Consider the following 427,231-nt stretch of genomic DNA (forward strand, 5'->3'; position numbering starts at 1 on the left):
TACTTTTTTAATGCTCTCATGCAGACGGCACCGTAGTTGCTAGTATTGCCATCTTGCGGTAAAGTCTGCAAACCGTGACGTCGGACTATGGTCATCTCCCGGAGCGTTAAACACGCGATACGAGAGCGAAGAAAGCGACGCGATTTCCGATCATCGCGCGATCGCCATTTCGGTTAATGTTACTTATGGCAGCGAACATGGCGGCCCGACTGACCTCTCGTATGGGCACCACCACACGCCGCCATGTGCTAAACTAGTGATCGATTCACAGTAGTTCTTGAACAAAGTAAAAAAGGGGGGGAAACGTCCACTAAAAGCAATTTTAACGGCAAGCGACGGGACTCTCGATCGCGATAGCGAGGCCGACTTAGCGGAGAGCGACGCGATTCCCTATCATCGCGCGATCGCCGGAAAAAAGTATGATAACTTTTTTATTTTTCGTCTCCGGTCCAAAAGTAGAGTATCGTTGAACTCGTCTCGGTCTTCTGAGTTCAGATATATACCCAAACACACGAAATTCCATAGGGAGTAATCTATAGTATACCCGTTTTTGAATCATCAATATATTAATTTTGTATAAAAACTTATATAATTTTGTTGTGTAAATTTCGCCAACGTGCTACCAAATATTTTTACTGAATGTGTCAAACCAAAAATATTAGTAAATAAAAATAAGAAACTAAAATTTTCTTTTCTTTTTTTTTTAACTCTTTCGCCCTGTGAGCACTAAAAGAGTCTCTTTTAAATTACCGTATTAGCCCGAATATAACGCGACCCCGAATTTAACGCGACTCCAAAATTTTCAGGGCGGCCGGGTGATGAGGGATGGGGTCCGACACATCCTGACGGACCACCCCCCGAAAAATTCCTGAGAGATTTTCGACCCGTCCGTATTGAATCACGGGCCCCCCAGAGTGGTAGATTGCCACCTTGACCGCTCGGCCATCCGGCTGTCAAGAGAAATTGGGATATAAATTATTGCTATTAATATAATGTAAATATCAAAAATGTGTTACAATTGTTCAAAACCCGAAAGCCTTTCATGGATGAAGGAATAATGTATCCGTCTCTCATATATTACCATCAAATATATCAGAAATTAAAGTGTATTGAATTGCTCTCTGCAAACACTGTTTCGTGGATATTTTTGCATCGAAATTAATAAATGATAATAAATAAAAAAATCTAGAAACGAGTTGAGTAACTTTCCCGGCTTCTATGAGGTTTTATTTTAAAAATCAGTTTTAAATTATTAATCATAAATAAATAAAATTATATGTACCGCCATCTATTTATTATGAGATTTTGTTACAAAAAGTTTATATAGTTTTAATTATTATAAAATAACAATAGACTTAATTTTGAAGGTAGAGATGAGTTTTATAAAAATCTGTAAATGCTAACAACAAGTAAAATATTCATTAAGTTTGACCTCTCACGAAATATATTACGTGACCACTCTCTATCCCCTTGACCTATCACAACCAAAATTTAATAGCATCAATGCCCCTTATACATAAGCTGACGTACAGTACCAAATTTCGTTTATCTTCACCCGACCTGAGATATTAATGGCCGCAGCCATCTTAAAAAAGAAATTTCGCTAGAAATTAAAAGTCATTTTTTTTCGTTAATTTCATATTTCTTGTAGAAATTTAATAGGGTAACGTGAAAAAAGAAATAATTTTAATCGTAACGTTTGAAAATTAGGATTTGTTATATTTTTAATGGCCGCCGCCATCTTGAAATACAAAGTCCGCTAGAAATTAAAAATTATTTTTACGCTATTTCGATGTTTGTTGAATTAAAAATAATCAGGTATTTTTACTAAATCGGCTTGATCGTCACGCGAAACGCAACAATATCGGAGACAATACATTTTTCCATTGTTCCACTTTCTTTGTTGTAAGTGGGCAATTTTCGAATGAGAAAGAAACTTTTGCGATTTTTTGCTTTATTTCTTGATAATAATTGCTTCGGATATAAATGTGAGTAATATTTTGGCTGATTACACGATATACTGTACAAATATTTTAATATAAATAAAACTACAGATTTAGAAATTTATCATTTAGTAATCACAAGGTTCTTCAAGTTGAGTAAGAGCACAGAACTATAATAAAAATATCCATTTAAAGATAAATTTCAATATTTTAAACTGATTTGGAATGTTCCACAACCGTTTAAAATATGCGTAACGTAAAACATTGCGTAACGTAAGAAAGGAAATATTTCTAATCCTAACGTTCGACAAATTAGAATTTGTTATATTTATAATGGTTGTTGCCATCTTGAACTAAAAAGTTTTCTAGAAATTAAAAGTAATTTTTTTATCGCTATTTCTGCTAGAAATTTAATTGGCGAAACATTCCGTGACGTAAGAAACGAAATATTTTTAATCGTAACGTTCGACAGATTGGAATTTGTGCTATTTCTACTGGCCGCCGCCATCTTGAAATTAAAAGTTCGCAAGCAATTAAGTTATTTTTTTCGCTATTTTCATATTTTTTGTAGTAATTTCTGTAGCGTAACGTAAAAAAAGGAATATTTTTAATCGTAACGTTCGACAGATTAGAATTTGTTATATTTTTAAGCGAAAATGTGAAGATTTGCAAAATACGGAGGGTCATTTTTGACACAATTTCCAATACTTTTCCTTGTTATGTATATATAACAGCCGGAAAAGTAACATCAATTCATTCAAACTTTGATTTTTTTTAACAGCACCTTTCCACTTGTGTCTTCAATTTATTGCTTCTTGATCACTTATAAAATCCAGCGATGAGTTGCTTAACTTTCTCGGAAACATTTAAAATTGCGTGTGTGGCGCCATTTGTTATATTTTATTATTAAAAAGTTTTTAATTTTTATTTTAAAATGGCAAAAAGCTGAATTCTGAGGGTAGGGATGGGTTTTATAAAAAAAAAATATAAAAGCTAATAATAAGGAAAATCACCATTTAGTCCAACCCAATTCAAGATACGACACACGACCCCCCTTTATATCTCCCCTTCTTGTCAACCTTTAACCACCAAAATTTAATAGCATCAATCCCCTAATAAACTTCCGTACAAAATTTCAGAAATTTTCCACAAAAACCACAGGAGTTATTAAGCTTCAGGAGATGAACGAAATCTTGCCTCCCATATCCACATCCACTAACATCCATAAATACAGAAAAAAACCGATGTTTTTTTTTGCATTGCGACGTTTCAAGGTTTCGAGTCCAAAACGTAAAATCTTGGAGGTTAATTTTTGACCGATCGCCATACTTTCCCTTTTAAATAACAGAGTCGGAAAAGTAAAAATCCATCAAGGAGAGTTGCGTAACTTTCGCGGCTTTTATGAGATTTTATTTTCAAAACACTTTTGTATTATTAATATTGCTGCCACCTTTTCAAAATTGCCGACCCGTATGGCAGGTCAGGTTTGTCCGAACAAAATCCCTGACGCATGCGCAATGTTATTTTACCACGCGAAGAATAACGTGCATGCCAGTTCTAAACCAATTAGGCACTTGTGTAGGAGCAACTTAAATTAAGAAATGAAATAACTTAGCTTTAAAGAGCCGAGAAGCAAAAAGAAAAAAAAAGGTCGACGAGTTGCGACGTACGTCGGCGTAAGATGGCGAATTAACTTTCGGTGAGAGTGTGAAGTGTCTTTCGCTGTTAAAATAAAGTAAATTTATAAAAATATTTGCTAGTATACTTTGTTTCGTCATAATTTCACAATTTCTACAAATCCCGGACAAAATTAATACTTAACCCGGACAATGAATTAAAAACCAGACGGGTGGCAACACTACTTATTAATAAGTAAAATAAATAAAATTGTTTGTGGCGCACACTGGGAATTCGGTCATGGGTTTGCGTCTCGCCAGGGCAGGCTAGTCACGTGGAGTTTTCCAGGTTTTCTCTACGTCTGTAATGCCTGAATAGGGGCCAGTTACCCTTAAAAGATCTCCCGGACGGCATTATTCCGCGTAACGACCACCATAAACGCATACTATTGTGGCGGTCGGCAACACTGCGACTGACCACCGTCCCCAACCGGCGTGACGTCAGGGTCGAGGCTAACCACTTTTGGGCTCGACGTGCTTTGGTTCAGATGTCCGTCTCGCGTGCTCCGACCCTCGTCTCCACGATCGACATTGTTATACCTTCTGTATATAGAATTGTACTTAGCGGTAAATAAACACGTGATAACAGCATTTAGACTCTTTATTCAATTCGAGAATACACCACTCAACGCCACGACGACCGTTCGTGGATGCGATCGGATTGACCGATCTAGCCGACTTCGACTACAGAGAGGTACCCTTAACGGTCCCCTCACTATTACATGATAATAAACGTCACTTTACCACGAAGCGATTTAGCCTAGAAGCTCCTGCCCAACTAGCCAATGCGAGACAAGATACGATCGTTTGTGGCGTCATCTGTTGAGAGATTTTGTTATAAAAAAACTTTTTATATTTTTAAGTACATTAATGGTAAAATGCTTAATTTTGAGGGTAGTAATCAGTTTTATTAAAAAGTGATAATAACGAATAAAATCTTAAGTCCTACCCCTCTCAAAATACATGATTCCCTTCTATCTCCCCATCCTCTCGACTTTTTACCACCAAAATTTAACTTAATAGCATCAATACCCCTCATATGCAAGCCACCATACCAAATTTCGTATCTTAATCTTTATCCCATCTTGAAATATTAAGCGAAATAGACACCCACACACATATCCACAAAATTTTTTGCCTTTTTTGATTCAGGAAGTTTCAAAATGTGGAGATTTGCAAAAAACTCTGAGGGTCAAATTTGACAAAATTCCAATACTTTCCCTTGTTATGCACTGTACACAACAGTCGAGAAAGTAATACTAAGATCAAAGGTGTTTCTTGAATAATGTCAACTTTTCCTTAAGGCTCCAACCTGCTGGGACGCAGGATCAAATCCAGGCAATCAAAAATAACACCAGAAATTTTTCAGAGATGGTCTATCCTGGATATGTGGGACCCTGTCCCTCATTACCAGTTGCCTCTTTTGTGGGTGGCATAACTGATAGAATCCATGATCCCAAATATTAGATGCTACACACAAGAACTTATATCCAGTTTAATTTGGGAGTTTGGTCACTTTAAGCTACAATTAACAGGTTAATGCTAACTCTGTTCATGTCTTTTGGTTATAGCAAGTTATCTATTAATTAATTTTGAACTTTCTTCGTATAAAACATGCTTTATACAAGTTACAATCTGATAAAGCTGACATTATACAAAAATGGATGGGTGAAGCAAGGATGAAACTTAGATTCTGTCTTTATTCACCCCATTTTGGATAAAGCAAGAAAATCATATTACAATGTAGTCAGATAATCTACAATCTTTACAATATAAGTTGAATGGATAAAGAAATTTTGTTTTTTAAATCAACTAGAATTTTTTTTTCTCTATTGCATAAAAAATGAGATGAATGAAAATAAATTTTGCCAGTTATCTCACCAAATTATCACCCAATTTAGCTAAAAAATAGCTAGCTTTAAAGCTAAAAATTGTATGCTTAAAGTAACAAAAAGTACTATATTTACGATACATAGATACTAAATATGGGTTGATCAAGGTAATAAGTATTATACAATTCTGTGATCCCATGCACGAAACCTGTAACTTGTAACATTTTGTCAAAAATTGCATGTTCTCACCATTTATGAACTGGTTTTCAAGTTATCTTCCTTCTACAAAATCATTGATTGTGTATATAGGTCCAATGAATGACAGATGTCAGAAACATTCATACTGAGTTTTACAATATTGCATTACACCACAATCCCAGCAGAAATGGTGAACAGCAAGAGCATTTGTTTATGGAGCTGCAAATAAACTAAATTTTTATGATTTATTAAAGACCATCATAATGTGAAAAACACAATAAAAGGCATTACAAGATTCCTGAAAATAAAAAAGATTGTGAGAGCATTCACCAACAAAACTCCAAAATATAGAAGTCACTACACATGCAGAGACAATCCAAATAGATAATCTTTCTCTGGAATTAGATCAACAGAAAATATAGGTCCTTTACATTGAGGATTGCTCAACAGTAACAGAAGAACCAGTGTTCTTCAGGACATTTTCTGATAATTTCACCACAGAGTTTAAAATGAATTTTGGCCATTCTGGCTTAGATAGATGTAAAACATGTGACGAATATAAGGTGAAGGTTTAGGCAGTTAATGCAGTGGGAGAAAAAGAAACAGCTAGAGTGAACATGATCTCAACTTAAGGAAGGCTGTGGCTGCCCAAAATGCAACAAAAGATGACTTTCATAAAGCTTCTGAATGGCACCTTCACCTTGGCAATTGTCTTTGATCTTCATCAGGCATTACCTACTTCTCACATAAACACTAGTTTAGTGTTTTTTACAGTAGGCAGCTATGCAGTTATAATCTCTGTGTTCAAAATCATGAAAACCAATCATACATGCATATGTGGTCAGAAGACTAAGCTGGATGAGGTTCTGAGGAAATCATATACTATCTGAAGAATTTGAATACCAAAATCAAAGATACTGGTGATGAAAATTTCTGCAAGTTAGCTGCATGGTCTGATTCTTGTGGAGGCCAGAACAAAACCAGGAATGTACAGTACTCTCATTTTGGTATTAGCTTGTTCACATCAAGATGACGTTTACTCTGTAGAACATAAGTTTCTTGCATAATCCAGATCGTGCAATCAAATAATGCATGATCTGGATGCATGATCTTGCATTCAGATCATGCATTTGGTTGTGATAGATTTTTTTGAGTCATTGAGCAAAAGAAAAAAGAACATCTGCTGTGTAAGTTTCAGAATCTTGGTACAGACCTCTGAAGTCAGCCGTAAAGAAAAATCCCTTCAAAGTAGTCAGAATATCACAGCAAACACACTTTGTGTCTATACAGGAAATGTGAAGTGTACTGAGCTTCAAGACAAAAGGCATTCATTAGTCTGTCTGACTATAGAAAGCTGAAAGAATAAAAAAGTTCCAAAGAAAAACCAAGGACAATGCTCATTGAGTACACTCACAATGCCATGCACAGGAAGTGTCTAGCAGGAAAAGCTGAAGGCTTCCAAGAAGCAGTGTTGCACTTCCATGCCTCTATAATGGAAGGCTGCCAATTTCTGCTCCTAACCTTAGAGACATACAAAAATTGTGAACATACATTCCTGCAGAGTATCATGACTTCTATGCAGGGCTTATATCACAGGCAGATTTCATAAAACTTTGTGTAATAACACTAAAAGTCACAACAGGGACACAAAGGTGTTGAGCAGGCATCCAGTTCTGGTAGGGATAACTGATTACTAATGGAGAGTGCATTCTTTGACTGCTGTCTGGTAATTTAAGATAAATTTTAATAGTATCCTGTGAAATACAGATTTTTTGCATGGAGATTTGCTTTTTGTGAGCCAATCATTTTTTAACCATTTAATGCTAACTTTATCCAAGTTTTCAATTAAAGCAAGTAACAATATCTTAATTTTAATAGTTAAGTTCAAAATTGCTTCTTCTGATTCACTTTAGCCATAACACATACACTAATCAAGCAAAACATTCTAACCATGTGCCTAAAATTATGTGCTCTCACACTCACAGCACAGACTCAAGATCTCAAGTTCTGTGGTATCTGAGTCACAAGTGGGTCTTTTAATTCCTGCAGGTTTCTATGTACAGAAGTGGCAGAATGGGCCTCCCATTGGAGAACATCTTATAGATGCTCAATAGGATTGAGATTTGGCAAATTTGGAGGTCAGTGCAACATGCCAAACTCTTAGTCATGTTCCTCAAACTGCACCTTGTGGCAAGGCCTATTGAAAAAGACCATCTCCATCAGGAAATGTCATGCTCACAAAAGAGTGCACCTAATCTGCAACAATGTTTAGGTAGGTATATTTGTCAAAGTATGGTCCACAGGAATAATGAGATCTAAGACTTCCCAAAACATTACACTACCCTACCAATTGGGTCAGCATTGGATGAAAACTCATCCAACAGTGCATCCAGGTGCTAGTTCCTCTCTTGGTAAATAATGCACAGACTGCCATTAACCTGACATAATAAAAATTGAACTTTGTTGGACCAAGCAATTTTCTTCCATTGATTAATGGCCCAAGATTGGTCACATACCTCCTGTAAGCACTGTCAATGATAAGCTGGTTAGCTCACCTTAATGGGCCAACAACTACATAGCCCTTTCTGTAACATAGTATTATGTACTGTACACTATGCATTAGAACACCTTCCTGTCATCTAATATTAAATTTGTTTGCAATTTGTACATCATTTGCAGTTTTTCTTTCTACAAACTGGTTCAGTCTTTGTTCCCCCTGTTGGGTCAAGGCATGATTGACCTAAACTTTTCAAACAGAAATTTCTCTTTTCAGATTACTCCTGGTAGGTATTCACCATGGCTGCATGGGAACACCCCACCAGCCTTGCCATTTCAAAAAAACTAAACACAATTCTATTTCAGTTGCACTACACATAGACTGACTATTTATCATGACAGTTTCTTGCTTACAAAGCAATTGACATTTGCACATTCAAATGGAACCCGCCAGCTCCTACTATTCATTACATCTCTTAGGATGATCATGCTTTGTTTAATCAGTATGAACACACACATATATATGTATATATATATATATTTTTTTTTTTCTGGTTTTTTGATACTGTATTTCCAAAATTTAATTTGTATAAATTTTTAACATTAAACTTCTTATATTATTATTAGTATAAAATTAAAATTTTATCACATAAAAACATATAAAGAACTTTCTTTATATCCAAATAAACTATTATTCTACCACTATCTATTATTATTCAAAAACAATAAAATGACTTAACACCTTGCATGCTTTTCCAGCAATGTAACATTTTTATATACTATACATCCAAATTCTGTAAGACCCTGCTTAATGCGGGGGATGCATTCCTAGACAACAAAGTGCTAAACAAAACAATGTTAAACAAGATCATTTTAACACAGAGTAAATAAGGGAAAGGAGAACACGCGACCAAAAATAAACAAATTTTACTTTAATTTTAAGTTATTTTTATATTAATTTGCATAATAATATATGTTAAATAACACACAAACATATGCACACAGAAATGCAAAGTTCATTTTTTCTGATGACGGTTCTGACTTCTCTGAAATTCTTGAATTTTGCAATAAAGTCATGTAGTTTCATTTGTCACTTTTTTTCTTTCCTAAAGCAAATGAAGCAAATGTCAGCAGCAGAAGATTGCATCCAAAACACCTAGTTTTGCTTTTGCACTCCTTTCAAAATCTGGATCATTTGCTAGAATTTGATAAACGATTTCAGTTATTGTTACCAAACTTTTACTAAGGAAATCTGTAGAGAAATTTTTTGGGTTCTTTCAGAATCTCTATTTTCTAGTTATACATGAATTCCTTGTTCTGTCAGTTCTTGAAGGTCATCATTGGTAAGGCTCTCACCAGAAACCTGCAGTAACTCCTCAATATTCTGCTCATCTACAACTCAAAGTCCTGCTGTATCAACTAGGTTGACAATTTGATCAACCTAACAATATAGCAATAGGCTCTTCTTGTTGAGAATTTTTGGATACCTTCAGCCATAACTTCTTCCACTGTTCTTCCACAACTTTTTCCTTCATGCATTTATCAGTTAATTCTTACCAAGCAAAGTTGATATTTCCTATGGCATCCATGATGTTATATTTTTTTCCAAAATTGCACAAAACAAACATAGATTTAAGGGAAGTACAGCTCTATGACAAATTTCCACCTTTTGCTGATTGGTTCATGTTCGTAAATAATTGTATTATATACAAATTAATTAAATGTCACAATAATTTAAATCAGCATAAATTTTGAGCTTTTTTTAGGCTTTGAGCAGACCACATTATATCAAACCAGTGTTAATCGAGGCAGCATTAAGCAGGGTCTTACTGTATATCCAACTAAGCAAACATTTTATTGCTGGAAAAGTATGCAAGGTGTTGAAACTTTTATCTGATGAACTGTTATACAATCTACTATGAAATGAAACTGATGAGTATAATCCAGTGTTTCCCAACCTTTTTTGTGCTATGCCCCACTTAAGCCTTTCTAAAATTCTTATGCCCCCCTAACATATACACTTAATTGCCACACTGTTTTGTCGTAACCACGATAAAACCGATCCTTTCATCAAAGTCTCTTGCACTTTCCAGTCGTTGCCAAACATGACCTGGAACACCACAACTCACATCTGTCCACCTCAAGGTCTGGGCAAAGAATGTCCTTTCTCCTCTTTCACCAGCATCAGGGCTTCGTTCATCTCTTTGTTCTCAGTGGTTCCCAGAATTGTTAATCCCACCCCAAGGGAAAAGGGTTATAAAGGGAAGTTTTAGAACAGGCCTGGCCAACCCGTGGCCCGTCATGTTAAATTATGTGTCCCGCTAAGTGATATTATATATTTATTAAAACTTTTGTTTCCGTTATGTGTATACCAAAACAATTAAATAAATGAAAATTTGCCTGTCATTGTTATAATGCGCAAGTGCGAGTACGAACTCTTGGTATAACAATAAAATCTTACTCATTTTGTATTTGTTTTACTTTTTTAAAAGCATGTTTGCCTAAATTGTGGCCCACCATAATGTTACGTGTGATCAAAGTGGCCCGCAAAACAATTTGGGTTGGCCAGGCCTGTTCTAGAAGGAAAGAGAAACAAAGAACGAAGAAAACTAAAACTAACTTAAATCAATATTTACAATAAATATAGCGTACAGCAGCTATACAGTTAACTTAAACTCTGGACGAGTCCATTTTTGAATTGCCCCCCCTTAAAAATTGAATAGCCCCACGTTGGGAAACACTGGTATAATATGTTCATACAAAACTCCTTCTGAAATACCGTATTTTACGGACTATAAGACGCATTTTTTTCTTCAAAAAATTGCCTCCAAAATTCAGGTGTGTCTTATAGTCCGTAGCGTCTTATAGGTATTTTTTTTTTTTTAAATTGCTTAAAAATTAAGGTGTGTCTTATAGTCCGTAAAATATGGTAAATCACAATTCCAATTTTTAAAATTTTCAGAGATTTCAGGAATCAGTAAATTAGACTCCTAAATCTCTCAACATTTGTTTTTTTTTTTTTGGTTTATGATTTAAAATATACTATTTAAATTTAAAAAAAGAAATTTTCAATAATATTGTTTATAAAGTTTACACTTATAACAAGCATGTTTAAAAATTTTTTAGTTTAATTCATATCTGAAAATGCAAATAAATGTTAAAAGCCAAAATAAAATGAACAACATTTTACAAAAAATCAATCATTCAATGTAACTAGTAATCATAATGTGCATTTCAATTAAGTGATTTACAAATATAAGTTTTCGAATAAAGATCATTATTGCATTAAAAAAAGCATGTAATCATCAGTACAGAAATGACAAAAATTTTTCAATAAAATTTCAGATACAGACAAGCAAATTTTACTTAAAATTTTAAGGCAAACTTTCTATATCTGCACATTCTTGTAACAGATAAATACTATACAAAAATATTTTGTTTATATCATTAAATGGAAATAATTGCTTACTATTTATGTCAGATTATATAACATTGTTTTCTGCCATCTACAGAATTTTTGAAATATTATGGTAAATGAATACAAAATTTAATATTAAGTATTTTTATAAATTTATCAAATATTCATTTCATGAAAATATCAGCAAAAACTATATTAAACTATTTTAACATACACCAGTTACAATTTTTCTTATATTGATGTGAGAATAAAATTAAATTTTCGTATTCAAGTGCTGATATGATATTTTGCTTTAAACTTCTTACAAAATTATATAAATCATAAAATAGGCACTAATTATGTTAATAATATTCTATCTAATATAAAAATTTTTCTATATATATCACAATATTCAATGTTTAACATGAAAAAAATGATGATTATATATAAAAAACATCAATCTTATATTTATATGAATATTACAGAATTCATATTTTAAGTTAAAAAAATCAATTTCATAAAAAAATAAATAAAACTGAAAAAATTTTATATCCATTGAGAACTATTAAAATTGATGATAATTGAAAAATTTAGTGAACATTTTCTAACTAGCTTAGCACACTTTTTTTTAATTTGAAATGTTAACATGTTTAGACTGCACATACATTGTTAACAATATGCTGTTTTAAACTTTATAGCATTAACACTCAAATTCAGATGTAATTAGATAATCTCTCTATAATTAAAAATTAATTTCAAAATATTTACATCATAAAATCATGAGGTTCTAAAGGTATAGTAGAATAAAGTGCAAAAACAAATATATTTGTAAAATAACAATGATTATGTAATATTTAAATACAGAGTCTTCCAAAAAGAATGCTACCGTTTTAAATTAATTATGTATTTTACTGTAATTATGTTAGTTATTAACTGAGAATGTTTTAATGTTGGAAACATTCTTCCTATGCTCATTACAGCCTATCCTTTGACACTCCTCTCACAGCAAATACAATTCTACAGCTCCTGCAGACTACTTATGTTGCACAATTATAAGTGATTCAGATTTTGCAGAGTACAAAATGCCTTCTTTGTTGCAAAGTTGCCATTTTCATTTACAGAGCTTCTTAGAGGTAGTTTCTTATTGGTGACAAGATGTTTGAATACAGATGGGAGATGAAACTTGAAAAGTTACTCTATTGCTTGGTGTACATCACACATTATAATAATAATTAATATAATTACAGTAATTTAAAATGGTAGCATTCTTTTTGGAAGACCCTGTGTATTTTCTTTATACAATATGCTTAATGAATTAAAACTAGACTAAATAAACAAATAATATATGCTATATCACATTAACAGGAAATCAAATTCAAAATTTACTTTAAATAAAATTTTAATTTACAAAAACTAATAATAATAATAATAATAAATATAAATTTTTCATTCTATAAAATTAAAACAATTCAAAATTAAAAAATAAATTAAATAATTTGATAAATCAATTCTTAAGATTTCCAAATAAATAATTCTACAGCAAATACAACTGATAAAAAATGAAAATTTCTTAGAATTTTAAAAAAAAGCAATATCATCTTTAGAAACATTTTTTTCAATTAAATCATCTAAATTAGATATGTTAGATTCAGATTTTGACAATGATTCTCTGCTTTCCATTTCTTTTAGTGGAGATAATGAATTTTGTGCAGAAATTCTAGGTGCTCTTCCATCAAATTTATCACTTCTCTCTGCAAATCTACTTCCTATTGGAACTGATGTTTCTTCTTCTATGATTTGTGAATCCACAGTTTCTTGTTTATTGTCTTTCTTATTGTCAGCTGAACTTTCTTCTGATTCATTGAATCTTGCACCCTTTAAAATTCTATCCACAATAACAGTTATATGCTTTTTAAATAAATTTATATCTTTCATTATTTCTAGTTTCTCAGCGGATACTGTAGATGACTCTTTTCCTGACTGTATTAAATAAGTTGCAAGCATATGTGTAATAGCTGCATTGACTGTTTCTTCCCATTCTTTGTGAGAGTCAACATCAGAAAAAGGAAAAAACACAGACTGCAAAACTGAATATTCATCATCTGTCATATTTGTTGTTAATTTTATTAATAATGTAATTAAAAGCGTAGCAGAATTTAAAGTACAACAACAACTTTCAAGTTCTTGAGTAAATTCTTCTATAGACTCTGTCAAGGTTATTATCTGTCTATGCGTTGCTTCTAAAAGAGAATCCAAATTATTTAAAGGTGTCGGAGTCTTATCTTTCATTTTTGTAAGTAAACGTTTTTGGACAACTCTAAACTGTGCTGTTCTCTGACCCAATAATTCTTCCAATTGCATTAATTTCATTCGACATTCAAAATGCTTTTCTATAATCTCAAAATAATCTGATAAAGGAATACTTGAAGTGTAAGAAAATTTAATGCCATTGCTAGTACCATATTCATGTTTGAAATATCTAGAAAGTCTTTGAATTAATTCTGAAGTGAAAAGCCATAAAGCAGCAAAATAATCACTTTGAATTCTGTATCGTTGTGATGTTTTTGAGGCAAGAATAGACACTTGTTGTCCTCCATGAAATTCAAATCCTATTGCATTTCCAACTGTTGAAGGTGGATCAGAAAATTCAGCAAATAACTCATGTAAAGAAACTGTCTGTTTATTTGTATCGATAGTAACTTTATACGATGCAGTTTTCATTGGCACAGCAACTTTTGCAACTAACTGAAGAGGTAATGCAACTATACTTTCAGTTATTCTTGGAGCTCCGCTACTGTTTGTATAAACAGCTAAGGCATGTAATTTCAGACTGGACGGAATAAATGGTGCTTTCATTTGGATAGACACCATCACTTGTGAATACTCAGATATAGTGCTAAATGTAAATTCACTCTGAGATAAAACTAATGGTTGTTGAATATTTACAATCAGTCTTACATCTTGAACAGGTATAGTTGTTTTCAATTGTATTTTAGCAGTAATGGACGGAACTGGTTCCCCATCGTCAGATAATACAAAACTTTCATTAGGAGTAACTGTATCTAAATGTGGAGGAATAACAATAACAATCGACAATTCACTTTCCATTCTTTTATTTCCTGGCAAAGCATTATTTGTTGCTTTTATAATTTTTCTTAATTCATGCATTTCCTGCTCAGCCTTCATGAAATCAATTTCTCTTGACTCCAAAACTGGAACAATGAACAATGACGGTTCAGTTCCTAAATAACAACAGGCAAGTCCCCCGGAATCAGACAAAATTATCATCATACCAGGTATGTTTGAAATAGTTCCTCTACAAATTGATACAGGATTAAAAGGCAATTGTGCAGCCCAACGAAGATTCACATCTTGATAAATCAATAAAGTAAACTGATATGTTGCAATCAACATCATTACAGTTGATTCAATAGCACCTTGATAAGCTAAAAGACAACATGGATTATAATCTAATTTTTTTATATATTTTAATACTCCGTTTTGTTTGAAGGCAAATATACTTCTTTCACCCAAAACTAATATTATGGACGGAGCAGTTTTGAACTCAATAACAGCTATATCCAATGCAGCTTCACCAAGACTAAATGTCCAATCTGCCATAACTCTCTTTCCGTAAGTAATATTTTCAGATTCTTCGGTTGCATCTTTTGCTACTGCCAATATTTGAAATCTGTAACTCTCCAGATTCCATCCGGCAGAGACCGTGACAAACGAATCCGTCTTCGACACATACTTCAACGGTCCAGGTAAAAGAAATCCAGGTAGAAAGCGACTAAATGCAAAACTCTCCTGTTCGAAAAAAGTAAGTGTTCCATCAAGAGACTGAACACACATGAAATCCTTCCCCTTAACTTCTCCAAATGGGCCAATAACCAAGCAATAAGCACTTCTTTGTAATTTATGTTCATATAGAAGGGACAAATGATAATACGTACCATGATCAACAGCACCAGGCGTTATGGTTACTGCATAAACAGATAATTTTCTAGGGTGCAATACGGCTAAATGAGTTTCTTCAGAGGCACTTGTAAAACGCCCAGCGGCTAGATCAATAATAGGAAAATTAAGCTGTCTCTCTAATAATAACTCATCCGGTTGAAAACAACTCAGCTTTCCATTCTCTTGTTTTTCTGGATGCGGTTGATAAACGCGTAAAGTTCCACTGTGACTTCCCACAATAATTTTGTCATTTTGATCGTTATTATTATCGATATTAGCTACACATAAACATCCTTTATCGAAATCTTCGTTACCGCAATTAGTAGTCCACCAATCCCTCGCTTTAAATAAAGACATTAGCCTATTCAAAATATTTAGAAACGAAATGCAATGCAGACAAATAAAGAAATATATAAATCATCCATTAACAAAATATCGATTCAACCGTCTCGCAAGGAAATTGTCAGGTTATGACGTAAAGTAAGCAAAGTCCCAAAGAAAAATCGCAACGCCATCTATCAGCAGAATTGTTATTATTAACAAAGCATGTTGAATACGAAAGATGCGAGTAAACAAATGAATTAGTTTTTATGATCGCTTTTGATAATCGAATACTACTTATTCGAATGTAATATATTTGCTTATCTAAAAATGCAAAGTATTTTTGGTTTTCAGTTATTCTTATCATTTCGAAAAGTTTTTTCTTTTTTTTTAATCGTTCTGCAAAAACATCGACGTTCGCATTTGTAATAAGAAACCCAAGAGTTCTAGTAATAAACTTCATTACCAACAACAGTAGGAACACAAAAAAGCATTTTAATATTAATATTACCATTTCATATACAGTAGCCTCTTGTTATCGGCTATATCGCGCTTTTTTTCCCCCCCTTTTTTTTGGTCCTCCAAATTTTAAAAGCATTTGAGTCAATAAATTTTAAATTATCAATTGCCATTATTATTATTATTATTATTTTTGTGCAGCGAAATAAGGTATTTTATTCCTACCATTGTCCTTGAAACTACCACTGCAGATGAAACGAAGATCCAGTGCACGATGTTTTCTAATTTTTTGTTGAATAATAGCAAAAGCATACCAAGCTCGATATATGTTATGTAGAGTGCAAAGTGAATATATTCGTTTAAATTAATAGGTTTGGTATTTTTGGCTACGGCGACGAAATACATAGACATTCTGCCGAGCGGGGTTACCTCCTGGGAGTACTTTAATGAAAAACTGGTTGCTATTTAGGTATTACTAACGTGAAGAAAACACGAAAAACTCCACATGGCCAGTTCGTTGACGAGGCGCAATCCCACGACCTACGTGTTTTGTGGTTCTATCCATTCGGTCACTGGTGGGAATTAAATTAATAAAAGCTATTTCTGAAAGTATAGAGCATATCGCATGATATACACATAATATTTTGATGTGAAATGGTCTTTATAGGTAAATATCATTTTGATATGTAAATTTATCGTCGTTTTCTAATAAATTTCTTTAGATTTAGATATTAATACCTTAGTTAAAAGGTATTTTTCGTACTAAAATTCGAGGTCTGAGTCGCCGGAGTCGAAAGAATTTTATCGACTCCGACTCCACAACAGTGGTTACGACAACGAGTATAAGTTGCACCATATCGAAATGAGTTCTCAGGAATATCTTACTTTAAATTCGTTTTCTGCTTGAAGAAGCTTCTGTAACGTGCCGTCATTGGAAACGGTGGAAGCGCCCCTTCCACCTGCCAATGACCTTCTTTTGTAGTTTCTAAAATATAAATTTTCATATTTTAACGTACTTTGAATTAATTAAAATTAATATTTTATTATAACTGCATTATGTATCTTATTACAAATTTCTATACTACATGTGAAAAAAACGATAAGATTGCTATTGTATATTCGAATTTCAGTGGAGGAATGGAAGCGCTTACTAGAGAGCTTCCATGGCGAGAATAACTGAATGGCATAAAGGAGTCAGAGGGCATTGGCGCATGCGCTTTACAGAGCACCAGCCTCAGCCGGTTTAACTACACACGTATAACGCTTCCAACGATTCTATCCCTTAGCCACTGGGTAGGGAGCTATCTGACTAAGTGAATTGTTTAAGATTTAAAAAGTAGAGTATTCAATGTTATTTTTATGTACGTATTTTTGCAAAGTTATATTTGATTATAATTTCTATACTGTAATTATATTGACAGATTTTCAGACAAAATCTTTAGAATTTTTATCACTTTTAGATGTTAATAATTTTAATATTATGAAAAACAATTTTTCCAAGCGTGTTTTAATTCTTTAAATTAAGTAAATTTTATGGGAAATTTTTTGATTTATCTAAATTACGTAGTGAATCGCAATATTTATATTCGTGTCCGGACTATATTGACAAGTAACTCTTAGACATTAAAAGTATCATAATTAATTAATGATGATCCGAACAGACATACTAAAAGAATTATATGATTTAATATCATTAATTTTTACGGTACCATCTACCGGTGGGTCTGTCTGAGCGCAGTTTTTCGACCACAAAGCAAATTCATACATTGGCCAGGAACACTTACTCGGTCGGAGGAAAAATTGTGGTCGCTAGCGTTACTTTCGATAGAAAAAGCTTTTAAATACATTGATAGAGTCGACGACCAGCGACTTTTATGATAAAGTAATTAACGACTTTGCGGAAAAAAAATCACCGAATAGTTAGTTTATAAAAAATTTAAAAAAAATGTTTTTCTATCATTGTTTGTATCATATCAATTTGTATTATGTATGTATTATTTGTATTTTAGAACTAAAATACATAAATTGTTTATTTTTGTCATTTTCAGTATTTGTTTAAAACTTTTATGGAAATGTCATGTACCGGACAAGTCTGACCTGTCACGAAAGACGCGAAAAAACCGTGAATTTAGAGAAAAATTTATTAGTTTAAAAAAACACAGGAAAAGTCGTTTGTAGTCGGACACCCATTGTTTATATCAAAGTGCGAGGCAGAAAGCATAAATCGCGGAAGGAAGTCGTCCTATGATCGGTGGAAGATCGAATTCATCTTCGATTTTGACTTTTCTCGCACTCCAGGTTAAGTCTCGTTACGTTTAGTAACCAGGGACCAACCACTCGGGAAGCGTGATTGAGGGAGAATGACCAGTCAAATGGACGAAAGAAAAAACGGAGATTGATATAATCTCCGACAATCAAGGACACCTGGCACCCTGTTAACGTTCCGAATAACCAAAACGCCGTGTCAACGCGCGCAAAAAAAAAAAAATTTCTCGTCTATTGTGCCAACCTGTAACCCATGCCACTTCGGACTTAGATCGTGTCCCCAACGCCAACAGAGGAAGTCACCCCGTGCCCAACAGACTTGTCAACACCACTGTCCCAGGGCCACCTTCGAGCGACCATCAAAGAGCCACATTGACGCCCAGGATGTCCGAACGGCTGATTGTCCTAAAGCAGTGGTTCCCACAGTGGGTGATAACGCCCCCCTGTGGGTGGTGAGTAAATATAGGGGGGCACTGGAGGCAGGGTACTGAACGGTGACCAAAGGCAAAAGTTGGGGTCACTGACAGCCGTTCCCTTTCCTTTGTTAAATGGATAAGAGGAAACATTGCGTTTAATGGTTTCCAGATGTTGAGAACAATGTACGGTAAGGGCACAAAGTGTGAGATTCATAGAAAAGTTTTCCTAAGAATATTTCCAATCCTTTCTCACACAAGAGAAAATGGGTTAGGGGGCGTTGGGTATAACTTTATGGAACAAAGAGGGCAATGGATTGAAAAAGTTTGGAAATCACTGTCCTAAAGCAAACTATTTTGTACATAGTATATGTTTATTTTATGCTTCTTTTTTTGTCGGTTTTTGTCAGGTATGTCTCTTCTGCCACCACGCACGTACGAATGGACCCTAGGCCACCACTGACGCGCAATTAACTGATTGCCCGTGGAAGTCAGCTTCTTACAGAAACACAGCTTCCCTATCATCAAATGTCACGGCACATATTGAGCCCACAATAAGTACTACAGAAGTAATGTTTTGTAGTTTCTTTCTGGATATTGGGTGTGTAATGCTTATTTTCATTCAATTAAAATCAGTAAAGTTGTAGTTTTTGAATAAAAATAATGAGAATTTTAAAACATTTTATTTTAAATTCTTGAAATATTACAATATATTTGCATTATTATGCAATACTACTGGCATTTGATGCAATTCTGGGCCATAAATCAGCACATTCCTTTGCAACAGGACCAGTAATAGCAGAACCTAGAAAAAAATAATCTATTTAAAAGTTCCTTTATTTTAAAATACTCATATTAGTAAGCAATAATTCAAATTTCTGTATCTTTCAATGATAATTGAGGATTTTCCAAATCAAGGTTTAGAATTATTTCTATATACTATATATTCATTTATTGTATAAAATTCTAGTAATTTCACTTAACTGTGCATGTATATGTACAGTACATATACATATAATTACACATAGCACAATTAGATATATATAATTGTTAAATATATGTAAAAATAATTCCAAACCTTGATTTAACCTGATAAATTTGGAAAATCCTCCATTGTCGTTGAAAGATGCAATAATTTAAATTTTTTAAAATTTAAAATAAAATTTTATGATTTATTATTAAATTATTATCCAAATTATTATTTATTAAATAACAATTCTAGTAAAAATCATTAATTTTAATAAAAATGTCACACAGCCAATCTGGTCAAAATTTTATCTATGACATATGATCCATATTCTGCCAATTATAAGTGTCTAATTTAACATTCCAGCAAACTGGAACTGCTGCCATTATTTTTCTCTCACTTATAAGTATTTGAAATTGTCTATTAAATCTTCAAACACATTTTAATTTAAAAGTTTGCCATAATCTTCATATATTTTGATAGCAGAAAAGTTTCAGGTTATGGAGGAATATGAGTACTAAGCCACAATAGATCATGCTTCTCATTTTCCAGCAAATTTTTTATTATAAAACAAATACATTCAGTCTTCTTTAGCAGCCTATCTCAGGTTATCGAAAAAAATGCAGATTATTTAGAATGCTGTCTTTTATCTTCCAGTTTTTTTACATTCAATAACCTGAGGCAGGCCACTAAAGACCAAAAAAATGTTTGTTTTATAATAAAAATTTGTTGGAAAAAATTAGAAAGGTGACCAACCTATTGCGGCTTAGTAGTAGTTATATATTTATTAAATACTTTCCTAATTAGTTTTTTGTTTATAGTTGTTTCAGACAAAAACAATTTCTATTCCAAATGATGATAATTGCAGTGCATCTATTACAGTGCAGTTATATTTTATCTTTTATTATTAATTTGAGTTTTGTTTTGTGTGTGTTCTTTTATTCATATTTAAATTTGTTATATTCAAAATTCCATTAGAATGTTATATTCTAATGATAGAATGTAATTTAATGCTTGAAGATGGCTTATAGAGCAAGCTGAAAACATTTGTGGTTATTATGGTAGTTAGATGTTTTTGGTTGATTGAGTTTTTTGGCACAAAGGCCACACAGGCCAAGCTGCACCATTAAACATTTTCCTTGTCAAAATAAGGTGTTTTATGTGACTTACATTACTGCTGAGGGTGTGTGGTTGAAAAGTTACATTTTACCTTTAAATTTAGTTTAATTTTTTAATTAAAATTTTTACATTATATAAATTTTTCCATAAATATCCATCTCATGCATAGCCAATCAATGCCATTACTTTTAAATAATTCTTTATTTTATTAACACATACTGATTACTAAATATCATTATAAATGTATACAGGGTTCCTACTCAAATTTTTTGTTTTAAGGTCCATGACTTCCCCTGACCAAACTTTGTACAAATTCCCTGACCCACAACATTTCTTACAGTATGTTTTACTGTAAGAAATATTGTAAATGTTGGAACCTCCCTGTTTTACTTTGTCAATGTGGAGTTTTATAAAACAGCATTTGATTTACAATGCACATATGCTATTGCTTCTTCAACTTTTTAATTAGAAAAAATAACTAACAGTTACATTTTTTTAAAAATTGCAAAATCATTAAAATCAAAACTAAAATGTTTAATTAAATAAGTTTATCTGTTATCAATCCACAATCATAAATCTATGTGACTTTGAAAAAAAGAAAAGTCATTATTTATTATTCATTAACAAATCCTGTAGAATCCATGTACAAAAGTATACATTTATTAAGTTTATCCCTTAATATTTCCTACTTTATAAAATATTAATAAATTGAAAAAAAATCAAAAATTGCCTGCAATCTAAATTATTAAAATGAAAAATAAATAAAGTACAAAAAATTATAAATTTAATTTAGATGGTATTGTCATTTTTTCTTAATCAGTTCATTAACATTTGCCTTCAAATTGAGAGTTTAAATAGTAATTGGAAGGGATTTGGAGAGTTAAAATATTTCAGAAAAAAAAAATTTAATCAATGTTAGATTATTAATAGCAGCACACACTTTTTTCTCAAATTCATAATACTGCATAATTAATACAGCTGTTTTAAAATTTATAAATGACAATTGACATTGCCATGTTATATTTGGGACTTAGTTTGATTCCCCGGCATTTTGTAATGTTGCATTTTATAATTCTTCTTCACATAAACAAATCAATATTAGTTTTGGGAAAAAGAACAAAATTGCTGTGTAGAACTTATCACACAAGAACCCTTGACGAATAAAATAGACTATTTGCATTTTGGGTTATTTGCCTCCCTTCAGTCCTTTTTTTTTGTACGTTTGTTAATACTAAAATAATATTGACATTTACTGCTGGAATAACAATGCTTTTAAAAAACAACCAATTAAAAGGGGTAAAACTAATAAAATTGTAAAAGTTAAAATTTAAAACTTACTAAAAAATGTAGAGGGAAAAACCCACAAAACTACAAAAAGAACAAAACCAACTGCAAAAATTAAAATTAGCTCATTTGATATGGTTTTGCAAAGTTTAAAGAACTACATAAGAACTTGGTCTTTGGGTATAGTAAAAAAAAAATAATGATTATGATGATGATAATGAATAGCACTTATGTATTCTTTACATTTTTACTCTTATTATATACACCCCACACATTAATTTTGCACAATAGGCTTCTTTTTCTTCTATAAACTCAAGGATCCCTGTAAACACATTTGCAGGCCCACAGGAATCCACGGATCACACATTGTTGAGACATCTGTTATCCGAAATACCGATATGAAAATTTCTAGTTACACCATGTACAGTACAATAACACTATGCACAATGTGAAAATTTTCAGTGTTTTCAGATGATGCTTTCAGATAAAGAAAGCAGTTAAATATCTCACAATGAATAGATTGATGGAAGAAGACAATGCAACACTTGGACAATATGCCAAGGAACAATGCTTCCCAGAAAGACTTTCTTTAGGAAACTGATCTTATTTAGGTACCAGAGCCACGAAGAAAACCAAGAGCCTAACCCATTGGTAAGATGCAAATCTGCAAACAACTACCAGTGTTTTATCCACTTAGTCATTGATGGGCTAAGCACATAAGGAAGTCAGTATCAATTACCAGGGCCCAGACTCAGCTTGTGTTGTTTATAACTTTATGAAATTACTTAAAATTTTAAATGTTTTTAATGAAATTATTTAATAGGAAAAATTACATACATTTACAATTTAACTTTCTAAATTATTAACTTTAGTTAAAATACTTTAACTTAAATAATGTAAAGGAATGTTTTAGAAGTTAGATAAAACAGCCATGATGGGAAAATAATTTCAATAATACAAAAATTTTCTTGCCAAATCTGAAATTTTCCTTTTTAAAGTACTTTTTGGTGTTCATTACTTCAAGTTCACCCTAAACTGAAATTTTTGAGCCTTATAAAAATTCACTCTGAAGTCATTGTCATAAATAAATTTTGTATTTTTGGATGCCAAAGGTCCAATAATTTCTGTTTGTGCTAAAAATAAAAATAATCATTCATGGCACTGACTTCAATTTTATTTCTATTAATCAACATATTACATCAAGTTTATAATTGTGTATGCTATCCTTTGATGATAATGGCATGTGCTTAAATTAAAATGTTCTTTTAATCTGAAATATTTTTATGTTAGCTTATGAGTTTAGTGTTGCATGGCAAATTGTATGATAGGCCTATTTAATTATATGTATGATTTAATTTCAATTTTTCAAACTATGTAATAATAATCATCAATTGGTTCATTATGGTTTTATTATGCATGCAATAATTTTTGGAAGGTTGTGTGCATGTTTGGGAGAAATTTTGGGTCCTGAAAATATTCTGCTCCCCTTTTTGTAAGTTGCATTGCATCACTTTACTTTTTGTTGCCTGCAGACAGCTACACTTGTTCAACCATATTGTGAAGAAAAAAAATCAACAAGGCACTCAAGGAAAAATTCCCTGACTTTCCAGGTGCATAGGATCCCTGTATATAGCTATTATGAAAACAAATACAGTTCATATTGTAACATAAAAGGAATTTAATACAAACTAAAAATCACATATATATTAGCTGCATGATTGTGACAAACACGTACTAACAATAATTTTAAACAATTATGAATATAACAATAAAAAATTTGTTACCTTTCATTTCACCTTTATTGTTTACTATTACGCCAGCATTATCTTCAAAATAGAGAAAAACACCATCCTTCCTGCGATATGGCTTTCTCTGCCTAATCACTACTGCTGGCATAACTGAAATTAGAAAACTAATTGTTATTGCATAAAAATAAAATTTAAGTACATCAACTTTCAAATACAATTTTGTTTCCTTCAATCAAATTATTCTATCAAAAATTGATATTTATCATAATTTTCTATATAAATATATATTCAAAAAAATTAAGTATCTTGCTTTAGATGTTATCTTTTCTACAATTAAAATTTATAAAAACATTAGAATTAATGATATAATTACTTTTATAAAATCATGTTGCAGCTATGCAAGAGCTAAGGCTATTGCGTCGTCCAGAATAGTTGCAACATTGCTACCAGGGTGGAAGAACTGCTCATTCTGCTTTGAAATTGCCATTGAACATGCAATTCATTGAAACTCCCACGTGCAACATTTCCAAAGCATCCAGCATGGGAAAAGTATTGCAGAAATGCAAACTTACTGTTTGGGATGAATGCACAATGGCGCACAAAAAATTGCTCGAGCTCTTGATCGATCATTGCAAGATTTGCAAGAAAACATCAAATCATTTGGGAATGCATTAATATTGCTTGCAGGAGATTTCAGGCAAACATTACCTATAATTCCTCGATTCACACCAGCAGACAAAATAAATGCTTGCCTGAAATACTCTACTCTGTGATGACATGTAAAGATGTTAAAATTAACTACAAATATGCATGTCCAGCTGCAAAATGATCAGCCAGCTGAGATATTCGCACATCAATTGCTGAAAATTGGGAACAGAAAGGTGCCGGTTGATCTGATCTCAGGACGAATTTCATTGCCTCATAACTTCTGCAATTTAGTGACGTCAAAAGAAGAATTGGTTGAAAAAGTATTTCCCAATACTCAAACCAATTATAAGAATCATGATTGGCTGAGTGAACGAGCAATTCTTGTGGCCAAGAAAAAAGACATGTACGAACTTAACAATATTATTCAGTCTAACATTCAAAGCAAGGCAGTCACATACAAGTCCATCAACACTGTTGTGGAAGCAGATGAAGCGGTTAATTATCCAACAGAATTTTTGAATTTACTCAATCTGCCAGGAATGCCACCGCACGTACTGCAATTGAAAATTGGCGTGCCAATTATCAAGCTTTGCAACGGCATGTGGCTTGCAGTAAAAAAATTAATGAGCAACATCATAGAAGCAACAATCTTGACAGGACCTTTCAAAGGTGAAGATGTCCTCATTCCCTGCATTCCTATGATTCCAACAGATATGCCATTTCAATTTAAGAGATTGCAATTCCCAATTCGATTGGCATTTGCAATTACCATCAACAAAGCTCAGGGCCAATCTTTAGAATTGTGCAGTTTAGATCTAGGCACGGATTGCTTCTCACATGGACAATTATATGTTGCATGTTCTAGAGTCGACAAACCAGACAATCTCTATATTTGCACAGACAATGGAACAACAAAAAATATTGTATACTCACAAGCATTGTGAAATTAAACATATTAGAAATGTGCACTTTCTCTTTTCTTTCTGAGCCACAGCAACGTGTGGCCAGGTACAGCTAGGTAACATTAATATTAAAATTTAACATCAACATACTAAAATTTGTTTTTGAATAAGACATTCTATACATGTCAAAAGTGCTTGTGGGATATTTTGTGTTTATTTTTGTTTTACTCGTCAAAAACTTTATTAATGCCAAAAGACAGTAATCTTAATTTTTATCTGATATTTTATTGTTTATTTTATTATGTGAGGCCATGACTATTTTTCATTCTTAATAATGAATAATGGGCATCTGGATTAACAGTTATTTCTATGAGTATGTTTGTATCAGATGCTGTAAGCCAGATTGTGTTTCATGAGATAACTTATAGGTGTCCAAAAAGAAACAATCACCTATGAGTTAACTTGTGGTCAGCAGTCAACATCTTAAAGAATAATGTAATGCAGAACCATACAAGCTCACCCAAAGCACCCTTGACATAAGAGGATGGAGAAAGTCAGTGAAATAACATTGGATTCCAACAGGCATTGTTGGAATCCAATGTTTTTTCACTTATCAATAAGCGTCCATTGATGATTTTGGAAATACAGTAGAGCAGGGGTGCCAACGTTTATCCGAAAGCCGGTCAACCAAAACGCTGGTTAACCAAAAGCTTTCCAGTCGGACTGTGTCCTGCTGAATCAAACGTTTTTGATACTAGATTAACTTCTAAAGTATAATTTTTTTGTTTTTATATTTTTCAATATGTTTATTTTGTTTGTAGAAAATAAAGAAATAATTTTTAACAATATGATAGCCTCGATTATTATTATAAAAATTTTCGTTAAGCTTAAAATCGACGAAAATTCAACACGAAGTGACATGCAATGGAGAAAAATTTCAACATCGGATAGATTAATATATTTTTTTCATACATAATCGGTTATCCGAACAACCCCAGTACCCAATTGATTCGGATAAACGATGCTCTACTGTAATTTGTAAAGTATTTTTTCTGATGTCTTTTTACAGAAAAAACTTGAAAGTTGAGTCTCTTAATTTTTAAATTGAAAATTTGTCAAAAATAAAATCATTCCTCATAGATAGAATAATGACTGAAACATTAAAATATGAGAAAACTCTTCTTAAAGTTTTAAAAATATAAATAAAAACAATTAATAAAATTAAAAATCAATTACCTTTTTTTCGCAGTTCAGGCTTTCCCTTCTTAACAGTTGCAACAATCATATCACCAGCACCAGCAGCAGGAAGTCTATTTAAACGACCCTTGATGCCATTGACAGCAATTATATATAAATTTTTTGCACCAGTATTATCTGCACAATTAATTACAGCACCTACTGGTAAACCCAGAGAAATGCGGAATTTTGCTCCAGCTGTTCCACCACGTCCTACAAATGTAAATAAAAATAAAGTAACAAAATCCAAAACCCCAAAGTTAAATTATTTACAAGCTATAATTGCATTACTTCAATGTTATAGACATTGATAGTTCAATAAAAGACTTTGCTCTTAAAAAAAGTAGACGAATAAAGTTTTAGTTAAAGACAGAAGTTGTTTTTAATTCTAACAATTATATTATTTTTCAATAAAAATATAAATAGTAACAGTATCGTTCTAGTTCTAATTGGAAGTCGATTTGTGTTTTAAATTCCATTTGTTAATCACTTAATCTTGTCAATCGTCAAGGTATAATCATAAGTGTTCTATACCTGTTATATCAATGTAAGTGGCATAAGTGTAAAAATTTTTGTAATAAATGTAATTATTATATTGTAAAACATATATACACGACTTTTATTTGTAACCTGTACAATACACAATAATGATGATTGTTCTTGCCGAAAAGTTCTTTAGAATTACTGTATATTTTAGTCTTTCAAATTGAGATACGTAAATAAGGGGCAGTGAAATTTTCCTCTGCCCCGAGCAGCTGACATCCACACTACGCCACTGCTTATTACTTAAAATTTTACCCTTACATCTTAAATAATTAATTGATTTGAGTGTTATTTTGTAATATTATTCCATTTGCAAATTAAAATAAATTATTTCTTTGCAAAAAATAAGAAGTTTTTATAAATAGTGATTTTTTGTAAAGAAATAATTTGTTCTATTTTCTTGTATCTTAAAGTTGTGCCCTTTTTTACAGATATAAGTGAGCCAAAGGAAAAATGCAGACAATATAGTGTTAAATATTTAAAATGTGGCTTTATTCTGTTACCAACAAATAATACTTTACCTATGTGCCTTCTATGTAATAAAACTTTGTCAAACGAATCAATGAAACCTTCTAAGCTTAAGGAACGTTTGACAAAAGTCCATAATGACAGAAAAGATAAAGTTTTAACTTTTTCTAAAACAATTAGAAAAAAATATTTGAAAACACCGTCATTGAAACAAGTCTTTGTGACAACATGGACTGCGTACTTATAACATTTCTTTACTGATTGCAAAGTCTGGATAGCTGCATATCATTCTATCAACTGTAAGTGAAGTTGTATAATACACACTGTGCTGCATAAACCAGCTTCCGATATTATAAGAATTCCACTGAGTAATAATACGGTGCAAAGAAAGATTGACAAAATGGTTCAGTCTGTAGAAAATTCTTTATGCGAGTACTTAAAAACATCTGAATTCTCTACACAGCTTGGGGAGGCAACTTTGCCAGGAAATGAAGCATTACTTTTAGCTTGTGTAAGATTTGTAAAAGATGAGAATATTTCCCAAGAATTGTTATTTGCCAAATGTTTGGAAACTGATACAAAAGGTGAAACAATATTTAATGAATTAAAAACATTTTTTGATGCAAAAGATATACCCTTGAGTAATATCCTCTCCATTGCTACTGACGGTGCTCCAGCAATGGTAGGACGACACCGAGGCTTTCTGGCATACTTGAAACAAGCTAAACCGAATATATTATCTGTACATTGCGTCATTCACCAACACCATTTAGTTGCCAAAAACCTTAGTGAACGCTTGCATGGCTCACTACATTATGTCATTCAGGCAGGCAGTTAATAAAATCAAAAGGAATGCCTTAAATGAGAGATTATTTGCTCAACTTTGTTCAGAAAATGAAGATTATAATTTTTTACTACTTAACACAGAAGTTTGTTGGTTATCTAAAGATGCATGTTTGAATTGATTTTATGCACTCTTTGATTCAGTGTTGGAATTCCTGGACAGCAAAGACAATAATTTGCAGCTCAATTTAATTAATTAAAAAAATGACATAGCATATATGACTGACTTATTTGCCAAATTTAACGAAACCAATTTGAAGTTACAAGGTGATCAATTAAATTTAATCAAAACTAAAAGTATAATATCCGCATTTATTGTAAAACTTTTTTATACAAACAAAACTTGGGGAGAGGAGAATGCTCTGTTTCCAAATCTTTCAAAATTGCAGAAATGAGATGATGATTTGCTTGAATAAATATAAAATATAAAACAAGGCCGATGGTAATACATTTAATTGAGTAAATAAATATATAAAAGACAATGTTTAGCAAAATTACTTTACTTCCGTTTATTCGTCGTCGTTCACTCCAGTTGACAGTCCAATTTCACAAACATGGAGGCGACCTTTCTTCAGAGGCTACTGCCTATGCAATAAAATGCAAAAAAAGGTAAAAAAACATCCTATGGTGCTATCGCATTTTCACATAAATTACAATTTGAGTAAATATAAAATATAAATTTTTTTTTTTTGCATTTTATTGCATAGGCAGTAGCCACTAAGGAAAGGTCACCTCCATGTTTGTGAAATTGGACTGTCAACTGAAGCGAACAACGGACGAATAACCGGAAGCAAAGTAATTTTGTTAAACGTTGTCTTTTATATATTTATTTACACAATTAGATGATTTGCTTGTTTATTTTCAACACTTAACAGCTCTTCATTCTGACCTCAGCCAAAGATTTGAAGATATTCTTCACTTGGGCATCCCCGATTGGGTGTTGGACTCCTTTTGCAAGTAGACCCACAAACTCAGATGAAGCCATACTAATACAGGAGGAACTTATTGAATTATCCACAAATGAGGAGCTGAAACCAATGTTTGAACAAGGATACCACAAATTCTGGTTACAAAAACAGATACTAATTTTATATCCCGCATTATGTGCCACTGTACAGAAGCTGTTGATTGCTTTCCCGTCTTCCTATTTAGTAGAACGTGGATTTAGTGCAGTTATGAACCTCATCACAAAGAAAAGAAAAAAAAAAAGAAATTGACTGCAAATTAGTAGTTACAGAGATTTACAAATGTTACTCACAAACATCAGGTTGAACATAAATAATCTCATATCATCCAATCAGATTCACTCATCTCATTAAAAATAATGTGCTTTTGTATTTTAAAACAAAATTTATAATTTGAATAAATACTACTTTAAATATAAAAATGTTTTATTTATATTTTATTTTTACGTCACCATTTACCATCCAAGACATCAAAGTTAAATTTGAAAGTTTGCTATAATGCAGTTGTATAGAGTTATTTCACTTGGGGTTCATGGTCAGGTTTTTGCTATGAGAAGGGATCCATGAGCATAATAAGTTTGGGAACCACTGTGTTATAAGATAGCTACCTACATAAATTGAGTTCTTTCAGTTACTTTTCAGATGTACTGTACACATGTGCAAGTAAGCTGTATCGACAATAAAATGCCGTAAAGAAAGTTCCAATTGTCATAAAATACATCCATGTCAAAGGCAAGCAAATTATATCCCCCCCACTCCTTCCTGCTGATTTCATTTCTTCTACAAACTCCCAAATCCTTTGACCAAGCAGGACCAAATTCCACATAGTTACTCTCAGTACCTACAGGAAACATGAACTACCATAAAACTTCACACTCCACACTCCTCTCTGACCTTATCATCAAACTCCAAAACCTTTTGAGCAATCTGGACAAATTTTGCATAGTTACAATCCTTCAAAAAATTCCCTACAAATTGCCAAACTTTGATTTACACCAAATTTTGCATAGTTACTCTCTCCCCCTGTGGGAAACACACTATCTTATAACAAAGACAACTCAACCCTCTCCTGAGTTCACAGGCAATGCTGAGCATTCTTTGCTCGTTATTTAAAAATTAGTATAATTATAGATTGTAAGTCTGTATATGGCTTTAGGTGTTTCACTAATTAAATATTGTGTTACTATGTATGTTTGCAACAAAATCCACCAAAATATGGACTTGGAGTTAGAAATATAAATCACAAAATATTAAAGCAATAGAAAACAAAACAAATTAAAAATTTTTTTGGTCACTTTTTTAAAATTGTAAGCAACTTTTACAGTTCTTAACAAAAATATGTAACAATCATACCTAAATCTTAATATTGAAGTATCCAGGAACCAGGTTTGTTTTGGGCTATAATTAGACTAAAGTTTAATCATTGAAATAAAATAATTTTGACTAGAGGTAGCTAATTAAGGCCTATCTTGTCTCGGTTCTACCCAGACATTTGTATTGAGAAAAAAAGTGACCTAACCAATCAGAATTCACTGGAAAAGAAGTTAAATATTAAAACGAGACAATAATGTCATATGATTATAAACATTATATATATTAGCATTGACCAAATGAAACCCATTCATGCTGTGTCATGTGGTCCAGTGCAAGGGGAGGGGAATGATGTCACAAGTGGCATGATAAGCATACACCAATGAACAAGCAGGGAGAAAATCAGTCATCTTTCCTTTTTGGCACAGAGTAGTAAAAACATGGCCAGTTATTCAGAATCCACCCAAGGTCAAAACATAGTGCCACCATTTTGAGCTAACCAGTAGATGAGTTAGCATGCAATGGCAACACCTGGCTCACAATGGAAAGTTAATTGAAAATTATTGTTCCTGGAAATTTCCAGGAACAATTTTCAATTAACTTTCTGAAGAAGTCCCTTAAATTAGGATTTCTTTTTATAAATGGTATTAAAAAAATCTACAAATTTCATAAAATAGACTACTTTGTTGAAGCAATGTATTTCAGCCCTAAAGATAAGCAAAATTTCTTATATTTTCTGTACAGGTAAGCATTACATTTTTAAGTGGTGAATGCATTTTAAGTTAGGACATTTATTCAACCTGCTAATGGCAGAAAAATTAAATTATTTTCTGCAGTTAATGCCTTTTGCCCTAATTTTCATTAGTCTTCTCTTTTTAAATTTTCAGGCATCATTTATGGAAATTAGGCAGTTTAAATAGAAAGACAGCATTGTTAACTTTGCTGGCAATGCTGTCAGTGCCCTCAACAGTGTCCACTTAGTTTCAGTAAAAGTCAAGTTATATGGAGCCCAGAGGTAGGGTAGGTGGTCACACTGCCACAACCCAGTTGTTCATCTCAGACCTTATATTCATATTAGGAGAAATCCTGTCAACAAGCTGTCATAAAATTGTTTTTTCTAGGGATAAGGGTTGGCAGAAAAATACATGACTTCTGACTCAGTATTTTTTTTTTTTTTTTAAATTGACTCTGACTCCCATAAAAAGATTCAACTTCTGACTATCCATCCCTGATTCCCCTTTGAAATGCACCTGTCTGTAGTATACCATTTCAGAAGCTTGTTAATAACTGTTTTCTTTAGAAAGTTGCAAAACATTTCCAGGCTGATCATTTGCATTGTGTACTCCATCTCCCTTCTGATGCTTTTATGAATCTAACTTCACACAGGGAGCCACCATAGCACATTACTTTCAGTTGTGGTAGCTGCATTTTCAAAATTTTTCAGGACAACCTGTGCCAATGGCACACTTCTAATCTTCATCCTTAGCTTCAATAATAATATTAAAGTTCTGAATATATTTTGCAATTTGAAAGATATTTTCAATTTTTTTTTTTCCAATTCAATTCAATTCATCTTTATTTGTAATAGGCCTTGGCCTGTTACAAGGGGAGTTATGATCAACATTCATTAAATAAACAGTTATATAGTTACAAATTTTTTAACAAAATTATACAAGTTATAAATAGATTTTAACTTAGCCACATGAAAAAACATATACATTTCTTTTTCCGAGGAGCACTCATTTAAAATATTTAAATCGAAACTTTGTCTTAGCACTATTGCTTTTTCGCATCCACAGACCAGATGAAATTTAGAGAAGTTTTCTAAACACCTCGGACATTCAATTTTAGAATAGATATAAATCTTGTTTTCAATCGTTATTACATCATTATTAAGGCGAAGCTGGACGAAGAACCTCTTAACACCAAAGGGGAGATTAAACAACATGTAATTATTAATATTAGGGTAGTCCAGTATTATATTATATGAATTCGGCATCTTTCGTGTCCGGATATCCTCCACATCAAGTATCAATGAATTCTCCATTACATTTCTAGTAAGCTGTTTACATAAATCTTCACTAATCTCCGGAAGGTGTATAAACGGGCCCATCGAAAATCCAAAATTATTAATTACTCTAGTCAGGTGACTTACCCAGTTCTTTCTCGATTCTGTTCGTAATGATTTCCTATATAATTGGTTCAAAAGACTAAACAACAGCTGCCCACTGTCTCTCACCTTCATTAAAAATTTTACACATCTCTTAACCAACATTGACGTCATTCTGAATCTATTCAACTCTAATCTTAGTATACTTCCAGGGATTTTATAGTCCAGTAAAAACACTCTCCGTATGAACTTATTTTGAATCGCTTCTAACTTCTGATATTTTGGCAAACACCAAATTGGGGCTGCATAGCTTGTTGCATTTACAATTATTGAATTAAACAATTTAAATTGCGTTTGGGTGTTTTTTAATTTAATTTTTGAAAATAACATTCCTATACTTCCTATTAACTTATTTGCCTTGACCAGTGACATCTTGACTTGTTTTTCAAAGGACAACATAGGGGTTAAGATTACCCCTAAAAACTTTATTTCATTGACTATTTTTAATTCCTCTTTATTAATATAAAATGACATGTTCCTCTTTGAAAGCTTAGAACCATTTCTAAACACCATGATAGCCGATTTCTTCGGATTAATATTCAATTTTAATTTATTAAAATATAACATTGTTTGCTGAATTTTCCTCCGTAGAGCAGCAGCAGTGGGGGCGATTATCACAATATCATCTGCATAGACAATGGAGTGAACTATATTTTCTTCAATCAAGAATCCATCCTCTTCCCTTTCAAAACTGTTATTTAAATCAAAAGTATAAAAATTAAAGAGGTGGGGGGACCATGGGTCACCCTGTAACAGCCCACGATCTATCCTAAACGGCGCCCACTGCATGTCATCTTGTCTAATAGTCGCTTCATAGCTTCCAAATAACAATCCTATCATTTCTACCATTAAAGTCTCCGCTTGATAGTATCGCATTTTATTTTGAAGGTTTTTAATATTTACTGCATCATATGCCTTCTCTATATCTAGGAATAAGGCGAAAACTTTCTGTCTCTTCTTATACAGCTGAATTTGTACAATGGCCATTAACACAAATAGAGCTAACTGAGTCCCACCTTTTTTGACAAAGGCAAACTGCGTGGGATTCCTAAGATTTTCTCTATCAATCCATGCAATAAACCTGGAAAGCAGCACTGATGTAAACAGCTTACGAAACGTCGGTAATAATGCAATGGGACGGTAATTGCCAGGTATTAACCTTTCCCCTTTCTTGTATAACATGAAGAATATTACTTTGTTCCAGTCAACTGGAACTACTACTCTTGAATAAAAGCCATTATATTGTCTTGCAAGATAACTAAGTATAGATACTGGTAAACTTTTAATTAATTTATTAGGAATATTATCTATACCTGGTGCTGATTTCACTTTAAGTTTCGCAACGCATCTTTGTAATTCCTGGACACTAAACACTTCTTCACTAGTTTTTACCTCAGTATAAGATTCTTCCACATAAACTTGATCCATTTTATTACGATAATCGGCTGAGAACCCTTCAAAATACTGTAGCCAACTAGTGTACGGTACACAACTTGGCTCTCGTAAATAACCAATGGGTCGACGAAAATCATTTATGATATCCCAGAATACTTTCGAGTCCTTAGCTTCTATCAGCCTATCGTTAAGTTCGGATAAATATCTTTTCTTTTTTGCCTTCACAAAATTCCTGTACCATCTTTTGTTCTGTACATATTTCTTCCAGGCTGCTTCTTGATTTGTTTTCCTAAACTGAGCTAAACTCTTTTGCTTCCTTATCTTGTAGTAGTAACATCTATTGTCATACCAAATCTGTTTAAATCTCCGTGGTTCACATCCCTGCCTATACTTTACACGACACGCATCTATTATCGCAATTAGATTCTCATAATTATCAATCGGTCTGTGGAGTGATTCTTGGACTAATATCTCCTCAAACTTTTTTGGCAAATCTTGTGACAATTTCTGTTTATCAAACCTTCTACTTCCCAACGATCCCGCCTCTTTATGTTTCTGTAGTTTGTTCTGGCAGAACTCCACTCTTGGACTATCTCCGGACAACAACAACTGTACTGGAAAATGATCTGAGTGATCAAGGTCAAGAATCGACAACTTTATACACTTACTAAGCATCTCCTCTGAACAAATGATATAATCTATGACTGACTTGCCAGTGTGGCTTATAAACGTATATTCCGCTGGAATATCTCCGGTAAATCTCCCATTTAGCATAAAGAAATTATTTTCACGTGTAAAATTTAACAGTACTTCTCCATTATTGTTCGACACTCTATCCTTCGATATCCTCGCATTATCAATTCTCAAACTTTTTCCTTTATATATCGTATCCAGTTTGTCGCCTATACGTCCATTGAAATCTCCACCTAACACCCAAAGGTCGGAATATATTAACCATTGGTTGATTTTTTCTTGTATCTCTTCAATATGCCCTATAGCAGCTGACGATGGGGATATATATACTAGAACGATTCCCAATCTCGCTTCTCCCCACAACAATTGTAGCCTCTGGTTTAATTCCACCAAGGCGAATATAAAACTGGAAGTAATATGTGTTTGCACTAGTTGACCAAACGATTTCTTAATTAATAGTAACAAGCCCCCAACTGGTCGACCAAATTTTTGTGGCTTTTGAGCATTACTATATAGAATCCAAAACTTATCTTCTAGGGGTCTCTTCCCTATCTTATTTATATCTGGTATCCAAGTCTCTGTGAATCCCATTACTTCATGCGATTGTAAAAACTGTTTAACAGGGTCTTTATAGATTTTTTTAAATAGACCTTGGATATTCCAAAAGCTTATGCTAATTTTGTTTAAGATAGCCTGAATATTTTCCTCGACTTGGTCTAGAGGTAACAAGTTTAATGAACTCTCCTGGTGGAGATTACAATTTTCCTTAATATTAGTCAGTTTTTTAACATCAGATTCCAACCTCTCCTGTTCCCGCCTCTCTCTATCAACAGTCTGGCGACTCATAAAAAATAATTAATCTGTATTACTTCTTCCGAATTTAAATCATACGTAAAGATATTACCATCTTTTATGAAGCAATCGTCTCTAACCTTTATTTTATGTCCCTTTGCTTTTTCTTGACTTATCATCGAAGTTAATTTTTTCCTTCTGATCCTGGATCTCTTACATAGATCTGCTATAAATAGAGGCTTTCCCTTTCCTGTACCTGACAATTTTGACCTCTTTTTCCAGAACTCTCGCAAAATCGAGTTTCTCTCATAGATAGAACTTAATATAATTTTCACAATAGATTTATCATCCCCGCCCGACACTCTGACCAAACTATCAGGCAAACAGTCAGGTAATTCTAGTTCGTTCTTAATATAATAATTAATTTCATCCGCGAGATCGTTTGTCTTAAACGGGAAGTTCAGGACTATAATATTATTCTTTACTTTCTCGTTTCTCAAAGAGTCAATTTGAAACTCCAGCTTACCTTGCAGTTGTTTACCAGACTTAACTATCTGGTCGAGGTCGGTCACTCTCTGGAAGGCTTTATCCAATTCCTCTTTCAGTTTTCTATTCTCTTCCTTTAGTGAGGTTACTTCTACTTTTAGTGAGGTTACTTCTACTTTTATCGTACTTAAATCTGAATTTAACTGCATAAACTTTTCCTGAATTAACTCGTATATTCCTTTTAAAGTATATTGGGTCTCTTCCGTTTCACATTCGTCCTCTTCCGCTGCCACTGCAAAGTAATCTTGAATGTTTGAATCTCTCACTATCCCACTTTTAGTTATAGAAGGGATTTCTACAATTTGTTCTTGTTCACCCTGCATCAGATTCAATAACTCATCTCCTCTCTCTAATTCTTTCGCACTACCTTTCCGGGGTCTTCCACGCCTCTTACTTTGCATATCTGCACGATCAATCTCCTGAGGAGATCTAGCCAAAGGCCCAGGGTTAGACTCTATCCCCGCAATTTGCAATAAGCACATTATTAAACTTATTCCTAAAATATTTGTGTATTCGTGAACTTTCTGATACGCCATATTCAATTACTTTCCACAATACTACGATAAAACGTCACTTCTAGCCTCGCATGAAAAGTCACCAGCACCGTCCACGACTCCCCAATTTTCAATTTGAAAGATATTTAGGCATTTTTGAATTTAGGAATTGAAGTGACTAGATTGACTAAAAAATAAAATAATAATAATAATAAACACAATATATGCTGCCCTCATCCCTCACCACCCCATTGTGAGCCTGGCTGAACCCATAATGGTCTTGGCTAAGAGAGACCCTCTTACAGCTTCTAAAAAAAAAAGTACTTTTAATGTTGTCTAGATGTTCCCCAAAATTTATAATAGCATGTAGCCTATGAGAACCAGATATTTTTATTTCATTTTTTACATATTTTGTTTCAATTAGAGTTGGCAACACTGAAATTAACACTGACCATGTCATTGTTGCACATGTCCTATCTTAGCAGAGTTCAAATTGCTAGTCAGCATTTGCTATTAATTTTGTACTGTACATTAAATTAATTTAATATCCAAAATGCCAAAAAGAAATTGTGTGTTTACTAATGAATTAAAAATAGATTATAAACTTTTTCAAAAAATGGATAATCATATTGACAAAGTGAAATGTGCTTTTCAGAATTTTCAATAACTCATGGTGGGTGTTCGGACATTAAAAATCACTTGAAATGTGCAAAACACAAGGCAAGCCTAGCAGCAGCAGAAGGAACTTCCTCAAATATATTGTCATATTTTAAAAGGTACCAATTTATTTTCTGTTGTATTTTCTCAAAATTGTCCAAATTTGAGAAAAAAAAGCATATGAAGCATAGTACAGTGACCATATGTTTTTTTGGGAAAATAAAGGACATATCGAAGAAAATAAAAAAAATACCTTATAAAATTCATAAGTTTATAACATTTATTACGAAAATAGTAGCATACAACAATGCATACATTAAAATTTTAAACAATCTTAATTATACACACACATTGTAAAAATTTAAATAACATTAATTTTGATACTTTTCAGTAAAATTAATTTTTAATAGCACCGGTTCACACTTTAAACAGTCATAAAATTCCAAGCAGTTCATTTGAAAGTTGTATTTGACGGAAACACATGCTTCTAATGTGCTTACTTTTAACTGGGTTTTTTCATTCATCCACATATTCACAAATAAAAATATTCATTAGATCCGGGAAGATATAAAGGAAATTCTACGATTTTACAAATGTTTTTGAAAGCAATTTCTTTTGCTGTATAATGTTCAAAAATCTCAACCCACCTTTGATGGCAGGACTTGTTATTCTGTCACCATTCATTGATCTTTTTGTTTGTGAAGTATTTTTTTACACACAAAACTTCATAAAATAATTCACCATTGAGTATATTTATGGACCAATGATTCGAAATAAAAATATAGCTTTCCTTTACCTTTGCCCACAAAGGGATTTTGTGTAATGTAACCCATTCAAACACCTCTATTTCAATATAACACGTCCCAATTATTTAGATAATCTATGCACATTTGATAAAATGTGTACACAGCATCATTGAATTTTTTGGCTTGTATATTAGGTTGGGGAAAAAGAAATCCATTATTTTGTCACTAGATGTAGTGATATATATCTCGTAAAGTATTGATCAAACAAGTTCAGACTTGTGCTCGTTGTAAAGCAACATTCTGTAATAAAAGAAAATTCTGTTACAGTTTTTTGATTGGTTGATTTAGTTGTGAATTATAGGGTGTAAAAGATGGAAGTTAAAAAAGAGAAAATTTGGTATGTTTTACAATTTTGCTTGGATAAAGGCAAAAATGCAAGCCAGGCAGCTGAAATTGTGAATGATGTTCATGGCCCCGATACTGTCATAGCCAATTACGCACAATTTTGGTTTCGTCGATTCCATTCTGGTAATTTCAATGTTAAAGATGCACCTCGCATAAATAGGCCCGTCATCGAAAATGTCGATAAAATCATGGAAATGATCAAAGTAGACTGGCATGTAAGCAGTTGTAGCATCGCCCAGGAACTAAAGATTGACAACAAAACAGTTTTAAACCATCTGCATAAAGCTGGATTTAAAAACAAGCTCGATGTTTGGGTGCCATATGAATTGAAGCAAAAAAAACATGATGGATCGAATTTCCATCTGCAAAGCCTTGGCCAAACGGAATGAAATCGACCCATTTCTGAAACTGATGGTGACTGAGGATGAGAAATGGGTCACATACGACAATATTTTGCGAAAACGATTGTGGTCAAAGCAGGAATAACAGCCAGGAAGGTTTTGCTGTGCATTTGGTGGGACTGGAAAGGAATGATCTACTATGAGCTGCTTCCATATGGTCAAACACTAAATTCGGATCTCTACTGTCAACAATTAGACCGTTTGAAGCTAGCGATTGACCAGAAGCAACCAGAATTGGCCAACAGGAGAGGAGGTGTTTTTCATCAGTACAACGCCAGGCCACACACGTCTATAGTGACTCGCCAGAAACTCTGGGAGCTTGGTTGGGAAGTTTTGATGCATCCACCTTATAGTCCAGACCTGGCACAAAGCAATTACCATCTTTTTTTTTATTATCTCTGCACACAACGCTAGAACTAATTTAAAATCGTAGGCACAAAAAACCTTTCTCACACTATTTCTAGCAGACAAATTAATGAGCACAAACGTTTTCGGCCGTTTTAAAAGGCCTTCTTCAGGTGCACTGAGGACGGTTGGAAAGTCGGATAGCCAATGTTTACGTGACGTCATTGTTTATGAGGGGTTTCCTCTTACAAGTGACATCTTAGCAGAGAAGGTTTAAACGAAATTGACCTTGGAAAATATTTTAAGATTAGCCAAGATGCGTGAACTATTGTCGAAGATATGCGAATCGTGAAAGGCGGAAAAAAGGGAAATAGAAAGAAAAAGGAAAAAGAAACCTGATAAATTTAGAAACTGCACGAGAGAACGAAACGGACAAGGAGAGGGTGGACCGGCCTATTTAATTAAGGGGGTTATCGAGGAGTGACCGCCAGGCAGGGGAGAGCGAATCTGCATCCCTGCTGTTAATGCAGTTTCCTTTGAGGGATTCAGTAAAGATCTCTATAGCTTCGATTGTTCTAAGTTTGCTAGAGTCAAGAATAGGAACGGTAATCCTAGCATCTTCCCATTCGGCCGTTATACTGGGTTCGCTTGCGTACTGGGCTAGGGTGGAATTAAATTTTTTGTTGCGCGCGTCGTACCTATGCTCAGATATCCTTTTGGTAAGCGATCTGTTGGTTGAGCCTATGTAGGTTAATTTATTGCTTGGCTTAACTCTTTGTCTGCTAGAAATAGTGTGAGAAAGGTTTTTTGTGCCTACGATTTTTTTTTATCATTGCAAAACTTCCTTAGTGATAAAAAATTGGCATCAAAAGAAGATTGTGAAAATTGCTTAGTTGAATTTTTCACCAATAGGGACCAAGGCTTCTATGAGAGAGGCATTATGAAGTTACTTTTAAAATGGCAACAAATTATAAAACAAAACTGTGCATATTTGACCCAAATCGGACAATCCGAACCATGTTAGTCTTGAAATAAACATAAAAGTAATGGATTTCTTTTTCCCCAACCCAATATTTTCTGATTTTTCTAACACTATTTTTTTAACAACAATAGGAAGAAACTCCTCATTTTTTCTTTCAACTAACTTTAGCTTTAATTCCTTTAGAAGTATGGATGTTTTGCATATTGAGATTTCTTGTGATTCAGCTTTCAATATATTGGTGAAATATTGAGGCTTGGTTATGAATAAATAATAACCATTCCTCTGCGAATGTTTCATTGAAAAAGTTTTTCAGAATTGTGGGACATTTTTCCAGATTCAAAAAGTATGATTTTAATGGATTAAATAGTTGTAAAATTCTATCTAAAGCTGGTAAAAGAGTTAGCCAGTGTGTTTTGCTGTAACCAAGAAGCTTTTTATATTGAACCTCTGTGTCATCACAAAATTCTTTCAAATCTTCTACTTGTATTGTGTAAATACAGAAATGTGAATAAATGTTTACTAATATCACTTCAATATCTATCAGAAGACAATCCACAGCAGTGCTTATGAAATTGTTCAAAATGTGGCAGCATAATTAGCTTCTATCAATTTATGTTTACTTGATTGTCGCATTTTAAATAAAACATTATTCTTTCCTTTTCTCTAGGAACCACCAAAATTGCTGTTGATATTGTCAGCACACAAAGCGAGTAATTTATTAGTAATTTCAAATTTTGACAGTGATTCCTTGATGTAATTTGTTAATAATAATAATAATTAAATAATAAGTTTTCTGAAGAAACTTCAGATATATTAATCTGAAGTTTCTTCAGAAAAATTATTTATATTCAAAACATTTACTCTAACACTGCAACTGGGTAAAAAATATCCGACCAGAATTGTGCACAATTTAATATTACCATAATTTGAACAATCCAAATAAATACAGTAGAGAGTCGTTAACCCGAATCAATTGGAGACTGGGGTTGTTCAGATTAGTGATTTGTTTGGATAACCGATTATGTACGAAAAAATATATTAACCTGTCCGATGTTCAAATTTTTCTCAGTTGCGTGTCGCTTCGTGTTGAATTTTTGTCGATTTTAAGCCGAACGAAAATTTTTATAATAATAATCGAGGCTATCGTATCGTTAAAAAATATTTCTGCATTTTGTACAAACAAAATAAATCTATTGAAGAATATAAAAACATGAAAATTATACTTTAGAAGTAAATCTAGTATCAAAAACGTTCGATTCAGCACAACACAGTCCAACTGAAAATCGTTCGGATAACCGGCAATTCGGATTAATGACTCTCTACTGTAGTTATATTTGTTTTGCTCATTTCAGTTTTAATTGATTCAAAAGAATATGGTGCGAAAACATTACAAATGATTGCTTCTGTTTTCGTTCTTGCACAAGAATATTTTTCCTCAAAACATTTCTTAATTAATTTAGAAGAGCAGTCATTTGATCAAAATGAATAGTTGTTGTATTGAGTGATGCCTCTTTTAGTGCTAAAGCTTTAAGGTTGTCATCAGAATTTTTATTAATGAAAAATGAGTTTAATGATTTGTTTGTTGAAGCCCGGATGTCCACTTCTTTGTGTTTTGCTGTCTGAATATGTCATGTAATTGCTGATCTGCCACTATTTGCAATATTAAAGCTGGCTAAACATTTGTTGCATTTGACATCACTATCTGTTATTCCTTTTTTTAATAAATGGAAATTCTTCTCGTACTGTTTGATTAAAAATGTATTTTCTTTTGGGTTCCATGATAAATGGTCTACAAAATATAAATTAAATAATACCTAAATACGAAAAATTAGAAATAATAGACTAAAAACTCACATGTAGTCCCTGTATACCTAATTAATGCTGCGTAAAAGCATAGTAACTGATGCAAGGTCCATGTGTGTACTGTCCAAAGAAAAGGAGTGTACTATAAAGAGAAGGGACACTCAACAGTAAAAATGTCACATGCTCAAGCCCCCAAAGATTGCCGACAAGTGGCGATGAATGCTCACCAATGCTCCAAATGTATCATCCACCAACTAGAGGTTAAAAAACTATCACAAAAATTCCCATAAGAGTGTCCACCCCCTGGTACTGTCAAAGGGCCGTTCGGTTGGCGACACACTGCACTATCGCACTATGTAGCAGTGCACGACACAATGACAACACTGGTAATGATGGCGTACACGAAACTAACTTGTTCAATATATTATTTAAAAAAAAAATGTTTTTAAACTTTGTGTCGACTTTACAAAATAAAGGACAAAATGCCTATTTTAGAAAATAAATAAAGTTAGAGGACAGAGCAGTGAAATAAAGGACGTATGGTCACTGTAAGCATAGGAATATGTCACATAGAATAATTTTGAGGGGCTATATCTCGCAAAGGGTCTCGTGTAGAGGTATGGTTCTTTTGACTGTTTTGTTCCTACGAGTATGCTTTACAGCTCTGTTAAGGTCCCAAACGTATCCTTCAGGACTTGAATTGAACCCATCTTATTGTTATTTTGTCCTATTTTGTATTTCCTTTTTACATTTTCCTTTAAAAAAATCGATTTACAATGATTTTAATTAACACTATAAATCATTGTTAACAAAAGAAACTCCTTAATAGCAGTGTACTAATATCAATCTCTAGTGAAAAAATTTACTATTTAAAACAAATAATTTAACCAATCTCATCATATCCGATAATCCATACTTTTTAAATTTTACAAATTTATATCATCATTCAAACATAGAACCAAACATATGACTGATGGCAATGGATCAGCCTAATTCCGTAAAAACTAAAATTATAAAAACGTTATCTAGAATTTATATTATAAAATTCTTCAGTTATTTTCAATGTATTATATATGTTAAAACAAGATTAATAAGATTAATAATTACCTCGTTTAGACATCTTTCAGGTTAAAGCAAGACCAGTCCACACGCAACGACACAACGTAAAACAATTCTCAATTTTCGCCAAAATATAGCCAACGTTGAGAAAATAAATTGCCAAATATTATCCTATTTTATTAAAGACATTTTATCAGCTAATAAAAAGTAATTTTAGTACTAAATATAAATAATTTGATTTTTAAATAATTAAAATAAATTTATTTCTTTTTTTTAAGTTTTACTATTTTAAACAATACTCTGTGTAATACGAGATTCGAGAAAATATTCGTTTTTATTATTTTACTTTACTTTCCGAATTTTATTTTTTAGGAAGATTTTAAATTGATCTCTCAATTAATTTTATGTTTCAGTTTTATTGTACGTATATGTTTTAAACATAAATTTTCATGCACTTGATATACAGGATGTTCATTTTTGTATTTGGATTATCGACAAATCCTAGAAAATGAAAAGTTTGGAACTAGTTAAAATGCACCAGCAAGATTTACAATTAAACTCACGACTTTTTAAACCTAACCGATTCGTTTTCGTTAGGTGTAGTAGTATGGGATAAGATAACGCAATACACGAGCGATCTGACGAGGGAGCGCTTCTCTGGTAAACTTTTTCATGCGAAACTAATCCCCTCTTAGATGTTATAGTTAAGGGCACACTTGAAGGAACAGCCGGAATGGGCAGCGAAGATGGAACAAAAACGCGGCCTGCATTATAAGTTATGGACGTACAGAAACTAGACGGAAGGGCGGATGGATTGCATGGAAAGAAATCCGTCTCAAATTCTCGAGCAGACAAATCCATCCGCTTCGAATCGACAAGGTAAATATCCCAGGTTCCCGGCTGTCGAAACATGGCACTTTTGACGGGCGGTAGGCCGAGTGGTTAAGATGGCAATCTACTGCTCTTGAGAACCCGAGATCGGATCCAGAGGAGTCGAAGAACCCCAGAAGTGTTTGGGGTAGTTCGTACGGATAAATCGGGCCCGGTCCCTCATCACCCAGCTGCCCCATTATGTACTTGTGCGAAACCAAAATGGGCTTCCTAAAAGTGCCTCTTAGTGCCCACAGAGCGTAAAGAGTTTTAAAAATCTCAACTTCTGACATGTACTCCTCATACCTCTAAGCTGGTAACACAGCAGGCAGTACGATTTTATAAACAAGACATAGTCTTGTCAAAAAGTTCAATAATGGTTGATAATCTAATCAACCATTATTGAACTTTTTGCATAGAAAGTTATAAAATTTTACTGAACACGTAATTAATTTCCCGGCTCTATTATATTCGTATACTGTATGAGCGAGACTGCGAAAGAAAGTATGGCAATCAGTCAAAAAATGACCGCCAAGATTTTTACGATTTTGGAGTCATGGAACATCGAAATGTCGAGAAATGCGAAAAGTATGGGTGTTTTTCTGTATGTGTGAATGTTAGTGTGTGTGGAGAGGACACGCTTTTGTTCACCCACTTTAAAGCTTAAAGTTATTTCATAAATATTAATAGCGAGATTGAGGCCTAAGTTTTAAACGCGAAAACATGTACGTCGGACGTTCAGCGCCGCTTTCCTGTAAGCCTAGAAGTTTGAAAATGGCGTTTGGAAAGTCAGTGGAATCACGCTCGACATTCCAAACGCCATTGTCAAACTTCTAGGCTATATCGACGCTCAACCCAGTATATCGGGTGGGCAAGCAAGAGTTCAGTGGGAGCCAAAATATAGGTTTTGCAAAATGCATGGGAGCCGCAGTTCTGTACTGTCGTGGCGGATAGTATGGTAAGGCGTGCGATTTTATTATATAATATAAATATAATATAAAAACAAATATTGAATTTTTTTAATAAACATATTTTCACAAAATTATAAAAATAAAATTCTAAAAATAATAATAAAAAACAGAAATTAACACTTTCAGCAAGAGCCGCATGTAACTCAAAAAGAGCCACATTTGCCCATGTCTGCAGTATATACTGATCGGATAGTAGTCCTCCGAACTTTGAAACTCTCTCTTGTAATTCCAGCCTTTATTTTTCTGACAGAAACAATTCTTTTACAGTATTCGCGAGACTGTCGGGCGGGCACTCTCTAAGTTTTGTGTCGGCTTTTATTTTCGAAAGGTGAGAGTATAATAGCAAAGGTAGACAGTGGGCAGAAGATGTCTGATGTTGCTGGGCAGTATGGCTTGAACAGGTCTACAGTAGGCCGCAGTTCAATCTTATCTAAGAAAGATATTATATTATCAAGAAGACTCAAGTAGCTTAAGGAGTAACAAAAATTACGTATAAGAAATAAAGAACATTGAAGAGCTCATAATGGAACCTAAAAAGGATCTGACGACAGAAGAATGCCAAGAACTCTTGAATGAAGAATAAGAAACTCGGCGAGATATGCTTTCTTCTGAAAAAGAGGATTAATACCAACATCTGCTATTAAACATCTTTTCAAGAAGTGGGACAACGGTTTTAGAATGGCATCCAAACCAGGTTGAGATTAATAGGTTTGGGGATCTCTACAATACAATGCTATTAATTATGTCTGAAAATCCTGAAGAAGAGAAAAGCAATCGACATTAGACAGATTCCTTAACCCCCACAAACAGAAAAAACATGACTAATAAAAATGCAAGACTGTGTATATATGTATTCTTATTATTACATATTAATAAACGTAGTAAGAAAGTATATATTTTTTATTTTTTGGGGTCTCCAGAACGAATTAATCAAATTCCCATAGAAACCTATGGTAAATCGATAATCGGTTAACGAATAATTCGGATAGCGAACAAAGTCTTGGAACGGATTGTGTTCGTTAACCGATCGCCCACTGTATATAGTTTTATGTATAAAAAGTAGATAACGAAAAGTTTGTGATACATTAATAGGATTTGGAGAGAAGACTTTAATCATAGCAAAAGATAGTCAAATTTCACTTGTGGCCACCTTCGGGATATACAATTTCTGGCCACATAAGTGAGGTGGTCACCCAAAAAATTGACATACAAAACTAATTAGAGTACCATACTGAATCCTGCTAAAAGTTTAGTACAGATTATAAAAGTAAAAAATAAATAATTTAGATAATCTTTTGCAATATACAGTACCTAGTGGCCGGATGGCCGAGCGGTCAAGGTTAGCAGCCTACCGCGCTGGGGAACCCGGGATCGAATCCGGACGGGTCGAGAAATCCTTAGGAATTTTTCGGGGGGTGGTCCGTCCGGATATGTCGGTCCCCGTCCCTCACCACCCGGCCGCCCCATTGTGGGCCTGGTCGAACCCATAATGGGCTTGCTATAAGAGGCCCTCTTAGTGCCCACTGGGCGGAAAGTAGTTACAGAAAAAAGAAAAAATAAATAATTTAGATAATCTTTTGCAATATACAGTACCTATAGAGTTCTGTATTTATATTAAATAATAGAATATTGAAATATACATTGCATTTACAGTTAATGCAAGCTGTTCGCAGTAGGGTTCACTCATTTACTGTAAAGTACAATACTTAATGGAATGCCCACCAGTGATCAAGTGGAGTAACGGTTGTCTTCGGAAACGGAAACTCTTACAGGAATGTAGGTCTCTCAAGATCACTGTGCACATGTTCCTTTTAAAAATTCGCCAAAAATCAGCTATTTATTGTAAATGTATAAAAAAAAGTTTTATTCATTTATTATTGAAAGTAGTTTTAGGTGTAATATGTTTTTATTGTTAGTGTTATAAACTTTTTGAAAAAAAAATTAAATGAAATTCGATACGTCTTTGTTTACCCATATTTGAGACGATACCCATAGTTTGCCAGTTTATTTGTTCCTCAGACCAAAGCAGCAGGATACAAAATATTGTTCTGTACGTTTTGGTATAAAATATGTATACTAGCAGATGAGCCCGGCGTTGCTCGGGCAAAAAGTAACGGTAGTGAAGATTAAGATTATTAGATCATAGCCGATCTTACTATTTTTCACCGGGTGCAAGAATTAGGTTCACCCTCTTCCGAGACTAATTAGAAACATTTTAGATAGGTCTAAAAATATGTTTGATTTCCCACAAAAACGCAAAAAAAAAAAAAAAAAAAAAAAAATCTAAAATAGTGCAGTAGAAGCCTAATTCTTCGGGGTAAATTTGTTTAGTTAATTATGGCAATGCAACACTTGGCGATCTGTCTAGGGGGGATGTTTTCCGGGAGGTCTTTTTAAGGGAAACTGACCCATATTTAGGCGTTACAGACATGGAGAAAACCTTGTAAACTGCACGTGGCCAGCCGGTCCAAGCGAGGTACGAATCTACGACCGAACACCAGTGTTCAGGGAACGAAGACCGCTTGCCCACTGGTGGCCCTTCAGGGTAAGTCTTAATTTTTCCCCTCTCCCCCGGGGGATTTCGAAAAGTCCCTTCTTCATGTACATTTTCATGACGTACCTTGACTGTGTTCCAAATTCAACTTTCAACTTCTAACCGTTTGGGCTCTGCGCTTATTATTATTTTCAACCCATCTCGATTATAAGTCTTATTGGTTATTGAATCACATGACATAAATTCATGTCATTATTGTGAAGTTATGATCATCGCATCAAAAAACTTAATGATGAATTCAATTTCAACATTACTTCTTCTCACTAACGATATTTATATATCTCGATATTTATATATAAAACTCACTAACGATATATAAAACTCGTGAATTAGAAAAAATATTTTTTTATCTTTCTAAGCAAAGCGCTCGGACAGGTCGATTTTACTCTCGAGGGGACATCTTTTGCAATAAAGTTTTTGCGATTCTGAATACAACAGACAACAAAAAATTTTAAAAACTCATTTATTTTGTATTAACTAAACAAGCATTTATTTCGAAAAAAATGTTTGTTTAGTTAATATTCAGAATGGCAAAAACTTTATTGCAAAAGATGTCCCCTCGAGAGTAAAATCGACCTGTCCGAGTGCTTTGCTTGGACGAACACGAACACACTGCCGTTTCGTTTTCGCTGGCCCACCCTGTATAAAACTCACTAACGATATATGAAACTCGTGAATTAGAAAAAATATTTTTTTATATTTATATTTATGAAACGTATAAAAATTATTCCCCTTCTAACAACGAGGTGATTTATGGTTGCAACAAGTAGCACCAATCGTCATTAAAAGTAAATGAAATACAAATTATTGGGCTGCAATTTGAAAAATTGTAGATCTACGAGCAAATGTTTATTGTGACATCGACACAATGCCGGGCTGAAATTTTTAATCATATTTTTAATTTATTGAACTTAAAATATATGCTCTCCACCTCAAATTAGTAGTAGCTTGCCCCTGTGTACCATACTTTTCTTTTTAACAATAGAATTGTGCAGTCATTTATCTAATACGTTTCAGGGAAAACTTTTTGAATTGAAATAACGTGACTTCCGTTTTACATTGTACATTCATGTATAGTTAATCGGGACTTCCTGCCTCTAAGGTGTTCATATCTAGTCTCCTCTTTCATTTATCTAATTCCGATCTCAAGATTAAGGAAAGACGGACGGACAACGGTCGATAATGGAAATTTCTAGGTCTACAATTTTTTCAAATTACAGCCCAATTATTTGAACCCGTGACAGTGTTTTGCTTAACGTGAAAAACAGTTACTATTTACGAGTATAAATAAAATTATAATTGTTAAAAATTATAATCAAATATAAAAAAGAATTAAATATGAAAAATAATCATAATAAATAATTGGAATCTAAAAAATACATATAAGGAAAGTGTTAACGAATAAACATCTTCATTATATATAAACAATTAACAAAAACAAAAGAAAAAAGGCTATGAAAACTAACAAAATACTGCACTTAATGCAAACTAGTGCTAATAAATAATTTTTCGAAGTTTTTTTTAAAAAATGAATAAATTCAATACTATAGTATTTAAAATTCAAGCTGTAAAATTCTCGTCATTTGCTCGTCAACTACCGTAAATAATCGATGAAAATCGACTTTAAATTAGGGTATCTTTATATAGGTATCCCGAATTAAATAAAGGAAAAGAAAATGCCTTGATATGACCGACCTGAGACCTAAAGCGTAATTATTAGTATCATCTGTATTATTCCAACATTAAACAGACAGTTTAATTTTGTCGTTGGTTATGATAGTCACCTGTACCTAGAAACCAAGCTGACAACTTGGGCTAAAGTCCTCAAACCTATCTCTTTTTTCTCAAACACAAGATTACTGAAGAATACAAAAAATATTTGTCTTCACAAATCCGTCGTTTCACAATCTTCACTTACAGAGACTGCCTTTTATTTGAGGTAAATTAACTGTTACTTAATGAACAAAGGACTAGTTTATCCTAAACACCAGATCGTGCATAAAGAAGAGAGATGAGAAAAGAGCAGATGGTAAAATGTTGTAGGTCAGAATCCGAGTTCAAAATGTTACAATTTTGAATGAAAAATTTTCAGGTGAAATTCACCTCACAAAGTAATATTCGGGAAATATGTGCGCTTATCTTAAGGTATATGTCTTGTTAATTTTAATAATGTATTTGAAGATTTGAAAGCCAAATGTATATTTAATAATTTGATTTGTACACCAAATTTTAATATATAACAACTGAAGAGGGACGATATGAGTCCGAAATGCATTTTGTTAAAGGTACTTAAAAAGAATAATAATAATAATAAAACAGTTATAACATACAAAAGTAGTCGGTAATAAGTTTGGGAAAAAACCGACACTATTTGGATTGCTGAAATAATAATTTGATACTGATCTAAACAAGAAGCTAAATGAAGAAAACGTTTATTTTATTTAAACGTCATCAGCCGGAGGAGGGATTTCAGCAAAGTCCCAAGCCTATAGCAAGAAAACTCAATTCCGTTTAAAGCGCTTTACACAATGTTGTCAGTCTATAAACGTGAGATTTTTGTGTTCTATTGGCCAGGTAAACGGAGATAAATGTCACTTTAGGATGCCCCTGTCTTGGCCAGTTAAGTGAGGTCGCCACCAGGTTGGAGTTTGATTTATATTAAAACGTGCAGTTTTACAGGGAATTTCAGAGGTTGTCACATAAGAGAAGTTTCATTGTACTTTTCTAATAAAGCGATTTTACTTCTAAAATCCCTCTGTGTTCCTCCTCTTTCGGCACTTTATTGAAACACAAGAATTTGATTAAAGTTAGATATTTCCAATTAGTATTAAAACAATTTAAACTTTACATATAATATATCCTGTATAGAATTGATTTTGAAGTGATGACAATATCTTATTTATAAGAAATTTGTTTCGTAATCTATAATGTTTTAATACAGCTGAACTATCTGAATGTATTAAAATATTACACGATAGATTCCAATATATAATAATTCTTATTTTATTAATTAAAATTATAGAAATTAGTGGTTTTGTTGGGAACTTTTTTTATTTCTGTTTTCCAATTTAATCTAAATTTAAAACGTTTCCTAAAATGTTACTTAAAATAAAACCTAATTTTATCCGCAATATTTGACTTTTTCACTTTGTATTTGAAATTCTCTTATATTGCTAATTAATAACAACCATTAACCATAACGCATTTAAATTTTAAAAAATTATTTATAAATAACTAATGAAATATGTGACGTGAATTTGATCGGTTCGCGATGGAAATTGCTTCAATATTCATTTGATAAACAGGAAATTTTCAAATAATAAACTTTTATTCATTATTTATTTGATGTTTGCCAAAGATTGATTTTAAATGTTCTCAATTAAATTTTTATATATATATTGTTTTTCTTATTAAATATTCTCATTTTCTTTCAATTTTGTCCTCCAGCTCCCAATTCGTAAAGAGCGTTGATCAGGTTGGAAATCTGATCTTTATACTCCTGGAAAAACACGAACTGAAACGCAAAGACGAAATCGTTAAAGAACGAAGTTATATAATTCACATGCTAATGCTAACACTACGTCCAACTCACTCCTATGAAGGTTAAAATGGTAATAACTCCGGGAATTAGGAGGATTTTACCGACCATCACGAAAATTGAAAATGATTTTTCTTTGGGACGAATATCCGATTCGAATGCGGAATTTTCCATCTCGTTCGGTCGTACGTAGCATTTAGCCAGAGAAATGCACTTCTCGGCTGCGCACAAAATGCGATAGACGAAAATTTTCAGCCAATGCATAAAACATTGACATGCCGATGCAAAAGCCCGATTTGTGTAATTGAACACGTTCACCAACGTCTCCCCCAAGAAGTGGCATGTCGAAGCGAAAGAACCTTCACTCGTATTATCAAAATCTTTTCCTGTAGAATACAACAGGTAATTATCACGAAAATACGTAACTAAATTTGTGAATAACTGATTAAAAATACTTTTCGAGCATTTCCAGGCCGATGAAATTGCGACGAAATACACAAACATCAGCAAAGTTGTTGATAATTTCAGATCCATGCTGAAAAGAAAAGTTGTTAAATCTCTCTCGTGTTGAACAATCAATGGAAAAACATCGTGCTTAATTAAGTCTTCAGTTCGCAACTATAATGGGTGGAGGTAGGACCTCAACATATCTCCCTTTACTCTTACCTTAACTCAATTTTTTCAATAATTTTCTAAATAAAAAGTCTCAATACCTTACTTTTCTGATCTTTCTTTCTTCTGTATTATTTTAATAATGTTTAATTGTTGTATTGTTTCAATAACGCGTAACAATGGGTTCGATTTACTATCGTATTTATTAACTGTCTAATTTCTCACAAACAAAAACAAACTTTCTTTTTGTAATGTAAAAATCTTGGGTTCGAGACCTGAAACGTCGAGAAATGTAAAAAACTGATGTTATTGTGTGTGGGAGGCACGATTTGTTCACCCAGTTTCAAGCTTAATTAATCTAGTCCGAAATGTCTTCTGTCTTAGATTCTTCTCTTCTCTAAGCAATATACTATACTGTACATTTATTTAAGATTTGCATCTTTTTTATTAAACATAATATTTCTTATGTTTAAATAAACACAAAAGCAATTTATATATATCCACAAGACAACTTTAATTAGTAAAAAACTTATTTGAGATTTATACAAAAATTAAATTATTAAATAATCGAAAAGCTAATTTTCGCTCTGAACTTCTAATTTTCGAATTTCTTTATTCGAAACGCTTCAAAATTAAAAATAAAACTGAATTTAATGTATGAATTTAACTGAATTTAACTGACATGTAATGTATTAAGTGTTGTTTATTAAAATCGATTTGGCTTCTCTTCACCAATAAAATAATGACTCTAAAAAGAGCCGTTTGATTGCTAGATTAACAGAAATCTAACAATTTCATATTCAGTTCTCGAGGAAATTCGTGAAGATTACGGTTCTATCGACGCCCTATTCTTTTTCTGCTGTGGCTACACCTTCTACGAGATCGCCTTTCTCTTCTTCCCTTTCTCCCTCTAGATCTTTCTCTTTTTTAACTCTTCACTCTTCTTTTTTAATTTGGATCTTCTTCTCCGGCCTTGCTTACCTTCGATCTTTTCCTAGATGTTCTGTGTTTTCGAGTTATTCTCCTTCTACGTTTTTCGGTTGGAGTTGTGAGAGAGAAGTTTGTAGCAACATCATTCTCGCAAAAACAAAACTGAAATTTGTGCAGTAGGAAAAACATTTTAGAATAAAGTCTGAGCTGCACACTGCTTCCACTGCTGGTATGCTGGTCTGCGAAGACATATCATATGGCGGTTGGTATCTATATCAGTGGTACAAAGGACATTAACGACAAAGCTTTATGTTTAGAAATCCTCTGTCCTTGTTTGTTGCCATTCATAGCGGGGCTTCAGTCATTTTCCATCAAGATAATGCTCAGCAGCACACAACTAGAATTTCCCAGGAATATCTTGTCATGTTGCTGTTCTTCCTTGTCTCGCCCGGTCTTCAGATTTATCGCTCATTGATCATTTGTGCGATCAGATCGAATGTCAACTTCGGCCATTTACGAGTCTAAAAGATGTGGAAACTAGCCTATATATCTGTGGGCAAATCTATCGCAGAATAGCTAGCATATGTTCCCTGTATTCTTCATGCTCGACCGGATCGCCGCAAGTATACAGGCAAGAAGTCTTATAAAGTACTATAAGTTCATTTAAATTGTACCGTTGTTATACAGGAAATTAATACTGACAATTGCTAATGAAACTGCAAATGTTATTGTAATCACTCATTACTATCGTCATTACGTTCTCACTAACAAAATTTCATTCGGTTAGAACGCCTGCTTTATTGGTGCGTAACTTTTTCAATGAGAAAATTCAGTGTTTCGTATGAAATTTAAAATTTTTGCAAATGTATAAAATTTTATCATAGCCAAAAGCGAATGATCAAAATCTGTAGATTGAAATTAATTTTTTAAAACAATTTACGTACAATCATTTAATTATTCCAAAAAACTGCGAAAATCTTTTAGTGTTTCAAATCATAGAAACTCTAAATCCGCGACACAATAGACGATCAAACACCCTAATATGGATATGACCAGTCAGGAAACGGATTCTTTACGTCATATTTTTTTCCTGAAGCCAATGTTCATCGTTTTCGCGATTGCAGGAAAAGGCACAATGCTCTAATCTTCACACCATACGGAGTAGAAAGAAGCATTTTTGTAGAGTAAAAAGATAACGTATTTTTAACATCAAATTACAAGAAGAATGGAATTTTTAACGATAGTTATATAGTTAAAGTAGACGAACGCAATATAAAATTATCAAAGTTAGAATGAATTTTTATATAGGCTGTATATATATATCAGAAATAAAAACTCGAATAATATATTTTAAACTACAACTTTTCCTTTATATTATGTTGTATGGCTACATAAACAATACATATTGTAAATAAACGTGTGTATAGTACATATGTGTTACGATTATATAAAAATTTTATAAGCATTTACACTATATTTTTTACAAGTGATAACTAAAAATATTTTTTAACTATAGAAACTGATTCTTCAAATATAGACGATATCGAATTATTCACTTTTTATCTCGGAATAAGTTTTTTTGATATATGAACAGACGAATTACATCTGATCGTAAATAGTGCATAGCGTAGGGATATGATATTATCCGTTGGTGAAACGCAAGAGTTCGGGCAACGTGAATTTTGTATAGGGAACCACAAAACGTTGGGATATATATATATATATATTTATATATGTAAAAGTTCCTAAAAATTCACAAACATTCGGCGGAAAAGATTCCCGAAAGAATATTAAATTTTGTGCATACGGAAAATTTATTTGAATAGATACAGGGAATAATCAGTAAGTATTGAGAGAACGTGTTTTGTTTTTCACGCATAGGAAAATGGCGACTTCCTAAGCCTAATCGCTTGTATATTATAAGGTAAATTTGTTATTCTTTTCAACAATCATCTTACGAAATGAATCGTAATTTGAAATCTTCATCTAAACGCGTAAAATAACGACAGGTCGAGTGACGATGGCATTTTACTATTTGCTCAAAGAACATTAAATTGTGCGATGTATTTGAGTAGAAGATATCATCGACTGTTTTCCCTAGCTTTATTTGAATATGTTCATTTGTTGATGAATATGATATCGATTTCGGTGTTCGTTTTCCGATCTTCATAGTAAATCAAAAATTCCGTTTAGTTACGATTGTTACTATTCATTTAAACCCATGTTCATTATTGGTTTAAATGAATGGTATCAATCGTAATTAAACGAAGGATTATTTTACACTTTAAACAAAATTTTAATTAAAAATATTCATTTTTAAATCATTTTATGCAGTATCTGAATTTGATAAATAAATTTATTTATCTTTCAATATCTTAGTAAAATACTTAAGACATTTAAATTTGGGTACTTTTGAATAGCAATTTCTCTTTCCTTTCCTTTTCTTTTAAAGTTGTAATTAAACAATTATATTGGTTGTTTTTTTTGGTTAAAATTTATATAATTTGTTTTTTTTTTTATTATCAAATGTTCATTGTAGTAAAATATATGAATTAATAAGAAAAGATTTCATAATTGGGAGATTATACAATGTTTGCTTTCATAAAATAAAATAATGATCTAAATAGGTTTTAGTATATGTGAAAGTGTTAAGTAATATTACATTGATTCTATTTTATGTTTTTAAAAATTATACTTTTTATTATCAAGTTTTTACTGCCTATTATATACCTGATATAAATAAGTAAATATATTAATATCTATTTATATAAAATATAAGTAGATATGAATAGAAACTAAAGTCATAACTCAAAAAAGTATTTTTTTATTTATTTAATACATCTTAACATTCTCCAGTCTTCATTTAGTCTATTTAAATTTGTTTCAGAATAGGCCTATCCGTAATAGATAAAATTGAAGATACATTTGTAGCTGATAGTGCATTGGTATACTGTGTCAAAATTTAATTAAAAATTCATTATAATTATTATACTAAAGTAATGAGAATATGCTAGGCAATCAAATCAAAAACATTTTAAGTGATGGTATTTATAAAGAACATCATCATTGAATTCATTTGTTTAGATTTAATTGAAAATTTTTAGTAGACTTTTAAATAAAGTTTTTTACATTTTGATTATTTGGGGCTGTTGTATAACTAAACAATCAATTTTTATTAATGTACAACGGTCATGTCATAATTATTGGTCACTAATGAATAAAAAAGTATGAAGTCAGTTGTACTACTAAAATTTTTACAGGTACTCCACATAGTCTCTGGCATGTGTAGCACTTGTTGCCAAATGTCTTGCAGGTTGTATACTCTGTTGGCAGAACTGTTTTCATGGATAGAATACATGGCCCACTATTGCAGCTAAAATGGCATCTGTTGATGGGAAATGACCTTATATGAGAAATTTATTGAATATCACTTATGACCTGCACTTGTTCAAGAACAGATTTTGTTATATGATAATTCTAGTTGCCATATTGCTGGTGTAGTAACAATACTGCTGAAATGGAAGATCTTTCAGCACCTAACATGTTTCCTTATGATTTTGACTTGCTTCAGAAACTAAGAGCTTTTACAAGGTCAACAATTCTCATTAACAGATGCCATTCTGGATATTTCATGTTCTCTATCTGTGAAAACTATTTTGCTGATAGTATACAGTGCATGCCAGACATTTGGCAACAGGTACTACATAACTGGAGATTATGTAGAGAGCCTATAAAAACTATTGGTAAGTACAACCCACTTCATATTTTTATTTATTAGTGATCAATAATTATGACATGATCCTTGTATATTTAATACTTATGAGTCACAATTTGTTGCATCTCTATAACAAAAGAAACATTCAGTATAATTGACAACTCTAATATAGTAAACAATTTTTATTTTTTATTTTTCATTCAAATTATTTAATTTGTCTAATTACACTTACTCATTCATATAAAATTAATAAAAATTTGGGTTAATGTTACCTATGGTTCCAAGATGGCGGCTCATCTGATTCCAGCAAGGAAACAGTGGGGATGCACGTTCTAACCTAACCTATTCTAATAATTATGGTAATTTATTAGAATAGGTTAGGTTAGGTTAGAATGTGCATCCCCACTGTTTCCCTTCTTCTATTTGCTGGAATCTGGAGACGGGCTGCCATCTTGGAACCATAGGTAACATTAACCAAAATTTGTTTTTAAATTAAATCTCTTTAAAATCTAAATTTATGTATACAGCATTTCTTTGTACTTTATTGTTATATGCTAACATTCTATATGTACCAAATTGTTTTGTTAGCTGTGTATTATTAGTATATAGGAGATTTTATTTTGCTAGGGAAAATGACTGCTTAATTTGATAGTAAAGGGTAGTGTTTCTCGTTTTTTGTTCACATGTCTAAAGTTTAATGCCCAATTTAGGTTTACTTTACTTGTTCTAAAAAGATTTCAGTTTAGAGTCTGTTTAGTTTTTTATAAAAACTGAAATTTGCCATTGAAATTTTTTGTTGAATTAATAAGTTGTGAATATTATTAGTTTTTGAAAGAAAAATGCACTATTAAAAATATTTAGTTGGATATTACAATACCAGTATAGTCATATAACAAAATTGATGGTTTCTTACTATGTAAAGCTAATACAAGAGAGAGTAAAACAAAGAAAACTGTTGTTATGTATATGCAACTCTAAATGGGAAAGTGGCATGTGCAGTTATGCAAACAATAGTACAACCATTATTGAAAAGTAAGATTTATTCAGAAATTCTCTATGAATTTCGTCAAATGTAAATTCCGAAGTATTAGATTAGATTAAATTAGATTGATATTACTGATTTTACTGTAAAATAAATTTGATATTGCAATATTTCTAATTTTTCTGAGAAATGTATAATTCTTATAATGAAAAAGTTTTTAAAATTAATTAACACTTTTACTATCGATTGATGTGATTTTGCATCACGTGACATTTACCACATATGCCAATGACATGATTTTTTGTCATTCAGATGCTGGAAGTTTTTGGTAAATTGTATGTATTTATTATTATCTGAAAGTTTAAGAAATGTTGTAGAGATTATATTTTATTGCTTTGTTTCATAGTTTTTCAGGACATATTTAATTATAATGGTTTTTCCATCATTTTGTCTCCAGTAGATGCTGGTGATTCACTTCTGATTATCGCATATAATTCCATAAATATTGCTTGAAATGGAAAAAAAAATTAATCTTTAATCAGATTAATGTAAATCAGTTATATACTTAAGAAAAAAATGAATTGGCATATTCGGTTCAACTTTTTGATGGCAGCAGTGAAAGTAGACGAAGTTATAAAGTTATCATAGGTATAAATGTTTTACTAATATAATTCTTTTGGAAGTTGATCATTGCCTTTTGGACAACTTGCTCTTTTATAAATGAGTACTTTGATATTCTTAAATTGCTTTAGTACACCAAATTTGTATTTGAATATTTTCAGCTGGCAAACAACCATTTTAACTATTGTGTGATAGTATGTTGTTTCTGTTTTGGTTTCAGTAATATCAATATTATTGGTGAAATTTAATTTTTTGTCTGTTTTCTATTTAGTCTATGGTTTTAGGGTGATTTCATACTATGGACTGACTGTACTGATTGAACTGATTCCAAATCACATTGCCATGACAACAGCAATAGTTTGACTAGTAAATCCAATTGGGCGGATTTAAATATTTGTAGTCAAGTCAGAGTAATAGTCAATGAGAGTTTCGAAGCTATAGTTAGAGTTTGAATTTGTGAAAGCCTACATAATGAGAAAAAATAGCAAAAAATAAAGACTTTTTGGAAGAATTGATAAATGAAGTAAGATAATATCTGCAAATTTACAATAGACAGACAGATTAAAGGTTTTTTAAAAAAAAATTAGAAAAAGTTTTAATGATTAGCTAGTGTTTTGATTTGTAACACTCATTCTGATTGAACATAATGAATACATATATTCAGTGTGATGCTGTTGCTGCTATTCAGTCTGATTATAGGATTGGTTGGGTTGAACCAATCTGTGAAGTTTATCATAGCATGAAATCATCCTTAACATTTAAGGATTGTTTTATTTATCATTATAAAACAATAAAAGACATCTTAAAAACTTCCAGCAATAAATTAATTTAATAATAATGTTTTTGACTGTCTTAAATAGCCATCTTCAGTTAAACGAACTCAAACAGAAAGAATGCAGAAAATAGAATACATGCAACACAAATATTCAAAAGTTCAAATTAAATTTCAATGCAAAAATGCAGTTGTGTATTAGAAAGCATTAAAGTGCGCATGTGCTAAAAAGAGTAATAATAAAACACAACAAAAATATTGCCTCAATACAAGCAAATTACAAGATAACCATTATGCATTATGGTAAAATGATTTCCATGCAGAGGATAAACCATCTGCATCTCTGTGGTTGCTGGAAGTTTTTAAGGTGTTGTCTTTTATTGGTTTATTGTTCCAGTAAGTTGTTCGTTTGTTGCATTTTATTTATCATTATATATTCACTATAAAAAATCTATTACCTTAGTAAGAGAGATGATTTTTATTTTTAGAATTCTGGGAATGGAACTTTTTATAATGTATAACTCTATTGTTCGATTTTCATACACATTTTTAGGAATATATTATGTACAAAAATAAGAGACTGTCAGGATTCCACATAGTTATTTTAATAGAGAAACAAATGATAATTAAATTTTTCAATTTTTATATAAAAAAATTAATGAACTAACAATTAAGTGACTTTATCATTAGAAAAAAGTAAAATTGATTTATTATAAAAATTTTAATGATTAGACGATTTAATTTAATCTTATTAATAATTTAAAAATATATAGAAAAAAGGATCAACTAAGAAAATTGCTTTGTTAATCTGCAGTTTCTTATTAGTTTTAGATTACTTATATGTCTAGAAAAGAACATTCAGAAAAAACTTGTAATTGCTAATAATATGGGTGTGTATTTTTATGCAGCGCTCGAGAAGCGCTTTATAGCTAATCCTCTGAAACCCATTTCTAAATGGCCAACGCTGCTTGTGACATCATTTCGCTACACTTTCGCTGCATAAAAAAAACGCACCCTATATATATATATATATATATATATATATTATTATTATTATGTTGGGTTAAGTTATTATTAGGGATTATTTAGATGTTATCTACTGTAATTTGTGAAGTTTGAATAATGCAATCAGTAACTTGTCTAACTAAAATTTATATATTAGTTGCAGTTTCAAGTTGTTCAATGTGCTGATGTTTATCCTAGGCATTTGTAAATTATTAATAAAATTATTAAAATTATTAGATTGTGAGTGAATATGTTAAAATTCTTGAATTCTATCTTCTATTTTTCTTTTGGATAAGACATTAGAGATGTAATGTCTTTAGATGCAGTATAATTGTGGTTCATTTGAAGTTTACAAAATCTTTAATGTAAAACAAAATTAGAACCTACCTCATTATATATTAAAATAGGAAAAAAATAGTATCCATGAACTTCAGCATCAGTTTAAAAATAATAGAACTTTTATGATGAGTTGTTGAGAATGACTAACTTTTTTATGATTCTGGAATTTAGATCTAACATACTTTCTTTGTGTCTAATCTAACAATTTTGCACATATGTGAATATTCTTGTCTAGAAATGTATCTTTCTTTTTCCTTTAAACTTCAGTGAGCTTTCCAGAAATCAGAATATCTAAATACAAAAATTTCCTGGCAGTGCTCAAAGTCCAATTTTCACATCCCAGTTAGACAAAAGTGAAGATTAGAGACATTTGTACTTCAGATTCCTAAGCAAAACCTATTTTTATATCTAGTTCATTTGAATTGGATTTGTTGTCAAATTTTTCTTCTTTTGGTGGAACAGAAGACTCAAATTCTGTCACCAGTAGGATTGGCGACAGAAAATTTCACATTTTGATTGATGTTAGAAATAATAAATCTTGTATCATCTTATCTTCTTCCTAATCGAAGGATAATTTTTGTAACGACTACTTAACTTTTGTAGCAAATTTTTTAAACTAATATTAATTAACAAGATAAAATAGGTTGATAAAAGCTATCTATAAATCATTTAGCTTAAAATTTAACTGGTCTTATTATTTTTATATGTAGTTTAATCATGTAATACTTAGGTTTGGTTTTAAAAACCATTATTATTGAACTTCTAAAAATATACTTTAACATCTGAGGTTTTTCCAAGTAATTTTTTAAATTTCATTTCAGTTAAGGTCAGTGCAATAAATTACTATGGCTATTGTACTTTCACAAAAAACATATTTCATTAAAAACGGAACAAATGCTAATATCCATGCCTGAAGAAAGATTTAATTCTGCAATTTGGTCAAAAAGAAAGAAATTGTCTGGTAACAAATTGCTTTAACAAATTGTCACCAGATCTGCAGTTTGTTAACAGAGTAAAACCTGTGCAAACTGGAATTGCACCATACTGAAATGTTTTTCCTGTTTTGCAGGTTTCTGTTTTGAACAGGTTTTAGTATTTTTTTTCTTTTTTATCTTTAAACTATACCAGATAAATGTCACACAGTAATAATCATTCATATAGTAAAATCATTCTATATGTATAAAAAAAAGTTTTATTACTAAGTTTAATCCAAATTAATCCAAAGTGATTCAACTAAAGATGGGAGTATTTGAATGCAAGAATTGAGGGCTATTCTAAAAAGTTTATTCCTGAGAACTTTTGCTAGATATTTGAATACTTGGATATGATTCTTATGTGCTCATGTGACAACAAACAAACTAATTTGATCCATGAACTACTGTCTCACTTTGCTGTCAGAAATTCTAATCATATTACAGTGATAAAAAGTTATTTTGTGATCTGATTTCTCAAGAAATTTTAGTACATCATTGGTATTTACAGAGATCGAAGTTAACAATTAAGCTAACTTCTTATTATTCAAATTAATTTAACTGTAACTACTACTGATGTTAATTAACTTGTTGTTGACTTCTTAGTACTGTTTAGTTACTATTTTGTACAACACAAATTGGCAGCATGTATTACCTCATTCTCATTGTTTTAACAAATTATTCAATCTGCCCCTTAATAAGTGCAGAATTGAATGCTTTTAAGAATTGAGAACTTTAATATTACAAAAACATTGTGTTGGTGTGACCTTTGTCACTTCACCTTTGTGTGTCTGAAAAGGAGTTATGCTTTCCAGTGACTGTTATAGCAGGAGGCACTTTTTACTATTTGTCTACAAGTGGAATTATGTTGTTCATATCCAAAAATTTCTTTCATTTTCACATTAGATAGGTTCCTGGCTTATAGTAAAATGTAACTATAAGTTCAAAACAGAGTGATTTCCTTAGTAAAATGTAACTTAGGAAATCACTCTGTTTTAAAGTTATTTCAGTTCAGGCAAGTTTCTGTTTTATTCAGACTTCATTTCAAAGAGAGTTTATTGTACTTTGTTTATTGATGCATTGTTGTCAAATTTAATTTTTATGAAAAAATTAAAATTTTAAAGATATTTTATAATTTCAAAGTTGATTTACTTATAGGGTTGCTATTTTAATAAAATTACATTAACTTAAATTTAGCAATTTAAATTTTCATTAGTAATATTAATATACAACAGTATATAACATGCAAGTTTTAATCATAATTATTATTCTTTTATTCTGGTGCTTTGTTGGCTTTATAATGACTGGATATAATGCTGTACCTTTATTTTATGTCATAGAATTGAAATTGCACTTATTTACAACATTTTCCAATTATAAAGGTTAATTAAACACTTCTTAAATAAGCTTATTTTTGCTTTTTTTAAGTATCCTGTTAAATATAATAATAATAGTGTTAATATCAGTTGATCAAAAACATTGTACAATATTATATCTTTAAAATAGAACTTATCTTAATGACTAAAATATAAATTATGGAAGAGTAAAATAAGGAAGATATATAAAAGATTCCATAGCTTCTTAATTTTAAAAGAACAATTACTGTAATTTTTAGATTTTACTGTAAAATAAGAAACAAACTATAAAATAAAATAAATGCAAACACTTTTATTGTAGTGACATTTTAATATCAAGTATTACTAATGTTATAAATGTCAATATAACAAAAATACTTGGCTTTATTTTGTTTATTTTCTTATTTCTAATTTATAGAAAGATTTGAAGTTTAAAATTATAATTTCATTGACTGGTACATTATTATTGAATTATTTTTCAGAAGTAAATTTAAATAAAGTCCAACAAGTTTAAACATTTTTGAAGCACATAACATAAAAATTTAGCATTCTAATAGAATGTAGAATTGAATGGATTCTGTTTTATGTTTAATTCTCTTTTATATATGGTTTTTGATTTTATATGAAATAAAAAATATAAAGCTTAGTTAAAACATCAAATCATAAGAAGTTAGTTTAATCTAGTAATACTTGTAAAATATTTTTTCATTACATTTAGATTGGATTTACTAAATTTTTAAAATATTTTTCTTTTATTATTAAAATAATTTATAATTTTTTGTATGTTAAAATTATTGGTTAATCATACTATGTTGAATTTCATGCTATTCTTTTATTTATTATGCTGATATTTTGCAAAAGTCTGTAATTTAGTTTTCAGTTTAGGATTATTATATTAATATTTTAATTTAATAATGAATTTTTTTAATTTTTTAGTTTTATGTTATGGCAGAGTAATTTATTTGTATGGAAGAAAGGAGTATTTAATAATAAACAATCATGAATAAATTATATCAGGTATGTAAAACAAATTTATTTTCTAGTTATCATAAAAATATTTAAAATACTGTATATTTCTGCAGATAAGATGATAGTTAAATCATAAAAAAAGGCCCCCAAAATCCAGGGTTGTCTTATAGGACAGATACAAAAAAAAATTTGATTGAAATTTATATAAATTAAAACCATTATAAAAAATGGAAAAACCATAATTATTTACTAGTAGAGAGTAGGGTATGTCCACAAAATAGAATAGGCCATACGAAGTTTTTGTGAATAGTCAAGGTCATTACCCAAATGCCCAAATCAGTGCAAATGTTTGCAACAATAGCAAGGCTGCCAGATACAAGAAAATAAAATTTGTTCATTTGAAAAATTACGAATAGGACATAATTCCATATATGCTATACAGTATTATTATCCAGATGATGATTGCTGATCTAAACTAATTCATAGGCCGTTAATAGTTTGGGGGTCATCTTATAGGACAGATATATGCTAAAACTATAAAACTTTGACAAAAATTTATATCTTGTCTTATCTGAAGGTCGTCTTATCTATGGAAATATACAGTAAATAATACCTGCATGTTTTATATTTTATAATATATTTTGGCATTGTTTAAAATGTGTTTTATCATTAACAAATCACCTATTGGAAGTTTTTAATTCCTGCATTGTTAAATATTTTTCTCAAAAAATATTTATCTTTATTTTAACTTTTTATACAAATTTCTTTTTCAGTTTATCAGATAATGCTGAAATTTTCAAAATTAAGATTTTTGTAAAATTTTGTTTATATGAATTCAATTTATCTTCAACTGTTTCAATAATGTAATGAAAATTTGAATTCATTCAAAGTTTTAGTTATGTTAAAAATTAATAAGCAATGAATTCTATGCATTAGAAACCATACAAATAAAAGGGTTTTAGGGTTTTAATTTTTAATAAAAATATGTGCCATTTAGAAATCATATTTTTTATAATGTAAAAAAAGTGAAAGTTTTAGTTGCTACAAAATATTTTTACTTTTACACATTGGGACAGTTAAGAATTATGAAATTAAATGAATGACATTGCAGATGTTTATAGTGTGAACAAATGGTATAGTCAGTAATTAGGAAAATTTAAATCTATAAGGCATATATCAAAAGAGAAGGTTGATCAGTCATTAAAATAAAACCAGTTAAGATAAAGAATGTTATTATCTTAAAAAAACAGCTACATATCTGCTTTCCTATTCAGATTCAGGATTTGAATTTAAATTTCATTCTATATTCTATTCCATTTGGTTGTATTCTGAAAATGACTGCTTGGACAACTTTCTCGATTGTCATTTGATATTTAAATAATTTTGCTGGTAAAGATTTAAGTGTTTTAGTGATATTTAAAAGAAAAATATTTTATCATTTTTAGCAAATTGTACAATTTTTGATGTATTAAATACATAAATTAAAAATATTAATGCATTTATTTTATATAAAATTTATTATCTCAATCAGACATGATTTTTAAAAGTGTGGAGTTTAAAAACAAACATATTTATTGTTTTCTTCATAATGTAGTGTATTAACTTTTACAATATAAGGTATATAGAGTAACATAATATGATAGACAAAGGAGGAATTGAACAAGTAAAAAAAATTGTAAGTTATAAACAATATACTGTTTTATTAATACAGTGAGATTTTTCTGTTTGAATTACGAAATAGCAGGTAAACAAGTGCATAGCCTTGATTTCAGATAAAGAAAAAGGAAAAGATCATGGAATATGTTGAAAAGATGTACACTAACAAATTGATACAAAAATTATTTAATAAAATGCATATTCTTTATTTCACATATACAATATTTGCATACATGTTTAAAAATTGATAAAAGAGTATGTAATATAATGTGTATGTGTATATAATGTGTATTGTGTATGTATATACAGGGTGGGCCAACGAAAACGAAATGGCAGTGTGTTCATGTTCGTCCAAGCAAATTGCTTGGACAGGTCGATTTTATTCTCGAGGGGACATCTTATGCAATAAAGTTTTTGCGAATCTGAATATTAACTAAACAAACATTTTTTTCGAAATAAATGTTTGTTTAGTTAATACAAAATAAATGAGTTTTTAAAATTTTTTGTTGTCTGTTGTATTCAGAATCGTAAAAACTTAATTGCATAAGATGTCCCCTCGAGAATAAAATCGACCTGTCCGAGCGATTTGCTTGGACGAACGTGAACACTCTGCCGTTTCGTTTTCGTTGGCCCACCTTGTATATATATATATATATATACATACATACATACATACACAATTATAATATAATGTAATAGAACATTGAGTGTTTTACATTTACATATCTTTCTCAATTATACATTGTTTTATATTGGTTCCAAACCATCCCTATCATGTCAATAGTGAAGTATTTCATTTATATATCGAAATTCATGACAGGGCTTCATTTAAAGATCTTTTTTTTCGGAAACTGATATTGCAATATTTTTTTAGACATTGCAATATTATTTTAGAAAACAAATTCAGAATTTCCAGAGTACACATTTTTGTTCTATTCTTGCATTCTTCATTTCACATATTTGGAATTAAATGACATAAGATTGACCTAATCAAGTTATCATCTCTTATACTGCATTTGCACACAATCTATGACTCACTTTGATCTCAATTTACCCACGATCTTGATTGGAACTGTTGCCAGTTGAACATTGAGCTGTTTGCACGGGCAGTCTGCTTGAGAAGAACCTGGCTATTGGATGCGATGATAAAACTGACATAACTACACGATAAGTCATGAACACCAACAAACAAAATGGAAGTTTTGGTTAAAAATAAATACTTTTTCTTGCCATATATCTAAGAATATTCAGATCTCATTGTTTCTTTAAATATCTTTTTATTTCTCTGTTGATAACTTGACACTTGTTCTGCAGCCATCTTGTTTTTCCTCACATGCATGGGATTGTGGGAACTCCCTTATGACTGGATCTAGTTTCAAAAACTCTCTTGTATTGATTATGTTTGAATCTTGTTTCAGCCGAGATTTAAACAGTCAAGAGAGGTTGCACCGTGGCACAGTCACTGATCTTATCACAATCTAGATTGAAATGCTCAGTGCAAATGGGGTATTACAGAGGTAGGATTATCAATAGAGTATTTGCTAATGAGTGTGAAGCAGTCACAATATAGGAGAAATCTAAACATATATAGTATCCTGTATAGTAAAAGAATTCATAAGTGAGGAATTTTGTTTTAACAAAACAAGTTTATTTCAGGAACTATTCCATCATTATGCTTCTAGCAAAAAACTCATAATGGTTCTTAATAGATATTCTAAAAATTAGAAATAAAGTTTGTAGTGTTCCATATACTATTAACATCAGTGGCATTTGAGTCTTGAATAGATGAAACTTGCTGTTCATCAGGTATATGAATTATGTCTACTTGACTGCAGACTACTACAACTTCATAAAATGTATACAGTAAAATTATATTGCTGGTTTTATTAATTTTATAAAATAAAAAAAATCAACATTAAAACTGATACTACGAATTTTTATGTTATGTCATATAATTAGTAAAAATCTTCCTTTCAATAAACAAAATTAATTTTTCAACTAGTTGTGTTTTGTTACTAATGACTTTATTGGTAATTCTTTGTTTAACTATAAATTTTCTATTGAAAATATGTTTAAATTCTGAATAATATACAATATTGAAGGAAAATAGGCTAACTTTATAAATATTACACTTACCGTACTATTACTACCTATTAATCAAAACTATAATGTATTTTGCCAAGATTATTCAAATTAAAACTGTAGAAGCTACATAAAAATTTTCTACCGACTATAAATGAAATATTCCTGCCAATTTTCAATGTAATTCTGTTCCTTTACTGCTCCATTAATGATAGAATTCTCTGATATTTAAATTGAAACCACAAAATTCTGTCATATAGTGAAGAAGTGATTTAATAATGCATCTTTTGGTGATTAAAAAATGTTAGTTAAGACAGTTTAATGAATATGCAGAAGAGATGATATGTTAAATTTCATCTGTATTTATTCTAGTATAGAATGGAAAATATGTAGATAGACTTTATAATGCTTACAGGTATAGATATAAAGATTATGATTTTATTTAATGTTTCTTGTAAATTATCTTGATGATTAGTTGTGGAGAATTTTTGACACTTTTAATACTGTCTTTAATCTTGTGCATATTTACTGCTGAGTCAATTAGTATTTCATATGGAACCAATATTCTGCAATATAAGTTGTTCTTTTATATCTGTTGTATTCAGAAATTATAAAATAATTTTATGCACCAAAGTAAGATCTGTACTTTAGTATATTAATTTAAAGCTTATATTCTCTTAAAAACCTTCAACTGATGATATACTTTTCATGTACTGTACTTTTCACATATTTTTGAGGCAGAGCATTAGCAAAGCCTCTTCTATGTGGCTTCAGAATTGTGTTCATTCTCAAAATCTGTTTGATCGATTTTAATTAAACTTTACTATTTTCCATTAATTGCATTTTTGAGATATAAAATTGTTTCGTGAGTATGCACAACAAAGCAATATCACACGAATCACACGACAAAGTTGTGCGATGTTTCACAGTTGCTAGCACTTTTTCTGTGGGCTTATAGAATTGAGTTCATTCTCAAAATTTAATGGGCCGATTTTGATATAACTTAGCCATTTTTTATTAATTGAAATGAGGAATCCAGAAATGTAATGTGGGTCCATTTAAATGTAAAAAATCCAACAACGAGTTGCTTAACTTTCCCTGGCAACATTTAAAACTGCTTGTATTGTGCCATCTGTTATGATATTTTATTATTAAAAACTTTTTATATTTTTAATTATTATAAAAGGGCAAAAAGCATAATTTTGATGGTAGGGATGGGTTTTATAAAAAATGTAAATTCTAATAACAAGGAAAATTGTCTCAAGAAACGACACATCACCTCATTTATCTTCCCACCCTGTTGACCTTTAGCCACCAAAATTTAATAGCATCAATCTCCCTAATATGCAAACCTTCCTGCAAAATTTCAGAAATTTTCAACAAAAAAGCACAGGAGTTATTAAGTTTCAAAGAGGGTGAAGAAAATTGTTCCCCCCACATACAATAACACCCATACATACAGAAACCCCCTGGATTTTTTTTTTGCATTTCTTGATGTTTTAAGATGCCTGGTTCAAAAATGTAAAACTCTTTGGGGGGGTCATTTTTGATCAATCTCCATACTTTTCCTCTGTTATATATAACAGCCGGGAAAGTAAAAATAAGTGTCCATGACTTTGTTTTCAACATACAGAGGTATTAAAGTGACAACGTTTGTGCTTTCTGATGTAACTGAGTGTGCTTAACGGAATTTAGGCATAGGGGGTCAAAAATAAAAACAGCATTGTGTGCGCTTAATAGAAAATAGACATGAAAAATGAACAAAACACAAAAACAAAACAATCTATGGCAGTTGCTTTGTTCTTGGATTGCATCTGTGTTGGCAGGTACTGTACAAGGATCAGATTTTTTTTGTGCTAAACAAGTTCTTCTTTTCAGCTCTACTTCAATTCAATTACGATAAGACAAAGTCACATAATGTCTTAGTTTAACTTATTCGACTAATGAATATACATATGATATCACAACTAATATCATATGTATATTTAACTTTATCAATAAATATAATTCACTATAAGTTTTGTATCAAGTTACTACATTTGTAAATTGCTACAGGAGGCTTATTTTGCCTAGATGGCATCTCCTCTTAAATATTTTGTAGTAAAGAATAAAGGTATTATCAATTTTGCATGTTAGAAATTTTATAATGGTATTGCAGTTTTATTTGAATGAATATTTTATTAATGAAGTTTTACATATTGCTTATATTCTATGATAAAGATTAATTTGATATTTTTTATTTATAGGAAAAAACCTGTAATTTAAAAATTCAAGTAATTATGCTGTAGCATTTTAAAATTATTCATAATGGATAATAATGATGAAGATAAACTACTTTTACAAGGTGATAAAAGAGAATTAAGTGACTGCAATGAAAGACTATTTTTATCCAGATCAAAAGAGGATATTATTTATCCATCATGTAGGAATTTCATGCTTTCAGATTCTCATCCATCATCTGTTCGTAATACTTCTATGAATATAACTGCTCAGAATCAACAAATTAAAATTTCAGAATGTAATTTTTCTCGACAAATAACAGCTGGTCATAACACTTTAGATAATGTTTCAGTTCCTTCAGAATTATCATTAATAAACATATCTAATAATTCTGCAAATAATTCAACACCAATGAATCCTTCAGTTCTACCTTTTCAAGATCACACAACTTCTATGTGTGAAATAATGACTACAATTCCATTGCCTTTGCAATCTGCTCTTTCTGCACCAGTTATTACTAAACGTGGTCCAGGACGGCCGAGAAAGGATGGAAGTGGTCCTATTCAACGCAAAAAGATGTAAGTCATGTTACTTCATTAATATAATAAAAAATTGCCTTACTTTTATACATCATGCAATTATAATGGTTACAGTATAATTATAATTTAGAAAGTATAATTTAAACTATATGCAAATATATGCACATAAATTTATTCTAGTGTCTATTTGCTTAACATACTAATCAATGAAGTATGAAAAAATTATATATTAAAGTTTATTATTAGAAACTTAATAGTAAATATGTTTATAATAAAATTGCAATAACTATTGCTGTAATTTCCTGTGTATAATCTTAGAAAATTGCTAAAATGAAAATAAAAATGCATAGCTCAAACTGCCATACAGCAATCTCTCAGCAGTACTCTGTACCTGTGAAGTTGCCATTGAAAATATGACACTTCACCTGTATGCAGTTTAGAAGGCGTCATCTCAAACATCCTGTTTTTCCTGTTTCTTTCATTTTATTTTCATCATTAATTCATTGTGGATGCAGTTATAAAACAAGTGAAATGGAAAATCAAATATTCTGTTTTTCCATTTTACTTGTTCACCTGTTCGACAGAACTGCCTAAATGGTATTACGTATTGAAAATAATAATAATAATACCTGTTTAACCAAAGATGAACTTCCTCACATGATAAAGAACTGATAGATTGTAGTCAATAGAATGTTGAAATTTTGTTTCATTCATCTAATTACCATTTAGAAAACATTACATAAAAATTTATTCTGCTACTGTCCTATAACTTAAAAGTTATTTAATAATAATTTAAATTGTACACTAATTATTTAAAATTGCACATAAATTACAACATGATTTTTAAACTATAGAATTTAATAAATGAAGCAAATATATAACAATAGTGATATAGTCATTTCTAGTTTTTATTCTATTAGCAAAATGAAGGAAAGTATTGCTGCTATATGAAACAAAATGAAACATTACATCATCAAGATAGAGATTTTGTTTTAAGTGTATATGTTACAGTAAAAACCTGTTTTTAGTGAAAATGCATTTTAACTAGTTGAAACTAGTTTTTACTGGATGTCATTGTTAAAACCTGTTTTGTCTAGTTAAAACTAGTTTTAACTCAAATTCATTTTTGACTAGCAGTAAATTCTAGTTTTAACAATGACATCCAGTAAAAACTAGTTTCAACTAGTTAAAACGTATTTTCACTAAAAACAAGTTTTTACTGTAACATGTATAATTATTTTAATCATCAAAATTTATATCTTGTCACTGAAAAGAGAGCAAGTATTTATAGTCTATTGGCATTATAATTATTGAGTTATGTGTCTTAATCAACATGATTGATTAACCACTCATCAAAAATGATTTTGAAAAGTTCATCTTTTGTTGGACAGACAATAAATATAGTAAATGCTATCTCTCTCTAAAATAAACTTTAAAAACATAAATGAAAAAACTAGAAATTAAAGAAAAATAGAAGAAAATTAAATACAAATGATAATATTGGGTGGTAATGCAGTGAGTATGATTATGAAAATGATTGCTCTATCAAATGTAGAGTAAATAAGTGTAAAGTAAATAAAGTAGTTGCTGTTAATGTCGTCATTGTTCATTTTTCTAAGAAGTTGCATATAGACTCTACAATATCAATTGACAATTGTTTGAAAGTTGATCATTTAGTCAGTTCATATTCACTGTAAAGAACTAACATATGATAAAATTAACAATTGGTTATTAAATCATTCTCTAAGAGTCTTTTTATAAAAAAGTAGGTAATCACTGGAAATTTATCAGCTTTCAAAATACAAGTTTAATAATAGAGTTTAATATATCAATTAAAATGTGTGAATTGATGTATGAAAAACAGGAGGGAAGTAAAGGTAATGTATATATATATATAAGTTGCCTTTAATTCTGCCAAAGATATATACTGTATATATCTTTGGCAGCCTCTAGAGAAATCATGACAGCAGATGAATATGAGTGGTACATAAAAGAGTTTTTTCATGACCTTTAAAGACACTTTTGGTAAGGTTAGATAAAGGAAAAGCTGTTAGGTCAGCTCATAATTGTAATTTAAAATTGTCAGATAATTCAAAGCAGCTCATAACCAGTACTTACTTTCAAATAGGCTTTAAAACACATAACTTGTAGGTTAATTGCAAGAAATTACAGTAATATAAAGAAATAAATTTTATTTTTATAGAATATTGTTTGTTTATTGTGAGACTGGAATGTTTTGTTTCTGTTTAACAATACTGAATTTGTTTAAATAGGTGTGTAATATACTTTTCATTATTAAAAAGTTTATTGAATGATTAAGTTAGGAGATACAAAATTGATATTAAAATTCTCATTTTATCATGTTGAAGATGTTACATTTTTTGGCATTATTGAGTATTTCTACTGCAATAACATATATTAAAAATTTTATGTGAATGTAATTTTTTATGAATTATAAGATTTTATAATTTTACGTGATGTTAGATTAGAGACAAAATAATTATTTGAAAAGTTAGCAGTTTTATATACATCTTCAATATTTTATATATGCTCTTTCATTATTATAATTTATTAATAATAAAGATACATTAATGCTAAGACACATTTATTTTTTTGAAATTTAAAATTTTCAAATCTTTATAAATTCAGTAGATTTAGTATTCATATATAAACATCTCAAAGCCTGATAATTATGTTAAAGCCAAACAATTGCTGGATTAAATTGGGCTTCATTACTACTGCTATTAATAATTAAATACAGAGTAATTTGGCCTGGAGGGATGCATCAGGCACCATCTCTCATTAAATTTTATAATTAATATTTTATATTCATAATATTAATTTAATTATAATTATTAAATTTAAAAAGAGATGGCATCTAACACTTACCTCTAGGCCTCTGTATTTAATTATTAATAGTATTGGTAATGTAGCCTGATTTAATCTTGAAATTATTTGGCTTTAAGATTTAGTATTTTTAATTATTTAATATAAATTTTATATTGATATTATTATGTATTATATTGATGATATTGAAAAATTTAATATATAATAGATCTAAAGGAAGTTTAAAAAATAATTCAAATATATTTTTATATCAAATATATATATATAATTCAAATATTTAAAACTTAAATAAATGTGTGTTAAAATCCAAAACTTAAATAAATGTGTGTTAAAATCCAAAAGGTTCTATAATTTTTTTTTAAATGTTCAAAAATATTTCAATTTTTAAATATAAATAGAAAAATTAAATAAGTTAAAAGTCATTTAATTAATTTAAAGTATTTTTAGGAATATAGATAAAATGAAAATATTTACATATTCAAAGACACTAGAAATTCTATAATTTAGTATCCTTTTTTTGTGTATTTGTAAAAAAGTTGTAAAACAAGTCATTAATTTATAAAAAAGATTCATTAAATTCTAGAGTTTTAAGTGCACTTGTCTCTGAAATAATTGTTTTAAGTTTTATTACAGTCTTGTTTTGTATCATATGGAATAAACTTGACAAATTTAGTGTCTATTAGTATATTTTAATTTCTTACGTTTTTTAGTATAAGAATTTCAAAATAAAATTTAATTTCATTGATCATTAGCATTTAATTACTTTAAAGTGTAAATTATTTCTATTAATGCAATTTAGTGTGTGATTTCTGCTTCAAAAACAATAAATTTATATTATTAAAATATAGAATTTGTTTATCTAAGTTAAATTGTTTTGTTGTTACTATATTTTCAAATGTAATTATAATAAGTATATTTTAACTTTGCTTTTATGCAAAAGGAGACTACATATGAAATAAAGCTTTCTCTTGCATAAATGATTTGTTAAGATTTGTATCAACATGTTTCTCTGTGAAAGAACCAAAGCCAATAATTATAATATATTCAGAAATCATTTAAATTTTTTATAGATAATTAAATAATTCATTTAATAATATAGTTTTGAATATTATTAATTAAGAATTATATAAATTGGCATAGATTTCCTGGTAGACCAAGAATGAGAACTCGTAAAACAACTCATAGAGCAATTATACCAATCTCGTCAACTTCAAATCAATCAATTGCTGTCTTTGAATCAAGAGGTGGTTATCATCTTTCAGAATCTGCATTGCATGAGGATAAAGGATATGATTTATGTGCGTCATCTGAAGCAGCACAGTTATTTGTTGGGGATATTCATCGAAATCATCCGTTAGATATAGGTAATTAAAAATTAAAGTTAATAATTGATATGATAAAATACAGTACTAGTAATAATGCAAACTAGATAATGTTTTTAAAGTTGTTATTACATGTGTATTGAATTACTTTAATCTAAAACTTAAAATAGCTCTTTAAAATTTTTTATAAATCAACTAATTTCTGTTGTTGAAACCTGATACAAATTCCTGACTACAAAAATCCAAAACTGAAATTTTCCTGATATTTACATATAAATATTTATTGATATCAGAAAAATTGAAAAATTATTCATAAATACTAATACTCATATCATACAGATAATATATGATATGATCCAATACTAATATCTTTTACTATATTTTTCTAATTATATATAAACCAAGCCTGACATCATTAATAAAAAAATGATGCTATCAGATTTTAATTGGGATATAAAAATATGGCAAATTATATATAAAAATATTACATAATTTAGAATGAAGATATGTTAAGCAACTTGGGAAAGTCATATATTAAGTAAAGTTAATATATGTCTAGAATCACAATACACACAGGTTTGGCATGTTCAAACAAATTTAAGACATATCAGTGACCTTTTTTTGACATGATGTAACTGTGTAGTGGAAAAATGAGAGAATTCAGTCTGTTGGATTTTTTGCTTGGAATTACACCACTGAATCAGTCAGTGATAAAATCAAAGTTTGTTTAGTGTTTGAAAAATAATGACAGCTAATTGACATTAGAATTGAAGTTAGAACTAATAGTCATTCTTTGTAGTTCTAAATTAAATTTTTCAGGTCAACAAAATTTGCAATTAAAATTTTAAATTTTCTTTTCTTTTCTACTTTTGGAACTTTCCAAGATATTTCAACAAAATTTCATATTGAATGTGTCAATTCATTATTCTCTTCTAGAAATTTATTTGACGTTATGATGATGATCACTCATTTTGAGACAAAATGCAATAATTCTAAGCTTCCCTGCCCCATCCATTTCAATCTATCTGCACATTTTAATTATAGATGTCACATACTGATAAAATTAACTTATTTATACATGCACTGCATGGCCAAATTATTATAGACACCATACTAATAACATTAGTCCTATCTAGCTTTTATCACAACTGTAATTATTCTAGGCATAAATTCTCTAAGGCAGGGGTGGCCAACTTTTGTGCACATAAGATCTACTTTTTATCGTAAAAATGTGTCGCGATCAACTTGTTGTCATAGGCATAGTCTAAGTGGGGAGGGGGAGTGTGAAATACATACTATGTTTATACACTGTGTTTCAGTACGAAGTGCACTCACTGCTTATGAGTCGAGTCATAACTGCATGCATACAGTTGCATTCGGTTACAAATATAATACATTAAGTCAAGACATTGCTAGCGATCGACCAAAATTGATTTGGCGATCGACCGGTCGATCGCCAAACCAATTTTGGTCGATCGACTTGTTGGCCACCCCTGCTCTAAGGTGTTGGAACTGTTGTGCAGGAATATTGGCCCATGCTGACATAATAGCTGCTCCTATTTGGTTCATATTGGATGGTGGTATTTCTAGGCTTCAAATGGATCATTCCATCTTGACCCACAAATGCTCAATGGAGTTGAGATCAGGTGACTAAGCTAGCTAGTGAAGCAAGTGGAACTCTGAGTTATGTTCATTGAATCAATGAACATAACTCAGACCAATCTGAGACCAATCAGAGACCAATCAAGCACAGTGACAGGGTGCATTACCCTGCTGAAAATGCCCATCTGCATCAGGGAACACTGTAACCATAAATGGGTACACCTGGTCAGCAGTAATGTTGAAGTAGCCCATGGTATTAAGAGGTGTTTCTAGAAGTATTAGGGGACCAAGGGTGTCCCAGGGGAATATTCATCGGTCCATTATTCCAAGTTCACCAACTAGTAGGGTTGTCAGTTGGCAAGACTCATGCTGTTGATGCCATCAACATGGTGGAGAAGGAATTGAAATTTGTCAGATTAAATGACCCTTTTCCACTTATCAAGTGTTCAGTTTGATGCCCTTGGGTCCACAGCAGGCATGCTTTTCTGTTTTTCTGTGATAGAAAAGGCATCCTTGATGATGATCTGCTATTAAAACCAATTCAAAGACAAGGACCAGCATGTTGTGCATTTGGATACACTTGTTGCTGCACCTGCACTGTACTGAGCTGCACTCTGTCATGTTGCCATTCTGCTGCCAGGAATGATTTGTGCTAGTTGCCTGTTACCTCTTTGATCCACAAGCTTTTTCTGTTCACAGTTGTGCTTATTGCTCAACATTTTTTGGCCAGCTGTCATTCTCTGAACACCTGAAAGAGCTGGTTCCAAAATACTGGAACCAGCTCTTTTTTGTACTCACAATCATGTCTCAATCAAAGATGTTTAAATCTTTGTCTTACTCATGTTTAGGCTAATTTTACTGATATACAGTTCTCTTGATATTGAGCATGTCTTTTATATGATAATTATTGCTGTTAAGTCCACCATGTGTTACTAACAACTCTGCCCAAATTAGAGTGAGGGGTGTGTCTAATAATTTTGCCTGTCAGTGTATGTATATCCAGAGACTTTTGTGGCGAACACAAGACTCTGGATATACATACACTTTAATCATGTGTATACTATACATACACATGAGTAAATGTTCAAAATTCAGTTCAGAAAACACAAAAATATAATAAACTAAAAATTAGTGCAGTGTGATACAACTGAAAAAAATTTTACATTGAAAGAATTGTACTCAGTCTGATAATGGTAAAAATGCTAATGGCCATACTTTCACCACTGCATGTACCTTGCTCAAATGACAGTCTGATCAATCAAATGAAATATGATTCCATTGATTTCCACTTTCACTTATCAATGATCACAGCATTAGCCTATTGTATTTTAATTTTAAGGTTCATTTCACATCACCAGCCTCTGGACAAAACAAAAAATTTTTATTCATGCAAAGAGCATGATAAGAAGGAACTATTTGGTAACTAGATGGTAACTATTTACTGTTGCAAACAATATAATAATTCTATCAAAGCTTATAAAATTGAATGATTTTGGAAATGGAAATCAGCTTATATCCTTCCCAGGACTAACCTGAATAGCTATACAAAGTTTCATAGAAATTGGTTCAGTTATTCTCAAGATATACTTGAACAGACAAATGTGATTTTGATTTTATATATATATGAGATTTAATTTATTATTTTTGTGAAATATTAACACAGAACATTTTTTAAGGGGAAATAGATGATCCGCAAACAGCCTACTCTGTTTTGAGAAGAACAATGCATGAAGAAAGTAATCAAGAACAATGGTAAAGTTTGTTTGTTTTACATTAAAATACATAGTAAAGAATATAATTTTATCAGTGAAATTTGATAAATTATAACTTCTTCATTAAAATAATTATACATTGTAAAAATTTATTATAATTAGTTTTCTTTTAATTATATATATAATTAAATATATATGTTATGGACAAAGTGATTAATCGGTCATTATGAATAATGACCAAAAGGGTGCGCAGTGTGATAAATATTGATTAATTTATCAAATTGACCGGTTATTATGAATACTGCTATCACCTAGTCAGGCAAAGTGATAATAATAAGTTGAGGAATGATCATTCGACATACGCTAGCTAATCCGCACTCAGTTGTGTGTGCGTATTGTGTTTAGTACCGAATTTTAAATTTGATTAAAAAAAACTCCACTTATTTCATTTAGAAATATTTATTTTTTTTTTAATTATTTCAAAGTTCTATTAACTGATATTCTTCTAGTAACTTAGAAGTAACTTCCATTTTTGACTCTTTCACTTTTTGTATCATTGACAAATACGCTGATTTTGTAAAAATTTGATTGTTCTCACCTTTTTCTGCTATTTAATCGGTTGTTGAAGTGATTATTCATATCACTTAATGATTCCTCCATGATCGTTACTTTTGTCAAAAAAAAAAGATTAACTACTGGTTGCATAGATTTAAAATTCAGTACTAAATGCAATATGCATCTGCAACTAAGATGTAAGTTCTGATTGGCTAGCGTGTTGGATGATCACTCCTCAACGTATTATCATCACTTTGCCTGACTAGATGATAGCAGTATTCATAATGACTGGTCAGTTTGATAAATTATTGAAATTTATTAATTTATTACAATGCCCGATTTTGTTGATCATTATTCATAACGCCAGTATTAATCACTTTGTCCATAACATATATATATTTAATTAGTTTACTATATTCAATTAAGATAATCAGATAATCAGTTAAACCTATTTTTACATATTTCATGATCTTGGTTGGTACAAAATTATTAAATTAAATGATTTTAAATATTAGCACAAATTCATAAATTTTTTCTCTTATTTTTTAAACAAGAATGTAATATCTTGTAAAATTAAGTAAGAGTTTTTTTTTAAAAGATTAAAATCTAGATTTGTTTTAATTGAAAAAGGATTAGTTAATAAATTGTTTAATTTTATTAATATTGTTTTTGACAAATAAAATTTCTAATGTTTCTAATGAATAAATTATATTTGCTTTTATCCAGATTGATTGATTTCAGTTCTCTAAATTAGCTCTACTAATAGTACTGTTATATTACAGTTTTATTTACAAAAATAATAGCTATGAATAGTTTTCTTAAGACATTTGTTAATCAAGGTCCCCATGGTTCTTAAAAATTCTTAAAAGTGCTTAAATTCTTTGTGGTGCTTAAAATTGCATATTTTCACAAAAATATGTATAAAAAAAGTCCTTATAATTGCTTAATTATTTATGAGCAATCCATAAAAAAAACATATGCAAAAGTTACAAAATAATCTATTGCTGAATAATCAGAAACCAGATAACAGAACAATCAATGGCCATCACTTTAGTAATTTGTTTCTTTTGTAGAGATAAGTGGGATAAGTTGAGGAGTTAAGGAAAACATTGTGAGAAACTTTAGAAATTGAAAATTGCATTGCTTTCATTGCACAAAGAATCATTATTGATTATGTTAGAAATCGTAAATTAATATAGCTGACATAAAAATTAATAAATAGCTATAATTAATTTCCTCTGAAGCCAGACAAATATGTCTCTTATCTTTCATGGAAGAGGATGAAAAAATGAAGAAAAAGAGAAGAAAAGACAATTAATTTTTGATTTTGTTTTCTTCTGATAACTATCAATGAGTGATGGAAGCATCTTACCCAAATTTTTAAATCATTTTTTTATTATAAAATTATTTATTTTGCATGTTTATGTTGTCAACAACAACCTTATTGAAGAAGCTGAGAAAAACCAGAGAAGTAAAATTCATGTGTCAATCAAACCGCTTTTATCAGACAGTAAAAATAAAAAACAATTACAACAGATTGCATCAAAAATACCTTAGTGCTGTTGAAAAACACTGTTGTTAGTTTTAAAAAATTTAAAAATCTAAAATGTTGCTTCCTAGATTTAAAAAATTTTTCATCATAGATTTTAAAAGATGTTTCATCTTAGATTTAAAAAATCTAGGATGGAACATCTTAAAATATTACAAAATATATTTTAAAAATACTGTAGTTGAAGACAAAATATAAGATTAAAGGTCTAAAATATTTTATTTTGTAGTCAATTACAGTATTTTAAAATATACTTTGTAATATTTTTTAATGCTTTTAGTCACATAGTCATAATACTTAAATAGAAATATTACGTTCTTGTAGTTTTTTTTAATAGGAAAATCTTAAATTATAAGATTTAGACTAAACTTTTAACCTGCACAATTTTTTTTAATGATAAATAAAATTTTTCATTTTTTGATAAGTAATAATCTTTTGCTTATTTTAACAATTGCCTTATGTAGTTAAGAAAATGATTTCCCAGATACGTTTAAATAAATTTTGTTTAATTTGGAGGAAATTTGAAGTTAATTTTATTTCTTCTGATAAATGTCTTTATTGTATGCAGGGGAATGCTACTTTGAATCATTATTTATTTAATCGTGAAAAATTTGTTTTTTTTTTTGTTCAACTGAAGATTGTTGTGATATTTGTATTTCTACTGGAGACATGATACATGGATTGTTTTCTATCACAGATTCTGTAGAAACAGTTTGGAAAAAATATAACTTTATTGTGAATGTCATTAAATATATTAACCCCTTCTCCTCTAGGAGAAATCTTGTATGGAGTAAATAAAATAAAATAATAACTAAAATAATTTCTTTTATGCTTATAATATGAAAAATTGTGTATAGTCAAGTGTTCAATAGGATTTAAAACAAAAACAAAAAAGGCTACTACATTTTGGACATGCTTGTTTTTTGAAGATTTTGAGATAAGTGCTTAAAAATCCTTAAAAGTACTTAATTTTTCAGACAGAAAGAAAGTGGGAATTATGTTAAATTTAACAAAAATTGTTTTAGGAAGTGCATTTTTATCATCAGTATGAAAAAATTGTATGATTTGAATATGCAGCAAATCAGATTTCATTGATAAAAAAAATAATAATAATTATGTGTGAATAAAAACAACAGAAATATACATATGCCTTTAAACTATATTTTATGTTAGATGTAGTATCAAAATTTAAATATTTTAACAGTTGAGTTATAAAATTATAAAGTAACATTCATTTATTTTATTAATTTTCTACATCAAATGTACGTAATAATTTCTATAAAATATTTTCCTTATTGACACTATTTGCCATTACTTATTTTGGGTTTGAATTTGTGTTTGTTTAATAAAATAAAAATTTTGCAAGGTAACTGAATATAAAATTTTATATATTTAATTTTTAATAATCAGCAAAAATTTTCACCATTAATTTGCTGTTTTTGTTGAAAATTTAAAATAATCATGAGTTAACAATATTAACAGTATTAGAATTGTTATTTCATGATAATTTTAAATTAGTCAATTAGTACTGATGATCACAAGAATAGACAAATGAGCTTTTATTTACGTGTTCTATAATGAAGTATGAATTAATCATTTAGACTTATAAGTAATCAAAATGTGGAACTTTTATCTGCAACAGTATATATAATTCTATAATTTAATTTTAAATGCAATTGAAGTGGAAACATGTGGGAGGCAAAACTGCAATCAAAATCAATGACTGGTTGAATGGCAAGGTCAAAAATGACAGTTGGGGACAGTTGTCATGTTTTGATCTTGATGTTCAACAGAGATTTAGTTGAGCTTATCATTTGTACTCATTATTTTAATTTTGCCACTTGTGTAATTAATTATAAATAAATTATTGAAAATACAAATTAAATGTATTTTAAAAAATAGTTTGCATTTATAAATACATATAATTTTTGCCTTTGTATATTTTAAAATGCTTTGAAAAATAAAAGATAAGTCTCGTAAGAGAAGTATAAGTTATGAGTATTTTAAAAATCAGTCTTTTTATATATCATAATAAAAAATGAAATACTGAGTTTTTTTTTCATAAATATTGTATTTAATTTTAAGATGAAAATCACAGATTTATTTCAATTTCATTTAAAAAAAGTATTTTACTGTATGTACTGTTTACTTCCAATGAAAAGAAAACTTTCTTTAATTTTCAATCTGAATTATGAATGACAAATAAAGTAATTAAAATTTTGTTACAAAGAAGTCCAAACAATATCATATTTCAAAAAAACATATTGAAAATATTAAATATATGAGTATTATTGATTATTTATTTATAGAAATGTATTACCCAGTTTTTTAAATTATAAGATGATTTGATTTTAAACTATTTTAAATGAAAATATTTGTTGCTCAGACCTAAATATGAACTTAAAAATATATTTATTTATTTATTTTTATTTAGAACAAAGCAAAATATATAAAATGGGAATATAGGAATTATTAAAATGGTTATAATAATTTAATCAGAAAGTGATACTGAATAAGATGCATATATTTGTCATTCATTATCATGATATGTATTGACACAGTAATATAAAAATTCAAGTTTGTGCTTGTCATTATATGGTATTTATTATATGGACAATTATAAGTTAAAATAGAAATGACAAATGTTTATCTGTTTATTAGTGAATTATGGAATTACTTACCTACACTTTTGAGTCATATTTTTATAATGAAGTTTTTAAATTTATTTTACATATTTTTGTTATTATCAAATGATATCCATGTATCAAATCCATCCAACAAACCTTGTATAGCTTTGCAGATAATATTTAGAATGTTAGTGTTACGTTCTAAATATTATCTGCAAAGCTATTCATGGTTAATGTGACATATTTGTATTTGATATACATGTATATTTAACAGGTAGCAATTATATATATTGAAAAATTTTACAAATTTTTTGAGCCTACAGAAGGCATTGAGTGTGTTGCCTAGTCAAGTGGCTTTCATACAGCAGGATAAACAAACAATTGACATAATCTGTTTCAAATCGGTTATCTCATTGGTTTGCTTATCCTGCTGTATTAAAACTGCTTTGCTAGGCAACTCATATTCATTGTTTAGCTACTACTGCACAGTTGAAAAGATTGTGTGACTTATTAATGATGCACAATTAAATGATACTTCATTATGTCATATATGCATTACATTTTATAAATTGCTATGTGTCTCTTTTCTCAAAAAGTTTGAAGATTCTTACAATATATTATTTAGCATGAATAATGCAGTGCTAAATTTACTGTAAAACTATTAAAGAAATCAGAAAGAAATTATTACTAATACAAAAAAATCAAATAAAAATATTAGAAAAATTTTTAAGAGAATAATTTAAAGCTTTATTATTTTACTTTTTTGAATTTTTGAATTACAAATTTCATATTAATTAAAATTTTATTTAAATTTTCTAACTGTAATTTATTTCAGGATTAAAATATTTATTACTATATATTTTTTTACAGGCCAGGAAAAGTTTGTGCATTTTGTAATTTAGGTGAAAATAGTTGTTTAGGTCAGGGAGAATTGACTCGATTTGAACCATCTCCAGGATTTAATCCATTTAAAAAAGATATAAAATCTCGCCGTGAATCAAGTGAAAGTGACAGTGGTACACCACAGATTGAAAGATCTCCAAAAGTGTTACCATTAAGAAGACAAAAAAGTTCTACTAAATTTGGAAGGTATATAATAATAATATTATTATTATTATTTACTTAGGCATAATCAAATAGCAAATATAATACACCAAGAGCTTGCACACAAACACAGATTATTAAACACCCAAACATTGTTGTAAAATATACTACAAATATACCCCACTGGCAGTGTTAGAAAATGACACACACAAAATATACTATGACAGAGCCATATCACAGATAAAACAAATTACCAGAACAAACCAGACATCACACTCATTGACAAACACAATAAAATCACATACATTATAGACATATCCATTCCAAACACTCACCATGTACAAAACACATGCACTGAAAAAAATCAGCAAGTACACAGAACTTGCCCAGGAAATAAGGCAATTTCAGCATTTCAAAGTTCAGTGTTTTATAGCAAGATTTAAAAGAAATTTGATTTTTCTGTTAGTTAGTATTTTATTTATTAATGTTTTTTAATTTAAAAATTTGAATAGTAATTGTAATAAGAGAAAATAATGTATTGTGATTAACATTCAAATTTTGTTATGATCTTTCAAACATATTATTGTAATATTTTAGAATTTTTATATAATTACATTTCTGTTATTATTGTTGTTAATAATTTTTTCTTGTAATTACACAGGGAAAGAGGAAAAATGCATCGTCGTTCTAGTCTCTATGGTTTGAATGATTTGTTTAGAATACAACCTGGACCAATGGATGAATTAGAAGTTGTTGGTTTTCCTGAAGAACCTGATCCAAGTGCTATATTTGAATCTACAGGTATTAAATAAATGTCTAAAAGATAAAATTTTGTGAATTTTTGCATTTAAAATGAGCATAAAAATTATTGAATGTTGCAATTATAAAAATAATAAGAATTTAAGTTCAGAAAACATTAAAATTATAAGTACTGTACATATTAGTTACAAAAGTATTTAAATTTTAAATAAGATAATAATTAAACACAAATTGTTTTGTTTCAATTAAAGAAAAATTATTTTGTATTCAAAAATGTAAATTTTTTAAAATCATATTATAGGTGTTTTGTGGTTATTAATACTGCAAAATTTAAAATCATTTCTTGATTATAAAAATAAATTTTTGCAAATACTTTTACCAGTTAGATCATTTTTTCAATAACCATTAAAGTATTTAGAAATAAGAAATTGATAGCATTGAGTCTTCTGTTTCCCTGTTGCCATTGTAAGAGAAATAGTTTTTGAAGAGGGAATTTAAATATAAAAATTGAAGCATATCATTACAAACTATGTAATATAATTTTTCCTTATATCTTTTCTTTAATATAATATTTTTGTATATAATCTATAGATTAAAACTTATTTTATTATTGTAAAATATTATTCATAAAATATTTTCCATTATTTTTATGTTAAAAAAACTGAATTAAATAATTATGACATTGAGTTGAAAACTGTGTTTACATACATTTTATATTTGAAATAATTATGCTTCATATATATTTCATTTGTTAAAATTGTGCATTATTTTTTGTAGGACATGTATTTGCACATCACTGTTGTGCTGTATGGTCTGAAGATGTAAGTCAAACAGAAGAATATACACTCACCAATGTAGATGTAGCTGCAAGCCATGGATTGTCTCAGGTGAGAATTTATAATAATAATTTCAGAATAATTTAATAATTTTACAGGTAATCAATCATATATTACGCATCCCCAATATGGGGTCTCGATTATATATATAAATTAGAAAAATTTCACATCTACTTTCTTCGCAAACTTTTTCACTTAGAAAGAACTGTCCCAGGCTACGCAATTCGCCACGAAACTAACCGTATCTGCTCTTATCCATTGTTCTTAAAACGTATCATTAAATTCTACTATCGTTTAAAATTCAAATCTGACAGTAATATTACCTTTCTGCACCACGAAATAATCAAAGGCAGTAAAAAATCAACTACAATACAACTCTGGCAAACTAAACTAAATAAAATACTAAATTCTTTTGGAGTATCAGATCTTCTATTCAAAGATAATATTCAGGACTGGAAATTTGGATATACTATGTTAATGGAATCAGCTATCGCTCAATCTATAAATATGGATCAAAATAGCCTAAATCACAATACCTATCATCCCTGGTACTTAAAAATTTTACAAATACCTTCTGTACAACCTTATATGATAAAATCAATTAACTTCAACGTGAAAAGGCTAATTTCACAATTACGTCTAAATAAATATTCCCTTTATATCAATAATTTCTATATTGACCTATCAAACAATCATTGCCCATGGTGCAAATTCGATAACTTCTCAATTGAACACTTACTTCAGAAATGTCAAAATCTCTCTAATGTACGTGATTCTTTCAACATTCCTCGAATACTCCAAAGTGATTCATCCCAAGATTATAGAAATTCTCTCAATAACCTAAATAAAAATGATCTCTATTCTCTGTATAATTATTTCATTAAGATTACAAAAATGTTGTAAATCTATGCCAGTATGTCAAAATATATCAACATTATATAACTTCATTATTGTATAATTATATTACTGTGTTTGTTAAAATAACTGTTTTTATTTATGTTAATAACGAAATAATATAAAACCAACGTATAAAGACTGTTAAATTTTAATAACCTAGTTAATGTTTTAATAATACGAAAATTTACAAGTCAATTTTGTACAACCCCCTGCAACAGGGATAATCCCCTTTTTGTGAATAAAGATATTTGATAATTCTACAGGTAATTGTAAAATTCTATTCAATTAGTAAAAATTAATTTATTATATTTATTTATCTCATTGTTTTTCTTGTTTTATTTATTTATTTTGATTATATTTTAAAATACTGCTAAATTTTAAAAAGTTTACAGTTGCATTTTCAACTAAAATAAACTTTTGAATTATACTGAAAATATTTTGGAAAAATAAGAAAAAGATAACTTTCATTTAATTAAATAAGATAAATATAAATAGAATTTAAATTATAATTTATTTTGGTATTTGAAAAGTTAGATTATCAATTTGGTTGATGCTTTTTATTTTTAGTGTTTTGAAAAACAAGATTAATAATTAGCATAATTATTTCTCTTTTCTTTATATACTTGCAATAGAGTTAGTACTAATCTCATATTGAAAAACTTGTGGAAATATACGAACAGGTTACTATTTTAAATTAACATATTGAATTACAGGTTGCAATGAAGAGTTACAGGTAACTTGTCTTTGCAACTTGCAATTCAATATCTTCATTTAAAATGGTTGAGAAATTGAATATTGTATGCATGTTACTTAACTTGTGGGAAGGTATTAAATAAAATCTTGAACAATGATTTATTTGTATCAAAAAACATTCTTAAGAGAAAGAAAAGAAATATGACACAAAGAAGTTATCAACAAATATGAAAAATTTGTAATACTAAGAATGGAAACATCAGTGGGTGTCAAGAAATATGTAAATTATATTTTTCTATGAAGACATAGTAATATTTGTTATAATTAAAATAAATATTTTATTTATACATTCGACTCGCTTTAAAATTAACATGGACAAAACATTAAAGTTAATTTTGTCATGGTCCTAGTAAAATGCCATTGTCACAATATTAATTTTCACATGATAAAGCAAATAAAAATTTTACCAGAATTAAACCAGTTCGGTTTTAATGAATTCTGGTAAAATTTTCTGTAAATTATCTTCACAACCCCCAAGAAATAACACTGCTTTCAATAATAATTTTATTATTCACATTGAAAAGTGTAAAAAGCAAACTGGTACTGTAATAAATGTTCTATTTTGAATTTTCTTCTCCTAGTAAGCAAAGATGGGTTTGACTCTGATTGTAGAGCAATTCAAGTATCTGGTTTTAGCAGACCATTCTATTGTACTTAAAAAATAAGGGTTAAAGTTTAAAGATGTTCACCCCTTTAAATGAATGCAATCCCATGCAAACATGTGCTAGTTTACACATTGGGTTGCATACAGTGGTGTGCAAACTATTTATATTTATGACACCCTATCTCAGACAGAAATTCTACACTATTCCTAAAACTTTTTAACTGATGAGAAAATTGCATTTTGTAAACATTGATTAATATTAAGTATACTATAAGTAAACTGCATTAATAATTATCAATAAAAACATCAATGACTTTAAACATATATAGTATACAAAGGCATATGAAACTTACTTATTTACTTTGCTCAAAGTAATAACAAAATGTAAAAATTATAAGATTGTATATTGGATAAGAACATTTGTTTGTAAGTAATCTGAGAGGTCAGTTTTGCTAATGCATTTTTACTATGAAATGTAATCATGGATAAGTAATCTTAATTGAAGATTTAGCCATTGAACTGAAATTTTATGGAAGAGATTTAATTCAAAAATATAATTTTACTGTATACCTTCATTAGGTCAAAAGAGAGTAAGTATACTCTGCATTCTGTTGCTCTTTAAAAAATCCTAAACTTTAGGTTGAAAATAACTTTCTTTCACAACATCCAATAATTTAGATTTACCTGTTGTTAGTAATTGAAGTTGGTTATCAAATAAAACCTATCCAAAAAAGTATGAGTTGAAATTATCATCTTTAGGACGTTAACTGGATTTTTATAACATGCATAATATATTGCATGCATTAAAAACAGTCTTTTCTTTATGTATTTTAAAAGACAATGTAGTGAAGATGAAAACACATGACTCTTCAACATCTTTTATTCAATAGCTTGTCTATTTAGTCAAGATATGTTTTGAGCACTTACTACTACTCACCGGTTGATTCTATAAATTAAATTTATTATTTTATCATATGATTTATTTTCAGTAAGTTTTGACTTACTTGTGAAGTGACATACAAGATCTGAAATTGTAATGGTTACAAACATCTTACTTCATTTTATAATTATTAAAAATCTAACAAAAATCCATCAGTCATTGTGTTGTGCTGTAAGTAAATATATCATTAAACTTCATCACATATATCAAGAATAATTTAATTGGCAATGTATCTGTGGAGTGATGTGGAATTCTTAAAACTAACTTAATTATTGTTAAAACAATCTAAAACTTTATACTGAAAACCATACAATTTGATGTTACAATTCATTCCTTTAGTACTGTTATATTGCTATTGCATTGTTATTGGCTTATTTATATATTGTTAAGTCCAATCATACATTTACATATACTTATTTATGTTTCTATTATATTTTACATTTGTTTTATATTTACTATATATTTTGTTATAATTTTTATTTATTTATTTATTTTTAATTACCATTATATAATATTTTAATATTATAATTATGAGCTTTTATTGCTACAGTAATGTTTCCTTACTATTACAATAGTTTAACCAATTGTCATTTATTTTTTTGCTGAGGCTGTAATTAATTTTATTTTTATTTTTTAATATTTCTATACTTTCCTTGAATTTCCTACAATGTGTGTTGCATTCTTGATGTAAAATTTTGGTGTTATTTTTTTTGCAATATTACCAAACAGTTCTTCTAAAAAGTTGAATTTTGTCTACTGTATTTTAAATTGGTGATATGTTTTTTAATCCTGTTTTGAAGTTTTTTGTTTCACCAATATAGACTGATTTGTTGTATATGCAGAAGATTGAATATACAACATTAATGCTATCATTTATGTTGTATTATTTCTTTTTTGGTTTGTTGTTTATTACTTTCTTATTATTAATTCTGCTCTGCAGTTTCTTATAAGTAGATGCCATTTTAATATTATGTTTGTTAAATAATGAATTCAATTGTGTAAATATACCTTGCACGTATGGAAATTTTTATGAATTTTAGATTTTTATTTAGACCTTTTTATTTTTAATTTTTTATATTAACTATTTTGTTATAATCTCATTTGGCTAATCATTGAATAGCATTTTGTTTATTTAATTGGGCTATTTCTCTATCTTGTATAGTTAAACTACTAGTTTTATTTTTTTTTTATATTCCATATCCAATATATTTATTTCACTTTATGTACAGGGAAATGTTTAATATAAAATCTATTGTCTTTTATGTATCTGATGGTTATTTTTGTTTTAAATTCTAACTTATCAGTTTTTCTTCATATTGAAATGTCTAACTAATTTATTTTGCTATAAATTTTTTCTTCAATTTGAATGTACAAAATTTAAAAACACAGTTCCAATGTAATAAAAACATTTTCTTTCTTGTTTGAGCTTTTATTATTCCTTCTGAAAACAAATTGTATATTTTTTTTATTATTTCTGAAATTTTCTGGAAAAAAGTGTAATAAAATGAAAATAATTGTGATTTACCAAATTTCATTTACTTTGTGTGTTTTCTTAATACCATTCTATTTAAAATATGTGATATGATAATGTATCACATATAAATAACCATAAATAAATTATAAATTATAAAAACATAAATTATAAAGCTTTATAATGTTTTAGACTAATATTTTAAATAAAGTATTTTTCTTAATTTTTAATGTTTTAAAATGTATAGAATGTTCAGAAGTTAAAAAAATTTTACACTAAGTCTTCATAAACTACTTTGTTGATAAATTTTTCATTGTATATTAGAAGTTATATTTTTAAAGATTTATTTGTTCATTAATGTTCATGATTATTGTGTCTTTGATGGAATAAGAATCTGAGTTTTCAAAACTTTTCAATCTAATTTTAAAATTTTATATGAATATTTACAGAGATGCAGTAATTGTAGAAGGTATGGAGCAACTATTCGATGCAGAGCTATAAAATGCAATCGAATTTATCATTATCCTTGTGCAACAAGTTGTGGAACATTTCAGGTAATTAAATTAAAATTATTAAAATAAGCTAGTTTTTTAATAACTTAAATAATAATTACAAATTTTACTATTAATAAAAAAATATGATTCTATAAATGATGTAATTGAATATGATTATTATTCATCCTAAAGACTTTGATCTAATTTTTGCAAGTAAAATAATTACTGTTTAATTATTCAAAATGTAGAAAAATTTCAAGTACAGAGTTATAGAGCATTACAGCTGAATAAGTTAATGATAACTTCTTGTCACTTTTTTCCCATGTTTTAGCTTATAAAAAAGTTTTCTCTGTAGACTTAAATAATGTATACAGTATCAAACAAGAATAATGTGTTATCCTTTTGGATCTATAACTTTTTTATGGTTTGTTGAATAAAATTGTTATTTGAACTAAATATATGAGGAATTTTTCATTGGAAAAAAGATTTTTTTTTAAGTAGATTTAAAATTAATAGTGCGGTAACAATTATATTTAATCTTTCATTCTCATTAAAATTTAAATCAACAGTTCTCAAAGAAAGTGATAAAAATTTATATTTTTATAATTTTTTATGAAATTTTATTTATAAATTTTATTAAAATATTAGGTCATAAATTTATGAGAAAAATCTGGCTAAATTATTCCTGTGGTAGTTAATATATTTTATAGACTAAATTTACATATTTAAAGAATATATTCCAGTTTTTTTAAAAAAATTATTGATTTGTATAAATTAAAAGCTATTCTATGTTTTTATATAGTCTTATCTATTTGTATTGCTATTTATTTGTTTAAGAATTTTATTTTAATCAAAATTATCTTTCATTATCAAAAACTATAAACATCTGTATTTAATAAATTATATTTCTTGTGTTTATTTCTTGAATTATATTTCGATTGCGGGTACGAAGGGGTTAATGATCATAATTTAAGTAATGATTTATTTAAAAGACATTTTAATTGGTTATAAAAATATGTTTTGAAACAAGTTTCTTCATTTTCTGTACTAGAATATTAATAAAAGTATGAAATTAATATTAATATTATTGTCATTAAAATTTCAGTTTGTTTGTTTCAGTGGTACTGTGTCTGTGTTTTGCTATGGTTAGGCAGTTTAGTGATTTTTGTCACAAAATTTAGTGCAATTGTATGAGCTTATTCTTAACAAATCATTACAGTATATTTACTATTTGATTTGTTTATTTTTATTATTATTCTGTTTTCATACAGTAATATTTTAATATAAAAGGCTTTGTATCATTATAACATTTTTATTGCTGTCTACTGCAAGTTAAAAAAAAATGCACTTCATACACAATTTCTAATACCAAACAAATTTATTTGTTGCATTACTGCTTACAAATATATCTTTTAATGACCTCATTGTTTCTTAGTAAGATAAATGAAGCTTACGTTTAATGTTATGCTAAAATTATGAACAGATATATAAAGAAATTTTTTATAGTTTGAGTTCTCTAAATGTAAAGTAAGTGTTTTGTAGTGTAATATTTTCCAAATGACATTTTTTTGGAGAAATTGGCTGGTGTTACTTGGATAGATTGGGAACAATATTTTCCTTAAGAAATAATGAAAAACAATCTCTCAATATCTGAATTTCCAATATTCTAATTTTTTTAGGAATATATTAGATTCAGATAATGAGATATGGCTATATTTTATAATAATGAAATTAAAATAGTTGAAAATTTGAATATTATTAACAGGTCATTCAGTAAAACTACCCAAAAATTGATATTAGAAGGTTAAAATTTAAAACAGTTTTTTTATGTTAAAATTATCATTATATATATTTAATAGTATTTTATATATGTTATATTATGTTATATGTTATATTATAGTATATATTATATTATATTATATATTATAAAAATGACAATAAAAATAAAAATGAAATACATTTAAAACAAGTTGACATATAAACTATATAACGTGTAAAGATTTTTTACAAAGTTGTTTAAAATATTCTAAATACAAAAGGTTTTCAATATTTTAAATTGAATTTATAAATCTATAAAAGAAAGTACTTTAATTTAATTTAAAGAAAATTTTAGTAATTTGATAAAATTAATTACTTCAAGGAGATATATTAAATTTGTTCTTTAATTTACTTTTTATTAAATGTATATTTTGTTGTTATATTTGTTTCAATTCACAATTTTTTCTATAGGATGTTAGAAATTTAACTCTACTTTGCCCTCAACATATTTCTCAAGCACCTATTATATGTAAGTATGAGATTATATTTTTTTATTTACATTAATTTTAAAGCATGTTTTTTTTATTATTTATTCAGATTTTTGTTGCATTTTTTTAAAAACAATGCAATTTCTTTGAAGTAATGTTAGTGTACTATACAAGGTATGACAATTTAATTTACAGAAAAAGTATGCACATACTTGTGCAGTAATGGTTATTATTACCTTCAGTGTAATCCCTTACTGTAATTATGCATTTAATTAGCAGCTTCTGTTATTTCTGGAAACACCTGGAACTCTCTCTGAAATACTTTGTGTTCCTTTGTCACATGATACTGGAATGTCTGAAAACTCATTTTTTCATGGTAGTTTTTATTTTTGGGAACAGTCATAAATAATAAGGGCAAAGTCAATAGGTTTCATAATTGATTTATTAACCAGGAAATTACAAATACTGAATGCACAATGGCTTGAGACATTGTTTTGATAGATGATCTGTTTAATAGGTCACAGTTCAGGTTTCCTTTTCAAACAGAATTCTGTTTCAACACTTCTAAATAGCATTGTTGGTTAATTGATTGTTCCTGTTTAAGGAATTTATGATGGACTAGCATCTTGTAATCAAAGAAACATAAGCATGGTCTTATATATAAGAAATTGTACTGTCTTTTGGCATTAAATTTAACACCAAAAGATAGTATGTAATGACTTATCTATTTAATTCTATTTGATCAAATCAAAAGCCCTGATACTACCCTAACAGTGCATTACATAAACAAGGGTTTGAAAGTGCCAGGCCTGGACTTTGTGCAAGCAGTATGAACGGAAGTGTTATAAAGTGAAAACTCGATATAAGGATTACTATGCATAATGTGAACAAAGTATATTTATTAGTTAAAGCCCAAATATGTACAATCAAGAAATAACGTTAGAGATAAATTGCAAAAATATAATAAAAATAATTTCTCAAAATCCAAAAACAAATATGTATGAAATTTTTCTGACAATTGGGGACTTACAAATTAAATTATAACTATCTCCACAAAAACTGACAAGCAAAAAGATGAAAAGATATCAAAATATCACAATGAAATCTTACTAATTCACCTAACCATCACCAAGAAACTTCTGTGTCATCACTGGAACTTGAAAGCCTTTTGTCTGTCTCACTTGATCCTTAGCATCACCTCAACTTCATCTTGTTTGGTCGTTAGTTTCACCTTTTTTTAAAGTATGGTTGGGGTGATGTTACATGCATACGCCCACTTGACCTTATTTACATACTTAATTGTTAACATATTATTTATTCTAGTAATCTTCCTTTTTGATTTGTGTCATTACCCTTGCAATTTTATAATTTTTTGCTGCACATTCAATGACAATTTGGGAGATCATTCTTCTAACTTCCTGTGGAAGTCCCCCTGAGATGTCATTCTGGGGTTCGTTGGGAATGTCATAGGTTGCTGCCAGCAGTTGTTGTAGTAAGATGAGTTAGTTTTTGAATTTAGTCTGGAAGAGGTGTGGTAGTCTATCTTTAACGAAATAAAATGTCCCAAAATAAATAGAATAACAAATTAAAAAATAATGCCAAACAAAATAGAATGGGTTGGAATCGACTCCTTAAAAGTACAATTTCTTATGTGTAGTATATTTGGCATTGTAAGTGAGAATATATAAAGTTTAATAAGCATGGTCTTGAACTGTGAGCATTACATGCATGTTTTTTCAGTCTCAAAGAACTTGGTGCTTTCCACTATTGCTTTATCATTTGTTTCAGGGTTATACTGGAAATACCATATTTTGTCATCCATAATAACTCTGTTAAACACACATTTGTTTACAGAAAGATCAGTTGCAACTTTAAGCCATTACTATTTTTGTTCATCTGCCAAAATCTAGTCACATAAGGAATAATTGGACAAACTTTGCAGCAATTTTTCGTATGACTGAACCCTGTGTTAAAATTACTTTTGCTGTATGTGTTATTTGTGAGAAACAAATGAACAAATGAATTACCAAACAAATTACAAATGAATTACCATTACCATGCTATTAATTACTATTAATTAAGAAGTTTGGGCAACACTGCTCTGCAGTTTGCACATGTATAATACTAGTTGAAACATGTCCAGACATTCATAAGCATGTGATTCTGTCCACATTACCACAAGTGTCATTAAATGGCCACTTTTGGGAATTAAATTGTCATGCCATATACAGTATAATCTGAATCAATTGGGGACTGGGGTTGTTCGGAATAAGTGATTTGTTCAGATAACTGATTATGTACGAAAAAATATACTAACCTATCCGATGTTCAAATTTTTTCCGTTGCGTGTCGCTTCATGTTGAATTTTCGTCGATTTTAAGCCTAATGAAAATTTTTATAATAATAATCGAGGCTATTGTATCGTTAAAAATTATTTCTTTATTTTGTACAAACAAAATAAATATATTGAAGAATATAAAAACATAAAAATTATATTTTAGAAGTAAATCTAGTATCAAAAATGTTCGATTCAGCACGACACAGTCCGACTGGAAAGCGTTTGGATAACCGATGATTTGGATAACCGGGGTTCGGATTAACAACTCTCTACTGTATAATAAAAAAAAAAATTGTTATTGCAGAATAAATTGAAAAAAGAATTTATATATATGTGATTTTTGACTGTGTCATTCAAGACAGTATTTCTGGAAAAACAGAAATATTTGCTGTTTTAAGATAGAATTCAAATAAGTTATGTGATTTATAGAAAAAATGGTATTAAAAATTAAAACAGTTTTAATTATTAAATGAGGAACTCATAATTATGCACTTGTCACTGACAGATTAATGGCCAGCTTCACTAGCCATTGTTAAAATTTAAGAGATGAGTTAATAAACCTGTTAAAAAGCTGAAGTGTTTCATCAAACTTTGTTAATGTTAACGAAATGTTAAACTGACAACTATTTTAAAGATCTAATTTTGGCGTATTAAAGTTTTAAAGAACTTTTTAAGTTAAAATCCAGATAGAAGACAATTACAAAAATAAAGTTGTCATCTTTTTGTTGAAACTGTGTCTTTATTTTATATTTCTTTTCTGACTTACAACAAAGTGATATTCTAAGAGATTAGACTGTCTGTACATCCACTTTATTTAATACTATATTCTTTTTACATTCATTTGTCAATATGTGTTTTGGGTTCTCCTCCACTCTTCTTCAGTTGACTAAAATACATATTATTACTACAATATTGTACAACATTATTAAAATTTCCTTAAAAAACAGAAACATATATATATGTTTGTTTTTTAAGGGTATATACGTTTTTCTTTTTTATATATATAAATATAAAACAAAAAACATACGTAGGTTAAAATAATACAAGGTTTAATATTTGATACAAGTAATAATTATTAGTTATATCAAATGTTAAAAAAAAATTAGTAAAATATAAGACTAAAAATAAATCAGTTACATGAGAAATCAAAATGAGGAAAATATGTTAAATGAGGCATATCTAAAATAGAGTATTGTATGTACTGTACATACTGATAATGTAAAGAATGACATATAAGTGTCAAAGAAAGGTAATGTAAAACATAAGTGGAAAGTAATTATGGTATGTGAAATGCTATATTATAATGTACACAAAAAAGACAAAATAATTTAATGATGTAAAATTTACAGGAAATAGATAAATTAGAATTTAAATGATATTTAATGTAATTTTAAACAAAAAAAAATGAAAAATAGTGCATAAAGTTGTATACCAAGATATGTCAAAGTTTTTAAGGAAATTTTTAATATTACAATAAAGTAATAATGATGTATTTTAGTCAACTAAGGAGAGGTGGAGAATCTGAAACACATATTCACAGATGAATGTAAAAAGGATACAGTATTAAATAAAGTGGATGTGCAGAACTCTAGTGTCTTAGAATATCACTTTATCGTGATTTGAAAAAGGAAAAAAAATAGTTAATTTTTAACAATAAAATTAAATAAATGTTTTAAATTATTATTTTGTGAAAAAATTTAGATTTGATAAAAAAAATACATATATTTTAAAATTATATTTCAGCTGATACAGAAGCAAATTGTATGATGTGTGATATGCCTGGAAATATTGCAGAATTATTATTTTGTACTAGTTGTGGTCATCATTATCATGGTTCTTGTCTTGATCCAGCAATAGCAGTGAATGCTGTTGTAAGAGCTGGATGGCAATGTCCAGATTGTAAAGTTTGCCAAACATGTCGGTAAGTATTTATAAAAGTTTTTTAATATATTTTTTATTCAATTTATAAACCTGTAAAATAAATTAAGAAAATCACAATCTAAGTCTTTATAAAAATATATATATATTCACAGAATTTATATATTTTTTAACACTGATCACAAAGTACTTTCATATTTCTTTTCCCTATTTTGTAGATATTCAACCTGCTGATAATTATAAACTGTAACACTTGATACCCAGTTATATGGCATTCAAATCTCAATAATTTCAATTACTTTTCATACAAAATATGCAACACCTTCTATTTTTTTTATCACACATTTAATTTAGGCTAAATTTGTAAATTATTATAACTGTTGACCAATTTACAAAGATATACTACCATCCATTAAAAAAAACCATTAAAAAAAAAAAAAAAAATTCATCTTCAAGTTTTCTAATTTTTTTCTTTATTCAATACTGCTTAGTAATCTGCATAATTGCATGCAGTTCAGTAAACCTCTGTTTTTAACAGATTTTTCATTGTTGGAAGGATTTTTCCATTTTTGAAGAGGTATCCCTTGAATTAATGGGAGAAAGTTTCAGTTCAATCTTATATTTGGCATCAGACTAGTTATCGCAGCAAGACTTTCTCGATACATTGTTTTTGTTTTAATATGACATTAGAAGGCAATTTCTATCATTAATTGTATCTAACGTTAAATGTCTTTTTATTCTCTAAAGATTTTTAATGTTTTTAAATTTTTAAATAACCACTTTTTATGGAAACCAAAACATTTATTTTATTGAAAAATTGTTTCAATGCTGGAAAGCTGCATTAAAGGCAATAGAAAAAGTTATTACAGCAAGAGGCATTCCATCATAACTGTCTAATTGGACCATCTTCAGTTCCTATTGTATCTTTTACACACACTTTGTTTTTACAAGATATATTTCCATAATGTGCTGATTATGGCTGGAAACTTTTCTTAAGTAAAATAAGTGTTTTTTGTTTTCATAAGAAGCTCTTATTTAAGAATTTAAAAGTTAATCATAATATCAAGTTTTGTGGAATACAAAGAGTTTTTTTAAGGACTAAATTTTAACATTTTTTGTTTTATGATTTATTATCTTTATATATATATATATATATATATATATATATATATATATATAAATAATAAATCAATAATTATGTTTTTAAAGTTTTTAACAGAATTACTTTTTGATAAATAAGTACACCTTTTTTGTTAAAAAAAGGAATTATTTATGCATTAGTTTTAATATACTGTAATTGTTAAGTTTCAGATTTCTTAAATGTTTCCAAGTTGTTACTATATATTGACTTTCATTAATTTCTATGAATATACATTTGATTTTGATTATTCTATATTACATTTTTTTGTTTTCATTTTTTCACAGTCATGAATAATAATTTAAATTTTGCATTATAATTAAACCACAATGGTTTGGTTTTATTTCAGAATTTATTAATTTAACCCTTTCCCTGCTGGCAATCTACAGCAAATAATTGAGTGGAATTCGTTATGTGGCGCATTTTTTACATTTTTTGGATAAGTTTTAAATCGCGATATTTCGCTTCAAAATTGTGCTGTTTTTAATCAAACACAAAAAATTTGTGTTTGATTAAAAACATATCACAGTTTACGATTGTTTAATTTTTAGTTTAATACAAATTTAAAATAATATTAAAATTTGAAGCTTATGAACAAAAGAAAGAAAAAAATTAATTTACAGAGAATTGTTAAACTTTGTACATCTGTTAGTTAGATACATCTGTCTTTTTTTAAATGAAAGAAACCACAGAAACCAAGAAATCTTGCTAGAATGGGGGAGAAGTTATTGCCATTATTTACACTATGTGTCTAATTACTTGCCAAAGAGGAGTCAATTGTTAGATTGTTATCGTAAAGCACACGCAACATGTTAAAGTTTATCATCATATATTTCTGCTTAAAATAGTGAATATTTGACACTTTTTTTATATTTTTTCGATGTTTTATACAATAATACACTAAAATAAGCTATTAGTTAATTTTTTCGTGCAATTATGCAATATCCGGAAGTAATGAGTTTCCCAGTAAATTTTTCAGCTAGAAGCTTTTGATAAGAAATCTTCTTGTCTAAGTAAAGTCAAATAACATGAAAACTAGTAGAATTATGGCTTTAAAATGAAGAATATAGCTATCTTTTAACATTTGTTTACATTCTGACTTTAATCATGTTGATTGGTTCTCTATGGGAAAATCTTGACCAAATGGTTCTAAAAAAACTCTCATTCGTTGAAGTTGATTCAGTAATAATATAAATTACCAATTAGAGCGTAATAGGCATAGAAACAAAAATTTTAAAGCCAATTAACAGCAAGATGATCTTCCATAGACTTACTATAGGGAGGTGGAGTTTTCTGGAAATATTTATTGCTACATAGTTTTAAAAACATATTTACTCACCGAAATATTGTAAAATTAGCTAATTTACAATATTTCGGTATTTTATTAATAATTACAATAAATAATTAATAACAATAAATTATTAATAAACAATAAATTATTAATAATAATTGTAAATTATTATTAATAATTTACAATAATTTACATATATTGTCTAAGTACATTAAATTAGTTAGTTAGAGCTAAAAAATGATTTACAAAGCGAATTTATTGCAATTATTTACATTTTACTTGGAAGGATGGAGGTGGGACTTTTCGCGGCAATATTTTCCTTTCACAAGTTTGTGATTAGTTAAAATAATGTCAACAAAGACAGAAGATACCCAATAAAACTGTACAACTAGTTTCTCTTTGATTGTTTTCAGTCAACTGTGTAGTTAACTGCGAAGATTTGCTGTAGAATGGTGGGGGTCCTTTTTATCGAAATATTTGTGGCCCAGGGGTGGTAACAAAACACTTATTGGATTAAACAAAGTCAGTCGACCTACAGAAGAGCGAATCAATGCTAAGATTGCTGGAAAATCAAATATAATGCAGATTAATCAAACTTTCTGATTAATTACGCCTAAAGGTGTATGTCGCATCATGAATTAATGGCAAGTCACGTGACATGTCTTTAGGCATATACCAGCATGGAAAGGGTTAAGATTAATAAAGTAGTGATCTAAGTTTGAAAAATTTTTATGAAAAAATTCTATAAAAGCTTATAAGTATCACCTTCATTACTTTAAAAGATGATAAATTATCATTCTAAAGAATTACACTAATTGAAAATGTTTAACCAATAAAGTTTTAATTATTTTCATTTGATTAATGATTATCTTCTCAGTTAATTATGAAATAATGAAAATGTTTTAACCAAATGAAATTAATAGTTATAATCATATTTTTATTTATGATGATAGAATCAAAATTATTATTTAAAAAATATACAAATGAACTTTTTGTTTATTAATTATTTGAAGCAGTTTCTATTAGAAAGCAAAATAGTATTTGATTGCAAATATATTTTATAGTTTAATTAAAATATATTTGTGAAAAATGAAAACAAACTAAGTAATTTTCTGTACTTTTCTTATACTGATTTCTGCAACATAGAGTCAGATTTTTTAATGTTCTCACATTCTATATATTTCACATTGAAATTACATTCCATTTGATATTTATTTTATTTATATTTTACATAGAATTATTTTTTAAAATTTATTCTGATGAGTACTTCAGGATTATTCTTATTAAATGTGATTGAAACCATATTTTTGCAGAATGACTGGCATGCTGCATATAAACAGGAGAAACCAGCATGCCAGTTAAACTGACTACAATATAAAATTAATCACATCTAACAAAACTAGTTGTTAATTAATTGTTAAAGAACTTTAACATAATAACATTGTAATTTGACTGACTTAAAATCAGAGAGTTTTTGTTTATAAGACAATAAAACAATTAACAACTTATTGACATTAGTAGTAGTGATAATAGTAGCAGCAGTAGTAGCAGTAGTAGCAGTAGTAGTAGCAGTAGTTAGTCAGTGTGGGCTGCACTGACCATCTACCCTGACCTTAAAAATAACACTTTCCTCTCAAATTTCACTCAATGTTAATTGTGTAAGCTGAGGCAATTTACAGCAGATTTCTTAAATTTAATATGCTTATTTTTGTGTTTTTAAATCAAATAATAATAAAATACACATGATAAAAAGCATTTTTGGAATTCTAAGAGTATTTTACATTGTTAGAAAGCAGACAAAATTAAGAAATTAAACATATAATTGTAGTTTTTGATGTAATGCTGACAGTTTCAGTTTTAGAATAAAAATTGTTTGTTTTTTAATGCTTGCTCAAGAGAGTGATGTATAACCTCACTTAAACAGATATGCCAACATTCCCCTGGGATAAACCGGTATGCTTGTTTTTACCATAAGGAAATGTGTTTGATATTTATTTTCATGGTCTCCCCGGATAGACTGACATGCCAGACAATCTGCGAAAATGTGGTATTATACATTGTTGAATATAGCTATTTGTTTTTACTTTAAACCAAGAACATTTCTAAATTATTTTTAGAGTACATTAATATATTAAGTAATTGTCTCTTCAATCCGAAAAAGAATCCTTTTGGTAGACTACCTCAGCTATTCAGGTTAAAAACTCCTTTATTGTTTTTCACAAATGAATTTCAGGCTAGTTTAATTCTCTAGCCCCTCTTCAGTGCTATTTTTCTTATCCATTTTATTTCATATATTTGTTGAATTTTCTAATGGTAGCTGTGTTATTTGTTCAGTAAGTAATTGTCTCTTCAATCCAAAAAAGAATTCCTTCGGTAGACTACCTACGCTACATTAATATATATTATTATATGAATTTATAAAAATTTTTTTAAATGCTTGACATAGATAAAAATGTAAATATTAAAATTTTTATGTACATTTTATGTAGTTATTCTTGAACTGCTGTATTTTTATTTTTGAAGTAGACAACCAGAAGATGATAATAAGATGCTTGTATGTGATACGTGTGATAAAGGTTACCATACATTTTGTCTGAAACCAATGATGGTTACTATTCCCAAAAATGGATGGAAATGCAAGGTAAAAAATTAATAATTTCTTTATTATTAAAAATATATAATACATTTAATGTAATATATTAAGTAAAACTATACAGTAATTCTTGCTAATTCAGATAACTCAGACAAATTTTTTCATAATATTGTACAGTAATTTAAAATTTCTTCACAATAGTGTTTTTGATACACAGAAGTCTTTTTGATACTGTACACTATATTACTGAAGTTGGTAAGTTACATTGCTGCATGTTGTACTGTCATGAAATTTTTTAGCTCATTTACTGTCATTAATGAATTTAGCAGTATAACCTAGTAAAGCTCAGTAATGCTTCTCTATAGAGCTGATTTAATAAATTACTGCACTGTATATCCATTTTGAGTTCCACATTGTTGGAGAAAACATCCTACTAACTTGGACTTTTATAAACACAGACAAGTTTTACTTCCTATTAGTTTGTATTAGCAGGTTTACTGTACTTACAAGACTATAAATTCATAATTAACATAATGCATATGTGGTATTCTATGTTATATATAATTGCAGGATAACACTTGGCATAATCTAAAATTATACTATGTGCTATAATCAAAAAATTGATTATAAATTTGATACGTTGGCTATAATTAGTTATTATTTACAGTAGAATGTATTAAGCTTATCTTGTATGCAGTTTAAAATTTCTTTTTCTTAATAACTTCACACTTTTTTTAGAATATTAGTGCATTTTGTGTGTATTAGTTATCTTATTGGTAATATGTTTGGTGAATCTTGTCATATTACAATAAACATTTATAAAATCAGTCTAAACTGAATAAAAAAAAGACTCATGTTTCTGATTTAATTTAGATTCTCTCCCTCTCTCTCTCTCACATATCCTAAACATTTTTTTTTTGTTCAAATTTTACTTTAGAGATTGTAGATTTATTTACTTCTTTAATAAATCATTTAATGTTTTGGAGGTAATTGTAAACAAATTATATATTCTGCTTATTCCATAATATTCATAATATTCAAATTGTTTGAAGTTTTTGGAATAAATAGAACTTTTTCTTATATTAACTATAGTTTGGGATAATTTGATTTCAATAAAAGTTGCTAAAAAAAAAAAAAATTGTTATTAAATAAATTTATGAAATGTTTTATATTTGTTATGAAAATGGAAGTTTTGTTGCTTAATATATTTTAATTTTGTTTTTTTGTATAATAATGTAAAAATAACTATTTTAGAAATTAATATGTAACTATAGGAACAAATAAAAAACAATCATAAAACAAGTAAAACAGTAAGGCCACATTTGGGACAAGACTATGTCTCGAAGACTCACTACTAAGCGGGATCACTTCAACGCTCATGGCAGGTTTCGTTCTCATTCTCCAATCATCATTGGTATTGCTGGTTTTGAGCAAAATCATTCAAATTTTGCCGGCCACAGCCATGAACACGACCACGAGGTCTTCCACGATGCATTTTCATTGAAATTAACCTTTCGAATGTTGAAATTTCTCTCTGTTGCATGATGCTCCAGATTGAATTTTTGTCAATGCAAAAATTTCCCATTTTTGAAAAAATAACGGTGGCAATTATTTTTTTATTTTGCACAAACAAAATATATCTTTTTTATATAATCTTATCAAAATATTAATTAATTAATTTTATTTGCCAGGGAAAGTTTCCCTATAAGGGGGTGGTACAAATACAAGTATTACTTAAAGAATTAATACAAGATAAAGATACATATTACATATTTTTGTAGTGATTATTAACCAACATAATTTATTGCAAGGCACTGTTAGTACCTTTAGGATATATTGTTATAAAGGATTTGCCTAAACGTACAACGACAAATAATTAGATGTTACCAAGAATTTTTTCCGTGATTTTAACAAAGTAGTTACAAATTTTATAGGCATCCTTTCTACTGATGAAATTTAGGTTAATTTTAAAGTCGAGAAGTGATCTATCGTTGCATATTCTTATAATATCATATTTTCCACACAGTTTAGTTAGTGTTTGGCAATTTTGGAGTAGATGGAGCATAGAAATGTCATCAGATTGACATGATTGACAGTAAGTAAGCGAGTTTCCAGTCTTGAATCGTATCTGTGAACAGTAATTCTGATATGCCAAATGTATTTAAGATTGATCAAAATTTATAATGCCAAAGCTGCCTGTTTTTTCTCGTTATTGCACTGCTTTATCAATTCTTGATATACAAATTCGGTATTATCGACACTTTTGTATTTAAGTCTGTAGCAGAATTTTAAAATACGTTTTAATATATGGGTAAAAGCCCAAATAAAACTTATCTCATGACGGAAGGCGTATCCAAGTATTGTTTTTTCAAGATGGAATAACATTCAATGGAAGTAATTATGCAGAGTTTCAAAGTTGTATAAGTAATCCAGTCCCCATATTGGGTTTGCATAATAGATGATAGGATTTACAATGGTATTGTAGAGTTTAAATTGAATATTCAAATTTGATGTTTTCATTGTTGCCCATAAAAATAATAAATTGTCAATTGCTTATTTAACTTTGATATTTAATTGCCCTGACTCTTCCAATTGATAATAGTAAGGAATTGGTCGTTAGAAGAAAATTTACGGACTTGAAGTTTATCTTGTTTGTTAATTTGTCATCTCTAGCATATCTATTCTTGACGATGGAAGAAAAGTGTCTACTTGTACCAGTTTTCCAGTAGTTAAATTGTAGGTTAGCTTTTCATGGTTGATTAATAAGATATCATTACGCAGTTTAACCTGCGAATTTTGTTTACGTAGTTCGTAGAAAGTTGGTAATAAAAATTTCCGTCTAGCTCTTGAATTGTTAGTTAAGTCCGGAGAAATTTGTAAATTATTCCATTCTTCTAACGAGTTTTGTTGTTTTTTCCGTATAATGGTAGTAAAAATACAGTCTCTAATTTGATTATTGCTGAGAGTAACTCTTAATGTTATATTGGGCGTTTTAGACAATTGAACTATCTCTAGTATATCTTCTTGAGCTATATTTTTTATATTTAAAAGAGAAGTAGTAAAATTATGTATTTCTGCTCTTGAGGTGGTTTTATGGTTTGGATAGTTGTACATAATAATGTTATTATAGCGATGTTCGTTAATTAACGAGTCCATTTTAAATTGAATGCAATCCTTGTTAATTTGTAACTTATCTACCTGTTGTTTTAAGTTAATTAATTGTTCCTCCATTTTTAGCTGGTGGTCCTTCGTTTCACGGATATTTTCGTGAATAGATTCTAGATCTTGTTTTATCATAACCATTTGTCTAAAAAGTTTGTCATTAGCAGTATTAATCAAATCCGATATTTTATTCCATAACACTGAAGTAGAGGTGTCTGGAAGTTTATCCGGTTTAGTAGAGAGATAATGGTCAGACTTGGTTAACTCACCTGGAATGTTATTTGCACTTATTTGCGATGAATTTAAGATGGGATTCATTTCGTCACTAGGTTCTTCATGAAGGTTTTTTCCAGAATTGAAGTTAAAGTCCAATATTGTCTTAGAATTTGACGAAAGAGGTTGGTTCTTCTTGGTATCCGGTTTGGCACGGTTTTTTGAAGGCCTTCCCCGCTTAGGTGGAGAACGTTGCATTTTTATTAATGATGTTATTATTGAAATAATTTATCTTAGTAAGTTACAAGTTTAAACTTATAACAGCAATAAAAAGACAAAAACGTATGTTGCTTAGGCTTAGTATAGATGACCAGGAGCACAAGAAAAAACGCCAGCAGCCTCGACCGATGAACACGCCCCCTCCAAAATATATATATATTAATAAATGTAAAAAGAAAAAATAATTCTATTTCGGAAGTTTGTTTTAATATAAAATTATAACGACACGCCATCTAGTTTCAAAAAGTTCTGATGATGAAACGAGATATCTCTGGTCAATCTGTCGAGGTTAGCACGTGGCGGCCAGAAATATGTGGGGAATAACACCATATGTAAATGGGTTTTTTTGAAAGATTTGTTTGTCAAAATTCGATTTAGCATCATTCGCTTTTCAAACTTCTCAACGCACGTGTTTGTCAAAATTCGATATCACAATATTCATATTTCCAACTTACCAATGAGCAACGCATGTGCAAATCTTGCACTACTGCCTGTTTGTAGAGAATGTCGCCATTTTGTATTTTATTGTGTTTTGATTCTCAGTCTCCTGACTACCTACAAGTCTAGTTATTTTTATGTGCGCATGATTTGGGCACTTAATACTCTGTGCCAAATTTCAACTCCTGACATATACTCCTTCATACCTCTAAGCTGATAAGACAGCAGGCAGTACGATTTTATAAACAAGACATAGTCTTGTCAATAAGCAGTATATTTTTTTTATTGTTAAAATTTAATGAAGCTAATTGCTATTTGAAAATAACTAAAAAAATTTTGAATAGCATTCTCAGATAATTGAAATTAGAAAATTTCTAACTTAATAATAATAATAATGTTTTTAGAATTGTCGAATTTGTGGAGATTGTGGAGCACGCACTCCTGGAAGTGGTCCTAGTTCACGTTGGCACATGAATTATACCGTTTGTGATAGTTGTTATCAACAAAGAAATAAAGGTGTAGCGTGCCCGTTATGTGGAAAAGCTTATAGACAGTTTAGTCAAAGAGGAGAAATGGCCCAGTGTAGAGTTTGTAGAAAGTAAGTAATTTTATTGATATAATTTATATTATAAATTAAAAATCATTCAAGATTTTAAACTTGAATAATTGCATGTGATATTATATGAGATTAATATAGTATGGGCTTTATTATTTCATCATTTTTTATAAGATTATTAATTTAAACTCATATATAAATTATATATTTTTTAAATGCTTTGTTGATATTAAACAGATAGGCATTGTGTTGTTGTTTCCTTTAACTTTATTTTTGATATCTCAATAAAAATATATTTTGAAACAGTTTTATTGCATAAAAGACTGAAACTATGTAATTATTTTGATACTAGTTTTATGAGTAGAAAAATATTCATTTTATTAAAACTTATGATTGCTGGACAGTTGGACTGTTGTTGAAAAATGCCAGTTATCATTTTTTTTAATTATTATATTCTGCATTTTATTTTTTTAAATATTCAGTATGTATGTTATCAAAGCCATTCGTATAAAATGTATTTTTGAAAGAATTTTTTAATTTCGATTCACTTATTTAAAATTGATCTTTCATTATAAGTGGAGTCACAATTGATGAATTTTATGTAATTATTACTTTCTATTGTTTCATATACATAAGAAACAATAGATACTAGTAAGTATATATGTTACGTATACAAACAACCTTGACAAAGAAAATCTTGGACAGCATGTTATTTTAATCAATCTCTAGCTTATCTTTCAATAATATCAAACAAAAATTTTTTACACTTATAATTATTTTATATTAGTAATCTTTTGGAGGGTGCTGCTTGCTGTGAAGAGTGTTGGTGAACTTTTTTGTGAGGAGCTTTTGAATTTTAAAATTATGGAAAATATTGAGTTTCGGATAATCTTGTTTGAGTTGTTGTTAATATTAAGTGGGATTGAAATAAATCTTGGTCCTGTTTATTGTGCTTCGCTGCATTCACAGATTCAATCATCAGTATCTACTGTAAAATGACGACATTCTTTGAGCGAATCTTCCTTGAAGTCAGTGAGACTGGAGGATTTTTTTCTCTTCAAATATAGACTCAAGTAAGTCTATTTCTAGTGAGATTATTTCATATTTGGATAACAGATTTGATATACTTTTTTCAACTCTTAAATGAGGTTGTTATGAGGATTGACTGGTTGGTTAATTTACATAATGAACATGACTAACAATTAACCCAGTTGGAGGTTAAATTAAAAGAAATTTCCAAACTTAAAGATGACTTGCAGTGGAAAAATAGTTTGATCTTGCATTCCATAGACAAGGTGTTGAATGAAATGAGAAAGAAAAAAATATTTTGATTAAAGGTTTAACTGATGACAGATTCGATTTGAATAGGAAAGTGCGAAACCTGTTTTCTAAACTGATAGGTGGATCAAAATCAATTCCAGCGGTTAAGATCGTGAAATTTAACTGATCAGATACTGTATTGGTGGAATTACAGTCATTTGCGGACAAGAAATTAATTTTTGGTAACATTAGAAAGATAAAGACTAATGATGCATTGAAGAATATACAAATATTTGATGATTTATGTTGGCGTTCAAGACTGAGATGGAAAAACCTTCTGCCTTTTTTTCCATGATTACAGGCTGGAAGGCAGGAAAGTTCAACTGATGGCTGATGTTTTGCTGGTTGGCATTGAGAGATACACTTATGACCTAGATAGAGGAGAATTATTAAAACTTGATTTTTTAGTGGAAAATTGAATGGCAAATTTTCAAAATCTTCATTCTCTGATCCAAGGAAGTGTACAGTTAGATTGAAAGTTTCAACATGGAATTCTCAGGGTACCCTCCTAACTAATCAGAATGATAGTGGTTTTGTTAAACATATTTCTGAAACTGATATTTTGGGACTAACCAAGACTTGGTCTACAGCTCCACTGTGTTCGAGAGTTAAAAGCCTTAACTCTAGATTAAAAGTTTTTGAGGTAATGGCTACTAAAAGTTTAGAAAGAGGTAGACCTTTGGGCGGGTTACTTCTAGCTATAAACGAAGATCTGGGGGAAGAAAACTTGCTGCTGTCATGGCAACATAATGGTTGTTAGAGTGAAATTTAACCAGAGGCAAAATAAAGGGCTACGAGAAATGATAGTTATATTAGCATATCTTCATATTCCTATCTTTGAAGCTTTAATTGCAAAATTGGAAGATTTGATTTCTGATTATACTTCAGGTTATGATTTTCTGCTGATGGGTGATTTTAATGCATGAATTGACTTGACTATGGACACTATTTATCATGGGGATGTGATTTCAAACATCTGACTATCAAATGATAAAATTTGCAATAAAAGGAAATTTACTTATTGAACTAGTGAAATCCTATAATTTATACATAATAAATGGTTGATACCCTTTTGAATCATTAGCAGACTTTACTTACACTTCCAAACTGGGTGCTTCACTAATTGATTTAGTGATCTTGAGTAAGAGTCTGGTAGAGAGATTGTATAAATTTTTTATTTCTGAAGATTATATGTCTGACCATCATTTGGTCATTTCTGAAATCATTATAGACACTAACGAGGATAGAAAATCTAACTTAATTGACAAGAAAAAAGGACTAATCTGGAAAGAAGACAAATTCAGTTTATATTCTGAAACAATTTTGGCCAAATATGTAAATATTGTCTCAATTGATGGAATAGAGGACAGATATTCTGCAATTCTGGATTTGATTAAGTCATCAGCTGAACAACATACCTGGGTATGACAAAATTATCGTTTTCAGTTTGGTTTGATAGAGACTGTAGAACAGCGAAGAAACTAAAGAACAGGATGCTGAGGAAATTTCGAATGTCCTTTAATAATGAATATTTAATAAAATATTGTGATTCTAAAGCAATCTTTCATTCATTATGCAAGACTAAAATGAAGAACTACTGGTCAAATAGACAGTTGCAGTCTGCGTGATCTTCTATACAGATTTGGTCTATTGTTAATAGATTTAATAGGAGAAGAAAATCTAATAATCAAATTCCTCTTTGTGACTGGGAACGTTTTTTAGAATATAACTTTTGCCATCCAAGTTCTGATTCAATTCTTGATTTTGACTGTGATAATGTCTCTCCTATTTTAGATGATCCAATTTCACTCTCTGAGTTAAAAACGTCAATTCGCAAATTTAAAAGAAAATCAGCCCCTGGTATGGATGGTATAAAAAATGAATTTATTATATACCTACCTGATGAAATGTGTTTAGATTTACTCAAACTATTTAACAAGATTAAGGAAACATCAAAATTTCCTGAGCATTGGAAAAATGTGTTGTTGAAAATGATTTACAAGAAAAGAGATAAACTAAATCCTCAAAACTATTGTCCAATAGCATTGTTAAATATCTTTAGAAAGTTGTTCACTGGAATTTTGGCAGATCAGTTGAATCAGTGGAAAATAGACTTTAATATTATCTCCCAGTTTCAAGGAGCATTTGTTAGAGGAAGAGGGACCATGTACAACATCTTTATACTTAATGGTTTTAATACAGTATGTCCTGTCAAGAAAAAGACGTAAAATCTATTCGATATTTGTGGATTTGGAAAAGGCTTTTGATAGAATCAATTTTAATATTTTATGGGAAAAGTTACATTTACTAGAGTTTCAACTTCATTCATTAAGCTACTTAAATATTTATTTTGTAACACAAGATATCATGTGAGAGGCAATTTGGCAAATACAAAGGGTCTCATTTCTGGTGGTGAGTTGCTTCAGGGGGAACCTTTAAGTCCCATGTTGTTTATATTATTTATTAACGATTTATTACAATTGTTTCATACCTCTGGAACTTCAGGATTTGCTCTTGGAGAATCTGTTGACTTATATTGCTTAATGTATGCTGATGATGTAGTTTTGCTGGCAGATTCGAAAACGGTTTTGCAACGAAAACTTTCTCTGCTAGTTAATTATGCTAAAAGAAATGATCTTACAGTTAACTTACAAAAAACGAAGGGAATGGTTTTTTGCAACGGAGGCAGACTACTTAAATCTGATAAGATATTTGTGAATAATACTGAAATTAGTTTTGTGTCATATTTTAAGTACCTAGGAATACATTTTTCTTCTTCAGGTGTGTATAATCATCATTTCGATTTAATAGCCAAAGACATACAGAATAAGACAGGCTATATGCTTACTGTACAAAAATGAATGAGGCTAAGTTCTATGAATTGTATCTTTAAACTTTTTGATGCTTTTATTGGTTCTAAGATAACTTATTTATTTCCGGTCTGGGGACTGGAGTTTCTGTCTAAACTAGAAAAAGTACAGATGAAATATTTTAAGAGGCATTTTAAAATAGAATGTTCAGCTTCAAGCTCTGCAGTTCATCTTGAATTGGGAAGACCTTTGTCAAGGCTATTCTTCTGTTTTGGTCAAAAGTTATGGAGTTACCCTCATACGACTTGTGCCGAATTACTTACATTGTTTTGTTAACAGCAGTCAAACCTGATAAGAAAAGTTGGCCTGCTTCAGTTAAGAATATTTTTGATAGCTTGGGTTACTCCTTTTTGTGTTCAACTCAATCAGCTTTATTGTTGAGAACTCACTTAAATGCTATAATTCAAACTAAGTCAGACCAGCTGTCAGGATGTATCATCTACTTCAGTTAAACAAATTAACTTGTTTGAAATGCACCTGGGTTGATGTACAAAATACTACTTAAACTGTGAGACTAATTTTTCCACAAAAAGCTCATTATGCAACTTAGACTTAATAAATTTTGGATTATGTTAAAGAGCTACCGGATAAATATATCAAGAGAAAAGTTTTGTAGTTATTGTGGTAGCAAAGAGGAAGAGAGTCTCTTAATACACTTGTTTGGATCTTGTCAAGTGATATATCAACTAAAATGTTTTGTACTAGGAGAAGATTTCAAGTATAATCATTTGAAAAATGAGGATGTGTCAAAAATTACTTTATTTACGATTTTCCCCTTCTCTAAATCTTTAGAATTTTTATGATAATTTATTACTATGTATATTAAATAACATTATGTAACTAAATTGTTCCTCCATTGTAAGAAATATATTAGTAAACTTTTATTATAACTGAAGATTTTACATAAAAAGTTTTCATGTTGATAATACATAAAAAGTTATGAGCAATTGAAAAAAAGCATATGCAACAAAGAGAAGCTCTGACAGAGTCATTTCTGACAAATAATAACTCAGACAATACATTAAATGACCTCTTCCTAAATGTGTAAATGAGCTGATGTGATATTTGCATTTCTTCTCTTATTAACATTATTAAGATGTATTTGTTTAATGAAAATGGCACCTGGTAAGGCTGTAAGTGTTGATATATATGAAGTAATTATCATCCTCTGTAGACTGGGCAAATCCTTAAGAAAAATTGCAAAGGAATTGAAAATTAGTAATTTCACAGTATGGGATATTGTTTTAATATATCAGTAAACTGGTAAAATTTATCCAGAAAAATTGACTGGAAGGCCAGCAACCATAACAAAGACTGATCATAAGCACGTCATGATATAAATAAAAAACATCAATCGGCATCACTTGGTGAATTAGTGAATGAATGGAATAAAGTTACTGGAAAGGAAGTTACAAAAGAAACTTGTCGTATCCATCTGCACAAACTTGGTTACAGCTTCTATCAGGTAAGAAAATATTATTTTTTTACTTAACAATTGTGACAGATGACATTTCTTAGACAAAGGCAAAACCACTTCTCACAAAAACACAAATAAAAATTGATTGAAGTGGGCCAAGCAGCAATGCTGGACGCAAGCTGGTTGTTTTTAGTGATGACACAAAGTTGGAAGTCTGCAGTAAAGACAATAGAAAAAAGTTATTAGAAAGCAAAGAGGCATTCCATCATGACTGTCTACACTGTAAAATTTCCAGCAAATGTTATTGTGTAGGGTTGCATGTCAGCCTAAGGTGTGGGAAATTTGCATTTCGTTGAAGGATCAGTAAATGCAGCAAAATACCAACAAATCCTTGAGGAAAACCTATTACTATCATTAGAAAAATTACAATTTTTTAGCAGGATGATGCACGTTGCCATACTGCTAAAACCACCAAGGCTTGGCTGACCCAGCAATTAACACATTAAATGGTCATCAAGCAGTCCCAATCTTTCCCCTATAGAAAATATGTGGTAAAATTAAAAAAACATTGAGAAAATGTCCCCAAGGAAGTGTGGATGGTTTAAAGCAAAAAATTAAGCAGATTTGGGATGAAATTACTTCAAATGAATGCTTGGCTCTTGTTGATACAACAAATGATTGTATGAATGCTGTTATACAAGCTAAAGGTTAAATATTAATGTACTGTCTGAGGTATTGTTTGTCAGAAATGGCTCTGTCTGAGCTTTTTTTTTTTTTGTCTCGTGCTTTTTTTCAACTCCTCATAGCTTTTTTTACATAATATTAACATGAACATTTTTTATATAAAATCTTCAGTTATAATAAAAGTTTACTAATATAAAATAATTGTAACTGTACAAAACTTTTCTGTTTGGTATTATTGAAGAATAAGCTAGAGATTGATTAAAATAACATGCTATTCAAGGTTTGTTGGGGTTGTATATACAGAGTATCCACTTAAACATTTGTCCAGGGGCAAAAGAGTTCTTCTTAGCATTGCTCAAGTGTATCAGCATATGGTTTATGCTTGTTCTAGTGCTGAAGGGAACCAAGTTAAGTTGATTTAGTATAATGTACAAATAATCTCTGACTGTAATGAATAAAGACAACATTACAGAAATTTATATAAAATAGTGAGCTTTATTTTGTTTGTTCAAAGCAACCTTTAGTTGCAATACAAAGATTAGAAGGTTGAATAAGGTGTTATGGGTGGCATGTAGTCTTTGTGTCACTGTTTCTCAGGCCTCTTCTATGTATCTCTCCAGTTCACTAACATCATGCGGTGCTGCTGAGTACCCATTATACATGAATGCTTTTAGGTAACCTCACAGGAAAAACTCCAGAGGGGTCAAGTCAAGTCTGAGGAACATGATGACCATAGAATAGAGTTGTGTTATCCTATCTAGCAGTTGCGAAACTGAGTCACTGATATACATACTTTTGTTAAATTATTTATTTTATTTTACTGAATGCATTAATTTATTATCATCATGGCATTTTTTAAATGAATTAATTTTAGTCTCTGGATAGATGTTTAGTATCACTTAGTTTAATCCTGGAACAAGCATTCTCTCTTGCCCCTGGGCAGATGTTTCTGTGGACATCCTGTTTATATGTATATTATATTATATTTACTTTTTTTTTAAATTGAAATTTCTGAAATTTTGGAAAATCAACCCAACAAGAATTACTAATGAAATTACAATATTTATCTAACAGCAAACTTTTTCAACTATTAACAATTTGACCAATATAATTTGATCACATCAAAGGATATTTTTTATGATTTGAATAATTTGGCCTTTTTATAATTTAATATTTATATTATTTTTATTACATATTTATTGGATGCTTCTGAGATAGTGCACATTAAATTATACATTTTAAATATTGCTACAGATATTTTTATATGATATACTAAATTTATTGGTCTCTGTTGTACTGACTGTACAAAACTATCTAGTTACTAATGAGTTAATTTTCAGAGTATTTGGTTGATTTCACAAAAGCTAACAATTTGAATTTATATGATTGTTATTTTTTCTATCTTTCATAATTTTAGGATGTACTGAAGGAACAATTCTATATAAGTTCAAGAGTCCATTTATTATAAAGTTAAATGAATTTACAATTTTACTGTTTCCATAATATATAAATAATCAAAATAATAAAATTTAATAATTAAATATAATAATTTAATTTTATAAAATTGCATTTGTTATATATGATATGATATGTAATGTACAGGGTCTTTATAATTAAAGTACCACTTTGAAATGGCCATAAAAGGAAACCTACTGGACAAAACGTCATCACACTTGGTAATAGTTTACAGGAAGTCGTCGGATTTTATTCCTCCCCAAAAATAGTTCAAAAACTCACAACTAGCAGGAAATGGCATTGTATGCAATATTGTTGAATGAAATAAGACATGAAGACATCAGTTGAAAATGTTTTTAATCATTTCTAAAACATCTTACAAAGCATGTTTATATGTATATTATCCTGTTTATATGTTTCTGTTTATATGTGGGGTCCACCATTTTCTCAAAGCAAGTTAAACCTCATTACTATGTTCTCAACAGTAGCTCTTAGCATATCAGGAGGAATGTTATAGACAGGTTGATGTATTGCATTTTTCAATTTTGCCAGAAGATGGAAATTGTTCATTTCCATCTTCATGTCTTATTTCATTTAACAATATTGCATACAGTACCATTTCTCACTGGTGGTAAGTTTTTGAACTATTTTTGGAGGAAAATAAAATCCTATGACTTTCTGTAAACTATTACCAAGTTTGATAAATTTTGTCCACCATTAGTTTTTCTTTTATGGCCATTTCAAAGTGGAACTTTAATTATAAAGAATTTTGACTTTTTAATACATATATAAACCTAATTTAATTTTATTTTATTTACCACATATTCAAATTTGTTTTGACCATTTGTGATGCAAAATTTGAAAATGATGAATTTATCAAGAAGTATAATAAATTTAAGTATTCCACAATAAGCTCATCACTTTTTGTGGTAAGATTTGATATAATTATAATGCATACAACATGATCTTTCAGAATTTGAGGTAGTAAACTTTAACATAAACCAAATATAACCAAACATGTTTTCATTTTTTCTTTTTTACTGTTTATAAATAATTAACTCTGAAATGTTTACAAATTATGTTTAATAAAATTTAGACTTTGTTAATTTGAGGTGATAAAAATATATATAAAATATAAAATTAAAAAATTTATGTTTGTATAAATCTTGTTTGTTTTTTACTATAATTAATCTATCATTAAATGTTAGATATAATGCATGTATAATTTTTATTTTGTTTTAGATTTATTCATGTAGATTGTGATCCTAGAATTGATCAGTTCAAAGATTGTGGTACTATGGTTCCTTATATTTGTCCTGTTTGCAGTAGCCCTTCTTCACAAGTAAGTTTTGCTTTACATTAATAAGAAATTTAAATTCAGAAATAAAAGTTTTAAGTCATTTTAATGTAGATATAATATTCACTGAGTGTGACATAACTCAATAAAATTATAATCAACCGGAACTTTTTAATGCTATTAAAAAATAATAATAATAATTCTGCTCTCTACTTTTCAGTACTGGGAACAATATTAATCAAAACTGTATCCAATATTTATTGAAAAAATATTTTTTGCTCAAAATACTATTATTACATTATTTTAATTTTTTTGAAAAGGAAAAAATAGACACATGCTTTTGATTTATAATTGCAGTTTCACATAATTCAAATTTATGTTCAGTCAACATACCAGTAAATTAACAGGATAAAAAAAATTAATAGTTGTGAGATATTAGTATTTTTCTTAAAACAAATGATATATCAAGATGATAATTTGTGCAGAATATAATTTTTTAGAAAGTTTGTTTGAGATGATGAAACCTGTCCAAACTAAATGATAGCAATATGTCAAATTTTAGATGTAACACGTTTATTGTGATAGACTTGCTAATGTATATTTGAATGCTAATTGGACAACATATTAAATGCACAAGTTTGTGTGTTGATCATTGAATTTTAATGTTTTATTAACTATTAGTATTTGTAAAAGATCATTGTAGATTTTTCAGCATTGAGTAAACAAACTTACCATATCATCTTTTTTTGACTTGAATTTCTACAATTTTATAAATTTATATTATGGTTTGGTATAGGATCATGTTATAAAAATAATTTACCATCTTACTCTACTTATGTTTGAAATTTGCATATTGGTATTGAAAAATTAATAATAATACAGGCAGTGCCAAACTTTCAGACTTATAATGAATTTCTAAAAATATGAAAATTGAATGTTCAAAATTGAGCAATAGAGTTTTGTGTTGTAGAAGGAGTCTGTAGATAAGTAAGAAACAAAAATGGTAAAATCTCATTAATATGGATAGTTTTAGTTTTTTACAGTGAATATATTAAAAGGCATAAAACTATTCAGAATGTTAGAAAGGTAGATTAAACAGAAGATAGATGAAATTGTCAGAAGTGATTTTGCTGTTGTTAAAACTAAAACTAGCAGAAAACAGCAATGTAGGTTAATTCAAAATTTTTTATGTTGGCTGAAAATGTATAGAAATTGTAAGTTCAAATTTGGATTATGAAAAGTAGTTAAGATTATTGGAGTATTATGTATGAAAGAGCAAGTTAGCTAATAGTTGAGTGTTAAAAAGTTGGGGGCTGCCTGTATATATATATATATATTTGTTTTTACAATGTTTTTATAGCATTTATAATATGATATTTTTTTCTTCTATTTAGACAAACATGTTAATGAAGGACATGGATATTTGTGCAAGAGGTATACAAGTTTTTAAAGTCAATTATTAAATATATAATTACTAATGAATTTATTTTTGATACTATTGATGATAATTTAAATTTTGAGTTAATAAAATTACTGATTGACAATTCGAATAATTGGAGACCTTGAAATGATAAGCATTATTTTACCAATGAAAAATTGTCATGCTAAAACAAAGTATTTTCATTTATAGTCTATTGAAGTAATGGAAAAAATAATTATTTAATAAACAGATAGGAAGCAGAATATAAAATTGGTTTTATTTCCTATTCATTAAAATTGTTCTAAACATTCTAAACATCGATAAATTGAATTTTGTCATTGCCCTGGCAAAATGCGATTGTCACAACATTAAATTTTATGTGATAAAATGAACAATAATTTTACCAGACTTTGTTAAACTAAACTGTAAATTACTTTTACAACCCCCCCAATAAATAACCCTATTTCCAGTAATGGTTGCTTTTTACACTTTTTGACATGAACAATAAAAAGTTGTACTGTAAATGTTCCATTTTGAATAGAATAGATTTTTTTTTAGTAAGCAAAGATAGGTTTTGACCTCCAATTGTAGAGTGATTCAAACATCTGGTTTTAGTGGACCAGTCTACTGTAATCAGAAAATAGGTGTTAAAGTTTAAGGATGCTCACCCCTTTAACTTGTTAAACACGAAATTGTCAAAATCAGTCTTATCTGTTAAAAACAAAATTGGCTAATTGAAAAGTTGTTAAACTAGTTTTGCTGTACAAGTCCTCCTGTAGCTTGAGAGGTAAAAACAATTCAGTAATTAGCGACAGAGATGGAGTGAGTTTTCAGAGCTTAAAGAGTTATGTGAGCTTAGGCCCATGCAAGCATATGCTAGTTTGTATATTGGGGAATGCATACAGTGATATCAGATTTGAATACTTTGTGCCAAATTTGGTTTCTTTTTTACTCTTTTGGCACCAGAAAGTATTTTCTACTTTTCCAAACAATGTTCAACAGAAAAAAATTTACAGATGTTTTTTAGATTTATTTTATTTAACTGTGATAGTCTGTTCAATATGTAAACAGCAAATACTCTCTCCTCCTCATTTTGTTTGATTAGAAAATCATTTAGAACATTAATTTGTTTTTGTAAATAAATTTAATTTAATTTAACTTTATTTAGTAAATTAATTCAAAATATAATTTATTGATCTTGATCGTTTGTTAAGCCCTAACTCCCTAAATTATGACCTTGACCTAAAAATTAATATAAATTTTTTATAAAGAACTAACCATTGTTTCTCTAGTGATTCTTGTTAACCTGAGTTGACTCTATTACTTTATAAAAGCTTCCAAATAGTTGCACTGAGAAATTGGGATTCAGAGCTACTGATTCAGATGAAGTAGATGTCTAAGATTATGAATATTTGTATTGTTATTTTTTCTCTCTGTACATTATACAGAAGTAGTAGTCTTTGGATATTAAACATTAGAACAAAACAACATTTGACATTTAAACCAAGTACCTCTGTTAAGCTTTATTACTTGACATCTTCAGAATTGATATATAGAATCATTTTAAATTCAGAATTATGAAGAAAAAATTTTTTTACATCAGTAACATAAATTAGTTAGTTAAAATTGAATTTAAAATGATTTGATGTTTCAAATGTTCTTGAAAATATTAAGTAATAAAATTTAACAAATGTGTTTGGTTGAATTTTCAAGATTTATTTCATTTTATATGTAATACCCGAAGATTACTTTTATCATAAGTATATTTTTTGGTATGTTTTATAGTTGCATTTTTAGTTATAAAGAACTCAAAAACCAAGAGATTTTCTAATAAATCACATTAAGAGGAATTCATAGTTATCTAAACATAACTGCTAGATAGTATTGAGAGATGTCTAAAGTATATACAGAATACATTATCTAATGAAATTTGAGACATTTATATAAAAAATGCCTTGTGGTATGTTTCTGAATAACATTACACAATAATCTGTTTAAAGTTATTTATAATTTGAATGAAGTCAGTAGACTGTCATTCATTTTTAATGAATTTAGATTTAATCTTCAGAGTGAATCTTGATGTATTTTTATATGGAGGAAATCCTATATTTGTTAATATTGACTTTCACATTAAATATTTATAAAATATATCTAAATAGTTATTTTAGTGTGATGTTGAATCGATCACATAGAATAAATTGGCAAAATTGATCTTTAATTTAATGAAATATTATATTAAGTCCTTAAAGATGAAATCGGCCAAAATCTGCCTTATTTATTAAAAATGAAATTGGCCAATTGAAAAGTTGTTAGACTAGTTTTGCTATACAAGTTCCCCTTGTAGCCTGAGGGGTAAATACAATTTAATGATCAGCAGCAGAAATGGAGTGAGTTTTCAGAGCTTAAAGAGATAAAGAAGCTTAATTTTTGAGATTTGATTATAAATTTTTTCTGTAAGAGAGCTAATTTAGTTTTTTAAATAGTTTTTAAATCTAGTTACCAGATGGTTTCTAAATATCTGAGGTTAAATTTTCTAAAAAATAAAATTAAAATGATTAATTTGAAATAAATTAAAGCATTTTTAATTTCAACCAATGAAATTAAGTTTTAAAATATATTTAGAAATTTAAAAACATTAAACTTAATAGACATTAATTATTAAAAAAAACTTAAAATTATATTTTTAAAAATGTGTTTTGATTGTTTAAAATTAATTTTAAAATGAGTTGTTTACATATTACATATTAATGAAGTATTTTTCTTAATCTAATTTTCCAGCAAAAATGAGAGAAGATAATACTATTTCTCCACATTTGGAAAGTGTTTTGGGTGGTTCAAAAGATTCATTTGGAACTGTTAATGAGGATTCTGTTTCAAGTATAGATATGGATTTAAATATATCTGAAAAAGTAAGTCTTGCATTTAATGTTTGGTGAAAGCTGAATTAATTGTAAAAACCATATTTGAAATTTAAATTTTTGTCTTTTATTACTACATGTATCTTGCTGTTAATCATTAATGTTTTAAAATTTAACATTATTATATTATTAGTTTCTAAACAATTAAATACTTTCTTTTTATGTAGTAAGTAATTTATTCTCTAATATAATATAATATTCTTTGGTTTTTTCAAAAAGCAGAGTTTTATTTTGGTGTATGTTTTTAACCTTTAATATAGTTTATTTGGATAAATTTTTATAGAAAAATTTACTTTTTAAAGCACTTTTTAATTTAAAAAAAAAATATTTATAAACCTAAGTAGAATTAGATAAGTACAGAATATTTTAAAGTATTCTATTATCTTTTGACATTAAAATTCATTTAATATATTAATTATATTTAGTTTTTGTTATAACTAAGTAAAGACAGTTTTTTTTTGTTTAATTTGGGTGTTTCAAATTTATTATTATTGTTATTATTATTTATAGAATGTATTTTAAATCTAATTTTAAAAGGCTGAATTTTATCAGATTATATAGAGCTTTTCTGAAATTAACTTTTGAAAATTGTTTACTGATGACTATTATTATTTATTCAATAATTACAGGCAGTGCTTTATTAAAAAAATGCCTACTCTCACGAAACAATGAAATTAACAGTGAGAAAGCTGATATTAAAGTATAACAATGATAAGAAAATATAATAATATGATAAGTAAATGTGAAATTAGATATGTTCTGATGCTTATCATTTATAGATACTTTTTATTTAAATGATAAGATTATTCTAATACTGAAGTCTTCAAGGATTTTAATAAAATATTAATACTTTCAAAGTTTTATACTTTAATTTACATTTGACTGTTGAGTAAATTAATGAATTAATTGTAATAATAAAATATTAGTAAGATAAATAAAACTTCTATTTTATAAGTTTTATTATTATAATGATAAAATGGGATGATGATATTAGCATTTCTAGATAGTTGCTATTCATCAATTTACAGTAGTCTAAAATTAAAATAATATATAAATGTATCTGTTCAATTTACGATTGGAATTGAAATAAGTGAATAAATAGAAATGGTGACGTACTAAGCAATTAAACTTATACATAAAATTGAAACAGTTTGTTGAAAGTGCTGGTGAAAATTAAAAAATTATTAATGCTGCACTCAGTGTGTTTTTACTTCCTTTTATAGTTCTCTTGTGTTGAAAAGTGTAAAAATTAGTGATGTAACGAATATTCGGTTACTATCCGGTATTCGGCCTATTTTTCGCTATTCGGCCGAATACCGAATATTTAATCACTATTTGGCCAAATATCGAATACTTAAAAACAGGAATAAGAAATTACAAAAACATAGTAAAATAATCATTTTGATAACTTTTATTAATGCTGAACATTAAATTATAATTATTAAAGTTAATAAGAAATAGCATCTAACTCTAGTATTAAATTATTTCGTAATTAAATAATATTATAGCCTTTATCTAGCCCGATATCTTATAGAATTGATGGCGTGTAGGTTAGAATGTATCAGGCATTAATGTTATTGTTTAGTTAATTATGTTATATTCATATTCGCGTATATTTTTATATTTTTTACGATATTTTAAAATGATTTACGAAACGTTTTATTGAAACTTATCGTATTTAATGAAAGAATTATTTATTTATTTCTAGAAGATGAGTAACTAATATATAATTTATTTTATATATAAAGCAAAGAATGAGCATTTCTCATTATACACAAAAGATAACATTTCAAATCAATCTATCTTGAGGAAACCGTGTTTTGTATTTTCTTTTCGTTTCTTTTCTTTTGAAGACACAATGTAGTGACATAAACTTAAACACTGGGCGAATTTTTCATCCTTTTTATTCGGTTTTACCAACCGAATAAAAAGGATGAAAAATTCGCCTAGTGTTTAAGTTTACGTCACTACATTGTGTCTTCGAAAGAAAAGAAACGATTTCAAATCATGTTAATTTTAAAAAATATTGACAAAAACAATAGCAACAAAATATCACAAAACTTCACGAATAGAAACCCCCAATAATATATTTGAACTGTTCCACAACTGGCGAGAAACTAGACCATATGTCCCACTAAAGTATATCCTTAGGGTACTATTCAGTATACAAATACGTAGTAAAAACAAAATTTTAGTGCTTAATTAAAAAGTTAAGAAGATCGATTGCAAATAAAATAACTTAAAAGTTATAACTTACATTTAAATACCAACAACTGCCGAATCATATTGGGCTATTTACGGCTATTACATAAATTATAAACCAATTTGGGACTAGAGGTAGATGTTAGGCTTCATCTCATATTAACTTTAAAAATTATAATTTAATTAATTAATTTAAATAATTTAGACCTACTGGAAGAAAAAGTCGTAGTGACAGCAGGCCAATAGAGAGCAGGGTGCGCAATCCTTCCCATAATGAGGTTTGCGCGCCAATTTTCGTACGTGCGTTAATCAAGCCGAATAGTTTGGCCGAATATTCAGCCATTTGGCCATGCTCCTGGCCGAATATTCGGTATTCGGCCACGCTCCTAGCCGAATATACTATTCGTTACATCACTAGTAAAAATATTTTTCAGATGATTTAATTAATGTAATATAACTATCTAATTTTATTTGTAAAGAAAATCATAAGATTTTATTCTCTTATTAAATTTTTATTAAAATAGCAATAGAATAAATATGCTGTTTTATTGAATTAATATTTAGTAATATTTGTATGAAATGAAGGATTTATTATGATTATTCCGATTTTCCTGAATTATGTATTTCATTCAGTCATCACAAAAGTTAGCACATCTATCAGGTGGTCAAAAAATTCATGGAAAACACTTGTTATGGTTGTCAGATGTTCATTTTTTGTACACAATCATACAGATATCTCAGTTTCTCAAAATATTTTTCACTGGAAACAATGATTTCTTCATTTTTGAAAATCAGTCTGAGAAACACACTTGCAAATCCACCGTCAAAAATTTGAGTAACTCTGCTGTCATTGCATTCACCAGTTCCTCCTTTGAATCAATCTTGTTTCCTTTCAAATTCTCTTCATCCTTGGGAAGAGGAAAAAGTCACAATGCACTAGGTCTGGTGAATAAATAGGAAGCGGACCACCTTGCAGGACTCCAAAAACAACTGGGTCACTTTGGTTCTATGTCTAGGAACATTATTGTGATGAATCATGATGTTGTGTAACTTGGATCTTGGATGTTCTTCAAAGCACATTTTTCAAGCAAACAGAAGAGTATCATTCCTGTCACCACATCATTTTGTTCTAGGATGACAGGTGGAAGGATGCCATAATGACAGAAAAAAACTGTAACCATGACTTTTCCAATGCTATGCTATCAGAGAAACTTTATGGGGATGTCCTTGCTATCAGCTACTCACTGCTTGTTCTGGGTTTTAGTTTCAGGTTTGTAATAGTAAATCCAGGTTTCATCACCTGTCAGTATATTAGTGACTATTTCTAACATTCTAACATTAAATTTCTCCAGTATGAACTTGCAAAACTTCACATAGTCTTCATATCGTTTGGTGCAACTGAGGAGGTACCCAACATGCACACATCTTCCTCATATGCAGGAGTATGCAATGACTGACCCTTGTGAGATGTTGAAGTTGTATTCTAGTTCTCTGGTACTTATTAATCAGTCTTCATCAAGAAGGGCCTTGGCAACATCAATCTTCTTTGGAATTGCCATAGCCTTTGGATGCTTTTCATGTTCATCATCATCAAGATTGAAGGACTCAGATTGAAACACTGATACCATTTGTACACAGTAGACTGGGATGGAGTTTGCTCACAAAGTTCTCATTGGAGAGTTTTGAGACACTGCACTGTTGAATCTCCCAGGCAAAACTGCACCAAAATTGTAACTCTCTTGTCACATTCAGTCAAGGAAGGCAAAGGCTGAATTGATGCACTTATAGAAAGATTGCCAGTCTCCATGATGTTGAAACAGGTTGCCATCTTGCATGTGAGTTTCAGGAACCTCTACCAACACACAGGTGAAACACTATTACAAAGTTGCAATTTTAAAAAACAAACTTTTATATTTTATATATTTTCCACAAACTTTTTGACTAACCCTCATAGGTACTAAAATCATATAAGTTACAATTTATATAACTGCTTATATGATTTTCAGTGCCTAGATGTCTTAGCTCTAGTCATCACATACATAGTCCTAAATGTAGTAAGTAACATGTAATAGAGAAATACATGCAATAAAGATAGAAATAAAAATATAATTTAAATAAAGCAATGTACAGATATTAAATGAACAATAATAAAAAAGAATTGAATTTCTATTTTTTCATAAGGTAATTAAATATTGAAATTAGGTTTAATCTGCACTTAGAGAATTGCATTAAAAATACATGTACAGTTATCCCTCATATAACATGGTAATTACGTTCTGAAAAAGTACAGGGTTATGCAAATCTGTGCTATACGAAAAAAAGGACTAATGCAAAACATGGGGTTACATTCCAGAAGTTAGCAAAAGTATACTATTCTTTGTTGTTACTAAGAGAAATATGTTTATTAAAGAATTTCCAATCAATAATTAACTAACAATCACAATTAAAAGTACTGTATTATGCACTAATATTAATTATAGTTAAAGAGCATTTTTTTTTACAGTATCATTATCATTTGAGCTTTTTTGTTGATCTTGATCAGAAACATTGGCAACGTCTTCATTTTTTATTTTTATTCTAATTTTTTATGGATGACAAATTAAAATAAAAATATGTTTATAATTGAAAATTTGTTCTAGAGGGTCACGTTTCTTTAGTTGAGTACCAATGGATTTTTTTCTCAGAATTTGTGTTCAAGTATTGAATTGTTCGAGTTGGGAACTGTTCGAGTATTGAGATATTGCTGTATTTCATTTGTCATTTTTATGACTGAAGTAATCATTCATAGGTAAGTAATATCTACAGTTAAAAAAAGTTTAATAACACTTACCTAAAAATGTTTAAATAAACTTTACTAAATGCAAAGATTAATCTATACGAAGAGAACATTGTGACAGTCTTAAGGGCTAAAGTCTGAAAACAACAGTGACGACACCTGGTTGATAGGAAAGTTAGTGTAATTTTTTCTTCCTTCTCCTATCAGTTTTCATTAAAGAAAACTTGACAAAAAGCACAAAATAATTTGAAAATTTCAATATTTAAAAATTGTGGGCAAATTTGAGATGACACATGTGCTTGCTTGAATAAAAAAAATATTGAATAATGAAGTTTACACTTAAAAGTTGTGAAATTTTGTATGGAGGATTTCCAAAACTGTGTTAGAGTGAAACCAGAAGTTCTGTTGTACAGGTATATCCCCAATTTTCAAATTGTGTTGTATGAGGGATACCTGTGTACAGTACATACATATTCAATAAGAAGTTAAGAAAATATATAAGTAAAAAAATATACTGATTTTAAATTTGATTAGAGTGAAACCAGAAGTTCTGTTGTACAGGTATATCCCCAATTTTCAAATTGTGTTGTATGAGGGATACCTGTGTACAGTACATACATATTCAATAAGAAGTTAAGAAAATATATAAGTAAAAAAATAACTGATTTTAAATTTGAAAGTTGATTTTAATTGTATATATGTTGCTCTCCAACTCAACAAAAATTTTAATGTTTCTTATAAGCCAATAAAAGTACAATACTTTTATTGGCTTATAAGAAATGTTAAAATTTTATAAATTATTGATATATATATTGCTTTGTTGTGTTAATTTAAAAAAAAAAGATTTATGTAATTAGGAAAATGGTTAACATATTGGAATGTAAACCTGCAATGTATGGCATTCTTGTATTAATAAACTGACTGTAAACAAACTGAATAATGTGAAATAATGTGTGTTTACTGATATTGTGCAATGATTGGTGAAAAATATCAGATGTCATAGTCAATGTTTTCTAAATATGTTTCGAAATGAAGCAATTAATAAACAATAATTAAAAAACAACTACATTTATATATTTATATCTCCAATTCTTAAATGACTTTCTATTTAAATGTTTACAATATTATTTTTATAATTATAAGTTATAAAATTATTATTTATTTTAGCTATATTTTTGATATAAATAGATGTAGTAATTCATATATATATCTGGTAGATTGGATTGGAGCTCTGATAGTAATTTATTTGCACAGTAAGCAGAAGTTTCAAGTTCCACTCTGAGACATCTTTTGTGTTAAAATTTTTAAAATTGTTTAATTTGTTCAATTTAATTTTTAATTGTTAATATTAATACAAGATGGTGGTATAACCACCGATTTGTAGTTTATAGTTTAATCATTTTTTATTATAGCACAAAATAATTGGTTAATTAGTTAATCAGTTATTTTTGGCAGCCAATTAAAATTTTGACTTTGTTATGTTAAATGAATAAATACAGTAAATAGACAAATAGTACAGATATATTTGTTGTCAAGGATTTTATGTGTTTTTTTTTATGATGTGTTGATTAACTTGTGTCTGTTAAGATAGCTGAAATCAGATGTGGATGCTATACTATATATATAGTTATGTAAAAAACTATTTTAATTTAATACAAGTAATTTTAAATCTTCAGTAATGATACTGAATAAATTCAATTTTTTTTTTAAATAAAATTGTAAAAGGTCTCTTGTTTATTAATATATTTTATTGGACTGCAGTTTGAAAAAACTATAGTTATATTATTAAATTTACTCTTACTTTAAATGTCAAAACAATGATAATAAGTTTTAACACATACTTTGGGAATGGATTTATATTATCAAACTGTATAGAATTTACTTAAGATCTTTACTTAATTTTATTGTTTTAATGTAATGCCTGCAGTTGACATAGACATCATATGTTGGAAAATACCTATTAGAATATGAAACCTAAACACTCAATAAAACTAAAATTTTTGTAGCAGTAACAAAATAAATTAGCACAGATAATTTTAATTTTATTCTAGATATGGCTTGCTGCTTCTAAAATCAGCAGAAATGCCAAATATTCTGCAAAAAATTTTTGCATTTATTTTAAGTCTTGTATATGGGTCAAGCTTGGATAAAATTCATTTCAAATAGATACAAGATTATATCTACACAATAAGAAAAAATTTATATAGTTTTCTCTTGCTCTCATTGAATAACAGAGGTTATTTTTAAATATGTTGATTATAAAAAGTTTTTAGCAATTTATTTTAGTTTTTAAAGAAAAATTAACTTTTAATTCAGCAAAACAGTTTTAATAACTAATGTTTTCAACTTCATAAATGCCAGAAACTGCAATGATAAAGATGGTTTATTCTTTATGAAAATGATGGAAGAGAAAAAGAAAATGACACTAAATTGGTTTAGTTCATAACACTTTGTGCATTTATCACAATGTACTTTCTATTCTCTTTTGGTTTATAGGAAAAATATAAAAAACTTTTTTTGCTTCATATTGCAGTTTTTTCTGCTGTTAGTTGAGAGACTGGTAAAACAGAAATGTTTATTGGCACTTTAATACATTATCTATATATTTTGGATACTAAATTAGCTGAATGTGAGATACACGAGTTTTTGGGATTATTTTAACCCATTTCTATGAAAATTTTTATGTAAACCTTCATCGTGATCATTAAGAAAAAAAACTCTCGCTTAGAATCTGATTGAATGACAACTAGCACAAATGGATGGGAAAGTTAACATGCCATTGTGAAACAATAACATCCAATGGTGAAAGAAGGGAAAAGCGACACCATGACGTCAGTGCAAATCATCATCAACCTTGCACACCTGCAAAAGTAATCTTTGCTTTCAAAACAATGGAAGGTCACATGACTAAGTTCCCACACAAATCGTATAAAAGGTGGAGACACCAGAAGTTAGGCACACTTTGATGAAGTATACTTTTGATTGTGGCCAGTCAATCTCCATGAAATGGACCTGATCCTGTCCGAGAAGACAAAGGATGAAGACATTCATTAGCTATGAAGCTTCCATATGAATGAACAAGTGTCACATCAGCTAAAACATAGAGATATATTTAGATATTTGTGAACTCTCTCTCTCACATTGGTCACAGAATTAGGTGCGGCATAGGAACTAGATTAGTTGCTGTTCTTTTGTAAAAATCTATATTTTAACTGCATTTATCCCCTTGTTGCATGATCCATATGTATCCTTTAGATTTAGATGTGTATAATAAACTTTATTTTGTTAAATGTTAAAGACCTGTCAGTCACCTATCGACTTATCCATTGCACCTCCCCACTCAATAACTTGCCCTCCTATCAGATTTAAAGCCATCCAACGACAACGTGAGTGGGTTTTATGAACCCGTGCCAATTAAGTGGCATTTAGGGAACAGCCCCTGTGCCCCCGACTTCTCACATGAATATATACAGATTCACAATTTTATTAAATATTAAAATGTACAGTTTAATATTTAATAAAATCGGACTATTTTTGCTGATTTCTTTCATTAGTTTTTAATATTCTGTATTATCACTTTATTAAAAACATTTATTCTTCTTTTTTAAAGTATTTCACAAATAAAATATGATTTCAATGAATGTTTTAAAGTGTGTTTTGAGCTGCCATATTTTAAACAATAATAACACAAGTTTCTGTTTGTTCTCTTTCATTGTTTTAAGCATTGACACTTGTGAGAAGAGAACAGGCACATTTTATTATTTTTCATTCTTATGATGCATTGACCAACTTTTAGTTAAACATTTTTGCTGAATTAAAAAGTTATTTTTCATGTAAGCACATAAATATAGAACTATTTTAATATACAGAATCAATTATTATTTTGTAAACATTTTGTTTTTTTTTTAATGTAAAAATTTACAATAATACTAATTATTTAAAATTATTAGTATTTTTTGTTTTATTTTAAAACATGTTAAGATATTGATGTTTTGCAATTTCTCTGTATTTATAATTTTGTCTATATTTTATTTATTTTATTTTTGCTCATATATGTCTTATCTATTTTTAAATATAAATTTTTTAAAAGAGTATAATTATTAAAATCAGAAGTTTAGAAATCAAATTCTGCTGTCTATCTTATTTACAGTAATTTATTTTTTTCAAATTTGCTTCCAAAGATGTAAATTAATTTAATCATTCATGTATTTTTGTTAAATATATTTTAATGAAATTGAATGATAATGTTTTCTTTTTAAGTATTTACATATAATGGAAAGGAATTAACATTTAGTGTTATAATATTCAAATGTATCTGCTAATAGTATTTCATCAATGGCCAGATGGCTGAGCTGTTAAGGTGGCAGCCTACTGCTTTGGGGACCCAGGATTGAATTTGGGAGGTCATGAATGTCATGAATTTTTCAGGGTGGTCTATCTGAATATGTCAAGCCATGACTCTCTCACCACCCATCTGCCCCCAAACTAGCAAAACCCATAATGAGCTTGGTAAAAACAAAAAAGGCTCTCTTAGCACCCATAGGGTGGAAAGAGTTTAAAAAAAATAAGTATTTCATGATTAGATTATAATTAAATATTGACTTTTCGATTTTTAAGGCTATTAAGGTAATAATTGTATATAACCTAAAAAATCTTGTAGATGATATTCTGCTTTAATAATACAGGGTGTTTCAAAAAGAATCACATGATTTAAAAAAATCATAACTATTCAGCTTTTAAACTGTTTTGATCAAACGATGTACTATTAGAAAGAGGAAATTCTCTAGTTTTATGCGGTTGCAAGCACCCACGCACTTCCTTCGTCTGTCAGTTCTATATTTTCAGGAATTACATATATCAATATTCTTAAAAACTGGCTTTTCTCACAGTTTAAAGATCGATTTGGATGACTTCATTTTCCAGCAGGATGGGGCACCACCACACTGGAGCCTGAGAGTTTGAGAATTTTTGAATACACAGATTCCCCAACAATGGATTGGCTGTACGGGACCTAATGATTCAGCTTTACATAACTGGCCTCCTAGGTCACTGGACTTCACTGTTTGTAATTTTTTCGTGTGTGGGTTTATAAAAGACTCTGTTTATGTGTCTCCTCTTTCAGCTACAGTGGTTGAACTGCATAACAGCAGCAGTGACAGCAGTGGATGCAGACATGCTTGCAAAAGTTTGGGACAAATTTCACTACCATTAGGACATATGCCGTGCATCCAAAGGGGGGCATATTGAGCACCTATGATTTAGTATGTAAAAAAACTTGAAGATTAACCCTGTAATATAAAATTAATCTTAAGTGTGTATTATCATTACTTTTCATAATATAATCATTTGAAATCGGATGATTCTTTTTGAAACACTCTGTACATTGAGCTTGGTTATCGTTGATAATTAGATTATATTTTATATGATTGAATTTATATGTAGTTTATGCATTTATTTATTAATTAGTTATATATAAAATATAATATGTAACTATAATAAGTATAAAATATATTATAATAATAAAAATTTATTAAATATTGATTTATATTTCTTTTATTTAGCCAATGAATTATGTTGGTCAGCCTATGGCAGTTATAAATTACCAGAATGATATTTCTCAGTCATATGATCCTACAGTATTAACTTATCATCTTCCAAGACATCTTCCTATCGGTGGAAAATTTCCAGGCAAGAAAAGAATGGGTGTTGGAAGACCAAGAGTATGTATATTATTTGTAACAAAAGTATGCATGTATGAAATTTGTATTGGAATTTTTTAAGACAATATCAAATCCTTTTTAAGTGACAAAGCTATATGTTCAATTATCATTTGTAATGATATTTGGAGAAAATTACAATAACATATATTGTAGTATTTTGAATACTAAATCTATCAATTGTGAAAAACGTTATATTTCTAGCTGCAGGCTTTTAATGATTAAAAATCTTCTATTAATAATAAATAAATAATATACAGTGGATGATCAGTTAACAAACAGTTCAGACTGTGAACAAATCGGATAACAAACACTTCACAGAACAAATACCAGAAGAAGCAATGCTGCATTTAAGATTTGTAACTATATTTTAACATATGACATATGAAAACTAGTAAAATCAGACTAATATAGATGAATCCAATGAGATAAAAGTGTACAAATATTCCAAATTATGAAACATTTGTGGTCTTAAGCATTTTGAATAAAGGTTTTTCAACCTGTATCATTTTTTTTTTGGTCTGTTTAGCTTAAATATTAGCTTTTGAGCAAAATTTTTTGATAACACTGAATGATAAGAGAAACCAGTTTTAACTATTTCTAGAACAGTTTAGTTCTTTTTTGACACTTTTGGCTTGAATCTAAGATTTCTAGTTTTTGAAGAAATTATAAATTAAGCTTATAGTAAACCTGTATGTTACACAATCAAATTGAAATCTCTCAGAACCTGATCTTGCTACATAAAAGTTATTGTAACAAAGCCTCTTTTAATTTTAGAATTAGTGTAATTTGCAACAGTAAAACATCTTTATATAATTTCTGAGGGAATTTTGTTATGTTAAACTTGCCTAACAACAAAAATCTCATAGAAAGTGCATGGGAGTGTCTTCTTAGTGTTGCAAATTACATGTAATAAAATAATTATATTTTAGAATTAGTTTAATTCTACTTATTTTATTTTTGCCTAGGAAGATTCAGGTTCTGACTGATTTTGGATTTTAATATTTAATACATATGGTAGCATTATTTTGCAATAAAATCACTCAAATCTTGTACTAAAGGAGACTAATAATACTACATGTTTTCTGTTTTAACATTGTTGTTAGACAATCTATTTATAGTCCAACAAAGTTAGATGAGGAAGGGGATACTTTAAAAAAGTTTTCACTGTAACAATAAATCTTTCTATGACAGTATTTGTTTTATTGTTTCACTAAATATCACTATAGAGGGATTTGATTATATATTATATGCTATGTCCTATAATAACATCTATGATATGGCATGTCAACTGTATATATTACTGCTTATAAAACACCTGTTTATTAGCATCATTATTGATTATTTGGTGATCAGAAAGCAATGTTTTTAGCCTTAGATGTTAGTTATTATTTATATATAGGGGTGTTTTGGGTTGACATTGTAATGCATTATAATTTTTCCCATATAAAATAGTGGGAAATAGGCTCCCAGTTAACATTGTCATGCAGAATGTCTGATTTTCAGGAACAGAGTACTGATATTAAAAGAGGATATTTTATTCTATATATTTATTGTTAGCAATTTTTATAAATGTGTGAAATTTCATTAATATTTATGGATTGTTATTTCTTTAGGGTAGTGGTAAATTTGCCGGAAAGAGAAGAGCAAAAATTGCAGAATTTCATCGGAAGAGGGGTCCAAAACCGAAACTTAAGATATTGAATATGCCTGGAACTTTATCTTTTCCAGTAAGATATTTGATAAAATATTATACTTTTATTTTTGATAATTATTTGGTAACAAAATTTATTTTTTAAACAATAATTTTAGAAATTTATTAACTATATAAAATACAATATGGATTTTTAAAGCATGTTATAAGAAATATTGTCAAGCGACCACCAAATTATTTATTGGACTATATTAAGGTTAATTTAATTATAATATATAAAGCAGTTTGGCTAAAGGTAGGTAGTTTGGCCACCATCACATGATAAATTTAATAATTAGAAAATAAATCAATTTTTAATTAAAATTTAGAATATTCTGGAAGATTAGATTGGCCTGGAACAGGTCTTGAATCCCTAATCCTGCTTACTGGGCAGATTATTGTCATTTATGCTACCTGGACCTCCATCTGCTCTTTGCTTCCAGATCTATTAACTAATTAATTAATTTAGATGCTACCATACTGGTCACTCATGTCTCTGTGCTGACTGGCAAATTGATGCTCCAAAATCAGCAGATAACTAACTGCAGTGATAAAGGGAACACTGAAAATCATGACCACAAAACTACTAAAAAATTTCAATTTGTTGCATTATTTATGACAATGAATCTTATTTTCTGCTTAAAAATTCAACAGAAATTGAATTCTATAAACAAATAATGTTTTCAGAAATAAAATGTATTTACCAGAAAAAGTTTTAGAAATGATTATGTCTGCATATAGGTTAACACAAAAAGTCAGAATTTTGTTTTGTGTATGCAAATTTTGTTTTGGATGTCAAAACATAACTTGAATATTCAAAACATTTATTGACAAAAACTATTGAAATGGTCATTATAGCATCTAACCTGATGGCACATCATGTCACTGTGTCATCACAAAACTCAAAAATTTGGGTATTAATTATGTAAAGAAAGGAGAAAATTCACTTAATGTGCCTAATTATGGCTTTTAGAAAAGTTAAATTTTTTTGTTTCAGAAAAGCCCAAAGGCCTTGTCTGAAATAAAATTTTTCAAAATTGATCTGTAGTAAAGCCAACTTCCGTGCTCAAAACTTGGTTTGGAAAAAAAACTTAGTGGGTTTGACAAATTATTTTTGTAAACTTTTCACTAAGAAACATAAAATCTGCTGCCACTACTTACAGATTATTTTCTGTGATTAAATACATTTGAATTAAATTTCTATCTCTGTTACCTTTGGAGTTATGCTTGTTTCTCATGTATGGATTTTTAGTGGAACTCCCTTACTGTGATATTTAAACAAAACAAACTGCTTATGTGAAGTTGAGGGTTGAGGAAGAATAAGAATGCTAATATGCTAATGTTTTCAGCTAATTAGTCATCTTTAGGCATGTAAAATTGGAAATTTATAAGTATATTTAAGAATCCAAAGCCCTATATATATATATATATTATATATATATATATATATGGGTGGTTTATTCAACCTCTGATGGTCCATTAAACAAAGATAAGTGTAAATAACAAAATGAATTTATTACCAAACGTTAGGTACAAACATGGTTACTTTTTGACATAATCACTGTGAAGATTGAGGCATTTCTCACATCTGTGGATGAGCTTTGAAATCCCCTCTTTATAGAATGCTGCCTCCAGTGACTTGAGATGGGCCTAAACATTGTTTTGAAGATTGTTATTAGTCTCAAACCTCTGCCCTCCTAGCTACATTTTCAGTTCAGGAAAGAGGTGGAAGTTGATTGGCACTAAATTGGGGCTATACGCAGGGTGTTTAAAAAGTTCCAAGTTGGGTGGAAGTCTGAAAGGTGAAAGTTTCCACACCTGTAATGTGTGAAGACTTTCATCTCTTTCCTGAATTGAAAATCCTTTTTATTTATACTTGTCTTTCTTTTTTGGACCATCAGAAGTTGAAAAAAAAGCCTATGTATATTTACATAGCCAAACAAGTGCCTTTTAAATCTGCTAATTTTAATAATTAATACTAAGTAATTTACTTAGTATTAATTATTAAAATTAGCAGATTTATAGCCTGAGTATTTAAGGCGATTGTTTGGCTATGTATCTGAATATTGTCATTGTATGAATGGGGTCACATGGTATAAATTCATCAGTAACTCTAATAATTAATATTATGAACATAACGATAATGAAAAAGTCAGGGTTATTAAAATGTTGGTAAAATCAAAATAAAACTCCAAGTATCAAAACTAGATAATACAAGTTCACAATGTTAGCCATCTTCATGCATGTGATAGTGACTTATTGTTATGTATGTTAATTTTTTGTCTTTTGAGATATTTCTTCTGCTGTATGTCCTTTTAAAAAAATATAAATATTATGGGATGTAGCAGAGGGTAATGTAAGCATTTTTTATAAAAAATATCTTATTTTTAATAGGGCACACTACTTGATACAAAAGATTCTAAACAAGACGATGAACCTACAGTCGATAATAAAATGATTCTCTGTTCCTCCTCTGATGATTTTGTTTTATCTCAAGTAAGTATTCAGTAATAATTTAATAGTGAAATTTAGATCACTTTTATTTTCTATATTTTAATTTTTTATTGATTCAAATCAAAAAAATTAATTAGTTTATTGGTTTGAATTTGAATGGATTGATTAATTTCAATTTTTCAACATTAATTTGAATACATACTGTAAAAATGTTTGGTAACTCAGTATAATAAATTGTTGACTTTATATTTGTTATAACACCCTATAATAAATAAATATATATTTTTCATTAAATAATTTAGGGAACAATTTAGCTTTAGTTTTTAACTTTTTTAGTTAAAAACAATACATCTCAGATTATATATCTTTTAATAATGGAAAATATGTATTAAAATTTATATTTATATTATTTAATTATTTTGAAATATTTTCATTAAATAATGATTATTTCAGGATTTGTGTGTTATGTGTGGAAGTTATGGACGTGGTGATGAAGGTCGAGTTATTGCATGTTCTCAGTGTGGGCAATGCTATCATCCTTACTGTGTTAGTGTTAAAGTAAGTTGGTTGAATTTTAACATTTTAAATATGTTTTTCTTTCTTATAAAAATGCCACTTACTGATTTTGATGCAAAATTTTTTTTGAAAATTATTTAATATTATTTTAACTTATATATATATATATATATATATATTACCTTTACCTCCAATATTAGAATTTTTTTTAAACATTATTAACATTAGAAAAATTTTTTATATTGAGGGGAAGATGATATTTTAATTATTTTGATGTAAAAGGTGTTTTTTTTTTTAAATTATAAATTAAAATTGTTAAAAAAATATTAACATGTTTTTAGAAAGTAGATAGTTACAAGAAAATGAGAGTGCACTATTAAGATCATTACATTACACATTGAAATATCTTTTTCAAAACCATAAAATAAATATTATTATTTATGAACAGTTTCATTTATTTTTTGTTAAAATTTTAATGTCTGAAAATCACCATTTAGTTTTTCAATTCTATGAAATTCAATTTTGTTTCAATTAATTTCAATTTAATTTTTCAGTTATAATTCAATTATTATCATCAGTTTTCAATTATTATATATAGTTTAACATTGTAAATTGCTACCTGGAGAAGTTAGCAATGGTAAATTGCTGATTTTTACATATGAACTAACCATGAATTCTATGAACTATATCAAAAACTTTTAAATGATTTTTACAATACCAAAGTGAATACATTTATCTTATATTATCATATCAGTATAACACATTCAAATGTATATTTTATTTAAAATATATTTAATAATATCAAGTTTACTTTGCTATTATTTTTAATATTGTAAAAAAATATCATGTTGCAAGTAAAAGTAAAATGATAAGAAAGGATCTAGGTGATTTAGTGTTTAATTATAATATGAGAAAATGGAACTATGTATGGTTTTTTTATTCAAATAAGAATGTTTTTCTTCTAAATTTACATATAATTGTTTAAAAAAATTTTTTACATAGGTTACTGCAATTATTTTGAAAAAAGGTTGGCGATGTCTTGATTGTACAGTTTGTGAAGGATGTGGTCAACCCCATGATGAAGGTAGATTATTGTTGTGTGATGATTGTGATATTAGTTATCATACATACTGTTTGGATCCACCTCTTGATGAAGTTCCACAGGGTAACTGGAAATGCAAATGGTAAGAAATTTATTTCTTGATTTATTTTTTAAATGAAAATTTTAATGTTATTGATATTTTATTGTATTTATTTTAAGCATACTGAATACACTCCATAATGCGGGAGGGAAAAAAAACAATAAATACAAAACAATACAAAAAATAGAACAAAATAACATTAATTAAATTAGACATAAATCAAATTACATTAAATTATGGAGCATCTGCCAGTATAAAAAAAACAACAACAAATAAATAATAATAATATTTCTTACCTATAAAAGACAAAATATTAGTATTGAAGCCACCAATTGACAGATGCTCCCAAACTTCATCAGCAGTAGAACCAAATTTAAAGCCAAGGAATCATGCCCTCTAAGAAAAAAGATCAACATACTCTTTTAAAAAACAAAAGAATTTAAATTGAAAATGAGGATCAAAGAGAACTTTAAGGAAATAAGACCTGAAGAAAACAGTATAACCACAAATTTTTTCTTGTAGTGATTTAAAATGTGTGCTGTAGACTAAAACATGCAAAACATCCAAAATCTTTCCTTCTGCACAAAAACAACACAGTTCTCTGGAATAATTGTTTAGGAAATATAATGAATTGCACTTTTCCTGTGTAAAAAAAGACAGAATAATAAGAAACACATTTTGATTATATAATGAATTATCGAAAAAAGTAAAATCCAATTCTTTATACCAGCTGTTATATATTAATTCACTATTATTTATTCTTCTATTAAAACCACATAAAAAAGTTATCAAAAATGTTAGTTAGGAGGAGTGACCAGTCTATCAACTCTACATTTCCACTTGTAACATTAATGCCATGTTTATTACATGTGGTAATGAGAGAACTAGTCCAATCTATACAATCCTTGCCAAGTAAAAATTTCAAACATATCTTACTTAAAGTACTAACTTACTAATAAGCCAATTCCCTAACCTTCTAACAGGTAAAAGTTTTATAGGAGTCAAAGAATATTACATCATAACTAAATAGCCCAGTGTGCAAAATAGGTCTCTAATTAATTGGATCTGTGTTCTGTGATTATTTATTAAGTGAAAACCCCAGATTTATGGAGCATATAACAAAGAGGGCAAACACATCATTTTCAGTAACCATAAATAATCATTCATGTTTTGCAATCTAGCAGATGTTCCTAATTGAGCAATTTTATTTGTCAATATTCTGGCACGAATTTTCTTATTGGAGTAATGTGTCCAAAATGAACTGTTGGTCGAAAAAGTAACTGTTAAATATTTGTAATTCGAAGAGACTTGAATTGGGAATCTTTTAAACCACCATATTTCTGCCTTCAAATTTTTACCACTTTTTTCAGAAAACAACAACCTTAGACTTATTCAAATTTAATTTCAAAACGTTATCATCTAAATAAATAGTTAACAAATTAATCATTCTTTGAAGTCCAACCGCAGAATCAGATAAAATTACAGTATCATCAGCATAAGCAAGTATTTTACTTTGAAACCATTTACTTTATACAATAGCCCGAGGAGTTAATAGTGTCATAAGATCATTCAAAAAGATAATGAACAAAATTGGGCTTAAAATACAACCCAGCTTAACACTGGTCTTAGAAAACATTAAGGAAGAGCAGATACCTCTATCTTTTACTGTAAGTGAAGAATTTTCATACAAAGAAATAAGTAGAGACACAATCTTATAACTTAAATCCTAACGTAACATTTTTGACCACAACAAGTTTCTAGAAACACTTATCAAATGCAGAAGATAAATCAACAAAGAAGGCATACACCTTATTTTATTGATAGAAGCCTATTACATAGGAGTTTTTGAATATTATATTCTGTATTTTGTGGGGAATGCTTCATGTTTAGTTGTTTGATAACATAGCTTGTATATGTAGAATTTTTTAATTGTTAGTACAACATATCAAACATTAATTTGAGGGAGCATGGATTATTGACTTGTTTTTCATTTTGGTTTTCTTATACTCTAACCAAAAAGTTCTCACAAGTTTTTAACATCACTTGATCATGTGAGTGATCATTTAGACTCTTGTTTCTTTATTTCTACTGCTTTAAATTATTCTATTCATCACAAAAAAATATTAAACAATAGCTTTTCATGACATTTCTTGCATTTGAACAGAAGATTAAAGGGATCATGAAGGAAATCAAATAATTTTTTGTTACAATATGATATAAAATTTAAATAATAATAATAATAATACGAGGGCTATTCTTTAAATAAGGTCCATTTGTGAATGAGAGTGAGAATGATGTGCGATCGCAGCAGTGCGCATGTGCATCTGCTCCCAACATGCTTTGCGTGCATTTAGATGCAATTTGCAGCTATATCTTCTGTCTGTGTGCTGAGCTGTAGAAGTTTATAATGTTTAAGAAAATTGAGTCACCTGCTGTGAGATATGATCTGTTATTCAATTCTTGAGTGTGAGAAACTTGGCAGCAACAGAAATTCACCATCAGATTTGTGAAGTTTATGGTGATAATGCTACAAGTGACAAAACTCCGGCATGGATTATCCATACAAAACAAGCAGCTGCAGCGTGGCCTACTGTCTTCCGGTGTGATATTTCTCCGTGACAATTCAAGGCCACATGTTTCTGCACAAACACAAGGTCTAATCAGTTCTTTTAGATGGGAACAACTGGATCATCCACCTTACAGTCCATACCTTGCACCCAGTGATTTTCACTTGTTTTGGTACTTAAAGGAGTTCCTTGGTGGTCAACAGTTCAATGATGATGAAGAAGTGAAAACTGAAGTCATGGATTGGGCTTATTCACAGGCAGCAGATTTTTTTGAAGTTGGAATTCAAAAAATTGTTGAGTGATATGACAAATGTTTGAAAAAAATGGAAATTATGTAGAAAGGTAGATAAAAGTATGTAGAATATGGGAAAAAAATATATTTTAATGATATTTGCAGTATTTTTCTTCTTATTAAAAAACAGACCTTATTTAAAAAATACCCTTTGTAATAATACACTGTTAACATAACACAAAACTGGAAGATACCTGGTGTAGACAACAATTAGAATTTTTGTTACAAAATGTTTACATCATTGCACCAGGAACTAGCTAGCACCTAACACACATCATCAATTCACAAAACATGCCAAAATTTCTTACTCAGGGCATTACCTACATGAAACCTAAAAACAATACCACTGACCTCTCTCAATACAGACCAATTACATGTTTTCCAACACTCTTTAAATTATTGACATTCTGTATCGCAAACAAAAATATACAAACATGTTGGAGAACACAATATTTTTACCGAACAACAAAAAAATTGCTATAGAAATCACAGGGGATGCAAAGAGTAGTTACTCTTAGAGTCAGTCATTCTACAGCAAGCACACAAACAACACAGAAACATACTCATGGCATATATAGACTACAGAAAAGCTGTAGATTGGATTATGTTGTTACATTATCACGATAGTACATTAGATAGTATGCTTATAATTATCTAATGATTATTGTTTATGACAATTAGTTCAAAATTTTGTAATAATATTAGCATTATCTTTGTATGATTATTTGATATATTGTTGAAAATGGATATTTGGGATTTGGAATATGAATAAAAATGAATGAAAATAGTAATAAAAAAAATGTGGAATTGTAATTTCATTCAAATAAAGCAGTTTCAATTGAAGTTTTAGAATTTTTTTAGATCTATTTATCAAATATTATGTGATAATTTTAATTTTTATTACATAATATTCAATGTAATATTACATTGTGTGTTATTATGTAATATCTTTTTATAGAAAAAACATTTTTATGAAATTTTAACTTATGAACCCATTGAAGAGATGAATTAATTGAAGCAACCAAAAAATTTTTTAAGAGATACTTTTTGGTTGTAATATCATCATCATCATCATCATTATCATTTTTTAAAATAATTTTAACTTGAAAATTTTGTTATTAAAAATTATAATAATTTCTTTTATAGACAATGAAAAAATTTTGCTATAAAAATGAGAAATTTTTCAAAACTTACAGTTTTGAAAAACTGAAAAGTAATTAAAGTGGTTATTATTAAAATAAAAAGTTAATGAGTAATTTTAGGTAAAATAATTTAACTAAATTACATTAATAATAATGTAAAAATATAATAGAAAATATGTCTATTATTATAGGTGTGTGGTTTGCATACAGTGTGGTTCAAAATCTTCTGGTTATGGATCCCAATGGCAAAATAACTATACTATGTGTGGTCCTTGTTCTAGTCAAATGACATGTCCAGTTTGTCAAATGAATTATCAGGAAAATGATTTAGTAATTCAATGTATTCAGTGTGAGAGGTAAGAAAACAAGGTTTTGTTTTATTAATAAAAATTAATAAAATAATGTTGTAACAAAAAACTTTTTATTGAATACTTAACGAAAGTATGTATTTTATAATCATTCACATTCTATATTATGATATTTAACTATTTTCAAAATTAATTAAGGTGGCTACATGGAAAATGTGATCAAATGGCAAATGATGACGACGCTGAAATTTGTTCAGAATCTGGTTATTACTGCATTCTTTGTAGACCAAAAGATGAACTGCCACCTCACTTGATGCGTAAGATCAGGGATAATGGTAGAATTATTGTTTTTTTATACTTTTGTTTTTTTTCTTAGTTTTAATAAATAGAAGATACTAAAATTTTTATATTTTATAATATTAGTACTATGTAGAAATTCATAGGTATTATATTTTTAGATTTTTAAAATTTTATTTTAAGCTTTTGAAATCTGTAAGAAAATAGAATTAAATTTATAATTTTTATACTGACTTTTTTTACAATGAGGAGCTGGTTTAGTCAGTAGGGACTAGTACTTTAAGATATTAGTTGAATTAATACTTTTTATTTTAATGAGAAGTCATACATAATTTTTATGTTTCACTTCATTTTCAGTAGATCAAATGTTTTTAACTCTCAGAAGAAATGTTTTCTGACATGTTATCAAAATTGAAAAATATACATTAAAGAACAATGTTTCAAATAGACAATATTGTTTAAAAGATATTTGTACTAGAACATCCAAGAAGTTTTTTTTATCTATACATTGTTATAAGTTAATACTTAAAACAATTGTTAATACATAAAATTTTTATTAGAATAGTGAAAATTTCAAACAGAAATTTTTAAAAGTTGGTCTGTAATTGTTTACAAAGATGAAAATATTATTTTACTCCATGGCATGGTCAATGTTTAAACAGCACTTAAACACTAAGTCAAGTCAATTTTTATCTTAATTTTTGATAGAGTTGAAAAGCCTTTTCCACTAAACTAATATATTCCATAACTAAAATTAAAAGAAATAATGATATAAAAAAATAAAAATAAGGTTGGTTTTGTCTCTTATATATTAATATTAACTGATATTATTTATTTATTATTTACATTATGTATGTATACTTTAAATTAGAAAAAATGTTGAAAAACCATTAACTGAGTTTTCCTTAAGGGGGACCCAGTTAATGGAAGCTATATGTACTCTAAAGTATAGAGTTTCTTCTGGGATGTTAAAAACATGTGAAAATAATTGATAGTTGACACTAAAGAGAAAATGTTGCTAAAATCAACATCTTTGCAATTTGATATCTTACGAAAAATAAAATCATTTTACAGAAAAAGATTTTCAACATTGTGTAATATAGAATATATTCACTGAAGTTATCAAAAATTAAGCTTATTATGATAAATGTGAAGTATGATTATAAATAATTTTTCAACATTACTTTATTTTATTTAATAATCTCAAACTACCAATAGGTGGTGATATATAAATATGGAAGTTATCAAAACATATTAGAATGTTAGAAAATTGAGATCACATAAATAAAAGACTAATTTTATTCATAGGATGCATTTCGTTCTTAAATAGAGCCTCTTCAGCCTCTATTTAAGATGTATGCAATATTGCAACGTTCTATTACGTTGCAATATTGCCTGCAATATTGAAAAAACTTACATTTAACATTCAATTTTAACTTAATACATAAAATATTACAAAAGAAAAAAGAAATTGCAATATTTTGACTTAAGTTATTAAAGATTATGTGGGCATATACTACTAATTGTCCGTATCGCCATCTGGTTACAAATTCTTTTAGGTAGTGTACTGACATTTCACACAGACAATTTCTTAGGTGACTCTGTATTAAATGTGTTTTTACCATTAGTTAACAGAGACACCCCTTAGTGAGAATTGATAGCCAGGATTCATATGCTTTTCTTTCCAAATTGTCATTAATTCTAAATCTTTTATTAACATTTATAATTTTAAAATGTTCATAATATTATCTTTCAATAGGTTTATTTTTCATTTTGTAATTTTTTTATCTATTAAGTTCAAATTGAATGTTGAATATGTTTTTGTAATGAAGATATCAGTATTTATGTAATAGTGGTTGTAGAGGGTTTATTAAAGATCAAAATGTATCCCAGAAATAAAATCAATCTTTTGTTGATATGATCTTGATTTTATAACATTACAATGCAATTTGTATTGATTGTAAAAGATTCTGTTAAAACAGAATTAAAGATTTTAAGTGGATGATCCTTTTTTTAAATAGAAACTGAAGTAATTAGTTAACAAGACAACTTTTTTAAAACAAGTTTTCATTTGTATCATAAGTCATAAGTGTGCTCAACCTAAACCAAGAATGTGTATTAGCTCAGACAACAGTATAAAAGTTAATATGAGTGAGAAATTTTTGTTATCTGTTTAAGGAATAATGTTATCTAAAATTGTTTTAGATTTAATATCTATCAATCTCATGATGACACAGTAATGATCTTCACAAATTCTCTAGTTTGATTATTTGACACTAACAATATATATTAGATATAATTTTTTATTGCTGTTATGAAACTGTAGATTTAGGAATATTTATTGAATAAGTTATTAATAGTATCATTAGTTTTATTATTGAAATATTTTCTAAAGGATCAAAACTGCAAAAATTCTTTATTCTCTGTCAATTCTTTATTGTCTGAAGCTTAATTGGTTACAAGGGGGTTATATAAAGCTGAAGTTAGTGCAATGTAATAAATTAACATAATAGATTAATACAAGATAATACAAAGTAAAATACACAATAATAATCATGTTTTAAAAAATGTAATATATTGATTATAATTTTTGCAGATTTAAATCTTATCAAATACTTTTTCCTGCTTGCTTCAAATTTTATACAATGAACGAATACATGTTCTCAAGTTCCATACACTTGAAAACTGCAAAAATATGCACATTAATCATATTAAGATATTAAGGCTTTATCTACTTAAATTTTTATTAAATCCAAATATAACAGTTCTCAGCAGTTTACTTTTTTATTCAGTTGTAACTGTAAGCAAAGTTTACTATGTAGTAATTTTCTGTTAAGTGATAAATTTTATTTATTTTTATTTGTTTCTAATTAATAGTGTAGGATAAATATTTAACATAGAAATAATAATTCAAATAAATCACATAAGAAATATTCAAATTGGCATGTTTTTCCGATCAGCACTTTTTTAACAACTATTTTCCACAAATTCTCAACTGTTTTTTCCTGATTTGGATTTTTCCCAACAGTTATGTTTTCCTGAATACGAGTTTTTCAGAAGAGGATACTTACCCATCTGGATATTTTGCTGAATAAAGTTTTTTTAATTATTTATATTTCAAGTCAAATTGACTTTTATTACTATTTTATCCTAATAAACAATAATGTATTTTGCATAATAATAGAAAGAATAACACCTGAACACTGGTGATGTAACTACTGTTAAATAAGTTAGATAGTGCTTAGGACCCAAAGAAAGCTTTTAGAGTTTTTAAAATTACTGACAAAAAACAAATTTTTAACTGTTTTGTGTAATATTTGTATTAAAAAAATAATGTAAAAAAGTATAAAAGTAGAATAGATTTACAGACCCTTTCAACAATTTTTGCCTCATGCATGATATGATGTTATGCTAGTGCTTTTTTTTAACAAAATGTGTGACATTTATAGCATTCTTATTTGATACAGAATAATTAATTTTGACATAGACAATTATTGTTATCTATAAATGCTAGTAGGATTGTATATTTTTTGACTATATATGATAGCATTATACTAACTACATCAATTTACCAAATATAGCTATATTCTTTATTGTGAAATAGATCTGTATTTTATATGAACAGTTTGTAGTTTTGAGTTTATGTCTATATTCAAATTGTACAAACCAAAAATTTATTAATATTTTCTTAAATTTTTTAATCTTAGTTTTTGGGCTTTTCTTCATACAAATTTAATCTTTAAAATAACTGATAATCTGGTTTAGATAGTTAAAGTAAATAATTTAAACAATTAAGAAATAATTTTCATAATAAAATACACTCTACATGCTATAGAAGTTTTCAATAAATTATCTTATTTTCTACTAGTATTTTCCATTCCAAATTATGACAAGTATTTAATTGCACACCTGCAAGTCTAATAAAAAAAATATAAAAGTTTACTTAAAATAGTATATATGTATAAAAATGTAATTATTATTTAATATTATGTGTTATAGTCAATTTGTTAGTAATCTTTCATGCAAAATTATCCCAGTTGCAAAACTAATCTAATATGTCATATTTGGGGAATATTTATTTTTGAGATCAAATATTATATTTTGAAAGTTTCTGTTTATTGAAAAATTACTCAGATTAATTTATATATATAGTATGATGCAAAAGTTAATTTTTGATTTATTTTATGTATAATTATTAAGAAAAATGTAATAAAAAAGAGACAGAGTAAAAACATTATTTCTTCCATAATGAAGAATTATTTACATTAAAAAAATTTTTGTAAACATATTTTGAAAGTTATGAATAATGTACTGGAAAGTCAAGAATTTGTAAATACAGTGCAGGTTTTCATTTAATAGGTATAATTTTTAGGAATAATGTAAATAAAATTTCATTGTATAAGAAATTCTGTGATAAGTTAGTTTTATTTTGTTACTTTTATCACATTTGTGAGTTATTAGCCAAAAAAATTGAAAGTAAAATTAGCTCGTTTGAATTATAACTACTTTTTTTCCAGAAAGCAAAATTATTTCTTTGTATATGAATTTTAATTAAATAAGAATACTGTGTGGAATTAAAAATTTTATTATATTTTGTATACATTACTGTCATTATTTTGCATAATTTTTGATTAGTTTGTACATTATCAACTAAATATATCAAAAAAACTACATTGAGGATGTAAGAAATAGCTTTTGATGATGATACAATTAGTAAATTTGGAATGTTGAAGTATTATTAAAGAATTTGGATTAGAAAACAAATGGTTGAAATAAGCTTTTTTAATTTATTAAATTCATATAGTATTAAGATTGTTTTATTAAGTGAATTCTTAATAAAACGATGTAAATAACATGAATTATTGCAAAATTTTGATACTAAATGATGACATAAATCAGTTCATTTTAATTAAATATTCCTTTAAGTTTTATATTAGATAATAAACTTTTTATTTTATATCTAGATTAATGATAAACCTGTACAATTTATTTTAGCACCATCCTCTCCATCTCCATCTTTACCTTCAGAAAGTCAGCCAATTTCTCCATTGCATAAAGCTAAAGATCAAGGTAAATCATTTGAAATTATCTCTAAATTAGGTAATTTCAAAGTTGTAGAAATTGAAATATCACTTTTGTAATACATAAAATATACATATGTAAATATACTTTAGAATTAATGCTTTTAATTTGAATTTTAAAATTTCAAGGTAAATATAAAAACAAAAATAATTGAATAGAATAAGTTGAAATTTTTCATTATACATTAGTAGCTTATAAAGATTTTCTTAAAAGTTAAATTTCATTTTTTCTGTAATAATGATTGTATTTAATGCTATAAAAGTATAAATAGAGAGAAGCATATATTTTCTAATTGATTATCTAAATTGTAATTTTTGAATTTTATAATTATAATAATTAAGTAATAAAAATTATTACTAACAAAATATTATTTGCATTAGATTTTCAGATTAAAGTAAAGTCTCAAGCACAGTTTTATATTGATGGGGTATTCTTATCAGAAAGTGGAATGCATCAGATAAAGTCATTAATTTTAGAACAACCTAAAAAGCAGAGAATGAGAAGGCAGAGACATCCACCTCTACTTTCTCTTGCATCAAAACATAATATTGATATTAAAACTGATGAAATTGAAGAAAGTAAGGAATATTTAATTTAAATATATATTAATTATAAAAAATGATTTTTTAAGTACATTTAAAAATAACAAATAATATGCAATTGAATATATTTCAAAAATTGTGTGTCAATGGCCACTAAATTTAGATAATTGTTTGACCGCTGAAGTACTTTCAAAATTTGTTGCATCTAATGCTTTTAGAAATATATTTTAGTTTCTTTTCAATTTCTTTATATTTGGACTTGAAGATGGCTACAAACGACAAAAATTTTTGTGAATTTTTAATTTTAGTATGCTCACTGGATTAAATGTTCCTTTAAGTTTTATATTAGATAATAAACTTTTTATTTTATATCTAGATTAATGATAAACCTTGTCAATTAGTATAATCTTGGCATTCAGGTTTATAATTGTATTCATTTCTTTAAAATATGAAAGGATGATTTTGCCTTAAGCAGTTTAACTGGATGACACAATTCTATTTCTGTTCTTACAGCTATATGACACATTATTATGTCACTTCATATTTTTATCATAAATTTAGATATAGCAACTATATTTAATTTTAATATTTAGAGTGATCCAAAAGTCAGCTAACCAAGATATATTTTAAGAATAGTTAAAATAGTTAAGAACAGTTGCACGATATTATTTATAATTCAGTGATCTTTAGTATATTGTCTGGATTATGAATAATAATGTATATTGAATGGCACAGATGTGAAAATCCAGCTACTGTAGTCACAAACATTATAATAGCAAATGAAAAAAGTTTAAAAAAATCTTAGCAATACTGATGGAAATCAATGTTATTAAAGAAGATTAAAAACATTATTGCCAAACTCTATACTTTAAATCAAAAATTAAAAGTTATTAATTATATATTTACATCCATGTTATGGAAAGAAAGTTAATACTTGATAATTTGATGTTAAGATGACACGTTAACAAATTAGAGACATAACATTAATACTTACCCGTGAAAATTGTAAAGTTGTTTTTTCAAATTACTATCAAGTAAGAACATTTGTTTTACAATTTTATTTTTATTTTTTGGCATTAAATTATCTTAACATGAAAAGAGTGTTTACAACAACTTTTACTGGTGATTACTGATGATAATTTAAATTATTGACAACCAAACAGTTGAAAATTGACTACAAATAATTGAATACATAAAGAAATTGATATAATACAAAGTTAGTTTGCTAATGTGAATAGTGAGATTGATTTGAAATATTGATTTATAAAATGTACCAAAAATATCTTAACATAAATTTTTGATTCTAAAGGTTAGTTCACACTGAGCAAATCACAAAAGCAAATGAGAAAAGCAAAAAGTGCTTTTATTTGCTTATCTAAATTGATCCACACAACCAAAAGTGAAAAGTGATCGTGAATTTTAAGCAGCCAATTGTTTGCAAGCAAGAGAAAAATGTCATCTCAAAAAACAAAATGGCTGTTTCCAATATTCTGTTGTTAACCACGTTTGTTTATTTATTGATGAAAAAAAGACACATCAAAAAGGAAACAATGCTGAGTGGATTGTTAAAAAAACTGTGACTTACAACATCTACTCTGTTGCATGAGAAAATTTCTGTAGCCATCTTGAAAAATCAAGAACTATGTGACAACTTGCGGGAATGTGATTGGTGGTGAAATTTCTTCACTAGCAAAAAATCTTGACAGTTTCGAACTTTGAAGTGATTTGCAAAATGGTAACATTCACTGGATACGATGTCATGTCTGATATGTTATTCACTCTGTTTTTTCTTTTACCAGTGAATTGTGTTCAATGTGAACTAAGGTTAAGAATTTTTTGAACTTTTCAGTATGAATTGACATAATTTATGGAGATTTGTAATATTTAATAAATGAGTTACTAATTAGCTAATGATATAAAAATATCAAATGTAAAGTTAGATTCAAACCAATAAAGTTGGTTTTAAATGGAAGTCTGATAAATTTTAAATTACTGTTTTTAATATATTTTCTTCAAATGAAATGTTTTTATTTATAGTAATATGATTGAGAGATAGATAGTAATTTCTTAAAACCTGTTAGAAATTTCTTACTATCTATCTATTACTATAAATAAAAACATTTCATTTGAAGAAAGTATATTGAAAACAGTAATTTAAAATTTATGAGACTTCTGTATAAAATCAACTTAATTGGTTGAATTGGACAGAATTCATTGGTTATTCTTGTTGTGCCTTGTGATATAATTTAAAAAATTATCAAATTAAAAAAATTTGATTTATTGCATATTTTTCACACTAGATATGATATGTTACATTGGATCTTTATAAATATGAATATTTTCCGAACTTAAAAATATGTTTTAAATATTAAATATAAAATTGATTTTTTTTTCATTATGGTTTATTTTTCACAATTATAGATATTGCATTGGAAACTGGTAATGAATCAGAAACAAAGATGGAAATTGATGATATTATTCATGAAGAAATATTGAAACCAGATATTCAGGATAACTGTGAAAAGAAGAAACGGCAAAGAAAATTACATAAATTGGGTAAATATTCATTTTATTGTCAATCGAAATTATTTCGTTATTAAATTAAATTATTACATTTATTATTTGTATTTTAATCAAATTAGATATTAGAGTTCATTAAGTTTATGAAGAAAAGCTAATTGCTTTTAATTAATTGCTAAGAATTAAATTGGTAATTTTAAGTAATAAAAGTTATCATTTTCAATACAACAAAAAATATATTAAAAGAAATGAATGAAACAATTCTGTTCTTGTCACATCTTTGCATTCATAGGAACTTTTAAGCTAAAATGTTATCTGAATTTAACATTTACCTTCAGAAACCACTTTAAAAATTACTAGAAAAGGATGCTATTTTATAAACACACAATAAAATTTAGGATGAAACTATTAATTTTCATCACTTTACAAATTGTGGTCATTTAATTTTTAATCTGCTTATGTTATTTTTAAGAATTATAAATAATAAATGCTAGTCTTTATTTTTTTTAACTTATTGTTTTATTATACCATTGGCATGGAAATATATGATCAATAATGGCTAGTAAAATCTGATGCATAGCGTGCGATCGATGTAGTTTGATATCTTATGTTATTATATTTGTATTTTATTTTATTTTGTTCTACTGTATTTATTTTGATTCGTTCAGGTCATGTATTAAATAGATTAGTTATATTATTTATATTTAATATTTTGATTTTTAACCAAATGTTTGAACTGTTTTAAATTTGAATTTGTTATTGCATATTGGTTTGATTATAGAATGATTGTAAACATTCCAGCGAAGTTATAATCTGATGATGGCCTGTTGATCAGGTTAAAAACTGATGTTTCAACCTGATACTGTTAAAGTAGTAAAAATGATTATTAGCAATAACATGTATATGTTGTATAATATTCATTGAGTCTGAGTGTATGTTGAAATGTTTATTATAGACAATGAATAAAATGTTCAAAGTGGTTTAAATATCTGTGGCCAAAAATGTTTATCAGTACAGTCATTACTTGTGCTTATATAACCATATCTAATTAAAAATGAACATTTTCTTCAATATTTAAATTAAAAATGACTGTTAGGCTGTTTCAAATGTCACATATTATACAATATAAACTGATTAAAAAGAAAATTTTGTTTAACATAATTCATAATGGAAGTATTTGAGTTAATGGGATTAAATTAAATTAAATAATTAAAATTGTTAAAAGTGGTCAAAGCTAATAGCTTTACCCTAACTTAAGAACATTTTAACTTCTACAAATGTAAACATAATGAGAGATTTTTTAAGGCTAGACTTATTATACCATTTTAGGAATATAGATGAGCTATGAATTCAGTACATCTCTTTTATTAAGGTTATCTTTGTTGGCATGCATTTTGGACAGAGTATTTCTTCAGCCAACTTTTTAATGCCATACTTTTACTATTTTGGCATTAAAAAATAGTGTTTCATTTTTGGGACATTGGGAAAACTGTTAAACATATTATAGTTGTACAAATGTAGTTCACTGAATCATTTAATTTGTTTAGTTATAAGTTCTATTTCTTAACAAACAAAAGAAAAAAAATGAAACGTTTTAAACATTTAGAAAATTAATATTAATTTTAAAAATTTTTAAACATAATGAAACTATGAAAATAATATTGAAATATTGAAAATTTAACAATTATAATTTTAAAAATTGAAAAGTAAGAACAGCTTCTTAATAGGAGATAAAGGTTGTAATATATCACTTAAATTTTTAATGTAATGTACAAAATATTTTTTCTCTCAAAAAAAAAGGGGAGGAAAGGAAGGAAGGAGTGCTATTAGCTGATTAAACCATTCCTAAATTTTATGATAATTCTAATGTTTTTTTAAAAGATGATTAATAATTATGTTCAAAGAACTTGAAATGAATGCTAAGTTTTTTTTCTTTTACTATAATCTAAGCCAGTGGTTCTCAACATTTTTTATCCATGGACCCCTTTTCCTCTTAATTTTTTTATGTGGACCCCCATAGAAATTGCACAGAAAAAAACCTTATATTTTTCACTAATAAAAGAAGAAAGGAAAACATTTAGAAATGTCACTGTCAAGTGACATGACGCTGATGGTATAAGATTCTCCTAACAAACCCCGGCTTTATAATCTCTCTTTGACCTTTGCCAATGAGATATATATGTCGTATACGTATTCAATATTTTAAATAATTTATATTTTAACCCTTATGCAAGAAATGAGTAATAAAGAAATAGACAATATATATACTGTAGATATTTAATTCTCAGTAAAACAATTGTTCTGAAGTAGAATTATCTTATAGACCATTAAAATATCACCGCAAAACCCCGATTCAGTGTTTTTTTTTCCTATGGACCCTGGTTGAGAACCACTGATCTAAGCTTTTTTGAAGTCTTCAGTTTACCAAAAATCAGTCTTTCCTTGGTAAAACCTATTTTTTTAAAACTATCATTCTAACATTTTCAAACTGATGAATAGAAATTGTAGTCCAGATTTTATAGATGTTGTATAAGAGAATTTTGTTTTATGTAAGCTGTCTTTTAATTTTTATGGAAAATTTCTGAAATAAAAATAAATTGATAGCTTAAACTTTAATATTAAATGAAAATTTTCTATTATACATTTTTTCTGAAGAACAGGATGAAAATTTTTGAATTTCTAAGAAGAAAGCAATTAAATCAATGTTTTTTGTTTTCTATGATGTGATGTATTTAATAGTAAAAATTTTGTTATAAATTCTAATATGGGTTTAATATTGTAATATTGTTTATTTGTATTGTTAACTTTTTGTAATGGAAACATCATGAGGCTCTGGGAATCTTAATTGTAGCATAAATTATAAAATTATTAAAATGATCAATATTTTCTTGAATTAGTCTTAATATAAGAATATAAATTAATTTTGTTTAAGTTATTGAATTATAATTTTTTTTGGCTAAAAAAATTAATATATTAAATGTATTATCATTATATTTTAGGAATTGGTGGCTTTGTTGCTAGGCCTAGAGGAAGAAGTTTATCTACAAAAGAACAATGTAGTGAATTAGGTTCAGCAGGTAATAATTGAATTTTTATACAATGAATATTTTCCTTTTTTTATTTGTAGTGACAGATTGCTTTATTCAAATGTTTGATTTACTCATATATATTATTTTTGACTTTTTAATTTACATTATATTGTTTTTACAAAAAGGCTAATGAAATTTTTTCTCTAAATAAATTATTTTATGTTGAAAATTTTTTACACATTATTGCTAATTTGGAGATTGTATTCTATGTTCAGAAGCTTATTTTACACTTCAAGTGCAGTTTTCACTGAGCACACAGTTTAAACTTTGAAGTGAATTTTTGTCAGATTTGACATTTAAACTCTGAATAAGTTGAATTTAGAGTTGTTTGAAGTATGAGATACCACTGTGTTAGCAAGAATATATTTGTTGAATTTTATTTAATACAGTGGGTGATCGGATAACAAACGGTTTGGACTATGAACAAATCGGATAACAAACACTTTTGCAAAAGATTTTTATGTTCAAACACAGAAACCTCACAGAACAAACACAAGAAGCAGCAATGTAAAATAATGAATTCCAATTGGTCTTCCCTTGTCTTCAGGCAACAATTCAAAACTTTTTGGAGCGTGGGAGACGCTGAAGCTCAATCTGATATATACTTATCGGATAGTATTCCTCCGAACTTTAAAACTCTCCCATGTAATTCCAGCCTTTTATTTTTCTGACAGAAACAATTCTTTTGTAGTATTCGCAAGACTGTCGGGCGGGCACTCATTAAGTTTTGCATGGGTTTTTATTTTCGAAAGGCAAGAGTATAATAGCAAAGGTACAGAGTGGACAGAAGATGTCTGATGTATCTGGGCAGTATGGCTTGAACATGTTTACGGTAGGTTGCAGTTCAATCTTATCTAAGAAAGATACTGTATTATCAAGAAGACTCAAGCAGCTTAAGGAGTAACAAAAATCACATCTGAGAAATAAATAACATTGAAGAGCTCATAACGGAACCTGAAACTGATCTGATGACAGAATGCCAAGAACTCTTGAATAAAGAACACCAAGAAATTCGGCAAGATATGTTTTCTTCTGAAAAAGAGGATTAATGCAGACATTGGACAGATTCTTTAATGCCCCACAAACAGAAAAAACATGATCGATAAAAAATGAAAGACTGTGTATACATGTATTTTTATTATCGCATTCAAATAAACATAGTAAGAAAGTATATAATTTTTTATTTTTGGGGGTCTTCAGAACGGATTAATCAAATTCCCATAAATATCTATGATAAATTTGATAATCGGTTAATGAACAATTCGGATAGCGAACACAATCTTGGAACGGATTATGTTCGTTAACCGATCACCCACTGTATTTATATGAACTTTTGATTTGTTTTGTTTTTTCTTAAGCAAAGAAAATTTTTCATATGGCAGGGGAGTTTCATTTTCCTAAGTCATTTTTTGCTAAAGTTTGATCATGTTGCACAATTAAAAAAGAAAACATAGCCAAAATACAAAATAGAGAAAAAATATTCTATATTTCTGTTTCAAAGAATTATAACTACAGTTATGCGTAAATGTAAGGGAAAAAAGTAAAATAATGACAAATGTATTGTAAAAAAATTAATCATACAATTTTGTTTACATGGTGAACATTTTTCATGGTTATTAAATTTAATATTTTGTAGGGTTTCTTTTGCTTTCAATTATTGCCACACTTTGTTTTGGCATTGATGCCATCAGTTTTTCACAAAGATTGGATTGGTTATTTCCAGACATTTTGTATGAGCTGCTTTATTTCTGGTTTGTTTTGCATTCCCTTTGCCATTTGGTTTTTCATATCACTCCATATATTTTCAATTAGATTGACCTCTGATGATTGGGGGAGACCAATTTAACTTAGTAATGCCATTACACCAAAAGTAATCTTTAACAATCTTTACTGTATGTTAGGAGTCATTGTCTTGTTAGAAAACAGTTATTATCCAACCCCATTTTGCAAACTGACTCCTTCAAATGTTCCTTGAGAATGTTTAAGTAGTCTTCTCTCTTAATTCTTTTATCAATAAGTACTAATTTGTCAACTTGTTTTGCTGTAAACTGTTACTGATACCCCACCAATGGCAGATTTAGCACTTGAGAGGGCCGAAGTGCAATTCAATTTTGAGGCCCCTCTTTAAATATTTTCACCACCTCTACACCCTACAGTGTACATTCTACACACGTTTTTTATTCTGGTAGGCACTATACCGGTGGTCCAAAAAAGTGAGACATAAGGAAATAACATTGAAAATTAACCAATACAGGGCTTAAAGTGACTCTCTTTTTTAGCTTTTTTAGCTTTTTTTCATAGCTCCTCTCTTTTTTAGCTTTTTCTGAGAAAAACTTACTTTTTTAGCTTTTTTCACTTCCCATGTGAAGTTTTTTTTTCATAAATGTGCTCAGGAGCGAAATAGCGACCAGCACGTCCCCATATGCCTTATGGACTGTGCGCGACATGATAAGGCACTGTCGTATACACATGTAGTGTACTACATTTATATAAACTAACAAAACGAGGAGCTTCCCAAAGCTTGATACTTTGCACATGCTGTAGGAATTTGCACGTGGGTTCTCCTTGCTTGTATCCTTGTGAAATACCGATCTCCGCGGCACTTCGATATAATCACGCTGCATTAAGACATAAGTACACTTCTAGTTCAGCGTTAAGAGTGATTTTTATACAGCATTATTTTTAGCATTTGTATTTATTTAAGTGCAGTGGACAAAAGAAAGAAATAGATTTTATTTAAGGCCTCGACTCCACTAGCCGTAAAAGGGCCGTAAAACCCCTCACCGTAAAAGCTTTTAATCACGTGACCATGATATTTTACGCCTGAGCAGGTCGTAAAACCAACGTAAAAGCGAGTTGAACACTGCTCAACTCGCTTTTACGTTGGTTTTACGACCTGCTCAGGCGTAAAATATCATGGTCACGTGATTAAAAGCTTTTACGGTGAGGGGTTTTACGGCCCTTTTACGGCTAGTGGAGTCACGGCCTAATACTAACAGTAGAAACTCATGTTTTAGCAACAGAAAATCGTACAGAACCCAATACTTTCTGAAGTAAGTTGCTAAGCAAACTTCTTTCCAACCGCCTGCTATTCTTTAGCTTAAACGATGACATTACTCATTTTTGACTACCGTAGTGATAATAAGTTTGATTTCTACTGTTATTATTAAATACATTGTAGGACACTCGTTTCAAAGCTTGTAAAATTAAAGATCGAGCGAATCTCATGCCAGGAAATACAAGATTTTAAACTAATATCCTAAATATTAATAACTTCTGTAAAGACAATCTTTAGACAAAGACAAAAGTTTGGTTTTAAGTGGGTGCTTATATATTTGGTATGCATTATGGTTTTCTGTATTCTAACGGTGTCTTTCATTTTCCATTTCGACAGAAACTATAAAACTCGTCACGCACGTGCACATTCGAACAGCTGTGGTCAATTCGGCACCAAATTAAAAAATTAATTTGTAAATATTTAGCGTCGAAAAACCGCTATTTTCACTTTAATCTAGCTTTTTGATATGCTTCTAGTCGAACTCAGTCAAAAAATTAATTTAATTATAATTTATGAAGATTTTAATTTTTTAATATTAGAAAGTAATTAGCATAAATTACATGGTGTCATGTCTCATCTTCGCTCCCGTTCAAGTTTATTGTCCTATACATGCGCCGATGTTCGTTTTTACTTCTGCTGGGGTTTTGTTTCAACTTCGACCGTTTGGTTACGCAAAGTGGGGAGATGGGCGTCACCTGATCGCATACCTGACTTTTTACAAGTTTCCTTACCTCGAAAGAAACTTATATTTTTTCTCGATTTTAATTATTATTAACTAACTTTTTTGATGGATTCTTATATCCTTGTATTACCTAAAGTTGCAGATATCGATGTGTAAAACTTTATTTAAAAAATTGTTTTTCTTATATTTTAAAATTCAAAAATAAATTAAATATCGGAAATGCTAAACTATAAGTACAGTGTGTTTTACATTATCATTGCGAACAGATACAGCCAATTATTTTATAAACGTATTTATTATTTTAATTTTTATAAATTATTTAATTTGATGCAACGGGATCAATTAATTACTGTGGTGCGTTAACATGGGCGTAACCAGGAAGGGGCATGGGTGGGCACACCCCCCCCAGTTAACCTGGTGCCCCTCCCCAGAAAATTCTTCTTCTTGTTTTTATTCAATTTAATATGGAGATTATAGCCTTTGCGGCTCTTTCTCCGACCGACGTTGCCAGTTGCTAAGCGAAACGGCTAGTGAGGCTAATGTAGCGCTCCAGCGCCGCCACATGTTGACTAGGAGTGATGGAGGCCGGTGGCTAGTAGATAGGTGTCAGCGTGCACACAAGAGACATGTTTAGGGTCATCATGTTGCCTTGGTCCTTGTGGGCTATAGTGTATTTGGGGCAATGTAGCCAGTAATGAAGTGTAGTTTCCACTGCGCCACAATGGGGGCACCCCGGGGAGTCGTGTAGATGCCGTGAGTAAAGGAAAGCATGTAACGGGGCCGTCTCGGTCCGGAGCCGGGCCAAAAGCGTCTCCACGTGGCGAGATGACGCGCAACTGTACCTCCAGGGGGCGAAAGGGCGTAGGTGGTCCTGGCCTTTGTTGCGGAGCACCGCTGACCAGGAATCCGTCAGGGTACCGATGGTGGTGTCCTGCAAAGCCCGGGTGAGGTTGCGTGGCGTGAGGGGTTTCCAGATGGAGCCACAGAGCGGGTCCCCAGAAAATTACAGCCTCTAGGCCCCCCATAACAAACTCTGGCTACACCAATGCGCGTTAATTAATATGGAGGCGAGACTCAATTCAATTACTTTTTCATTTCAGATGTTAATTACAGTGTTATTTTAATGTAATTTTATACATAATGTATGTTTATTATAATTAATAAATCTATATAAGAATAATATCTGTGTCTAATAAAACAAAGCGATTATAAAAATAAAAAGCGTGCGTTCTATCTCAATCTTTTGTAAGCGAAATTTTATGATTTTAATTTTTAAAAAATGAGATTTTTATTTATAATTTCTGTAATTTGTTCTATAAGAGCAAAAAACTAAACTTATCAAATATCAACTCTCTGTAAATAATTTCATCATTTACTTATTAAAGTCAGATTTGTTAAATTTCATGGATTGTATTATTTTTCAACTTCAGGGTAGTAGAAAGCTTTGTATATTTTCTCCCATAAAAGTAATAGACTCTGCCGATTCCCCACTGTGAAGGACAACAAACTGCTAAATGTTTAATTACATTGTTTTCATAAACTCTCTTCTCTGTCAGTTGTGGGTCGAATGACTAACAAATTGTTTTATTGTATTCAGGGGAATAGATTTGTGAGACTAGTATTACCAGTAATGAATTCTGTAATTTCATTTTTAATCATTTAAAAAATATTGATAAAATTACCAAATAAATGATTGGGTCACAATTACTAGTGGTATTGCTATATAACAGACATGGGCAAATGCGACTCCGAGAGCCGCATGCGGTCTCGGAGTCGCATTTTTGAGTTTTATGTGGCTCTTGCTGAAAGTGTTAATTTCTGCCTTTTATTATTATTTTTACAGTTTTATTTCCACAATTTTGTGAAAATATGTTTATTAAAAAAATTCAATACTTGTTTTATATTATATAATAAAATCAAGGTACAGAACTGCAGTACAGAGTAAAAAAGTACAGAACTGCGGCTCCCATGCATTTTGCAAAACCTACATTTCGGCTCCCACTGAACTTTTGCTTGCCCACCCCTGCTATATAATGAACATGCAACCCACTGATTCTGCCAGAAGTTGTTTTTTCTTCTTCTTTAATTACATTTTTTTTACAAAGAAATCAAAAAATGTACCTTGAAATAAATGGCATTTGAAATTTGGCATGTTATATGGAAACACATTCTGGTAGTTATGTTACTATTCCATTTGCTTTGCTGTGTAATGGTGGGAATTCTGTATGGGGCACATGAAAACTTAATGCGGGCCTGTTTTGGCTTAATGCAGTCTTACTGGTCACTTTTCTGGAGTATAAACTCAGCCTAACTATTTTCATATTTAATCTTATCAGTCCACTTAATAATCAATCTAATATCATACACAATGTTATTGATACAAAATATGTGTGCGTTTGTGTGTTTTTTTAATAATGCCTGTTTTCGTTCATTTTAACACTATTAGCTTTTTTAGCTTTTTTTCAGTGTGAACTTTCTTTTCTCACTTTTTTTTATTGCCAAGACTGCTTTAAGCCCTGTCAATATAAAATTACAACTGCCTTACTGTATTTAAAAGGTTATTGATGTTCAGATTGTATTAATTATGAAAATTGAAACTTATTGGTACAAGAATTATTAAGTTTCAATAGGTAAAAGTGTTAAAAACAAATCTAGTCAAAAAAATCTAGTAATCCATGGATATAAAAAATAATTTATTTTAAAATTTACTACCAATTACCACCAGCAAAACATGTCATAGCTGGTGTTGTTCATTTGTCAGTTGTTCATAACAAAAATAATAATTAAATAAAATATATATTTTTTTAATTTTGAGAGCTGAGTTTTGTGGGCCCCATGATTTATGAGGCCCAGGCGCACACCTTGTGTGTCTGTGCAGAAATCCGCCACTGTACCCCACAAAAAAGAGAGCAACTAAACCCCAACTGTTTAACAGTTGGGGTTCAGTTGCTGTCCTTTTTTTGCCACACTTTTGGTGGACCAATTGCTCCTGAAACCATGTTATTGGTCAGAGAAGAAAAAAATTAATCTGTTGTAAACTTACTATGGTTTGAGGTCAGGACTGTAGCAATGACTTTGCATATGTACATGTACTTTGAAACTAGTGTATTGTCTGTTTATGTAAGTGTTGTGTAAATTGTGTGAGATGAAGTAAACATTTCTCTCATGCTTTTCGTCACATTGGTCATTTCTATTTTGAAAAATATAACTTGTGTATATATGTTGATGTATAATAATGAAATATATAATTGAAGTTTTAAAATATTATTTCATAATTTTATTATTTTTTACATTTAAAAAAATCTTTATAGTTACAGGTTTTCCTCCTGCTGAACAAATTTTGGAAAATCAACTTAATATAGATAATATTTTTAGTAATATGAATGATGCAATTTGTGATTTTCAATTCCAAGAAAAACCAAAAAGAAGACGCAGAGTAAGAAGAAAAAATCCTTTAGAAGATAGCTATCCATCATATCTTCAGGTATGTAACATGTATGAAAGTAGGTATTTATGTATAAAATATTTTGAATGTATACAGAATTTAAAAGAGATTATTGTTGTGTGTGTGTGAATGTGTGAGTATGTATATATATATATATATATATATACATATACACAGTAGAGCATTGACTATTCGAAACAATTCAGGGACGGGTTGTTCAGATAATCGATTTTTCGGATAACCAATCATGTACGAAAAAATATATTAAACTATCCCATGTTGAAATTTGTTCAAATCCTGGCTCATCCTTAAGTACCCTCTCATGGTCATTGGATAATGGTCATACAGTGCTGCCAGATAAAACATGTACACCAACAAAGATAATTTTGGAGTAGCCCAAGACGTAGCCAAATATTGCAGTGCCACAGCACTAGTGGAAATTTAAATTTGCCGACTGGAATGCTTTCGGTTAATGGATGTTTCAGTTGATCAATATTTGGATAATCGATGCTCTACTGTATATATATAATTTTGCAGAGTTTTTAGAATCATTTTCTATTTATCATTAATATAGTTAGTTATGGTCAGTTATAAATAGAATAGTGATTGATATACAGTAAAACTCCAGTTATCTGGACATTGGTTACTTGGATTGCCCTCAAACTTGGTTAAAAATAAATAGGCATATATGTATATGTACTGTATGAATAAAAAGAAATTTTTTCTAAATGCAGAAATTTATGAAGTACATATCCATACTTAATATTTTATTTGCACATAATTATATACACAGATATATAACAGGATATTTGAATTGAAAAGATTGATTTTATTTGAAGAAACAATTCAATTATACAGATATTCTGCATATCCAGATGACCCAAGATCCCATTTAATTTGAATATGAAATTCACAAAGTTATTTAAATTATATGTTATTCTTTGTACCTGATTGTATTGTATAAACTGTAATAATTAAATTCTGGAAATTTGTGAATTTTTTTCCATTCTAATAATAGTTTCCTTTAAGGAAACTATTATTAGAATGGAAAAAAATTAAATATCGTTTACGTTAATCTACATAATTTTTTTCTTCTCAATATATTATAGTTATAAAAGAATTTAAAAACTTTCAAAAAGCACAAACTGTTGTGTTTGCTCATAAAAATAATTAGAAGCGTTTTTTTCTGCAAATGGAAATATTCCATGAGAAAGTTTTAAATGAATTTATTGTATATATTAGTTTTGAAAACATTACAACATTTAAAGGAATAATAAATAATAATAATTTTTGAGTTTATTAAAAAAGAAAACAGTGATTTTTAAAGCAAATGTATTACTGTATTCCTTACTGTATTTTATTATTTACAAGAGTTGTTCAACAAGTCCTTAGAAAAAGATAGAAAAACAAATTATTTTAGGTAGATTTTTTTTTCAACATAATTTTCTTTAAGCCCTATACATTTTTCCAAGCATTTCTCCAACTTTTTTAAGCCATCTAAAAAGTAAGATTTCAGAAGGTTTTCAAAATAGGCATCTGTTTGGGCGATGACCTCCTCGTTCGACGTGAACTGTTGTCCGCTGAGCCTTTTTTTTAAGTTTGGAAATAAAAAAAAGTCACTGGGGGCCAAATCCAGTGAATACGATGGATGTTGTAAAAATTCGAACTTTAATTCCATGATTTTGGCCATCGAAACTGCACAGGTGTGCACCCGTGCATTGTCTTGGTGGAAGAGGATCTTTTTCTTTTTTCAAATGAGGATGTTTTTCCTTGATTTTTTTGCTCAACTAGTGCAATAATGATGCATAATACTCTGCAGTTATTGTTTTTTTTTTTTTCCAAGTAATCGGTGTGGATGACTCCACATGTATCCCAAAAAACCATGGCCTGATATCACCTTCCCAGCTGATTTTGCTGTCTTCACCTTTTTTGGAGCCCTTTTGCCTTCAAAAACCCACTGTTTTGACTGTTCCTTTGCTGCTTTGACTGTTCCTCCTCTGGAGTGCAGTAGTGTATCCATATTTAATCCACAGTTATGTATTGATGCAGAAACTTGTCAGGATTGTGACGAAAAAGTTCCAAAATAGCCTCAGAGTCGACCACATGATTATGTTTATTCTCCACTGAGAACAAATGCGGCATTCATCTTGCCGAAATTTTTTCACATCTAGTTTTTGTGCAAAATTGAAAACACTGTACTTTGCGATATGCTTGTGACCTCAACTATTTTGCACACTTTGATTCGTCGATCATTCAAAACCATATTGTGGATTTTGTCAATCATTTTGGGAGTAGACACTTCCAGTGGACATCCCGAAGACGTTCATTTTTTTTGGATGTACGGCCACGTTTAAACTCATTTACCATTGTAAACAGTTGCAAACAGAGAAGCAGATGTGCCATGAACTTCATCCAACTCAGCTTTGAGTTCTTTTGGTGTTAAGCCTTTTAAATATAAGTGTTTAATCATCACTTGAAACTCACTTTTTTCCATTTTTCTAAATAAACAAAAGTTTTGTGCTTCAATCAACAATAAAAATGAAACCATGTGATGGATATGACTGAGACTTTCACAGCTGTCTAGTGAGTCATGATGCTTACTAAAAACAAGCCATTTTCGATGCTACAAGTGCCATCTATTGGATTTTCTAAGGACTTATTCAACAACCCTCGTAAATTTGCATACTTTTTCTGTTTATATTTTTAAAAATTTTAAATTATTTTATCTGTAACATGTTACATATGCAAGTAAATACGGTAAATATTGTTTTTTGATTCTTTAACTTATAAGTATTGCATATATTTAAGCATTTTTTCATTACTTAAAAATTCAGCATATCTTTTATGAAAGTTTTTATAAACTTCATTATTTTTAACTAGTTAAAACCAGAAAATTGAATTATTATTTTTTTTAATCTCGTCTGTCTTGAAATTTTATTATGTTTTTAAAAGATAATTTTGTAATCAGTATTTATTTATATTATTAATAAAGAATATTTATTCATTTGCATTTTCTCTTTTTTAATAAATAGGAAGCATTTTTTGGTAAAGACTTACTTGATACAACAAAAGATATAGAATTCAATTTTGATGCTACCAGTGAAGAAGAAAACTCATATCAGTTTTCGCCATCATTCACCAATCATGGAAAACACACTAATATTGCAATAGCTTCGGTTCAGACCCAGCATAACTTATCAATTCAGCATGCATCTCGGGTACTTTACACACCTCAGTCAACATTATCAGAATCATCTAAACAAGTGCAAACTAGCAACAACAAAAATATAAGCAATACACTTAATCAGGAGAAAAAATTTGATAAAGTAGCTATTGTTCCTTCTAATGAAGAATCCAAAGATAAAATAAAAGCATGTGATTCAGAAGAAAAAAATTCTCCATCAAAGGTAATAATAGTTAATATAGTATATTATATTAGTAATAATTTTTAAAAAAATATAAAAATGCATTATGTTATATATATATATATAATATATACATATGTACTGTACATATATTAATAATAATAATGTTATAAGTTATAGTTTAATTATTTAATACACAAAGAAAAATAATATTCCTCTTATGCATTTTACATCTGACAGAATTACAGCTGTAATTGATTATTTTTATTTTAAATTAAATTTAAAAATGAATATTATGTAATCATAAGCAGTTTTCTGTTTAAGTTGTTGTTACAATGATGCTTTCAATGTGTTCAATTAACATCAGTGTGAATTATCTGAATTAAATGCATGCAACTTTTTATCTGATGAGACTTTACTGGATACCAAAAAGATATCTGAGCTTCAATGTCGGGTTTATTAAATGACGTATAAAAATTCAACATTATTTTCATTTTGTATTATAAAGATTTTGTATTGTTAGGTAGAAACTTATAAATGCTAGCAATGATGATAGGCTGAGTTTTAGTAATAACTTTGATGTTACATCTATCTCTATTTGTTCATAAGTATTTTTCAGTATGCTCATTGTTATAGAAAGTGTTACTTTTGTATTTGTAGTAAAATAACTTTAAAATTTAACACATTTAAAGTATTTCATTTTATTATGTATCTTTTTGTCACTTTATAATTTTCAGTAAATTTTTTTTAAATTTTTAACTGATATTTAGCTGTTAAGTAAATCTCTATATTTAACCTTATTTTTAATTCTGTGTTAGCACTTAGTTTTTTCCATTATATATCTTATTTGTCTCCTTCATTTATATTACAATGTTCATAGAATATTTGTTAGAATTATGGAACTGAAGGAATTTGGATTTTTAAAGTGCATAAAGAAGAATAGTATAACATAAAAATAAAAACAGAAATTGAGATAGAAATATACAGAACTTTTAACACGTTAACTGCCACCTGTAATATGATATTTTCCATTTTTTTCAGGCCACAATGAGAAAATTTGATATTTAATATTTTATTATGATATAAATAGAAGGGTCATTATATAACAGTCGGTAGAGTGAAGATTAAAAAAATATATCAACAATGACTGGCCATCGTATGGCCTGAAACCGGAGACTATAAGACCATGAAATATTTAATATTAATTACTTTATATGTAACAAAAGAGAATAATTAAACTAGTTTTCGATATTTTTTTCCTTTTTTTAACAATTCACTATTAAAAAAACACTATTAGATATAAAATAGCTTTTTATTTAAAAAAAACTACGACAGCCGGCCATCGGACCACTTTGTGAGGCCATACGACGGCCAGCAGTCAGAAATGAACTTCATAGACGTCTGCGAGAGGCCACCACTAGGATGTAAAACAACGTCTTACGAAGCCAGGATAATTTAACCTTGAGTGAAACTACATTGGTTATAGCGACGACGGGCGGTCGGATGGCTCTGTACGGCCCTAATTAGTATGACCGCTGGATGGCAGTTAACGTGTTAATTAAAGCTTGTAGGTTTTATCATCACACTAATATTGGAAGGTTAGAAATTTATTCAATTAAAATGGTTATTGGCAGCTATTTTGTGAAGAAGTAACACTTTTGTAGTTTAAATAATTAGTTTTAATATTTCATTTTATGTCTACTATTATCATAAAAGTGTATATGTGTATTTTTGTTATTGATGTACATAATTTTTCTTATTAATTTTCAGTTGTTTTTTGTTTCTGCTCTGATTTAAAGTTAAATAGAACAGATCTTTGAAAGTTATAGTATAAGATTGAATCTAATAAATATAAACATATTTTATTAAGAACATACAGTTAGTTTTGAAATGTTTTTTCCCATATAATTAATTATTGGCAATCTTTTTTTGTTTTTTAGGCAGTAGATGATGAAGATTTGAAAGATTTATTACCTCTTCCTCAGGATTTGGCACAAGATGATGAATTAATGGTAATGCTAATGAATGGAGATGATTTAGCCAAGCAAGATGGTGAATATAACCCAATTTCTAGCTTTTTAATTTTCTTCCTCAGTTAAATTTTGTGTGAAAATTTGATACTAATGAAAGCTATTACAGCTTTAAAAATAATTTCTTTATATGTGATATGATCTATTAAATTACTTTATAATTAAATCTTTTTAGACTTTCATAATTTGCAGTAGAAGATTAAGTTTTTTTTTCTAATATTATCTATGATTTTATTTTATGTAGCATTGGATGATATTACTTCAGTAGCAATAAATAATGACAGATCAAATGAAGAAGGAAATGAAATATCAAATAATAAAGAAGATCCATTATCAGAGAACATAGATTCAGTTCTCCTGAGCCCTCATTTTAATTTAGATAGTATGGTTGGTGATAGTGGTAAGTTATTGTTTATAATGAACATTCTATAATATTTTTGTAATGGAAACGAAGATGCTTTAAATGTGATGTTAAAAATTAGAATTAATATTAACTATAACATTGTTTTTTAATAATATACACTCATCTTCAAGTAAGTGACCAGATGCAATATGTCAATATTTCTTATGTTTATAACAGTAATTGTTTGTTTACTAATATAAAAAAAAAACCATTATGTATGGCATTAGTTTTTATCTTTTTCTAACTTGTAGTGTAGTTTTATATCAAATGATGACCTTATATGAAGGAATGAAAAATGACATTGAAGATCTGCGTTTTTTATATAAGAAATGTTTAAATATTATTAAAATATAGGGAAACTGCATTTTGAAATATTGTGGCACTTTAAGAGATTATGGTACACTAGTTGAGGATTACTGGTCTGAATCATTGGTACTAAAACATTCAACTTCGTAGTATAAAAGTTAAGAAAGTATATATGTGAAAGTAATAAATAAAATCAAATTTTTAAAATATTTTGATATCTATGGTTAGATACTGAAATTACTAGAAGTTTTATAATTATGACAACTTTCATTATATGTAACCTGCAGTTATGTGCAGTAGTTGTGATTCCGCACATACTAGTTTTTCACAGACATTTGTAACCAAATTGAGTTACTTAGCTATCCCTTTATGATATGATATTGTCATCCTGTCCTGATTGTATAAAAATTTTGATTTAAAAAATTTTTCTGCTTATCAAAGGCCCTAAAATCACTGCTGTAGCAAATAACTACCTTATGCATGTGATCATGTACAATTTTTTCTTATTCTAACATAGATGCATGCATAATACTGCAATTTTCCATACTGATGTCATCAAAAATGATTTCATAGAGATCTCTCATGATTTCTGCAAGACTTAGGCATGATTTCATGGATGTTTGTCAGCTATTCATGACATAATGAATGACATACATGTTCTGCAAGTCATTATTTATGTCTTGAGATATTCATCATATTCTTAGTTAATTACTTTTACAATCATGATAAGTTATCTCTGATCCTTGCACTTAGTAAAATATTTTAACATTTCAAATATACTTAAAGACTTGCCTTATTTTAACATTTCATCTCATTTTAATTTTTTATTAGTCTAACATTGTACCATGTAATTTTACTATTTTCAGTTATTCACATGTTTTCACTTACCCAGGTTGAAGTTTTTTCTTTCAGAAACATCTCACATGTGCTCTAATTTTTCTATAAATCGATATTTTTAAAATGTCTTTGTAGAAGTTGTTATTATTTTATTATTGATTCTCTTAAAAACAAAAATGCAGTATAATTTACTGTTTTTGAAAGATGAATTTACATGCTTTGTTTTTTTTTATTGTCAACATATGTAGAGATAGCTTTTGTAAAAAACAATATTATCAATCTTTCATTACTTTTAAGAAGATGGCATCAGCGTAATTAGGAATATTTTTTTTATTCATCCTGATGTCAAATAGTAATATAGAATTACATTTCAGACAATTCTCTAAATGTTTCATAATTCTAATTCCATCTTTTCTCAAGTTTTTTGCAAATGATCTTATGCAATTTTTCTGATGATAAGAATATTTTGCTTATAAAAATTTAACTTTATATTTATTGTCTTTTTTTTCTTTATTATTAAAGCATTTCAGTTATATAAACAAACATGCGCTAACCCATTAAAGCAATACACCAACCAAAGCCAAATTATCGGGCTAGAGACGGCTACAATAATAAATAATTTATAAGATAATTTGGTATTAGAGTTAGGCATTAGGCACCATCTCTTGCTATTATTTAAATTATTAAATTATAATTATTAAATTTAGCAAGAGATGGTGCCTAATGCCTAACTCTAATACCAAATTATCTTATAAATTATTTATTATTGTAGCCATTTCTAGCCTGATAATTCGGCTTTGATTGGTGTATTGCATTTTAGTTATTCAAAATAGTAAGTTTTTAAAATATTAACATTTTAATAATTACTGTTGTGTTAACTTGGCAATTAACTTGGCAAAATTATTGGTTGTTATTTCTTAATTTGATTAAACATGATATTGTCATAATTACTATTTTTTACTGTTTTGACTTCTGAAAAAAATCTTAACTATCTTCTACATTTTGCAGATTGATATAATAATGATATAACAATTTTTTTTAAAAAGTTAAATTTTACAAACTTATTTTTATGCTTAGTAAAATGTAACTTTTTTGTACTTTTTCAGATATTTTAACCCTCTCCCCAGTTTTTTTTTTTTTTTTTTCATTTTTCAGCATTTCAACGTTATAGGAAAAAAAACTTTACTAAATTAGTGTGTTTAGTTTATTTTGCATTTTATTGGAACCTTTAATAATTTCTTGCTGTTTTTTCATGAAAATTAATGCTTTATTTTAAAAAAGTTGTAAAAAACATCTCACTGAAAGTATTGTCCATCACTAGCCACTACTTTTGCCCATCATTCAGGCAGCATTTGAATTCAATATCGGAAAAACAACATGTCTTTTGAGGCTATCCAAGAATTGACCCAATTTTTGGCATCTTCATAAGAATGGAAGTGCTGCTGAGCCAGGCCATGTGCCATCGATCAGAACAAGTGATAATTGGAAGGGGTAATGTCTGGTGAATACGGCAAGTGGGGTAGGACTTTTAAGTGTTTCCAAGTAGGTTTTCACTGGTTGTGCAATATGTGGCCGAGTGTTGTTACATTGCAAAATCATTTTGTCATGTCTCTGCTCATTTCCTTCAATGCTTGGCTCAAACACATCAATTGTAGTTGATAGTGATCTCCTGTGATGGTTTCGTTCAGTTTGAGCAGTGTTTACCTGAAAAGGTTTCACCACTCTAATTCTGACTGCTGTCAGCTCTGTGGGGTGTGGGATGGTGTCATGCACTATTTATACCACTGTCCTATGCTGGATGACATCAGGTATCGGTGCATGCAGCATGCCAAAATGAGCAATATAGATTGGCCAGTAAAGCCTGGTTTTTTCTCTACAAAGCAACAGCAACTTTAACTTATTAAAAGAATTTGTTTCACTCTACTCTATTAGATGTGGGATCCATTGACCTGCTCTGTTGTGATCTGATTCACTCTAGTCTTGTTGCTCTGCTATTACAGCATTTAGACTTTGATGTACAGTACTGTACAGTACAATAATGTTACTTTAGTTATAGTGTACTTTTATTTTTACTTTTCATTTTTTTTTAATTGTTTATGTAATTTTATTCTTTTTATTTTAATTCATTTATTTCATTTTATTTTTTTTTTTCTTGCCATTTTACTGTATCCCTTGTATGACTAACAGCATGTATCTACTATGTATTTTTCTGTATTTCTGCCTGGCTGTGCTAAGTGGTGCCAGAGGTTAAAGATTATTTTGACTGACTGACTGAGTTCATAATAAACTATACCCAGCTGATCCCACCAAATGCAGAGCAGAAGCTTTGAACCATGGATATTTGGCTTTGCCGATGATGTTGATGCATGGCCAGGCTTACCCCATGATCTTCTACGTTTATGGTTATCATAGTGTATCCACTTTTCATCCCCAATCATGATATGATGTAATAACCTTTCCTTTTTTGCCGTTGAAGCAGCTGTTCACATGTGAAAAGATGCCGTTTAATGTCTCTCGGCTTCAACTTGTATGGCACCCAATGGCCTTGCTTTTGAATCATTCCTAATACTTTCATCAAACGTTTTGAAACTGTTGTGTGATCAACTCCTAATGATTCTGCAAGTTCAGCTAGTGTCTGACATGAATCTTTATGAAGTAATGCCTCCAATTCTTCGTCTTTGAACTTTTTGGTGCGCCAGAGCATTCTTTATCTTCTACATCAAAATCATTATTTTTGAAGCATCTATTCCAATCTCTACATGTTTCTAACAGAGCATGGTTGCCGTAAGTCTCAACAAGAATTCTGTGTGCTTCAGCTGCAGATTTTTTAAAAATAAAATAGTGCAATAAAATTCCCTGAAAATACTCTTTTTTTGGCATGAAACTCAACATTTTTAACACAATGAAAAAGAATGTTGTTTATACTTTGGTGAAATGACACACAGTGAATTTCAAGGTCCGCTTATGCTACTTCCTTACAGATGTGTCACCATCTATAACTACACACACTCAGTTCTGGTAACACCATCTGTTGTAAAACAGCGAAAACTTATTCAAGGTCCCAATATCTCAGAAATAGATGAACCAAGGATTTGGAAACTTGGCATGGTTATTTCCATATATGGGGCATTGATACTATTACACTTTAGAGATTATAAGTCAAGAAAGATGGGAGATAGAAGGATAGGGGGTCATACCTGAAGTGGGATCAGACTTAATGGAAATTTTACTTATTATTGGCATTAATAATTTAAAAAAAAATTTATTTCTATTTCAAAAAATAAGGTTTTTACTTTTAATAATATTAACTTTGTGCATACTCATAACTTTTTTTAAACTTAAGTATTTGTGTTTTTGAAATATATAAAAATTTCTGATAAATTCAAGAAAACTACTTTTAAGCTTTTACAATTACTTAAATTTTATATTAAAGTATAATTTAAAATAATTGTACTTCTTTTCTGTTTGAGTGCTGCAAAAAATGTGTAAGAACCCTGCCAGCTATTGTAAGAATATAATGACATAATATAGTGCGCTAAAGTTTTTTATATTTAAAATAATTAGAAGAATTATGCCTTTTTTAGTAAGTAAAAGTAAAAAATGCTTTTACATTTAACTATTGTTTCATGAAATAATAATGCATATAGAACTTATGTAAAGTAATTTTATTTGTAAAACAAATGTTTTTCAAATAAAATACTTGATGTATTGAGAAATATATATTAGTATCATGTATATACTGTATAACTGACATTCTTCTCTTCTCAATCTGATAATCATTGATGAGGAGACTTTAATAGCCTGTTCTATGTTGTGATACAGATTGAGACAGGATACTGCAAGAAAATTACATTATGAAGATTAAAGATTTGGCTAATAATTTTATCTTCTTTATATTCTGAAATAACATTGAAATTGTTTTAATAAAAAATGTAATTTTAGCAGTCATAATTTTTATAAAGGTTTATGATATTTAAATTTATTGTTTTTTAATGTTTGTTCAGGATTACCTCAAATGGATGGAAAAGATGTTGAAGATATAATTAAAGGTGTTCTTAGTCCATCAGATCAAGCAGAACCTAATTCAAATTCAAATAATTCTAATAGTAGGTTATAAGTTTTATTGATTTTTGTATAAAATTTTGAACATTGTGTTTTTAGTAAAGTCAAAAGAGGAACAATGAAAAATAACAACATTAATAATTATTTACTGTGATCATTTTTTAATAAATTATATTTTCCTGATATTCATTAAATTAATTATTAGGTTATTAGGTTGGTCACTATATTATGGAGTAATTTTTCAGAACATTATTTAAATTACATAATAAATTTATTAAATACAATTATATCATAACAATAATATTTGAGTGGACGTATTTTTACCTAACTTAGAAAATTAATAAAGTAACATAAAGAACAAAAGGAAATCTGCTTTTTAATGTAATTAATTTTTTAAAAAAGTAATGAGAAAACAAGGGCATGATAGGCAACTTTCATAAATAAAAATATATTAGTATATTTATAACAGTAACTGTCTTTAAAGTAGTAAAACAAATCAATACAAATGCAATGTTAATAATGTACTAAAACTCTCATTAAAATTATTGATTAGGTAGAAATATTAAATATTGTTTTTTTTAGTATATTTATAAATACTAAAAATTTCATCTTATTAATGATAAAAATGAATATAATCACAAGTAGTAGCAAACTACTATTTACTCAGAGTATGGTGTATATCGGGTTGGCAACTTTTCAGGGGTGTCATGCTAAACTTGAGTTATAGTGTTATTCCAAGTGTCAACATGATTCTACCAACTTTGTTATATATATTATCAAAATTGGTCCAGTTATAATGGATTTCAAAAATATATAATTTTAAAGTTAAGTTGTTAATTGAATTATGTTCACACCTGGAAAGTGAAGGATTTTCATTAGTGTTTAGAAAAAGTCATGGAATTTGTTAAAAATTGTCAGTCAAGGAATTTATTCCTTGGCTACCAGGTTGATTTTTTGCTCTCAATATGCTTGACTAAGTGTAGACGTCTGCAAGCAGCAACAAGTAATGTGGTACAATACAACTTATGAAAAGGAGTGCAGAATATTTTCAGGACCGAAAATTCTCCCAAAAATTTACAAAGTACACAAAATGATAAATAGTTTAAATGGTATTATTTATCATTTTTTATTTTAATAATTTTGATTACATAACAAAATAATTTCTGATTTTTTCCAGTTTATTAATATTTTATAAAGTTCAGAAAATTTATTAAGGGATAAATTTAAGAAATATATACTTTTGTACATGGATTATGTAGAATTTGTTAATGAATAATAATAAAAATAATTGATTTTTTTCAAAGCCATGTAGATTTATCATTATGGATTAATAACAGAATTTTAATAATACATTGTATTTTTAATTTTAATAATTTAGCAATTATAAAAAATATATAACTGTTAATTAGAGAAAATAACTAATTAAAATGTTGGACAAGCAAAACATATGTGCATAGTAAGTCAAATGTTATTTTATTTTGTCACTATGCCATACTGTAAGACATGAGGGTCAGGGAATTTGTACAAAATTGGTCAGGGAAAGTCATGGAAATGAAAACAAAAATTTGAGTAGGAACCCTATATATTCTTACATGTGAAGCGCATGCACAAAATGTGGATAGTGCCACTGAGCTTAAACACATGCTCTGTAATATAAACTTGAAAGCAAGAGATTTGTTTTTAATGTACCATGGCTTACACTGAACTATAGCTTCCATTTAATTGTGTAATTAATAATTAAAACATAATTTTTTACTACATTTCTGTTTAATCAAGTGCCAATGAAAATCCTCCCACATGCCTCAAGTTACTGACCTTTGGTGTATACCATTCGTATGCATTAGAAAGGCATCCGTTGACTTATTTGAAATGATGTATCTTATCTTTTTAAATCTTATGTTACATTGGCTCTTTCAATAGTTTGATTTCAAGTGTGCTTCTTCACAAAAATAAATAACTTAACTTTAAATAATAATTTTTTAATAATAATTTTCTATGATAAGCAATCAATAACATTTTATTGATTTTAATGCTTAACAATGTAAAAATATAACCAATAAGTCAATTAGAAACCAGCATGCATTTATAAAGAATTTTTCTGCTAGATACAAGCATAATGTCATTAATTAATTATTATTATTATTATAAATGAAATTAGAAATGAACAAATAAAGCAGCATTAACAATGTATTGGTGTTTTGAGTCTTGGACATTTGCAGTTTTAAATATGTTTCTTTCATTTCACGCTATCACATTCTTATTTAGTACATTTTTATGGGGGAAGCATTTTGAGTATGACAGAATAGCCCCATATGGTGACTCATTTTATGACATTGACTCTGGAAAATTGTAAAAATAGTTATGGTAAAATTTGGAAAATATCTGAAGAATTAATGATGAAATAATTTTTCATATTAATTGAAAAACTTTAAACTTTAGTGAGTAACATATGTTATTCTAAGCAAATTGTTGACATTTGAAATAAATGTTTCAAATATCATATTAATAATATAATATTTGAAATTTGACAGCTTTGAAATATATATATATATTAGACATGTAATTACTACGGTATAGTTATAGCAATCATAAACATAATATTTGTCATCTTAAATTAAGTATTTTTTTGTAGTTTTTACTATGTGATAATGTGAATATATTTTTGATTAATTGTTTTTAGTTAAAAACTTATTTATTAAAAAGTGAGAATGAAATTTTTAATAAAATTTATGTAATACTTATGTGAAGGATATTTTCTTCATAACATAAATTAAGTAAATATAAATAATATTGACTAATATTATTATTTTGATTTTTTTAATTATGTATTCTAGGTCTCACTGTTTCAAATAATGCTTCTCAAGGTTCTGTTCAAATTTCTCAAGATGTTTCTCCACAACATATACAGTCATCACGTTCGTCTTCACATTTGCCTCATCAACCAACTCCTCCTACACCTGCCAGTGGCCACAGTATAGGTTCACCATTTAGTTTACCACCACCATCCCCTTTCCCAAGTGAATATGGAAGGTAAATTTTAATTTTTATCATAGAAATATTATTTGGAAATAAAAATATTTTACAGTATGTGACAATATATTATAAATTGATTTTATTGTAGTTCATATTTTAAAAATAATAATCTCAGGAATTATTGTAATCTTTAAGATCTTAAAAACTCTATTTTTTTACTGAAAGCATGTTTTTTTCACAAAGATGGCATAGAAACTTTGTGTGATTTGTTTGTAGCAGCTTAATGTTTATAAATAGAGCTATTGTTTCCACAGAAATCCTAATAATAACATCTGCAAATAATGTTGGGTTAAATTACTGTATTATTTTTTAGTGTAGTTTTATTATATGTTCAGTGGTTTTTGCAATCAGTCCAAAATGGTTTTCACAAATGAGGTTTGGTGAAATAAACATCATGTACTTGATGCTTTTTGAGTTCCATAAAGGGTCAAATGCAGTTCATGGAACAAGGAACATGAATGTTTATGAAAATGCACTGAGTGAATGGAAGTGTTGTCAATGGTTTGCAAAATTTCAGTCTGAGGATGTTAACCTGAAAGATCACTCACATGGAGTTCCCCCAATGTGGAATCCAGAATTCAGTGATGAGATTGGAGAAAATTATAGAAATTGAGGGAGGATTATATTCTTGATTAAATCCGTTCTGCTTACATACAATCTATTGTTTTAGTCTGTATGTAAGTGTATTGCAAGTTTCATAAACTGGATGTTTCATAGTTGAAAACCCATTATATAAACTTATGTTTGGCATTGGAAACTGTATTATATTATTATTGTTATTTTTTATGTTCAGCTTTTGACCAATTTAATTTTTTTTTATTTAACTAAGAGAGAGTCCTGGAATGTAACTCCATCATAATATGGCAACTATATGTACCTGTATATGTATTACAGTATTATTTGAGAAATTTTATTAATTTACATTTTATATTCATCTAATTTAATAGATAAAACTGCTAAGTTTAGGAAACCAAAATTATCTCTATTTAGTAACATTTTTAGCTATTTTGAATTTGAAATGAATGCAAATGCATGATATAAAACACAAATTTAAAATTGATTTAACTTTTCAAAACTGTTATCATATTTTTAAATAGTTTTAATTTATATATAGTATTAATTTGATTTTTTTAATCATGATTTTTTATACGAGGGCTGTTCGGAAAGTTCGCGGCCTTGCTTATATGCGGCACTGCAATCAATTTAATTTTTGGCGGGAATTATTCAGCCATCTTTGCTAAAGATACAATACCAATTTCCGCTTGATTTGTAGTAAAGTTTTGCCACGACAGCTTAGCAGATAGACAGTGTGCAAGTGCTTTGTCAAAAATGGAGAAGACGGAGACTTGTGCGGTCATAAAATACCTGACGAAAAAAGGGTTGGCCCATCTCAAATAAAGCTGAAATGGATGAAGTTTTGGGAGAGTCTGCTCCTTCGTACACCACTGTGAAAAAATGGAGTCCTTTTTAAATCTGGCAGAGAGAGTGTGGAAGATGACCCTTGCAACGGACGGCCGTCAACTGCTGTCACTGAAGAAAATATCGACAAAGTTCACAATTTGGTGTTAGCAGATCGCCGTTTGAAAACGCATGAGATAGCTGAGACAACAGGCATCTCTGTCGACCGAGTGCACCACATCTTAACCGAAAATTTGGGTATGACAAAGGTCTCAACAAGGTGGGTGCCACGTCTGCTGACCGCCGAGCAAAAACGTGTTTGCACTTTGATGTCAAAGGAGTGTTTGGACTTCTACCAGAAAAATCCACAGGATTTCTTGCATTGGTTTGTGACTACTGACGAAATGTGGATCCACTACTACACTCCTGAAACAAAAGAACAGTCGAAGCAATGGAAACACCACAGTTTGCCACCACCAAACAAGGCAAAGACAGTTCCATCAGCAAGGAAAGTGATGGCCTCGGTTTTTTGGGATGCTAAAGGCATCATCTTTATTGACTACCTAGAAAGAGGAAAGACCATCAATGCTGTCTATTACTGTGAACTTTTAGAAAAACCGAAGAAAGAAATCGAAGAAAAGAGGCCACACTTGAAGAAGAAAAAGGTTCTGTTCCACCACGATAATGCACCTGCACATTCCGTCAGAATCACCAAACAAAAGATAAACGAACTTTGTTTCCAATTAGTTCCACATCCATCGTACTCACCTGATTTGGCCCCCAGTGACTTCCATCTTTTTCCAAACCTAAAAAAATTCTTGGCTGGAAAGAGATTCCACTCAAATGACAAAGTCATCTGTGAAGTGAATGAGTATTTTGCACACCTTGACAAATCGACCTATTGTGATGGCATAAAAAAGCTAGAACATCGCTAGAATAAGTGCATTGCTAATAAAGGAGACTATATTGAAAAATAAAAAAAAGTTTTAACATTATTTTGTTTGTTGTTCTATTTGAGGCCACGAACTTTCCGAACAGCCCTCGTAGTATTACCAAAACACCTGACTAGGATATGATATTATTATCTGTAAAATAATGAAATCTTCAATTTCAGATAAATTTATTAAGAGCATAAAGTATTCTGAAGAGATAAATTAAGTTTTGATTTAAACTGATATATACAATCCGAAAATGTATTTTTATTTTATTTTTTTATTTTTTTTTTGAAATTGATGTATTTTGAAATTTTTAGTTTTACATTGGTGAACATGCTTTATAAAACCAGTTCATGTAGATATTGTGCAGTGGTTGGCTGCCATAATAACCAGAGAGTTCTTTATAAGTAGTTTGAAGCTGTATGCGATGTACACGAAAATGCGATGCATCAAATTTGTCCATGTATTCAACCATTCCACTTACATTCATTTCCATGTGATGAAAATTTAAGAAGAGAATGGGTAACTCAGCCATGCATGAGCATCCAGCTAGATAAACAACTTTGCCATCATTAGACACAGAAGTCCATACAGAATGATTACTTGCAGATAGGGTTTGTGATGGCTTTACATTTGTCTTAAGGACACAAATGTTTGTGACAATTTATTAGTTAAAATTTCACCTACTTTACTACTTTAAAAATAATTATAAGAGTCAGGACTCCTATAATTAAACATTCCTTGGTAATCATAGACTTTACTTTTAATAAGGTATTCAAATATAGCTGGATATTTCAAAGGTGGCCATTCTCTTATGCTATTACTCTACAATCTTATATTACTAATTGATGGATACAACTGTCCATCTGAAAGTAAATTAGAAAATACAAGTTTGTAGAAGAAACTATGCAAAAATTAAAACATTTTACATTCGACTAAATTTGATTATTTTTTTGTGAATATTTCGGACTACTTTATGGTAATATAATGGTAATATAAATATTTCCTGATAGACAATAACAGTGTATTATTAGTAAAATTTTAGAAGCCAATTTTGACAATTATTTTCTAAGAAAAAAATAGGATTTAAGTTTTCTTAATTTTACTTTAAATTTTTATCAGTTTTAAAAGATACTTTCCCATGCTACATGTAGCATATTTTTTTTCCTTTATGTTAGAATAAACATAAACTTGTCTGAAAACAATTGAAAATACTCTTTATAATTTAATATGTAAAAACCCTTATATTTATTAACAAAGTGGGCATTATGAATGAATTTCTATTGGTCATTTCAAAATAAATGACTGTATATTCTCAATTCTATAATTTTGCAGTTCCGTAGTTCTTGCAGTATCTTAATGGTGGCACGACTGGCACTACAATATGGGAAAATACATGAACCTTCCCTGGAAACTTATGGATACAGGTTTACTTTAAAAAATGATAGCACTAATACAGAAATTACTTGTTATGCCATTCTGTGTAGTTCTCCATTATGTACAAGAAGTCATGACCCAATTGTGGAGTTTTCAAAGAAAGTACAGTCTTGCAACCTCTGCCAATGAATGCACACCTCCATACAAGCATTAACATTTTTTGAAACACTTTGTATATTATCATTATCATTATTGGCAAATTGTTTATTATTCAGTTGATTCTGGATAAAGACATAACTATTGAAAATTATCATTATTGCAATTGGACTATTATTCAACAGTACCGAAACAAATCAAGACTTAAACTTGGAAAGATTTCATCATCATCAGACCAATACGAAGTTAAAGATTGCTGCAGCTTTTTTTGATAAATTATGAAGTTAGTGTCAAATAATAAACTTTCAGTCAAATAAGAACGTAGTTATTAAAACTGTATGTTTTTGCATAACTTTGGCACAGATTAATAAATCAAAATATCATTTGTTTCTTTATTGTTAAGATGTAATTTCAATGCTTTATTTGGTTTTAATAGGCTATCAGTTTTTTATTAAATCAGTGTTAATTTTTTAAATTTAATAAAATATGTCGTGATGTTTAAAATGTGTTATTAAGTAAAACATTTTTTAAAAAGTTAGTTATTTTATATAAATTGCCAACTTTCAATAATCAATATGCTTATTAAAAATATGTTAGTTATTGTATTGCTGAATTAATTTCAATATTTTTGTGTTTTCATAAATTTTGTTAAATTTAGAATGTATAAAAGATATTTGCTAATATCAGTGAGAAATAAGATGTGAGTTATAATTGTAAATTTGTACTAAGAAAATTTATTTAATACATAGCCCTCAGTTATCTGAGCCCAGGAGTCCTTGGCTAGAAACAGAATCTGAAACCCCAGCTCATAGTCAAAAAAATATTTTGAAATGGGAAACAGATGAACCACTTGGACCAAATTCAACAATTTCTCCAGTATTATATGCTAATATAAATCATCCAAATTTAAAAGGAGAATTTCCAAGTAAGATTTTAATTATTTAATGAAAATGTTTAAAATAAACAAGTTATTTGATAAATTATTTTAAAACTATATTCATTACAGTAATCGGATGTGCCACAGGTATTAAATTGTATAATGATAATTTTAATAAATGAAAACTTGTACAGTTATATAATAGAATGCTGTAGAAAGAACTGACTTGCCAGATAATAAGCAAAAAAATTTAACTTATTGGTTTTATAATTTTTTCTTTAAGTATATTTTGTTATAATTTTCTATTCAAATTATATTACATTATACCACCTAAGTTAGTTTTTGGAATAGATAAAACTATTATTTACATATTAAAAACAATCGGTTTTCATTTGGGAAAATTATGAACTGGGAACTTGAATTAACTGGAAATTATAAAATTTACATTTGTAATTTGTCAGTTTTCAATATTGATTTCAAATTTAACAGTTTAAATGATATATAAAATACAAATAATTCATAAACCAATGGGTTAAATGTAGTGAATATAAAATTCATTTCATTAGTAATGAATTATATTTTATTGTATAAATGAATGTTTTTTAAATATATTTTTTAAATCTGTTTCATACTTTAATAAATACTTAAATTAGTCTGTATAGTGTAATATTCTTTTTGATTGATTTTAAAATATCATGGGCCAGTTACCTAAATAAAATCTAGACATAAGCTATGACTTAGATTTAATTCTATTAAATTTCAAGTCATCCAATTGTTAACTATTGTTAATTGTGTTAAAAGTCTCTAACCTGACTAATGATAGTTAACAATGTTCAAATATCTACCCAAGGAAACAATTAACTGTCACAGAATATGGTCTTTGTTGTGGTTTAGTCTAGATCTTGTTTATGTAATTGACCTCAATTGTCTTGGAGAATAATTTAGATAATCTTTAATATAAAATATGTAACTAACTAAAAAATTTTCTCTTTATTTAAGAGAAATGTTTCTATATTTCTTCTATGCAAGAGCATTTTTCTATAAACAATTAAATGCTTTTGTATAGATAAATACATTTTTATAAAAGAAATAATTTCAACTTTGATGTCAGTGATGGATTGGCTCTAGTTTTCATTTATTAAATTTTTTACAATTTATATTATTACAGCTAAGACTTAAAATATTCTAGAATAAATTAAATTTATGAAATAGTTTATTTAAATTCAAATGTTCATTGTTGTGTTATGAATTTTTTTTAATAAGATTTTAGATAGTGATATTTTTATTAATGACAAAATACAATATGATGAATTGATTATATAAAACCTTTTTGAATATTGTACATGATAATGAATGAATTATTTTGTTATCCAGTGCAATTTGTAATAATTCATATTCAGTTGTATATTTTTATATAATAATGTTTCAGTTATAAAAGAATATTTTATAAGCATATTTTCTGTAAATTGTCTGTGTAGTTAGTATTGATAGATATAATACAAGGGAGATCTTTTATCAGAATATAACTTTATTTGTAAATTGGAAACAGTAGAAAATATTTTAGGAAGAGTGAGAGAGAACTCTTAAATTTAAAGAGACAACTATAGTCACAAAAACATCAACAAAACTTAAATAAAGTCCCAATGCACTTCTAATAATAATATCTGACATATTTAAATAAATGTCAGATATACATACATTTAAGAAAGATTAATAAAACAAGTGAGATAATTGATTACTTAATTTTTTGTGAATCAGTAAGTGACTGCAATCACATGTGGTGAGTGCTGGAGGGAAGCTTAATCCTCATCACAGGTGATGGATAAAGAATGAACATTTGTAAAGTGAAAATTGTAAGGAGGATTGCCTATCATCATACAGATCAAAAACAAACAATTGGTGATTCCAATGAACTATAGAGGACACTGTGTAAATTTAAAATATGAATACAAACTGGACATGTTTGTTTAGGATTTATTTTGACATTAAATGATGTATTACATGTTATTAATATGGATATAGATTTACGTTATTTGAATAAAGGTAAAACTATAATGAATGCAATTTATATTAATCAGATTTTGAGAAAATAATTCAATCAATATCATTCTTATTGGATTATGTTTGAAACCTTCAGTGCTCAATTCTCATTTCAGAATGAGTTTTGATGTTTATAAATACAGTAGTGAACCAAAAATCGGAATCAATTGGGGACTGTGGTTGTTCAGATTAGGGATTTGTTCCAATTACAGATTATGTACGAAAAAATATATTAACCTGTCTGATTAGCGCCGGATTAAGCCTCTAGCGGGCCCTAGACAAAATTTAAATTGGAGCCCCATTTAAATAAGTTGCTTCTAAACAAATCTTATATAATGTGACATTAGCGTAGTTAGCATGGGTGACACCCGGTGCGGATATCGTGGTGTCACCCCAAGTCACACCATAGTGTCACCCTTTTTAACTCTTTTATAAAACACTATTGAATTGTAATATCTTCGCACTCGAGCAACTTCAACGCTACATCGAATATTCGATGTCGCGACGTATAAGTTTAGATTTAGAAAATAAATCATAACCACACATCAGTACTACCACGAGAGGCGGCCCTAGGAATATTTCTAGATGGTGCGAGAGATCTCGTGGCGCACATTACTTCTGACGCACGGATGGCTGTTGACATTTTTTTTTTTAGATAATGGCTAGTCGAGCGGAGCTTAGTAGGAATTGTTAAATACAGCGTTTTCTGTCCTATCTAATTTCTTAAATAATGTTTCACTCCTTTTGAAACAGAGAAATCTTAATCTTCTGCACTAAGCCGGGCCCCTCCGAATTACGGGCCCTAGACATTTGTCTACTTTGCCTATTCGATAATCCGGCTCTGTGTTTGATGTTCAAATTTTTTCAGTTGCGTGTCGCTTTGTGTTGAATTTTCGTCGATTTTAAGCCTAACGAAAATTTTTATAATAATAATCGAGGCTATCGTATCGTTAAAAATTATTTCTGCATTTTGTACAAACAAAATAAATATATTGAAGAATATAAAAACATGAAAATTATACTTTAGTAGTAAATCTAGTATCAAAAACGTTTGATTCAGCACGACACAGTTTGACTGAAAATCGTGCCGATTACCGGCGATTCCGATTACCGGGATTCCGATTTACGAGTCTCTACTGTAATATTAAACATTAATAATTGTAAATGTACTTGTATTTTTTTATGAATATTATAATGAAACAATATTAAATGAGGACTAATTGTATAGGATTAACATTAGAAAAAAAATTGGAACATTTAGAAAATTTAATGTGAAAGCTGAAGAAAATTGTAAGGTTTGTAGATCAGGAGTACAGGATGAAATTTGCTTTTAAGTTGCAAATTACATTATTTGTGAAAGTTTGTAAAACATGGTACATATAAAAAAAAATATCTAATATCATTTACCATTTATGCCAACATTTTCTCATTTTATTCTGAAATTTTTAATTAAAAGGAATAAACCTCCTTAAAAAAAGATCTATTATATTTTTTATATAAACGATTTTACCAATAAAAAAAATGGAAGGAAAAGAATTTACTACACCAAATGTAGCAAATGACTAATCATATTCATATGAGAGAGTATATCTTCACTCACCTCATACAGAATTATAGCAGAATGGATTTCACTCATTGACAAAAAAAGGAATTGAATGAAATTTTATTAGTGCAAATATATCACAATGGAGTAAAAGATGAATAAAATGATTTTGTCACCAAAATGTTCATAAAATGAAAAGAAATTGGAACAGAGTCATTTCGGTATTATCTGTATTTTAATAACTAAAAAAGATAGATAATGCTGAAATGACTATGTTCTTATTTCTTTTTATTTTATAATCACAATGGTAATAAGTAATTACAATATAATAGCAAAGGGACAATTCCTATAGAACAAAATAGTACAATTTAAAGCAAGCTTTAGTATTTTATAGAACCTCTCTTAACTGGTTACATGTTACAATACAGTTGTGGATGGAAGAATAATGGCAATATATGCTATCCTGTGAGAAATTTACCTACAGATGTTGCAACCTCCACTCCAGATCCTTCACACTTGTAGATGATTGCTGGCCAAAGCCGTCATTCATCTGGTACCACAAATGCTGATGGATGATAAATCTGGAGACCAGGCTTGACAAAAGTGTGTGGCAACGATATAGACATTTCTGGAAACCCTAGCTATATGTGCTCAAGCCACTATCTTGCTGGAAAATAGCTGTTTGTAGCACTGTGATGAAAGGCAATACATGAAGGTGTAGAATTTATTTAATATACAGCTATGCCATCACTATCTTTTGCAACACTGCTACAAGTTACTGACTATCATAACAGATGGCTTCCGAGATCAGCATGTCACCAGTGGGGACAATGTGCCACTCAACAGTAAATACAGGAGTGAAGCATCCACCATTTGTCATCATATTCTAACAACTGTTATGCTGAAAATTCTAAACTGTAAGCCTTTGGAAGCTTCTTCATAGAATACTGGGGTAGGTAATGTTTCCAATTGCATGCCACGTAATGCCACTAAAGTCCCTTAAATTAATATGAAGTAGTAATTTAAGGCACTTCTATGGCATTGCATGGCACACAATTGTAGTACGATTGTAATCATCACATACTTGTCTGATTTCACAGTAATGGGACATTTCTATCTTGGTGAATAACTTTTTTTATTAATGAGTGTATTTTTTCAACTACTTGATGCTAACTTAATACAGTGGGTGATCAGTTAATGAACATAATCTCTTCCAAGACTTTGTTTGCTATCTGAATTGTTCCTTAATCGATTATCAATTTACCATAAGTTTTTATGGGAATTTGATTAATTTGTTCTGGAGACCCCAAAAAATAAAAAAATATATACTTTCTTACTACATTTATTTATATGTAATAATAAAGAGACGTATATACACAGTCTTGCATTTTTATTGGTCATTTTTTTCCGTTTGTGGGGGTTAAAGAATCTGTCCAATGTCGATTGCTTTTCTCTCTTCTTCAGGATTTTTTGGAAGTAATTAATAGCATTGTTGTTGTAGACATCCCTAAGTCTATTAACCTCAACCTGGTTTGGATGTCATTCTAAGACTGTTGTTCTGGCATCCTCCCACTTCTTCAAAAGATGTTTAATAGTAGATATCGACATTAATTCTCTTTTTCAGAAGAAAACATATCTTGCCAAGTTTCTTGATGTTCTTTATTCAAGAGTTCTTGGTATTCTTCTTTCATCAGATCAGTTTCAGGTTCCGTTATGAGCTCTTCAATGTTATTTATTTCTCAGATGTGATTTTTGTTACTCCTTAAGCTGCTTGAGTCTTCTTGATAATACAGTATCTTGCTTAGATAAGATTGAACTGTAGCCTACTTTTTGGACAGATGTCGAGTTTCATTAAATACATTTATATAAATCATTTTCATTACTTTGTTTTGAAATGCTTTTTAGATTATTTATTGTATTTATGTGTGATTAAATAAATTAATTAATAGTTACTATTATGGAAGTTATTATTACTTATACTATTAATATTACTAATTATAAAGAATTTTTTTGCAAGTTACATTAAAACTAAATAATAATAATTACAATTGATATTATGATCATTGTAATTTTAATTTATGAAATATTTTATTTTAATTAAATAAAGATATAATTGAAATAAGCTTTAAATAATTACATAAAATATTTTTAATCTCATTTAGGTTGGTCTGATAGATCTAAACAAATTGCAAAGATTTGGCGAAATCTTCCATCTGACAAACGACAACCATACTTGGTAAAGCTTTTGTTATTTTAAATATAATTTTATAGCAAAATTTATTAATTCAAAAATCAATTGAATTTTTAATGATATTTCTAATTGTGATCTTGAGAGTTAGCAAATCTTAAAAATTAAGTATTTTATTATTTTTTTTTTTATTTTTGTAATTGAGAATTTATAACTTGATATTAAGTTATTTGCTTAAATATTTAGACAGTTTTTAAATAATTTTTTTAGAAATACTGGTAAATAATAACATAAAAAAAATAATTAATTGTTGTTATTGTTTCAATGATTGGTAAATAAATATACATGTGAATCTATTTGAAAATTGCAGCACTATTTATGCCATTCTGTAAATTTACAATCTTCTTTTAGAAATATTTTTTTAACATTATTATATGGGAAAAAGGAGCTCTAGTGCTCACAGAACAGAAAGTTTCAAAAATTGAAAAAATCTTAAAATATGTAAAAATTGCCATTGAGAACACACATCAAGGAATCTGAACGTTATGTTATAAAAGATGTGCAGAAACATTTAGCTGTTCTGTTTTATGCCATGTGTTAATAAAATGTTAGACATCAGATGAAAGGCTTGGTTTCATTATACAGATGCGGAAATATATTACTTACACTATTTCACCATCTACAGAATCCAGGTTAGAACTTCAAGAATTGACTAGAAAAAGAAGACAGATTTTAAAAGAAATGTTTTATTACAGGATGTGCTAACTCTTCAAGAAATAGCTAGGCACTTCTTCAAATGGCAAATTTCAGAATGTGTCTATAACATATATATATATAACTTTTTAGTATGCTTTAATTCTTGTAATGTAATAATTTTTTATAAAAAAATTTAATTTGTAAACTAAAGACAAAACTTACATGTCATTATTCTCTTTCTGAATTAAATGGAATAAAAACTGCTTCTATAAGGGTGTGTTTACTTAAAATATATGTTCTAATTCTAGTCTATGTTCAGTTTAATTGTTTCTATCATTGAGATTTTTTTCACTTTATAGAAAGCATATGCTAATTTGAACAGAGAAATTGTGATTTCCATTAATAGTATGTAATAGAAGGAGTTATTGTTTGGTTACTTTTACTTTGTCTTCAATTATTTTGTTTTTCATCTTCAATGAAAAATTGTTCTAGTTCAGTTTAATAGATTAAAAGAAAGAAAAATGTTTTGATAGGCATTGTTAAAAGCTGTTTAATTTATAAATTCTAATAATACATTTATATTTCTTTGGTAGATCATTTTAGGTCATTTTGGTGTTTTTTTTATACATTTATAACTTTTTCATGGATATAACTAATTCTGGATTTTCCACTCTCTTAATGAATTTTGTGTTATAACTTTCAGTTACACTATTCTAGGTCTTTGTATTAAAGCTCTTGTTAATTGCTTTCATTTTATGCTGTTAATTTGTTTTGTAAATTGATATTGGAAATTTCTATGAGTTAATTCTATATTTCTGGAATAGCTATCTGAAATTTTAGCACGGAAATGTATCAACTAAATAATAAGGATAATAAGAACCGAATATTTCTTACTTAGTTATTATCCTTATTAAATCAGAGACTTTACACAAACTTATTCATCTAAAACCACAAAGAATAGGACTAAATTAGTGTAAAGAAATCCCAAAACTTAAGGTCATATCATCTAACTTTAATTAAAAATTAGGATTTGTAGAATTGTTTATATCTAAAAACTTATTTCAGATGAATGTTCTCAAAGGTTTTTTTTAAGATAGAAATCAAATTATATAGAAATATATAATGAAGTGTTAGTCTAAAATCTGAAAATTTTTTTTAATTGCAAGGATGGTATCTAAATATTTTGAATATGTTAAATCCAAAATAAATTTTGGAAGTCTTTTAACTGTAAGCTGATTTATTTTTGTTTTTTGTGATTTTTGTAATGAGTTGATATTATATCTAATTCATCCATTTACTTATTAATTTAACTTTTGTTTTACTTTGTTTACTTTGTTTTTATAAACTATATATTCTTTAAAAAACTAAATGTTCATGTATTTAAAAGATGGATGGAGGAACCTTTTTTTTTTTTCTCCCCTCAGCCAATGGTTGGTGGGCAAACATGGATGTGTGCACTATTATAGCTTCTCTCTTCACTTAGCTAGCTGTTTTATCTGTTAGTTAGACTTTTTATGTAATAACTTGTAGAGATATTCCACTCTGCGTCTTCCACGTCCCCTTTTGCCCTCTATCTTTCCTTCCAATAAAACATTTATTCATTCCGAGTGTCCAATTAGGTGGCCAATCATGTCATTTATCCTTTTCTGCATCATTGTCAAAATCTCTGTCTTCTCTGTTGCCTCTTTTAAAACATTCTCATTCCTCTTTCCCTCCATCCACGACATTTGCATCATTCTTCGCCAACATCACATCTCAAAGGCTTTCAGTTTTCTTTTCTCCACTGTTTGGTGTGTCCATGTCTCTGAACCTTACAACGCTATGTTACAGATGAAACTCTTAATGAATCACTTCCTAACATCGATTGATATATTTTTCGATGTCAACATTTGTTGTTTTCTTTAGAATGCCTGTTTTGCTTGGGTTATTCTTGCTGTAACATCTTTTCCACTCCTTCCATCTGAGGTAATTATGCTTCCTAGGTATGTGAACTCATTGACTACTTCTATTTTTTCACTATTCAAATAGACGTTCATTCCTCCTTGTTTCTTTTTTATTGAACATCTCATTATCTTTGTTTTTTTCCTATTTATTCTCATTTCACATCATCTTTTAAATTATTCGTTTAAATTTTTAATAGCTATCTCTAGATTGTCTACATCTTCCGCTATCATATCGATGTCATCAGCAAATCTTATTGTGCTGTACAACTTTCCATTCACTTTTATACCTTTTGTATTAGTAGTGTAGAATTCTTTCATTGCCTCTTCTATGTATACGTTGAACAATAGTTCAATGTATACATAGGAGGAACTTATTATGTTTATTTCTAGATATAATTCTTATATTATGAAAGCATTTTAACAATTTATCTTTAAAAATAGAATTTACTAATATATATGTAAAATTGGTTGAATTTATCTTTTTGTTATTTATTCTAGCAAAAAGCAAGAGAGAATAGAGCTGCAAGCAGAATGCAAAAGGCACAAATTGTATGTATAAATAAAAAATTTTATAAATAATTTTAGTCTTAATTTAAATTTTAATATAAATATAAATCAATAGTTAATAGAATACCAAGTAAACTGAAGTAATAATTAAAAATTAAAAATAGAAAGCTTATAATCCTTCACCATATCAGTTAAAACAATCAGATATTTTCTACCATCGCAACTGGCCGTAATGAGGTTATAGAATAATATTTAAAATAAAAAAGTCATGTGATAGAAAAAGTAATATCTAATCATTGATGTAAATATAAAAGCTAACAAAAAATAAAATAACAAGATGAGAAAAAATGTTTGTTTTTTTATAAGAATGTCATCAGCTGTGAAACTACCAGTAGAACAAATATATATTTGAAAGAGAGAACATTCTATGTTTAAAGTTTTTTAAATTTAAAATTGCAAGGAAATTTTGATTGTATTTGTTCACTTTTTTCATAAAATACTGGAATGTTAATTATGATTTTTATGTAATAATTGATATGTACTTTATTTTTATATTTTTATTTTATTTTAGGATGCTGGAAAGCTTAGTCGTGAACCTAGATCACAAAGAGAAGTTGATCAAGAACGAAGCTGGAAACAATTTCAAGCATTTCGGCAGCATCAGTTTCAAAAACAACAACAAATTTTACAAGAACAAAGAGCTCAAGGTGAGCTAATTTGACTTTTTATTCTATGATACTAAATTTAAAACTAATTTTGAATTTTGATTTTTCTAAAAAGTAACAAACTGAATAAACAGAATTTAAATAACTGATGACTTTTTAACACAAACAAATCACAAATCTTTTCTAATCCCTTCGACACCTTTTAGGCTTCTAGAAGGGTGGCATGGCTGCCTCACCAAATATGCACATTTACATTACATTTACATATTAATGATTTTTAAAACATTACAAATTTTTCTGTAAATTTAAAAAAATAGTTTTTAATATTTTTCTATAATGTTTTTGCTACCTAGAATATAGCTGTTTGTTGAATGTAAATTGTTTTTAACCACTGATTGCATATGATAGCAGTAATTTTCTACAGCTACTAGTGTTTTTGTGAGCATTTTTCACAAAATTCAGTTACTTAGCTGTGCTTCCATGATATCCTCATGATACATGCTCCTGTATAAAAGTTTTTTCTATTTATTACAGGCCCTAAAAAAATTGATGCCTTACAGATACAATTGTATACAAGTTTTTTTCTCATATGATTACATGGATAACAAGTTGATTTTTCACACTGATATCATGGAGGTCTCTTACAATTGTAAGAAATAGACAAAATATCATGGGTGTTTGTCAACTATGCATGACATAATGATATGCTGCAATTCATTACAATCTTGAATGCTTGTCTCCATAAGATTGCCTAAGACAATATGACCTTTGATAGTTTAAATGTTTCTTAATACCAAAAATAATTTACTGGTTTTTCAGAAAAACACTTCCTCTCACTTATTATTTCTTTCTAGCTGAACTCATTTCACATTAACTTACTCCATTAAGTTTTGAGGACATTGTTCTGTAAACAAAACAATATCTCATAAACTAAACAAAGTATGACATTGAAATTTTTCATGTGCATAGAAGATGCATTACAGGAGTTTCCAGAATCATCAGATTTGAGGAACAGCAACTATGTGCAGTGTAACACATGAAAAATGTGCAGAAATTCATTGCTTACGTATGTAATCCTGTAAAGAAAAAAGCCTACATGTGATCTCATGTTAATTATTTTTTTTTATGTATAAAAATTTTACACAGTGTTTTCAGTTTTGATGAAAATTTTAGGTACAGAAACTTTGTTTATAATTCATTATTATCAATTTTCTAAGTTTTAGTTAAGTATGTAATATTAAAATATATTGTATATGTATATATGTATATACATTTATTGAAATATACAAATAAAATTTGTATAAAGTGGTAAACTTTACTCATTTTAGGTGTTTTTGTAAATGTATTTTGTATTTCATTCTTAATAATTTAAGATCTTACGATTACTTCAGTTTCAATTACTATAGTTATGTGATAAAAACACTTAATTTTTTGTTAATGTCATGATGATTGATTTAATAAATTTTCAAATTAGAAGTAATGTTCAAAATAACCACTCAGTCGGTTTGACGAAACACAAAGTTTATATTTACAATATAAATGTACAAAATAATACAGATTAGAGTCACAATTAAATATGCACAAACACTAATCCAACGACAACCGACTATTCCCGTACACGTTCGTCGAAAGAAACTCCTTACGACCTCCACAAACAGACTTGTAATTAACACCACCTCCGAGTCAGGAACAAGTTCGTACTAAACCACTGGAGATTACTTTATCCAGATTTCCGTGGCGTCCAACGAGAGAGTTAGTTAGCACTTCGATAACGACGATCTTAATCCGATCCGATCTGATCTTCCCGATACGAACTCAGCCGATCCCGATACGAACTCTTGTTCCCGCTGAAACTTGCTGCTTATATAGCGGTCGGCGTTTACATCGTCCGCCAATCCAATTTGAATGTTTCCATAACGGCCGGCCAACGGTCATCTTCCGCCGACCAATCGTCCGTCTGTCGTCGATTTGAAACACAACGGATCTTTCCAACGGACGTTTCTAACGGCTGTTGCTAACGGTTTTTCCGTTATGAAAGTTCGTTATAATAAAACAGGGCGGAAATCGCTTCCCTAGGTGATTCCAAACCCTACATTAGATATTTAAAAATTTTGTTTTTCTTATAAAATAATTTCTCACTAAGCATATTTAAATAATAATAATACAAATAATATGACTTATTTCCAAAGAATGTTTTAAATATTTATAGTTTTACTTTACAAGTTAAAATTTTTTTTAATGAAATTTCTAAAAATCTTGAATTTTTATTAATTCAAGATCATAATAAGAAAAACAATTAATTATCAAAAATAAGATATATTTAATAGATAATCTTAGAATACACTGTCATAAAATAATTCAAACATAAATATAATATCAGCAGTAAGTATATGATATGATAGGATATATATATTTAGCATGCATTGCCATAACGTTGTAAATGTCATTTTTCTCTAAATACATTTGTGTTTAGAATTCAATTCTTTAATAAATGTTTTCTGCTGCAAAAATTACTGTGGCAATAGTGGTTCTGTAAGTGGCTAATTTATGTGAAGTCATAACATTTAAAGCTCCAGAGTGCAAGTCATGTGACTTTTGTCTCCTAAAACATTATGGCTTATATTTACATAATTTTGATATTCCAGAGAATTTGTAACCAAGTGAGTTTTTTTTACCATTTTATTGTAAAATTGAAATGAATTTATTCACTAGAAAAAGTTTTTTTTTATGTCTCCTGAAAAGTTTTTATTTTTGACATTTACAACATTATAGCATTGCATGCTTCATATATATCCTATTAATTTTTAAATATAAATATATATCACATATTTGTCTAATTACTAAGCAAAGAAAAAGTGTTGCAGTCTGGTTGAATGTTTATACTTAGCTATTGTAATTGTCAGATTGTATATTCTTAGATTTCAATACATTTTTAAATCTGCAAAAATATTCTTACAGAAGAATATTTACAGATTTCAAAGATTTTAGCAAAATTTATGTTTGAGATTTTTGATAGTAAAGTCAGAATCTTTTGCATGAATGGAATTTACTAAGTATGAAAAAGATTATTAAATATTATATTAAATATTGATGCACATTTTTAATTAGGGATTTTTTAACTATAAAATACAAACATAATATATTCATTTAGATTTTTTTAGTATCAAAATAAATACTTATATAAAATGAAACACATTGCACGTTTGCTTCTCGTATGTCATATGAATATCTTATGTGCTAATTATAAAATTTTATTTCATTTAGTCCTTACATACATTAATGTATTCTTTAGATTAAATTAAGAATTAATAATTTCTAAGTAAAAAGGAAGGGAAAGATCAATAAATACTAAAAAAATAGGTAATGTGAATTTTAAAGAGTCTGTGGAAAAATTATAAGAAAAATTTTGTAATTTATTTGAAGAATTTATAGAAGTGTACATAAAATTGTTAATATGAAATATGAAAATCAATAGCTGTATTTCAAAAATATGACAAATGTTTATATTCATAATTTGTAAGGAGAAATAGATTTAACAAAGTAAATTACATTATTATTAATTGAAATAGAAATTCATTCCGATGTTGTACTTTAAGTTGCATTATTTTGTGGACATAAAAGTTTGTTAATAGTTAAATTCATCAATAAAAACTTGATGTAATTGGAAATTTATGAAAAAATTTAATTTTTAAACAAAAATGTCAAACAGTGAAGGATATGTTTTAGGAACGTGTAGAATTTAAAAGTCAGATAATTAGATTTTTATGTAGATAAAATGTTTGTACTTTTAAAAAAAGAACATTTAAAAACGAAAAAAATCAATATCATAATTTATTGTAATTAGCAATTATTTCAAAAAGGTTCTGTTGAAGTTAGACATTAATTTGTCAATCCTTTATGATTGTTCAGACTAGTATTACACATATTTTGTTTATTAAATAAAATTTTTGCACTTATGAAATAATTCTGAATAAGAATGGAGCTGAATCTTGAATATGTATCACACTTTTATTGTAGCGTAAGCAGAACAAAAACTTAAAAATTTAAACATGATATCATGTGACTTTCTTTAGATCTCATATTCCTTGAAAAAGTGTCAGAAATTTTAAATAGATAATAATTAATAACATATAATTGTCTAATGCATATATAAGAAAACCTGTCATTAACAGAACATTTCTTCAGTCCTTTGAATTTTTTGCAAAAGTTAATATAAACTAACCTGTATATAGTGGACCCTGTCTGATGCAAAAATGGAAAGGAAAATCAGGCTGTATAATGGAAAAATTGGTATCGTTATTCAATTTACAAGGTAATCCCAAAAGTAAGGTCTCGTATTTTTAAAAAATACAAAGAAAAGTTTATTTTCAACAATGTTTACATCATTTTAAAGCTTGAACATTTATTTATTTTTGTACATAATTGCCATTTCAGTCTATGCATTTTTGTAGATGCTGAGTTCAGTCTCTGTTTAGACCATTATTTTGTAAATCATTAGATCAGTTTCTGTTTTGGTTGGCGGTGATGGAATATTTTGCTTTATATATATATATATATATATATATATATATATATATATATATATATACAGAGAGAGAGAGAGAGAGAGAGAGAGAGAGAGAGAGAGAGTGAAAGAGAGAATAAATATACTTATATATATATAAATGAAGTAATATTATGTTGCTTTTATAGGCATTTTATGCATGAAATACAGCTATAGAAAAAAAAAGAAAAAAGATTTTGTTTTGGTGGTTGGGAATGGAGTAATTGATTTTATATCATTTCTTATGGGAAAATTTGTTTCTGTTTGAGAACAAATCAGTTTCAAATAACTTTTACTAATGAATTTAGTTTGTAAAACTAAAGGTTTGACTTAGTATGTAATCATAAATACTACTAGATTAAGGTAACCAAATTTTTTTTAACACTAATGTTTTCAATTCATCTAAATGTTACAATGTTAATAGGGAGTTGATTTCCTTAATCTAGTAGTATTTATGATTATTCATTCAAAATGGTGCTAAGTTTTGTTCATTATCAACTTAGAATTATTTAATATCAAAATCACTGATGTTTACTGGATTTTCAAGAGCTGACAAATTACACAAAATATCAATTATTTTGAGGTAAAACTGAGTTTTTGAGACTTACAACTTAAATTTATATTAAAATTGAAGCCTTTAAATTAAGTCAGAATTTATAAATTTTGGATTAAAGTTATTTAAATTTAATTAGTAAGCCTTTGAATCTGAGTTCTTTAATACATTTCAAAATCAATTGTTTTATTAGAAATTTGAACAATGACAGTGTTTTCAAGTTTAAGAAGTTTTAAGTGAATTAATGTAATTATCAGGTTATTATTGGACGGATTTAAAGGCTTAATGATTAATTAATTTGAATTATATGTATAGATAAAATTATGTGTATTTGTATGTATAGAACTAAAGATCACATAAAAACAGATTATAATTTTATAGAAATGATGATAAACAAAACGATTGCCATTATTAATAGCACTTAATTAGCCTGATTAATTACAGTGATCATTTGGTTTAGTGATGTTTATATATATGATAGAAATTACTTTTTAGCAAAACCAAATGGATTCAGAGGTCTTTCTGTATTTGGATATAAGAATGATAGATTGTAGATTTATGTTGAAAATGTATTGATGTAAGAAGCCAGTACTTTCTTCACATTATCTTACATTTAAAAATATAATGTAACCTGAAGAGAAGATTGGCTGTTTAAGGGTCCATTTACACACAATAGTGACATGACCATGGAGTGTTTGCTCAGTGCAGTGATTTTTTGCCAGTGGAAAATTGTTGACCTAGTTTTAAATTACCCTGTACAGACTTGTTCGTTACAGTGCCATTCAGTGGCAGTGGTGTGACCGTACCATGAAAGTACATTTGACCAGAACGATATTTTCACTGATGGTAAATTTTGTTTTCCAATGGATGACAAACATTTAATTGAAATGGTGCATCAACACCCTGTTTTATTTGATTTATCTCACTCGAAATACATGGATATTGGGTACAAAATGAATATTTCTCTGTTTTTTTTTTTTTTAAATAAAATATGAAATGCATGTTGGGAGATTTGAAAATATTCAAAAAATATAGATTCATCATCTATTAATTTTTTTATAGAAATGAAACATGCATTTTTTTGACTTTTTTTGTCCATGCTTGATGTACCCATTTGGAGTGCTTTCTTGATTGTGTTTCTTTTTTTTCTTTATCCAAACCTTTTTCCTTTATCCATTAGCTTTCATAGCCAATTCATCCTCAGAAATGTTCATGACCACTCACTGAGAGCACGGTCACATCACTTTTGTGTGTAAATGGACCTTGAATGGTATTTATATGATTATTTATTTCTTATTAAATTGTTAAGCTTTTTGTAAGAAAAAAAGATACATCCATCAAATATAATTATCCAATTGTATTTGGTTACATTTTGATATACATAAAAAAATATCTAGCAAAATAATAAATTTTGTGGTAATGTTAATAACCTGAAATATATATAAGAAATATTTTCTATTGTTTTTAGCAATTTTGAAAGCTCAGCAAATGGCATTAGACCATGCAGATGGACAAACTTCAGAGAATCTTCCTTTATCAACATCTTTGTCTCTATCTTCCACAGTTTCTCCAAATTCTGTTTCATCTCCAAGAGCTATACAGACTTCACCACCAATATCATCATCTGTTCTTTCTGGATCTTTAAGTGATTTATGTCAACAGTCTCAACAAACATCGTCAAACATGTCAAGAAGTCCCTCAGATAGTGGAAGTCCTATACTAACACAATGTGTTTTGGGAAATCAGCAGCAGTCATCTCCTCTCATCACTGCACAGATTAATGTATCTCCTTCTCAGGTATTTAAAAATTAATATAGTGTATGATATTAACTTAGAATATTAATAACTTTCAATTTATATTTTTATAATATTGTAACCTAGACTACACATATACTAATATTCCATTGAATATTATAGTACAAGTATTGTTTTGTTATCATTAATTGATGTTTGTAGGAACATTTGCAGAAGCAGCCAGCAAACATTTTAGATCAGTTGCCTAAAATTTTTTCATGAGAACAACATTGCAAGTGTTTTAATTTTTTTTTTAAATTATTATGAAATAAATGTGTACAAAACACTGTTTGTTTCTTTGACAGCAGCATGTCAATGCCATCTACTTCAGAAAATTATGGATTTTTTAAAAACTAATTTTTAAAATGCAAATATGGTATTTTGGATCTTTAATTTAAAAAGTATTTGTTTTACTTTTAGGTTAAAAATAAGATAATCATAGATACTGATGTATGTTTGATTAAAAACAATGTACAGCTCATGTCTGGTGCAAATTTCAAAAGAAATTACAATTTAAAATGAAATTTTCAAAAATCCAGATTCAAAACCAGGGAATAATAAAAAAATATAGCAGTAATAGTTTAATAACCTCATGAAGTGTTTATTAGTAAGATAATTGGTGTTTCTGATGTTTAATATCATCTTAAAAAAGTTGGATTTGATAAATAAATAGTCTTTGATGTTTTAATATTATTTGGCATAATTGGATGGGTTATTTAGATGGACTAGGGATATGTTAGAATTTTTCCCATTAGAAATATTGGAAGACGATTTTAATATCTGAATGCTAAATATTCAAATGATTTTCAGGAACACATTAGATTCTGGTAGCAAGGTATGATTATTCAAGAATTAAAAACTAAATGATTATATTGTGTTTTTGTGTTATTTTTTCAGTATTGTATTAAAGAATATTAAGACATATTAAGATATATATATTTTATATGATGCATTACTCAGCAGATGGAAATTGTGCAAATTTAAATTTATATGGAATTTAGAGAGACTATAATTTGTTATCATGAAATCAAAACATTCATCATAAATTTGTGAATTATTTTTGATTATATGATTAAAAATTGATAGTATAATTTTTAGTAAACTAAATTTTTTATTCATTAGCATATTTGCTTTAATATGACACTAATACAAAGAAATTATATTGCATCACTTTTAACTATTTCACTAATAATTCTTCATAATTAATTTATAAAATATATTTTACAGTGTTCAATTAATTCTCAGTCTTCATCACTTCAACAAATTTCAACTGTGGCAAGAAGAGTATCAACACCCGTCAGTCCTTTAATTCAAGTTTCAAGAGTTCGTCCTCCAATAGATCCCAGTCGTTTACCTGCTGGAGAATCTTATGCACAATCAAATGATTCACAATTATCTGGAACTGGAGTTGATCCATTTGTTCCACCACCAAGACCAGTTTTTCCTAATAAACAAAGTATACCTCAGGTCAGAGCGGTTTATCCCTCTTCTCCAATAAATCAACAGTTGTCTACACCTCGTTCTGAACTTTCCCGGCCATCTACTCCAACAGTTATTCCTGAAGTATTTCAAACTCCTCCACAAACTCCACATCCTCAAACTTCAGATCCTTTTAATCAGCATTCTCCAACAACTAGAAATCAAAATCACTCACAGGATTCTTATCCTCAACCACCTTCCACTCCTCATCCTGTTGCAAGTCCTTATTCACCATCCCAATCTACGTGTTCCTCATCAGTGACTCCTAGTCCTATAGATCCTTATGCTCAGTCTCCAGGAACACCTACACAGAGATTTTCACAAGATTCTCCTTTTTCTCAACATCTCCAGCGTTCACAGTCAACTCCAGTCAGTCCAACTGCTGAACCTTATAATCAGCAACCTCTCACTCCTCATCCAGTGTCTGGTCTTTTACATACTACTGATACATATAATAAATCTCCCAGTGCTCCACGTCAAATTACGACTCCTACTAAAAGATTAATTGTATCTCGTCAAATTTCTGATTCGGTATCAGCTCAGTCTGAATCACAAACTATAGTTCCTGTTGCAGTTCATAGTTTAGAAAATGAACAACTGTTAGCAAGGCAACATTTAAGAGATTTACTTCAGAGACAACAACAATTGAAAAAACAAGAACAAGGCCAGATTCCACTTCGACATTGGCCAACAGGTAATGACAATTTTCAGTTTAATTTTACAATTAACTTTTAAATTCTTAAATCATTGCTTCTTACAGAAACCAAAACATTTATTTTACCAAAAAGTTTGTAGTAAAATAAATGCTTTGGTTTCTATAAGAAGCAGTTATTTAACAATTTAGAAGCTAACCATGGAGTCAATTTTTGAGAAATATGAATGTTTTGCAGTTAATTATAACAACAGCATACCTGAATTTTATTTGCCGAGTTTTTTTTTTTATTTCAAACATTTTCAGCCTATTTTGATAGGCCATCCTCAGGCTATCATTTGTTGTCCCAAAACGGAACCTTTTGTTTGAGTTCATCTCATTTGAATTTTTAAAAAACAATGTCAACAAACATGCTATTAACTTAACACAATTTTTTTTTAAATTTAACGGAGTAATATACAAACAGAGCAGAGGGGTCCCCATGGGAAGTCCTATGTCGGGACTCCTATGTGAACTAGTGATAAGGAAATTGGAAAAGAACATCTTCAAAGATTTCTCCGAAAGCATTATAATGTACGAACACTACATAGATGACGTATTTATAATTTGGAAGGACGACCAACACATTAATGATTTCTTATTGCAATCAATAATAATGAGCATGGATTGGAACTAAAATTGGAACAAAAAAGCAAAAAAAAAAAAACCTCCATTTTTTGGACATTGATATGGAATTTAAACTAGGAAACATACAAATGGCAGTATATTTGAAACCCACACGTGCTTCATTATACATACCTTCATGGTCTAATGACCTGTATAAATATAAACTGTCTGCGTTTAAAGCACTTATCAGGAGGGCCTTCTTGTACAGCACCAATGTGCAAGATCGTAACAAAGAAATTTATAGAATTCAAAATGTAGCAAGGAATTTAGGGTACAAAACCTCCACAATTAGAGGCCTAGTCAGGAGTTACGGTAAACATAAAACTACAATTACAAAACATAACAACAGAACTGCATTTAATAAGTTCACATACAATGAACAAACAAGAAGTGTAGTGTATGAGCTGGGAAAGTACAAAAACACAAAAATAATTTACAAGCGAGCACCCAATATATATAGTTTATTAAGGAATGATACAGACAATATAAGAATGGAGGAGCAAGCGGGAGTATACAGAATCCCATTTGAAAACCAACAAATAGGGATCGATAAAGAATATGTGGGGTGCCAGAAGAAACTTAGCAGTACGAGTAAAGGAGCACAAATACAGTGTTAATAAAGGACTCAATAATACGATCCTGGCAAGCATGGCACAGTCAGATGGAGCTATGGTTAAATGGGATGAAGCGAAGATTGTTAGAACAATACACTCACCATCCATTGTGATGGAAATGAAAAAATAGAGATATACAAAAGAAAAATGAGGAACTGCTGCTTGAATGCAAAGGATGCGAATGTTTTACCAACAGCATGGAAATAGAAGATTGAGAAAAGTATGGTTTTTAATAATCCATAAGGAATGAACTGGAACTTATATGTTATAATTTATTAATAATATTAGACTCATGTAATTTGTTATTTAATTGTGTTAAGTTAATAGCATGTTTAGTACTATTTATTTTATTTTATTTTATGTAATATACAAAAATTTTGTTGACATTGTTTTTTAAAAATTCAAATGAGATGAATCGGATCAAAAGGTTCCATTTTGGAATGATAAATGATAGCCTGAGGATGGCCTATCGAAATAGGCTGAAAACGTTTGGAATAAAGAGAGAAAAGTTGGCAAATAAAATTCAGGTGTGTTGTTGTTATAATTAACTAATATTGCTGGGAAGGAGATAGATAGTTTTGCAGTTAGTTTAAAAATTTGAACAATTGAAGTTTACATCAAATGTTACCAATTTAATGTTATAAATGATTATGGTTTATAACATGAACTACATTAACTGACAATTTATCTTCGTTTTGACATTTAAATATAATTTAAAATATTTCTAGAATTCAAGTTAATTGGACTGGTGAAAATGTCCTGCCCACTTGTGAAAATTGAAAGCCAAAAGGAATGTAATTCATAAATATAAATCAACAATATAAACTGCTTGCTGTAATTACAGATATTGTTAGTCATCTAATCTTATCAGAATTAGCATGTTTTGATATGTATAAATTAAAATATCCATTATTCAGTTTTGATTATCATTATCATAAACTTCAAATAAATAGACATGTTTAAGTTGTATTTTCAGTCTATTCTCTTCAAAATGTCAATTTTAGTTACTTATTATTATTATCAGTCTCAACCAATGTTTTAAATTTTAATCATTTTAATTACTATTCAATTGCAATATATTAGTTTAAATTGCTGATAATTGTTATTTCATTTATTTAGAAATATCAACTGGTTAGTGTAAATATATGAAGTTTTGCAATCAGTAGATTCACCAGACTCGAATTTTTTCATAATTATTAGTTTTCTGGTAGTAATTATTAGCTATTCTCTTCATTTCTTTAGAAAAATATTTTGTCCTGATACAAACATTTAATAATGGATAGACTGTTTTTTTAATTGCAAATATCTTGCAACAGGCTGCTCTTTTGCTGATTCTCACTATGTCTATACTATAATTTGGAACTACCATCAGAAAAATAGCAGAACAAGTCTACTCAGCAATTGGCAAGAATTAAAGGATCTGATTATGCAGGAATGATTGAAAGAAAAATGGTTTGCTATAGCTGAGGGTTTAAGAAACCATGCAAACTTTTCAAACTGTATCAGTGTCTATTACATTGATAAAGTTTGAAAAGCATATCAGTCATCAAACAAAGTCATTCAGGTTTAGTGAACTACATCTACAAATAGTTTTTTCTACCACTGTATGATGATGATGATTACAAGTTTGTGGCTATATATGGGTAGGAAAGTGATTCACTAATTTTAAAAGATTCTTTGTTTTACAAAGCACTGGAGAACAATGATTTGGATCTTTCACAAAATTGCACTATTTTAATGGTCACAGAAAAGCAAATATATCATATGTTTTGGTAAGTGATGAGGCTTTTAGGTTACTTGAGCACATCATGCTTCTCTATAACAGAAAGAACTTGAGTGTTTCAAAGAGAATATTTAAATACAGTTTTACAGATCTAGACAGTTTATTGAGTGGACATTTGGCAGTTAGCTACAACTATCATTCAAGTACACCGTGTTTTCCACAACTGCATATGTATGAAAGATGGCTACAAGTTTCAGGACACATTGCAAGCTTTATCAGGGAAAGACTACAAAATGTACCTGTTGGGAATATTAGACAAGGAAATCAGTCAATAAGATATCTAGATTTATTTGCTAAATAATTTGAAAATGAAAAGAAAGTTGAATGGTGGTATAACTACATCTAGATTGTTTGTTTTCTGCTGGAAATATACTGTGTAAAATATTAATAAAGACATTATTTATAAATAGAAGAAATAATATTGATGATTATAAAGTTACAAATTACTACTACAAATAAAAAATAAGTAATAATATTGATTTTGCATTCATTATTTTCTTCATCTGAAAGTTACCTGCCAAATAGTCCACCAATTTTTTCCAGCTTTTCTTTTTTGCATCTTTATTGCTATAGCTTTCAGTGGTTATTTTCCATACAGTTGATCTTTTCAATTTTAAGCTTGGATCAAACTTTTTACACTTATTGAACATTGTAAGGACACTCACACAACTCTGAAAATTAAAACAAATCGAACAAACTATTGCTGCTCTGGACATCTTAACAGTGCAGTATTTTGTACTGAATTATGGGAATTTTGATGGTCATGACTACCAGTTGATTAGCTGTGAAACACTCCAGTTTTTGATTGCCACTGCAACCAAGTGGTCACAGCAGCCAAGTGCATGCATGCCCTTAATAAAGAGCATGCAGAGTCATCAATTACAACCTGGCCACTTAGTGTGCACAAACCCTTAATTAATGTCATCCATCAGATGTCGTCATCATACAGGTGAGTCACAATGATTACAATAAGTGGATTAAGATTTGAATTTTCAGTTCAACTTCAAACAAAATAAATTTAGCAACCTATAGAATTAAATCATTTGGCAAAAAATATGTATTTACAAAAGCTCAAAACGAAGAGAATTATGTATATACAGGGTTCCTAGGCACCTGGAAAGTCAGGGAAAATCAGGAAAAGTCAGGGATTTTCATTAGTTTCGGAAAAAGTCATGGAATGTCAGGGAATTTGTCAAAAATTGTCAAAAAGTCAGGGAATTTATCGAAAATTGTCAAAAAGTCAGGGAATCTGTCTCCTTAGCTGCTTCGTTGATTTCGTTTGCTGAATATGGCTGACCAAGCGTAGACATCTGCAGGTGGCAAGAAGTAATGCTGCAATCTTTAAGAAGAAAATATACCAGAATCTGAAATGGCTTTTTCACCGTTCTGAAGCCATATAATTTTACAGTTGTGGATTAACAACAGGATAAACTACTATTATGTAATAGTTTTTAATTTTAATAATTCAGCTATTATAAAAAGATAAATTTGTTAATTAGAATAAAAATAACTAATTAAAATTAGTTTATAAACTTTTAAAACTTGAAATCGTAATTTATTAGAATATTCACTTCAAAATAGCTAAATAGATCAGTAAAAATTGGTAATTTAATTGTTTTTCACATTTAAAACATTAGTGTACAACATAAAAAAATTATAAATAGCTACCCGACATTTACAGTAAAATGCTGGCGCTGATTAGTAGTTTTTTACATCTGTTGTTACAATTTTCCTTGAAAGTACTGTACTGCAAGCATATTTTTCCCCCTCTCCCATTAATTTCTGCAACTTCGATACATAGTTTAATAATTAGTTTAACAGAAATGATGTTGGGTAACATAGCCACTGATTTTGGCAAATTTAGGGATCATACCTGTAATAGATATACTGTAGTTATAGTTTTGAAAATCAACTGGATCAGCGTTTCTCAACCTTTTTTGGCCCGCGGACCGATAAAATTTGTGAAAAAAATTTTGCGGACCGGTGGTGTTTTAACAAAAAACTTTACTATATATTAAAGAATTACTACAGAAGTAAATTGTAAAATTATTATTATCATTTATACATTATAAAATTTTTATTTATTAAATTATCACTATTTTTTTCAATAAGAAAATTTTTAATGCAGAGCGGTAAAAATTCTCTGCGGACCGATCAAGAATCTCCACGGACCGGTGGTTGAGAAACAGTGAACTAGATAATCCAATAGTTTAACCAATGTTAACTTGCTTATAATTAATTATAAATTTAAAAAGCTGGTAAATTTTAAAAAAATTAATCAAATGTATTTTAATTTTTTAGTATCTTAGTGCGAAACAACACCAAAACTATTTTTATAGTTATGTTGCAAAAGAATGAGATTTTATAGTTACGATTCTATGCACTGAACTTCTATATTTTATTAATGTATAATTGTAATTTCGTTTGATGTTTATTTCTGTATTTATTTTATTTTATTTAAATTCTATAATATTAGTTCATTTAATTAAAATTTGCTATAAAAGTGAGAAAGATGGTTTGTGATATGATTTGCAATAATTATAAGAATTGTAATTAAGGGTTAAAATAAATAAATTTTGTCTGAATTATTAAAAAAATTTTATGAAAAGATGAAATTTAATGCAAAATTAAATAAATAATAAATAAAAATTATTAAAAATAATTATTAAAACTCTGGCTTTACATCGAAACCGAAATCAAAATGGCGGCAATGGAACATTTTTTTTTCTTTTAATGAGTTGCCAATTCAGCTAATTTAGTGGATTTATGAACAATCTAGCTAAAAAAACCAAACAGTTCTAATGGAAACAGTATGATTTGAGTATTTTTATTAAAAAATGTCTAGCTGTAAATTTGAATTTTGAGTTGGTTGGCAACACTACTTTTAATTAATAGAATGTTGTACTTAGTATTGTGACAAAACAAGTCTTACACATTGCTATCTGATCTGGTTCATCTGTCTTTTAATAATATTGTTCGAGGTTTGTGTTTTTCTACATTCTTAAATTATAATGGCACGGAAACAAACGAGGTTTAATCTCCAATGGCTAGATCCAGCTATTCATCCAGAATTCAATTCCTGGTTAGGAACTGTAAAAGATGATGACACAAAAGCATTTTGCCGCATTTGTTGTAAAGTTTTCTCGTTAAGTAATATGGGAAAGTGTGCATTAATATCCCATGCAAATAGTTCTAGTCATGTTGAAATAAAAAGATCGAAGTCGGAACAAACTTCGCTGGTAAGGTTTTTAACCCCAACAAATTCAAACTCTTCTAATAGTCAACAAAATGTGTGTGAAACTGCTTCTGTTGTGGAAGAAAAATCTAAGATCATTAATGAACAGTCTCTCATCAAATCAACATTTCTTAGCAGCACATTGACACCTTTTGTGATAAAAGATGATGTAATAAAAGCAGAGATAACTTGGGCATTGGCAGTTGTAAAGAAAAAGATGTCACTCAATTCATGCACTGATATTAAAAACATTTTCAAAAAAATGTTTCCTGACAGTTCTATAGCCACACAGTTTCAATTGGGTCCAGATAAAGCTTCCTATATAATAAATTATGGCCTAGCCCATTATTTCAGAGAAAAATTGATTGATGGTGTTACAAGTTGTGATAATATTACTATCTCCTTTGACAAATCACTAAACAAAGTTGCTCAAAGAACTCAAATGGATCTTGTGATAAAACACTGGGATGAGAGTAAAGATAAGGTTATGACCAGATATTTAAATAGTGTCTTTCTGGATCATAGTACAGCAGATGATCTTCTCTGCATTTCTCAATTGCCTTTCAGACACTCATCTTGATCTAGCAAAAATTCTTCATATCTGTATGGACGGACCAAATGTAAACATAAATTTTCTGAATAAATTAGAAGATCACATGGAGACACAGAATGTTGGTAAATCATTTGTGAGAATGGAAACATGTGGTTTACATGTAGTCCATGGTGCTGTAAAAGCTGGTTTTAAAGTAGTAGATTGGAATTTGTTACCACTGCTACGGAATTTGTACTATTTGCTAAAAGACTCACCCACTCGGCGTGCTGAATACATTGCTATAAGTGGAAGCAGATTGTTTCCCAAAAAGTTTGGTTCAACAAGGTGGTTGGAGAATGGAGAGTGCTTAGAACGTGCAGCAGAAGTTATTGAATCTGTGAAGACATACATAAACAACAGTACAAAGTTGAAAGACAGCAAGGTGGCTACATTCTTGAGACAGGCACTCAATGACCCCTTTATTAAAGTTAAACTTTTATTTTTTCAGTCAATATGTACACAAAGTGAGAGCTTTCTCACCCGATTTCAGAGCAACAAACCTCTTGCACCTTATCTTTATAAAGCAGTTGTTCAATTATTAATGAATCTGATGAGAAAGTTTGTGAAAAATGACAGGGTCACCGACAAGCAGTTTCTAAAAATAGATTTAAATGCTAATGAAAACTTGGTACATCTTAAGAATTTGGATATTGGTTTTGGAGTAAAAAAGGTTTTAAAAGAATTGAAAGTAAGCGATAAAGATATTCTGTGTTTTATAAGAGATTGTCAAAAAGTGCTGAAAGTGATGACACAAAAGATTATTGAGAAGGGACCTGTCAAGTACAAATGTGTGAAGGCTTTGAGCAGCTTAGACCCAGAAATTATTAAAATGCAATCAAATGTTGGAAAATTGTATTTCAATGCTTTACTGGAGATTCTACATGATACAAACAGGATTGATGAAAGATGTGCTGTCAAAGCAAAAGAACAATATAATATACTCTGCAATAAAGTATCCATAAAACCCTATTCTACAAAGTTTGAGGACTTCATATCTGAAAGGAGTGATGATGATGGTCTGGACACATTTTATTGTGAAATTATGAAGGATGATAGGCAACTGCAAGATCTATGGTCTATTATCAAAATTTCTCTTTCTTTCTCACATGGGAATGCAAGTGTTGAGAGTGGTTTTTCAGTTAACAAATCGCTGTTGAGTGAAAATCTTAAGGAAGAAAGTTTAGTTGCTCAATGCTTAGTTTATGATGGGATCCATTTTGCCAGTGGTGTTGATCAAATAAATATAGACCAGAATATGTTGTTAACAGTCAGAGGATCTAGACAGCTATATACTGCATCTCTGCAACAGAAAAAAGATATTCAGAAGCAGCAGGCATTGAGGGCTGAAGAAAAAAGAAAACTTACACAACAACTTAAGGATTTAAAACAACACAAGAAAATGTTAAGAAAAGATCATGAAAAGGAAGAAAAAGAGATTGAAATGAAAATAAATACACTTGAGGAGAAAAAGTTAAAACTACATTAATAGTTCTTCTATTTTGTGAATTGTAATTAATTTTTTATTTTCTAATTATCTGTATTTTGAAAAAAAGAGAATTAATACTAAGAAGTTTCTCTGTATTTTGATTGTCCATTTTGTAAAAATAAAAAGATTTTACAATAAATTAGATACATTTGTTAGAGAAGCTATACTGTAAACTTATACCTATCCCTCTTTATTTTAAAATTGTGTAAAAATAGATTGTATATAATGTGGTTGACAAAAGAAAACTAATTCTTTTTTTACATGATCAATTTTTTTGAGGGAAAAAATGCTTTATTTGAAAATTTTTAAATTTAACTTTTTGTTAAAATTATGTTGCTGTTTAAAAAAAGTTACTCTTTTTGTTGAAAGATTGGTTTTAAAATTACGTGTTTCTAAGTCAAGAGTTCATTTTAAGCACAGTACAGTACTATTTGTACTGTATATCAAATACCATTTGTTGATTTTATGCTATCTTGTATTTATTAGATTTACATACAAATAATAATGATAAGTAATGATAAAATAAAAAGCTCATGTTTCATTTGTTGCTTATTTTTTCATTACATTAAAGTTTTGGATTCTATCAAACATTTTTCTACAAGATGTACCGGTATGTACTGTATTTTTTTAATGTGGCAGTCTTTGAAACATATCAACTGTGCAAAAAAGAGGGATAGATATACTGAATCAATGTTCATGGTAAATAAAATGCTGTTTCATTATGTCGATATTCCACACTGTAAGAAATGTGAGGGTCAGGGAATTTGGACAAAGTTGGTCAGGGAAAATCAGGGAAAGTCAGGGAATTCAAAACAAGAATTTGAGTAGGAACCCTGTATATAAAATAATGGCGTCATTTATTTGCACATTCTGAACTTTTCTAGCACTTAAATACTACTATAAATACTATATTATAAGTAATATATTACAATTATTCAGTTGCCTTTTGTATAAAGCCATTCCTCTTTTATGTTTACTATAACTAATTTAATTGTTCATATTTATACATATTACTGGATTTTTTTTATATTGATTTTTTATGTAGAATTAAATTAAATTAATGTGTAGTTTAATATACATGAAGACAACATTTATCAGCTTATCTTTTAGATGTGTCTAAATTCTTAATTAATTAATAATTTTAATTATTAAAATATTTATGAATTGGTAATGTTTAATTAATTCATTTTCTAACTTAAAAATAACTCATAAAAAAGTAATATTATCTTATTTATTTTTGGTATGTGTTTCAGTTAAAACATACAGGGTCGGCCAGCGAAAACGAAACAGCAGAGTGTTCGTGTTTGTCCAAGCAAATCGCTCGGACAGGTCGATTTTATTCTCGAGGGGACATCTTTTGCAATAAAGTTTTTGCGAATCTGAATATTAACTAAACAAACAATTTTTTCGAAATAAATGTTTGTTTAGTTAATACAAAATAAATGAGTTTTTAAAACTTTTTTGTTGTCTGTTGTATTCAGAATCGCAAAAACTTTATTGCAAAAGATGTCCCTTCGAGAATAAAATCGACCTGTCCGAGCGATTTGCTTGGACGAACACGAACACTCTGCCGTTTCGTTTTCACTGGCCCACCCTGTATATTTAAATTTTTAATTAAGGAAATAATTTTTATAATATGCAATCTCATTTTATTTTGCAAAAGTTATGAAAAAAATTCATAAATATTTAACTTTTTGTTTATATAATTTAATATCATTTAAAAGTAAAATACATGCAATTGTCACTTAATAGTCTAATTCAATTTTCTCAGAACAACGCCAAGATTTATGTCCAGTGACAACTCAGAGTAATGCATTTCCTATAGGAATTAGTATTTCTCAAAGTACATCTCAAGATCTTACAAAAGCTCAATTAGCGGAAAACTTGCAACGTTCTGGTAAAAAAAAAAAGTTTTTTTGTAACATTAATTTTGTAATAATTACCTGAAGTATTTGTTTAAACAAATAGAAATTAATTTGAAAAAAGTTTTACATTAGATAAGAATTTGATGTAATGTTTAGAATACAAAATTTAAATGATTAAGGAATATGATTTTATTATTTTGTATAATTTTATTTAATTAAAGTAATTATAGAAGGCTTTGCTTTTAAGAAATTAATCTTTTTTTTAATATTCTTTTAACAATCTATATTCTATCTTTAGAATATTATTTTTAAAGAAATGGAACATCATTTTTAAATCATTATATGATATTTTGACATTATAAATTTAGTTATATTCTTTTAATAAAATGCACACTATTATATAGAATAATAATGATAAATCTAAAAACACCCAGTAACAATATAAAATAAGCTTAAAAATAAAAGAAAGGCAAAAGTGAAGAAAAAAATTTAAATTTTATTATAAAATAAATCTAAAATAAAAACTAATACAATTATTGTTAATAAATAATAAAATAAAAATTAATATACCCATAATTACTTTTACTTTATTATATTTAAATTTGAAAATATCAGTTTTTAAAGTTATATGATGAAACATAAATTTAAAATACAAAATGGATTATAATGTCTTTAAACAAAAATCTACAATAAAAAAAAATTGTATTATCTTCAAATTACAATTTATATTTTCCTTCTACCATTTATATTTATACTTTCTTAATTTGTCTTTATATTTTCTTATTGAATTGTTCAATACTATTATTTTGTTTTACCAGTTCTTGAATATTTATAGTTTGGATGTATTAATTTAATATTTTGTAATTTATTTTCATTGTTTATTAAATATTTTGCTTGTTTATGCTATATGATCTTTCCTGTCTTATTTATTTGACATTCGTTATTTAATTGGTGAACAAAATTTACATTGCCGTTTGTATATATATATATATATATATATTGTGATTGATTTAATGTAGTATTCCTGTTTTTATTTTTATGTCATTAACCTAATTTTTATATGGACTATACACATCTGTATTGATTAATATAAAAATTTGAATGTTCAATGGTTTGTGTAAATTAGGTATAAAATATAAAGCAACAATTTTGGTGTTGCAAAAGTAGGAAACTCACATGAGTTCTTATACAAATGACACTTTACACAGATTAAAAAGATATGACTTTATTCTATTCGGCACAGAGTCCAATTGCCTTTCCTTATTTTCACACTCAACCTCTCTTTTCTTGCCACATGATCTGTTACATCTGTTCAGCTCAACAATATTAGAAAAACGAAAACATATTTTGTGTACCAAACATTTTTTATTGCCCCAATCTGCATGTGCTCATGGAGATTGGACACAAACATATGTGATTTTAAAAATTTATAAAGATTTATTGATAAATATCAATTTATGTATGCAGTTAGATTTTCTTTTCTTGGAAATATTCATTTTGAAGAAAATATCCCAATTTCTATAGATGCATGAATACTTTTATAGATATGAGATTTAAATTATCTTTGATTCACTCCATATATTTATAACTTATGGTATTTGAGTTCTAAATAACTTCAATTTTGCTTCAGAAGTTAAAAGATTAGATATATTATGTTAAATATTTTTCATCAGCATTTTTTTCAAATATAATTTGATTACAATTTTTTAATAATTTTTGTTATAACAGTTTTTGTTTAGCTAATTTATGTCAAATGCTAAATATATGTTTTATTTAATTTACATGCAGGTTTCCTTTGAAATTCAAAGAGAAATTTTAAGAAAATCTGGTATATGTATTTTAGTTCAAAACACATATCTTATTATTGTTTACATTCCTTAAAATTCACTTCACTTTATCTTTTCTCTTCTCTGTATCTTTTTCATTCATACATAGTGAATATAATAATAATATCACTATTAATTCCATACTGTATTTCCTGAGCAGTTTAAAAATTAAATAATCCAGTTCAAATTTTTAAAATTTAATTCTGTAACATGGATATCTTTCTAAAGATTTTACACAGTGTAAAATGATTTTATTCTTAGATACAATATACTGCCATGTTTTAGTTTACTAAATATGGTGAAAAGAATTATTTGCAATGTATAATCTTATGTTTCAACTGATTTCTTATGATAATTTTTCAGTATTTAAATTAATTCAGGAATATTTTCACACACTATTGAAATACTGTATATGTTAAATAGATTGTTTTTGCATGTTATCAATTTATGCATAATTATAAGAACTTTATGCATGTATATACACACAAACAAACACATACAAACACAAATACATATATATATATAAAGGCACATTATTCAATATTGTTATTTTTAAAGTAGCTGACTTTTTATTTATATTTTATTATGATCTATAAATTCCCACTGATGTCTGTTGTCTATCTGTCTTTCCTTAATTTCGAGAACAGAGTTAGATAGATGAAAGTTGAGATTGGATATGAAAAGCTTAAGGGAAGAAGACCCCGATTAACTACATACGAACATCCAATGCAAACCAGAAGTCGTGTTATTTCAATTAAAAATTTTTCCCTGAAAGATGTTGGATAAATGACTGGTACAACTCTGTTGTTAATGGAAAAGTATGATGTACAGAGGATGCCATTACTAATTTGAGGTGGAGAGCATATAATTTAAATAAAATAAAGTAAAAATATGATTAAAAATTGCACCTTGGCATTGTGACAATGTCACAATAAATAATTGCTTGTTAAGTTTTATATTTTAATTAATTACATTAACCGATTAATCAATATCAATTAATATCAAACAATAACTTGATGTCTATTTTATACATTTTGGTAGCATTTTCATGTTTCAGCATTGCAGAATATTAGAACATAATGACTAGAACAGAATAATTATCATGAACAAAATGCTCATCTAATATATGAAAGTTTGTTGTATAGTTAGTGTGTACATGAAAGATAGTAATTACATTTTTAGCTATTCAGTTTTATTACTTATTAATTTATTATTTATATTTATTAGCTAAGTCTTATTCTTCTGTTAATTAATTGTAATTGATAATTTAATTTATACATGTGAAGTTCTACTTTATAATTGCTCATTTTGTTATTTGTTATATGTTTATCAGCAATTTTCATGCTTTGAAACCAAAAATTACCCACAAATACAGCTAAGTGTGTTCTTTAATCATAATTATTGCTGGATTAAAGGTTGTTTATTCTGTTTATTTTAGTTTTTTGTACAGAACAGGATAATTTTTTGGAATATTAATTTGAAATTATTTTTTTGACTATATAGAATTTAAAAAAATAATTTGTGAGGCTTTTGAGTAAATTTGTGTAATCTTTTGCATCCATATATTGTAATGTGACCATCTAAAAATTTATAACAAATATAAACTTATTCAGATTTAAACCTTGATTTTAGAATATTTATACGCCTCACATTTATTTTAAAAATGTTGTTCTGTTTCTTCTGAATTGAATCTTCTGAAAATGAAATTAACTTCTAAAAGTGTTAAAGTAGTAATTTTCTTATTTTAGAACAGACATTTTTATATAAAATTGTCTTTACTCTTATAAATTTTAAAATAACAATATATAATTTATTAAGTTGTATTATATTATAAGTTTAAGTGAATGCTTTAAAAATTTTGTTTTGATTTATTAGTAATTTTTTTCTACTGACAAGTATTGAAATATGTTTCAGTTTAATGTTGATTTGTTATTTTTCATTCATATAAAGAAATGACAAAGAATATTTATGATTAAATACTAATTTTTTGTGAAATGTATAATAATGAAGTTCAACTAGATGTTTTGAATAAATCTTTAATGTCAATCAAATTTTTTTTAATAAATCATTTTTATATATTGAATAACTGATTTTTTGAATAAAATACTCTGATATTTAAATATTCTTGTTGGTGAAATATACAGTTAAATTCATTTTAACTTTAGGCTGAAATATATTTTATTTAATTTTAAATATTAGTTTCAGTAATTATACAACTATTTCTTTTTAAATTTAGTAACATTATCATAGTAATTCACATGTACCTTCATTCAAATGAATTCAAATAGAAATTTTGTCTCTTTTGTCTTTTATTCAGATTTTTAGAAACTTTTAATATGTGAAAACTGAAATAAAAATTTCAACAAAATTTATATTAAATTTATTAATATTGTTAATCCATTATCAGAAAATAATTTTTATTTTCTGATAATTTATATTTCAATAACTGCAATTGTCCAGCTTTAGAACTCAACCTTTTTCAATGTGTCTGTGATAAAATTAGAGATAAAGGCAATAAATTTTAAAAATGTTTACCATATAAAGTTTAAATATGTTAGCCACTTTATATCAATATCTGAAATTGGATCAGGTTTATATATTCATATGTGAGGGGGTCTCATTAATATATGAAAGGAGGCACTGTTTATTTTTGTCAATAAATATGTTTTGATTATAAAGAAATTACTGACTACAGAGGAACCGAAAAAAACATTTTACAGTTTCTTTATTATTAAAAGTTTGCATAGGTCTATGTTTGTTTGAATATAGTCATCTCCAAAATTGAAACACTTTGTATAGGGATACTTTTTTTATCTTTGTACTTGATATGTTCATAAAAGGAGTTCACTGCTATGTTTTTAATTTAATTTTGGGTTGATGATAATGTCTCTTCATGCTGTTGAATCATTGTCTAGCTAAAAATGTCCTCAAATGCAAAAAACAGATGGAAATCAGAGGATGTGATGAGATTGTAGCTATGGATAGGTGATAGAATGTTTACTATCAGAATTGTTCTGTCATTGAAATCATACATGCAATTGTGCATTGTCATGAAACCACAAATGAGTTTATTAGGCATTGTTTGTTTTTTAATAGTTCTTGCAGTGCTGCATATGTTCAATGATGATTTTGTAAGAGATAAATAGTGTGTTACAGATGGATTTATTATTGTCTTAAAGCATAGTTTCAGTCAATATTACTAATAAATATGATTCACAGATAATCTCTTTTGTAAGTAGATCTGTAATTGATAAGCTTTAGAAGCTCTATGATGGGGAGTAAATTTTCTATTGGAAAATTTGCTTATAACAACTTTCCTAGATGCATAAATGCTTGAAAAGGGGAGTAGAAGAATGTAATAATGTTACATCTGCTTTACATCTGTATCTGCCAGAATTAGAAAAATTTTGAGGAGAAGAAACAATAAGTGCCAAGTTATTTTTAGTATTGATTATAGACTATAATAATTTTAGTGAATCTTTGAAAAACATCTTTAGGAATTAAGCCATTATTTTTTTCATCTGGTAAGTAGGATTCCTTGTTGACTACAAGGAGAATAAACCAATTATTATTAGGAATTTTCATCTAAAAATATAGATGAAAGCATGCCACTTATTTTTTTGACAGCATGGAATTCCAGAGATACGTGTAAGATTTTGAGTATATGATATAAATTTTGTATAGAATCCAAAAGTAGGTCTTTACACTTACTAAATAGTGCAAGATATTTATTCATCCTGTTTTAATTCTCTGCACTCCTATTTCAATCACTGTTCAACAATGTAAAATGCCATTTCCAGTCTAATGTCAACCATGAATGACATCAGATTTCTTTCAGTAGATTCTATGTCGAGCAGGATTTGCTAACTACCAGTATTACCATCTGTTGAGCTAGTAAGGAACTATTTGTATTTTTTGTAAATTTTGATAGATATTGATTATGTATCATATTGTGTGAGCTTGTTTTATAATATACTTCATATCAGCTGCTCAAATTAGGGTTATGGTGGCATGCAAAGGTACCAGTTTCAGTGATTGGGACATAAACAATTTTCTTAAAGATTTTTAGGATATTATGATAGAAGTTTACATAGTATAATATTAAAAAATATATATAACAATTATATAAAAAATATGAGAATATGTGCTTGAATGTAATAATATATGTTAGAACATGAAAGTATATGCTTAATGTCATCCTAACATTACTGTGTTCATAGGAAAAGTGCTTTCAAATAAAAACATTTTTCAAATTATCTGTGTTTGATTTTTTAATAATTTAAATTGGATCTGAATGGGAAAATGAGAAAAAGGTCTGCAAAGGATAGTACACAGAACATGCCCAGGAAATACGGGATCTTTGAAGTATAGATAGGGTGCTTATTGTACCTGTCATCTTCTCCTCTTCAGGTGTCATACCACACACACTACACAAAAGCCTGGAAACATTACAGTTGAATAGAAACATGTACAGTACATAACACTACAGAAGGCCACTATATTAAATACATGTCATATTGTTAGGAAATTCCTGAATACAGACACACACACTGACTCACTTACAATGGGTGATCAGTTAATGAACGTAATCTGTTCCAAGATCGTGTTTGCTACCCAAATTGTTCATTAACCAATTATCGAGTTACCATATATTTTTATGGGAATTTGATTAATGCATTCTGGAAACTGAAAAATAAATAAAAAATTATATATTTTTTAAATAAGTTTATTTATATGTAATAATAAAAATACATATATACATAGTCTTGCATTTTTTACCTTTCATGTTTTTCCATTTGTGGGGGTTAAAGAATCTGTCTAATGTTGATTGCTTTTCTCTCTTCTTCAGGATTTTTCAGAAGTATTTAATAGCATTGTAATTGTAGAGATCCCCAAGCCTATTAACCTCAACTTGGTTTGGATGCGATTCTAAGACCGTCATTCTGACATCCTCCCACTTCAAAAGATGTTTAAGAGCAGATATCGGCGTTAATCCTCTTTTTCAGAAGAAAACATATCTCGCCGAGTTTCTTGGTGTTCTTTATTTAAGAGTTCTTGGCATTCTTCTGTCATCAGATCAGTTTCAGGTTCCGTTATGAGCTCTTCAACATTATTTATTTCTCAGATGTGATTTTTGTTACTCCTTAATCTGTTTGAGTCTTCTTGATTATACTGTATCTTTCTTAGATAAGATTGAACTGTGGCCTACTGTAGACCTGTTCAAGTCATACTGCCCAACAACATCAGACATCTGCCCACTCTCCACCTTTGGTATTATACTCTCACCTTTTGAAAATAAAAACCGATGCAAAACTTAACAAGTGCCCATCCGACAGTCTCATGAATACTATAAAAGAATTGTTTCTGTCAGAAAAATAAAAGGCTGGAATTACAAGGGAGAGTTTCAAAGTTCGGAGGAATACTATCTAATCAGTATATACCAGGTTGAGTGTCGATGCCGATGTCTTCTGCACTTTGAAAAGTTTCAAATTATTGCCTGAAGACAAGGGAAGACCAATCTGTAACTTATTTTACATTGCTTCTTCTTGTGTTTGTGTTTGTTCTGTAATGTGTTCGTTATACAAACATATGTTTGTTGTCTGAACATAAAAATCTTTCACAAAAGTGTTTTTTATCTGATTTGTTCATAGTCTGAACTGTTTATTCTATTACTGCACAGGAGTAGTTGCTGGGTTCACCAAATATTATTATCATTATTATTATTATTATTATTATTATTATTAATTTTTAATATTTGCTTGACCCAGCAACTCCTCTTCCACTCTACTGGTCAAAATCTCTGGAGAGAATACTGGAATAAAAAAATATATTTTATTATATTCTAGAAATTGTTTTATCATTAAAATGAAATACACACTGATCATTAGTAAATTGGGAACCTTTGATGTTAAACCTGAGAAAAACGTGGAACTTTTTACATTAAAAAATAGCAAATATGTTAAGAAAGAATTTTGAAAAAGTGAAAAGATTAGTAAGAGAATAGAAACATATTGAAAAACCACTTAATTTTTTATAGTTTTCAAATGATAAAATTAAGGAGGCATAATTAGAAAAAGTAGAATATGTTCTATATTTGAGAAGTTAATAATTAGTCCTCATAACATGTAGAAATACAAATAGATCATTTTAAAATTAAAAAGTAAATTTTTATCTGAATTTGGATGCATAAAGTGGATATAAGCATATTACAATTATCATTTCTAAAGAAGTTCTGATAAAATGGAAAGTAAAAAACATTTATTGATACTTTAACAGCTATAAGAAATTAAGATTTGAAAGTAATGGAGAACCTTTGGATTTAAAGATTCGTTATATTATATCAGATAATTAATTGAAGAAAATAAAAGTTTTTCTGCTTTCATTGAATTGGTACTGAAAATGTATTGAGTTAAACTACAGCACTTATAGTTGATTTAATTTATCTGTTATATTATAATTACTAAATTATGTAGGAAAAGTTTTGTGTTTGTTTATCTGTATATTGTTAATTTATAGACTGGTTTTGGTATTACTTGTTCCTATATTTATTGGATGTTATCTATAATAATTATATTTATGATTTGTACTTATATATAATTTGTGTGTATATGTAATTTTTAAAATAATGTAATATTCTAATTATTAAATTTCGTCTTTAGATAATTTTTTAGTCGATTCAAGTAGACGTAGTCTGTTCAAAAAGTAATTTTTGGGTCCACCATTTATTTCTTAACTGTGTTCTAGAACACCCTTTGACGACTGGACCTTTCCTTTGAGGCTGCTAGGCCGCCGGGTTAAAATAGTTCCTTTAAAAAAACACAATAAAACATCCAAATTAAAACAAAGGTAAAAATTCAGAAATTGGCGGATCTTACAGACATCTTCAATTTTAATCTATCCAGTGGCAGACTTGGTAATATTCTAAATCGTATGGTGGCAGCTTTTTGTTAGAAAACATATTGATCATAGTAACTTTTTAAAAATTTTTTGTTTTGATTTTCATATGTGATAGAACATTGTTTATCTGAAATAATCAGAGCAGGGCAATTTTGGATCACCGATCACACTTGGTAGGGAAAGAAAAAAAAGATAAATACCTTAAGTAAACTATAAATATTAGTTTTTTTAATACAATAATAAAGGTTAAGGCATAGCAATTTATTATATACAAATGGTAAGAAATAAGCACTACTCATTTATTGCAATCTGGAAATGTACTGATGAAACTTTGAATTCAAAGTCAAAAATATATAATAATAAAACTAATATTAAATAAAGCACAATACTCACATAAAAATTATTTATTACAATACGTTTTTGAAAAAGTTTATTATTTTACCTTGTTTAGTTTTCTTTTTCCAATTTTAATGCTGCAAATCAATGTCTTCCTTGATTATCATAAAAGTTGAAAAATCTATTTTAGTTTGCATTTATAATTATGTAAATGGTGTTTCTAATGCACAAAATGTGTCACTGTGCCTATGCACAATAAAGCTTTTAATTTAATGCATTAAAAGCTGTCATCGTTAATCATGCTTTTGTGTTTGATCTGTAATAAATAAAATCTGACACTAATGTTGATAACAATATAGCTTAATAGTGAACCTACTGGAGATGGCCAACAATTGTTATTGTGTAAAAACGTCATCATTTTTGGAATTAGTATGCTCTGAAATTGATTTTTGGATAATTGACATTACACTATATCTGCTTGGGACTCTCCTATGCTGATGATAACATTAAGCAGGATAGGTAAATAAGCTTATGATTAATGAAAATTCTGTAGAGTCTAACATTAAAAGGACATGATAAAGCATTTTAAAAAATGTATATCTTGAAGAAGTATTAATTAACAATAATTCATCCAGCATGTAAGAAATATGAGCAGCTTGAACTACTGTACTTTAAGCTTATAATTAGTTAAATGATAAAAACATTTAACCTTTAAAGTACTGGTTAAGATTGATAGTAATTGCTTGTTATCAGTTACATCTTGAGGCTGATACTGTAATGCAAAAAGATAGCTTAAAAATGCCTAGTTATCTGAATATAATGATAACTATAACAAAAACTCTGATCCCAATAAACAAAGTTATATAAGGGTACATTAGCTTACATGTTTTGGCATGTGCTAACATTAAATGAATAATAACAATATACATAATTACAATAAACAGATTTTTATTGAATTAATAATTCATTTTTATATATATGTATACGTATATTGCAAATGCGACAAGAAAAAAATTTGTGTTGCCCTAAGTCAGGACGTCTGACATCACCTGTATTTTCTTTGGGACATTGGAAACTTTTTTGAGCACAAGTGATCATGTGTGGGGACTCAGGGTAAGAGAATAGAGGAGGAATTTCAGAGAACAACAACCCAGAAATGATTCACTCAACTAGCAAGTAATATTAAAGCTAAAAATAAAATAACAAGCATAAACAAATAATTAACAAATTGATAATTTGTGCACATTTCCTATTAATTAATCTAAGCCTGATCAAGAGAGAGATTATAATCAGTTTGTTAGATAAATACCTTCTCAAATTGAGAGAGAGATTTGAATGCACTAACTATTGAAAATCCAGGTGGTACCATACATCACTGTCAGGAGGAGAGGAATTTTCTGTGATTTTTTTGAGAGGGAAAGAATCTCTTCTTTTTTAAACAATCCCTTTTTATCCTCTGCTGGTGACTTGACTCTTGCCCAAATTTGGTAAAATCATTCGAGAAGCTTGCTTGAAGATTGGAAATTTGAAATTTTCTGCTGACTTCCTCAAATGAATTGAACCCAATGGACAATGTATTATTTAAAATGGAAGTAATGTCAAAGATAAGATCTTATGAACTTTTTTGTTGAATTTGAGTTTTTAACAAATATTAGAATAAATACAAATATTGATTTTTATATCAAAATTACTGCTCTGGACTCTTTCTCAAATTTATTGATGTGTTTTTAAGGATAGATTTTTCAATCCAAAAACATTATAAAATTTAGTTTAAAAGTTCAAAGTTCAATTAGTTTTAAAATACATAGAAAAAATATTTTAGGATATAAAGTGTTGGATGCATTTCTTTAATGAACCTGAGGGCATCTTAGAAGATTATGATTTGTTCATATAACTCTAATAGTGTTGTTAGTGTTGTTTATTCTTTATATCTCATAATAATAGATCAGTGTTCTTCCATACATTATTTCATTGATCTAAACATACTTTCTAAGTAGCGTCTTAGATGATTTAATGAGATTTCTCATAGAGGGATAGCTAAATTAAAATTTTATACTTTAAGAGTTTTGTTTCACAGTTTTCATCTGTTCTATGTTCAAATTTTTTAGAGTTTTCTATTCCTATTATGCCTTTGTTTTTTGAAGTTTAACTAATTTCAGTGTATGTAATTATATAGACATGCATTATATATATACTGTATATATGCAATCTAATAATGATATCATGTATTTTGATGTAACATATATATTTTAGACCATTGCTTTTCACGCTGTCTGTGGACCATTGCTGGTCCACAAACAGTTTATTACTGGACTATGATGAAATTTCACTTAAAATTTCATAGTTTTATATATTACATTAGTAAAACAATGTAATAAAATGATTGTTTGATTTGAAATAATAGCCCGATGATGGCTTTTAAAAAGTGCCAAAAAATGTTTGCTCAGAGCAAATAAACTGATGTTTTTACCAATTTGAAAATGATTATGGTGTATAGTATAAGGTATAAAATAGTTGTAATCAATATATTGTAACATTTATTTTAATAAAATAGAAATCTAAATGTTACACAATCTAGCAGAAAACTGGTTACAGCTATTGAATTATTTTATTAACTAATTGGCTAATAGAATGATTCAATCTGTTAGAGATGAGATAAATTTTGAATGTGTTCTGGTAAATTCATTTTATGATTGCTGTATAATAATACATTTGTATAATTTATAATGTTTGTTCAATCTGAAGATGATCCTTTAAAAGGATTGAAAATACTTGTTTGAAACACAGAATGAATGCTGGAAAATTAGTTGTAAATATACCAGTCAATTTGATTATAAATATAATCTCATCTCTATATGTCTTTCCAGCATATTAATTTTGTAAGAAATAATTCTGCATTTTAATAGAAAATTTAGAAATATAAATTTTTTTATTAGGAACACCTAATATGTTAGTTCGCAGTTCATCTAATGAAGATGGTTTTCGTCATCCATATCCACCTGGAATGAGAGCTCGCTTTCCACAGTCTGGTAAATTTAGCATAAATGTTTAGTATTTTGATGTAAATTTTATAGTTATAAATTATTATTGTACATTTTATTTTTTATTTTAACTCTTACAATAAATTCATATTTAATGTATTGATTAAAAACACCTATGCATTTTGTACATCTTTAAGGTTTCAAAATTTTTTTTATATTTATATTTAAAATTTATTTTACTTATATTAAAATAAATAAATTATTATGTCTTTGCAATTAATAAATTAGTAATTGCATATTTTAGGATTAAATGGAACTTTTGGTTGTCTAATAATATGACACTACAATGTGTGTATTATATTTGCAGTTAATACAGGGTCTTTCAAAAAATGCTACTATCATTTAAATTACTGTAACTATGTTAATTATTACCTGAGAAGTATACAATGTAAACCAATAAATAGAGTAACTATTTGAGTTTCATCTTCCATTTGCATTCAAACATATTTTCTACTGCCTCTAGGAAGCACCATAAATGAAAACAGTGACTCTTCAATAGAAAAGGTATTTTGTGTTCTGCAGTTCACAAAATCAAAATCACTCATCATTGTGCAACATGAGTAATCTCAGGAATTGTAGAATTGTGACTGCTGTGGGAAGAATGATAACTGATATGCTATAGCGAGTGTAGAAAGAACTTGCGTATTGATTGTATGTGTACCATATGACACAAGTTCCTGCATTAAGAAATTGTGCAAATGTGCAACTTGGACAGTTTTTCAATGTTTTAATGTACATTACAACATTCTCAGATTCTAATAAACATAATTATAATAACTTAAAATGGTTTTTTTGGGAAGACCCTGTATGTGTGTTGTTCTGAAGTGAAAAATTATTTATTTATTTATTTATTAGAAAAATCTTTTGTTTTTAATTCTTGCTTCAATATACTTTATCAGTATTTTATAATAACGCTTTTCATTTGATTATGAAAATTTTACAGTATGCCAAAATAGTCATATCTATGCTTCTGTAATTGAATGAAAAGTAACTTAAAACTTGTATTAATTTTTATAAGAATTATTTAGTAATTGATGATTTAAATATATATCTGTTTTTTGCTGTAAGAAAAAAATTTATATAAAATGTTGATAAATCATAGTTGAGATATATCAGTTTTTCTGATATAGTTAAATAAGTGACAGAATATGGATAAAAATAATTATTCGTATTTAAGCCTTTATCATTTGTAATCAAAATGTATTTCCATGCATTATAATCAATTGCATTATATTGATAATATTTCTTTCAAAAATTATTAGAACAATCTTTTAATAACAACGATGCTTTTATAGTTGTATTATTACTGGTATTTAATTCTTGTTTGTTTCAAATTACTTGAAAGTATAAATGGAATATTCCAATAAAACATATTAACTTATTATATAAAATATAATAATTAAAAAAAAAGAAGTCAATAAATAATATAAATTAAATAGTAGTAATAAACATAATAATAGGCTTTTTGCAAATAATTCATTAGGTAGTATATCAGTTTTGTTTTATTTTTTGTAATCATATAATTAAATTTACTGTATTATAAAGTTTGAATATAATAATAATTTTTGTTATAGTTTTTTAATATAAAATATTTGCTACAAAAAATAAAATGTATTTATTTTTAATTTAGGTTCAGAAATTCCATTTAGGCATCCTTCCCAAGTTGTTGAGCAGCGTTTAATTGCTTTAAGAGGAGGACCTCAAGAAGCACGTTTTCGCATGTTAATGTTACAACAACAACAACAACAACAGCAACAGCAGTTACAGGTTAGGAGTCAACAATGGCCAGCAGGACAGATTTGTATGCCTGGCCCAAGAATGTCGACTGGATTTTCTAATGCACAATCTGACCAATATGAGCATATTTTGCATCAGAGAAATCCTCAGTTACAACAAGCTTCAACTCAAGTTGGAATTGGTAATTAATTCATTTATATTATTTTGCTAACATAAAGACTGTTTAATTTTTTTGTATTTATACACAGAATATCTGTAAAGATAATTTCATAAACAGGGCCTTTTATTTGTATAGATTTGTTAGATTTCTTGTTTTATCAAGAAATGAAAATCAAATTTAGTCCTTTCTCTTTACAAAAACTTTACTCACTGTATTGTTATAAAAAACATCCTCTTAATTTCACATACACTATGACCCTCCAATGGCACTAGCTCGATTACTGCAACCCCTGGAATTTTTCTTGTTTTTGCACACATTAAATATAATCACCAACAAGATCACAGATAAAATCTTTGTGATTTAGAGAATTCACTTGTAACACATTATTGGCATATATAAGGTAGTATAGTATATCAGAGATGTTTTCTTTATTATTTATATATCCTATCGATTCCTTTTACTTTATTCCATGGTTATTCTTTTTCTATCATTGAGCATCTTATTAATATTTTGATTCGTTATTTTTGAATTATTTTGTTGTTCTGAAATTAATTTTTTAATATAAATTCATTGAGAAATTTGAAACAATATTAACTTACCAATTCATTAAACATTTTGAAGCATTACTATTTGAGAACTAAGATGTGAAATATATTAAATATTTTTATTGACTTAATCCTCTTGCAAACCTTGTAACCGGTGCTGTCAAAGTTCATACACGAACGTTTTCGTCCTTTCACTAGGTCATTCTTCAAGCTAGACTCTCTTTTTTCGACCGTTACATCGAAGAATATCCACTTTCCGAATAAAAATTCGATAATTCGAATTCCGAATCTATCGAAACCGCATGCCATCAACATTCAAAATTTTTTACGTAACACGACCACGTGCTTATCTTCGTGATGTATACCATCTAATCTCAATCTGATTGCATCTTTTATCCATGCGACTTCCCTGTAAGGGTCTCTCTAGTCGTTTTGCCTCCATTACTTCGTATCGCTCTCTTGTATTAGGGCCTGCCATGCTAATGATAACTTTATCTCGTCCTTCGAATTGATTGGTTGGGTGTACTTTAATGCTTTACAAATCTCTACTTGCTCTAACTATCTAAGGTGGTTTGTGTGCTGTGTGGTGATGAGGAGTTTAGCGCTCGTGAAGTCTGCTGTGATTTCCGGATCTGAGGAGTATACTGCAAGTGCGGTGCTGCTTCTGTTATTTCTAATGTCTTGCTGATGTTCCTTCCACCTAACTTCTACCAATTGCTTCGTGGCACCAATGTACATTAAATCTCTGTTAAATCTATGGTCCTTTAAAGGGACCGCGTACACCCCTGGAAGCTTTTTCCTGTCCGGCCTATCCTTATCATTACGCAGGATTTGAAATATCGACGGGCATCGTCTGTATGTGATACGTATTCCTTGTTTCTTCGCAATTCTTATATATAACGATGCCAACAGGGGGTTGTATGATACAGGTACTATTCGTTGTGTCGGTTTGTCCAATGCAGTCATTAGGGGGTGGCGCCTGACGGGTACCGTCTTCATATTGCCTCTCTAGCTTCTGTATTAATCCATTATATCCGTGCCCCTATGCTACTTCTCGCAGGTACTTCATTTCTTGTTCTAGCGCTTCCTGTGTCGAGCAGTACGTGTGCGCCTTTTTGACCAGAGTCCCGAACGCTGCCAATTTGTATTGGTAAGGGTCACAAGAATCCGCTGGTATGTACGTCGGGAAATTAGAAGTCTTGCGGTATACGGAGGTATTCATGCTGTTTTCTCCTGATTCAATGCTCAGGTCCAGGAAATGTACCGCAGTCTCGCTATGTTGCTCAAGCTCGAAATTGAGGCCATACAGGTTGTCATTAAACTGCTCTAAGAATACCTTGACGTCTATGTCTGTTCTCCATAGTACCATGATGTCATCCACGTATCTCGTATATAAGCCTATGTTATTGCCGTAAGGTGGAATTATCCTCTCTTCCAGTTGCCTGATTACAAGCTCGCAGATGTTGCCCGAGACCGCACTGCCCATGGCTACGCCTCTCCCCTGAGTGTAAGTAATTCCTCCAAACTGAAATATCGAACAGTAGCAAATTAAGTGCACCAATTCCAATATCTGATTGTGTAATTTCTCATCATTCACGTATTGGAAAAGAAAGTCTCTAAGTGCGCAAAAACATGGCGGCAATTCGATGGACGAGTACAGGAACCGGAAATCCATGATGGAGATTCGATTTGGGCGTTCCGTGCTTCTGAGAGTTTCTATCAATTCCTCTGAACCTGATACTGAGTATTGGTTTTCCAATACGTGAATGATGAGAAATTACACAATCAGATATTGGAATTGGTGCACTTAATTTGCTACTGTTCGATATTTCAGTTTGGAGGAATTACTTACACTCAGGGGAGAGGCGTAGCCATGGGCAGTGCGGTCTCGGGCAACATCTGCGAGCTTGTAATCAGGCAACTGGAAGAGAGGATAATTCCACCTTACGGCAATAACATAGGCTTATATACGAGATACGTGGATGACATCATGGTACTATGGAGAACAGACATAGACGTCAAGGTATTCTTAGAGCAGTTTAATGACAACCTGTATGGCCTCAATTTCGAGCTTGAGCAACATAGCGAGACTGCGGTACATTTCCTGGACCTGAGCATTGAATCAGGAGAAAACAGCATGAATACCTCCGTATACCGCAAGACTTCTAATTTCCCGACGTACATACCAGCGGATTCTTGTGACCCTTACCAATACAAATTGGCAGCGTTCGGGACTCTGGTCAAAAAGGCGCACACGTACTGCTCGACACAGGAAGCGCTAGAACAAGAAATGAAGTACCTGCGAGAAGTAGCATAGGGGCACGGATATAATGGATTAATACAGAAGCTAGAGAGGCAATATGAAGACGGTACCCGTCAGGCGCCACCCCCTAATGACTGCATTGGACAAACCGACACAACGAATAGTACCTGTATCATACAACCCCCTGTTGGCATCGTTATATATAAGAATTGCGAAGAAACAAGGAATACGTATCACATACAGACGATGCCCGTCGATATTTCAAATCCTGCGTAATGATAAGGATAGGCCGGACAGGAAAAAGCTTCCAGGGGTGTACGCGGTCCCTTTAAAGGACCATAGATTTAACAGAGATTTAATGTACATTGGTGCCACGAAGCAATTGGTAGAAGTTAGGTGGAAGGAACATCAGCAAGACATTAGAAATAACAGAAGCAGCACCGCACTTGCAGTATACTCCTCAGATCCGGAAATCACAGCAGACTTCACGAGCGCTAAACTCCTCATCACCACACAGCACACAAACCACCTTAGATAGTTAGAGCAAGTAGAGATTTGTAAAGCATTAAAGTACACCCAACCAATCAATTCGAAGGACGAGATAAAGTTATCATTAGCATGGCAGGCCCTAATACAAGAGAGCGATACGAAGTAATGGAGGCAAAACGACTAGAGAGACCCTTACAGGGAAGTCGCATGGATAAAAGATGCAATCAGATTGAGATTAGATGGTATACATCACGAAGATAAGCACGTGGTCGTGTTACGTAAAAAATTTTGAATGTTGATGGCATGCGGTTTCGATAGATTCGGAATTCGAATTATCGAATTTTTATTCGGAAAGTGGATATTCTTCGATGTAACGGTCAAAAAAAGAGAGTCTAGCTCAAAGGACCTAGTGAGGGGCCGAAAACGTTCGCGTGCAAACTTTGACAGCACCGGTTACAAAGTTTGCAAGAGGATTAAGTGGTTTCACCCTGGTGTGTATAGATGAATTATTTTTATTGAATTAGAAGGCAATTTGTTAAGAACATTTTTATTCAGAACCAGTGATATTTTAAGTTAAACGATGAAGATCAATCACAATAAATGTGAAATTATTAGATTTAGATTAAAAAAAAAGTGATGTTCTAACATTTTTACATTTTGAATTTCATAGTGATGGCAAAACTGCATACAAAAAGGATTAAAAATTTTTTTTTCAATAGCAATTATTTATATTATTTTCAAATTAAAACATGAATTCTATTTAGAATTTTTTAATAAATATGATATTGAGAATAAATAGTAAATTAGATAGAAATAACTAATGAGCATGTTGAAAAATAAAGGAAAAATGTTACATGGCATTTAACAGACCCTACTTATTGAATAAAATAATGAAGAAAATCTTATTATTAAAAAATAAATATTATTTGTAGGCCTTAGGTAAACAGATTGAATTTACTTGAAATATATAGAAAATACTTAGATCATTCATTTTTCTCATTTTTGTTCAAAAAATGGAGTGTGTATGTGCCTTTATGATTGATTAAGATTGTTTGTTTGTTAATATTACAATCAGATTTTTATAAATTAATTATAGCAACCAGTAATAAGTTTTTAACATAATTCTATTTAGATTAGTTTGAAGTTAACAAACTTTCCCACTACTTATTGAAAAAATACACATTTTCATTTACTAGAAAATGACATAAATTATGCATATAATTTACTTTATTAAATTTTATTAGATTAGGTAACACAATTTACTCTTTTCTGTCTAATTTATTTTTTAAATCTTATTTCTTAACCTTTCAGCAGTGGGAGAGTCAAGTATGGTTCTATCCCTTAGTAGTGGAGAATATACCTGAAAAATTTTTAAAGTATTTTTTCACGCAATTTTTCTCATTTCCGTTTCAGAAAAAGTATTTGTAAACAGTTATGTCTAGTAAAGAAAAGTCTTTTTTTGTTGTTACGTAATTTATTTTTTATGTGAATTTTTTTTTGTGGTAGTTTTTGGCGATACCCCCAAAAGAATTTAGCGGATATATACGTCCCTCACCACTGCCACACCATCGCCCTCGACGTATATATACATCTCTCACTGCTGAGTGGTTAATCAGCATTTAAAATTATATATATAAAAAATAAAATAAAATAAAAATTTATTTTTATTATTATTATTTTTTTGATAATTTAAAAATTACCTTACATTAGAAACATATACTTGATAATCAAATGCTTGAAAGTGGAATGAAATGCTCATTACAGTGTGTACTTCAGAATAATACTAATTTCTCTGTATAAAAAGTATCTCGGTTAAGGTCCAGAAAACATTTTAATTTATTTGCAATACATGGTTCAATTATTGTTATAAATGGCATAAGCAAGTATGATGCTGCATTTAATTGGTTTCTACATTTTAAAACATATATTTAATGCTGTTAAATAGTTATTAGTGGTATTAATTCTTAATAATTTTATTTTAAAATAAATATTCTATTAAATGCATTAATGAATATAAATGTTTTTTATTATTATAGAAACTGCTGTAAGGTTTGGTCAACCTGCTGTGGGGAATGCACCATCAATTAGCAATGCTATTATTTCTATGCATGGAACAGCACATATTCATAATAATAATAATAATAATGTTTCACCACCCAATGTTGTTGTTACAACAAGTCAAGGTATTATTAGTCCTAGTGATGTTGCATCTTATACAACTACTACAGTTCCTGTAGCAGAAAGTATTTCTTCAATTACAGTAAAGACAACAGTATCAAAAACTCAGAATTCATCAGGAACAGTAAATAGTACTCAGATAACAAATACTATTTGTCATACAAGCCAAACTCCATCTTTATTACATCAAGATTCTAATAATGAAAAACAGTCATCTCCGGCAGCATCAGAATCAGTTATTTCTTCTTCTTCACAATCAGAGAATGCTGAAAAGCATCCTATAGATATTCATTCAGATAAAGTTGATGCAACTGATAAACTCTCCCGAAGAAAACCTACTGCTGGAGATTTAGTAAAAGAAGTTGAAGAGCAAGCTGCTGAACAGGAGACTGTTACAGGAGGAGAAGCCGATGATGAAGAATTAGATGATGATGAACTTTTAGGTAAGTGAATAAAAATAAAGCTACAACTGAAGTTTATTTTAAAAATATTAAAAATGCTATTATACTTTTTATTCTTGAAACTGTTAATGTATTATATTATGATAATGCTACAGTTTTAGAATATAAAAAATCCGTATGCTCTAATAAATGTCAAATAAGTGTTTTTCTTGTTGATTTTAATAGTTCTTTATAGTTAATCTACATGTTATAGTAAAAACCCGTTTTTTGTTAAAACGCGTTTTAACTAGTTTTTACTGGATGTTGTCGTTAAAACCTGTTTTGTCTAGTTAAAACTAGAATTTACTGCTGTACATGTTTTGATTTTAGATAAAACTAGTTTTAACTTTTAACATTAGTTAAAACTAATTTCAGCTACATAAATATGTTTGGGGGAAATAAATAAAGTGATGATTGGGATTAAAACATTTGTATTATTTAATACGATATTTATTGAAAATATGGGTCACACATCTGTGTTATTAACATTAATTAACCCTTTGTCCCTGAAGGCACCGATCGATTGGTACCCTGGCTTTTTAAGCAAAACTTCAAGGGTACTGATTGATCATTACTTTGGTAAATATCGATTTTTGTAAAATTTATTAACAACAGATATAATCTCGTTCGATATGAAGTGAATAAAGTATAATAATTCTTTATATTAGTTGATAGCAGTATAAAATTTTGATTTCAAACAAATGTTTGATATAATGTGCAATAATTTCACAACGAATAAACATACATGCATAAATGTTATATCAAATTGTACAAAACAATATTCTATGTCTTTCTGGCTCAGTGCCAGCAAACAACTATGTAACTAGACAATGTTAATTTTCGCAAAATGTTACAAATTATCAAGTTTGTGTGTCAGTTCTGATATATATTATTTTTTTTCTTATAAATTTTTCTAATAAAATGAATTGAAAAATATCGTATTTAAAACTAAAGATATTAATAAATGTAAGTGATTTTTTTCATATAGATATAATGATAATTTGATTTTTGGTGAACTTTTAAAATAATATCGCCTGACTGACCTATATTGCCTTAGGAGGGATCGCAAAATAAACGTATACAAGATGTCGGGGGAAAAGGGTTAAAGCGATACAAAATTCATCATACACTATAGGAATGTGCTAGCTGAATGACCATGGTCGAAACAGTTTTTACTAAGCCATTTTGTTAAAACCTGTTTTTTCTAGTTAAAACTAGTTTTAACTCAAATTCATTTTTGACTAGCAGTAAATTCTAGTTATAACAATGACATCCAGTAAAAACTAGTTTCAACTAGTTAAAACGTGTTTTAACTAAAATCGGGTTTTTACTGTAACATATATACTACTAAATGTCTGAGATTGTTTGATTGACTGTAATTAAATACAGACAAAATGGTGCAAAATACTGCCACATTTTTACAAGGAATCTCTTTATTATTTTTAATAATTTTTATTTATTTAATTTTGCCTGCATCTTCTTCAGCTCTTAATTACAATTTTTTTCATATTATTGCAACTCTGTTTTCTTTTGCGACATAACTAGAAATTGTTTTAGTGTTGTTTTGCAGAAAAGATAATCTTCAATCTGTACTCAGATTTTTTGAATATTGTATATCAAACACGCCTTATTACTGAGAGACTTTGTTTATTACGATGAACAAACGTTTTCAACCCACTCAAGGTGTCATCCTCAGGTTATTGATGTTAATTTAACATTTACAATAGTTCTTTTGCTATTGTTCTTATTGAATCACTAAGGAATTTAAATTTAAAGTGTTTTGAACATTATGTTAAATTCAAAAATATACAAAATAGAAACTATCTAATTAGAATTAAATAAGATAAATATAGTGAAATAAATTTACAATAAAATACATAAATAAAATAAATACAAATATAAATATAACAACATATGATTCTACATTGACTGCATGCTCTGCATTAAATTATGAGTTCTTTTTACTATATACTTTCAAGCTGAAGGCAAAATTGTGTCACCTTTATAGTCCAAACATTTTCCAGCCAGGCTAGATTTATATATTTCGCACTTTTCTAATGTTAACACAAGAGATGGTGAATGTATTGGTGCAACGATTCTGGCTTCTGTCCATTCGACTATTGACCCATCCATTTGTGCCACCTTTGATAACGTTGTTGAATATTGTCTTTTATTTATGACATATTTATGCTCCTTGATTCTTTTGTTTAGGTTCCTGGTTGTGACACCTACGTACTCATTGTTGATATCTAGTTGGTTATTCTTGTATGGTATCGTGTATACGCCTGCTTGCTCTTCCTTTCTGATTTTATCCTTGTCGTTTCTGAGTAAATTATATATCATGGGAGCCCTTTTGTATATTAGTGTCGTGTTTTTGTAATTTGCAATCTCTTTCATAATACACGATAGACCTCTGTTGTACATGAACTTTGTGATACTGTTGGTCATATCTCTCTTCTTCTTTTCTTCTCTTTAGGATCTGTGTAAGAATTAATTAATTTTTCAATTACTCTTGCTCCAAAGCCCAGCATTTTAGCGATGTGTCTAATCCTCTTTAGCTCTCCTGTTCTGTCACATGTGTCTGAGTAATACAGGTATGCCCTTCTAACCAGAGCCCTAAACGCTGAGAGTTTATATTATGTGGATCATTGGAGGCCCATGGGATGTATAAGGGGTTGTGTGTGGGCTTGATATATACTTCTGTGTTTAGAGAACTATTCTTGAATAAAATGCCAATGTCTAAAAAATGTATTTCTGTGTGACTAATCTGCTCCAATTTAAGCTTTAAACCATCATTGTTGGAATTTATTTCATTTAAAAAATGATGTATTCTCATATCATTCTTCCATAAAATAAACACATCATCAACATATCTTTTGTATAGGATTATGTCTTGGCTAAAATCTGTAATCTTGATCTGTTCTATTCTTTGTAAAACTAACTTGCAGAGTAATCCAGACATTGGGCTGCCCATCGGAACTCCTTTCAATTGTTTATAAACTCTACCTTCAAAGCTGAAGAATGATTGAAAACATATAAAGTTTGCTAGCATCTCTACATCTCTGGGATAGGCTGACACACTCTGGTTCAAACTGTGTAAGGTGTGAACTTGCACATCGTAACACGAATCTAATTTTATTGATGGATACATACTTTCAAAGTCCATGACCAATCCAACTTCCTTGTCTATTAAGGATAAAGCCTGCAGTTCACTTATTAAGTTATGTGGGTTTTTTGTAGTAAAATGATAATCTCCAATTTGTTTCCATAAATATTTATGCAGACATTTCTGCAGCTTATATGTTGGCCCTAAAAGATAATCAAATTTAAATTTAGTTTAATTATTTTATTAATTTCATTAATTATGTTTCATAAATTTGCCTGCATTTTAAACATTTTAATTATAAGCGAGTTAACATTGATTGAACTATCAAGTTATCTAGTTTTAAATCAAGGTCAGCAGGCAGCAAAAATATTTAAGTGTTGGCAAAACAGTTTAAAATGTAAACAAAGTTATATTTTAATTGAAAAATATTATATAAAATTATTTTTAATATTCAGTATGTTTACTTATAATCGTAAAACTACTTTCTCATTATAAATATGAAAGTTTTTGTTATGATTCACAGATGATGTCATAATACATTACATTTTCAAATGTGATCCATGTGATTCTGAGTAAAAATACTAGTTCATGCTAAGTTCAATGATGTTTTGAATTTTAAAAATTTATTTTTTAAAATAAATCTGTCTAGACATTCGTGGATCAAGTGAATGAATTAAAAAATTGGTTAACTTGTGACAATATTTGTTGGGCTTACTGCATCATTCGCCAAACCTCATTTAGTATTAAATATGATGAAGTTAAATCATTTACAAGATATGCCCATTGTGAGAAGTGTAAAAGAAGTGTATCTTCTCATTTACTTTTCCCTCCCTCGGTCATTGGCCAATGAAGCAGTTTCCAAAGATGGCAATCCTTCATGACATGATGGAATAGTTCATTGAGTAAAAGAAAATTATTTGTAACTTCATTGATGTGTTGCAATTTACATTTTAATTATAAGCGAGTTAACATTGATTGAACTATCAAGTTATCTAGTTTTAAATCAAGGTCAGCAGGCAGCAAAAATATTTAAGTGTTGGCAAAACAGTTTAAAATGTAAACAAAGTTATATTTTAATTGAAAAATATTATATAAAATTATTTTTAATATTCAGTATGTTTACTTATAATCGTAAAACTACTTTCTCATTATAAATATGAAAGTTTTTGTTATGATTCACAGATGATGTCATAATACATTACATTTTCAAATGTGATCCATGTGATTCTGAGTAAAAATACTAGTTCATGCTAAGTTCAATGATGTTTTGAATTTTAAAAATTTATTTTTTAAAATAAATCTGTCTAGACATTCGTGGATCAAGTGAATGAATTAAAAAATTGGTTAACTTGTGACAATATTTGTTGGGCTTACTGCATCATTCGCCAAACCTCATTTAGTATTAAATATGATGAAGTTAAATCATTTACAAGATATGCCCATTGTGAGAAGTGTAAAAGAAGTGTATCTTCTCATTTACTTTTCCCTCCCTCGGTCATTGGCCAATGAAGCAGTTTCCAAAGATGGCAATCCTTCATGACATGATGGAATAGTTCATTGAGTAAAAGAAAATTATTTGTAACTTCATTGAGGGTGGTGTTGCAATATTAAGTTTATCTGAAATAAGATTACAAATTTGTTTTGTAGTACACAATAAAAGCATGCATATCCACATATAAATGGATAATTTTCAGGTTTCTTTCAAAAGATCGATTCTGGATTTCCCAACCATTTTCCATTCTTATGCTTGATGTTTAATAAGTAATGAATGTACCATGCTCATAATGTAAATCATTAATTTTTCTAAACTAAAATAAACCTTAGAAAGTATTCAAAAGAATTGCAGTCAGGAGTTTTCGGCTGAATCAGAATTGGGAGATATTTTGATATTATCCCAACACTAGTAGTAAGTGGCCCAATGGATCACAGCTAGGATAGTAATTTTTTTAAATTCAGTACAACAAGTGACATACAATAAGTGTACAATAACAAAAAGAGAAAATTTTTCTTTTGATGAAAACACTTTTGCTATTAGAACAGTTGTTTTAGAACTTGGTCTTTTTTTCTTAACAAATGATTTTTTACTTTAAAATGAAATATATTTTATCATTTAATTATCTACTTAATTTTGATAGTCAGCACAGTCACTGAACTTTTCATTTGATTATTAAATATTAAAAATAAATGTAAGATAAATTATAGGGTTGTAACATATTTATTTGCTGGTTTTTTCTTAACAAAAATGAAATATTTTGCAATATAATAATGTTTATGAGACTATACATTCACCATTATTTTCAGCAACATTTCTCTGTCTGTTTAGAAGAATTAACATACTTCTGAATAGACAGAGAAATGTGATCATGCCTCACATATAAGATCATGCTCTTATTTATGCCAGTTTGTTCTGGCTTATAAGAGCACTGTCAATGTAAATTAATTGTATAAACACTATTACAGTAACTATTTAGTGACATCTCTGTGGTAGCTGTTATTAAAAATAGAAAGCCAATATTAAAAAACATGCTTTCAATCTACAAAAGTTTTTTTTTTAAATTAGTGAGTATTCTTTAAATCTTTGCAAAATAAGATGCCAGTTTTGACCTATCTGTAAGAGCATGCTTCTACATGTGCAGAAATGTGGTATATTTATAATATTTAGTACACTATATATAAAAAGATAGTCATTAATTTTTTAACTCTGTTTATTAGGTTTAGGTAATGACTTCAACATCTTAGAATATGCTGATCCTGAACTTGATAAAGGACTTGTTGGTGAAGGTGAAAAAAGCAATATTTTGGATGAGCATTTAGATTTAGATGACAAAGATGATGAACTTGATGAGGAAGTTGAAGAAATGAAAGCTAGATCTGGAGAAGGTAAAAAAGTTAATGTTGAAATTAAACAAGAAATTAATGCAGAAGAAGAAAAAAAGAAAAATGAAAGTGAAGAAGGAAAACTTGGTCTTCAAAATGAATTAAATAATGCTGATTTTCAAACAAAATTTTTAGAATTTAGTCAACAAAGAGAATTGGAAAAGAATGAAGAAACTTTTGAAGAAGAAAGTATTGATTCTAATATAAGTAGCAAAATAGAGGAAGGTGAAAGTAAAAATGTGTGTAAATTAATTTCTACTTCATCATCATCATCATCTGTCATTGCTTCTGATGATTTAACAACTTGTCAGTCTGTTGTATCATTTACTAATGTCACTACTACTGTTGCTTCAAATGTTCTTACATTTTCTTCATCAGATCAGTTACAGATTTCTCAACATGGAAATGGAAATATTAAGCCAACAATAATAGCACCATCTCCTCCAGGAACATTTGGTCAACCTCAAGTATCTCTCCATAGGGAACAAGAAAATAACTCCCCAAATCAAACACATTTTGTTGAACATTTAAGAATTTCTCAACCACCACCATATCCAGCTAATGTTCCTCCTCCACCTCCGTATCAAGCACATAATTTAAGACCCCAAAGTATCCCAGTTCAGCAGCAAGTAATAACTAGTCCAAGAGGTATTTTTCCAAATCAGTCTCTTACTAGAGCTAATCTCTCATCTAGTCAAGTTCTGTCTTCTAATGGACAAGAAAAATCTTTGCTCCAAGAACAGCCACTGCTCTTAGAGGATCTAGTTGAACAAGAAAAAAGGGAACAAAGACGACAGAATCAAGAAGGAATAATATCTCCACATGCAGATGCTTTGCTTAGTGATATTGATTTTGAACGATTGAAAGCTGATGTGTTATCAGGCCCACCAGATGATTCACTTGGTGGACCAGGGTCTTTAATCTCTTCACAAGGTTCTCAAACAGTAACCACAAATCAAATATCCTCTACTCCTCAATGTTTTCCTCGTCCTCATCTAGCATTAACCACTAATCAGCAGCATTCACCTTCTGCTTGGCAAACACAAGATCAGTCTTTAATTAATCCTTGTTCTCCACGTACTCCTGGTTCATTACATCCTTCACCCATACGACCTTCAATAATGTCACCTTCCATTGGAACAATAGGTATACATCCAGCAAGTATGCTTCATGGTGAACCTCCTGTAAGGGCAAATCTTTCAAGATCAAATACATCACCTGGTAAGATTAAAATTACATTTTTTATAATATAGTATTGATTTCAATAATATTTTAATTAACTAATGTGAGAGTGCATGTTAGTCAAAATGACCATACAACCTTTACTTTAGTTGGGCTACAATTTCAAGAAATTGCAGATCTATAAATTCCCACTGTCATCAGTCTGTCTATCCATCTGTCTATATTTCTTTAATCTCAGGAACAGTGTTAGATAAATGGAATTCAAGATCAGATATGGAAAGCTTAACAATATATGAATTTCCAGTCTAGACTGGATGTTATGTGAATTCAATTCAAAAATTTTTCCCTGAATGGAGTTACGTAGATGACTGGTGTGACTCTGTTATCAGGAGAAGTATGATGTACAGGGGCAAGACACTACAACTTTACAATGGAGAACATGCATTTTAAATTGAATAAATTAAGAATATGATTAAAAATTGCAGCACGGTATTATGACGATGTCACAATACCAGGCTGCAATTTTAACGGTAACAAGCAATTATTTATGTTTTGTAACAAAATGTACTTCACTAGCACTGGAAACACGTAATATCTTCAGACCACTAAAGCTCTTCAGCTTTCAAATTCTTGCTACATTTTACATGCTTTGCTAGAAGCTGAAGAGGTTTTTAGTGGTCTGAAGATTATGTTTTTTAATGAACTTAATGATGTACATAATGATAATTATAATTGAAGCTGACTATATAACCAAACTATGCTAACTGTAAATCTAATAAAATCCAAATTAAAGGATTGTGTTAGATTTATTAAAGGATTTGAAGATTAACTGATCAGAGTTTTAGAAGATTTTTTAAAGAATTATTCATTCTGAATATCATTAAAACTTTGAGATACAAATACAGTGGTGCCTCATATAACGTACTTAATCCACTCCAGGTGCACGTCCGTTATACGAAATGCATTTTCCCATAGAAATACATGTTAAAACATCTAATTTGTTCCGCAGCATAAAATAACCGTACCGTATCATTAAAAAAATGAACATGGGGTGCGTTCTTTTATTCCTCCGCGTAACTCTGCGAGAGCGACATCCGTTTAAAAATTCCTACGGAATGCATTCCTAAATTCTGGTGGGAGTGCGCGCCGCCGAACGGCAAAAACGGCCGCTTGTAGCAGTAGTTTACGGTGGAAAGCAACATGGCGTCCTCCATGGCTCAGATAGTTTCATTTCCGGGTCCATTATGTGGTTTCATGAATGAAAATTTAGAAATTGTGAAAGCGCGAGTTTGCGCATGTGGTGATGTAAGTGTCTTTACGAATTTTTTCGAATGGTAGCCAGCATTCTAATTTTTTTCGTGACTATTTTGAATGCTCTTTCAACAAATAATCCATTTTATGGTTAAATTTTACAATTGGTACCCTTCTTTTGCCTTTAAAAGCTCATATTTTAAAATTATAGATTCCTCCGTCACGATACTATCGATAGTGCGGGCGCTGCCATCTTTCTTTTTTCACTGTCGTTCCTAAACGCCTACAAACAGCAGCGCACTCCCGTAGTAGCGGAGACACAGAGCGACCGCTATTAAAGAATGCACCCATGGAGCAGTCACCAATTATGCCAGAAAGTCCGTTGTTTGCAGCCAGTCTGTTGCTCGAGTCACATAACAGCCAAACAGAAAGTCCATTATTCGCAGCGTCCGTTATTCGAGGCGTACATCATACGAGGCACCACTGTACAAGAAACAGTAGAAATATTAAAGTCAGAACATCAAAATTGAGTATAATATTTTATAGAAGATGTTGTCTTTGCTTAGATAAAATATGAATTTAAATCTTTAATTTTAAAAAAAGATGTATTGGATAAACTAATATTTTCAGCTACTTTTCATAGCCATCAACAGGTTACAATACAATAGGATAAAACAAAAATATATTAATTTGATATAGAAAATGTTACAAAAAATCATGAGCCATGAACATGAACTTTGTATTTATAAGATCTGTATTTTTCATGAATAATCAAAATATAATTTTGAAATTAACAAAAATTTTGTATTGAATAATAAAATTGTTAGTCATATAGAAAACCAAGCTTGAATTATATATTAATAATTAAATGATAAAGATGGATTAATTAAACAAGTTAAATCCTGATCATTTGATTAATAAAAATTAAAAGTTACTGTTTGTTCTCATAGTAGACCCTTTAGTGATAAGCAAAAATTTTGCTGAAGAGAGCAAATCATACAAGGATCATTTCAGTAATTAATTATTCCAACTTTATTATACAAAAAAATGCATTTCCTTGTATAATAAACTTGGAATAGTCAATTACTGGTGTGTTTCTTGTATGATTTGTTCTCTTCAGCAAAATTTATGCTTATCACTTTAATTTTTTTTATCCTTTTGTATTTAAAAAAAAAGTTAAAATTAAAAATTATTACTAAACTGCACTAATAAAAAATGATTAGTATGTACAGTACTGTTTTTGTTTCAATAATTGCATTTTTGGCATAGTTTTCTCTGGGTTGTACAGCTGCACAGTAATTTGAAATGTTGCATGTTGATGTTTTTGAATGTGTACTGTATTTTAGAAGACATAAATTTATAATTACTGTATATAGATTTATATATATATATATTAATTATAAATTTATATAATCATACACAATTGATTATTTTATAATTTATTTAAATTTAAACTCGATATATTTTGTAAAACAAAATATTTTATAGCTTAATATTTTGATAGTATTAATTTAATAATTTTGATAAATTACACAACAGAGGCATAACTACAAGGGAAGCACTTGCCTCTAGGCTCACCAGATTGGGGTGGGACCATCTGATTAGATTTTCTTTTTAATTAACAAAGCAGTATAAAATGTCATGAAAAACTTTAATTTGCTACATAAGCACAGAAGTATAGCATTTATCTGCTTAAATTTTTAAATTTATATATAGCCTATAGCAATATAGCATAGTCCCATGTCTAAGCCAAATTTTACTGCTCCTTGGGAGTGTTTTATATTGAATACTAGGTAGGATAATTGACAGTAGCCAGTCAGTTCCCCCATAAAAAAACATGCTACTCACATCAGTATGGGGTTTCTTACCAAATGTAGCATTCAGAAATCTATATTTTGTCTTTATATTTGCATTTTACTATTTTTATTTTAAATATTTTTGGTAAGATATATCATGACAATTTCTGTAAATGTTCTAAATTTTTCAAGGCTACATGATTTATTACTGATAATTAAATAAAATGAATATTTTAGATTCTAACCCAAACCTACTATTTAAAAAAATTAATCAACCAATAAAAAATTATATTTTATAATTTTGATGAATTCATTTATAAAGCTAATGTCTTTCAACCAGTGACAGAATAATCAATAGAGTAAACTGGAATCATCATTTTTGTGTGTATGGAAATCATTTTTAAAATATTAAGAAGGAAAAGAAAAAAGAGTGACTTATGGATGATTTTATAATTTTTCTGAATTGATTAGATTGTTGATTATTGATAAGAACTATTCTTATATCTTCAGTGTTTCAGGAAATGAGAAATACAGTACTTTTGATAATGACAAATCACTTAGAGAGCCATATGGAGTACAATTTATAATTTATTACATATATATATATATATATATTAAATCTCATACTACAATGAAAGTTTGTTGAAATAATTTTAGTTGGTTAGAAGACTTAGCATGAATAGAAATGATAAATATTTAATCAAGTACATTTTTCCCATAGTTTTTGACTTATTTTTTCAAAATTGATATATAATTTTTGGGTTATTTTTTATATTGTTTATTTATTAACTATTATATATATATATTTTTTAATTTTCCAATATTTTAGGCTTAATTGGTAATGCAATTGCTATTGCAAGACCCCCTTTTTCTATGTCTTCAATACCACCACCACCTATGCCACCTTCTGAACCAGTTACAGAACAGGAAAGACAACAGCAGGCAAAATATGAACAGTGGTTACTGCAGCAGCAAAACATTTTAAACGGACATCAAAAATATTTAGAAACAGAAGTTGGAAAACTAAGAAAACTAAAAAAAGCACTTAATGCGAAACAACGCCAACTTCGTAAAAATAATCAAGAATTAGCTGATCATGATGCATCAGAGCTTGCAAGAATTAGTCAAGAACAATCAACGTTACAGAAGCAGTTGGATCAGGTATAAATTTTATTCTTTAATGAGTAGAATATTTATTTCATTTAGATTATAAATATCTGAAAATATTTTGAAAGATGAAATATTTGAAAATATAAAACCTATCCATGAACAGTTACATTCATTAAGCATTAAATACTTTAAATTTATAATAAATATTAAAGAATGTAAATATGATATTTTAATCCTTTCTCTGTCAAATTGATCATTGTCATTTCACAATTAATAATTTTAACATAGACGAATACTTTTATTGTTTTACTTTTCTGGCTGTTATATATACATAACAAGGGAAAGTATTGGAATCATGTCATATTTGACCCTCAGAGTTTTTTTTTTATAAATCTCTACATTTTAAGACCTCCTGAATCGAAAAAAGTCAAAAAGAAAAAAAAACAGCAAAAAAATTCCGTGGGGGTGTGTGTTTTATAAAACTCATCTCTACCCTCAAAATTAAGTCATTTGCTATTTTATAATAATTAAAAATACATAATGTTCTTATAACAAAATATCATAACAGATGGTGCTACATACAATTTTAGTTATTTATTTTGATTAATAAAACAAATGTTATTTTTAAAATAAAATATCATAAAAGGTGAGACAATTATGCAACTTGTTGCTAGAATTTTTGTTTTAATTATTTTGAAGATTTTTGTATGGGAATACCATTAGGTATGTTTAGATTATACTTAGTGATCAAATGAAAAGAGAATAAGTAGTAGATCAAGAAGTTTGGCAATGTTACAAGTTGGTAGTATTTGATTGACTTGTCACATATTGTGGACTTCCAAGTGTAGCATTAGCTCTTTATTGTTACTCATATCAAGTGCTGGAACAACTGGAAATATCTTACAGCAATCAAGCATGTCAAACTTAAAGACTAATATAGGCCAAATAAACAAGGTTTAAGTTTATATGGGCTGCAAACAAAACAGATTACAAGAACTATATTTTAGGATATTGAGAAATATATATTTGAATTTTGTTTGTTTGTTTAAATGAAGCAAATTATTGTCTTAATTCTCTTTAACCTTTATTGCATATGTATACTACATTAGAAATATGCAGACATGAGAAAGGTGTATCTTACAGCATGCTACTTTATAACATTTGCTTATCTGGACAAAGATTACATTGAGAAGACAATCTATGAATTTTTTCTTTTCATATTATAGTTTTGAATTAGTTTCCTAACAGATACACAAGTCTTAATGATGTTTATAAAATGTTGATTAGTACAGGTATCTCTCATACAGCATGGCACTTCTACAACATGGTATTGTTCTAACATGTTTTAAGAATTTGGAAAATCCTCCAAACAAAAGTTTACAATTTTTAAGTGCAAACTCCATTATTAATTATAGTTTATTTGTTGTCGGTTTTACTGGGTTAATTAACAATTGTAATTTTTAAATTTTTTTGAAGTAATGATTTACCTGTCTGTAGAATAAATATTATTTTACAAGTTACAATATAAATTATATTAAGTTAATGTATTACCTATAAATTCTTTTTTTATTAAATAGGTAAGGAAACAAACACGCCAACACAGTATGCTTTTACAAGAATATAGAATGAAACAACAAAAAAGACAACAACAAATAGGAGTAGGATCTCCTGGTCAAGTTCATCCTGTAATGGTGGGAATGCAAACCTCTCCATTAGGAGCTTCTCATTCTCCACATAGAGCTGTAAGTAATGTGAAATTAAATATCTTGATTTATTCATATATTGGAAAAATAATCTGTTTAGTTTAAATGTATTAAATATATTATTTTATAACATTAGTATTGATTAATTTTATAAATATTAATAAATGTTATGTTTTGTAACAAAAACATTTATTTAATATATTATGTAGTCTATAACTGGTTTTACTTTTGTTTATAGAGATTATAATAATAAAGAAAAAAGTTTTAAAATCCTTATACATGTATAATATATTTTATTTTTATTTACAAGTATACATTGGTGAAGCCCATGAAAAACACTATTGATTGCCAACTCCTCTATGTGTAAACAAAATGTAACATACTAGGTAGCCCTAAAAAGTAAAAGATAAAAAAACAATGGCAATGGTTATTTGCATGCTGAAAAACAAGTTTTTATAGAAGTACTTAAAATTTAAGCTTGATAGATGAAGATAAGATTCTGCATACATAAAGGTTTTAATAAAAACTGCAAAGAAATATTTAATTTAATATGTAGTAAAAAAAGACACAGTGGATTTCTAGTAGTATGAGACAAAGTTTTTAATAAAAGAAAAAAGGATAATTAAAGCTATTAAAATATTTTCAAAATAAAAGTCTATCAGAACATTTAGTTTTTTTTACTTAAAATGTGATAAAAATATGCCTTGAATTGCTACTGGGGAATTGGTATAAAGAGCTTGTTAACTAAAAGTAAAATTTGCATATATTATAATTAAATTTACTCAATAGTAAGATTCAGCATTTTCCCAAATAATTCAGTTCAATTAAGTTTTATTAATAAATCGTACGTGACCAGTTCCAGTTGGCATTAATATTAGAAACCAATTAAATAATTATTACTTCTGTTTGCATAAAAGTATATAATAATTAAATGGTTTTATTTAGGTATTTCTCCAAGTAGATATAGCATAAATGATTATAAATTGTATATTGACAAAAGAAATATTGATCGAAGTATTGATTTAGTATAGTGATTCCTAATGTGATTCCTAAGTTACTGCTTCCTTGGGGATGATAGAAAACTCAAAGGGGGTGGTGGAAGGCAAAAGCAGTAGGATTGTTGGAAGACAATGGGGGCAAAAATTCATTTAGAAACAAAAAAAATAATAATAATAATTATTAAACTTCAAACAAATGCAGTGTAAAGTCAATTTATTGATATTAAAGTTACTGTATATTGATATTAGTTACAAGTATTCTCGTAACTAATATCAATATCTAAATATAAATAAGTAATATAAAATTCAGTCATATTGTTTCCTAATTTCCTGTATGATAAGTCTGAAAAAAAGCAATATTATATGCTTGAAAATGAAACTGTAATAGAAATGAAGCAAAAACCTAGAATAAATATCAATTTATTGTTTGAAAGTAAGACATTTACTGAAGATTTTCCAAGATTAGTTATGAACAGTACATAATTTATCTGAACTTTCTTTGTATGATTATTAAAACTAATGAACTTACTTGGAGAAGAAACTTGCTATATATTATATATAGATACAAAACCAAGAAAAATAAAATTGCCTAATTTAACTAATGCTTAATTAAATAAAAAGAAAAAAATTATTTATAGGCATAACTCCATTATATATGCACTACAAAGAAACGGAAAAGATGCCATAAACAAAGAAAGGGTGACTTGGATTTATAGGATATCCTTGAAGGATGATAGGTTTGACAGAGGATCCAGTTTAAGTAGGTGCTATGAAAAGATTCCTCAAGCAGTGCATCAAAGAGCACAAATAAAATATCAAGAACATCTACCACTCAGTCCATATCCTCCTCTGACACTAATGTTGAGGCAAAATTTGATGGGCAAGGTTGATATGTTATACCTGGCATAATGATCATACTAGAGATATAAAGGCATTGGAGATCATTAAAGCATGTCAGTTAGGCAATTGTATTAACCATTAAGATGAAAAACAAATTTAATGTGTGTGAAGGAGCACTTTGATCTAATCTTAACACCCTACTCCTGCCCATTCACACCTTTGCACTCCTGATTGGTTCAGTCATATTTTAGAACCTATTCAAATTTATCAATTTAAATTTGAATTCTGCAGAATTTATATAGTCTATTCCAATTTTAACAACATAAATTCAAATTTTGCAGATGTTCCATATTAATTTTATTCTGCAGATGTTCCATTATAGAATTTTATTTACTTTATTATTTTTACTTAAATTATGTGTATTTACTGTTTAAAGTTTATTGAAGTGGATATTGTTTAGATTTAGAGAATGAATCAATTTGCTTTCCATCATTTCTATAAAAAAAAAAAAAAAATTGATTTGGACTTTGAACTATTCAGAATTTAAATAGCCTCCTGGAGTGAATTACTGTGTTTACTTGCATATAAGAAGAGGTTTTTATTCATTTATCACAGCTTCAAATTCCTCGGTTGTCCTGTACACGTGAGTGAAAGATTCTTTGCGTTTTGCAAATAATTTTTGTGAACCGTAAATTTGCAATTTTTTACCAGATGCTTACCCTCCTGTATCTAAAAACATAAGTATTTTATCTGGATGATTTGAATTGTTCTTGTGTATTGTCAGGAGTAAAGATGAATAGCAATAGGAAAAGCAAAGCTTTTGAATTGAATTCTAGATTGAAATTCCAAAATCACACAGGAGCACAATATAAGTTTTAATCCATTCCCATGTGAAAACACATGATTATTTGGAAATCAGAATTCAGAGAAACTCATAAGTGTAATCGACAGAGAGTGAATTTGACTGTTAAGAATTGGCAAAAAGAAAGGTTCCAGATTGTCCGGCATTACATGAACAAATTATGTTGTCGATTTTACTAGATTTTTTCTTAAAGTTTAAAATGCCAGTAATTTTTGCGGGACAATGTGTGCATTTACGTTCATTTGATATTTTACTTGTGATCAAATGAAATAAAATTAGAATAGTATTAATAAATTTAATTTTCTTTATTTTGATCTTTAAAGTCACACCTTGACCTACATGCAAGTAAATATGGTAAATAAAGTACAGTAGAGCATTGATTATCCAAACACCGAAACATTAGTTAACCAAAAGCATTCCAGTTGGACTGTGTCAGTATGTGTGTCATGCTGAATTGAACATTTTTGATACTAGATTAACTTCTAAAGTATAATTTTTTTTGTTTTTATATTTTTCAATATATTTATTTTGTTTGTACGAAATAAAGAAATAATTTTTAACGCTACAATAGCCACGATTATTATTATAAAAATTTTCGTTAGGCTTAACATCGATGAAAATTCAACACAAATTCATGGGATATACTAATGTACTATATTAATAATGTATTTTTTCATACATAATCAGTTATCCGAAAAATTGATTTTCTGAACATCTCCAGTTCCCAATTGATTCAGATAACCAATGCTCTACAGTAGTATAAGGCACTACTGTAGTGTGTTCTTTATTTTCAATATTATTTATCACTAAATATAAAGAATGCATTATTTCATTTTTTCTCATGATTTCTCAATGTATTCCATATTTTTATGGAATGATCGGCATGCTGGCTTACCCCTGGGGAATGCCAATTTAAGTTAGGTTATACAGCTCTGTCTAGAGGGTGCATTAAAAGAAACAAACAAGTTTATATTCTAAAACTGTGAAACTGTCTGCATTACATCAAAAACTACAATTATTTATTTAATTTCTTCATTTTGTCTTCTTTCTAACAATGTAAAATATTCCTGGGTTCCTGAAAATGTTTTTTTATGTGCATTTTATTGTTATTTGATTCAAAAATGCAAACGTAAACATATTAAATTTAAGAAACTGACTGTAAATTATCTCAGCTTACACAGATTAACGTTGGGTGAAATTTGAGAGGAAGGTGTTATTTTTATGGGTTTTTTTTTTTTGCAGAAAAGGCCCCTTTTTGCTCTGAGTGAACTAAGAGGCCCAGGGAAGCCTATGCATAGTTGGTAAATGCATATTATTATAATGACACAAAAATAGGATTATGGGTGAAATGAATTACCCTATTCTAACATTAGTGTTAAAACAAAGCGTACCACACCCGCATAAGCATACAAATATATATATGAGCAATATAAGATATCTGTTGCTGTTCCTGGCTGGGGTTATACACCCCAGCCAGGAACAGCAACAGATTGCCGCAGCCAGCAGAAAAAGTTTTATTGGGGACTGTAACGGCTTGCACACTGAATAAAGCAATCTTTTAATAAGTTAAAATCCTCAACGTCTTCTACTAAAGCATGGATAGGAACCGGCCAGATCTGCATCCCGTTGCATAGGAAGATGATCAATTTTCTTTGACAGATATCAAAAACGCTACAGTCATACATGATATGTGCAATTGTGTCCGGAACCTGGCAACCACAGTTACAATTTGGCTTATTTATGATGTTGAACCTATGTAGATAGCTATTTAGTTTACCATGCTGTGTTAATGAAGTCATAGTGAGGTGGTTGTGATGTTTCCAATTAATTTTAATCTTGTGACTGACAATTGGAAAGAAGTTATGTAACAGCACCATTTGTGTCTGCTTGCCATCTGGAGTTTCACAGCTGAATTGAAGTCTATCGAAGAATGCACTTAGCATGCTCTAATGGAAGAATCGGAGCAAAGAATGCAACCACGTGGTTCTAAGAAGAGAACAATAGTCTTTGTTCTGGTATTTCTAGAAGAAGCATATAACACCGTATGAAAGTGCTTGATTAATATAACGTTTGATAAGGGCACTTATGGAGTTCTCCACTAAGCTTCTGTACCAATGATAATCCTTAGTTCTATGCTCAAAGCCCACAAAAGGCTTAAAGCCTACTCTATTTTTAAGGTCAGGATAGATGGTCAGTGTAGGTCACACTGACTAACTACCACTACCACTACTACTACCACTACCACTACTACCACTACTACTACTACTACTACTACTACTACTACTACTACTACTACTACTAATAAGTCATTAATTGTTGTCTTGTAAACAAAGATGCTCTTCCTGGTTTTAAGTTAGTCAAATTACAATGTTGTTATTTTATTGTACTCTGAAGAATGTTTTCTTTAACTTTAAATTAACAACTAGTTTTGTTAGATCTGATTAATTTTATATTTTAGTTGCAGTTTAACTGCAACCTGGTCTACCCTGTTTTTGTGCGGCATGCTGGTCATTCAGAGAAAATACAGTAATCTGATTAGTATGTTTTGTAAGATGTTTTTAAAGAATCATTTGAAATTGCTTTGCTTTGCAAATTATTGAAGAAATTAAATTTTATCTATAGTTTGTTCTAACCTTGCTTCTTGCTTAAAAAAATTACATGCTCACATAAACAAGCTTTCATGTAGAGTAAGAGACGAGAAGACAATTTTTGCTAATTGCTGAGTATTACTGCTTAATGCTTGCACACATTGATGTATCTTTAAGTTTTCAGTCAAAAATTATTATCAGAATATATGGCAAGAAATGTGTTAACATAAAAACACAGCATAATAAAATTCAAATAATCAAAGACAGGATAATTGGTACTCTAGTGTGATTGACAAATAGCATAATTAAGTCATAATATTCTTTTGAGAAAATTAAATTTCAAAAATGTTCCAGAATTTTTTGTGATTCAGAAAGATAAATTCTTTATAACTGTCACAAACTTTTGTTTATCTAGCATATTAATTTCTTTGATTAATGAACATTTTTGGCTGCCTGTCAGTTATCTTCAAGTTTATCCAATATCAACTGAATGAAACTCTTTGTAGAAGTTCACATGGAACAGCTCATTCTAATATTTGAATATACTGTTTGATTTAACAGTTTGAACACAAACAATGGTTTACATACTTAATCGGAAACTGCATGAGACTGACATGATTAACAACCACATGGAATAACTTAACCACAGATGTGTATAAAGAAATAAAATGTGTTTCTGATGTATATTTTATTTCTTTGAAGCCAAATGATTGCCAGATTATATTGGGCTACATTACTCCTACTATTAATAATTAAATACTAAGTAATTTTGTGCACTACAGGCAGACGTTAGGTGCCATCTCTTGTTAAATTTAATAATTATAATTAAATTAATATTTTACTAATAAATTTAGAAGGTTCTGGAAGAAAAGAATTGGCCCAAAGCAGGATTTGAAACTGCAACTTCCACTTACCATGTAGTAGTGTAACTGGTGCCTAACATCTATCCTCAAATTACTTAGCATTTAATTATTTATAGTAGTAGTAATATAACTCGATATAATCTGGCAATTGTTGTTTAGCTTGAATATATAACTATTAGGTTTTAGATGTTGATATTTAATTTTTTGAATCTATTATTTTGGAATCTTCAAGTTGGATCAGCAAGATTCTGAAATATAGATTCAAGTGCATAATCCCTTTAATTTAATAATCTAGAAGAAAAAATAAACAAATTTTTAACAAATTTATCACTTTTTTATGCAAGTTACTGCAGAGATGTCTTGTTACAACATAGAAATTACAACATGGTTCCAAAGCATGATTATCCTGTAATATTAAATGTATTTTATAATATATAAATATTAATATTTAAAAAAGTTTATTTCTTATAATTGTTATTACCATTTAGGGATCTGGAACACCACAATCTCCAATGATGTCACCTTCTCCCATTGGTCCATCTCCATCACCTCGAATGCCACATTCTCCATCTCCATTAATGCAGAATTCACCTGCTACAATGTCACCTTCACCATTAATGCAACAACAGTCTCCTCTTGGACAGTCTCAAATATTATCTCAATCAGTAACTCAAGCTGAACATGTATCTCGTCCTCATCAAGTTCATATTTCCCAGGTTGTTATAAACTAATTTGAAATTTAATAATTCAATATAATACATTGTGATAAACATCTGATTTGCAATTAAACTTACATTTAGGAATAGTTTAATTTATATTAATATTAAGTTTAAAAATAATGACTAAAACTGGATGACATAAACATATAATCACTACATACCCAAAAATCCAGCAGAGAATGAAAATTACATAAGAAAAAAACATTTGTTCTTATGTATATTCTTATGTACTATTCATTCTCTGCTGGATTTTTGGATATGCAGTGATAGTTTATCTATATTAATATGATATCCTAAATAAAACTATAAATTTTGATAACTTATGGGTATTTAATAATTTAATTAAAATTATTTTTAAATAGTTGCTAGATAATTTTGAAAAACAATTGTTATTTATCATTATATTTCTAAGATTCAAAAGCAATTTTTTAATGAGAAGAAGCAATGCATAAAATTATAAAGTTTTTTAGTACAATCATAGGTTTTATTGTGATTTTGATGTGTGTTGAATTAATTAATCACATTATTTGACATATTATTTTTGTATCTTTGCTTTAACTTAACAGAGTTGCAAAAAAAGACGTGTTTTAATAATTGATTATTATTAGAAATGAATAAAAAAATATAAATGTTTTGAATTTTTTGAGATATTTTATAAAATTATTTATATTTTATTTAAGTTTCCAAATAATAATATTATGTGTAACTAATTTCAGCATAATTCATAGTGAAATAAACTATGAAGTAATGCAACACTGAAATAATGGTATATGAATTATAAACTATTTTTATGAAGAGTTTTATGAATGCGCTCCTTTATTTACATAAAGTATCTAATATAAACAATAATATGATAACTTATGTATTTTTATTTAATATAGGATGATAATAATCCTTTTAGTGAAAGTTTTCAACAAAGAGAACAACTTGAAAAACTTCAAGGTCATCTTACAAACACTCACCAAAATGATTCGGAAATTATTCAAAAAGGTACATTATATTTTTATTATACATTAAGTGGTTCTTTTTCTTAAATATTAGATATAATAAAAGTGTTGAATTGAAGTTTTTCTAAAATGCAAATTAATAATCCAAAATTTAAAACATGATTTATATTTAGCTGCAAAAATAAATAATTGTTTATATTTTATAACATTTTCCATGCTTAAGATAAAAATTTCTGAAATGAGTCATTACATCAAAACAAATGCATAAATTTTACAAACATTTTATAATAAATGTACTTTCATAGAATGTTTTGGCATGCATTTTACATCATCAAATTTAATAATGAGAATACATTAAAAACTAAATACTAAAATTATAATTATGTGAAACAAACATATTTAAATAAATATATATTTATAGAATACTTCATCATATGAATAAAATTTAATATATACATTATTTGTTTTCAAAAGACACACATAAATCTGTAATATCAATCTCTTTGATGTAGGCATATATACTTTATATTTTACATATACCAAGCACACAGTTAAATTTAAAATATTACTAATACTTTATAAATACTGTATTACTACAATAGTCAATATAATAATGCAATTATACCAATTTTATTATTTTAATACATAAAAATATTATGTCAACAAAAAATTACTAATGTAACTACATTAGCTATATTTCAAATTATCAATTGGTTTATTTATTTCAGTCTGTTATGAAATTTTCTGCATATTTTTTATTAGATGTTAAATTTCATATATAATAAATTGTTTTTTAACTATAATATTTATTTACACATCATATCAGTTCTATCTCAAAAAATCCTTATCTAAATAAAGATCTCACTTAATTGCTGTAAATCATCATGGATTTCTTCTCATGAGCCATACATCATTGCATATTTATTTCTATATTTTATCTCATAGTTAAATATTTTAAGAAATTTGCTGAAATTAGACTTTTTAGCAACCACAAAATTTTATTATCCAAATCAACTACTTATTAAATAACTGATTTACCTAAACATGATATTGTAGAAATTGTGTATTAAAGAAATGAGGATCTTTACTGTTTTGAAATATTTTCACATATGGCAAAATAGTGACAAAATAAAAATACAATATAAACTGTTTTCCACATATAGAATTAGTAAAAAGACAATAAAAGGAAGTCCAGTTAAATTACATTTGTTGATTTTAACATCACTGTCTTTCAGGAATATAGTTGTTGAAGAACAGCTATAATTAAATTAAGACTTTACAGGAGTTGAACAAAGCAATATTAGATACTGTTATTTCAAGATACTGGATACAAGATAATTAGAGATATTGTTATCTCAAGATTTTAAAATTCATTGAATTCATTGAAATTAAATCATTGAAAATACTTGAATTTAAAAACTTGTTTTATTGTTTTCTCTACTTGAATATCTAGAAAACAAGTTATATTTTACATGTTTAATAGTACATGGTGTGTAAATAACAACACTTTGAAATATACAACTTTTAAAATCATTTTTGTTATCTTTTTATTCCAAAATTTTTATTAGTACAGAACTTTAAAATAATAGCATCAGCTGGTACTTGGTAATATTAGACTGTATTTTAAAATTTTGGAGTAAAGATAAAAAAATGCAAGTATCTGCAAATATTATATCAAAAGATATAGATTCATATATATATATATATAATATTATAAATATAGTATATAATATACAGTACAGTACATTAACTTTAACTTTCATAAAATGAATTGTTATATAATATTCTCTACTATATTATCTTTAATTATCATGTCTTTATTTAATGCTTTATATGTTACCAAAATGTAATATAAGCCACAATTTTTTATTGTATACATTTATTAATGAAAACTCTAATATGTTTGCTACTTTTTGATAAACAGATGCAGCCTGCATCAAATAGTTGTGTCATAAACTGTTATTAATGAGTAAAATTATTTTATTTTTGATTGAATTCTATTATCTTCATTGAACATTTTAGACATTTTTATTGTGCAATTAATTTTCAATTTATGTAATTTTTTTAAATTTGATATTGGAAATAAACTCAGAGTTTATTTCCAGGTTGATGCTGAACAAAATGCTGATATTGAGGTGATTGAGTTTTATTGACATAGTATATTATTAATTCATTATTTAAAATTTAGTAAATTTATATATAATTACATTTTAAAAATTCTTTATTATCCTTTTTTTTTATTTATTGAAAAAATTTAGTTAATTAATGTATAATGTGCAAAATAAAATTAATTAGAATGTTTTAGGCTAAATTAAATTAAAGAAATAAGCAAAAATGCCATTTTCTGGGACCTAACACTTTCATTTATATTGTTACTTAATATTTATTTATGGCATCATTTATCTCTCTTTATCTCAATTTAGAAATGGCTTGGGTTGATATAAAACTGTAAGAATTACATTCTAGTTAGTGGATACTATTTATAGCAGTAGTTTATAGTTAAATCTTGAAACTGAGTATATTGATTCCTACAGGAAATATGTTCTAAAATGAAAAAAAAATGTAACAAAACTTGAATCACTCTGTTTGAATGAAAAGTAGTAAATAAATTTAAAATATTATATGGAGTAATTATGTGAATTACTTTTTTATGAATAAAATTTATAGCAGTTTTTCAATGTAAAGGTAATATTATTGTTGTTGAAACATTTACACATATATTACTGATATATCACAAAGTGATCATAATAGGTATATAACATGTATGTAGTAAATTATATTTTAAACTAAATAAATAAAATTTTATAAAGCATATAGTATATATCATATCCCTATTATAGTTTTATTATTAATATCTATCTATATATAAAAATTTATTTAAAACTGTATAAAAGAAAATATATTTGTATATAAGTTCTGCAATGAAATTATTTTATATAAAAATGACTTATAATAAAAATATATTTTGAATTCTGATTTTTATTTTAAAATTAGGATGTATGTAAACATATACAAAATTAAATATTTATAATAATTAAGTCAGTATGTTACCTAGAGTAACAAAAATATTTTATCTTATGGTTGTACATGGTTTCGATAATTTTTATTTCAAGTTTTTTAATACTCATTAATCAACATATTAAAGTATATTATAACATATTAAAGTATTTCAATATTTATGTTTTATTTTTCATAAATTAGTTTTTCATTTTATTTATAGATTTGAATTCAGATCTTGTTGGTCAGCCATTTCCATCACTTCCTGGAAATTCTCAAATTCATCCTCAAACTTCCAATTTGCATGCTGTAAGTGGATCAGCTGTACGACCTCCACCACCATATCCTCATCATTTACGTCCAGCACCTTCTTTGTTACCCACAAATGTTAATTCTACATTGAAATTAGAATCAACAAACATTTCATCTCAAAATCAGAATTCATCATTTGTAAATTCTTCTAATTTGCATAATGTTTATAGATCAGCTCCTCCTCCAAACATTACCCCATATAGAGAGTTAATATGTCAAGAACAATCTGTCCGTACTGGAATAGTCTCAATAAATTTATCCTCAACAGAATCTTCAACCTCTATAAATTCTGAAATCAACCAACAGACTCCAACTACTTTCTCCTATGTTATCAGAGGTACTGAGATTCAACCAATGCAATTAAAAGAATCAAATAAACAAGAAAATGAACAACTTAAAATTGCAGAATTTTCTTCTTTAAATAATGCACAGTGTTTTCAAAGTGATAAAGGAGAAGTAAATGAAGAACAAAAATCTAGTTTTCAACTGGAATCTGTTTCTAATGAAACAAATGAAAATGCCTGTAATGTACAAATTTCAAATTCTGAAAACCAAAGTATCAAAAGTGATGTTATTCAGTCTGTGTTTCATCAAACGGATAAATGTGCCAAAGTTGGCATTAATACAACGAATAGTTCTACTCTAACAAATAATCAGAATGTGACATTACAGTTACAAAATTCTACTACTATAATAAATACACAGAATAGTTGGACAGTAAATACCAGCGGATCAGAAGAAAGTGCACTTACATCACTGAAAAATTGTTCAAATAAATCCATCTCAGATTATCAAGTTAAATCTGAACCTGAAAATGTTTCGGGTGATAATGATAACACTACTGAAAGTGATTCAAAAAGTACAGTATATAAAAAAGAAATTGAAAATAATATACAAACAGAAAAAGTATGTGATAAAGATAAAATTTTCAAACAAGAAAATACAAAGATTGTAGATAAAGAAATATTAGATGAGAATTCTGAAAAGAACAAGGATAACAGTAATACAACAACGCATTCACAAATAAATATTAAAACTGAAGATTTAAATGTAGAACATAAAATTGAAAATGATAAAAGTTTAAACTCTTCTATATCTGATATTATAAAAGATGAACCATCTGTATCTGAAGGTAAATTTTTAACTCTAGTTACAATTTTTATGATTATGAAATATGAAGTATAAATGATTGTAATATATACAATTTACAGGAGTGAGATTTAATCTACAGCATTTTATAGATATAAACTTTATATCAATAAGATACTGTATATTTCAAAACTGTATGCTTTAGTTGCATATTATTTAACATTTTATATAGAACTGAATGTTTATCATAAATATTCTGTTTTTTAATATGAGCATAGAGTCTAACATTTTTAAATTCAGAAAGTTATTTTATGCAAATGTGTTTTTAAAATTTTATGAATTTAAAAATGTTTATTTCATGTTCACATTACTTATGGAATTCTAAAGATGATCAAAGTTTACTTAAAAAGATTTAATTTTGTGTGAAATTTAGGAAATACTACAGAAGTAATGTTAAAAGATTAAACATAAATTGGGTTTAAAGAAATTAAAACAAAGTTTTAATTAAATTTACTTTGTTTAACAATAAATAAATACAATAATTTTTACAGTAGTCTTTGAAATCCTCCAATTTTGGCATCATCATAATAAAAACAGATTTTCAATACTGCTTGTTTATCAATTATTTCAATTATGAAAAAATGTTTTCAGCTTCATTTAAGCCATCTTCAGTTTTACAACTTGTTCCAATGAATATTCAGTTATAGAATTTAAAATACTTTAAAAATAAATGAATTAAATATCAACATTGAACTTGTCCTGTGTCATTCCCAACATATATCAGGGTCATGAGCTTTGTCCAGCCAGGTCAAACCCTACATATCTCGTTACAGTATCGGTATGCTTTTGATACTAGATGCTACTATGCATCATAATTTTTATATTAAAACAAACTTTTGAAATATAATTTTTGTTTATTTTATATTTTTCAATATATTTATTTTGTTTGTGCAAAAGAAAAAATAATTTTTAATGATACAGTAGCCACGATTATTATTTAAAAAAAATTTTTTTTATTAGGCTTAACATTAAGTTGTTAAATTATTTAATTTTCAAAAGATCAGCATTATTGTAAATATTGAATATTTGTGATTGTGAGAACTGGGGACTCCGGGATAACCCCATTCTGCATTCAGGATGAATAATATAGAATAAAAGAAAGATGGGAGAAATCTTTCTCTAAAAGTCTTAGAAGATACCAGTTAGGATAACTTATCGTGTGTCCTAACTCGCCAATTAGTTCCTTTCTGAGTGGAAAAAGTACTAGAAATTTGACCAGAATTTTAGGAGGATTTTAATTGAATTGCTAATAACATGGAATACATGAATTACATAGATTACGTGGGCTAAGGATTGAGTTAGGAATTAACAAATCAAATGCAATGATTAAAGAACAAATTTATTAATAAGGAAAGTTATTATACAAATGATAATTATATAAAAATATGGTATTTTGACAAAAGGAAACCTCAAAATTATAAATGATTCCAAAGGAGATAAAATAATGACAATCTATTTCTTACTGCTTTTCTATGTGAGAGAGTTTACATATCAAAATTATATCACTTGTAGTACACTGATGTGGAGAGTTGGAGTTTTGGGAATGAGTAAAGTAGGAAACTGAAAGAGGGATGAGAGCATTGGCAAGAGTGCTTTAGCTAGAGTGCATTTGAAGGTGACCTCTTACCTTTTATACTAAAATTTCATCCAATAGAATTATTATAAATAACCCTCAATACTTATACTGCGTGATGGAAGTCGTGCGGTCCCGTAGATAGAGAGTCAGACATCCACTCGAACTATCACTTTTGGAGGAACTAAGCTGTTTTTTTCTCCGTGAGAAACAGGAAGTTTCCCTTTTAACTTTATCAAACTTAGTGACAGACAAAATCTATATCAAAATTATAACAATTATTTTAAATAAATTTGTCAAGAATACAATCTTCCAACTCCAGATTCTCACATGATGTATTGTTAAAAGTTTATTAATTTTTGTTTTAATTTAAAAAATTTCTTTAAGAAGTTTAAAATTTTTTTTTTTTTTTTTTAATTCTATGATTTTGAATATTCATTGTAGTAAAACTGAAGATAGCTAAAATAAAGCTGAAGACATTTTTCATAGATAAAATAGTTGGTTATTTTAACTAGCAATGTCAAAAAACTGTTTTTATTTTTCAGTGGTATTCACTAAATCAACTTTTTCAGAAATTTTGACAAAATATTTAATAATAATTATTATTATTAAAATTTTAATGAAATCAATTTATTATATTTTTAATAATATAAATTTTTTTTTAAATTTTGATCACATTTTTTATTGATTTTTTTTTATACAAATGTAATTTCATACCATAGATTCAAAATACAACTGTTACAATTGATAAGATTTTCTATAATTAGAATAAGTGATGTTAAATTAATAATTTAAAAAAATATTATTTTTAAAAATGCAACTTAGTTTATTTTTATGTATAAAATATTTTTTTGTTGCAAATGTCATAAATTTTATCTAATTTAGTTATGATTAAATTTTGTTGTACTGTACATATTTGTTCAAAGTGTTAAATGCTTTTTTTTAATCAAATGATATCAAATCAGTTGTGTGTATCATTATGAATTTTTTATATAAGTTAAAGAAGTTTAATAATTTTTTTATATTAAATATTTTATTACATTGAACATTTTCAAACTATTAAAAATAATTTTTAATTTTATCATTAATATCAAGTACTAATAATTATTAATGCTTATCTTTAAATGTATTTATTTAATGGCTTTTATAAGAATGTGTTACAAAAGTTACACTTTTAATGTGAAGATCATAAAATTATTAATTATGATGCTGATCAATTTTGAAGTTTTGGAAGTTTTAACAAAAGTTATTTTTAAAGTAACAAAATAAGAATATAACCAAAATAACTTTTTTAATCAATTGATCTATTCAAGTGTTGCTATACTGCTATACTTAAATAACATATACACTGAATGATTATAACATTAGGAACACCTGCCTAATAACACATTGGTCCACTTTTCTGCTTGATAACAGATTGCAAATGCCCAAGGTATGGACTCTCTAGATGCCAAACATCCTCTGTTCTTAACTGGATCCATGCTTGTCAGTTGGTGCACATTTTACATAGGAGTGGGTGAAAACCTCATCCCAAATTTCAGCATATGCCAAATGTGTTTAATAGGATTGCACTCTGGTGAGTTTGGGAATCAAGGCCATGCGTGGAATTCATTGTAGTGTTCCTCCAACCATTCCCAAATGAACCTCAAATGGTAATATGGTGTATTATCATGTTGAAACATGGCGTCATTGTCAGGAAATATAGCTGTAGGGTGCAGATGATCACTTAACAGGTCTCGGTATTGTTTTCCATTCAATGATTGTGGGATAACAACTAATGGCCCTAGATCTTTCCAAGAGAATGCTCTCCAGATCCTGATATCATCACCACCTCCATCAGCTTGTTTATTGAACTCTGGTTGATGCAAGGTACATTGCATGTTCATTGTTGAAACACATCTGCCTTGTCTACTGTTGTACTGGTGGTTAAGCTGTTCCACTGTGGCATGTCTTTTTTTGTTTAGATAACAGTCCTGACACATGATGCTCACTCCTGGGTTCAATCACACATGGCTGGCCACTGTATAATCTGGTGGATGTTTGTACATGATCCATCAAGTTGCGGTATCCCCTTGACACTGTGGTATGGGAACAACCAACAAGTGCAGTTGTTTCAGAAATACTGGTACCTGTCTTCTGGACCCCAATAATCTGTTAGCACTCAGAGTCACTCAAGTTGCCCTGTTTGCCCATAACTGGCAAATATTGCCTTCTACTATGCAAATGATAGGTCATCACATCATGACTGCAGTGAATTGTGATGTGGCAATTACAGGACATCCCTTTACCACTTTCAAGATGGTGCTGATATTATGTTCCTAATGCAGTGATCATTCAATGTAAAACTTGGAAGTACTCTTAACTTATGCTCATGAAAATCTTTAAAACTTGGCACCATATCTTAGCATTGTAACAAAAAATAAAAAAGAGCTAAATTAAGCAACCAAAAACTTTTTAATAGACAAATGTTTCAGACCATTTCTTACAGTCTTGCTTCGGCTCATATATATTTTAGAGTAGAAAGTTGAAGTACATAGACATGTGGTATGTTAAAAACTTTGTGCAAACATATTATTATTTTATTTATTTTTAATTTAATCTATTTCTGGAATACCTCATGACTTATCATTCAATTCAAAATGTGTATGAGCTAATCTGGACTGAAAATAATCCAAAAATGTTTCTCACATATTAAAAGTTTTTAATATCCTTAAGTTAGTTTATACTTTTTATGTTAATTTGTTAGTATTTTCATTAATTGGCATTGTTTTTGTTTACCATAATTGTAATTTATATTTTAATTAATGTTTAATTCTTTTGTTAGTTACTATATCAATAATTGCTAGGTAGGTAATGTTCAAATTAACTTTACCGGAGATGAGCCTAAGCTTAAAAATATTTGAAAGTTTCATATGTAATTTAAAATTCATTAAAGCAATAAATGAGTAAACTCTGTTGTTTTATTATTATTGTTAAAAAATATTAAATATTGTTAAAAATTCAAGATTCCAAATTTTCTAAGTACAGCAAGACCTTGCTTAATGCAGGGGATGTGTTCCTAGACAACAAAGTGCTAAACAAAACAGCATTAAATGAGGTCATTTTAACATAGAGTAAATAGGGAAAGGGGAACACACAACCAAAAATAAACAGATTTTACTTTAATTTTAAGTTATTTTTATATTAATTTGCACAATAATATATGTTAAATAACACATAAACATATGCACACAGAAGTGTAAAGTTCATTATTTGTGATGAAGGTTTTGGCTTTTCTGAAATTCTTCTTTTTGTGATAAAGTCATCTAGTGTCATTTGTTGCTGCTTTTTTTTTCTTTTCTTAAGCAAATGTCGGTAACAGAAGATTGCATCAAAAATGCCTTGTTTTGCTTTTGCACTCCTTTCAAAATCTGGATCATTCGCTACAGTTTGATCAATGATTTTGGTTATCGTTACCAAACTTTTACTAAGGAAATCTGTAGAGAAAGTTTTTGGGTTCTTCGTTTTCAGAATCTCTATTTTCCAGTTCTACATGAATTCCTTGTTCTGCCAGTTCTTGAAGGTCATCTTTGGTAAGGCGCTCATCAGAAACCTGCAGTAACTTTCAATATCCTGCTCATCTACATCTCCTCATCCTGCTGTATTGATTAGATTGACAATTTGGTCAACCTAACAATACAGCGATAGGCTCTTCTCATTGATAATTTTTGGATACCTCCAGCCATAACTTCTTCCACACTCTGTTCATGCGTTTATCAATTAATTCTTGCCAAACAAAATCGATATTTCCTATGGCATCCATAATGTTATATTTTTTCTGAAGTTGCACCAAATAAACATAAATATAGGGGAAGTACACTGCTACGACAAATTACCACCTTTTGCTGATTGGTTCATGTTCGTAAATAATTGTATTATATACAAATAAATGAAATTCTGCGACAATTTGAATTAGCGTAAATTTTGAGCCTTTTTTAAGGCTTCAAGTAGATTGCGTTACATTGAATCAGTGTTAATCGAAGCAGCATTAAGTAGGGTCTTACTGTAGTAATTTTACATTCTCTGTTTTTTAATATATTTTTTATTTCAAAACTTGAAAATTTTAAAATCTACTTTTAGAGCAATAAATTCCGCTAAACATTATAATTTATTTTAAACCATTCAATATCTCTGTGGATGAACACTAAATGATTTGAAAATGCTTAGATATAATAATTTGATTTCTGAAAATAAAAATTTATCAGTCTTTCTTTACAAATATATTAAAAATGATAATGATTAAATAAGTATTGCTACTTCACAAAGCAAATTTATTGTTTAATTGTCTAATTTCCATAAAATAGATCTCAGATTTCTCTCTTAAAGAAATCTCATAGAATAATTATATGTGCAATATAGTCATAATTTTTCTGGTTGTATCATTATTAGTGGCACATGAACTACTTATTACATCCTTTTAGTCAATATAGTATAATTTTGAATTTGATAGGTTAGTTATTTTTTATTGTAATATGACTTCAAAAATATTTGACTTGCCATTAAATATTTCCATTCTGTTTTCTGACTGAAACAAAGAAGAACAGTAAGTTATATCCAATTTTTTAAAGATTGAATATGTGTTAGGGCTTGAAACTTACGAAAAATTTTCAATGCAATATGAGAACTGTATTCTATCACAATAGTGTGTTTTTTTATAAGTTGAAAAGTTCAAAAATGATTACAAAAGTGTCATGTACGAAAATGCAGCAGTACACCTGTGCACATACATTGCTAAAGACAACATCAAATGAGTCTGTAACAGGATTCTGATGGACATATGAATGACTATTGATGAAATTGTAAAAATTTACAAATTTGCATTGTTCTGACTGTAAAACAGACTTGGTTCAAATAGTATAACTCATAGAACAATAATAAAGATTTAGTTATCTGCTGATACCTATTGGACTGCTATGAAAACAAATTGATGTTTTGAAAATAATCATTACTGGAGATAAAACACTTCAAAACTGTGCAAGTTTTGGAAGACTTACAAGGCTCACGATCTTTTGGAACTGACAAGGACCAGTATCAGAACATTATCAAGAAAAGGATTTAATAATAAACACTGCTTGTTACAGTAAGATAAAATAAGCAAAAGGTGCAATTAGAAGAAAATGTCAAGTACAGCTGTTAAATGGTGTTGTGATATTGCATGACAATGCTTGTTCTTGTATTGCTATCCATGCTGTCAAACTCCAGAAACTATATTTTGAAATTTTCATGCAAAATCATGTGTTCCTTCAGACTGTCATCTATTTAATTTGTTCAAAGATTCTACCAATTTGCTGTAGACTAAAACCTGAAGGAAGCTGTGATATAGTTAGTTAATAAACTGGAACTTTTCAATTAGCATTGATTTGCACACAATTCAGTGCTAATTGAATTGTGTGCACTTACTTATTCCAGCAAGATTTATTCTGAATTAGAAACGTTTTTAGCTGCATTTAGAGGCCTTCTTCAAGTAAAAAGCCATTCCATTTATCAAACATTCAAAAATCAGAGAAATTTTCTACAAGTATTATGGATTTGATTTGGAAAAATATGTAAGAATTCTTGACTGTTAGGCTTTGTTTTCCACAAGAACAAAATGTCATTGATGTATCTAGCATATATTAAAACATTCAGAATAAACGTTGCTGGAATAAGTAAGAAAGGTGTTATTGTGTGCATATCAGTGTTAATTGAAGCTGTGATAGGTTAAATGGTTTGAAAAGCAGAGTGAATATTGAATTATAATATTCTTATGACATCATTATTATTATTTTGATAAAAATAGACAAAACTGAACAATATCTGAACAACTGAATTAAATAGATACTTAGTTAAGAAAACAAGAGCATATATTTTTTCTAGTTAGAAATTTTTTGGGGTCATTATTCTGTTCCTAAAAATATGCATGATGCTTATAACACTGATGATGACAAAAAAAAAGAATGTTTTTTAAATAAGTTTATTGCAGGAACTATTTTAACTTACAATTCTTAATAATTCTAATATAGACATTCTTAACCTTCCATGAGATACATTTGATCAATTTGATATACCATGTACTGTTACAGTATATTTTGAATTTTTATTTCTTAATGGAAAATTGTAGCCATTTCTATTTTCCAGTAGCATCATTTTTATTCCTGATGGTGACATTCTTAAAATTTTAATCATTTTTATATATTGTGCTTCTTCCCACTATATATTGAAAATTTAAAATATAGTCTGTTTTTTTTTTTTTTTTTTTTTGTTAAGTATAGTGAATTTAAAGAATTGTACTTAAATTAATTACTTTTTAGAAGTAAAATCCTGTAAAGCTAATTTTATAACTTAGAATTTAATATTATATTATAAGCAATACATGCCAATAACAACTGAGAAAGAGATAATTCTGAATGAAAAACAAACCACTAAATAAAAAGCTACTAACAAAATATGAATGCAAAAACTGTGAGAAGGCAATTTGTTTAATTTATAAAAAAGTCTTCTGTACAACATGCAAGATAGATATAATGAGTGGTTAGGACACACAAAAACCTTTTCATGATATGAAAAATACAGATAAATCATTTTTATACTTGTAGCGTTTTATCTCTCTACTAGAAATTCTCCCTTTAAGCATGTTGGAATATTTTTTATGAGGAAGTAGAGATTGAAGAATTGAGAAGGGCTTCAAGTCAAGCTTGACATTGTGATGCTGTTTCTGCAGCCTTTGACAAAGCCATTCTTACTCGATGTTGCTCAAGTTGGACTTCGCAGCTTTCAGGGGTTTAGGTTGTTCTTATTCTTTTAGATCTAAAATTTACCTGATCAATTTTACTCTTACACTTTTCCTTAGGCATTTTTTAAAGATGAATTGTAATCACATTAATTAGATGAGCAATAACACTTTTTAAATAACAGGCTCATTAGATCGTTACTTTCAATTGGATAATAGAATGTCATGTGGTCACTAATGAAAATTTTTTTAAAAAATTTGTTATAGAAGTGACACAATATGGCTATAATTTTTAAAGTTTAAATTTTAAATTTAATGAAATAAGTTTAAAATACATCATTTTGCCAAAATATTTAAAAATGAAACTTAAGGGAAATTTTCTCATCAAGCATGAACGTCACATGGTCACTGACGTCACTGCAATGTAAGTGCGATCACCAATCTGAAATCAATAAAACATTTATTCTATAGCTAATATTTCCGCAAAATAATATTGGTAATGGAAAAGTTTAGTTAAGTCTGTTTAAGAGAGTATTCTCAGGATTGATCTCTCTGCATTAGGCTCCCTTATCTGAAGTAACAAGATTGATCAGAGGATTATTCATGGTGTTTGAATTTCTCCACACCTTCATATTTCAGGAGTTCTATATAATTTATACATAAAGTAGTTGGAAACATTAAAAATCATTATCAATTTTACTGTCTTTATTGATTTCCATTCTTATATCATCAATTTTATCACTGTATTGATTAATCAGGAAATACAGTAGCCTATATTTAACAGTCACATTACTTTCACTTCATTCCATAAATACAGTATGAGGCCTAGCTGAAAAGATGGCTGAGTGATTAAGATGTCAATCTGCCACTCTGAAAGATCCAGGAATAAATCCAGACGGTCAATAAATTACAAGAATTTTTTGAAGGTAGTCTATCATGGATATGTTAGTCCCCATTGTTTACCATCCAGCAACTTCATTGTATGCTTTGCCAAGTCACCTTTTAGTGCCCTTAGAACTGAAAGAGTAAAAAAACAAAAAAACTGGAAAGATGTGAACACCCATGCAATTTGAATGCTCTCCAATGGGATGTATAGTATAAAAACAAATATGTACAGTACTGCAAAGCAAAGTTATTTTCTATCAAATTTTTTTATGATAAGTTACAAATATGGAAGTGTTACATGTGCTATCATAACTATTCATGAATAAACAATACGTTAGAAATAATAATTCTAATGTACTGTAAAAATTCATTAAATATTTGTTTAATCAAAAAAATTTTAAAGTGGCTATTTTGATACATTGTTCTTATTTACGGTTTTATATTTTGCCTGACAGAAGGTTAATGGACATTTTAAAATTAAAAAAAAAATTGTAAAGAGCAGTATCCCCTCAAAACCAATGACATTAGAGACTTGAATAGATTAAAACCATATTGCAATTTATTGCTGTTGATGGAGTATGTAAATTATGTCTGTTCAGTTACTGAAACTTCAAAAAAGTTGTGCAATAAAAAAAGATTATTATGTTGCATAACAGAAACATAAAATAATAGACAAAAAATAAGACATTTGTTAAAAACTATAAATCTGAGTTTTTCATAATAACTATTAATTCTGCTATATGGTGAATATTGACTTAAATTTCAATTATACATCTTTTCAGTTAAATGTCTTTCTGCCTGGTCTCTGCAGAGATATGTAAATAGTTCATCACTATATTAAAATATTTTTATTTTCACTATTTATATGATGTAAAAATTAAATTATTTCTACTACAGTTCAAATGTAAATTAGTTTAGAAGCTTTTGTTAAAGAAATAGTTTATATAAATTCTTAAAATCTTTAACAAGTTACAGAATTTTATAGTTTAAATTAGTTATAAACATTATATTTTAAGATAGCTGTTATGGGAAATGAAATATGTCAAAAAACATTTGGAGAAACGTAGTTTAGTTTTGTTTTTTTGAATTGGTTTAGTTCTATTTTATTTTATTAAAACTTGTGTTTATTATTATGTAGAAAATAATGGAAAAACAAAAAATGAAAAAAAAAATTACTGTTGGATGAAATCATAGATTGAATGCTCAACTTCATTTTATTTATTTTTTTAATTTTTGTTATATTTAGAAACTAACTGTTAATTTAATTTAAGCTGTATTTGTTAACTTCTTACAGCAATTAGGTATTTGTGGAAATAAAACATTTAATTTATATGTTATCATAGGTAGTGATAAATAACTATTGAGTAAATCTTTATTGTAGTGAATTGATATTTAATCTTAAGAGTTTATTTAATTGTTACTTCTAACATTAATGTGTACGTAATGTTTTTTTAAGGTATTAATAAACATGCTTTTTTATCAAAAATTTTTTAAATATTGGGTAATTATAAATTGTTAATACTGGTTTTTGTTTTGTATTCTTAAGTACTTGTTACAAGTTTAAATAAGTAATGTTACATATTTTTCATAACACCAAAATATTTACAAATTATTTTTTATGAGAATAGAAAGAATTCAAATTTTGTCATTGTCTTTAAATTTTATTAGTAATAGAAATGGATTTACATTCAATTTCTTGAAATAGTTTGCACTTAAGCATGTTTATCCAATATTTTTTTTTATTCTACAATATATGATTTCTCAGAAGAACTAATAAATTTTTTTTATTTCTTTTTTTGTTCTACTATATTTTTATACTATGGTGACAAGTTATGAAATCTCAGATCTTGAAGGGTATAATCTGTTTTATATATTTAGAATGATTTTTTATGGTTTGTATTGTAATATTGATATTTACTTGTCAGTAAGTTCAGGACATGCACTCCTTCAGAGTCAACCACTGTTCTTTGAATATCTCTTAACAAATATCATTAGCATTCATTTTTTTCTGACTATATGAAAAGTTTTCTCATCATTAATATTTCAATTGCTTAAGGATTTAAAATAGAATATAAAATATTTATTCTTTGTAGCTAAACCCTAATTTTGATGTTTATGTGCAGTGTAAAATTGTTTGGCAAGTAAACTTTGAATTTTCTTCCAGAAATGGAGCAATATGGCCAATTAAATAGAAAATTTGGAGAAGCATGGATAATGTTATAAAATACAAATTTACTTAAGACTATTAATTAATGTTTAACTTCTGTTAATTTAATTTTTTAAAATTATTTTCTATTAAAATAATAGTGTTCTTATAATAATGAATTTTTATTTCATGTTTATATAATATTAATTTTTAAATATTTTTACAAAATAGTTTTTATTTCCATAAATAAATTTTGTTTAGTCATTAAAGTTGAATGAGGAATATTTAGCATTTTTGGATAGTACTTTAATTAGCTTTAAGTTATATTTAGCATGATATTTATTCATAAATACAAAATTGAATATCGTTTTAAATACAGTATGTATAAAAATTTGAATATTTCTGTAAAGTAAATTTTTGTGTAATGAAATATTAAAATTAAAGGATAATGAAAATTATTATAATATACAATCATAATCTAGTTCAAATCAATACAGTTGACACTTAATATATGTCGATATATATGAGGGCTGTTTCTTTTTCAACCTCTGATGGTCCATAAAACAAAGAGAAGTGTAAATAACAAAATGAATTTATTACCAAAAGTTAGGTACAAACATGGTTACTTTTTGACATAATCATCTTGAAGATTGATGCATTTGTCATATTTGTGGATGCAATCCTCTCTTTATAGAATTTTGTCGCCAGTAACATGAGATGGGCCCTAATGTTGTTTTGAAGATTGTCATTAGTCTCAAACCTCTGCTCTCCTAGCCACATTTTCAGTTCAGGAAAGAGGTGGAAGTCTCTCAGTGCTAAATTGGGGTTATACTCTGGATGTTTAAAGGTGGTGAAGACTTCCACCCAACTTGGAACTTTTTAATGTGTGAAGACTTCCACCTCTTTCCTGAACTGAAAACATGGCTAGGAGGACAAAGGTTTGAGACTATTGATGATCTTCAAAACTACATTAGGGCCCCATCTCAAGTCATTGGTGGCAACATTTTGTGAAGAGGGTATTGCAAAGCTCGTCCACAGATATGACAAATGAATCAATCTTCACGGTGATTATGTCAAAAAGTAACCATTTGTACCTAACTTTTTGTAGGCCTAATAAATTTATTTTGTTATTTACATTTGTCTTTGTTTTATGGACCATCAGATGTTGAGAAAGAAACAGCACTCATATTGATTTCATATTTTACTTTAATACGAGATTTACAAACTATCATTAAATTCATAATGTGATTGATTTCTTTTTATGTGAATACTTTTTAAAACTTGATTTATTTCTTAGTACATTATTTTTGTTTGATTTATTTCTTAGTACATTATACAGTAATATTATTTTTGTTAAATTTTTGCGTGTTTTAGCTGGCAACATGGCTCGACCATGAAAGGGAGACCAGTATTTAAACCAGGCTTAATTTTCTATTTTTCTTTATTTTTGTATTTATTTTGTGCAAAATAAAGAAATAATTTTTAACAATACAATAGTGATTATTATTTTAAAAAAAAAATTTGTTAGGCTTAATATCGATGAAAATTCAACACAAAGTAGGTTAATAGCGATATACTAATTACATGGGATATACTGATATACTATACTAATGATGTATTTTTTCATACTTTTTGGTTATTCGTTTTTTCAGTTATCTGACCAACCCCAGTTCCCAATTGAGTCGGATAGTTGATGCTCTACTGTATATAGAATTCATTGCATATTTTCTTTTTTAATCTTTATCTTATTTTGAGATTTGTAATATAAACTTTTAAACTTACAAACTTACAAAAATTTTAACACTAGCATGTGTTTTTGCATAGTTCTCAATATTTTTATTATTTTTCTATATTTTAATTGTATTATTTAATGATAGTAGATGCAATTTTTTTATGCCCAATAAATTTGTATGTTTTTATCATTTTTAATCATTTGGTATATTATAGAATTGTTTTGGTGTTGTGTTCTTTGTATTTTTGAGTTTAAGAAAGATTAACTTTCTGAATATATATTATTTCTATTTTGGTTGGATGTCTTGTTAATATACAGTGAAGTGTCAGAAATCTGAATTTGGCCATTTAAAAAAAAAAAAAAAGGATATTAACCCCATTTACTGGTAACTTTATTGTTCTTATTTTTTGACCTTGCATTGTTGATGTTCTAACATTCATTCAGACTTCATAACTTTTTAATTTTGAAATTATAATTAGTATATTTTTTTGTTTAAATTATGATTCTATAAATTATATTTTGCATCTTTGTAAGTATTCCTACCTTCCTTGTGAAATGCTGGTTAAAGCTTAGAACATCTAAACATGATTTACACTGTATTTGGAGCTTACAGTGCTAAATGTAAATGCATAAACATTTACTTGAAAATTCAGATATGGTCTAGTCCCAATTAGTCCGAATTTTTGGCTCTTCACTGTACTTATTTTCTATTTCTTACATGTGTTTTTATAATTCAATGGTGTTCAAACTTTTTAGAGAGATGCCACCTCTTTTTTGTAAAATATTTTTTAAAATGTTTAAAGAAAACATTTTATAAAAAAAATACTGACCTATCGATTTCTTCAGATTATTTTATTCCAATAAAACTAAGATTTTTTTAGTTTTTTAGATATTACATAATTTTACATCTTACAAAGTAAAAGTAAGATAGCACACACAAATAGCACAGAAATCAAATTGACATAATGATGTAATGATTACATTCAGTCAACTACAATGATAACTCACTATGAAATAATAGTAACAAAATAAACATAGAAATGGCAAGTGTTTTTAATTTTATATTGTATTGTATTGATAGAATATCAGGTAGTACATGCAGAAGTAGTTAAGATGATAAATAAAGGCTGTTTCTCATGTATTCCTAGAGTCTTGCACTCCATAATTAAGAGAACTATTATTATAATTATTTTTACTTTTATAACTTTATCTTTTGATAGTAAATTTTGTTTTGAATCAAATCTATTCCTTTCTGAAATAAGTATGTGCTATATTAGAATTATATATATATGTATGTATGTAAACTCTTTATGTTGTTTTGTAAATACTGCTGTTTTAAAAAGATAGATTATCAGAATTTCTTGTTATATGTAGAATTAGAAAAGAATTTGTAATAGAAATTATGGTAAATTTCCCTTTTTTAATATATATTATTGCTGGAAATCTTCATTGTTATGACTAGCCCACTCTAGTTCTAAGCATAATTACTACCATATTTAAAACCAGTTCACTGTTGTTGTCTAGTTTCTTACACTAAGTGATTTAATATATTTCGACATCTTGTAGTTAGTTAACAGATTAATCTTGTGAAAGACTTCTTTCACACTTTTACTTTTATTTGTTGTATAATAAACTGGTATTTTTTAAACTGTACACTGTAGAACTATATCTTATATTAATTAAAGTTCATATAAAATGTAAAATTATTATAAAATATCAACAAAAATAAGATCTGAACTTCGCACCATATTCAAAAAGATGAGAAAAAATACTTAATTCTAGAAATCAAACTAAATTTTATTTAGAATCATTTTCATTTTTTATAAGAACAGCATCAGCTTTGAAAATTATCAAGTGCATTAGCATGAATATCTCTGTATTTGACATTTTTCAAATTTAAAATTACAAGAAAAGTTAATTTTATGCAAAAAAGTTAATAAAATAAAGTGAAATCAAAATAAAGTAAAATAGGGAAAAAAATCATTTTGTTATAAAATAATTTTCAAGTTAAAAGGATATAGTACAATAAATGTTTGCACGATGTTTTCTGAACACTATCCTATCAAAGATCATTATAATATAGATCTTTATTATATGAGCAAGCTTGTCTTTTGTTGAAATAGATATATTTCTCTACAGTGAATAGAAACTGAATAATTGACTCTCAACCCATTTCATTGGATATTGTCAATGTTAAAATTGTTTTATATTTAATATTTTCTGAATCAATTTTAGCAATCATTATTATTATTAAATCATTTTTACTTTTGATGCTGAAGTTTAGGAGGTTCCATCTCAGTATTTCATTTTCTAGTTTCACTTATTTTACAATTATATCTACAATGAAATGCTAATAGAAGTGAAACAAAAAAAAATCAAGGTTTTAATATTTGAGGTAGTGCCTTCTAAACAGCCTACTGGTAAGTGTTTCACTTTCAGTAGCAACTCCAGAGATGTGGGCTACATATAGATTTCATTTCTATTCTAGCAATGTAGATTATATGCCCCATGGAAGATAATCTGCATTGGCTTGGTTATTTACAGAAAATTATGGTACTTGCTTGAAAATTAAAAAAAAATAAGAATTTTGTATGTAAATTATTCTGTATAAGACAAATGTTATTAAAATCAGTTCTTACTAATTACATGTTTTGTTACTCATGAACTCATTTTTAAAAATTGCATCTAGAGAGAGAAGAAATCATTACTGTTTAAAATAATTACAGAGATTATCTCCATCTTGAATAAATCAAACTCATTCAATTTTCATAATATTTTTTATGCATCAATGCCATTCTTCTGTATGAATTTTAGTATTTAAAAATGTAAAATTTAAAAAGTACATTATATTATCATATAAGATAAATGTATATATTTTTTAAGTGATTTGAATAAATCTTACAGTTATCCAATGAAAATTTACAGGACTATCTCTTTGGCATGCTTCTATAGAATATTAACTTATAAATTTTAAATTTTAGGCTCAACCAATACTCCAGAGGATATGGCTTCTTCCAAAAATTCTTTGGTAAGTTAAATTTTTTTATATATTGTAAAATATCTGAGTAAATTGTTGTAAATATAGATAAATTACTACAAAAAATTATTTAGCTATTTCTGTAAAAATATTTACTCAATAATTTTAGTAGATTTATAAAGTATACAGAGCTTTTGTTTACTTTCATTTTTATACATGAAATTTAATATTTCCATACCTTTGACTTGTAACATTTTCACTTATCAGTCAGTTTGTGACTCATTGAAATATGATGTTGTAACTATTATATTGACAACTTAGTTTTTAATTTGGATGACAGATCTTCAGATTTGGACCTTTCTGTATTAGCTAGCTTTTACAAAATTTTCAATCCAACAAGATATCCAAGTACTGTGACTGATGTCTATGAATATGGTTCTGAACAATTTGAAAACCTATTACAAAAATATGGCAGTATAAAGAAAGAGCATCGTAAGACTTTTGCTTGTTTAAATATACTGTATCAAATATGAATGGTGTGACTTTCAAGGACATTTGCTTTAATTTAATCAAACCTGATTCAGAGCTCCACAACCTGTTCCCAGATTTTTGAACTTTAGCTGTTTGTGGTCTTTCAATACCAATGAACAGTGCAACTTGTGAAAGAGCCTTTAGTATTCAGAATAGGATAAAGCATAACCAAAGAAGCTCTTTGCAGAAGCAGTCTCTCAATACACTGATGACCCTTGCTATTAATGGGCCTTCTAATACAAGATTTCCCATATGGAACAGCTATAGCAAATCTTCAGATTATGAAAGAAAAGCGAAAGCATTGAGTGATGATAACTTTAAGTATGTACCAGTGCTGTATTTCTCAACTGTTAAGAAATACAGCAATGGTACTAATATCTGCAATATATTTTAACTTGTAATGTACAAAGTACACAATAAATGCATTTTTCAAAACTGGCTGATGTAACTCATGGATTACCTAAGTTGACTCACATTTACAAATTAATGAGTCACTGTGATTCACAAAATTTTTAGGCTAGCATATGCTCTGAAGTATATATGGATCATAAACATAAACTGATTATGTACTGATGGCCATAATTAAAGCTTTCCTATTCAGATCATCCTGTAGCTGTAACTAGTAAGTAGATTGATGCCAAAATTTGTATACAGACTATACAAATGATACAGAGAAAGATTTTTCAAAAAAAAAAAAAAAAAGCATTTAGTTCAAAAATTTCTGCTAGAGATTCTTTATGGGAAAATATATAAGACAAAACAAAAATGCATTTATTCATTTTGCAAGGGACAGGCCTTCTGCAGAGGCTGTTTATCGATGTAAGGAATGTTATTCAATATGTGCCCCATTGTTTAGGTATAAAATTTGATTTAAATTTGAAAATTTAAAATCTACAAAAAGTGTAGATTGCTTATTTTTGCTTGCATTCTGTTATTTTAACACTATGAGTCATTGTTTTCACTGACTCATAGTGTTTAAAATAACAGATTAAAATGTCACTTTAAGGTTGATCTTTAAAGGAGAGTCCTGTAAAGTGTCTTTAGTGGAAGTTTTTGAACTAAATTTCTTTTTTGTAAAATTTTTTTCTGCATCCTCTTTGCATAGTCTGTATACAAATTTTGGTGTTAATTTTCTAACTGATTACAACTTCAGAATGGTCTGAATAGGTAAACTGTAATTATGGTCACCCTGTAAAATAAAAAGTCAGTTGTTTCAAAAAGTTTTTATATCAATTACAGTTATGTTCAGAATGTTCTTCTTCAGGTATTTTTCTTTGTCTTTTAGTTTCTATGAATACTAACAGGTTTTTTATACAAATTACTTGTATAAAAACAATAGAGTAATGATTTATTCTATCAGCTAATGAATAGTTTTCCCAAACCTATAGTTTTATCAGTTTGTTTAAAATACAAATAAAATGAAAAACTCTTGGAGAATCTTCAAGCTCATTCTAAAAAGAACTCTTCAAAATCTGATTATATTGAATTCATGGATTTGAATGATATTATTATACTTTTTATTTGAATCTTGTTGCAGGAAACCATTCTAGAGAAAACTTCATGCTTTACATGTTTGTTCCAAAAAAACATCACATTTTATAAATTCAAATGATTGTCTTCTAATAATTATGTCAATGAAATTGTAAAATTTATTCAACAAATAAATAAAAAGTACTTTAATACCTCTAATCTGTAGATTATATTTACAATAACAATAATTCTTTATTGAATTGTGTATATGATGATATCTATACATGATATTTTTCATACATTAACTTATTTTTTAAAAATAAAAAATAATTGATCGAATTCCAGATGGGCTCCTTGATCACATTATAACCACTATAAGTTCATATGCTAATTATTAACTTAGCCTTACTATAATTAGATAATTTGGCAGATCACCTGGCTTTAATAAAAAATTGGGTTTATTGAATTGCTGTTTATATATAACTATAACTATTAAATTATTTTATTTGTTTGGGGTGAATACGTTTTTGGGTTTTTTATGTTGCTTATAGCTATTATAAAATGTTCATTACATTCCGTTCATCAAAAAGCTTATCTTCTACTCTGAGTATTTGATTTTGATTTATTTAAACATAATAAAATATTATTTAATGTTGAACATTACATAACATTAATAAAATTATATCAAAAATATTTTTGATTAGGTATATGAAAATGCATAATAAATAAATTTAAGTACACCTAATGTTATGAATGAATTCAGTTATTAATGCTTGGTTTGTATCATGGCTAGGCTTTTATATAATTCTCCATAAGATGACATTAATGATTTCAGATCACATTAAAACTTTAAAACTCATTCCTCATTAGGATCATACTTGACAAAATGATTACCCAATTTGTTAGCTAGATCAGGACCTCTTTTAATTTGCATTTTTTTTTTTACAAAAAATGTGTTTTGCAAAAAATTATGTTAATTCATATAAAATCTTTTGTATATTTCATTAAAACAACTTGTATAAAAAGAAAATTATTATTTTTTTTAAAATTGTGTTAAATCAAAATTGCTTAAAAAAAAGTTTGTGTAAAACAAAATTAGGTGTATATAAAATAGAATATAAACATCCAAACACGTTAGTTATATATTAAAGCCAAAACGATTGCTGAATTATATCAGGCTATATTACTGTTATTAATTAAATGCTAAATAATTTGGGACTAGAGGCAGGCATGCCTGCCTCTAGTCCCAAATTATTTAGCATTTAATTAATAACAGTAATATAGCCTGATATAATTCAGCAATCGTTTTGGCTTTAATATATAAAATATAATTATTGTTTAAGAGAGAGCTAAAATTCATAACAAAATTAATATATTATTTTAATTTTTTTTAAACAGGAGTCAGCAACTAGTAGATCTTTATCTTTATCACATACATTATCTCAGAGTTTGCCCAGTTCTGTGACAAATACATTGAATTTTACATTACGTCAAACAGGAATGCCAACTGTATGTTTGTCTCATGATGAAAATACACAACTAGCATCAGCAGATAAATCAGAGGTATTTGGAAATTTTTATTAAAATTTATAATTTCAAAATTATTACTTTGATGTTCATTTTAACTCTTCAGTTTTTTTGAGTAATTTCAGTATATTTAAAGAAAACATACCTCAGAAACATTTAACCGATGTGAATCAAAATTTAACATTACAAACATTTTCACACCCCTCCTGGGTTGTTCCTCAGGTAAAAACCATTAGAAACAAGTTTTTAGATGAAAAAATAGTTCTTTGGAATGATTTTTAAAATATGAAAGAAAGAACTGAATCACATGTTCAACAGTTCCGAATGTAAAAGTTTCTACTTAATATCGAATGTCCAGCAAAAAAAAAAAAAAAAAATCACATCACATAAATATCAACTAACCACTTGCCCTCCTTCCCTTAGATTTATGATGTATTTAATCCCTGTTGCATTAGGGCCTGCCAAGCCAAAGAAAGAGTCATTTTGTATCTGGAATTAATGGGCGATGAAGTGTTGTAAGCCCTACAGATCTCTATCTTTTTTTGCTGGACATCAAAGTTCTACGACCGATATATGGATAAAAAACTTTTAAATGATATTTAATATTACGTTGAAACTTTTACGTTCGGAACTGTTGAACATGTGATTCAGTTCTTTCTCTCATATTTTAAAAATCATTCCAAAGAACTATTTTTTCGTCTAAAAAATCGTTTCTAACGGTTTTTACCTGAGGAAGGACCCAGGAAGGGTCTGAAAATGTTTGTAATGTTAAATTTTGATTCGCATTGGTTAAAGGTTTCTGAGGTACGTTTTCTTTAGTAAACTTCGATGTGCAGTTATTCATTTTTATTCAGTATATTTAATTAATATCATAAATTATAATTGGGCTGCAATTCAAAAAATTTTAGACCTATAAATTTCCATCTCTGTCTTTCCTTAATTTCGAGAATGGTATTAGATGAAAGTCGAGACCACATATGGAAAGCTTGGGGCGAAGACCCTGATTAACTATATATGAACTTCTAATCTAGACTGGAAGTCATGTGATTTCAGTTCAAAAAATTTTCCAACTTATTTACATGGGTGACTGGCATAACTCTGTTGTTATCAGGAAAAGTATCATGTACAGGGGCAAGACACTGCAAATTTGAGATCAAAAGCATATATTTTGAATTAAATTAAAAATTGCAGCCTGGCATTGTGACAATGTCACAATAATTTTTGCTCTTTTTTTTTTTACTTTTTTCAATTTTTAATTTGAAAATGTTAAACCAAACAAAGAACAGGGTTTTGTAATGCATATTTTAAATTCTACTAAGAAATTGAGTTTTAAAAAACAGGTTTTATCCATTATGAAAAGATTATATGAAAGCTGATTTTATTTTTTTCTAAAAGTATATTGGAAAACTTATATAAATAATCCAATATGAAATATAACAACAATGTTCTTGAATTTCAAGTTATCGTTTATTTCTGCTCTTCTGTTACCTGTAAATTGATCTGTAAAAAATATTTTCTTATTTCTTATTACTATGTAATGCCGAATATTGGATATCTGTTTTGTAACTGTTGTAATTGGTATGTAGCCATTATCTCGGAATCAGGTATACAGGTAACATTTTTTGTATACAGTATAATGTAAAAAATCATAAGTGATCAAAATTATTTTAAAAAAATATATTTTACTATGTATCTGTTTTCAGTTAAATGCATTTTTTTAATGAATTAATTTATTTTCAATTTTTATGGATCAGTTTTATTTATTTTGAAAAATTTTGTTGAAAGTTAATGTAGAAAAATGCTTTTTTCTAATTAAATCTAATTTTTTTTTTAATCATTGTATAGGTGAAAGCTTAACCCTTTCCATGCGGTTAGCTACCGATCAGTATGTATCACGTGACTTCCTCGTTTATCGATGATGCAAAACTTACCGATCGGTAACAATTAAAAAATTCGATTAATTTGCGCTATATTCGAGTTTTCCAGAGATCTTAGCTTTGATTCGCTCTTCTGTATGTCGATTGACTTTGTTTAAGCCAATAAACGTTTTGTTACCACCCCTGGGCCATAAATATTTTGGTAAATACATCCCCTACTATTCTACAGTAAATCTTCGCAGTTAACTACACAGTTGGCTGAAAACAATCAAAGGGAAACTCTTTCTACAGTTTTATTGAGTCTCTTCTGTCTTTGTTGACGTTACTTTAACTAATCACAGACTTATGAAACGAAAAAATTGCCGCGAAAAGCCCCGCCTCCAACCTTCGAAGTAAAATGTAAACAATCACTGTAAATTCGCTTTTTAAATCGATTTTTAATTCTAATTAACTAATTTAATGCACTTAGACATTAAATTAGCTAATTCGACAATATTTAGGCGAGTAAATATGTTTTTAAAACTATCTAGCGATAAATATTCCTGGGAAACTCCACCTTCCTATAGTAAGTCTATGGAAGGTGTTCGCGCTGTTAATTTGGCTTTAAAATTTTTGTCAAATGAATTCATATATATTTTGAATACATTTAATTATTTTACAAAAGTAAGAGCAAAGCTCTAGGACTGACACAGTCGTACAGCTGACTAATCGGTGTCGCTTCACGATAACAATCGACTACTCTCCCAGCTAAGTAATTAGAGACATAGTGTGAATAATGGCAATAACTTCTCCCCCGCTCTAGGTAGAAAGCTGCGGTTTGTTTTGTTTAATAGAGGACAGATGTTTCTATCTAACAGATGTACAAAGTTCAGCGATTCTCTGTAAATTAATTTTTTTTTTTTTTGTTCGTAACCTTCAAATTTGTTCGTAAACTTCATATTATTTTAAATATGTATAAAACTAAAAATTATACAATCGTAAACTGTAATATGTTTTTAATCAAACACAAAAAAACAGATTGAATATAGCGCGATATTGAAGCGAAATATCGCGATTTAAAAAATTACCCAAAAAACGCAAAAATGCGCCGCATAACGAATTCCACCTATTTACTTAATGCTAAAGGTTTTCCGCATGGAAAGGGTTAAGTAAGACATTTTATTATACACAAATAATTTTTATGAGTATAATCTACATACACAAGTCTATTTATTTGCAAAGGTGGAAAAAAGTTATTCATTAATAAATAATTGTTCATAAAAACGATTGATCTAAATTTATTGATTTCTTAATAACACTGAAACTGAAATAAGTTATTGGAAATGATTATTTTTATTGTGAAAGTCTAAATTTATCAAAATAATAATAATGATAAATTTTGTCATTAAATTATATTTTGATTTTAGAATAAATTATATTTAATTTATTCTAAAATTAGCTCTTAGAAAAATCATTTTATAAATTTGTAAATTTTATCTTAACTTTCGAAACTACATGATTGTTACTTATTAGTCTTTTTAAATTATATTGCTTAACTCTTTAAACATGAAATCCGCCAAAATCAGCTTTAATCCGTTAAAAATGAAATCAGCTGATTGAAAAGTTGTTAGACTAGTTTTGCTATACAAGTTTGCCTTGTAGCCTGAAAGATAAAAACAATTTAATCATTAGCAGCAGAGATGGAGTGAGTTTTCGGAGCTTAAAGAGTTAACATAATAAACTGTAATAATATGTCATTACATTTTACTATAAACAGCATCTATTTTATCTTGTTGTAAACAAAATACACTACAGAAAAAACACCTCATATAATTAGTGGGATTTTAATGAAACTGGGGGAAATAGTAACACACATAAAAATGTAGAGATGATTACACTTTTGTGTTCAAAATTGAAAAATTGCTAAAATTCTGGCAGATGCTAGCAGCTGGAGTCAATGATATGTTTTGTGCAGCTTGCATTGCTGTAATAAAGCAATGAATGTCTGAGTAACATGCTTGAATACATGGAGTAAAGCTACCATATAGCTCTCTAAATAGCCTCCTAAGTGTTTGTGTCATGCATTATGGGGTTACACTTTACTTGTATGATAGTTGTTGATACACCCTTAGAATATTGTCTCAATTACTGAACTATCTTGTTCCGAATATAAATTAAATGGAAGAAAGATCAGATGAATTGGCTAGTCATAACCATACAGTCATGTTTTAATCTTGAAGATACTAAATGCATGCATGGACATTGTTGAGTATAAGCATTATTGGAAATGGGTCCATGCTTTTGATGAAGCGAATAGCCATTCATTGTAAATTCTTAGTCAAGTATTATTAGACAATTAGAGAAACATATAGAATGACTAGCTTTAATTGAGAAGAACATTTGATTAAAAAAAAATATATATTTTTTAATTAATTGTGCTGTTGCCACAGGGAATATTTTAATATTTTACATATTGAGGCAGATGAGTAGCCTCTAAAGAAAGGTTTACTCTGCTGTGGAACTGTTAATTCTTGATGTACATGAAGTTTGAGGACACTGTCTCTTTTGAGAATTTTTTTTATGAATTTTCTAATTTTAAACATAACACAGACATTAACATTGAGTTCCAATGCTGCAAGCATTGAAGAGTTTCTTTTTACTTTGATATATCTAATGCAGAATTTCCAACCTATGACCCAAATACAGCTACTGAAACATATTTTTATTTGGTCTGTGTAGTTCATTTTCACCAACACATTTTATTATAAATATTTACACTTGAAAGTAAAGCATATAAATTTTTGTAAAATCAATTAGATTTAATAGATTTTGCTGAAAATGATTTTTATAAAAACCTATTTAAAGAAGTTTGTTATATTTTTATTAGTCTCTACCAGAAGAGAATTTTAAATCCTAAGATTGCACGGGATATTTTTTTTTTTTGCTTATACGTAAGTTACCTTTTCAAAAATGAAATATATAAAATCAAAATGTCAAATATTATTGTCCAATGAATATCTAAAGGAGATTTTGATAATGGGTGGTACAAAATTTAATTGCAGTTTTGATGAAATTCTTTCAAAAAAGCAGTTGCAAATTTCACATTGATTTATCTTTGTTGTTATACAGAAGTAAAATGTTAATTTTTGACTACTATATATCTTTTTATGCTGGCCCCTAGACTTGTCTTTTACAGCTCACATGCCCTTCTCAGAAAAAGGTTGAGACCTCTATTCTAAAGGTTATTTTCTGTCATTCTGTTCAAGAGAGAATTAAGATTTATCAGATGTTTATTTTGATTTGCTCAGTCATGGCACCATTAAACATGTCCTTTCTTGTTGCCAGGTAATTAGACAAATGCAATGTTTGGATGACAAACTTTCAGCAAAAATTGTATACATTACTTTTTACTGTCCAACTAGTGAATCATGCAAATGCAAGATATAGTCTGCTGCCCCTGTTGTACCAATTGATCAGCAGTGAAAACCTTATCCTGCAACATCATAAGCTATAAAACATGATCTTGTCACTTTGTAGTTACATAGTGATTTGTATATTGTTGTCCTTCTGATCCTTATCTGCTTGTGACAAATTTGTCAAATTTTCTAATCTTGTAAAATTTAAATTGTGGTGATATTGCAGGGAACTTAAACTATAACTTCTCTACAGGATAAACTTGTCTTTTTCACTTAAATGATTATTGTATTGTAAGTCTGTCAATTGTTGGTATTCTTATGCACATCTTTTCAATGGTAATTTTAGCATTTATCAACAATATTTGAAGCTTTTTTCTGAGTACTTTCTTTCTCTACTCTGTCATAACTTCTACAGAGAGAACTGCAGGAATGTTCACAACCACCACATAATTTGCATATCTTTACAAATATCACAATATTGCAAACTTTTAAAGCTTTCACATAACTTCTTTTACATGTTGCAATTTATTTTCTTATAATGTATATTGTAAATAGAATATATTTTAGTTAATTATAGTTTCACATACTTTTTTTACAGATCACACCTGAGATTGCAGCTGAAGCTGAAGATAAATCTCAAAGTAGCTTTTCAGCTGACAACTGCAATGGTATATCTCAGTCTGACAACTTATCCAGTGATTCCCTTCAGTCAGCTGCTAGTTGTGGAAATGTTAAAAGTATTGAAAATTTTAATAAAAGTTCTTTAACATCAAATGCAGTAGATTTTGATGATGATGATGATGATGAAGAAGATGATGATAATGATGAAATAAAGTTTACATCATCCATACCAAAAGATAAAACTCATGAGACAAATAAATCAGTTACTTCTAGTCCTAATTCTACAACAAATACAGATAATATTATTATTAAAATAGAGCCAAAAGAAATAGAAACTCCTGTTCATAATGTCAGATCATATGAAATTAAGAAAGAAGATACTGAAAGACCAGCTTGCCAGTTAATTGCTTTACAGGTAATTAAACTTTTTTCAAAACTATTTTTAAATAATTCTATTGATTTGTATATTTATATGTATAATTAATTAATATAAATTGATCTTGCATTAACTGAGGAAGGAAAATATTTTTAATTATAAAAAGTAATTCTGTTAATAATTGTCAAGTTGTTTATTTAGGGAAATTAATATATTTACTTATTTATTTACACTCAAAAATAGATTGTATATATGTTTTATATTAATATGCATAAAACAGAATTTATTCATTTCTATACAGGTACTCCTCACTTTACGACTGAGTTCTGTTCTGACGACTACATCATTAAGCGAATTGGTCGATAAGCGAGGAGCTTGCGCCGGGAATGTAGGATTGTTGTAAAATTATACAAATTATGCACAAACTTCAAATTTATTCATAAAAACACATGCATATTTACATATTATCATTTGTTTATTTGGTTATCTGGAGCTATAGAGGGTCCAAGCAGTGCCGTAACTAGGCAGGTGCAACGGGTGCACTTGCACAGGGCCCACTTAGAAGGGGGCCCAAAATGCATGTATTTGTTTTATTAATTTCCCAAACCTAATTAGTTAAGGGGCCTAAATGCAATTTCTTGCACAGGGCACAGGAATGGCTAGTTATGGCACTGGATCCAGGTAAGGGAGATGACGACGATGAAAAGTTGTACCTTCAAGGGCGGAGGTTCTGGATGTAACAGTTGAAAAGAAACTCGTGTGGTTTGCTTTGTAATCTTTTTTTCTTGATAAATTTCTCTATAGCACTTCAAAAGTTCACTCATCACGCATTCAACTTTACTAAAACGTTCAGTATTTGGATCCATAGCCTCAAGTTCCAACATAGGTGCATTAATTTTGGAGAACACACCAGCTAATCCATGTACCATGAATTTCTTTTTCACTTCTCCAGTTCTTTTTTCTTCTTCCTCATCCAAATGCTGCATCACTTCTAACTCTATTAAATCCTCATTTGTTAGCTCTCCATCAGCATAATCCACTAATTCAACAATGTCTTCCTCTTCAACATCTAAATTAAGCGCATTGGCAAGGCTACAATTGTTTAAATTACATCAAACTGACTAAAAAGTGTATAGTAAGCCTATAGTATGCTCAGTTCACATGTCACCAATTACCACCGATCAACACTCAAGCTGAGAAAGGGGGATTCTCTGAATTGCAGGTCGAAACTCAATTGGTTGTAAGTGCGAGTGGTCGTTAAGCAGATAGGTCGTAAAGTGAGGAGTACCTGTAATGGATATAAAAATGAATACCTGGCAATTTGCTTGCCTGACAATGTCCATTTATATTATTAGACTTAAAATTAAATAGTGCACACTATTCATGCAAAGTTTCATATTTAGGAATTTGAAATAATAGGATTTTATATTCAGTGAAAATAGTAAATATCTTATAAAAAATAAAACTTTTTTCGAATTTTTAAAATTATCTTGTTTTTAATTAATTTTAGTGAATTTTTTTATTACAAAATATATCAATATGATGCAATTGTAAAATTTTATTTCTTAATTATGTAGTTTATTGTAACTATGGTTTTATGTTGTTACTTAGAATGAAGAGAGACTTCTTCAGAAAAATGAAGATACATCAATAAATGGATCATTAAATATACATAACAATAAACCTAAAATTGAAGATGAACAAACTTTATTAATAGAAAAAGATGAAAAAAACAATCAGCAGCAGCAACAGCATCATAATAAAGATAACAATAAAGAAAGTTCATCCAAGTATATTACATATACAAAAAATTCATCAAATAATGATATTAAATTTGAACAAAAAATTACTGAAATTCATGCTGTTGAAAAGCATCAAAGTATTAAATCTGAAGAATATGAAAGAATAATGAAAGGTATTGGTATTTTTAATAAATTGAATATATTAGCATATCGAAAAAAATTGTAGATATAAAACATTGTATGTCTATATATAGAATGTCTCAAATTGTAAATAAAGTAAAAACAAAAACTAATATAACTAGTATAAAAATTAAAATTTAATAATTAGAAAATTTATTACAGAATTTCTAATTATTAAATTCAATACAAGATGGCAGCTTAACATTTTAGTCCAAATTATGTAATATTTTTATAATTAATTAGTTTTTTATAGTTTGTATATTATTATTAGCCATATTATAGTTTGAATTAAAATGTGGCAATATTATAACAATTGTGTAGATCAAATGATGCACAATGTGTACTTCATTTGAATAGGTGGCATTGTGTTACCTTCATATATTATTTTCATTGAGATCTTGTTTAAAATACAGTTTTTTCATTAGTATCATGTGCAACTAATATTAGCAGGAGAATGAAATATCAGTTACTAATATAGTTAATAAAAAAATGATGTAATGAAGATAATCTCTGATCAAGCATAAAAAGAATAGATATAAAGGACATATAGAATACTAGTATATAAAGAATAGATTCAAATAAAAAATTCTCACTTTAGTTATTTTTGTTTTCTGTTAACTGCTGTTTATCCTGGAATTTAGCTATTACTATATTTTTTAATGTATTTTACAATTGCAAAATACTTAGCTATGTGTCTAAAATTATCATATGATATATATAGTCCAAGCTTATTCTTATTTTTTACACAATGGTACTGTACATTATCATATCATTGTACTGTTATTGTCTGAAGGTCTTACATCAGTTGGAACTATTAATATTTTTGAAAAGAATTCAATTCTTTATATGAAAAAATAATAATTTTTCTTAAAGTTACAAAATTTAAGAATACAGTAATACCCTGAGTTATGTAAGTAATGTGGACTGTAGACCTTTACATAACTTGAGTTTTATGTAAGTTGAATTTGTAAATTTCTTAAGTGTAACTACATAATTAATAACTCAATACTGTATTTATTATTATATGTACTGTACATATGTTTATTATTATTATTTTTTTTGTATAAAAGAATTGTTTACAAGAAAGAGTGCCCAGTATGCTTGCATATGGTCTTACAATTAGACCGAAAAATAAAGGATTAGCAGAGCAATAAAGTAATAAATCAGTACAATTTTTGAGATTTACATTTTATGTAACTACGAATTTATGTAAGTTGCATGTTATGTAACTCAAGGTATTACTCTAATTTGTTTTACATATTGAGGCAGGCGAGTAGCCAGAAATGAAAGGTCAACTCTCCTGTTGAACTGTTAATTTTCTCATATGTGTGCAAAGGGACAAAGTTATAAGTCACTTTTATGTATTGTCTACTTTTAAGAATTTTTCTTAAATTTTGTAACTTTAACTTATTGGTCATGGCAATTTTTGTTAAATAATTTTTCTTCTTCATACACTTTTATGAATTTAGTTGATTGTATATAGTATTTCAAATGAGTTAAAATTATAGTAAGTTTTATGTAGGAATTAAGAGGAATCTGATTTTCTATTTAAATTAGATTATTTGACTATCATATATTCAAAATAATGTTTTTATTAACTATACAAATAAATTTTTATTTGTACATAAACAGTTCTTTTTTTCAAAGAACTAGAAGCATTACATTTTATCACAATTATTATGAAATGATAGTTAAAATAATAAGTCAATACTTAAGAAAGAACACTTGCCTAACGTTTAAAAATATTAAATACATTTATCAATATTTATTACTGACTGTATGAAAACATTATATAAAACAATCAAATATATTTTATTACAGAATTTTCTCATCTTAATTGTTTAATATTTATTCATTTATTGCAAGATCCAGTTTTAACAATGGAAGAAAAAGAAATTGGTCAAGAATGTGTAGATAACATAAACCAAAATGTGTTATTGAAACAGTTGTTACAGAATTGTCCTTCAGCAGAAACACAGAGAAAAGCTGATCATTTTGAGGTAAATTTCATTTATTTTTTAAACATCAACATTTATTTATTTATAAATATCTTCACTAAATTAAACTACTTTGCACTTTTACACACACTTTTTTTTTTAAAGTACAGTGAAATAACAGGTTGATTAGATACATAATAAATTATTAGCAAATATGACTTAAAATTTTATAATTTTAATACTGAAAGTTAAAAAAGATTGGAATTGTAAGATTATGACAATTTTTTGACTCTGAGTTGTATAAATAATATAAGTAAGTAAAGATGGTCTTCATTATAGGAGCTAAAAGCAAAAGTTGAAATTTGCATAGGAGCATCTTTTCTTGTTCCAATTATTGAAAATAAGTAATAAATATTTCCTAAATTTGGATGAAATTTAAAGGTTGCTTCTAACTTTGAAACATTAAATTTTCTTTATTTTAAGCAAATTACAAGGTAATATAATACTAAGAATTTAAAATTTAGAGTTGATAATTTCCATGCTACAATTTCACAAGATGACATTGTGCTTCTTACTGCTATACTTACATGGGATTTCTATTTAAACTGTAAATGGTCCTGTGCTTAGTAATTTTTCAGATCATTGTAGCATCTTCTAAATATTAAAAACTAATAAAATTTTACCAAAATTATTCTTTTACTAATGGAAACATCAATTTTTCCTTAAAACTTAAAAATAAGGACTATGCTACCCAGTATGTTGCATCGTTTGGCTGCTAGTGCACACAAAACAATTATAGCCTACATTTTAATCGTTCAACGCATTCTCTGAAGGGTGAGTTCAGTCAACACATTCATGGTCTAAAGACTCCTGTGAGAGTGTTGACTGAAGAACTGATTAACATTGCTGGTGTCATTGTCTGAAAAGACCACAAAGTTATCATCATTAAACATGCTGATACGTAGAACAACTTCCATGTGTGTCCATATAATTTTGAACAACCATTTGAACACCAATCACTTTTTTTTTTCTTGATGGGTTTCCCATTTTTGATTGTTGAGCAGAAGTATATTTAAATGGAAGTCTGCTAAAAGTTACAACATCTACTAGCCAATCTGAATGATGCCATTTTGAAGTCAGTTGTAATTGGTGATGTAACCTGGTTAAATCACTTTTTTTTTCTGAGAGAAAATTGATATCATTATCATTATCTCCCACTCCCAAGAAGTTAAGGAAGAAGCTCTATCTGCTGACAAGGTAATGGTCATCTATCGCCTTTTTTGATTGGAAAGGAATATTTTACCATGTTGTGTCACTACTTATAAAAATCACTGGACAATACTACTGTTTGTTCTGCATACTATTTTGGAACTAATATCTGCAGGAAATTCACAGTTTCCATGTTGAAGTTTGACTGTGTGCCATTCCAATTCACTCTCACTTATTGCAAAGTAGTGACTGAGTTTTTGGCTAAGAAAAACATATTGAATATCTTGCTTCCACCATTCAGCCCAGAATTGGCATTCTACAATTTTTTCCTATTAGCACTGAAATTGGAGTGACAAGGTGTTCATTTTCTGTTCACAATAGCAGTACTCAAAGCATTGGAGTCTTTTCTGGAGAATATTTTAAAGGATGGTCTTCTATATGTCTTAGTTAAATGCTACTCTATTCAGTCTCTAGCTTTTTGTCATAGTTTTTATCTTTAATAATGTTTTCATTAATTTATCCATTCATTTAATTCTTTCTTTCAATATTTTTCATTTATAATCATATTTAAAATTTTTTTTAATCTTTTCATTGTGACTTTTTTTTGTATATCAAAAGAGATTAGGATTAATATGGTATTTTAACAGATAAAACTATTATTATATTTGTCATTACTTTTGAATTTCTTTTAATTCATCTCTTAAGTAAATTAAAAATTTTTGAACAATTCAGAATAAATTTGTAAAAAATTTTGTTATTCTAAAACAGTTATCACATCACAAGTACTTTAGAGGTTATTTTGAATTTATTATCTGGCCAAAATATTTATTCTGTTGAAATTGTTTACAAGACTAGATTAATTTCATTATCTTCTTTAGCCATAAGTGAATTTCATATTCTGAAGTGAATATTACAAAACTGTATTGGAAAACACAACTTGCTTAATTAATATGGAAAACAAATATTTTTCTCATCACCAAAGCTAGTTTATATAGGAACTAAAATTAATATAAATGATTATAAAATTCAAATAAATTGCAATTTTTTAACTACTGATACAATTAATACACTTACTGATACTATTTTTAACTACTAATAGGCATAAAAAAGCCTAGATGTCCTAGCTCTATTTATCATATTATGTTGAAAATAATATCTGTCTTCTCTCTCAAAGCATTGCACAAAATTGTATTTTCCAATCATTAGAAAAAGTAAATATGCAGGATGGGAAAAAAAGTCACTTAACACCCCTACTACAGAATATAGAATGTACTGAAAGTTAATTCATTCATGTCAGGAACACATTAGACTGAGGGAAAACAGATTAACATGTGTTACATGCACGGCTGCCATCTTGATGGTGGTCATATTGAATGCAACTCGGAAATTATAAATGGGAAGGGGGTGATACATAATTTAAGGTCAGAATTTGACAAGGAATTGATTGCTGAAAGATTTTACTGGCCTACCTCAAACAGCTAAGAGTTATGCATGTTGCATGATTTGTTCAATGTACATTCTGTAGGTACTGTACATTCTATATTATTTAGCTGAGGTGTTAAGTGACTTTCTTTCCCACCCTGTATATGACAGAAAGAAAAGTTAATATAGATTAGGAAATTTTCTGTTTGTACACAAAGGAAAGAAAAAAATGTATATTTTTATGTAATTATCTTAATTAGTTGATTCTTGTAAAGAAGAAATCTTGAACTTATTCTTAAGCCTTTGTGTCCTTATTATACAATTTTATTATTTAAATGTCTATTTAAAAAAGAAAAAAGAAAAAAGAGAAAAGATTGTCCAGAGAAAAAAGGAATAAAGATTTTTTATTGTATAAAAAATCTTTATTCCTTTTTTCTCTGGACAATACAATGAAGATTTTTTTCTTTTTCCTCTGGATACATTTTCTCATGTTGCAGGACTTGGACACCAGTATAATAAGTCCTAATAATACGATCTGTCCTAGTAGACATTTAAATAATAAAAAAGAAATCTTGAAGTTTAATAGTTTTATTAACTTACTGAAGTTTATTAAATAAGTAAAATTTGAAATAAAATTTTTAAAGAATTTTGTTTTTATTTTCTTATTGTCTGTTTTAGGAATTTATTGCTATCGAGAACAAGAATTGCTGCAAAGATTCCCTTTTACATGATGACAGAGAAAAACTTGATGATTCTAGAATGAGAAAACCTTCATACTTGGGTATCTTGAATTTTTTCTGAAATAATATAAAATTTCAGAATGTAATATGACTTATTAATTTGTATTAGTAATTTTATATTATTAAAATTAATATGATAATAGTGTTACTTAATTTTATTTTATTTTTAAGGCTTTCTTTTATAATATATTTCTTACAAAAATAAAATATTTTTGTTTAAATAATAATAAACTTTAAGTTAATAATCACATAATAACAACCATATAATTATATTCTTCTACTGACTCTATTAAAATTCAGTTTAATAGACAATCAGGAGAATTAAAAATATTTTTTTTCTTTCATTCATTTCTAATATACTTTTATTAAATGTATCACAATCAGATTATTGATGTCTCATTCTAAATGATTTGTTTTATTACATCATATTTTAAGCAGAATAAATTTATATGTTGGGAAAATATGACAAATAAACTAATTTAAAAAAAAAAAAAGTGTTTAAAGCTGTAATAAATGAAAATTGTTTGAGTAACTTACATTTTTTAAAAATAAACATTTGCACAGGTTACAAATAAGAATAACTTTAAAAAAAAAAAACTGGTACATTCAAATGATTAACAATTTTTAAATAGATTTTGCATAAACTACTATAATACTTTTGTTTATACAATTAATATGCCAGCAATTGAAGAAACTTAAAAAGAATATAACATTTTATCATTAAGGGTTACTAAAGTTTTAAGTAGAAAAAGAAAACAATGTTTATTTTCTTTTGAAATTAATACTATGGCTCCTGGCGAAGTTTTTTATTAAAGAATGAATTTATAAATAATTTAATTAAATTTATAGTTTATTTATTGTTGAATTTTATCTGATGCAATATAATTTATTTATTTTATTATATTTATTTTAAATTCAAATCTAACAATGTTGATATTTATGATAAATTTTATTCTTTATTACATTACCAAATTAAATGCATTAATATAATGTTGAATGTAATATTTCTAGGATGCAATATAATTTTAATAGATAAATTAATAGCAAGAGAATGGGAAAATAATATATTTTTCTGAAACTGGGTCATTGCTGGTAAATAAGTAACGATATGTTGTATGCTTTAAAAACTTTTTTGTTATATGTTGTATTAAACAGTATGTATTAAACCAGTGATTCTCAAAGTGGGGGTCGCGACCCCCAGGGTCGTGAAAAATATTTGGGGGGTCGCTGAAAAATTGATGCCAGATCAATTTTTTTAAATATTTTATAAATTTACTGTGGATTCATGTTTAGACTGTAATTTGTAAACTGTAAAACAGGTTTGACTCTAATAGAAATAAAAAATATATAAAATACAGGGTTCCTACGCACCTGGAAAGTCAGGGAAAATCAGGGAAAGTCAGGGATTTTCATTAGTTTCGGAAAAAGTCATGGAAAGTCAGGGAATTTGTCGAAAATTGTCAAAAAGTCAGGGAATTTGTCGAAAACTCTCAAAAAGTCAGGGAATTTGTCTCCTTAACTGTCTTGTTGATTTTGTTTGCTGAATATGGCTGACTAAGTGTAGCCATCTGCAGGCGGCAAGAAGTAATGCTGCAATCTTTAATAAGAAAATATACCAGAATCCGTTTTGAATCTGAAATGGCTCTTTTCATCGTTCTGAAGCCATATAATTTTACAGTTGTGGATTAATAACAGGATAAACTACTATTATGTAATAGTGTTTAATTTTTAATTTTAATAATTCAGCGATTATAAAAAGATGAATTTGTTAATTAGAATAAAAAATAACTAATTAAAAATTAGTTTACAAACTTTTAAAACTTGAAATAGTAATTTATTAGATTGTTCACTTCAAAATAGCTAAATAGATCAGTAAAAATCTGTGATTTAATTGTTTTTCACGTTTAAAACATTACTATAGAACATAAAAAAATTATAAATAGCTACCCGACGTTTACAGTAAAATGCTGGTGCCGACTAGTAGTTTTTTACATTTGTTGTAACGACTTTCCTTGAAAAGAACTGTACTGCAAGCGTATTTTTCCCCCTCCCGTTAATTTCCGTAACTTCGATACATAGTTGAATAATTAGTTTAACAGAAATGATGTTGGGTAACAAATATCCACTGATTTTGGCAAATTTAGGCATCATACTTGTAATAGATATACTGTAGTTATTGTTTTGAAAATCAACTAGGTAATCCGATAGTTTAACCAATGTTAACTCGCTTATAATTAATTATAAATTTAAAAAGCTGGTAAATTTTTAAAAAATTAATTAAATTACTAAAAAATTAAAATAAATTTGATTATCTTTTGTGCGAAACAACAACAAAACAATTTTTATAGTTATGTTGCAAAAGAAAAAGATTTGTAGTTACGATTCTGTGAACTGATGTGAACGATGTGCTGAACTTCTATATTTTATTAACATATAATTGTAATTTCGTTTGATGTTTATTTCTGTACAGTATTTATTTTATTTAAATTCTATACATTTTAATAATCCTAATTTTCGTAATACTATGACGTCATAGGAATACAAGTCTCACTAAAATAGAAAAACGTAAAAAAATTAAATTATTAGATGAAAAAAAAGGAATGAGTAAAAATTTTTTTATAGAAACTTGAGAAATAGTCAAGACAGTGCAGCTCTCAAGATCGATCATTTGGATTGGAGTTGAATTTTCCATTGTTTGAAAAGACAACGGATACTTCTGTGAATTCGGATTCTTCGATTGACGTAAGTAAATCGGAGAATCCATTAGATCCCCATCATAAAGTGTGGGTGATGGTCCAAAACCAATCCAGGGAACGATCGAGGGCTACCTTTTCCTTCCACAAATTAACAGTTGCCTTTCAAAAGAAGGACTTTTCTAACTCAGGAAAAACATGAGTGATATATGTTAGTGCTAGACATCAAACAGAAATCAAATGAACTTTCCTTTCCGGATCGTTCACTGAACATTGCTCCGGATTCCACTACCACCACTATGAACTTAAGACGAGAAACGAAGACAACTTTAGCTATATTGTAAGCATATTTTTACAATAAACGGGTTAAATGGTAAAGAGGTGTCTTCGTCTGTCTGTACCATGTTTCCCACAACTTATTAGTCCCTCGACTTTCCTGACGTTGGGAGAATTAATTTTATCCCCTTTATTTTCCCAAAGGGAAAGAGTCATCATATCTCACAAGTGAAACGCGAAGTTTCAAATCTTATGTTCTAATTGACGTTTGAAATTATGTTAAACTTGAGGAAGGCTATTTAAGATTGCTGAAAACATTAGTTCATTTATTAAAATTTGCTATAAAAGTGAGAAAGATGGTTTGTAATATGATTTGCAATAATTATAAGATTTGTAATTAAGGGTTAAAATAGATAAATTTTGTCTGCATTCTTAAGAAAATTTTATGCAAAGACAAAATTTAATGCGAAATTAAATAATAAATAAAAATTATTAAAAATAATTATTAAAACTCTGGCCTTTACACTGAAACCAAAATCAAAATGGCGGCAACGAAACATTTTTTTTTTCTTTTAATGAGTTGCCAATTCGGCTAATTTTTTGCTACATTTAGTGGATTTGTTAGAGAAGCTATAGTAAAAACTTACACCTATCCCTCTTTATATACAATCTATTTTTACGCCATTTTGAAATAATGTGGTTGACAAAAGAAAACTATTTCTTTTTTTACATGATCGATTTTTTTTATGAGGGAACAAATGCTTTATTTGAAAATTTTTAAATTTAACTTTTTGTTAAAATTGTGTTGCTGTTTAAAAAAAGTTACTCTTTTTGTTGAAAGATTTTAAAATTATGTGTTTCTAAGTCAAGAGTTCATTTTAAGTACAGTACAGTACTATTTGTATATCAAAGAATACTGTTTGTTGATTTTATGCTATCTTGTATTTATCAGATTTACATACAAATAATATTGATAAATGATGATAAAATAAAAAGCTCATGTTTCATTTGTAAATTGCTTATTTTTTCATTACATTGAAGTTGTGGATTCTATCATACATTTTTCTACAGGATGTATGCATACTGTATTTTTTTAATGTGGCAGTCTTTGAAACATACAACTAGGCAAAAAGAGGGATAGATATACTCGATGTTCTCGGTAAATAAAATGCTGTTATATTATGTCGATATTCCACACCGTAAGAAATGTGAGGGTCGGGGAATTTGGACAAAGTTGGTCAGGGAAAATCAGGAAAAGTCAGGGAATTCAAAACAAAAATTTGAGTAGGAACCCTGAAAATAATTTTTACTTAAATAAATTGCACATATAAATAATAAAAATAATATAAATATTTAAATACGAGCCTAACCCCCTCCCTCCGGGATGTTTATTGACACATACTTATTCTTCGGGGGTCCTTTGAAATTTTTAAGTGCAGAAGGGTGGTTGCGGTCCAAAAAGTTTGAGAAACACTGTATTAAACACTGTTTCCCTGTTGCAGGGAAACAGTGCCGTGACATCTCCCAAGGATATCTCTCACTCACTTGACAGTGAACAGTCCTACTCATTTAGCCACCATGTCTCATGATACAGTGAAATACTTGAGATGGGACTGTGCATGAAATTAATGTAGTAGTAGTAGTAGTAGTAGTAGTAGTTCAGCACCCCTATATTAGACAACCATAAAGTATTACTGGTTTTAAGTCACATTTTAGGATATTGGTTGGGGATTTTGAATGGATGTTGTAAGAAGTTATAATTTTCTTAGATCAATAACTGAGTATATGCTTCTAGTCAATATTTCCCTCAGAACATCTGATTTTAAGGAATAGATAACTTATGTTGAGTGGTTGTTGCTGTATATATACATCTTACAATATTGAAATTTTACCATTTAGATTATTTTATTTTAAGTAATGTATAAATTATATAAAATTTATGTGTAATTTTAGATATTCGTCGTGCACAGTTAGAAAAGGAACCTACTCCTCCACCAGAAGAATTAAAACCAAAACGTAAACGTGCCAAAAAGAAAAAACCTGAAGGTAAAGATGGCTCTCCTTGTAAAAAACGAATTAGGAAAGGATCAATTTCAAAAAATGAGGAAGATTTTGATACATACATGGAAACTATGATGGCTCAATTGAGATCTCTCCCACCTATAAGAATACTTGAACCTAACATTAAACCAAATTTTAGTGTTTGTCCAATATTTGGAAGTGGGGATTTAAATTTAAAAGGTATTTTTTTAATTTTTTTGAAATACACTTAATTTTGAACTAGAGCGTTTTTGGTAAATCTGTAGTTAAGCATCTGAAACTTATTTAATGAAATAGCCAGTAATTGCTATATGTTGATAACATTATTAAGTGTGATCTATTGATAATATTACCATTCTTTTCATTAGTATTTAATTTTTATTAATTTAGGATAGTTATACTTTGAAATGACATTGTAATTTCTATATTGAAAATTTATTTTTCTAAGACTTATTTTATTTTGTCGTCTTTATTTTGTGAATGCCATAGACATATTTTGGGAACTTTCTTCCCTTCTTAAGTATAGCACATTTTTGTTTGTCTCTGTTATTTATCAAGACATCTCTGCAGTAAGTTTTTGTAAAATGGTGGTAAATTTGTTACAAATTAATTTATTCTTTCTTCTTTGTCTGGAGAAAATTTGGAGGCTTGTAGTAGTTACTATCTCTATAAATTAATGTTATTATTATTAACAAAAATATATGTTTAATTGTGCACTTTATTAATAATGAAACATTCTACATATTTTATTAAGTCAATAAAAGTGGTACAAGGGGACCCATTCTATCCTGGGTCAAATACAAGCATTCAACATTTGGAAAAGTAAGATAATGAAGAAATCAAATTTTGTTCTGATGTTTTACTTCTCTGTGTTCACTCTCATTCACTTCCATGTATTGTCACATATTGATAGTGTATTGATTCTGTATCAAAATGCTTCAACATACATTGTGGCAGTGAAAATGACAATTTCCACTTGTTAGTGCTGAAATTTCTCCATGTGGAGGTCTTGTGTTTGCTTTCATTCACTCCCGTGTATTGTCATGACTGCACTAAAATAATTCTATGTGAACAATATCAATCCATGTGTTCTGGCTCTTGAAGCCAGGAACACATGGAGAGATATTTTTTAGAAAATTTTCAAACAATAGAACTGATTTTTGTACATTCCTGAGGAAGCCCTCTAAAAGAAGCTGAAAACATTCAAACATTAAAGTTTCTTGTTTATTTACTGCTGGAATTAGTATTTAGGTGTGAATTTTGTTAATATATTATATTTATTTAAAGATAATAAAATTTTTAAAATATATAATTTTGTTAATTTGAATTTATTATAATATGTAAAATTAGCATTTGTAATATCTTAAATATTCAAATGTAAATTGATATTTTAGAAAATCAACTTCGAGGAAGTTATGGCCATTCTTGTCTTCCAAGTCAAGGAGATTTTTATTCTACTTATCCATTCGGAAGTAATCCTCCAACACCTCCTGCTTCTTTGCCTCCTACTCCACCTCCATTTCGCAATTACTATTCACAGGAATTTTCTCATCGTTCAAGAGGTAAGATCATTATATGAAAGATGTTTTTACTTATTAAGTAGTATATTTGAAATCTAGTTTTTACTACTTAAGAGAAAAAATTACATAAAGATAAAATTTTGATATTGTATTTATTATTTTTTAATTTAAGTTAGGTTATTGAAACAAAAGAAGTTCTCACAGTTCATAAAGTAAAAAATACAGTTTAATCTATCAGAAAAAACTGCAATTTGGTTTCGTGAACTGTACAGTATTTTTTTTCACAATTTTTAATGAAAAATGGAATTGATTGTTACCAGGAAGACATTTAAGTTGCACTTGATGAAAGTTGAATTTATGTTGCATTTTAAATTGTTATATTCTGTTATACACCAACAGACAGTGTTAATATTTTCTAAAACTATTTGGTGTCGATTGAAGCAATTTTGAGCGTAAGCATAAAGCATATTTTAAACAAATATCAGCTTGGAGATGTTTATTGGATGGTTGACAGATATATAAAACACACTGCATTTCATTCATAGATACATTTTCATTCAACTATGTATTTATGTTTTTTATATATATTTAAAGATTTTATATTTTTAAGTAAATAATTGTAACATATTACATAACTAAATTTTTTTTCCAGTAATATAAGCAAATTTACAAATATCCATATCTTATTTTATATTTTGAATTTTTTATGTATCCTTTTATATATTGTAATTCTTTATTTGTTAAATGGAAGTTTAATGGCATTTCAAATAAGAAATTATTTATGTTATAAGACTTAAATTTATTTTGTATTTAATTTTTTCAGAATATTATACATATCAAATTATTCATTTTACAGATAGAGGAAGAATTGATATTCCAGCCTCTCTTCCAACTCCTCCGCCATATCTAGATTCTCAAAGAATTATACGGTAAATATAAATAAATTAAAAATAAAATTTGGAATAAATGAACATAATTTAAAATTGTGTATTTTTGAAGTTTCAATGAAACAATTTAATATTTATTAGGTTTAGAAACCTTATAAATATTAAAGAATATACTGTTTATCTCTGCAGAGTTAAATTCTTCATAAATTCAATTCGCATTATTTTACAATTTTCTGAAAATATAAATTCAGTTTGAATAAATTACTCAGTTTTACAATTCAGTTAGAATAGTCTGAAATATATGGTGTTTAGGTTTTGTTTTTGATTACTATGCAGTATAGTAGAATCTGTTTATTGTAATCACTTTAGGATCACCTATAATGATGATAATAACTAACTGATAACATTAAGCAAGATAAGCAAACAAGATTATAATTAATGGAAAATCTGATTTTATTACTAACATTAAAATGATATATTAAAATAATTAAAATATGCATAATTTCAAGACTTATTACTTATAATTATTAATTAATAGTAATTCATTGTATTGTTTGTCTGCTGTTTAGTGCAGTATTGTCTTTAACAACAATTTGCACATAATTGAAATAATAAATGCCACAATTTAAATTACTGCAAGTAAATAAAAATTAAAATAATAAAAGTTGAACATTTTAAGCACTTTTTAAGAGTGACTAAGAGTTTTTAAACTGATGACAGATGCAAGTTATCAGCCAAAATTGAGGCTGATAGCACAAAATCACAGCTTTAAAAATTCCTGTTTAAATGATAATTATATTCAAAATTCTGATTACAATTAGTCTGGTTTTATAAGTGTATTTTAATTTATGTTTTAGGACAAGCTAATTTTAATAACATTAAAAAGATGGAAAGCAATATCCATGATTACAATAAGAAAATTCTACTATATTACTTTACTATTTTTTACTATTATTTTTATGTCTAAGTAAACTTAATATACTTATTTCAGTTCTACTGACAGAAAAATAAATCAAGTTGCTTAATTGTAGTAAAAATAAAATTATTAAAATCACGAAAGACTTCTTAACCTTTTAGTGAAGATAAATAAAAATTTAAAAACTTAAAAATATATATATTCGTAGAATATCAAATAATTTTTTATATTGTGCAAACATAAATAATAATTAAATTTTACAATGACTATTTGCATGTTTTTAAAACTTGATTATATATTTATAATATTTTATTGCATCATACTATAGACCACTTTCATATGAAATATTATTAAATTCTTACACATTAGTTTTAAAATACAGTAGAGTCTCTGTAGTCTATCATTCACCAATCTAACATGTTCTGTAATCTGACTCTCCACCATCGGGCAGCACACATGAAATTTTCATGTTACTACTAGATGTATGCAGCAGAGAGAGACTGATGTATGAATATACTGTCAATTGTTAGTTGTTTGTTGCACTTGCAGTAGGCAAAACACTCACAGTCATGATTAATACAATCAAATAACCTATGAACCCAATGTGTTTTCACTGTATAGTATGGTACTGTACTGTACATGCAAAATCCAGTAATTCAATAATCTGCTTAATCCAACACACCCTGGTCCGATGTATGTCTGATTACAGAGACTCTGCTGTATTTCAAGATTTAGACTTATCCTCTACCTCTATACCAGGGCTTCCCAAACTGTGCGTCGCGACGCCCCAGGGCGTCGCGGCGCTATCGTAGGGGAGTCGCGAGATGATACCCACAGGTCGCCTGCACGCGACGTAATGAGTGAGTGCGCGGCGCATGCGTCTCATCACCCCGCTCTTCCATTTTCTTGTTCTTTCGTTCAGTCTTTTGTTTTCATCGATTATAAGCGTTGATAAATCAGTGTTTTGATTTCAAGTGTGTTGTATTTAATTTATGCATCGTAAAATGGATAACTTTATTCAAATAAATAGAAAACGTGTCGAAGACTTAGGAAAGAGTACAAAAAAGAGTAGCCATTTCAAAACTTCAGCCCCAATTTGAGAAGTTATGCTCAGAAAAGCAAGCTCATCGTTCTCATTAATTGTACTGTTATGTTTTCTAATAAATAATAACTATTAAGATTCTATATTCTTTGGAGTTTTCTTTAAATAATAAAGTAATTTTAATGTCTGCTAGAACTACACGTAAGTATCTTCTTTTAGAAGGGAGTCGCAAAAAAATTACAGCCTGTAAAGGGAGTCGCAGTATAAAAAAGATTGGGAACCCCTGCTCTATACTGTTTATCAGATGCAAACATTTTAAAATACATTAGATGTAAGAGTAGGCTTATACAAAATTTTAACTAAATTTTTTTTAATTGATAAGAACCAATCAATTACATTTGTTTATTAGATAACTTTCTAATTAAGATTATTGTTTATCTTTCATTTCTTTTTTCTGTTTTTAGTGATTCTGATAGTCCAGATACAATTATTTCATCATCATCTCCAGAATGTGTGTTCTCTGACACATTTTTAAAATGGCCTGGTTTACAACTGATTGATGATGGAAGCTCTAATGATGAAAGAAAAATAGCTTCTCCTGTGGTTCCTCTTGTAGCACCTATTCCTGTTAGAGGTATTTATAGAACAAAAACCTATTTATTCAATAATAATAATTTGGTAATTTTTTAGGTATGTTTTTATTGAGTAATGGAATTTTGGTTGATAGTCTGTTTCTTAATAACCTAAATCCTTTTAGATAATGTTTTTATTTTTAAAAACTTGTATAATTTTATTTGATTAAAAGTATTTAATATATTATTAGGCAAATATTACAAAATTTCACAGTTTTTTATTGTTGTTTTGAAAAAAAAGGAGCTCACTAGAGATATAAATAAACAATGATTACCACATAGTATGTTATTGAAAAATGTCAAGATTTGTGAAAAGCAATAAAATTAAAATATATTTTGTGTTTTATATTTTATATCTGTTTATTTTTCTGCATGTAAAAGGTATTATTTTCTATAAATTTTCAGAGAATAAAATAAATCTTATTCTGCACAGAATTCTATTTTTGTTAAAAATATGTTCAACATTATATATTTATAATTGCATTGTATTATATTGTATTTATTTATATGCATTTTTAGGTAGAAATTTGTTATTATTTTTCAATACAAACTTAGATAAAATTCTAATAAATGTTAATTAAGTAATAAAAAATTAGTGTGAATTAAGAAATATTTCAGACTAAACAGTTACTAAATTGTTTAAATAAATACTAAAATTTTATTAATTTGAAATTTTTTAGCTGTACCTTATTGTGAAGAATCTGTTATTCCTGATTATGATGATGAAAAGGTAATAGTTTACAAAATAAAATAAGTTTGTTAGTAACAATTTTTAATAAATTTGGTTAAATAATGAATGAAAATTAACTGGTAATATCAGTGTTTTATTTTTCTTTTAGTTTGTTATACATAGAATTTATAATAAGTATTATACCTTCACAAACAGCTTTTACTCCAACAAATCAATTTTACAATCAGCTAATGTTTCTGACCTCAGTTTATTTGCTGGAGTAAAGATTATTTGTGCAAGTGTCTCTTAATCATACCCAGTTTTTGGTGAATGAAATAATTTATAATCTATGTCATAGGGAATAAAATGGAAACACATACATAATTGAGGTATTCATGATATGGAGTTTTACTCATTACATCTACTTTTACAACTTAAAAATCCAAAATGTGTCACTTTTCTCAATTTCATTTTCATTAGTAAATGTTCTTAGCAAATGATTTAACAGAAAGTTGGCTTGGAGCAATTTCACCAATTATCAAAATCTTTCAACAGAAGGACCAATCATTGCATTTATAACTTTCAAAAATGACAGTAAACATTTGTCTTGAAAGACAAATATGTCAATTAATAAAGTAATCTAATAAAGATGAGATGAGAATTACATTTGTTGTTGACAATCTCAAAAACTTCAAAAGTTTATTTGTCCATGTTTCTATGTACAAACATTAGATTTACACTCTGTGGAACTTTTTAATAGTGACTATTTTATACAGCAATAATTAGTATTAAGTGTTTATTAACTAATAATTTTTTGATAACTTTCTAAATAATAATTAATTATCAACTGTGTTACTGTGTTAAATTTTAGTGAAGATAAGATAAATTTCTTTCATTATGTTGTTGAAATCATTCAATTGCAGTCAATTGCTACTTTTTGTCATTTTGCATTAGTTATGTTATATGTCACTACTGTTTTATTGAAATCATTCTTTTTACATGCATAGTCATAGTTTACAGCTTCTGTTGTATTTAGCTGTTCTGAAAGCAAGAAAACTCATGAATTTCCCTAAATACTTCCCTGTAATTGAAATTTTTGAATTTTAAATAATATACGAAAATATATGATTAAAATTTTATATGTATAACAAATATTCTTAAATATTTTGAAAAAATAATTGAACTATATATGCTAAAGCTATGTCCTACGTGGCAGCATCCAGCGACCTCAGGCATGAATGCGCTTTCAAGCAAAGCAGACAAACTGGTTCAATCAAATGTGCGCATCCGGAGTAAATGCGTTTAGTGTGTAGCGACCACCAGATGACGCTTCTATGCACATGTGCAGGAAGCAGCTACCAAGCCAGTTTGATCATTGCTTTCACTGCTCATGCTTCCAAAGAAGAAAATGACTGATTTTATAGATGAATGAAAACAGAATGACAAATAAATTGTGTATATATGTTGTGTGTAATGTATTGTACTTTAATTAATAATCTTTTATGTAATTTAATAATTTCTGATTTTGTATAAATGCAACGTTTTGAAAAATAAAACTTTTTAACTTATTATTCTATAAAGATTCTTTATATTTGTTGTGTATCTGGTTAGTGATAACATTTACCTTTCAAATATACTGTTTTAATGCTTGTCATATTTTCTATAGTAGCATTCGACGAAATCTTCTCGTTGCCATCTTGTAAACAACATGTGTCCACTCTGGACAGAAGTCGCTTGCGAGTTGGAAGCGCGTACAAAGATTCTTTCCGCCCGCGGTCACTGGACGCTGCCACGTAGGACGTAGCCTAAGAATACAAATTATTTTTTCATGTGCTGTTAAAATCATTACAAAATAAAATTATAAAATACATAATCAGTAATATATAACACATACAAAAACCTAACTCAATTATTAATACCAAACAAATTGCCAGATTATAAATTGGGCTAAATAAAGCTAATTTAATGATTAGATATAAAACAATTTGGCCTTAGATAGGTAGTTAGGCTGTTGTCTTATGATAAATTTAATTTTTTAATTTTAAATTTTGAATAAGGCTTATTTAGAAAATTTGTCCCAATTAATAATGCAGCTGTTTGTTTGGCATTAATAATCAGTAATATTAAGTGTTTACTATAAATTATTCATAGGTTTTATGATAAAAATTCCCTATTTATAAAATGAAACAAATTTTAACAATTAAATCTAAAAACTTAATATATTTTTAAAATTATTTTGCAATAATTTTAATTTCACTTTCAGAAATATAAGAACAAAATTTTAGTTTGAATTGGAATGCAAATATGTATTGGCTTTATTTAGAGTATTAATTATTGAACTTCATTCAATACTTTATATTTATGTTAATTGAGAACTTTTTAAAAAAAATAGTCATACAAATGAAACAAAGAAGTGTAACAAGCTTTTTTTTTAAAAAATTTAACAATTATTACCCAATTTTAACAAAATTATTAATTTTAATAGAACTAATACGTATCTGCCCTCCAATTTGAATTGAAATTTCATTACTTTTATAGTTCTATTATTTAATTATAATTGTTACAATAAAGCTTCATTTTAGAAAAAAAAAATTTTGGCTTTTTTAAATTTAATGTTGTGCATGAAACTGTTTTCAATTAGATATATAGCAGAATCAACTTAATATTGAACAATTAAAAAAGAAAACTTTAATAATTTACTGTAAATTAATTAGTAAACTTTCTGCTATATTGTCATTATAAAAGTAATTCTATAAGAGTATTGCAAAACCAGTAATACATTTAGTTTACCTAACAAAAAAAATTTAATAAACTTTTTCTGAACAGCATTACACTAGATTCTAAGACATTAAAGTTTAATTGACAACTGTGATTTTACTTTACAACTAATCTAATATACACTATCCTCTAGTAATTTTATGCAATACAACTTTATGCATTTAACTTTTAAAACAGTTTAGCAATTAAGGAATATGTTACAAAATTTATATGCTGTTCATTCACATGCTCATTAAAAATAAATTTAATTGATCAGTGATATATAAAAATATTCTGATTTTAAATATGTAGAATTTAAAATAGATGTATCTGTACTTATATAATAACTTTTCATATCAAAAAATCTATGAGGAAGGAGAGTTGATTAGAATTAATAACTTTTATCTCAAGATTCTAAAATTATGATAGTGATGGGAGCATTTATATTGTATATCAAACACTCTGAAGCCCTATATATATATATATATGCATACATAACCAATCTCCTTAAATAATCTGGCTATAAATTCACTATTTTAATGATTTAATACTGAGTAATTTCCTACTAGAAGTATAATACTGAAATTTTGAATACTGTTAATTTTGTTTTAAGGTTATATTAGGCTATTAGGAAGAAAATAGAAAATAATTAAACATTAAATAAAAAACACTAATATAACTTACAAATTAATTTTTTTTTAGGATAAAGAAAATGTTCAAATTACTGACAAAAAATCAAATATATTGCCATTTAAAGTGAAAATGGTGGGATTAGGTGGTCACCCCGCTCCATTAAAAGATTCAGGAAATGTAGCAGTAACACTTACTTTATCATCTGCTGCTGCTGAAGATATTGGAGGTGTTCTTTCTGCTCTGGCAAATCTTTTGAAAATATCACCTCCTTCTTCATATGAGATAGTTGAAAGAACTGCTACTCCACCTAGTCAAAAACTTGGATTATATAAAAAATGTAAGTATTGCAATATTGAACATACAAAGGCTGTTGAAAACTTTATAATTATTATATGTATATCTTTTTTATAAAATTTTCAAATATAAGCATATTATTTACCATGTTTTGAGCATCTATTTCTTTGAACACAGTAAGATATATTTATCTTTGTACTTGAAATGAGAGAAGTGTCTTTCCATATATATGAAAAAACAGTAATTTAAAATGTTTCTTTAGTCATGATTTCCAACAAAAATATCTGGGTAAATGTAAACAGATTTATTGCCATTGTTTTAGCAAGTTTTATTTAATATGATAATATAGTATTTTTTTTATTTCTATTAAGGATGTATCAATTTGATACTTATGTATATTATTGAATTCATTACTGAATATATATATATATATATATATAATACGTGATTGAATATATACATGTGTATTAAATTACTTATCAGTGATTCTTAAAATCCAAAATTTTTAGAATAAGAGTTATCATAAATATATTGTAGATGTATTTTTCATGTATATAAAATACATTTATTATGACTAAATTTAATACTGAATTTTAAGTATCATTGATAATTAATTATGTCAACATACCAATAGAATGAATATGTTCACAGAACAAAAATATAAAAATTATCAAATAAAAATTAATCATTTTCAGTTATAAGTATGGTAATGACATTAAATGATTTGTATAGCACTAGCTTTTAAAATCTTAAAAATTAGCAAATTTGAATTAGTTTAATAAATTTTTATACAGCTAAAAAATTTTATCATTTTATATCATTTAATTACTTGAGTTGTTTTTTATTAGTGATTTAAACATCTTAAATAAATTTTTAAAAATAAAAATTAAATATAATAAAAATAGATCATCTTATAAATTAAAGAAATTAGATAGTTTGTTGATGTATTTGCTTAATGATTCAACCCTTTTATTGTTGAAATTAAACTGTGAGTGCATTATAAAACAAGATTATAACATTTGTTAATAGTGTGCTATGTGCAATATATCCTAATGGTTAATAGTCATTGTTTTATTTTATGGATTGAATATATTCAGTTATTCAGTGAATCATTATAGAATGAAGTTTTGGAGGAAAAAACTTCCAAACTGGGATTACTTTTGACACATTAAATCACTACCTCTCTGCATATATGTAGACAGCTATAGACCTGATAATCTGATTGTTGAAGATAAATCGTATTCCATGAATAAAAAGAATTAACTGGATAGATAAAGGTGATGAACTAAGGCTTAGGATAAGAACAATTTATGACTACTTAATGAATGTCCCAAGAGAAGAAAATGATTTATGTATTAGATAGATTTAAATGGAATTATTAAATAATTCACTGATTAAACAGAAGGAAAATGGAAAGAAAGAAAAGGAGTAAGATTTGTTGTATGAAATAATTAGATAATAACTTTAAGTGCAGCTTTGTTAATGATAAAATTACCAATATATGTGTTATGGACAAAGTGATTAATACAGGCATTATGAATAATGACCAACAAAATCAGGCATTGTAATAAATTTCAATAATTTATCAAATTGACCAGTCATTATGAATACTGCTATCACCTAGTCGGGCAAAGTGGTGATAATAAGTTGAGGAGTGATCATACGACATACGCTAGCCAATCGGCACTCAGTTGCGCGTGCGTACTGCGTTTAGTACCGAATTTGGCGGCAGTCGCGACTGTTTGTGCTCTCGAGAGATTCTTCCCGCAGGGGAGCCGCTGGCAGGTTGCCAATTGTTTAACATCACTAGTTATTTATTCACTGTAGTTCTTGAACACATGTATCAATAACTAGTATGTATCAATATCTAGTAACGTTAAACAATCAGAGGCCTGCTGGCGGCTTCCCTCTGGGAGAAATCCGTCGAGAGCACAAACAGTTGCGACCACTGCCAAGATGGTGCACATAGGTAAAATTTTGCCATTTAATTAATATAGTTAATAGTACTTAGTTTTAAAAGATTACATGTTCTTTTTAAAATACTTTGAAATAATTCACAAAAAATAAATATTTCTAAATGAAATAAGTGGAGGTTTTTGAAATCAAATTTTAAATTTGGTACTAAACACAATACGCACACGTAACTGAGTGCCGATTAGCTAGCGTATGTCGAATGATCATTCTTCATTATTATCACTTTGCCCGACTAGGTGATAGCAGTATTCATAATGACCAGTTAATTTGATAAATTAATCAATATTTATTACACTGTCTGCCCTTTTTGGTCATTATTCATAATGACCAGGCATTATGAATAATGCTCGATTAATCACTTTGTCCATAACATATTCACAGAAATAAGAATGTAAAGAATAAAAATTGTGCAAGTTTACATTTTCCAAACTGATTATAAAATGGAAGAAAAGAATTTTAAGAAACAGTAGAGAGTGTATGATTATGTTGAGGAATTTCAATGGACAAGGAGATACAGAGAAAAGATCTTGAAGAATTGGAACTGAATGGCTGGAATGGCAAAAATGAGGATAGAAGGCTGTTAGAATTGGGTCTTTGCAAAAGACATCATTTGAAAATTGGAAATAATTGGTTTAAGAAAAGAGCAAGCAATAAACTGGCTAGTAAGAATCTATCCTGATGAATATAATATAGTTAACAAGATTCAGAACAGTCAGTGGAATTGTGAAATAAATTTATTATAAATAAGATAAAATACCATATTTGCTTGCTTATAAGATGACCTCGCATATAGGACGAGGTGTGACTTTAAAGATCAAAATAAAGAAAATTAGATTTATTAATACAATTTAATTTTATTTCATTTAATCACAAATAAAATATCAAATGAACGTAAATGCACACATTGTCCCGCAAAAATTACTGGCATTTTAAACTTTAAGGAAAACTTTTGTAAAATTGACATAATTTATTCATGTAAAGCTGGACAATCGGGAACCTTTTTTGGCCAATTCTTAACAATCAAATTCACTTTCTGTCGATTACACCTATGAGTTTCTTTGAATTCTGATTTCCGAATAATCATTTGTTTTTATATGGGAATGGATTAAAACTTATATCAGGTTTTTGTATGATTTTGGAATTTCAATCTGGAATTCAATTCAAAAGCTTTGCTTTTCCTATTGCTATTTATCTTTACTCCTGACAATATACAAGAACTATTCAAATGACCCAGATAAAATACTTTTGTTTTTAAATACATACAGGAGGGTAAGCATCTGATAAAAATTGCAAATACATGGCTCACAAAAATTATTTGCAGAAATGCAGTGAATCTTTCGCTTGCGCATATAGGACAACCTAGGAGTTTGAAGCTGTGATAAATGAATAAAAACCTGATCTTATATGCGAGTAAATACTGTAAAACAATTTCAGTCAAAGAATACATATTTATCAGAAATATGCCGTATAGTTTGAGAGTAGAAAAAATTTTTGTAATTATGATTGTGTTGCAAGTCTCCTGACTTTCTTAACTCCTCCCTCGATGTTGTTCCACTAGAGTTTTTCTTTTCTGTACCCAAACTAGAAGTCCTATTTACATACATTTCCTCTGTTGCATTCACTAAGCATCCTTTAAATCTCTTCTATTCTTATACTCCTTGATAAATATCACTTGATATTTTCTCAGGAATCCTTTTTTTGTATTCATTTATACTTTCTTATCTTTGTAAAATTTATAATAATTGAAAAGTAGCATTAATGTTATAATGTAAATTTTCCTTTTAATTCATAGAGATAAATTTTTGTTAGGAAAATGGAATATTCTCTCTCACTTATTGAGAATTAAATTAAGTATGCTGGTATTTATATATTTTAACTCATAAAACTCTCATTTAGCTGTATAATAAACTCCTCTGCCTTGATAACATAGAGAAATTTGTTATACAGATTTAAATGACAAAAAATAGTGAATGTGTTTATAGAGTATTTTCAATAATTTTTTGATGCATTGACACAAACACAATAATAACTTAAACAAAGAAAGGTATAGCCAGGAGGAAATATTGGAGATTATATCTCCTCTTTAAAACAGAAAACTTCAAAATATGTAATAAATAGTTCTTGAATGGTATCATTTGTGAAATTAGTTTTTAATTTTCTATAAACTTCATACTCATCATTTCCATTGATGAAATAATTTAAATCATTAAAATTTTAAATATGCTGGAATTAAAACACATAGCCTTAACAATTGTTTTATTATTTCTATCAGATTTTATAAAAACAAGTAATTAGATTCAAATATAGTTTACTTTGAAATTGTTTATAAAAAAATAATAAAAAATGAATATAAATTTGAAAAGAACTTAAAGATTTACACTAACATAAGTTTTTTTTTTAGGTTATTGAACATAAACAATAATATGAAATAATGTAAATACAGTATAGTGTACTCATTGACAAAAAAGTTACACATTAAGGAGGAGGCTTTGAAATCAAATGAAATTTTCTTAGCACTAATATAATGACAATGGTAATAAGTGATTGCAATATCATACTGTAGCAAAGGGACAATTTCCTGTGAAACAATGGTTCAATTTAGGGAGCCTTTGGTACCTTCTACAATCTCTTACCTGCATACATGCAGTGATACAGTCAAAAATAGAGGCATTCTTGCACTGTCACACTATTCTGCAACAGATTAGCCTATAGATGTTGTAGCTGTCACTCCTGATTCCTCATATTCATAGATGGCCTATGCTGAAATCTCACCTGATTCAACAAATGCTCAATAGGCAATAAATCTGAAGACTACAGTTGACAACCAAGGAAGTGTGGCAACATGATCAAAACATTTCTGAGAAACTCTGGCTTTGTAGTTGAGCATTATCTTGCTAGAAGATGCTGATTGCAGCTCTGCCATGAAAGGGCAATACACAAGGGTACAGGATTTCTAGAATATACTGTTATGATGACAATATTCTTTATACCATTATTAAGAATGATTAATTGTGATATGAAATGGCTTCCTAGACTAGGTTATCCAGTAGAGTTGATGGTGTTCTGCTCAACAGTAAAAGCATGATTGAAACACTTGCCAATGTTTCTTTACACTAATACAATGGTGTTCCATTCCCAAACAAAACCAAGATTTGTCACTAAAAATAATATGTTACCTCACTATAGCAGCCCATGCTTTTCTGTCACAGCACAAAGTTAATGATACTGGAGTACCGTTGATAGGATGCATAGCAGCTACTTTGCATGCAAATTAACCACTGCTGCTGGTTACCCACCAATTGTACAGGAAGAGAAAGTTCTTTGGTGAGGCTTCTACCTGTCTCTAGATGATGGACAAAGATGATATTGCTGCTGTTTGTGTTTGTTTCATGAACAAGTAATCATTTTTCTTGATTGTCTGTTTGAGGTGTCTAAAGCTTGCTCATCATGTATGCATTCCTTCACATATCTGCCAACTCAAAACCTGCCCAAAGTCAGGTCAAAATGGCACAGATGATGGGCAGTCTGATGAAATATTGATCATATTTTTCTAAGTTTGATGACGTGGCCTTTTTCAAACTCCATTATCTGTGCATATAGGGTCTTTGACTGTTTCATACTGTCAGGCTTGTGTTTGAAAATTCCAAATAATAGATACACTGAAAATTCTGAACACAGTGAACATCTGCAAACCTTTCTGTAGGCTTTTGGTAGTGATTTGAAGGCACTTTGATGACATTACCTGATATGCAATCAGACCAGGACTGTAATCATTCAAATATCTGAAACATAGCTGTATGTTAAGTTTTTGTAGTAATTGGGCAATTTTATCTGTGTAATTTTTTTTTGTAAATCAACAATAAGTCATAATTATCACCATAATTATTGAATAAAGAAATTGCCTTAAGAATAATTAATTTTTCTAAAAATTTGAATATTTTGAGGATAGTGAATAATTAAATTGTTCATAAATTATTTTTTTAAATAATGGAAACAGAAAATGATTAATTATTTTTTGTATATTCCCATTAGCTAAAGATACAGATGTAAATATTCAAACATTACTGAATGGAAAACCAAGATTTTGTCGTCATTGCGATATCGTTGTTCTAACATCTGGAATAAGGAAGAAAGCCTCAGATTTACTTTTATCTTCAAGGGAAGATATGGTAAGTTATATAATAGTATACTTTTAAATAAAATACATGTGATATTTTAATTTTTTTAGTTAGAGAGATGTAAATAATTAGCATAACAGTTTTTAAAAAATTATTTTTATTTCATTCATTTGTTTGAACTTTTTATTATTTTATTTATTAATTATATACCTTGAATTTTTGGATTTTGTTTTAAATGTAAAAGAATTAGTCTATATTTTATTTTTGTGTAAAATTTTATTCTGTCTCCTGTTTCAGTTCTGTGTTCTGAAAGTATGCAACAAACATAAGCAAAAAGTAGGATATTTTTTTATTTGAATATGTTGTATATGAATTAAAATTTTTCATGACTCATTATAAACTGAAATCTGGAAGAAGTTTTTGTTTTGTAAAAAATTAGTTATAATGCACTATCTTTTATGTGCATATATAGATTCTTTTAAATCTGTGTGCAGGATTTTTAAGGTGGTGGATTTAAAAGAAAAAAAATTCTTTTTTCATGACATAGTTTATTAATTGTTACAATATAGGTATATAGAGTAAACAGTACAGTAGACTAAGAAGGAACTGAACAGATACAAAATAAATATTTTATATACAATATACTGTCTTATTGATGTAGTAACATTTCTTTGTTTGAATGGGGTTAAACTTTCTGTGTCCTTGCATTCTTGACCCAAAAAAAAAGAATTATACCTCAAGAAGTAGACATTGTAATTGAATGAAACTTCACATCAGTAATAATAATGAGGTTGTAAGTAACTAATTACAATATTATGGCAAACATGCTGTTTAATTAGGAATAACTGTGCAGTTTACTATTACAATTTGTATTTTGTAGTACCCCTCTTGCATGTATGCGTGCAGAGATAGTCTGGTGTCAGGTCAAAGCTAGCTTATGCTATCTTGTAATAGATTTTTTTCAAAGATTTTGTAGTTTAAAGTCAAATGATCTGCCAGATTATATCAAAATAATATGACTAGTATTAATAATTAGGGACTGATTCTTTTTTCCAGATTTTATAGTTATTTCTCCAGATTCTGCACACAGATTGATGGCTGTAGTTGTTGTTCCAAAATGTCTTACACATGATCTATTGCCAACAAATCTGATGACAGGGTGGGTCAAGGAAGAGAGTCAACGTTACAGAGGTACTTCTAGAAAATCTGAGTTGTATGTTGATGGACATAATCCTGTTGAAAATCAGTGTTGCAGATGTGCCATGGAAGGCACACATAAGATTGCAGAATCTTTTGAATGTAATGATTAGCAAATAGCATCTCCTTGATCACTAGTAATGGGACTGACTGTCAAAAAGGTGATGGTTTCCACATCATGACATTAGTGGTGCCAATGTAATACTCAACAATGAAGTTGAGATTCTAATTGTCCCCATTTCCTTTTCCATACTCAGATATGACGGTTATCTGTTCCTAAACTGAAGCAAGATTATTCACTAAATGATATGAAGCCTGATTGTTCAAGATGGCTGTCAATTAGGCAAAATAATCACCTTTCTTTCTTCAGCCCAATGATGGAAGGTCTCTTAAACTCAGTGAGTTGTTTACTGCCTTTGAACATATTATAGAGACATGCCTGCTGATCAAAGATTTTCAAACAAAAGATACACTGAAAATATTGAATACATCAAGTCTCTAAGTCTTTTTATATTCTACTAGGATAGTGAATTTAAGGCACTCTGCTGATATCTTGCATGCCTTACTCAGATCGACTGTAATAATTTATATACTCCTCTGAGACATAAATGTATGCAGGTTTCGAAAAAGCTTGCATACATTTATGGACAATTTTAACTGGGCAATTCTATCTGGGTGTGCAAATATTTTGTCAAATATTTTATTTTCATACAGAAAAAGTTATGTAGTTACCATTCCAGTTTTTTCTATTTATATACATTCATGATACATTTATTTATTTTTATCATACAGTAAGACCCCTCTTAACATGGGGGATGTGTTCCTGGAGAGTACAAAGTGCTAAGCAAAACAGTGTTAAACGAGGTCATTTTAACATAGAGAAAATAGAGATAGGTGAACACGTGACCAAAAATAAACAGATTTTACTTTAATTTTAAGTTTATTAATTTAATTTAATTACTTTAATTTAAAATTACATTAATTTTAAATATATTATTATGCATATTAATATAAAATTTTATATTTTATATTAATATGCATAATAATATATGTTAAATAACACATAAATACATGCACACAGAAATGTGTAAAGTTCGGTTTTTGTGACGAAGGTCCTGGCTCTTCTGAAGTTTTTTTTTTTTTTTTGCAATAAAGTCATAAAGTTTCATTTGTCGCTTTTTCTTTCTTTAAGCAAATGTCAGTAGCGGAAGATTGCATCCAAAACTCCTCATTTTGTTTTGCATTCCTTTCAAAACCTGAATTATTCACTACAATTTGATCAACAATTTCGGTTATTGTTTCCAAACTTTTACTAATAAAATCTGTAAAGATATTTTTTGGGTTTTTCGTTTTCAGAATCTCTATTTTCCAGTTCTACATGAATTCCTTGTTCTGCCAGCTCTTGAAGGTTGTCATTAGTAAGGCTCTCGCCAGAAACCTGCAGTAACTCCTCAATTTCCTGTCACCTACATCTCCTAGTCCTGCTGTATCGATTAGGTTGACAATTTGGTCAACCTAATGATATAGCAATGGGCTGTTCTCGTTGAGAATTCTTGGATACCTTTGGCCATACTTCATCCACACTCTGTTCACGCATTTGCATTTATCAGTTAATTCTTGCCAAGCAAAGTCAATATTTCCTATGGCATCCACCATGTTATATTTTTTCCATAATTGCACTAAACAAACATAGATTTAAAGAAAGTACACCTTTTTGCCACTTTTTGCTGATTGTTTCGTATTCCTAAATAAATGTACAGTGGTGCCTCATATAACGTAGTTAATCCATTCCAGGTGCACGTTCGTTAAGTGAAACGTCCATTATACAAAACGCATTTTCCCATAGAAATACATGTTAAAACATCTAATTCGTTCCACAACATAAAATAACCGTACTGTATCATTAAAAAAATGAACATGGGGTGCGTTCTTTTATTCCTCTGCATAACTCTGCGCGAGTGACATCCATTTAAAAATTCATGCGGAACACGTTCCTAAATTCCGGTGGGAGTGCACGCCCTCGAATGCGCAAAAAACGACTGCTTGTAGCAGTAGTTTACGGTGGAAAGCAACATGGCGTCCTCCATGGCTCAGATAGTTTCGTTTCCAGGTGCATTATGTGGTTTTATGAATGAAAATTTAGAAATTGTGAAAGCGCGAGTTAGTGCACGCAGTGATGGAAGTGTCTTTATGAATTTTTTTCGAGGCTATTTTGAATGCTCTTTCAACAAATAATCCATTTTACGGTTAAATTTTACAATTGCGACCTTTCTTTTGCCTTTAAAAGCTCATATTTTAGAATTATAGATTCCTCCATCATGATACTATTGATAGTGTGGGTGCTGCCATCTTTTTTTTTTCACCGTCGTTCCTAAATGCCTACAAACAGCAGCGCACTCTTGTAATAGCGGAGACGCAGAGCGACCGCTATTAAAGAACGCATCTATGGAGCAGTCACCAATTATGCCGGAAAGTCCGTTGCTCAAGTCATGTAACAGCCAAACAGAAAGTCCATTGTTCGCAGCGTACATTATACGAGGCACCACTGGATTATGTACGGATCTATGAAATGCCGCGATAATTAAAATCAGTGTAAATGTTTAGCTTTTTTTTAGGCTTTGAGCAGACCACATTATATTGAATCAGCGTTAAGCAGGGTCTTACTGTATATCAATCTTTTATATATTGTATATATATAATTTTTTTAAATATGTTTTGTAGGAGGAGGATGAAGTTATATTTTGCAGTACAAATTGTTACATGCAGTTTGCATTAACTCATCGTTCTACTTCATCATCAGAAAAGGTATAAATATAAAAAATTTATTAAAATTTTTGTATAGAAAAAAATATATAATAATGTATATTTTATTACAGTCAAAATAGTAAATACATTTATTTAATTTATAAATTTGCAATTAATTTTTTAAATTATTTTAATTGATGACATTTTTAATTTTATTATTTTGTATCAAATTTTTAGAAGTCTTCTAGCAAATGATTTGAATGTTTTTAATCCTGAAAAATTCATCTAAAATACTTTGAAAAAAATGAAATGAAAACTATATATCACAAAACATAAAATGAAACTTCTGTAATCCCTGCATTTACTTTAATGCAGTTTAAAATTTTTTAAATTTTATATAATCAACTTTATGGAAATAAATAATGGTTACAACAAAAAATGTGTTTTATGTTTTCAGGAACCTTTTACATAGATATATATTTAAAAAAAGAAAACTTAAAACTTTTCTACTCTAGTAAGAGTAAAAATACTGTATTTAAGAATATGGAACAGATTCCTACTTTAAACAATTTTCCATTGCTCCATTTATGTGCCATGAAACTACTTACTCACATAGATAGAGAAATTACTGTAATAAAAATAAAAATAATGATTTTTTCTTATATACTCTACTTTTATGTGTATAACCCACAACAGCATATACCCTGCAAAAAATTGCTAGAATGGAAATAAAATCTTTACATAATTTGCCCAATCATTATATTTCATATCTCCAGAACAGCCATTGAAACATGGCACTTGATATGCAATTTATAGTTTCTTAAATATTTCATTTTTTACCATGTTTCTTTTTCCATTGGATGTTAATATTATGAAAATTATCTTGAATGTTCATTGTGAATTTTAATAGATGACAATTGAACATGCTGTAAGATGTCTAAACTGTTAAAAATAAGACATTTAGGCATGTGAGATTGAGACATGACTACAGTAGAGAACCAAAAATCGGAATCAATTGGGGACTGGGGTTGTTCAGATTAGTGATTTGTTCCGATTACCGATTATGTACGAATAAATATTGATATATTAACCTGTCCGATGTTCAAATTTTTCTCCGTTGCGTGTCGCTTCGTGTTGAATTTTCGTCGATTTTAAGCCTAACGAAAATTTTTATAATAATAATCGAGGCTATCATATCATTAAAATTTATTTCTGCATTTTGTACAAACAAAATAAATATATTGAAGAATATAAAAACAAAAATTATACTTTAGAAGTAAATCTAGTATCAGAAATGTTCGATTCAGCACGACACAGTCCGACTGAAAATCGTTCCGATTACCGGGGTTCCAATTAACGAGTCTCTACTGTATTACAAAAAACTTTATTAGGATTTTTTAAAATTACATTTAATTTGCATCTTTATTAAAATAGAAGTAAACAAGGTGCATTCTTGACATGTGATTTTTATCTGGAAAAGCAAGAATGCAGTACAAATAAAAAATGAAATATGTGCTGTTGCCATCTCAACAGTTTACAAATGGTTTGCTAAATTCAGAACAGGCAATTTTAACCTGGAATACACTTCATGCTTGGGAAGACCTGGCATTATTTAAGATGGCTGGATTAAAACTTTTATTGAAAATAATCCTTGTTAAATAATACGAGAAATAGCAGAAATTTTAAACTCATTAAAAAGTACAGTATTTGATTATTTAATAAAGGTTTAGTTATGTGAATTGCTGTGATGTTTGGATGCCAAATAATTTGACCCGGAAAGAACTTATTAGGATCAAACCTTTGTTTGTGATTCATTATTTAAATGCAGTGAAAATGGCTCATTTCTGAAATGAATGATTACAGCTGACATAAAGTGGATTATCTATAACAATGTTAGCCAAAAACAGTCATGAAGCTAGCAAACTAAATTACTGTTAACCACTCCAAAGGTCAGGTTTCATCCAATAAAGATCATGCTGTGTGTCTGGTGGGACTGGAAGGGAACAGTTGCTATGAGCTTTTTCCACAAAACCAATCAATCAATTTTGATAAGTACTGCTCTCAATTAGACCAACTGAAGAAAGCAATATCCAAGAAACATCTAGTATTGGCCAACAGGAAGAATGTTGTTTCACCATGACAATGCCAGACTGTCTCTCTTTGAAAACACAATAAAAGATTATTGGAATATGGCTGATATGTTTTACCATATCCACCCAACCTGAGCATCAGATTATCACCTATTCCAGTCCATACAGAATTACTTTTTTAGTAAGAACCTCAAAAATCTGGAGGTTTGCAAAAAATAGAAAAATACTTTGAAAATGGAATTATGAAGTTGTCAAATAGACAATGACAGGTCATTAAAAACAACAGTACAAACATCAGCACAAACATATACTTTAAGAGATTTTTTTAAAAATATTTTAAGAGTTTACTTTCTGTAACTTAATTGTTAGGACCAAGGTAATTTCTGCTAAAATTTCTTGTTCTTGAATTCATAAGCACTTACCATAAAAAATAGAAACACTTCAGAAAGAACAATGGCTTTAAAACCTTGTCCAAATATTTAATAATGAAAAGAGCTTAAAATATTTTCACAAAAGTATTTGATTTGTTACTTATACTGAAATTTAATTTACTTAGTTTAAATGTTTTATTATAATGAATAATGTAGTTATGAGTCAGATTATACCAGGTTTTTAATTATTAAATAAATTTTATCTAAAGATTGGAAGATGTTAAATTATTTAACAATCTCTTACTTCTTTTAGATGAAAATATATAATATATATATTAATATTTATTTAATGTGACAGTATAAATCTATATTTTGACAAAATTAACTTAATAATTTTACTTAAAAAGTTTTGAGTCATGTCATTTGGTTTATTGTTAGATATTTAACTTGGGTTTTATTGTGAATATTTAAGTTTGTGTATAAGTACAGTATGTATGTGTAAGGGTTGATCAGAAAAAAGTTTACAAGCCTATTAATCAAAATGAAAGCAGCATTGTGATTAAAACAAATCAGCAAAAAATATTGGTTTATTACAACAAGTATTGATATCAGCAAGAGGATCCAAATATATCAGCAACACTTGCTGATATATTTCATACAGGACCCTAGCATTCAGTGTTACATGGTTGGTGTCACAGCCAGGACTAGCACTCCTGGCTGTGACACTTCAGGCAAGATGACATCATGGCACTCCTCAATTGGAGAAAATGAATACACAATATAATAATAAGCATATTAAATAAAGGAGCATAACTTTTTGTTTATGCAATATTTTTTTTTATTAAAAAAGATTAAACTATATAGAAATATATGGCTTTGATTGTTACATTATACACAAAAGTAAACAAATATTGCACTAAAACTACAGAATTAGGTGTAGAAAGTTTATTGTCTTGTTTAAGTAGAGAATAAAAAGTTATTTTTTGCAGTTTGTTGCTCTGGGCAACTGCCTGTATTGATTGCTCCAAGCACTGGCATTTTGCACATCAAGAAGCAGGCTGCAGAAGTTTTTTATAGCAACCTAATTGGAAATTGTTATGGCAGAATCATACTGCACTATTTGGAAATCTGTTGCCTTGACATCACAACATTGCCTTATATTTCAATGATCTACTGATATTTTTTTTATTTATTAAATCCTACAACTTTTTGTACTTCTACAGGAGTTCACTGTTCTATACTTAGAACAGTGTGCTCCTGTAGAAGTACAAATTACATATAACAATTTCCAATTACATATGGTATAGTAAATATAAGATTTCCTCTGGGAGGATTTGGCACATTTAGCATATCACTTCATTTGAGTTTGGCTTCCAATGACTTCCATCTATTTCTTGTCTTGGAGCATTTGTTAGAGCATAGTTTCACATATGACAAAGATGTCAAATGTGCTGACAAACATTGACAGAAATAGTAGGGATATTCTTTCTGTATATCTAGGGTCATTCTCATTATACTGAGACAAGTGCCTTAATTGCTGAGACAATTAAAGCTCTATGTTAAAAAATGGTATATCTGTGACATTTTCATTATGTATTATAAGTTTTCTTTATTAAAATCTTGTTTTAGATTTATGAATACTGTTAAGCTTTTTCTGATTAATTTACAGTTATATACACAATAAAGTTATTTTTATCAATAATTTTTAGAATATTTAATTAAGTATATATTATTCTAGGAAGCTGCAACAATTGTTAATCATATAAGTGACATCAAAACAAAACAACAAGCAAAATGTGATGAGAAAGAAACTATCAGTGAGAAGATTATTCATACTACTTGTCCAAATGATTCATTTACAGAAAAATCTGAAAATAAAATTTCTCAAAGTACAATATTAGAAAAATCTGTTTTTTCAAAAGAATTGCAAATGTCTTATAAAAGTGCTTTTAAACAAAATAATAAATCTGAAAGAGAATATGAAATTCCAGTAACTGTTCCATCGAGAGAATATTCAACTGATGATGAACAGCATATTTTACCTGAAAGTGCCTCTGATGAAGAACAGACATCACAGAATGTTGACACTCGAAAGCTAATGTCACAAGATCATCATCAGGTCAGTAAAATTAATACATTACAACAAAAGTCAATCTATGTGTAGTTAATTTCATTTGAGAATAGAAAATAATTCAAATACAGATTTTTCTCATTCGATAAATTAAATGTTAATATAAGTAATACTTAATGATCATAGTGCTAGTAAAGTTAAAAAATACAACAGCTTTACAATCTGTGACCGTTTGGTACACCAATAACACAATGAAAAGTTCCAGTTCTTATCTTCTGTACTTGTTCGTCAAGAAGACACCTTATGATGACCGATGAACAGTTGGCTAGCAGTAACACTTTCTTCGGCTGTTAGAACTCAGTCAGCAAGACGGATCCAAACTTGAATTTCCCGCTTTTACGTTAACCTTATATTGTTGGCGACAGCTGTCAGCTGACCAATCAGCAGCTATGCTAGTTGTACCTCTGCCACATCACGTGACGTTTTCGCCAATGGTCTCTTCCTTGAGATGCATGTGCTACCAATTCAAATTTAACTGATTATTTTTTTCAATGATCTCTTCTCGACAGCATTCATTATCAATAGTCTAAAACGTTTTGTAATGTAAAAAAATTAATTTTTTATTATGTGTTATATTAGTAACAGATGACTTTTTTCTTTGAAGGAGCCTCCTGTTAAAAAATGGAAAGGTACCAAATGGAAATTGTGGACTTATGCTAATATTAAATCCCCAAAGTATAGAGAAACCTCAGCAGAAGAAATGGGACAAGTATATATTATTTAATTTTTTAAAATTTTTATTAAATAAGTATTTTTCATGTTGAAATGGTAATTTCAGGTTTGTCTATATAAGTTTGTTTGTCTGTGTATATGGAGTGTGTGCATGCACATACACATAAACAAACAAAGATGCACTCTTGCTAATCCAAATTAATTATTGTATGCATACAAAGAGATGGAAGTCAAAAAAGATTATAAGCAGCAGATTTAGGAGCAAATCTTCATTCAATTTTTAATTTATGCAATAAAATAAACAATATTAATCACATTTTATAATTACTTCAGAAAGCTTTAGTACCATTGTGTTCATTTTATAAGAGAAATAAATTCAAAAACTGTAACTTATAATGAAAACTTGTGTTTGCAAAAAAAATCTCAGAAGAACAATTGCATTTCATCACATCTCATGAATTTGCATTTGTACAAATACATATATTTATGTTAAAATATGTAGTAAATATTATTTCTACAAATTCCCTGTGTTTTTAAAAAATAATTTTATGATTATTTTTGTTTTGGTTGAATATTTAATGGAAAAAGGCATAAAATTGGTTTAGACTAAACTGAATTCAAATTAGTGCAGATTTTGATTAGTGAAAGTATAGAAAACTCCAAACCTTAGCTTAAACTAATAAATTATAATTGCTGTAATGGAATAAAATTACACAAATTAGAAGAAAAAACAAATCTGTAAGCACTTTCAAACTTAACACTCATCATCAGACCAAATAACATTTTAAACTTTTGAATGTCAACAAATGCAGAGTTGTTGATAGGTGGTTGAAAAATTTCAGATTCTATAATACTTTTATATATTTAATTTGTATAGAATTTCTTCTGTAACATTTAAGTTTTATTTGATTAATTTTTGTACTTATTTCTAAAAATGATGGTTTTAATATCACCTTCACAATTTTCAATTTACTACCTTCATTTTATTATCACTTTCATAATTTGAATGTTTAAAAAAAAAAAATGGTTATTGTGTACATCTTTTGATCTTCATTGACAAGTAAACCCAGAGTTGTAACCATCTTCCTTATGAAGGATCTTGAATGCCTTGGCTTTTTCAAATAACAATTAAGATTTTTGTTGGTGCATAGGTTTTCTGTATTATTGCTCTGGTTAATCATGTAGTATTATGAGTTTTGATATAGCTGAAGAGAATTGAGGAAGTTTCTTGGAAATAAATTACTAAAACATTTTGGAGTGGACAGTTTAGATAAAATAGATCTTAGTTTATTAACTTAGTTATTGGGTTCCATGTGATCTCTGTCCATAAACATATATTCAGTATTTTCAACATGCTTGGCCAATTCATCTTTATAAAATGATTTCTTGAGTATTACAAATTCCTTGAATTTCTTTGCTCATGCAGTAAACAATTCTTCTGATTTTAGCCATGAACTAAATTTCTTCCTGTGCATTAAAATTTTTAATAGTACTTAGAGTGTTTTTTTGATTTTATTTATTACTTTGATTTTAGAATTAATTTATTTTTTCTATTATAATATAATTTTTATTATTTCTTGTGTTAAGTTCAGGATGATATGCTATAAAACAATATATATTAATTTGTTTACGCGATATATTTTCAGATTTTAGATAAGCTGAATATTTGTATAAGACCTGAAAAAATGCCTAATGATACAAGAAGATGTGTACTTTGTCATGAAGTTGGTGACGGTGAGACAAATGGCCCAGCTAGGTAAAAAAATTTTTGTTAAAAGTTTAATTATGTTTTATATAACATTTTAAATTTAATGTACTTATAAATTTTTATATATAAAATACATGAATTAAGATAGAATACATTATATTTGATTCTAAAGATCAGGTCATTTGATTTGAAAACGTTACAAAAACTTACATTGAAAGAAAATGATAACCTGGAAATTTTATTTTATTCAGTTCAGTCAGCTACAATATGATTTAATTCGTAGTTTCAATATATAAAGATAGCTGATGGTATATTATGTATAATAATTTATATGTAATGTATTAAATATGAATATTGTTTAAATGAGAACAATTTACATCAAACATTTTTAAAATGAAGTCAAATAATGACCGTCGAATTAAAAAGATTCATTGTAGAATGAAGTAAAAACTACAGTAGAGCGTCGATAAGTGGAACGTCGGTAAGTGGAATGGCCAGAAAGTGGAACGATTTTCAGTCGGACTGTGTCGTGCTGAATCGAATGTTTTTGATACTAAATTTACTTCTAAAGTATAATTTTCATGTTTTTTATATTCTTTAATATATTTATTTTGTTTGTCCAAAATGCAGAAATAATTTTTAACGATGCGATAGCCTCAATGATTATTATAAAAATTTTCGTTAGGCTTAAAATCGACGAAAATTCAACACGAAGCGACACGCAACTGATTAAAATTCAACAGGAAGCGATATGCAACGGAGAAAAATTTGAACATCGGACAGGTTAATGTATTTTTTCGTACAAAGTTGGAAACTGGAACAAATCATTAACTGGAAGGACCACAGTCCCCAATTGGTTCCACTTATCGACGCTCTACTGTACTATATTCTGAATTCAAAGATACACTAAGTTTTTATTATGACAAATGTTTTTGACTAATTTAGTGTAAAATCAACACTCCAAGTAGAACTTTACAGCATATAAAATTTTTTTTAAAAATTATCAGCTGACATTCTGTTCAGTCTACTTTATTCCAATCCATATTGATGAAAGATACTTTAACTCTTACTCTTGATCCGTAGTTGTGAATAGAGACATAAGTGATTCTGCTGTATTATCATAATTTTTATATAAAATTTTATTTTAAAAAATATAAAAAGTTGCAGGTAATGCAAATACATATTCACTCTTTACTGAAACTCTTATTAAAATGGTTATACTATATTGAAGTATTTATAATATTTTAATTTTTATTTATTATTTTATTAGAATTCTGAATATGGATGTTGATAAATGGATCCATTTAAACTGTGCACTTTGGTCTGCAGAAGTTTATGAAACAGTTAATGGTGCTCTTATTAATGTTGATGCTGCTTGTAAACGTGCACTTTCTATAGCATGTTGTCGATGTCATAAAATTGGAGCTTCATTGAAATGTTTTAAAGTTCGTTGTTCTAACACATATCACTTTCCTTGTGCAATGAGAGATAAATGTGTATTTTTTAAAGATAAGGTATGTATTTTAAAATTATGTATTAAATATCAAAATTTGATGAAATTTAGTGTTAATATTGAGTTAATTAACTATCTAATAATTAAATCACTTAATTAGCTTAATCACAGCCTGATAAGTTTTCATTTTCTTTTTAATTTTATAAATTTTTAAATCAATATTTTGTTTAATATAAGAACATTACAGTTCAATTATTAAATTTATTTTAGTATTAAGACTAATTAAAGCATGAAAAAATTTATAAAATGTATGTTTTTTTCTAATTTTAAAAAGTAGATCTTATCTTTTATTTTTACATATATTTTTCTGAACAAGATAATAAATTAAAAATATGGAAATGAAATTACAATATTTAGAGTTAGTTTCTAAAATTCAAATAAAAGTTTTCATTAAAGTCATATGTTAAGAAAAGCAAAATACAGCAATGAATAGAGCAGAACAATTATTGATGATAAGAAAAGTATATAAATTATCATCATGATGTAAAGTTTGATTGTCTGAACTTTTGCATATTAAATAGTGATTTTATATAATTATATATATAATACACACACACTCGTATATATATCATTTTGTGTTAGTCTTTCCCATTCAGAAAGTATTTACTAGGCAGGAAATTACAATGCATTCTCAAAAATTCAAACTTTCATTAATTCAAATAAATTTTTTGCCATTCTAATAATATAATTTATACAATTTTGAATTGTGCTTAATCTTAAAATTAATACAAAGAAAATATACAGTGACATATATTAAATAAAATTTAAAGTGGAAATTTCATTTTAATTAAGATAAATTTCTTATTTTATATAAGATTTTTAGTTTTCAAGGAAATAAAGGATAGTAATGGTAACCATTTCTAGTAATTTAAACATTTACAATTAAAAGCAAAAATAAATTATGCTTTTGAACAATGTACTGTACATTATTCAAACTTATTAGTTACTTTAGTTTCAGTACTTGAAAGTGATTTATAAAAAATTCACATTTTTTATAAAGTTCTGTCAAGTACATTAAATATTTTAATGTTCTAATTTTGTGTTTTAATTATCATAGAGATCTGAAGATGACTAATCTTGAAAAAAATATGATAATTAAACACAAAATTAAAATATTAATTAAAATGTTTAATGTACTGTACTTGACAATTGTTTATAAAAAGTGTCAATTTCTTTTAAAACCTATTTATTCCCTTACATTGATTGCTTATTGCTGACATTATGGAATTGCATCCTATAAGAGATTTTTTTTTTTTGTAATAAAACAAAAAAACCTGATTGTATTTTGACTACATTCAAATTGAATATTTTACAATTTACTCAAATTTATATAGACTAGAGAAGTGGTAATTCAAATATTACAGAATAAAATGGATGAATAAAATCAAATCAAATTATAATAATGTTTTTTCTGGTTTGCAATGATGTTTGGTATAACATTATCATGCTAAAAAAAATGTCTGTTTCTGTGTTATTGTTTCATTTATTTTTAGTCCCTTTGTTTTTGTTTTGAAGTTATTTCAATAAATATAGCAAATACTTTGTTTAGATTGGAATGTGATTTAAAAAAATACATTCACATTTGAATCAATGACCATGTTCTTGTTCTAGTCTGTCAAGACAGAAAACCTGCTTAAGGTAAAAAGTTTGTAGAATTCCCTGCGATTCTGCCTTTTACAGGTTTTACTATATAAAAAATAATATAATTTCTAATTATAATTTTTCTAATTTTTAAAGCTTTAAAATTAGAAAGTTTTTTAATTGTTTGTAAAATATTTTAATTGCTTATTTTTAGACAATGTTATGTCCTCAACATTTATCAAAAATGGTTAATCCTGAAAATGAACTAGAATCTGTGGCAGTATATAGAAGAGTTTATGTAAATAGAGATGAGCATAAACAGGTTGCAAGGTTTGTGTATTTAATTGTTTATAATATAATAAAATTTAATATTAAATTTTGAAGTTAAGAAAATTTTTATACTTTTTCTCTATATGAAAAGATATTTCAATTTCATTTAGAAAAAATTCTATTACTGTTAAGACCTTAATTTTTATTATGAACATTTTTTATAGTATGATACATCAGGGAGATCAACATCTTATAAGAATTGGCAGTCTTATATTTTTAAATATTGGTCAGCTTTTACCTCATCAAATGCCTGCATTTCATACATCAAATTGTATTTATCCTGTAAGTAAATTTGTATAAATACACAAATTTATTTAAACTGTTAATCTTTTTTTATATAGCTGAATGAAATGTATATACTTAACCCATTTCTGCAGAATGGCTCTTCATGCGTATTCAGTTTTTCCAGAATTCAAATATCTCTCATAGAAAACTGTAATGGAAGTAATTCTTCATTTACAGTTCTATTGATAATATGTATATTAATTATTTAATTTATCATATTGATCTTTTATTCTTAATAAATGATTGTCTTAATATAACTTAATATTAAGTGATAATCTTAATAAAGAATGAATATTGTGATAACACAAAAGAAAAAACTAATGATATAATAATATAAAAAACTTTATATTATTATATCAGTTTTAGAACACTATATAATTATGATTTTCAAAATAATCCAATGAGACTTTAATCTTATATCCAAATTATTCAAATTATTATTATTATATTCAAATATATTGTTTCAGTCCTCTAAAGGACTGAAGCAATATATTTGAAGGGAAAATTACAGTGTTGTTTATTTACCACAAATCTACCTAATTATTTGAGAAAAAAAATCTACCTACATAATTTATATTGACATTTCCCACACCTTTAACTCAATCATCCCTAATTTACTACTTAAGACACTAAGTGATTATTTTGATCTGGATCCTGCTCTCTGCTATTGGTTAAACAATTATTATTTATCCAGACTAGTTAAGATTCATACAGGTGATTTTGATTTTTTCCCTTTCTTCCCCATCTGCGGCATACCACAAGGTTCTGTATTAAGCATGCTTTTTTTTCTCAGCTTACCTAGATAAATTACTAATCAATCCAAACCCTAAAATAATTGCCTATTGCTGATGACATCAAAATTTTATCCAATGATTCCTCCTCCCTTCAAGCTATTATTAATTCTTTATGTTCCACATTTGCAAGCTATAATCTAAAAATCAATATCCATAAAACTGTTATTATGTGTTTTTCCCTACTTCACAATCCTTACCGCCCTTCCATATTTATTGATTCCAATAAAATAAACTATGTTCAGTCTTGTCGCAACCTTGGTATCATATTTGATGAAAAATTAATATTTTACGAACATATCTCTTACATTATTAAATCCCTTGCCATTAGATGTGGCTTTATCTGGCATTTTTGCAAAAATATTTTTTCAAAATCTGTACTCGGAACAATTTTCTTTACTAATTTTCAGTCAATAGTCGATTACTGTTTACCCATCTGGGCAATGGCTGCCCTTATTTGCTTCAAAAAATACAATCTGAATTAGATAAAGTTTATTTCCTGATACATAACTTTTGCAATCTACCCTTTACTGATAACCACGATGTAGCTAGAGTCCGCCTTGGTCTTCCTAATCTTTTTTGATTGCATTCTCTGCTTCAAATACTTCAAGGGTCTAATTTCAAACTACTGGTTAGGTCTTCGCATTCCAACTGTAACAACCTGCAATACACCTTGCTTCTTCATCCTGTATTTTCGCCTTTCTCTCTCTCTCAAAGATTTTTTTTTTTACCATATAGCATCTCATATACAGCCTGTGGAACCATACGTATATCGTGATGTTAATTTTTTTTAAAATAAGTGTAAATTTATTTTGTATTATACATAATGTAACTTTTGTTTTGCTATGTTTTTAATTTTTAGTGTGTCTTTTATAATTTGTTATTATTTTATTGGGAATCTTTCTTTCTTGTTATCTGGGAGGTGGAATACAATTGTCTTCTGACGTTTCCAATTGTACTTAAATAAATAAATAATAATAAAATTTTGTTTTTTATATTGTTCACATAGACCTTGTTTATAAATAGGATATATTATTCTTGAATTAGCAAAGGGAGGAAGTCTTAGATAAAAATAAAACAAAAAGTATTCCTTTATTTTCACCTGTACACTCTTTGTGTTTCAAATCTGTAGGCCTCTTTTTGTGTGTTTCAGCCCCTTCTCTGCAGTTTTACAACATTTTATAACAATTATTATATAAAAAAATTTTAAATATATATAATATTACACTTGATAATATTTAAAAACACTTGCATCTTCTCTGATGTCCAATATTAATACAACAATAATACTGACATAAAGCATCTAAAAGACAGAGCTAAACATACCGTATATCTCAGCAGATAAGATGATAATTGAATCATAAAAAAAAAGGCCCCGAAAATCCGGGGGAAAATAGGACAGATACAAAAAAAAAATTAGATTGAAATTTATATAAATTAAAACCATTATAGTAAAACAGACAAACTGTAATTATTTAGTAGAGAGTAGAGTATGTCCACAAAATAGAATAACCCATACAATGTTTTTGTGAATAGTCAAGGTCATTACCCATATCAGTGTGAATGTTTGCAACAATCACAAGGCAGTGCTGCCAGATGCAGAAAAATAAAATTTGATGTTCTTTCAAAAAATTACGAATAGGACATAATTCCATATACTCTATACAGTGTTATTATCCAGATGATGATCGCTGATCTAAACTAAATTCATAGGCTGTTGATAGCTTGGGGGTTGTCTTATAGGACAGATATATGCTAAAACTATAAAACTTTGATGAAAATTTATACCTCATTTTATCTGAAGGTTGTCTTGTCTTATCTGCCGAGATATATGGTAATTATCATAGTCTTTTCAAATTCACACCTTTTTTATTTTCAAATTTATGTAAAGATGTCCTATCTATAATTTACATTGTGATGAGCTGCAGTTAATACAAAATTAATGGAAAATTTTCATATTTCCAATATAAAAAATAAAATATTATATGTATAAATATAGTAATGTCTGTGATTCAACTTAGAAGTAATAAACTACTGTATAAATCTCTACAGTCTGTATATTTTTACAAAACATATAATTTAGGATTCTGGTCTTGACCATTACTTTTTATTAATTTGTTTTCAAAAAAATATTTTTTGCAAAAAACGATGGCTTTGCTCTCTACTAGAGGCTGCACTATCAATGTTAATTACTCTACCTTTTCACAATACTATATTCTTATAAATTTTATGATCTACTTTGTATGCAAGCTGTATGGTGTTTATAATTAATTCATAGTTGTAATAAAAAAAAAGTTTAATAAGTTAAAGTTACATAAAGTTAAATATACAAAATTCATAGTTTTCGAAATGATTTGGAATCACTATCACTTTTTATGTTGAATGGTTTGTGTTAAAAGCATGTATGTTTTTCAATGTAAAATTATCAGTATTTTTTTTTAATCAAGCAACAAAAATTAGTGAATATTTTTAAATTAAATGTTAATTCTGTTATGACAATAATGCCTGGGAAGTTATTGTTAACTATTGCTGGTGAGTAGAAAAAAAAAAGCAAAAAGAAGCAAGTGAATAAAACCACTTATCACTAGTAGTTACTCATAGGTTAGTGTCTGATCAACAGGATGGCTGCATAAAGTTTCTGGGTTTCTTTATGTGATTAACACTTAGAGGCCATCTTCTTATAAAAATCCTTCCACGAGTCTTCTTGGCAGATCACCCATGTAGTGCACTGCCTTCTATTAATCCAACTTAAAAAACAAGTAAACTCAAATAGAAACTGTAAAAACAGTTTACATTCATGACTGATCTGAGTGTAAAGATTCCATCCCCATAATTCATTGTCCCTGTTTCCAATCACAATAATTTTCCAAATAATAAGTTATTTTTGCATTCAATCTTTTGTTTTATATACATTTGAATTATTCACATGTGCATGACTAATAATTGATATTTATTATTAGTTTAAAATTTTTGTGACTAAAATCTATCACAATCCCTAGAAGGAATGGCAAATGAATGTAGTTTTTGTATCAAAGAATAAGTGCAAGTGATAGTAAATTCCATTTATAGATGATAGTATGTTGATGATAATTATTTTGAAACTTTATACTCTAAATGTATTTGAAATTTAAAATTTTATTTATTGCATCTTAAGAGAAAAGCAAGTAATGGTCAATTGAAATTTTGATTCAAAATTTGAAAATACTGATTGCAAAATAGCTATGCTGCTAGGAAATGGTCAAGTAAACATGTTTCTATAAAGTGATTTTACAATAATTTTTGTCACTCTTAATATCTGATATACAATTTGTCTAACAATAATAAATCTGTTATGATTATTGTTATGATACTTCTCAACATTCATAATAACATCTTGGATAAATTTACAGCTAAATTTAAGATTTTCAAATAATTATAGGACAATTAAATATATAATTGATACATAAAGAAATTGGCTATAAGTATCTGCTAATAACTGATATAAGTGAAAACTCTGTTACTACAGTTTTAACCAGTATAAAGTTTACAAATTAAAAGTGTTGTGTTATTTTAAATCACAATAAAACCTAGCATTAAGAAAATGTTTAATAAATGTTCAAATTTTATATTTCAAACTTTAATAAACATAAAACAAAAATGAACCAATTCTTTTTACTTTTCAAGAAAAGTATTGGATAATTAAGTGTGTTTTATTTATAATTATAATTTAAACAAATTTATTAAGACTGATGATATAAAAAATATGTAATTATGTAAAATATGAAAGTTATCAAAAATATTAGATTGTAATATTTTATTAAAATTAAAAATATTTTATTTAGGTTGGCTATAAAGTTATTCGAATGTATTGGAGCATGCGATCATTGGGGAAAAGGTGTCAATATATTTGCAGCATTTGTGATATTGAAGGCCGACCTCAGTTCCGTATTCAAGTTAGAGAACATGATTGCGATGATATTTTATTAAATGACATAACTCCAAAAGGTATAATTTTTTTAAAATATTTTTCTTCCTTGTTTATATAAAACAGGAAGTAAAATATTGAATAAATGTGGATTTATTGTTTTCATATATATATATAACTTCTATCTTTGTAGAAATAACAAAAATAATAAACTTCTGAATCTATAATATTGATTATTACAATTAAAAATGTTTAAGATTCATGAAAAAAACTGATATTGTTTAATATGGAATTTGGATGTAATAATATATTTATTGTCCTTTGATTTGTTAAGTTGATATTCAGTATAATGCATTATGCATCAAATGGTCTATTTGCAATGAATGCTGATTGTTGTTTTCAAAGCAAGTAATAAGTAAAAAGTTTTAAAGTTTTTGTACATGTAAACTAGAACTTCTTGAAATGAGATCTTTCAAGAATACTTTTTATATTTACTTTGAAATATCTTATCTTGTGCAAAATTTATTTTAATCAAAAATCAAAACAGTTTGACTGAATGGATATTTGAATATAAAAAGCTCAATATTGTAATAATGAAAGAAAACATTATCTTCTTCATTAATACAGCTACTTCAGATATAAACACTTAAATGTTCTGTTCTATCAAAAGCATCTAGAAATAGGTATTTGTGCATAGAAAATAAAAAATCAACATAAACCACACTCATACCCAGCAGAATTAAATAAATAAAAAACTTAAATCAACACCTTAATGTTCGCTGAGAGATTTATTAATGTAACTAACGTTTTCGATCTAATCGATAGATCATCTTCAGGTTAAACAGAATGTTTCTTAAATGGAACATCAATTTCAAAATTTGAAAATATAACCAGTAACATCAATAAAAATTTAAAAATATAACCAGTAACATCAATAAAAAAGTAAAACATTGTAAAAGATACAACAAGTGTAAAATAAAAACGTTTTACTCGTATCCAAATATAATATTATCTATCCTAACCCGTAATAATTCAATATCCTAACCCGTAATAATAAACCAACGCATAGCCCACTATATATTTCTGCAAGCTCTAATGACCCTTATAAATATAAGTTAGCGGCATTTAGAGCATTGATTAGAAGGGCCTTTATATACTGTGAGAATGTGATAGACCGGGATACAGAGATAGAAAGAATTATACAGATAGCAGGAACATTAGGTTATAAGAGGAAAGTCATTGAGGGAATTATTAGAAAATTTGAAGCCAGTAATGATAAAGGCACTAGGCACGGGCCTTACAGGTACACTAAATTTACATACAATAAGTATCTAGGAGGGATTATGAAAGAAATAGCAAGCATCAAGGATACAAGGGTGATCTTAAAAAGAGCTCCGAATTTGTATAAAATACTTAGGAACGATAAAGGGTTAGTTAAAAAAGAAGATAAGGCGGGTGTGTATAAGATTCCCTACGAGAACCAGCTAATAGGTATTAATAAAGAGTATGTAGGGGTTACCACTAGAAACTTAGGAATAAGGATCAAGGAACATAAGTATGATATTAGAAAAGGTTCCAATACAACAGTACTAGCCCAGATGGGGCAAGCAGAGGGATCCTTGGTACGATGGAATGAGGTGAAAATCATAAAACAGGTACATTCCCCAACTTTGTCAAGAACAGCTGAAAGGTTAGAAATTTACAGAAGCAAGCTAAAAGATAAATGATAAATGTATTAACGCAAGGGACGCAGAGGGTCTTCCTTCAGCTTGGAAATATGCCGTTAAAAACTTATAAGAGGCACGTGAGCTCTAGTATATTTTAATGGTGAATTATTACGGGTTAGGATAGATAATATTATATTTGGATATGAGTAAAACGTTTTTATTTTACACTTGTTGTATCTTTTACAATGTTTTACTTTTTTATTGATGTTACTGGTTATATTTTTAAATTTTTATTGATGTTACTGGTTATATTTTCAAATTTTGAAATTGATGTTCCATTTAAGAAACATTCTGTTTAACCTGAAGATGATCTATCGATTAGATCGAAAACGTTAGTTACATTAATAAATCTCTCAGCGAACATTAAGGTGTTGATTTAAGTTTTTTATTTAAAAAATCAACAACAAGTAGACATAGATAATTATATAAATTATGATTCTTTGCAATTGGAATATCAGATTTATCTAAGAATACTTATGTTCAATTACACATATCTACTATTACATTTGTTTACAATTGCTAATATGAAATTTTCAAATTCAGAATGAAATAGTTAATACATCAAAATAATGATGTTTTACATATTGTAATTTAAACAAAATATGAATTACAATATACTTCTACTGATTTATACTTGACAGTTCAAATTTATTTGATTTATACTAAATATCAACTTAACAACTCAAAGGACAATAAATATATTATTACATCCAAATTCCATATTAAACGATATCAATGTCTTTCATAAAATTTAAACATATTTTACTAAAATAACTTACTAGATATAATTGTTTTCATTATTTCAAATAGACATTTTTAGGTTTTCATTACAAATTGGAAAGTTTATTATTATTATCCTTAAGACTTACCATTATCATTAAATACTAGGCATATAGTCTAGTGAGCATAAAAAATTTAACAGAGACATTTGATAACAATTAATTTTATCTTTTTAAGTTACATTTATGTTGTTAATAGAATTCATTAAGTAGTGTGTATTTACATTTTGATCCTTTGATAAGAAAGAATTAACAACTGGATGCAATTCAGGGATTTTTTTTTATTTTTACATTGTCTAAGATCTATTATAGCTTATTCAATGAATTCAGTTTTTTAGGATGATTTTAACAATAAGCTTATACAAATTATTTCAAAATATTTGTTTTCTTAAATGTTTTAGGTGTGTGGCAAAAAGTTTTGGAACCAATTGAAAAAATGAGAAAACAAGCAGAAACAATTAAAGTATTCCCTAATTTTATTTCTGGAGAAGATTTGTTTGGTCTTACTGAACCAGCTATTCTTCGTATATTAGAATCTGTAAGAAATTTAATATTACATTGTTTAAATTTCATAGTTAATCTACTTTTTTTTAATTTACTTTTTAAACACTACTTTATTCTATTAAAAAAAAAAAAACATAATTTGGCTATACTATATACTATGCTAAAATATGTGTACTGTATATACATCACATATTTTTAATATGGTATACAGTTTATGTATTTTATATCTTGCTGGTATGATATATCTACTTATATAAGCTAGTGATTCTACTGTATATCTGTCGTCGTAATCTGTTACAGAATGCCTAAAATGCGCACTAGGGGGCATCTATGGCGATGATTTTCAGCTATTATTTAAATTAATAGTATAATTTATTTATTAATAGTATATATTATTATTTTTATTTGTAATAGCAATTTTATTATTTATACCACGGAATGACACTGCTGCTGCTAGAACACCTACTAGGGGCATCCCGGGCTACTAGTATTATATAAACAGTTCAAAATAGTTTAAATAATCTAATAGAAAAATCATTTTATAACAATACTTATATTATAATATATTTTGTGTATATTCATGTTGATATTACACACACACACACACATTCCAGGGCTGTTTTTTAGCTCTAATTGTGCTAGTATATTCTACTGGCAGATAGCATAAAAAGTATCAATATCCAGTGCATATTATTGGCAGTTGCTGAGTAAGAAAGATTCTGTTTTTTCAAGAAACTCTGGTGACTGACACAATAAATACTTAACAAAACAAATTGTTTACTATATTGGCTGCAATGAATGATTGCCTGGATCAATTGGTGCTGACATAAAAAGCAAAAGGGATGGGATTTCCCTCCTTTTGTCAGAGGTCATCTCTTGACAAATGGCTAATATTGTCTGTCCTCACTGTGTTCTTGTAAAGGAATGCTAATGATAATGTTTTGGAAGGAAAAGATGAAAACATGGTTTCTAAAAGGGCACCACTGAGCAACTGACACTAAATCCAAAGCAAGAAATAGAGAAAAAAGTGCAGTCTGAAATGTACAAAAACTTTGGAAGATACTATTAATATAATACTACAAAATAAATGTAGAAACACAATGTGTACATTTATAAAGAAAAAATAAGTAATTCATAGTATTAAACAATATCTTTTAATTATTGTTACTTTTTCTAAAACGGAATTTTTGGTTAATGTGAGCCTAGGTATACAAAATGGCAGCGCTTCCGGTAACCTTGATGGCAAGTGTTTTTAGAAAAAAAATGTAGATGGCACTGATAGTAATGATGCCTTCATATGCAAATATCCATCAAAAAATTCCATTCAGGAAACATCAGGAATAATGTGAATTTCAAATTTTGGTTATGATGTAGACGAATTATGCACATTGTTAATTTTTTTAAAAGTGTGTGTGTTTTTTTAAAATTTGTACAATTTACTCAAAGTCTAAAGTTATCAAGAAGGAAAGTTTGTCAATGGTAATTAACATGTTAAACGTGTCCTTAATGTGTTTAATGCATGTTAAATGTCATAAAAGTGTATTAAAGGTGTGTTAACATTGTGTAAGTGAGGTAAAAATTTTGTAAAGGGTTTATATGTGGTTCAAATGTGCATTTAAAGTGTGTAAATGTGTTTAAACATGGTTTAAATGTGTGTTTATAGTGTGTAAATGTGTTTAAAAGTGTGTTAAACGTGTTCAGTTTGTCATAACCAAGGATATGTAATAGTGATTTCTGACCCGAAAGACAACGTGAACGACACATGGAAGGCTAGGTGGCCGTGGATCACAGGTGCCACCCTCTGTGGAGATGCTGCCTATCGTAGATGAAAAGGCGAGAGATGTGAATCGTAAGACTGCAGTTCCTAAGAGGAGTAAAATTTATGTACAATACAGGCAAATTTTGTTCGAACCACTGATGTATAGAATCTTGTAATTCACTTTGTCCATGCATCGATTGAATTTATAGGTAGTATGATGACTTTTTTATTTTTCATTTCTGGTCCAAGAGTAGGAAAAGTAATCAAAAGCAGGGGAATAAGTAAGTAGCAAATTTACATTTTAAAAATGTTTTAGTTTTAAAAAAGTTTAAATATAGATGCATTTAGGTTATTGTCGACGGTTGCCATCTTATTTGCACATTTGCGTGTGCAAACAAGATGGTGACCGGAAGCGCCACCATTTTGTATACCTAGGCTCACATTAACCAAATTTTTTAGTCACCATATATGCATAGGAAGTAATATTTTTAGAAAGTGCACTGCATATAACAATAACTTAAAATATGCATAAACAAAAGTACTTTTGTCTTTATTATTGTGATTACATCAGTTAAAATATAGAACAGAAAACAGAATAGAATATGATTTTTAAATTAAAATTATGATCTTGAAATAACATGATAAATATAAACTTTAAAACTAAATTTAAAAATAAATTACAAATGACAAAATTATTGTACAGTTAACTGTAAATAATTTGTTACTTAAGATATTAATGTGCAGAGTAATTTTGTGTGTGTGTGTTTGTATTGTCAACATTGTGTAAAATTTCATAAATTTATCACACACGTAATTTTTCCTTGAGTCAAATCTACAATATTTAATTGATAAATATACGTTATATCAAGATAATCAATATTTTTATGCATTGTTGAAAAATATGCATATAATTAATTAATTATTAAATAATTAAACTCTCTTATGAATGTTAAAGGTTAAAATTAATAGTTTCAAATTTTCTCATTTCTGATATTTCACAAGGATCCTTTTTTCAGTTTTTTTTTCTATCATTTACAATCTGTTTTTCTTAATTACGGTGATGACATCAAAATCATTGACTCTGATACTTCTTCTCTTAACTTGACATAAATAAATTTTGCAACTGATATACTAGATGCAATTTACAAGTTAATTTGTAAATCTTATCTAATATAGTGCAGTTTACAAATTAACTTGTAATTAAAATGGGCCATCTTGGTTTCAGTGTAACCCAGGCTGACCGGTTTAAAACCAGGTACAAATTTTAACCATAAAAATATTGGAAATGTTTGTTCCTATTAAAAGATTTTAATTTACAAGAGGTTTTCAGAAAGGTTTATGAGGTCATACTGTATTTTGTATTTGAAACTGAAATTTATTTTATTTACTAGTAAACTATTAAATATAAAAGTAGATCTATATATACAGATATATATAGTATCTGTATATACATTATTTATTTTTCATTCTAGCTTCCAGGAGTAGAAACACTTAGTGACTATAATTTCAAATATGGTCGATCACCATTTCTTGAATTGCCTTTAGCAATTAATCCAACTGGTTGTGCACGTACTGAGCCAAAACTAAGAACTCACTTCAAAAGGTTAGTAATAATACTTTAAGTCAGATACAGTTATTTTAATACATTTTTAAGAATTTATTTAAAATATAGTAAAGTATTGAAAATCTGGACACCAAAAATTCAGATTTGGCTGTTGAAAAATGGCTAATAATCCCTTTCAATGGTAAATTAATTGTTTATGTTTTAACATTCGTTCAGAACTTATATTTTTTTAATTTTGAAATTTATAATTTTTTGTTTAAGTATAACGACTCTGTATAAATTATATTTTGAATCTTTTGTATTTGAAGTTTACAGTGGTTAAAATGCCAATTTACATGTACATTTGAAAATCTGGATGGATTCCAGCACCAATAAGTTCAGCTTTTCAATGCTTCACTGTATTTTTTTCTCTTTCTTTGGCAATAATAAAATATATTCATATATTAAAATAGAAAAAAATTAAATAATAAAGTAATATTTTAAAATATCTGTTATTAAACTCAATAATTTTTATATTTTATAGTGAAGGAATAACTGCAGAATCAATCAGAAATCAAAAATTTAGTTTTACTTATTTATTTTTATTTTATTTCTGAAGTTATATTTCTTTTTTAACTGTCATAAGAAAAATGTTACATTGATGATAATTAAAGTGTTGGCAGATCTCTAGCCCTTTAACTTTAAAGTATTTCTATGAGACTATTGGTCTTAATGTATGCAAATTTTTTATTAACACATACAAAAGAAATACAGTTTCCAAATAAATTGTGATTGCACTATACTTAAATTTTATCTTCTTTATGCATTTACTGGTTTTATTCAAATAATAACCACTCTCAAATAGTAGACAGCTATTATTCAAGGATTTCTAAAAACTTGGGAAACAATGTAAAATTAATAAATACTATAAACTATGATGGGTAAGTACTATATTAACAAATAAACATTAGTAGAAAAATAAATGTGTAAAATATACAATACACTGTAGATGTATTTTAATTATTTTTGTATTCTTTGTTTACAGAAAATAACACTCAATATAAAGAAAGATACCAGTTGTCATAATAGAATTTGTTAACAATTACATAACAGTAATTTGTTTTAAAAAATAAACTTTCATTAAAAAATGTTTAAATATGGTATTAATAAACAGGTACAAATGGGTATGTGCAAAGGAACTAATAACTGCCTTGAACAGTAACTGCAGAGAAAATATGCAGTTAAAAGTATAGCCATGGCTATTATTTGAATAAAACCGATAAGCAGTCACTACAAATATATATTCTTCAATAAATGATTATTTATTTCTTAAAATTCAGCAGTATATGTCTATTGTATATAAGAATGACATCAGTTACTGTTGATTCTTTAATAAGTGGTTTATTTTTATTTTAAATTACTATTAATTAGCTTTTTGTCATTTAATAAATGAATTCAAGCAAGAACAAAGTAAGATCTGTTTGTTTTGTGTGTGTATTTTTAGCCATATTATTGGAAGTTTGATTTATTATATTATAAGTTTATTTTTTGTCTTTTAAAATATGTTTAAATTAAATCATAATGCAATAAATTGAATTGTAATAGAGATATTGAAACCATCTGCAAACTCTAATTTTCAGAAGAATACTCAAATTAATTTATGGTTATTGGTTTTCCTTGTTATTTTCTTATCCTAAATTCCTCAAATTTATCTTTTCAGATGAAATATTTCAGTTTCTCTGTATAAGTTCACATAAAAATTTATATATAGGCAACCCTTGTATAACATAATACTTCTATAACATAGTTTTTTTCTCATACAATTACAGAATTGAAGCATACATCATGTAACATATTAAAACTGAAGATAATTGAAGTAAAATTGTCAATATTAATTGTTGTAAATAAATTAGAAAATGCATTGCTAGAATCAGTCATTCAAGAAATATCATCAAACCAGTAAAAATTGGAATTCATACAATAGTAGAACTTATTTCACTAAGAGATCAAGGTTTGAAGGAATGATACGATTTCTGAAGATGCTCAAGAATTAATGATAGAAAAAGAGACTGGTGAAACAGATTTGATAGAAATGGTGTTGGAAATAAATCAATTTAGAGGTTAAATCTTAGTGTAAATGAAAATTTTGAATTTCAAGTTTGACACTGAAAAGCATACAGTAAGGCATAAACTTAACTGAGTAATTAGAATCTTATTTTTTGAATGTAAATTTTCAACTAAAAGGAACACCACAAAATTGAGAACAGTGCTTCAAAATTGCTTAGCTGCATGAAATTAATATAGATATATGATACAAAAGCAAACAAATCCAGATTAAAAAGAACAGATGATATATGAAATTCCGATGCTGTAAAAAAAGGTTCATAAGGTGAAGATATTCTGCAACAAATCAAATGAGAAAATATTCTGATTTGATTTCATCTCATGCTTTACAATGTGACTATGAGGAAGAACATTAAATGAACAAGATTTATCTGAGATATATGTATCACTGTTTGTAGAATGTCTGTTTAGCTATTACTTTTTTAAATAAATTAAGTTCAATAATTATAAAAATAAGATGATATATTTTTGTTAGGTTTTAGAATTTCATTCACTCTTTTCATACAGTTCAGCCAAATTAACATCCTCTGACAGGAAAAATTCTAATTAACTCAAACAGGGAAAAAATTCAAATAGTTTGTGTTTTAAGAATTTAAAATGACTGAAAAGGCTTTGAGATTATTGTCATTTACCACAATGTACATTGAGTAAATAGAAAGATAAAACATTATTCCTTACATCACTTTTCCAATGAAAATATTTCTGTCATTGAAAACAATGAACATTATTTTGCAAGTTTATATTGACAGATGATAAATTTTTAATGCATTTCATTTGATGATATGTAAATATGTTAATAATTATTTTAAAATAAATTATTCCAAAGAATTTCTCATGCACTTTTAATATTGGTATAACTTAATTCATTCAAAGATTCAACTCAGTTCTAAAGACAATCTCCTATAACATGATAGTTAGGTTCCAATTAAAATCTCGTGGAGTATGAAACCATGTTACCTGGGATTAAAAACCAGTATGAGAAAAGGGAGTTATATTCCAAAAGTTAACAAAAAAATTTATCAAATGTACAGAAATAGAAAATTTTACAGCATTAGCAATTCTCTTTTCTTCTTTATTCTTGATCTGGATTAAAATTTAAACCTTTTGCAGTGTGTGATATTTTTTTTCTTTTCAAGACAATCAAAATTTGTATCTTCTAGCTTGATTTTTCTTTTGTTCTAGAGTTTGTTTTGAGCAGTGCTCTTTATTTCATTATACATAATTAAGAAATGGAATTTAATTTATAACAAAGAAATTACTCTAATATAATCATAATAGCAAAGTTTATTGATACCTTTTCATAAAAAATTAATAACCAATGAAATAAAAATCAAAATAACCTTAATGAAATCTTAAAAGTCACAAACTGTATGCTTCCTTGTCAAATATTCAATAGTCTCAAACAAACACGAACCTAATATGGGGATTTCTTGACAAAATAAAGTGCAGGGATTCCTAATTTTTTTTCTAAAAAATTAGGAATCCCTAATTTTCATGAATCAGCAAAAAAGAATGGAAATGTTACATCTAACATAATAGCAGGATTTTTCCCACATAAAAGCTTAGAAATACCAAGTTATGAAAGTTTTGTTGCAATTTTCTATCCATGTTAAAGCAAAACATTGTAAAAGTTCCATATTATATGAGTGTTGCCTGTATATCTTAAATATTAAATTTGAAATATCTTATTATCACTTATAAGTCTTTTTTTTTTTTTTTTTCTTTACTTTTCTTCCCTATGGACACTGAAAGGACCTTTTTTACACTTGGGCACTAGGAGGACCTTTTGATCATCTGGTGGTAAGGGACAGACCCATTGTATCCAGAACAGACTACCTCTGAAAAATTCCTGGGATTGTTCGTCAAGATTTGATTCTTATAAACCAATGTTAAAATGCAACTATCTTACAAGCAAACAAAATTTAAAAAATACATAACAAACAAATAATAATATACAAATGTCTTAACATTTTTTTTTTTTGAACTTCAGCAATGCAAATATTGTATATTTGCAGTCCTTACAACTGTTGTTGAATTTTTTTTATAAATATTATTGGTAAAAGTGATTTTATAAGATGAGGGCTATAAATGCTGCAGGTTGTAAACATGATCCAATAAGAATAATTTTAACTAAATTGTTTTCTTGAAATCTGATTAATATAATTTGCATTCACCATATTTTCATCTTTTTCAAATAACATAAACCTACTTCCATAATTACAATATGTAATTCTTTATATATTAAGGTAAACAAGCTTGTTCTGTTTGCACCCCCCATTTCAAATTTACACAGTGCCTTCTATGGTTCATTGGAATCTCCAATAACATGATTTTGCATTACACAAGATTTTATAGGAATTAATTATTGTAGTGTGTGAGGAATACTTGTGTATTATTAAATTGTATTTTATGTTAGCAGATCAGAAATTATTCAGTATGTATTAATTTATAAGCTTAGTTAAATAGAATTCAGCTATCATTAGAAATTGTGTTTTGAGTTCCTATAGATGGCATAATTAAGTAACAGTAATGGTGTTACAGTGATCAAATACATGGAGGTTTGTCAAATCTCATGTTTTTGTGGCACGTAATTCAAAAGACATGTTTTTAATAAATGTGGATGAGCTGTTTCAGTATGCAGGACAATGAAAAAAAGGTGAATAGATTCTTTTTGCTGAACATTTGGTTTCTTGTAGGATATTAGAGCAATATTGTACAAAAACAGAAGATCAAGTATGTTTTTTGCAAAACATCTAATATGAATGGGAATCTGTATGAAATAACTTGTACCGAGTGTGATCTTGGAATGAAGTCACAAACCAGAAAATGTTTACTATGTAATAGCATGTACTTCAAAACTTTTTTACACATTTTTAATATGTTTCCACTTCAGTAGTTTTTGGGGAAATAATAAAAGCTTATCTTTCCTGGAATCACTTTACTTTTGCATTGTAACACACTACAATATTTCTTACTGTGAGGAATTTCAGTCTCATTTTGAGTTGTAGCTTCAACTATTAATTTATTACAATGAATAGATGAAAGTACAGCCTACAAATCTGCCTGTACTCATGCAGTTCTAAAGTGGTCACTTTGAGTTGTCAACTCAATTATTTTTATTTGGAGATTTTTGTTTTCAGAGTTAAAACTGTATTTAGAAAAGATATCATAATTAGTATACAGGAAATTCTTGTTAATTTGAACTCAGATAGTTCAAAATCCTGTTAGTTTGTAATTGTACTGTTTGTCTCGGCTGGGGATATAGAGATTTACATGTTAAGAAATTTGGTTAGTTTGAAATTTGAGATGAAAATTCTATCCAAACTGTGATACTCGTATGTTACCTCATTCATTTAGATCAAAGTGCCTCCATACTATAAGAGAACAATAGACCAAGAACAACTCTAATCTTGTCAATACAGTTTTGCTTTCACAGTAACACATTTTTGGGTGTCACTTTACCCATGAATTATTTTTTTCTCTTATTTCATAATGCAACTGGGTTTCAGAATTGCAAGATTGGGCTACATTTCCAGCAATTCTGCTTTACTTTTTATAAAACCTATCTGGCAGCCTGTGAGGTTCACCAGACACCAGACACCTGTTTATATGCAGTTTATTTATATTATTATTAATTAACAAAAATAGTGTTCTGTACACTTAGCCATATTCCACTTGCTTAATAAATTGCATCAGTTATGCGGCATTTGCCACATTATACAGAAATATGTATACTTCAGATAATTCAAAGTTGCAACTATTTTGTCCCTTGAATTTTGAACTAATGAGGATTTCCTGTATATTCAAATTATTCTTTTATAACAATTTTCAGTCTAACTATATAGTATCACTTCTACTCATCTGTTCTCTTTCCTTTCAATTCACAGTCAAATTTAATAATTTAGGTGACAAAAATTTATATTTTATCAATAATTAAATTAAAAAAGCATGAAATACAAAAATATGTTAAATTTCTTTATATACAATACTATAGCCACCTACATGCTACCTAGATATTAGTGTTTAGGTGACTGTGATAATACGAACAAATCACCCTCCATAATTCTCAAAAGTTTTTTTCATCTCATGCTTTATGGATTTATGGAGGAACAATAAGTTCCTCCATAATTCGTAAAGAGGGTGCATCAACAGCTGAAAATACCTTATAATTATAATTAAAGTAATTATAAATCTGTTGGAAATTTCATCTTTACAATGATGATATAGAAAGGTTTATTTATTAAAGAATTTATCATTTATTCATGATGACAAGTCATGTCAGAAAATCATGTTTTCTAATATATATTTATTTAATATTTATACTGTAATTATTGAATACTTTATTAAAAAACTAGCATAAATTATCAATTTATTATCTTTTATTTCATAACCAAGATATGGAATTTTGAAAAAATTCTATGTATAGTACATTAAATCTTTTTAATGACATTTCCAAGCAAGTTAAAATTCAAATATTAGTTATGCATGAATGAAATATGGAAAATAGTGTATAGATTTTTAGGTTACTTGATTTTTTTCACTAAATTAATCATAAATATTAAAAATTCTTTATTGCCTGAAAATAAAAGTTATTTCATAATGATTTTAATGACTAAAAATTACTATTGAAAAAATTAATAAAATGCATGTTTGTGCATTAAATTAAAATGTAATTTTGCTTTCAATAGGCCTCATACTTTACACACCAGCAATACTTCCCGTTCTTCTCTTCAGTCTTCTCTTGGTGGAGTAGAAGTTACATCTCCCTATATTAAGCAATTTGTTCATTCCAAATCTTCTCAATATCGAAAAATGAAAACAGAATGGAGAAATAATGTTTATCTTGCTAGGTCACACATTCAGGTAATTTTTTTACTATTCTAATTTTTAAATTACTTATTAACATATTTATTTATAATAATCTAGATAAAAATTAAATTAAGAAGTAAAATGTTTTTGAGTTAAAATTTAATTTTAAAAAGTTTTTTAAACTTTATTATTTGAAAATTTGGAATATAGTCTGAGAAGATGTAAAACATCTCTGGCCTTGAAAGCAGTAAGGTCATTACTAGGTTAAGGCTAAGACAATAGATGTCAGAAAGGCTTAACTTCAGGAAGCTAAGGATACAACTGAAATGTTAACAACAGCCTTAGTACTATGATACAGAAGGCAAGGGAAAACCACTGCATTAACTTTTCCAGGAAAATCTTTCATGGCTGAAAACCTATTACAATTGGCCCTCATTCCCTGCCTGCCTTTTAGTGGACAGAAGGTGCAAGGAATCCCTTGGTTAACCATAAATCTGTACCTGGAATATCAGAAGTATCTATGAAAGTGGTAAAATTCATAACATATGGCATGAAATGAAGAGACTAAATATTGATATAATGGGAATAAATGAGATGAGATGGTCAGGAAGAGGAGTGTTGTAAAACGCACATGGTGAAAAAGAGTCCGATGAGGAGATAGGAGAAAATTAAACTTCTTTATTTTATTTTTCACCCACGTTTGTTAATTTATAAAGGATTATCGTTTGTATTCCGACACTCCTTGGACATAAATTTTTTTGACACTCGGGCAGAATCGTTATTCTAAGGTCTTGCGACAAAAGAATTGAGGAACACGACGCGTTACAAAAGGAACGCAAAAAAAGAAACTTATAACTAATTACTTAAAACTACTTATACTAGAGAGGGAAAGAGAAGGTGTGGATAATAGGATAGAACCAGACAAGAACGGGTACCCAAACTTAGCTAGCGAACTCGTGGTGATGGCTATAACTCAGGCCTTCTTGGACGATACGAAATTCGATGACTGTAGAGTTCAAATTTTCTCCTTCGTGTTTCCTTCGATAAACTTCCAGAAGGGTTTTTGTATTAGATTACTAGAGTTCCTCTCTAGATTCTGTTACGTTCAGCTTGCTGCCTCCTTCGTTTCTCCCGTTGGTGTGAAATTCTTGGAGACCTCACCAAAGACGTTCTTACAGCTCGATGTCTCAGCCAAAAGTGACCAGTCTATCACCCTTTTAGCCCCTCCAGGCTATCCGTTTCTTTTGTCTTATAACCAGTTCGTCACCACCTGCTGAGAGAAGTTTCCAGAAGAAAGGGGACAGGGAAACAAAGGGTAGAGGAATAAAGGGAAAGGGGAATATATATATATACAAATAAAATATACAAAAAAAAGATATGGCGTAAGACCACAGGAGAATGTTGTGTTTCAGAATACATAGCATATTACTCCGGCAATGATGAACAATACCAGAATGGAGTTGGTGTGATACTAAATAAAACATTAATGAGATCGGTATGTATCATAACAGAACTATCAGGTAGGTCATTATGGCCGAATTTGAAGTAATCCATTCAGGATGAATGTCATACAGGTTTATGCACCAACTGCAGATAAAGTAGAGGAACAGATTGAAGAATTCTATGATCAGATTAAGGCAGTGCTAAAACACATGAAGAAAAATGAGATCATGATAATAATGAGCGATTTCAACACCACAGTTGGACAGGATAAGGAGGAAGATATCATTGGGCAGCATGGTCTCGGAGAAAGAAATGAAAGAGGGACTCACTTCATATAGTTTTGCACAGAGGAAGATATGGTGATCACCAATACTTGGTTCAAACTGCCTCCCAGAAGGCTTTATACCTGGAAATCTCCAACAGATAGACCAGTTAACATTGTTAGAAATCAAATAAACTTTATTTTGATAAATAAAAGATTTCTTAACAGCATCACTGCAACCATCACTTTCCTGTGCAGATGTTTCATCACACCACAACTCGTTGGTTTGTCATCTGCATGTGAAACTGTGTAAGTCTATCCTCAAATCACATAAATTTGGCCATGGCATTACCATCCTCAAAGATGAAGTACAAAGAGCAACAATAACACAGACAGTACAAGAAGAATTAGAAAAGATGACAGCATATCAAGTGAGAACATTTGTAGAAGATAAATAGGAAAGGGAATAAAAGAGATAATCCAGAAAGTTAGCAATAAGCATTTCTGCAGAAGGAAACGAAAGATCAAGAAGAAAGAATGGATGACTGATAACATACTCCACTTAATGGATTTAAAAACTTTCAAAAACTGAGACAAAACCAAATATGATGAAATACAAAAGATAATTTGAGGAGAAATAAGAACTGCAAAGGAAGCTGATATGACCAAATTGTACACTGAGATAAAAGAATATCAGAAAAATCATGATCTCTTTAATGTGCACAATAAGATCAGAGAAACTGCTGAGAAGTGCAGGCAGAAGATATGTGCATTGCTAAAAGACAATTGATTTAGCAGTACATATAAAAGACAAGCTTAATATATGGAAAGAATACATAGAAAAACTATTCAATAACAATAGAGGAGAACAATCAATTATAAACAGTAACAATGAACCACCAATACTGAAGAGTGAGGTTATAAGAGCCTTAAGAACATCCAAAAACAGGAAAGCCAATGATGTTGAAACTCCTATCAGAAGTGAATATTAATGAACTAATAGAACTCTTCAATGCCTTCTATGACACAAGCATCATCTGAAATGATTGGCTGCGATCAACTTTTGTCATCATGCTGAAAAAAGCCAATGCCATGTGATGAATACAGAATGATCAGCCTCATGAGTCACATGCTCAAGATCTTAATTAAAAATCATCCATAACAGAATTTACAAAAAATGTGAAGAGAACACTGGAGAAACACAATTTGGCTTCCAGAACTCCATGGACACTAGAGAGACCCTATTTACAATGCAGGTTCTCATATAAAGATGCAGAGATATAAGATATGACATACATATATATTTTTTAAATTATACAAAGGCTTTCGACAGATGCCAACATGAAAAGATGATCCAGGCATCTGCAGAGAATTGGCATTGACGACAAAGACATCAGAATCATTGGCAACCCTTACTGGAATCAAACCACACAGGTAAGGGTGGAAGGTCAACTGTCAGTGCAAATTCAGATCCACAGAGGTGTATGACAAGGCTACATATTATCTCCCACTCTCTTCAATATATATTCTGAAAATATTTTTTAAGCACTGGCTGATCTTGACATTGGCATTAATATCAATGGAAAATATTTGAATAACATTCATTATGCTGATAACATGGCACTGTTCTCCACAAGTTTAAAAATTTTCAGATGTTGCTAGATTAAGTCAGAACCTCAAGTGAAAAATATGGTTTAGATTGCAACATAAAAAAGACCAAATATATGGTCATAAGTTGGACATCAACTCAGGGCAAGTTGATGACTGGATCAAAAGAAATTGAGGGTAGAAAAATTTAATTATTTGGGAAGTATTTTAAATGCTAACTGGGATAATGATATAGGGATCAGAGTGTGAATAGAAAAGACAAGAACTGTTTTCACAAAATGAGAAAATTACAAATATACACATCAAACGAAACCTGATATCATAAGCAAATACACCAACAACTGCCGTAAATGATCGGGCTAAATTATAATTATTAATTTTAATAAGAGATGGCACCTAATGCCTAACTCTAGTGCCAAATTTATTTCTAATCTATAATCATATATCCAAAATTTAGCCCGATCATTTACAGCAGTTGGTGTATTTGCTTACGAGGAAATTGCTATGTCCTAACCCTTGATATGAAAACTAGAGCAATCAGATGCTATATGTTTCCAGTGCTATCGTACAGAGTTGAATCTTGGACAATAGCCAAAACATCTGTAAAAAAGATCGAAGCCTTCAAAATGTGGATTTACTGAAGGCTTCTAAGAGTATCCTGGGTAGAACATGTGACCAATGTAGAAATATTGTGACGAATGGATAAACAACAAGAACTGCTCAACACCATCAAACAAAGAAAGTTAGAATACTTTAACCACATGATGAGAAATGGTGTTAAGTACTGAATCTACAACTCGTTATACAAAGGAAAATCTCTGAAAAAAAAGAGGACCAGGACAATGTTGAATCTCAAGGCTGAGAAACCTGAGGAACTGGTATGAAATGTCTTTGTAAGAACTATTCAGAAGAGCCAGCAATAGGAATACATTAGCCATGATGACAGCCAACATTCAGAATGTACAGGGCACCAAAAGAAGAAACTTTATTAAACATAAATATTGATATCACTTTAATATATTTTCAGTATTTGCTAGTATTATTAATACATTATTTTATTAATTAAGTGGGTATGCAATATTATATTATTATATATTTAAAAATGTAATTTAATTAAATTTGAATCTGATATTTTTTAATAGGGTCTTGGCTTATATGCTGCTAGAGATATAGAAAAACATACAATGGTTATAGAATACATTGGCCAACTTATAAGAAATGAAATAGCTGAGAGAAATGAAGCTATATATGAAGCACAGGTATGTAAAATTATAATGTTTTTAATATAATTTTTTCACCATTATATTTGTGCTATCATTTGATCCAGCATAGTAGTATATACTGTTCAATTAAATAGAACATAATTTACCAAAATTATTTAATTCAACAGGAGCTTTTATTTTATTTGAGATTATATAAATTTTTGTTTCTGGGTATAGTATCTTATCAATGTATACAAAATATTACGGTTTAAAATATCACAAAACAAAATATTTTAAGAAATTTACTACAGAGTCTTCCAAAAAGGATGCAAATATGTTAATTATTATCTGAGAATGTCGTAAATGTACATTAAAATATTGGCGACCTTGATGTAAACATTGGACACTGTACCAATTTTTTTCCTGAATAATATATCTTGATTTCAGTATAGATCATAAATTAATTGGTGTAAATTTAAAAAAATGAGAATTGTCTGTTTTTGAAAATTAGCATTCCTGTTTATTTTTCAGTAGTATTCTGCATTGTTTGGCACTGTCACATTTTACTTTTGTTTTCATTCCTTTGATTATTACAACTTTTTAAGCCTTAAAATGTAATTGTTTAATGAAATGTTCCACACTTAGACATAGTAAATGTAGCTAAATCTCTGTTAAATCTGTATAAATAGCTCTGTTATCTAAATGTAAATGCCACTGAAACTGAAATATGTGACAGTTATAAAGAATTTCTAAAACATGTTAACTTCAGTTTTCAAGTTTTATGTTTAAAATTTGGAATATATTAGATTTGAATTATTTAATGTTATACTAAAAATATGATTTGTGTGTATATTTGACTATAAAGGTCTAAATAATTTTTAAAATATGCATAAAATAAGATTACTAAAAATTCTTGTCCTGGAAAATCCTGGAAATGTCAAAGACATTGCATTTAAATATTACATTTACAACCTTTGTTTTATATTAATGCATTTTTATATTTTAAAATTTATCTCTCAATGTAAGTTTTTATATTCTAAAAGTTTTTTTTTGTTTTATGAAATTACAGTTTATATCTACATAGGAAACTTTTTTAGACTTAAGAGTCACTGAAAATAGAATATGAGAAAAATAGTAACAATTTAAAAAACTTTAAAAAGTTTCATAAAAATATGTACTTTATGAAATTAGAAGCTTAAGTTGGTGGAAAATTTTTCACAAAATATTCTACTTTTTTTTTTTTTACTACTACTACTATTACTAAATATAAAGCTTAAAATTGAAACTGAAATTTTCTTCAGTATAATTTTGATTATATCTCCCTTACAATATGTATGTTATCTCCACTTTTTCTATGTATAAATCTGAATAGAGCAACATTTTTGAACCTGGATTAAAAAGCACTTCCAGTAAGTTTGCAAAAAAAAACTGTAATGAGTAACAAATATAAGTTTAAATTAGCAGTTTTTCAATTAAAAGAATACAAAGTTACATATAGTCAGTTCAAAATTTTCTACAGCATGATTTCAAATGTTTATAACTTTTATTTTACTTATTTTTTTTACAGACCTTTAAATATTTTATACATTTTCAAATTACATTGAATAATTTAGAATGCATTACTAATGATGATCTCTGCAAAAAGCATTGCAAACATTTGTCATCATTATTGTTTTAATATTAAATACAAAAACAGTTTTTTATGATTATGATTTCTTTAAAGTTACATTGTCAAACCATTTATATCTTTATCTATTTTTAATATATGAACAATTAAAGTGGTATATGAAATTTTCCATTTTTATGAAATGGGTGTGTAGACTGAAAAAGTGCTGATATAGAAGTTTATCTAATAAAAGTTAACTAAAATAACTTAGTTGCTGCTTTACATTTACTAGTAAGTTATTTTAAAAGACAAAATGATATAATATTCAATTCACACTGAAATGATATATCATATGCAATGTCAAGTCAATGGTGAAATTAGTAGACAAGAAAAAATCTGCGTGTTTTATATAAATTATACATTAAAATAATGCTTATTCTGAATTTAAAAAAACAGTAAAATATAATCTGCAAATATTTTTCTTAAATGTTCGAAAACATTTATAATGTATGAATAAAATTGTAAATTATTTTTAATTTTTAATTTTAGAATAGGGGCGTTTACATGTTCAGATTGGACGAAAATAGAGTTATCGATGCTACTTTGTGTGGAGGATTGGCTAGATATATGAATCATTCATGTAATCCTAATTGTGTAGCTGAAGTTGTACAAATTGACAGAGAAAATAAAATTCTCATTATTGCAAACAGAAGAATTACGCGAGGAGAAGAGGTAACCAATTTACAAATTTTTCTGTTTATAATGACAACTTTAATCTCTCATTATCTTATTGTTATATTTTACTTTAAGTTTATGGATTTATGCAATTTTTTTATTTTTTTTATTGTTGTATGTGAATTGTTATTGATATATTATAAACATGAGATAAATTGGGAAGTCGAGATAAGATCAGTGATCTAATGGTTTGGTTACCTTTATATTTACTAATCAGAAAGAATATTTGCTTTAATGGACTTTAAAAAACAAAATAAAACTCAAAAGATTATGGGTTTCCTAATGAATTTTTGATTATGTTTTGTTCCCAACAGCAATATAGAACATTGTAATCAAAATAACAACATTCTATGATCCTAAGTGTTTCTGATGATTAATAAAATTTTAAAAACAAAACAGGACATAAAAAATCTGTTCCAGTGCCTCAGACTCACATTAAAGTGTGAGAATCAAGATTAAGGGATTAATTATTTTAAAGGAATTATCGTTAAAAGAACATTTTAAGTTTGAATGAGAAAATATTTTCTATCTTGATAAATTTTCACAAAAGGATGTACAATTCTTTTGTTTCTGAGAGAGAAAGGAAACAAATTTCCTTTTAGTGGTTGACTAAAGGTTGAACTTCCTTTAGATGGCCTACATGCGGGATGAATCAGATGCGGCCCTTGCACATGCTACTGGGCTGTCAGAGAGAGCCAGACAGAAGTCCTTATAAAAAGGGGAATTTTTTGCCATTCTGGGTAGTTTTTCAAGGGAAGAGTACCATACGAAATTATGCGCAGTTCTTGGAAACGAACTAGCCACATAGATGTCATGTTAAAAGAATCACAATCCTCTCCCAATATAATGAACACAAAGTCAACCAAGACAAGAACAAGCTTCTTACTATGAAGATAGTATAATATGTTAGATTGATGTAAACACTCTCTCATGCGTATGGGTTAAATTAAGATTTGGTTGGATAGTTTGATCTCTCTCTGCGAGATAGGTCTAGAATATATTATTTGTAATACCATTAATTTGTATTTTTATTTCACTATTTGATTCCATTAAATCTTTGTTATTGTTTAACATGGTCATTTCTGTCTCAACCCCAAGCCTACATTCTTTCCACTTACTTGCAACCCTCCCACTCGAAATCCCTCATGAATGAATGTTAGCATGCCTGTTAGCCCCTTTCATACTGAGCATTACAATCTAGATTGTGAACAAGGTCGGCGACTGTGTCTTGGTGCGACCATTTCAATCTCAACTGAAATGAGGTTCAATCACGATTGAGTCAGGAGAGTTCTTGAAACTAGATCCAGTCATAAGAGAGATCCCACAATCCCACGCACGCGAGAAAATACAAGATGGCGGCAGAACACCTGTCGGGCTATCGACAGAGAAATAAAAAAGATACTGTATTTGGAGAGACGATGACATCTGTCTATTATTAGATAAATGGCAAGAAAAAGTACTATATTTATTTCTAACCAAAACTTCCATTTTGTTTGTTGGTGTTCATGACTTACCGTGTAGTTATGTCAGTTTTATCATTGCATGTAATAGCCTGGTTGTTCTCAAGCGGACTGGCTGTGCGAACAGCACGACATTCAACTAGCGACAGTCACAATCCAGATTGTAGGTAAATCGAGATCGAAATGAGTCATGGATTGTGTGCGAACATAGTATAACACTATAACCAGGCTGGTGTCAGGAAAAAGCAACTTACAGGAGATGTTGCGAAATCCTGTATCATCTTAAAGTCTTAGGAAGCCATCTTTTGACTCTGCGGGCCTGTTTCATTCAACAGGGCAGTCAATTAATTAAGCGATACATGAGTTTTACCAACTCTGTATTCCCAGCTAGCTCCTCACAAAAGCAAATACTTTTTTTTCTGTATAAAATTGTGTGCGTGCACGCCAATACTTTGTTAAACTTTTATTTATATTAAATATAAGAGAAATTTGTTAAGAATAAATTAATAAAATATATCTACAACTTTTATATATATATATTTTTCCCCTCATTCTGCACCTGTATAAAGAAATAAATTTAAAAATAAACTTTAAAACTTTGGATTTGGTTATTGATGTATTGAATCTGTTTTAAAAAATAGTTTACTTTAATTTGAAAACTCATAATTATTTTTTTTTATTTTATTTAGTTAACGTATGATTATAAGTTTGAAGTTGAAGATGACCAGCATAAGATTCCTTGTCTTTGTGGTGCACCAAATTGTCGGAAATGGATGAATTAGTGATTTTGTACCGCAACTAGATATTTTTTCATCGACGATCCCAACGATTGTTTGGATTATGTAAATATTTCGTGTTCATCGACTCTTACCATTTTCAACAATAACGGCCTTACTGTCGTCATTCCAAAAACTCAAAACAAAGACATTAATCGACAGTCTCAAATCGTGTAAGATATTCACCACTCATAAGTCATTAAATATATCCGTGCTGTAAAAAATCTAAATTTATTAGCCGGATTTGTACAGTAAAATTATCAAACATTATTTACAGGAAAAAAATAATAATGATGATGCGTGACTCAGGAAAATATGAGATTTTGTATAGATAGCATTATTTTTATGTTCATGTTTATTTAGTTTAGTAAAAAAAAAATATATGAATCAATCATGATCCTGTACAGATGCTGAAAGACTACATTATTTTTTAATTTCTTACTAAAGACAAATACTTTTGTTGAAAAATAGCAACTCCTGATGACATCTCATTGTCTCTTATAATGTTTATACAGCAGAAATATTTTAAATGTTTCAATCATGATAGAAAAACTGTTTAATGCATAAAATACATTTGTAGTGCAATAAATGTTTGTTTGTAATCTTGTTTTCAATAATTCTTTTATTTGAAATGCATTAAAAGAAAGGAACACGAGACACAATTAATAGCATCCAAAATTGTTGGATATAGTCATTGTGACAATAATGGATTAAGATTGATTTTTAAATTTAAACAAATACCATTAGCTTGTTTAAATAAACCATTGGCATTCTGTCTGTTGATAATTAAAAAAAATTGGTCATTTCTATTTAAAATAATCTAAGTTAGGATTGAAATGTTTTGAGACAAAAACTGAATAACAATTATGCTATCTTAGAGCAAAGTTTTAATTTTACTAAAATTTATGTTTTATTTGATAGATAAAACTTAAATTTGAGAACAAAGTTGTTATTTATTAAATTTTCAGTTATCCTGTAACCATCTTCAGTTTACAAAGAAATTACAAACAAACTCTATGACCATTGGCAGATGCATATGGTCAGATTAAGGTGATAGCCTGGGAACGAATTTTGACATTCAAAAACCCTAGAAATTTTTTAGGGTGATCTGTCCCTGATATTTCAGGCCCCATTGCAGACCATCCAAATCTGATATTGCTGCTTTGTGATCCATGACAGGCTTGATTAAAAGGCCCTCTTTAGTGCCCACAAGACAAAATAATAATAAAAAAATGGCTGAAGTAAACCATATATGTATAGCATTCATATATAAGTGCATAGTATATAGATATTGGCTGGATGGCCGAGCGCTCAAGGTTAGTAGCCTGCCACCCTGGGGACCCGGGATCGAATCCAGATGGGTCAAAAAATCCCCAGGAATTTTTCAGGGGGTGGTTCATCCGATATGTCGGTCCCCGTCCCTCACCACCCGGCCGCCCCATTGTGGGCCTGGCCGAACCCATAATGGGCTTGCTATAAGAGGCCCTCTTAGTGCCCACAGGGCGGAAAGAGTTACAAAAAAAAAAAAAAAAGTAAATAGATATTAACATAATAAAAGTTTACATTCAATAAGTTAAGTGAATTCACCAAACAAATTTCAGTTGGAAATATCTGTGGTGGCCATTGGAGTCATTGTAAGTGGTACATATGAATTGTTAGAGACATTTATTGCTTGGTGGTAAAAGTCATCTTATATCTGCCATTTAAGTTGACCTTTAGTTTTGGAGATTTTTTTTGAAAATTCAAAAGTCAACTTACAGACAGCAGGTACAATAATTCTTTTATGTAATAGTGTAATAAATTTGATGAAATTAATATTACAGTATAGCAATACTGGTTAGTGGAATATCCACAAACAATGTAGCTCAATTGAAGGGAGTAAGGCAGTAGTTACCAAGGTCCACTACAACAGGGAGATGGTCTGTCTGGTCACATAAACTGGATACAGAATACCCTATTATAATAATCTTCTGAGCTTAGTATTTTAAAATATTCTGAGTTACTATGTAGCCTATTGTTTGTTGAAAGTTTGTTATAGACATGATATCAACAGGATCACAGTATCAGGAAACTTAGCATAATGGATCAATATCGATAAAGAACTGGTGTTGCAACAACAGCACAAGAACATAACTGAACAATTATGGTATATAGTTACAAAATAACATAAAAAATACGTATTTTGTGGTTTTTATATAGTAATGGCATGAATAATTACAACAGTATATAATGTAAATTCAAAAAGTTAAAAGAACTGGAAACGTAAATAGTCAAAACCATTTTGAAAAAGTTAGTCATCAAATGTGGAACTATTACAATTATTTGTAACTAGAGTTTAGCAAACTTTGGTTTGTCTCAGCTGTTTGGAATTACCATGCCAAGTTAAGATCTCGACAGGTGAGCTACGAATTCAAGCAGGATCCAAGAACCAAGATGGAGCGCATTGTAGCAAAATCCATTTTTAAAATTACAATTTAATTTTATATTCTGTATATCTGTAATGATAACTGAAACACAGTATATTAGATATGTTTTCATTTATTTGTTGTTAAAATGAGAGCATTCAAATAAAACATAATATTTTAAAATGATGTAAACAACAACAGTCATTTCTAGCAAAACATAGAATCCCAATAATTCAAAGTGAACAGACCAAGACTACTTCAATTTACAAAAATCTCAGAATGTTGAGTAACAGGAAAAATCAGAAGAGACGAAAGAGAAAGCAATACATAATTCATAAACTATGCAATTAAATGTACGTACTTTAATGAATAAAATCCCTTGAGATAGAGAAGATAGTCTCTTAACTAATTAGACTAGAAGTTGTAAAGTTTTAGTTTTAGACTTCCTTGAGGCTGCATGGAAAACGTATCATGGACGAAGTTACCCGTGACGTCAATTTTTGCTATGTATTTATTGACAACATACTCATAACGTCCCGAGATGAAACCGAACATCTATAGCACTTATGCACATTGTTTACTAGACTTTGCAACTATGGAGTCGTAATCAATGTGTCAAAGTGCATATTTGGCAAACATGAAGTGCAATTCCTCCGGTATCTAGTCAACCCAAAAGGAATTCGTCCACTACTGCAAAAAGTTGAGGCGATTATCGAGTTTTCGAAGCCAACTACTGTCCACGATTTACGCTGATTTTTGGGACTATTTAATTTTTATCGCCGTTTTGTACGCAACGCAGCCCACATCACCATAGAACTTAACAAACTTCTCCAGGGCAACCCGAGTCCAAAAGATCACCACGAGTGGACCCCCGATGCCGACAGTGCCTTCCACAACGTTAAAAACGCTGTTGCTGCACTCTTGGCCCACCCGTCACGAACTGCACCTCTATCCTTACTGGTTGATGCATCATCCACTGCTGTGGAAGCATCCTTACAGCAGATGATTGACGAACACTGGCAGCCATTAGCATTCTTCGGTCAGAAACTTTCAGAATCACAAAAAAAGTGGTCCGCTTATGACCGTGAGTTGTATGCCACTTATTCTGCTACCAGGAAGTTCAAACATATGCTGGAAGGAAGGAAATTTACTTTATTCCCCGACCATAAACCACTGACTTTTGCCCTGAAGCAGAAACCCGAAAGAGCATCACCCCGACAGTTTCGCCACTTAGATTTTATAGCACAGTTCACCACGGACATCCATCACGTCGAGGGAGCCAGCAACATCCCAGTAGACGCCTTGTCCCGTATAGAGTCTATCACGCAGGCGCTCGACTTCCCATAAATCCGACGACGAACTTAGGTAACTCCTTTGTTTGAACACAGGCCTACAGCTAAAACGGATCACCATCCCGAATACTACGGTACAGCTTTACTGCGATACATCTACACTCAACGCTTGTCCTTTTGTGACCAAAAACTTCCGACATCAGGCGATTGCTTCACTACACGGTTTGTCATACCTGCGGGTGAGAGCAACGTGTCGTCTCGTTAAGTCGTTTGTGTGGCCCGACATCGAGCGCGACTGCAAGAAATTTGTACGAAACTGTATTGTGTGCCAGAAAAACAAAATTAGGGTCGATTTACACACAACAGTGACGTGCCGGCACAGTGCAGTAAGCATCGATAAATATCATACATAGCCAATCAGTGTTTGATGTACGACACTTGTATGATTGACAGAATACAAATCACGTGTCGTAGATGAAACTCTGATTGGCTATGTGTGATATTTATCGATGTTTATGCACCAAACGGTCACTGCCGGCACATCACTGTTGTGTGTAAATCGACCCTTACCCGGCACACCGTCTCACCGACTGGATCGTTCGCTCCGCTGAATCAGCGATTCGACCACATCCACATCCACATCGTTGGACCCAGTGGCGTAGCCTGGGTGTCAGCCGCCAAGGGCGGAAGAAAATTTCGCCGCCCCCTTATTTAGGTATTTCAGTTTAAAAGACTAAAATATACAGTAATTCTAAAGAACTTTTCAGCAAGAATAATCATGATTATTGTGTATTGTACAGGTTTAAATTTTTACAAGATATTATTATTATTTATTGTGAAATTTTGCCGCCCCTGCCGCCTCCACTACGCTACGCCACTGGTTGGACCGCTCCCGCCATCCAACGGTTTTACATATTGCCTCACGGCAATCGACCATTTTTCCCGTTGGCTGGAAGTATTCATCATGTTGGAGATTACAGCTGCCGCCGTAGCGAAAACATTTTTCAAAGGCTGGATTGCTCGTTTTGGTGTTCCACAACGATTGACAACCGACCAGGGCCGACAATTCGAGTCCCACCTGTTTAAAGCACTAACAGAGACGTCGAAGATCCACACCACCGCCTTTCATCCAGCCACCAACGGAATAATCGAGCGATTCCACCGGCAACTCAAGGCAGCAAAAGTGTCACTCTTCCGATCGCTGGACAGACAACCTGCCCATCGTACTGTACTTTTGGGAATCCGGACCGCTTACAAAGACGACATTGACGCCATCGCAGCCGAGCTAGTTTACGGACAAACGCTGCGCTTGCCTGTTGAATTTTATCGTAACCATCAACGACAGCAGTGACGTGCAGTGACATTTGATGACAAGGAAGCTGTGTTTCTGTAATAAGCTGACTTCCAGGGGAAATCAGTTAATTGCGCGTCAGTGATGGTCTAGGGCAGGGATGGGCAACCTGCAGCCCGCGACGCATAAAATGTGAATAAATATATCAATTTCCCAGCTTAACCAAGTATGCAGCAAAAATTCAAATGTTATTTTTACAACTTATGTATGTGAATAGTTTTTCCCGCAATGAATTTAGTAAAAATTAAAACAAGAAACTGGCTAACAGACACATCGAAACTAATTTAAAACTAGCAGTGACGAATATTTAACCAAATATTTCCAATATATTACGTTCATATCAGTTCCAGAAGCTAATTTAAGTATACCTATGCTAATTTATAATTATATATGAATAAATAATTCTGATTTACCAACATTTTTTATTCTTTTCCTCTTGTATGCGGTCCGCATCAGTTCAAAAGTCTTAAAATGCGGCCCTTACATAGAAAAAGGTTGCCCATCCCTGGTCTTCGGTCCATCCGTATTCATTTGTTCGATAAGCCAGTAAAAACTGTAGACTTCTCTAAATGTATTTTTAATATCACAATTACATTCCGAATCGCTAGCCACGATATAAGGGCTAAAATTAAAAATAAATTTTTATAAAAACTTACTTGGTAAAATAAAATGTGCGGTGGTGCGGTGGATATAAATACCTGGTACAAAATATTGTTCAATTATATTAATATACTTTTAAAGAAAATTATAATTAAATGTAGCTTTGTAAAGAAACGTACTGTACATAAAATTAACATAAAATATTCTTTACTTTTTAAATTTTAAAACAATCCACTTAGTCAAATAGTTAGATACGAGTGGCTAATGATGGAATCAGAGACGGTCCAGGTAGGTGTGCAGTGTGTGCTTGCCAAATCCCGAGGGTGCCGGTACCGGTCAATGTCAAATACCTCTCGTCGCATCACTAGCGTACCTTAAAGAACGCGACAGGGTTGTAAATTTTAAACGTTTCTCACCATAGCTGTAAAAATCTAAATATGTTAAACTTAATACTAAATAGATTGTCCATCATTTGTTTTCTAACTAATTCGTTTTAGGACCAGTGTCCACGAAAATTTCCAAAATTTACAACTTTTTAATCACTCTCACTGAACTGGAAAAATTTCTGTCTTTATTATCTAATATTACAGTGTTTCGCAAACTTTTTTGTCTGGTGGCACACTGAAATTATTAAACAAAATTCACGGCACCCCTATTATTATTATTATGTTGGGTTAAGTGAGATATACTCGGTTAACACCGGTGGCTGTGTACTATGCCGGACCAGAGTCAAGGCATAGTAACCAAAACAGAAATTAAAGAAGTGTATCAGTGTGTGTGTCTGTATTCAGGAATTTTCTCACAATATGACATGTATTCAATATAGTGGCCTTCTGTAGTGTGATGTATGTGTTTCTATTCAATTCTAATGTGCCCAGGCTTTTGTGTAGTGTGTGTGGTATGACACCTGTAGAGGAGAGAACAACAGGTACAATAAGCACCCTATCCATCCTCCACAGATGCCTTATTTCCTGGGCGAGTTCTGTGTACTTGCTAATTTTTTCAGTGCATGCGTTTTGTATATTGTGAGTGTTTGGAATGGATATGTCTATAATGTATGTGATTTTATTGTGTTTGTCAATGAGTGTGATGTCTGGTCTGTTGTGGTAAATTGTTTTATCTGTGATTATGGCTCTGTCGTAGTACATTTTGTGCGTGTTGTTTTCCAATACTGTCTGTGGAATGTATTTGTAGTATGGTTCGTGGATGTCTACTAATTTGTGTTTCTTTGCAAGCTCTTGGTGTATTATATTTGCTACTTGATTATGTCTGTGTAAATAATCTGTCTGTGCCAAGAGCTTGCAACCAGAGGTGATATGTTGTATAGTTTCTGGCATGACGTGACATTTTCTGCATGTGTCATTTGTGAGTGTTGCATCTTTGAGTATGTGTTTTCTGTAGTTTTTAGTATTTATGACCTGATCCTGTATGGCAATCATGAATCCTTCCGTCTCCCCAAAGAGGCATCCCCGAGCTAACCAGCTGTTTGACGCAGTTTTGTCAACAAAATCCTGGGCCAGATCGTAAGGATGCCTGCCATGGAGTGCCTTTCGAGCCCACGATTGCTTAATGGTGTCTATGCTTTTTATATGTTGTGTTGTGTCCATATGATGTGAGTGTAAGTTTAATGGTGTGTTATTCGAGTCTGCTAGAGTTACTGCTTTATGTAATTGTGATGTTTCTTGTTTTTTGTAGAAAAACTCTCGCAGTGACTGTATTTGTTTGTAGTGAAGGTTAACTATGTCAATCAGGCCACGTCCGCCATCTTTACGTGGAAGGGTTAATCTTTCTGTGGCGGATTTAGGATGATGTTGTTTATGCTTAGTAAGTGTTGTTCTTGTTTTCCTTTGGAGTTGCTCGAGATCTGTGTGAGTCCAATGTATAACTCCAAAAGAATATGTGAGTACTGGGATGACATATGTGTTTATTGCTTTAACTGTGTGTTTTGCATTTAACTCTGTTCTGAGAATAGCATTTAACCTACTTTGGTATTCTTTAATTAATCTTTGCTTTATTTGTGTATGTTCTGTTAGTTTGGCCTGTTGGAATCCTAAATACTTGTAGAACTCGCCCTCTTCCATGGATTCAATAATGTCTCCATTTCCAAGTGCAAAATCTTCTTTCTTCAGGATTCCTTTTTCTATGTGAACTGTTTTGCATTTATCTAGGCCAAATTCCATTTGTATGTCCTTGGTGTATGAATGTGTGATTTGTAGGAGTTGATGAAGTTGTTTTTGTGTGGATGCATAAAGTTTTATGTCATCCATGTACATGAGATGTGACAGTGTAAACTGTGTTGTTTTTTCGTGTCTGATATTGTAACCATATTGCGTGTTGTTTAACATGTTGGATAATGGGTTCAGGGCTAAGCAGAACCAGAGAGGACTCAAGGAATCTCCTTGAAAAATTCCTCGCCTAATAAAAATTTGGTTTGTTTGTATGGAAGTGTTACTAACCCTGAGATGTAGTGTTGTTCTCCAGTGCTGCATAGTGTTTTGAAAGAATGCAATGAGTGATGGATGTATTTTGTACATGTGTAGAATATGTAGCAGCCAACTGTGTGGAACACTGTCGAATGCTTTTCTGTAGTCTATATATGCCATGTGTATGTTTCTGTGTTGTTTGTGTGCTTGCCGTAGAATGACTGAATCTATGAGTAACTGTTCTTTGCATCCCCTGTGGTTTCTACGACAACCTTTTTGCTGTTCTGTTAGAATGTCGTGTTCTTCAACGTGTTTGTATATTTTGTTTGCGATACAGGATGTCAATAATTTGTAGAGTGTTGGAAGACATGTAATTGGTCTGTATTGTGTGGGGTCTGTGGTATTGTTGTTTTTAGGTTTCATGTAGGTGATGCCCTGGGTAAGAAAATTTGGCATGTCTTGTGGATTGATGATGATGTGTGTTAGATGTTTAGCTAGTTCCTGGTGCAGTGATGTAAACTTTTTGTACCAGAAATTGTGAATGTTGTCTACACCAGGTGTCTTCCAGTTGTGTGTTCTGTTAACAGTGTATTGGAAATCATGTATGCTTATTTCAACACAGGGCATAGTTGGTATGTTGTGCAAGTTTCTGTTCTCCTCCTCGATCCAGCCTGCATCAGCATTATGCGTGACAGCACTGGACCAAAGAGAAGACCAATATGTTGTGAGTTCTTCTTCTGTTGGTGTGCCACTGTGCTGTGTAACAGTGTTTGCTTTGTTATTGATTTGTCTGTAAAAGAGTTTTTCATTGTTTGTAAATAATTTATTTTGTTGTTTTCGTAGTGTACATGTTTTGTATCGTTTGAGTCTACGTGCTTTGGCAGCAAGTTTTTGTTTTAGTGTATCAATGTATTCTGTAATGCGTGTGTTGTGATGTTCATGTTTTGTGTGTGTTTTTATTTTCTTGAAAATGTTTTTGAGCTGTTTCCTTAATTTGGGTGTTATGTTGTTTTTAGTGTATTGTGTCAGCCTGCCTAATTGCTGTCTAATGTCATTTATTTGTGTTTCTATTCTTCTCTGCCAGGCAGGCTTGTGATAGAATTGTGTTTTCTGTGTATTTGTCTGTGATTGTACTTTCAGTCCATGGTGTGTCACTACTGTGACTGCCCCAGCATAAACTAATGTATGAATGTCTGCGAGTGTAGAAATTGAATGAATGTAGTGTGGTAGTAAGTGAGTGTTTACATAATTTAGTGTTTTTCCTACTTCCTTTGACGTGTTGATTTTTGGTATTCGTGGTCGTTGTGTGGGATCTGTGCCTGTATATTTAGTGAGTGTTTCCTGAAATATAAGTGAGAGCGTATTAACTAAATCCATGTCTATGTTATCAGTGATGGATGAGGAAGTGTCTGTAGTATCATTAGTGGTAATTGTTGTATGTGTGTTATTATCAATGCTTGTTGCTGGATTATCCTGACAGGTTACATGATCTTCATTAATGTTAGATGTTTCTGTCTGTTGATGTATTTGATCAGCAACCTGTTGTTTGATAAGTTCAAGTGTTGTTTGTGGAATAAGGTTGTTGTGTATAATTGTTCTTTTTTGATCAACAACCCTTTGTTCGGTGACAGTGAGATGAGGATACTGTTGTGTGAATCTATGGTGTAGTTGTTGTCTGTATGCTGTCATGTTTGTTTCGAGTTTTGTGATGGTGTAATAAGTACGGATGATAAACTCGTTCATTTCTACTGTCCATTTCATCCGTTGGCGTGGTTTTCCAGCCTTTGTGGTCTGTGGATGCATTGCCACAGAAACACCAAGGCTGGGTTGGTTCCTCACATCTGTTGAGGGCATTGCAGTAGCCATGCTTGGGCCGGTGCTGCTTTCGCCACCGGTAACCAAGGGAGACTGTGGCCTATTTTTCGAACGTGAGCCTCTGCCTAACCCACGAACGCGGACCTTGTTAACCCGGGCGACGTCCGAGCCGGTATCACACTTTGATCTAGTTATTACCATGATGAATATCTCCACAGAATGTGGGTGTGGTCACTCTTAGCTTCATTTCTCCCCATAGACCTTACTGGCATGGGTGTCCCTACCAGGAGCTTGTGCTCCAGCCTGCATTGCCCTATGGATCAGTAAAATTACTGGGCTCTCCCACCACGACCAGGTGGTGACCACGGGAGAGTTATTATTATTATTATTATTATTTATTATTATATATTATTATTATTTATTTTATTTTTTTTTTTTTGCTTTTTTACGGTTAGTAAAGATATGAAGGATGAAAAGTCTTTGAAAAAAAATAAAAGTTTTTTAAAGTAAGTAAGTTTATTTCCAAACAACACAAAAACATTCAAAACAAAAGTTATTATTATAAAGGTATCTGGTGATAAAATGAGCTCTCAATTTTTTATGATTTACTAGTGCTAATTGATTCCTTAGCTTTGCTACCAGTAACCACTTCTTGATCATTAGAATCTTCACGTTTTCTTTTTTTAATGAAAAAATTATTCATGATATTGAACGACATAATTAACTTCAATATTTTATTATAAAATTTAATTACACGTTAATAATTTATTTTTTCTTGTTGTAAAGAAGAAAAATATTTTTATATGATGCTTTTTCGTTATTGTCTGAACATATAACAATAATAAAAACAATTACTGCATTCAACGCATTTATATTGCACTTCTACTCGCTGCAGGAACAGAAGAACAGACAACTAGTAACTAGTTCGTTTTTTTTTAGTATTTACGTATCGCCAATTACCGAGTCACTGAGACAAGTGGCGACGTAACAAGATTAGTAGAAAAAAACCAATATTCATTTTTTATAATTGTTTTAATTATTTATTTAATTTAATACTTTAATTCCATTATTTTAAGTAATTTTAATTTAATTATTTAAAAATTTCTCGGCACCCTTGTGGTGTTCTTGTTCTTGTTCTTGTTCGTGGGTTTATGTTGGAAGGTATAGCCGACAACGGCCATACCTTCCAACATAAACCCACGAACAAGAACAAGAACAAGAACACCACAAGGGTGCCGCGAAATTTTTAAATAATTAAATTAAAATTACTTAAAATAATGGAATTAAAGTATTAAATTAAATAAATAATTAAAACAACTATAAAAAATGAATATTGGTTTTTTCTACTAGTCTTGTTACGTCACCAGGTGTACTTGCGACACCCCAAGGTGCCGCGGCACCAGCTTTGATAACCACTGTAATATTACGAAGAAACTACTCCCCACTGTACTTGGCTAGAGATTGGTTGGGTTAAGGATATACGTCGATTACCTAAAAAAAATTATTAATTGAAATTGTGTTTTTTAACGTTACGACTTCTGATATAGTGGTTTCCATCTATATATATATAAAAAAAAATTCTATGTAAATGTTTAAATTTCTCGTGTGGTCGCGATCACGTCGAGAACGAGACTGAAACGTTATTTCGATTGTTAAGGATATGCGTCGATTACCTAAGAAAATTATTAATCAGGATTGTGCTTTTTAACGTGACGATTATTGATATAATATTATGCATTTATATTTACAAAAAATATCATGGAAATGTCTAAATTTTTCGTGTGGTCGCGATGACGTCGGGAACGAGATTGAAACGTTATTTCGATTGTAAAGGAGTTACGTCGATTATCTAATAAAATAATTGACTGGAAATAAATTTTCTGACGTTACAACTTTCAATACAATAGCCTGCATTCATATTTATAAAAATGATTAATAGAAAATGTTTAAATTTTTCGTGTGGTCGCGATCACGTCGAAAACGAGACTGAAACGCTATTTCGATTGTTAAGCTTTTGTGTAAGTAAAATTCTGGCTATTTCGGCAGGGTTTTATTTATGTCCCCAATTCCCTAAAATCTTAATTATTTAATTACTTCTTATGTAGAAATAAGTTGAAACCAGTTACTTTGTACTGTACCTGAATATTTGTAGTCTCGGGAAAAAGTGGAAAGACAAATTTTTATGACAACGGATATATAAATTGTAAATTTAAGGAAAATAAATTTTGGAGCTTTTTTGTACCTTGTGCGTCTCATTCATTAAATTGTAAATGATGCTACCAAAGTAACCGTTGTAAATGATTGCTACCAAAGTAACCGTTAATTTTTTAACATTGTACAAGAATTGTACACGTTTTTTTCTACATACCATTATAGATGGGACATACGAAATCGTAATATCACTGGTTTAACATTGAGATCCGCAAGTAATATAAGATGGGAGAGCAGAATAAAAATATCAAATGTTTTAATGGGTTTTTTTAAAAACTTTTGTCAACTATACAGAACTATCATAAAAGCATACCAGTAAAATCTTATCGGTTGGATTAAGTTATAAATGTACTTATGATTCACATAATCGAGCGAGGGCGGCTAACAGCGCAGAACCGGTCCCGGATAGAATCATTGGAAGCGTTATACGTGTGCAGTTTTCACCGGCTAAACCGTGAGGTTGGTGCTCTGTAAAGCGCATGCGCCAATGCCTAAAATCTGGCTGCATGGAAGCTGACCCGGTTTCGACAATACAGCGCTTTCATTCCGCCACTGATATTCGAATATACAATAACAATCTTGTCGTTTATTTCACATGTAGTATAGAAATATGTAATAAGATACATAATGTAATTATAATAAAATATTAATTTTAGTTAATTCAAACTACGTTAAAATATGAAAATTTATATTTTAGAAAATACAAAGGAAGCGGCGTTTCCACTGCTTCCAATGACGGCACGCCACTGCTTGATATCTGGATCATTTGCCTTTAAAGCAAAAATTTGGATATGTTCCCACTCACTTCGGATTATATTGAGAAAAATTTGAATGAACAAGACACTATTATTCACCACAGTTTGGATTGCATGAAGATGCATTTGCGTGAGCTAAAAACTCAGTTGACGGAGTATTTCCCGGAAGATAAAAATGATTTCTCGAAAAGATGGCACAGAATCCGTTTACTGAAAATGTTGTTGCCACTGCTAAGTTACAGTGACGTGCTCTCATTGGAAGCGATGGAAGCGCCGATTCCACCTTCCAATGACCTTCCCTTGTATTTTATAAAATATAAATTTTCATATTTTAACGTACTTTGAATTAATTAAAATGAATATTTTATTATAACTGCATTATGTATCTTTTACAAATTTCTATACTACATGTGAAAAAAAAAACCGATAAGATTGCTATTGTATATTCGAATAATTCGGTGGCGGAAGGAATGTCGAAACCGGGTCAGTTTCTAATCAGCCAGATTATATAGGCATTAGCACACGCGGTTTACAGTGCACCAACCTCACCCGGTTTAGCTGGTAGAAGTGACACACGCGTAAAGAGTCCGACTTTATATCCCGGACCGGTTCTGAGCTGTTAGCCGCCTGCCTGTCAACTTCCAAGCAGCCAGATTATAGGCATTGGCGCATGCGCTTTACAGAGCACCAACGTCACGGTTTAGCTGGTAGAAGCGACACACGCGTAAAGAGTACGCGACTTTATATCCCGGAGCGGTTGTGGGCTGTTAGCCGCCTGCTAGATATTCGGCCACCCTCGCCCGATTATGTGAATCATGAGCAGACTAGATCAACGGCGGACAACCCGCGGGCCAGCTACGGCTGGCGAAAAGTTTTTATCCGGCCCGCGAGATCTTTAATAGATTATTAAAGATCTTTCTTTAATAATCTATTAAAGATAATTCTTTGTAATTTTCGAAAACGATAAGAGAAATAAATGTAGTAATTAATTTTTTATTTATTTATTTCATATTTGCAGACTAAAAAAATTACGAGTCACAAGAAAGCGTCAATTAACTACTACGGCCCGCGGAAAAAAAACGTAAAATTTATTCTGGCCCACGTTATAAAAAAGGTTGCCCACCGTAGACTAGATTTATAACAACCAACCGATAGGAATTTACTGGCATGTTTTTATGATAGTTCTGTATAGTTGACAGGAGTTTTAAAAAAATCATTAAAATATTTGATACATTTATTCCACGTTTATTCTGCTCTCCCATCTTATATTACTTACGGATTTCAATGTTAAACCGGTGATATTACGATTTATTATGTCCCATCTGTAAGGGGATGCAGAAAAAACGTGTACAATTCTAGTACAGTGATAAAAAATTAACTGTTACTTTGGTTGCATCATTTACAACCAAATTTAATGAATGAGACGTACAATGGTACAAAAAAAGCTCTAGAACTTATTTTCCTTAAATTTACGATTTATGTATCGGTTGTCATAAAAATTTCTTTCCACTTCTTTCCCAAGACTACAGATATTCGAGTACAAAGTAACCGGTTTCGACTTATTTCTATTTAAGAAGTAGTTAAATAATTAAGCGATTAGGGAATTAGAAACATAAATAAAACCCCGATGAAAGAGCCCAAATTTTACTTAAACAGAAGCTTAACCGAACCAATCTCTTGCCGAGTACAGTGGGGTCTGATCTCTTCGTAATATTAGATGTAATAAAGACAGAAATTTCTCCAGTTCAATGAGAGTGACCGAAAAGTTATAAATTTTGGAAATTTCCGTGAACACTCGATCCTAAAACGAATTAGTTAGAAAACGAACGTCGGACACTGTTAAGTTTAACATATTTAGATTTTTACAGCTATGGTGAGAAACGTTTAAAATCTACAACAACCCCGTCGCGTCCTTTGATATATACTAGTGACGCGACAAAAGAGGCATTTGACATTGACCGGTATCGGCACCCTCGGGATTTGGCACGCACACACCTACCTGGACCGTCTCTGATTCCATTTATTAGCCACTCGTAGGGAGCTACAGTATTTCACTAAGTGGATTGTTTTAAGATTTAAAAAGTAAAGAATATTTTGTTATTTTTATGTACGTTTCTTCACAAAGTTATATTTAATTATAAGTTTCATTAAAAGTACAGTAGAGCGTCGATAAGTGGAACCAATTGGGGACTGGGGTCCTTCCAGTTAATGATTTGTTCCAGTTTCCGACTTTGTACGAAAAAATACATTAACCTGTCCGATGTTCAAATTTTTCTCCGTTGCGTGTCGCTTCGTGTTGAATTTTCGTCGATTTTAAGCCTAACGAAAATTTTTATAATAATCATCGAGGCTATCGTATCGTTAAAAATTATTTCTGCATTTTGTACAAACAAAATAAATATATTAAAGAATATAAAAAACATGAAAATTATACTTTAGAAGTAAATTTAGTATCAAAAACATTCGATTCAGCACGACACAGTCCGACTGAAAATCGTTCCACTTTCCGGCCATTCCACTTACCGACGTTCCACTTATCGACGCTCTACTGTATATTCATACAATTGAAGAATTTTTTGTACTAGGTATGTATATTCGTCACACATTTTGTTTTACCAAGTAAGTTTTTCTGATAATTTTAATTTTAGCCCTTATATCGTGGCTAGTGATTCAAAAATTTATTTAAAAAAAGTTTTGGCTCAAGACCGTATAATGAAAAAGAAAACATTATTAAAAAAGAAAGAACAATGGCTAAATTAAATATAAATACGTCAACAAAAAATTTCGACATTTTGACGATAAAATTTATGACGAATGACGATTCTTTCGTAAAATTGAAGCAATTTGGAAATCAAAGAGGAATAGAATTTAACATTGGTAGACAATATAAAATAAATATTGAAAATTATAACAAGATAATTACGATTAATAGATATATCTAAATTAATAGATGTTATATGTTTTTTCTCAAAGCAAGAATTGACATTTAGAGGGCGTAGGGAATTTATTGAATCTAATAACGGAGGTAATTATATTGAACTTTTTTATTTATTAAGTACGTCAGATAATCTATTGAAAATACATTTAAAGAAGTATACGGTTTTTACTGGCTTATCGAACAAACGAATACGAACGGGCCCTGACGCGCAATTAATTGATTGCCCCTGAAAGTCGGCTTCTTACAGAAACACAGCTTCCCTATCATCAAATGTCACGGCACGCCACTGCTAAGTTATCAGTTGAGATTCATGACCAGCTCATCGAAATGTCTGCCGACAAAACGCTACAACTGCAATTTACATCTGAAGATTTAAATACGTTTTGGCTCGCTCGTCGACATGGATATGGAAATTTAGTCACAGAAGCATTGAAAATATTAATCCCTTTCGCCACGTCTTATCTCTGTGAAAAAGGTTTTTTTTGTCTATGGTTGCGCTAAAAACTAAATACAGAATCGTCTTTTATCACTCGAAAACAATTTGCTTTTGTGTGTTTTTAACGTAGATCCACGTATGGAGAAAACTTTAAATGAAAAACAAATGCAACCATCACATTAATTTATTTTCTTTACATGTGTACTTATTGTAAGTAAAATGTTTATAAGTTTATAAGGGTGTACTATAGATTACTATCTATGGAATTTCGGGACTTTGAGTATATATCTGAACTGACGGGACCGAGACGAGTTCAACGATACCCTACTTTTGAACTGGAGACGAAAAATAAAAAAAGTTATCATACTTTTTCACTTACCATACTTTTTTAATGCTCTCATGAAGACGGCACCATAGTTGCTAGTACTGCCATCTTGCGGTAAAGTCTGCAAACCATAACGTCGGACTACGGTCATCTCCAGTAGGGTTAAACACGCGATACGAGAGCGGAGAGAGCGACGCGACTTCCGATCATCGCGCGATCGCCATTTCGGTTAATGTTACTTATGGCAGCGAACATGGCGGCCCGACTGACCTCTCGTATGGGCGCCACCACACGCCGCCATGTGCTAAACTAGTGATCGATTCACGGTAGTTCTTGAACAAAGTAAAAAAAAGGGAGGAAACGTCTACTAAAGGCAATTTTAACGGCAAGCGACGGGACTCCCGATCGCGATAGCGAGGCCGACTTAGCGGAGAGCGACGCGACTCCCTATCATCGCGCAATCGCCGAAAAAAGTATGATATCTTTTTTACTTTTCGTCTTCGGTCCAAAAGTAGGGTATCGTTGAACTCGTCTCGGTTCCTTCAGTTCAGATATATACTCAAAGTCCCGAAATTCCATAGATAGTAATCTATAGTATCCCCGTTTATAATAAATGATTTTTTCTCATAAAATGATTTCATTATTGTTTCGCAATCCCCCTTTAATATCACCGCGACTCCCAAAGGGGTCGCGACCCCCAGGTTGAGAAACGCTGCCGTAATCTATTCTTTAATTCCATTTACAGCCGAAAGTACTATTTTAGTTAAAGAACTAAATGTAGCCAAAACATAAATATAATTTAGTAATTTTCAATTATTTTTGTACTTACAGTTTAACTAATTTCTATATCTCGAGTTGGCAACAATAGTATAAGTATCAAATTTGTGAACGAGTTGGCAACATTGAGAACAATAGCAAGTTGCTCGACCACGAGGGTGGAAGGAGAATTTTGTCTTCTGAGCGCAAGCTGTGATCTATTAATTAAATTTTATATCGTATATTAAGTTTATTGTGTACAAAATGACTACTCTTGGAACTATAACGTTTGATGAATATGGTCGACCATTCATTATCTTGAAAGATCAAGATAAAAAGAAAAGATTGACGGGAATAGAAGCTCTTAAGGTAGGCGAAAATTATTTATTTCCTAAATATGTAAAATTAAAGTATTTATATTAGATTCCGAGAGTTTAATTATAATTTGTGTCGGGAATCTGGAGATCGATAAGTAATGGCTAAAAATAGTCAAATTTATGGATGAATGAAAAGAATGTACAGTTTTATTATTCTCTTAGTTTTGCAATATTTCTAATAGAATTTACTTTTAGATGAATTACATATAGATGTATTTATATACAGATTACCTGAAAGTAACGGGAATTATAAATGTTTGTCCAAGATTCGTCCTCTTTGATTTTGCACAATACACCAACAAGGAGTGGGAAATGGTGAATACCGATTATTAGTCATTAGTAAATCACCCACACTACTATGTATTAGCCAAATGTTTGCTTGGTATTCAGTAAGTATTGAATGTGTGGAGCCAGCTTTACACCATTTATGTGAGAGAAATTTGTTCAAAGGAATGTACAGATATATATTGGGTTGATGCAAAAGTTTGTCCCGTTTTTTGAAAAGAATTGAAGAAAAATTTTATATACTAAAAATTACATTTAATCAATATAGTATGTGCCATTCTGTTCGATGACCTTTCTCCATCTCTCCAGTAGCTGCATAAGCCCATGCTCATAGAACTTCTGACTAAAAAACTGATCCAGATAGTCTTGTCAGGTGGCCAAAGACACGTGTGGTCTAGCATTGTTTTGATGGAACACAATGCCCTTTCTGTTGGCTAATTCAGGTTGCTTCTGGTCAATTGCTTGCTTTAATTCACTTAGTTGTGAATAGTATTTCTCTGAATTAATGGTCTGATTTTCAGGTAACAGCTCATAATAATTGATATCCTTTCAATCCCACCAAATGCATAGCATAACCTTATTCAGATGTAAACTGGTTTTTGCACTGGTTGAAGGGGCATCTCCGTGCTTACACCATGATCTTTTATGCTTAACATTTTTATACACAATCCATTTTTCATCAACTGTAATTATCTGCTTATTCACTTGTAATAATCTTTAAAAATGGATTGATTTCATTGCGCTTCAATAGAGAATCGCAAGCAGAAATTCGGTCTATCAAATTTTGTTCTGTTAACTCATGCAGCACCCATACGTCAGCCTTGCTAACCATTCCAAGTTGATGTAATTGCCTTGACACTGTTGACTGATTGATTCCAAGAATTCCTCCGATCTCTCAAGTTGTTTTATGTGGATCACTTTCAATTAGTGCCAATATTTCATTGTCATCAGCCTCTGCTGGTTGTCCAGGACGTGGTGCATAACTAAGATTAAAATTGTTTTCACGAAACTTTCTAAACCACTTATGGCACGTCGAATCATCAATGGCTTCCTCACGTACACAGAACATATCTGTGAAGCATTCCTGCCTCTTTGAAAATAAAAAAGCATGTCAAAAAATTCTTCTTATTTTCTGCCATTTTTAATGCTTAATAAAATTTAAAAAACAACTTTATTCTCAAATATTAGCTGAAATCTCTTTTGTCAAACAACAACAAAATTTTACACATGTGAATGAAATAAAACTTTGGTGTTGCGATGCAAAGCCATCTGGTGCTAAAAACCAGACAAACTTTTACATCAACCCAATACTACAAATATTTGATATAACTACTGAGCTTACAAATAACTTAGATTGATAACTGATTGTTCAGTAAAAGAGCTGATTTTGATGTGCAGTGTTCAGAAAAAGACCAATTGTGCCAGCACTAAGTGCACTGTGTTTAGACTCTTCTTCCATCATTGCAACACAATGGCTGATTCCACATGGTACCAATTTTGTTATGAAGACTAAAATTTATTTTTATTTTTGGATGAAGAATTATCTCAGACAGTTGAAAATAGTATGAATGTTAAATAATGTTGCCTAATATCAGAGTAGTGGTGGACCTTGTAAGAGTTGCTTTTTCAATATTTTGAAAGAACAGAATAATTATTTAGCAATTTTTTGCTATATTACATTATTTCCTGTATACTGAAAGAATTGGTATCAATACCCAAGTTTAATCGCTGAACTCTTCTAATATTCTGGATTCCTTTTTGGAGCTCTACTTAGTTTTTCCATTTTTGCATCTTTGCTCTAAACATTGGAAACAAAAGTATAAAAATAAATTCATTTCATATTATTTGTTTTTGGTGTTGGTTATTTTTAAAAATTATTTAGGTTAAATGAATATATAACTGAACACAATATCCAAATGCTTTGAAAACTTTAATGTCTAATATATAATTTCAAAATAAACAAATTTTGAGATATTTTCACTCAGTTTATGGTCCAGATAGCCAATTCCTGTAGACTCTATGGTAATTAGTCTTAGGATAAGGTGATCAGATTTTAACATTGGTGAAGCAGGACAAAATTGACAAGGGAGAGTGGTTGTCTTGTTGAAAAAAATTATTCTAGAGCAACAAAATTTTATCATCAAAGAACACAAAAATTGTATTGTATTATACTTTTTTAAATTTCAACATATGTAAAATTTACAAATATAATAAATATATGTACTATTATAAATCTTTAAAAATTCTATTCGTTTGCATATTTCTCAGTCAAGTGAAATTTTTTTAGTATATTGCTGTTGTCATTTAAAATGTCATGAAATTTTTTGCAAGAATTTGTTAAATTATATTTCAAACATAATATGGCTTTCAGTCTCAACACTTGATTGTGATTTATCAGATGTCCACACTTTATTTATGGTAGAAAAAACTCCTTCAGTGGCGGCATTAGTTCCTGGTAAGGACAGCATGTACTCCACACTTTTTAATGCATTATTGTACGGAACATAGTTTGTTTCAAGGTGATGAAATATTTCTAACCATTTGTTCTCTGTTGAGATTTTTGCTGATGCCCAAGATTTAACCTTTTCCTTATCAATATATTTTTTTAATAATGATACTTAAAAAGATCATTTTCGGAAATATTACTATCTGGAAAATGTTGACTAATGTGATTGAATGATGTTTGCACATCTTCCCAATTAGGTTCTTGCTTTAATATAGCCCAATGAAAATGTTCAATATTATTGTAAGATACTGTCCACTCTTCTAAATAATCCAAGCAGTTACTATAGAACTTTTTGATGTGATTCATAAAATCTGCACAATTTATTGCACCTTGTTCTTCTAACTGACTTATATTTTTATGGATGGTTAATGGAAGAAAAACGGGGTCGTGCTGCAACTGTGCGCCCCAAACCATTTTCTGTCGGTCTTTGCCACGAACACAGCAGGTTTTGTCGGTGCAGCATTCTTTATTTTCGATGCTCGCACCCACCTTGGTACTGAGACATGTGATACAAAATGATCTTTACAAATCTTAAATATAAGACATAAGTTTGACACATAATTGACAAAAACTTAATCTTTCCAAAACTCTGGACTTTTTTAAAATGCTGCAGGACAAGTTGTTAAAAAGTAGGATGTCTGGTCACCTTATCTTAGGATCATAGTGCCCTCACTGGTAACTGGCTATTCTATTAAACGCATTCACTCCATTCAAAATTACAATTTTATTTTTAAAATAAATTTTTAAACATTAAATTAGTCTTCAAATTCAATAGTATTAAGCTGATGCATTTAAAAAATCTGATAACTAATTGTATTTTTCTAAATAATTTACAATTTTGTTATTTTTTTATACAGTGTAATAATAATTTTGATTTTGTAATAGTATTTTTAATTTGAAAATTGTATATAAGGGAAGTATGGTACATATCTTCTGTTAATAGACTGTAAGTAGAAGATATAGTTGATACGAATGATATTGATTTTGACTTTTATAAAACTAAGCATCTTTAATTCATCTGTTTTCTATTATTACATAAATTATCAAACTGTCAATTATAATTATTTAGTTTAATAAAATGAATTACACTTCACACCTACATTCAACTAAGTAAAATAAATACACTTAAGTACTAGTGAGCGCCTTTATGCTCTAAATAATTGCAACCAGTAACGCCACAACACTTAAGTGTATTTATTTTATTTAGTTTGAAATCTTGAAATCCAAAATATATGGTATAATTATGATTAATAAAAGTTTTTTATAATTTTAAAAAGGATATTTTTAAAATTAAGATGGCGGATTTCAAGTTAAAGTCAGTATCATTCGAATTAACAATATCTACTTATATTAACAGAAATATATACCTATCTTGGTATTTATTTCTAAGCAATAAAATAGACAAAGGATTTAGGTCTAGTCAAATATTATTGTCAGAGGATCATCCTCACTGAACAAACTCTCCAAACAAATGAATGGTCCTGCCTGTTACTGGTCAAGAGTCAGGTGTCTGGTTGGTAATCTGTGCTTTCACTAGCCATCTTCAGGTTATTATTCTAAATTCAAAAAACTATGCCATGCAATTGTATTATAGACAACAAAAAAAAAACAGTTTAAATAAGATATTTAAGAACTAAAATACAATGAAAAATAAAAGATTAATTATGTTCTAATTAAAATGAAGTATAGATTAAAAATTTAACAAACATTATCACTAACAAATACTTTTTAACTATGTAACATTAAAATAGCCTGAGGAGACAAATTGTCCCTGCTGGAACTTTTATTAGTTATTATTTTATAAATTTTTATTAGATCAATAAATGTTTGTGTGATTTTTTTAATTATTTTTTATGTGAACTATTCATTATATCAAAAATATCTCACTTTACATGTGCTATTTTTTTTAAAAATATTATAATTTACTTTAGATGCCCAGAGGGAACAGTTTGTCTCCTGTATAAGAGGGTGAATCTCAAGGGAACAGCATTCCTAAAGGATTAGTTTTGTGTTATTTTCAGTTTTGTTACTCTTCTATTGTTTCGTGCCTTTGTATATATGCATTTTTTGGAGAAATGTCTGGTTTTCATTTGCTACTAATTGCTTTGTTTGGTTGCAAAATGGCACCTCTTACAAGTGAAAAACACTATCAAAGAATTGTAGAATATTCCTGATAATGAATTGTACAGTTACGAGAGAGACTTTGTGACTGTGATCACGGTCACAATGTATCACACAGAAGTATGATGCTTTTCTGGACAACAGCTTTTCTCTGTGACCAACTCAGATATGGATCAAAGTACTATGATAGTTTTCAATGATTTGTGATGACATTCAGTACATTGCACCAGACAAAATTGTTTGGGATAGTTGTTTTAGATGATTTTGGAAACGAAAGGTTCTGGAAGAACAGGTTATACCAAAGGCAATATAATGCATACGTTGTACTAAGTTTATGGCATCTGGTGATAGACGATTCCATTTGCCAACACATTAAAAAAAATGTACTGAAACAATAAGCTTGATGAGTGCTGAAAGTTCATCATCACCTAATCAAGACAGAAGGATGAAACTTTGAAGACACTTAAAGTTGCCCCCATCCCACCTTAGGTATGTCCTCAAACAACTAAGTGTAGAATTTAATCCCATTTGGTGTAGATGCATTGTAGTGATGCTTATTGTGGAGGTGGCCTCACTCTGCCATCCTCCATTCAAGTCTCAAAAAACATGACCAATAAAAGCATTTTAAATTAATATATTTTAAAAAATTATTCTATAAATGTACTTTAAGCTTTTATTGCTATAATTTAGATATGAGGTATGAGTGGATACAAAAACACTGAGCTCCATTTACATTAGTCAGAAAATTAAGGCCTCCTTGTCAAAAAACAAAGTACAGTAATACTCCCGCTAAACACTGATTCAGTATAACGCAGTCTGCGTGACTCCTAAAAAATGCTCAAAATTTATGCTGATTCAAATTAACACGGTATTTCATTGATTCATATATAATACGATTATTCCCAAACATGAACCAATCAGCAAAAGATGGCAATTCGTCGTAGCGCTGTACTTCCCTTAAATCTATGTTTGTTTTGTTCAATTTTGGAAAAAAATATAACCATGGATGCCATAGGAAATATCGACTTCGCTTGGCAAGAATTAACTGATAAATGCATGAACAGTGTGTGGATGAAGTTCTGGCTGGATGTATCCAAGAATTCTCATTGAGAAAATGCCTATCACTGTATCGTTAGGTTGACAAAATTGTCAATTTAATCCATACAGGAAATGTAGATGAGCAGGATATTGGGGAGTTACTGCCGATTTCTGGTAAGAGCCTTACCAATGACGACTTCACAAAATGGCAGAACAAGGAATTCATGTAGAACTGGAAAATAGAGATTCTGAAGATGAACCCAAAAAATTTCTCTACAGTTTTCCTTAGTAAAAGTTTGGTAACAATAACGGAAATCGTTGATCAAATTGTAGCAAATGATCCAGATTTTGATGGATGCCAAAGCAAAACGAGGCATTTTGTATGCAATCTTCTGCTACCAACATCTGCTTAAGGAAAGAAAAAGAAAGCAACCAATGAAACTACATGACTTCATCGCAATAAACAAGAATTTCAGAAGAGCCAGGTCCTTCGTCACAAAAAGTTAACTTTACATTTCTGTGCGCATATGTTTATGTGTTATTTAACATATATTATTGTGCAAAAATTTATATAAAAATAACTTAAAATTATAGTAAAATTTCTTATTTTTGGTTGCATATCCCTATTTACTCTATGTTAATTAAAATGGTCTCGTTTAACGCTGTTTCACTTAGTGCTTTGTTGTCTAGGAATGCATCCCCCACATTAAGCAAGGTCTTACTGTATATAAAGTATTAACAATGTTAAAACACATAAACAGATACTAAAAATATCTTCTTTACTTGCCATGTCCAATCACCAGGAACAAACTATTCTCCACAGCAGACATGACCTTTTTTTAGAGGCTACACCTCTGCCAAATTTATGTAAAACAGTCTAAAATGTCCACAGGTGACAATCCCATTACAATTAAAAATATTTCTTTTTTTTCCGCCAGCCCTATTTTTATGAAGTAATAGGGTTTCTCTGGTTTGATATAAAGCCACTCACTCACAGTGGCTGGAGAATGTAAATTTGTAATGAAACAGATTTGTTGAGAACTGTCAAACTTGCTATATCTATGCAAAGTATGATATCCATTTATGTAATTGAAGCCTTCCAAGTCAGATGTATATGGTCAAACATAGGCTTACTGTGGATGTTCAAAATACAGCATCCACGTTTGTCTAACTACCCTAAATGCTAGTTAGACAATAGTGCTTTTTGTTGTTGTATTTTTCTTACTTTATGGTTAATTTCATTAAAATGTTGCTCTTTTTGTTATAACTGTATGCTGTTAGTTATAACAAGATAACTGTAAATTTGTAATCTCAGAGAAAAAGAATTACTGAATATTCAAATCAATTGAATACTAAATAAGTTCAAAATATTCACTAAATAAAAAGAAACAATACAATTTAGTCAAAAATAATTGTACTTTATAGCATATCTTTACAACATGACATTACAGTTTTGTCACCACAACATTGTAAAAACTCATCCACAACTTTTTAAGATATTAATTAAAGGGATTTCTTCAACTATATTTCAAGGGGTTTTTGGAGGACAATATAAAAAGTAGTGATGGAACAATTAATCAGAATCGGGAATTGGAAAAATCTGGCACTTTTCAAGAATTGGACAAATCTCATTACAATTTCTGATATTTAAAATGATTCTTCCACATTCAACAAGAAAATTAATTATTTGTTTCAGTCAAAGATAAAAAGTTTTCAAAATTATTACAGTAGAGCATTGATTATCCGACTCAATTGGGGACTGGGGTTGGTTGGATAACTGAAAAGTTGGATAACCGAAAAGTATGAAAAAATACATTATTAGTATAGTGTATTAGGCCTGGTTTAAACACTAGCCTCCCTTTCACGGTCGAGCCAGTGCTGCCAGCTAAAACATGCAAAAATTTAACAAAAATAATATTAAAGTAGCCAAGACAACCAAATATTGTAGCGCCACATCACTAGCGGACATTTGAATTTGCCGACTAGAACGCGGTTGGTTAACCGATAAGTCGGATAATCGATGCTCTACTGTATAATAATAATTAAGTATTAGTTTATCGGAAGCTTTCACGTCAATAAAGCAGAGAGCATGTGATGCCTCATACACAAGATGATGTCTGTTGCATTGGACTTTTTTTTCATGTAGTCAGAGTGATGGGAGATTGCACTCAGTCAATACTGTCTCCATTTTAGGGATTTAGGGTAACATTAGGGTTGCCATCAGCAATTTCAAATCAAAGCTGGTGGTCGACAAAAATATTTGTCATTTAAAATATAAACAAAATTATATTTTAATTGAAAAAATATTACATAAAATTATTTTTAATATTTAGTACAGTGATACCTCGGTTTTCATCAATAATCTGTTTGAAAACAATTGGCAAAATCCGAAACTGACGAAAACCAAGGCAGTTATTTCCATATGAATCAATGTAAATCCAATTAATTCATTCTAGACATTCCAAAATACATACCAAAAACACATTTTATAGAGAATTAATATAGTGTTAAATACTAAAAGCAATAAGAAATTAACATAAAAGACTAATTAGCATAAAGATAAAAGCATTAAGATTAAAGATAAGATAATTAGCATTAAGATGAAAGCAATGGAATTGTTCGGCTAGACACACTAGACAGGCTTGTCTTGTAGAAGCTAGTTTGACATGAGCTTCTAGCCTGTATTGCCCCATGGTAAAGTGTTACGTAATTGTCATGTAATAGTAGTTGTATGCATTTATGATGGTTGTGTTAAGGGGAATAATGCCTTTCGGGAAATCCGTTTAAGGGTAACTGGCCCCTAGTCAGGTGTTACAGACGTGGAGAAAACCCAGAAAATTTCACATTGCCAGCCCACCCTGGCTAAGCGTGAACCCACGACCAAACTCCCAGTGTTCAGGGAACAGAACCATTGACCAATGGTGAGTCATCACAGGATAATGCTCACACAAGAAATAATGCCACACTACACTGGAAAACATGTGGGTTGCCCTTTGTTTTTGCAAAATTAGCAGCAAGGTCACTTGAGCACGCTGATAAAATTTGAGGCAATCGACGAAAACCAAGACAAATTTTTCTTGAAACAAAAAACACCAAGGTATTACTGTATGTTTATTTATAATGATAAAATGTTTGAACAACACCTTAAATATTTTTTTCAGCAATACTTTAATTTTTTAATCAAACCTTTTGGACCCCTTTTCATAGGTCATAGGTCTATGTCAGGTTTAACAAGATTTCAACTGTTTTAGTTCAGATCTTGTCAAACCTGACACAGACCTATGAAAAGAGGTGAAAACATCTGTTTAAATACTTGAAGCTAAATCAAAAGTGTTTTTGTCATGATTCACAGATGATAATGTGAATCATAACAAATGCAATTTGTGCGATTCTAAGTAAAAATAGGTAATGTTACCTATGGTTCCAAGATGGCAGCTCGTCTGATTCCAGCAAGAAAATTGGGGATGCATGTTCTAACCTAACTTAACCTATTCTAATAATTTTGTTGGTAATAATTATGGTAATTTATTAGAATAGGTTAGGTTAGGTTAGAACGTGCGTCCCCACTGTTTCCCTTCTTCTATTTGCTGGAATCAGAGATGAGCCACCATCTTGGAACCATAGGTAACATTAACCATAAAAATAATTACTTGCACTAAATTTACTGCCATTTTGAGTTTTAAAAATCAATTTTCCAAGTCTAGGCATTTGTTTGATTCTTCCTTCTTCAAAAAAGTTTGTGCAATTGTATATTTAGGAAAACCTGGCTTAAGTGAATGAATTCAGAACTTGGGTAACTTATGATGATATTTGTTTGGCTTGTTGCATCATTTGTCAAACCTCATTTAGTGTAAATATGATGGAATTAAAGCATTTACAAGGCTTGGGCAAACTGATTGCGAGAAGCATAAGAAAAGAAGTGTATCTTCTCATTTACCTTTCTCCTCCCTTGGACATCGTGTCACCAACAAAACAGTTTCCAAAGATGGTGACCCTAAGTGACATGATGGGATAGTTCTTTGAGTAAAAGGGAATTAATTAATTAGTTGTGATTCTTTGGAGGTAGCGTTGCAATATTAACTTTATTTGAAATAAGATTTCAAATTTGTAGTACACAATAAAAGCATGCATATCCACATATAAATGGAGAATTTTTGGATTTCTTTTGAAAAATTGATTCTGGATTTCCTAGTCGTTTTCTATTCTCAAGTTTGATGTTTAATAATTAATAAATGTACCATGCTCATAATTTAATCATTAAGTTTTCTAAAGAAAAATAAACTTTAGAAAGTATTCAAAAGAATCATATTAGGATTGGGCATTTTCAGCAGAATCTGGAGAAATTTTGGTATTGTCCCATCACTAATAAAAAGGAAAAGAGAAAGGTAAGAAGAAAAAGAAAACTTTACAAAAAAAGATTAAAGTGTTATTTGAATATTCATTAAAGTAGTAGTTCCTGCATTCACTTATGCTCTGCATAATGTCTACTTTACAGAATGCTAATTAGTTTAATAAATTGTTTTACAGTTTCAATAGCTTTACATGGATTTCCAAAAATGTAGAGAAAATAAATATTTTTGCATAGAGAATCAATTGACGAATTTTAAGTGTTTGTAAAATCAAAGAATTATTTTGAATGTTTTTATTTTTTTTTTTAAATTTTTAATACTATCTTTTTGTATTGTAGTCCCATATTTTGGCTGGTCGAAGTGTTGCAGGAACACTTAGAACATCCCTTGGTCCTAAAGGTAAATATTTCTCTTTTACTATTTTATAATGAAATAACTAATAATGATGTAATTTTTCATAAAAAAATTAACAGGTTAAGAAGTTAAGGTACACCCCTTTCCAAAATTTGTGCGAGGGACTTTTCTAAAGTATCACAGGATGATTCTTTATTAACTTTACAATCAGTTGGAGGAGATTAGTTCCTCGTTTCCTCTTACCTCTGAGCACTTTTTGACATGCACTTTTTTTGCACCTAAATTGTGCATTTTTCTATTTCTATTTATAAATCAGTTATTAATAAAAATTATTAAAGTTTTAATTAATAATTTTTTGCTATTTAAGTAAATTCTTTTGATATAAAATAGTGGTGTTTAATAATAATGAATAATTGATCGATATATTTTCCAATATAAAAGTTGAAAAACTGAATACTTGCTAATATCTTTATTGATATCTGATATTAGCCAGTATTCATTTTCTTGATATTAGGAATTAATATTGAAATTTACAAAGCTAATTAATTTAATGGCCCAACTCTAACAAATTTTGAAATTACAAATGAAATATGTTGACAATTACAATTTAAATTTAAAATTTTAAGGATGATTCTAGTATCAACACTTAGGCTGGTCTACACTTGGCCTATAATATATAGTGCTTTAACTACAGTGTACAGTGTAGTATATATACTCAGGGTTCCTACACACCTGGAAAGTCAGGGATTTTCATTAGTTTTGGAAAAAGTCATGGAAGGTCAGGGAATTTATCAAAAATTGTCAAAAAGTCAGCAAATTTGTCTCCTTAACTGCCTTGTTGATTTCGTTTGCTGAATATGGCTGACCAAGCGTAGCAATCTGCAGGCGGCAAGAAATAATGCTGCAATCTTTAATAAGAAAATATACTAGAATCCGTTTTGAATATGAAATGGCTCTTTCACCATTCTGAAGCCATATAACAGGCATGGGCAAATGCGGCTCTTTTTGAGTTACATGCGGCTCTTGCTGAAAGTGTTAACTTCTGTTTTTTATTAATATTTTTACAATTTTATTTTTATAATTTTGTGAAAATATGTTTATTAAAAAAATTCAATATTTGTTTTATATTATATAATAAAATCGCGCACCTTACCATACTATCCACCATGACAGTACAGAACTGCAGCTCCCATGCATTTTGCGAAACCTACATTGCGGCTCCCACTGAACTCTTGTTTGCCCACCCCTGCCATATAATTTTACAGTTGTGGATTAATAACAGGATAAACTACTATTATGTAATAGTGTTTAATTTTTAATTTTAATAATTCAGCGATTATAAAAAGATAAATTTGTTAATTAGAATAAAAAATAACTAATTAAAAATTAGTTTACAAACTTTTGAAACTTGAAATCGTAATTTATTAGATTGTTCACTTCAAAATAGCTAAATAGATTTGTAAAAATCCGTAATTTAATTGTTTTTTACATTTAAAACATTACTATAGAACATAAAAAATTATAAATAGCTATTCGACATTTACAGTAAAATGCTGGTGCCAACTAGTAGTTTTTTACATTTGTTGTAACGACTTTCCTTGAAAAGAACTGTACTGCAAGCGTATTTTTCCCCCCCTCTCCCGTTAATTTCCACAACTTTGATACATAGTTTAATAATTAGTTTAACAGAAATGATGTTGGGTAACAAATATCCACTGATTTTGGCAAATTTAGGCATCATACTTGTAATAGATATACTGTAGTTATTGTTTTGAAAATCAACTAGGTAATCCAATAGTTTAACCAATGTTAACTCGCTTATAATTAATTATAAATTTAAAAAGCTGGTAAATTTTTAAAAAATTAATTAAATTACTAAAAAATTAAAATAAATTTGATTATCTTTTGTGCGAAACAACAACAAAACAATTTTTATAGTTATGTTGCAAAAGAAAAAGATTTGTAGTTACGATTCTATGCGCTGAACTTCTATATTTTATTAACATATGATTGTAATTTCGTTTGATGTTTATTTCTGTACACTCAAACCTGTTTTTGTGCGGTATATCAAAATTTCAATCAAATTGGAACATAATTGACTTCTGTAAACTTTTTAAAAACTCTATTGGATGTTTTCTATGACATCAGCAAGTTTTTTCATTTTTTTATTCAGTAAAATTTTTTTCTCTTGCCTTTTTTTCTGTCCCCTCCCATTTTAATAGCATAAAAATCAGAAATATTGTGTTAAATGTAGACTGCAGGTGTGAAATTTCACGCCTTGTTAAATGAAAGAATAACACTTCCTGCAGCTATATTTATAAAATAAAAGTATTTTTTAACCATTACTTTTAACTTTTTATGTAGTTTTTCTGTAAAACCACTTTTTGGGGGGGTGTTTATTTCGCAGGAATTATTTCCCAGCAAATTTTTTAAATGTTAGATTTGTACTTAAGTGGAAATAATTAATATAAAAAATAAAATTTTTAGAGGATTTTTTCCCCCATTAGGGATTGCAGAAAAAGGCCCAAGGAGTTAAAAAAGCAATTCCTAGTTATTTCCTACGATTTTGAGTTATTTTCTACATGAGACTTTTTTTATGCGGGCCCTATTCACCGCATAAAAAAAATACTCTGGCCTTTACACTGAAACCAAAATCAAAATGGTGGCAATGAAACATTTTTTTTCTTTTAATGAGTTGCCAATTCAGCTAATTTTTTGCTAGATGTAGTGGATTTGTTAGAGAAGCTATAGTAAAAACTTACACCTATCCCTCTTTATATACAATCTATTTTTACGCCACTTTGAAATAATGTTGTTGACAAAAGAAAACTATTTCTTTTTTTACATGATTGATTTTTTTATGAGGGAAAAAATGCTTTATTTGAAAATTTTTAAATTTAACTTTTTGTTAAAATTATGTTGCTGTTTAAAAAAGGTTACTCTTTTTGTTGAAAGATTTTAAAATTGTGTTTCTAAGTCAAGAGTTTATTTTAAGTACAGTACAGTACTATTTGTATATCAAAGAATACTGTTTGTTGATTTTATGCTATCTTGTATTTATCAGATTTACATACAAATAATATTGATAAATGATGATAAAATAAAAAGCTCATGTTTCATTTGTAAATTGCTTATTTTTTCATTACATTGAAGTTGTGGATTCTATCATACATTTTTCTACAGGATGTATGCATACTGTATTTTTTTAATGTGGCAGTCTTTGAAACATACAACTAGGCAAAAAGAAGGATAGATATACTCGATGTTCTCGGTAAATAAAATGCTGTTATATTATGTCGATATTTCACACCGTAAGAAATGTGAGGGTCGGGGAATTTGGACAAAGTTGGTCAGGGAAAATCAGGGAATTCAAAACAAAAATTTGAGTAGGAACCCTGTATACTACAGTGAGACCACTATATCCATGATACACAAGTATCGTATGGGTTTCACTTGTAAACTTGTCAAAACTTACTTTGACTGCAAGATTTGTGGACTTTTGCATGTGGTGCATAATTTTATTAAGTTTTCCTCAAATTCTTGAATCAAATAATGGTGGGTTTTTTCAATTGAATTTAAAATATTTTCATTCAAGCAAGTTTTTTAAATAACTTCTAAAATGAGTTCTAAGCCTAAGAGAAGACATGAAGCACTAATCATAAGTGTTGTTATCCTTCTACTCAAAAACAAAACTAAAATATATCTGCCTGTCTTATGGTCTTATGGCAGCGCAATTCCAGAGCATGGGACATGTCTGTATTATTCATTGAATGGTTTATTGATGTTTCATTCCTGAAGTGAAGAAATATTTGGAGAAAGAAGGGTTACCATTTAAGGTTTTATTGATAATAGATAATGCACTAGGTAACCCTCAGTCACTCAGCATCGAAGATGAAAGTGTTCAAATATTAATTTTACCATCAAGCATTTCCAGAATACAACAATTATAAGAATTTAAAACAACTTTAAGAAAATATATACATTAACAAAATAAAAAAACACCTAAGATTTAAATTTACAACAAGTAAACAAAATGAACCTTATTGCTTCAGTGTCCAAGGTTGATGGCACATTATTAAGTTTTACCATATTTTTGCGGAATGACCAGCATGCTATGGTCTATCCAGGGAGACCATGAAATCAGATATTTCTGTATGGTAAAAGCTGGCATACCAGTTTAAGTGAAGTTATATGTCCCTCTAGAGCAGTGTTCCGCAACCTTTTTCTACTTGTGACACACCCATGACTCAACATGGCACACCAAAATGTTTTTCCTCTCAAAAATGTATAATATGGTACTATTAATAGAATTATGTAGTGTCACTAGCCTATTATTATTATTAAACAGACATCAACATCTGTGAGCAAATTTATTTTACATTTAATTTCTTAGAATACATAAAAATGCATGGCTTGTAATAAAGAATAAATAAAAATCATCTTATTTCATCAGTGCTGTGGCAGAGAATGAAATACAAGCATTAGAAACATAGCAACTGTGATAAAAATATATAAATAAAACTTGAAATTAATGGAATATGTAAAAGTTCACATCACACCTTTCACCTTGTGATGGCACACTTCTGTGGGCTGCGGAACACTGCTTTAGAGGGTGCATTAAAAGAAACAGACAAGTTTTTATTCTTAAACTGTAAAACTGTCAGCATTACATCAAAAACTACAATTATACAGTGGGTGATTGGTAAACGAACACAATCTGTTCCAAGACTTTGTTCGCTATCCGAATTGTTTGTTAACCAACTATCGATTTACCATAGGTTTTTATGGGAATTTGATTAATTTGTTCTGGAGACTTCCAAAAAATAAAAAATATAAACAAAATTTAGTAAGAAAGTATATATGTAATAATAAAAATACATATATACACAGTCTTGCATTTTTATTAGATGCTTTTTCCATTTGTGGGGGTTAAAGAATCTGTTCAATTTCGATTGCTTTTCTCTCTTTTTCAGGAATTTTCAGAAGTAATTAATAGCATTGTAATTGTAGAGATCTCCAAGCCTATTAACTTCATTCTGGTTTGGATGTCCGTTGTTCTGACATTCTCCCACTTTCTCAAAAGATCTTTAGCTGCTTGAGACTTCTTGATATATCTTTTATAGTTAAGATTATCCTTACTGTAGACCTGTTCAAGCCATTCTACCTAGCAACATCAGACATCTTCTGCCCACTCTCTACCTTGGCTATTATATCTTGCTTGGTTTCTACAGTGAGCACAGTTCTTGACATTCTACTCTTTTTATGCTCCATAATATTATCAGTTTCATTTTTAAATAATAAGTTCAGAAAAGCACTTACAAAAATTCAGAAAACAGAAATCAACTAGCACACAAAACTTATTTAAATGCAAGGCCTGGATGAAATTTGGTATTAAACTGTTAACGAATAGCTGAAGACTAAAAATTATTTGTCAGAAAGGTAAACAAAAAGCTGGAATTACAAGGGATAGTTTCAAAACTCGGAGGAATACTATCCGATCTGTATCAGGTTGAGCATTGATGTCATCTCCAGAGCTCCAAAAAGTTTTGAATTGTCACCTGGAGACAAGGGAAGACCAATCAGTATTCACTATTTTATGTTGCATCTTTTTCTGTGTGTTCTGTGAAGTGTTCGGTATCTGAACTGTTCGTTAACCGATCACCCACTGTATATTTAATTTCTTCATTTTGTCTTCTTTCTAACAATGTAAAATATTCCTGGGATCCTGAAAGTGTTTTTTATGTGCATTTTATTGTTATTTGATTCAAAAATGCAAAAATAAACACATTAAATTTAAGAAACTAGTTATAAATTATCTCAGCTTACACAGATTAACATTGGGTAAAATTTGAGAGGAAAGTGTTATTTTTAAGGTCAGGATAGATGGTCAGAGTAGCCCACACTGACTGACTGCTACTAGTACAAATGTCAATAAGTCATTGTTTTATTGTCTTGTAAACAAAGATGCTCTTCCTGATTTTAAGTCAGTCAAATTACAATGTTATTTTATTGTACTCTGAAGAATGTTTTCTTTAACTTTTAATTAACAACTAGTTTTGTTAGATCTGATTAATTTTATATTTTTAGTCCCGGTTTAACCGGCATGCTGGTCTCCCTTGTTTTCATGCAGCATGCTGGTCATTCTGCAAAAGTATGGTATATGAGAACAGTAGATGTATTTGACCAGATTATTGTAACAATTTTGGAATATCAATGTTACTGGTAACAGAAGAAATCTTATGCCAAAACCTGGCTAAGTAATGTTCACAATATACTAGAATTATATGGAATTGCTTTATAAATTGTTGAGGATTATTTTAAATATTTACAATTTCAATGGAATAGGTTGTGTAAAAATAACAACTTTAATATCCATCACATTTTAAAAGAATGTCGGTCTTGCAATCAATGAGAGAAAGATTTGATATTAATCAAGTTTACAAATAACAACTAGTAAGAACTGGTTAAATTGCAATAAACTATCATCACAAAAATCAAAAACCAACAGAAATTGTAAAAAAAAATTCCTTCTCTTGTTTGGATTTAGAATGTTAAGTGCCTTAATATGGAGAAAAACATTTGTTGACATGATTTTTTTTTACCATTATTGGTTTTTTGTGATGGTAGTTTATTAATCAAGAATTCTACTAATATAGGTTTTCATAATAAGTTAAAAATTTGTACTAAAATATTTATATACAAAATATTTAATTTTTTATAGAAATTGAATATTTGTTTTAATTATTGACAACTTTAATTTATGTATTTTCCCCTGTAGCAGGGAAAAACCTGTCTTGAATGAAGTATTTATTGATTAAAAATAATTACAAAAATAATGAAAATTTATGATTACATTGATCATTTTATGGTTAGTCATTTAAATTATTTTTTACATCATGAACATTTTTTTAGGTCTTGATAAAATGATGGTTTCGTGTGATGGTGACGTAACAGTTACTAATGATGGCGCTACAATTTTGAAAATGATGGATGTTGAACATCAGATAGCTAAACTGATGGTACAGCTATCTCAATCACAGGATGATGAAATAGGAGATGGCACTACAGGTGTAGTTGGTATGTATTATATTTTCTTTAAATGTATTAGATGGTATTTAAATTTTAATGAACTAGTTTAAAATTTGGAAGAAGATTACAAACAATAAAACTAAATTTAAAATTTTTGATTCTTTTAGAAAATATACTCCTGACAATAGTGATTTTCACTTACTGTAGTTCAGAATTAAAAATTGCTCATTAATAAATAATTAGTTAAAAGTACATTTATTCAGAATTTGTAAGAAGTATTATAATAGTTAGACATGTCTAAAGTTACAGCTTGGGACTGAAATTTTTTGTGTGACTTTGTAGGGGACTTGAAATTTATTATTTTAAATTCAAATACAATTTAATAATAATTAAAATAGCATTTAACCTAACTGTGCATGTTGTGTGAGGGCAACTGCCTTAGTTGCATTGCTTGGCATTTTTCAGACACTATTATTTATTCTGAAAGCATTGTACAAATTTATCATTTAAGAACAATTGGATTTTTTTTTTATTTTTATTTTATCTAGGTAATGCTGCATGAAATTTTTTTTCATTAGTGTTATTTGAAAGCAGTAATTATTCCCATATTCATTGGTTTACTTGGAATATTCATTGTGTGTAGTTATAGAAAATAGGCTTTATGTTCTAGTTCAAATCATTTGTTGTGTGATGAGTCATTGTCTAGAAGAAATAATATTTGACATATAACTTATATTCATCAAACTGTTTAACTCTAATGGGATTTTGATATAGAATTTTTATAAACACTCTGTAATTTTAATTTAAATAAAATAATTAATCAGTGCTCATCTATTAAATAAGCTAATCAGAAACTTTCTATAAAGTGCAGAAACCATGTATGACTGAAAATAAAAATCATGTCTTGTGACAGTGGGTGGAGTGGGTGGCTTCCGGACAGCATTTGTGACCTAGCTTTGTAACTGCCATTCAAATTGCTTTTTTCAAACTTTTTTTTATTTGATTGCTGATAGATTTTTTCCACCTGGCAGATATAATAAAAAATGGACTTTCAATAAAATTATTTTAAAAAAAATCAATTATAGTTCAATTGCATGTAAAAATTTTAACCTTTGCTGCAAAATTTTAAAAATATGAGTTGTAAAGAATGGTATGTTTGTGAAAATAAAAAACAGATTGATTCTAGGCACAAAATACCACAATTTAAAAAAATCCATACTAAACACTTAGGAGTGATTGAATCAACCATTGGGAAAACATTTCTTGGTAGCTTATTTAACCATTCAGTTAAGCATTTTGGAGTTTCTGGAAACACCAAGAAGTTTACATTGACATGCTGATTCTATGTAATAAGACCCATGGAAATATCATATGGATAGTTGATGGGTCACCAGTAAACTAATGCACAGATCTTGGTTTTTAGCCAAACCTCTATAAATTGAAACTTTTTAACTCAAAGTTTGAATTTTTTTTCTTCAACTAATTCAAGTTAACCAGGTTCCACTGTACTAGTTTTTTACAATTAAATTTAAAATACAATATTCAAATTACATGACAGAATTATGCCTTTGTTTTCTATATTCTAATTTGCAGAAGAAGCTATATTGTTTTAAAATACAGAATTATTAAATTAAATTAAATTAAATTATTTATTCTAAATCTAACAAGGGGATGGTATGACATTGGGGTTGCTGATTTTGATCAAACTCGGTGAGATTATAGTGCATTCCCAAGAACTGACGTATGCCAATCAGTAAGGTGCAATACTAAAATTAAAGAAGACAATTGAGGTTGAAAATTGCAGATCACTTAAAACCTTTAGAATTTCAGTCATTTGTAGAATGGCCAGTGGCTTGGTGGGGGCTCGCTGGTTTCATAATCATGAGGTTGGTATTTCAAATCTCAGTGGTTTCAATGTGATTCTTTTTTCCTAAAACTATAATTTTTATTTTATTTTTGGTACTTTTAAATTTATTATATTGTCAAGAGAGAAAAATTGATTTATTTTTAGAAAATTACAAATGCCCAATAAACAGAGTAAGAAAACAATAAAAATCCATCTGTTTCAAGTAAGAAGTCAATGTCAAAAGCAATTAATAAATATACCTAACAATATTTATTAAAAACAAAATATTTTCTATATTAGCATATAGTTCATACTTACTCTGGTATTGTTTAAACTAAATGTGTCTATAATTGCATCTATTGCATCTTTGTTTACTAAAGAATGAAAAGAAGTCACTCAGCACTAAATCAGGGCTGTACACTGGGTGTTTAAAAAGTTTCAAGCTAGGTGGAAGTTTGAAAGGCGACAGCTTTAATGTGTGAAGACTTCCACCTCTTTCCTGAACTGAAAAGTTGGCTATCAGGACAGAGGTTTGAGTCTAATGACGATCTCCAAAACAATGTTAAGGCCCACCTCAATCACTGGCAGCAACATTCTATGAAGAGGGGATTTCAAAGTGCATCCACAGATAGACAAATGTCTCAATATTCACAGTGATTATGCTGAAAAGTAACCATGTTTGTACCTAACTTTAGCTCATAAATTTATTTTGTTACTTACACTTGTCTTTCTTTTATGGACCATTGGAAGTTGAAAAAACTGCCCTTGTATATCTACAAAAACTATCAAAAATAAAGAAAAATATGTTTATAAAATAATACTAAACTTCTATTTAGATACTTAATTGAGACATTTTAGGAAAGATTTTTAAAATGCAGTTTATTAATTTGGAAATTTTCTATGCAGGGAATGAGTAGCTATTTTCTTTTAATTAAAGCTGACAATTTCATTCATATAAATAATCCTGGGAAACTCCACCTTCCTATAGTAAATCTATGGAAGATGTTTGTGCTGTTAATTGACTTTAAAATTTTTGTTTCTATCCCTGTTATGCTCTAATTGGTAATTTATATTATGACTGCCTTAACTTCGATGAATAAGAGTTTGTAGACTTACAATAAAAAAATGGTGTAGTATTTTGGCTAACATTTTTATGGCTATTGCTGTAATCTCATTATTGTTTTTTACTGAAAATTTTCTCTGTGCCTAATTTGTTCAATTGGACATACTCTGCACCTCTTCAGATGTGTATATATATATATTTGAATATTCATCACAAATTTTCTTTTATTAATGAATACATTTTTTAAAAACTACAATTTTCACGAATAATTTTTCTGATTGAAATAAAACATTTTTTATAAATATTTATTTTAAAAATTGATATATATATAAATCTGTGTGTTTAATTCAGTACTTGCAGGTGCCTTGTTAGAGCAGGCTGAGCAGTTATTGGATAGGGGCATTCATCCAATTAGAATAGCAGATGGTTTTGAAATGGCTGCAAGATTTGCTATGGATCACTTAGAAAAAATCAGTGACAGTTTTACTGTTGACTTAAATAATTTAGAACCTTTGATTGAAACAGCAATGACTACACTTGGTTCTAAAATGTAAGTATAAATTTTTTTTTACAATTCCAATTAATTGCCCCATCACTAGTTCTTAATTGAGAATAACTTCAGATTATTCAATTACTATTTTACCATGGAATATTCCATGTCTTCCATGTTCCATTGTCTTTACACCTTACATATGTAAGGTTTAAAGACAAAACTTTATTATCCAAAATGGAATAATGTACAAGCTAATGCACAAATTATGGGAATTGTAGAATTATGGAAACTCCCTCTTTCAATGGAGTTTAAAGATAAACTTGGAAGAAAATACATCATAGTGGAAAGTCCAACTGTGAAATCTTCAAAATTTGGTAGACCTAGCGGCAGACTTCTCTTGATTCATAAAGATTTTAAAATATTTAATTGTGGGAGCATCTTTAAGGCTGAAATTACTCACTTTAAATTTAGCAACTACTTTCAAACAGTTGATTCTGCTACAGCACTCCCACCATAAACATCCCATATTTCTTTTGCTGTTTGTACAGCATTTTTGCCTTTACAATAGAAGAAAAGAAACAAGTGTCAAAAATGTGCATTGTTCACATTTATTTTCACAACAAGACAAATTAAATAATATTTGAATAATCTTAATGGTTTTTGTAATGGACATGTCTCGAGGTTATTTTTCATAATATTCATATACAATTCTAATAATTTTTGTGTCAATCAGTGTCTCAACTGTCAACTATCAAAAATCACTACGAATTTTCTGAACAGCCCAATAATTTATTAAATTATTTTATCAAATACTTCACTTTTAAAATATTTAGTTATCTAAATTATAATACATATATATTAAATCATGTTGATATATAAAATTGATATGATTTTCAAAATCTAAAATTAATTAGGTTTATAGATAAATATGTTCAATTTGGAATATAATATAGGGTGTCCACAAAAGATCTTTATTATACAAATTCACAAGGCAAAAATATAGCATTTTATTGAAATGCAGTTTGCAGTAAAAGAAAGAATAGCTCAAAAAGTTTTTTATTAATATAAATATTTATAACAATGCTAATGGCTTGCAGAATTAAAAATGGTGACAGGAAAAGGTACAATGTGTATTGTGGTTAGTTAAAACAAAATCACCTTGTGCCAAGAAAGTATTACATGAAGTTCAGAAAGATATCACCGAATATCCCTTCAATTTATTTTTGGATACAATTGGAGAAATTTAAAGAAATTCAGCACTCAAAGATTCATCTAATCTCAGTGGGTGACTATAACATTTCGAGTGCTGAATAATTTTCTTAAAACTTTTGCATTCAAGAGTAAACTGAAGGGACATTTGGTGATGTCTTTCTGTATTTCCTGCAATATTTTCTTTGCATAGTTATAGCAATTTTGTTTCAGCTAACCACAACATTTCACTTTTTCCTATATTGTCACCATTTTTAAATCTGCAAGCTGCTAACACGATTATAATCATTTACATTAAAAATCTTTTTGAGCTATGCTTTCTTTTACCACAATCTTCTTTTCAGTAGACTGCTTCATTTTTGTCTTGTGAATTTATATAATAATAATGATCTTTTTTGGACACCCCATATTATATATATATATATTGTGTGTGTGTGTGTGTGTGTGTTATAAATACGAACTTATAAAACAAATAATTTAATAAATACAGTAGAGCGTCATTTATTTGAATCAATTGGGGACTGGGGTTGTTCGGATAATTGATTATGTACGAAAAAATATATTAACCTATCTCATGTTGAAATTTTTCTCTGTTGCGTGTCGCTATGCGTTGAATTTTCGTCAATGTTAAGCCTAACATAAATTTTTATAATAATAATCGTGGCTATTGTATCGTTAAAAATTATTTCTTTATTTTGTACAAACAAAATAAATATATTGAAAAATATAAAAACAAAAAAATTATATTTTGGAAGTTAATCTAGTATCAAAAACGTTCGATTCAGCACGACACAGTCCAACTGGAACGCTTTTGGTTAACTGACGTTTCAGTTGATCAGCTTTCGGATAAACAATGCTCTAATGTAATCTTAATATGTTTTGTTAAATGTTAACTTTTTTCCTATTTTAAGTGTAAACCGTTGTCTTCGTCAATTTGCTGAAATTGCAGTAAAAGCAGTCATGGCCGTTGCAGATTTGGAGCGTAGAGATGTAGATTTTGAATTAATTAAAGTAGAAGGAAAAGAAGGTGGAAAATTAGATGATACAACTTTGGTTCATGGAGTTATTGTAGATAAAGATTTCAGCCATCCACAAATGCCTAAGGTAACTTTTTTATAAAAGCATTCATAAGTTATTGGTACAGAGTAAAAAATCAAAATAAAACTAAGCATTAAAACCAGTAACATTGTATAATTTAGTACTAAACATATTTAGGATATATTTTTATGACAGTTATTGTTTTCAAGGAATAATTCAAAAAAATAGTAAATTTTTTAAATTTAAAAAGTACTCTATTAGTCTACCAACTAAATTTTTTTTTTAACATTGCAAAAATTTACAATAACTACAGAGTATAGCCAAAACAATAAATTCTTATTTACAGCATGTTAATGAAATAACTAGCTACAAATAAATACAGACAAACTTTAAATTTTTTTTTAGCAGTTTTTAAATTTGTAGTTTTTTCAACTTTGTTTTATTATTAGTATATTGTAAGTAAGTTACTTATTTCATAGATTTGTTTACTTGTTTTTATTTGTAGTTCATAAATGAATTTTTTATAATGTTATAAAGGGAAAAAATAACAAAAATCAATGCAAATATAACTATTATTAATAGCAAATTCTGAGTAACTATTATTGATGTATAACAGAAATCAGAATTAATTATTTATATTATGTACTTGTTTATAAAATATAATATAAATAAGTTAGTTAACAAATATACTGTATATGTACTGTCTTTTAGAAAGGAAACATTAAAGAAATATTATAAAAACATATGTTTTCTAATATTTCTTTAATGTTTTTTTTCTATCTTTTATACATCACATTGATTTCACTTGAATTTCAAAATTTTATAAATTTTCTTCAAAAATCATCACGTATGTGCAAAATTCAATTAAGAACTATTTAAAACTCATCAAGGTATCCATTAAATTTTGTTCTTAAAATATGGTTAATGTTACCTTAGGTCACAAAATGGCGGCGGTGGGATTTTTTCTCTACGTTGGAGACCGCTGCGGGGAAAAAAGCTTTCCCTCGATTCAAGATGGCCGCGATTCCGGCCGCCATCTTGATTTTCTCTGCAGACTCCGCGGATGTTAACCGAAATAAAAAATAAAAAAAAAGGATTTTTTTACTCACGTTTCGATGGTGGTTGCCTGCTTTTTCCTATCTTTTTTTCCTTTCCGAACATACTTTTTAATATACGCCCTTTCTCGTACTTTCTTTTACATAATACGGTCTCGTCAATTTCCGCCGTTTTATTCGGCCATCCTATTTTAAACGATGTCAAATTACTCACAGCTATAAGCATTACAAACTGTATGAGATTTAACCAATCGACTCCCGTTTTTCTTAATATGCCCGCCGCAATCGCCGAGGTCCTCGCCGTATATTCCAGACACAGATAGTGCCATATAAACGTCAGAATGCAACCCCAGCAAATGTGGCCAAATTTACTTTTAATTGTTCCTTCAAAGGCAGTAGTCTTCGTTCCGCACTTACTACGTCGCAATAAACAGCTTTCTCTACTACTCCGATAGTATAATTTGCATATAAAAAGGCAATGAATGCAAACGGACTCGGTCGGCTGTAAACTTAATTTTACAGCAAATTTCAATGCGTTATCGATATGGGGAGGCAAACCTGCCTCCAAAAAGTCGTCTTCCATTAACTTGTAGAAATCACGGGTGGTGCATCTTGACCAAAATTCGGCGTTGCAACTCAAATCGACAATACTACTCATTATCGAACAATTGGCAATAAACTAAACACGGGGAGGTGGGGAGGAATAAAAATGAAATATCGTAACCAGAAAAAAAAACACAGCAATTATTCCAATACGCAATTCGTCGCAACACTGCGGTAAACGATTCCGACTGAAAACTAGTCGATTTGCATAAAATTGCATTGAAATTAACGGAAATCACGTCACAGATCGAGCATTTGCATATTCGTTCGTAACACCACTACGAATTCCCCGCCGATATTACTCTCGCACGACGTCACGAAAAAGCTCCCTCTACCGTCGCAAATTTACACACACGACGGTCGCTGTTTTGAGGTTACAGGATAGTCGGCAGCGTCAAACTCAGGGTTGTAACCGAACGGGGAAAAATTCTCAACGGCGTCGACGTCACGACTCTAGGGAAAAAATTTTTCCCCGCAGCGGTCTCCAACGTAGGGAAAAAATCCCACCACTACCATTTTGTGACCTAAGGTAACATTAACCCTAATATCAAAAAGACAGTATGTATATATTTATTAATTAATACTAATTTGGCATTGTTTTGTGTTTATCACTTTTATTAATATAAATAAGAGTGTAGTAAGTTGTTTCACAATTAATTGCATTTATTTCTAAAATTTATACATTGAAAAACAAAGGTGTTTCAAAATTATGTAGAAAAAGAGTACTTTGCAGTTGTATTTTATCTGAGTTTATAAAATATAAATTTATCATAAAATTTATAAAAGATTCTAAAAAATATTTCTTGTTATTTAAGAAAAATTATACAATGTTTTTCAGTTATTCTTGAATTTTGATTTATCATTTACAGAAAATATTTTTATATTAATACATTTGAACCAACAGTATTTTCTGTAAAAATATTAATTTTAGGAGAAATTCAATGATTTATGAGAATTTTTAATGCAATATACAGTGATACCCTGGTTTTCGTCTATAATCTGTCCAAAAACAATCTGTGAAATCCAAAACCAACGAAAACCAAGGCAGTTATTTCCATATGAATCAATGTAAATCCAATTAATTCATTCTAGACACTCCAAAATACATAACAAAAACACATTTTATAGAGAATTAATATAGCATTAAATACTAAAAGCAATAAGAAATTAACATAAAGAACTAATTAGCATAAAGATAAAAGCATTAAGATTAAAGATAAGATAATTAGCATTAAGATGAAAGCAATGGAATTGTTCGGCTAGACACACTGGGTAATGTCTTGTCTTGTAGAAGCTAGTTGGACATGAGCTTCTAGCCCATATTGCCCTGCGGTAAAGTATTACATAATTGTCATGTAATAGTAGTTGTATGGTTTATGATGGTTGTATCGAGGGGAATAATGCCTTCCGGGAAATCTGTTTAAGGGTAATTGGCCCGTATTCAGGCATTACAGACGTGGAGAAAATCCGGAAAATTTTACGTTGCCAGCTCACCCTGACAAAGCATGAACCCATGACCAAACTCCCAGTGTTCGGGGAATGGAACTGTTGGCCAATGGTGGGCCATCATGAGATAATGTTCACACAACGAGAAATAATACCACACTGCACTGGAAAACGCGTGGCTTTGTTTTCGCAAAGTTAGCAGCCAGGTCACCAGAGCATGCCGACGAAAACTGAGACAAATTTTTCATGAAAAAATCAATAAAAACCGAAACTGGCGATAACCGAAGTCAACGAAAAACGAGGTATTACTGTAATTTAACCAAATACTTTTTAGATTTATACCTGTGTGTGCGTGCATGCGTGCGTGCACACACAAATTGTTTGGTAATATGAATATGTTGTGTTATTATATACTATATGTATATAGTAAACAATAATCCAATATATTCGTACTACCTAACAATTCTGCCACATTATCAATCAGGCTATAGTAAGGCTAATAAATAATTAGATAATAAATCAATTTAGCTAGAAGTAGACAGTTAAGCAATCATCTCTCAATAAATTTTTAATAATTAGAATATTCTGTAAGAAAAGTGGCTGGAGTGTGATTTGAACCTGTAACTCCTGCTTACCATGCAGATGAATTGCCACTTATGCTACCCAACCTCTGTTCATCTTCTCTTCTAGAGCTATTAATTAATTCAGATATAGCCATGCTGTTTACTCTTTAGATTGTTAAAAAAATTTATCAATTTTCTTTTAGTATACAGAAAATATAAATTTATGATGTAACAAAAAATATATTAAATATACTAGTTTCAATGTTTCAGTTTTACTTAATATATCTAGTAAAATTGATTTTTCCACGACCAAAAAATTATTTTTTTACTTTATTGCAGAGTTAATCATTCAGAAATATTTTACTGCTGCTTGATACTAAAGTGTCTGAAAAGTTGTTGTGCAGGTTATTAATTTTGTTATTGCTGTTTGTTTGCATTGATACATGTTAATATACAGTGTGTCTCAAATTAAACTCTACATTCTCCAGCTGGCTACAGCAAAAACTATTCATCAGAAATTCATGAAAGTTTGGGAATGCCTTAATGAGATAATGGGGTTTTTTTCTAGAGCAAAAGAGGTTAGTTTAAAAAATTACCACTAGAAGGTGCATTCAAGCTGAAATAGTGGCATATTGGCCTGCAATATATCCAGACTTGAATCTATGCAATATTTGGCTTTCTATCTCAAAAACTTTTTCTTTGAGATAGCCTACAGCCATATACTATCTAGAGGCCCTCATCAGGAAATGAGGACTTCTAAATAGTGGCCAAAAATTTAGAACTTTACATTTTTATGCAACTTATAAATCATATGTAAAGTTCAATAAAGTGTGTTTTGTGATTCAATTTCATGCTTAATGTCAAAAAAATAAGCAAACTAGGATTTTTATTTTTGCTTGCTATTTCCAGTATTATATTTTTACTGCCAAGTGGTGCATTTTGTAGAACTACCCATGTATATATATAAAATTCTGATTTTAACATGACAGACAATGCAATGATTGTATCTATTTTACTTTAAAGCTTTTAGCATTGATAGTTATATTATTGGTTTTATGTTGATTGTGATATAATCGAGTCAAAAGACCATTATATCTAATTCTATCTACATTTTCTGTTTCTAGTGTAATTATGGACTGTTAGTAACCTAAATAATAATATTGGTTTTATATTTTTAATAATTTTATTTTATGATAGGAATTGAAAGATGTAAAACTTGCAATTCTGACTTGTCCTTTTGAACCTCCAAAACCCAAAACCAAACATAAGTTGGATGTCACTTCTGTTGAAGATTATCGTTTATTGAGAAAATATGAACAAGAGAAATTCGAAGAAATGGTTGATCAGGTGATTAAAAATCTTTTATTATTTTAATATTACAAAAATAAGATACAATCTTTTATAACAACTTAAATTAACCATTTGAAAGTACATAGTTTAAGCTGTTTTTTTACATAGTTGCAATTTTTTCCAAACACTTTTCCCAGTGAGAGATAAGGGTAAAAATTCCTTCCTAAAAAGATACTCCACTTAATGATTTGAACAATTCTATGACTTCATCATCTGAGAAGTGTTTCCTAAGAGGTCCAAAAAGGTAAAAATCAGAGGGTGCTGACTCCAAACTATTTGCAGGATCGTTCATCACTTTCCATCATAATTTTTTAGCCAGTTTGAAATCTGATATGCAGTATCATTAGGAGAGTTAATTGCATTATTATGCAGCAGGCTTATAATGGTCAAGATGATAATGCTAGTTGCTATCAAGCAAGAGCAGTAAAAGATTTGCAACAAGAAAAACACATCAGGTGTTTAAAGTGGCCATCCAATAGTCCAGATATAAATCCTATCAAAAGCTGTTGGTTAAGTTAAAACAAACTTGTCACTTCAAAGATGCTAAAGAGTAAGGAGGAATTAAATGTTGTACAATAGAGCATCGATAATCCAAATACCGATCAACCGAAACATCAGTTAATCGAAAGCATTCCAGTCAGCAAATTCAAATTTTCACTAGTGCTGTGGTGCTGTAACATTTGGCTGTCTTGGGCTATTCCGATATTATTTTTGTTGGTATGTTTTAGCTGGTAGCACTGGTGGGACCGTGAGAAGGTATTTAAGGACGCACCAGTATTTGAACGAGGCTTTTTTTTTCATCGTGAATAATGAGCTTTGCTTGTTTTGTGTGGTGTTTTTCTGAGGACTGTGTCGTGCTGAATTGGAAGTTTTTGACGCTAGATTGATTAACTTTCGAAATATAATTTCTTTTGTTTTTATAATTTTTAATATATTTATTTTGTTTGTGCAAAATAAAGAAATTAATTTTTAATAATACAATAGCCTTGATTATTATTTTAAAAAAATTTTTATTAGGTTTAACATCAGTGAAAATTCAATGCAAAGCGACACACAACAGAGAAAAATTTCAACATGGGATAAGTTAAAAATAAATTTTATGGCATATTTCTTTTGAATTTTGTTGTTTATAGCTGTTGTGCTGTTATATTCCAGCTTATTGGAAAATTATGTCAAGGAGTTGTATAATGCAAAGTTTTTATTCTCAATTGCAGATAATTTATAAGTAATTCATATGTAAGCATACAGATTTTGCTTATAAATTAAGAGATTAACATAGGCATTTTCAAGATATTCTAAGTGTGAAAAATTATTTTAATATATATGCATGCAAATTTTTACATTTATCATTTATTGTTTTTGATGATTCCATTTTATAAAGTGCATTTAATAAGCTGCTGTTTATTTCTTGTGTTTATGGTTCATAATAAAAGAATTTTAGAAAATTTTTCTTTTGGAATTTAGACATTCTCAAAATCATTAATTGGCATGCATCAAACTGTAATTGAATATAATAATTTATAAAAATGCTTTTTTTAAAAATTTCTAATGTCTAAATTTCACTATCATCAGTTGTTTTCAATAATTACTGTTAGAATTGAACAAGAATCATGTCATCTCCAATCTCTTAGTTTTACAAAGATTTTTTTTAACTTTTTGTCTTGTTGGCACCAAGAGGGCTTTTTAAACATACCCATCATGACTGGTGGGAGATAACGGGAAAATGAGGGGTAGAATCCTACATATCCAGGACAGACTTTCCATGAAAAATTTTGGGGTTGCTTCCCAGTTTTGATCCTAGGTTTCCCACAGCAGTAGATTAGCATCTTAATTGCCTCAGCCATCTGACCATTCATATAGATATTCATATGAATATGATTATTTAAATATATACTTTAGGAATGTTTGTGTATAGTATCTAATCCACCATAAATGCTATTTTGTTACCTAATGGGAGGATCTGTATCCATATGAATTAGGTTAAGGAAATAATAATGTAGGCTGATGAATGTCATAAGAAAATCAAGAAATAAGAGAATTTTTATTTTGGACTTCACTAGCAAAGTGCAGATAGTTTTCTGATAATGACTTAGATACTATATATCATGTATCATAGCCTTCATAATATAAGTAATTTGTTTTGGGTTTAATCTGAAAAGTATGATATATGCTCTACAAAATGTTGTAATGAAAACTGCGTTTCTGTAATTATGTGGTTGGAATGAATTTTCTAGAATAATAGAGAAATTAAATTTATGAATGAAAACTTAAATTTATGACACGTAAAATTAGTATGAACTTACATAATGTAATCTTTGTCTATAAAGTGAATGAAGTTAGCTTCTCACTATGATTGAAACAAAAATTTTTTGGTAGCATGAATGTTTTAAGCTAGAAAATATGAAATAATCTTTGTTTGCCTTATAATTCCTTAAAATATCATAGATACTTAATAAAGTATATATTTTTTATGGAGAAAAATAAACTTTGAATATAACTTATATATGTTATAAATCCTGGATACACTTGTTATTGCTATTACTGTTTTTATTCACAAATATTAGAATCACTGCTGTCTTATGGAATAAAGTTATGCTTCCTAGAAATGTCATAAATTAATTATTAGCAATAATTATTTTCATTGTGACTCTAATATATATTATTTAATAATATATTTCTTTCATTAAAATAAAATATCTTCTCTTTTAGGTTAAAAATACAGGTGCTAATTTGGTTATATGTCAATGGGGATTTGATGATGAAGCTAATCATCTCTTACTTCAGAAAGAACTGCCTGCTGTTCGTTGGGTTGGAGGACCTGAAATTGAGGTTTGTCACATAAAAAATTAAGGAATTATAAAGTGTTAAATTTGTTTTTAATCAATAATAGTAAATCAGGATGAAAAATTCTTAAAATCTTTATACTTAGAAGACATGACACAGACAAATAAATTACAAAGTCTTTACAAAAGGCTCTGTGATTTGTATTCTTGTGATCCTTTTTTTTTTTTTAAATACCACAGGAATGAAATTATACACAAAGCAGTAAATCTTCTTTTAAGGCTTTTCCCTTCCTTAAAAGAGTGGTCAATCCACTTTATATTGGTAAATTAAATACTCTATGTAAATTAAGCATTAAATGAACTAATACTTGTGGATTAAATATATCTTCAATTTTTATAAATGAACTACATATTTAATTTAAAAAAAAAGAAAAGAAAATTTAACAAAGAAAGGAAAAGATAACAAATAAATAAATCTTATTATTATATCATATGGCAGAGCCTGGTGGTGCTGGATGGTCCAAGTCTGACTTAAAAAGATAAAAGCGAAAGATTGGGAACAGAAGAGTATCTGATCATAAAACAATGCCAAATAAAAAACAAGCAGTGACTCCACAGAAATATTGCTAGGGTCTAATATTGCTAAAAGAGGAGGAGGAAATTATGGCAAATTGATAAATTATATTGCGTTATGATAATTTTCATTTTAATATAATGATATGATTAGATAAAATATAATAGCTAATAATGTCAAAAATATTAAATATTAACACTATCATTTCTTAGCATAACTATATGTGAATGAATCTTTTAATTAAACAAGATTCATAAATTAATAAAATTTCTTTGTTTTTAGTTAATAGCAATTGCAACGGGAGGAAGAATCGTTCCTCGTTTTAGTGAGTTGACTCCTGATAAGTTAGGAAAAGCAGGAAGAGTCAGAGAATTGACTTTTGGAACTACGAAAGATCGAATGTTGGTGATTGAAAAATGTCAAAATTCTCGTGCTGTGACTATTTTTATTCGTGGTGGGAATAAAATGGTAAGTGTACAGAAAAAAAATATATATGTATAAAATTAAAATGTTAATTTAGTGTTTCATTATGATTAAGAAATTAAGGGGGTGAAATACGCCAATTGAAAAGTTGCCAATTTTCTCTGTTTTTGGCTCATTTCTCTAAATGGTTTCTTATATGAAAGTTAGAGCAAATATAAACCATTTAAAAAATTTACACATGGTGAAATTCCTTTTTGAAAGTTAATTGAAAACTTTATAATGTTATAAAAAAAATTAGCAATTTTTTTTTCCTGTAAATAAATTTTGTTAATGGTATCAAAGGATGATAACTTCAGTCATCTTATTCTTATAAAACAAAATTTTTGAAATGTTAAATGTCAATAAAAATCTTTTAAGATAGCATTAGAGAATTGCATTTGAGCATTAAATTTAACTTCAAAGATGTGTTTAGTTTATATTTATTAAAAATTATTTTAGTTAAAATATTAAATATAATTTATTTTAAAATATTTTTTAAAATTTGCTAATTGATTAATTATCAAAATGTTAAATTTTTTTAAAGTTGATTTTTACATAAACATCAAACTCAGATTATTAACAAGCAAAAACTGCCAGCTTTTTCATATTTAAATTTCTGTACTAATTAATTAGTATATTTAGTCTCTCAGTATACAGAAGCATCACATGCCTTATGGTAAATTATTTTTACTTTTGAAATACAGTGGTGCCTCATATAATGTACTTAATTCGTTCCAGGTGCACGTCCGTTAAGTGAAACGTCCGTTATACGAAACTCATTTTCCCATAGAAATACATGTTAAAACATCTAATTCGTTCTGCAGCATAAAATAACCGTACTGTATCATTTAAAAAAATGAACATGGGGTGCGTTCTTTTATTTCTCCGCGTAACTCTGCGTGAGCAACATCCGTTTAAAAATTCCTGTGGAACTAAATGTTCCTAAATTCCGGTGGGAGTGCGCGCCGTCGAACGGCAAAAACGGCCGCTTGTAGCAGTAGTTTACAGTGGAAAGCAACATGGCGTCCTCCATGGCTAAGATAGTTTCGTTTCTGGGTCCATTATGTGGTTTTATGAATGAAAATTTAGAAATTGTGAAGGTGCGAGTTAGCGCATGTGGTGATGTAAGTGTCTTTTCGAATTTTTTTTCGAATGGTAGCCGGCATTCTAATTTTTTTCGTGGCTATTTTGAATGCTCTTTCAACAAATAATCCATTTTATGGTTAAATTTTACAATTGGTACCCTTCTTTTGCCTTTAAAAGCTCATATTTTAAAATTATAGATTCCTCCGTCACGATACTATCGATAGTGCAGGTGCTGCCATCTTTCTTTCTTTCACCGTCGTTCCTAAACGCCTACAAACAGCAGTGCACTCCCGTAGTAGTGGAGACGCAGAGCGACCGCTATTAAAGAACGCACCCATGGAGTAGTCACCGATTACGCCAGAAAGTCCGTTGTTCGCAGCCAGTCCGTTGCTCGAGTTACGTAACGGCCAAACAGAAAGTCCGTTGTTCGCAGCGTCCGTTATTCGAGGCGTACATTATACGAAGCACCACTGTAATAAATTTATTATTTGTTAAATACTTTATTGTAAAGTATAATTATAAACTGAATTACTGTATGCATTCATTCAATATACTGACACTTTCAGTTTTGACAAAATTTATTTAAAATTTAGTAAATAACAATTTCTATTTGTTTCTAAAGTATTTATACTTATTAGTTTTGTTAAATTTATCAGTAAATTAGATACATTTATTTAGTGCAAATTAATAGATTTCAATTATTTCTCCGGTACAAATTCATATTGTACCAGAGAAATAAATGAAAATGCCATCTACAATTTTTAACTCGGTACTTCTGTTTATATTGTATTTCACGAAAATAACTATTTTTCATTCAGGTTTATTTGGAAATGGTTCTGAAAGGGATGTAGAAGATTAATAATAATATCAAATGGGGAATCTGCATGGTATTGTTATGCTTGGCATTTTATATATTTTTTGAAAATATAACTAAAAAACTGATTTGATTCTTGTGGAAAATGTATTTTGAAATAAAAATATACAGTATATAATCAATTTCAGCCATTGCTCTAATTTTCATAAAAATCTGTATTTAAGCTCAGAATAATGATAAATCACTGTTTAAGATTTTTAAATAGTGAAGATTAATACTACTATAATTAACAAAATATATGGTCTATATGTCATTAACATGTTATGAATACAACAGAACTATAATTTATATATAATATACTTTATATGAAAAAACTTAAGATATTCTAAAGTTTTAATTTACTATAATACAAATTTAATAATGTAAATATTTGTAATATTTTCCAGATTGTAGAAGAAGCAAAGAGAAGTCTTCATGATGCACTATGTGTAATAAGAAATTTAGTGAAGGATAACCATATTGTTTATGGTGGAGGGGCTGCTGAAATAGCCTGTGCCTTAGCTGTTAGTCAAGAGGCAGATAAAGTATGTGCTTTTAACCTCTTATTTATTTATTTTACAAGAACTTAAAGGTACAGTCCACAAAGGACAAAGTAATACCTTTCCCAAAACAATACAAACATAAACAAAATAATACAATAACAAAATTAATAATTATACAGATATTTTTACATGTGCTTTTAAAATAAGAAAAGTTGCAGTGAATAAATCTTCAAGTTCAATGATTGATGATATGACTTAAATGAAAGAACATTGAGATATACAAAGTTAGCATCTGTAGGTGTGTAAGCATGATGCATTAAGGGTGACAAATTGATACTTGAAAATTCATTCTGGTGATAAAAAGTAACAGTAATCATATACTTTTTATTATTTTCAGTTTAGATTACAATTTTACAAGCATACCATTAATAATCTCACAATTCTTTGGGCTTATCATACATATACAGCCTTTTTTTCCCTTAATTTTTTAGAGACAAAATGCATTTTGGACTTCCATTCCTCCTCTGACATTTTACAAATACATTTAAAACACCTAAAAACTGAATTTTACAACTTGTACAATTATAACACATTTTCTTGCTGATAGTTTTCTTTAAAACTACCTTTAACATTATGTATAATTTAACACAATTAAAATTTAGTTAAAATTTGTAACTAGTTGAACTTTTCATTTCTCTCTTTTATTCTTGGTTTCTAAAAATTATTTAAAAATAAACAAGTGAAAAAAAACAGTAACTAAAATTATATTTAAACTAACTTTCATTTAACAAACAACCTACTATTTGCTAATATTCATTTTATCCAACTTTGTTTTTATATAATGTTTTAAATAATAAGATATTTTTTAGTGCCAAAATGCATTTTTTGCATTAAAAAATAAGCAAAAAAAGGCTGTATGTTTATGACAAGTCAAAAGGATTATGAGATTACAATTCTATATTTACACCATTAATAATCTAAACTGAAAATAAAAATAATATTTATGGGCTAGAAGCAATACACAAGATATACCTTTTTATTGAATTTCATCTCTGTTGTGCACTTTCCTTCTGTCAAATAGCTTGGTGTGATACTTGCCTTGTGTGGATCAGCCATCTAAGATAGTACTTGATAATACATCTTCTGGTTGTACAAAACTACTGATTGGCAAAACATAGTTTGCACATCATACTCTGCTTTGTATTTATACTATGATTGACTATATTATCATTATACATTCAGTGGCTGTTTCAAGAAATGTTAGGCAAAGCTGCAAAATTGCAGCATACATTAGAGTCCTGCTGGTTCGAACATCCGCCTAATCCGAACATGTTTTAATTGGTAGAGAGGAAATTTTTTAGCTTGCAAAATATATGTTTTTTGCATTTTCCAGTTGAATTTAAATTGTATTAATGGTACAAAAAGATTTAGAATTCTACAACAACAAAAATTGTATTTTATTGTAGTACTGTATTAATACTGTACAAAATTAATAAATCAGTGTTGACATGGCCTATTAAAACAGCAGATCTATACTGTACTTACACACAAAAACAGAACCAAATGTCATTGATGGTGTTGGATCTATATAAACTGGACCTATTTTACTGCTTTTTTCTGCATTATTTCAGTTATTCGGCTAATCCGAACAGGGCTCGGTCCCAATTTATTCGGACTAGCGCAACTCTACTGTACTACTAATCTTGCTGTCACCAGAGTCTCATCAGTGATCCCTTACAGTTGGAGTCTTTTTGATTCTTACTTCTTTTCATTTTTTTATTCAGGCTAGGATGGGAGAAGCTTTTCTCAGATACACATGTAATTAACAACTATGCTTTAGATGTCATTTGTAGATCAGTTTTCCTTTTTATATGTTGAAGGAAATCTTTTTGATGAATTCTAATGACATGCTTATTCCATTTAACATTGTAAAAAGAAACTGTAAAACCATGACTGAATCAGATGACTCCATGGTTAAACCTGAAGTGGAAATAACTACAAAATCATTTAAAGAAGTCAACTTTTTAATGTGGTAAAACATTTCTTAAGATTATTCTGTCTTATCATCAGGATTGTAAAGCAGTTAAACATTTGGATCTGATGATGGGACAGAAGATCCCAAAAAGTGCTTTATTGCATTCAAAAGTTGACTCCTTTAAATGATTTATAATTATTTTTGTTTCAAGAAACTTGAAAAAAAGTTAAATGTGTTCCATTTGGTTGTCTGATATTGTGTAGTGACTTTCAAGATGATTTTAATGGATTAATTTAGTCTTTAGTCTTATTTTAATCTTTTTTATGATAGAATTTTATTTATTATTCTTATTTGAAACATGATTATAAATGCAGCTGTTGAAGATATTTATTATTATTGGTCTGCTCATACAATTTTGAGTTATATATTCTTAATAAGATTATTCATATTGTCTCTGATAGTCAAGCTGCATTGAAAACACTCCATGGGATGGCCAAAATTAACATTTCAAAATTATAAAACTAAAATAGACATTTAATTAATAAATAAGATATTTATTAATTAAATATGACTACATTAACATTAAATGTTGTATTTGAATTATTTTAAAATTTAAATGTGAATTTTTACTTTTAGATATCAACTTTAGAACAGTATGCATTTAGAGCATTTGCTGATGCATTAGAAAGTATACCTTTGGCCTTAGCAGAAAATAGTGGGCAAGCCCCAATTCAGACATTAACTGAAGTTCAAGCCAGACAAATAAAGGAAAATAATCCTTGGTTAGGAATAGACTGTATGAATAAGGGAACAAATGGTAAGTAAATAGCAAAAACAAAAAATCATTGATCATATTTTCTTTTTTAATAATTATCTTGTTTTAAATTCGACACATTTAAAACAATCTAAAGCACATTTTATCAAATTGTAATATTAAGCATTATGAGTTTTATGCTAACATTAGAATGTTTTGGAATAAGAGCATGTTACTATTAAAGAGAACTTCTAATTTATTATAGAATACTGAGAATTTATAAATTTGCTTTGCTACTGTTATACACTATATGATAATGGAAACAAAATAAATTTTTATGAGTGCTTATATTATTAAATATAATATCCAAAAGTATGGACTTCTAAAATTAAAGGAAAAAAATATTTGTACTCAGTGAAAAATAAGTGTTTCATTTAGATGCCTCTTTATTATTGAATAGCTAAATGTGTTTATTAGTAAGCAAAGAATACATTAATTGAAATTAAGCATTATTTTTAATTTAAATAAGAATTTTGAAATAATGGGTTTTTAGAATATTAATAAATTTTCACATATACAGATAAATGTTGTTTCAATTAATATATTGGAAGTAAAAATAAAGATTATGATGATTCTATAAAAATAGGATGTATCAATATTCTTGGAGAGTTAATATGTAATTAAATTTCAAAATGAATTTCTTATATAATAATTTTCCTTTTGAGAATTACATTAAAATAAACTTCAGTTAATTTATAACATATTATGATTATGCAAGTAATTTTTGTGACAAATTCACTATTGTGATTATAATTGAGAAGTGAAGATTGTATTTTTGCTTATTAAAAAATTTATAGCTGGACATCTGCAGTCCCATTGTAATTCTATTGCTTTAACATTCTGTATCCTTTCTTTCTTTTATCCTCATTCTAAATAGAAAAAATTATTATTAGATTAGAAAAAAAATACATTTTTCAGCTTTTTGTATCTAAATATTGATTTTAAGAAAGTCATAGAATTTTTTATTTCATAAGGAAGAAAAGTTAATTATTTTTAGTGAACATACCTAGTAAATTACAGTATTTGTCAATTTTTTAATTGCTTGTTTTTATTGCTCAAAACAACTAGAGGTTGATTTAAACAAAATTATGTAAATGAAATTTTTATAATTTTTTCATCATGTACTGTACAGTGTATCAACCTGTACAATGCAGGAGATATATTTCACATTATACAAGATACGTATTATCTGACGATTTTATACAAGTTTAAACTTGTCTTTGAGTTCCCACATGGATTGCACTTTGCTAATGAGATGTGTGTTAGTTTCAGATATGATTTTATTGTGTGCAGAGTGTTAATTAACTTGTTTTAAAGAAAGTTTCTTTTAATGAAGGAAAAAACAAAATATAGGTAAAAATATATACCATTATTATAAATTATAAGAAGCATTTGCTGTTTTAGCCATTTGTACTGAAACAAACAAACAAAAAAGTACCTGAGAAGTTGAGAAAATGTATACTTCTAGATGACAGAATTTTGTATGAGTACTAGTTGCACTTTTTTGTCATGTTATATGGGAGTTCATAATATAATTAATTATCATGTAATAATGAATAATGATTATTAAATTATTGTTAATCATTAAAGTTGCATATTTTTAAAAAATATATTTGTTCTTTAAACGAATTAAAATGCTTATATTTTTTTTATCTTATTAATATATATATTTCTTTACAGACATGAAAGAGCAGCATGTCATTGAGACTTTGACAAGTAAAAAACAACAAATCAGTTTGGCTACCCAACTAGTGAAGATGATTCTCAAAATAGATGACATTCGTTCACCTGATAATTCACCATTCTAATTTATTTTGTAAATCTCTAGGCATTTTGCTATTCTTTGTTTATTTTAAAATCACTATATTGGAATTAATGTTTCTTTTTTAAAAGACAATGCTTATAACAGGTTAAATGTGCAAATTAATTTATATATTTTGGTTTAAAAAATATATAAAAAAAGAAACTTGTTTTTATATGATTTATATAATGTACTTGTTCCTTTTATTTACATAAATCTGTTGCTTAAATAATTCAGTGAATGAAATAGCATTTGTTAATAATCCATTTTAAACTTGGATTTCAATAAAAAATGACAATACAAATGAATCAGTTAATAAAGTGTATCACAGAATCAAAACACAAGTTATTTTTCTTGAAGTCATTTATTAAACTCAGAAAATATTGCCTTATTGGAGAAATGGATTAAAATATTATCAGATTTTTAAATATGATGATTAGAAATTAATAAACTATAATTTTAAAAATGTACAGGATGTTTCAAAAGCAAAAGTACAATAATTTAAAAGCAATATTAATTATCATCCAAGATTGACATTACAATGAACAATTGTAATGTTCATTAAAACATGGAAAACTGTCCAAGTTTTATGTTTGCCCATTACAATTTCTCATTGTGTGCACCCTGTCACATAGCATGCATCCAACCAATATTTGCAAGTCATTCCTGGTGGAGGATGCAAAAGGTTGGACAGCTGCAGATCATTTATTACATGCAAAATCTCGATTAATAAGGGTAGCAATATTGCATTTTGCATCTGGGAGACCAACAACCAGGGATGGCCCTGGATACTCAAACTTCCTGTGCTCACTAAAGCATATCTGTTACTCTTCCCGAGCAGCCAAATTTCACAACAACTACAGATGGCTCATGTGCAATGGCAAGTGATTCATACTTTGCGAATGCAGAACGCAAGACACCTCTATTGTGGAGTTTCCATTTTTATTTACAGTTCTTGCTATCAGTAGTAGACAACAAGACCTTCAAATGCAGATGTGAGAAAATTTAAGTTACTATATGGGTTGTACTTCTCAGATACTAATTACATTAATTTAAAATGGTAGCATTCTACGCATGACTAAGGTCACAAATTGGGTAAGTAATCCTGCAGAAATTAAGGTACAGTCGCACTTGCTGAAATTGTAGGTTATCAAGCAAGACAGCCCCTAATCATTTTCTTTCAAGGAAAATGTTCCTGCAAAGAGTTTTCTACTTTAAGCTTGCAATTCAAAAATCCCACGTTTCTTCTGATAAATTTTAGTGCGCATTTGGGTTGAGCTAGTGCTGAGAATTATAAATTAAAACCTTTCTTTATCCAGAATTGTTATGGCAATGTACTTACTGCAGACAATGAAGGGATGCAAACCGCATCCAGTTATTAGTATAAAACACCAATAAATATCCATTTGAAAACAATTATCCTTGATGTTTCTCTGATTGTTAAACCACAAAAATATAGACGATATAATGGATCCTTATAATTAAATTAGTACAATATAATTTTTTACGTAATTAGAATCCGCAATGAAAAAATTAAAAAGAGAACGATATAAACTTTCTTCGACTCGTCTTAGATGGAAAGGAAGCTGTGCTGAAGCAATAATTTGTTTTTAGTAGTACTGAGTTGTTTCGTATTCTTTTGCGTGGTTTCTTGTTTTACATAGAGGGACATCTCGTAACAAATCCTTTCGCAAACAACAAAAAATAAATTCGGAACAAAAAGTAAAACAAAATAAATTTTGCGTATCAATTTGCTACAAGGAAGTTGAAAATTGAGATTTCATTATTCCTGTTGCTCATTCTACAAAGCGTGCAAGTCAGATGACTGGATTGTCAACAACAAAAAGATTCGCCTTATAGCAGGCAACGAAGATGAGCCAAATTTTACATCATCGTTAAAAGGAGGACATTCTGGAAACAACGAGCTTTGATTGTGATGTGATTAGAACAACCATGGTTTTTATGTCTAAGAGAAGAAAGTCCCATCAATTCCTAAACTACCGCTTGCCTTAAAAGAAAAGATCAATTTTTCTTGGAAGAAAATGACACGTCACTTAAAAGTGTTTTTCCCCCTTCCGAAAACAGTCTTTATACATGTAAACACTCCCCTCCCTGAGAAAGCACCACTCTTGTTTTATAAATAGACCGCATTTGTTCGCCCCAACCTAGTTGCATTGAAGGTCGCAACTAAGTCGGCAGGAGAATATATTTAACTTTTTACACCCTTTTTAACTGAAAAATTAAGTTTTGGATATTTTGATAATGTACAGTACAAAGACGATAATATGTTTACAGAGTAGCTACAAAGTCCCTAAGGTTATTGTCGGTTTTTAAATGGTTCATGTATATCCTTTATTTTAAATTTAATATTGTTTCGAGAAATTTATGCATCGCCAAATACGTCTGTTTTTTTTTTTTTTTTTTTAAACTGGAAACATGTAGAAATTTTGTTTCGATTAAGGCTGCCAGATTGGGCGTAGAAATGAAAAATTCTACGTGAATTTGGGCGACTTCGGGCTACTTCAGCGCCACGTTTCGGCAGTTTTTGGCTTATACTATCTGGCAATAATGGTATCGGCTGCATTCTGCAAGTATTAAGCAGGGTGTTTTCGATTATTGTACGCGTACAGTACATCTCGACGTAAGACCACCGCAGGCCTTTATTCGAAAGATAATGGGCCTTGGAAAATGAATAATATTTAAGAAACTCGGTTAATCTTTAGTAAATTGTTTGCGTACGAAAATATCGGTAATCGATGATGTCGGAGATAATTCGACGGGACGAATATTCCCTACTGTCAAAGAGAATAAAAATCGAAGGAAAGTCTTTTCCGGACGAATTACACGAAATTGAATCGGAACAGTGTCGGCAATTACTGTCTCTTCAGTTCTGTGAGTCCGTCCAGTATATATATAATCCGTTGGACTACGCGCAGCAAACGCATCGCATGTATCTTAGCAAGTATTGTTGTGGACCCAAGCGAATTCTTTTACTCGGGATGAATCCGGGACCGTTTGGAATGGCACAAAATGGAGTAAGAAATATATATATAAAGAAATTCAATTTGCTCTAGAAAATAAGTTCATTAAATAGAATCCGATTTCAAATTGACATTTAAATACTATATTAATTAAAAAAATGATTAGTTTTTCTTTACGCCTTGAAGAGTTTTTGAATCTGGAAGAAGATAATGCATCCGTGTAATTACCTTCTTCCGTTAAAATTATTAGTTTATTTATCATATTTCTAAACATATTATCTATTACAAATCATAAATAATCTGTAGCCATTTATAAAGATATAATGGTTACTTTATAAATTTCAAAGTCATTTATATTTGGAAGAAGAGTTTGATATACAAGTTTTTGAGTGATTACATGAATTAATGGTAAAAATGCAGCTCTGAATGAGGCATTTGGGACCTTATTGGAGCTGTAGACTATACTTGTAATAAAAAATGTCAAAGGAACTGATGGTCTATGTGTGATCCTTTACAAGATACATAGCCCTCCGAAATTGGCCTATCTGGAATTTCAGACCCTCGAAAATGGTGTAAAATTTTAAAAGTGAAAAAATCCAGAACTGTTTTTCAAAACAATACTAAAATTCCAGTGTTTTCCACTTTCGCTAGAGGCTGTAAATGCTCGTAAAATGCGGGAAATTCTATTGCACCGATTACTCTGGGAGGCAGTCGGTCCTGATACGCTTCTGTTAAGCCTAGCGTGTGTTTAACAGCCCATTAGTATTTTGGTAGGCTAAATCTTACAAAGGGTCACATGCAGACCATTGGCACCTTTGACTTTTTTTTTACTCCTGTGGGCATGGTCTACAGCTCTCGTAAAGTATCAACTACTTCATTCAGAGCTACATTTTTATTGTATAGATCAAGAATAAATAAATATAAAAAAAGAAAATAGGGAAAAATTTGGATAATGATGATAATTAAATGACATTATTAGGCTAGAACTTGGCTAATTAAATATGAAAATATTGTCATTTGGAGCTAAGATAGAAAAGATTAAGTTGTCTTCATTTATTAATTAAATTTAATAATTAGAATTTAATTAATTTAGAACATTCTGGAAGAAAAGATCAATCTGGAGCAGAACTTGAATGTGCAACTCCTGTTTACCTTGCAGATGAATTGCCAATATACAAACCTGACCTCTGTCTTATTTTTACTTCAAGCCAATTAATTTAGATATTATCATACTGCTCATTCACGACACAAACTGGGGACAGATATGTGCTAATAGCCCTCTATGGTACTCAGCTGGCTTTTATCCCAGCATGGTGTATAACTATATATAATTATGTAGAAAATCACACTCAAATTATTTATTAATAATCAAATGATAAAGCTAGATACATTATAGATACAACTTAGCTAATTAAATTAATCCAGTTTTATCATTTGATGATAAAATTTGGGCTTGGTTTTCTGTATGATTTGAATTTTCTACATGCAGTCAATCCGGCACAATTCTAGGTCCGAATGACGCGGTTGGGACTCAGAACTGTAGAACATACTGATAGGAACAAAAAAAGTCTAATGAACCATGGGTGTACGAGCGCGCCTTCGCGAGATATAGGCCCCCCAAAATGACTATATGGCAGCGAACATGGCGGCCCGACTGACCTCTCGTACGGGCGCCACCACAGCCGCCATGTGCTAAACTAGTGATCGATTCACGGTAGTTCTTGAACGAAGTAAAAAAATGGGGGAAACGTCTACTAAAGGCAATTTTAACGGCAAGCGACGGGACTCTCAGGACTCCCGACTGACCTTTCGTATGGGCGCCACCACACGCCGCCATGTGCTAAACTAGTGATCGATTCACGGTAGTTCTTGAACGAAGTAAAAAAATGGGGGAAACGTCTACTAAAGGCAATTTTAACAGCAAGCGATGGGACTCCCGTAAAATCGTAAAAAAATATTGGGTCACGTGACCCGGCTTTTTTGCTCGCGAACCCACATAACGTAGGCGCAACTTTCGAGGGCTATATCTCGCGAACGCGCACATATACAGGTATAATTCCTTTGACTTTTTTGCCCCCCCCTCCCACCGCGTCATTCGGTCCTAGAATCTTGCCGTCAATCCTGTTGTTATGTTACTAGAAATTCTCCCGTCAAGCATGATTGAATATTTTTTATGAGAAAGTAGAGATTGAAAAATTGAGAAGAGCTTCAAGTTGAGCTTAATGATGTGATGCTGTTTCTGTAGCCCCTGATAAAGCCATTCTTATTTGATGTTGCTCAAGTCGGATTTCACAGCCTTTGGGGGACTCGGTTGTTCTTATTCTTTTAGATCTAAAATTTACCTGATCAATTTTACTCTTACGCTTTCCCCTAGGCTCTTTCTTTCTGACAAAATAGTGAGTCTTTTTAAATGTGTGTTGATAAAACAAAGATGAATTGTACATAAGCTCTGAAAACACACTCCATCTCTGTTGCTAATGGTTAAATTGTTTTTACCCCTCAGACTACAAGGGGAGCTTGTATAGCAAAACTAGTCTAACAACTTCTTAATCAGCTGATTTTGTGTTTAAAGAGTTAAAGAATGACAGTTGTTCATTAGATATACTCTATTGAGAAGAACAGCTGCTGTATGATAAATTAGAGATGTACAGAATGACATTGATAAATATCAATTACTACTGTGGATAGATGTTGATACAAAAAGTACTATCTGCTCAAAGACCTCTTATGTCCATCAAACCAGAGAGCTCTGAGATTGAATTGGCACAGGACTAGATATATTGAAGAAATGAATAGAATTCTACAGCATTTAACCCTTGTACTGTCATGGGGTCAGTGGTGACCTCACTCCATATTTTTTAGTCTTACATTTGTTTACAAAATGTTTGTAATTTTTTTTTTCTATTGTGACTTTTAATATTTTTTAACAATTGAGATTGTCTAAAAAGGATTTTCTGCCAGATGCTTTATTTTGCAAGTTACATTAAAATTCACATCTGTTACATGGGGTTAACTGTGATCCCAAAGTTAATTTTTTTTTATTTTGATAAGATTCAGTGTTTCTTTCTCACATTATATGTGATGACTTTTGTTTGGAATTGATAAGTATTCATTAATGATTTTTCTTTATTGTTCCTGAAATTTCCTGATTGCTCTCAGACAAATCATCATTTCACAAACTGCTGGAATTATACTACTTTTCCACTTTTGTTGTAGCAATCTCATTATCGTCATCATCTGGGTAATCTTAATTATTGTAAAGATGTCTTTTTTTTTTTTTTTTTTTTTTTTTTTTTTTTTTTTTTATCACTTTCATACCTATCACTCACTTTTTGAAACAACAGATTGTGAATTTGACTATCCATAAGATTAGAGTTCTCCAATTTTGCACCAAATGAATGACTTCAATAAACATCTCTGATAGGACGAATGGGACATCTTTTACTGGGTCAAATAGGAAACCATGAAAACTGGTTGTCTTTTTCAATGTCGGCTCTAAATACTTTATATTACAGATATATATATATCTGTAATATAAAGTATTTTGGATACAAATGAACCCAAATTGGAATAGGAAAAAGGTTTAGGGGAGGGTTATATCTCTTGGAAATAGGAAAATCACTGGTGAGGAAGTTGGAAAAAATACCAAAATCTGCTGCACTACCAGAGAAGGGATGAAAACTTGGCCTGTGCATTATTTGACCTAGGTCAATAGACATGAAGCATTCAAGTTGTTTTTCTAAATGTACACACTTTTCATGCTCTGAACATCAGATTTGTATTGAATGTGTTCAAAAATACAATAATGAAACTGTCAGAAAGTAAGTATTCTTCTTGACAGGACAATTCCAGAAATAGTACATCAGAGAGTCATTATGATGAGGAAGAAAGATTATATATATCTATGTATAGATATATTTCTATTTATGTATAATAATAAATAAATATGTAACACAACATTTCATGCTTTCAATGGAAGTCGAAATTAATCAAAAATCACATAAATATATTTTTAGAAAGTATTGGGATCAGCCTTGACCTGATAGTATTCAGTGTAATAATAAAAAAGTTGGTAATACAAGGGTTAATGAAGAATTCAGACTTAATTTAGGAAGTAATGATTGCAGAACAAGGGTGTAGAAAATGCCAATCATAACAAACAAGACACAACCTTCCTCACATCTTTACACCAGCAATTTTTATTTTTAAACTATATCAAATAGAATACTCAGTTTTCTGTTTGATATAAAGTCTGAAGCATGCCTCTAGATGAGGGAAAAAATGTGTTGTAATAAAAATTATTGCTGGAAAGAAGTAAGAAAGGTTGTTGTTTGCTATAAAAACATTCCAACTTCTGAGGAATCTTTACTTTAAGAGTCATGCAGTGGACAGTGGCATTCAGAACAAATGCCAGAGATTATAGTATGGAATGAAATTTGACATAATGCTAGAATAGCTCTAGTTAGTATTCATGATAAACTGAATGCCATAATTATGTTGATTAGTTTTTATATCATATGCTCTCCCTCAAATAACATCCAAAAACAATATTTCCTTCTTCTGATAATGATATACAGTCAAATCTTGGTTTATGAACTGTATTTGTTCTTAAAAGTTGTTCAGAAACCAATTTGTTCTTAATCCAAACAAATTTTTCCATAAGAAACAATGTAAAATGGATTAATCCATTTCCAACCCCCCAAAACAAAGCCTTTTTTTTTTAGCAGCATTTTATGCATAAAAATGTCTACAAATGCAATAAAATATTATCTATATATTTATTTTATATATATCTATTAAAAGCAAAATGTTTTGTTGCTGCCAACAGAAACCAAAACTAACACTTTATAAAAAGTACTATAAATAGAGACTTGACTTCCTGGATGAAATATAACCAAATCAACCAAGACAGACAAGTACTTTATCCACACTTTCTGAAATATTATGTTACAATTGCTTTGATTTAAATTAATTAATTTTGATTTTATTTTAATTTTAGTTTCAGTTTCACTGTAAAAACCAGACTTTTAATTATTATTTTATTATTTTTAATTTTAATTAACTGGCTATCTAGTATTAATATTATATAATACAGTGGAACCTCGGTATACGTCTGCTTTAGAATACGTCCAATTCGGAATACATCCTGTTTGGACGAAACAAATTTTGCTCAGTATACAACTTAATTCAATTATATGCGCCATCTATGAACAAGTAGCACTATCAGTGTACTAGACCAGACTAGACGTTCGCGGTGCTACAGTCTATAACTTTGTTAAATTTCTTCTGATTTTAATTTCTAAGTAAAACTTTTTATTAATCATGAATTGCAAAAAGGCAAATGAAAAGCAACAGAAAACTAAAAAAATGACTAGAATCACAATGGAACTGAAAAAAGAGATTGTTGAGAAATATGAAGGTGGCATGCGTGTTCGAGATTTAACTGTTGCATACCATATTCCGAGAATGACGATATCGACAAGCGTGAAAAATAAAGACATTATTAAATCTGCTAACATTGCAAAAGGGGTTAAATCAATTTCTAAACAGAGATCGGAGACATTAGATCATGTTGAGAAATTGCTTTTGCTTTGGATAACTGAAAAACAGTGTGCTGGCGACAGCGTATCAGAAGCAATTATTTGTGATTATTACTGTAATAACTTTAAAAATCTATAATAAAATTTATTTTTTTATTAATGTGCTCAAACAGTGTTTCAATTATTTTACAACGCCATTAATATACCATATGAAGAGGGGTTTTTTTTACACGAGAATGGATTAATCATTTTTACATTACTTCTTATGGGAAAGGTTGGTTTGGTATACATCCTATTCGGTATAAGTCCAAACATTAGGAACGGATTAAGGTTGTATACCGAGGTTCCACTGTATATTAATAAATTTTTGTTATTTAATTTGAGTTAAGCACTTTAAATATGAATTATGGGATGTCATTTTTATTACACAAATGTCAACACAGTTTTTATTTATCAATTTGATTTAAATTGAATTGTGATACATGCCAAAAACCAGAAATAGTATCTCCTGCATGCACATTGAAATATAATTTGAATAACATCATAGATGGTTTGTGTTGTGATGTCTAATGATGTGAGGTGAATTTAGGTGCCACTACTAAATTGGTAGTCCTGTCATTGATTGGTTGGGTCGTCAACTTTCATTAACATAGGAAGTATAGGAAGTTGACCATCAGTGGCTGGCTCTACCAAGTAGCTTGTCTGGAAACCAGGTTATCATACGTAAACCCCAGAGCAAATATGGTGTTCAAAATTTTGTTCGTAAATCAAATTATTTGTAATCTGAGGTTTGGCTGTATTTAATAAACATGTGTGAAATTTGTATTTGTTTAAAATATGTTTTCAGTAGTTTAAATTATATAGCAAAATTATATATATATATATATATTAATTTGTAAATTTTATTTTTTTAAAAAAGCTTGATTTTTAAAAATAAGCTTGCTTTAGAAGAAATTTCTTTTCAGACATTTCAGTTTTCAGTAAAATGGAATTAATATAATTCCACTTTTTACTATATTAAAAAAAAAACAACAGAGACTAATGTTCCTTCTAAATTTTATTACAGGTACCATTTGGAGAAATATCCTGTGTGAAAAATTGGCTGAAAATAAGTGGAACAGTTGGAAAACCAGCACATGAGCATCCACAAAGAATTATTCAAGGTTTTGATTGTAAAAGAAGTGAAGTAAGTTATTTAGTTTTGAATAGTGAATGTAGTCAAAAATGTTTGTAAATCATTGCTGGAAAAGTACCTAGGTTGTCTTGGTTGAACATAGATATAAGTTTCAGCTTTTGAAAAGTGCAATTTATAAAATTATAAGTGTTGTGAAGAAAAATATTGTTTTATTAAGTAGACAATAAACTGATTATTTTGATAAAGAATGAACTTGAAATTACATTTATATTCAGTTAAGTTAATGAAAGAGTAGATGTAGCAATATGTTTGTGATCTGATGTAAACCTTATATTTTTATCAAATACAGTATATTTCTACATTCTGTAAAAGTAGATGGATAGAGAGATTAAGATAATGCAAAATTTTAAGGTCAAGGAGTATAAAATAATTATTAAAAAAAAAAAGGCTGATTTTATGATTTGTTAAAAATACTTTGGACAAAATAGTTTTTTGCAAATAAAGGTTCATAATTGCATTGAAAATAATTTTCAGTATACTGTTTGCCATATTTTACTAATTTTTAAAATAATAGTTAACTAATTTACCCCTACCTTGTGGTAATAACAGGGTATGAGGTAAATCAAGGTAAAATACAACTAAATATAACAACCACAGTTTTATGTTGCAACTCATTTTTGATGCTCACACTGCATGCCCTGGGTCTTGTATATAACATCTCTGTATCTATAGTTTGTTCAATCAGTAGTTTCTGGAGTAATGCACCTCTAGAATTGTTGCATTTTTCTTCAGTTCCAACAAAATTCTGACTGTTTGATCATCTATGATTTGGTAGCTTTCACAGCCCATCATATGATATACCATAATTTTCTGAGACTCTACATGCTAATATTATAAAAAGTATTACTGTTTTCTGAAAGTTTTTGTTGTCATTTGTAATAGTTTTTTTCTCCTGTAATTTTTTGGTATTTTGTAGAAAATAAAATAGTTTAAAAAAGAGCAAATAAATATCTTAATATATTTTAATTGATTGATTTTAATTGTTTAAGCAGCAAGCTGTAATCATAAAAACTTATTAATTAAATAAAAATTATCAAATTGTCCACCAGTTCCATAAAATCATTTGATAGCTCTTACTTGAAAAATAATGGTAATACATTGGAATATGACATATTGATTTAATTCTATTATTTAATAATTAATCATCTAACCTAAAAATAATATTTTTAACAAAATCAAGCAATAGAAATGCTGAAAAATTGCTCAGAAAAAAATAGCATCCTATAGATAGTACATAATCATGTAAAATGTGTTTGAAATTAATGTCTGATTTTCACTTTACAAGAGCTACAGCTAACATTATAACATTTTATCCCATAAGATTTTTATGAAAGATAGCACTGCAGTAATAGTGGTGCAGGTAATGTCCCTGCATCGGGTGCTGAGTTCACAAAGGTGCCAATAGAGTTAAATCAAATAAAATACTTTTATTTATTTTTTCTGAAAATAAAAAGTAAAAATTATGATTTCTAATTACTTGTTATAGTATTTGAATAGTATATTAGCATATTACCGTTTAATGAAAGAGTAACCTAAAACTTTTATTGCACCAAGTGCAAAATCAGCTGCAGCTCTGATGAAAGAACTTTAATTACAAATTAGTTTATAAAATTAAGTGTAAATAATTAAACTAAAATAAGTCTCATATAAGTTTTCTATTAAAATTCATAAAATACTATCTCTAATTTCTGTATATATGAAGTTTGTTATCAAGAATATCAAGGTTTTGTACCAAGAGTTAAAATGCTTATTTTGAAGAGACATTTCAGATTTTTTTCCTGGTGAAAAATTGTGGCATTCATTCAAAATAACTGGAAAAAACCTCAAAAAGTTAGTCTCTAAAAATAAATCCAAAATTATAAATTTTCAAAATATTTTACCCATATGTGAGCAAATAAACAGATGACATAGATCTCAAATGATTACCAGATATTTCTATGTTTATGTAATATTTTTTCAATTTATATACATTAATTTTAACAACAATTTTTGAAATAATTATTTTATAATTATAATCAAAATATTTTATTTACCAGGTCAGTGGAAAAAGATTTTGGGAATTTTTCAAAGATATTTCTGGCACTCCAGACACTTTCTTCAAGTACAGTTTTGTTCATAATTATTGCCCACTTTCTTTCTTATCCAAAACTGGTAAAAATATCACCCCACCTCAGTTGAATGTCAGTACTCGTAATGACTTGAATGCAATATGTGATGAAGCATTGCGTAAAGTGGTGAATTTACTGAATGTAAAAATATTAATTGCTGTAGGCAAATATGCTGAAGAGAGAGCAAAAATTGCTCTCAGGAGAATAAGTGAGATAACCATTTGTAATATAATGCATCCGAGTCCCATTAATCCTGCTGCAAATAAAGGTTGGAATGAAATAGTTAAAAAACAACTACAAGATCTTGATGTATTACATTATTTTTTGCCATAATCATTATCTATTTATTACACATATTTTATTAATCAATCAATTTTATAATTATTTTAACCTATTTATATATTGTCTTTTTAATTTTAATCTCAAAAATATGTAAGATAGTGAAACTTTTCAAATAAGTAAAATTTATAATGTCAAAATATGAAATGTGTGTATAGTGTTAAATTTATTTTTAATTTAGAAAATAAATATTTAAACATTGTATTGTCAAATACAATGTCTCTAAGATTAAAGTACAATCTATAATGATGATTGCTTCTATGTTCAAATAGATAGTTTAAAATCCATTTATCTCATGAATTACATAAAAGTTTAATAAATAATTTTTTGTTTTTGTAGCTTACTGTGTAAGGTATACATGTATATAAAGCAAACTGTGCTTAATAAATTTAGAAAATGATAGGAAGAGACCAAACAAAAAAGTGTGGATTCTCCAAAGGATTACATTCAGAATATGACAGAAAATCATTTATGAGTGACATTATTACATATAAAACAAAACAAAAGTCATTTTTATCAGTATTGAAACTTATCAGACGTACTGAATTGGGTATTATCAGATTTCATATATAAAAATTCATCAACAATCACAAGACAAGAATGACATACACCAAGATACTATTATGTTCAATTTTATTATCTGATAAAGTATGTTACATTATGTTTTTGGGTTGCAATTTTCAAATTGCAGCCCAATGCAGCCCTGGAAGTCATATTTTAATCAAAACATTTTCTCCGGAATGGAGTTAAACAGATGACTGACATTACTCCATTGTTAATAGGAAAAGTATGATGTACAGGGGTAAGACACTACTCAAATCAAGAGCATATATTTTAAATAAATTAAAATATGACTAAAAATTGCAGGTTGGCATTGTGACAATGTAACAGTAATTTTGTTGATTTTTTTTATTTTTTGATCAGTAAACTAGCAACAAAAAACAGTTTTCTTGTTTTATTTAAATTTAACTATCAATACTAGATAATTGTAATACATAGAGGGTAAATGTTATCATTTATGGATTAGACCTATAGTACTCAAAAATAATAGTCTATGGACCACTTAAACCAAATTAGATATGATGGACCATCTATGCTTATTTATTGATACTGGTCAATATCAACCCCCAGGGGTTGATATAACATTATTGGGGGGTCAATTATCAAGCTTAAGCTAAGGATAATGGGGAGCTAAGGATCAAGCTTATCTGTCTCACTGATTGTCAGTTACAAAAATTATTATTAACAAATATACAATAAATGAAAAAAATGCTTAATTAAAAGAAATGTGTTAAAATAGTAAGTGCTTTGTTTTGCTTGTAACACAAACTTTTTGGTAGGGGTCGATGTGAGGTTTCAAAAACTTGTAGGGGGTCGACAATCAAAAAAGTTTTGTGACCCTTGGTTTAGCCTTATGAATCCTTTAACTGATTTCAGAAATCTCATTTCTGCAGCTTGTATTAGGAATATTCATTATGGAAGCTTGTCCTGCTTCTATAAAAGCTGAAATATACAAAAGCTGTAAATCGTGAACATGCATGTGGACCAAATGATTTCAGGAAAGTAACAACCTAAAACTTTTTGTCGTCAACTACAAATGTCTTAATTCTCATTTCATTTTATTGGTCAATATTATTGTCTTTTAAGAATTATTTTGTGCCATTTCTGTAAGTTTAAAAATACAACCAGTCCCTCTGTTGGTGGATTTAAATAGTAGCAAGGTTGTGGCAGAAGTTTTCATCTCTAAAACGTGAACGTTGAACACCGCTATCTTGTAAGTGACGTTCACATTTTGGAGATGAAAACTTCGGCCTCAACTTCACTAGTCTGTGGACATTGTTTCAAGGCAGCTTTCCTTTATGCCAATGGCTTTTGCCATAGAACCTGTACTAATGAAGCTGGGCCAAGAGAAGCAAACAGTGAGTAAACTATTTTGTTAATATCACTTTTGGTCACGATCTGTTTCCAAGATTTCATACAATCGACATGGTCCCTTAAAATAGCCATTATATATAAATTTTATAACCACACATTAGTATTTCTTTTAGTATTTTTTTTTAATAGTACTGCAAATGTTTTATTATGTACTGAATAACAAGTAAAATAATCCAATTGCACGATTCATGTGTTTTTTTTAAATACCGTGGTAGCATTAAAATTTTTAAATTATATTGTTTACAAAATTGATAGTGGTTATAAACTGACTTTTGTAAGTTGTCATTTTTTATATTTTTATTTCATTGGCAAAAAAGAATATTTGTGTATTGATTTATTGTATTGGGCTGAACATTAGCAGACACTATATTTTCTGCATTTGAATATCATCATCAATATATAAACATTGAAAAAGATTTGTGATTAGCAACATCTTAAATTTTATGTAAACCTTGTTAACATGTTAGACAACTCAATCAAGAACAGTGTGGTAGTACTGTACATTAATATGTTTGATCTTCATCTTTTAGGGATTGTCTTCAAAAAAATATGAAGCTGAATATCTTTTAGAGATAGTCAGATGGACATATTATAATTTGCATCAGAACCTATGAGTTCATTACAGTCAAGTCCTCATTTAGCAGGGCAGATTTACTGTGATCAGTGACAGCAGGAACACAAAAGTCATAATATTATTCTTGATAGTGGATGTCTAGTTAAATTTAGTAAAGTGTTGATTTCTTAGGCTAATGTACTGTACTTTATAAAATTTTAATGGTTACAATTACAGTAATTTTAATTACATTACATAATTTTTATTTATAATGGTCTTGTGTAGTTTTTAAACAAGTAGTCTTTGTGATTGGTAATGAGCTATATTTTTCATATTATACTGTACACTTTGTTTAGTTCCCTTATGTCATATTGAAACATAGTATAGTGTCTGTATTGCTAGCATATTTTCAAGTAATTTGTGGATTTACTATGGAATTCAAAATACTAGTCCACATACTCTCTATAAAGCTTATAAATCAGCAGTTGACTGTATGTTTTTACTATATAGGAGAAATCAAAATACCCGAATATTGTATATAATATTTGGGTATTTTGATTTCTCCATTGTTTCATAATAATTGAAGTATAAAATTTCAGTACATTAATGGCATTTTAGGGATTTAAAGAAGGCTTAAGAATTTTGTTAATTATGTAATGAATATTAAAATTTTGGAACCAAGTACTACTGTGTAAAGTTTTATTGTTGGTTGTGACAATAAGATTTTTAATACTAATATCAGGAACAAAAGCCTCTTAAAGTGATCATCAAACTATAAGAAAAACGTTAGATTAACACCTTAGAGAGCAGTAATATGTCCAATATTTAGTAGGAAAAAATCTATCGAATGCGAAAAAGGCATTTTATTCCTTTTTCTTGTTAGTGGTGACCAAGAGAGACTAAAAAATCAACAAAACAAAACAAAAGTCGTTTTTATCAGTATTGAAACTTGTCAGACCTACTGAATTGGGTATTATCAGATTTAATTAATATCTGGAGAGAACTTGTTTAGTATTAGTGTTCAGTTATTTTGGAACAATTTATAATTATTTGAAAATGATCAGCAAAAGTGAACAATTTAAACTTGAAATAAAAATTAATTGTAACATTTCTTTTTATATACACAAATCATTAACAACTTTGTGAAGCATGATTGTTTTTAGAAGAATTCAGTGTTGTGCGATGTCAGCCATTGTTGTTGTGGATATGGATTCAAATCCAGTCAACATTCTAAATTTATCATTGGTAGTACATGTCAGAATATTGTTTTCACTCATGATGCTGACTTCTTGAGAAAAATACATCTACAAAGGGCAAAATCGTGACAGACAACATTAGCCTTGATATGCTGATATTTTGTTAACAAGTTCACAGCTGTCTAGTTACATGTTTGACTTTAAAAGCAGAAGTCGTGTCTGATTTTTGAGAGATAAAAGTTATAACTAAATTCTTTGTAATAATGAAATTTTTATAATAAAACAAGATTATGTACTTTGTACAAATTATCTTTATAGAATTAATCAAAAATTAAAAAAAAAAAAATACTAATTTATAAAGTGTTTATATAATAATGATTAATTACTACTAAGATATGTATACAATATTAATTAAGATATGTGCTATATCATACATTTAAATAATATATATTATTTTAAAATTTTCAAAACTAACTTACAATGCTAATGATGACAAGTTATATAGGTATATAGCAGATAAACTTTGATAGACTGAATTGGCTAAGTTCAGAGACTGCTCTTATTGATTCATTTGTTCATTAAGCATTTTAAGAAAATGCAGTAAGACTGTGATTTAATACGAGAAATAAAATTAGAATTATCTGTGTATATATTTGGTAGTAAATGCATTTTTAGTGTCAAAACATTATATGCTGTAAATTTAATCTTTATCATGTAACAATATCATTTTACACCCCTTATGTAGTTTTTAACTTTTAAAAAATTTTTCAAAAGTTAAAATACTGTATATGTAAAATTTATTGTATTGCAGTAAAACGTTTTTTGTGAATTCTGTTATTTTGTACAATTAAACTATCATTCTCACTAACTTAACAGTTTTCTGGTTAGTACAGGGTGTCTGAGAAGTTACTGTGCAGTCAGAAATTTGTAATGACATTAAAATTATATGTATGGCATTGCATACAAGACCTGTAAATTGTATGTCCTGCATTTCCACTTTGCAGTAGATGGCATTACTGCTTGCTCACAGATGTTCTAGTCTTTGGAAGACTTCTTTTCTAATTGCATAATCTGTGAAATCTTTCCTGCTAGCTCTCCAGGAGACATGGTCAACTGAGCTATCACCAATTGGGTGACAAAATAATAGACAAAGAAAAAATTTATTGTTTTTATTAAGATCACCATTCTTTTCTATAGATTAAAATCTGGTAAATTTAAATAATAATCTTTTGAGAAACAAGTTAACAGAAAGATCTAAACATAAGCAAGATTTTTCAAATTTTATAATTGTTTATTTTTATTGTGTAGAATTATAAAATTGAATAGAAGTTATATTGAAATTTCCCATGTAAAAAATGAATCAGCTAGTTAATATTTTTGTTTGTATCATATCAAAATTTGTAGAATCACTTAAGAAAGAACAGTTAAAAATGTGGCCCAAAAATGATTTAAAAACAAAAAGGTATAATTGCACAATATTAAAATAAAGAAAAACTAGTTTTTAAGTTCATTTAATAATAATTTTGTAATTATGTAACACGTAACTATGTTTGTTAATTTCATACACTTTTTTTGTTTTAATGTAACAAAATTTTTATTGTAAATTCCTACTTCATATCATAATTATATGCAATACCATAAAATATTGTTATATTTTCTCTATCCTAATTATATATATTTTACCAATATAAAAAAAAAATGCCAAATTGTATGCTTGCTAAGTGTGCAAAAATTGTTAAATTTCTATTGCCAAATTAACCATTGCTCACTTAGCTATGGTCCAATTGGCTCATATCTATCTCTGGACTATGCTACCCAGATTTTGAGGCCTTGTGGAGACATTCCTGGCATTTGCTGTAGAAGAAACAGCAATATTGTATGTAAAACTTAAACCTTTTCAGACATGTATCATATACATTTTCCTGTATATGATACTGTTATGAAAATGCTGTGACTGGATAAAATTTTGTTATGACAGGATAATGACATGTTTACATAGAGGATTACATGAATGGCCTCCTTTATAAATTTTGAGTATATAAAATATACTACCTGAACTGCCAGATTACTTTTGTGATATCATCTGGGACAGGCATTGTTCTATGTTGTTGTTTTCTTCTTGAGTTTTCTAAATGAATTTAATTGGGCTGCAATTTGAAAAAATTGTAGACTTATAAATGGCCACTGTCGCCTGGCCGTCTGTCCGTCCTTAATCTTGAAAACGGAGTTAGATACACAAAAGTCAAGACCAGATATAGAAAGTTTAGGGACAGGAGGTCCTGATTAACTATATACGAACTTCCAATGCAAATCAGAAGTCAAGTGATTTCAATTTAAAACTTTTCCTTTAAAAGGAGTTAGATACACGATCGGTACGACTCAATTGCTAATGTAAAGTGATGTACAGGGGCAAGTCACTACAGTACTAATTTGAGGTGAGAGCATATATTTTAAATTTAATTTAATTAATTTAAAATATATTAAAAATTGCAGCCCAGCATTGTGATGATATCACAATAAATAATTGATTGTTGCAATTTAGCCATTATAAACTAAATTTATTTTTCTGTAGAGATTAACAATCACTTTTTTAATTAATTAAATATCTGAGTTTGTTCTAAAATTATCTATTATATAGGCTGAGAAATAATCCAGCAATTTAGGCCAAAGTTTTGCTCAAGACAACAAATAAATAAATTTGTTAGTCTTTACCACACAATTACAGTAGTGGCCAAAAGTAGAGCTACCCTTGATATAGAGGTTGCATTTTTAAAACCTATTTTGTTTATCACCTACTACATAATTAATATTGTGATAATTGAAGAGTCAAAATACTCAATTGAATCAAATAGATTTTATTTTAAATCTGATTTACGTTTTACATTGTGACAAAAGTAGAGCTACCAAAGGAAGTACGCAGATTTATCCAGTATTTTTAGGACAAAATATTAGTTTTTGTGGCATAACCAGAGCTTCTGATCACAGTTGACTAATGGAACATAGATGTGATGCAACATTATCTGGAGGAATACAATTATCAAATGATATAAAAGAATGGTAGATATGCATTTGAAGGAAAAAAAAGACCTTTACTGAAATTGGTAAAATCTTTAATGTGCATAAAACTTGTCACGAAAGTGATGAAGTGTTTTCAAATATATGGGACCATTGTTTCTGCCAGAAAGTCAGATAGACCATGAAAAACACCACCACAATTGGATTGTTTGATCAGGCATATGAGTGCAGCAAACCCTTGTTTGACTGCTTCACATAAAAAACATGAAGTGGGTAACCCAGATATAAGCTTAAGGACTGTACGAAGATGTTTGACTAGTTTAGGACCAGCAAAGAAACCACTCATCTCTGCAAAAAAACAAAAAGTTGAGATTAGAGTTTGCACATAAACACATCACTTGGACCGAACAAAAATGGTCCAAGGTGTTATGGAGTGATGAATCTAACTAAATTCAGTGTCTTCTCTAGTGATGGTATACGATATGTCAGACAACCAGTGAACATGATGACAAGTTGTATAGGTATATAGTTCCTATAATAAAGCATGGTGGTGGCTGCATAATGGTAGGGGGATGTTTCTCTGCAAAAGGAATCTGTCCAATTCATAGAATTAATGGAATAATGGATCAAACCGTTTATCGGGACATATTGCAGAATCAAATGCTTCCTCATGCACGTTGTTCAATGCCAAAGAAATGGATCTTTCAACAGGACAATGATCCAAAGCACACAGCAAATTTGGTAAATGGTTTTAACAGAAAAGGGTGAATCTTATGACATGGCCAGCCCAATCACCAGACCTAAACCCCATATCTTTGGGATGAAGTTGAGCACTGTATACACCAGCGTACATATTCAAATCCAGATGAATTGTGGTCTATCACTCAAAAAGCATGGTATGAGACTCCCAAATCACTGCTTGACAACTTAGTTGATTCAATGGAATGTAAATGTGATGCAGTGATCAGAAGCTCTGATTATGCCACAAAAACTAATATATTGTTCTAAAAATACTGGACAAGTCTGCATACTTCCTTTGGTAGCTCTACTTTTGTCACAGTGTAAAATATAAAAACTTCGTTTTTTCTTTTGTAAATCAGATTTAAAATAAAATGTATTTGACTCAATTGAGTATTTTGACTCTTTTTTTTATGTGCTCTTTTCAATTATCACAATATTAATTATATAGTAGGTGGTAAACAAATAGAGGTCGCATTTTTAAACATATGTCAAGGGTAGCTCTACTTTTGGCCACTACCGTAGGTACACAGGTAGACACTAGGCTTTTTTTCACATCTCACTTTATTCCTAAATATCCTAGATGCCGATACACATTTTGGGCATATGCCCCTGATCTGTTGGCTTTATCTTAGACGTTTAGCATAGTGGGGCAAACTATTATACACACTTTTAAAACATACACATATACACTGTTAAAATCTTCACGACTAAACAGCACTCAACATTAAACAGTATTACCAGTTTCTTTACAGCACTCAAACATACAGTAGTAAGTCATGATGATTATAACAGTGTATATATGTATGTTTTAAAAGTGTGTATAATAGTTTGCACCATTATGCTAAATGTCTAAGTTAAAGCTGACAGATGAGGGACGTATGTCCGAAATGCATATTGGTGTCTAAGATATTGCAGAATAAAGAGTGATGTAAAAAAATCCTAGTGTCTACCTGTGCACCTAGTTGTGTAGTAAAGATTAACAAATAAAACGTAGCACTGTTTCAGAAAAAGGCAAAATAAATAAATTTTAAACCATTGAAATGGAAGTAAAAAATAGAATAATTATATTTGCATAATAAGCCAAAATAGAGCCTGGATTAGTTGCTTTTGCTTAAATTTTGTACAAATAAAATTAATTTTTTACTAAGTCAGCTTATCTGGGAAATAAATGTATAGAACTGAATATACACCCTTTGCCTTACTCCAGGTTTCAACCAACTATGGTTTGTTGAATCCTGGATTAATGCAAATGAACATCCAGAAACTGCAAAAGTGGGCCAAAATAGTCTTAAAATATACTTAATTAAAACCTAATTAATTTTAGCCTGTAACTGCATTAAAAAACTTATCAAAAAATGGGGAAATTTTTTCCATTTTATAAATTTGTAAAGCTGACCTCTAGCCCAGTGATTCCCAAACCTTTTTGGTTCTAGGCACGCTATGTCAAATTTTAACATTATAAAAATTTTATAACATTTTGTGGTGCCTCAGTATGATAGTTTATTGTATTTTTATTTAATTTTTGTAAAAGTAAGTTGACTAATAATGGTATCATAAGTTTATTCTGCATCCCTGTCAATCTTTTCAGGACATAAAATTCTTCCAAAAATTATTGCACACTAGTGCACAAAATAAAACAATAATCACTACTACCTAGTTTAAAAAACTGAAATTAAATCATACAAATAAAGCCCACTGTATAATTTTCCACACGATACTAAACTGGTAAATTAAGGTAATGCGTAAATTAAAGTGTTCTTGTAACTATTATAAACTTGATATAACACCTTGATTAATAGAAATAAAAAATTTCAGTTATCATTGATGCCACAAATGCCGTAATTATATGCCATGCTAAAAATAGGACTTTTTAACATCCAAATATGCAAAAAGGCAACGATGATAAACAATTTTTCAGAAAAAAATTGCACAAAGAAATGTACCAGTTTTTTGCAAAAAGATACACTTTAATAATAATAAAGTCAATCAAAAACTCTATTTTATAATAAATCTGAAAAATATGAAAAAAAATTTATTTGATGATGATAAAACTTCCATTTGACTAATTTAATCAAGATGATTCAGAAAGTTTTAATGTAGGGAACAAGTGAATACAGTAAGACTCCATTTAATGCTGCCCTGTCTAACGCTGATTTGATATAATGCGGTCTGCTTGAAGCCTAAAAAAAAGCTCAAAATTTACACTGATTCAAATTATTGCCACATTTCATTGTTTTGTATATAATACAATTATTCTTGAACAAGAACCAATCAGCAAAAGGTGTCAATTTGTTGTAGGGCTGTACTTTTCTTAAATCTATATTTGTTTGGTGCAATTTTGATAAAAATATAACATCATGGATGCCATATGCAATATCAACTTCACCTGGCAAAAATTAACTGATAAATGCATGAATAAAATGTGGAAGAAGTTATGGCTGAAGGTATCCAAGAATTCTCAATGAGAAGCGACTATTGCTGTATCATTAAGTTGACCAAATTGTCAACCTAATCGATACAGCAGGACTAGGAGATGTAGACGAGCAGGATATTAAGGAGTTACTGCAGGTTTCTGGTGAGAGCCTTACTAATGACAATCTTCAAGAGCTGGCAGAACAAGGAATGCATGTAGAACTGGAGAATAGAGATTCTGAAAACGAAAAACCCAAAAAATTTCTTTACAGATTTCATTAGTAAAAGTTTGGAAACGATAACCAAAATCGTTGATCAAATTGTAGCGAATGATCCATATTTTGAAAGGAGTGTAAAAGCAAAACAAGGTATTTTGGATGCGATCTTCTGCTACCAACATTTGCTTAAAAAAAGAAGAAAAAAAAAAGCAGCAACAAATGACACTAGATGATTTCATCGCAAAAAACAAAAAATTTCAGAAGAGTTCAGAACCTTCATCACAATAAATGAACTTTACATTTCTGTGTGCATATGTTTGAGTTATTTCACATAAATGTTGCTGTTTTTTTTTTTCTTTTGTTAAGCAAATGTCGGTAGCAGGAGATTGCATCCAAAATGCCCCGTCTTGTTTTTACACTCCTTTCAAAATCTAGATCATTTGCTACAATTTGATCAATGATTTCGGTTATCATCACCAAACTTTTACAGATTTTACTTTAATTTTAAGTTATTATTATGCAAATTAAAGTAAAATCTGTTTATGTTTGGTCACGTGTTCCCCTATCCCTATATACTCTGTGTTAAAATGACCTCGTTTAGCACTTTGTCGTCTAGGAACGTATCATCCATGTTTAAAAGGTTTTATGTCAAAAAGGTTTTGAAATAAAAGTAATTTTTTGAAGTTCTGTTTTGGTTTTGGTCTTTGTGAAAAATCAAAACTGTGGTTTGGTAACCCAGATTGACTTGTCCTTACTGAAAGTGCATAACTACGTAAGTAGGCAGCAATGCAATGAGTGACGGAGCTGATTGGAAACAAAGAAAACAAGTTCACTTCTTGGTTTCTTTGCAAAC

The 427,231-nt window shown here is 29.0% G+C and overlaps 6 protein-coding genes and 1 long non-coding RNA gene across 17 annotated transcripts; 4 read left to right on the forward strand and 3 right to left on the reverse strand.

Moving 5' to 3' along the window:
- Positions 1–11,344: 11,344 nt before the first annotated feature.
- On the reverse strand, positions 11,345–16,000 carry BBS9 (Bardet-Biedl syndrome 9). The gene has a single exon (XM_067287247.1). It carries the CDS (start codon positions 15,857–15,859, stop codon positions 13,121–13,123), a length of 2,739 nt encoding a protein of 912 aa, XP_067143348.1. The 5' UTR covers positions 15,860–16,000; the 3' UTR covers positions 11,345–13,120.
- A 3,624-nt stretch (positions 16,001–19,624) lies between these two features.
- On the reverse strand, positions 19,625–43,620 carry RpL23 (ribosomal protein L23). The gene is made up of 4 exons (XM_067287234.1): positions 43,531–43,620; positions 26,865–27,077; positions 24,115–24,228; positions 19,625–19,765 (listed from the first exon to the last, which is right to left on the reverse strand). The coding sequence occupies exons 1-4, from the start codon at positions 43,541–43,543 to the stop codon at positions 19,683–19,685; spliced, it is 423 nt and encodes a 140-aa protein (XP_067143335.1). The 5' UTR covers positions 43,544–43,620; the 3' UTR covers positions 19,625–19,682.
- A 7,653-nt stretch (positions 43,621–51,273) lies between these two features.
- Positions 51,274–51,972, reverse strand: LOC136988953 (uncharacterized). The gene is made up of 3 exons (XR_010882841.1): positions 51,871–51,972; positions 51,470–51,801; positions 51,274–51,391 (listed from the first exon to the last, which is right to left on the reverse strand). It is a non-coding gene; the product is annotated as an uncharacterized lncRNA (long non-coding RNA).
- Positions 51,973–54,598: 2,626 nt separating this feature from the next.
- Positions 54,599–347,864, forward strand: LOC136989019 (histone-lysine N-methyltransferase 2C-like). Of its 11 annotated transcripts, XM_067287038.1 has the most exons (79): positions 54,599–54,799; positions 63,654–63,734; positions 69,671–70,222; positions 74,171–74,394; positions 77,631–77,706; positions 83,268–83,486; positions 84,103–84,242; positions 84,978–85,087; positions 90,151–90,255; positions 92,425–92,482; positions 96,523–96,700; positions 101,610–101,727; positions 106,176–106,369; positions 115,316–115,415; positions 116,765–116,804; positions 119,569–119,699; positions 130,248–130,406; positions 132,020–132,133; positions 134,491–134,592; positions 135,004–135,108; positions 136,069–136,250; positions 140,401–140,565; positions 140,716–140,852; positions 145,810–145,884; positions 146,277–146,474; positions 148,860–148,994; positions 151,958–152,035; positions 159,099–159,271; positions 162,265–162,639; positions 164,538–164,649; positions 164,872–165,027; positions 170,178–170,279; positions 173,070–173,265; positions 177,884–178,059; positions 178,141–178,158; positions 183,757–183,830; positions 186,920–186,970; positions 187,500–187,635; positions 194,158–194,486; positions 195,711–196,656; positions 206,762–206,887; positions 218,851–218,943; positions 220,586–220,873; positions 226,186–226,332; positions 226,411–226,770; positions 232,586–233,971; positions 237,809–238,140; positions 239,667–239,831; positions 246,432–246,659; positions 247,544–247,652; positions 250,830–252,050; positions 268,133–268,179; positions 271,528–271,692; positions 277,527–277,964; positions 279,537–279,840; positions 281,714–281,847; positions 285,094–285,196; positions 290,078–290,365; positions 291,559–291,726; positions 292,541–292,613; positions 294,994–295,163; positions 295,842–295,891; positions 299,291–299,558; positions 305,522–305,658; positions 305,905–305,943; positions 309,526–309,609; positions 313,749–314,129; positions 314,746–314,850; positions 316,460–316,569; positions 317,792–318,035; positions 319,830–319,945; positions 320,110–320,227; positions 324,843–325,005; positions 327,833–327,969; positions 331,167–331,297; positions 338,050–338,224; positions 342,626–342,742; positions 344,841–345,023; positions 347,176–347,864. In XM_067287038.1, the coding sequence occupies exons 3-79, from the start codon at positions 69,732–69,734 to the stop codon at positions 347,266–347,268; spliced, it is 15,474 nt and encodes a 5,157-aa protein (XP_067143139.1). In that variant the 5' UTR covers positions 54,599–54,799; positions 63,654–63,734; positions 69,671–69,731; the 3' UTR covers positions 347,269–347,864. The 11 variants fall into 11 exon arrangements, with proteins under 11 accessions (XP_067143139.1, XP_067143132.1, XP_067143135.1 ...); XM_067287031.1 differs by having other exon boundaries at positions 226,186–226,770; XM_067287034.1 differs by having other exon boundaries at positions 226,186–226,770; positions 281,720–281,847.
- Positions 202,689–204,990, forward strand: LOC136988957 (uncharacterized). The gene is made up of 2 exons (XM_067286973.1): positions 202,689–203,439; positions 203,477–204,990. Exons 1-2 carry the CDS (start codon positions 202,689–202,691, stop codon positions 204,988–204,990), a joined length of 2,265 nt encoding a protein of 754 aa, XP_067143074.1.
- A 16,843-nt stretch (positions 347,865–364,707) lies between the features above and the next one.
- CCT5 (chaperonin containing TCP1 subunit 5) lies at positions 364,708–404,489 on the forward strand. Its single transcript, XM_067287152.1, has 11 exons — positions 364,708–364,938; positions 375,584–375,644; positions 382,512–382,676; positions 385,889–386,087; positions 388,151–388,343; positions 393,142–393,291; positions 396,004–396,123; positions 396,934–397,119; positions 399,460–399,597; positions 402,167–402,347; positions 404,025–404,489. Exons 1-11 carry the CDS (start codon positions 364,834–364,836, stop codon positions 404,150–404,152), a joined length of 1,626 nt encoding a protein of 541 aa, XP_067143253.1. The 5' UTR covers positions 364,708–364,833; the 3' UTR covers positions 404,153–404,489.
- Positions 404,490–406,628: 2,139 nt separating this feature from the next.
- On the forward strand, positions 406,629–416,455 carry LOC136989093 (single-strand selective monofunctional uracil DNA glycosylase-like). Its single transcript, XM_067287195.1, has 3 exons — positions 406,629–407,180; positions 413,733–413,852; positions 415,898–416,455. The coding sequence occupies exons 1-3, from the start codon at positions 406,902–406,904 to the stop codon at positions 416,300–416,302; spliced, it is 804 nt and encodes a 267-aa protein (XP_067143296.1). The 5' UTR covers positions 406,629–406,901; the 3' UTR covers positions 416,303–416,455.
- The last annotated feature ends 10,776 nt before the right edge of the window (positions 416,456–427,231 follow it).

The sequence above is a fragment of the Centruroides vittatus genome, unplaced genomic scaffold, assembly GCF_030686945.1.
Source record: "Centruroides vittatus isolate TY-2023 unplaced genomic scaffold, ASM3068694v2 scaffold_435, whole genome shotgun sequence".
NCBI classification, from domain to species: domain Eukaryota; kingdom Metazoa; phylum Arthropoda; class Arachnida; order Scorpiones; family Buthidae; genus Centruroides; species Centruroides vittatus.

Coding starts and splice junctions, on each gene's coding strand:
- BBS9 (XM_067287247.1), bottom strand. CDS start 15,859: ATGTCTTTATTTAAAGCGAGGGATTGGTGGACTACTAATTGCGGTAAC.
- RpL23 (XM_067287234.1), bottom strand. Junction 24,229..26,864: donor GCCTGAACTGCGAAAAAAAG/GTAATTGATTTT, acceptor TTCTAATTTCAG/TTATGCCAGCAGTAGTGATT. Junction 19,766..24,114: donor CAATAAAGGTGAAATGAAAG/GTAACAAATTTT, acceptor ATTTTTTTCTAG/GTTCTGCTATTACTGGTCCT.
- LOC136989019 (XM_067287031.1), top strand. CDS start 69,732: ATGGATAATAATGATGAAGATAAACTACTTTTACAAGGTGATAAAAGA. Junction 70,223..74,170: donor CCTATTCAACGCAAAAAGAT/GTAAGTCATGTT, acceptor AAATTGGCATAG/ATTTCCTGGTAGACCAAGAA. Junction 164,650..164,871: donor TGATTTAGCCAAGCAAGATG/GTGAATATAACC, acceptor TATTTTATGTAG/CATTGGATGATATTACTTCA.
- LOC136988957 (XM_067286973.1), top strand. CDS start 202,689: ATGGCACGGAAACAAACGAGGTTTAATCTCCAATGGCTAGATCCAGCT. Junction 203,440..203,476: donor TGTCTTTCTGGATCATAGTA/CAGCAGATGATC, acceptor TCAATTGCCTTT/CAGACACTCATCTTGATCTA.
- CCT5 (XM_067287152.1), top strand. CDS start 364,834: ATGACTACTCTTGGAACTATAACGTTTGATGAATATGGTCGACCATTC. Junction 364,939..375,583: donor CGGGAATAGAAGCTCTTAAG/GTAGGCGAAAAT, acceptor TTTGTATTGTAG/TCCCATATTTTGGCTGGTCG. Junction 402,348..404,024: donor TATGAATAAGGGAACAAATG/GTAAGTAAATAG, acceptor ATTTCTTTACAG/ACATGAAAGAGCAGCATGTC.
- LOC136989093 (XM_067287195.1), top strand. CDS start 406,902: ATGATGTCGGAGATAATTCGACGGGACGAATATTCCCTACTGTCAAAG. Junction 407,181..413,732: donor TTGGAATGGCACAAAATGGA/GTAAGAAATATA, acceptor ATTTTATTACAG/GTACCATTTGGAGAAATATC. Junction 413,853..415,897: donor TTGATTGTAAAAGAAGTGAA/GTAAGTTATTTA, acceptor TTTATTTACCAG/GTCAGTGGAAAAAGATTTTG.